Here is a 488,510-nt window from a genome sequence, read left to right as displayed (position 1 = left end):
ATTATTGTTTGGTCCATTTTGGTACCGTCGATTTTGGAAATAATTCCTACCTCCTTGATACTGCTTATTATTATCATGAAACATCACACCATTTGATTCTGAGACCTATTTCTATCATCCCTATGTTCACTCTGATGAAAACTATTGTTTTATTTGACTTCCAGCTTGAGCATTGTTATGATCACGGGGCATTTGTCTGTTTACTTTGTAAGTGTCAGTATTGTCAAACTCATTCAACAAACAAATAAACTCATCACTAGTCTTAATGTTACGAATAATAGCAGCTGTAGATATGGTTTCATCAAAATGACCTTTCAAAAACTTGAAAATAGTATCTTTATCTAAGGCTGGAATTAGATTCTTAGCAATGTTGAAACGAGAAATATAATACTCAGTAAGATTCTTAGATAAGTTTGGCTTATATTTTCCAAATCTCAAATCATCTCTAGCAGATGACTGAATGTTGTCTGACCACATTCTAGCAATGAATTTCTCTTTAAATTCTTCAAAGTTATTTATATCAAAACGAATGAAAATCCACCAATCACGATGAGCAAAATTTGAATTAAAATTGTTTTCCAAAATACCCTTAATTTTGATCCAGTTTGTGATTTCATTTCTCTCAAGATACTCGGTCAAGTTTACTAAGAAATGCATTGGATTCTTTTTGTCGATTTGCATTTGGAATTCAAACCTATCGAAATTACTATTGTTACCAGTATGATTACACATCGGTTTTGTTGACATGTTAATTTTATTTATGTTTTTTCTAACCTCAGTTATAGCAGCTGTATTTTCTTGACAATCTATTTTCAAAGAGGATAATACCTTGATTTCCTTGTCTACTTTTTCGTTTAATTCTACAACCTCTTTTTCAACATGCTTAATACTTTCATTATTTTCTGCATTATAGCATTTTGTGTCATATTTTGTTGCTCAACTATGATCTTATTTTTATTTACTCTTTCATTAACCTCACTGACCCTATCAGAAACTTGAATGATTTTGTTTTGCATTGATGTTTCTACATCTAACATTGATGTTTCAAGATCATTAGTTTTCTGCTGTAGATGACCTATTTCTTTGTGATTTTTATTTAATGTATCATTTATCTCTTTTATTTCCCGCTTTGTACTAACCTGATCTAGTCTTATGCTAGCAAATTCTTGCTTCATATCATCAAACCTAGCATTTTGCTCTTGTTTCAAATTATCAAATCTTTGTGTTAGGAATGCTATAAGATTTGTATCATTTTTAGCTCCTACCATACTTGTTTCATTTGATATTTCTACTACTTTCTCATGACTTGTTACATTTGAAACGTTTTCACTTACAGCTACACTATCGTTTGAGTCATTGTTTAAGGTTAGGTCTAAATCTTGTGATTCTTCATCTAAGTTTTGAATGTTTTCACTGGATAAAACTTCATTCTTTTTATTGCTCTCCATCTTGCTACTGCGTAAAAAATATTTACTCATTAGAACCTGAACTTTCTTGAACCGATTTCCCACTCAGCAGAATCTCCCATTCACAATTCATCAAGATATCTATCCTACCAATAATTTTTTTTTTTATAACCAGGGATATATTTTGTAGTTTGAGTCCCACCAGGGGTACCATTTGCCGTGCTACCAATTTTTCCTTAAACGGTTGGAATAGCATTTAACACCTATCAACCTAAGAATAGTTGTCGGCTCCAATAAAATAGATTCTTGATAAATTGTGAATGGATCTATTGCCTATGAATGAGAAATCCAGTTTTCAGAGCAAATCAACTTATAATCTTCAGATGAATTTACACAAAATACAGAAAGAGAAATATCTTAAGCCTAATTATTTCAGAGTTATTACGAACTAAAATACTTATCTAGTTTACAGTTGAAACACAGTGGCTATTGGCTTGACTATACAAACAGCTAAATCTGAACAAAACAGCACAAAATTTATATAAAACTCAATTTAAAACATTAATAAACGAAAATGATTTAGAGCAAAACTCCACGACAACATTTGTAGCCAGCCATTTTTTCAGAAGAAGGCTTGAACAGGAAAAGACACAAGTTGCAAGTCACGAAAGCCAACGCCTCGTTCAGTATCGATTTTTACAGACACGTCACACAAAATTATAATTTACAAGTTTAGAATTCACATTCTACATCTGTTCTCAATAAAACTTTATTTTAAAATGTTATTTTAAATTTTTATATATCTCGATTTAAATAAACCATTTAACTAGTAATTTGTTAACCCTGCCTCGGTGACACCATGGAACAATGCAACAAACATTTACGATAATAAATTCTCCGTCAAAAAATTTGTCCGTCTATTGATAACTCTGACATTTACTATAAAGTTCCATAGATCTCGATTGAAGATTCGATTCAAATGTGAGAAGAAAAATGTAATATTACATAGCAAACATTTTGAGAAATGTATCAAATCAAGACTTATTAACTTCCTTGAAAAGAAATATATTTTATCACCAAATCAATATGGTTTTAAATCAAACTGTAGTACCAATGATGCAATACATAATATCATTTCACAATAACAGAAAAAATCAACTGTGAGGAGAAACCACTGGCAATTTTCCTGGACCTGAAAAAAGCATTTGATACTCTGTCACATGATATTCTGCTGGAGAAACTCTACAACTATGGAATCAGAGGAATGGCATGGGATCTATTCAAAAGCTACTTGTCAAACTGGACCCAGAGTGTCAGAGCCAATGGACAAAGAAGCAGCTAGCTCAAAGTTGAATATGGAGTACCGCAAGGTACAGTCCTTGGTCCAACACTCTTCTTGATTTATATAAATCCTCTGTGCAGTATGGAAATTGAAGGCAATATCACCACCTTTGCAGATGACACAGTTCTTTTGTTTTCAGGACCAACGTGGCCAATAGCATGGAGTAAAGCTGAAACTGGATTACAGAAAATCTCACATTGGCTAAATCAGAATCTGCTCACTCTTAACTATGACAAGACCCACTTTCTAACTTTCTCAACTACACAAAATGGACAGCCCACAGAAAACCTTCTAACAGTCAACTTTTCCTACACCACGGCATTCACTATCCACAGAAAACCAACAATAAAATACCTCGGCATTATACTAGATTCTTTTCTACGCTGGGATCATCATATAGATTGCCTCTGCAAGAACTTAAGGAAAATAATATTCAAGTTCAAAATGCTGAGAACATTTATAGACGAGAAGTGCATGAAGATGGTCTACTATTCCTTAGTTCAGTCTTTGCTTACCTATGGAATTGTAGGATGGGGAGGAACAAACTACGTTCACCTCGACTTCCTTATTAAAGTGCAAAAACTAATAACTAAAATAATCAAGCAGAAGCCACCTCGTTATCCATCAGACCAGCACTACAATGAGTTTGGTGTGATGGACGCAAGGCAACTCTACTTCCTAGAAATTATTTGCAGACTGCACAAGAACCCAGAAAGCTTTCAAAACAGAAACCACTGACATAACACAATAAATAGAAGCCTACTTATCACGAACGTGGCTAGGAAGGCAACATGCCAACGACACTTCAACCACCTAGCACCAAAACTCCACAATTTACTTCCTATACACATCAAGATAATAGAAAACTCAAGAAAATTTAAATGCGCTGTTAAAAACTGGATCACAACTGGAAGACATCATATAGAAAACATAGTTTCGAACAATATATGAGCTCACTTACCCAATGTATTTGCACCCCCACTCTACATTTAATTGTATTACTACTACACCTGCTCTAGAACATGGGTTTCCCATAGTTGAGTAGGTTGATTTCCGAATAAATGCAATTTATTCATATTTGTAGTAAATTTCATATATTGTATTTTTACTTTCCTTGCCCTATCACCATAGGTAAGGAAAGTATTGCTTTCCGAAAAAAATTAAGGTACCCCAATTTCTATATTTCTATACGTTTCAAGGTCCCCTGAGTCCAGAAAAGTGGTTTTTAGGTATTGGTCTGTATGTGTGTGTGTCTGTGTGTGTGTGTGTGTGTATGAGTGTATGTGCGTCTGTGTACACGATATCTCGTCTCCCAATCAACGGAATGACTTGAAATTTGGAACTTGAGCTCCTTCCCCTATAAGGATCCGACACGAACAATTTCGATCAAATGCAATTCAAGATGGCGGCTAAAATGGCGAAAATGTTGTCAAAAACAGGGGTTTTCGCGATTTTCTCGAAAACGGCTCCAACGATTTTGATCAAATTTATACCTAAAAAAGTCATTGATAAGCTCTATCAACTGCCTCTAGTCCCATATCTGTAAAAACTCCATGAAAAAATCTATGCAAAGTTTGATTTTAGATTTTCAATTATCAGGCTTCAGATACAATTTAAACAAAAAATTCCAAGCGGAAAAGATTGGGCATGAAAATCTCTACAATTAATGTCCAGTAACATTTTCACCTAACATTGGAAATAAGCTTGAAGTTCGAGAAAATGAGATTATTCAATTTGCAAACTGTTGGCAAGTTTTGATTCTATTAAATCTTTCACTATGAACAGATAGCAGACTTAATGTGACTGCAGCGTTATTGTCCTGTCACCAGCTGGCTCAGATCTTCGAATAGTAGACTAATTTAGATGCGCGGGAACACTAGCGTCAGTTGATCAATTTTCATAACGGCAAGGAAAGTTGTGTGAGTGCACCACACCAGATTTTTGAATATTATGTACATTTTATTGATTAGATTGTTTATTTGTATATTAATGGAAATAAAATTTATTTGTATTTGTAATTTATAAGAAAACAACAACATAAGAAAAAGTATAAATTTAAAACGGGATAACTGTGAGTTACTTATTTCATTCTTTCTATTGGCCGCATCTGAGACAAACAGCTTTGGATGCCAGAAGTTCAACTTCATTCTCCGACAAAACAGACTATATAGTTACAACATAATCTACAATCTTGTAGATTATGTTAAGCCAGTTACACATGCATTGATTTCTGGACATTCTACAATCTTGTAGATTATGTTAAGCCAGTTACACATGCATTGATTTCTGGACATTCTACAATCTTTTAGATTAAGTTGAGCCAGTTACACATGCATTGATTTCTGGACATTCTACAATCTTGTAGATTATGTTAAGCCAGTTACACATGCATTGATTTCTGGACATTCTACAATCTTGTAGATTATGTTAAGCCAGTTACACATGCATTGATTTCTGGACATTCTACAATCTTGTAGATTATGTTAAGCCAGTTACACATGCATTGATTTCTGGACATTCTACAATCTTGTAGATTATGTTAAGCCAGTTACACATGCATTGATTTCTGAACATTCTACAATCTTGTAGATTATGTTAAGCCAGTTACACATGCATTGATTTCTGGACATTCTACAATCTTGTAGATTATGTTAAGCCAGTTACACATGCATTGATTTCTGGACATTCTACAATCTTGTAAATTATGTTAAGCCAGTTACACATGCATTGATTTCTGGACATTCTACAATCTTGTAGATTATGTTAAGCCAGTTACACATGCATTGATTTCTGGACATTCTACAATCTTGTAGATTATGTTAAGCCAGTTACACATGCATTGATTTCTGGACATTCTACAATCTTGTAGATTATGTTAAGCCAGTTACACATGCATTGATTTCTGGACATTCTACAATCTTGTAGATTATGTTAAGCCAGTTACACATGCATTGATTTCTGGACATTCTACAATCTTGTAGATTATGTTAAGCCAGTTACACATGCATTGATTTCTGGACATTCGATTTTTTGCAGTCCTTCTAAATTTCTATCATATTAAACGGAACTTGACAAACATAATCTGTTTGAGATCTGTCTAATCCAATATAATTTATAAGGACTTTATAAACTTGATTTAATACTAAAATTATAATACATTATTATAATAGTATGCATGTGTGGGCACCCTGTAATAGATATTCCGAACATCATCAGTCAAGTTCTAAACTAACTTATCATCTCCCTCACATGAATGATTGGATTCATAATTTTAAATATACATCTAAGGGACCTTGTTCAATTATGTTATATCAATTCATTAAATTGTGTTTTCTACCATTCCATTTTATATAGGTTTACCAATTATTTATGTTGCAGGAATTTCCAGAAATAGACCACCAATTGGCAGCATCTGATACTGTTGTGGATGTACTGGAGGGGTCAACTGCTACCACCGTGAAGTCATCAATAAAAGGAGCAAGTTCTACAAAGGAGGCATTGAAACGAAAGGTGCAGAAACTGGAGAAGTTGAATTCCAAGTATTTAAAAAAAATTAAGTTACTTCAGAGGCAAAATTATTGGCTCAGAACAAAAATAAAATCTGGTTATACAGTGTTTGACTCTGTTGCATGCCAGAAATGCCAGAGTGATGTCATTGACATGTGATGGACTAAGCACCAACATAATAATGCTGACCACTTTGGGTTGCAAGCTTAATAGTGAGGCATTGCAGTCCTACTTTCTGCATCCTGTTACACAGCAAAAAAATGCTGTTTTTTAGACCCAAGTCACATGGTAAAACTAGTGCGAAATGTGCTTGGGGATAAAAAAATATATATCACAATGATAACTCCGTTGATTGGGATTATGTAGTCAAGTTGCATGAGCTGCAAGTGTCTGAAGGGCTTCACCTCGGCAACAAATTGAGAAGTGCTCATGTAAATTAAATTTTGTGAAGCAAAAAAAAATGAAGACAAAATTGGCTTCACAGCTGTTCAGCTATTCTGTAGCTGATGCGCTGTTGTTTTGTAAAAATTCTTTGAAGCTGGTACAATTCCAAGGGGCAGAGGACACCTGCATTTTTTCGTTTATTTGATTTATTGAACTCTTTCAGTGAAAATAGTTTTGGACTAAAAAAGGAAAATTCAGAAAAGGTTATCTCTTTCCTGGTGGAAGCCAGAAAGTACATTAGAAAATTAGCATTGAAGGTCAATAACAATAATGTAAAAGTATTAGCTTCTCCAAGAAAGACTGGCTTTCTTGGATTTCTGGTGTGTATTGAAAGCTCTATTATGTTGGCAGAAGAATTAGTTCTGGGTGAAAACCCCATCCTTAAAAATTTGCCAATTTACAAAATCAGTCTGGATTCAGTAGGGTTCAACTCAGGTGACTGCACTGATCTTGAAATTGGACATGATGCAGTGGATGAGGGTAATCATAATTATGTATTTAATATTGGAGCACTCAGTGAATGTGCTGAACATATAGTTTACTCTATACCTCTTTAGTCCCAGAAGCTATTAATGTGATTAATTTTGGAAATCAAGGTTTTTTTGGGCTTTAATACATATTAAAAGACATAAAAATTCTAGTTTAAATTATTTTTTTTTTTTTAATTTGTCAACATATGTGGACATTGGGTCTCTATACTAGAGTAACTTGAACCTCTACTAAATAGGCTAATCTTATTTTTCAAAAACCTGAATACATAAAAATTTATTCGAATCTTCATAAACTGAAAATGAAAAAGTTGAACTTACGTCAAACTATTAAGTCAAATTACGTTCGACTATTAAGTCAAACTTAATAGAATTCAAATTTATTTTCCATAGATTAAGGAATTAATGAACTCAACTGATTGAGCACAAAATTAAACATATGAATAGTAACAAAATAATCAATTACAATTACATTAATAAAATGTCCTTTACTCCTGAACTTGAACCTATACTAAATAATCTTATAAAACACTTATTGAAATGGGCTGCTTTTAAATTAATAAAACAAAATAAAACTTGTAGCACCCTTTATTTATTAAAAAAACTTAAAATAGTTGAACAACTAGTTTCGGTTCTAAAACCATCTTCAGGTTCTAAAATAAATAAATAAAATTCAATAACTGTTTACTAATTGATATAAAACTGACATATGTTTAAATTCATATTACTAATTATTTATGGTAAAAGTTATTAAATTTAAATTTATAATTTTAAAATTTTAATTTTATTTATTCATTTTTAATTTTATCAAAAATAGGATTATTTAAGTCAAATTGGATTATATTTATTAAATTATTCCTATTCAATTTTGCAGTTTTATAGATATAAAATTCTTCTTTTACATTCAATTTATTACTTTCACTACCAATGCTTAATATTTTCATATTAGAATTTATATTGATATAATTATGATTATTCTCAATTAAATGTTCAGCAAACGCTGATTTTTGAGTAGTATTTTTTGAATTTAAAGCCTGAATATGTTCATTGAACCTTTTTTGAAAACATCTACGTGTTTGACCAATGTAAAATTTTTCACAATTACTACATTCCAGTTTATAAACGCCTGATTTTTTAATTGTTCTTGTTGTATTTTTTATTAGAAATCTTCTTCATTAAATTAAAAGCATTATTTGTTGTTTTGTATCCTAAATAAAATTGTTTTGCAAATGTCTTCCTAATTGCCTTATTGAGAATAGTGTTGTATGGAACACAAATATATTCCTTATTTTCTGAATTTCTATCATTTTGTGGATTAATTTGTTTATATTTTTGCTTATATATCATCTTAACAATAAATTTGGTATCATATCCATTTGTTACTGCAAAATGTTTTATAATTTTCACTTCTTTTTCATAATTTTCTTTTGACATAGGAATATTTATCAATCTATAAATCATTGATCTGAATGCTGCTGTTTTTTGCTGCCATGGATGGTATCACGTACACCCTGAGTAGCTTCAGAGGTGGGTGATTGATACCCAGGTGTTGCTCCTGGATGACTTCGCTCAGTCGTAATGTGGGCGGGGAAAGGAGGCATGTCGAAGTTCTTCTTCCTTCTTCTTTGATCCTCAGCTGGCGTGAACAGCACCTCCTGGTGCTTCTGACGGCGTGAAGGTCGCTCTCTTCTCTGATGACACCACTTTGATGTAATTTTGTATCGGCCTTACGGCCTCGGTTCCGCTCCAGTGGAGTAGGAAAAGGAAGGACAGAAAGGATAGGGACGGCAGACAACGGTCCGCTGTGCCCTGGGGAGAAGGAAGAATAGGGACGGCAGACAACGGTCCGCTGTGCCCTGGGGAGAAGGAAGAATAGGGACGGCAGACAACGGTCCGCTGTGCCCTGAGGGGATGGAAAGAATAGGGACGGCAGACAACGGTCCGCTGTGCCCTAGGGAGAAGGAAGAATAGGGACGGCAGACAACGGTCCGCTGTGCCCTGGGGAAATGGGAGGACAGGGACGGCAGACAACGGTCCGCTGTGCCCTAGGTAGATGGGAGGACAGGGACGGCAGACAACGGTCCGCTGTGCCCTAGGGAGATGGAAGGTTAGGGACGTACGGCAGCCAACGGGCCGCTGTACCAGGGCAGGAGGTCGGGGACGTACGGCAGCCAACGGGCCGCTGTACCAGGAGCAGGAAGGTTTGTGAGCGGAATGCTGTGGTCTGGGGCTCGTCCTGCCTTTAAATACTCCCCAAAGTGGAGGGGATGGAGTTGAGCCGCCGCCAGAGGCGGTGGAAATCGTCTTGATGCGCGGAAGATGGTGCGCCATCGGTACCTCCCTTATCTCCGCGGTCGGCTAGCATTGCTGATAGCCGAGCGTCTTTCAATAATATTATTTATTATTCTCTCGTCACAATTTTACTTTGTGACACCCCACTCCTACTTGGGGGGGGGGGTGTTCGGAGCCCTCTATGGCACCACCTTAAAAGGCGTGAGCCATCTAGGCATCACCTTAAGAGGTGTACACCTTCTCAGGCATCACCTTAAGAGGTGTATGCCGCTCAGGCATCACCTTTAGAGGTGTATGCCACTGCCTATAGGCATCATCTATGCCTGATCTATGGGCACATATTTACGCCGTCCATCCGGTAATTGGATCTTTATACGTGGCTTGCCAGCCCGTTTGCGCTTACCCGGCGTCGAGACTCGGTTGCAGAACACTGGATCCCTCCTCCTTGAGGGACCTGGTGTGGGTTCCTGGGACGGTGGGACCACTTCATTGATAGTTGCACACTGCGTTGGCTCTCCAACGTCCATAACCATTGAGGGTGGCACGGACTCCTCCACATCCATAGCAGTGGGGGGTGGTGTGGAATCGTTCACATCCATGACCGTGGGGGGTGCTGTTGCCTCTGTTACATCCCTCTCAGAAGTCCCACTTGTGTTGGTGGCTGGGGCATGAATAGCAGCGCGCCGTTCATACTCAGTCATCTCATCCCTGTGATCCATCACAATGTTGCCCCAGGATTCTTGCCTTGGAATATATGACATCTCTGCCTTTCTATCAATCAAGGCATTGGGTTCGACTCTGTTCAAACCAAACTGCATGAATATCCTTTTGTCGCGATCCTTGTTGTCCTGAGATTCGGATTGTACAGCTGATATTGTTGGGACTGCTGTTGTCTTAGTCCCCAATAAGAGAGATCGCGACATTATTAGCGGACTTGTAGGGTTCAGTTGGGGAGGATCCCACTCTACCTCTCTCGTGAATGTGTGAATATTCACTCTGTTTTCACGCATAAATTCCATGCCTAATAGCAACTCTTGTCCAAGTCCTTCCATTATAGACGCCACTAGTGGAACTGTGATTTGTCCTATAGTTACATTAGTTGTCAGCTTCCCATTTAATGGGGTAGATCGTCCATCAGCTAATATTGCGTGGTGATGAGTTGGTACCTTCCTTATCATCCCTATTTTTTGGAAAACTTCATACACCTCATTACTCATATAATTAGCTTCAGCGCCACTATCTACCAATGCCCGACACTTTTTACCACCGATTGTCACAGTAATGAATAGTCTGTTGTCCCTTGATGACTCTTCAATCACAGGAATCCTGTGTGCCGTTCGCATCACTGCTGCCTTGTTCGGAGTTTTATTCTCCTTCTGCACATCACAGACACATTTCAGTGCTCTCTTTCCGCTCCTTTCACATGGTGGGATATCGGGACAGTGTGATCTCCAGTGCCCCGGTCTCTTGTATTGCCCACACATGGGTTCAGATTCACTAAGAGATGGTCTGTTACTAGTAGGGGCTATAACTGTCTCAACCTTGAGCCTTGTAATCTTTTTCGTGTCCTCAATCATGTGAACTCTCGAATTCTGTCTATTCTGTTTCTCCTCTGCTTTTATTTGTTCATACTCCCTCGCGAATTTTTCCAATTCGTCGATACTATGAACATCCGATTGCCGAATATACAATTTGTACCGTGGGAGGAGATTCTTATACACTCTCTGTAATTTATTTTCGTCTGTGAAACCTCCTCGACGCCTCATGAGTGTCAGTACATCTTCGAGAAATTCGTCAAACAATTCACCTTCCCTTTGCTTCCTTGCCTGAATTAGATTCTCGAGGTCCTCCTCATAGGTAAGTGGGTAGTAGCGTGATCTGAAATCTGTCACAAAATTGTCCCATGATTTCCACTGGTCACGACGATTACGCATCCATAGAGTAGCTTTACCAACCAGTAATTCAGGCAGCGCGACTAGTAGCTGGTTGCCAGTGAGCCCATAGGCTTGTTGTAGCTCGTCTAGCCTTTCCAAGAAGCTGGGAGCATCTGATTGGCCGTCGAATGACAGTCTCCAGCTTCTTACCTTGTCACATACCGCCCCTGGGTCCATGAGGGGGTTTGTGTGAATATTGGTTCTAACCTCAGTATGGGTACCTGTCACCAAGTGTTTAGTTTCCACACTGCTTCCGCTCATTATGCCGGGTCTTGGGCTGGGATAACGTACTGCCATCTTATTATGTTGTTCTACTAACAACTTTCTCAACTCAGCAAGTGTTCCAGATGACACTATGCCCCAAACTTGTAGAAGATTGAATGCCTCATCCTTTTTCAATCTATAGATCCAGGAAACTCTGGGGTCGGTCGGCTATCACCTCGGGGTTTATGTCCTCGACCAACTGATCCTCTGTCAGCTCCTGGTGTTGAGCATCTGAATCAGACTCTCCCTGTTCACTCATGATTCTTACTTCGTTGCCTCGTGCCCCACGTTGGGCGCCAATCTATCACGTACACCCTGAGTAGCTTCAGAGGTGGGTGATTGATACCCAGGTGTTGCTCCTGGATGACTTCGCTCAGTCGTAATGTGGGCGGGGAAAGGAGGCAAGTCGAAGTTCTTCTTCCTTCTTCTTTGATCCTCAGCTGGTGTGAACAGCACCTCCTGGTGCTTCTGACGGCATGAAGGTCGCTCTCTTCTCTGATGACACCACTTTGATGTAATTTTGTATCGGCCTTACGGCCTCGGTTCCGCTCCAGTGGAGTAGGAAAAGGAAGGACAGAAAGGATAGGGACGGCAGACAACGGTCCGCTGTGCCCTGGGGAGAAGGAAGAATAGGGACGGCAGACAACGGTCCGCTGTGCCCTGGGGAGAAGGAAGAATAGGGACGGCAGACAACGGTCCGCTGTGCCCTGAGGGGATGGAAAGAATAGGGACGGCAGACAACGGTCCGCTGTGCCCTAGGGAGAAGGAAGAATAGGGACGGCAGACAACGGTCCGCTGTGCCCTGGGGAAATGGGAGGACAGGGACGGCAGACAACGGTCCGCTGTGCCCTAGGTAGATTGGAGGACAGGGACGGCAGACAACGGTCCGCTGTGCCTAGGGAGATGGAAGGTTAGGGACGTACGGCAGCCAACGGGCCGCTGTACCAGGGCAGGAGGTCGGGGACGTACGGCAGCCAACGGGCCGCTGTACCAGGAGCAGGAAGGTTTGTGAGCGGAATGCTGTGGTCTGGGGCTCGTCCTGCCTTTAAATACTCCCCCAAAGTGGAGGGGATGGAGTTGAGCCGCCGCCAGAGGCGGTGGAAATCGTCTTGATGCGCGGAAGATGGTGCGCCATCGGTACCTCCCTTATCTCCGCGGTCGACTAGCATTGCTGATAGCCGAGCGTCTTTCAATAATATTATTTATTATTCTCTCGTCACAATTTTACTTTGTGACAATGGTTAGAGTCTTTTGGAATAAGAGTATATGTATGCGTGGGTTTCCTGAAGATATTAAAACTATGTTTCTCATTTCTCTTACTTATTTCCAAGTCTAAAAAATTTATTTTCTCTTTTGAACTTCCATAGTAAATTTTATAGAAGGTGAAATTGAGTTTAAATATTTTTCTAAATCTTCATGTGTTTCATAATTATTATTATTATTGTATAAGCATATTATATCATCAACATATCTATACCAATAAATGATATTTTCTCTCAAAGGATATTATTATCATTCATAATTTTAGACTTTTCCAAATTGTTCATATATATGTTAGCAAGGTATCCTGATAATGGTGATCCATAGCTAAACCTTCCTTTTGCTTATAAATTTTGTCATTGAAAGTGAAATAATTTTGATCTATGCATGTTTTTGCTAATGCTATTAAATCATCTATTTCATTACTGTTCACATCATTTTCAATCAAGTTTTGCTTTAAAATGTTAATAGTTTCATTAGTTGGGATAGATATACATGTTGACTACATCAAATGATAGAAAAATTGCGTGACTTGGAATAGTTATTCCCTTGATTTTTTGAACTAGTTGGTAAGAATTTGTTACATTATAATTTTCATTTATTATTATTTTTTGAGGAAGTACTTTATTCAGATATTTACAAGCTTTATAAGTTGGAGCATTTCTATAGTTTACCACAGGTCTTATAGGTATACCTACTTTGTGAATTTTAGGTTGACCTCTAAAATTGGTGAGGCAGGATTAATCATTTTCATTTTAAACTGATCTATTTTAGAAATAGTTCCACATTTTGATATAATTCTAAAATAATTCTAATTTTGAACTATCTCTAAAATAGATCAGTTTAAAATGAAAATGATTAATCCGCCTCACCAATTTTTAGAGGAAATATCATTTATTGGTATAGATATGTTGATGATATAATATGCTTATACAATAATAATAATGATGAAACACATGAATGTGCCTGCAATCAATGCTCATGGTCTATTTTGAATCATTTAGAACTATCGTAACGTAAAGTAAAAATATCCTGAGAATATTATTTCTTAGTGAGAACCTAGGGCCTATAAGGGAACTATATTCCAATCACTGCAATCCATAAGGTAGCCTAAAGTAGTTTTCCACAAATCGTGATAAGTGAGAAGTCAGTGGTATTATAAATAAAAACATTGGTATTATCAGTTTTGTCCAATTTATTTTTAACTAGTAGTTCTGTGAACAGTAGACCTCGCGCAGTTATAAACCACAGTCTCCTCTAATACTGTCCATCAGAGTAAATTCTGTCCTGTCCTGTCGTGTCGGCGAGATATCGGCGTATAAACGACTAATGGTTGTTTGGGTTGTTCTATCGACAATGCTAATAATTTGATGTAAACAGCCAGCTATGCTCCTATCATCAAAAACAGTGAAAAGTCGGGGTAAAATACTATGCTACTTCAAGTTATCAATTGCATGCCTCACTGCATGCAATTAATAGTGCACACAACAGCTGTGTTTTCAATAAGTTACATTGAGATATTGAATTGCATGCAATTTATAATCATCCACTCGACAGCTGATTTATGATGAATAATTCTATAGTCTGATTTTTACGGTAATATTGGCGTTCGAAGGAGACGACTCCTTTTCCTTTTATATTATCCTTGAAATGTAAAACTTCCAAAAACCTTATATATACGTCGACGCGAAATTAAAAAAGGAACATACCTGTCAAATTTCATGAAAATCTATTGCTACATTTCGCCGTAAATGCGGAACATAAATATAAACATAAAAAGAGAAATGCAAAACCGTCAACTTGAATCTTAGACCTCACTTCACTAGAGCCATTGATAATCATTCGTAAATAATGAAAATGCATAAATTGGAATGACATCATTTGAATTAAGGTCAATCCAAGATGGATAGCGCAGGAAAAAAGTGTACCAATGGGATAGTCTATTCTTTCGTATCCACGATCCTACTTGGAACTACCGAACCTAAAATTTGTATGAAGAATCTGAATTTACCGAGGATGGTAATAGGCCTATTTGAAAACAAATTCCAAATTTGAATTGTATTAGAAATAATTTTTACCTTCTAATGCAATAAAATCTCAATGTAGGCTTAATTCTAAAAGGACAACATTTTCCACTCAAGTAAAATTCAATGAAATATTTTTATTTAAAATTGGGGATTGTTCATTCCCAGTTATTTAGAACTTCATGGAGATGAGATGCACATAAAAAATTCTAAATATATTGTAAAATCTGACCAAGCATTTATTGGAATGGTTCCTCTTGTTACTCGTTCCGCTACTACGTAGACATCATGTCGTCATTTTGTCCGTCTGCGCTGACCAGTGACGTCACAGTCACGGTTCTTTGCCACTGCTCTAATCAAGTTGGTTTCCTATATTATTCGTATTTTTCGTCGGGTTATTTGCCGTTGCAATTTTGATATTTGTACTATTCGATTTTTTGTGAATTTACTTTGTCTTTAGGCATCTTACTTTCTAGATATTTGCCACTTTTTAACCAAACGTTTGCAAACGTGTTGCTTACGTTTCTAACACATCCAGCATGTTCCTTTTTTCAACGAGCATTTAGAGGTTTCCGTGTCTTTTGCAATGGTTCCTAGTCGAGAGTGCATTTACGCTTTCAGTCTAAACCTTTTATCCATATTCATAGGATCTACGAAACGTTTTTAAAAGTGAATTACTCTTCAAATTAATTTGTTTGTTCTATTCTTCAATTGTGATTCAATTATTCATCGATTTCTTCACTTATTTACTCTGATAAACTTTGTCAAAATTGCAACCTCGTGTGGGCGTTTATCGCTATTTATTTGATCTATGGAACGTTTTTAAAGTGTGAATTACTTCTGCAAATTAATTCGTTTGTTCTATTCTTCAAGTGTGATTCAACTATTCATCGATTTCTTCGCATATTTACGCTGATAAACTTTGTTAAGTTCACAACCTCGTGTGGGCTTCAATTGCCATTCTTCTAACTATTGGCTTCACCTCATGTAACTCAAACTTTCAAGTTCATCATCTTTACCGTTTGGAAATCATTCTAAAAATTCCACAACTTGAAGGTCGGATTATTCGTTTGGAATTCTACTTGCTCCTGTTCTCATTTCCACTGGGGGATTTGCCTGCTGTGGTGGACGCTTCCATGCTTGTCATTGCATGGCCAGATCACATCATCGCTTGCTGATGTCCTGTTCCTGTGGGTATTGCGGAGTCATTGCCTGTCTGCCTGGCTGCATCTCCTCTTCAAAATTTTATTCAGGTTACGTAAATCGTTCTATTCAATTTTCATTTACTTATGTATTACTTATTTGTTTGTTAATGTCTATCTTGACATTCAATTCACTGAGGCCACCGACGCCTATTAATTGATCTATTGATGTCTATCTCGACATTCAATTCACTAAGGCCACCGACGCCTATTAATTCATTGGATTTGACAGCTACCCTTGGCTTTACAAGTGATTTTCTGAGGCCAATGACGCCTATTAATTGTTTTGTTGATGTCTATCTTGACATTCAAATCACTGAAGGCCTATGCCGCCTATATAATTGTACTCAATAGTAGCAACTATTTCATTGAATTTGACAGCTATCCTTGGCTTTACAAGTGATTTTCTGAGGCCACTGACGCCTATTAATTGTTTTGTTGATGTCTATATTGACATTCAATTTATTGAAGGCCCATGTCGCCTGTATTTAACCTGGACAATCTTTACATTGTATTTATTAGCTACCCTTAGCTCTTAAGTGTCAATCTAAGGCCACTGACGCCTATTTATTGTTCTATTGATGTCTATCTTGGCATTCAATTCACTGAGGCCACCGACGCCTATTAATCGTTCTAATTGATGTCTATCTTGACATTCAATTCATTGAAGGCCCATGTCGCCTGTATTTAACCTGGACAATCTTTACATTGTATTTATTAGCTACCCTTAGCTCTTAAGTGATATTTTAAGGCCAGTGACGCCTATTAATTGTTTTGTCGATGTCTATCTTGACATTCAAATCACTGAAGGCTATGCCGCATATATTTTTATGTATTCTACTTGTTGAGCACTATTTACAGCTTATTGTCATTTATTATTCTTTTGTAAATCATTGTTATTTATTATTATTCCTTTTGTAAATCATTAAGATTGAACTTTGCAGCAATAACTTTTCATTATAGCACTCAATTTATATTCGCAATTCAGGTATCATTAATATTACCTTTTCGATTATTGTCAGGCTTCAATGGTCATTAATGTCATTGACCTAATTTCATTTAAATTTTGTATTTCTCTAACGTTTTATCATGTTGTAATTTTCCCAAGATTTTTCAACTCAGTCTTCTTACAATTGTTTTTTGTATGTGGCCATCTGCCTATTATTATTTTATTATTATTAAATCTTATCTTGTTGATTCATTTAGTCTTTTATTGGCGTACTTACCACACTTCAAGCTATCAGTATTTTTATGCACAGAATTCAAAGATTTATTTGTAGGTATTAATACCAACTATCATTCACAGTCCACTGCCCTGACCTTGGATTCTGTCATAAAAATTGGTCCTCCAGCCCGTTCATTTTTGATGCAGTGTTTACCTAGGATAATTGTTAATTTGTATTACCCATTTCTTGGTCCATTGAACCTTAGGGTTTCAGTGACCATGTGCCTAATAGTCTAGCTTGACGCCAATGATTAGGTCCCACTCTAGAGTATATTTTATTCCATTGTACCTTTGTATGTTTATATTGTTTAATATTAAGCATTCACACACTTGTTTCAAATTTTCAGTACTGGCTGCAACTCAAAGCACGCTGCGACGTGTATGCACCAGCTATCAACTATCTTGTACCCTGAGAGACTGAACCGCACTGAACTGGTCACAGACGGCTATTGCGCATTGAGAAAACAACACATGGCAAACTACACCGCCTTGCGAGCTCGCTACTTGACTCGCCGCACAGCAAGCTTGATACAACTTGCCTCAAACGCACAGGCGTGCCTCTCTGCGTACTGGACCAGCGCCCAAAGTTGCTTATTGGCGCAGCAATCGCATTGCTACAGTGCAGTATCGTTTCATTCACTCAGGTTTTTCTGTTAATTTTTAAGCATGTCCGATCATGAGGAAGATTCACTTCCTGAGCCTTCTGCTCTTTCCAATGCAAGAGACAATTTACACCACGAAATAGATTGGTTCATAACCAGCTATAGCGATTATGTTGTGGACACTGAAGCCACTTATTATCAATTATTGTTGACTGTCAAAAACGAACTAGGTTCACTTAGAATTAAGTATGATAAAATCCATGAACAGTTATGGATTCAGAGTTGCAAGCACAAGACACTTCAACTCATTTTGAGATACTTAATAAGTTTATCTCCATTACCTCTAAGGCAAACGCTGCATTAACTGCTTTTGAAAGCAGACAACGCAACAATGAGGCCACTGCTGGTGCTTCCCAGCGGCCAACATCTCAAAACTCACATTTGGCAAATTTTCAGTTGCCTCAGATTCCGCTTCCACGCTTCAATGGGGAGCTTTCAAAATGGCAAGCATTCTCAAGTGCTTTTACCAATATTATTGGTAATCAAGATAATATTAATGACTCATTGAAATTTTTCTATCTTTGTCAATCACTCAGTGGTGAAGCTCTTGCTAGAGTGGAACACATTGAAGCTGACGAAAATGGTTTTCAGCTTGCTTGGAACCTCTTAAGGGAGAGGTATGACAATAAGAGATCAATTGCTGCCAGGCACGTCACGGCAATTGAATCTCCGCCTACCATAAAGCGTAACTGTCCGCAATCATTACGGGCATTCATTGACTTTTGCAAGTCCCACATTACCGCGCTCGAAGCGCTTCAACTTGGAGTCCAAATCAAGGACTTATTGTACATGCACAAAATGTTGTTGCAGTTGGATACTGCTACTGTTCAAGAATGGGAAAAGAGTGTTGGTATACACGACATTCTCACCATTGATAAATTTTGGAATTTTTTGGAATCACAATGCAAAATCATGGAAGCTGTTGCTTCAAGCTCAGCTAACCATCATCAAGGAAATGTACAGCAAAGTACATCCAACTCGGTTGGTGCTCATAGCAAGCCGAAGTTCAATCAAGTCAATCGAATGTTCAAGCTAGGATGCAGGTTACTACCTCTTCTATGTCACCTTGTAGTTTTTGTAATTCTGTTGGTCATTTTCCAAATCGTTGTAATGAATTATTGAAGTTGCAGGTTACTGATCGTTGGAATGCTGTCCGTGACAAAAGGTTATGTTATAATTGCCTCAAGCCTTTTGCACCCAATCATGTTTGTTTGGACAAATCGTGTACACTTGTGGCAAGAGTCACCACACTGTTCTTCATAGGTCGTATCCTCAATCACGAGACACTCAGCCTACTTCTAAGGATAAGGTAACTTCAAATGTTATTCATTCACAATCCTTTGCTCCCTCCAAGGGTAAGAATGCTGTTTTGAATTCTGTCATGGTTCAGAATGCGGAAACAACTAAGCAAGCTGTTTCTCATGCAGAACAGCCTCAGAAGAACTCTCATGTCACAATGAGCTCCACTTCGTCTCTGTGTTTGCAACAGCAATCAACTGTCGCCTTGTTACCTACTGCCAAAGTTTTGGTTCAATCTTCTAGTGGGGAATTTATTAAAGCAACCGCACTTTTAGATTCTTGCTCTGATTGTAATTTGATGTCAACTAGGTTGGCTGAAAAATTGTCACTTGCTGCTTTGTATTCTGACACTTTGATTCATAGTGTAGGTGAGAATAAGACCAAATCATCTATTCTCATTCAGTTTGCTTGTCTTCATCTGATCGTTCGTGGTCGGTTGAAGAAAATTGTATTGTAGTTGATAGCATATCATCTAATGTTCCTAGTGTGAACATTGATCTTTCTAAAATTTCAATTCCTGTTGAACTCAAATTAGCGGATCCATTGTTTGATCAGCCTAAGCCTGTAGATCTGTTACTTGGTGCTGGCATATTTGCATCTGTTCTTCAGCCTGGTAAATTGTATCTAGCTCAAAACGCTCCCATCCTTCAGAAAACCAGTCTAGGTTGGGTCATATTTGGTTCTTGTAAAACCATTCGTCCTATTGCAGCACCTTGTTCGTGCCTCCCTGCTTCGCCTGTGGCCACTCCCCATAAGGTCATGTCGAATTTTCTAACTTCAAATGATGTCTCTCATCAGTTAGAGAAATTTTGGAAGCTGGAAGAAATCTCTCCTCTACTTCCTCCCTCACCTGAGGTTTTGAAACTTGAGAAGCACTACACAACCACTACCATGCGTCTTGAAGACGGACGGTTTATGGTCACTCTTCCCAAAAAGGATAATTTCCACTCATTGGGTCATTCCCGATTTCAAGCATTGAACCGATTTCATTCATTAGGAGAACGGTTATCATCAAATGTTGAGTTAAAAACTCAATACACAGCTTTCATGGAAGAATATCAACAGTTGAATCACATGTCACCAGTGCCTCCAGCACCGGATAATGAAAAATGCTACCTACTTCATTCCTCATCACCCGGTTTTTAAACCTGATTCGACCACTACAAAATTACATGTAGTATTTGACGCTTCTGCTAAATCTACCACTGGAACATCGCTTAATGAAGTATTGTACGTTGGCCATACAGTTCAGCCTGAACTGTTCGATATAGTTCTGCGCTTTCTCACATATCAAATAGCCTTCATTGCAGACATTACTAAAATGTACCGTCAAATCTTAGTTCATCCCTCTGACCGTAACCTTCAGAGAATATTTTGGAGATCTGATGCTACTCTACCCATTCAAGAATTCACCTTGAATACTGTAAGTTACGGCACTTCGCCGGCAGCTTTCTTAGCTACTCATACGCTTCATCATTTGGCCGATCTTGATACGGCACCCAACTCTGCTGTACCTAATGTTATTAAAAATCACTTTTACGTTGATGACCTTATTTCTGGTTCTTCTTCGGTTACAGAAGCTAAACATTTAGTTCAACAATTGATTAGCACATTGGCTCAGAGTGGTTTCGAGCTTAGGAAATGGTTGTCTAACTCGCCTGAAGTTCTCGCTACTATTCCTTCTGATCTGCTTGAAGCAAACACTTCCAAACCGTTGTCTAATTTCAATGATAGTGTGGTCAAGGCACTAGGCCTCATTTGGAACTCCACTCTAGACGTCTTGACTATTTCCTCTAATGTTGCTGATGTATTACATAAAACATCTTTCACTAAAAGAGAGCTTCTCTCTTGCATTTCAAGCATATTCGATCCATTAGGTTTGATTTCTCCTGTGGTCATTTTACCCAAAACACTTTTTCAAAACCTCTGGTTATTAAAGATTGATTGGGATCAAAAAATTCCGCAAGATCTGTTGGAAACTTGGTTGAAAATTCTGCATGAATTGCCGAACATTGTTAACATATCACTTCCGCGTTGTGTGTTATCAAAGGACTCTGATGCCTCACTTGAATTGCATGGCTTCGCCGATGCTAGTCTCACTGCTTACGGCGCCTGTATTTACGTCAGAAGCACCTCTCTCGGTAGCAGTCAAACTAGGTTGCTCACTTCCAAGTCCCGCATTGCCTCTTTGAACCCAGTTCTCTCTGTTCCCAGATTAGAACTACAGGCAGCTCTGCTACTTTCACGTCTTGTGAATAAGGTTTTAAAGGCTTCAAATCTTACTTTTTCTAATGTGTATTTGTGGACTGACTCGAAAACAGTCTGTGACTGGTTAAGAGCCCCTCCTGATCATTCTAATATTTTTGTAGCTGTACGCATTTCTGAAATTCAGAATTCAACTTTTAACTTTCATTGGAATCATGTTCGTACTAGTAACAATCCTGCTGATTTGATATCTCGAGGTTGTACTCCCAATCAGCTGGCCGCTAGTCATCTGTGGTGGAATGGTCCTTCATGGCTATCTATGCCGAATAGTTCTTGGGATTCTTTCTCTAGCAATGTTGCTATTTCTCAATCAGTTCAGGTATTAGCTACTACTTCTTCTCGTAATGATGTTATCTCAGGTATAATCAATAGTTGCTCCACCTATCACAAAATCGTTCGTACAACAGCATATGTTCTACGGTTCATTCATAATTGTAGAAAACAAAATTCAGTCACTCCGCGCTTTGGTCAATTAGCTATCTCTGAAATTTCAGAAGCTGAAAATTGTATCTTCAAATCTATTCAAGAAGAAGCTTTCTCTGCTGAACTTAAAGCATTGCGTCAAAATCAGGAGCTATTGCCTAATAGTTCTATTAAAGCCTTGTCACCATTCATTCACTCAGATTCTCTGCTCAGAGTTGGTGGACGTTTGCAAAATGCAAATGCTTCCTTTGATTATAAACATCAAATATTGTTGCCCAGCAATCACAAATTCACTCGTGCATTGATTGTTGCTCACCATCGTCGTCTAAGTCATGCTGGTGTGCAGGCCACCATGGCCAGTGTAAGACAACGATTTTGGTTTCCCTCCACCCGTCGCACCATCAAAAGTGTATTGCGGCATTACATAATGTGTTTTCACTTTTCGGCTCTTCGTTCTGAGCAAATCATGGGTAGTTTACCAGCGGCCCGCATTCAGGCTAATTTTCCCTTTTATAATTGTGGTTTGGATTACGCCGGTCCTATTTCCATTCATGTAGGTGGCCCCAAATCTCGTACTTTTTCTCCACCACTCTTCAGAAAAAGACCCATTCCTCCACCTCTCTTCAGAAAACAGGCAAATGGTTGAACAATTGTGAAAATTTGAAGGTCAGTACGGTTGTCATCTTGAAGGATCCTGGTTCCGCGCAGTCCACTTGGAAGCTGGCATGCATTACTGAAGTTCATCCCGGTAAGGACGACAAGGTTCGAGTTGTCACTGTTCTCACTCCCTCTGGCACTTTTAAGAGAGCTATTTTGAGTTTAGCACCTCTTCCTATTGATGAGGATTCTAGTTAATCCCCTTGCTCTTATGGTTCATGTTGTATTTTTAGGTTTCATTGTTTTTTCCCCTGGTTCTCACATGGGGCCCAGTTTTCAATTTACAATTGCCTTGCCAGATTTTACATATTTCTTACTTTTTCTTATTGTGCCATACCCCCGTATGACACAAGGGGCCCAGTTTATGTAAAATCTGACAAAGCATTTATTGGAACGGTTCCACTTGTTACTCGTTCCGCTACTACGTAGACATCATGTCGTCATTTTGTCCGTCTGCACTGACCAGTGACGTCACAGTCACGGTTCTTCGCCACTGCTCTAATCAAGTTGGTTTCCTATATTATTCATATTTTTCGTCGGTTATTTGCTGTTGCAATTTTAATATTTGTACTATTCGATTTTTTGGAATTTATTTTGTCTTTAGGCATCTTACTTTCTAGATATTTGCCACTTTTTAACCAAACGTTTGCAAACGTGTTGCTTACGTTTCTAACACATCCGGCATGTTCCTTTTTTCAACAAGCATTTAGCGGTTTCCGTGTCTTTTGCAATGGTTCCTAGTCGAGAGTGCATTTACGCTTTCGGTCTAAACCTTTTATCCATATTCATCGGATCTACGAAACGTTTTTAAAAGTGAATTATTCTTCAAATTAATTCGTTTGTTCTATTCTTCAATTGTGATTCAATTATTCATCGATTTCTTCACTTATTTACTCTGATAAACTTTGTCAAAATTGCAACCTCGTGTGGGCATTTATCGCTATTTATTTGATCTACGGAACGTTTTTAAAGTGTGAATTACTTCTGCAAATTAATTCGTTTGTTCTATTCTTCAAGTGTGATTCAACTATTCATCGATTTCTTCGCATATTTACGCTGATAAACTTTGTCAAGTTCACAACCTCGTGTGGGCTTCAATTGCCATTCTTCTAACTATTGGCTTCACCTCGTGTAACTCAAACTTTCAAGTTCATCATCTTTACCGTTTGGAAATCATTCTAAAAATTCCACAACTTGAAGGTCGGATTATTCGTTTGGAATTCTACTTGCTCCTGTTCTCATTTCCACTGGGGGATTTGCCTGCTGTGGTGGACGCTTCCATGCTTGTCATCGCATGGCCAGATCACATCATCGCTTGCTGATGTCCTGTTCCTGTGGGTATTGCGGAGTCATTGCCTGTCTGCCTGGCTGCATCTCCTCTTCAAAATTTTATTCAGGTTACGTAAATCGTTCTATTCAATTTTCATTTACTTATGTATTACTTATTTGTTTGTTGATGTCTATCTTGACATTCAATTCACTAAGGCCACCGACGCCTATTAATTCATTGGATTTGACAGCTACCCTTGGCTTTACAAGTGATTTTCTGAGGCCAATGACGCCTATTAATGTTTTGTTGATGTCTATCTTGACATTCAATCACTGAAGGCCTATGCCGCCTATATAATTGTACTCAATAGTAGCAACTATTTCATTGGATTTGACAGCTACCCTTGGCTTTACAAGTGATTTTCTGAGGCCAATGACGCCTATTAATTGTTTTGTTGATGTCTATCTTGACATTCAAATCACTGAAGGCCTATGCCGCCTATATAATTGTACTCAATAGTAGCAACTATTTCATTGGATTTGACAGCTACCCTTGGCTTTACAAGTGATTTTCTGAGGCCACTGACGCCTATTAATTGTTTTGTTGATGTCTATATTGACATTCAATTTATTGAAGGCCCATGTCGCCTGTATTTAACCTGGACAATCTTTACATTGTATTTATTAGCTACCCTTAGCTCTTAAGTGTCAATCTAAGGCCACTGACGCCTATTTATCGTTCTATTGATGTCTATCTTGGCATTCAATTCACTGAGGCCACCGACGCCTATTAATCGTTCTAATTGATGTCTATCTTGACATTCAATTCATTGAAGGCCCATGTCGCCTGTATTTAACCTGGACAATCTTTACATTGTATTTATTAGCTACCCTTAGCTCTTAAGTGATATTTTAAGGCCAGTGACGCCTATTAATTGTTTTGTCGATGTCTATCTTGACATTCAAATCACTGAAGGCCTATGCCGCATATATTTTTATGTATTCTACTTGTTGAGCACTATTTACAGCTTATTGTCATTTATTATTCCTTTTGTAAATCATTGTCATTTATTATTATTCCTTTTGTAAATCATTAAGATTGAACTTTGCAGCAATAACTTTTCATTATAGCACTCAATTTATATTCGCAATTCAGGTATCATTAATATTACCTTTTCGATTATTGTCAGGCTTCAATGGTCATTAATGTCATTGACCTAATTTCATTTAAATTTTGTATTTCTCTAACGTTTTATCATGTTGTAATTTTCCCAAGATTTTTCAACTCAGTCTTCTTACAATTGTTTTTTGTATGTGGCCATCTGCCTATTATTATTTTATTATTATTAAATCTTATCTTGTTGATTCATTTAGTCTTTTATTGGCGTACTTACCACACTTCAAGCTATCAGTATTTTTATGCACAGAATTCAAAGATTTATTTGTAGGTACTAATACCAACTATCATTCACAGTCCACTGCCCTGACCTTGGATTCTGTCAATATGTTACATTTGTTTAGTGTCCTTTTAAAAGTACTCTGGGTCAAATTGAAGAACATTTTCTTGAAAATATAATTTTATTGCACAAACTAAGATACATAGTATAATGAGCATGGGATAAGATATGTTGACATCTTTCACATCTGTTTTCCACAACAAAAAACTTTACATTACAATGGTTTGAAAATTGAAGTGCCCTGATTTTATCATATATTAGATATTGTTGGGTTCTAATCATTTATTACATCATTACATCAGTCACTGGGAATATTAAAAAAAATATATAAACAGGATGGTGTTCTAGTGTAATATGAAACTAATTGCTGGCAATTTTGAAATTTTTTCCATTTAAATCCATCCATAGAATAAACTTCAGCAACGTTCAGTATCATTGAAACATGCTTCACTTGTCTGTCATAGCAAAATACAATCACATGCTAATAGAATAAGGATGTAAGGAACTGCATTGAACAACAGTTACTTTTAAAAATGTGAAGTGTATTCTTAGCTTGAACAAAAATATTTTCTGATTAATACTTTTTTTAGATGTATATAATTGTTTATAAAAAGTAGAAAACTATAATACAATCTTAGAAAGAGTTTCGGGGACTTATCCACTCAACTAATTGTAGAGGTGAAATTGGATGTGCATAGTGAAGACTAGATTGTCTACAACAGATGTCTCCAAACTTCGGCCCGCGGGCCACATAAGGCTAGCGGAAAGCTAGCATAGTAAAAAAATGTATATATATTATTTTATAAATTTTGAAAGATTTGAAGCATGTTTACTATTGAATATGATTACAGTGCTTGCCTCTCACTTGTCATTTATTCTAAAGTAGACGAAAACTTTATCTAAAATGAAGTTTGTGAAATCTAAATACAGATCTGCCTTGTCAAATGAGTATCTAAAATCAATCCTAATCATGGGAACAAATTTAAACCTAAATGGGCGTTAATTCAAGTGGTAAACAAAGCAAACTTCTCACAAAAAATAAGTATTCTCTTCAAGCTTTTCAATGATTATATCTTCGACATTTTTTAATATTTATATTTTGTTCTCAAATAAATGAATAATGAACTTATGAACTAAAATAATTGTTTTATTCTAACAAAAAATAGCTTCATAAAGGCTGACTCCATTTCTGGCCCACCTTGGTGGCCCGCCATTCCTCCACAATTTTAGTTCAGACTGTAGCCCTGAGCCTTCTTTTCCTTGGTTCATTATCTGGAACAAGAGAAAAGGATGATTGGTGAATAATTTTATTTGTGTAATAATTAAACATTTAAACTTGGAGTTTCTTCAATAAGACATGCTTTTTTAATTTATTAAATACATTTTTTATTCATGTTTAAATCATCATAATTATTAACATTATCACACATATTATTAATATCAAGAAGGGATACTAACCATCATGACAGTACTGTAGAAGGGATAGTTATTTATTCTATGTATGACATCAACATATAAAATGTATATTACTAAAATAAGATGTGAATCAAATATGTTGAATTAATATTATTTTTGTGTTAAATAATTATTACGAAACAAGTTTTTTTATATACAGAGTTGGTGAAAATTATGGAAACAGCTCAATATTTCTTTCAAAGAGAAAAATGACTATATGTCTGATTGAGAATCCTATTCAAATTTCTGTAGCTTGAAAATTTTGGTCCGCCATTTTGATTTCATTTTTTTTAACGGGAAGGTGGTTGTATTATTATACATGATTTTGATATAGAATTTCAAGAGAAAATGAATGGCATCAAACAATTCCAAAGATATTCACATTTCAAAATACCAATGAATCATACATAAATTATACGAATGAGTTCATTAAAAATCTGACAGAACATTTTTTTTCTTTCAAGAGTTGAATATGTATACTATGAGTGTTTATAGCACTTCTGTATCGAAATCATGTATCATATAATGACCACTGAAAATGAAGTTGGATTCTATAATGCGGATCCAAGATGGCGGACAAAAGTTTTGAAGCGACGGAAAGTATTTTTTTTTTCAATTCGAATACGATCCACAATCAGACATCCTTGCAAAAATGTTAAATCTCCTTGCAAAAGAAATATTAAGCTGTTTCCATAATTTTCACCAACTATGTACATACAGAGGGGTCCAAAAAATGTATACACTACAGTGAACGTAAAGAGAAAAAAAAACGTACAACTATGAATCTTATTCTGTATTGTAGGTCGATGTTTTGTCAAAAGATAGTGTGGCATGGATAGCCCGCGTGCAAACTTTAGACAGTTTCAGACTGTCGTGAACTTTAAGGCTGGTTTTGACCGCCATAGCGTCTTCAGGTGATGTAGCGCGTATCCCAGCGTATTAATGAGCAAGCTATGAACAGTTCCCATAAAATATAATATATTTTCATTGTTTTTGTATTTGATCACATTTTGAGCTGTGGTGTCAATGTTTAGGTCAAAGTGCATGCCCGAGATACGGAGCAACGGCTGCATTGGAAACCTAGCATTGAAGACGCGTATTATGTAGCGTCAGCGATGGTTCGCCAGTTTGAAATGGACAGATTGATTAACATTAGGAGACACGAATTTCAAAAGATGTCGCTCAAGCTACATACGGCGGTCTGAAACTGCCTACCACTGCCTTGCCTAGATATTCACTGTCAAAGTGTGTATACATCTTTCAAACCATTCTGTATACGATCAACGTAAATCATAACACTAATTTGTAAATTTATTAAAATAAAAATAATGTTGAAGGACCACTCAGTGCAGTTAAATGTGGATGATGTTGAATTAAACTTCACATAAATTAAATAATTAGCACAAAAATTAATTGAATAAGGATACATGCATTCAACTTGGACAGTTGAAAATAGCGATGGAGAAGTCGTCACTAGAGGATTTTCATTGTGAAAATAAATGTATATCTGAGTAAAATGGGCACTTGGAAGATATACACTGACATCAATGTTTTACAAGGTGTTTCACTCAGTTATACTTTAATTCAAGGGATTTATCAAGATTGTCTAACCGTATGACAAGTCAATACCTTAAAAAATCTTTGTATAGGCTACATGAAAAAGGTGGTCGATCAGAAAATAATAAAAATTCATCGAATTTCTTTGCCTCAGTAATTAAATTTGATATTAATATTAATTACTTTAATAGATTATGGAGCAATAGTTTCATTAGATACCTTCCGTACATAGTGTCAGCACATAATACGATTTCACAATAGAGGAATGTAAAAAGTGATAAAGTTGTAAGTCAGTATTTTTGGGATAAGGATGTCTCATCTAAGCTTTTCCATGAAAATTTAGAAGTACTGTGATACAGGAAAACTGACCACATACCAGATAAATAAGTTTATTTACCTAATTCAATATAATAAATGTGCACGGTGTCCCACGAAGAGGATTACATGTTCAATTTTATATTACGTACCCATTCATGTACCATACTTCTTTAGATTTTACAGTTTACAAAGTAGGTTCTGAAAATATTCTAGGAAAATTTCAGCTCCCTAACCTTCGTAGAAACAAAATGGCGGCATATTGAAAATTTCACCAATTCGCTTCCTATAAAAACTACTTTCATGAGTTATTATCTGATTTGTTTACTTTGTTACGATAGTCTTGGCTCATTTGATGGTACCAGCAATGGATCAAGCAATCTTCCAAAAAGATGGTGCTCCACCTCATTTCGCAAATTGTGTCAAACAATGACAAACTTCGTAGAATGTCAGCACTAAATGACAAACTTCATGGCCGTTGGATTGGTCGTGGAAGTGATTTTTTTGATTGGCCACCCCGATCACTAGATTTAACTGTTTGTGACTTCTTTTATGGGGTTACTTGAAGGAAAAAGTTTATACAAATAGCTTCAATAATAATGATGAGGAACTAAAACGATCAATAGGAGAGGAACTTCTCCGGATACCACGGAGTTTCTTTGTAAGAGCTTAGGAATCATTTCTGCGCTTTTATCAATGTGTTGCTGTGGATGGATTTCAATTTGAATAATTTTGGATTTGAAGGTTTTTCTAGTTTTTTATTTTTAAAAAATATTTCCTTTGAGTGCAACAAAAAAATATTTTATAAAACCAAAAACACCTATTTAATTTTTTATCGTTTTTCAATGTGCCGCCATTTTGTTTCTGCGAAGTTTAGGGAGTTGAAATTCTCCCAGAATATTTTTAGAACCTACTTTGTAAACTGTGTAAAATTTGAAAAAGTTCGGTGCATGAATGGGCACGTAATATAAAATCAAACGTGTAAACCTCATCGTGGGACACCCGGTATATAAGAATAATAATTAAATTTTTCTTTTAGGGCTACTTGATAGATTTATTATACATGTTTGGTGAAAATTTATAATTCTTTTACAAGGATGATTTTACAGTAGGTTACACTGGGAATTCTATTCGAAAAAAACAACATTTTAGTGATCATTTTTTTCATAATGGTGGACCAAAAGTAGACTTCTCTGGTCTACCAGACCTTTTCTGTCTAGTGAACAGAAAAATAGTTTTTCTCAAGAATGGGATCGCCAATGAAACCTACGGTCAGATTTTCCATTTAAAGAAATATTAAGCTGTTTCCATAATTTTCACTAACCCTGTATTAAACTACTAGTACCCTTTTTTATTGCACGACTGGTTTCTCATATTCATCCCATTATCAAGTGTAAAAAAATAATAATATATGATTATTACTTTTTTCTGTAATATAAAACTCTAATTTGATTTCAAAAGCATTAACGATCATACATCAACTTTAAATATAAAATATGAAAACATTAATTTTTGGAATTTTAAGAAGACATTGAAAGCTAATAATAAACACGGACAACGTTCAGTGCAACCACACACATAAATTAATAAGAGGGCATGACACACTCTTACCTTCTAAAACCTCCATGTTTTGATTTTTCTCATAAAGCAAACGCACAAATTGAACACATAAGTTAGTTTGAATTAGTAATAAGAATACAAAACAAATAATGTTTTTTCAGTTACAATGTATGCAAACAAGTCAAGTTTTAAAATCGTGAATTTCAAATATTGCACAACTAACAAGAGTGTTCTATATAATTATTAACACAGTTCAATTACAACTATTATTATTAGTTTGGTTAATAATACAGAAGGATTATACAAGATACAGAAGCGCATAAGCAATATTTACAACAAGTTTGAAGAGAAATGAAAGTGTGGAGAATGAGACGTTTATAAAAGTGGAAAGTTACACCAATGGAAATCAGAAAAAAATTCAATTAATAGAGAAAACTATCTACTGAGATGAAGCTTAATATCGACTTGGAGTGACTTAATATAACACTTACAGATAGAAACTTCATTAATTTGATAAATAAAAACATGAGATAATATAAATGATCAGACTTGAGATGTTTATCTTAAAAGCAACACCAATTAGAGCTCTGTATCTTTTTCACGAGGGTAATTTTTTTCAACCTCCGATCTCATATCACAAGACACAGACAAGCGGTAGGGGAGCGACTTTCAACTCATCATCCCCACCAAACGCCCTGTGATCGGTGCGGCCAGATCGTCAATTGTTGTCGAGTTACAGACCCATAAATATGGCCGCCTCACTTGAGTCTGCCAACAAGTGCAAGACGTCAGTTGAAATGACTTCCGAAATCGTTATGATGCTTGACAACTCGGCACACAGTGCTGGTGCTGGTGCAACCAAATGGCTTCTTCAGCAAATCAAATGGGATAATTTCGATCACCCATCATGAAAACCTGACTTGACTACCAGAACTTATACATTTTCCCCAAATTCAAGACATGTTTTTGAAGGCAGAGCTTTCATACTAACAAGGAACTCCAAAACAACGTCATAGCCCACTTAAATTAATTTGGCTGCAGGATTTTATGAAGAGGGTTTTGGTAGGCTGGTCCAGTGATATGGAAAATGTCTCAACCTTCACGGCAATTATGTAGAGGAATAATCAGGTTACACAAAGTGTAACTTTTGGTGAAAAATAATTCTTTTATATACTCGTGTTTTATTTATGACCAATCTATCGGAGGTTGAAAAATGATCCTCGTATAAACTTGTATGAATTAACAAAGTTGAATACTTCTTCTAGAAACACTCTGTATTATGAAGTCAGAGTTCAATCTAACTTTTTTGAGCCAAATTAATATTCGACAGTGATTATACCTTATCACTAATAATTACAGAGCGATTCAAAATGAATGTCCTAGTTTCAAACAGTTATATTAATTAAAAAAAAAAAAAAACAATTTCACAACAAATTACTCTTAGAACCATCAAGTTTATGATGGTTTGTGTTCCATGTGGCCTCCTTTCGACTCGGACGACATCCACGAAAAAATAGGATCCATACACCATGGTTTGTGAAAATACACAAAAATTTCACTTAGGCGAATCTCGTTCATGAGCGTATTTGATTAGTGTTTTGGTTCCCCATAAGATGAGTACAGACATATGCGCCACGAACACGCGCATTTCACTTTTCATCAGCTGATGCTATGCTTATTATATCTGTATTCGTACAGAAACACTAAAATACAGTTATTATGGAAAATTTCTAACATTTTCTCTTATATATACATAACTAGTTTCGATTGAACATACAAGTAGTCCTATTAAAATACTACATAAGATACAGATATAGCACCAGCTGATGAAAAGTGAAATGCGCGTGTTTGTGGCGCATATTATGTCTGTACGCACCTATATACAAGCATTGTAATAAGTCGATTGACTTCACCGCTTACATGAAACGTCGCCTCATCACTAAGAACGAGATTCGCCTGAAGTGAACGTTTGTTTCTGTGCATTTACATAAACCATGGTATACGGAACCTTCTGTTTTGTAGATGTAGTCCGAGCCTCAAAAGAGGGACACATAGAATACTTTTAATACATCATCTTCTTATAAACTTGATGCTTCTGTCAGTGTTTTGATGCGAAAAAATGTTTGTGTACACAGGTTTTAAAAAATAAATATGAATATAATTGTTTTAAATTGGGAAATCCATTTTAAATCATCGTGTAATTGGAAGTATTTAAATGATTGGAAAATAATGGAATATTATAATAATCACAATAATCACGCGATCTATGTAAGCAAAGATATTCAATAACAATTTTTAAAATTATTATTGATATTGTAATTCAATGTTTTTCTCACAGAAATGTGAATTCCGGGTGATTCCAAGAATAAAAACAGTTATATTGAAATTTAAAAGGTAAATGATAAGTGCTTGCTTTACAAAAGAATGAATGAATATCGTCGGAAAAATTGGAAAATTGAATGGATGATTAATGCGAAAATTTTCAAATTCGTTGCCTGTAGCACCTACATACGAGCATGAGTCTCCAGATGAAAACTAATTATGTATTTTGTATGTGAGTTTAAAATATTTTAGCATTTTTTAAAATTCTATGAAAAATAAGATTAATGCAAAATAAGAGTAAAAGTGGAAGTGTAAATTATCTTCCTTCCTTTTGGTGAGAAGCTTGAATCACTCTTTTTTTAAAGACTACAACTGTAAATTAATCAAACCATATTAAGAATAATAGTCCAGTCAAGGAAAGGTTATAGAGGGAAACGTTGGGAAGACAATTTTTCACCCCGCAGTTCTGTTTAGGGTACTAAGGAGGTAAACATATCAAAAGTGGGGAGGTTTAAAGGTACCATTTTTTGGTTTCACGCATGAAACTCAAAAACTATGTATCCTAAGGACTTGACTGTCATATAACAAATTAAAGCTCACATAATTTCCTACAATATTCATTCATTCATTCTACAACTTTTCTTATAACTTCTCTAGTTTTCGAGATATCCGCTCTTAAAGTGTGACATTTTTCAAAAAAATACGTTTGCCATCAATTTCTTTTCTCTTATAACTCTTTAAAAAATTCATGGGAATTATAAGCTTATAGAGCATTAAATTCACTTCAATTTGATGTATAATTCCACACTTTTACGAATTTCCCTGCACCCTTTTGCAGCAGCTTTAGTGTTGAGTGTGAAATCTCCATTTTTGCAATAATAGACCAATTGACAAAGGAATTTGAAGGGAATATTTTAAACAAAATTTTTGACTTTGCAGCTTTGTTGAGACTAGTTAGGAGGAGAACATATCAAAAGTCCCCATTCCTAACTCATGTGCTAAGGGTATGAGGGTGGTTTAAAACTTGCATTTTTCAGCGTTTTGCTTCCACGCTCATATCTTGAGAACAATGCGTTCAACCAACATAACTGAAAATTCAAAAATGAAGCTTGATAAATTCTCTCATATTTTTTTAAAAAATGTCACACCTTCAAGAGCGGATATATCGAAAACTAGAGAATATATAAAAAAAGTTGTAGAATGAATGAATATTGTAGGTAATTATGTGAGCTTTAATTTGTTATATGACAGTCAAGTCTTTAGGATACATAGTTTTTGAGTTTCATGCGAGGAACCAAAAAATTGTATATTTAAACCACCCCCACCCCCTTAGCACAAGGGGTAGTGGTGGGGACTTTTGATATGTTTACCTCCTTACTACCCTAAACAGAACTGCGGGGTCAAAAATTGTCTTCCCAACTTTTCCCTCTATACCCTTTTTTGAGCATTCATTGCCTGGACTATAAATGTACAATGCAAATAAGAATCGAAAGCAGAGATGGAAAATAATGCGTTTCGAAATTATTGTTTATAGTTCTTAACATAAAATACGATGAATAAAGCATATGAAATATTCCTCAAATGTGTAGCACTACCTGAAAATTATCAATTATGAACGAAATTAAGATTGATAGTAAAAAATAATACCTCAATTATTATTATATGTACAATGGAAAATACTAGTGATCAAAGAGTAATATTCATTATGGAACCAACAATATGGAAAACACATGGATGGAATTGATAATATTATTATCAAATTATTGTAACCTATTTTTCCAACAAACTTCACTGAATTTAATAATATAAATATTGTGCAAACAAAGTAACCATTGTTTTTCTTAAAATATCACTGTGAAACATGTTATAGGTAGAAGGGAAGACAACTAAAATATAAGGAAGAAATATTTTGCACAGCATCTATAAAAATAATGATTATAATCATTGTTTGGTAATTTTTAGAATAATATTCTTTAGATGGGGGAAACCCCCTGATGCTTAGTCTGCCGAATACAAGTTAGTATAGTTATAGCGAGAACGGTCAACATTCCTAATTTTCAACTATCTATCAGCTCAGTTCAATACTTTAATAATCTTCAGTACTTTATGAATGTGGAACCGGTATTCCATGCTATAGTCCTACTACAATAACACAAAATTATTACATTTTGGAAGAATAGATTCGAGTTTTATTCAATTTTTTGATGAATTATCTTAATAGGGCTGGCTACTTGATTATTGAATAAAAGAAAATAACTAGTTATTTGAATTTTGAAAAAAAGAACACTTGAGAATGACATAAATGTCGAATGTAGTCGTGTATAAGAAATATTTAAAGAGCACTAATTATTTCCTATCATTGATCAATTAAAATTATAAAACTTTTCAAACTCTAGCTGCATTATGGCAGAAAGCTCACACTATAAATTTGTGCACTATGGAAATCACATCTATAAAAACAATTCATCAATGTAATCAAGTTGTAGATTTTCTTATGGAATATAACATGTGTAAAGTTATAATCTAATGGAATTGAAATGCATTTGATTGCAAAATTGTGCGTTACAAGAATGAAGAAATCTAGAACATTATTTGCTAGATCAAGTGAATGAGAATTTTTACACCTTGATAAATTTACATAATTGAATATTGTGTATTGAGAATAACTCATTACTATGTTAACCTGAACGCACTGAATTTAGTGTTACAGTTAATCAGGAAATAGGACTTGGGATTTGGTCTTTATGAAGGGCATCGAGCCTGCTCAGCGTACAATAATTTTGCTAGAACAATCGCTATCTAGAATGAAGGTGAGATACTGACCAACCAAAGAGTCGAGAGCTGGTTCATCTGCCTTCCGCTTTCGACGATTGCCTGAATCCAAGCGAGGTTTGTACAAGTCTGTGTTTTCGTAACGTTTCGGTATTTTCACACCAGCCGACAGTCTTTCACTGCAAACAACAAACATTATCACAGTTGATTGCATAAAACTCACGATTAAAAGTTATTTACATCTTTTCAATACCTAGATGATAATTTGCATTGATTACATTAAATATATTAGTAATAAAACTAAACTCTACGATAACTTGATTTTTTTGTCAGCAAGAAAATTTGTGTTACTTATTCTTTAATCTTTTATTGATTTAATGATACACAATTATTTTTTAAAATAATTTGGTGGAGGATCAACAGGCACAGCCCAAAACTTTTCCTCCCCCGAGTTGATTCATTAAAATAATCCAGAAAACAGTTATATTTCCTCCACTTTATGAAGTGAATAAGTATCATCCAAATCATATTTCCGTTTTATTTTAAATCGTTGTACACGAACAAGATAAGAAGAAAAATTAGGTCGTGCTTTCAGTACTGGAAATATCGTTCAGGTTCTCAAGAGAAAATACAACGAAACTATGGACTGTTTATTGAACAATTCAATGTCTGGAATAATGTTATCCTAGCTTGATAAGATTTTCTTTTGTATTTGTTGATTTCAGTTTAAACACTTTTATATTGGTCGTTGGCAGAAGCTCACATTTAATGTACGTGCAGCAATATACTTCTACTGTATGTTGCAGCAGTATACGCTTTCTGCATAATTGCAATTTGATACAGTTATCAATTTATACCTATTATTTATGACTTTTAGCCATTATGAGTTTTGTGAAGAAGCATCAATGAATTGTGATTGCAAGAACCCCAATTCGGATGTTCAATTATTACTTACTTCTCAAAAATGTTTTATAGAAGTAAACCTTTACAATAAAAATGGATGATGAACATACCTATTCCTGAGTTTCTTTGGTGGACTAACAGTGTTTTCCGGTTCAACGATGGAATTCCGATTTCGCTGTTGTCTTGTTATTCTAGCTGATTCTTTGGTCTCTTGGTAACTGGGAGGTGATTGAGCTGCAAGCACAAATAATAACGTCATTTCTCCATTCATTACGAGCTGCGATACTTACACTTCTGATTTTCTAGTGAATGTAGATACTACACAACAGGATACTGGACATCACGTCAGGGGTTTAGTTGATTTTTATAGCGAGCTTATTATATATAAGTTAATAGTAAGATGATTTGACGCCTCCTGATTTAATTCAAACAACTGTAATTGAAAATAGGCCCATGGATAAATTGAAAGTGAACAAAACAGAAATGAACAAAATATCAGCGTGGAAGCGTTTAAAACGTGTCAAACATGATTGCTTAATACTTATGCATTACTGAACAGGTATTTTAAAGATTTATCGACAACATGCAAGTGATTTGTGTAACAATTATAGAAATTATTCAAGCATTTACTACTTTCTTATTATGTGATGGGCACGATCATAGATTTTATGTTTACTATAAAAAAGTAATAGAGCTTACTTCTCGTCGTCAATCCACTTTCAGCGATCAAATTCTTCAACGCTTCACCGATCATCTTTGATGCCATGCTTTCGTCAGCTTCTTCCTCGAAACTGTTGTTCAAATAGTCTGTTATTGTTTCGATTCCCTGCGAAAAGTCGATAGAGATTACTAAATCTAATTCAAATATTATTTTATGGTAAATGGTGATATGTTCAAAAAGCTTGAAAGTGACTAAACTGAAAAATGGTTCTATATTATGAATGAACAGTTTTTGATGATAATTTTTTACAAAGTTTATTGTACACCTAGTTGACATGAACTAATACTGCAACTAAATTGACGCATCTACTGGGTGGGCGAATTGCAAATTTGAATGGACTCTACTATAAAACTGCTTTTATCTTATCAAGTTGATGTTTGCAATAGAAGATTTGCCAACTATCCTAAATATTTTCCATGTAGAAGGTATGGATTGGTGTTCGTTTCAAAGCATATTCGATGAATCAAGGAGGACATCCAATGTCAAACTGGAAAAAATGCAGCTGAGGAGAATTCTGAACATGGCTTCAGTGCTTGGAATCGTCTCTGTCAACCAAACAGATAGAAATCTGTTCAAACTGAGAAATGACGCTCAAGACTTCCTGCTTATGATCACACCAGCATTTTCTCAAAGCTTGTGAATGCTGAAAAACTTAGTGAAGATCAGCTCCATTATAGAAATATTGGAAATTATATTTCCAATTTATATCTCCACCATATTGGAAATTAAAAAGTATCAACAGTCTTTACATGTCATTTTGAGAAATGATTGTTCTACTTGAATTAACCTTCTAATGCATTATTTTGCTAATCTGATTTACATCTAATGCATTTTGCCAATGTGATTTACATAAAAACAATGTGGATAGAAATAAGTACTACATACTCTGTAAAATTTGCAATTTGTGCAACAGATCATGATAACCAAGTAAATGAGTTTTTAATATATTTTATACTTTGATTAATATGTTCGAATTGATATTTCGGATTCAATAGTAAATAGCGAATGAAATTTGCAACAACTAACCTGGTCTGTATCATCGAGATCTTCGTCAAACCACTTTTTGGGTGAGTGTGAGCATCTGCTTTCTTGGACTGAATCTGTTATACTAGTGTGCCTTTTGTCAACAACGAATGAATTCTCGCTCTCACTTGGTATAGCTGCATCGCTCGAATTGAGAATTTTGTTAGCTGAAAAGTTATTGCTTTGACTTGAAGGCGATTGAGGTGTAATGATTCGAGAAAGATTCGAATTATTCCTGGATAAAGTGATTTTGAACGAATTCAAGTGAGCGGACGGAAGATTATTGTTCTCAGCTTCCGGACATGTTTTGATTTTGAACTCTCGAGTGACTATATTAGTTGAATTGAAGCTCCTTTTACGACTACGTTTCTTTTTTGGATTTGTCAAATGTGGCACTTGATTGGTAAAAGGTTGAACTGTTTCGACATGAGCCTGTAGAGCCTGGGTTGCAATCTGGGCCTGGGTTGCGGAGACATCGCAATGAGTTGGCGTTGGCTGCTCACTCTCGACATCGCAATGAGTTGGCGTTGGCTGCTCACTCTCTACATCGCAATGAGTTGGCGTTGGCTGCTCACTCTCGACATCGCAATGAGTTGGCGTTGGCTGCTCACTCTCGACATCGCAATGAGTTGACGTTGGCTGCTCACTCTCGACATCTTCAACACTGTTCCTAGAATCGACAGAAGTTCTTGCAGTGGAGCCATCAGTTGAAGATTCAACATCCCAAGTGTATGGTACATCAATCTCTTCGGTTTCGATAGCTGAACTATTTGGGTTTCGGATAGATATGCGAAGCTTGACGGGTGACTTCTTTTCTGATTTAACACGCACTGATTTTTTCTCGCTACTTTGAACAGGTCGCGAGACTTCGATTTGCTCAACTAAGGTTTCCATATTCTCCTTCCTCACTTTACTACTATCGATCGGTTTGTTCTTTAGATGATAGCAACCATCCTCTTCATCCAAATAATAATTTTCATCATTTAAAGGAGGAAGACGAATGCAATCTTTTCGCAACACTTGCAAGCCGCACTCTTTCTCCAAATAAGAATCAAATTGTTTGTCTAATAAAAAGTCAGAAGTAACGAGTTCAGTTTTCTCCAAATATTTCAAACTTTTGTATTCCTTTTCATAAACTTCCAAGCATTTTTTTAATTTTTCAAGTTTTTCTTTAGCAATTTCGGTTTCCCTCTGATCAAAACTTATGAAAGTATGAGTTTCATCATTCTCATTTTCTACAAAATCATTGGAAGGCACATTCTCTTCATATCCCTCGCTTGAATAAGTTTCAATTTTTCTATTGTAAATGGTTGATAAGCTTTCACTTAAATCAACATCAAAGCCTCTTAATGGACTTGAGAAATCAAATATTGATGTTTCCCGAGCAAATAGGTCACTTTCAGTTGCTGAGTTCGACTCTTCAAGCTTTGGGATGGCAGCTGGTTTTAATGTAATCAGTGAACTGCTTTCTAAAACTTCATTTAAGGTCACAGATGCTGGCAGATTTTCAACTTCTTTAATTGATTTCGCATTGTTATCTGAATAGATTTGAGTCGTTTGATCTAATATGCCATTTTTTTCTGTTGCAATTTCAAAATCAGGAACGTTGTCAATAGAGTTCGGTAATTCATCAGAACTAGTCATATCAACTGTCGAATCTATTGTTTCTGATTCATTCGAATTTTTAACATCGATAACTTCAGATTTGGCTTCTGATTTTTCCAGAGTTAAGATGGCATCAAGTTCATTTGAATCGCCTGGTTTTGAACCAGAATCACTTGTATCGTATGTCGAATCTATTGTTTCTGATTCATTTGAAATTTCAACATCGATAGCTTTAGATATGGATTCCAATTTTTCCAGAATAAAGTTCTCAAGTTCATTTAAATCGCATGAACCAGCACTAGTCATATCAATTGTCGAATCTATCGTTTCTGATTCATTTGAGTTTGCAACAACAGTAGCCTTGATTATTTTACGGACTTCATAAATATTGGCAGCAAATTTTGGACGTTTATACTTGAAGTTATTTAATTCATTTTGCGGCAAAGGAAGGACATCATTATTACATGAAGTTCCTTGAATACATCCGGCACTGTTTTCGAAACTAGATTCAGTTAGGTCTGGTACTGAAATATCTTTATTACTCTCAACAGTTGTCTCGATTTCATCAATATCATGTTTCTGCATCTGAGTTTGATTATCAATACTCGGATCTGTGATGGAAGGGTGATCATTCGCAGCTGAGTCTTCTACACTTGAACGTTTCTTCTGAATTTTCTCATTCCGTCTACGTTCTCTCATTATTTTCCGTACTTCTGCTATATTCGCAGCAAATCTCTTCTTTCTGAATTTCTTTTGGTCATCTTTGGGAAGCTGAGTTTCAATATTTTGAGTTGAGACAACAGTCTCTAAATTTTGATGATCAGGATTGATTCCTTCATTTCCCTGAAGTCTGTTGGACTCTTCATCTTGTTGAACATCTGAATTATTGCCCAGCACAACAATATCTTCACCAACAACCTGATAATCTGATATGAGTTTCTCATGACCCTCATAGTTCTCCTTATTTCGAATTATTTCTTGTGTATTTGGGGCTGGATTAATTATAGAGGGATTTAAATCATCTAGTTGGAACAATTTACTCTTAGAAGCTTGGGATTCTTCTTCGGTATTTTTCTTGCCAATATCTCCTGTTGACATTTCATGAACCTCTCGATTATGCTTGTTTTGTTCCTTGGAATCAACATCTTCAGTTTTTCCTCCAACTTCATCTTCAGTTTTTCCTCCAGCTTCATCTTCAGTTTTTCCTCCAGCTTCATCTTCAGTTTTTCCTCCAGCTTCATCTTCAGTTTTTCCTCCAGCTTCATCTTCAGTTTTTCCTCCAGCTTCATCTTCAGTTTTTCCTCCAGCTTCATCTTCAGTTTTCTCTTGGCAGATTTGCGTATTTTCTTCTGATTCAGAAACAATTTCATTAGCAGTAACCACCACATTATCAGCAAGATGAATTCTACTGTCGTTCATTAGCGAATCTAAGGTTGAAAATGAAGGCTGCACTACTGCTTCCACACATTCTCCCTGATTAATGTTTGTAGAAAAGAGTTGTGACTGTTGCAGCTGTGTAGCATCACTAGTCGAGCTGTTTTTCGATCCTTTCCCTGTAGATCTGGTTTGTTTGGTGTTACTGTTGTGTGACACACCCGCGACCGCACCCGCACCCACCTGACTGCGGCTTTCTCCAGCGCCGCTGCTGTCTCTGTCCCTATCAGCAGATCGACGGTGCTCCCTACTTTTGTCGGCTGGTTTACAAGATTCTCTCTTCTTTCTACTGCTACCCTTATCTTTCCTAACCTTGTCATCTTTGATTCTATGTTTTTCTTCTAGATCATAATTTTCCGATTCTTTAGTTGCATGCTTATCTCTGCTTGACCTATGATGAGAAGATTTATGTTCTCCAAAGCTAGAGCTGGACTTATGACTCTTTCCCTTTTTCACATCATCTTCACTTGTGCTGTGTTTACTTCTGCTACTAGAATAGTGCTTCTCCTTATCGGAATCACTTCTGTGATGACTTTGCCCTTCCCTTTTCTGCTTGTGACTACCATCTTGAGTCTTTTCTTTGAATACATTTTTATGATCTCTTGATCGGCTGTGTCTTTCTTTATGGGAATTATCTTCTTGGTAGTTATTTTTCTCATCAATTTCGCTTTCATTTGGTTCATGCTGATCAAAAATTGCTTTTTCATACTGGTCACTATGGGAATCCTCTTTGGACTCTCCCTTTTGTGAACGTCTGCGTTTTTCCTTACGATCACGTTTTGTTTCTTCTTGATCATCTTCATCGAGCTTTTTGTCTGCTGCACTTTTATGGCGTCTTGAACGACTAGACCTTTCTTTCTTGGTCCGTATCCCTTCCTCATACTCATTCTCTTCATCATCAAACTCGCTTTTATCAAATTTCGATTCCTCATATTCAAAATCTTGCTCCTCATCTTCTGTAGCTTTTTTATAATCCCTTGATCGAGTAAGCTTTTCTTCATGAGAAAATCTTATATTTGCTTTCAATACATCTTTCTCATCAGATTCACTTCTACTTGATTCTTCGTGATCAGACGTTATTTCTCCATATACAAAATCTTCTTTAAAAGTTTTTCTGCGGACCCTTGAACGGCAATGTGGCTCTTCGTAAGAATATTTGTTTTTCTCTTTATATACATTTTTCTCATCCGATTCGCTTTTGCTTTGTTCTTCGTGATCAAACTTTGATATTTCATTTCTATACTCAAGAGTTTCTTTTTTTGACGACTTTTTACGGTCCTTTGACCGGGTATGCTTTTCTCCATGAGAATATTTTACTTTTTTCTTGTAAACATTTATTTCTTCGGATTCGCTTTTATTTGCTTCTTCTTGATCAGACGACATTCCTTCATATTTATAATGATCTTCGTTCGCTTTTTTGCGGTCTCTTGAACGAATATGCTTTTGTTTGTGAGAAAATTTATCTTTCTCTTTATATCTAATTTCCTCTTCAGATTCGCATCTGCTTTCTTCCCCGTGATCAGTCGTTATTTCTCCGTATTCATATTCTTCTTCTAATACCTTTTTGCTATCTCTTGTACGAGTATAATTTTCTTCTTGTGAATAATTAAGAGTTTCTTTATAAACTTTGTTTTCATCAGATTCGCTCCTACTTGCTTCTTCGTGATCGAATGCTGTTTCTTCAAATTCAGAATCATAAATCTTTTCTCTAGAAGTCTTTCTACGGTCTTTTGACTTTTTATCTTTACGAGAATATTTGACCTTCTCTTGATATTCATTTGTCTCATCATCTTCTTCCTCATAACTTCCTGCAATTACATCTTCATAGTCTCTTGAATGACTATACCTTGATTTATGAGAACGTCTGCTGACTTTTTCTGAATATTTACTCTTCTTATCAGAACCACTTCTACTCGTCTCTTCTTGAATATAAGTAGATGTTGCTTCTTCTTGTTCTTCTACTTCACAACCTCTCGACCTTCTATGTTTGGAATCAGTTCTTCGTGACTTGTCCTCACCATTAGAACCGTGCTTATCAAAATCTCTATTATGCCTGTGTTTATCTTTAGAATGAGATGATTTTCTATGTTTACGATCTTCTCTTGATTCTCCACTGCTACTATTAGAATGATGATTCTTGGTATGCTTGTGCTTTGAGTGATGTTTTCTCTCTTTGTCTTTTTTATAAGTAATTTCTTTCTCCAACTCTTCATTTTCGTCATGGCTACTTCTATTATAGCTTTCGTCTTCACTGCTCTTTTCTAATTTGCTATCATCAAAGTAGTTTGTGTTTTCAGAAAACTTGATTTCATTTGACGTGCTATCCAATCTTTCAACATCAGTTTCCGACTGGCTTTCTTCAAAATGACTTTCTTCTTTGTGATCAGAGTTTAAGCCTCTTGAACTCTCATCATAAACATTCTCATCTTCATCCTCGTCTCCTTTATCAGAAACGCTGTCATATTCAATTTCTGTCAATTGCTGCGATTCCTCGTATTTACCATTGCTATCCGAGTCATAGTTTGGTTGAATACTTTCAGTAATAACATTAGGAGACATTCTGTCGTTATCTTCTTCGTTATTTTCCGTTGTAACACATTCAACTTCTGTTGTACCAATCTGACCGGTTTCAATTTCAATATTCTCTACATGGGTAGTGAATTCTGTTGAGAAACTGAAATCAGAGAATGCTCCCTCATAATTAACGTTGGAAAGCATATTACTTTCATTCTGTGAATTGTCACCACCTCCATTGACGCTGGTCATTGATCCAGCAATATTATCCGCGTCATGTTCTCTCTCTTTCTCAGCATCAGTATTCAAAGGATTGTCATCATCATCATCATCACAAGAGTTGTTGGACTTGACACTGGTCAGATCGGACATACCAGAGATGTGGCTTTCATACGAATCGTTGCTCTGAGTCTCATTCAGATTATCCAAAGGAATGACTGCTTCTTCAATTACACATTCGGGTTCAGAGTCCACTTGCGATGTAACAACCTCCTCACTGTGTACTACATTTTCAGATCCATTATCTTCTTTTTTCACCTCAGATTCATTGGACGATACCAGCTCTTTATCCAACTCGACAGTTCCTTTCGAGTCATCTGTTTGATTGGGAATGCTGGCACTTGTGAATGTTGATGATGGCATGTAACTGCAACTTGCTGAAATAGATCATAAAATTCAAAATTAATGGAAAGATGGATCATCAATGAGTAATGCAATCAACAAATTATATGAATAATCAACAAAATATTATGAATAGAACTTAGACTTCTGCTACTGCAAATATTGACACAAGAACTAAATAGCAGAAGGAAATTCCTTTTTGCATCTTCTCAATCATTGAAAAGATGATGATGTACCTCCTTTAATTAGTACAGTTGGGAAGTATTAAAAACAATGTAATTTATAATTTATTATCTTTAAGTATCAAGTAGACTTGACGATCGACTTGAAACAGAACACAAATTTCTAATTCATCATAATTTATGTAATATCCTGTATAATTTTCTGTTAGGACTTAGGAAGTACTTGATTATTTCATCCTTGTGAAATAATGTATTATTTCAGTCACTAAATACATTGATACTTGAAAATATATTGTAGTTCTGATTTTTTAAATAATATATTGCTTGAATACATGGAAGGAGTCCAGAACCATGCAAAACTTCCTTGTGGTAAATACAGAGTGCTTCAAAAAACTCGAATTATATGTTCTTTTTCAAACTTCTAGTGATTTCCGGCAAAACCAGCCATCGGACAGAAAAACATACTAGCCTGGAAAAATGATGTGATGTAAAAATGAAATCATCTTAAGCCAGTTACACACACATCGATTTTTTCGTACGATATTTTGCCGCCCTTATGAATTATAGCAGATTAAACTAAACTTGACAAACATCATCTGTTAAATCTGAATGAATTCATAAGGACGGCAAAAAATATAAAAATATTGTACAAACAAAAATCGATGTGAGTGTAGGTAGTCTTATGTCCAGTGCAATCTCCTTGTGTTAAGAGTAGGTGGATAATCTCCATCAGAGTTGAAAATTATCAGCAAAAAAAAAAAGAGTTTGGTCTTGACATCTAAAATGAAATCTCCTTATGTCCAGGAAAAATAAAAAAGTAGAATAATTATTTTTTTTCGAAATTACTTGGATAATCTTTAACAGAGTAGAAAATACTGAATAAAGTTAGATTGGTCTGGAGCCCGCAGCCCGCAACCTCTCATTCATGAGTTACCAATTAAGCCACGGATTCACTTGGAGAAAGCTGTGTTTGGTTGGGCATCAACTCTGAGTCATTCAATAGATTTGTTTAAATTATTGATTAAAATGGATTAATAATAATGAAAATTAGCCTATATCCAACCGCGGTAAATTCAGAATCGTTATGTAAAATTGCAAGTTAATCAGGTTGAGTACTTCATAAGTGATAATGCGTCAATCGTAAGCCAATACTCTCCTTTATAATATTATAGAAGATATATAGAAAATAGGTCTATAACCATCCTCGTTAAATTAAGAAACGTTATGCGAAATTTCAAATTGACCAGTTCAGTTGTTCTGACGTGATGATACATTAAACATGATTACGTATCCCGTACATGATAAGTCAATTCTAAATTACAATGCATGTTAGTACTTTCCAACTGTAATAATTAAAGGAGGTGCATCATCTTCCTAATCTTTGAATTGAAAAATAGCACTAATAATTAACTTACTAAAAATAGTGAAAAGGTTTATAGGCATCAAACCAGTAGACACAGTTAAATCTTCAACAATAAATAAATAACAACTGAAAAAATTGGTATATATCCTGATATAAGGACAGTTTTCTACAGTTTATAACCATGGCTCATCAAGGAGTGACTTATCAGCAGAGATAAGAAATCAGAAAAAACGATCCTCCGACGAGCGATAGTGACGGCGAGCAAGATAAGGGTAGCCTATACCTGTTCACTTGCTGCTGTTCAACAAACCCCAAGTAATCGTGATAGACTGGACATTATGATCAATGGATTCAAAATAATAAAGGCTGATATTGATGCAATTAGATCTGATCATAAGGCAATGGTCGAATTAATTGAACACTGCCATAAATTGATCAACGATAATAAGGAATTTTTTAATAAACAAGCCAAATTAGTGAATAATAATTATTGTTCTACTAACACTACCTCAACTATAAACGATATGAATGAATAAAAATAGATTGAATAATTTGAGATTGAATATATAAGAGTGATTATCATAATTATTTTATTATTCAAATTTATCATACTAAAGTTGATTTCTTGAAGCGCACTCGCTGTTGCTAATTCGACACCAAGTTGGGCCATTAGGATAGAAACAAATCGTGTCAGTTTAAAGCTGCAGCTGTTAAAAAGACAGTTTCAGTGGTTATTGAGGATACTGAATATGAGCGAGTTGAGACTTCCCTCGGGTGTTGAGTCAGGCTAAGTTTGATAAAGGTAATAACTGGGTACATTGTATTAGGAGGAATCTAGAAGCGTTAAGCTTCGAAAGACTATGGCAAGTAGATGGTTTTGACGCTGTTGATTTGAGCAATGCATACTTTGAGATTTTGAAAACGAACTCTTTGTTTCTGATTGTGTTGGATAGACAAAAGGCGCTCAGCTCTATTAACTGTCAACGATACTTCGAGCAGAACCCAAATTTGGTAATGGCAGATTAGACTGTGCCTATTCCAATTAACAGAGTGCGATGTCCCACACAGCTAAGGATTCCGACGGTAGCGGGTGTACATTTGTGTATCAATCTCAGAAAAGCTCATCTCGATCCTGAAAGGATGTGTCTAGCGTGTGCCTTGGCCTTGGGAACGCTAGCTAGAGCATCTTTTCATTGATTGTAAAATATATAGGGATTTCAGAAACCAAAATCTAATGCAATACATTGTGAACATTGATCGTTCTAGTCAAGTACTGGTATTATAGTAGAACATGAACAGCCGACAAAATTAATTTATACCGCACTAAGTCTCTTGTTGAAAGAAATCATTGTATAGAAGGGAATTGAATGCTACGTTAATGTAGAATATGTATTTTGATTTTTTTATATGTATGAATTGAATCTCAACTTTATATTATAATCAAGAATTTATGGTTGTTGGTATAGGATTTTTCAAAAATATAGCAAATGATATTATAGGATTGAAAATGGATAAAGGATATAATATTGTTTACAACGAATTTGTGTAGTTTATAATATACTATCTACGAATTATTCTCAGATAAATAAATAAATCATACTATAGTTGATTCTACAATCATTGTACACAAAACTTATCCACAATAGTTCAGTCAAGGAAAGGCTATGGAGGGAAAAGTTGGGAAGACAATTTTCGACCCCGCAGCTCTGTTTAGGGTAGTAAGGAGGTAAACATATCGAAAGTCCCCACCCACTGTGCTAAGGGGGTGGGGGTGGTTTAAAGGTGCCATTTTTTGGTTTCTCGCATATAACTAAAAACCTATGTATCCTAAGGATTTGACTGTAATATAACAAATTAAAGCTTACACAATTTCCTACAATATTCATCTCAGAACTTTTTCTAAAATATCTTCTCTAGTTTACGAGCTATCCGCTCTTAAAGGTGTGACATTTTTGAAAAAAAAACACGTTTGCCACCAATTTTTTTTCTTTTTTGCTATAACTTTTTAAAAATATATGGAAAAAATCCATGCTGATTATGAGCTTATAGAGCATTAAATTCTCTTGAATTTGATGTATAATTTCACACATTTACGAATGTAAAATATCCTACACCTTTTGCAGCAGCTTTAGTGTTGAGTGTGAAATCTCCATTTTTGCAACAATAGACCAATTGACAAAGGAATTTGGAGGAAATGTTTTAAACATAATTTTTTGACTTTGCAGCTTTGTTGAGACTAGTTAGGAGAAGAACATATCAAAATTCCTCATTCCTAACTCATGTGCTAAGGGGATGAAGATGGTTTAAAAGTTGCATTTTTCAGCGTTCTGCTTCCACGCTAATATCTTGAGAACAATGCGTTCAACCGACATAACCAACTATTCAAAAATGAAGCTTGATAAATGTTCTACACTTTTTGTTCAGTGGAATTTTGTAATATTCCCAACAGTTCCAGAAATATTCGCTCTTAAAGGTGAGTAATTGTTAAAATAACAGGTTTTTAACCAATGTTTTGCTCTTTCAGGGCTTATAACTCTCCAACAATAAAAAACTGATGCTTATTGTAGGTTTGTAGAGCATTGAATTATCTTTGAAATGATGTATTATTTTACTATTCCAAGTTTTCCTTCCATTGTTATAGCAGCTTCAATGTAGGGGAGAAATTTTCATTGCTTCATCAATTGATCGTTTGACAATGACATTTGAAGGGGGTATCTGTGACAAAATTTTTACTTTGCAGCTTGATTTAGACTAGTTAGTAGGTGAACATAGCAAAAGTGCGCATCTTTATCCCCTCTGTGGAAGGTGTGGAACCGCTAAGTTGACACTTGTTGCAGCAATGAAAATTTCACCCCCTACATTGAAGCTGCTATAACAATGAAAGGAAAAGTTGGAATAGTGAAATAATAAATCATTTCGAAGATAATTCAATGCTCTACAAACCTACAATGAGCATCAGTTTTTTATTGTGGGAGAGTTATAAGCCCTGAAAGAGCAAAAAATTGGATAAAAACCTGTTATTTTAACAATTACTCACCTTTAAGAGCGAATATCTCGGGAACTGTTGGGAATATCACAAAATTCCACTGAACAAAAAGTGTAGAACATTTATCAAGCTTCATTTTCGAATAGTTGGTTATGTCGGTTGAACGCATTGTAGCTTATAATATAAAACCTTATCCTTATACCTATTAAATGATCGCTAGTCTGACTAAACTATTGTGAGCTTGCATTTTTACTGTAAAATCCATCAATATGTCTCAGTCGTCAATTGCAATGAAAAATAATTTCAATTTTGTTTCAACTTCATATTTTCTTTGCAGATTTTGCGATCCCAGAACCAATTTTCATTTTAATTAAATAATTAAAACAAATTTATTAAATTTGTGATTCAAAGTTTACGAAAAGTCAAAAGCTCAACGAAACACAGCTTTATCCAAGTGATTGCATGGCCTAATTGGTAGCACGCGTGACTGATGAACGAAAGGTTGCGGGTTCGAGACCGATCCAACCCCTTTTTTTGCTGACAATTTTTAACTCAGATGTAAATTATCCACGTATTTTCGACAAAAGAATAAATTATTATTCTATTTTTCGATGCTTCCTGTACATAAGGAGATTGCATTTTACAATAAAAAATCTTCCCCGGTGCAAAGCATGGGTTACCTGCTAATTATAAATAATTAAATTTAAGATTATAAAAATAATGATAAGCTATATAATAATTCTTTGAAGATTCTAGCAACTGCAAGTTTTGAACACAGAACATATAGCCCCGTCAATAAAGTCATTAACGCGCAAAAAATTAGGGGAAAGCTGGATTTTTACAGGATGTTAGTATACATAGTACTTGTACATACGGTAGCCTGGAACCGGAGAGTCCCCATCGTTACACCTCTTGCTTATTTCATAAAATTATCACCTTACTAGCAGAAACCCGTGCTCCGCAACGATCTATTTTAAGACTTGACAAACTGAAAACTTGACGTAATGTAATTTTGAAGAATTGAAAATAGGCCTATAACTATACTTGGTTAATTAAGAATCTACATGCAAAATTGCAAGTTAGTTTCAGTCCAATAGCTTAGACGTGATGATGCGTCAAACATAATTTTCCTATCCCGTACGTGTATAAGCCAGCTCTTTACTTTATTATAGATATAGTTAACGACTGCGAGAGATAGGACTGTGGAACAGAATAGTGGTGAAACTATGATAGCGCCAGAAGTGTCTCAAACACAATAGTAGGTTATTATACTACATGAAATTTTTGAAAATGATTTGAAAAAAAATGTTAAAACAACAGAACTGAAAATTGTCAACCTTATCATTCTACCTCCATTTGGAGAGAATTTTGTTTGAGCCGAATGTAAATCTATATACATAAAAATGAATGTCTGTGTGTTTGTATGTTTGTTTGTTCCCTATAGACTTGGAAAACTACTTGACATAACAACATGAAACTTTGGGAATAATTATGTTGTGTGAATATTGGGGATGGTTTCTGGAGATAAATTTTAATAGGGGGGATAATAATAATTATTTATTAATCCATTTTACAGACCTATGTTTTTGAAATTGTCGACAGAGCGGCTACCGAAGAACGGAAAGATGATCATGATTCAAGATCATAATTATTGTGATAATTGACCGAGCGAAGTGAGGTCTAAGATTCAAGTCGACGGTTTAGCATTTCTCTTAATGTTTAAATATTTATATGTTTCGCATTTACGGCGAAACGCGGTAATAGATTTTCATGAAATTTGACAGGTATGTTCCTTTTTAAATTGTGCGTCGACGTATATACAAGGTTTTTGGAAATTTTGCATTTCAAGGATAATATTAAAGGAAAAAGGAGCCTCCTTCATACGCCAATATTAGAGTAAAAATCAGACTATAGAATTATTCATCATAAATCAGCTGTAGAGTTGACTATAAATTGCATTTCATGACGCATGCAATTCAATATCTCAATGTAACTTGATAAAAAATCAGCAGCTGTGTAGACTATAAAAGGCATGACTCATTGAAAGCAATTTTTATGCACTATTAAAATAATAGGATGCAAAGAACTTAAAACAGCTTGTCTGGGCGCCTCGATGTCTTCTGGTTTTCTCGCGCTAAATTCCGGAAAGCGAAATAATATGATAATTAAATCTTGTGTAAGCATGATCTGATCAAATAAATAGTTGTTGTATCAGTGCATATATGGTTTGGGACGTCGTTCAGTTAAGTTTTAGAATTTTGAATTCCAAATTATTTTGCAAATTTATTTTTACTTTTTCCATAAGTATTTGAAATCTTTGTATTTTTCATTTTTGAATTAAGTGGTATTTTTGTTGTCCGTATTATTTATTATTGAATAACTTCGTATTATTTTTTTCATTATTTCTCTTTTTTCATTTGTATCTGTACAATTTTTATTGTTAAGGAGACATATTTAGGGAAACCCGTTGTCTCCATTGTGAATAAATAAATAAAATAATGAACTATTTATTGCGTGCAATAACACACATGCAATTAATGACTAAAATAACATAATATTGTCTCTCGAACTTTCTCTGCTTTGAACTTGGGCTGTCCTGTTGCCAGTATGTCTTGAAGGAGATTAGCTTTTGATGTTAGCATTTTTTATACACCAACCCCAACAGCCATTAGCCGTTTTTACACCGATATGTCGCCGACACGACATACAGACAGGATTTACTCTGATGGAAAGTATAAGAGGAGGCTGCGGTTTATAACTGCGCGAGGTCTACTGTTCACAGAACTACTAGTATGATTGAACATCAATCTGAAGTTACCAGCTGTATAATAATCACGTTACCCTGTGATAAATTATGTACTGGTATTAAAACGGTAGGCCTAGTTTGGAGTTGAAGTTAGTGTAGTTGATTGGTACCAGCTGTAGATAATCGTTTCTTAGAAGACCTATACCAATAATTATCACTTCCCTATCATTGAAAATCTGGAAAATGTTGGAAAAAATATTCATCTCATGAAAGATAGTTGTTCATATTGCATCCATCAATTACTGAAGAATGAAAGAATAATTTAAAAAAATTGAATTTAGCTTAGCTTGTATTCATCCTAAAATGGAAGATGGAAAGAATATGGAATTCTGTATGATTCATCGTACATCGCATATTTCCTGAACCATCTATTGACAATCAACAACTATGAAAACATTGAATTCATTTCTGAAACACTGATTTAACCTATCTATTTTTTTTAATTCAACTCTTTACTGATAGATATTACTACCAATTGATTGAGTAGAATATGTTATCGGAATAATGAATGCTGCATGACTAAGCACATAGGAAGTCCGTATTGAGATGTAAATAAAAATATTGATTGTCAGATGAATTTCATGATTCACCAAATAAAGTCAAGTGTGACATGAGATACATTGACCTTTTGGCGGTACGAAGTTTGCCGGGTTGGCTAGTTGTAAATGAAGCTTTATTACTAATAATCAACGCTGAAAAAAGACAGGCTCAATAACCGGGAATACTATAAATTCTATGAGGGACCAGTAAGCCATTAATTCTGAGTAGTTCAATCACTTCCACTATGGACACTGGATACATTATGGACAATCAATGAATCAATACGTTTTAGTAATTCAATTCAAAAATATGTATGAAATTTATTAGCTACAGAATAAAAAAACTTTTGATTGCAGTGACCCCGACTACTACAATATGAATAACCATTTGGATCAAATATAAGGAATTACTCACATCTATCATCAACTCGTACTTTTCATTTACAAAATATTAACAAAAAATATATATAAGTTATATTGAATGAACTCACGGCTAAGGTTTGCCTTTTTCTGGCCGTGCTACAAATAAAATGTATACCTACATTTAATGTAGGTATATGTTCGACATTTTCTTTTGTAATCTTGTTGTCTATTAAGAAAGTTTTCAATGTGATTTTTGATGGCAATAGAATTTGAATTTGAAAAAATAATTATCAACAAACTCCTAACCAAAGAAAATCTCTGTGCTCTGTTCTAATCGGAATGTATGAGACTCCATATAAGCTGATAGAAGGCGCAAACCGAACTGGCCAAGAATACAACAGTGAAAACAAATGTGGCAAGCTCGCGCCACAGAATAGGTACTCGCGCTCTCAATTTACAAAAAATTAATTCGATCAGCTGATTGATAAGATTATTTTAAGCTTTCCAATGATTACAACATATGTTAGAATAACATGTGTCAATTATCTCAGTTTCATATGGCGTTCACCTTACCATGTTAATAACCTTACTTAATAGTATTCTTCTTTATCCTTTGAAATCCTTAGAGGCAAAATATCTCAAAATCCGTTCTTAGTGCGCGTCTAGCATGTTTGAAGAATATTTGTGCAAAGTCTGTAGGCCAATCAGTTTTAGCTGTAGTGTGATTTTACATTAAAATTTTCGAAAAAAAACCCTCTCCTGAACACCCCTGTGCTCCTGATCGGAATTTTTCTGCATAGATCTAATTATTTTTCGTAGCTGAACAAAAAAGTTCCTCATGACTTTGCTGTGGAATGAGCGGTTAAAAAAGCTCCCTCAGGGGGGCAAATTTCTGAAAATCCTCTCTCAATGGATGTTTTTAGGTTACCATAAACCATTGTGCGAAATATCAAGTTTTTAGGCTCAGTAGTTTGAGCTGTGGTGTGATTTCAGGCTGTCAGGGCTTAGCCTTTTATATATATATATATATATATATATATATATATATATATATATATATATATATAAATAATATATCTTAGACAAAATGTAAAATTATCTTATCTTCTCTCTCTATCAATCTATCTTCTTCTATAAATATATATATAGTCTAAGAACAAAATGTTATGCTTCCTTTTTTCGAGAAAAATGTTTCGTATGGAAATTCGTTTCAAGATTTTAAAAATGATCTATATAAGCGAAATGGCACTGATTCATTAATTCACTCACCCACCCACTCATTCATTAATAATCAACAGAACTAAAAATCTACTGGACCAAGTTCAAATTTGGCAGGTTTGTTCAGTTGGCCATCTAAAGGCGAAATAAGAATGGATTTGAATGCAGGCTCAGCAAAGTATAAAAATTTTGTATTGGAAGTTATGTTCCGCCTTAAGTTAAGACGCCTAAGTTCCGCCAAAGATCGGCGATTTTTGAGCGTTTTCCACGCTTTCTCGAGATCTAACTGACAGATCATGTTAAGATTAGGTATAGTATTCAGCAAGGGTCTAGAAATTTCGACTTTAGAGAACTTCAGAGGAATTTAGAGGACTGCGTTTTCCTTGCGTTCCCTAGAGTTTTTTCTGCGTTTTCTCATATTTATAAAGAATAAATTGAGAGAAAATGGTAAAACTTGGTAAAGAAGTTCATCTAGATTCTGGAAATATTATCTTGAAAGGTCTGCAAAATTCCGCCAAAGATACGCCCAATATAAGCGCTTTTACAGCGTTTTTTAGATGGTATTTTTTCTCAAGTTTTTCATTGAGTTATCAAAGCATTTTCTACATTTCTCAAGCAAATTTATACTTGATAGGGTTAGATGCTGATATTTAACAAGTACTCCATATCATTTCTGTATAAAATCTTAAAGAACTATTGTACTGAAATACAATAATTCTCATAATATCCTAATCAAGTTTTCAATTGAGAAATAAAAGAATATTTATTAATTCTGATAAAACTAAAGATTTTTTCAACCCTGCACTACATAATTCAAAACTGGTGATTGAATCGAGCCTGAAAGTCTCTTTTGACTTTTTTACGGAAGGAAGAAAGCTCAAAAATGGAAAATGCTGATTCTATTTAAGGATGATCCAACAAGGGATCCTGGGGCGGAGCCCCCTGGCTAGACGGATAAAGCGAGCGAAGCGAGTATATTATAACTCAAACTTTGAGTTAGAATGGATAAAGTTTGTATGGATACCATAATTAATTTATTTCCACATAGCACATCATTAAAATCAATGCACCTAGAATACAATCCCTACCTAGATTGAAATGATCGAGAGAGAGAGTAAGGTTACCTTGAACTATTTCTCTCCCAAATTTTCAGTAATGACTGCTTTTTAATGGTGAGGCCACCTGACCGGCAATAAATTTGATAGCAGTGATTTAATCACATTATCTTATGATTCCTCCCATGTTCAAAAATAATTCATTGGTGAATATTGTTTAGCTGACGGCTGGCCAGCAAGTATATAGTGGTATCAAATAGTGTTACTTCGAGTATTAAATCTCCTTATAAGACCGATAAAGATACAAGATCTGAGTGTGTGTCATATGGTTTGAATGATGACTGACCTGGTCTATCAGAAGAATTTCTGTCACGATCCTTCTTCAATCCCAATCCTTCCAACACCACTTCTCTGACCTTCGGTAGGAAGACTTGTCCGATTTTCGGATTGACAACCTGATCGACAATCCTCTCAACTCCAACTTCCAAGAAGCCTCCACTAGAAAGCACCAACAAAGGATGAAATACAAGGTTCACTGAGTCGAATAGGTTATGCTTCTTCAAATTACGAAAATAGTAGATTCATTAGTAATATTATAAAATTACTCATGCAATTATGCTTAGTTGTAGTTCTTCAAAATATAAACAACCTGACTTACATTTGAAATTCAAGTATAATAAAGCTGAAGATTGTGATAGTAGATTCTATTAATTTAGTTCCACATAGCCTATGATGTGCTACCTTCTATATAATGGAATTCATTTGGATGAGGTTTCAAGATTCCAGATAAACAATGTGATGTTTTCGAGGTCAATCTACCGTTAAATTACCATTTGATAATGTGAAATAATTCTCCAACGTACAGCTGTTATACAGGTTGTCCGGAAAGTAATGCCAATGTTTTTTTACATGACTGTGCATTCTAGAGTGCTGCCCCGGTGGGAGATTTGTGGTGGGGGTTGTAAGGAGCAAGGGCGACTGCGCGCCAGTTGGCTTCGTGTTATCACAGGTGTTTCCGGGGGAAACGTTTTCGTGGCGCATCACAGTTCAAAATACTGCGCTTCCGCGAGCAAAGCATTGTGACGAGGATCCATACCTTTTAGGATATATATATTTTTTGAACAATGAAAATGGGTCGCACTTGAACACCCAAGACTTATCTTCAGTGATAACAGTTTTTCTAAGTCTGGGATCACATCACATTGCGTTGCTCGAGGGGACGGGCACTGCATTTTGAATTTTGACGTGTCACAAGAACGTCTCTCACGGAGTCACGGAAATGCCTGTGACAACTTTCCGGCAGCGCGAGGATAACTGGCGCGACGTCAGTCTCCCACCGTCGCAACACTCTGGAATGTACAATAGTGCCGAAAAATAGTTATTTGTATATCTAGAGTGAAAAGTACTGTTTTTTCTCCCTGAGGGAAAAGTTTGAAGCCCGAAGCAAAGCCGAGGGCAACAATTTTCCTGAGGGAGAAAAAACATTTTCCACTCGTGATGTACACAACATTTTTCCTCCACCTACATTTTTATAAAAACTACAAATAAAATAATTTTTAAAAACTTACGTGACTAGTAAAATGTGTTACAACATAACTTAAAAATTAAACAGCTGTCTTGTAATCACACAGTTCACCGCCGACAGCGCTATCTGTCGACAAAAGTTGTAACAACAATGGCCGTCGACTCGACTACAACATTATGATGAAGTTCCCGTTTCAAATTTGATTAGTTAATGAGGAATATTCGTTGGTTGGTATTTTGAATAACATAGAATATAAAGAATATACATTTTTATAGTAGGCTATATTGATATGAAGTTTGTAATAATTTTAGCATGAAACATATATATTTCATATATTGATCAAATGTCTGGTTGAGGTATTGTATTTAGTTGGTTTAATGACTACTCTATATGCTTTCTCATCTGAGCTTAGACCTTCAAACCTATTTCAAATGTAAGTTTTCAAAATAGAGATGCTTCCCATGTTATTTAAATGGTGTTAATTTTACGCTCTAGGAAGTTTTTCTGTTTTTTCCTAACGAGAGCGAATAAGTGACACTTTAGTATTATGTTTCAAGGAGTAAAGTAGGCTCTTTAGACAGTAGGTGGAGGAAAAAAAAATTTAGCTTACATAACTTTCTGGACAAAGCATGTAAAAAAGGAAAATGGAGTATGCAATTTTAGTATCATGTCTGATTCAATGAGCTTGTCTGATTGAGGCTCTGATCGATTTTATCATTTTACAAAGTAAAAAGTTGACTGCTGAACGTGAACGACACTGTCCACTGTCCAGCCTCATGTATTCATAGTAAAGGATGCATAGCAAATGTGTTACTCCTATCATCAACGACGGTTGTTATTTTTTAGTGGAGGCTATGTACATAATCGATTTAAGATTTTCCCACACAGCTCTTTTAGAAGTCGATATTACAGGGTAGTATAGACTATCAGCAAATATGTTGTCTTATTTGTCCATTTCAATATAATAAGTCAATGTATCAAAATTAGGCTACTCAATAAAATACTTACTTTTGAATATATTTCCTTAAATTCTCTCTCAGCTGATTTTTGTTGAGATCAGGTCTCCATTTGTAAGCAGAAAGATAGCCAGCAACAGATCCATCAACTCGCTGTCGTAGATTTTGATAAGCAGGCTGCAATAATTCACATATCAATTTGAGATTAGCTTGGAGAATAGATTAGATTTAAAGTATAGAAAATTTATAAGAGATAGAGAATAGAAACCAACTATTTTATTGTAACAAGTAACTAATTTCAGTAGTACAACAATTATTATCAATCTTGAATGAACTTTGTATTTTCAGTTTCTGGATCAATGCCCAAGCACCCCTGGATAGAACGCATTATGAAAATAAAAATAGGTACTCAATAATTATTTGAAATTATTCTATTTTTCAGCATTGGTTTTATTTAATGTAGTCTTTTAATTTAATGTGAAAAATATCAAGGTTTTGGATAAACCCAGGTTCCTGACGTATTGCATAAGAAAGCCAAAATGAGTGCTAGGGATAATTTATAGCTGCACATAACATATCGCAAGTGTCCAAAATCAAACGAGCCTATGTTAGATAAAAATTTAACCATAAATTATTTTCAAGGAAGGTGAATAAGACCTGTTGGCTTTATTTGGCTTGTTTTGTTTTGGTCACCATGAGAACCATAACATTGATCGAGATTGCTCTTCCAACAAGTTTAAAATACAATGTTACAAATAGTAAGGTAATTAAAACAAGTAAGCTCAACTCAAGTAAATAATTCCCATTAAAGTTGGGAATCATTCAACTTTTGTTAACTGTGATAATTAACATTATTACAAGGAAAAATTACATTATAGATTTAAAGGTTATATTATAATTCTTGACATCAAAAATCAAATATATAAAAAACCATGATTAAGTTTGGCAGTGACAATTTGATAATTATTCAAAAACAAGTTGAGAATATATCTATTTACCTTTGTATCAACGTCAGACAAACATTCTTTACGGAAGTTATCAAATATCCCTTGGGCTTTTAAATGACATACAATTTTTTCAACTAGGGTAGGATCCCCCGGGGGATATTTGTGATACAACTCAAAATCCATTTTAAAAGGATCTTCTAATAGTTTGAAATTAAATTACACAATAGACGGAAGAACATTTGAAATTCTTGAAATAGCCACAGAAGAAGCGCGTTTTACACCTTGCAACTTGCAAGAGGTTATCTCAACAAAACAAAAACAATAGTTTGGAAGATCAAATTTATGATTACTAATTTTTTTTATTACTAATTAATTCATGATGTGTCACTTAACTCTAAATCCTGATATAAGTAATTTGATAACTATTTAACATAATTATACCCAATATCTAGAATTTTACTGAATACTGCATGTTGAGATGTTAAATTATTCAATGAACAGAAACACAGAAGTCACTCACAACACAACTCACAAAACAGAAACAGGACAGAACCACAGAACAGAATCCGACAGAATCGACAAAAACACGACTTGACACTGACCAACGAGCTAAAAAATAGTAAACTATAGAGTGGCTGAGTTGCCGCTATTCCTGTTACGAATTGAACATGGGCAGCCATGACAGAGAGAGGCAAGAAGCAGCGGCAAATTTGAATGGCCCTTTTGATATAATGGAAACTTGCATAAAAGACAAGGTGCAAATCAGTTAAATTTAATAAATACTACATTGAATTTTCATTGAGAATTTTAAATATATGTATTACAGTTGTTATGCATCCATAAAATTAATTGTTTGAATTGCTTTACTTGAAGCCTTGGTAAAATTAATATAGCCCAAGTTAGTATTAATGCTGCTTAGCCGTACAAGTGCTCTACTGAGTTTAAATGCCATACCGTAACTACAAAATTATGATTTCCGAAATTGGAATATTTTTCATGCTATTTTGAGAAGGAATTTGAAAAAACTAGTTTATGAAGACGTTTCTTTGATACCAGCTTACAGTACTTATCTACATTATCTCTAAGTTCAAAACAAGAAGGCAAAGTATGATAGTCAAAAAAATAGCAAACTAAGGCCGGTATTAGACGGTAATATTTCTGTCATATGCAGATCATATGAAATAAGTTGTACAAAATCATATTTTCATGTTACCGTCTAATACTATTACTATCTAATACCGGCCTAACATGATCATATAATATAATAATATTATAGAACCGATGTCTATAGTTCATTCCAGTCAAGTTTGCAATACCATCATCATCATAAATATAATAATTAGTCAAAGAAATCAATTTAATTCACAAAAACACACCTATTCCTGCAGTGGCAGACTGGCAATAGAGGCTCTTCTTGCCTCTCTCTGTCATGTCTGCCCTTAGTTCGCCGTGTAACACATTGAGAGCGCTGAAAGCACACCAACAGCCGCTCTATGGTTTAAAGCCTTGTACACACGTCCGTACAGATTCGCGCGAACAACTGTATGCACACCTGCCTCGGCATTCACTGTACGTCCTTGTGGACGAGTTCCACGTATGCCTCGGCATTCAAAAAGCTATCTGATTTGCAGACGACACGAAGACATGGTAGATGTAGATTTTCCACAACATGACAACAATGGCGTCATTCCATCATTGAAGATAGTTATCACAAATTGCAGCAGTATCATTTTATTTCATGACTTATATAATAAAATCAAAAATAAAACTTGACAAACGATGTTGGTGGGTTGAACGATTGTAGGTTGAAGTAAGGAAATAAATTGCTACATGACATAATCCTAATCAAAGCACTTAACACTGTCTCACAAAATTGACAGTCTTCTTTAAGGGGCATGTCTAGGAAGGCTGTTCAAAAAGTGTAGTACTAGGTAAATTTAACTGATGAGATGGGGAGCGGAGTGAAAAAGCATGCTGGCCCACAAACATCGGTCTTCATAGCTCTACTCTCTCTCAATCGATGCGCTCTCTCACACATCAGTCTTCTCTTTCTAGAGAAAGAAGTTCATTACTTCAGTAGCACCACTATCACAATTGACACGCGCACTCACTCTCACATCAGTCTTCTCTTCCTAGAAAAGTCCATTATTATTATTATTATTATACACTGCATTGTCTACTCATTCTGCGGCTGTTCTAACATGACTGATCTGCTTTTGAGTAGCCTGGCTATAGATTGTATTCTATTGCTTCAACAGTGTTATCAAAGAACACTTCATTTGACTAATTCTTCTAAATCGACATACAAGTTCATTAATATATGAGTGCACTATCCATATATATAAAAGCGAAATGGCACTCACTGACTGACTTACTCACTCACTCACTCACTCGCAGAACTAAAAATCTACCGGACCAAAAACGTTCAAATTTGGTAGGTATGTTCAGTTGGCCCTTTAGAGGCTCACTAAGAAATCTATTGGCGATATTTTAACTCTAAGGGTGGTTTTTAAGGGTTTAAAGTTCGAATTTTAGCATGTATATTCTTCTTATTCCAATATCTTAAAATTATAATTGAAATGTCCATACCATATGTTAATATAGAACTATAATCTAGAGAGAGTACCTCTTCGAAACAGTTCTGTGGGTAGATGACACAAGCTGATTTGTAAACTTTTCAGGAGAGCAATTTGAAAGTTTGGCATAGCTGCAAAAATTATCTATCATATTTTTTCTTACCCATTTTACACTAATATAATCAGCTGATCATTGACTATTTGAATATAAAATATCAAGGAATAAAACATTTATTTAATTGAGGATTGAATTTATTTAATTGAGGATTTTTGCTAGTGATGTCAGAGATATCATGTTTTGCCATCTGCCAAATGTTTCAAATCACAATGTAACAGTATAGGAAATATCTTAAAAATCGATTATTTAGAAATTTGAATATATTTTTCAACAATTAATTGATATTATTTACAAGTATTGATCAAGTTAAACAAACTTGAACTGTTTGCAAAGTTGTATGGGTTATGTAGTTCTCAATAGAGGTTATTGATTTTCAGATTTTATAATAGCCTACCAGTACATACACTTATCAAATTTTGCCATCTTTTGATAATTGGATTATAATACAAACCGGTAGAAGAGTGTTGAGATATATGTACTTATCAATATTTGTCAACTTGGGGTTTGGAAGAAAATGCTCTATCAGGCTTGAGCAAGGCCTATATCTCAGCTATTTAAAGAGATACAACATATTTAGTTACTAGCAGGTAACCCGTGCTTCGCAAGGGTCTTTCTTAAAACTTGACGTAATGAAATCTAGAAGAATTCAAAATAGGCCTATGTACAGTGAGTCAGTCATTCTATCAGGGCTCGAATAATTTTGAAATTTTAATTAAATAAAACTGGAAGAATATAATTTCTTTATCTAAATAACAACACCTTCATTGAAAGACCTGCATGCGTTTTCATATTGCCGATACAGCATTGATGAAACTGTAGACGTTTATTTAGCATTTGTCTCAAGAATTGTTCTAGCTGAAAATTTAATAATCCATGCCACGTGTAGGCCTAAACATTGCATCAGGAAAACGAAGTTTCAAAACTATGTTTTTCAGGTAGAAAGCAATATAGAAAGAGATGTACCTTTTTTAATTTCGACCATATGATTTGGTGATTTTTTAATGAAATCGAATGTACCATTAATGAAATTTAAACATTAATTCTGAAAAATCTAAAAAGAAAATTAAAATTTGGGCTTCCAGGTGCACGAGATTGATACTTTTAGAATCTATGTGCAAAATTTGGAAATCTAAATCATTCCCGTTTTTCCGGTATGCAATCCACAAGTTGACATGTTTTGATGCGAACAAACGAACACATGAACAAACACAACCCTACTCTCTCTTATTATATAGATAGTACCATCTTATAGATCTAATTTTTCTGAACACAACCATATGCATAACTCAATATGTTCAAAAATGTGACTTATCAACTTGTGTCATCTACCCACAGAGTTGTTCTGGTAACTAAATTAAAAATTTTGTCACATTTGGCATTAAGTTGAGTTGACTTTGTTAGGTTGGCACCAAGTTTAAGATTGAAATGCATTTATCCAGGACCTCCTAAATACCAATTTATCCAGTACCTCCTAAATACCTATTTAGGAGGTCCTGATTTATCGCGGAAAAATTGATTAGGTACTGCTACTTCAATCAGAGCTATTCCTGGGAATATTATATTACTACTAGCCGTCAGGCTCGCTTCGCTCGCCATATCCGTCTAGCCCTGGACCCCCGACTGGATTGTCCAAGAATGAGATCAGCAGGCTCGCTTCGCTTGCCTGCATTTTTCATTTGAGCATTTTTATCATATGTTACGACGATCCAGTCGGGGGTACAGACTAAATGTCTGGCTAAACGGATATGGCGAGCGAAGCGAGCCTGACGACCAGTATTATATAGATACAGTAAGTGCTGAAGGCTGTTAATAAAATGGTTCATGCATAGACAAATAAAAATCATGATTCTTCATTCTTGAGATTTAAATATATTTATTTTGATTCTAGATAGGAATTAATTTTTCCAGTAATAATATTGTTTGGAGTACATGATCAAATATTTCAATGTATTTATGTATATTATCAGGGAAAATCACAAACAAAAAATGATTCCAATAATATAATAAATCAAATCAAATTGGTTTTTATTATCCATGATAACATGAAACAGCTGTTATATAGCTAAGGTGAACGTTATATTTTCGAGCTCAAAATTTAAGTGGTTTTATTCTCTATTTTGTGAATTTAACGTTTTTTTTACAAAAGTTTTACTATCAATCTATCAAAATTTAAAATTGTTTGTTTTATTCTAATCTATACTCTCAGATTGTGATTTGGTGTAGAAAATTGAAATGGACATAACCTATGTATAATATTTGCACAATTTGAAACTGAATTAGGAAATTGAAAAAGTTTTGGGCAATAGCCTGTTTTTTCTTTCCCGATCATTATATTGTTTGTGGTAATCTAATAAATAAATAAATAATTAACAGGGCACAAAAATTCAAATCATACAACAACGCTAAATATTATAACGCTACAATGATTCATAAGCATAGTTTTATTCAGAAGCAAAGTACTTGTGACTGTATTAGCACGATTCAGAACTGGGCTAATATACGGTAGCAAATATTACGAGAAGTACCTAATTCCTGATTCACCAAAACAAGTGCAGATCACCATGTACAACGGCCTGTAAACAACTGAACAATGGACAGTTGATAACTGTCTATTTTTCTATTTTATAAACAATCGAATTCATTTCTGGTCAATTATGAATTTAATAGAATCTACCGCGCAGGCGCCAGCAGGCGCCTAAACCCAAAAAATTATGATTCATATAAGCATAATTTTATTCAGAAGCAAAGTATTTGTGATTCTGCACGATTCAGAAAACATTCCAAAGAAGATCGTCAGTCGTTACAATATTGACCCTATTGGAAACCCCCCCTCACTACAATGACAAGGACGCAGTCTGCGCAATCTCCCCCCCCCCAACGTTACCACTCCTGGACAATGACAATGTACAGTGTCATACTGTACATTAGTTTTTGCATTTCACCTTTCTTCCAATTGAATACTTGTACCCTATTACTACTTCAAAGAAAGTAAATGTAAATGAAAAAAAGTGAACAGAGAATTGGCTTATCTTGGAAATCTTGCAGTATACTAAAAGTATTTTTTTATTGCAGAAATTTTCGTTGAAGCATGAACTATTATTCATTCATATTATCCAATAACTTACTTTTTCTCGAGAATTTAGGAATGATTGGTTGTTTTCTAATTACAGTATAAGAAAAAACATGTAAAACTTGATCTCTCCAAAACTAAATTTTTCCCGGGTAGTATCATGTAAAGTTCTTGGGTTGAATTTGAATTGCCATGCATGGCCCAACATGGATAATAAAGAATTCGATGAGAGAAGAATGAACCATGTCTCCAAAATAGCTGTACAAATAGAATATAGTACAGATTTCATGTGATATTGAAATGAAATGGGAATAAATAATAATATGGATGTCAAACTACTGTATAAGCATATAGAATAATAGAGCATATTATATGAATATAGTATATAACATAAAACACAATAGCGCAGACAAGAAGACGGGCAATATCTCATTGAACAAAAACAATCAATTGTTTCGACAACCGAAAACCAGTTTTCCGGTTCTCCGGTGTGAGTGTGTGTACTCACAATCATAGCAGTTGGGACTGTGTTAGTGAGTTCGACCACACTTTTTCGAAAGGCTAGTAGGGAATTGAAGCTTTCTCGATATAGAGTTCTTTGCAGGTACTTCGTTCTAGCGTGTTTCGGACGCTATTTTCCAACCGATAATCATGAAAATGGTACCAAATTGTTCAGAAAGATTTGGACATCTGGCGCCGTACCGCCAAATTTTGATATCACTTATCAATTTTTTCCTATTGAACGTCAAACTTTGCCAAATTTTCTCCAAGTTCATCGAATTTTAAAGTCATTTTATAGTTGGAAAATTGGAATTTGGCGGTACGGCGCCAGATGTCCAAATCTTTCTGAACAATTTGGTACCATGAGATTTCATTGGTCCGCTTTTGTTGAGTCCAGATTGAACGATTTGAAAAAGAATTTCTACAATCTAAATGAGTTATTTGTATCAATTTAAATTTCGACAAACGATTCAATCAATTTCCATTCATGAAATTATCATTATTTGATTAAATGATCAGCTTTGAAATTTACGAGTTTCACCGCCTTCTTAAAAATGTCAATTTTATAGAGGGAAATATCCATACTTTCAAGATTGGCAATGAAATTATCAAGGCAAGTATCAAATCAAGGTTGTAGTGAAAAGTTTGCAGATTTTTGTGTTAATGTTTATACTTTAATTTAATTCAATTTTATACTGTCATCAGTTATTTTCTTGTACTATATTATGTAATGAAATTTTTGAATTTATTCGTGGATTCTATTTTGACCAAGTGCTATTAGAAGTGCGCTAATTCCATCCTGGTTTTAAGTTTGAGGTCAGTATAGGCGTTCATTCCTTTCAACGCGTTTCAATATGGCTGTCCTGTTTATTGCAAGTTTTGAAAATAACGTTTGAATTTTAGATAATTTTATAAATTTTCTTCTAAAATTCAGTTACATAAAATTTGTTCCAACTCTTAAACCTGAGTTTACAAAATTGTACTATATTTGAAATTAAATGATATTTCTTGTAATCTTAGGTTATAAGTTTTTGTTGATAGGCTACGTCAGTTTGTTTTGGAGTGTAGAATGCTAACGTTTTTTTATTGATTATTGAATTAAATATTATTTTTATTCATCGTTTATTATGTAGTAAATTAAATAAGCGTATAATTATTATACTCCAATGTTCGCCTCCTTACTAGAAAATTAGGTCAGTAGTTCAGTTTATAACTTACTACACTAGCCTAAATACAGTTTTATTTTTTTATTGAGTTGAAGCGCTCAAATAAAGCACGTTTTATAAATTTTCAGCTTTTAAATATTTTAGTTATAGGTGTTTCGTGGATTTTAGTTGAGCTTAAGCTCTAATGAATTCATAATCACATGAAGCTTTTTTGACCTAATTCCCAAGCTCCCTCTTCTTCATTTAACTAAGCTCATCAAATTATTTTGTATTATGTAGCTTATCAAATTATTTTGTATTATGTAGGCTATATTCAATTTTTATTCAGCTAAATCATTGACCAAATAATTTTTGGTTTTGCTCATTATTTATCTTTGATACCTACAACCTTGTTGTGTTGTTGGTATAAACAGTGTCGAATTTGCGTTCCATCCTGATTCTGAGCAGGACGTGGTAAGGTTTGTGACGGCAATAAGAGGTGGTTCGGCATTTGACTACGACCAGATCTGCGCCTGTCTTCTAAAAAATAATATAAAATCCTTGGGCTGCACTTTATTATATGGGCCGCGGAATCCAGCATTGAGACCTACATAGATTGGTAGGGGAGGTCAAGACGAGTTCAACTATGTTTCACAATGTTGTCGATTTCGAAGGATTAGCTGAATAAAGACGGCGGAAAGTTGATTTTTTCGATTTAAATTTTTTATGGCTACAATAGGGTTTTAAACAGTGCAATTTTTGGTAAAATTTGACGAGGAATCTAATCAAACCGGTTTTAAGTTTGTATCTTAAGTAGATTTTGAGATATCACAAAAAGTGAATTTTTTGCTCTAAAAAAAGTTCAATAATTGTTTACATGGTGATTGATTACGGTAGTATTTTAAACTTTTAGATTTTTTCAACTCTCCGCCATGTTGGTTCAGCTAATCCATCGAAATCGACAACAATGTGATACATGGTTGAACTCCTCTATCGATCTATGTAGGTCTCAATACTGGATTCCGCGGCCCATATACTAAAGTACCCTCGATCCTTGAACATCGCCTTCATCATATAGGCATGCATGCAGAGTTTGACCAACTGAGTTTCTCCTAATATTTATAACATTGCTAAAGTTCTCCCACTTTATAAAACAGTCAGTTTTTAGATAACTTACAAATAATTATTACAGATCGATTTCTCTACTAACAGTATCTCCAAAATTGCAGAAAAAATTGCTAAGGAGTAACTTGTTGCTTAGCCTCCTACTTACAATTCAATAACATTTTTACAGACCGTCAATATGGCTTTTGGAGCGACAGATGTGTTTTTGATGTGAACAAAGCTTTGCATAGTGCCCTGTCGGGTAATTTAATAAAGGCTTCAGTGATATTTCTTGATCTTAAAAACCTGTGATAGTGTAGAAAAAAAAGGTTTATCCGATAAATTGAGAGCAATAGAATTTTTGGTAAGGCAATTGACTGATTTTCCAGTTACCTTACAAACAGACATACAATACAGAAACAATATTATTTGTATTCCTTATTTTATATTTATCATTGCATATTTTTGTACTTACCATGTTGTGGAATAAAGAAGATTTTTGATTTGATTTTCTTAATTACAATACCTCAATTGTGTTGAATGAGACATTTTAATTATAAGCCTTTGTTAGTTACAAGATATGAGAAGTATTCTGAATTTAGTCGACCATGTACATGATACAAATTTATTTTTCAGGTAGATCTTGATATGAAAAAGAATGCAAAATACAAGAAAGTTGAAGGTCACCGACCTGAATCCTCAATTGATATGTGTGCTTTGCGGTGGATATTATATAGATGCAACAACAATAATCGAATGTTTTCATTCATGTAAGTATAGCATGCCTATAAAAATGTTCAATTATAATTTTGAAGTTGGGTCATTCTGCATGTTCTATCAATCTAAACTCAACCAAATTTGGATGAAGTTCTCGTTTTACAACTAATGAAAATTTTATTGAGAAATATCTTGAACAGTCACTCATTAAAACATGTCAATGGCATGCAAAATTGACTATGTGCCTCCTGACATGAGTCAGGAAGATTACTTGATAATAATACATGCATGGTCTGTCCGGAAAATGATTTCAATGATTTTCTTCTGACGCCATTTTGCATTCCAGAGTTCTGAGCAATACCGACTTCGAGTTATCTTCGCTCTGCCGAAGAGTTGTTTCAGGAATTTCCGTGTGTGCCGTTTCTGTAACGCGGCAGATTTCATAATGCAGCTCTCCAACGACCCAAACTTTTCAAAAAATGTTACCAGTGGGTATGAGTCTTGGGTGAACGAGTACGACCCATTTTCATTTTTGATCAACATTTCCTGAAAAGTCTGGGTCCTTTTGAATGAAACGCTGCATTTTAAACTCTGACGCATCACAAAAACCACCCTCACGGAAATTTCTGTAACAACTCTCCGACAGGTATGAGACAACTGGCTCGAAGTCGGGTTTGTTCATAAGACCCCAACCACTAGTCTCCCACCTTCGCAGCACTCAATAAAGAATAATGGCGTCGGAAAAAATAATTTACTTTACTTTCCGGGCAGAGCATGTAATTAATCTATCTCTTCATTATTTTCTTCATTTCCCCTAATTTTGTCAGAACATTTGGTCAGAGGACCTCATCACCAGATAATGTATTCAAGATTCACACTAAATATAAATAATGCCGTAAAACTGACCCAAAAAAAAACAGTTCTATTGCTAATTTACCATAAACGGCCAAGAACTTTGAACTCGCAATATGTGACCAATTGATGGAACACCTGTATGCCAGTATCTTTATATAATTTTTTTTTAGTCAATGATAATATCATAATGATCAATATTAATGTAACCATCCTTTTTCAGTCTGTAGAAGCTGTATTGTCAGATACCTAGAAAGTAACAAGTACTGTCCAATATGTGATGTTCAAGTGCACAAAACACGACCACTTCAGAACATAAGACCAGATACTACTCTTCAAACGATTGTGTATAAATTGGTGCCTGGACTCTATCAAAGTGAGTATTCTGCTAGAAAAAATATGTTTTTTTGCAATATTTTGCCAATTTAATCAAATTTACTTTACTTGATCATATGCAAAGTTTAAGTATGGTTTCGGGTGGTGGTTCTTACTCAAAATGAAATACATTTTAATGAATGCAACTTAATTTAATCCACCTACTATTCAAAATATGATCTTCTTTTTCTACTCCCGATCCTCGAGGTAGTCATTTGATCTTGACTGTCACTACCAACCGCTGACGAAATCGTGTAGATCTCGAATGTCATGCCGCTCCAATAGCAGTATGGCATTCGTTATCCACACACGGGCAGTGGGCAGTCACAGCTCTTTAAACGAAACTTTTGTCAACAAATGTTCTCGTCTTTGTTTTTTGCAGATGAAATGCGATGTAGACGAGAGTTTTATGCTAAGCACCCAGAAGCAAAAGTACAAGCGCAGAGCCCTGAAGCAAGAGGAGAGCTTACAGATCAATCACCAATATTTCTTCCCGATGATCAAATAAGTATTTGTCTAGAATATATGGATTCTTCAGAATTACAACAGGTAAAAATTAATTTTCAGTATCTATTGATTGGAATTTATAGATTATAAGAGTAAACGAGTCATTTTGTAAACTTTTAATCGATCCAACTTTTATTCACTTTCCATCTTTATTGATTCTCAATATATATTAATATGAACATTATAAGGACGTTTATGGAACTGGGAATGAAAGAATTGCCACATTCTAGAATTAATGGGAAGTTGGGAAGTGTTATATCAATAACGTATGAACCAAAAATAATCATTTTGAGTTGATCGAAATTTGATTTGTTTTCTTGTTCACTTACGTACCTATGTCAATATACATTAGGGACATTATGTTACTAGAAGTGAGCTGTATCTCCATAACCTAGAAGTTGCCCAAAACGGGTGGACAGCAAGTCAGAAGAGCTTCTAGATAGCGGCTGAAGACATTTTTAACTACTTGAAGGCGGAACAGCAAGAACGTTGAAGAAAATAAATAAGCGTTCATTGTATTCGCTCAAGGAACTGGCTGAGGAGCTATTCGTTCCTGCCAAATTGACGCGGTATCATATATCTGGTACCCCAGTCATCGACCAATTCAACAAGTATCAATAGATCCTCTTTGTATATAGATTGCATTTGGTTCGATGTGCAAGTGAAAGGTAAAGAAGGTCATCAATCGAGTGGAAATCTTATCACTATAACGTAATCATTGACCATTTAATACAAAGTGGTGCAGAGGAAACGCATGTTTTTCAAACCTCTAGTACTCGGTGACGGGAGGGGGTATTGATTGCCCTTGAACGAATGTTGGCCGACGGCCCCTACTATGTCGTTTCAGTCGCTATGGAGCGTTGGGACGTACACTATTGTGCTTTGTTAGAACAAGGAATTTAGTCACAGTGCAACATCTTTTCAGTCAATATTTTAGAGGTGTAGTGCCTGATCGAAATACTGTACTCCGATGAGTTGCAGCGTTTAGAAGTACTGGTTCTGTGATGTAAAAGAAACCACCTGGTCTTCCCCTTCATTTCGTACTCCGGAAAATGTAGACCGAGTCAGTGTCGTCTAGTCCTGAGACCATGTCGTCTAGTCGATCGTCTAGGACTATTAGTAACAACTGCCATTCTGACTCTGTCTACATTTTCCGGAGTACGAACTGAACGGGGAAGACCAGGTGGTTTCTTTTTCATCGCAGAATCAGTACTTCTAAACGCTGCAACCCATTAGAGTACAGTATTTCGATCAGGCACTGCACCTCGACGTCCAACTCTAAAATATTGACGGAAAAGGGGTAAAATCTATCTCAATGGGGGCATGGGACTGTCAAGCTAGAACAATTCAAATATGAGACCCTTTGGCAGGTAGATTTAGCACATTTTCGACCATTGTGCAATGAAGCGTAAGCCCCCATCCTGTAAAGTTTAGTGACGTTATTCCACACTTAGACTTTTACTCGAGGATTTCCATTTCCGTCTTCCGTACAGGTCCATCAAAGTTATAATTTCCAACTATTAAACAGTCTATACTCTGTAGCTTTTGGTGCAACATGGAGTTCCTCCAGAGCTTATCAAGATGCGACAAAGATCTAAACCGTGAAGGCATATACCAGTTTTTATTGATGTACAATCGAATTGCGAATCAATTATGTTCGTCGTGTGGTAAAAACCAAACCCTGCAATTAAATGGTGTGTTTCACGCAATAAATGCTGTGGCTAAATAAAGTTATGATTTTAGTATATAACGATTTTAGAACTCGTATAAGGTTATCAGAGATGTACATATTGTTTCAAAACAGAATTTTCAAGTCATCCTTATTGAATTTAGAAAAATAGTTGAATTCCATAATTATGGAACACAATTTTGAGCCTATTCTAATATTATCAAAGAACTAATTTCCTTGTGCTAATTGATATTTTTAAACGATGTAGCCTACATAATATTATGTCGAGTTGTAAGCTGCGGACCAGAGTGGTGGATTTTGGAGTAGGTTTTGAAAATATATTTTATGCTGCTAAACCTATCTGGATGGGGGCATTAAGAGATCTATTGTTTAATATTGGTTGAGCATTGACATGGGTTGACAGTTATTGTTTCCCTTCCACCAGTGTTGAAGGAGGGGTATTGTTCTCTCTTGACCGTTCCATGCCCCCATCCAGATAGGTTTTACCCCGGAAAAGTGCTGTGATTCATTGTTTCTAAAAAAACTGCTCGACAGCGAACACACGATTTTGTACGTTCCAACGCTCCATATCAACTGAAACGGAATAGTATGCCAACATTCGTGCAAGGGCAATACCGGTACCCCTCCCGTCGCCGAATAATATCCGTTCGAAAAGCATGCGTTTCCTCTGCACCACCTTTTACTGATCGATTTATTCTGAAATGAAATATCTGAATTAGATGCGCTGTTAGAGGTTTACAATGTATCTACAAATTAGTTTTGAATGGTATCTTCTGCACACTAATAGTAATTTAAAGTAAATTTACCTGAGTCCAGTACAGTAGTGCGAATTTCAATATGTTTTTATTTCAAATGTAGGGAACTTACGGAAGAAGATATTTACGGTGTCCAGCTGCTGTAACTGTGCTCCATCTTCACAAGCTGATTAGAGCCAAATTCGGGTTGACTAGTCATAAAGTGGATGTGATGTATAAAGAAGACATTCTTCTTGAAAACTGGACGTTAATGGATGTGGCCTACATCTACCAATGGAGAAGGGTATGTTCATTTCATAGTGATTGAGCCTTTGACTACATTAGTCTATCTCTTGAACAAAAACAAAAAACATCATTAATTTTGGAGTGGCGGTAGAGTCTGGTCGTTTAGACACTGACTTTGTTAACCAGAGACTTTTTTGCTGTGGGTGATGCCCACATGAGCTCTAAGCTTGTGTGTGGGTAATGAGGTGGATGATAATGAGAGATGAATGGACCTACAGTTTTAGATGGTTTCCGAACCACCGGGAAGTGATTTTACTCGGCTATTCCAGATATTTTTCTTGGGCTGCCCAAAAGCAGTTAAATCATGTCAGAAGCCCTGGAAATGACCCTGGAAAACTCTACCTGAGCCAGCCAGGTCACTTTGCATTTTTTTTTTTAAATACCATGAATCTGAAAATTGAGTTACATTCTTTTAAAATATTCAATCTTTTCAATACTTTATATTTTCCTGGACATCTAATCGTGAGTTTCCTGGTTTGATCTCATGCAATCTTTTCTGTGAACAATGATTCGCGCTTGTAATATGAATTTTTCACACCAGAAAATTAAGAGATGATTCCTCTGTTTCTCGTAGTCAATGTGAGCTCTGGCCGGGAAGACTTATTATATCATATATTGAAATAATTCAAATGCCATTACAATATTGAGTATTGGCCTCAGTTGAAATTTCATTGCGAAGTGTTGATAGAATTTGATAATAATTGTAGTATATTACAGCTCAAAATAAAAGGTTTATAATGTAGACATTGTAGATAATTATTTCCAGTAATGTTTGAAAATATGCCTTTCTTAATAACCTTTTATCTTTGTTTGAGAATAATTGATTAAAAATGTTTTATAATCTAAAGCCATATTTTTAAATTAAGAGTTAACCACTCTTTCATTATTTAATAAGAGCTAATTTCTAACCAAAAACTTGTAGAGATTTCAACACTGAATCCAAAGTGACAATTTTAGACTATTTCATCTCTCCATTGTTGAGAAATTGGTTTAATAAAAATACTTGAGTTCAGATGAGTTGATGATCCTGAATTAGAGTTCACTTCACCATCTATGAATTTATTTATAAGAATGTCGTGAATTCATAGAGCTCTTTATTTATTGACATTTTTTTCAAGTCCTGAAAATACAATCTCTCAACAATATTTCATTTTCAAGATCCCAAACTTAATTAGATAATACGGATTTCTACATGGACTATTTGGCTGAGTTCAGACAAATTCAATTCTGATTTTTAAGTTGGCCAAAATGTTATTAGTAATACAGTCAAATTTTATCAATTCTTACTGTATCTACATAATATCATTGTAATATACATAACTTGAATGAATTTAATCTTATTTAGGAATACTTAATCGAGCATTAAAGACATACTTTAGCAATTGATCATGAACTACCATTTAAAACAACAAGTGCTCTACAATCTATCAAACATCTTCATTTCTATTGCCCACTAAAACAATAGCAAAATCCTTGAATTACTCAACACTATCTTAATGAATCATGAATATAATTATTTTCATTCTTGATGATGTCCTATATCGAGCTAGATGGCATTCTCATTTGCGAGTCTATCCATTCCGTTTGCTTAATTTGTTCGCTGAGCCTGAAAAGTTCGGCTGATGACTTATAACAGGCTTACCATATTCTCAAGATATTTGTCTCCGACTGTCAGTAGTCCATAAAATTAATATATACCTTGCATCGAAATACTACTAAATATTGCTATAGCTTGTTATAGTCTTCCTATATAATACTGGTAACATAACTGTAAGCTTGGTACACATTGAAGATTACATATACTTATTTCTAAATGTCTGATTAGCGGGACTTTAATTTCCTCTGAAGTATCATATTTAAAATATACACTCATTCCTGATAATTTTTGTGACGTTAGAGTTTATTTTCTATTGATAATTCATGTGAGGATGACTTGTAGAATGTTTAGGTTGCATACCAGAAAGTTTTCTGCTACCATGGTATTTTACAAGCGTGTCAGTGTATCTTTATCTTGAAAAATATTTTAGGGAACGTTTTGTGTATTGTTTTGCAGAAGTGCCCCATCCATCTCACTTATCGTATTCTCGAAATTAGGAGAAAACGAATGAATGTGCCAATCGAGACTGGCCAATCATCAGCAAGTGAGTCGACAGCAGCAAAAACGCCGCGCAAAGAGAATGATACGTCCGTCTGCTCGGCCAATCAGCAGGCAGCTAGTGATTTGGAAAAATGCCCCACATATCAATTACGTATTAGTGAAAATGGTGTGATGAGTGTAGCAGGAATCGAGAATGCAAACAGGCTGCTTGCTCCGCCACAGTTGGTCAACGTCGACGATTTCGAATCATCAGTTGTCAAAGAAACCATCGTCAACAATAAAAATAGTTCAGAAACTCCAAGTAAGACCGAAGTCAACGTAAATAGCATAACTACTGCTAAAGATTCAACATCAATACCAACTTCAAATTCATCATCATTGACCACATCATCCAAATCATCGTCTTCTACATCTACCACAATATCAACATCTACTTCTACATCTACCACAACGTCAACATCTACTTCTACATCCTCTAGTGAAGCTCAAGCTGTGACAAGTTCTGCAGTAGGAGATAATAGAACTAAAATAAGTGAATCCGTTGATTCTCCCAAAACAGCTTTAAATTCATGTTCTGTAAAGTCATTAGTTCAAACACAAACATCAAATAATGAGCCTACTAAACCAAAGGATAATAACAATGTTAGTAACGTGAAATCGGCTAATAAACCTACCGATAGTATTAAAGTTGGGAAAATGAACGTTTCAATCAAAGCTGATGCCAATTGTCGCGAAGATAACTCACTATCTAAAGAAGAAGCATCTATAAGGGCAGATTCAGTTAGCAATTCGAAGAAAAATACATCAAGAGAGACAACAAAAGATGAAGCACCAACAAAATTGTCGAAAGACATCAGCTCCAATCTGGTCGATATTTTCGCTTGTGATCCACCGCGGCCTCCAAATACTCACAAAGTCTATCCTGGTGTCAAGGCCACATCGACACCCATCACTGCACCACTTGCTAAAGATGACTCCTCTAAACAAAATATACAAAAAACAAATGCCGCCACTCAATTGAAACCCACACCAATGGAAATTCTGAATGCAGCTGTCCCTAAGAAAACGCCCAACAATTCTGCTTCCAAGTATAAAACATTGAAATCTCCCACCACTTCATGGAATCCAACAATTCCACGTTCTACTATTCTTTCCATGAAGCATTCACCAGCAGCAGTCAATCAAAGCAAAGACCCAAATCCAGTGTCGGGATCAGACGTAGCTAATCCTCCTCCAGCCAAACAACCAAAGTTTTTCAAACAGAGGAATATGCCAAGATTTTTGGGAAATCCAGCTTCGGGTGTGAAACCAATGTATCAGGTAGCTCCCGGTACGGAAATTGTTAGTCAAAATCCAAGTACTGGTACATCTGCAACGGCTTCTGTCCAAAAATCAGCCAAAACAACAAATTCGAGTATTACGCTGATGAAGATTGATCCGAAAACTCTGTGCCCAATACCAGTGAATCCTGTTTCCCATGTTCTCAGTAGCCCTCCGAAGACCACCTCTTCCCCGCCTCCAAAAAAGCTGCCTCCGCCTTACACACCTGGCTCTCCAAAGACTACAAACCATTACACGAGCGCCAGAACAGTGCATTCGAATGCTAGTGCTACTAAATCACCGGTGCCAAGAATTCCAAGTCCTGCTCATACGGGAGCGGGAGCACTGATGCCGTCGAATCCATTCATGCACAGCAACCCGCACCTGTTGTACGGCGCATTCTCGGCAGCGCCATTCGCAGCCAGCGACCCAACAGCACCCAACACTCAGCTCATCCGCGCCATGTCTGCACTAGGCGCCGCCTACCACCCCTCGTTGCCCCCCTCAATCAGCATGCTCTTCAACCCCCACCACCCGCATCACCGGCTCACCCAAGTCGACAGGGCTGCCTTCAAAACTCTCACCGAAGACAAGCAGGCCCTTCCCTCCCCACCGGCTGTACAGAGGATACCTCCGTCTAAAGGTTCTTCAGACCCATCCACGTCACAGGCTAATTCAACAGTAACTAAGAAAGAAAAGGTTGACAGTGATAGGACAAGAACATCTCCAGTCACCACTGACCAACCAAAGAAAATGGAATCTGCTGTTGATACTAAACCGCCACCCGTAAGTGAACCCGAAAGCAAACCTGCACCATCAGCTGCTGATAGTAAAAGTGAAGCTAAGTCCTTGCCTAAGTCAAAGTCCGTGGAGAATAAAGTGAATGTAGTTGATGGTAATTCAGAAAGCAAATTGGTTTCCAATGATGATTCTAAAAAGATATCCAATTCTAAAAGTACCGTAAACATCAACTCCAGAAAAGCAGAAAAATCTTCGGCAAATGAGAAAAAAGTTGATTGCACCAATTTAAAAGAAAAAAAAGAAATTCCAAAAAACAATAACTATACTAATAAGGCATCATCTTTCCCAGAAGGTACAAAAGGTAATATTATGATTTCTACCGAAAGTTCTTTGAAGGCCTAATTTTGAAACTAATCGAAATGTTTTGATTGGTGGTGAGTAGCTCAGCCTCCTGTTAGGAGAAGCAAGATTAAGCTACAATAAGGTATAAAGAAAAAAGTAAAAAGTTCTACTTATTTATAAGAGTAGATTAGTTAATTCATATCTCACTTCATGAATAACAAATACAGTCCAACGTCTAAAGAAATTTTAAAAAGAAGATTCACTCTCACATGATATTCACTTTATAATATTGAGTTGATTTATTATATTAGAGGTCCACCTCTCTCAACTGTATTTATATTGTTAACACTGACTTTCATTCTATCTTTTGAGATTCAATATTTTCTATCTTTATGTGAAAACGCCCTACAATATTTTTCATATATTATTCTTGCAACAACTAATGAATAAACAAATGAAAACATTAATGACAGAAATATCAAAAATAAAAATTTAAATTACTATTAATATATGTAAATAAAGATAATACAGTAAGTAAATATCAATAATAATAATAATGATGACAAAAAATATAATATTGTGTGATGCCGATTTTTTTGAACAATTTCCATTGTCCGATTGTGCCTTGATCGTCAATTTTAAAATGAGAATGATAAATGTGTAAATTTACACCTAGGCTGTGTTCATAACTAAATTGTATATAAGTTGATATACATTATAATCTAGTTGGATTGATATTTTGTAGTTTGATAAAATAATTAATATGGTATTGGCAAAGAATTGAATAATTTTTAGCTTCTGAATTTTAAGTATATAGTGGTCTAAATATATTGTGAAAGTGATTTATTGAAAAAAATTGAAATGAGTTAGTGTATTGAATATAAGCTTTTATACTGGAAGGCTCGTTGAGTCCGTATTGAGTTGAATTTCTGCATTTACTAAAGGGTTTTCTATTGAGCGCTCTCCATATTTAAAATAATTGAATTAAACAAGCTGTGTGTGAGATATTGATGCTATCTCTGTTTTGTTTAGAAGGCATTTAAATGGAATATGATAACTTTAAAATGGTCGCGGTGGCGGGGATCCGAAAAGTCTCTTCTTTCATTAATGTGGCGCACAATTCGGGCTGAATCTCACTGATGTCTTTAATAATGTTTTTGGCTATTGATGGTCCACGGCTTTCTGGCATAGACCTATGACTAAGCATAGCCCCACAAAACAAGTTTAGAGGAGTCAAATTTCACGATCTTAGTGGACAGTTGACAGTGTCTCTGCACGAATCAGCCAAGTTTGGAAATCGCACATCCAGAATGTTAATTGGTTTGTGGTCTGTCTGTTGAAATCACATATTTCCAACATTCCTATCGTCCAGCTTAGGCTACAAGTCGATAATCATTGGCTGTATTCGTCTAGATGAAGTCAGAGATTCCGAGTTCTTTTACACGACGATTGCCGAAGATTATCCAACACATTCTCATGCATATTCAGCGACAATATTCTTGGCAGATTTTTACGAATCATTATTTAACAGTAAAACATTATACGTTTCACTCAACAGAGCCACTGTATCACAAGAAACGTTTATACTTTGCTTTTAAAACGCAATAATATTATTGTATATATTTACTTACTGAAATTCATTCTAGAAAATAGAACATTGATGAAAAAACTTTACTTCTGAAAGGTGGTAACTGCAAGATGGTATTCAACCATCAATCAAATTTTTCACATTGCACTTCATAACAGTTCGAGAAACCTATGTGTCAGTTATTTTTACAAAAACATATCAGATAAAAACTGGACTAGTATTTCCTTGGCATTAAAGTGAAGGCAGGGGTATTGATGGTCGGTGGGCTGGGGCAATATATGCACTGTGCGATTGGCTGGCAACATTCATTGGTTGCGGGCTTATCCACTGCTGCTGCCATGGTGACGTAGCTGAAGCACTTGAGACGCCTAGTGTCAATTATCACCTTGGCGCTTTGCATCTTCCCATACTTGGAGAGCCTTAAATCAATAGCAGGTTTATCAACCCTCAGATTTTTCACCCACAGACTTTTATTCGCAGCATCATCAATCTTTGGTTTTCCTTTTGATGAATCAGAGGTACTCTTTCCTTTGGAATAATTTTCCTACTCCTTTTCATTTTTCTCTCTCTTTCCTTATCTTACTGGTGTTTTTGCGCTTGGTTAGTGGAATTTTGATGACTGATCCCATCGGACCTCCCAACCAGTTTACCAGTTACCAGTTCACTTAAATCTGCTCACCACATTGCGATTAGTCCTCTCGGTAGGATGATTTTTGTAACCATAGAATGGGCGAAGCTTTTGTAACATTATTTGCTTAGAGCAATTATTGAGAATGCAATAATTTCATAGTTTGTATTTGTTATATTCTATAAGGCTGGCTTCTCACTGTTGATTTTTTCGTCGGCCGATAGTTCCCAAAAAGATGGAACATGTACTTTTTTAATGTAAGTCTTCAGACTGTCAATGGTGTTGGAAAAATCTTGCGAGAAAATAGAACCTGTCCTATTTTCAGAGGAGAGCGATAGTAATGGCGCATATGCTTCTGCATACAAACTTTCACACTGATAGAGTTTAGTCACCGGAATCCATTCTTCACAACTTTCGGAGGGTCACTAGCCTTTATTTGCCTGCTTATTGTTTCCCTATATCAAAAAACTCCAATCGTTAATTTTGAGATATTTAATTTTTTTTAATATTATAATAATCTACTCGACTCACTGAGTCCATAGAAGTTTGAATTTTGTTTCTACGACCAAAAATAATAATATTTAAAAGAAATCGAAAACTTGCTAGGTCTAAGAATCAACAATGTGAAGACCCAAAGCGATTTCTCCCATTTCACGGTTATTAGCAAATCATTCCGGTTCGTTGCGGACAACTATTTTTCGATCAGTCTGTCGGCGCCCTAACTTTTCATGGTCTTTTATCCAAGACATACTGAATAAATCGTTCTCGAATGAACTAGGAGAACGCAGAAAGGAGACATTCAATAAATTTGCACCTGTAGCTGCACCTAAAGAAATTTAAACGTTTTTAGCGTACTAGAAAATATATTGATACACAAGAAGCGCACGAGAAACTTGGAATTTTCGCGTATCTTAGGGAAAATGATCAATCCGTTATCTACAGGTCGACTGAAGATTTCTGTCAAATTTCAATGCTTTCGGTTCAGTAAATTTTCTGATGATGGATGAATGAATCACTCCATTTCTTTTATATAATTATGGATTATTTCAATATTTAAGAATTAATATATTATTTTAAAATGTTAACTTTATTCGGCTCTAAAATTTTCGCAATACAGATATTGAAATATTTTCAAATATAATTTGAAATTACATTTCAGTACCTAAATAAAAAAGAAATGAATGAAATTTTGAATAATTTTATAATTTTAGTTATGTGTATCACACTGAATAAAAAACGAATTATTCGAAATAATTGAATAGTTCAATCAAATCTCTCAATGAAGATTTCTTTATGAATTTGTTTCTGGTCAAGAATTCATTAGAGCTAGTGTATGACAAGACTATTGACTACATTGATCATAAGCCTGAATAAATATATTCCTAGCTGTATTTTATTGAATGGATAAATCCCATATATATTTGCGACAAAATATATATAAATATGTATTGCAAATGTACTTTATTTTTCTATTCACATTCATATTACAAACAACCTTTGCATAATCGAATAATGAATTTATTGTCATCAATCTCACAATTATTTTGATCAATGAAATGAATTTCACAATCTCATATTTAATTAGTTTTTATGAATCACTACAAATATGTAAATTGAGATATACATTTATACAATGTTATGTATTGATAAATTTAACTGAGATAGCTTTGTAAGGTTTTCAGAGCAATCATCACAAACTACACTGTGATTATTAACTGTGCCTAATTGTACATCGTAATTATTATTATCAAGAATGTATTTGTAATTTTATCTCTCTGGATTTCTATTTTCACTCATGTAATCGGTTATAATGTCAATCAATTTGTTTATATGTTGTATATGTATGTATTGTTGTATTCATTGCAATGAATAATTTAAATCTGTTTATCTCGTGAGAGCATGATTTGTTATAATATTCAAGTTGGTGTTCACAGCATGCGATTACTGTTCAAAAAGTTCAATTCACTCTAAATTGATGATAAATGCTACATAATAAAAAAAATTCAAATAGTATTAATACGCACATAAATTGGTAAAATATTATTATCATCATCTATATTCTATAATATAGGCCTAATAAAGGAAATAATTGTCTTATATACGTACGGGATAGGAAATTCACGTATGGACGCATCATCACGTCTGAACTAGGTACTGAACTTGAAATTTTGCATATAGATTCTTAATTTACCGAGGATGTTTATAGGCCTATTCGAAATTGTAAACATTTTAGCAGGTCTAGTTTTCTGTTTGCCAAGTTTTCAATTAGAGCCTTGCGGAGCTCGGATTACCTGCTAATATTATAATATCTAGGCCAAATCTCATAGCATTCTAATGTAGAATACTATTAATTTTATATTAATTCATAAATATGATTTTATTAAATTTGTATTCATGAATTTCAATTGTTTGTTATCACAGTCCAACGCTGTGAATTTAAAACCATGAAAGTAATCATTGAAGTTTTCTATCGTGTCTAACTTTTCAAGGCACCTCTCTCTGTTCACTGTTATCGTCAAGAAAAGTTTAAATGGAAGCGCCTGGTCAGTCTTAACATTATCATTGCAGTATTTATAATGGTTATTGCTTTTATAAAAAAAAAATAGGAAATCGAATTTTTATTTTTGTTGAAGCGAAACGCCATAAGTCTATTTATTTATTAACAGATTTTATTATTATAGCACTGATTATCTTGTGAATTCTTTATCATGAAAAGTGAAATTTAATTCTGTACTATCACACGTCGAACTTATGATTCTAATCGAGTCATGATCTAAATAGAATAGGTGGTGTGAAGTATTATTCATTATACATCAATATTTTACACTTCTATCATTAGTAGGCTATAATTAGAGGGCATTTAATTAGCATTATTTCTATTTTCAGGTCCTTTGAAATGATTTATCACAATTGATCACCAAGTTAAAGTAATTAGAATAGAGGGCATTCATTCACATTATTGATATTTTGATACATCACAGTGAAAGTACACTTCAATTATAGAGATAATTCTTGTGAGTCTTGTAGTGTGTGTGAGTTGGGAAAATTCAAAATGAGTCTGTTCTAAACAAATACTGAAGTGATATTAGTGATTATTTTGTTGAAATTCAGTATTTATATTATTTTTCACAACTGTTAATTTCTGACGTTGCTCTTGCTATTGTGATACGAGTAATGTGTTGTAATTTGGTTTTTATAATTTCTGCATGCAATGAATGATAATCATTATCAGTGTTCTAGTTAATAGTTATAGTTCTTAACCTAGGGTTACACTATGTAGCAGAGCTACAAGTAGCTCAGCTATATAGCTCTGCTACAAGTTCAAAAAGTGACACTGGAGATCTGCAATTTTATATATAGCAATTTTAAGCCTATTTTCTCTGCTATTTAGTAGAAAATGAGCTATCCAAAATTTTGGATAGCCTATAGCAGAACTATATAGCTCTCCAGCTACATAGTGTAACACTATCTCTAGACGGTTTTAATATTTATTTTTGTCAGTTACGATTGTGTCATAACAGATCTAGATAAATACATATTTTATCTGTATAACATCTAGACACATCGTCAAAGTACCTTTTGGACAAAATTGGTCTGAACACTTCATTGTCAAGTTATAAATATTTACAAGGCAATTTCTTGTCTTGTCTTGCCCAATGATTTTGAGGCTTAATTGACAAATTCATCGATCTATTACTGTCATTCAATAGGGATTATAGTACTGTGAATTCACTAATGATAGTACAGTAATACCGTATACTTTAGTTAAAGTTGATTTATCGATTTTATGGTTCGAATTTTTGTATAAAAAACTATATTATATATTTTCAATTTTAGTATCAAAAATTTTATTTAACACTTTCTTTCATTTCATCTTGTTTGCATTTATCCTATATTGAGATTACAATACTGTAACATTATTAGATAAACGTTTTGGAACTAACTTTGGTCTACAGTCTACAAATTTATCAAATGGAAATTCAATTTATTATTCATATTTTCTTGATATTTGAGAAAGATAGTGTGCCAAATTTCATTTATTCTATTTAAATATATAGTTTATCTCTTGAATATTGATGGCTCACTGAATAAATTCATATCGAAAAACCGTTGGATTTCAATTATTGTAGTCTATTGTGTAATTTTAAGATATTTATTCAATATCATTTTTGATCTGAATTTTTCGTCTAAACTTTTTTTAGAAATGCAATGTACAGTTTACTATACTTTCTTGATAAATCTTATGAATATTTGATACTGTAATTAGATTGTTTTGCTCAAAGAGCACGAATTTATTGATACTTAGAATAAGAGAGTATATTATATTCATTTATTTTAAATTTTTATTCAGCTATCAGTAATTTAAGCATATATTTTGTATATAGTTAAAATGTAAAGTATTTTATTTTTTCGAATTGTTGACACAAAATGTATAATATTACTTATTTTAGTGTAAATAAACGTTATGTTGTGTGCACATGTTTGCATTATTTATCACTAGTATCAGTGCTTTAAACGGATCTCCACGGAACAGCAATAGGCGGAACCATAGAGAAAAGATAGCATGCTTATGCTATCGAATAATAGTCAACTATAATACTAGAACGAATAATATTATAATCATCCATTAGGATGTGTACGGTATTTTCAAGTTTTGACTAGTGAATCCTCCGGGCTGGAAAATTCGCGATCAAATGTTATGAAAACCATATTGTGTTTATGCACTCAATTCAATTCATTTATCATTTGTCACAGGCTAAACAACAGTAAGCATTGACAATAGTCAAGTACCTACATTAAACACATAAAAATCTGGTGAGGCGCACTCAGACAACTTTCCTTGCCGAACTTTCAATTGTGTCCAGCGTAAGGCTGATCACACATCGATTCGTCAAGACAAGACTAGTCTCGTTTAGTCAAAATACTTCACATTGCTGCTTATGACGCAATACTCACTGACTAATCATTGCAATTAGACATGAATCCATAAGCAACTATTTGAAGTATTGTGACTAGTCTTGTCTTGACTAATCTGTGAGTGACCAGCCTAAGAGTCGAGTTTTCTGAAATATAATAATTTAAAATTGATCAGCTGACGAGATCAATTAATTATTCTGCTACCTCTTAAAGCTGGGGTTTCGATTGTGCGTAAATGCCGTCGTCGACCACGACAGGGAGAGAATCTCAGATAAGGTGCATTTTCGTTTATGCGTACATTTTCGCAGTCAACGACGTCAAGCATTGTTGACATTCATATTGTCCAAATTACAAGTGTGCTAAAACAGCTGATCAAAAAACTCATCATTATTTGACTTTATTATTAAAGAATCAAACATTTCTAATAATATCAACATATTGCCATTTAAAAGTATAAGCTCAACATGCCCCATTAAAAACATATTTGAACATAATCTTTTATGTTATGTAGACAAATTGAAATCTACCCAATGTGATATCCTCACCCTGTCGTGGTCGACGACGGGCATTTACGCACAATCGAAACCCCAGCTTTACTCACAGTGAATGATCTATTAGAATCAACAGTTGCCTCTCTCTTGAAGCATGCATTTAAATAATCACATTTTTTCGAATTTCGAGCTTATTTTTAATTTTAGGTGAAAATGTTACTGGGCATTAATTGTAGAGATTTTCATGCTCAATCTTTTCCACTTGAAATTTTTCGTTTAAATTGTATTTGAAGCCTGAAAACTGATAATCTAAAATCAAACTTTGCGTAGATAGGGCGGAGCTCCTAAAATTTTCACAGATATGGGATTTATGGCAGTTGATAGAGCTTATCAATGACTATTCTAGGTATAAATTTGATGAAAATCGTTAGAGCCGTTTTCGAGAAAATCGCGAAAAACCCAGTTTTTGACATAATTTTCGCCATTTTAGCCATCTTGAATTGCATTTGATCGAAACTGTTCGTGTTGGATCCTTAAGTTCCAAATATTCCAAGTCATTCCGTGTTGGGAGATGAGATACACGATAGGCTATACATACACTCATACAGACCAATACCCAAAAACCACTTTTTTGGACTCAGGGGACCTTGGAACGTGTATAGAAATTTAGAAATTGGGGTACCTTAATCTTTTTGGAAAGCAATACTTTCCTTACCTATGGTACTGTAATAGGGCAAGGAAAGTAAAAATAATTATTATAACATTCAAATACAAAGTTGAACTTGCTAAATTCTTGAAATAGTGAAAACATAATTCATGAACTAGTAAATAATAATGCCAGTTACAACCCAATCATAACTTTCTTTTCACGGTTACCTACACTCAAGGATGAATTTTCAATTTTTCGACCGAATTTGACTCATGATGCATGATTTTGAACCGCCTTGACGAGCCGAGAAGAAAGAGCTGTAGTACGATGAGATCAAGATCAGATCATTTTGTCAAAAGTTATGAGTGTCTGAAATGTTGATCCTTGAGGTGTTCTTATGCGTGCCTCTCCATTAAATTGAGTGCATCCAACGGGTGATTCTCATAGAACATGAACTTAAATCATTGTTCAAAATTTCAATGTGAGGAAAATGTAGTTAATGATGATGGTTGAAGCTAAGAAATGAGGTGTTTTACAAAATACAAGGAGCATTTGTTGTCAGATGTATCTGGAAATCTAAATGAGGTAGAGCGCTCTTCCGCTCTACCTGGTCTAAAATTGTAGAGCACACATCTTTGCCCAGAGGGATTTTGAATTATATACGTTTAAATGGTAACAATGGGAAGATATTGTTGATCAAAATCTAAAATTCATCAAAATTGATAAATTCTTTAAATTTGACTCATTTTAGAAAAATCATAACATAGTAGGCTACTCATTGAAGATGTATTCTGAATGATCTCATTTCATTCACAATTTCATAATTTAAAGAAGGTAGGAGCGAAATTTTCAGTCCGACTACTGCATTTGGCAGAAAGAGCTGTAAACTGGAAAATGTACCGAAAATACGAGGTTTTTGGACAACTCTACTGTATCTAGCACAAGGATATTGTGCATGAAAAAAATGGTTCTGGACTTCTCTTAGCCTACAGCACAGAATTCTGACCTATTCTTGTGTGTATAATCTACAATGAGAGTTTCTTTTGATGGAAATGATAACTGGGCTTATTGTCTATAGTGGCCTCACGCTGTTTATAATCTCTGAAAGCGAACGCTTGCAGCATACAGACGAACGTCTTTTTGTGGTGCGTTGCAACATTAGAACACCTATTTTTCAGTCTGTCTGTTGCTGTACGGTACGGTATTGTACCCTTCGCCTTCAGAGATTATGAAGATTTAAGCATGCGGAAACTATACATAAGCACATTTTAAATAGTACAGGGTGTTTCAGAGAAACGGGAAATTTTGAAAGTTGAATAATTTCAAGTAAAACAAATCTTTAAATGAAGTTTTTCATATCATTCAATAGTAAAAATAATGCCATTTTAGAATAAATAATACCGTAACATTCATTTTTTGAAGATGTCATCTTGCAGGTATGTTCCTTTTCTTCGCAAACATTCCTGTAGTCTCTTCACATTCCTGTAGTCTTCATCACATTGCCCATGCATGGTTTGACGTAACATTACAACTGGAATTTGAAATTGCTTCTCGAATCTTGGCTTTCAATTCTACAACAACGGAAGAATTGAAAGCCAAGATTCGAGAAGCGAGTTCAAATTCCAGTTGTAATGTTACGTCAAACCACGGACAATGACATGAAGAGACTAAATGATTGTTTGCGTAGAAAAGGAATAGCCTACACCTGCAAAGGTGCGTACAGATTTACGCGCCGCGAACATGAGCAATTCACTTTTAATCAGCTGATGCCAAGCTTTTTATACCTGTATCTTACCGTTTCTGTAAAAATACAGATATAATCAGCTGATTAAAAGTGAATTGCTCATTTTCGCGGCGCGTATATCTGTACGCACCTCAAGATGTCATCTTCAAAAAATAAATGTTACAGTATTATTTATTCTAAAATGGCATTATTACTATCCTTTCCCTATTACCATAGGTAAGGAAAGTATTGCTTTCTAAAAAAAATTAAGGTACCCTAATTTCAAGTTTTCTATAGGTTTCAAGGTCCCCTCTGAGTCCAAAAACATGATTTTTGGGTGTTGGTCTGTGTGTGTGTATGTCTGTGAACACGATAACTCCATTCCTAATTAACCGATTGACTTGAAATTTTAAACTTAAGGTCTTTATACCATGAGGATCCGACAATAAGAAATTCAATAAAATTCAATTCAAGATGGCTGATGATTACTAAAAAAACATGTTTTTCACGGTTTTCTCGAAAACGGCTCTAACGATTTTCTTCAAATTTATACCATGGATAGCTATTCATAAGCCCTATCAACTGACATAAGTCTCATTTCTTGGAGAATTCCAGGAGCTCCGTAATATTATTGAGAAAAATGGCAGATAATCACTAAAAAACCATGTTTTTCACGATTTTCTCAAAAACGGCTTCAACGATTTTCTTCAAATTTATACCATGGATAGCTAATTATAAGCCCTATCTACTGACATGAGTCTCAATCCTGGGAAAATTTCAGGAGCTCCTGATTTCATAATATTATTCAGAAAAATGGCGGATAATCACTAAAAACCATGTTTTTCACAATTTTCTCGAAAACGGCTCTAACGATTTTCTTCAAATTTATACCATGGATAGCTATTTATAAGCCCTATCAACTGACATGAGTCTTATTTCTAGGAAAATTTCAGGAGCTCCGTAATATTATTGAGAAAAATGGCGGATAATCACTAAAAAACCATGTTTTTCACAATTTTCTCGAAAACGGCTCTAACGATTTTCTTCAAATTTATACCATGGATAGCTATTCATAAGCCCTATCAACTGACATGAGTCTTATTTCTAGGAAAATTTCAGGAGCTCCGTAATATTATTGAGAAAAATGGCAGATAATCACTAAAAAACCATGTTTTTCACGATTTTCTCAAAAACGACTTGACCGATTTTTTAAAAATTCATACCCTGTATAGTTATTTATCAGCTCAATTAACTGGAATGAGTCTCCTTTCTGGGAAACTAATGGGGGGTCCACCTCATCCTTGAAAAATGGACTTTGTAGCCTCCTTCTCGTGCATGAGGTAGGTAGGTAGAGCAGTTCATAAAAAGAACACATAGTCGAGATATTTCATCTGTAGAACAGCTGTTTTGACGACTTTTAAAAAATATCATCGAATTTCACAATTTACACAAAGGAAAAAGTACTCTGAAAACAATTATACACATATACAGAAGTCTGATCGTAGTTTCAAATATGTTGCCGCCAATCGTCATTATGTTATTCCCCTAAAACATTCTCGAAAGAGGCTTATAGTATATGAGCAAGGAAAGTTGTGTGAGTGTACCACACCAGAGTTTTTTACTATTGAATGATAGGAAAAACTTTATTTAAAGATGTTTCTTGAAATTATTCATCTTTCAAAATTTCCCGTTTCTCTGAAACACTCTGTATTATTAGTGTAAGGCGTATATAGGTGCACACAGTTAAAATATGGTCAACAGACCAGGTTGATACAAAACTCTAGATACATTAAATTATTATATCAAGATTTTCAATGTAGTATAGTGATTGTAGATATATGCCGAAATAAAATAATTTAAAATGCCTTGGTAGGCACGACTATTGCTATTTCTGATAATATGCTTCATCGTCTGTTTTGCCTGTCCACAATCACAAGCAGAGGGGAGGGTAAACTACCCCAGTCATTGGAGAAGCCCCACATCTCCCGTGGGCAGGTCCAACCCTGTGGAGGGCCGTCCACGTCCGTCTTGGCAGTTCAAATCCATCCACATTTCAAATCAAATCAAATTATTCCTCTTTATAAATACACATTACAAAAAATTATAGAAAGCATTATAGGAAATTTTCTTCACATGGGCTATGATGCCTGTGTGCGAAGAAGAGTCCGAATCATTTAATATATTCATTTTAATTCAGAGGAGGAAACAAGAGGAAAAACTAACTAAAGAGAGAGAGAAGGGGAAAGAAAGAGAGAGTAAAAGGGAGACATATAGATAGAAAGAGAGAGATAGTAAGAAGAAAGTACAGAATAGAAAAGTTTTAATTTGGGTCGAGGATCATCCATCAGGGCCGCCAGGCAAGCAAATGCCAGAGACGGACATAGCAAATTAAAAACAGATTATTATTTTCAAAAAACCTTCTAGAAATGGTAAGCAGACCGCAATAAAATCTCCGATGTTTCTCTACTCTGTTGGAACAGCCAAGAGAGCAAAATTTTCTTGTACGCGGCATTACTGTATGTGTTGAAGATTGACAACTGAACAGGCATGTTGCAACACAAGCGATGAGCAATATAATAGGGGCATCGGGATGAGGCCAGACTCGTCAATCTAGGCATCCTTATGTTGCTAATGCTAGAGGCACGTGTGAAATGGTCATGATTTGATAAAATTATATTTAAACTTTCCCTTCTTTTATGCATATGCACAAGTAGTGCCTTGATAAAAAGCTGTCGAATATCCAAAACCTGAAACTCCATGAAAAGCTGATCAGTAGGATAACGTCTTGGATGGCCTGTCGCAGCCTTGATAACTGCCTTCTGCACAATCAGCAGCGGCTTCAAGACGTTCATAAAGGCACCCCCCCCCATACAACAATACCACTGTGGAGCAGTGCCTGAACATAAGCAAAGTATGCCAATCTTATAATAGAAGGATCTAGCAGGGAGTTTAACTTTTTAAATAAATATATATATTTCCTGAGCTTTTGCTTTAGGTGCGTTGTGTGCTTATCCCATCTTAGATTCTTATCAAAGTATACACCAAGGTATCTATACTCAGAGACCTGCTCCAGCTCCTGACAATTGCATGTAGTAAGATCCGGACATGTATGAATAACAATAGACAATCCATCCCTTATATTAACATTATGATTACTGAGTTGCAGAGGCATTACTTTTGTTTTGTTTGTATTTAAGGTCAAGGAGTTTTGATCAAACCATTTTTTCAGGGTATTAAGGCCCTCATTAGCTCTCCTATAAGCACCATTCCATGTTTTGCCTTCAAACAGTACAGCTGCATCGTCTGCAAAAAGGAACATTTCCCCCCTGGATTCTACCTTCACTATGTTATTTATATAAATAAGAAACAGAAGGGGCACGAGTGTGCTGCCCTGTACCACCCCGTAGTCTACAGTAGCCATGGAGCTTTCAATGTTCAACACTCTAACCACCTGTTTGCGGTTAGTGAGGTAATCTGTGAACCGATCCAGGGGAATGCCACGTACCCCGACATGCTCCAGCTTCTTGAACAGTGCTCTTCTATCAATGGAGTCAAACGCTTTCGCCAGATCAAGGAAAGCAGCGACCAGGCAGTTGCCATGAGACAAACTATTGAAGGCAGATGTTGCGAAGTCAAATAAGGCCTCATTAACACCGACCCCCTCCCTGAATCCATACTGCTCTGGAGCTATAATTTTGTGAGCTTCAAGAAAGTTACTTAGCTGTACCCTCACCACCCTTTCCAATATTTTAGAGAAAACAGAAAGGAGTGATATAGGTCTGAAATTCGGGTATGCATTCTTATCTCCACCCTTGTGTATGGGAATGACAGTTGCTACTTTCAGGGCCCTTGGAAAAACGCCTTGTCTCATGCTATTGTTGATTATGTGAGCTAAAGGTTTAGCAAAGTATTCAACATTATTCTTAACTAGGGACGCTGCAACACCATCAAATCCAGGGGCAGAGTCACCCTTCATAGAAAGGATTATTGAAGTAATTTCCGCCTCTGTTACAGCTTGGAAAAAGAAAGTATTTGGATTGGAAAAATCTTCATCTGCTACAATCCTTTCACCACCCGAATTCAGATTCAGAGGCAGCTAGATTATACCCTACCTTGGAGTAATAGTTATTGAAATTGTCTGTCACTTGCTTAATGCTATCCATATTATTGTAATTCTGGGTAAAATCTGAAATTGGAAAATCATTAGTTTTTCTTTGTCTTCCTGCCAGTTCATTTACTACTCTCCATAATTTTTTGGGGTTATTTGTATTCTCAGCTATAAGGTTACTATAGTATTGTTTTTTGGTTGCATGGATTAAATTAGAAAGTCTGTTCCGGTAATTTTTATAATGTATTTTCAAGACTGTGTTAAAGGGTTCATTCATCAATCGTTTCCCCAATCTGTCTCTCTCGCGTATTGAACGCACAAGAGCAGGAGTTATCCACGGTTTTATGACTCTTGTTCTACTAGTAGGATTAATTGGTGTGTATTTTGCTTCATTTAGATTTTTTTCAACTATTTCCATAAAGTTATCAGAACTTATATTGGTATCATATTCATTGATTACAGTTTGCCATGTTTCATTTCTTATTTTGTTAGCAAAAATTCTAAAATTGATCTTGCGGAATGGAGAGATATTAAGCAGAGGAGCCGGGTCCCTGTTTGCCGGAGAGTACTGTAGGCCAATAACAGTTGCGTAATGATCAGTAATATGAGACGTGAGTATGGCTGCTCTAATGACAGGAGCTTCCATCGGTCTTACAAACGCATGATCGAGACAAGAACTAGTTGTAGGAGAAACCCTTGTGGGAGAATTGATACAGTTAACAAAACCGCTCCCAACCAAAAAATTAAGATACTCGTCGCGTTCATAAATTGTATTATTATCAATGAGGTCCAGGTTAATATCACCTGTCATTATATATAAAGTGTTCTCCTCGAAAACCTCGTAGTAGTTTCTTAGACTGTGAAGGAAATCACCGAAGTTAGACCTAGGGCTCCGATAAACGGTTAGAAGTTTCACATTCTTTCTATTGAATTTTAACTTTACCTCCAGACAATTGGCACCGCCAATTTCAAGATCCCTACAATCAGTCATTATATCCTTCCTAGTGTAAACTACAACTCCATCACTTCTATTAGAATAAACTGTTGTGCAAACAGCCTCATACCCATCTATTGGAATTAGGTTATTGTCATCCCTCAACCAAGCCTCCGTCAGCACTATCACATCTGGCTTATAATGGAATTCACTTAGCATTATAAGTGTCTCATCGAAATTTCTATTGTACGATCGAATATTCATATGGAATATTTTCAGAAAGGGGGTAGGACAATCATCGCGAGAAATGTTCTCCACCTCCAGCGGGCACCCACAGATTACCGACTCTACAGACAGAAGATCCTCAACTCTATCATCTAAATCAAAGTTCATCTGAGCAAAGAAGAAGAAGAAAGAAAGAGATATAATGAAGAGAGAAGGTAAAAAAAAACTTGCTTGGTTTTTGGAAAGAAAAAAAAACTCGCCGCCCGGGTCCACCGACCAGACGTGCCGTTAATAGTAATAATTATTGTGTATAATGAGTGAAGTGCATTAAATAAGGAATGCCAAGACAGATACCAGTAAGAATATCCGCATAAAAGCTAGATAGATTCAGAGTCTTCTTCATTACTAAGTCATGTATAAAAAAATGCTATAATAATAAGTTTATAAAATAATAATACTAAGAAAAAAAATAAAATGGAATGGGCTTGAGCATAACTAATACAAAAAAATGTCTATTCGAAGAAAGATGTAGAAATATTATTAAAACAGGCATGCTAAGGATTTTATATCGTAATTTTGGGCAGAGGAACAGAGAAAACAGATAGAGAAATACAACTCGTGGAAGCATATCATTTATCAAAGTGATTGATGATAAGGACCGATAAGGTTAAACAATGAGTGCAATATAAATGTCAATAGTCTATCGATTCTCAATAATTATTATATTAGTCTGCTCGACCACTATTTAAGTTTCAGTGAAGAATAAAACATCAATGAAAAATAATTTATACTTTAAGCTAATATGATTTTTCTACTTTTCAATAATTATAATGTTATTCAGCTCGACCACTATTTGAGTTTCAGTGGATAATAGAAAAATCAATGAATAATAATTTGTACTCTAAGCTACCATGATTTTATACTTTATCAATTCATCCTCAAGTTACCTATATATCAAAATCACAATACATCGATCATAAAAACAATTTATACTCTACGCTACCACGATTCTATACTCCATCAATTCATCCTCAAGTTGATATAATATGAAAATCACAATACATTGATCATATCATCGTTGAGGAATATTCTGGGTACAGTATTCTGAGGCAGATAATAGTCTTCAAGAGCTATTCCAGAACAATAACATCGAGAAGCAATGCTCGCCTACGTACATGAATAGCATTTACTCCAACTGAGTTGCCAAAGCAGATGCTGAGGGGGGTCTTTTCCATTCACTCTTCCTACCAGCTCGCTCTTGGTATCTTTACTTTACTTACATGGAATCTTAAACATACATTACTCAGTTGCTCTTCCATGCGCATGGGAGGATGTCTTGACTTCAATCGATTACCCAAATCCAGAAGATACTCATGGATTGGAAGTGCCCTATTACTCTTTATCGCTTTCTGTATTCATGATCAAGAGCAGAAGATCTATGCAGCCCCGGTGGAGCAATATTGCTGAGAACTGAGAGCCTATAATATGGGGGTGGTTCGAATTGTCCCAGTGATTAAACGCAAAGTGTTGTTTAGTTGTAGTTGTGCATTGACTCTTTCCAAATGGGCCCTATTCATCCACACAGCAGCACAATATTCAGCGTTGGGATACACCAAACCCAGAGCAGAACAGCGCAAAGTTATGGCCGAAGCACCCCATGTAGTATATATGGCCTTGATAATTTTCAATTCATTGTCTGTTATTGAAGCAATATGAATAAAATATCAAAATTCAAAAGAGTATCAAACTTACTTCATTAAACTTGTTGTGACCTGTGTGGCCAGCATGAAACCATCATAAATGAATGCAGAATATTGACATAATCTGCGTTTTTTAGTCACTTTAATTAAAGTCTGTGAGATATTACGTTTAACATGAAGAGGAGAACCCATTTCTCCTTCCATAGTTTGTAGAATAGACAGAGACGGTCATCCGGCGCACATTTGGATGCGCCGAGTCATTTCGCTTTACGTTCTTGTGATGAACACATCTCCGTAATCATACAAACTAATATACCTGCTGCCAGTAAACAATTTTTGGAACAACGCCAGGCAATAGCTGGAGGGGAGTGTTGGCGCGACGCGTTAGAATGCTGCTTGGTAGTGGGAGTGATTAGTGGAGGATAGAGCATAGGACCACTCAGTCTTTGAGAAAGAGCAGTGTTAGAAGAAATATCTCACAGACTTTAGTGATAATTGCATTTGAAATGTAAATATTGTGTGTTGACTAATTGTTAACAATTAGCAATTATTGTGAGCTGACTTATTTCAAATGTTTTCTTGGACAGACCAATATTAAATTTCACACTTTTTCCATTAATTATTATAATGTCATTTTATTATAAGGAATTCAATTTGTAAAATAGCCTAGATTATAGAATAGGCTATAAATAATAGTATGATCGGAATTATAGTCTAATAGCATCCAGCCACATATTCTACATTTGTACAGTGGGATGATGCATGATTTCTATAAAAAATGGTAGTAGGTAGGCTAACTCAATTTGTTGTTTGTATTGTACAAGTTTTTCATATTTAATAAATACCTCTGTCATGGGTTACATGACAGGAACATTCAAGATTATAAAACGTCAAAATTAATGAACAGATTTAGGGAAACGTACATGTACATGCATTATATTTATGATTGTTTTATTCTATGACCTTAGTTAACCAGAAAACTATAGCCTTTCATCTAAACGTGTTTCAATCATTACTATCTATGAATCTATTGATCCACCTTCTCAACGAAACTACAATCATATTATCATCGGAGAAGCGGAAACCGCCAAGGCCAGCGAGAAGAGTTTTTCCCGCCAAAATAGACATTCCAGATCGTTGCAGAGAGGAACAAATAGGCGAGTTGCTGTTTTCTCCGATAGTCAAGGTCGGGATTTCTCGAGATTTCTGTCTACACGTATGGACGAGGATACTGTGATTACTGGAAACGTGTACAGTGGTGCTCCAGTGCAACATATTGCCGAAATGATCAGCTCTGACAAGGATCTTGAGAAGTTCACCATGAAAGACTTTGTTGTTCTGCTGGGTGGAACTAATAATTATGATTCGCTGTCTTCTGAATTGGATGTAGACTTAGTTGTGAATACAGTTGAAAGAACTATTAGAAGTACAAACTCAACAAATCTAATATTGTGTACAATTCCATATAGATACGATCTGCATGAGAACAATATCGTCAATAGACTTATTAAGATAACTAATACTAAGATTAGGTATATAGCCTGCAGTTCCAAAACAATGCTGCTTGACTTATATTACTATAATCGCAGGTCCCACACACGTCAAGGGTTGCATCTGAATAGAGGAGGTATCTCAGTCTGTAGTAGAACTAATGGGTCCTGCTGTCATGAGTAACAGGGAAAATATCAAGCCAAGCCTCTGTGACCTGAAAATGTGCTTAATCAATGCTCAGAGTCTGAGAAATAAAATAAGTGAACTGGAGCATTTATGTTACTCTAGTAATATTGATATCCTATGTATTGTTGAGCATTGGCTACTTGATGAAGAAATAGAATTTTATGGCAAGATAGGTGATTTGGATATTGTCAGTCATTTTTGTAGGAAAACCCCTTGGGGTGGAGCATCAGTCTACTTTAATAGCAGACTCTCCTTAACTGTAAATCCATTGGAATTAAGTGTTTTTTGTGTTGAGGGTGTGGCAGAGTTTGCAGGTTTATCTGTTGCTGAATTATCACTGGTAGTGGTTGCTATGTATAGGCCTCCAGGTGGTGATGTTAACTTGTTTTTCAATAAGCTGGAACAATGCCTGACCTATTTACTATCAGCTGGCCTATTTCTTCTTGTTGGCACAGATCATAATTTCAATACAGTATACTCTCCCAATGAAATGAAGGACTTTATACATTTGATTCAGGGCTTTGGTATGCATAGCACAGTACAGGAGGCGACTAGGGGAAATGCATCTCTAGATTCTATCTTGACCAACCTCAAAAATGACAGCTACTCTGTTAATGTTAGTGGTAACCAGATATCAGATCACAAACATGTATTTATGGATGTCAAACTGGCATATCTGGATAATCTGCCTAGGATGAGTAAATCCTTCAAGTTTAGGACTATGAGTGAAAGTGCTACTATATTATTTGGTGCTGCATTGCAGTCCAACATTGGGGTATGGTTAAATATTGTAAGAGAATTACCAGGCAAGGAAATGTTTAATATTTTCTTTTTAAAGTTTAATGAATTATTCAACTCTTTTTTCCCACTCAAGTCAAAAAATGTGAACATAAAATATAGTAGAGCTCCAATGAAATTAGGAAGACCTAGCAGACCAAAAGTTGACTGGTACAGTCCCGAGATGGCCAGACTCAGAGATTTTATAATGATTGTAAGTGACTTGGCCAAGATCAATCCCAACTTGATGAGCCTGTTGCGTAACCTTAGGCGCGAATATCGCTCAAAAATAAAAATTGCCAAACTAAATGCCAATGCCGAGTTTATTATTGAATCATCTAACCCAAGCAAAGCTGCATGGAGTCTAATAAATCAGCATAGATCTCCCTCAGAAATGAAAGATGATTCTTTTGCATCAGCTGACGAATTCAACAATTACTTTGTTAAATCAGTGGAAAAACTTGTTAATGAAATACAATTGAATTTAGATGATACTCCTATAAACCATACTCTGTTGCCTAGTGTTGTCTCTTCATTTAGTTGGAGTCCAGTAAGTGATCAGGATGTAATAGATGCAACCAAAAATTTGAAAAAAGGTAACACAAGAGATATATATGGAATGACACCTAATTTTATGAAACAAATAATGCCAATTCTCGCTCCCTTGCTGGCATTCTTGTTTAATACATGCATATCAGAAGGCATTTTTCCTGACCAGCTGAAACTCTCTAGAACAGTACCAATTTTCAAAAAGGGTGTACGAAATAATACTTCTAGCTATAGGCCCATTTCTATCATTCCTATGATTGCCAAAATATTCGAGTACATTTTATTTCACCAATTGTACAACTACCTTGAAAAGCATCATCATTTGGTATCAGCTCAGTTTGGTTTCAGGAAAAATAAGTCAACGGTGTTGGCTGTTGAATCCCTTGTCCAGCATATTTTAAATCGTTTTGAAACCAGGGAATCTACCTGCGCCTTACTATGTGACTTATCGCGTGCATTTGAGTGCATTCCACATGATATTCTCCTCTTGAAGTTAAAGTATTATGGTCTTAAAGATGATGCGCTCAGGTTGACTGAATCCTATTTGGCAGATAGACAACAGATAGTGAGCTGGAACGGTGTTGACTCTTTACCACTGCCTGTTAGAAGGGGAGTTCCACAGGGTTCAGTTTTGGGGCCTTTACTTTTCATTGTTTCAATAAACGATCTGTTCTATTGTTTATCTGGTAGGGCTTTGATGTTTGCCGACGATACCACTATTTATGCATCCAGTTCCACAGTAGACCTTGCAAGAAACTCAGTTCTTGATCATTACAATAAAGCTAAAAAATGGTTCTCTATTAACAAACTTGTTTTAAATGAAACTAAAACACAGGAAATCACATTTTCATTAAACAATGCTAGCGGGACAGACAACCCAGTTAAACTACTGGGTTTCATGCTGGATTCTAAACTATTATGGGAACATCATGTTGAAATGATTTGCTCTAAGCTAAGCAGAAATATATTTCTATTGAGGAGACTAAAATGTGAGTTGCCTGATAATTATGTTAAACAAGCTTATTATGCTTTTTTCCATTCAATCCTGTCTTATGGTATCAGGTTATGGGGCCATTCTTCAGGTGTAAAAAAAATATTAGTTTTACAGAAGAAAGCAGTCAGAATAATAAGCAATGCAGATTACCTAGATCATTGTAAACCTCTATTCAAGGAAAATTCAATATTAACAGTTTTCAATGAATTTCTGTATCAGTGCTTGAAAGAGATAAAATTGAGGGAAAATGTACTGACGGTTGCCAGTGATATTCACAATTATCCGACTAGGGCCAGTGGAGATCTGCATGTACCTAGGTGCAGACTCAGCAAATCTCTTTCGAGTTTTCCAATAGTGGGGATAAAATTTTTCAACCTTTTACCAGCCTCCTTCCGTACCCTTCCCCTGCCTGTATTCCTCAGACATTTAAGAAAATGGCTCATAGTAAATCCATTCTACTCTTTAGAGGAATTCAGGACAGTGGTAGGTAGATTAAATTATTAATGTCAACTATTACATGAAATAGTTAATTATAACGTAGCCCTATTATGGGTGAACTATTGAATGCTATTACTGTAATTGATATTGTTGTCTTTACTCATTTTAAGGATTTTTTATTATGTATTTTGACCTAATTATGATTTTATTATGTATTTCGACCTAATTATGATTTTATTATGTATCATAATTTTATAAAATATTTTATGACGTAGCCTTATGTACTACTGTATCGCCAGGCTAAATAAATTGATTGATTGATTGATTGATTGAAGTAATCCAACATTATATTAATTCCAAAATTACAAAAAAAATCAAGAAGCATAGATACATACATGAACGGTACAATATATAATAATATATATGTATTATTTAAACCTAAAATTTCACCAATAAATACAAGGTGACCCAGAATATCGGGAACTTTCAAAAACATTATTATTTATTAAATTGTGAGCGAAATCCACACTGCACGGCAGTTAATGTAAACTGTGCGAGTGAGTTTGGTAACCGTGTAATCTGACGATTAGGTTGCGTTTCCTGGACCCATGGATCTGACCACCTGCGATTTTCTATTTGTGGAGCTATCTCAAATCAAACTTTTTCACAACTTGACCAATAACTGTGGTGGAATTATAACAGACAATTCAGAATGAAATTAGCAATATCCCAGTTGAAATGTTGCAGAAATCGTTCAGAAATCTCAACACAGATTTAAAGAGTGTATTCATGCAGGAGGAAGCCATCTTAATGAAATAATTGTCAAAATGTGATAGATGTTATTAATAATTCTCAAAAGTCTTGAACTCTACATTAGTTTAAATAAAATCATTTTTGCCCTTCCCACTTTTGTTTTATGGCGTTTATAAAGTTCCCGTTATTCTGGGTCACCCGTTATTATAAGAGAAGCAATTTAGTTATAAGAAGAATACAATTAATTGAAAAATATCCATTCATTGCTCAATTTCAAGTTTGGAATAATTATATTGTGAACAAATTAATAATCAAATCACAAATTACAAATGTAATAATTATATTCGGTAATTTATGATGAATTTAAATCTTATCTGCAAACAGAACGTGATTTTTCTTAATACTAGATTGAGACATATTAAGTTATAGCCTTTTATCGATTCAATCTTAGTCCAAACGTGTTTCAATCAAAACAATCTATGAAATGATCAAACCTTATTAAACAATTCCACAAATACCTAATAAAGAAGCATACGAACATCAACAATACAATACAGAATAATATAAAAATGCATGATTTCTACCTTTCACTTCACCAACAAAATTACATAAGAGAGAACAATTCATTTATCATTAAATAACTTAATTTAAAAATATCCATTTATTGCCCAAGAAGTCCAGGCAATGAATGCTCAAAAAAGGGTATAGAGGGAAATGTTGGGAATACAATTTTTGACACCGCAGTTCTATTTAGGGTAGTAAGGAGATAAACTTATCAAAAGTCCCCACCGCTACCAACTGTGCTAAGGGGGTGGGGGGTGGTTTAAAGGTACCGTTTTTTTGGTTTCTCGCATTAAACTCAAAAACTATATATCTTAAGGACTTGACTGTCATATAACAAATAAAAGCTTACATAATTTCCTACAATATTCATTTCCCACCTTTTTTTATATATCCTCTAGTTTTCGAGATATCCGCTCTTCAAGGTGTGACATTTTTGAAAAAAAAACACGTTTGACACCAATTATTTTCTAAATAAATAAAGGCTTTTATTGAACGAAATTTCATTGCATTTTAGATTATAATCAAGTAAATGATAATACATTTTTATTGTCAGCATTTTCTCCTTGGCTGAGTGCCGTCAGGAGCCAATTATTTTCTATTTTTGCTGTTATAACTCTTTAAAAATCAATGGAAAAATCCATGCTGATTATAAGCTCATAGGGAATTGAATTCTCTTCAATTTGAAGTATAATTTAAAACTTTTACGAATTTCCCTACATCTTTTGCAGCAGATTTAGTATTGAGTGTGATATCTCCATTTTTGCACCAATAGACCAATTAATAAAGGAACTTGGAGGGAATGTCTTAAACAAAATTTTTGACTTTGCAGCTTTGTTGAGACTAGTTAGGAGGAGAACATATCAAAAGTCCCCATTCCTAACTCATGTGCTAAGGGGATGAGGGTGGTTTGAAAGTTGCATTTTTCATCGTTATGCTTCCACTCTCATAACTTGAGAACAATGCGTTCAACCGACATAACAAACTATTTCAAAATAGAGCTTGATAAATTCTCTACACTTTTTGTTCAGTGGAATTTTGTAATATTCCCAGCAGTTCCCGAGATATTCGCTCTTGCAGGTGTGTAATTGTTGAAATAACAGGTTTTTATCCAATGTTTTGTCTTTCAGGGCTAATAACTCTCCAACAAATGCATTATATATAGAAACTGATGCTTATTGTAGGTTTGTATAGCACTGAATTCCCTTTGAAATGATGTATTATTTCACTATTCCAAGTTTTCCTCTCATTGTTATAGCAGCTGCAATGTAGAGGGTGAAATTTTCAACGCTGAAAAAATTGATTGTTTGCCAATGACAATTGAAGCGGGTGTCTGTGACACAATTTTTGACTTTGCAGCTTGATTTGGACTAGTTAGTAGGTGAACATAGCAAAAGTGCGCACGCATCTTTATCCCTTCTGTAGAAGGTGTGGAACCGCTGAGTTGGCACTTGTTGCAGCAATGAAAATTCCACCCCCCATATTGAAGCTGCTATACGATGAAAGGAAAACTTGAAATAGTAAAATAATACATCATTTGAAGAGAATTCAATGCTCTAAAAACCCACGATAAGCATAATTTTCTATGATGCATTGTTGGAGAATTATAAGCCCAGAAAGAAAGAGAAAAACATTGGATAAAAACCTGTTATTTCAACAATTACACACCTGCAAGAGCGAATATCTCGGGAACTGTTGGGAATATTACAAAATTCCACTGAACAAAAAGTGTAGAGAATTTATCAAGCTCTATTTTGGAATAGTTAGTTATGACGGTTGAACGTATTGTTCTCAAGATATGTGTGTCGAAGCAAAACGCTGAAAAATGCAACTTTTAAACCACCCTCATCCTCTTAGCACATGAGTTAGGAATGGGGACTTTTGATCCTAACTAGTCTCAACAAAGCTGCAAAGTCAAAAATGTTGTTTAAAACATTCCCTCCAAATTCCTCTGTCAAGTAGTCTATTGTTGCAAAAATAGAGATTACACACTCAACACTAAAGCTTCTGCAAATGGTGTAGGGAAATTCGTAAATGTGTGAAATTATACATAAAATTGAAGAGAATTTGATGCTCTATAAGCTCATAATCAGTATGGATTTGTCCCGTCGATTTTAAAAAAGTTATAAGAGCAAAAATAGAAAAAAATTGGTGGCAAACGTGTTTTTTTTTCAATAATGGGTCATTAAGGCAGTATCAGGCCATACATTATTGAGTGGCACAGATGATCAGAAAGTTTTGAAATAACTCTACAGGAGTAAAACGAATGAAATTTATACGTTAAATGAAAAAAAAGCAAAAAAGAGAAAAAGTTATTATTTAGTATTTGAACAAAATAATTTCAATTTTCAAACAAAATATCCTTTACATGAGAATTTGAATTGACAATATTATTTTTATGTTTAAAAGTGAGAATTTCATTCATCTTACTCTCATAAGAGTAATTTTAAAATTTCGCGTTTTTCTGTACCACACTAAAAGGGTAAGCCAACTATTATCAGCAATATAGGCATTTTTTGTGCTCATTTTTATGCATTCTTTGCTTATTTGTGTCTATATCTGTAAAAGATATGAACTGGTATTTCAATTCCATCATCACTGGCATTCTGTGAATCACTTTTCATTTACACCTAAGAAGAGTTAAACGTTCAGTGAATGTTTTTGGTGTTCAGAAGGTGTATCGTATCAGGGAACGCAATTCGCCAAAACTCACATTCATTGTGGTAAAACACTGTTGCCACATTCACTTGAATTTTCAATGGATTTTTGCCCCTGATAAACTCTCCAATATAAAAAAATAAATAAAAAACGGATGACTGCGTTTCTCACTGAGGCAATCATAGACAGCCATGATTATGCTGTTCATCATGGGCAAAATTCATCGAAACTTTTAGTACAATACGGGAACATTGGTTTGTAAGAATAAAGGGTCTACGTGAAGTTCGATTGCTGATACACCCCTTGACCAAGAAACTGTTCACTGACCGAACGATGGTGCAAATGATAAGTGGAGGGGCCATAACTAGTAGTTCTGTGACCAGTAGACCTCACGCAGTATTCTCATCCACAAGTACCTGATGCCACTTGTTTTAAATGTTAACAAACTCAGTTCACGTTTGAATTTGTATTCCATATGATATAATTCATCCAGTTCCGTGATAATCTTTCTATCTGATGAAAATTAATTTTTTACAATCAAAAATGTTATATTTCTCCAGCATTATTTAGTTCATTTGTTTATTTTTTATCACCTATTGAATTAGGTTTTTGGAAGGTGAGAATATTGATACTAATGGGCACGCATAATAATACCATGACTGCAAAACAAAATATTGAAACCAAAGACCTTAAAGCTGCGATTAGACCAAAGTTATTAACAAAATGTTAATAACTCAATCCTTATAGATTATATTAGATTGAACATAACTTATCATACACATGATGAATATGTGTGTTTGTCAACTTCCGTTCAATCTAATAGAATCTATAAGGATTAAGTTATTAACATTATGTTAATAACTTTGGTGTAAACCCAACTTAAAGATGCATACCTCTTTAAGGTCTTTGATTGAAACTATAGACCTTATGGAAATACATCAATAGACTGGCTTCTCCACACATCTGTGTAATCACTTGTCAGCTGATTCATGATGAATAATTCTATAGTCTGATTTTTACTCTAATATTGGTGTATGAAGGAGGCTCCTTTTTCCTTTTATATTATCCTTGAGATGCAAAATTTCTAAAAACCTTGTATATACGTTGACGTGCAATTAAAAAAGGAACATACCTGTCAAATTTCATGAAAATCTATTACCACGTTTCGCCGTAAATGCGCAACATATAAACATTTAAACATTAAGAGAAATGCCAAACCGTCGACTTGAATCTTAGACCTCACTTTGCTCGGTCAATTAACAGCATGTCAGTGATGATGAAATTAAAACAGCTGTTTGAAACTAGGTTATATTATAGGCACAAATAAACAAAGAATGCATCATCAACGCAAATCAACAGTGCTGCCAACATAAACAAAAATGCACTTAATTGCGGATAATAATTGACTTACCCTTGTATATGGCATCTTACTACTGTGAGAGCCTACGGTGACTCAAAAAAATCCTTACCCATTATTATAATGTGTGTCCATTTTCTGTATGAATGATCACAATTTGAGTCTCACTTGCCAAAGCTTCAATTATACTAACACCCTCTTTAAAGGTTGGATTTTTGAGACAATTCAAACTGTTGATTATTTGCATTTTCCTTCACAGATAGTACTATTACTCTTGGCTTGATTTTGTTATTCTCATTTTGTCTATTGTCACTTTCTAAATTAGTATCTTGTATAGAATGTGCCATGTTCAACAAACTGATTGCACCATCAAGTTTACTTTCCACAAGACTGGAATTGACATCACTTAGATGGGCTTCACTGAGCAAATCAAGTATTGCTCTGGCTTTAAGTGCAAGATTTACTGTATTCTCCATATTATCATTTGTCGGCTCTGAGAGTGGATTTATATCGAGATCCTCTAAATCGCAACTATCAGAGGAGTTAGTAAGATTGAAAACCGTACAACAGGCATGAATATGCTTGCAAATATTCATTTTGATAATATTATCAGTACATGTGCACTTGAAACTGTGGATGCAAATGCTGCATAGAGCACACTTCACGCATGCATCTTCACATATGGTCTGAGATTTGTTGATAACATATGACTCAATGCCATTTGAGGAGGCAACAACCCATTCTTCCCCTTCTTTGATGACTGTAAAATCGGATGGAGCGATTGCTTCACTAGCTGTGTGTGATTCATTAATTTGACGGACTCTTGTTGATAGCGAATGTTTAGAAAGGTTACTTAAACGTGTGAACAAACCATCTCGAGCCATTTTCATGATAGTGTTTAAAGTTTTGTCCAAACGTTTGACTTTGATTCCCTCAAGATACTCTTGCTTTAATGTTCTATGAAAAGATTCTAAATACGTGTTGTTATCCATCGCCAAGCCAGTTCGAAAACAAAAGGCCCACTGTCCTGGTCGACTGGCATAATACTGCAAAAAGTACTCCCCAAACTCTTCGGTTTCTGGATCATTAATTAAATTAGCTAGAGTTTGGGCTAACAAATTTTGGAACTGATCTTCTGACAAAGTATGCATTAAAATCTTTAGATATTTATGCACCAATGATTTTTTAAGAGGCTCCCCTTTTACCTTTGACAAGTTATTACGCCAACATTTGAGCACATACCATGGACACAAAAGTTTATGGTCAGGGGGACCCATCACTCTACACCAGCAATTATAGAATGCTGATGCATCATCAGACATGAAAGCGTTACAGCTCACTGTTCCAACCTTTTCTTTGATTTTCTCAAAGAACAATGTTATTTGGTTTTCATCTAATTTGTTGGATAAACAGTAGGCAGCTGGGCAGCCAGCACCAAACTCGTCTACAGTTAGCAAAGTAGTGAGATTGAAATAGCCATTAGTACCACGGATAACATCAATAAAAATTTTCCTGGTACCAAGTTTTAAGATTTGGTTTGCTTGAAAATGTGTCATTAAAATGAGAACAAAATCATTAGTGTCAAGATTGGGATGATCATCACCTTGCTGATGATAGAATATAACTGGTGAATCCTCTCCAAGTTCTGCCATTTCGTTGACCCACAACTTTGCATTCATTCCATATTCTTCCCTGATTGTTTTTGTTTGCCCAGCGAGTTTATATCCTCTAACGACGTTGTGAAGGTCCTTTCTTTTTAAGAAGAGAGCTCGAGGATCATCATAAAATCCCTTTGATCTAATTTCATCCATAATAATATCAAAAGAATCACCTTCTCGCAGCCTCTCTGAAAATAAAAGAGAAAGCAAGTGAGAGTGTGCATGAATTTGCAACACCTTTGTTATATAGCTGGTATCAACAAATGTGGCGGCTGGCGAATGACTGCTTCAGAACTCTGTCAGGACAGTCTGAAAATCTCAATGAAATAAAAAAAAGGAAATATTTGTATTTCAAAGTGGTCTGCAGGAGCAAAACAATTCATTGATGAGCAAGGTTTGACTCGATATACTCTAGCAGACTGCTCGCCCACTATCCTGACAGAGCTGGGCGGGCATTAATAACAGTCATTTGCTGTCCAACAGTTTTTTTGACAGCAAGTAGACTTCATTGAAAGTAGCTACTATCTAGAAGATTGACTTATACTGTACTAGAAGGTTACCCGTGCTCCACAAGGGTCTGTTAAAAAAATGAATTTCGTATTAAAGTTCCTTGCTGAAATTGAAAGTATTAACTTAACAACTGTAATAATTTACAAAAGAAAAACGATTTTATTGGACTTTTATCTACGTAAACTTTGTAGCACAAATTGTAAATAAGTGCTTCAATTATTGAAATTATAGTTGATAAACAAAAATGAAAATTGGTCTATAACCATTCTCGGTAAATTAAAAATCTAAAAGCAAAATTTCAAGTTAATCAGTTCAGTAGTTCAACCATGATTATGCGTCATTCGTATATTTCCTATCCCGTGCATGTATAAGCCAATAATTTTTTTTCTTCATTACATTAAAGATGAAGTACCCCTCTACCAAATGAGATTGGAAGTGAAGTGACAAATCGGGCCTTAGGCCCACCGCAAAGTAGACCCACGTTAATCCACGAAAAGCAACCCACGCGGTGTGATGTTTTGTAAACCATTGCTATAGAATTATTCATAATCAATCAGCTAACAATTGGTTTATTTATTACATGTATTACACAGATGTCTAGAGAAGCCTATCAATGGTTTACAAAACATCCAACGACGTGGGTTGCTTTTCGTGGATTAGCGTGGGTCTACTTTGCGGCGGGCCTTATACCAATACCTACTATTACTTAGTAATAGTAGGTATTGCTTATACCCGTACAAGATAGGGAAAATCAGCAGGTGTGCAGCATAAATGTTCAATTTATTACATATATATCTCTTATGTATAGCTATAGATATTATAGATAGAAGGTTATAGATATCGTTATAGTTGACCGAGCGAAGTGAGGTCTAAGATTCAAGTCGACGGTTTGGCATTTCTCTTAATGTTTGAACGTTTAAATGTTTAGCCTATATGTTGTGCATTTACGGCGAAACGCGGTAATAGATTTTCGTGAAATTTGACAGGTATGTTCCTTTTTTAATTGCGCGTCGACGTATATACAAGGTTTTTTTTGGAAATGTTGCATTTCAAGGATAACATAGTAAAAGTATAAAGTATAAATAGTAAAGATATAAAGTAAAATTTTTGAGAAAGATATACTCAAGCCCTCAAATCCTGAACCAGTCGAAGTTTTGAAAAAAGTTGTATTAATGGAAAAGTGACTCACACTACTTGTAATAATAAGTGTAACGGCAATGACATCAGTGTGTATGGAGACAGCCACGGTCGCGATTTGGTACACCACCTTGATCAACTTGAGCTCGGAAAATCTGTCAATGGTTTTGTTATGCCAGGCGCAGGATTTGACCCCATTGCTAATAATATAAGAAGTGACACTCATGATTTATCATGTGATGTTAACGTGGTTGTTATTGGAGGGTCGAATGATGTTTATTTTAATGAGGAGTCGAAATTTTCAAGAAGCTTGATTACTCTTAACCAAGTATTGAATTTTACAAATATATTAGTATCCACAATACCAATGAGGCATGATCTACCGGACTGGTCCTGTGTCAACACCGAAATAAGAAAAACAAATAGAAGAATTAAAACGATTTGTGGGAAATTTGATAACGTAAAGATTATAGATATTTCTGACTTAGGTAGAGAAAACTTCACAAGGCATGGATTACATCTGAACAGAAAAGGGAAAACTGCACTGGCTCGAAAATTAAAAGAACAGTTGAAGTGTGGGCATGCTGGCGGGAATGTTATTGAGTTAGGGTATACTAGTAATTCGGAAAACTAGTTTATGGTCCTGCTTTAGAAGAAGATCAATCAGAAACCCTAAAATCTTCAGACAGACAGGACCTGGAAGCAGTACATTCTAACTATGATGGAGTTAAACGGGCTGTACATTTGATAACGTCTACTAATATTGAATTCAGAATTGGATATTTAAATGTACAAGGCCTTGAGAATAAAAATCTATTAGTCAATGAATATGCGGCAGACAATAATTTCGATGTATTATGTATATGTGAGCACTGGTGTAAGAAGACCGAATTGCCTTTTAAACAGTTGGATAATTTTGAATTGATCCAGTCTTATTGTAGGGATACTCATAAGCGAGGGGGGGGGTTGCAATCTATTTGACGGAAGCACTGTCAGGCAAGGCTAAGAAGTTAGAACTTGAGTCAAGGTACCAGGAACTTGATTTTGAAATAGCTGGTGTTTGCATAGAGATGAGCAAGGTGGTAATTTTATCTATCTATAGGTCACCTAATGGAGATCCATCAAAATTCTTGGAAAGTTTGGAAGCTCTCTTTTTAGCTTACACCAGTTATAAATGGAGAAACTATAAAATTATAATTGGTGGAGATATAAATGCGCATTTCGATGTAACTATCAATAAGAGGCATGTAGCTGATTTCAAGAACCTACTTAGGCAATATAACTTTACAGCACAGAATAATATGCCGACACGAGGGAAAGCTTGTCTTGACAATGTGTTTACAAATGCTTGCATCACAGAACTGAATCGGATTTGCAAAATTATCAAGTGCACTTTCTCTGACCATGACTCTGTATGTCTAATTGTGAAGAATTTTTATATAGATGAATCAACTAATAATACCCAGGCTAGAATATTGTTACTCCTAGGCCAATAGATGTCTTAAAATTGGCCAATTGTAGAGAATCTCTTAAAAAATATAATTGGGTGAGGTTTTTAAGTAGAATGGAGTTGTCTACGGCAGGTCAGATTTTTGATAAGTTTTTTGATAAATTTATGAGTATCCTTGATAGCACTATACCTCAAAGAAAGTGTAAAGTTAATGGACATTTCAGGAAATACAGAATTTATAAACATAAGAATGATTGGTACACAACTGAATTGACTAAAATGAAAAACAGGATGATGATGCTTCATGATTTAAATAAGAAAGTTAACACGGAGGTAACTAGGCTATTATACTTGGATGCTAGAAGTAAGTATAAAACAGAAATTATGAATGCTAAGAAAGCACACACAATTGGTCAAATTGAGAAAGCAGCAAACAAATGCAAAATGGCCTGGAAAAAGATAGGTTCAGTAAACGGTAGTAAATGCAACGACGTAATTCCAGTATCACCTGATGAATTTAATGATTTCTGTGGGAGTGCGGTTGATGATATAAATAGTAGAATAATGAAACCTAACGAGACTGCAATGGATATGATGCAGAATTTCATCACTGGAGAAGAGAGGCCTACTTTTCAGTTTGCTGAAGTGACCGTGGATGATATCATGGATGCTCTGAGTAGATTGAAATCATCTGACATTGTTGATATATATGGCCTCACAAATAATCTACTTCGGAAATTAGGTGATTGCATAGCATGTCCTCTAGTTTGTTGTATAAATAAATGCATAGAGCAAGGCGTTTTTCCTGATACACTAAAACTATCGAGAGTGATACCTGTTTATAAGAAGGGTGACAAGAATTGCCCTTCCAGTTACCGACCAATCTCATTAATTCCCATTTTTGCCAAAGTTTTTGAAATTATAATTCATAAGCAAATGTGTGAGTATTTAGAGCAACATAAAATTGTATGTAATGAGCAGTTTGGTTTTATTAAGAATAGGTCGACCACACAAGCTGTTGATTCACTCATCAATAAAATTCTTGAGGCTTTTGAGGGTAAACGCTTTGTTCAGGCCACCTTCTGTGACCTGAGCAAGGCATTTGATAGTATTGACCATTCAGTTCTTCTGGATAAGATGGCGGCAATGGGATTTCCCAATAGATTATTAAAATCTTATCTACGAAAGCGAAAACAGATAGTGTGTATTAAGGGATCAAGATCCAAGGTATCAGAAGTCAAGTATGATGTACCACAGGGTTCCGTGCTCGGGCCGCTACTTTTTATACTAATGATAAATGACCTACCAAGCTTCGTAAAGAATCAGACAATATTGTATGCCGATGATACAACTTTTGTAAATGAGAGTAATGACATCCACAAACTTGAAACTTCGTCGGCAACATATATGTCTAAAGCATCGGATTGGTTTAGAGCAAATGGGTTTCTACTGAATGAGAGCAAGACCCAGTCACTGCTTTTTGGAATCTTAAGGACTTGACTGTCATATAACAAATTAAAGCTTATATAATTTCCTACAATATTCATAACACAACTTTTTTTATATCTCCTCTAGTTTTCGAGATATCCGCTCTTGAAGGTGTGTCATTTTTGAAAAAAACACGTTTGACACCAATTATTTTCTATTTTTGCTCTTATAACTTTTTAAAAACCAATAAAAAAAACCAAGCTGAAAATGAGCTCATAGAGCATCAAATTCTCTTTAATTTGATGTATAATTTCAAACTTTTACGGATTTCCCTACATCTTTTGCAACAGCTGTAGTGTTGAGTGTGGTATATCCATCTTTGCAACAATAGACAAATTGATAAAGGAACTTGGAGGGAATGTTTTAAACAAAATTTTTGACTTTGCAGCTTTGTTGAGACTAGTTAGGAGGAGAACATATCAAAAGTCCCCATTCCTAACTCATGTGCTAAGGGGATGAGGATGGTTTAAAAGTTGCATTTTTCATCGTTATGCTTCTTCGCTCATATCTTGAAAACAATGCGTTCAACCGACAAAACTAACTATTCTAAAATGAAGCTTGATAAATTCTCTACACTTTTTGTTCAGTGGAATTTTGTAATATTACCAACAGTTCCCGAAATATTCTCTCTTGAATGTGTGTAATTGTTGAAATAACAGGTTTATATCCAATGTTTTGCTCTTCCAGGGCTAATAACTCTATAACAATGCATTATAGAAACTGATGCTTATCGTAGGATGTAGAGCACTGAATTCCCTTTGAAATTATGTGTTATCCCACTATTCCAAGTTTTCCTTCCATTGTTATAGCAGCTTCAACATAGGAGGTGGAATTTTCATTGCTGCAACAAGTGTCAACTCAGCGGTTCCACACCTTCTACAGAGGGGATAAAGATGCGTGCGCACTTTTGCTATGATTACCTACTAACTAGTCCAAATCAAGCTGCAAAGTCAAAAATTGTGTCACAGACACCCCCTTCAAATGTCATTGGCAAACAATCAATTTTTACAGCAATGAAAATTTCACCCTCTACATTGAAGCTGCTATATAACAATGGAAGGAATCAAATACTGAAATGAAGTGCATCTAGCGGGTGATTCTCATAGAACATGATCTCATGAACTTATGTCATTGTGCGAAATATGAATGTGAGGACAATGTAGTTGGTGATGATGGTTGAAGCTGAAAATTAGGTGTTTTTCACAATACAAGGAGCATTGTTGTCAGGTGTACCTGAAAATCTATTTGAGATAGAGCGCTCTACTTGATCTCAGATTGTAGAGCACAAAAATACGCCCAGAGGGATTTTGAATTATACATCTGAATGTTAACAATCGGAAGATATTGTTGATCAAAAACTAAAATTCATAAAATTGATTTTTCCTTCAAATTTCACTCATTTTTGAAAAATCATAACTCAGTACTCATTAGAGATAGAGAGTTCTGAATGATCTCATTTTATTCTGAATTCTATGATCTGAAAAAAGGCAGGAGCAAATTTTTTGTCCGATCACGAGATTTGGCAGAAATAGTTGAAAACTCGAAAATGAGCCGAAAATACGAGGTTTTTGGGCCACTCTGTATCTAGCACAATGAAATTTTGCATGAAGAAATTGGTTCTGGACTTCTATTATGTACCCAAATAATACATTAAAAAATCAGAACTACAATATAAATTGCAAGCACACCCCCTTTTTTATGTCTATATTGACTGGACTATTTATGTATTTTTTTGTTAGGAAGGCCTTGAAAAGGTATTATAATGGAAAATTTGTATTTTGGCTGTAGGACATGATTTTCTATTTTTGGGTATATCCCCCCTCCCCCCACTACTAAATTCGAAAATTCCTAAGGAATCCTGTTCATAATGAATTGTTCTTTCACGTGATGTGTGGTTTTTTATCTATACTAGAAAAATATCCATGTTGTATAGGGTAGAAGTGGTAGGTTTGCATAATTTTGAAAACCCCTTGAAAAATACCCCTTTTTTGAAAATTCGTAACTCCGGAACCAAAAACGGTAGAATCCTGCGCGACCACTCAATTTATTGGAAATCGTATTCTCTTTAATTTTGTCGAGAATGATTTTTCTTGAGAAACTCAAGGTTCACGAGATAAAATGGGAAAATTTAAAAAAGTCCGAAATTTTGAGGGTTTTGGGGTTGAAGCCGCCCTCTGGCGTGTCAGCAAATTTCATATTCGAATTCAGCGCCCCAAAATACATATAGAACCGTCGAGAAAAATTCTTTCGGGGCTGTTTCCTGAAAAACGACAATTTGACTGGACTAAATTAAAAAAATCTGATGTGGTACACTCACACAACTTTCCTTGCTCATTGAACTGTAAGCCCCATTCTTAAACGAGAATAATTATTCAGGGGAATAAAATAATGACGATTGGCGGCAACTTATTTGAAACTACGATCAGACTTCTGTATGTGTGTATATATAATAAATTGTTTTCAGAGTACTTTTTCCTTTGTGTAAATTGTGAAATTCGATGATTTTTTAAAAGTCGTCAAAACAAATGTTCTATAGATGAAATATCTCGTTTATGTGTTCTTTTTATGACCTGCTCTACCTACCTAGCTCATGCACGAGAAGGAGGTTACAAAGTCCATTTCTCAAGGATGAGGGTAGACCCCCCATTAGTTTCCCAGAGAGGAGACTCATGCCAGTTGATAGAGCTGATAAATAGCTATCCATGGTATAAATTTGAAGAAAATTGTTAGAGCTGTTTTCGAGAAAACCGTGAAAAACATGTTTTTTTAGTGATTATCCGGCATTTTTCTCAAAAATATTACGAAGCTCCTGCAATTTTCCCAGAAATGACACTCATGTCAGTTCATGGGGCTTATAAATAGCTATCCATGGTATAAATTTGACGAAAATCGTTAGAGCCGTTTTCGAGAAAACCGTGAAAAACATGTTTTTTTAGTAACTATCCGCCATTTTGAATTCAATTTTATTGAATTTCTTATTGTCGAATCCTCATGGTATAAGGACCTTACGTTTAAAATTTCAAGTCAATCGGTTGATTAGGAATGGAGTTATCGTGTTCACAGACATACACACATACACACACCACACACACAGACCAACACCCAAAAATAATGTTTTTGGACTCAGGGGACCTTGAAACGTATAGAAAACTTGAAATTAGGGTACCATAACTTTTTTTGGAAAGCAATACTTTCCTTACCTATGGTAATAGGTAAGGAAAGTAAAAACTTGTTCAACAGTGAATGCTAATTTATTCAGAATCTTCTGAGCCCACTTCCTGGTGTGCATGATCATAAAGTTTCTAACCTGGAAAGTAGGGAAATTTTAAAATAGAACAGTACCAACACGAAATTAGAGAACGAATTACTTGATCATTATGGAACAAAGGCCTAGATAAATTAAGTTACTGTTAATTACAAACAAACATACTTGCAATATATTCTTTGGTGGATTTGTCAAGTGGGCAGTGACTGAGTTCGTTGTTGTGACCGAGGTGATCCTTCCAATGTATCACTGACACAGTCGAATTCTTCTTGTAGATGACTTCTATCCGTGAGGGACATGACCTACATGTCTTCTTCAATCCTTGCGATTTCAAAGCACGTTTTCGGGTTTCGGCATTTTTCAGCTTTTGGTTTGTCCTTTCCAATCTGTGACAATGTAGATATACTTTCTTTGCTCCACCCCAGACTTTTTTTGCAGATGTTTCCTTGATGTAATCCACTAGGAATTTCTTTCGTAATTCATTTTTCCAGTTCAAGAAGTCTGAAAATCAAAACGAGATCACAATCGTTAATTGACCCAACAAGTACAAAACAAAACAATATACTGCTTATTTTCAACTACAAACCATGAACAGTTAGATTAGTTCATGTCTATTAGGGTAAACGCGCACTAGCACGGCCAAGACCAAGACCAAGGACTTGCAGCCAGGACAACCTGAAATTATACTCGTATGTAGCAACGCGCACTAGTCAGACCAAGACACGACAAACGCACGACCACAGCAGTAGGCTCTGGTCGCACAGACCAATAATTGCCAGGCCAGAAAATTTATAAATGTAAAATTTTGGTCTTGGTCTTGGTCGAGGTTGTGGTCGTGCTGTTCCAGACCAGTACTGATCTTGGTCGTGGTCTTGGCCGTGCTAGTGCGCGATTACCCCTAGTCCAAGCAATGAACGCTCAAAAAAGGAAACGTTTGGAAGACAATTTTTACTTTGCAGCTTTTTTGGGACCAGTTAGGGGGAACATATTGAAAGTCCCCATCCGTACCCCTTGTGCTAAAGGGATGAGAGTGGTTTAAAAGTTGAATTTTTCGCTTACGCACTTATATCTTGAGAAAAATGCGTTCAACCAACAAAACTAACTATTCAAAAATAGATTTTCTAAAATGTTTGTTCATTGAGGTTTTGTGATTTCCAACAGTTTTCAAGTTGATCGCTTTTGAAAGTGTAAAATTTTCAAACTAACTGGTTCCAATTTTTCCTCTTACAGTGCTTGTAACTCTTCAACAATGTATTGTAAAAATTAATGCTTATCGTAAGCTTGTAGAGCATTGAATTCCCTTCAAATTGATGTATTATTTCACTATTTCATGGTTTTCTAGCAGATTCAATATGGGGGTGAAATTTTCAACTCTGGTTTAGGGGTGAGGACTTTTAGTATGTTTACCTCCTTACTACCTTAAACAGAACTGCGGGGTCAAAAATTGTCTTCCAATCTTTTCCCTCTATAATCATTCATTGACTGGACTATATTGGATATTTGTTTTACTCAAAATACTGCCATTGCTCTAAAAAATTAAAATTCTTGATAATCTACTTGAAGATAAAAGTTAAGTAGGTTAGTTAACTTATTTGTAGGTAAGTTTATGTAGTTTAAAGTTTGGCTTTGTTAGGTAAAAGCTTGACCAATAAGTACAAATAGAAACGGGCAGAAGCTACTGTCTAAAAACACAACATATTTGTTTATTTATGAAAACAACAAGTAACCACATTTTGTCTCCTTTACAAAACAACATACAATTAAATACAAGAAAAAAATTGACTATAAAAAGATACAATTTTAAAAGACTTACAATCACAAAACATGAAGCATATTAAAAAAGAAATTATACTATTTGGAGAAATATTGAAGAAAAATTAAACAATTTTGTTTAAAGGGCAGGTCACACCAAGCTCGCGTCCGCGGCGGTAGCGAAGTCAAAAAACTCGCCTTCCATTTTATAAAGTTGTGCAGGTCACACCGAGCTCGCTACCGCGGAGGTAGTACCTCGGCGGTAGTTTCACTTCGCGAGCCAGGCGAACTTTTGAAACGTCTCCTAGTGGGAGTACCGCTAGCGGTAGTGAGCTCGGTCTGACATGGCCAATCTAATAACATGGAAAGCGAACTCCAGAACTTCGCCATCGGTAGCGCATGCGCAGAATACCGAGACTCACACGTGACAATGAGTCATTTGCATGCCTACAGCGACGCAACATTTTGTGTTGCAGTCGGAATTGAGCTATTGTCATTTGCATTGTCTTCCGTTGTTGCATTGTCATTTTCGTTGTTCATCATTTTATTTAAATTATTTAATTATATTTCTTTAATCTTCATCTATTCTTAAGTGATAAGGTACAGAATACAGCATAATAAGTTCCTCATCACTATCGGAGCTACTGTCCTCTAACCACGGTACATTATTACTAAGTGATTTTTGGTCGCTAAAATTTAGTCGAACACTTCTGCTAGTAGATAGTAGACAGTCTAGAGCTAGACACTAGTACAGTACTGCACGAGACGAAGTACAGCACTCTGGTTGCCGGCCTTCCCCCACTTCTAGAGAACGAGCCTCATCAAAACAAGAACAAAATCAAACTACCGCTGGCGGACGTTCTTTGGTGTGAACTGCTTCCAGAAAAACTACCTCCGCGGGAGCAAGCTCGCTACCGCTAACAGACGTTGGTGTGACGACCGCTTAAATCATGACCAATAAAAATCTTAGAGGATTCAAATTATAATACATTAGCAAGGAATCAATGATTAAAAGTTCAGTAAACAAGTAGCTTTCTATAAAAACACAGTACAAGATAACAATGATAAATATCATTAACACAGATAACTCAAAACAGATCGTTCAATACGTAATGAAACTTTCCGTGAGAGAACCAGAAGATGTCTATAGATGCTCAGAGAAGCGATTGAAAAGTCATTGAATTCTATTTATTGGTGAATTGGTGACTCACAGTTCTGGGTCGAGACGCGAGAAAACAAAAAGTGGAACGACGAGCTATGGTTCAGATGTAATAATTATCAAGTTGAATGTACCAGGTCAAGTAGAACAGATTTTTATACAATGGATTAAATTTTTATACATAAGTAGATTTAACTGCTGACACCGAATTTCTAAAAAAATCTTCTTCAAATGACAGTTTAAGATTTTCAGATTACTTATTTAAAACAATAAATTTATGCTAACTGGAAGTCAATTTTACAGGGAATATAATAATTTGAAGTTGTAGAAAACCTAGTGTGTGATCACATTTGATGCGTGTATGTGCAATTGCACGCTTGGTTATGCATGACCAAGCTTGCAGATGAGAATCAAAGTCTGGAAAGAGCAATAGAAAAACTCGCACTTAATGCTTGATCTTGCTGTTTGCGTTCAGTGTGAGCAGTTACATGCAAGTTACAACGTGCTTCAATAACAATTTTTTAATTTTGTGTTTCGGCTTATACATTATTCGACTGCACTTGCACATATGGGTTTACGCATTCAATGTGATCACACCCTTAACGCCGGCAAATGAGTGTGATCTTATCAGCAGAATAACATAAATAGGTAATCAATAAAATATAATGGAAAATTTGACACCGGAGTGGCCGTAGTCGAGTGGATTAGACCCTGACTTTATAATTTAGAGGGCCGTATTCAAATCACGGCCGGGCAAGATATTTTTCTCCAGCCAATCCCGTGTTTCGGGTGGACTCGTTAAACCATTGGTCCCGGATGCCTAATAACAGTTGTTAGGTTATATTACAGTAACGTTTGGTTTTACAGTTTAAAAAAAATCCTGACTTTTCATTAGACGTTAGGTCATATCAGAGGAAATTATTTAGCCGCGACCTGAAAACTCTGACACCAGAACATGAGACTGCCATGTCACGTGGTATTATCATTTGTCACCAGGTATGTAAGTAAGCCATTCAACGACACTTACACCAAAACCTAAGTGCGTCCGTACAGGGTCGTACTTTTGATAAAATTTCAGGAGTTTTTGTATTAATTTCTTGTCACTTTTACAAGTCACACAGTTAGTTAGATCACGGTCTTGGATATTATAAAAATATTACGTTGAATATTATAAAAATACCTTAATGAACAGTAAATGATCAAAGTAAAATTATCATGGCTTAGTGAATAAATACTTACCATCTTCAGAATTGAAAGTAAGTTCATCTACTTCTGACTGAAAGGAATGTTCTTTTTCCAAGTGTTCAATGAACTTGCAATGTGTGGCAAACTCTTCTGGGCAGTCTTCAGATGGACATGAATATTTAGCGTTCCTTCTCTGTCTTTGTTTTATTTTGTTCAATATTTCAACATTCGATTTTTCTTGATTACAAATTTCCTCTGACATCTTTAACCTGAAATCTAAATGTTACCTGTTCCTGTGACAACTTGACAAACTAACCAACTGACAAATACATCACAAAAATTGTCTAAACATTAAAATTACAAAAAATACCAAATAGAAATATCAACTTGAATCTTAAATAAAGCACAAAGAAAGAATGTTGTAGGAATCCTACTTTGTGAATAAGGTTATGTTAGAGTTAGACTTAGAATTATTATTATGCCCAGTACTGACAGGTGCCCAGATTCGTGTGAGGCCAGCCTCACACTTTTGCGAGGCAGTGTGCGTCCGTTAGTTCCTTAGACCAATATTATTGAATAGGGTCGCTGGGAAGTCTAGCCTCTGAAGCCAACATCTACTGCCATATCGCCCCATCGTGACGTCAGTGTCGGATAGAAAACTTTCAGATTGTGTCTAATTCCAAAGACCTAAGATGCAGACTCACATGCAGCGCTAGTGTCGTACTTGGAACAGTGAACTCTAAACTAACTGGAACGGGCTGTCCAATGCTTAGCTACAACCAAAAGTGTGTAAGGCGGAGTGAGTGAGACAGGCATACCGTGTGGGATTCCCTTCTCTCTCGTACTCATACATTCAAGCAGGCTGTTGCAGCTCTTGAGTACGATTTTTCATTTTTGAAGTTTAAAAACGGATTTGAATGAGTATTAGGGCTATTAGTATTAGATCACAACCTTTTCTCTTAAATATTGTGATGTATTTGTAGTGAAATGCGTAGAATTAATAAAAATATGACCGAAAAATGGTGATGTATTGTGTTGCATTTGGATGCAAGAATGGGCATGTTAAAGGAAATGAAATACCATTTCACAGGTAAGTCAAAAATTTTTATTCTGTTAATTAATTTGAAGAAATCTTTTTGTTTTACATACATTTCCAATACTTCTTTCTATATTGATCAGTTTATTTGACCAAAAATAAAACAACAAATTTGGTTATATTCCTAGTAAGTTATACCGTACTGTGATAGTTTCTATGTTTATTGAAAATTTCGGCCTACTTTATAGCATCTAAAAAAAAAACATAGTTGAAGAACAAATTAATCCTTATTCAAAAAAGAATAAATAATATCTGATGCAGAAATTGTGAATGTTTCCCTACAAAGACTATCATTCATTCTATCACACATTCTATGTATGATGTAATTTATGGATATAAATTTGGTGTTAAGCATCAGCATAATATAATGAATATAGTATATTTATCATAATATTTGTATACAGTATATTATAAATTTTTTATGGTATTAATATAAATTTAGTGTAAGTAGCAGCATATAATACTAATAGAATCTGATAGTATAATACTATAATCTAATAGAATCTATAAGTACGAAAAAATAAACATTTAGTTAATTTTGTGTAAACACAGCTTTACAATAATGATTAATAATTCTGTGTTATCATCATGAGATGACATAATTTATTTTAGGTACCTACTTTTATTTTGAAAAATATGATATTGCTATCAGCTGAATTGTAATTAATTTTTGAAATCTTCCCATTTCAAATAAATTTAATAATCGTTCAATTTACAATTATAAAATAATTTTATGTGTATAATTGTTTATATAATTTATAATTATAAAATAATTATTATTTAGCATATTTTACTGTTTGCTTATCACATGGTCATAATTATAATACATTGATATAATGTTTCTTCATAGATTTCTTTGCATCATTTCTGAAACTCCCACACTGATTTGAAAATAATGTTATCAGAATACCTAGTATATTGCTATCATTACATAATTTAATAATCCTGTGTTATTGAATCATCATAATTTATATTATTTACCTACTTTTATTGTGAAAAATATGAGATTGGACTATGAGCCTGTTTTTTTATTCCCAATCATTTCATGACAGTTTATATTTGTCCTTGTTAAATAAATAAAAATAAATGAATAATACGCTTCTCTTGAATCTGGCCCAAAGTTATTCCCATGCTTGTGAAAAGTTGACAATACTAAAACTACTGCAGTCACAAACTCTTACAGAAAAGTTTTCTATACGATGATGACGTCACGATGGGCGATCTAGTAGTAGATGTTGGCTTCATCGACTTTCAGTATGAATATACAATGGGGCGTGTCTATTCTACTGGTCTAAGGTTAGTACGCGAAGCGGTCCACGTAAATATGCCAATAGTCCAGGAAACAAAGACAAAAAAATGCCAAATAGGGAAATAATTCATGTATAAGTCAAAATTGGTACAGTAGTAGGGGAATGCTTCTTAAACAACATACTAAAATTATTGACCGGTGGTGGTGGTGCTAAGGGCTCTAAAAGTGCATTTTTCGGTTTTTCGTAAATAACTCAAAAACTACGGCCTCCAGGAAAAAGGTTGTCATCAGTAAAATTAAACTACGTAGAAGTCTCTACAAAAAAGGTCTCTTGCACTTTTTTGATAGGATTAATAATAGTGGAGATATAAAGTGGACAAAATAGGGGAAAATATTCATTGTTCAATATTACCGTACTATTAATAGTTAACTGTTACAAATTCTTGTGCCGAGCACTCTTTTTAATTCAGGCCTTTTCCCAAGTTATAATAGTAAATTTAATACGCAATAGACTAGATCCATTATTGTGAGTTAGCGAAATAAATTATTTTCTCTCTCTCTCTATTATGAACGGCCATGACTTCGAGTTTCCCATGATAGATATTTAAAATTGTGGCTCCAAGTCGTCGAGGAATGTAGATTATGGAATTATCTCTAAAACTTAGCCTTCCTGTCGCAACATAGAGTGCGATAAGTTGGAAAACAGCAAGCAATGAAATTATAACAAACTACCGATTTTGCAGTTACTATTTGGTCCAAAGGCTCTAGAAGCCACGCAACGATTGGTCAAATTGATTTCCTTCGCCCAATAGGAGACCTGTTTCTAAATACAGTAGTGGGGATTCCCCAGTCGAGAGACCAGATTACGTTTCGGAGGACACTTTGCTAGGAGCACTACGAGAGTAAAGATGTAGTCATTATGTTTCGCCCTTTTTGGGCAGGTTTATAAGTTTATAACATTAGTTAATGTAGGAGCTAGTTTTATTTTATTAAAGTTTAAATTTTCTAGTAGTGCCATGTCCTGAAAAGTTTAATTGTGTTTCTTCATCATGTACAAATAATTGTTTCTTCAAATAACCGCTAAGGTACATAAAATAAGGTTTTAAAATAAGGATATGCTCTATCAGAACCATAAGATGCATTTAATTTCAGGAATTCCTTGTAGGGAGGCGCTTATTTTATAAGGACACATCAGGAATCAAAATTTCTAACAGTGATAACGTTTGACACAATGACCGGATCATCTCGTATTACACCTAATTTTTCTCAGCTCATCAAGGCGGTGCAAAAGCATGTATCATTAGTAGAATTTGACGAAGGTTAATTGAAAAATAACCAGATATAATATTAAAAGGAAATTTGATGACGTTATAAAGATCTTTGAAAAATATTTAGTTGACAGAGTAGCCTATATTTTATAGTAATAATGATAATTTATCTGATTGCCAATGGATTGCAACAAGAGGAGTTTATTTACAAAACATATGCATAATTATTCATAATATACATACAAAAGGAGTTCCTAATAATAAACTTAGTCCTAATTATTATATACCCTTTATAATGATATGTGTTCAGATAATCATAATATTTTTTTTTAAACATGTACAAATGAAATAGTGTACAAAAGTTCCTTTCAAACCAAGACTATAGGTTTGATTTACATGTAGGGTAAACCAGCCCACGTTGGGAAACCAAAATTCAAACAGCTATAACTTGGACAAAAATAGAAAAATCTACATTTTTTAATTTTATATTTATTGTATTTGCTTACACTTTCATCCTTGAGGATGGCAACTGCATTGATTATTATCAATTGATTTTTTATTGCAAAAACAATTTTTTGGGGAGTGTCCCAACGTGGGCTTAAGATCGGCCCACGATGGGACATATCTTGCCCAGATTGGGATATTGAATTAATAATAAACAATTCATTATTTCTGTTAATTTATAACATCTTATTATAATTATTGATAGTATAATACATTTTTTGAAATTTTTTTAGTAAAAACTATGACCAAAAGTCATTTGCACAAAGTGTGTTTGAAATGGCTAGCTCTGAAGCTACATTACAGGCTATAATAATATATCATATTTATAATTTATTCCATTGATATGTAGCCTACATTGAGTAAAATAAGATTCAGAAGCAATCCTAATTATTGTTATAATATGAGCATATATCATGATTGCAGTGTCCCAATGTGGGCTGTCCCAGGTGGGCAGATGGTCATGGCTTTGTTTTAGACAGAATAACTGGATTAAAAATAAGAGTACATTAATGTTCTATATGTCAAAATATCCATAAAATAATACAGAATGCATATTAGTGGTGAGTCATAAATGGTACCTTAAATGGTAAATGTTTAAATAAAAATTAGAATTCCTCTTCTCAAAAAAAAACTTTGAAGTTACAAAAACATATTTTTGATTTTTTCTTAATAACGGCTTGTGCTGCATCTGAAATTATTATGCCTGTAATTAAGGCTACAAACAGCTGATAAAACATCACAGTTGTTGCCAACCTAATACTCACTAATTTCCCACATCTTGAAGTGTCCCAACATGGGATTGTCCCAACGTGGGCTGGTTTACCCTACTTAGTGTTCAATGAAGTAAACTTAGTGTTGATTATGTAAAATTATTGACCTGACTTGTCTTATACTCCATAAAGGAGTCCTTAGTCTTTAAAAAAAAAATATTTCAAAAATACATATTCCGATTCGCAAAAGAAATAGATTGTATGTTGTTGCAGAAGAATAGAGACTTGAATATTCTTAGTTTTTTATAGCCTACTCTTATACTGTTCACAGTTTGAACATTCTAACATTCTTCACAGTTTTTCCAATCTCCACAATAAATTCTTGAAATAACATAACCGGAAATATGATAATACAATGAACTTACTTGATTCACACAGTATGGTGATTCTTTAAGAATCATCGTTTGCTTCAATTTCTTTGTTCAGAGTCACCTTTTGCATTTTTCAATATTCCTATAAAGCAATCAACATTTTCAACAATCAGCATTAATTGTCCTTGATTTTGGAGACAAATAATATATCATGAAACATTGTAATATCTGTAATAGTGGTAATTCCAACCTACATAATATCCTTTCAAAGTCTTTATTTATGGAACTACACTTTAAATCTGGCAAAACTATGACGTCTTTGTATCATGTGAACGAGATAGCCAATCAAAATTTGATCATATATGTCCACCCTACAGTTCCAGCTTATTCAGGTGTTTCATTTTATATGCAGGTATAGTCCATATAAAATTAGTTCCGACTTGAAAGAATATGGAGAGCAGAGAAATGGAGGGAGATAGCCAATTACAGTGATGCATAGTCATAGAAAGAAGTGCATTTGCCAATTTGTCGACTACATTCAGTCGACACAGTGCTTTCAGAGAGGAAACTACATAAGCGTATCAGGTGCAGTTGAACACTCACTTATAAGATATATTACACTCACTTTATAGAGATCACAGAACGCTGGCCACTTTAGCATGGAAACATTGCCGCCGTTGTATCCCTACTTTTCTCTGCTCCGCGCATATCCCTCCAAGTCGGAACTAATTTTGTATGGACTATAGTATTGAACATTTCCTTTCCCTTATTATCTTAAACATGAAAAATTTCAAGAAATCTCACACATATATAAATAAATACATCGAAGTGTAATTCTAAGTACGATAATTTTTTATTCTAATAAGAAACTGTTTTTATACTACCTAATGATGAATATTTTGGCTTCAATATGGTATGAAAATTTTTTAAGACATTGATGTGATGATTTCTTGTTGTTTTTATGTGGTATATATATATATATATATATATATATATATATATATTATATATATATATATATATATATATAATTTTTTCATGTCGTGGCCTATACAAATATCGTAATTTGTCTTTGGCAATAAATGGATTTTGATTTTGATTTGATTTGACACATGAGATTTGGCTTACTTTCATCAACTTAGCCTACTCAACTTGATAAAGTTTTAGAATAGAAATATTCATTCTGAAGTACTACCTAGTGATAGATAACATCACTAATAAATTTAAAAAGTGAAGTACGGTGTAGCACGGTTAAAGCATCCTTCATGAAAACATAGGCTTTGGTTTCAATTTAATGAGGATGACATTTTTTTATCAAAAGATTCCCTATGACTCATATAGTCCTACTTTAAAAATAAAACTTTCCATTTTAATATTTATTTTTCGGTTTTCATAAAATGTTTCAACTTTTGTTTAGCCATTTGCAAGTTTAATTATAATTATAATTCTGATTTTCAATTTTTATGTAAATACACATTTACAAAATTCAAGCAAGCTTGCAGCCCTAAGCAAGAAAGTGGACATTGTTAGACTTGAGAATAATAGGCCTACCTGTCTATAAAATATGTGCTTGTAGTACAGTACTCCTAGGTATACTCCCACTCTCGGCCTACTCACCGCACATATTTTGCTACTATAAAGGTACATTTATACTAACTTTACATAATTATAACATTTTATTTAATACGCTCAACAAAAAATTAAAAAGTACACAAGCATGAAACTTTATATTGATTGATTTTCTATAATGTATCAAGTGTTTTGAATAACAGCCTGAATAAAAGACTTCTTTAATTTTCTTCAGCTCTTAAATTATTATAATTTGTCAACTAAATTAACACAGCCTCTTTAGAAATTTTCGCATATAAATTAAACTTTTGTAACTGTTTTATTGTCATTATCATCTTTGTATCCATCTCCTATCTTTTGCAGTGTCATGTTTTTGGTTTCCGGTAGGAAAAAATAGATGAACACCGAGCCTGCTAGGGCTATCACAGCATAGACAAGGAACCCGTTACCGGTTCCTATTTCCGAAAACATTACTGGACCGGTTTTCACAACTGTGAAGAACATCAAGAATGCAAAACAGGTACAGCCTCCGCTGCCAATCTCTCTCATAGTAGTAGGGAATATCTAGAAAAAATAATAAAACAATAAAATTAAATGGAGCATGTTTTAGTCAGAACTATAATAATTAAGGTATTTTAAATATGTGATTGATTCTGATGGAAATGAGTTCAACAAATAATTGGATCGAGGAACGACTCAAGTTGCCACTAAAAACTGAATTGATACATTACCTATATGATATTAACTGAGGATTGTATTTCTGATAAGTTTTTTATTCATCTTCCACTACTGTGATAAGTACGGTAGTACCGGTACGTCACTTTTATAAGATAATCTTGACTTCAGGCAAACGAATTTAAAGTTTGGCAAGTTTAACTTGCGAGTTCAATAATAATTTATACAGTATGTAGTTGAATTTACTGAAGGGGGTTTTTAGACCCTCTTTTACTGGGACTACATCCCAGCTCAGACAGGGTGTCCCACGGAAGGTGTAACAGCTGAAGATCATAGATTCTACATGAAATTTACAACAAAAAATGACCATAGCGTTCAGCGTTACACCTTTTCGTTGGACACTCTGAGTATTAATGTCTCCATCCATAATTTACATTATGGTTGATAGTTTATAGGTAGGCCTATTCTACTGTATTCCAATTTTGTCGATTATTTTTAATTTGTCCAATTCAAACATATTATCTCACCTCTCCTGTCAAAATCCAGGGTATCTGAACTAATCCTGAGTAGACGCAACATATATAGAGAGAAATTATGACAAAATTCACCCATGAATAATTTTGAGGCAGAAATCTGAAGGCAAGTGAAAAGAGTAGGAGTGATATCCCTGTGGCTATTGTAGAGAACAAGGCAAGACTCCTCCGATTGTATTTTTTCATCACAAAACACATGGTGACGGACATTATAACTCTGAGAATGTCAACAATGATAGTGGCAAGATACTCGTTGACATTGGATGTTGTGCTTTTTAATATATCGACTGAGTAATAAATGACTGCATTGATTCCACTGAACTGTTGAATGAAAAATAATACCAACATAGTGATCAGTGGTTTCAAGAATGTGGGACTCAAGATTCGTTTCACTGTTTCTTTATTGATTTCAGAAGATTTATCTTTGGCCTTGGTGGTTCTATTTAGGAGAATATGGAGTTCATCAGATGAGGACTTGGAGTATCCTCTCAGGTATCTAAAAGTTTCTTCGGCCTTTTTCGTGTAACCCTTGTTGGCTAACCATAGAGGAGACTCTGGGGCGAAATAGTAGAATATATAGCTGACCAGAGGGAAAACAGCGCAAATCGCTGCTGATAGCTTCCAGTTGAGGAATGTACCCAGACTGTGTGAAACCAACACGCCGGTGGATATAGCCAACGGAATGGAAGCTAGGAATGTGCCTCTGATGACTGGGTCTGATACTTCAGCTATGTAAACTAGGCAAAGGGGACTGAGCAGGCCTGCACTTAGGCCGGACACTATTCGGCCAACGTACAGGACTTCAACACTCGTTGACACCGACACAATCACCCAGGCAATCACGAATAGCATACTGGTAAACATTTGTATCAGTCTGCGTCCAAATTCCTCCATCAAGTAGCCACTCAATATACAGCCGACCGCCATTGGGGGAACTGCTAGGCTAGCTGAAACAGAGAGTCAAACACACATTATATTAAATCGACCTTTTACTATAATATGATTTCAAATGAAAAAGCTATCGGTATTCAAAATTCCAATTATTTCTCCAATGGAAATAATATATTCCAACTATCAAATCGTCGATATAGTTACGGTAATTCAAGTTTCAAGTTTTTGAGTTACCAGAATTTGAGCATTTTAAAATTAAATTGATTGAACTGACATATTCATCCTATTCATAATAATTTATTAGATCAAAAACATTATAACATTGAGAAGAAAATACGCAGACGCTAGCCACTAGCCCAAAACGTTCTCTTCTCCTAAATATTACGAACAGTATCTATTTATCATGATCAATTACATATAACAAGGGAATGAACATATCTTTTAATCTCCGATCCTGTAAGGTACCAACGAAAATATTGATTGACTATTTATCGTTTATTGCCAAGACTTCCACTTTCAAATTTAAAATAATTTAGATTCTGCTGACAATCTCGGTTGAATTAAGTCTCTCAATCTAGAACTTGGAAATTGAGATCTATCATTCAGTAGGTCAACTTCCATATATATAGTTCAACATTCAAGTACCGCACCGCATTTAAACAAAATGAAACAAAATGCAGGGGATGTTTCCCCAATATCAAAAACTGTTGGCATTATTTTCAGAGATACAAGAATATTGAGACCTCAATTTTTATAACAGACTATTGCTGTAGGAAATGAAGAGTCTTCAACTGAAACAGAACTCTTCCGAACCCCCTTTCTAACCCTTTTAGAAAATTGGCTTATTTCTTGTGGTGTTGATTACTGCTTGGGAGCCGTAATGAAACCTGCAATATAATACTCGTAATGATGAGTTAATTTCAATCTCCTTCATATTCTATGTGTCTTGGAAAATTTTCATCGCTGTACTTCAGCCGATATGTTAACATTGCGTTGAAAATAAAATTGTAAATGATATGAACCTCTTCTCAAAAGAATATCTGGAGATACTCAGGAACACTAACAGAACAAATGTTTGATCAACTTACATGTATGCCAACAGAAATAAAATTAGAATTTCTGAAGGCTACCAATGAAGTACAAGAATATTGAATGCTGAATTTAAGAACGGGTGTATGGCACAACATTGTTCACAAAAAATACTGTATAATGATAATAATTATTCCATAGCAAATTAATGTTTCCATTTTCTTTGATCTAAGCTACCTATATTAACGGTATGATAAATTTATTGTATCATATCTTATTCCACAAAAAATCATGGATCTCAATTTTATTATAAAACCGCCAAACAAACTTGATACAAAGTTGTAAAATTAGAAGAGAAGTAGCAAATCTTATCAAACGATAATCACCTATCCAAGAAGATTGGTCTTGAGTGATTTGTATAGTTGTTTCATTGCTCATGAGTTGAGGTAGGAGAACGGCCGAAAATCCTGAAGTCATTCCCACGCCTAGTGTTATTATGAATGGACCTCCAATTGCTAATGCCTGGAATACATTAAAGTAGTTTCAATAAAATATTGCAGTTTGAGTTATAAAAATCTTTAGATTCTCAGTTCACTTGACATGATTCACTTGAAGAGCTCTCATGAGGGGTCTTACCGTTTCTGTGCGAGGAACAATTTAATTATATAGTAGCGCAGATACGTAGGTAGTACGATCTAAATCTGTTTCTTCATAAAGAGTGAATCTTCTTGAAATTATAAGTCCCTAGTACTCTGGTACGATGATACAAACAAAATATATACATAAATATAAAATGGAAGTTTATAATAGGTAATTAGTTTGTTTTATACATGGGTTAATAAACATTTTCTATTGAAACAGTTGAAGAAGGCATATCTTCTCATGTTGTTCCAATAAATGAGCTATAATAAATTATTCGATGCGAGGTAAAATACCGGGGAGGAAATTGAATATAAGTAGAATAAATAATTATACATATCAAGAAGGAGTTGGTTTAGAAATGGAAATTATAATCACTCACTTGCTTTAGACGAAGTCTTGCTTTTTCTTTTCTGGTCTCTTCAAGTAATGGCTCTCCTTCCGCAATTTGCTTTGGTAAAGTTGCAATTTTACTCTCATTTCTACCATTTTCAACAGCGCCATTCAGCTCCGATTTTTCACTCATATTCTGTGAACCTAGAAATTGAAAACTCATTTATTATTCAATCTCAAGAAATTAAAAAAAAATAGCAAAGTAATTATTGAACAAAACATTTTTGCTCTATAACCTATAATTGCTGCACACAAGTTTTACCTATGATAAGGGTACATAGGCAGTAATTGGTTTTGTAAAAGTATTTTCTATACAATCAGTGTAAGAGGATGAGGAGAATGACAGAGCTCCAATCTTCTTCAGGAATAGCCTACGATTTACTACTAGGCTCTGCAGACCTATTCAGTTTTAGAGAAAACAAGAGTCATGTTTTGATAAATTATCCAATTTTTTTTAGTACCCAATCTTTGCATTTCCAATGTTAAAGGTCTCATCTCAATATTCACTTTCTTAGTAAGGGACAAACACTATAGTGAGGTCCACGTTATAATGGCAATATGGAGAAAGATACGAGAACAACGTGCCGATCCTCTGTCTTGTCAATGCCTTCTATAGACAGTAGTTGATACAGGTTTATTGATGTAAAATTAACTATTCATTCTCATTTGAATTAATAAATTATATTTTATTAAGTGAGTAATTATAGATGGAATAAAATAGAGAATGCATTTATTCAAATGCTAATTAATATATAATTATTATTCAACGAAAATCCCAAATAAATGCTGCAAATCACCCCGAAGACTTAGCATTTGAATAAATGCATTCTCTATTTTAATTCCATCTGTAAACTGGTTGGCCGCTATGGCTTCGTATAAAATGGGCGCTGCTATTCAGAGATTGTCAGTTTGGTGTAAGGGTAAGCATTCCTGACTAGCAATTGGGAGGTACCGGGTTCGATTCCCGGGCTGGCAACTAATTTTTGGATAGTAGTTCTCATCGGATTTCCATTAAGCTGTTAACCCTGTTGTCAATGTCTGCAGTAGCAGAAGTCTTCGGGGTGATTTGCAGCATTTATTTAGGATTTTCGTTAAATAATAATGAGAAATTATATTTTTTTATATTTTCATAATGAATTTTCATATTTAAGATGAAATATTTTCTTAATTAGGCTAATTATTAGTTCTACATTGTTAAAAGACGATCTGGCAACAGAGCAAAGCGAGAAAGAGATAGCGCTATAAGCTTTGTTGAATGATAGACAAGGATATAGCAATACCATTGCCAATCAAACACTGCCCTTATAGCGTGGACCTCACTATAGGATAATTCACGAGTAGCCTATTATAATGATATGAAAATTACGGCTAAATAATTAGGTCTTTGATTTGTATTTTTTCGTGAATTGTTTGTTTCTGTATTTTATAGCTGATGGTTATAGGGCTGAAATGTATCTTTACGATGTATTTTACATAAACCAATTTTACAATAGTTGGCCTCCTCAACTTCTAGCCAACCCTAACCACCTTAAATTACTTACAATAGACATCTGTGATTACCTATTAGTTTGTATATATAATTATAATCCTTCTAGGTTGTTCGAAGAACAACTGGTTTGGGATAGAAGTGAAAGCTCACTGCGTGAATTCATAAAAATAGATAATTCTGCATCTGTGATTCGTAATAAATAGGCTGCATTACGGTAGGCTATCTACCAAATGTATCAACTTTATAGGTTCGAATATAGCCCAAGCATATAACAATCCCTTGTTGTGGGGAAATGATTTAATCCATGAATAATAAAAAATATCATACTTTGAATATACACAATGACATAGTGTATGGAGAGAGAACACTACTATGATATTGCTTCATTAGATATGGTTGTCATAAAATAATGCAATAATGGAATGTTATATTCGTCGTCGTCAACTATCAGTAAGAGGTTTTTACTACATATTGCTTCAACTTTTATGGTTTTCCATACATCTCATTAGTTGTTTTTCAGAGATCAACGTACTATTTATAGAATTCGACATTACTGAGATGATTGATTTTATGAGTGATTTACTTTGGATAATAATAATGATTATTGTGGTTGATTATCATGTTGGCTCTTTAAGAAGATGAATTATATTTTACACTTACATAGCTAGGTAGCCTACAATAGGCCTACTGAGTCTATTTATTTCATTTAGGCTAGATATAGCTGATCAAGACGAATGATATTTGTTATAATATGAATCATTTCTTATAACATTTATAAAATAATAATGAGATGTTTCAAATAATTGCAAATGGTAGAAATACTGTATATTAAGCATGCAAATTTCCCTTTGTAAAGAGAGAAGTATCACTTAGTTCAGATATGACATTATTTACAAAATATTTAATAATTAGGCATATTTTAGTGGGCTGCTGTAGCTCTTCCGAAACAATTAACTATACGTGGGTCAACCTTGGAATATATCCTACTAATTAATCCAGAAGAAATCAATATAAAAAGTTGTCCCTGAATTGGAGCTACATCGTCATTAATTTGTTCCCAGCTTTTTTATAATATCCTCGTTGCAAACTAGTATTTTGTTAAAAGCCAATTAAATCCCCCTATTCACTCACTCTCTTATCTTGTGTTATAGGATAATCTACTTCTAAATGTTTTTCATTTCATTTTTTATTGGTTAGATAGAGAATGATGAGAAGATAGGCTACGGTACGTGTTTATTAGAGTTCTTCAATATAAATTAATTCATAACAGAAAGTTCCATTGAGTTTTACGTCAATTGGTCTTAGTAATGAAAAATTGCAAATAAAATCGATCTGAGAACATTCTTTATTTTGAAAAGTATGTTCATTCAATAGTCTTTTTGATGGTTTGAAGATTAATTTTACAAGAACATAAAATATCATACTGTAAGGCTAATATTTAGAGAGAAACAACTAATATACGGTACCTACGCTGTATTATGTTGTACACTGGCTTATTATATTGTAGCTTGTAGGTAGCCTAATGTTTAATGACTATATTATATAGATATCGCACATCGGTAAGTATGACCATAGAGAAACAATAGCGTAAGTAGATATCCCATGGTATAGGGCGTTTATGTCGCAACTTTTACTGTTATCTCAAGCCGATTTCTTTCCCAAAAAGGTGAGTGACGCTGGTAGTCTATCATATTGTGCCGTTCATACACTCTCACCCAAACAAAACAGTAAAAATTTATAATAATCGATAGTAATCGACTTGAGATAACAGTAAAAGTTGCCACATAAACGCCCTATACCATGGGATATCTACTTACGTTACCTATTGTTTCTCTATATGGTATGACTTACTACTTACAAGATACACCTTGTCGATTGATTCAAATTATTATGTACCACTACTTCATTTTTCTGCAAGTTGCCGTTATTTGTATATCATGAATACCATCACTGTTCTGTTGGAGAAATTTCGACAGAAACTAGTTATACAACATTTCAAATATTTATTGTCTCCTTTGCTCTCTACTAAAACAACTCACTGATATTTACTTAAAACAATATTAGAAAGTAATATCTATTAAGATGACATTTCAGTAAATTTTCTATTTTCAACACACTCAAAAGTCTTCAGCTGAACTCATTATGTATCAAATTCTAAAATCTACCAGTCGTTGTTGAAGAGTTTAGAAAATGTTTAAAAAAGCGGAAGAAGATTGACCTGATCTGGGGAATCCCAACACACTTTACTCTTTAAGTACTACCTACATTTGTAGAAATTTGTACCTACATTCTCCCAAGTTAAAGTCGTCAATGGCAAATAGTTAATGAAATTAAAATTTTTGGTCCAGTCTCAATAAATTTATTTAGAGCTGTGAAAAACTTGAAATAGAAGAAAATTGCTATTCTGGTCATAAATTGATGAAGTTTTGAATATAGAATCTTCACAAAATAATATTCCCAAGTCCTCGACTATGAGGTGTGTATTGTGTCAATTTGATATTATTATTGGCTGATTAATTTATAATGAAAATGACGATTTTGGTGCCTTAACTGCAATGAACTGAGCATGCCTGCAAATTAAAATTTTTCTGGGTAAAACAGTAGACGTTTCCGTACGCTAAACTAAATCTTTTTAGTTTTCATGAACGGATCAATGGATAATAATTATTACTAAACGAAAATTCAAAGTTGAATGCTGTAAACCACCTCGAAGACTACTGCTAGGTACTGCAAATTTCAAATATTGACAACATGGTGTATAGGATAGTTGGAAGGAAATTCGATGAGAGGCAATCATTTTTAATTAGGGCTCTTCTGGGAGTATACTGGAAATCTCGTATTAGAAATTTAGAATAAAAGTCACCCCACCCCATAAGCTCATTGATGCGCCTCCCATAAATATTTCGAATTTTATTATCCCCCCTCTCATAAATTGTTTTTCAGCCGTCCTACAAGAATATCATGTACGAAGTTGTGTCTTCGATCCCTTCCCCCTCCCACCGTAGAATGAAAAATGTCGGAATAGATTGAACTTTTACCTTATAAGAAAGCATAAAGACGAATTCAGTAAAATGGTGATTAAAAGAAGGAGATAGATATGTTCTGATCACAAAAATTGTTCACGCTCAGCGAATATAGTATAATTTATTCATGGAAAAATTGGTCATGGTGGAGCTTGCATGTGAATTGATCAATGATTGGATTATATGCAAAAATGAAATAAAAATAATCTTGCACTTACTATGATTTAGTGATGATATAACTTCAACTGTTGTAGGCTATAAGTCTATAGCACATCCTGTACTGAGCTCGGTTTCTTATTTATTTAAATTGTCTTATAAATTTACTTCCCATCTTGGGTGAACCATGCAATTAACTAACAATGTTTCGGATGTGAGACCTGAAGAGTTATGAGGATCTCTGTGGGGAAAACCACAGGGAAATCATTCAAGTTGTGCACATGCAAGATATTCTACGAGTTCAGTGGACAGACAACTTCTCAAGGCCAGGGAAAAAACAAAAACAACCGGGGTAATATGGAATAATAATAATAATATGAATTCCAGTTTTAGCAGAAATTTGAATACTCGTGCTCTTGAGTTGTTATTGATGGCTGTGAAAGTGTTACATCATATTGGTGAGAATAAAATATGGAAAGAAGAATCATCGCATGCTATACATTTATTGGACCAATGTTCCTCAATAATTAAAATACCTACGGTAATAATAAATCAATATAGGATTATTCTTAGGATTTATTTTCTTAGGATTATTCTTAGGATTTATTTTTTTGGGATTATTCTTAGGATTATTCCTGATCCTTCTCAAAAGGATTGTCAATCAGAGAAGGGAAGATTGAATGTATTCCACTTACATTTATACGGTATTATAGTAGACCTACTCTTTAAATCATTATTCAAATCATATACATTCTCCCATGTCAATTCAACGTTAATCTCTAAAGCAAATGATTATTTTTGTTGTTGTGGTTGTTATTGTATGGGTAGTGTTGCATCAAATAACCCGTTCAAGAAAACTGCTCTCACTATAAATATTCTGGTTTCGGAGCTTCCATATATATAATACCTAATAATTATAAACTGAGCCAGAGCTAAAGAAAACAATTTGAAGAATTCAATACATATTATTATATACCTACCGTAATTTAAGTGATGGGCTCAACTGTGGGGTCACTGGGTCACGTTTTCTAATCTCTTATTTTTCCCTTTCACATCCGAATAATTTAATGTTTGATAATTGAATTAGTAATATTAGTAATAATGATTTAGATTGATGTTCTTGATAATCTTTTGAAATATTACTGTAAATTATGAAAATCTTTTTAATTATCGATATTGTATCTTAACTGGACTTTTTTAGTCAATCAATCATTCTACTAAATTATTTTGAATAGAGCATTCTAAAAATTATGCGCAATTTAATTTCTCTATTTGTTTATAACGTGAATGAAGATAAGGTAAGATTAGACACTTTATTGGGCTTATCTAATTCAATCCAGACTTGCAGATGTATGCCCAATGTTTGAATCCGTGCAGAAATGACTGGTAAATATGCAGCTTACAGTACCGGTATATGATTTTAATAAAGAAATTGATGAAAGTAAAGATGATATATTTTGTAATATTTTCCATGAGAATGAGAATATGTGACATTGCAATTGTTGAAATGCGAATAAAGTACCTATACATTATAAGCATTGTACAGAAATCCGAATTATTATTTATTGCCATAAAAGTAATTACATACAAGTTAATGAATAAATATTCTCAATTACAATATGACACTTCCGGCAAATAACAACTTGTGCGCCGGCAGTGAGCACACCTATGAGAACACCTTCAAAGAAAAGGAAAATAGAGCTTATTTTAAACAAACTAAATAAAACTACGGAAAACTAGGTCACATCCCAATAATTACAAACGATAAGACAAAGTAGCAAATTAAAAAGTAAATCACGAAGTAAAAAAAGACAGAACAAAAGGAAGTTAGGACAAAAATAATTTTGAAGATTTATAACAAAAGACCCATCAACTGAAACACTACATAATATACAATAAACTCTACTAATAATGAATATAGTGAATTAAGCAGTCAAATTCACTTGTAGCTGTTTTCCTTGTTGTTTATAAGTTACATGAAGTAATCTCAGAGGTCTTGAGGGTAGTTAATAGCAAAATATATGGATTTACACTTTCTAATTCCATCAAATAATATAATTTCATTATTTTTATTCAACTCTATCAAATATTTCTTGCTTGTATATTTATTTTTATGATTCATAGAAAATAATTACTTTTCGAGATTATGTGAACAGACTACCTATCGAATCAGCATAGCTCTTTATTTGAACACAGCTTTTGCCTTCCATCGATTAATCAGATCTGATTTTACAAATGACTACATTCTTCCTTGAAATTATTATTGTTGGAAAGATTGGTTGATCTTTTTGAGTAAATACGTTTGGTGGTGGAAATTTTACTCGCGGGCAAATTTTACTCACAAATGAATCGAAAACCCCTGTCGAAAGCAGGTTTTGTAGCTGCGCGGCCTCCGGTTGCTCGAGAACTGGACGGACGAGCTGCTTCAGGACGACACTGGCATTCACATGTGAGCAGAGGCGAGATTCCACTGCCACTGGGCACTTGGCCACTGCCAATCTGGTTGCGACGGTCATGGGAGTGCGTCCACTTCACTCTTCTGACTATCACTGTCTCTCCCTAACCAGACTTCATTGCAATCAGTTAGCGCTGATCTTACATTTAAATACCTGATTTCTTTTCTGTTCATCATATGCCTAGCGGAACGATTTCCCTTGAAAATATTGATAAAAAACTACCTATCCTCAAAAATGTATCACTAGTTATATTGTGGCATGCAACATTTCTCAAGCTGGTTTCACACGCTCCGTGGTCGCGCTGACATGTTTATCGTTTAGCAAAGTTAAAAAAGACATGCGCCTGCTTTTCCCGACCCGTTGCATAGGGGTTTCTTTGAGTTGCCAACTCCGCTAATTATATGTTATATTTGATTCGTATTGACCGGTACCGGTCAATTTTTTTAGGGTGATGCCCTCTTATAAGCTTCAGGCTTGGTGATGAGATGAGAGATGAATGAAGATCTTTCGAGAAGTAGAACACGTGTTTTATTCATCTCTCATCATCATCACCAAGCCTGAAGCTTATAAGAGGGCATCACCCTAAAAAAGTGAATAGATGAAAATGACCTGTAACTAGAATTTGTCTCTGGAGAAATCATTTGATATTGCCTACCTCATAATAAGGTAGAATTAATAAATAAAAACAATTTTTCCAGATACGGTGTTGAAAATTCAGGTTGGCAAAATTCAAATGCTGAATTCGTTTTCTCTACGAAAGGTGAATAAATCATCAGATTATTATTCAATTTGTAGCAACCAGTATATTAGCTTTGATCTACTTGAGGCTTCGTATTGTAGAATCCTATCAGGCTACTCAAACTTATTTTTCAAATTGAATCATAAAAATGGAGAAAATAGTATAATTCAGAATAATAGACATTTCTCACATCAATATGGACCTAAAAATTTATTGTTATTTATCAATTCAATCATTCTTTTAAAATTTATTGTAGTCACCGTACTGTGTATGGAACTACAATTTGCCAAGAAATTCATTTAATAGATGTCCGCCGATTATAAATTTCCGAATATCTAATAACTGTAATTTGGAATGGATTTTTGACTAGTAACTGTACTCCCTAGTTAGAGTAGCCATCAGTTTTGTTAGCTGAAAGGATGAGCGTTAATGACTAGTTAGAAAGTCTTGTCAAAGTAAGCTGTAGTTAGCGATCGCCCCATCAAGTAGCTGTTTCTGATAATTGGTCTATGATTTGAAAATTGTTTCATAATACCGGCCATTCCTCTTATCTTACCTCAAGTGTAGCATTAATTGTCTGGGAATTCCGCATTCTTCTGATGGTGAAAAATATTGTAAACTTGCTATTAAATTAAGTAGGTTTCGTATCAGATCATTAAACCTGAATTTTCGATCAAGTCACTCCAAAGAGTTGCATATTGAAATAAATAATTATTCTCTATTGTGGATTAAATGTGCAATTAATAATAAATAAGAGGTAGTTGGAGGGAACTATAATCATAAGTCATGAGAGAACATATACTACCCTACATATTCGACATATCTGGATTGTTGAATATTTTCCCTTTGTATTTTTATTTCGGAAAAAATCTCAAGTATTTTCATAGAAGGATGTAACATTTAAATAAACGAGAGAGAATGTGAGTTAAAAATTTATTGGTTTAAAAACTGTATGATTAATATTGGGCCTATAACGCTACTATAACAGAGTAACAATTCTTTCCGGGATTAAAACTTTTGAGGACGACTGGTTGTTTCAATAATATATTTTGTTCCAAGATCCAAGCGAATTATTTATGTGTGTGAATATATTATGCAACTATTGTTCTTGAAAAGGGTTTAAAGTTTTTTCTAAACATCAAACGTTTTTTAACGGAATGAATCAAATCATACTTGAATACACTAATGTCCAACTCCTCACATCATATGAACTGTATATTCTCTATTTGTGGAGTAAGAAAAATTCTTATAAGTGGGATAAAACTTCTAAGAACAGAAGCAATTGAGGACCAATAGCTTTGTGGTTATTATTATTACAGTGCTGATCACTGCATAAGCAAACTTATCCACACAAGGAATCCTCTAACGGATTCCACCCTCCTTTCCACTATATGGGCCTATTCATTATTTCCTCAAACGTCGGGAATTTCTTTGTATTGAAATTTACTTTTCTACAAAAAAAACATAAAAGTAAGATGTATTGAAAAGTTATTCTAGTTTTGCTCAGCCAAGCGAGTAGGCTACTTATTATAGTTTGTTACTAATTTTACTACCTCCATTAATCCTAATTGGGACTGCAAACTGGAATTAATGAACAGAAATAATAGATATGTAAGTGTTGAGCTTCACATAAATCCATGTTCATATAGTTGAGAACTACCTTAGATTGGAAACAGTAACAGCAATTATTATTGGAAAACATCCCGTATTTAGGCTAATTGATTCATTAAATGCGGCTCCAAACTGTTATGAAGGTTTTTCTGTATCATACGATCCCCATTTATCAGCTCATCATCTTTCAACCTTGAATTCACTCGATTAAAGGTACCTATGTCAATCAATAAAACCTCATCAGGAACTGGAAACTTTAAGAATAATTTTTTACTTCTTTGCTGACTTGATTTACAACCCAATGATGGAAGTTTTTTTTGCTGAAAGGATGATACCCACACTTCACACATGCACTAATGTTATCCGTACCAAGCTATTTAATTGAAACTATTTCTTGAAACTCATAAAACTCATCGAATACTCAAAATCGTATTCCAATTTGAGACAATGTTAATATATCGTTATATGCACACAATTTTCATGTCTGCCCAAATTTTCAATCTTCATTAATAAAATGTGAAGGATATATTTAAAGAAACAATAAAATGAAAATGCTCTATGATGAAATGATTTTATCTGGACGAAAATTTTTCGGGAGAGCTTTTGTACACAAAATATATATAATTTTAATAAAAAATGAGGAGGTTTTAATTTTAAACTATGTAAAAATAAACGTTACCTTATTATTGAAATATTTAACTATCAGTATCCCTACCCGTTTCCAAATGAACTTTTTTAATATTTCTTTTCCATGTGAGAATTAAATAATAATAAAATCATTATAGTATTATCAGAAAACTCTTGACCACTCCAGAAAATTTGACCGGCTTTCGCGATCTATTCAGTATAGCGCAGGCAATGAGTTTAGAGATAATAGTTGTAGAGACATGTAGAGCTCAGATGTAAAAAATCGAGCGTTATGAATAAAAATTAATTATTGTTTTTTAAAAGAAGGTTCCAAATAATTCCATTGGGAACTTTTTATTAAACTGAAGTTGAATTCCAATTCAATCCAATTTCATGACCAACATGTCTACCGGTATACGGTACCCATTATTTTACAAAAACCTTACAAATAATTAATATCATGATAATTTTTTCCTATTAATCTCGTTTATTGAGATTCATAAGATGGAACATTTATAAAGGGGGGATGTGTTAAAATTTTGTGTTTTAAGTGGTGATATAGGCCTATCAGTGAAGCATATTTGCAGCCTGTTGACATCCTCCTAGAAAATATGTGGAGTAAATTACAATACATTTCAACAATAGTAATAATATAAAAATTATAGTACTGTACTAGCCGTCAGGCTCGCTTCGCTCGCCATATCCGTCTAGCCAGGGGGCTCCGCCCCCTGGACCTCCGACTGGATCGTCCAAGAATGAGATCAGCAGGATCGCTTCGCTCGCCTGCATTTTTATCATATGTTAGGACAATCCAGTCGGGGGTCCAGACTAAACGTCTGGCTAAACGGATATGGCGAGCGAAGCGAGCCTGACGGCTAGTTATATGATATTCCCAGTATTGAAGTAGCAGTGCCCAATCAATTTTTCCGCGATAAATGCATTTAAATCTTCAACTTGGTGCCAACCTAACAAAGTCAACTCAACTTAATGCCAACCTGACAAAATTATTAATTTAGTTGCCAGTTAACAACTGTTTCGAAGAGGTACTCTATCTAGATTATAGTTCTATAGTAAAATATGATATGGAAATTTCAATCATAATTAAGAGATTGGGAGAAGAAGATTATAAATGCTATAAGACGAACTTTAAACCCTTAAAAACAACCCTTAGAGTTAAAATATTGCCAAAAGATTTCTTAGTGCGCCTCTAAAGGGCCAACTGAACATACCTACCAAATTTGAACGTTTTTGGTCCGGTAGATTTTTAGTTCTGCGAGTGAGTGAGTGAGTGAGTCAGTGAGTGAGTGCCATTTCGCTTATATGTATATAGATACCTTCTGAATCTTCTGTAGACTGATGATAGAACGACTGAGATTTCGTCAGAGTTTAACATTTGATGCATATCATGTTACAAATTTATGAGATCAAAAGTAGGTTATTACGATTTAGATCTTATCATGATCACGCTAATAAATCAATATTTACGCTTCATATGTGGCTGAGTTTATACATGTACATGAAAATAATAGAAAGCTCTTACATGGGCATTGTATGATGCTTATTATGAGCCTCTATTTCAATCTCAAAGTTAATTCAGTTTGTTGGAAAAAAGTTTATTTGTATCCTGTTTTTGGAAGTTCACACATCACTTTTAATTACTACTTGATCTTCAATCCCATTTTGGTCAAACCGGCTCAATAACAGAGTAGAAAAGCTACGTAGTAACTAGGTACTGCTTTTGTTGTGGATTGGATAGATATATTTGATGAAATTCAAGTTTGAAAATAATTGCCAACGAGGAACTTATCACCGTTCGTTTTTCTAGGTGTCACACAATAAAATACCGGTCTTGAATTATAGAATATTCATGTGGAATAGAAAATCTCACTTCAGGCACTATTATGAGTAGGATACAAAGTATCAAGAACGTTGTTAAAATTCTGAAAGCTATTGTAATAAGTAATATTCTTACAATCAGGAGCCATGAACTAAGTACAGTATCAAGAACTTTGAAAGAATTTAGAAATATTGTATGAAGATAATAAGATAATATTTATTCTTGTTTGATTGACCATCGCGTGAACTTCGTGCCAAAATAACGATTATATTATCGCGTGATATTGAAATAGTAGCATCCAAGTAGAGTTAATTACTAGTTGGGTTAGTGACTCTTTCAATGTCCAAAACTCTAGGAGCCTTACCAATAAAGACTACAAACGTTCTTTTCAATATTTTATTGTATTTGTGAACTGTCCTGGAACTCTAAAAAATTATTAATGTTTTCGCAATATTAGATACTTGTGTCTCTAGAAATAATCGACATGAGATATGCTGTTTGTAAATAATACGCTTATAATCAATTGTGACATAACTGTGGCTTTATTTAATTGGAGATAAAATTATTGTGAGTTCATAGTAATTAGAAGTTAACTGTCATTGTACGAAAACTGGTTATGAGGCCCGTTGCAATTAAATCAATTTCGGAAAAAAATTTCAAGATAGAGAACTCAGATCCTACAGCATCATATATGGCTCCCTCTTGTCTCCCATGGATTATTTAAATAATATATTATTTCCTTCAAATAAAAATATTCAACCATCAATGCCTCAGGGTTATAAAATTTGGAATAAATTCCAACCAAATTAAATTGAAAAGCTGAACTCGATTGGAAAAATATCATAAAATCTCAGTGATCTGTCATAATTATTAAAAGAAATGATAATTTCGAGCATGATGTGATTAACTATTAAGTTTATTCATTCAATAGCTCATAAAAAGTTGAAATGTCAAAATATACAGTGGAATTATTATAGACTATATATAAACAAATAATCGATCATTGCTCATCAAAAGAAATTATGCAGAATATCATCTATTGGGTGCATCTATGATGATTCTTCTCTGTTAATTTTGATAAAAAATAGTACAATTTCAAAATTATTCAAAGATGATATAGTTATTTTATAACTATGTCCTTTTTTTATGAAAAATCTATTTTATAAAAATGAACAAAAAATAAAAAATATTATTTCTATAAACTTATTTTTTTATAAAAATACGCCTCTTACTTTGAAACTGTAGTAGAGATTGGTTCTTGAACCATTCATAAGTTGAAATTATAATATATAGTCCATCCAATGAATTTCATGAATATATTTCAATAGAATGTCAAACAATCACCAAGATGGAGCTATTTAAGGGCATTTCATATTTTTAAAAGAAAAGCTTTGTGAAGTTGAACAATTTAAGAATCTCAGATTGTTCCAGCTCTTTTGTCACCATTTAAATAATGTCAACTGATAACTGAGAGAAAAACCACTAAGTAAATTTATATGTATGTTGATTAACATTATTACTGTGAAGAGAATTATAAGCATATCCAATGTTTTACCCCGTGTCTAATCATGCAGTCTATGTTTCTGTGACGCTGATTATCTCTTATTGGGTTTCAGGTTCAAAATGATTTACCGGCTCACTTTGATGCTTTGATCATATCTTATTCATTCACTCAACTACTGTATACTCATTTCCCATAACCACCATCATTATTTCTCTCTCAACCCACGCTTAATATGTTTCATCTTTTCATTACTCAATTCACGAATCAGTCATTCAATATTATGTAGTCATACCCTATGCCAGTAATTGATCCACTCTGTCATTAAAATGTAAGAATTAGTTCTTTATTTTAGTTAGAATAGTAATATGGGAGTTTACATTTTTTATTTTTTCAAGTGTTACTTGATAGATCTTCTTCACAGATTTACTCGTTAAGAGAGTTACTAGAAGTACAATTCAACAACGAAGTTGACCGAAACCGGTATTCAAAAGAATACCGTATTATAGTAATTCTATACAAAAATTAGCTTATATATTTGTGACAAAATAGATTACTCACATCACACCTCAATAAGAACCCTATCTTCAGTCATAGAATTTCAAACATCCCCATGAAGAGCCTTAAACTGGTATTAGAAGTTTGGGAAACTGATTATTACAACTGCAATTGAGCTCAGGTTTCCCAGTGCATTGTCTCTACAGAAGCATGCATGCTTCTGGAATAGGAAAGTTGGAACTTTTGGTTAATTACCATCATTGGTTTAATCTTCCTATTGTAAAAGAAACAAATATTAATTTAGTTTTCCCTGAGTGAGTTCAAATAAAGAGTGAGGAAAGCCACTAGACGAACTACTTTGTTTATGAACGAAACGTATTCTATTAGTTTGAAGTTCTGAATGAATATTACTTCTACCTTATCGTGTGTGAGCAGTCTTCTCCTTGGTATCCAAACTACAGGTACACAAACACTTTACTAAACTATGTCTCCAGTGTGGGCCGGTATAGTTTGGAGGAAGTGGCCTACGTCCAAGCGATGCAGCACAATCACCCACTAATATTAAAATGAATACCGGTACCGTCGAAATCGACTGACAGTGTTCGACTGACCAAGGTGACCGACTTTGAGAGGATGTCGTCGCTATAGAAAGCAGCCGCCGTCACCGGTCTTGTCTTCACACGTCACCTCTTCCATTCTGTCTAGATATAAATAACATTATGCAGAAAGCTACAAATTAGTGAGTGAAATCACAGCCTACCATGTTTGTCCAGTGTAGTAAAATTCACTTTAAATTCCAATTCCTTATAAATAACATCAACGCTTTCGCATTCAACCATGCTGACAGTTCGAAGAGAATCTCACTATAGCTGTCATCACTTGACAGATAAATCTCCACATTATTGTCTAGTGTCAAACTGATACTATCACTCGATTCGTTAGATCAATATTCAAATCTTTTAGCACTAAACACATTCTGCAACCGTGATCAATGAATTTTACTACTTCAGAAAAACTGGTTCTATTTGTTTTTTCAACGATTATGTAGTTTACAGAGTTGATGAGAATTAAGGAAACAGCTAAATATTTTTCATACAAGAATAATATTAAAGTATTGTCATATTGGATCCACCATGCAATACATAATGATTTCCAATTTCCATAAGACATTTTAAGAGAGAATGAATGCCGAAAAGCGCACATTGATGTCTTGAAACGTTTTTTACTGATAAAAACTCGAGAGAATTAATTGACTCAATTATTTCAATGTTCCTTGTCCTTCCTTCTACCATAGTAAAGGTATTTCTTTAAAACAAATCAAGGTACCCAAATTGAGGGATTCCTATACGTTTGAAGGTACCTCTAGTCTAGAAAAAAATTCTTTTTAGATATTGGTATGTTGTGTGTGTGTAGGTGTGTATTTGTGTATGCACTGTATGTAAACCTGATAACTCCATTACTAATAATTAGTAATTAACGGAAGGAATAATTATTATTAATGGATTGAATTGATTTTAAAAATTCAAAGTTCTAATACCATGAGGATCTTGCCTGAAGAAATTCAGTAGAATGTGATAAAAATGGCTGATTAGTCAAAAATGACATTTTCACTGTTTTCTCGTGAACGGCTGTAACGATTCTCTTGAAATTCATACCCTGGATAGCTATTCATAAGCTCTATCAAGTCTCGTTTTTGGCAAAATAGCAGAAGCTTCGTCACATTATCAATAAAAATTGATTCACCACTTTTCTACCATTATCAACTCAACAATGGCTTGTATTTTTCAAATTAATACCATGGGTGGATCCTGCATATTAGGGCATAGGCAACCCGCAACACAGTACTCGCTATTGAATTCTCTAGGCTCAGCCTTGCTCTGCGCGTTGCCTAGGTCGTAACATGCAGGCCCGCCGCAAAGTAGACCCACGCTAATCCACGAAAAGCAACCCACGTCGTGGGATGTTTTTGTAAATCATTCCTATAGAATGGTTCATAATCAATCAGCTGACAAGTGGATTATTTAATGCATGTATTAAACAGATGTCTGGAGAAGCCTAGCAGTGGTTTACAAAACATCCCACGGCGTGGGTTGCTTTTCGTGGATTAGCGTGGGTCTACTTTGCGGCGGGCCTAAGGTCCATTTTCATAGTAAAGGGTCTCCAATAGTATCAAGTTCTCTATAGTAGGCTACGGGCAATGGATTTCACAATTTTCATTAATAGCTGTTTCAAAATATTAAGCCGCGTACAGACATTTGCGGCACGAACACGCGTACTTCTCTTTTCATCAGATTATTAATATGTATTTGTATAGAAACGGCAAGATCCAGATATAAAATGATCTTAGCATCAGCTGATGAAAAATGAAATACCACGTGTTCGTGGCGCTCAAGTCTGTACGCACCTTTATGAAAATCATAAAACTGATATAAGAAATGAGCAAGGGAAGTAATGTGAGTGGTCAATATCAGATTTGTTTATTTGATGTAATAGAGCAATATAATCCTTATAGGAGGAAGAACTAAGATCACATTATGACTAATATAACTTATTAATGGTTAGTGAAGGAAATTTGCAATATCGTTCGGAATATATTTCGAGAACAGAGTCTTGTCGGGCTTTATGCTCTATTGTAGGAAATTATATGATCTCCAGCTGCATCTGCTATATAGTCGACGAATTCGCTCCCAAGTCGGAGTTGGTAACAGATAAAAGCTGATATATGAGCAGGTAAGGACAGAGAATAGATAATCTCGATCTGACCCCACACACTACATCCACTTAGATCTGTTCCAATATCCAGGTTGATTCAATTATTTCAATGATCGTACTTGATCGGTTCTTGATAATATAGAACGTGTCAGACACAATGATTGACAGGCTTAAGAAATAATCGAACTCAGAAGACGAATTGACAAAATGGAAATATAATATGATAAAATATATGGTTTGACAGTGCAGATTCAAAGCTTAGATTACAGATTGAGAATAGTTTAACATTAATAACATGATTAGAAGTTTGCTTGTGCTTGCATGACACCATGCATGATTCAACAGAATTTTATAATTGATAATTTTAACAGTTTTTTGAAAGAATAGTGAAAACAGATTATAAAAGATTTTTAAAATTACTCGGGTCGTGGTTCTGGCAGCGGAGGATAGTTAATCAACTACAAGTTCTTATAAATTCTATATCAGATAAAATCTAGGATCTTAATAATTATAAGTGCTTGTCGGCGTGGCCATTACTTTAACGAAGAAAAATTTTATATTTTCTGCACTGTATTTTCTTTCGAAGCGAAGATTGGGGCCCCAAAATATAAAACTCACGTGAATCCTCTTGGCGGTTGTGGTTCCTTCAGATCAAATTTGTTTGATTGGTGGCCGGTCCAGGCTTCGGTCTCAGCACGTGTGGAATTTTAATTAAATATCTCCTTCACCAAAATAATTAAGGAATAATTAAATTTGAATTTCTAGAATTATCGATTGATGAAATAAATTTACAAATACTAGATAAATTAGCCTAAAATATTGGCTCACAGATAAAATATATAAAAATCGAACAAAATTTCACCAATGGGTCTTTGGTAACTTTCAACAAGGTCTTAACGGTGAGGATTTTAAAAGGGAAGTGACTTGTCTTCTTCTAAGCCTTTGGCTAGAACCTTTTCTCTGAGAATCTCTGTGTAATTAATATAATTCCTTTAATTACAATAATAACTTAATTTGTATAATTTTTTAAACTGCTTAATTCTCTAGATACAGTTCCTCTATACAGTGTACATGCACTAGCATATATGATAAGGCAGGTTTACTCAAAAGATTCATCACACAAATTATAGTAGAGTTTATAAATTGGATCTCTTCATGGGACAGGTGTGTGTAAGTTTCACATGGCTGAGTTCAGTCTCAAAATGATTCATTATATTGGGTAGGTATAATTATTTTATTTCTCATCATAATTCTTTTAATGTGAAATATTAATTTCAAGTCTATTTCATACTGTACTGATCTGGACCAGTATTATTCTTCTGACAGAGGGAATATCTGAACATTTATAAAACAAATGGAGTGCTGTATTGAAAAAATTAAGAATAGTTCTTGGCCAAGCTCACTTCAATTTTCTTGCATCACCGATAAAAGTAACCAATAATTAATTGTCGGCCGGGTTGGTCTAGTGGTAAGGAGCGTTACAAACTGCGGTCTGCTAGCACAGCCTGGTTGTGTGAATTTCGCCGATGGCATGGATGTTTGGTCACCTCATCAATTCACCAACGCACTTCCCATCACCCACGCACAAGCTGAAGGCTCATGTTGGCATCATCTGCAATAAAGGAAAATAAATTCTAAAAAGTTGGCTGCTAAGTACTAAGGTTCTAAATCAATCCTCAATTGTGTGAGAACGTTATTGAATATCTTTTATAATAGGACCATAAATACTTACACTATTACAACATTTGTATTTAAAAATGTGGCTTACAAATTGGTCTTCAATGAATAAAAGAAGTTTGCATGAATAATTATCATAATTTCTCTGGTCGAGGGTACAACGCGACATTCTACTCTACATGTCCAGAACTGTTTGTTTTATGGACTAAGTTTAAGGACATTACAAACTAAACTGTTGGTTTATGGACGTAGAAAGCACCCAAACTTTGAGGGGTCTGGTGGGTATGGAATACCCCCACCAAAGTGAAGTCCAGAAATTTTTGAGAAAATACCTGTAATTTGGTGCGATTTATCGTAATTTCTATTCAAAAAACTAACACCCCATTCAAGTTTGTTTTTGTTTTTTACTAGGCTACTTTTATTATTTCGAATTTCCGTTCAAAATAGTATAGGTCTATGGTACCTATTTTGGATGAAAAATAAATAGAATTGAATGGAATAGTTTGGCCATCAAATTTCTCCATAAAAATATATTTACATTTTACTTCAAATTAAATTTGTTCAAAGTCACAATGATTTATGAGTCAGATTTCTTAAACAAAGCTCTGTCCTCTGAGTGTGTCTACTTATTATTGAAAAAATAGCATTCTTTCATTATTCCGACTCCAAATCAGTATTTTCAAGCAAATTGCAATTCCTATTTTGGATTGTTTCATTTTATTCTGTCATATGGTGTTTACCTTTCAGAAGAAAGGCAGGCAGAAAAAATCAATACGAATCATGAGTAACCTTGGTGTAAGGGGTTTATGCAGAGAAGCTTTTAGGCAGCTGAATATTATGACTCTTTCTATTTATCTAAATTTGTAACAGGTGAGGCGAAAAATTATCAATATTTTGATATCCAGTCAAATACCCATGATTTTAATACTAGGAATAGGGAGAATTCAACAGTACCTCACGTTCGACTGAGGAAAATATACAAAAGCCATTATTTTGAGCAAATAAAATTATGCAACAGGCTGCCGCTAGAAATTAGAGTGCTTCTAGTTGGACGTTCCAAGATGGTAGTAGTTAGCAAGTGGGTTCCATCCAAGTCCTTCTATACAGTGCAAGAGTTTCTTGAATGCAGTATTGTTATTAATGTCTAGCAGAGTAGAGTTGGTGTGTCTTGTTCATAAAATAAGCTATATTGTGACATTGTTGGAATTGGGGTACAGTGTTGAGTGTTTTAGTCAGTTTTGTGTGTTTCTTTTTTGTATGACTGTACTCGGTTGGTTCAGTTGTTGGTTGTACTGTCACTCGGTAACTTTCATTGTATTGTTACTTTCGCCAGTGCTATGATTTTGTCACTTCTATTGAATTGTGACTTCTGTCTATTACTGCATTGTATATGTTTAATTGAATAAATTCAATTCAATTATTGGCAATACAAGATATCTTATCTCAACTCAAAGATTAGGGGTATTGAAGATGTTGGATTCAGACGAGCTATTCGCTTACTCCTGCTATTTTTTGCCAAGTCAATGCTTTATATTGTTCATTTGTAGTATATTACAAAAAATATAGCAGTTGATTCAAAATAGCGAATGGATCGAATTAATGTAGCTGTAATACTTGAGCTGGCTAGCTCAAGATCCTGAATACCCAGGCTCAGTTTTAGATTTATTCACAATGTTTTCAAGTTTTCTTGATTTCTTTACTTACTTTAGTAAACATATTTGGGGCGAACAAATATTAGGGGGTCGTGTCCTCACAGTCACAGCTGGAATCCACGCCCGTGGTCATTTTATATTGTACTAGTACCTAAACAACATCAACCTTCCTGAAGCAAGGTATTGTAACTGCAGTTGGAATATATTTTCCGATTTGTTGCATTCTTCATTACTGCTTGATTGAAACACTGAAAAGGAGGGAAGGTTTTTCTTCCCTGTGATCGAAAGTAAGTGACTTTCCCGCCACAATTTATTGAGCGCTGAAGCAGGACCAACAGGAGGTCTCTGAAGCGTTGATTCATCTATCCTGCCCTCTAGCGGCTGTTACTGAAATTCTCTCTCAAAGTGATTCCAAATTCTTACTAAAGATGTCAGGAGTGTGCCTCTTGGCAGCAAAGTACTTGCTTATGACAAGCCGCCAGAATAGTTTTTCAAAGTACTGTCTGTAATTTAAAATAATTTTCAAGCTTTTTTCGTTATTGATTTTATACAAAAATCAGGTCATATCCAGAAAATATTTTATTCAAGTCATAAAAATTTATTGCTTTGTCGTTATCTGTAACTACATCTTTACTTTACTACTTATTCGTCATATTATAGAACTGTATCAAGGAAGTAACGCTCCTGCAGTATATGAAATATGACACCTTATATATTAAAATAATACCCTTCATCTACCAAACACAACAGTAGCCAAGAAAACACAACAAATTTCACATCAACTCTCAATTTGTATGGACACAATACAATGAGGAATTCCCTAAGTGTTTTTTAAATTCCCTCAAGCCCTGATGATGAGAGTGAATTGAATATTTTCATTCCCATATAAAACTAGCCACTCTGCAGCAGAAAAAGTCCATGAGGTGGTTATAATATATTTTGTTGTATAATGGAAAATTATATAATATTGAATATTCATAACATTTTTTGTCTGAATGAAGGAAATAATATAATATAGGCTATAATATACGGTACGGTATCATATTAATTAAATCCAATAGGTAGCCTAACAATTTTTCGGCTCCCTATTACTTTAATGATATAAACCTGTAATTATTTTTCTCATTTTTTCATACGCTCTAATATTGCATAAAGAAGCCTATTCATGTATATTCCAGCTATATGACAGAGCACAGGGGATGAAGTCAGAATAAGCTAAGGTATACTGCAATAATTCCAACTTTTCAAAATTAATAAATAAACCATTCCTTTATTTCCTACTGGGGTAGGTGGTTTTTTCACAGAATATGTTTTATATCCCCCTTCATCCTCTCCTAGACCTAGAACAAAATAAAAATCAATCAATCAATATCAATCTAACATTTTGAAGTGGTTGTGATGAGATATAAAAGGTGGTTTCAATCATCTAGATTTGTAAATTGATGCCAATAAATGATCAAAATAGTTTAACTATTTCGTATTAATTTAGTTGTTTTGTTTTTTTAATATTAGCCAGCTGGCTTGCTTCGCTCGCCTTATCGCTCAGCCCCTGGACTCCGGCTGAATAATCGAGAATTGAGACTAGAAGGTTCGTTTCGGTGGCTACCATTTTTTATGTGACAATGATTATTGCTTCAGTCAAATAGTCAATTTAGACACTCTCAGGCTTGATATATTGGATGATTTGAGCTGTGTAGCTTAGGGTCGCAGAAACTCTGTCTATTTAAATCAGATTGAATAAAAATAACTATCTTTTCTCACGTACATGATGAAAATATGAGTATTCAACTCTTAGTCTTGGAAATTTGAAGATCGAATGTTTCTATCATAGGATATAAAACATTCTTATAATCTAGCCATTCCAATCCACTGAAAAAGCATTGAAAACTAGAGAAACGAGACCCTCTAAAATTTAGCACAGATTGAAAACCACCCCTGATTCATTCAAATCAAATAAAAAATCTTATTTATTCCACAGCACGGTGAGTACAAATAAATGATAAAATACAAATAAAAGTGAGAATATACAATGATGAGAAAATATAAAATACAAATAATAAAGTTCTTGGATTAGGGTTACATATTATAAATTATGGAATGAGCCTACATGGGTACTGTGGCCTGTGCATAGACTAGAGTAGATCATATTCAGTGATCGATCAGATCAGCTAGATCTACAAAGAAGCTGTATTCCAAGTATAATTGTAATCCATGCAGTAGGATTTTAGAGATCATCATGAGGAAGGCTGGCCTCTAACGCTAAAACATACACGATAAACTTGCATGATACACAGCAGTCGTCATATTACTAGTAGTTCTGTGAACAGTAGACCTTGCGCTCAGTAAGTTACATTGACCTGTTGTTATGTTTTCTCAAAAATTAATAAATAATTTATCAATTTAAAATGTCTAGAAGAAATCCTAAATAAATATAGAGCTTTCTGACCTATCGTACCGTGACGTGTCGTCCCGGAATGTGAGTGAGAGCGCTGTTATCAGGTCTGGCTGCAACTGTCTACAACGTTGATGGAAAGATACAATTTTTTCAAGATGTTCGATGTTTTTGAACGGGTAGTATTATAGTCAACTGTCTACTAACGTTGATGGAAAGATAAATTTTCAAGATGTTCGATGTTTTTGAACAGGTAGTATTATAGTCCACTAGACAGCTGATTTATGATGAATAATTCTATAGTCTGATTTTTACGGTAATATTGGCGTATGAAGGAGGCTCCTTTTCTCTTTTATATTATCCTTGAAATGCAAAATTTCCAAAAAACCTTGTATATACGTCGACGCGCAATTAAAAAAGGAACATACCTGTCAAATTTCATGAAAATCTATTACTGCGTTTTGCCGTAAATGCGTAACATATAAACATATAAACATTTAAACATTGAGAGAAATGCCAAACCGTCGACTTGAATCTTAGACCTCACTTCGCTCGGTCAATAATATATTGTGTCATCATACCTGTGATCACAGAGGAACGCGCTTCGAGCAAATATTTTTGAGGTTAGGTTTTTGTATCTCCAATTTTGTTTTGTTTATTTTGTCCTCGCTGCTCTATTTGTGGTTGAATTATTTCTCTATCATAATTTGTAATTTTCCAGTGGTTTATTCATTGTTATTGGTTGATATTAGAAGCCTCTCGCTTCTAATAGATGCTTTTAATACATGCATGATAAACATGTATGAAATGCATGCTCTACTGTTAATGACCAGCCTTAGTGAGTACCATCAAACTTTTAAGGCTCAGTGAAGCGTGTCCCAGGCGCTTTGCGATTGAGATATAGGCCTACCCTGCTTTCCAATAAAGAAAAAAAAACAGAGAAGTTTCTGCAATATGATAGTAGTCTATGAATTCAAGGTACCTAGAATATATTCTAGGTACATTCTATGAAACTATAAATTGAAGAGAGATCATCTGTAACTTTCAGAAATTAGGACAAGATTCAATGATAAGGCCATACTGTACCTCAATAATATTAATAGCAAGCGAAGTGTGTGTTACAGTTGACTATGGTACGATGTGGGTAGTGTCAATTTGAAACACCCGTTAGTACAGCATCATTGTATACCATTATTATTACGATCTTTCTAACTAGTTCGATGTAGGCTATATGAATCAAATACGTGTAAATGCGTCAAATCCATTATTTACGTTACACATTAAATGCGTTGATACCATTATTGTAAAATGTCATTTCCACGAAATTTAAAAACTTTTCACTTCTCTGGAGACATTGAAGATTCTCACAAGTATTATAAGGAAACCTATTGAGAAATTAGGTAGATTATACTCTATTCAACCAATGGAATTTCCGATTGAAGAAAGGAGAAATCTAGAAGGAAAACTCACAGTTCTTGTTACTTGAACCAATATTTGAGTAATTCAGTGATTCAATATTTATTCTTACATTAGATGATATCTCCTTCATATAATACGAGATTTTCAGTTTTAATAGGAGATTTCACAAACGGACTAGAGACGCAACTTGAAGACTTTTTTCCAGGGTTAAAGTGGTGAATTTCCTTTAGACTTCGTGTTCTGCCAGTCACCATGATTCATAATCACGATTCTTACCACTGCAGGCACGTTCAGTTTGAAATCGTGAGTAGGTTTTTTTTAATATTTCACTTGTATGCTCATCTAAACCATCTTATTATCCAACATTATTTGTAATGGACACATTATTTCCTATTTTCATCAGCCAATCCATTGTTTCCTAAATGATTCACATTATAATAATGGAAATATCTATTGCAAAATTTATTGGTATGGGTTTTTCAAATCCTGGATAGGATTGCAGCTAATCAGTTGTGGTTACCGTACATTATGAAACACTGACTTTCCCAACTGTTGGTCATGGAAATATCTTACACTCTGAATGATTGTGCTTTGAATAATGAAATGATGTAATGGTGAACGAAATTCAGCACTCAGCAAAGAATTTACATTCTAAACGCACATTTGAACCGATGGATTCAGTAGCAGTTACGGAAAATTACTAAAAAATAATATTTTGCGTCACCCGGAGTGCTTGAAATTGTGAATGTCAAATTAGCATGTTGAAGCATTCTTTAAATTTATAACATGATCATATTTAAGTAATGAATATTATTTGTAGAATTAGCACTATTAACTTGATCCGCCTCATATGATAAGAGGATTATTATCTTTTTATGATGGGGATAATATTGTTGTGATATTTTTCACCTTCAAGAGCTTGCATAATAAATTGCTGTAATATGATATTCTTGATATTTCAATCAGAACAGCTGAACTCACTAGCAGATGTCACCTTCAGCTTCAGTGAAAGATAATTTCCTAGGATTCAATAGAGATGAGTAGCACTGCATCAAATCTAATCATTCAGAATACAGTATTTTGAATTATTCTAATCCATCTAGAATTCTTTTCAGTTTTGATTTTCCAACAACCAATGTTTAGAATTTAGAACTTAGCCTACTTGAGTATAAATTATTTTATTGCGTGGCAACCGATTCCATCATTTGGTTGATGAACAGCAAAAGTCAAATTCAATCAATTATTATTCTGATCTCAAATATCGTTCATGATTACGCTTTTCGGACTGTTATTTTTCTAACTGTGAGTTAGGTTTGTGATTTCACTTGATTGAAGCGGATTTAAATCAAGTTCGATTTATTTCCAACAGAGGTTGAGGAGATGAGCTGTTGATTTTTCAGTAGTCACACTTAGTCGCATGATAGTGGATAATCATAATTACCTATAGTTTTATCTTTACCTCTTATTAACAAGAGTTTATTGATTAGGTTGTCAGCGGTATCGTTATCAATTCAATTCGAAATTTTGTGTTATCTTCATCAACAAATTTCAACAGATTATATTTTGTTTCTTTCCACATCCAATTGTTGGCTATAGTTTTTGTCGAGGAAGTTGATTCAGTCAGAGAAATAACGGGACCTTGTTCACGATATAATATCTACTGTGCGGGAAACTCAGAGTGGAGTTTCAGGCCTGTTGAAGGTTTGCTGCAATGTTTTTGCAGTCGTGCACTGTACTTTTGCTAGCATTTCTTTCTGATTGGGGATATCCGTCACGGTCCGATGCTCAGCGGCATTTTTCGATGATATTAAAATAAAAATTGAGCCTGTCACTAAATGGAGACAAACGTAAACAAGACAGGGCGGGTGGCGGTGATTATAATTTGGATGGCGGTGCACGCGATAATATGTGGACAACCTGTTTCCGGGAAGCGAAGCAGCAAATTGCTATCATTCGCTTCTTTATTGCCTTGACTTTGAACTCTGGCGATTTGCACAGTCTCCTTCACGTTCCTCTGAACAGCATGATTGCTTAATGAAATATCCACTTGTCATAACCGATTGTTTGTCGTCGAAAAAATTGCTCTGAATTCTAATTTCATTCCATTCACTTGGAACCCGTAATGGCTCACAGAATCACGAGAGCATAGTACGTGCTTGACGAACATTTGAGTCAATCACGTTCGCCAGATCTCTTTAATGCACAATAGTGTTTGTATTTCTCAGTGCACTCTCCTTTCTTATATTCATCCCAATCCATTGCCATGGTTACTTGAACATTTTCAAGTATTTTGCTTACGAAATATTGCATGATGTAGGTGTTGGGATTTTTGATATGCTCACCTCCTAACTAGTCTCAACAAAGCTGCAAAGTCGAAAATTGTGTTCCAAACATTCCCTCCGAATTTCAATGTCAACTGATCTATTGTTGCTGAACAGAAAATTTCACTCTCAACACTAAAACTGCTGCAACAGTCGTAGGGAAATGCGTAAGATAGTGAAAATATACATGAAATTGAAGATAATTTGATGATCTATCAGCTCATAATCAGCACGGATATTTTTCATCAATCGTTTGAAAATTATAATGCCGTAAAGATGAAAAAATTGGAGGCAGACTTTTTTCAAAAAATGTCTCACCTTTAAGAGCGGATATCTCTGAAACAATGAGAGATATAGAACACATGTAGGGGACAAAACTTTTTTGTAATTTTTTAAGCTCCACTTTTGCACAGAATACAAATGTTCATAAGATGCATAGTTTCCGAGATACATGCGAAAAATGAAAAAATGGTACTTACAAACCACCGCCACCCCTTTAGCAAAGGGGGTGGGGGTGAGGACTTTTGATATGTTAATCCTCTTACTATCCTTAAAAGAGCTGTGGAGTTGAAAATTGTGTTCCAAACTTTTCCCTCTATACCTTTATTTGAGCATTCGTTGCCTGGACTAAACATGCGTATTCTATATCATAATCTATAGATTACGGTATAATCTATTTCCATTATCAGCTTATGCATCCTACTGTGAAATTACGATCCTTACAGGTTCATGATTCAATAGGGAATTAAAGAAACTCATCACTGTCTCATTCTTCCCTTCATCTTCTGTAAATGCAAAGAGCAAACATCTACTTCTAATTTGCTATTTCCATTCTTGCATACTAAGGAGAAAAATATCTTCGTCTTCTGTTGTGAGTTGTGAGAGATTCGGAAATCACTACTCATACTGGTTCGTATAAAAACAAAGTTCTATTTTCTTTGAATTGAAGATGTTGGCGTCCATGTTTTGTGATATTTTAATATTATGCATGTTAGATACAGTAAGATGAAGCTTCAAAAGTTACATATATGAAAGAGACATGAATTGATGTAATATTGTTTCCAGTGAACAATCAACAATGATGTCAACAAAGGCGCATTAATTTCTCAATATTAATTTAATCTCATGTAGAACTTGAACACACCGCATTCCTAGCGCTCTTTCCCCTCGCTTATTATAATTTTCAGCTGTAATAACATGTGATATGAAGATCTCCTGTTAAATGCAGAATGCAGTGCAATAATTGCTGTATCATAGTACCGTATGAGAAAACTCTTCTGAAATCATTGTGTTTATGAACAAGTGGCACTTGATTCTTGTTGATGGACTCATGGTTCACAAGCAACAGCGTTTTGCAACAGAATAGTGCACAGGTGATTTGCAACCTGTGAGTTTCACCACTGATCTTGACCTCATTTGATTGGACGTCATCTTTCATTACAGTTTAGCAGCTAACACGCGACAAAATTGCATCTTACCTCTGCAGTAGAGTAAGAATATCTTGTAAGAGATGATAGCAGAGAGAAGTTTTATAATAGGGACAATAGAGAGGCAAAAAGGGATAGGGTTAATAGAGAATAGACAAAAATAATTTAATAATTCAATACCTTCATGGTATTATAAGGAAAAACTAGACACATTTTCTCTAAAACGTCCATATTTTAGTCTAGAACTGGACTAAATATTCTCTATCATGACTGGAAATTATTTTGAAAAATCGAAAACTTACTTATAGGCCAAGTGTAATTCAATGGAATTGAAGATATTCTTCAACAAATACAATCCAACAGATAATTACCAACACAAAAGAGAATTCACTAGATCAGGAACCTGATGTTCGGAGCACATCACATTTTAAAATAGTAAAGTGGTATTTTATACTAATGATTACTATATAAGATTCATACATTGTAACTAGTAGTTCTGTGAACAGTAGACCTCGCGCAGTTATAAACCACAGTCTCCTCTAATACTGTCCATCAGAGTAAATTCTGTCCTGTCCTGTCGTGTTGGCGAGATAGGTATCGGTGTATAAACGACTAATGGCTGTTTGGGTTGTATCGACAATGATAATGTAATTTGATGTAAACAGCTATAGTGAGGTCCACGTTATAATGACAGTGGATAAAGATAGAAGAATAGCGATGCCGATTCTCTTTATTGATAAATTATATTTCCACACTGTCAAAAACATTATTGGCATCGTTGTGTACCTAGAAAAGGATAGTACCAGCGGCTTTGTCGAATGATAGACAAGGATAGCAAAGCCAAAGTTGATCAAATACTGTCATTATAAAGTGGACCTCACTATATGTACTATCATCAAAAGCTTACTGAGTCGAAGCAGAGCAGAGAAAAGTCGGGAGAAAATACTATGCCATTTCAAGTTATGCCTCACTGCATGCAATTAATAGTCCACACAACAGCTGTTTTTTCACTAAGTTACATTGAGATATTGAATTGCATGTGTCATTGTATGCAATTTATAATACACTCGACAGCTGATTTATGATGAATAATTCTATAGTCTGATTTTTACTCCAATATTGGCGTATGAAGGAAGCTCTTTTTCCTTTTATATTATCCTTGAAATGTAAAATTTCCAAAAACCTTGTATATACGTCGACGCGCTATTCAAAAAGGAACATACCTGTCAAATTTCATGAAAATCTATTACCGCGTTTCGCCGTAAATGCGGAACATATAAACATAAAGAGTAGGGATGGGTATCGATACATCGATGTTTCAACATCAAACATCGATGTTCACTGTTCGATGTTTTTCACTTATCGATGGTTTTACCTAGACATCGGTCATCCGATGTTTTTCCCAACTAAAAAGTAAAAACAATTCTAATCTTTTAATTTGATACAAGTTTTTTTTTTTTTTTGTTTGAAGAGGATTATCTTGAGAGCAATAAGCAATAGTAACAGAATTATAATCATTATCTTTATCATATTTAGTGTAGTATTCTGTTTAGTGTTTTTCGTGAATATAGATCACTCTTGTGAAAGATCTCGCATAAGTTTTGATTTCCTGCATATTGCTATTTTTATTTTTCAATCAGGCTCTCTGTATTTTTATGTGAGACTGTTGGATACTCTTGAAGATTTACATTACTTCTGTGGTCCGTGTCAAGGTTAGATAGTTAGTTATTTAGAATTGAATAAGAGGTCGGATTCTTCGTTTCTTAGGAAGAAAGAGTCTTTTCTTACTACAATTATTTCCTCAACATGTGTTTAACACTAATTAATATAGCTCTGGAAAAGAGGTCCTCGTATTGTAAGGAGTGCAGATATCCGTATAAAAAACTTAATCCATTTTCATTTCCTAAAAAATCTATCAGGTGTACGATAGATGATTCCTAAAAAATCTATTGAATGAATACGATATGAGTATCAATGATTGCTGAAATTAGCTTAGGGTGAAATTTCAAGACCGAATCCTCGAGGATATCCCGAGAGGTTTCAGACTAGACCATGAAGATGACAAATCTTGTGAACTAGAGTTGATGTATCTTTCTAGTCACAACCTGACATCAATTATACGAAAGACTGTTACTTGAATACCACAAGTCCAAAATTGCTGTGATTCCAGTTAGTAACTGTTAAAATATTGGAACAATAGCTCCAGATAAAATTGTAGTCACTTTAGAAGCTCTTTTTGTGCTCTACAATCTGAGATCAGGTAGAGCGCTCTATCTCATATTCCAGGTACACCTGACAACAATGCTCCTTGTATTGTGAAAAACACCTAATTTTCAGCTTCAAGCATCATCACCAACTACATTGTCCTCACATTGATATTTCGCACAACGACATAAGTTCTTGAGATTATGTTCTATGAGAATCTCCCGTAAGATACACTTCATTTCAGTATTTCCTAGTGGAGAGGCGCGCTTAAGGACACCTCAAGGATCAAAATTTCAAACACATAACTTTTGACACAATGCTCAGATTTCATCGTACTACACTTCATCCTTCTCGGCTCGTCACGGCGGTTCAAAATCATGCATAATAAGTCAAATTCGGTCGAAAAATGGAAAATTTATTGTTGAGTGTACTTAAGCCCATATCCAATACACAAAAAATGACCAATATCTATATTCAAAGTTGCATGTCTTGTGAAATACTTCTGATAAAATTTCCAAATCTAGTGAGAATGTGAAAATTGTCCCCCTCTACCCACTTCAATAAATAATACTTTCGATTCCAAAACAATTTGGAAGTTAAGATTTTAAAAATGGCGATTTCAGTTTTTAAATTTTTTCCTTATTTTACTGTTGATCAAGAGTTTCTATAACGAGTCTGACACATCATAGAAACTTACGATTGATTAGCCTACAAATTGTAGATAAATATTCATCCTCTACGAGCTCAGTTGCCTAGAATCCATCTTGAATCACTTTTCGCTATCATAGAACTGCCAAAACCGTTAATATGAGAAAAATATCTACAATTTCCGGATTTTTTTCAACAATCAAATCTCACTTTACGAACATATTTTTTCATGAATTGTTCACAGCAGATGAAATAGAAAATTCTATTGTACATTTCAAGATCATGTAATAATTTTTATAATAAGGGGTTACCGAGATACATAGCTTTGAATATAGAAATTGGCAATTTTTTATGTATTGAATATGGGCTCAAGTACCTACACTCAACAATAAATTTTCTATTTTTTGACCGAATTTGACTGTTGATGCATGATTTTGAACCGCCTTGGCGAGCCGAGAAGAATGAAGTGTAGTATGATGAAATCTGAGCATTGTGTCAAAAGTAAATTATAAGTGTTTGAAATTTTGATCCTTGAGGTGTCCTTAAGCAAGCCTCTACTAGGAAATACTTACCCACTAGATTCTTACCCATGAACTTATGTCATTGTGCGAAATATCAATGTGGGGACAAACCGACAAAGTAGATGGTGATGATGGTTGAAGCTGAAAATTGGGTGTTTTCCACAATACAAGGCGCATTGTTGTCAGGTGTACCTGGAAATCTATATGATATAGAGCGCTCTACCTGATCTCAGATTGTATAGCACAAAAATACGCCTAGAGGGATTTTGAAATATACATCTAAATTGTAACAATCGGAAGATATTGTTGATCAAAAACTAAATTTCATCAAAATTGATTTTTTCTTCAAATTTCACTCATTTTTTCAGAATTTTATAATCTGGGAGAGATTTGGCAGAAATAGCTGAAAACTGGAAAATGAGCCGAAAATACGAGGTTTTTGGGCTATACTGTATCTAGCACAAGGAAATCTTGCATGAAGAAATTGGTTCTGGACTTCTCTTATGTACCCAAATAATATATTAAAAATCAGAACCACAGTATAAATTGCAAGCACACCCCTTTTTTATGTCTTTATTGACTGGACTAATAGTATCATCCATAAAAACGTAGGGCGATAAACGATGTTTAAAAACATCGATGTTCAAAAACATCGATGTTTACTGTTCGATGTTTTTCACTTATCGATGTTAGGATGAAAAAAACATCGATGTTTTGTCTTACTCACTCACTCACTCACTCACTCACTCACTCACTCACTCACTCACTCACTCACTCACTCACTCACTCACTCACTCACTCACTCACTCACTCACTCACTCACTCACTCACTCACTCACTCACTCACTCACTCACTCACTCACTCACTCACTCACTCACTCACTCACTCACTCACTCACTCACTCACTCACTCACTCACTCACTCACTCACTCACTCACTCACTCACTCACTCACTCACTCACTCACTCACTCACTCACTCACTCACTCACTCACTCACTCACTCACTCACTCACTCACTCACTCACTCACTCACTCACTCACTCACTCACTCACTCACTCACTCACTCACTCACTCACTCACTCACTCACTCACTCACTCACTCACTCACTCACTCACTCACTCACTCACTCACTCACTCACTCACTCACTCACTCACTCACTCACTCACTCACTCACTCACTCACTCACTCACTCACTCACTCACTCACTCACTCACTCACTCACTCACTCACTCACTCACTCACTCACTCACTCACTCACTCACTCACTCACTCACTCACTCACTCACTCACTCACTCACTCACTCACTCACTCACTCACTCACTCACTCACTCACTCACTCACTCACTCACTCACTCACTCACTCACTCACTCACTCACTCACTCACTCACTCACTCACTCACTCACTCACTCACTCACTCACTCACTCACTCACTCACTCACTCACTCACTCACTCACTCACTCACTCACTCACTCACTCACTCACTCACTCACTCACTCACTCACTCACTCACTCACTCACTCACTCACTCACTCACTCACTCACTCACTCACTCACTCACTCACTCACTCACTCACTCACTCACTCACTCACTCACTCACTCACTCACTCACTCACTCACTCACTCACTCACTCACTCACTCACTCACTCACTCACTCACTCACTCACTCACTCACTCACTCACTCACTCACTCACTCACTCACTCACTCACTCACTCACTCACTCACTCACTCACTCACTCACTCACTCACTCACTCACTCACTCACTCACTCACTCACTCACTCACTCACTCACTCACTCACTCACTCACTCACTCACTCACTCACTCACTCACTCACTCACTCACTCACTCACTCACTCACTCACTCACTCACTCACTCACTCACTCACTCACTCACTCACTCACTCACTCACTCACTCACTCACTCACTCACTCACTCACTCACTCACTCACTCACTCACTCACTCACTCACTCACTCACTCACTCACTCACTCACTCACTCACTCACTCACTCACTCACTCACTCACTCACTCACTCACTCACTCACTCACTCACTCACTCACTCACTCACTCACTCACTCACTCACTCACTCACTCACTCACTCACTCACTCACTCACTCACTCACTCACTCACTCACTCACTCACTCACTCACTCACTCACTCACTCACTCACTCACTCACTCACTCACTCACTCACTCACTCACTCACTCACTCACTCACTCACTCACTCACTCACTCACTCACTCACTCACTCACTCACTCACTCACTCACTCACTCACTCACTCACTCACTCACTCACTCACTCACTCACTCACTCACTCACTCACTCACTCACTCACTCACTCACTCACTCACTCACTCACTCACTCACTCACTCACTCACTCACTCACTCACTCACTCACTCACTCACTCACTCACTCACTCACTCACTCACTCACTCACTCACTCACTCACTCACTCACTCACTCACTCACTCACTCACTCACTCACTCACTCACTCACTCACTCACTCACTCACTCACTCACTCACTCACTCACTCACTCACTCACTCACTCACTCACTCACTCACTCACTCACTCACTCACTCACTCACTCACTCACTCACTCACTCACTCACTCACTCACTCACTCACTCACTCACTCACTCACTCACTCACTCACTCACTCACTCACTCACTCACTCACTCACTCACTCACTCACTCACTCACTCACTCACTCACTCACTCACTCACTCACTCACTCACTCACTCACTCACTCACTCACTCACTCACTCACTCACTCACTCACTCACTCACTCACTCACTCACTCACTCACTCACTCACTCACTCACTCACTCACTCACTCACTCACTCACTCACTCACTCACTCACTCACTCACTCACTCACTCACTCACTCACTCACTCACTCACTCACTCACTCACTCACTCACTCACTCACTCACTCACTCACTCACTCACTCACTCACTCACTCACTCACTCACTCACTCACTCACTCACTCACTCACTCACTCACTCACTCACTCACTCACTCACTCACTCACTCACTCGCATAACTAAAAATCTACCGGACCAAAAACGTTCAATTTGGTAGGTATGTTCAGTTGGCCCTTTAGAGGCGCACTAAGAATCTTTTGGCAATATTTTAACTCTAAGGGTTGTTTTTAAGGGTTTAAAGTTCGTCTTTTAGCATGTATAAATTGCAAGCACACCCCTTTTTTATGTCTTTATTGACTGGACTAATAGTATCATCCATAAAAACGTAGGGCGATAAATGATGTTTAAAAACATCGATGTTCAAAAACATCGATGTTTACTGTTCGATGTTTTTCACTTATCGATGTTAGGATGAAAAAAACATCGATGTTTTGTCTTTCGATACCCATCCCTAATTAAAGAGAAATGTCGACTTGAATCTTAGACCTCACTTCGCTCGGTCAACAATCTATGTATAATATTAAGGTACCAATAGTCAAGTATGTAAGTTACCGTACCAATAAGCAAGATACTTTTCTGATTGCGTTTCATATTTTGTATCAAACCAATATTGATATTAATAAATCCTAATTGATAGGATATTTCTAGCTCTTGTGAGTCGGAATAGGCTTTTATTATAGCCTAAACCTTGAATGTAAGAAGAAGAAGGTAATATTGTTACTTATTTTGATAGGGCCACTTGAATTGTTTGATTACTATAAAGATAACTAGTAACCTTTTAGAACTTTTTCACATAAACACTACTTACACTACAATTCAGTTTAAGCACTCATACCATTATACAGAACTCCTGCTTGTAAACTAGTAGCTCTGTGAACAGTAGACCTCGCGCTCAGTAAGTTACATTGACCTGTTGTTATGTTTTCTCAAAAATTAATAAATAATTTATAATTTTAAAATGTCTAGAAAAATCCTAAATAAACATAGAGCTTTCTGTCCTATCGTACCGTGACGTGTCTTCCCGGAATGTGAGTGGGAGCGCTGTTATCAGGTCTGGCTGCAACTGTCTACAACGTTGATGGAAAGATACATTTTCAAGATGTTCGATGTTTTTGAACGGGTAGTATTATAGTTTACTGGACAGCTGATTTATAATGAATAATTCTAAAGTCTGGTTTTTACAATAATATTGGCGTTCAAAGGAGACTCCTTTTCCTTTTGTATTATCATCCTTAGAATGCAAAATTTCAAAAAACCGTATGAATATGTCGACGCGGAATTCAAAAAGGAACATACCTGTCAAATTTAATGAAAATCTATTGCTGCGTTCGCTGTGAATGCGGAACATAAAAACATGAATATAAACAAAAATATAAACATATAAACATAAAGAGAAATGCAAAACAGACTTGAATCTTAGACCTCACTTCGCTCGGTCTGGTTTTTACAGTAATATTGGCGTTCAAAGGAGACTCCTTTTCCTTTTGTATTATCATCCTTAGAATGCAAAATTTCAAAAAACCGTATGAATACGTCGACGCGGAATTCAAAAAGGAACATACCTGTCAAATTTAATGAAAATCTATTGCTGCGTTTCGCTGTGAATGCGGAACATAAAAACATGAATATAAACAAAAATATAAACATATAAACATAAAGAGAAATGCAAAACAGACTTGAATCTTAGACCTCACTTCGCTCGGTCTGGTTTTTACAGTAATATTGGCGTTCAAAGGAGACTCCTTTTCCTTTTGTATTATTATCCTTAGAATGCAAAATTTCAAAAAACCGTATGTATACGTCGACGCGAAATTCAAAAAGGAACATACCTGTCAAATTTAATGAAAATCTATTGCTGCGTTTCGCTGTGAATGCGGAACATAAAAACATGAATATAAACAAAAATATAAACATATAAACATAAAGAGAAATGCAAAACAGTCGACTTGAATCTTAGACCTCACTTCGCTCGGTCAATTAAAAAGGACACTTGAAAATTTTATGAGTGCGGAAACTAGTAGTGTTTATGTAAAAACGTTTAAGAAGGGTACAGGTTATTTCTATAATGAATTCATGAATTCTTATTTGATAGTGTAATAAATTAATCATTATCGAAACCATTTTTATCTTTGTTCCACAAGACATTAGATCTCTTCATGATAGAAAATCAATCATGAATGGTAGAGAACTAATTGGCAATGGTGAAGAGTAAATTGTTATTACTTAACAATATTTTAAATAAAATAAAAATGAGATTTTCTCAACTCTTCTAAAAAATACTCCACCTATAAATGGTATTTAATAGTTGTTGACATTCGAATAAGAATACAATAGAAATTGTATTCCATCTGATATGTTTTTCACACTTAACTTGTATAGATTCAATACTTTCAGGTGCCGGTACTTTTCCAGTATCTTCAATCTGAATTTTCCACAAGCTGTTTGATTTATATCAAGATAACATTCACAACGAGTTGAGATAACCATCTAAAGAAGTGTCTTTTTCCGGACTCTATTGACTTCAATACCGGAGGAATAATGGGAAAATATTGCTTTAATATAGTACGTGTAATAATTAGCTTCTTTGGCGTTCCTTATTGACTGATTAACTTCCCAAAAATCCATCCTCTTCCAGTTGTTGAAGTCGACATTATGTATTAAATCATATAATTCTCTATTGTAGACACTTCTAAACTAAATCGAAAAATATAATAGAAGATGACATTTTTTATGTTTGTTTGAAGAGCCCAACAGCAGTCAATTTGAGTTGAATACATTTTTGAAGAAAAATAACATTGCTGGATGCCCTGGTCTGATATACTATAATTATAAAATTATGACAATGAATACATCCACCTCTCTATCAGTTGTGGAAATACAATTTCTCAGTGGTCACAAAATTCAAACCTATTGAAATTCAAATCTATTTTTAAAAAGAAAATGCGGTACGCAAGATTCACGTCATCGTCTGAAAATTATTTTCATCTCTCAAGGATTTGCATTAAAAGCTTGCAGGGGGCTCAAAACGATATCAGATTATTCTAAGTAGATACTACAACCGAGTTTCAAATTGTTTTGACATTCCTCGAGTTGTATAAGCAATTCAACATACAGTACTTGGTATCGTGCTATGGACCATAATCATGATTTACACCTACTTGTAGGAACTCTCTTCCAGTGAAAAAATCAAGAACCTTCAGTTTTATACTCAATATGAAAATTTCGTCGTCTGTAGATCCCTATCCTTATACATAACATGCTGTTTATTGTATGGAAATTCCATCTGATTAGGACATATCTGGTAGGCGTCATTTCTCCTTAGACACATAAGTGGGAGTTTGATGTGACTATTATCATAGTCATTCCAGCTCAGAAGGTGGCACTGCGAATCATTGACACAATGGACCGAACTATGCTAATTTTTCCCGCATTATAAAAAGAAGGTCAAAGAGCTAAATAGCAAATCTTTAGTAAGAATACATTTTGACATTATATTTACCAACTGTAATCTCTTTATTGTTGTCTGAATAATTGTTAGGCTATTTTTCACTTCAATGGAAGTTTTTCCACATTCTAGACTAACAACTTCATTTGTCGGTTATCAGTTACTATCATCTGGATGCCTCATCATTATTTTCATTATTCTAGGGCTTGATCGTGAAGGCATCACCGCCAGCAAAATAGAATATACACATGTAAAATATTGATTCAAACTCAATCATTAACGTACTTCACAATGTATTCATAAGGCTGTCAAAAATTGAAAAGAAACCTCATATAGGCCTATCTTCTTCAATAGTGAATAACTTGTTTTACACTGCTCAATTTCTTCACAATGATCAAAATGATTCATTCATCTCAGACGGTTTTAATTCTTCATCATTTGGATTAAATTGATTTTTACGAAATTTCCGTTATACCAACGTTCTTCCGTATTGCCATAACGAAAATCTATATAAATAAAAATCGAGCCTCAAATTTTGACATTCAATAACTTTTTTATGTGTTCACCGAATTTGATGATTTTTGTTTAGTTGTGTTTGTTATGTTCAGGAGCAGGTTTATGGCCTATCAAATTTATGATCAGACTTCAAGACTCTTTCCTACGGTCCTTCAAATTTCACATTTAATCCTTATAGAAGAATATTTGTGAGCTAGCCACACACAGAAATAAAAATTAGCTGTTATAATCATTGCGTCATCCAACAGCAGTCGGTAGATCTGTTCTTATATTTTTTTCTTTCTACTAATTCACAAAAATTTTAATTCTAATAATAATGCCGTGGTGCAAATGACGTCCAAAGTTGGGTCGTAGAGCTCGAAATGCTGTAAATTTAGAATATGCACGAGAAAATCAGCAGCAAGGAGATATGCCATTAAATTTCCCAGCAAGCTGCATTCAACTATATCTAAAAATACAAACTGCTGTACAACTAACGAAGCACATATGTAGTCCATATTGAGATATAAAATACTGATTGTTGAATAATTTTCATAAAAATAATTATAGTGCATCAGATTGGGCTAAGACTAAGCACACCTGAGGAGGCGCGGCTTGGTGATACAAAGTGTGGATCTTATGGAGATTGCCTTATCACATCGTTCCACGCCATGTCCGATTCAGTGTGTGTGAGTTCTTCCATTCAAACCAATATAAGCATCCAAGAAGCACCTCGATGCAAAATGCCGCATCGCGCCTCCTAAGTTGTGCATCCAGCTAAAGTTTGTCATGAGATACATTAACTATTTGGCGGTTCGAAGTTCGCCGGGCCAGCTAGTAATAATATAATTATGCATACATTATAAAAATGGATTATTTGTGATTCGTTCATATTCTGTACAATGTGAGACACATATGTACTGTTACACTTTTTATTCTTCTGGTCCTTGGTCAGTGATGATTTTAAAGCTCAGATGATGTGTTCGCATTCTTATCCCACTGAAAATAATCACATTTCAATCCGCTAGTTGCTGGAACTAGGTCATCTCACCTGAAATCTATTCCCAATCCTAAAACAATTCACCTACCATAACTAATAATCTCCATCCAACATTTTGTTCTTGCATTTGGTCTGAAACCGTTAGGTGCTAGAAGTGGCCTACATAGCCAGATCCTTTGATATAAGTTGCTTCATCCATTCCATAAAAATGCAGCTAGCCGTTGTTGTTCACGATAAGGTGTCAAATTGAAAAAATGAAATTTTGAATGTGATTATTAACAATTAATAATTATTCAATTGTTACCAGCTGAATGTATAGTTCAAAGTTCCTCTGGGGATAATTTTGTCATCTAGGCTACGAAGTAGGTTTTACCTTGAATAGAGTTTTAGGTACACGTGTTAACGTACATTTTGAATTCCCTTGCATTTCAAAAGACCAGTATTTTAAGCATGAATCTTCACCACCAACACCTTGGCCCTCACTTACAAATTTCGTTCAGGTGTGGGTTCCTGGGATCATATTACATGATAATTAGCCGTTTGTGACCTGAATCTTAGTATTCCCTAGTAAAGGAGACACAGAGCATGATTCTCGTATATGACGAGATGTATAATAATATAATAATTAATAAATAATCAGATCTTCTCAAGCTATTGTTCATAAGAAGTATTCCTTATGGCAAGGAATCAGCCGTTCGCTTGTAGGTTCATGAAGGAAAAGCATTGGAGCCATATTTTCATCACTATATTGAATACAATATTCTTTTTCAAGAATTTCTCAAGATATCCAATGTACTCGATGCTCTGGATTCGCGTCTGAATCACGTAATGCCGAATTCAATTGGTATGATGCGCGAATGTAGTGTCTCATGGAAACTGCCTTAGAAAGGAATAATTCAATTTCAGTTTCAAGCATTCTCTGAAATAAAATAGCTCACCGCTATTGGTTAGTTTCACTATTAATAATGATAAAATAATGACCAGTTTGATCACCGGCTAGTTTCTATATTCATGGAAAATATTCTGTACCCTTCCAAGTTGGATTAAGGTTCGGTACACCTTTTTATTTTTATTTAAATTGGATAATATGTTTCAATATAATTGTTAAGATCATTTTAAAGATCATTATAAGAGTGAGAAAAAGTGGCAACTGAAATTTCAAGTGGTCTAATAAGCGAGTTATGGGTTGTTGAAGTGCTAAACTCTGTTTTCTTTCCAGATCATAAACGGTTTCGAATTTTCCATTGGAGTTTTTTTATATAATTGGCTTTGTTTTTTCGTGATTAATGCCAAAATAAACAAGTTATCGAATTTACAAAAAGTGTTACTTTTTATTTATGAACGATATGGGGAATAAAATGTTTTAGTTTGGAAAAATACATTTTTTGAATTTTTAAGAGAAGTTCTAATAATATAGTCGAAACCGTTTATGATCTGGAAAGAAAACGGAATCTGGAAAGTTAGCACTTCAACAACCCATAACTCGATTATTAGACCACTTAAAAATTTCAGTTGCCACTTTTTCTCACTCTTAACAATTATATTGAAAGAGATTATCCAATTTAAATAATAAAAAGTACTGAACAGCCTTAAGATTTAAGATTGCGGGGTAATAGTTACTATTTTTGATCACCGATTCACAATCTAACATTTATAGTCCGGAATATAACTTCATTCAATTGAAAAGGAAATGTCATATGGACAGCTCACGTTTTTCGTGTTGGTGCTTTCCTTTCAATCATTAGCACAATACTAATAATAACATAGTTAGGAATAATAAATCTTAGTGTTCCGCCACAGAGGTTGCAATGAAAAAAATAGTAGGCGCAACTACTGTTTCATAAGTGAACAAACAACCAACTAACAATGTATAACGTTTATCAATTACTATTCATTTGTGAACAATTATCTCACATTCCCCACTGCATTTTAATGCGTTGAAACCTATTAACAACATCATTGAAAATAGAAAATACATTTAAGATAAAAAGGTGATGAGAAACTAACATCAGTATAATTATTGAGAACCGATACTCATCTTCATCCAGCTCTTTCCATTGTCACTCATCCAATGCTCTTTTAGAATTTGATAACCTATTTACATTGGTGTTGCCGCAATTTGTATATCCAATTATTTGCATCTTTTTTTATACTTGTTGAAGAAAAATGTTTACTCCTTGAGAAGGATTTAAATTTTTGTTTCTGAGAACTCTCTGTATCTCAGCGTACAACATCCAACAATATGTTGTTTGTTTTGGAAAAGTATAAAGCCTCAGTTTGTTGAGAAGACTGCAAAGTTGTAATGCAAAGGAGACAAAAAAAATACTTTGTAAGAGACGTGACCAGTGAGGATAGAATGTAAAGGATTACATTCTATACTCTCTGGGCGTGACCGATCAATCTGTGTTGTGTGTTGAAAAGATACATTCATCACTACGATTTACAATAAATTTATTTGTTTTTACCACCAGGAAGAAAATCAGTGGATTAAAGCTCAGTAATTATCATCTCGTATTTCGTGTACTTTTTAGCAGAGGGTTTAAAAATTGTATGATCTCACTCACTAATTAATGAAATCCTTGTAGCCAAAATCCAGTTCACGCTATTTATTCTCTCTGTACCTTAAATCCATGCTCAAATGAACGAAAGTAGCTCCATTTATCATGGCATTGCTCCGCCCTCCGCCCCCCTTCAAGTCAAAACTGACTTTCATTACAAGATTACAACTTGTAGTGTACGGTATTCACTTAATTGAAAAGGCCTTTGATAGCCGTGGAAATATTTGTGCAAAGAACATCAGGAAGTTTGTCAGCCAGTTTCAATGGTTATGGTCATTTTTTGAACCTTGAACTTTGTACGTGAAAATAAATGATCTGCAAGATATGGACAGACCTGACATCATTTTTTTACAAAGAAGCTTTCAATCTTCTCGTATCTCTATTAAAACATAATATTTAAGTGAATTAAATAATAGTATTTTTGCGAAGATCAATTTTTGCTCAAAAATGAGATAATGCCGTACGTGAAAACGTACGACGTACGAAGCATAATAAAAATCGATAACTTGGTGGAAAAATACAATATACAAAAGTAGGCCTATCAAAGTAATTATTTGAATTATTCAAAGTAATTATTTGAATATATATTTATAATATATTAAACTCTATTTTTGTACTCTCTAAGCAAATACACTTCGAACATCTTATTGTAACTTCAGTTTCAAAAACCACTGTATCTGGAAGAAAAAAAAACATGGATTCCAGTTATTTATAAATTGTCACTTGGTAAATTTTCCACTCGAAAACAATCACTGACAAAATGAGGCTGAAAATGACTCTATATATGTTAGTGAATAAATTAAGATGATTTTAGCATAATAAAGATGTTCCAAAAATTTCAACAAAGGGTAAAGTGTTTTCTTCCTATATTCAATTGAAAATGATGATGTGATTGGTTCAATATTCTTGGTGTTTTTTTAAGTTTCCAACAATAAGGGAAGCTATTCACACTTTCTGGGTCATACTGAACGATAACATGGAACGGAAGTTTTTTTACGAATTCTCTTGTGCAAACGCATAATGCCTTGATTAACTCTCATCCAACAGTTGCAATACGCGTCTTGAATGATAACATCAACGTAGCTTTGTATTTTCCATGTAGTCACTAGAAAACACAGAAAAAATATTTGAATAGAAACTTCATGTTTATTCAGGCTGCAGAGTCATTACATCCGATGAAAACTAGTAGACTTGAGTAAAAAACCTCTATTCACTATTGGGACACTAGATCATATTATTCAATCATAAAAAATCATGTCCTGTTCAAGTGAAATCTTCCATTCTCGGAAAATAACTTTTTTATAAACTGCACAAAAATTTCGGTGGAAGAACCAATAAATGATAAATTTAGGTACGTGTATAAGGTACTCCTTATTAAGTGTATAAGATACACTCACTTTGTTGAGAGCACGAAACTAAACAATCGCGGCTTGATTTATAATGAAGAAACAAATTACAAATTACCGACACTGTTCCAATTGGAAGTTGTAGTTGCCATCTGCTATCTTAATCCAACAATATTGTTAAATGTATTGAATACTGACTGGATGTGAAAACATGCGTTCCTAGTTTGCTCACATTCAGAAGGAGAGACTCCATGGCACCGGTACACCTAAAAATACATGTGAGTTGTCTATAGTCTCCTATTTCACAACTCATACACATAAGTTATTAAATTACATTCCCATTATGCAAAGCAACATTATCCGTAGACATTACTATATAAATTCAAATATTGATTCTAAAGAGGAGCTAATTTTATATTCAAAGTTATATTTTTATTATAATTCTAAAAACTTGAATACTGTAACCCTAATTTTTAGATAGGCCTTTTCAAACTCATTTTCCTAACATGATACCACTTATTATATAGTTCACTAGTTAAGTGATATAATTTAATTTCATCAAGCAGATTTTTCATGGTAAATACTTCTCAGATATCGTTGGGTTTTCTTCTTTAATGACGTGGTTGAGTCTCATTTTCAAAATATTGCAATATGAGGGGGAGGGGGCGAGTATGCAGACTGCGTCCTTGAAATTCTTGGAGGGCTAAAAAAATGAGGGGTCCAAAAAAGACCAGCAATGTATAAAATAGCAACTGATGAACTTTTATGCTAGGGATATTCAGGGGGAGGGGTATGCTTCATTCGGCTCGGCCTGAAGGGAAAATGGGCATCCATGTATATAATATGCTATGTCATAACATTCCTGACATCCATTTTGACTCTTTAACCCATGTTTGGTTGATATACATGTTGACAAGATCAAATCTCTTTCTTTAGACGTATCATTAGTTATTATTTTTTCCTCTTCCAGATCAACTGAGCATAAGACTGGAGACGTTAAGCCCAATAGTGATAACTTTTTCATTTCTAAAAGTAGGAATATCGTATTTTGGAGGAGCAGAATTCTATTCATTCATTTTTTCAAGTCCTTACTACAAGCTTATTGATAATATTTGAAAAAATTGTAAATGTGATTTAGAACCACAATACTGTAGTTTTTTATTTTCGGAAATTATCAATGAAAGTATGAATTTTATGCTAGATCAATGAGAAACTTGACTGTGAAGTTTTAAATTTTCAAACACTTCCTGGAAAACTTTTCATGGTCATTCATCCTTTTTACCTTTGGTGATCGATCCACACTGATTGAATAAGTAAGTATTACGCATTTGGGGAGGCACTCGCCATCAAATATCATAGATCTATCTATAACAAACCTGACAAAATTCAACAAATAATATTGAAACAAATTCTCATAACCAATGTTTATTCTAATTCTCAGTAGTTGATCAAATTCCGATTGCTTGAAATACGTAACAAAATCGAAGTGCGTCACATTTTAAAGGAAATCAAAATTTATTTATAATTGTTATTGACTTCTTCCTGTATAAAAATCTATCGTGTTGGTAAATGACATCATTTCGTTACCCAATAAGTTACATTGAACTGATGAAGATAGACAAATACTAATATGGACGCCCATTAGTTCATCTTGCATCTAGCTCTAGGTGGACGGTGGACGTGTGTCTGTCTGTTGGACTTATTATTCTAGCTGTTTGGTTATGTAAGATACTCTCAGAGAACACGACAAGTTCAAGTTCAAGAATATAACATCAACGTAGCTTTGTATTTTCCATGTAGTCACAAGAAAACACAGAAAAAATATTTGAATAGAAACTTCATGTTTATTCAGGCTGCAGAGTCATTACATCCGATGAAAACTAGTAGACTTGAGTAAAAAACCTCTATTCACTATTGGGACACTAGATCATATTATTCAATCATAAAAAATCATGTCCTGTTCAAGTGAAATCTTCCATTCTCGGAAAATAACTTTTTTATAAACTGCACAAAAATTTCGGTGGAAGAACCAATAAATGATAAATTTAGGTACGTGTATACGGTACTCCTTATTAAGTGTATAAGATAGACTCACTTTGTTGAGAGCACGAAACTAAACAATGGCGGCTTGATTTATAATGAAGAAACAAATTACAAATTACCGACTCTGTTCCAATTGGAAGTTGTAGTTGCCATCTGCTATCTTAATCCAACAATATTGTTAAATGTCTTGAATAGTGACTGGATGTGAAAACATGCGTTCCTAGTTTGCTCACATTAGAAGGAGAGACTCCATGGCACCGGTACACCTGAAAATACATGTGAGTTGTCTATAGTTTCCTATTTTACAACTCATACACATAAGTTATTACATTACATTCCCATTATGCAAAGCAACATTATCCGTAGACATTACTATAAAAATTCAAATATTGATTCTAAAGAGGAACTTATTTTATATTCAAAGTTATATTTTTATTATAATTCTAAAAAACTTGAATAATGTAACCCTAATTTTTAGATAGGCCTTTTCCAACTCATTTTCCAAACATGATACTACTTATTATATAGTTCACTAGTTAAGTGATATAATTTAATTTCATCAAGCAGATTTTTCATGGTAAATACTTCTCAGATATCGTTGGGTTTTCTTCTTTAATGACGTGGTTGATTCTCATTTTCAAAATATTGCAATATAAGGGGGATGGGGCGAGTATGCAGACTGCGTCCTTGAAATTCTTGGAGGGCTAAAAAAATGAGGGGTCCAAAAAAGACCAGCAATGTATAAAATAGCAACTGATGAACTTTTATGCTAGGGATATTCAGGGGGAGGGGTATGCTTCATTCGGCTCGGCCTGAAGGGAAAAAGGGCATCCATGTATATAATATGCTATGTCATAACATTCCTGACATCCATTTTGACTCTTTTAACTCATGTTTGATTGATATACATGTTGACAAGATCAAATCTCTTTCTTTAGACGTATCATTAGTTATTATTTTTTCCTCTTCCAGATCAACTGAGCATAAGACTGGAGACGTTAAGCCCAATAGTGATAACTTTTTCATTTCTAAAAGTAGGAATATCGTATTTTGGAGGAGCAGAATTCTATTCATTCATTTTTTCAAGTCCTTACTACAAGCTTATTGATAATATTTGAAAAAATTGTAAATGTGATTTAGAACCACAATACTGTAGTTTTTTATTTTCGGAAATTATCAATGGAAGTATGAATTTTGTGCTACATCAATGAGAAACTTGACTGTGAAGTTTTAAATTTTCAAACACTTCCTGGAACACTTCCTGGAACACTTTTCATGGTCATTCATCCTTTTTACCTTTGGTGATCGATCCACACTGATTGAATAAGTAAGTATTACGCATTGGGGGAGGCACTCGCCATCAAATATCATAGATCTATATATGACAAACCTGACAAAATGTAATAAATAATATTGGAAAAAATTCTCATAACCATTGTTTATTCCAATTCTCAGTAGTTGATCAAATTCCGATTGCTTGAAATACGTAACAAAATCGAAGTGCGTCACATTTTAAAGGAAATCAAAATTTATTTATAATTGTTATTGACTTCTTCCTGTATAAAAATCTATCGTGTTGGTAAATGACATCATTTCGTTACCCAATAAGTTACATTGAACTGATGAAGATAGACAAATACTAATATGGACGCCCATTAGTTCATCTTGCATCTAGCTCTAGGTGGACGGTGGACGTGTGTCTGTCTGTTGGACTTATTATTCTAGCTGTTTGGTTATGTAAGATACTCTCAGAGAACACGACAAGTTCAAGTTCAAGAATATCACTTGAAGGTCGTTCATTATGTAACAAGTTCACCGGTGCCTTCACAAATGAAGAAATTGTTTACAAAATTAATGCAAATTAAAATTTGATGCGAGGAGAGCTGTTTATTTCCATAGCACGTAATTGCATGTAACTATCTCACAGTGAACGACGGTGCCGGCGCAGCGCTTCACGACTCTTCTTGCTTTCTTCTCAATAATTATCACCTGTAATGGAAATTTTACTATGTAGCCACTAGCCATTGTTATCCTCAACTTGTTCAACCACTCATTCTACAAAAATAAATTGTAAAACTATTATGAGGAGGATAAATACCGAACACCTTTCTTATTTTTATGATATGTCTCCTTCAAATAGAACGCACACTGACCAGACTTCTGCGGGCGCCTGCAGACAGACGGAGAAAAAATCCCTCGGGAGGTGTTCGTATATTGCCAGTCTGTCTCCAAATGTCTGCTCACGTCTGCATGAAAACGTTTGACTTTTCTCCATCTGCCAGCATACGTCCGTCTGATTCTGTTTGCATTCACCTTTTAAGCACAGACAGGCTTAAATCTGTGCTTCAAGCTTATAATGGTGTGGATAATACGTTAATATGCTAGCTTAGCTGTCATAGTTGTAGCCTATATCTTTCATCTAAATCTGTAATCTATAAATTTCTCTCAGTCATCATTTCTATATGTTTAAACTGATTCTGTTGTCATACTTTTCTCATGGTTATAATGCTTACAATGCCAACCAAATAATAATCATCTTCACTTCAGGGATTAGTTTTATCAACCTGTTTCGGTACCCATCTCTTTCTCGGCCTTTCTACATCTCGTTTACAGTGGGTCTATAGTTTTGGACTTCAAGTGGCATTCTTTCAGGTGGTATTCTATTCAAATGATTGCACCAGTTGCGTCTAGTTTGTAGAACGCTTCTATGCAGAGGAGCAACCGACCGATTTCCAATAATTTGCTACATGAACATGGTGTATTGAGCGGAAGAATTTCATGATTATTTCTGTGGGGGCTATTTTGTGATAAAATACAGTGGGATTAATATTGTTCTTTGTAAATTCAGCGGTGATTGCATGTAGAAAAAATCGAATTACAGCTCTCATAACTGCAACTATACTATTATTATGTCTGTCTTGTTCAGAAGCTTTGTAGCTATTTGCTGAGAAAATAAATAATAGAAAACTAGCCAGCTCCAAAAACGCTCAAGGCAAGTCTGATTCATCTCAATGCTATATTAGAACAAGAAAGAAAGCAGAATATGTACATTGAATCTTTGCTTAGTTAAATATTGTTCAAAAATTGATAATCATTATAATAAATTGTTACTTAATGAAACTGAATTTTAAAGGCCCAGGCCTACCCAGCTACAATTGCTTTCTATTACTGTTGTATTTGTATGTTTGAGAATAAATATCATTGAACAGAGAAATGTAACAATTACTTCAATAGTTTGTGAGTTCTAAACATTGTTTTTGACCAGATTGGGAAACCCTATTTCGCGTTAATGAGTTATTTTGTATCTATAATAACCATAATTTATTTACTATGACCAATAGCTGGTGATGATTGCTTATCATACTGTTATTGTAATTATTGATAGCATTCAGTTCAAAAATAATAATTTAATGATGCTTACCAAATCACCCTTCACAACTATTCTCTACTACTCTAGTACGGTAGACAATACAATTAATTCTCCACCACCCTTCAATAAATTTGAAAACATATTAATTTTCAAACGAATAATGTTTATAGCAGGCTTATGAATTTATTATTGGACAGCTTATGAATAGGGCGTTTAGGATGTATACAAAACATATAAAAAAGATCATTATACTATATAAACAAAACAATTAATGAACAATCCTTTAAGAATAAGAATAAGAATAAGAATGTTTTTATTCCTTCAAGCATTGTTTACATTGCAATTGGAAACGTCAAATAAATACACAGTCAAAACATGTAAAATATTACTAAAACTAGACATAAGTTGAGAATAGGCTAATTGATTTTCAACACAAACATATCAATATAATCGAGTACGGTAAGATCACATAATATTCTTATCTTCTAAAATCACAGAATATCTTCTAATTGAGGTTCTTCAAAGATTAATAAGGTTTTCATAATTAGGCAAAATCTTCCACTGTTACTTGATAAAAATCAGAAATAGAATATAAGGGGGTTTTCAAAAGGAGAGACTCTAAACAACATTTAAATTTTGATTCGTGTAAAACCCTAACCGAATATGGTAGTGCATTGAAAAGCTTTAATGATATGAGACTTGGACTATTTAATACCTTGCTTAATCTTGAGTAGGGTACATCAATTTTGGATTTGTTCCTAGTATTGTAGCTATGTATTTCATCCCTACAGTGGAACAAGCCTATCTTTCTCTTTACACTCATCAAGAGCCTGAAAACTACCATGCCATGCAAAGTCATGATTTTCTCTCCAACAAATAGAGGCCTACAATGATCCAAATATGCTGCACCAGAAATTATCCTAAGAGCTTTCTTTTGTAGTAAGAATACTTTCTGTGCATCTGGAGCACACCCCCATAGTTCCAGGCCATACAGAAACACACTCTGGAAGAAAGCAAAATAGCAAGTTCTCATGTATTTTTTGGGAACAGAGTCGCTGAGACTGCGTAACAAGTAAATTACCCTGGAGAGTTTTGAACATAAATTATCTATGTGAGAACTCCAGGAAAGCTTTTGGTCCAGTGTAATACCAAGAAGCTTAGCATTTTTTGCACCTTCACTAACCTGTCTCAGTGCAAGCAATAATATCTGGGTTTTATCTTTATTAAGCAGCAAACCATTTGCCTTGAACCAAACTGCAGCCTCATCCTGACACTTGTTCATTTTTGTTGGAGAGTATTCAGGTCTTTATCTATTGTAATTATGGATGAATCATCAGCATAGCATACAACTTTTGATCCAATGTTGTACTCAATATCATTCATCATAACTATGAAAAGTAGAGGCCCAAGAATGGAACCTTGAGGGACCCCGTGAGGAACAGATAATGGATTTGAGAGATTGGAGTTTATACATACAGACTGACTTCTATTGTTTAAATATGATTTCAAAAGTTTAAGTGCCTTGTTGCGTACACCCAGATGATGGAGTTTCTTCGATAAAATATTATGATCGACAACATCGAAAGCTCGACTCAGATCGAATAGTACAACTCCTGTGAAGTTTTTATTGTCAAAACTATTTTCAACATCGCTCACTACAGAGGTGACTGCATCAACTGTAGACTTTCCTTTTCTAAAGCCAAATTGAGAAGTTGAGAACAAACCATTACTCTCGAAAAACTCGTACAATTGACCGGCAATAGCATATTCTAGAATTTTGCTAAAAATAGGTGGAATTGAGATGGGTCTAAAATTTTCAGGCAGATCTTTAGAACCTTTTTTATGAATAGGCACTGTTCTGGAATGCTTGAGTTTCAGTGGAAAAATGGAATCTCTTATACATGCGTTGAAACAAGTTGTTAATGGTGCCAGTATGAAATTTATGACAGTTTTCATCATAGAGCTGGAGTGGTGATAAATATCTTTAGTTGAAGATGATTTCATTCTAGAGACTATATTAGCAATTTCCTGACATGACAATTCTCTTAGAACAAATTCATGCAAGGATCTAGGGGCAGAGGCCAGAAGCTCCTCAGCCAACACATTGGATGGATCAATAGAATCCCGCATTTTTGAGACTGATTTCACAAAATAGTTATTGAAATCTTCGGCTGAAACAGATGTTATACTAGATTGTGTTGGTTTGGAACTTTTTCTAATAACTTTCCAAGCAGCTGCACATTTATTATTGGCTGATTCAATAAAGTCTGCGTTGGATTTCAGCTGTGTCATTTTCAGCTCAGCTTTATACATTTTCTTCAAGTTATTATAAGTTAATCTGGCTGAGTCTGTTCTATTATTCTTGAACCTGTCATACGCAATGAGGACAAAACATCTCAAACTCTCCAAGGCAGGAGAAGTGAGGTGAGGTTTCTTCTTACTAGTACTAGATCTTGAATTACAATTAAATAGTGGAAAAGACTCAATAAACAATTCTTGAAACTTATTAAAAAATGAATTAAAATTACATTCAGCATTTCCATATATAAGAAACTCTCTCCAATCAACTGAACTGAGTCTACAACAGAAACTATCAAGTCCAGCATCAGTTATTGGTCTTGATTTAAATTTTTGAAGACTATTATTCATAGGGTTTTCACCTCTAGCCTGACTGGGAAAGATATCAGATTTTAGATAGAGACATAAAGCGTCATGATCACCCAAAGCAACAGGTTCTACTTTCACAGAGAATAAGTCAGGACTCAAGTCTGTAGCGATGTTGTCAAGTGCTGAGTCAAGTCTAGTAGCCTCGAAATTAGTAAGATACAAATTTACAGACTTCAAAATATTAACTAATTCAGATCTGTCTGGGTTTCTAGATAAAACATTTACGTTAAAATCACCACCAACTATGAAATGATATTTATGTTTATGTTTTGTACTTAAAAATAATATAAGTTTTTCCAATGACTCAAGAAAAAGATTCAAATTACCACTTGGCGACCTATAAACTACTATTACTATAATATTTAGTTTCTTTACAATGATACCAGCAAATTCATGATGAATTTCACAGTTAAAAGCAGTCATATCAATGGCCCTGATATGATCAGTAAGTTTATTTGCTACAAAGATAGCGACACCACCATTTCTTGCATTCGCTCTACAGAAAGCAGATACCAGTGAAAATCCATTTATATTGATCAGATCTATGACATTTGCTCTCAACCAATGCTCAGATATACAAAGCACATCAAAATTCTTATTATTATTATTAATCATTTCAATCTCGTTAATTTTATTGCCCAGACATTGTACATTACAAAAGAATAATGAAAAATTATTTTTCTTACAGTGTACGTCTAAATTGATTTGTTTATTACATGGGAAGACCTGTCTAAAAAATGTTGAGATTGATAGGTAGTTCTGTCTGAAATATTATGATAAGCTTGTGAAACAGGAGTGTGAATTGTCTTGAAATTGTTTGATAAATCTTGATGATCGGCTTTTGAGGATGATTGAGGAGTATGAAATGTTTTATCAAGAGTTTGGCACAAAGGTGATGAAATGGTCACGGTATCAACAGTTCTTCCAATGTGAGATTTGATTGCACGTGAACTGGTATTCTCGACTTTAGTATTTGCGGACACAGGTTTGGCAACAGAAAAGTCTTTCACAAATTTCGTTAGCCTGTTGACCAGAATCCTTTTCCCGCGTCGGTTGAGGTGGAGCCCGTGCCTTGTGAAGTGAGATTTTCCGAGGAATGTGTTAATATCCAAGTAGTGAATATTTAAACAGCCTATATAGCTTCCAACTGCTCTTGATAAATACGAATTAGCATAGGAGATATATTCATTAAGAGAAGGATCATCATATCTGTAGGGCACACTGCACAAGAGGAGATTTGACTTAATATCGATCTCTGTGAGCGACCGCATTGCTTGGTTCAATGTCAACTGGAACGGTTCATCCCGATGTAGGTCGTTTGAGCCAGCCGCTACTATAACAAAATCTTTTTCTGTGAAATTCTTTATCAAACAAAGACCATCTTGGACAACATGCTTCAACTTGGCACTTGATTTTGTGCAGACCAATACATCAAAATCCTCTCCAAATTCTCCGTATGATCGCAAAGCTGCTTTCCCTGACTATCCGTCAGAATTGTAACTTTTTGTTTCTTTTTGGAAGAATTTTTACGACGACTAAAACCCAATATTTCCGGTTCAATCTGAGTAGAGAAGGGTTGGTGAACGTCAGCCGTTATTTGTAGTCTGCGTGGCAGTATCAGGGGTGACGACATATTCGAAGAGAGCACCGAAAATCTGTTCTCAGTCTCGATGGATTTATTAGTCACTCTTTGTTCATTTCTCCGCTTTACAACATTTCTAGGCGTTATGAAATCTGTCGAATTTTGAATTAAAGAGATATCTTCTCTATTAGGAATACTATTTTGCTCAGTCTGAATAATGTTTATGATAGCATTTTTACTTTTTAACTCTTCACTCAAATTACGTTTCGTTTTTTCTAGACTAACAATACGAGATTTTAATAAGCCTATTTCCTCATCTGCTTTTCCTTCATTGATCAATGATTCTTCAAAGCATTCTTCTCTTCTGTTTTTCTCATCACTCAAGAGTTTTGACAAATGCTTATTCTCTTCTACTAGCTCTTCCAGAGCTTCCAAGCTCTTTAAATTACAAGAGCTTAAGAAGGGTCATTGAAAGAAAAATAAGAGAGACAAAGGAGAAAGAGTTGGAAGAGAAATACCAAGAGATTGAGTTCTTCCAGAACCAATTTGATGAGGTCATCGTACATAGAAGAGTGAGAGAAGTGACAGGAAGGCTGAAATGGAAAACTGTTGGGAGACTTGTGGGTGATGCAGGAGATCGAATAGTTGATAGAGGGTATTAAGGAGGCTTGATAGAGGGTATTAAGGAGGCTTGGAAGAAGTATGCAAAACAGGTATTCTTTGATGAAAGAGGAGTATCATGGTCGATGAAGTCATGAGGCTGCTATTGGCGCCATGAGAGAAGGAAAGACTCCGGAACCAGATGGGGTGCATTCAGAACGTTTTATGCATATTCAATCAAATATACAATTCTGGAAGAGTCCCAGATGAATGGCTGATCTCCGAATCTATTATATTGACAAAGAAACAGGGAGTCAAGACACGTGATGACTAAAGAACCATCAGCCTAATAAGTCACATGTTGGAGCCGTGCCTTGTAGTTATTCATTGGAGAATCTACAGATTTTGTGCAGGAAGAGTTGCAGACACACAGCTTGGCTACATAAAGGGAGTAGATACAAGAGATGCCTTGTTTTGTCTACAGGAGTTGTTCCAGCGCTGTAGAGCCAAGAACTGTGAAGTTTTTGCATGTTTCATCGATCACAAGAAGGCATTTAATAGGATTCAGCATGTGAAAATGGATATTCTGAAGAGCACACAAATGAATGAGAGAGATCTTCAAATCATCCAAAACATCTATTGGAATCAGTCCTCTACGATAAGGATCAGTGCTGAAGAGCAGATCAATGCAGTTGACATTCTTCAAGGCGTTAGACAGGGCACTAGGGCAGCATCCTTCTACCATTGATATTTGATCTTTATTCAGACGAAATCATTAGGGAGGCCCATGAGAATACTGAAATAGGAGTCTTGTTGAATGAAGAACGCTTGAACAACATTAGATATGCAGATTTAGGCCTACTGTAATTTTCACTGACAGCATGAAAAGCCTGCAGGAGCTTGTGAACAAGATAGGAGGCGTCAGTGAACAATTTGGCTCGGAAATCAATGTGAGCAAAACTAATTTCATAGTGATAACTAAGGGAGCAGTAAGAGGATGTGACTTGATGCTTAACACCAAACCGATAAAGAGGGTACCACAGTTCACTGATCTGGGAACCTTGATCAATGAGAAATGGGATCATCCTCAGGAGGTAAAATGCAGAATAGAAAAAGCAAGGGCTGCATTCAATCAGATGGCAAACCTGTTCAAGAGTCACAGCCTTAATATGTACATCAAAATCAAACTCCTCCACTGCTACATATTATCAATACTCTTCTATGGGATGGAGTCATGAACATTGACCAAGTTAACTAAAAAAAACTCGAGGCTTTTGAGATGTGGCTATATAGGAGAGTATTGAGAATTTCATGGATGGACAGAGTGATCAACAAAGCTGCATTGGAGCGAATGAATAACGATTTGGAAGTGATGAAAATCATGAAGAGCAGGAAGCTTGCATATTTAGGCCATATAATGCGGAATGAAGAGAAACACGGCCTGCTGAAATCCGTATTTTTAGAGTTCTGCCAATATATCTCCTAGAATCATAGAATATCTCTCTTCAATAATAATGTCCAAATTTCGTGGCAAATTATGGGATTCTGCTATGTAACATTCGCTCAACATGAATTTCCCAGTTCAATCAGTTCTCTCCAAGCAGTGCAGTCAATGACGATTGATGATTATGCCGAACTCATTTCCAATATCATCAATGCGGAATCTGTCCAAGTTCAGCCTTTTCAACTCAGCACATTTCTTGTGCAGCAGGCATCTGCAAACTTTTTACTGATGATTTTTCCAAGTATTTTTATTTGAATACGATCAAGCCACCAAAATATAACTATTTCACAGGACAACCTTTTTTATAATGTTTATTTTTTAAGCATGTGAATTTAAAATCTTTGAAATGAATTATTTCACAATATTGGTGGCAAATGAATGCATTCCATTCTGAAGATGTATTTTCCATGGTGAATTTATCAAAATATCCTGACCGGCAATTAGGAGGTACTAGGTTCGATTCCCGGGCTGACAAATAATTTTTGAATAGTAGCGCTCATCGAATTTCCATCTAGCTGTTTATCCTGTTGTCAATATTTTTTGCAGAAGTCTTCGAGGTGAATTACAGCATTTAATTTGGATTTTCGTTTAATAATAAATTATCAAATTAATTTCCCAGAATAACAATTCTAAGGGAATCTGTTACATTTAAGGAAAAATAGCTCAAGTTGAGTTATTCTAAGTTATTATTTGAAGCTGAGATAGATTTATCCCAAATTATGGACTACACATAGAATTTCACTAGTAGAAATCTTCAGTCGATTTATATTTTTTTCTCACTAGTAGATTAAAAGATCTATAATAGCGATTCAACACATGATGATTTTGAAGATGCAGTATATTTTTTTCTAAGAGTTCTGAGAATATATTGTCTCATTTCCTTTGTCACGTTGATTGAAAAGGAGATAGATAGAAAGGAGAATTTATTATTGGCAAAATGTTAATTTGTGATCTGTGATATAAACAGAATATTGTTGTGCAACATCGCTATTTCTTCACAGGTCTCGTTCTCAATTATGACATAATATCGATTCCGGTGATGAGAAGTATAGTATCAGTAGTACTACTGTGTAGTTAATTGATTTAATCATACATAGAGGATTGTTTGTACAAACACACTCATTATGTATTTAATTTTTCCTTTTTTTAATTTCAAATAATTGTTTGCATAATCTTTTCAACAGCTTGAATTATTCTCTTCTATCCCATGATTCGCATTATAGATCGACTTGATCAGTATTAGTTATAATTGCAGTGATATTGTTATAATATTTTATTCAATATTGGAAGATGAGACAGATTGTGGAGATTTTTGAATTGAGCGATTTTTTATGCGTACTCCTTTATCGTCCAGTCGATTATACTGCTGTCAACCAACAATATATGAGGTATAGATGGAAATTACTGGGATTTTGCATTTACAGCATTTAATTTGGATTATCGTTTGCAAATGTATTGGAAAAAATGATTGAATGCTATATTTATAAATATGATGATTAATACAGTTTACTCCAATGCTTTACAGAATATTTCAAGATATCCAAAGCTCAATTCTTCATGACTTGAAAACCCTGTTTGAGTTTCTGCAGCACGAACCCTCTTGATAATTCTGTAATTACCATTTCCAATTTGCAGGTTAAACTTGAAACCTATCCCAGGAACCATTAAAAGACTTGATGTAACAATCCTCATTAAAGAAATTGGAAATCAAAAATTTAGAATCTTCATCACAATAATCAGCAATAGAGGTTATCTCAAAGCCTTTCTAAACGCCTTGCATTCTGGTGAAGTCAGCACAGGTAGGGCTCTTACACGAATAAAAATGTGTTGATTTCAGCTGATCTATATCAGCTAGTCTTTTTATTGGTGTAGGAGCCCTACCTGTGCTGACGTTACCATCAACCACATGTCCTGCATTATGGCTTTGTTTACGGAGGTACCGTAGTGCTTGTACACACCAATGCTAGTTGAGAGGGGGTCATGGAACAATCTTAACCGTACAATTACGGTTCAAAAACTGCCAGCGGACTGGACAATTTTGAACAATTTTTAAGCCGCAATTTTAATTGTCCTGCTCCTGTTTTCGAAGCGGACACTTTTGAATATTCAATTACTGCTTAAAAATCGTCCTGCTGCCGACGACATCCCGTGTCCTACACTCATCGTCTTCCTAGATAGATAGATATATTTCTCGATCCATGAAACATCTATAGATGCATAAGATCACGTCAAAATATTAGAACACATACATAATAGAGTGCACGTCAAATTATTATGTCTATATGGTTTCAATGATTTTTATAGCATTACAGGTCTATGCTGGATTCAGGCAGCTGAAAAAACTCTTCAAAATGATAAAAAGGGTTTGAGCAGAGCCAAGTATGTAGAGTTTTTTCGAACTCTATGGTTCCCATGTCTCTAAACTTGAGGGGCAATTTATTTAAAAAAACGTCTATAAATTATCAGATGACTGGACCTTAGCCTCTCCAGACGGACAAAAGGAATGTTGATGTCATGCCTATGTCGAATATTGATCCCATGAACGTTCGATCTACATTGGAGCGTTTCCCTACACTTATGAGTGAGAACAAGGCTACTGAATGATTCACTACCGTAAGAATGCCAAGCTCAACAAAAAGTTGCTTACAGTGGGCTATTCTATCAGCTCTACTCATTATTCTGATTGCTCTCTTGTCCATTATTAATACCTCTCCAATTCTGGTAGCATTACCCCAGAACACCAGACCATACCCTTCCGAACCGACTGGAACAGAGCAAAATGTTATGAAGATTTTACATATTCAAAAGGCACACATGACATAAAACGCATTAAGAGGAAGTTGACTCGAGACAACCTATCGAAAACCGTATCAATAAGATGCCTAAGCCGGCATGCTCAAGGCGTTACCGTTACTGATGTATTTCATCAACCTCTTAAGGTGCGTACAGACCTGAGCGCCACGAACACGCGCATTTCACTTTTCATCAGCTCATGATACCCTTATTATATCTGTACTTTACTGTTTCTGTACAAATACAGATATAATCAGCTGATGAAACGTGAAATGCACGTGCTCGTGGCGCTCAAGTCTGTACGCAGCTTACACGTCTGAGGAACTATTTTGGACTACAAGGCTCTTCGCAAAACTCTTTGTTAATTTTACGCTGCTTGCTTTTTTAGGATGTATATTATTATCATCCAGATGATGGATAATTGTTACATCTTTCACATAATTGGAATGAATTCTTGAGCATGACCTTGACACTTGCTGTCGAAAGTAAAAGTAGAACGATGAAGATCAATGAATCGTTGAGATTCGAAATTGTTGTTCGATTTTCTGCAGCGCCTTTGAAGGACCAACTATTACAACAAAGATCTTCACGCTTCAACTCGACAACATTCAGTTTTCCGAACGGAACTCTTGACTCAATGAATTATTATTGTTGTCCTTCGAAGGCTCTGCATTTTGTTGACCGATGTCTGGAATCGGAGACAGCAATTGGAGCCCCAATATTTTCCTTTACATTTTTATTGATCTATTGATCGAGTTAACGGGCGCCTCCGAAGCAGACATGTCAAGGTGGCTTTAAATTGCCGACCGCGGCTGGCCACTCACATAAACTAACACTACACTTTGAAATAATTAAAAAAAAAATACAAACAACTTCAATAAACATTGGCAACTAAAATCGAACAACAGAAACAACAATATCATGTTACTTTGTTGACATTCTTCATCTGATTCGGGGGCGCATTACTATCCCCGTTTAGATAGCAATACGTCACAAAACCAAACAAGATCAGTCATAAAATAACCATTAATTTCAACATGAAATTACTCAAGAAAGAAAAAACCTGTTGAACCCAAATTTCGTCGATAGTAACCCATATAACCCATTTCATAATAATTTTGAATCCCCATTTGATTGACATCCTCGAATGACCTTTGTTTCACTACACTGCACTTTCGTTGGTCTGTACGTGCTTTATCGTGGGGTTACAGTACCTTGTTTTGGCGGTGAACCTTTACGGTTGAATTTGGCTTGACGGCGACGTCCTCTTACGTCCTAGACCTGTCATCTGAACGGGTGTCTTGAAGTGGTGTTACATAAAATTGCGGAACCAAAGTGGTGGTAGTACATGAAGTTGGTTTGGGGACACACATGAACCGCTGTAAATAAATGTATTACAGCATTAATTTCTAACTCTTCCTACATTCATCAAAAGCTAAAACAGGAGTTATCTATTGATTACAATTAATTAAATTCTCTCATTCTATTTGAATCCTCATTTATATAGATTTTTATCTTTAAATACTGATTCTTTGTATCAGAATTAATGGATCTTTCTTCACAAAAAATTCAAAAGTTCTGTTTAATTTAATAAATTAGCGTTCAGTTAAAAGCCTTAACGCCATGAGAAAACACAGTCAGAAAAATATAAAATTGAGTCTTAAACTCAATATGAACATAATCTTAAAAATTCATTCTAATTTAAAGGCTATCTTTCTGACTTTCAGCAATACTCTACGATAATATATCTTCAGAAACAATAACTCAAATGTAACGTAACTGAAAACTTTCTATACTTCTTTAGAAAAAAAATTTATAATTATCTTCCATCACTAATAAAATCAAAAGGATTATTCTCAATCAATATTATTAACTTGAAAAATAACAGGCTTTGGTAATACAATACTATTATGGAAGTTTCAATCAATAAATTCCCAAATTATATTTTAACCTTATTTTACGTACCTTAGCGGTATTTGAAGAAACAATTATTTGTACATGATGAAGAAACACAATAAACTTTTCAGGACATGGCACTACTAGAAAATTTAAACTTTAATAAAAATAAAACTAGCTCCTACATTAACTAATTTTATAAACTTGTAAACCTGCCCAAAAAGGCGAAAACATAATGACTACATCTTTACTCTCGTAGTGCTCCTAGCAAAGTGTCCTCCGAAACGTAATCTGGTCTCGCGGCTGGGGAATCCGCCCACTAGTTATTTTGTATCTATAATAACCATATTCACTATGACAATAGCTGGTGATGATTGCTTATCATACTGCAATGTAATTATTGATACACTCAGTTCAAAAATAATAATTTAATGATGCTTACCAAATCACCCTCACAACAGCTATTCTCTACTACTCTAGTGCGGTAGAAAATATCAATTAATTCTCCAACACACTTCAATAATTTGAATCAATAAACATATTATTTCCCAAACGAATACTGTTTAAAGAAAGCTTATGAATTTATTATTGGACAGTCTATGAATAGGGCGTTTAAAATGTATACAAAACATATAAAAAGATCATTAACTATATAAACAAAACAATTAATGAACAATCCTTTAACTTACAAGTGCTTAAGAAGAGTCATTTAAAGAAAATAAGAGAGACAAAGGAGAAAGAGTTGGGAGAGAAATACCAAGAGATTGAATTCTTCCAGAGAATTGTTCTTCCAGAACGAATTTGATGAGGTCAACGTACATAGAAGAGTGAGAGAAGTGACAGGAAGGCTGAAATGGAAAACTGTTTGGAGACTTGTGGGTGATGCAGGAGATCTGATAGTTGATAGAGGATATTAAGAAGGCTTGGAAGAAGTATGCAAAACAGCTATTCTTCGATGAAAGAGGAGTATCATGGTCGATGAAGTCATGAGGCTGCTATTGGCGCCATGAGAGAAGGAAAGACTCCGGAACCAGATGGGGTGCATTCAGAATGTTTAATTCATATTCAATCAAATATAAAATTCTGGAAGAATCCCAGATGAATGGCTGATCTCAGAATTTATTATATTGACAAAGAAACAGGGAGTCAAGACATGTGATGACTATAGAGCCATCAGCCTCATAAGTCACATGTTGGAGCCGTGCCTTGATTCATTGAAGAATCTACAGGATTTGTGCAGGAAGAGTTGCAGACACACAGCTTAGTTACATAAAGGGAGTAGATACAAGAGATGCCTTGTTTTGTCTACAGGAGTTGTTCCAGCGCTGTAGAGCCAAGAACTGTGAAGTTTTTGCATGTTTCATCGATCACAAGAAGGCATTTAATAGGATTCAGCATGTGAAAATGGATATTCTGAAGAGCACACAAATGAATGAGAGAGATCTTCAAATCATCCAAAACATGTATTGGAATCAGTCCTCTACGATAAGGATCAGTGCTGAAGAGAAGCTCAATGCAGTTGACATTCTTTAAGGTGTTAGACAGGGCAGCATCCTTCCACCATTGATATTTGATCTTTATTCAGACGAAATCATTAGGGAGGCCCTTGAGAATACTGAAATGGGAGTCTTGTTGAATGAAGATGGAGAACGCTTGAACAACATTGGATATGCAGATTTAGGCCTACTGTAATTTTCGCTGACAGCAGGAGCTTGTGAACAAGATAGGAGGCGTCAGTGAACAATTTGGCTCGGAAATCAATGTGAACAAAACTAATTTCATGATGACTGGACCTTAGCCTCTCCAGACGGACAAAAGGAATGTTGATGTCATGCCTATGTCGAATATTGATCCCATGAACGTTCGATCTACATTGGAGCGTTTCCCTACACTTATGAGTGAGAACAAGGCTACTGAATGATTCACTACCGTAAGAATGCCAAGCTCAACAAAAAGTTGCTTACAGTGGGCTATTCTATCAGCTCTACTCATTATCTGATTGCTCTCTTGTCCATTATTAATACCTCTCCAATTCTGGTAGCATTACCCCAGAACACCAGACCATACCCTAGAACCGACTGGAACAGAGCAAAATGTTATGAAGATTTTACATATTCAAAAGGCACACATGACATAAAACGCATTAAGAGGAAGTTGACTCGAGACAACCTATCGAAAACCGTATCAATAAGATGCCTAAGCCGGCATGCTCAAGGCGTTACCGTTACTGATGTATTTCATCAACCTCTTAAGGTGCGTACAGACCTGAGCGCCACGAACACGCGCATTTCACTTTTCATCAGCTCATGATACCCTTATAAAGTCCAGGCGCTGGCTTACATTGAGCATACATGAGAGAGGCAGAGAATTTGACTTCGGATTATTGTTAGGGGGTCTTTAGTGTATATGAAACTCGATGTCGTCACATCCCAGGGTGGTCGACAGCTTGGGGGGGAGGGGGGTAAGTTGTAAAAAACGCGCGTTTATAAAATCGCCTGTCCTGCAGTTACTATTCATAGTACAGCTTTTAATTTTTTCTCAATATTATGTACACATAACTGGCTTTCAATGTGGTCCTATACTTTTTTGCGATAAACCGCATAGTTTTTCCGTAAAAAAATAAAATATCTCGAAAAATGTATTTTTTTATTAAGGACTTTTTGTTATTTCTCGAATATTCAAGTAATTAGCTGACTTAGAGGAAAAGGCTCCCAATAAACGTTGTAGACCGTTTCTTGCTGAATCCAATGATATATATAGTTTGGGGGTTACGATCATAGATGCGGCGGTGGGAGGGGGATAAGTAGCACTGTTACGCTGCGGCGCGGTCCTCCCCCATGATTAATGTGCGTAATGGCCTGTCTATCGCATCGCTCCTACTAGTCTATGCATTCAAATTATGTATTTCAGGAACGCTATCTTATGTATTTTCGGTCGCTGAACACGATTTTCAACTCTCAAGCCTTAATAATTGATAATTCTCATCATAATATACTAATTATGGTCAAAATTACAAACTTCATCTCATTCTGCAAGGAAACTAAGAAATGACTGTTTGAAATAACGAAACTTGGGTTTCAAGAAATATATTAGGATAGAATAAAGTTAATATTTATATATGTTTATGTTCTATTGTTTTATTTCAAATTAATTTATTGTGATGCGCTGCAGGCTAAATTATATTATTAATTGCACACTGGCCACGCTTACTTGATATAGTGGTCAGTTAGTTTCCAAGAAATATTTGTGGAATTTCTTAGTTCTTCATGGTGGAAATGGAATTCATCATTCATTCATTATCATAATGATTATGTTTAGTATGAAAATGTTAATCTTTCGTGAATCTTCAGTTTGTCGTGGACTTTTGAGAAATTATATCCAATATAATAATAGATATGTGTCAAATCAAAATGAAATGAAAATTTAAATATTCATTCATATTATTTCTAACAGTATTATTATAATAATATTTCACTAACTTTTGATTGATTCATCCATTATGGTATTCCCGTTCAGACTGTTTTGAAATGGTAACAAGTTATTCAGTATCAAAATTTGGGATTCGATAGTTTTGGGCCATGCCTGCTATTCTTTCCCAAACATATTTATAAGATTTGTAATTTTATCCACAAATGAATGAATGAATGTATGTATTCCTGCACGTAGCTAACGTATGGATAATTCCTTTATAGATTCTTGCATGTCACATTAATAAATCTCTGCCACAGATTTAGAAATCAAGTCTCGATGGTTTGGAGAGCATATTATTGGAGTGATTCTTTTACTCTGCTGCTTCTAATATGTTCACTACCTTTGTTTGATTTTAGACCATAGACATGAAAAGCTATGTCCACCTGTATCACTCCATCTTTATTGAGAATTTTCATAACTCTTCTCATCACAAAGTTTCCATAATCTTGCAGCGTATTGAAGTTTTGAAAAGTGAAGTAGGAGTTGAATTCAGGAGAGCCATGTCATCATTATGCGAATTTGTCAACGATATTTAGGGATTTAGTCAAATCCACAACTAGTTTCACTTACAATTTCATAGGCCAAGTGAGATTAAGAGTTTTTTTTCAAATATCCATCAGATGTTGACAGAGATTGCGGTTATTGTAGAAATGCATGCTGCACTAAAACTTCAATGCTGAATTATCTTTAAACAGCTACCTAGTAAAAATACAGAGATCAGATCTTTTTGTTCTAGAATAACTAAGACTAGGATTTTTGTTTGATTGCATCGTGGAGAATGAAAGAACTCTGTTTCTTTTATAGGTGAGAATACACTTTTACAATTTGCCACAACTATGTTCAGATAAAAATCGTTGGAGACCGAATAACTATTTCTTTCTATACGTTCAAAAGAGAATCACACACTTCTTCACTTGCTTCCAGACCATTGATAACATTATGCAGATTCTGTTGTCCATCAGAGTCTTGAAAGTTATGTTCTCTTGAGAAGATTATGCTTCTGGAAATCATTCTCATCTCTCATTATTCTTGTTTTACTTCATTAGATGACTTTCTTCACAGTCTCCAGTGATATCCATAATGTCAACATACTTGAACAGAATATCTTTGATGGAAGATTTATTTATGTAGTAGCAGCCATTTTAGGAAAGCCTTTGAAGAACTAGCTATTCCAATCACTCAGTTTTGGATGATCGAATGAGGGTTTGCTCTAAAGCATGATCGGTTGTCACATTTTATTAAATTTTCAAGGTTTCATTTGACAGAGAGTCAATGTATTGACTGTATAGAGTTAATGTTTCCTTATTGGAAATTATTTTCTACTTCTATGGGTATTTTTTATATTTTCTAGATATGACACAGACTTTATAACATAGTTGTGTGATTGAATGAAAAAAGTATGGGATCTTTTCTCGTACAGTTTCTATGTGCAATACCAGAGTCCTTCCTTATAAGCATGAATACAATTTAAGATAATTTAAACTATGTTACAATAATCAGTCATAAATTTCAAGTAGTCATTGATTTTGATTCTAAAAAATTCTACAAATAGCTCCTGACTTCTTTCAAATATACTTTGACAATCTCTCATATTTGAACCGTTCATGAGTCCTTGTAGTTGTTTCATTGAATTGATTGCTTGCTCTCACACCTTAATTATACTGATCTCCCTCAATAGATTTCCAACAGTATTCTCTCCAAATATTTCAAATTCAACAAAGATATCTCTCATTCCACTTTCATTCAAGTACCACCCCAAGACAATCAGTCAAACTCAGCCAGATGAGTAGATATAAGTTACAGAAATCAGTTGATAAAGCTGCGTTTACACCAAGTTATTAACAAAATGTTAATAACTTAATCTTTATAGATTCTATTAGATTGAACGGAACTTGGCAAACACATATGTCCATCATATGTATGATAAGTTATGTTCAATCTAATAGAATCTATAAAGATTAAGTTATATAACATCTCCTTAATAACTTTGGTGTAAACTCAGCTTTAGAGTTGTATTTCCTTTGTAATCAAATATTTAGTCATATCACATGGGAGTAATTGGCATTATTTGTGTTTCAACTGTAAATTTATATTAAGAAAATATTTTACTCCTGTTACACGGTGCTCTATATGGGGTAGCCTATATTATTTGTTTAACTTACTCCATTACTTGACTTTCGCAATTCCAAAGTGATCATTGAACTAAATCGAATAATTATTCTCTCTAATGGAATATCAGTTTTTTATCGATTGAGAAACACATATAGGATTCCTAACAGGATGGTTTATCATTACAATGTAATCATAATAATGATAATGAGATGAAGTTTGTAATTTTGACCATAATTAGTATATTATGATGAGAATTATCAATTATTAAGGCTTGAGAGTTGAAAAATCGTGTTCAGCGACCGAAAATACATAAGATAGCGTTCCTGAAATACATAATTGAATGCATAGACTAGTAGGAGCGATGCGATAGACAGGCCATTACGCACATTAATCATGGGGGAGGACCGCGCCGCAGCGTAACAGTGCTACTTATCCCCCTCCCACCGCCGCATCTATGATCGTAACCCCCAAACTATATATATCATTGGATTCAGCAAGAAACGGCCTACAACGTTTATGGGAGCCTTTTCCTCTAAGTCGGCTAATTACTTGAATATTCGAGAAATAACAAAAAGTCCATAATAAAAAAATACATTTTTCGAGATATTTTATTTTTTACGGAAAAACTATGCGGTTTATCGCAAAAAAGTATAGGACCACATTGAAAGCCAGTTATGTGTACATAATATTGAGAAAAAATTAAAAGCTGTACTATGAATAGTAACTGCAGGACAGGCGATTTTATAAACGCGCGTTTTTTACAACTTACCCCCCTCCCCCCCAAGCTGTCGACCACCCTGGGACGTGACGACATCGAGTTTCATATACACTAAAGACCCCCTAACAATAATCCGAAGTCAAATTCTCTGCCTCTCTCATGTATGCTCAATGTAAGCCAGCGCCTGGACTATATTATATCTGTACTGTTTCTGTACAAATACAGATATAATCAGCTGATGAAACGTGAAATGCACGTGCTCGTGGCGCTCAAGTCTGTACGCAGCTTACACGTCTGAGGAACTATTTTGGACTACAAGGCTCTTCGCAAAACTCTTTGTTAATTTTACGCTGTTTGCTTTTTTAGGATGTATATTATTATCATCCAGATGATGGATAATTGTTACATCTTTCACATAATTGGAATGAATTCTTGAGCATGACCTTGACACTTGCTGTCGAAAGTAAAAGTAGAACGATGAAGATCAATGAATCGTTGAGATTCGAAATTGTTGTTCGATTTTCTGCAGCGCCTTTGAAGGACCAACTATTACAACAAAGATCTTCACGCTTCAACTCGACAACATTCAGTTTTCCGAACGGAACTCTTGACTCAATGAATTATTATTGTTGTCCTTCGAAGGCTCTGCATTTTGTTGACCGATGTCTGGAAACGGAGACAGCAATCGGAGCCCCAATATTTTCCTTTACATTTTTATTGATCTATTGATCGAGTTAACGGGCGCCTCCGAAGCAGACATGTCAAGGTGGCTTTAAATTGCCGACCGCGGCTGGCCACTCACATAAAACAACAGACAACTATTATTGTTTCTTCCTGTCCTCACCACTTTCATCTCGAATGCATAAACAACCGTTCAATCAGTTGTCCAAGTTGTTATCTATTCTCACTACAGTTACCTTTTTTATTGAATCGTTTTTGTGAAGGAGACAATAAACCTACTATTCTTACGCGGAAGAATCGAATATTTTATTATTAATTGAAGTTAGCTCATTTTTATTCTCTCTAGCTCAATGAGCATTATATGCATCAATTTGAGCATAATACCATAGAATGAACAATCTACCAGTGTCAATACTCTGTGATAATACCCACATACCTGACTCTACCCGCTTCGACAACAGAATAAACCCCTGTGCCATGTCTACTATAGTAGAATTAAAATCGCTTCCGACTTCGATGGATATGCGGAGCAGAGTGATGGAGAACCAGTTAAGCTAACTAGAGTGATGAAAGTCTATGCATTCAAATTATGTATTTCAGGAACGCTATCTTATGTATTTTCGGTCGCTGAACACGATTTTTCAACTCTCAAGCCTCAATAATTGATAATTCTCTTCATAATATACAAATTATGGTCAAAATTACAAACTTCATCTCATTCTGCAAGGAAACTAAGAAATGACTGTTTGAAATAAACGAAACTTGGATTTCAAGGAATATATTTAGATAGAATAATGAAAATATTCATATGGTTTGTGTTTTATTGTTTTTATTCCAAATTCAATTATTGTGATGCGCTGCAGGCTAATTATTAATTACACACTGGCCACGCTTACTTTATATAGTGTGGTCAGTTAATTTCAAGAAGTGTTTGTGGAATTTCTTAGTTCTTTAAGGTGGAAATGGGATTCATCATCCATTCATTATCATAATAATAATTATGTTTAGTATGAACATGATAATCTTTCGTGAATCTTTAGTTTGTCGTGAACTTTCGAGAAATTATATCCAATATAAATAATACATAAGTGTCAAATTCAAATGAAATGAAAATTTAAATATTCATTCAAATTATCCCTAACAGTATTATTATAATGGTATTTCACTAACTTTTGATTGATTCATCCATTATGGTATTCCCGTTCAGACTGTTTGAAATGGTAACAAGTTATTCAGTATCAAAATTTGAGAATAGAATAGTTTTGGGCCATGCCTGTTATTCTTTCCCAAACATAATATTCTTATGATTTGTAATTCAATCCACAAATGAATGAATGAATGTATTCCTGCAAGTAGCTAACATATGGATTATTCCTTTATAGATTTCTGCATGTCTCATTAATAAATCTTTGCCACAGATTTAGAAATCAAGTCTCGATGGTTTGGAGAGCATATTATTGGAGTGATTCTTTTACTCTGCTGCTTCTAGTATGTTTACTACCTTTGTTTGAATTTAGACCATGTACATGAAAAACTATGTCCACCTGTATCACTCCATCTTCATTGAGAATTTTCATAACTCTTCTCATCACAAATTTTCCATAATCTTGCAGCGTATTGAAAGTTTTGAAAAGTGAAGTAGGAGTTGAATTCAGGAGAGCAATGGTATCATTACGCGAATTTGTCAACGATATTTAGGGATTTAGTCAAATCTAGCCTACAACTAGTTCCACTTACAATAATGGCTCTAGTCTATTGCGTATTAAATTTACTATTATAACTTGGGAAAAGGCCTGAATTTAAAAGAGTGCTCGGCACACATACATAATAGAGTGCACGTCAAATTATTATGTCTATATGGTTTCAATGATTTTTATAGCATTACAGGTCTATGCTGGATTCAGGCAGCTGAAAAAACTCTTCAAAATGATAAAAAGGGTTTGAGCAGAGCCAAGTATGTAGAGTTTTTTTGAACTCTATGGTTCCCATGTCTCTAAACTTGAGGGGCAATTTATTTAAAAAAACGTCTACCCATTATCAGATGACTGGACCTTAGCCTCTCCAGACGGACAAAAGGAATGTTGATGTCATGCCTATGTCGAATATTGATCCCATGAACGTTCGATCTACATTGGAGCGTTTCCCTACACTTATGAGTGAGAACAAGGCTACTGAATGATTCACTACCGTAAGAATGCCAAGCTCAACAAAAAGTTGCTTACAGTGGGCTATTCTATCAGCTCTACTCATTATTCTGATTGCTCTCTTGTCCATTATTAATACCTCTCCAATTCTGGTAGCATTACCCCAGAACACCAGACCATACCCTAGAACCGACTGGAACAGAGCAAAATGTTATGAAGATTTTACATATTCAAAAGGCACACATGACATAAAACGCATTAAGAGGAAGTTGACTCGAGACAACCTATCGAAAACCGTATCAATAAGATGCCTAAGCCGGCATGCTCAAGGCGTTACCGTTACTGATGTATTTCATCAACCTCTTAAGGTGCGTACAGACCTGAGCGCCACGAACACGCGCATTTCACTTTTCATCAGCTCATGATACCCTTATTATATCTGTACTTTACTGTTTCTGTACAAATACAGATATAATCAGCTGATGAAACGTGAAATGCACGTGCTCGTGGCGCTCAAGTCTGTACGCAGCTTACACGTCTGAGGAACTATTTTGGACTACAAGGCTCTTCGCAAAACTCTTTGTTAATTTTACGCTGCTTGCTTTTTTAGGATGTATATTATTATCATCCAGATGATGGATAATTGTTACATCTTTCACATAATTGGAATGAATTCTTGAGCATGACCTTGACACTTGCTGTCGAAAGTAAAAGTAGAACGATGAAGATCAATGAATCGTTGAGATTCGAAATTGTTGTTCGATTTTCTGCAGCGCCTTTGAAGGACCAACTATTACAACAAAGATCTTCACGCTTCAACTCGACAACATTCAGTTTTCCGAACGGAACTCTTGACTCAATGAATTATTATTGTTGTCCTTCGAAGGCTCTGCATTTTGTTGACCGATGTCTGGAATCGGAGACAGCAATTGGAGCCCCAATATTTTCCTTTACATTTTTATTGATCTATTGATCGAGTTAACGGGCGCCTCCGAAGCAGACATGTCAAGGTGGCTTTAAATTGCCGACCGCGGCTGGCCACTCACATAAAACAACAGACAACTATTATTGTTTCTTCCTGTCCTCACCACTTTCATCTCGAATGCATAAACAACCGTTCAATCAGTTGTCCAAGTTGTTATCTATTCTCACTACAGTTACCTTTTTTATTAAATTGTTTTTGTGAAGGAGACAATAAACCTACTATTCTTACGCGGAAGAATCGAATATTTTATTATTAATTGAAGTTAGCTCATTTTTATTCTCTCTAGCTCAATGAGCATTATATGCATCAATTTGAGCATAATACCATAGAATAAACAATCTACCAGTGTCAATACTCTGTGATAATACCCACATACCTGACTCTACCCGCTTCGACAACAGAATAAACCCCTGTGCCATGTCTACTATAGTAGAATTAAAATCGCTTCCGACTTCGATGGATATGCGGAGCAGAGTGATGGAGAACCAGTTAAGCTTACTAGAGTGATGAATAGAGTCATAAAGACAAGCGCGTTTGCCAAGTTTGCAAACAGGCTTAGTCGATGTAGTACTTTCAGAAAGGAAACTAGGTATGTATAGCATGATGTGTTGAACACACTAAAGACTACAGAACGCCTTCCCCTTTAGCCCTGCAACATCATGACCGCTGTTCTCTGCTCTGCATATTTCTCTGTGGACATTTTTATGTCAAAAGACATCATTGAGGTCCTGGGAGTCCCATATGTTTTTCCCACAATATTAGATGAACTAAATTAATTTCGTCTAGATTGAAATATATGTGGTATTTTGTGTAATTCACGATTTCAAATCATCTATAAGTCTAACTTTCAACACTTATAAATGAGGCTCTACCACCTCACCAACTGCTAATGTAAAAAATCCCAACTCCTATACCTACCTCCAGTGATATAAAGAAGCTTGAGTTTTGTAAACGAAACCGTTCTCATGTAAAAAGGATATTAGTCAACTCATAACACAGCACATGCACGTTTTATGAAGGACATATTCATAACCACGTTTTTAACTCTTTATTTGATTGTACGTCCCTATTCAGGTGTTGTAATGACATCTTGGTTCCATTGTTTCAGCTAGACTCCCATTTTGTCACCATAACCCACATTTCAATCTAAATCGGATTTGAGTACTTGCAATTTGTTCCCGTTGCATGAAATTATAGTACTCGGTGAAATCTAGTGGATATGTTCTAGAGAAACAATAACAGTGGGTTCTGTCCTATCATTTAAAATTTCTCTTCTCATTTGTTGGAATGGAGAAGAACTTCATAGATCCTTTCCAACCACCTACGAATTTCCCTTATAATAGTACATTTTCCCTTCTTCCATTAATATCTATATTCGCTTTTCATTTTCGCTGTCCCCTTTGCAGATATTGTATTGTATCAAATATCAGTTTCATCTTCTTATACCCTTCATCTTCCTCGCCATTTATGAATAAACCAAAATTAAAATAAGTAGGCCTAGCCTTCACTATATTCTCACCCTTCCTATCAGAATATAAACTCCTCCAATTGTAAGACCATCACGAAATTGATCCTCATCCTAGATGTACTAACATGACCACGTTGGTATTTTTTTCAAATATAGTATATATATTTGTGTTATTCTAGTTTTGAATATAAAGGAAATCGAAGAAATCATTCACCAGTACTGTAGAATAGAATTTCGGAGTATATCACGAGTATTATCATTATATCAAGGAAAATTGTTAAATTGAATAATTGGAAAGAAGAGAATTCTTTTCATAAGGAAGTGAACTGGAGTAGGCTCTGTAGGCCCCAGAATAGGCTCAGAAATATGTTTCCATTCAACCCTCTTCCAGGTTACGAGATTTCTGCCTGTTTCCGCGCGTGCAAGATACAACTGGACTCTTCAGCTTATCAAAGCTGGATCGCATGAGTGATTAAACTGGCCCTGAAGCCTCAACTCACTCGAAGATTTAAAAATTGATAAAGTACCGTATCGTTATTAACACTTTTTCCACCTTATAACTAGTTGCCTGACAAACTTCATCAGAAATTCAGCCTGTTATTAGAGACGTTGTCGCTAGATTATACAACGGTACTCAATTCTAGTCGACGATGAATATACTTGAACTGTACTAGTCGGGCAGGAAACCAGAATCGTCATTCTAGCTACTGGGTGCGAAACTACAATATTTTGGTATAGATATCGATCTCTTCCTTTATAGGTATACATTGGATAAATTAAGAAATCGGTCCTTCCAAGATGCATACAAAAGAATTTGTTCCAATAAAAACTAGATTTTTCTGGGAATGTGATAAGTACATGACAAGACGGCCTCAAAATTTGCAGATTATTTCCTTCCGATTTGCAAGAAGGTTAGTTGAGGTGGTGTGATTCCGCACACGCCTGTATAATACTATGTTCGTGTGTATTCTGTGAAACAATGAACCTTAAAAAATGTGTATGCCAGACGAATAACCAATGCCACTCTCGATGCGAATAAGATGAATACATTATAATCAGATAGGCAGGCTACTGTTGCACTGAGATAATACTCAACGGTATTCTGTGCTCTGTTACTTTGGTTTATTATTGCCGCTATTATTATTTCTTCTCCTTTTCTCTCTCTCTCTTTCATTAGCACACACGCTTTTACTCTTTTCTTTTAGTAGCAGATTAGCATAAATCCGCCTTGACCTAGTTGACTCCCTCTTCCTTGTTGGATTAGTCTAGTTGTATTGGCACTTCCGGTGACAAAGAACATCTTGACCGCCGAATTGTTGCTGTTGATGAAGGGAGTGGCTTATTACTGTACAGGATATGCACTTCAAATGCAGTCATTCAGTATGCAGTGTGGTGGAAGTATGTGATAACGACGCTGGTACCGGAAAATTTTGTCACTCATTTATTCATGATAAATAGGCCTACTTAATATTTTGATGAATTGTTCAAAATACTCTAAGCTTGTTATGAAATGAACCCTTGTTCAAAAGCCTCTCCTAATGTCAGACTCCGTTTCAACACCGGAGTTTCATGCTATACATATTAAAATAGCAATGGTGTTCAAAAATTAACACTGTTCCAGGGTTCAATATCGATGTCCAACTCAACTTGTAATGATTTCTTATCTGTATGGCCACCAATGATAGTTTTAGTGTTGGTGATCACATTCTCAAACTTTACTGCTCCATCTCTACTTTTCTATAATAATATCCTCATTCCAACACTTAATGCCGGTTGCACCAAAGCTGGTAGAATTTTAATCGTGATTAATTCCTCTAGAACCAATCAGAGAATCTTTTATTCGGAAAAAAGCCTTCTGTGATTGGTTCTCGTGTAATTATTCTCGATAAAAATTTAAGCGGCTTTTGCGCAACCGAGCCTTAAACTATTTATTTGCTCACTATTTTCTAGTGTACTGTATTTCTCAACAACGGTAATATTTTCAAGTAGCGAAACCGAAAAGCCACTAAATCGATGCATCCAACTCGAATAGAAAATTCTACAATCACTGTCAGCTCAATGGCATTAAAGATACTTATCACCAGCTTTGAAGCATTATTACATCACGAAAACGTGCTTTACAATGCAAAAGGGATTCCCAGCATGCAAGCAGGAACATTTTATAATGTGTTTCTTACACTAGCGTAGCTCTGATTTATTTTTTCTTCAACCAACATAAATTCCTCCACCACTTTGATTGATGCTTTGTTTTCATTCAAGTTCTACATTCACTGTGTTTATGAACTGGAAATTCACCATTTATAAATGTTGTATGAAATATTATATTCTGCTACTTCAAATCCAGCTCTGTTGAAAACATTTCAAGTCTCAGTTTTCAGTGTATATTACATAAAAGGGTGAAAGAAAAGAGACGGGACCGCGCTACATGTGCACTGAGCTATTGTTCCAAAAAGGTACATCGTCTAACTCTCGACTAGCATAAACTTAGGGGACTTTGTACTCGACTAACTCTCGAAAGCTTTATTGTCCTCTGATTCAGCTTCATTACTCTCATTCTCATTAGTGGCCCCGTGTGCTTTCTTGATGGCAATTCTAGCTGATAGCTGGTAGCACCAACTTATCTATTACTTTGCACCTTACATCTGTTACTTGTATTTTCTGCAATTATTGATTGTAAATCAGTGATCAAGTACTTGTAATGATTGTATTATTCCTAATGGTTCAATTGATTAAACTCAACTTGCTCACAAGCTGTAAACATACTAACTTGAGTTACATACAATTCGATACTTATTGAACATATATATTACACATTTCAAATTCTATTAGATTGAACACAATTTGTCAAACATATGATGTGTATTATGTGTTTGTCAAGTCCCGTTCAATCTTGTAGAATTTATAAGTATGGCTACCAAATGTACGTCCAAAAAATCGATTTGGGCTTTACACACCACGTACTTTTGAATAAATTAGTACTTGTCATCGATAGTGTGTCCAATCACTGTATGCCACTACTGGTTTGGGAACGCGCCAACTAAGCTCCCTGACAGCTAAGCTCCCCGACAGTAAAGCTCATTTTAAAACCACTATCGAGGGATCTACTGACGGCGTCAAATGAGCTCCTGAGAGAGGAGCTTAACTGACGGGGAGCTTGGTTGTCGTGAGCGTCCGAGGAGCTTGGTTGTCGTCTACGGTCCCGACAACTAGTCTCCTCTGAACCAGTAGGGGTGACTACTGTCGGGGTGACTAGTTGACGCTAGCGTGCAAGGAGCTTGGTTGTTGTCACCGAACCCGACAACCAAGCTCCTCGCACGCTCTGAGTGCCGGAGTTATCGCGAGTAAACTGACATTTATATATTCCATGCACCAACTGACATACATTTATATTCCATGCACTTGCTCTATGGATTTCCTCAAATACTGGTAATATTATTACAATCGTCCTGAACGCAAGGCTCGCATGGCCCTAAGGCAGCTCCTGTACGTACGGAGATATTATATTCTATACATACATGCATAATCACTTACGAGACGTACAAACTCATTCTGAAAATGTGTAGACCCAAAGCGATTTCTCCTATTTCACGGTTATTAGCAAATCATTCCGGTTCGTTGCGGACGACTATTTTTCTACCATTTGAAAACAACCTAGTGTATCCTCAAACAGTGTTTTATCCTCAACACAGTCAAATTTAAATATTTTTTGAAAATTTTTCACCCGCAATTATCATCCTTCAAAGAACAATCTAAAAAAGTAACAATTGACACTGAGAGAATGTCATTAGCATTGATAAGTCATTGGATATGGATAAATGGATATCTTTGATTCCAGAATGGGATAAACCAGATTGAATTTCTCCACTCTTTCGTTCAGTTAATCAGGGACATGATAGGTATATCATGACAATCGACATGAGTCAATCTCATCAAGTTAAGGATAAAAGAACAAGATAATAAATATTTATATTGTAATGAGCAGTGATCGCTATGATCATGATAAAAAACAACTTGCATATTTAATAGCATTGATTGTTCGTCACGACTGGGTCTTCCGTTTTAGCAGGGGAAATTACGCCAGTTCCTTGTATTTCAAATGAAACATAGTTTTGCAACACTGTAAGATCGGGAGAAATTGATAAGTCAATAGTTGATGAACAATAGTTGATAATAATGCATGGAAATAGTGTTTAGGTGAAGAACATCCTTTTTTATCAGCTCATTTTTGTTATTTCGTCGGTGTATGATTTTATATGATGATTGTTTTTCGGTTAGATGTATAAAAAATAGGAATTAGGTGAAATTTATTTGTTTTTGTCTTGAAGGATACATTTATTTTATCAATAATTCATTGTTTAAATTCGACCCACAACTCTATGCCAGTAATTGGAATAAATGATCTTCAAGGAGAATATGTAAGATAGAATCTTAAAAATTTACATGGAAATAAAACTTTGATTATGAAGTATTGGCAATGGATAGAGTGGCTTACCTTTTGAGTTGCTTATCATCATATATATTGTTTTATTTTTATATATTTTTATATATTTTTACATATTGTTTTTGTTTATTTTCTTGTGTAAAATGATCGCCGGAGTAATTTTTTCCAGTTATGTTCTCGTTTTGGGCTCTGAATATCTTCCATTATTCCAGAACAACCAATGAGCTGGACCCAACTGGTTTTTATTTATCTTGGAGCTCCAATATATCTCTCATACTTGTTTGATGGCCATGAAGATTGGAGGCAATGCTCATTTATCCATCTAGAATCTATGGAAGCCAGGTTTGTCTTTACAGCATTTTACTCAGATTGGCTTTTATCATTAACGCGTGTACTGACATAATATACGTACTATTCTCAGTACTCGTAAAATACTCAAAATTTTATGAACTGTTCTTTTGTCAAAATTATAAATAGTTGGATGATCCATGATCAAAGCCTTTCTAGCAATTGAACAACTAGAATCGCTTTCAAGACGAGTTTAAATCGCAATATGTACAGAATGAGCCAAATCTAATATGAATTGGATTTCAGCTACCATGTTAAAAAAGGACCTGGTGGTGGTCTGAGAGAAAAAAATCTCTCACTCTTTCTTCAGAATGCTGACTTTCATCAGTGTTTTTTTTTTACATTTGCATGAATAAATAGATGAAGCCTCTAATACTTCTTGCTCAAACTCACGTCTGGAGTTAATTTTTTTTTAAATGAATCAGCGAAAATGATAGAATGGTAGTAAAATTAGAGTAGGCCACTGTGAGTTATACTATTTGAAACTATAAATAAAAATGTTATCTGAGTAGCCTTATAAATCATTTTATCTTTTTATTGAAGCTATATTAAAAGTAGCCCTAAAGAAAAAATACAATATTTGAAACTACTATTTGAAGCAAAGTAGCTCACCTTCAAATAAGTCCGTCGTTTTATCAGAATGCTTTATTTTCTTGAAAATGGTTAAATTTGAATATAGAATTCCTAAATATTGCAATCGAGTGTAAAAACCATGAATTATTACTAATACAAAGAGTGTCACAGATAGATTGATGTACGAGATGTAGATAGATGGAGATGTACAATTTCATGCAAGTTAATGATTTCAATTAATTAGTCTGAAAACAGTTACGGTATGCCAATCATTGACAACAGAATCAAACGTTTGAACTATTGTTTTGAAGTCGAGGGTGCTGCTCCTTTGATACGCCCATAATCTCTCTAGTATCATATTTCTACTATTCACTGAACCATCTATTAACAATAAGGAAGAAGTAGGTTTGCTCATGACTCTACTAAGTAAGTGAATTATTATTCATCCGTCGATATGTACAAATTCACTCATCATTAGAATCATATTGGAAGAGTGAAAACAGGTGAACCCTCTAATATTCCTCCCCCAAATATTGCACGATAACGAGGGAATTGATAGTCATTGAGAGCTGAAAGACAATAATAATTGATTATTGATATTATATTGTGTTTTCGAGGGTGTGAAATTTGATGCGGTAGCACATAGCAGTGCAGTAGAGAAGTTGTTCAATGAACGCACCGCGCCGTGCAGATGAATGGTCCTGGCTGTGAAAGTGATAAGCGGTATCATTGTTGGTGGTGTGGAGGGGGTGGGGTGCCGGCATCCCCACCCCAAGCCATCTGACATCAGCTGACTGGCAAAGCGGGCTCACTCACACTCATGCCGCGAATGCTGTGATAATGCAGTGCTCCTTTCTCAGATACGGACTACTCAACCATCTCGCCGCTAACAACAAGCTTCACGCGCCAAAATAACTCGAAAACATCTTAACCCGCGAAATTTGGCCCGGCGCCTAGTACAGTAAATAGTCAATAGTTGTGCTTCAAACAACGCCATGTCGTCTCCCGAGGGTGCTTGATCTTTCGGATTTCGTTCTCTTCACTCAATAACATACACGTCAAAATGTTTGATTCTACTCTGAAACGGTTTTGGAAAATATGGGAATGGGGCATTGGGAGAACGGTGAGTACCTTTCTGTATTATATTGCACAAAAGATTGTTTTTTTTTTTGGATTTATATATCATAGTAGACCTAGACTTAATTTTTTACATATAAAATTAATGTTGATTAGTTGCAAATTAAAAATTGAAAATAATAATGAAAGTGAATAGTATAATAACAATAGATATTCATGATCACTTTCATCATACATAATATATTATTTAGAACAATTTTCAGTTTATGTTCTTATTTCATGTGAAATTTGACTTACTCTAATCTCAAACTCAAATCGGCAGCTTGATTTGGTGAAAGAATATGCTCTTCAAATTACATTTACTACATATTTTCTCCTATGTTAATTTAACTGGTATATTTTCAACAGTTATAAGATTTTTTCTCTATTTTCAATATGAGTTTTCATAACAATTCACATTCAACTTTAGCAGACAAATTAAGGGGTTGTATGTCATCTCCATGAATAAATATTAAAATGCTGTTTAGTTTCCCTTTGAGTATTAAATTAATAAACAGTCTACCTGTAGAATTGAGTATATTTTTGAATAATTTATATTTTGGTTTTGTATCGTTGCTGGAAATACGTGGGCTTGGCTACAAGCTGAGAGGATATACATTCACTTTTCCATATCACTGTTTGAAGATAAGTAACCCTATTGAATAAAAGGAGAAGAGACTGAAGTACATAGTCCCATTAAATCTTAATCCTGCTTATTTTATAGTTTGTTCGGAGAATATTTTTTTCTAAAATTAGAAATTTATTAGATTACCTGACGATTTTCCTACTGTAATCTATTATTTATTAAAGTAATTTCTTCCAAATTCAAGCCTTCTCCGTCAATAATTTGAAGATTCCTTATATTTCGTAGAAGGCTTGAAATAGGTACAAAAGGAATTTAATTCAAAAATTCATTTTTTATAGCATATGAAGTATTATGATAAATTGTTTATTTACGATAAAACTCTTAAGAAAAGTTATGATTTTTACATTCTTGTCCTCCCAATTCGATTCAGTTTGATTCGTGATTAACGAGAGAATACTGATGGAAAACTAGAAAGTGACTATAATGATTGAGAAGAGTGAGAGAAAGAGTGATTGAATAATAGACATGCTCTACACAGCTCCTTTCAGCTGGAAAAACGGTTTCCACTTACAGTCATTGCATTCAATAGATGCATTCAACTGTATTTATAACTGACCTATAGGTCTAGATTATTTTTCCGTGTCCTTGTCAAAAACGTACACACCTCCCCGTAATATGCTGTATCATATGAATTACAACAACAACCAGTAGCCAGTTTGTTTGGAAAGCTGTCATTGAGAATCTGTATTTAGCAATTAGTGAAATGTATATAACACTCTATATTTGATCAGCTCAAGTAATCTTAATGAGTTTGATCTATCACTCATTCTGTAGTAATTGGTCAAAAAGATCCCAAGCTTGACATAAAATGACAAATGAAATTAATCAAGGATCTTGCCATAACACCAATGAAGTACAGTTATTTCATTCATCATTAATTGGAAGGTCTCATCTCTTAGATCGGTCTCAGCTGAATCTGAAACAAAAAATGGTTACTAACAGCTTCTGCTTATGGTAGGTAGACTGCTTCATAATCGATAAAATTTATTACCATATGAATGAAGTGTTAATAGTGCTCATGCTCAATGTAATACAGGGCAGGTTTTAGCTTGAAGTTCTGATTCCGCTAATTCACTAGAATTCGCTAATTTTATCCGCCTATGGCCATTGATCAAAGTCTGGGGGTCCTTGATATTCATCTGGAATAGCTGAGAGTCACTAATATTAGGTCACAATAAATTGTGAATTAGGTCACAATTTATTGTGAAAGTGAAATATTTCAAATTTATTGATAAATCAGCTTCTCAGGGCATATCTAGTATTATTCTCGTATATTTTGCAGTACAGAACTGAACTACTCATTACTTAATAATTCTATTTGTTATCTTCTCCATCATTCTGCCATGTCATATACATCAATAATCTATTGTTTTTGTAAACGTCCTTAGTATCAATCTGTAAACATCACTTATCTGTTTTGTTCTCCAATCTGTAATATTAAGTAAATTAACAGAACTCATTCTCCACACCCATACTGTGTCTTTGTGGGTAATATTAGCAATATTTGAAATGTAACTACAGATGTACTGTATTTTGTAAATAGAGATTCAGTTGATTTTATTTGAATCGACTCTAAAAATACTTTTTTTAAAAGTTTATTTACTTGTGAAAAAGACATCGGCTTGAATAAGGCTTTCACTAAACATCGCAGTTGAAGAAAGATGACATGGAGAAATAGGTATAGGGGAAGGGGTTTGTTTTCAAGTAACCATACAAATATTGAAAGACTGCCAAATTGATAGAACTGAAATTTGAGTAGCTAAACTTTGGAAAACAAAAAACTTTGTATCTCAGACTCATATTTATTATATAGATCAAAAGGACTCTAGTGATGATCTTCTTTGGTGTTGACTGGCTTCGTTCAGGCTGCAGGCTACATACATAAAATCATAGATGAAGCAACAGAATTCCCTAAAATGTAGGAAATGTATCCACTGCATTCGATATGATCTCCATTTGGTTTCTTTCCTGATCTCAACAATGATTATATTGATGAAAGATTTTCAACAGATCAGGAACTGAATGAGTTGTAATTACTTCAATGTTGAAAAGAGCAATAAGCTCAACTCAAATGACTACAATAGGAGACATGGAGCAGCACTACTAAAAATTTAACAATGAAACGTGTTCATTTACTTTATTGTGAGATATTAAACAATGCGGATACTACTCAGAGAATCGGAGTGGAATCTTCAAATAAAAAGAAATGTTTGAAGTCGTGAGAACTCTGTAATTTACATTTGAATGAATAAGAGTTATTATTTCTATTTCCAAATTGATATTAGTGTATCAAGTTGATGCTATTTGAATAATGTCTCTTTTTGAACAGGATTATAATAAATTTATTGATGATTCATTGGCTGAATGAATCAAGAATACACTCTGTGACCGAAATAAGTTTGGCTTTTACTCCAAGCTTTCTAAAATGTTCGTTAATTGATTGCAATTTTGTACAAAATAGAGCAAAATCCCTTCCATCAAATAAGAGACGAATACTAATGTGGAAAGACCAGTTCTGTATAGTGGGTATGTACTTTGACTATCTATTACTTTATCTAGACTATCATCACTATTTGTACTTTGACATCTATTACTTCCCTGACATCAACATTGATCAATGGCCAATCAATTTTATTTTTTCCGTTTAAGCCAGAGTAGAGGTTACCATTATTTGATGGAGGGAACTCAAAATTGAAAATGCAATGATCGTGCTTAATCCATCGCGCATCGCTATTATATTCGATTTCTATATCTAGTCACGCTAGTTGCACTGCCCTAGAATATAACCGATTTGAAATTGATGATCGTTTTATATGGATTGAGATTAATTGGAGCTCGTGTGGTTGCTTGTTAAAAGCACTTTTCTCTTCCACCTTCGGGCCAATTGAATTGAAAATCTGTTAATAAGCGTCTTCGCCCTAGATATGTAATAAGATTATCCCTCCACTTATCAAAATCAAATTGGAAAATTGTTTGCAAATGACCAAGAATAAATTACCAATGTTGTGAGTGTACATTTCAAATTCATATGTTGGTTGAGAACGTTCTAGGCTATTTTGAAGGTCAAGTTTCCCGACTGTTCGGAAAATTCTCCCTTTATTTCCCTCATTATGTCATGAACTCGTTTCCACTCGGGCGATGCATCAAAATGAGCCAGGTTATGTAATATTTGAGTAACTTAATGGGTGCTCGATGTGAATATTTCATCAATTGTGATGTCGGAAAAATTGAGATTTTAAAGTGGTTTCTTGTTTCTCAAAGAGAAGACTCAACTGTGTTATTACATTTGTCCAAGAATAGATCTCAAATTGCGGACGTAATTGAATTGACTTTTTCCGATAAAGGAAATTGAACTCACTACACCTATCAGTGAAATTAGATGAAAGCTTTATTGTGTATCACACTCTATTTTTCAAATATGCTTGAAAGAAGAAGCTCTGGAAGTTTTTTGAACTCAAGCTCTTCTAATGAGGTAATTGAAATTCACAATTTTTCAAGGAGCACTCACCTCATCGATTCTATTTAACAAAAAAAATCATCTTCAAAATGTAACAGACTTCTAACTTAGCCAGGCAAGCTTCAAAGCTGGAAATAAGCTAGTATATTATAACTATTATACTAATAAAAACTGAAACATGTCCACCAGGTGTTCATTTTCACAATAAACAGGGGAAAAAGTAGTGAAAAGGAGTTGGCCAAGCACCGGTTAAAGGAAAATCTTCGTGTATCAGAGTGAGTTCAGTTTATTAGTCTCTTCTATTAGAAAGTAAACAAATAGAGAAGATGGAGAAAGCGAAAATAGCTTTTATAAAAATAATGATTCAAAATAAAAAGGTATAATTTAAAACTTGAATTACGGTAATTGAAAAGGCTGGGAAAAAACTGGAAATAAATCATGCTTTTACAATAATGAAAGAAACGTTTTGAATTATTTTATTGAATAGTCTGATGAAAATATTCCACTGATAATAAAATAGCACACATCAACCAATTTTATTAAAATTTCACAATGTGTATCACACGTACATGCTAGGTCTACTTCGAATTGGTTACGATAAATCAGATTATGTTAATCACTGATAAACGTGTTACCCATCTCGTGACTGAGTTTCACGACCAGCCGGGAGCAGTGAAGAACTGACCATCACCCTGGGGACCTCGTTTTGATAAGCACCCAATGTCCGCTAATCTAATACTGCAACCACGTGACAGGAGATAAACGTGATCAGAGCTGATTGGCTTGCTAGGAGGGTCAAAGTGGAAGTGAACTGATCTCAAGATCCAATCCACGCCACTTGTGGTCGGTCGACTCCCTTCTGCTTCCTAGTCACTAGTCGCTCTGCTCTGATCCCAAGAAGGTCGACTCAATTGTTTCAAATTGTTCCGAACCGAGTCCGACTGACTCCAGCACTGGATTACCTTGCTTTAGAATAATGGTGTTACCTCTGCTCTTTATAAGCCCACTCACATTATTGCTATTAATGAATCATACTATGTTTACGGTTGGATTATATGGTTCAGTACAATACTCAGGACACCATAGAATACAACTTCAGAAAATTTTCAGGGTCAGATATTCGTGGTCAAACTCTCTGTGTTTGACCATAACTATTTAATAGGCTCATAGAATTAGATTCACTACGATTTCCGATTGTGATCATCAATCTATCATACATAGTATGCGAACACAATACAGTACGATGGAGTTAAAGTTTGTCGACCATCTTTTCTTACAACCCTTGAATACTCGAATATTTGAACAGCATTATTTTCTTTCTCTAGCCTTTTATATTCCATGACAGGAAGCTTTGAACTTCAAAGGAAAGCTTCAATAATTAACCTTTTTAAAACACGTACTGCTTGATTCATAAAAAATCATTAAACTGATTAAAGTTCTTCTCCAACAACAAACCGATAAAAATGTTTGTTTAATCTACAAAATATGTAGTACCTACACTCATAAATTCCTTGATGTTATTCGTTCAATATAGTTATTCAAAATTCAATAGATGAATGCTTAAGGAACCTTGAATTTGGAAAGTCTCTTTTTTGTTCTCTATTGTTTCACTAGAATTCTTGGAATACGAAACTTTTTGCTTTCCCTTCCTTCTTTCCCCGATTTTCTCCGATGTTGCTCCATCAATGTTTGGCTATAATTCATCAGTGAATCACTAAATTCTTTCTCACGTTGCTTATTCGTGATCATTTTTCAAAATACATTCATTATATCTCCACTATCCAATTTCCACAGTGCAAACAATTTAATATTCTTATTATTACTTAATTTTCCCAATAAACTCATTTTCCCTATATTCCTCATCAAGAAAGGAATATAATCATGATATCAATCTTGTATCTCCAATTCAAAATAGGCTCTTCAAAATAGAAAATTGTTAAATATCGCGTTTTCTAAACTAGCAAATCGTAATTTTCTGTTCGATTAATTTAGCCTATCAACTCAGGCTTCCATCAAGCTTTATGATTACATCTAGCAAACGCGAAACAAGAGAAAACAAAATTGAACTATTCACATTTCAAGATTGGATGTAATACCCTATGCGAATGGCAAGTTATATATAAGGCGTCTTTATAAATTCAAAGCCTTTGGAAGGAAGGAATGAGTGTTGGATAAGGTGGACTAGCCCTGTAGGGAAAATCTCAGAACAGGAACTGCAACCTGATCGTGAGTGATATTTTCGGCAAATCAATGCTGAGTGAATTTGCTGATAGGAGAAATTGAAGACGGAAGGTCAGTGCCGTGTCATGTGTCCTTGTTCAGAATCCAAACTAGTTTACAGTGATAATGAGCTTTATTGCCGTGAATTCCATGCCTTACAACACAGGTTAATGCTCTATCCATGCGAATGACAATCCTCAACGTATTTTGTCCAATGTTGTAAGTGAAAGCAACAGTTATTGTTGAAGTCAGTTCATGTGGTAGCCTACTTTTCAACTTGTTTCAAAATAGTCATCACCAAAAATAGTTTCAATTTCGTATGTCAACAAATGAAGTGAATCGAAGTTCAGACATACCATTTGTACTGCATTGAATCCTGTTAAAATTCTGTTTATTATCTGAAATTGAACACTCATTGAGAATAATCAATTACAAAATGGATAAATTCATCTATTAATTCAATACTTTGTATAAGAACTTTGATTTTGTGTAATAATATTTGCGCATCTGAATTCAAGCCAGTACTAAATTTGCTATTGTTTTTAGTTGGCTACTTTTCAGTAGCCGAGTTGTGTTACGTTGCGATTGCAAGCGAGGATAATTCACACAGCGAAAGTTTCAAACAACAAAGATAACTGGAATTATTCAATCTAATTTGTTCATTAAAAAAACTTCAATTTTGAACACTTATTATAATGATTCTGCTCAGTATTATGTTATACTAGAACTTATTCCAAAATATGTTAATCTTGATTCTCAATTTAAATCTGTGCGTTTTCCTTTTAATGAAAATATCTATCATGGAACATTATAATCATTGAATCATCTATGTCAACTAGTACGTATTAAACAAAAAGGTTTTTCGAGGCAATAAAACTACAATAAAATTCATACTGAAGCATGGAGAATATATACTGGAATCTGAAGGGACTTTGATAAGCTATTTATTCTGCTATATATATATATATATATATATATAGTTAACAAAAAATATTTTCTGTTATAAAGATCTTCAATAAGTTCTCGAATGAGAAATGTAGTTGAGAACTAATTGAATCTCAAGAACTTAATAGCTCGTCTCCATGAATAAACTTTGCATGAATTTCCGTAATAGGAGTAATATTACTGTATAACATGCAAATCATAGTAAAGTCGACAGAATATTCTAGAACAGTCTACGGCAATTACGATAGATATTTAAATTGATTGTTACTTTGTAACAATTAATTTGTAACTGATTACTTTGTAACTGGGATGGTACTTCATGGAAATCTTGATAGAACATGTCTATCGTATAACAATCGATCTATCTTGTTTAGCTCGAGGTAGATTGTCAATCCCTAGCAGAATAATTCAGTTGAAAAAAACATCATCACGATAAACAACTTGGGCCATTGAATAATTCTCATGCAACGGTTCAATATCAGTGATGCGCTTTTCAAGGTTGTCGATACAATATTGAATTTAATATGAAAAGTAGGCCTACTAAACTCAGTTGAATAATAGATTCCACTAACCAAAATATCTGAGTAGATAAGAAACGCGGCTCCGTTCGACCTTCATCGAGAATATTCTGGAATTAAGATTCCAGCTTATGATCTAAAACTTAAACTCTGGATGTTATGTAAGAGAAAATTTACTAAAAGTTTTGATAATTTAATCAATTTCCAGTACAATTGCTTCCTTATGTTCTGATTCATCAGTTTTATTGTCATGATCTAGAGCATTATGATCTACAGAATTATCAGTTGAATAGCTGCCTAGTCGAGAATTCACCCAATTGAGAATAGTATGAATAACTACTATTCATGATTCAATAGTCGTGTTTTTATTCATCTGCATTAATCAATATCGATATCATTTTCCAAGGTCTGATTGAGAGTTGAAGCTTGAAAAATTGAGTAATTTCAATTCTATCCATGCATTCAACTAGATTTATCAACTAGATTTATTCAACTAGATTTGTGCCCTAGATTAGGGCCCTACAAAAGTATCCTTCATCAGGCGGAGTATTAAAACTAGATGTGTATGTGTTGGGAGAAAACTTTCAGAAGGCACCAGTTGGGTGGTAGTGTGAGATTACTGCACCCTGAAAACTGAAATCCTCATTATATTTCTCACTGCAAAACTCCAACAAATATGTTCGACAGATATTCTTATAACCGTTATTGAATCAATCAATCGTGTAAATTGATATGATCTTACTGATTTTTCATGTGACACAAAGACACATAGAACACATTCACAATGAAACAGTTACAATGAAGAACAATATTGATAATTACTCCAGTAGAATGCTAGTTCTCATTTTTAATACCTGATAGTATACCCAATTGAAATTTTAGCCCAACATCAAAGACCTTGATGTATAATATTATATTCTGAGAACGTTTTGCGTGCTGCGAATTTTCGCGTTTTCCAAATATAAGTTACTGCACCTAAAAGACAATAATTTCAAAGATTTCCTTTTTTGAACTCCGCTTCGTGCAGTTATGTTGGCTTGTGAGTCTCCCTGCCGCGCAGCTTCTATGTGAAAGCCATACTGACAGCCAATGACCTTTTCTGCTCATTTCCGCTTTTCCACAAAGAAGTGAAAATTTCTCACAAAGGATCGGCCATCTGAATCAAATTGAATCGACAAATTTGCTGCCCTATTTCACGTTTTCTGGCGTTTGTACCAATTTTCAGTAATCGGTTAACTGTTGTTAGCTCATAGAAAATTGAGGAATAACGGAGAATAGTGCTGAATTGGAACAGGCGAATAGGAATTATAGAAAATCGTTGTTTGCTCAGAGTGAAATATGTGTATGCTATATAGTGAGAACATAGGCTACTCTTTCAACGATACTCTTCATATCTACTGTATTCTCATTGGAGTGGTTCTCATAGTTTCAATTATTGCTGCTGGACTAATAGTCGTTTTAAGGACAACTGTAACTTATTTAAAAGCTAGATTGATAATTAATTAAATACAGTAAATCTCCATTAAACATCACAGTATTACTCAGGTTTAACTCTGTTATCAGTTACATTATAGTTTTTTATTTCAGATCCACTTAGATATTGTCATTGAATAAGAATATAAAGTACATATTATATAACACTTAATATTTTTATAATATTATTAATATTCATAATTATGATTTTATAATTTCTCTGCGTTATTGCTTCGAAGAATAAGTATTGAATTTGATAATAAGTTTACAAACCAATTGCCTGTTTTTCCTATCCGGCATAGACTTTTCATCTATGAAATACAAATTCTTCTCATTATTTATGACCAGTACCGTAGTTTGATTACCGATGCAACAATGTATACTGCAACGGCGTTAACAAAGAAGATCCCCAGCTGAGGTTAGCTGTGGTTAACACTGAGGTTAGCTGCACAACTTTTGAAACAAATCATCAGAAGGTGGAGCGTCCGTTTTGAAATGTGAAACTCTCCGTTTAACTTCTCTTTAATTCAGAAATAAGGATTAAATAGAAACTCAAGAAATATTCATTATAATTTTGAAAGTTGATTCACTTCTTCAGTAACTTCATGGAACAGTATTTTATTACATAACAATAATTTGCAATCATAATTCTCATTCAAATTTAAATTTCAAATGGATTAGCGAAATGACATGCGGATGGAATCAGATAATAACTTTTTTGTTCCTGCAACTTATACCTACCCTTTAATTAATTGTACTGATCAGATCAAGTAATTTTTTCAATATTGCTTTCAGCATATTATTTGGATATCTTTTCATTTGGACATTGCATAATAGACTTTGCCTCTAGTGGAAAATCCCCTTCTAATTGGATCAACTTGATTTTTCATGAAGATTTCCTTCGTTATACTTTCCATTACGTAACTCCACTTTGGTAACAAATAAGGTCTATGTCCAGCATATATGTAGGTGTAATAGCAGAGCAGAAAACATCTCTCCTTCAGGTTTTGAGATTTATTGAGTGCAAAATCGAGCTTCAACAGCTTAAGCTTATCCGGAATTACGCAGATTACTCAATATAATTACTGGTTTTATCATTGCGCCACCAATGAGCTAATTTTTTAAGCACACTCATGCATTGTAAGAGGATTTTCATTAGTGATGACTGATAAATACTAGATAAATATAGTGGTCATTTTTCCACATAAACTATTCTTGTCCAACAATAGCAATTAGAAAGATATATGAGCACGCCTTGATTAAATGTCTATTTTTAATATGCTTCCCAGATGATTCATTGTGTGGATTTTTATATTAACGTGTCTTGAATTTTGGTCCAATTTATCCTATTTCAAAGTCAATATTAATGCACAGAATGAATATATATAATAATTAATATACAACAGGTTTCTAATTATGAGAATGTTTATAATATCCAGCGCTACTTTTTAGTGATTAAACAGAAAGAATATTACATCCTTCTTATACCATAAAACACCATAATTTAATCCTTCAAAAACAACACAAAAACATATCAAAATTATCGAGAACTATTGAAAAAAATTGTTGAGAACGTATCTCAAGTTTTGAATTTCCATTGAAGCTCAGGTGAAACCTTGGAGACGCACAGTTTGATAAAATCTTTTCATGGGTTCTGAATAATAATCATAGCTGAGAAAGCCCAATTACAAGTTCTAATTGGGAACATTTTGAAATAGGGATTGTTTTTGAATTTTAGGCAATCAATAAATACATTAAAGAGTGAAATATTTTTTCAAATATTACAATTCTGTGACTTCGGAACTGTTTGAAGGTAGCCTAGTTGGTAGGAGATGATCGATAAAATTACTTAGTGTGCTTTCACCTAGAAAATTGGCATGATTGGGGAAGACATGTGCGATTCTTGCGTCTCCGAATACCTTAAAAACAGTTTAAGGATTACCTAAGGACATTGATTCTTTACAACTTACAGCGTCAAGCGAGTTTCCAACCTGAGAGCTGTATCCAAACATGAATATTTTCAATACATTTCTTATTAGTTTTGAATTATTATCAAAATTTCAGAGACGTTTGGGCACCTTGAAAAATGATTTATGATTTGCAATGTGTATAGTTGGCTTTCAAGCGGAATTCGAGAGCTGTCGACTCAGTGAATCATGAAAGCTCTCTCATAATTTTTCAGCCCAATACTGATAGCATCCGTTAGAAGTGCAATATTGAAATGTGTTAATTAAGCTGATATTGGTTGGTGAGCGTGATGCTGGGTGATAGTGGAGTTCTCTGCGAGGTGAGGAGGTGAGACGACCTTGGAGAGATCACGCACCACTGGTGATCTTGCTAACTGTTCTTGTGACAAACGATGGCTGATGGCCTGGATCATAGGACCATGTGACATGACACTGTTGTCAATGGTCAGTCCGTCTACCTGATCGAATGACACGCTGTTCAGGGTCCGTGATAAGAGTGCAAGACTAATCTTTTATAAAATATGCTGGTCTCATCTCAAATTTCGTGGCGGATAAGTGATGCATGTATGACTAAGCATGATGATGAGGAGAATCAATCAAGCATCAAATTTATTGAAGATTATCACAATTGGCACTATCAAAATTCATGTCTCCGATGACTAACCCAGCTCTAATCTATTCCCCAATTTCAAGTAGTTCTTGGAAATTAATAATGAAAAGATAATGTATTTTTCGGTAATTACTTGAAAAGTACACTAGTTAGATGGAATTAGATGAGGAGGCATTTTGAATTGGGAAGATTTCAAGGAGTGGGGAGTGTGGATTTGAAAATGATTATTGGGAAGGAATCGGAGGGAGAGCTGAGTATAAGATGAATAAAGAGAAGAAAATAGGAGATTCTATCTTTATTGGTATGAAGAAAATGATGAGGATGAGATCGAAAAAGAGGTGGAGAAAGTGAAGGATGTGAGTAGATCAGAGATAAGAAAATAGACAGTTGTAGATGTAGATTCAGTATAGTAATAGATGTAGTAGGCCTATAGGCCTAATAGGCTTACAATCAATTGATTGTAGATATAGAACTATGCAGAGATATCTAGAAAATTAAGATATATAGAGGAATTGTAGAATTGGAGAGAAAGCAGAAAGGGAGAAAGGAGTTTGGAAGAAGAAGGAGGAGGGAGAAGGAGGTGATTGAATGTGATAACTTTTCATTGACGTTGATGAATAAACGTTTCAAGCGCAAGATGAAAATTATGTAGGTGAATACTTCACAATTGAAAATAGAAAAACTATACCCTATTTGAAACGATAAATAGGGCTGATTGATGAGTACTCGCAAATAAATATATTATGAGAATTTTATTTTTTACTACTGTATAAACTTTTAAGGTAATTAAAATAATGTTGCTCATCTTACATTTCATTTTCGAGCGAAATGAGTTGTGAAATAGGGAAAGGTGGAAAGTGAAATTTGCTTGACGAGACAGCCATTGAAGTTGAACTCCGGTTCCAGTCAGCTGCATTGAAACACTGCAATGGAAGTCGAAAAAGGAAGATTACAAGGCCTTTTGATTGATAGCAACATGATTGCTGTTATAGCCCATTACCTCATAATTATTTGTCATAAAATCATTTATTATGCAATACACATTTACTCAAATATGTTTAGTTAATTCCTATCTGAAAAAAACGTATGCAAACTCCAAGAGCTTATCAAAGATTTGACATCCCAATCTCTAATTTCAGTAATGTTTCTTGGAATCATCGAAGCCAAGAAAGCTTAGCTATTACAGCAATAATAATTTTAAGAAATGACAAGATTCAGAATAGATAATAGATACTCGAATTGTATTTTTATGCAATGGATGTGTTTCGTTGGTAGTTTTCACCATTATCGGGAAATGCTTGAATACGCTAAATCAGTAGTACATGCGAATATAATGAATTGAGAATATACAGAACATTGGCTTTCCACTGCGGATTCAGATTCCACATTGTATGATATCGAGTCCCAAGCAAGAGACCTAAAATAATAGAAAATCATCGACATTTCTAGTTCACAAAAATTAGTCAACGATCATAATGGTTTCTATGAATGGGTATTTTATGATAAATGAACCAACTTCAGCTCGAGAGAGAAATGGAGGAAAGATTTCAAGAAGAAGTGACAGGTCTCATTTTCAAAATAATGTTAATTTATGAGGAAAAATTAGCCTATTACTAATTACTTGGCACATTCCACTTATTCAGTTGTCTATGCGAGTTTTCTTCTGAAAACAAGTCTGGCTGAATAGTTTCAAATTATTCGTATTCATATGTTTGACCAAACACTAAATTTTCGTATTACAGAATTAGTAATTTGGAATAATAATACAAATTGAAAGTTACGAGAGGATTATGATGACGGCTCTCTAGTCCTGAACATAGTAATCGACATGGTATTTGGTATAATATCCATCATCATGGTAGTATATTCTTCACCAAATGGATATGGTTGATGAAAATGATTTTCATGGGCAATGAAAATACTATTTATATAATAATTGTGGGTTTTCTCATATAGCATGATACACCTTATTTGTAAACAACTCTCAAGAAGAAAGAACGCACCTAGCCAATCATGCTTTGGTTTCCTATATCAATAAAAGAAACCATACAACCAATTACATCCAGTCTAGTAGCAGGTTCCTTGGCACCAACACTGGTGTTTTGGCTACAGAATTGATCAATAATCATTGTTATTGATTGAAATAATAATTATTATCTCTTTGGGTTACGAAATTGTATACCTCATTTAAATTCTATCAATAAATGACAGAATATCAAATCAATCAACACCTATTTTGAGTTTTGGGGTTATTATCCGGCTAATTCGGTATGTGGATAGGCCTATTATGTAATAATTCCACTCGCTCATGACGATCAATTGGAGGATTAATTATTTCCTTTGGCTAGGATAGCATTGTCTATTATTGATAAACAATGCATCAAAATGTGTCTAGTCATGTAAGAACGAACTGCAGCGTAATCCTGAGCTAGATTTAGAATTCAGCACATCTGTATCTGATGTCCTGGATCGCACTATCATCGATTATATCACGGAATGTAGTCCACAAGTCCACTAGCCATTTATTCCTCACGCAATCATTCAATGTCTCTTATATCAATTTATGGATATTATTGTTTATATCTTATCACTTTATTAACTTTTTGACGTAGCTTGGTTATGTATGGATTTTAATTCTACCTATCCCTAGTTTTTTTTCTCGTGAATGAATGTAAGATGAAAAATCAGTTTTATAAAATCGATCAAAAAGTTTAATCAATTATAGTTGAGTAATCACTATTATTGTAAAGAATGAGTTAATCCTCAAATACGAATCTATCAATGTTTCTCTAGTTATTGAAAGAAATTTTGTGAGTATGAGAATCATGAAACTTCTCCCAATAACTTCTTCACAAGTTCAAGTTCTCCATCATTTGAATTTTCTCCTGAATCACCTTCATCATAAATAGTAGTCATAAGAGAATCTAGTATGCCTCTCAAATCTACAAATCAATAAACTATATAAACCATACGACGCAATATCATTCATTTTCCTACAATTACCTTGAAAAGTGACCATTCCTGCACTGATCACAGAACGCAAAGAATCACTTTTCCGCTCTAGTGCGCAAAGTATTACTTTGCGTACTCTTAATACTTTGCGTATTATCTTGCAGCCATCCCAATCAGCTGTTGACATTGTTGGCGTATATTTTGAATGCGAATTTGTTCTATCTATATTTTTTCTGATTTTCAAATAAATAAAAATGAGAACTCATTCAATTATACATTTTGAATATTATTAATAATTATTCATTATTTCAAATAATATTTTTTTCATTCATAAATTGATTGGTTGAAAAATTATTTAGAAATTTAAATTTACTCGAAATTATTCAAATTATTTGGATTAATTTTATTTTTAATTTGAATAAATTATCGATTATTAATTTTCAATTGGATTATCAAGTTTAAAATAAATCAAATTTGTTATTAATAACAAAATTATACAGACAAACATTTGATGGATTTCAGCCATCATTTTACACATAATTACTCATTTTTCATATTCATTGGTAACTGTAAGAAAAATTTAATGTGAAATACTTGCGCAAAGTTCCTTTACTGCACTCAAGAAACCATTCAGCACTCACCTACGGCTTGTGCGTAAACGTTTCTTTCGGTGCAGCAAAGTGTCACTTTGCGCACTAGTTGCACGAATAACTAATTTCATTCATCTCAATTCAGTAGCACTACGTATACTTGATCCGTCAATATTATTTGTCAAATTCCGTTCACAAAATAATAAAATCGACCATTGATATTTTTCTCGATCGCGTTATCACTTTCCTTCCCATCAATCCTGTAAAAACAATTCCCCAAGAATTGGAATTAATTTCAACCTACTGATAGTGAGCTCATTAATTTGAAATCATCATTGAATCCCTTCTCAATGGAGGAGTCCAAGACATGTTTGCAACCTAGATGAAATGATGATCCTGAACAAAAGTAGATACCTAATGGAATATAATTCGAATTTGAATTTTGATTAATTTGTAAGTACTGGGGCTTGTAGAGACGCATGTGACTAAATTGTTTATGAATAGTAGAGATAAAGAGGTTCGAATGATTGATGGTTTTGTGTACCGAGAGAATTAATTAATTAGCGGAGGTAGGAAAAAAAACAGTTGTTTGAGTTTTGTTGACACGAATATTGGCGCGCAGTGTTTGGGTCGTGACTGAAGGGGCAGCCAGACAGAAGCAAGCAGCAAGCAAGCAGTGCGGTGCGGTGCGGTGCGCTGCGAACAGCAATCCGCGAACTGCAAGGCCGCAGCGACTGCACGCTCTGCCATGATCTTCGTGTGAGCTCCAATGCCAAAGCGAGCATGACGACCGGCAGCAATTCAAAGCAGTTGCAAACATGCTTTGTGCGCTAATAATGTCGGCCCACTACCGCTATCATTGGGGTAGGTAAATAAGGATTTTGATGATGACGGAATTGTAAAAGGGAAGAGGAAATTTCAAACCAATCATCCATAAACAGTAAAGTGGACATTCTCATTTTTGTAAAAGGTGATTGAGAGTGAAATGGAAGAGTAAATAAATTATGTCATCAGATGGAGTGTGGCATTGTGAGGCCCGGTTGCACGAAAGCCGGTTTAATTTTAATCGTGATTAATTTCACGATAACCAATCAGAGAAGGTTTTTTTCTAAAAGAAGGCTTCTCTGATTGGTTCTCGTGGAATTAATCACAATTAAAATATAACAGGCTTTTGTGCAACCGGCAAGTGAATTAGGCGAATTTGATAGCGACTATGAGAATAGATATGATTAGGAAATGATTTATAATTGTCACGTTATTTTTTTATATTTAAATAACGATTAGCCTCCTGTTTGGCATCAGTCGGTAGAGCATGAAATATTTAATATAATTATAAAAATTAGGTCGTGGTTTTTTTCATAGGATACAGTCTCATAAAAATCTTTATGGGCCCAGATGTGAGCTTCCACTATAATTCTGATAATTCATTAAAAAATAAATATATATATATATATATATATATATATATATATATATATATATATATATATATGGTACTTATCCTATAGTATTGAGGAATTAAAATAAATTGCACACCATAAACAATTTGATACATATATTAACAAATATTGCAAAAATAGATCAGGGCAAAAAATATAAAGAGCGATAAAAAATATATAATATAATATATAATATAAAAATAGAACAATAATCGAAATCAATAAAATATCACAGGCTAAATACTATTCTCTAAATTTATAGCACGAAACGTTACCATGTGCTTTTATTTTATAATCATATGCATTCTTTTGTATGTAGCTGCGATATTAGCTTGCTAATACTTGTCGACTTGGACAATTCCATTAAAAATAGATTCCTTAAAATCAGCTTGATAAATTGGCAATCAATAATCCAAATATATATATTAATTCTATAGTATCTAATAGATTTCTTTGCAATGAATATATATTTTATCTCAGGGTGCAAGATTCGGCACCTGACGGAATAAATAGAGCAATTCATCTAGTGAATCAGAGCTACAACAAACTATCGCAAATTATATTGCAGAAATTAAAGATCATATGAATATGTATTACTAGCCTAGATTTTATACTTCTTTAATTTATAGAACTTCTGATATGTGGATTTATTCGTTATTCTTCTAATAAAATACCTTTAATACTATATTTACTTGCGCAAGTATTTTTTACTAAATTCTTAATTTATGAGATAACCCTTTCGACGAGCTAGCTTTGATTCTCATGTAATTTCGAAGCACTGAGGGCGCCCTATCACTATTTCAATATTTCTCACTCACGTGTCGAAATTTTCTTATGAGCTGCTGATGTCGATCCAACTCCTGGTGGTCCTGGACTATGGTAGCCGGAGTCGTCTCTTCCAAGGGGTTACAAAATTATTAAAAAATGAAAATGACTTTTGCTTTATAAGAGCATCACAAAGTCTTATAAGAAATTTAATAATTCAATCTAACTTTAATTTTTACAAGTTATAGCAAGGTATTACGCTCTATAATATTAGGGACCTCTCATGGTGGCATTTGGCAGGCGAGTGTTGGTTCTCCTTTCTCAATTTTACAATTTTCATTTCCGATTTCTAAATTTACATAAAATTTGAATATCCTAGTCCTCCGCCATTCAAGGTTCAAATAGACTGTACTAAAATATTAAATTATTACTTATGTTGTATGTTTAATAATTTCTTTGCCTTCGGGCCATATCCAAAACATAGACTATACAACAATTTTATACAAATTCTATTTATTTGTAGAAATATATACAAATATTTTTGAATCGGCATACTATTGCCGCCTATCAATTGCCATTATGTGATTGGTGCATGCAAATTATTTCAGTATTCATGCGCCTGGTAACCTCCTATTTCCTGGATACATTTAATTATTTTTATTAGGTTTTTTAAATATGCTCTCTACATGCTAGTTAATTTTTTATATGTTATTATTTGTTTCATGCATCATAATAATTAGCCACGTGAGACCTTTTATTCCTCAAATTGCATACCGTTTTGCCACAATAAATTTCTGCCAAGGTGTTTGGTCAGATTCTACGTTGCATGGCTCGGTCGATCATTAGGTCGCCGATCACTAAATGTTTATGCCTAACCTCAACCTTCAATATTTTATATAATATTATATATTAGCAAAAAATTATTTCAATTCCTCTTAGGCTGTTATACAGTTTAGCCAGGACAATCTGATATTATCTAATCTTTATGTTATCTCTTTGGCGAAATTAGCCAGTTACTTTACTCAGACCTATAAATATTTCAGCTAGGGATTTTTATTTATCTATCCAAATTGAATATGTTACATAATGTAAACGAGGGGTGGATGAGAAGTTGAATTTGTGAAGTACCTATATCATAAACGATAAACGTAGAGTAAACGGAAAACTGCCTCGCAAATCGAACACCGGGGAGTGGAGAAATATATAAATTATTGGAATTTATAATGTTATGACTCGACTCAATCCATCCAACATCGGTTCATCGAAGGAAGGAGAGTAAAATATTTGAAACCAAATCAGCTCTCTTGTTATCGATTAGTATGCAGAATAGACGACTATACAATATGGACCTTCTAGATGTAAGCATTTCCCAAAAGATTGGTATGGAAATTAAATAAACGTTTTTTTTTCAAATATCGTAGGGTAATAGCAAACGTTATTCTGCGGAAGAAACATATAATACCTTCTACACCAATAAATTCAAGAGATTCTTCATAAACATTTGATGAGGAATAGCCATACAAAAAATAATCCAATGACTGTTATATGATACTGGAATTTTCTCTAGCAAGCACATAGCGATGATGATAGTCTTCAGTTGTATCCAGAGATTATAGAAGTAGAATTCTCTTCATCGTCACTTCATCTATTCTCTCTAGTTGCATCACTTTGCTTCGTTCGCCCTTTATTAACGTTATGAACATACGAGATACATAACATAGAAGAATAGAATAGTATTTGCATATGTTTGCACTGATTCAATGAACCAATATAAATTCGCTAGTAATATTATATGGTTTATTATTCTCTGTATTTAAGATTATTAATAAGCGCGTATACAATTCAAGTTCATATCCCATATCACAGCTATTGTTCAGCTTAGCCTAAATTATCATGAATTTGTTATCATTTATCTTGGTGAATAGTAAGAACAAGAAACTGTTGTTATGTTCTCGGGATCAGTCAGTCCTTGGAATATTATATGTGTACCAACAATACTTGGATCGTAATAAGCCAATGAAAAAGATACTTAAAAGTAGTTCGAAGCACGCATGCAGTTACTCACAAACCCGATTTCTTCCTAGTTCTGCGACTTTATCATTCCGCGAAGATATAGCCTAGACTGAGAATAGTTTGCTAGTAAACCTCATTAGACTGAAATAGAACTAGAAAGTATTATTGAGTGTAAGAGAGATGAAACGGTACAAGCGATTCGTTGAAAAGAAGTTGGCTTTATTAATGACTCAGGTGTCGGAAGATTCGAGCTTTTCCACACTTGGGTGTCCTTCAGTATCGCATTTACAATGTGGTCAGAAGAAATGAAGGCGAGAGTAGATAAATGCAAGTGCCGACCTCCGAGCTGTAACCAGTGCCTGTTCAAAAATACAATTGTATTGTAACAATATCGATTCGTCATAATCAATGTTATTGAGACTGATATAAATGGGCGAAATTGGCTTCGATTAATGCAGCTGCTGCTGTGAGCATTTCTACTACCTGCAACTCTTTGCAGGGCGTTGTTTGATTGATTCTGTTCAAAAAATTATTTCTACTTCCTGTTGAAATATTTTTTCATATTGTATGGAGTATCGTATTAGTTTCAGCTTCATTTTTGAATAGTAAAATGTACATATCTGTTTCTTGTTTTTTGAAACTAGACTATTCATTGAACATCATCAATATCCATTTTTATATTTTTCATTTCTCAAAATAAAGAGAAGTTTATTTCTTTTAAATTGAGAAGGATCCATTTCAATCCCATCAAGTATCTATGGAATATAATTCGAATTTGAATTTGATTAATTTGTAAGTACTGGGGCTTGTAGAGACGCATGTGACTAAATTGTTTATGAATAGTAGAGATAAAGAGGTTCGAATGATTGATGGTTTTGTGTACCGAGAGAATTAATTAATTAGCGGAGGTAGGAAAAAAAAAACAGTTGTTTGAGTTTTGTTGACACGAATATTGGCGCGCAGTGTTTGGGTCGTGACTGAAGGGGCAGCCAGACAGAAGCAAGCAGCAAGCAAGCAGTGCGGTGCGGTGCGCTGCGAACAGCAATCCGCGAACTGCAAGGCCGCAGCGACTGCACGCTCTGCCATGATCTTCGTGTGAGCTCCAATGCCAAAGCGAGCATGACGACCGGCAGCAATTCAAAGCAGTTGCAAACATGCTTTGTGCGCTAATAATGTCGGCCCCCTACCGCTATCATTGGGGTAGGTAAATAAGGATTTTGATGATGACGGAATTGTAAAAGGGAAGAGGAAATCCATAAACAGTAAAGTGGACATTCTCATTTTTGTAAAAGGTGATTGAGAGTGAAATGGAAGAGTAAATAAATTATGTCATCAGATGGAGTGTGGCATTGTGAGGTCCGGTTGCACGAAAGCCGGTTTAATTTTAATCGTGATTAATTTCACGATAACCAATCAGAGAAGGTTTTTTTCTAAAAGAAGGCTTCTCTGATTGGTTCTCGTGGAATTAATCACAATTAAAATATAACAGGCTTTTGTGCAACGGCAAGTGAATTAGGCGAATTTGATAGCGACTATGAGAATAGATATGATTAGGAAATGATTTATAATTGTCACGTTATTTTTTATATTTAAATAACGATTAGCCTCCTGTTTGGCATCAGTCGGTAGAGCATGAAATATTTAAATATAATTATAAAAATTAGGTCGTGGTTTTTTTCATAGGATACAGTCTCATAAAAATCTTTATGGGCCAGATGTGAGCTTCCACTATAATTCTGATAATTCATTAATATATATATTATATATATATATATATTATATATATATATATATATATATATATATATATATATATATATATATATATATGGTACTTATCCTATAGTATTGAGGAATTAAAATAAATTGCACACCATAAACAATTTGATACAAATATTGCAAAAATAGATCAGGGCAAAAAATATAAAGAGCGATAAAAAATATATAATATAAAAATAGAACAATAATCGAAATCAATAAAATATCACAGGCTAAATACTATTCTCTAAATTATAGCACGAAACGTTACCATGTGCTTTTATTTTATAATCATATGCATTCTTTTGTATGTAGCTGCGATATTAGCTTGCTAATACTTGTCGACTTGGACAATTCCATTAAAAATAGATTCCTTAAAATCAGCTTGATAAATTGGCAATCAATAATCCAAATATATATATTAAATTCTATAGTATCTAATAGATTTCTTTGCAATGAATATATATTTTATCTCAGGGTGCAAGATTCGGCACCTGACGGAATAAATAGAGCAATTCATCTAGTGAATCAGAGCTACACCAAACTATTGCAAATTATATTGCAGAAATTAAAGATCATATGAATATGTATTACTAGCCTAGATTTTATACTTCTTTAATTTATAGAACTTCTGATATGTGGATTTATTCGTTATTCTTCTAATAAAATACCTTTAATACTATATTTACTTGCGCAAGTATTTTTTACTAAATTCTTAATTTATGAGATAACCCTTTCGACGAGCTAGCTTTGATTCTCATGTAATTTCGAAGCACTGAGGGCGCCCTATCACTATTTCAATATTTCTCACTCACGTGTCGAAATTTTCTTATGAGCTGCTGATGTCGATCCAACTCCTGGTGGTCCTGGACTATGGTAGCCGGAGTCGTCTCTTCCAAGGGGTTACAAAATTATTTAAAAAATGAAAATGACTTTTGCTTTATAAGAGCATCACAAAGTCTTATAAGAAATTTAATAATTCAATCTAACTTTAAATTTTTACAAGTTATAGCAAGGTATTACGCTCTATAATATTTAGGGACCTCTCATGGTGGCATTTGGCAGGCGAGTGTTGGTTCTCCTTTCTCAATTTTACAATTTTCATTTCCGATTTCTAAATTTACATAAAATTTGAATATCCTAGTCCTCCGCCATTCAAGGTTCAAATAGACCGTACTAAAATATTAAATTATTACTTATGTTGTATGTTTAATAATTTCTTTGCCTTCGGGCCATATCCAAAACATAGACTATACAACAATTTTATACAAATTCTATTTATTTGTAGAAATATATACAAATATTTTTGAATCGGCATACTATTGCCGCCTATCAATTGCCATTATGTGATTGGTGCATGCAAATTATTTCAGTATTCATGCGCCTGGTAACCTCCTATTTCCTGGATACATTTAATTATTTTTATTAGGTTTTTAAATATGCTCTCTACATGCTAGTTAATTTTTTATATGTTATTATTTGTTTCATGCATCATAATAATTAGCCACGTGAGACCTTTTATTCCTCAAATTGCATACCGTTTTGCCACAATAAATTTCTGCCAAGGTGTTTGGTCAGATTCTACGTTGCATGGCTCGGTCGATCATTAGGTCGCCGATCACTAAATGTTTATGCCTAACCTCAACCTTCAATATTTTATATAATATTATATATTAGCAAAAAATTATTTCAATTCCTCTTAGGCTGTTATACAGTTTAGCCAGGACAATCTGATATTATCTAATCTTTATGTTATCTCTTTGGCGATATTAGCCAGTTACTTTACTCAGACCTATAAAATTTCAGCTAGGGATTTTTATTTATCTATCCAAATTGAATATGTACATAATGTAAACGAGGGGTGGGTGAGAAGTTGAATTTGTGAAGTACCTATATCATAAATGATAAACGTAGAGTAAACAGAAAACTGCCTCGCAAATTGAACACCGGGGAGTGGAAAAATATAAAAAATTATTGGAATTTATAATTTTATGACTCGACTCAATCCATCCAACATCGGTTCATCGAAGGAAGGAGAGTAAAATATTTGAAACCAAATCAGCTCTCTTGTTATCGATTAGTATGCAGAATAGACGACTATACAATATGGACCTTCTAGATGTAAGCATTTCCCACAAGATTGGTATGGAAATTAAATAAACGTTTTTTTTTCAAATACCGTAGGGTAATAGCAAACGTTATTCTGCGGAAGAAACATATAATACCTTCTACACCAATAAATTCAAGAGATTCTTCATAAACATTTGATGAGGAATAGCCATACAAAAAATAATCCAATGACTGTTATATGATACTGGAATTTTCTCTAGCAAGCACATAGCGATGATGATAGTCTTCAGTTGTATCCAGAGATTATAGAAGTAGAATTCTCTTCATCGTCACTTCATCTATTCTCTCTAGTTGCATCACTTTGCTTCGTTCGCCCTTTATTAACGTTATGAACATACGAGATACATAACATAGAAGAATAGAATAGTATTTGCATATGTTTGCACTGATTCAATGAACCAATATAAATTCGCTAGTAATATTATATGGTTTATTATTCTCTGTATTTAAGATTATTAATAAGCGCGTGTACAATTCAAGTTCATATCCCATATCACAGCTATTGTTCAGCTTAGCCTAAATTATCATGAATTTGTTATCATTTATCTTGGTGAATAGTAAGAACAAGAAACTGTTGTTATGTTTCTCGGGATCAGTCAGTCCTTGGAATATTATATGTGTACCAACAATACTTGGATCGTAATAAGCCAATGAAAAAGATACTTAAAAGTAGTTCGAAGCACGCATGCAGTTACTCACAAACCGATTTCTTCCTAGTTCTGCGACTTTATCATTCCGCGAAGATATAGCCTAGACTGAGAATAGTTTGCTAGTAAACCTCATTAGACTGAAATAGAACTAGAAAGTATTATTGAGTGTAAGAGAGATGAAACGGTACAAGCGATTCGTTGAAAAGAAGTTGGCTTTATTAATGACTCAGGTGTCGGAAGATTCGAGCTTTTCCACACTTGGGTGTCCTTCAGTATCGCATTTACAATGTGGTCAGAAGAAATGAAGGCGAGAGTAGATAAATGCAAGTGTCGACCTCCGAGCTGTAACCAGTGCCTGTTCAAAAATACAATTGTATTGTAACAATATCGATTCGTCATAATCAATGTTATTGAGACTGATATAAATGGGCGAAATTGGCTTCGATTAATGCAGCTGCTGCAGTGAGCATTTCTACTACCTGCAACTCTTTGCAGGGCGTTGTTTGATTGATTCTGTTCAAAAAATGATCTCTACTTCCTGTTGTAATATTTTTTCATATTGTATGGAGTATTAGTTTCAGCTTCATTTTTGAATAGTAAAAAATTGTAATCTACATATTTGTTTCTTGTTTTTTGAAACAAGACTATTCATTGAACATCATCAATATCAATTTTTATATTTTTCATTTCTCAAAATAAAGAGAAGTTTATTTCTTTTAAATTGAGAAGGATCCATTTTCAATCCCATCAAGTATCTATGGATTTACTCATTCCCAAGCAAGAAACTATCCTGAACAGTGATAATAAATAGTACTTGTGCCTTATCGAGTCAGGAAGCTGTATTTTAAATTATATGCATGACAGTGGATCCTTGTCCCATTCTTCTATTTTTCTGCACTTTTTGTTACTCATTGGTCGTTTTCTTTAAAAAATCCTTTATTGAGCTCAAACCCCTTGCTTTGATCACCAATTTGCTTGTCAATTTTTAGATAACTGAAATTGTGGTTGCAGGTAGCAGCTACAATAGCAGCGCATACAACGTCGATATCAGTTGGAATGTGCCAGGGATATTCCGCTGTTCTTTTACCACAACTCAAAGAAGATGCTAATGTCAACATTACTACTGAGGAAGAGTCATGGATAGGTAGGAAAATCATGTTCATACTTCGCCTCCTATAATAGTGTCGCAGTAGCACACTACTGGTGATATAATCTTATAGTAGAATCTTTTTCAAATAATTATAAGACTAAAAACTCATGAAGATACTAAACTTTACGGAGATAAAAATTTGGAAATGTGATTTGCAGTAGATATTTAATATTCATTCAACAAAAAAACTTGAAGAAAATCTTACAAAAGTATTGTTTGCTACTCTTTCTTTACTTGATATTATTTTTCAACTTCATCCATCGGAAGATTTTTTCTGTTTTGAAATAAGCTTAGCTGCGTTTAAAAAAATGCTACAATTTTCAATTTTTGCATCAAGATTCTAGCTTTTATTGCAAAATAGGCGTACTTAATTTTCATAATTGTAACTACATTGCAATTTTCATCATAAATGACACATTACTCATAGTGATAGAATCGAAGATTTAGGAAGAGATAATAAAAGATAAAAGAAGAAAATCTGTAGATATAATTTCATATTACTATACATAAATTTCTTGTGTTAAAGCTTTGTAGTATGGAAAGTTAGCTCTAAATTATGTTTATTAGGAAGAAAATGGTTCTAGAACTCAAACAACTCTTATCAAGTAAATTAGTTTAATGAGTTGTAAATCAAATAAAGTTTCAAAATTTATTATCAGGAGATTTCTTATCTTTGTTTGGTGCCCGATCTTGATTGATTAGGTTATATAATATTGGAATTAATCAAATCAACTATCAATATTGAGTCATTTTTCAAACAACTTCTACATTATTCATGCATGTCCATTCTTTGACTTAACTGAGCCCAGAATCCAAAAAGTTATAAGTTATGTTTGTAAAATTGCGTAACTTTTCTAAAACGTCTCTATTTTCGAAATTATGATTATGAAACTAATTTGATAGTTTTTATGTTTACAGCCAGCTTAGGAGTGATATCGACTCCTGGCGGAGCTCTGATTGCCGGACTAGCTTCAGAATTGCTGGGAAGGAAAGCAACCGTTCAGCTGACTTCAGTACCGTTCCTAGTTGGATGGGCGACCATCGCTCTGTCCACCAACAAGTTCGCGCTCTGCGTAGGCAGATTCGTTTCTGGTCTTGCGATAGGTGCGTACCAACATTCAACTTTTTTCAATTCTCTACAGTTTTTTTGAATTGTAAGTTAACTAAAAAAAATATCAACATAGGGTTAGTACCTTCACTTTCTAGCAAGAGTAGAATTTGGCGAAAAAATTAACTCATACCTAATTCTTTATTAGACTCATGACTAAATTATTTCATTTCAACCAACGATTTTAATTGATTCTTTGTTACTAACTTCAATGAAGCCATTTAATTCTGCACAAATTGAAAACTATATAGTTCGGAATTCCTTATATTTATATAATTGAATAAGTTTATCAATCTCTCTGTTTTCCTGTTCCATGAAAATCTCTTCATTGTTCAAAACTGAATTTGATTTTCTGGGGATTTTTACAACAGATCTATTGCTCTACATAGATTACGATACGTGAATGCTGTGACCAAAATCAAATTATTTCATTTCAACTGATGACTTAAATTGATTCTTTGTTACTCCCATCGATGAAGCCATCGACATAATTTCGAACGAATTGAAAACTATTCACGTTCAGAATTCCTAAATAAATATATAATTGAATAATTTCATCAACTTATTCAACTTATATTTTTTCCAGTTTTCCAATTATTTTTTCTACCTCTTATCCAAATTGGAGTTACACGGTAATTATTCATCTCTTCATCCTTTTGCATCATGCAGAAGTGAACATTAATAAGATATGACTGGTTTTCCATGATTTTCCATTTGTGGGTTTATTAAAAACGTCCAATCATCTTGAGATTATCACTTCTTGTGGATTATATTCCCTGGTAAGCGTATATGCTCGATTTTTGTCGAGAAGGGGAAAATACATTTCAATTTATTTCAAGAATGCTCCGGAAATCTGAAGACAGTATTGATGCCTTCGGAGAAAAATGATAAGCTGTTCTCAACAACAAATTTAAGTTGCCATTCAATTGCACACTGATCATTACAGCGAGCATTCATTAGAGTATTGTGGGCCATAAACACAATCAATTCGGGTGTACATTAGCTTAATTCTTCTATCATGGATTGTAATGATCAATCATTTCGAGCTTCCGCATACGTTCCAACTTTCCAGAACAGACATATTATGTTTCGTTCAAGTATTGTTCCATAGTGCACTGAGAGAGCTGAATTAGTGGAATTTGAAACGAGGACACTTTCAACTGGCATACTCCTGTCAGCCAGTGAAGGATCTAACAAATTATACATAATAACAATAACAGCTAGACCTTGCTAACACCTCTCCCATTATGGCGTGTTAATTCAAATAAGTTGAATTATCTCACAACTGTAAAACAATCACTCCACTTCTTTCATTCACTCTTACATTCATTCTTTCTAATCTTCATGAGATTATTATTGCCTGTAGTGGGTCCTATCCCACCTGAATCTTATCCCAGCCGATAGTATTAGAAACAGGCTGCTACTTATCAATGACAAGCAAATCGAATACATTATAATATCATATTTCACAATATCTAGCCTCAATTATCCATCTTTTATTATAATATATCGTGAATAATTCTCATTCAATTTGATTGAACAATTATTTAAGAGAAAAAGAAAAAGTTTGGATTTGTGGTCGCGTTGATAAGCTATCGATAATCGATAAGATAAATAAATTAGTTAATACCGTACTCCCTTTGTAAGGGTGGCCACTTTAAGAGCCTAACTCCTCTAAATATCATTCATAAGTTTGAAAATCGCTTCCCGGTGGTTCGAAACTCACCTAAAGCTGTAGGTCCACTCATCTCTAGTCATTCTGTTGAGGATAATCTGTCTCATTACCCCCGCACAACGCTCAAACCTAGAGCTTATGTAGGCATCATCCTTAGCAAAAAAAACATTCCGATTTCGTTATCTAATTTGATTTCTTCTATGTCATTTTCATTATGATTTATATCATTCTCTTCTTCCAGGCTAATTATAATGAATACTTTGAAAACGGTTTCTGTTTTTTTGTGAAAAACCTTTTGAGAAACTGTTATTGTACTGAATATACTTAATTTTTTATGAGGGGTAAAATATATATAGGGTAGGCCTCAATGAGAATTTGAATTGAACCTACTTATTAGAATAATTTCAATAATTTCCGAACCACCCGAAAGCGATTTTACAACTCATGATTCATTTATTCATGGACTTGGTCATTAGTAATAGTCTAAGTAGGCATTGTGGATCATCATACATCATGGAGCCAGTGATAGGTGTATTGATGATAGGTGTTCGATGATTTAGAGAGCATATACAGTAACTTCATTTAGATTAGGCCATCATTAAAAATTCATCAATTAAGCTCAGTATTTGATGATATCGCATATCGCATCAAATTGTCCAGTTCCCCGAAATTAATGTGAGAAAAGTTTGAACTCTTGGAGCAGACAGCGTTGTTACGGTTTATCGGAAATTGGATCTGTACGATTTGTCGCTAGAAAGTGGTTAGCCTTGGTCGTTTACTTAACACAGCTTGGTGTATACTGAATAGCCTACTAGTTGAGCTGTTCATGCGACTCACGCAATCCAATGGTATAAGTTGGTGACATTGTACTGTCCTCACTTGTTCCAAGATTTGCTCAACATTAGATATGATGAGACATCGAAGGACCGAAACTAATAATCTAGTGCAGTCTGTCAATCATAACTAACTCACTACTCACACAACTCGTAATTTCAACAATAGGCTACCGGTAGGCTGGCTATTCCTTGGCGCATAGCAATTCAATGTTGTACTTCCTCCTCAGATTAAGGTTTTTGACATCTGTTCGTAGAAAAACAGTTATACTACTGCAGTTACCTGAGCCAAGACTACCAACTATAAAATTGCTAGGAAATACAAATAACGGATCATTAAATAAATTATTTGTACTGTACCTCTTTATAGCAATTAAATTTCCCCTGCTGGTAAAAATATCCAGTATAGCCTGGCAGTCAATAATCAATGAATTCTTAAAAATTTAATAAACTGGCCTGCATTAAATTAAGTGTTACACTTGTACCCCGTTCTTTAAATATAGTATGTTCAATACATGAACCTCATTTCAATTATAATTCAATCACTCTCCACTTGAAATGCTATCACGTTATTATCCATCAATTTCTAGAATTCTCGATCAATTCGGGAATATTGTGGAACTTCCTCATCATATAGGATGAAATCTCTCATTCAAGGAATAAATTTAGTGAAATATGTGAAGAAAAATTAGCCTATTAAGGATAGTCGAATTTTTTATTTGGCAATATTCATATTAAATGTGGAGCTTTCAGAACTTTTACAACTGATATTCCCAAAACTTCATTACTGTCGATTCCTCTCCCTTCAGAAAATATACAAGAGAAACCAAATCTTTAATTGTCCAAATCTGTATTCACATAAGCCTGCAATGAAACTTCCAAAACTCCTCATTAACAACTAATTTAGTTATTTACTGGTAGTGAATTGTGTTAAATGGTGTCAAAATACAGTCAATGAAATGCATTGTCATCCATATATTAGAGGGATCATTATTAAGAGTGTAGAGGATTATTTCAGTCTGTACCAAGCCAGAAATCTGATAGCATATTTCCTTCTTGAAATCTTCCAATGATGTTTCTTCAAGTTAAAGAATTTTTTCGAAGTCCTATTCTTTGAAGGTATGATGCATTACATCCATCAATTCATTCAACACGTTCTTGAGAGGTACCTAAATGATGGGTGGTAGAGGTGTTTTATTCACCACAAAATCGTGTAGCGTATCTGTCTGTCTTGAAGCCTACACGCATGTCCTACGCACTAATGCCTTAATTCTCCTTTCACTTTCTGCCTATAATATAATACAATGAGTGGCTGGAAACAATAATTGATGACAGCCGATTCTATTCAAATATGGCAATTCAATCACAAGAAACTCACTAACTATGTTGTTTGGATGAATGATAAAAACGAGAATAAAAAGAGATGATATCCTCGAAAGATATGCGGACTCAAGACTGTGAGTGAGGGTGGATATATAGTTGATGAGAATGACAAGATGAGGAAGCATTAGATATTTTTAGGCGAAAAACATTAGGGGAACTCGTTTTTTAATTTTATAATTTTTCAAGAACTCAACAAAATCGTGATATTAAACTTTCTTCAACCGTGTGGTTATATATACCAAACTCATCATCATTATCATCTTACATACAAGGATTAGGCTATTGCCTGTTCCTTACAAACAGATTATTGTTTGAGTTTGAGTACCAATCTATTTTCTATTTATTTATTATTGAAAACAAAATAATTACATACTAAAAAAATTAAAAAGAGGAAATTTATTTTGAATAAACAGTACAGATGAGATTAGGAGTTGACTGAATAGAAATATGGGAAGAATGCAAGATAGTAGTCTAGAAAAATATGCAAAGGAGTAGACTAAACTGAATGTATAAGTGAAAATTTGAAAGAATTGGTAAAGACCAATCTGTTTGTAGATGAAGGATAAGAAGAAGATGAGAAGCCTACAGTACTTGTTTGTAATATACATTAAAGTGTTTGATACTCTTCAATCGATATGTAGAAATTGGAAATACTGTATTGAGAAATGACATGATGGATGGCTTTGGCTTTAGGCTTTAGCTTGTGTGAGTGGCTAGCAGTTGTGATTGACTGTTGGGTGTATTTGGGATAAGTAGGGCAAACCATGAGCCTGTCTGCTCTGCTCAGCTCTGCCCCAACATTAGCATCAGTAGACTGCAGCGGTGGGTGACTCAAGGCCCAAGGACACCTTGCCTTGGCGTTGCGTTGCCTCGCGTTGCGTTGCATCATGTTGCATTGCCTCGTGTTGCGTTGCCTCGTGTTGCGTTGCCTCGCGTTGCGTTGCCTTCCTTTGCATTGCCTCGTGTTACGTTGCCTTTCGGTGCGTTATTGCCTCACGTTGCGTTGACTCTCGTTGCGTTTAGTCAGCGCGGTGTGAACGAACCGCACTGACATTGAACCCGGCGTCGGCTTAGCAGCCAATTGAATCACCTCTTGCACTCAGCCCGCCACTTCCTGCTATAGCATTCTATTCAATCAATCTCGCATTAGTTTAACTAATCTCATTCGATTACCTAATTTAAAAAACACAACCTGCAACCCTTTATGACGAGCTCCCGAAAGAAATCAAGTAGCCAGATTAGAAAAGCACAGATGAATCACAATGAATAAAGAATAGAGATGAAGAGCTCCTTCATGATCTATCGAGTTTATTGCCTTGAGATATACTGCCTGATCCATCAAGTGAATTGTTATAAAATGTATTTTTGTTTTTATTGTGTAAAATTCATCTGAAATTGTTTTGACACTGTGACTCGAGAAAAAGTAATACGGTACACAAGATAAGAGACTTCTGACACTGTATCAGGCGAAATATAGTGATATTATTCCATAATGGAAACTCAAGGATATTGTCCAAAATCACAAATTTATTCGTGAAATTGGACAATATTCTTGTGTTTTTATTCACGCTAAGAAACTATTGAGCACTTGTTTGAAGATCTTGGATTAGAGAAGAACTAAGATATTGGGCACTGCCTGGGGTCTTCTTCATTTGAAACAAATATCTCATGAGTGTATTTTCCTCTACCGTGTTCTATTCTCAGTTTTATTCTCTATTCTCATTATAATATACTCATCCTTGATTATGTAGGCTGACCGTATTTCTGAATAAATGGATGATTTTGAATATATTCAATCGATTATTAGGTTTAGGCTACATCTTAGTTTAGTCCTGCTCATGATGATAACAATATGAAGCCTACTATTAGATAGGCCTACCAGTATATTAATATTGTTGAAATGCCAAACAGGAATTTATGAAATTGCTCCATATACCATAATGACGTAAACACTGAAACACTCACCGCTGACCAATTTTTGGGACCACCACAAGATTTGCTTTTTGAGACACCCCCCCCCCAAAATCGCAATCTGCGTCTCAAAACTTTACCCCTCCTATGTGCACCCCAGTAATAGGTAAATAATGAGCAAGTATTCTTCTACAATATATTTTCATTCAATTGACTGAAGAAAAACTATATTGTATTTAATCATTAATATTCGAAATAAATGTTGGTACTCCTTGAAGAGATTGGTGAAAAATTGCCACCATACATTGTCAGATCATGCCCACTCAACCTCACTATAATTGATCAATCATCTGCGAATCACAAAGTTATCAATAAACTAGACTGAAAAAGACACTTGACATTTATCCATCCTCTTCCTCAGCTATTCCAATTCAAAATATTGACCAGATCACTAAATGACCAAGTCATGAAAATTTTAAGCACGGAAATGTTCAATGTACCCAGTCGGTTAATGGAAGTGACCAAGAAATACATTTAGAGCTGGCGCGGTGTGGGCAGTGAAGAGGCAGAGAGCAGAGCAGAGCAGAGTGTGTCATGTGTCAAGGATGCTGGAGTCAAACAGGCCGAGTCTGCTATTGCACGCAACTATTGTTGAGAAATTTACATTATTCTGAAGAAAATTTTACACAAATTTTATTCCATTTTAAATGTCAAATCTATTGTAGAATGCATCTAATCCAAATGAAATATCAACTTTTAAGATTGAAATCCTAGACGATGAGGTAATTATATTTAACATTATATTAATGATATTTTTGCTCCTGCCACAAGAAACTAAAATATTTTTCTAATTTGTTTCTTAAAAGAAATGTTTATATTCTCTCAATCATCTGTTTTCCAAATTCCATCATAAGGTGTCAACAAGCTTTCCAGCCTATTATTATAGTTGGATCTAACAACCCAATACAGTAGAACTCCAATTATCCGAATCGCCGATTATCCGAATCACTTTCAGAAGAAAATTTGTCTAAAAAAAGTGCGCTATTAGTTTTTCCCCCTGCGATGCCAGTGTTTGCGCGTTAGCTCACTATTGTCCTTCACTTGTACAGAAGTACATTTTATTTATATTTAAAACATGTGAAAATATCATGTTTCTTTCATTTAATTCAATAAAAAAATAGTGCAATATCAAAACGTAGCTTTTTTCTCTCCAATGGCAATTTAAAAAAAAAACTCCGATTACTCGAATGGGTCCCGGTCCCAATTAATTCGGATAATTTGAGTTCTACTATTTCCATTAGTACTCAGCAGTATTAATGCAAGCTCCTCCCGATTATTATGGGAGTGAAACAAAAAGAAATGAGGTGATGAAATTTCTGAATGTAACGTATTTTCCTACAGTAAGAAATGTGAAATGATTCAGGATTCGAATTGTATGAAAGATCAATCCAATCAACCCAATATTCCAATTTTGACTACCCCTATTCCACTAAATAATTTATAGAAATAGGCTACATTTCTGAAGCTGTGAAACGAGTAGGCTATTTACAAAATAATATGCTCCTACCAAACAGAAAAATAATTTTAAGAAAGTGATGTGACCTGACTTCTCATGCACAGTCATAATAATATTGAGAATACACGATGCAATTTCACCCTTTTCTCTATAGTAAATACAATCAATAGGAACTCCAAGTACCTGCATGTTAGAGGAATATACGAGTACGATACTGTATGTAATATAGACAAGATGTAGCCGAAATAATGAATCGTTTGGCAAGGCAAGGATCAGTGTTCAAATCGTAGGGCACAAACAAAGACTTATTGCTAATTGATTATCTAGATAGTATCGATGCAAGTTCTAATTTATTGTACATTGTGAACAGGTCGTATTACCTGTGGGCTTATAAATCAATTACAGTCGAGTGAAAGTTGATTCTTTTGTAACAACTTGAACAAGGCAACAGATTGATTGATTATTTATTCATGATAATAGCTTCAGCATTTGAGACAGTTGAGAGAAGAAAGTAAAATAATTAATAATGTTCTATGAACCTGAACAAATAGAATTTTGTATTGAATTGATTTGAGAAGATATGTACTCATACAAACAGCATCCAACGACATGAACGTTTAAAAATTAGTTCCATATCCAGCAAGCTGTTACCTACAAATAAGTTACATTTACAAATGATTTATTAATATTTCATCCTAGGTCTTTCAATGAAAATTTTTGGTTCAATTTCTGTGAACCATTCACTATTTCCTGAATTCAGATGATACCGGTATTTTGTGATCTATATATAGCCTATTGATTATAATAACAAAATATCTTTTATTAGCAGCATTCAGGAAATGGTAATATGATTATGTACAGATTATTTAATAAATATTCTCTTAATTCATAAGTATAATTATTTATTTAATATTTTTTTCATTTCATATTTGATAAAATCATAACATTTGCATCACTTAACTCTTGGGTCCCTTTGTCCCTTAACCCTACCCCCTTAGGAAATAAAATTGCACATGGAAATGTCTAAATGGAATGAATTCGGCTATTTCTTTATCCACTTTTTCAAAGAAAAAAAACAACGTAAATATGAAATGATTATGGTAATGGTTAGGTATATTAATGAATATGAATGATGAACAAAATGCATGAAATTCCAAAATGAATTATTATTCTCTAATTATCAAACACAGTAATAATTTGATTATTATAGAAATAACTAGAACCTTTTTAAACACTTTTTCACATAAACACTATTAGTTTCGGCACTCATGACATTCTCAACTCATTTTACACCATTTAAAACTAGTTATTTCTTTAATAATTGAAAAATTCAAGAAGGCCTATTGAAATGCAGTGTTAATATTGTAGTTCTGCTACAACAATTATGGATCACTGATAGGAGTATTAAGTTTGTATCGGAATACGCTATGTTTATTTTGCTGTGACTTGAAGCATGCATTACTACCGTATTTGAAAATAATCTTTTTAGTTTTTTAGTCAATAACAAGTTGTGATTGGTTGTTTTAGGTATGGCATCGGCGTGCTACATCTACGTGGCTGAGATCAGCCTGCCGAACCACCGTGGCTTCCTGTCTGCGTTCGGGCCGATCTTCGTGTCGCTGGGTGTGCTGGTCGTCTACTCACTGGGCTACTTGCTCTACTGGCAGGAGGTGGCCGTGCTATGCGCTGCAGTCGCCGTGCTCTCGTTCGTCGTGATGCACTTTGTGCCCGAGTCGCCCTCGTGGCTCGCCTCCAAGGAGCTCGTCTCCGAGGCCAAGAGCTCACTCACCTGGCTGCGTCGCAGTCCTGCCATGTGCGACTCGGAGCTCGCCGGCATACTCCAGTCGCTCAAAGTCGCCAAAAAACAGTCCGAACAGGGTAGTTCAGTGTGCAGTCTACTCAAGCAATGCAGCTCCCCGTCTGTATGGAAGCCCTTCTTCATACTCACCTTCTTCTTCATTTTCCAAGAAGGCTCAGGAATCTACATAGTTCTCTACTATGCTGTCCACTTCTTCCAGAAGATAGGCTCGTCGCTCGATAGCAATGTTGCTTCAATACTCGTCGCAACAGTTAGACTCTTCATGAGCATAACTGGGGCAATTTGTATACAACATTTCAAGCGGAAAACACTAGCTATGATTTCCGGGATGGGAATGGGACTGTCCATGGCCATATGTGGACTGTATTCATATCTCTACGGCCACCTACCCGTAGAAGACAGGATGTATCGCTGGATGCCATTGCTATGTGTTGTTGTAAATGTATGCTTCAGCATGTTGGGAATGCTGCAACTTCCCTGGCTGATGACAGGAGAACTTTTTCCACTTGCAATGCGTGGCCTTCTTGGAGGTCTGGTGTCATCGCTTGCTTATCTTTTCATTTTTGGCACGATTAAAATATATCCCGGTATGGAAGCTCGCATGGACCAAGACAAAGTCATGTGGATATTTTCTGCTTTCTCATTCTGCGTTGTAATCTATGTAAAACTGTTTCTCCCTGAAACGCGTGGAAAATCATTACACGAAATTGAGATGAAGTTCAAACGTGAAGACTATTCAGTAAAAAACAAAAACTTTGACCAAGAAGCTCAAAATAAAACTCCAAATGAAGTGTATATCATCAGTAGGAACGACTATTGAATGATTGACTGAGCTCAATCATTGGAACATTGAAATTACTCCTACAAGCTTCGAAGACAGATGATACTCTCCTATCTCGGAATATTGGTGCGTTAGGTTTTGAACAATTCTTTCAAAAATAGGGTTGTGATAGTACAAAAATGTATCATGTGTAGCATTGTGATAAAAAACTTTTTAAGTGCCTATTTTTATAGAACTATAATATAAAATATCATATAGTAATATGATTAATATTAGTAGTCACTAATACTATATATCGGCCTGTCTCCCAAGATCTTTCTTGATTGAGATTTTAATTGGTTGCCTTTCAGGGATTTGATATGCTCTGGCAATTTATTGAAAAATATGACCCCTTTAAGAAATGGATTGTATTCTTAAAGTATCTATATAATATTATTATACTACCCATTATGAATAGTACCTACTCCATAAATAAACTATAGAGATGCCTATCTAGTGATACTACTAGAATTGATCATCACAATCAAATGAGATAATGAAATGAATGATCGAAAGTCCATGTGCTCCGCTGGATTGGAACCCACAACCAGGCAGTGCTAGAGTAGACTGGATGCTGCAACGCCTCAGTCCTCTCAATCAACCTGGTTTTTGAAGTGCAATTCCATATTCTATGAATAATTACTATGATCTAGCCTATTGATTGAGTAATAATGTAGCTTTTTTGAGAGATTGATTTTTCTCATCTCTACTCTTCTGTTGTTATTGAAGATAACTGATATGGTTATATTGGTGTTCGATTTTTATAATTGATTAGTCTTATACCGGTAAATGCTGATCAATAAATTTAATCATTCAAGCTTATAATTTTCTATTGACTTCAATACAAGTTGATTGATTAAACAGTAAATTTTATTTTCTATCTCATTTTGCCTGATGTTAGAATTAGAAAAACTCAGAATGGAGGTACTATAAAGAACACATAAAATTAAACTGATTGTATGCATAGGAAGATTAATATTATTGATGATTACCAATAATATAATAATTCAACCAAAGATAAAATGTATAGCATAGCATTGATTAAAACTCCCACCGCGTCCAGAGCTCAGATTTATACCGGAATTAAGCTGCGCTTACACCAAAGTTATTAACAAAATGTTAATAGCTTAATCCTTTAATATAGATTCTATTAGATTGAACATAACTTATCATACACATGATGAACATACCGTATGTGTTTGTCAAGCTCCGTTCAATCTAATAGAATCTATAAGGATTAAGTTATTATTAACATTATTAGTTAATAACGTTGAAGTAAACGTTCTTGTCGGGATGATTTCATTCTAGATCCATAGTTCCAACTTGACATTAATAATTAAGTTATTACAGAAAATTTACCAAGATATGAGAATTGATCTTTGCATGAAATACAACGGATGTATTTTATTTATGACTCAAATTAGCAATAATTGAAGTGTTTACTCTGTCTACCATAGTCATCCTACACATACATTTTATAATGATTCTCTATTTGAGATTCCCAAAATACAAGACAATAAATTAAAACTCAACCACACTCATGTTCCTTTAATTTTGATTGTGATGCCCTGATGCGCTTAGATTGGGAAAATAAATTGATCCAATAAAAAAGTGACAACAAAGTGTTTGTTGTCTTAGCAACCCAGTTTGTTTAATTTCTCTCAGCAAAGAGATAGAGCAGTTAGAGGTTATATTGAGGACCAACAATATTCAAATATGAGTGCTGTTGTTGATGAAATTGAAAATACAAAAGAAAAATTGAATACCCTGGAAGAAGATAAAAACTCTGGACCACGGTAACGGATATCTATTAATTTATATTATAAAACTTATTAATTTTGATAGGCTATCAGTTGAATAAAAATCATGCATGCAAAACTCATTGAAATATTACATATTTTTAATATCTACTGAAAAAATCATTTATATATAAACTTAGAACACGTAATCTGTAATTCCATAACAAGGGCAATAATTAGTGTAATGAGTGTAACAAGTGTACGGTAATAATGATTAAAATTTGAAATCAAAATTCAAATTTCATCTTTGCATCATGTTTGTTAATTTAATCATTCAAAATTGACTACAATAATACTCATTTATATTTGAAAAAATAGTCTTGGCTATTTAAATAGTCTTGAATAGACTTGATTGTATATAGGACTCAATGTTGGATTCCGCAGCCTACATACGATGAGCCGCCTCCTTAATCATTCTATCCGATAGAATATTTTTTTTAAAAGGTGATATAAATTTAAAACATTTATTGAACAAACTGAGGAATATTGCAGAACATTCAAAAAATTTCATCTTGTCTAGGAATTACGAATAAATTTTATGTTATGATAATTATCATGAATAAATGATATAGTAGGTCTATATACTTGAAAGCACCAAGAATAGATCTGGCTCGTGGCCCCTCAAGCGTTAAAAATAAACAGGTGGAAGTATGACCAACTTTCTCACTAGCACATAATATCATTCTTCTTCTCTATGAATTTACACTGGCAAAACTATAATAGAATATAGAAAAATTGGTATTAGAAGCGAAAAGTTGAACTGGTGATCTCATTTTACCATTACCTCAAAATGTTCATTGATCAGCTGCATATTGTGTTGGGAAAGGCCAGGGCCCAGAACTATTCTCAGGGTCTCTACCAAAGAGGAGAAAGAATATCTTCCAATCCTTTTTCATCTACTCATTAAGGCTAAATAGTTTAGACTGAACACAATTATTTATGTGATAACGAAATCTCAATTGAGTCGCACAGTAAGAAGTGTTTATAGATTGAGATTGGGCAATTTTGGATATTTTATTTTGCAGGATGACCAAAGAGGCAATCAGAAAACACTGTAAAGAGCATAATCTCTATTTGACACCGTATCTGAATGATATTCTATACCTTCACTTCAAAGGTAAACATTTGCATTATGAATTTTTTCAAAAGACTAACAATTTTAAATGAAAACCGTATTAAAGAGTACAATAATAATTTTTGTTATTGAATTTCATAGAGTATACTTTCATATTAGTTTGATATTATGAGTTTTTGATATTATTAATCTCAAGTCATATTTGTCAAAATAAATTGATCACATGCTACTAATTCTTTATATTATATCACAAACTATCTTATACATAATATATAAACACTACTAAACGTCAGGCTCGTTTCGCTCGCCATATCCGTCTAACAGGGGGCTCCGCCCCCTGGACCCCCGACTGGATCGACAAAAATGAGATCAGCGGGCTCGCTTCGTTCGCCAAAAACGCTGGTAAAAACACCTGTTACTATATCGGTCTATCTTTGGTGAACAAAATTCTTCCACCTCAGTTAAACCTGTGTACTGAATTTTTTAAATATAATTCCATCAATAGGTATTTGAACATTTTCTGTTCATTTGTTCTCGATAAAGCTGAGAAAGCGCAAAAAACGCTGTAAAAACACAGATTTTGGGCGTATCTTTGGCGTTATTTCAGATTCCTTCTAACACAACATTATAACATCCTAGCTTAGCTTCTGTCCTAAATTTGAACATTTTTTGTTCATTTGTTTTCGATAAAGCTGAGAAAACGCTAAAAAACGATGGAAAAACGCTAATTTTGGGCGTATCTTTGGAATTTTTTCCAAATTCGTTCTTAGTGCGCCTCTAAAGGGCCAACTGAACATACCTACCAAATTTGAACGTTCTTGGTCCGGTAGATTTTTAGTTCTGCGAGTGAGTGAGTCAGTGAGTGAGTGCCATTTCGCTTTTCGCTTAGCCTATATATATATATATATATATATATATTATATATATATATATATATATATATATATATATATATATATATCTACATATGAACATTAATAATTTTAAAAAGGTATATAATCTCATCTATTTTTGCTTAAAAACTACTAAGTTGATTTTTATAAAATAATTATCTAAAATCAAATAAATAGGTAATAAAATGATCCAGAAATTGTGGGAGTCTCAATGAGAAAATGCCTAGGTAGGTAATAAAAAAATCAACAGTTTAACATCGGCATTATTTTTTCCAACATTAGGTATAATGTTTATAGTATTTTACACCATTAATCTGTGAAAAATAATAATAGAGAAGCTTGAATGTCTTATTGAAGTTAAGAATACCTTCCGGAAGAACAGTCCAGCTATGACTTATAGCTCAAAACAGGTAGCTATTTATTCTTAACAGCATGATACAGTGTTAACAGCCTATAATTCACAGCATATAATGCTTAAACTCCCAATATAAGGTGAATTCTTGAACTACAAAATACAATTTTTCCATCCATGATATCGACATACCGTAGTTATTTCCTTGTTTTTTCATGTGAACTGATTAATTTCCAGGCTACAGTTACATTGAAAATTTGGAGGAATATGTTGGATTGAAGTGTCTTTGGCTTGAAAATAATGGCTTATTGAAGATATCAAACTTAGAGAACCAAGTTGAACTGCGTTGTCTATATCTCCATAACAATCTGATTGACAAAATAGAAAACTTGGATTGTTTGAAAAATCTAGTTACCATCAACCTGTGTCATAATTACATCCAAAAAATCGAAAACTTGAGTAAGTACATACCGTATTTATATCGTGAGGTTATACGAGTATATAGGTAACCGTAATTTTGACTTTTGACTTATCCATGTATAAAAAATTAATTTATTGTTGCGAGCTGTTTATATTTTATAATTAAGTGTGATTTATTTTTAATTTATTAAATATTCCTGTTTCTGATTATTAATGCGTCTCACTCTGTCATCTCTGATATTGCCAATATTTAAAATAATAACCACATTTTAAAATAATTTTTTATATGTACCTATTCTTAATATAGGGATGTAGATTAAATGCATGAAATATTTTGGAATAAATATTCTTCACTCGAAACTAATTTGGTTGTATATATCACGAGAAATCATATTTTATTATTCGAAGGATATTAATCTCATGTAGTCAATCTAAAATATTTTGAGTTTACTGAATCACTGCGACCCTAATTCTTCATTCCTAGATAGATAGGAAAATTGATAAACTGAGCATGATTAAAAAATTATTTAAATGAAATTAAATCAATTATTTATATAATAACATCATAGTACCCTTTCTTGAAAGGGTAATAATATAGACATTTTAAATTCTATTCATTTTTACTGGAGTTAATAGAAATTCAATTGAAAAAAATTCTATATGTTATTGATCCTATATGTGGATCACATTCATTTGTGATTTTTCTCCATTATTCCAAGTATTGAATCTTCTTCAATGTATGGCTATGAACTTCTAATTTATATAATAAAATTATATTATAATTTCATTGATTACAGGTGGTCTACCTGTACTGAAAACACTCAGTATTAGCCACAACAAATTAACGTCGTTTGATGATATCTGCCATCTCATAGACTGCAAAGAGCTGTCAGCAGTTGATTTGTCTTATAACCAAATTGACGATCAAAAAATTATTGAAGTAAGAAATAAAAAATTCAACTTCTGTACTCATAATATACTCATTTCTCAAGTAATTCTAATATCAACGAAACTTCTTGGTAATATAGTAAAAACTAGTTTCATTGTATATACAGTGGCTTGGATCATGAATTATGAAAACTTGAAAACTCATTTCCCATTCCAACATTACATGTCTTGAATTATCATAATATACAACTTTAAACCAATTTCATTATTTTCTATCATCTACTTTTTCATACAAAATAGAAAAGGAACAATTTGAAAAATTATCAAATCTCCTGAACATTTATCCACAGGCAAGATTTCTAGCTAAATTTAGCAGAAAAAATATACTATGTACATGAACGGCAAAGATTAGAAGAAATCTTACTGTAGAGAAGCCTGGAATTACAGACATGTTCTCACCCAGGAATTTAATTGGTAGAGCTATCATTGGCTACTTTGTCGAGGCACTCACTACTTGATTTTTGGTATCACTTGTAACTGTTATTTTCTGCTCTCTTCAACATTCTGTTTATTTTAGTTCAAGCCTTGTTTTTTATTTTTGAGTTGGTTTCAATTTGAGGATTCAACCTTTCTCATTGTATATTCACTCACGTTACTGACTAGATCATCACACTATACATTATATTGCTTACTGTGTTACTACTTGATTCATCATTATTTCGTATAATTTCTGTATTTTACTATACACTTGGATCATATTTATGTACTCTCCACAATCGCATGTTTTCCGACTTTCCGGCTGGCGATCGTGTGATCAAGCCGTAAATGTGTGTTTATTTATTGTGTATTTATAGTTTAATGGAGAATAAAAGCATTTTTCTATTCTATTCTATTCTATTCTAATATACCCATTATATAAACTTGCTCATAACTTTCTGAAGTATTCATTGTCGTCATACACTATAATTATTGCATATGGCATCCCACAAAGTTGGGAGATGTTTTAATTCCACTAAAAAACCAAACTACAAACTATATCACCACATTTTCCACCACGACCAATTGTTTGAGTTTACAGACATCACACGCACACATTTATGAAATAGTTTGAACTCTATTCGTTCATCAGCTTTATTTGAATTCCAGATTATGGGGGCAATGCAGAGTCTAAGGGTACTGAACCTGCTAGGGAATCCTGTGAGAAATAAGATCAATTTCTACAGGAAAGTTCTGACCTTGGAATGCAAAGACCTGCAGTACCTTGATGATAGACCAGTTTTCCCAAAAGACAGAGTCTGCGCGGAAGCATGGAGAGATGGTGGAGAGAGAGCTGAGGAATTAGCAAGTAAGAAATGGGCCGACGATGAACAGAAGAAACTCCATGAAAGTGTCATGGCGTTGTTGAGTCTGAAAAAGAGAAAAATGTATCAATCAGCATTGGATGATGAACTGAACAGTAATGATGCCGACAACAGAGAGAGGAGATGTGATACAAACATAGACTCTGAATCAAAGTCCGAGGTAAGTATTGTTTTTAATGTGGATCCTCCCATCAAATATCATATTTATCGTTTCTCACAATGATCAGATCAAGGAACAAATGTATCCACTACCATACATAATAATAAACTTATACTGCAATCATAAATACGGATTTTCAATATATTGATATCAAAAATAGAAGCCAATATTATTATCATTTCAGGACACAAGAAATAATTAAAGATTCATCAAGTGTTGCATAGCTCCTCATATCAGAAATAAAAAATCTAAAACAGACGTTATCACAGCTTGAAACAGTGTGGGTGGTGAGGTGAAAAGTTTTCTGAAATTATCAATTCTAACGCTACTGCTCCAGGAATCCATACATGCATTTCCACTGGTGTTTTCAAAGAGGTTTACATTTTCTAGGCTTCCTGCATTGGAAGAAATAATAACTTTCCACTAGTTGTAGTTGTAGTGTGTATCATTAATGGTTTATCTGTAGGATATTAGTTTTATTCTTATCTGGATCATTCCAGATAAAAATATAGGTAGGCTATTGCTAATAACTAGGTAGTGATATCATTCCACTTCATACTCTGTTATGTATTATTAGTTATAGGCCTATTCGAAATTACATTTTGAATAAATTTCACCTTACTTGAAGTGTTCTTAAAAAAAATTCGGCCAATATAGCACTACTGTTTGAACATCATTCATGCTCTATTCATATCTCACACTTCTGGGAATATTATTATATTATATTTTTCTATCTAATTATCCTTTTCTGCTGATGGTGATGCCTGAATAAAAAAATAGAAGAATTTACTTGATGGAATAATGGCGGATAGTGAAGTCTGAGTATATCGGTGTTGGCTATAGGTACCAATCAGATCTTTCAACATGGAGAAATTGTCATTTTGAAATTATTTATAATGATTATGTACCCATACTTCCTATAATATAGTGAGAAACCTATCTATCTATAGTTCCATCCAATAATAGTATAACCCAATGCTTCCTGATGCACTGGGTGACCAAAAACTGAAATTTTAGACCTATTATATGAATAATAGGAGACTCAAAACTTCAAATTTCCACTTTTAACATGAAAGGGTCTCTTTCAGAAACACTAAATTTCAAAAGTAAATAGGTCTGAATTTTTTTTCAATATATATTACGAATTAATATCAAGTGTTGGAGATTCTACAGTTTATAAAGATTTTGTCATGAATCATCCTTGTATTACTTTTACTTATCTTTATACTTTTCAAAATTGAAACCCTATATAATGAATTTAGCAGATTTGGAAATTCATTTGTGATTATTTCGAATCTACTTTCTCTAACAGGTTGGAACAAGCAGTTGCTCTTCATCTTCAGATGAGGAACAATACTCTGATGATGAGACAGAAGCAGGTATGGAAAGAGTTGTCATGCCATGGGATTCAAGAAAAGACTCTGGAGAAATAATTGACAGGCCAGGAAAAGCAATCCTCATTGAAGAAATCTCTGAACAAACTGATGACCAAGAAAAAACAATAATTGTGGCAGCGAATCATAATGATAATGAAAAGAGCTACGATGAAAAAATACAAGACCCACTGAGAACTACTCCTAATATTGATGAACGTTTTGAAAGAATTGAGGGAGTAAATTATGATTCATATCTGAAACGAACAGAGATCATTTCATCTCAAACCCAGCGTTGTGACAAGAGAGAGAAATTCAGTGCATTAATGAAAATATGTGAAACTATTGATGAAGAAAATGAAAATTCAATTATAACACCACCAGCACTGGATTATTTAGCAGATATTCCGTATTCTGTTGAGCCTGACTCTCCCAGTATAGGCCTAAACCCCTCCTTCTCAATCATTGAGTTGAATGATTGTGAAAATTCAAAGCATGTAGAAAATATAAACGTAGAAAGTACTTCAGGTGCGACTTCAAGTTCCAGTCTCCTGTCTAATAATGGTGAAACAGATAGCAATTCAGATTCCAGTGCTACTTCTATAATAGAGGTGGTCAATGCAGTTCAGCAAGAAAAATGTGATCTTGATGCACTCAAGACTTTTAACAATGGTGGAGAAGGTCAAGAAAATACAGGTGGAAATTGCAATGATATCAATAGAGAGCACTTCAATTCTGAGGATGATGAATCCTCTAATGATATTTCGAAACATCAAATGTTCGAGAGACTTAAAAAAATATCCGAAAGTTTTTCATTGACGAAAGAAACTAATAATCTGTCAAAGTCATCAATTAATTCACTGTGCTATGATGGAATGTCACCAGAAGTTAACACATTCATTGAAAAAATAGAGAACATTGAAAGTGGGGTACTTGAGAGAATTGGTAAGACGAGGAATAATTATGCTATGCAAAGTGAAGAAAGTGTAGAAGCTATTGATATTCCAAAACAAGATGATAGTTGCCGGCACTCGAAAATTAGTTTCGATAAAGAGGATGAAGACGGATGCACGAAATCAAATTCAAACCCAATGACAACTTTGAATTATATCATAGACGATGGTGGATGTTCAAACTTTGAGCTTGGAGCAAAGAAATCTGAAATCAGTAATGCTGGAAATGAATTTTGTACAAAAGCTTCAGAAATAAACGCAAACTTTCTTCAGAATGATACATCAAATCAGAACATTTCCTATGCTGAAGCTGATGAGAAATACTCAACTCATGAGATCACTGAAGAGTGTAAAGCCGATTTTCTGAATATGCATTCTGATAAAGATATTAAAGAGTTGGAAATTTACAATGAAATTAAGCCTGAGGAGAAGGAAGAAGAAGAAGTGGTAGCTGAGGCTCTATCATGTAATACAATTTCTGAAACGAGTTTCCATGCTCAACAGACTACATCAGAAAATAATTTAAATCATGTCTATGACAATGTTCAAGATCCACCAAAATCCAAAAATTATTCTTTAGAATTACAGATGGCTGTTGAAGCATCAAAATAATTTTCATAATTTAATTTATCAGCTACTTAATAATAATTGTATGCATAATTGTATCTATGCTCAATTCACAATTTCCTTTGAAATTGAAAATTCCTGTTTAACACATATATCTGAATATAATTATATACACATATTACACACATATACACATATTATATTACATATAATTCAATAATATACTGTACTTCATAAATGTTATTATGGAAGTAATGAATAAACTAGTAATTGAATACTCTTTGTTTTTCCGTTTCCATTTTATATATCCTTTGAATTATTTATTTCATTCTTTTCCAATTTGGTTTTGTTCTTGTTGTTATATATGGACATACATACAGTTTGTAGGATGCAGTTTATCACATGTAACGAATTTGATAAAAAATAAAACTTATCAAAAGTGTTTGATAAAAAATAAAACTTTAGGCCCACACTGCTTCCAATGAAAAGCTTCACATAGGATTTTCGTTTATTTTCTCTGTTCCCAAAATAAAATTAGATTGATTTGAATGGAATCATGATGAACATTATTATGATAGCTCTAGACGTTTGTAAGACGTAACTTACAGTATATTGAAAGTTGAGCAATAGAATTTTTGGATAAAACGCTGCTGGAAATTGCTGTATCATCTCTGATAAAAAGTCCATTGCAATAAAGTTTTCTTCAACTTCATATTATATTCTATCATTTGTCAAAATATTGTTTTCAGTATAGCCCATTATTAAAGCTGATTCGTTTTGAAGTGTGGCTTATTGTATGTTCAAGAGGCAGATCAAAACACTAAAATTAACAAAAAACCGTAGAATAAAGCATTTTAGTGATGACTGAATTAGGTACTAAAAAGTTACTATAAATATAACTTATAGTATAGGCCTAGACTATATCGTACTCATAGGTACTCATAGTAAGTTAAAAGTTAGGTACTGTATTTTTTTTATAAGTTAGTAATTTACTCACTGATTTCTATTCTATAATATAATTATTTGATTTAAACTTATACCTAATAATTATAATACCTGATTAAAAGCTCTGCTCAAGTACAGTACGATAATGATGATAATATTATTATACAAATATAAGAAATCAATAAAGACATAATTACACTTGATGGGTGAAAATAATACTAGTTTCAGATTTCAAGCAATTATCAGCTTATACAGGTTGTATAATGTAATACTGAAAACAAGATGATAGTTGCCGGCACTCGAAAATTAGTTTCGATAAAGAGGATGAAGACGGATGCACGAAATCAAATTCAAACCCAATGACAACTTTGAATTATATCATAGACGATGGTGGATGTTCAAACTTTGAGCTTGGAGCAAAGAAATCTGAAATCAGTAATGCTGGAAATGAATTTTGTACAAAAGCTTCAGAAATAAACGCAAACTTTCTTCAGAATGATACATCAAATCAGAACATTTCCTATGCTGAAGCTGACGAGAAATACTCAACTCATGAGATCACTGAAGAGTGTAAAGCCGATTTTCTGAATATGCATTCTGATAAAGATATTAAAGAGTTGGAAATTTACAATGAAATTAAGCCTGAGGAGAAGGAAGAAGAAGAAGTGGTAGCTGAGGCTCTATCATGTAATACAATTTCTGAAACGAGTTTCCATGCTCAACAGACTACATCAGAAAATAATTTAAATCATGTCTATGACAATGTTCAAGATCCACCAAAATCAAAAAATTATTCTTTAGAATTACAGATGGCTGTTGAAGCATCAAAATAATTTTCATAATTTAATTTATCAGCTACTTAATAATAATTGTATGCATAATTGTATCTATGCTCAATTCACAATTTCCTTTGAAATTGAAAATTCCTGTTTAACACATATATCTGAATATAATTATAGTACACAAATTACACACATATACACATATAATTCAATAATATACTGTACTTCATAAATGTTATTATGGAAGTAATGAATAAACTAGTAATTGAATACTCTTTGTTTTTCCGTTTCCATTTTATATATCCTTTGAATTATTTATTTCATTCTTTTCCAATTTGGTTTTGTTCTTGTTGTTATATATGGACATACATACAGTTTGTAGGATGCAGTTTATCACATGTAACGAATTTGATAAAAAATAAAACTTATCAAAAGTGTTTGATAAAAAATAAAACTTTAGGCCCACACTGCTTCCAATGAAAAGCTTCACATAGAATTTTTGTTTATTTTCTCTGTTCCCAAAATAAAATTAGATTGATTTGAATGGAATCATGATGAACATTATTATGATAGCTCTAGACGTTTGTAAGACGTAACGTACAGTATATTGAAAGTTGAGCAATAGAATTTTTGGATAAAACGCTGCTGGAAATTGCTGTATCATCTCTGATAAAAAGTCCATTGCAATAAAGTTTTCTTCAACTTCATATTATATTCTATCATTTGTCAAAATATTGTTTTCAGTATAGCCCATTATTAAAGCTGATTCGTTTTTGAAGTGTGGCTTATTGTATGTTCAAGAGGCAGATCAAAACACTAAAATTAACAAAAAACCGTAGAATAAAGCATTTTAGTGATGACTGAATTAGGTACTAAAAAGTTACTATAAATATAACTTATAGTATAGGCCTAGACTATATCGTACTCATAGGTACTCATAGTAAGTTAAAAGTTAGGTACTGTATTTTTGTATAAGTTAGTAATTTACTCACTGATTTCTATTCTATAATATAATTATTTGATTTAAACTTATACCTAATAATTATAATACCTGATTAAAAGCTCTGCTCAAGTACAGCACGATAATGATGATAATATTAGTATACAAATATAAGAAATCAATAAAGACATAATTACACTTGATGGGTGAAAATAATACTAGTTTCAGATTTCAAGCAATTATCAGCTTATACAGGTTGTATAATGTAATACTGAAAAGAAGATTAGGCTACCTATAGGGTCAGATAAATGTTTCATAAGCCTACAGCTATCAAGAGGCTATCATTTCCCGCAGAAACCAATACCAGGAGAAAGAGAATTAATTTCTTAAAAAAGAGATATGACTAGACATTGCAGCGCCTATATTTTTATGAACACCAAGGGAAATATTATTAAGCAGAAATAATAAGAGCTTATTTTTTATTAGTTCTTTGTACGTAATTGAAGTTTTGAGTAATCCAATCAAAATACTCGTGTATCTTTGTACTTGTGTATTTTAGTTGTTATTTAGTTACTTTTATATGAATCAAACAGTTCAATTAGCCCTATTAAAATACTTTATTGATGCATTGTAAGATTTCAAGAACCTGTGATTTAAATGATGTTTGAAAATGGCGCGTTGCGAGTGACGTCATTGCTACGGGGCTGCACACTTTCGTAGACGGAAGCCGCACCCTGCACAGATAGTGGACAGTGTCGATAGTAAATTCACTTGTTTGGCTAAAGGCAGTTTTTTAAAGAATTTGTGCTCGTATGAATCCCTAACGATAGGTTATTAGAACATTTTTAAATGTGATTATTTAGAAACAATAACTAATAGTGCGATAGCGGTAATAAAGAGTGTGTGCTGTGGTTTGCAACTCATTTTTGCAACCGACGAGTAGGAGCTGGCTGGATTAGGAATTGACGTGTTGGAAAGGAGGTAAGTGTTAAAGTTTAAATATTATTTCTCCATGCTACTACTTATTTAAATTTTAATATTTAGTGATTGTTTCTACGTAAAGTAATTATGTTTTTAATGTAACTATACATCCCTCCGGCTTCAACAAGGTCTAAAGTAACTTCCATCCCTGTCATCCGATTAGGTGGGAATCTTACTACGGTACTAAATGTAGTTTGATACAGGTTCCTTCCTATCATAAATCTTTTTTGGAACCTACTATTGTAGGTTTTGTTGAAAAAAATAGCGTCTGAACTCTTCTTAGAAATTCTTGCCCAAGTCGAATGATTGGCCATGATTGATAAGGTGATAGAGATCGGTTTGCTGGGTTGACTGCAAGACTGACTATTAAACTACGTACCGTACCAGACAACGTTTTTGATATTATACTTCAATCAATCTATAATTATTATTTGTAATAATTTGAATCACGCCATCCTAATTCAATCGAATTTACAATGTTATTTTTACTATTAAAAAACTAAATTCTCAACTAAATGTTACCTGTAGAATTTCACCGGGTCTATCGCAGCCATGATTGCTGGCCTAATCAATGTTCAGTGAGCGAGCTGTCTTATCTTCATATATTCTTTCATACAATATGTTTGAAAAATTTCTTAACTAATATGATTTTAAATTTATTTACATGATGATTTAGCTCTAGATAGATATGTTGAGTGTTTTAAATTTTATCTAAGCCTAACTTAGTCCATTGAATTGGTTAGGTTAGGTTCGTTGCAAAGTTGAAACTGTCAATCTCTGGGTTTTTATCAGCAAGTAGTTTTTCAATTTAATCCACTCAAAAGCCTATCTTCAAGTATTTTGAGTTAATTTTTCATGTTTTTCACTGGTTCTTGATTTTTCACTCAAGCTTATTCTATAGATTTCTTAATTCAACCTGTTCAACTTAAATATGAATGTGAAAAGCATTTACTTTACAATACTTTTTTTACTGAGTCTTAATAAGATTCAAATCAATTCGAAGACTTCCAATTTTATTGAATGACTGTTATTTAGCATTCAGTTATAACATTAAATTCATTAACAGGGGTTTGAATGTGTTTCATGGTGCCCAAAAATTTGTTTAATCAAATTTCATGCAAATATCTTAGTTTTATTGAGTTAACTAGGCTCTAAAAACTATGATAAACTTTATGCATAATATTGATCCCATAAAAAATACAAATACTGTTTTCGAAACCCTAATTTTCAATAAAAATTAGCTCTATTCTGTATATTATTACAAAATGCAAGAATTAAGTTTAATATAATAGGTTTACTTTTTACTTTTTCAGTATAATAGGAGACCATTTCAGTTTAATGATAACATTATCAGGAAAATGTAGCCTAGTTTACAGAGCAAAATTGCAGATTCAGTACATTATATAAGAAATTATTCAATAAGCAAATAAAGATAACAAAAATATTATCATTAGGACTAAAATAAACAGTTTAAAGTGAAGGATTTTGGATTGAAAATGATATTTGGAATAAAATACTCATGATTATATACTATGGTCTAATTATATCATCCATCAAAGTTTTCAAAACTTCCATTATTAAATATGTAACGATGTAACATGAAGAAGACTGTCAAATAATTTTTGTAAGGTAACTGCTTTGATTCCTTGCAATAATTATTTTACATAAGTTATGTTGTCTAATACTATTTTTACATTTTGGATGTTGGCTTGCCAGTTTGGGTGTTGGGGCCTAGCTGAGAGTCATTTTATTAAAACGTTCCCACTATACTTATTGAAATACAATTAATTATTGTTTTTATTGATTCTTATTTTTTTATATTTTGATTAAAAACATTTCTCAAATAAGAGAAATTGTGAACTTTCAACCTTATTTAGAATTGAAAAATATTTATAGCTTATATAGAATAACTAATTTTTATGTATTACTCCATATAACTTAACATTGAGTAACTTATTAAAATGATTAGCTCATTGAATTTTATTAAAATGATACTGTAATGACAATATTTAAAAAGTAGAATGGAATATTTCTCATGGAATAAGCCCAACATATAGGTATATGAAACCTTTGATCGGTTCTGTGACTTTTTTCTCCAATTTTATAATATTTATTCATTCTTTTTTGGATGATTTATGATGCCTACATATACTTCTGCTTTTTTCGTTTCTGATTGCATAAGATGGTTAAATTTCCATGGGCTGATGCAATCTGAAGATCAGGTACAGAGAAGCAGTTGGAAGTTGCTGAGCATGAAAATGAACTTCGTTCTATGATATAATATTCCATTATCACGCTGGCTGGTGTGCACTTTAGCTCTTTGAGTTAATGCAGTTCAAGTTTTTAATTGGATCATTTCTCTCTAGTACGGTATTGACAATTTTCGTTATCTATAATTATAAAAACTGATCACTATCACCATAGAGAAAATATAGCTAGCTATCTTTGATATCTTATGCTATCACTATGCTAAATTTTAATAGAAATTAGAATGCAGTCAACCAATTGAAAGAGGAAATTTCATTTCTTTAATATAAAAATGATGAATATTTACACTGCTCGGCTTCACCAAAATCACACAAGATACCCTAGTAGCGCAGGATACATTGCAGGGGCATGAAAATATGATTCTAAACTTCTAGTGTGTGACTGGTAACTTTTTGAATGATTGACTGATTTTATTGAATGTGGAGTGAACCTACATATTATGAGGTTTACTCATTTGATTGAGTACATGGCTGCATCTATTCATAAACATTTAGATATTAAATTATTAGAACGTATTGGGAATTAGAGTGTATTGGAAAATATAGACTGGAATCTTCATTTTTATCAATTGGAATAATTCAGTATTTTTTAGTAGATGAGATGATTGTCGTCTGTGTAGTCGTATCCCCACTATGCTGAATGTATTATTGCTGTTTTCCTCTTTAGTTCACTCGAATGACGGATGACTACACAGTCGACAATCGTCTCATCTACTAATAAATACTGAATTATTCCAATTAATGAAATTGAGTGGTATGCATTCACAAGGCAAAGCTACTTGAGTATGTCCATGGTAAAATGTTCAATTGATAAATTTATGATCAGATTTGTTTTCGTAGGCTATATAGTCAAAAAAAATAATCTCGACTGCCTATGGGCTTCAGCAAAGAACGAGTAATAGCTATAAATTAGTTGTAAGGTGGTTTAGTGCGAAGACCCGCCATTTTGTGGTGAATGAGGAGGATAGTAACCCGGTGATGCATCATGCACAAAACTGGAGGCGACAGGTGAATGAGAACAGAGACTGGCAGTTGAATCCACGCCAGTCAACTTCTTTTATGCTATGCTAACGATGCTGCGTTATGCGTTGCTGTGCAATGCTATGCTGTATGGTTCTCGGTGCAGTCACGACAGACCTCACTTCTCCTATCTTGATCTGTGTTCGCGAAATTTGAATTCAGATTTTAAGTCGGTCGCATTCTTGGTGGGTTTCCGTTATACAGTGAGCCATCATCAAAAGCATCCAGAACTGGCTTCAATGAAGAATGTGAAATTCTATTCAAGAACTAGTTCCCGATGATCTTAGAACTGAATTAATGAAATTTATTTCTCCCAATTCGTTAATCTGTATCTTTGTGTGTGACTTTGGCTTTAAGTTTCACCACGAACTTGCCAAATATAAATTTTCAGTTTCAGTTGTAATTAGTTTTTGGGTCGCCCAAATGGTTATCAAAGATTATTCACCTTTTTACATTATGTCTAAGTGCTTAGATCTTTCCTATTGGTATTGGGAAATGTATATAGACTATCAATTTTAAATCCAAGAAATATCACTCAGCAATTGCGATGTTATTTTTTAAACTTACAATCTATCATTATTATACAAACATTCCCAGTAATCAAATTCCGCCTATCCAGGAATGTACATTCTATACTCACTGTTCTATTCTCTATTCTATTCAGTATAGAATAAAAGTCTTATACTCACTGATTCAGGTTCATATTTCTATTCTTTGAATGGTAAGGTTATCTGTACTGTACTGTATATTTATTTCTTGAGTACAAGCACTGGCTTTATTTTTCAGTATAATTGAATATACTGTTTACGAGTATAATCACAGCCGTCTCTTCTAGAGAAGTTAATGTGGTATCGTCCTTGTGTATCAGGTCTACTACCTATGCTAGACCATTTCATACAGTTTGTATTCTATCTTTTCTCATGAATGAATTTGCTCTCCAAAAAAGTATCTAGCTTTTTCTGTGTTGAGGCTTGTAGTTTTTCATATATAACTGTATTGATCTCGAATTAATTATCTTCTGATATTAAATTAATTATCGTTGAACAGATGTTGAAAATTATGATCAATAATTGACCGAGCGAAGTGAGGTCTAAGATTCAAGTAGACGGTTTGGCATTTCTCTTAATGTTTAAATGTTTGAATGTTCAAATGTTGCGCATTTACGGCGAAACGCGGTAATAGATTTTCATGAAGTTTTACAGGTATGTTCCTTTTTTAATTGCGCGTCGACGTATACATACAAGGTTTTTGGAAATTTTGCATTTCAAGCATAATATAAAAGGAAAAAGGAGCCTCCTTCATACGCCAATATTAGAGTAAAAATCAGACTATAGAGTAATTATTCATCATAAATCAGCTGACAACTTATTTATTGTAACATGGTCTGACTGAAACAATTTTAAAAATTTTACAGGGCAAAATTACTTGTTGGAAAATTGTTCATTAGCAGTTTCATTGGTTACTGCGATCGTTTTCGCTTACGTTTTCCATGTTCCAAGAGACGATGCTGTTCATGAGTCTCTGATATTCGTCTAGTTTAGTGTCTTCGAGAGGATCAAGCCTGTTGGTCACCTTATAAATACCGATATCCTATTATATTAAGCAACCAATTTCTGTATTTCTGATCTTGAGAACGGCTCTTACGTTTCTAATGAAGTTTGAAATATAGTGGGTTTGTGATGAGGAAATTAGTTTGCACCAGTTCTCTTTCTTGGGATAACTCCAATGGGAAAGAATTGCTACTATAAAAAAACTGGGAGTAGCGAGGATTTAATATATTATGACAATAACGTTTCAAGTTTATGAGGCTTGATATTATTTATTTGAAAGGCATCATTGACACTGTTAAAATATTAATATTGTTGCAAGATTTCCAAGTAGAAGATCCAAGTTTTCCAAGTAGCAATCAATTTGCTGGAAGGACAATTGAGAGATGTGAATTGTATGTATTGATGTGTTCAGTGCATGATGCATGACTAGTGAGTGAGAAGCTTCAAGGGTACTATTCGTCTGTTTCAGTTAGCATTGAGGGAATTGCACCAATACAGTGGAATAGCAAGTGAGTGGGCTATTGTTTTTGCGCTAACAAGAGGGTGACGAAACGCGATTCTTTTGATAATGTAATGATCCATGTTCCGTCAGCTATATAGTGCTAGTGTGGCGTTGTGAGGGGGTGGGGTTGGTGGGGTTTGGCTATTGAATGGTGTGGAACCCCGCCTGGAGCAGGTGATGCTTAGTGCGGCCGCCACCCACCAAGCAGCGCCACTGTGCAGTCTCCTTCCATCCGGGACTTGCGCCGTGCTCCCGCCGTTTTGCAGGTTATTCTGGATAGACCCCCATCTTCAGGGAATTTTTCAGTCAACTCAAATTTCAGTTGTCGGCCCTTGATCGCTTCCTTTCATCCATCGTTATCCACCTTGATTAAGCGAGACTATTTTCCAACCCATTCTCTTATCCACTTTTAAGTGAGGATGTTATTACAAATGATTGATTTGCTACTTGGTACAATACTCAAATCTTTATTTGGATACATTTTTTATAGTATGATTCAGTCGGAAACAGCGGTACAAACCCAGTTGATAGTTTTATTTATTTATTACAGTACATAATTTATTTCGGTTAATGAGTACTTTAATCACAAAAATATTATGTAGCCTAATATATAAATATTGTGAGTTTGTGAGAAGCTATTAACCAATTCATTTTCTGGTTTGGTTCAGATTCATTTTATTCTAGAGGACCTAATCGCTTGACTAATCTGTTTGATTATTTTACAAGGCATGAGTAAACTTTGCTGATCAGGTGATAGTGTATTTTTTTATTTCCTTCAAGGTCAATTTTAATGAAAATGTCGAGAAAACTTGACAAGTATTTATAATTGAAAGTAATGGAGAGTTAGATATTTAGTATCTGATTTTAATTAAATAAAACCTGGGCAAATGTACGCATCAACAACCAAGAAACTTGATTGGAAAATTCAATGTTGAAATGAGAGAAAATTCAATGTTATTCATCATGAATGCATCAAGCAGTAAAATTTACTCATTCGTGGTAAGAGAACACTTGGAATGACTTTATAATTGGATGAGTATCTCTCTAATTATTTATTGGTTGAGATAAATTATGTTAGCCATCTATGAACTCAATGTTTGAATTGATGATTAGCACTCTTTACCTTATGGTGAATTTTATTACTATTTGATTAAACTTCTTGAGCTATTCTTATTGAACAGACAGGGGCTGCTGAGAACTCATGTTATACATCTCTGCTGCCGTCACTTTTCGTTTTCAAATTGAAGAAAGAAGGCATGAGCTCTTTTCGATTCCTAATACAGTTGTTGTTGGGTAAGTGGAAATTGGGGGAACATCTTTCTCGGCAGAGATGCCTTGGCTGATGGAATGCTGATTAGAAATGCAGGTACCATCTGTCAGAAATGGAATGTGCCGAGGACTTGTCTGGTCTGACCGGGTAAGTGGTCTGACTAGTTGTTCTCGCATTTTCCGCTCTTCAGTCCTAATCGACTCGCTGCAGAAACCAATGGACCCAAGAATGAAAAATGGCGATATCATTATTTGTTGCGTTGCTCTGTTTTAAGTTGGCCCATAATATAGTCTACGTATTTATTGTAAACTCGCTCCAAGTTGATCTCAAGAGCTCTTATAGATTTGATAGGATCGGAAACACCTTTTCCAATCGCCCATTTAAGAAGAATCTTTTTACCGCACTCATCTTGTGAAACAATTAAGCTACATCAATTTTCTGATGTCATTGGATTGATACTTTCGCATGATTTGGCCTGCTTCAAAGATTCGTTGGGGAATTTTGCACACTTCATGAATCCTGAATCTGCGCTCTTTGGGATGGAGTTATTGGTTTGCTTGATACTCTGATAACCTATTTCGACTACAGACTATTGAGTCAATGTTGTAGAGGTCCTGTTGCACCTACTTCTTGCACTTCTTGAGTCGGAAAGTTAGTTTGGAAACTGCTGCACACTTGTGTGAGTGAGGCCGTGTTATGTGAAACAGCCTTTTTACCATGTGAAAGAGTTGAGCGGTGCTTTCTGGTAGGTTGCCAATTTGTGGCGTCCAAGTTGTATGGCCGGCCTTTCAATAACGTCACGTCACGATTCACAATAAGCGCCACTTCTATTTCGATATCCCATTAAAATCCGTGATCTGGTCCATTGCAGTTTGATTCCAGAGATTGTCTTCTCTGTGTGGTGTGTATAGGATATGGGAAAAATCATACTCTAAGATTAAAAAATCCACTTATTAATTTTACTTTGGTAAGTTTTGGGTTTATCTGTAAATTAGAGCCATGTGCAGATGAATCTCTAAATTGTCTAAACTAAGTATGATGAAAGACATGAGTGTGTACTTTCAATTTTCAATATAAATTTTCTGTATCTATGGGTGATTGTAATACCATATACCATGTATTGCTCCCCAGACAAATTGACAAAATTTTCCGGTTTAGTTGTAACAATTAAAAAGAAAGCGGAACTAAAGAAGAAATCTTAGTAGAAATCTCCAAGTTCTTACTTTCAATGCCAGTGAGCCTTTGATTACTGAAATTACTTTCTTGTAATTTCCATGACATTTTCAAGCCTGCCCACAGAATTGAAAAATTGATGAAATTCTCATTTATACTCATCTGTAAACACATTATTATAAAAGCATAGTTCTATAACTGTCTAAATCACCCTAGTTTCACAAATAATACATACAGTATGCCTGTTGAGGTAATGTGCTTTATTTTGTACTACATATAAATTATGGATAGCATTATTACTCTTGTTAAAATGTTTTGCTTATTCTAGAGTTTGAACTTTCGGATCAATGGCAAATGTCATTTTAATTAAAATCCTCGTCATTCTTTCTATTATCAACCAAATTCTTTTGTTATTTGACTACTCTGTTTAGCTCTATCTTAAGATCAATCAATCAAATTTATTGCCTTACAAAAAATGTTCACAAATAAATACAGATTACAAAATGTAATATTTTAGAATAAGAAGTATAATTTTTTAACATAATAATATACTAATTCGGCGAATCCAGCAAAACCACAGTTTGAGTGCCGGTGACGAATAAGATGAAGATAAGACGCGAATTTTGAAGTTTGATCTGAGTCGGCCATTGATTATTTTGCATTATTGAAAAGCCTGACAGTAGAGCCGAAATTGTAACCTTGACATGAGCCGCTGCACGGGTATAACTGCGAATTGATTTGACCCATTTGATTAGTTGTGGTTTTCGCTTTCGTTTGTCCGTCCGAATGAATGAAATTGAAGCCGATGGATATGTGACGACTGACGAGGTGCTGTTGCCTGCTGCTTGCTGTATGTTTATTGTCCAGAGATGGTTAGCATTAGCAGTCAATGTAAATATGACAGTCGTATATGGAGTTGTGACGTTTGTGTACAGCGGCATTGGATTTTGGCTCACATCACCATATCACCAACCCAATTCCTGACATATCGATTGAACAGCTATTGAAGCCGGCCGGGCAAATAATCTACGTGCCTTCTGTCATGTCTTGTGATTAAGTATTTTCTACTTTTTCCATTTGCGTCGAATTTATTTGTGTCTGAATTTCAAGATTCTATATAGGAGTGGAGAATTAAAATCACGGTAATTTGCAATAACCGTAGAGATCAATCTGAAAAAATTGGAGAGTAATCATAATCACATACTTTATTGAAGTTTACAAGGAATTTATTATAAGAAATACTCAATCCTTGAATATTCCTTAATACTTGATCCGAATACTCAATGTAATTTAATCTTCTTCGTTGCTCGAGAATTTAATGTGAACTGGTGTATAAAAATGTATTTCTATAAACTATAGATGGTTTTAGTTGAATCATACAAATAAGACTAGTTGGAAGAATATTGATTGCCTCATTCAGATGGTTTGATTTAGTGTATTACTGTGATAAATTAAATCAGCGAAAGTGGACAAACATTAGCAGTTAGTTTTCTCGTGCTTTGTATGGTGATTTATTACTTTGGTTTCTCCTGTTGCTTTACTACACTACTAGGTCTGCCTTGTGTAATCGATCCATTGCAGTTCTACTACTTTCACTTGATGCGCCGGCTACAAATTTAGTCTCGTATCAAAGTGTAGCCACACAGAAGTGTGGTGCTTATCAGCTTGTATTTTACGGTTGAGGAACCAAGTCAATTTATGACGAAGTTATGAGCTCTGATTTCGTTATCGTTTCACTTGTTCCAACATTCTTTTCAAGCTCTAACTCTGTGCAGCTGTTCTCAATTTAAGTAAGCATCCATATTCAGTGCACAATTCTTTGTCGTTCTCAATGCGTGCTTGACTTTTGTCAACAATATAGCATGCTTTTGGCATTAATATTCCAATACAGTATGTAGCTCAAGTTTTTCAATATTCATTCAAGTTGATAGTTTATGAAAATCGTGGAGTGGAAGATGACCAAGAGAGTATGTGAAAAGGTTTTAAAAAATTGAGTTTTGATCGCCAATTTTTTAATTTCAATCGTGTTTACTTTAATTCATGTCCAACTCTATTTCTCATAATTAATTGAAACTACTAGGCTGCTTCTTGAGTCTAGGAGCCTTAATAAATGTATCATGATCACATTATATATTACAGAATTTACATTTAACGTATATCTATAATCTCGTTTCTATAATTTGTATAGATAATATTATCAATTATTACTCCTCAATTGGAGTTGAGGTATCTTAGCAAGTGCTCCACAGCCACCTAGAAGAGACATGTTATGGGAATATAGTGGACTACTGCGTATTTTAGGTGATTTCATTAGGATATTCAGTGTGTAGATAATTCAATTTATATGAATTAATACATAAATACAATATAATCTTAGACCATACCTACTTATAAAAATATACTTTAATCCAATTGGTTATTTTCAAATATGTCATGATTACAGACAGGAATAGTAAACATATTTTCCACATGGAAGTCGTACTCTAAGCACTTGTGAATACAGTATTTGCCTTTTAATCGTTCAAGATCTGTTGTAATACTGACTTTTCTATGTTAGTGCTCTATGGAGAGCGTTGCAGTTGTAATAGATTGCGTCTGTAGAAAACGTTATCATGGGGGGTAAGTTTCCCGGCGAGGGAAATTTGTAGGGCGAAAGGGAATTTGGGAGGCGCTTGGGAAGTGGCAGCACTGCCGGCAGTCCGGTATCAGTCGACTGTAGGGCGTGGCGCTGCGAGGACGAGGCAGATTGGTGCGACTAGTGCTTGGGCCTTGGTGTGCTTGACGGTGCTTGAGGAGTCGGTGCAGAGCAGAGGTGATGCGGCCGCGACTAGTCCGACTGAAAAGCGTTGCAAGAGAACGGCAGCCGTGCATCTGCTCTTGATCCCAAGTGCAAGTGCAAGTGCCGCCATATCTGTGATCTCCCCTTGTGAGTGAATCTTGAGCTGCCGGTAACCCACTCTTCGAATCTCCCCCCCCCTTGCTTACTATCCTTCTCTAGCTAGTGATTGTTCAGTGCTCAAGAACAAGTGATGTGATAAAGTCTAATAGAATTCATTACTAATATACGGTTGTAACAAGAATATTGATACTGTGTTGATTTTGTGAACCTCAGACATACGTGCATTTTCTGTAACCACAAACCAGTTTTCCTGAACCAATTTCGCAGGTACAGAAGCTTTTATCAATATTATCACACTATACATTTTATAAATTGCACGGTAGCTATCAATAATTCTATTTCACAATCACATCAAGGATTCAACCGGTTTGTCTATAATTTGATCTCTCATTCTGTATAGTCTAATGCTATTCCAAACTTCAAGAATTCATAACTAGCTTATTTTTCAGCCACTACATAATTTGAATGATAAGCAATAATAATGAGACAAAAATCAATGAACTATTTTTGCATTTTGAGTCAAAATATATACGAACACCCATTTTAGTGACCAGTGACCCTTTTTCTTTTCTCCAGGAGAGAACACTGAATTTGAATTAGCTGTCTGTGGTGTAAAGATAAGGTTGTTTTATTACACTTTGATTGTGAGTTCCATTCACTGATCACATAATTTTCATATCAAATGCTATTTGAAACTCATCTTGAGGATTTGAGGTATTGAGGATTTGAGTTTCAATGAGAAACATAATCATAATATTACATCTAACGACTTTTAGTACTTTTTGGTAGTTCAGAATTTCCATTGTACAAGTTGAAATTTATATGATCAATATACTGCTATCAGTAGGCCTAACTTCAATTCATGAATCAAATATTAAGCCATCCCATTCCATTTTGTATGCCCATTCATTTTCAAGGCATGAAAATACTGTTTATCTATACATGGTGGTGGTGAAGTTCAATATGCTGGTCACACATTTCCTCTGATTCGCTTGACGATCATTATTCACCTCCTGGAAACCAGTCAGTGGATATTAATGTGCTGAACCACTGAAATAATTTATTTAAAAATTGTAGTCTATTCATTGAAACTTGTCTCATGGAAAAGCATGATGATTTTGGGAAGCATTACACATAAATTTGTCCCTAAATGTTGATAATTGATTTAAATAACCATTTAGATATCATCTGCCGAGCAATGGCTTATGTGATTTGAAAAAGAACCTTTCTTGTATTGTTCAAGGAAAGCTTATAATTGTGATAAGCTAAATATGCTTTAGGTGTACTACGTGGTCTTGAAGTTAAGAAATTCTTATAATTTCTTCAATTTAAAAAATGTTATGATATTTCTCAGGTATCTTCATTAATCCTCTTACATCCCTCTTATTCACTTGTTTAGTATTTTCCAGTTCAACTAAACATTGTAAATATTATGTACAATCTTGAGGAATAAGCCCAAACTTTTCTTGAAGTTTCATGATATTTTCACACACGCACACTTGTGTGCTAACCATTAAATATTTTCCTTGTAACTGTAAAGTTAGTTGATATAATAGTAGCCAGTTATGCTGGTATTTTATTCAGGTGTTTAAAATTTGGTATTACTTTCCTTGCCCTATTACCATAGGTAAGGAAAGTATTGCTTTCCAAAAAAATTAAGGTACCCCATTTTCTATATTTCCATACATTTCAAGGTCCCCTGAGTCCAAAAAAGTAGTTTTTAGGTATTGGTCTGTGTGTGTGTGTATGAGTGTATGTGCGTCTGTGTACACGATGTATCTCATCTCCCAATCGACGGAATGACTTAAAATTTGGAACTTAAGGTCCTTACAATATGAGGATCCGACACGAACATTATTTCGATCAAATGCGATTCAAGATGGCGGCTAAAATGGCGAAAATGTTGTCAAAAACTGGGTTTTTCGCGATTTTCTCGAAAACGGCTCGAACGATTTTGATTAAATTTATACCTAATATAGTCATTGTTAAGCTCTATCAACTGCCACAAGTCCCATATCTGTAAAAATTTCAGCTCAGCCCCATCTATGCAAAGTTGGATTTTAGCCCAATTATCAGGCTTCAGATACAATTTAAACAAAACAATTCGAGTGGAAAAGATTGAGCATGAAAATCTCTACAATTAATGTTCAGTAACATTTTCACCTAAAATTGAAAATAAGCTCGAAATTCGAGAAAATGTGATTATTATATTATTGCAAACTGTTGGCAACTGGTTGATTCTATTAAATGATTCACTATGAAGAGATAGCAGACCTCATATGTCTCCAGCTGGCTCAGATCTTTGTTTATAAGTAGACTTGAGATGAGCGTGAACACTAGTGTCAGGTGATCAATTCTCATAACGGCAAGGAAAGTTGTGTGAGTGCGCCACACCAGATTTTTTATGGTATTCTATTCAGAACTAGTTAACTATTACTAATTGACTATTTCCAGAATAAATTGAATTGCTAGCAGTGATGTATAGTCTTAGTGCAAAAATGTATTAGTTTATTCTTGAAATACTATTACTCCGAGTTAGTTTTGAAATGGGTAAGTTTGGTCGGTCAATCATTCCACTTCAAACTCTTGCCTCTCTGACAATAACCGATTCCTTTATTCGAGATCAACTGAATCGATGAACAGCCAGATCTACTCAATTCACAAATAATGTGTTCAACACTGTTTACTTGGTCCCAGCATGACGTCTTACCACACACTGAGCTGTAACTAACAAACAGTCTCACTCACAACCTATCTTATGGATTTTCACTGTCTAGCAACGATATTTCATGTTTTCTGTGATGAATTTTGCTTTTTAAAAGTGGAATGTGAGTACTATTATTATAATGTTAGTTCAAAGCTTTTAATAAATTACCTGCCCGCTTTGCCGAGTAGTCTAGTTTAGAGCATCGCAACTTCAGACTACTATTGTTGCATCTGATGGTCGTGGGTTCGAATCTCACAAACGATACGTTTGACGTCAACTGTATGACTCTTTGATCATCGCATTGCATTACTCATGCTCAAGAAAAAGCTTCTGTGGGAGATCATCCAGAACGTTTTGTTTCTCTACCATCAATTATTCGCATGCAATTTAGATGTGATCTTAGATAAATCCGTTTTATATAAAATGCTATGCAATAACCAGTAGAAATTGTCGGAATGAATGGTGAAAAATTGTTTGGAATAGATTTTGAATTTTCTAGATTCATTCCAATTTGTTCAAGTTCTAGTTGAACAGTATTAGTTCAACTATTATCTTTTGTTAGGGTCAGATTTCGTGGAATTGCGTTCGATTTTGATAACAAGTAAGTTTTGTTTGTGTACTAATAAAGGTTCGTTTCTTCCAGTACCATTCTATTGCCATGCTTTTGCTGCTCTTGAATTTTACGGGTTTTGTCCCAGCTAAACGATAGATTTTTGGAAGCTTCAGGTGGAGTTTATTCTTACTCATGTATTTTGTGAAGACTTCGAAGATGAATTAGTTTCACTTCAAGTTGAAAGTTCACTTGAAAACTTTTTTTTTTTTTTTTTTTAGTTCTCACTTTCAAGTGAACTTATTATATAATAATACTGTATAATGAGCTCATAGTGAGGTCAAATAGTTGTAATCATGATTTATAATTCAATTATATATTATGTCATTCTAGTCTGTAAATTCAGCCATTGATCTAAAACACGACGATTGAAGTTTGTTTATGAAACATGAAAATTAGAGCGTCAATAATCTATAATAATCAATCTATCTTAGAAGGATATGAGAACATTTTCCGAACATGAATGTTTAAGTACTCATTACTTCCTCTTTTGATAATATTTGAACACATATTTTCAATTTTCGCCCATTTATTATTGAGTATTGCTCAACTATTTACTGTATCAGCGTGATTGTTGATTTTGAAGTATTCTGAGTCATCTTGTAATTAAATATAAAGGGTATCATCGTAACTCAATATCATTCCTTCATCCCTTCCTTTTTGATTCCTGTATGAATTTAAAGTGTGAAATTTTTTGTGGATTTCTAGTGCACTGAATACTCCGTTATGAGATGACGTCAATGTGGTACTTGTCAATGAGAGCAAAACATTTTTCGGCTAAAAAGTGCATCATGATGACTGAAAGCTTGTTATGGTAACATAATCAGCTACTGAGCATTTATTTCAATTGGATACCCCAGGAACTATTTCATTCATCAAATCGCTATCAATCTAGACTACTTTATTGATTTTAGCAATACGAGGCGTGTTCTGAAAGTATCCTTCCGCTGTGTGCTCCAATACGGTGGGCGATGCTCCGCTCATGCGCGCTAGCTTTCCTCCTTGTTCGTCTCTGAAATTCAACAACCTGTTGATACATTCCAATCATTTTGCCATGATTTCAACTGATAGTACTTCATAATGCTTCACTCTTTCGTGTTTTTTCTCGAGTCAAAATTGGACAAATATAAGTATGGAGTAATATTCTTTCAAATAGACGATTATTTATTGCTGTCTTATTATCCTGTCATTACTAAATAAGATATTGTGAACCAAAAAACACGATACGCTTTACTCACTTTCGATGGGAACTGGAACTGTTGCCAAAATGAATTCGTGGGCTAGGTTTACCTTTCAGTCCCTGCTCAAACCAAACAAGATAATAAATTTCATTCATGATGCCATTGACTAACATTTTATTTATTTGTCCTCGAAATGAAACGGTAAAATGAACTATTATTTGTATTCAACAAAGCTGTGAAACGTCTGCTATCCTTGACTTTATCATACTGTTCATACATACTTGACCTTCTAGCAGGTCAGAAACTTATTATTGATGATAAATATTATTTCATTAATTATTCTGTCTATGAAGTTTTTTTTTGATTCTGTAAGTACGTTCTGCATGGTATCTTATCACTCGGACTAGATAAGTGACTTGTTGAATTGTATACAATTCACAATTGAAATTTAGTGATAGGCTGGTTTTACAGCAATACTTTCAATTAGGTACGTGCTTTCAAAACTACTTCTCTGTGGTTTAGTACTTGGAACCACTTTAAATGTAGATTAATTTTCTTTCGTCCACTATGTAGATTTGTAGATCGTGATCATGACCAACACTGCACACACAATTATTACACTCACGTGGTATTCATCATCTTGAAAAAAGTGGAAAAGTACTTCCCAATAACATGTATATGTCTTATTAGCCGAATTTTAATGAAATATATGGAAATAGTTCCATATTTTCTGAAACTTATAAATTCATGGCTACTTAATTTCTTATTTGTAAAATAACTAAACACCATAGTCCCCTTTTTGAGAACTGGTTAATATAAAATAACTATTTCAATTTGTTTTTGAATTAAAAAGTTCTCAAAAAGGGGACTAAGGTGTTATTTTACAAATATAAAAATAGTTTTATGTTGACTAAATAATTGCATAGAAGTTCATATTTTGGAGTAATGACATTATATCATGAATTATTTACTACTGGTATGACAATTTCTTGTATGATGTCGATGTGTAGTACAGTACACTTTCCACATGGTAAGGAAGGAAGATCCAATTGTAGTTGGCGTTGTTCCCCCTTTGGGAAGCCAATTAACCTTCTGCGGCCTACAGGCCAGGCCTACAACAGCCTAGTGTCTATGTAGTAGAACTGGCATCCCTCTTCTTCTGCCCGCTCTGCTCTGCTCTACTCTGACGACAGCCAGCTGAAGCCATTCGAGCAGCTGTCGACTGTGTCAAAAAATAAACGTTCCCAGCCTTCCACTTTCTTTACAACCGTTTCTTATGTTGAACAAGTAGTATACACCACATCAAAGTACTTGAAAAAATGAAACAGGATTATGTATATAGTACAATCGACGAACATTAGATCGCGTATATCGTAGTTTTATTCTGTCCAGGAATTGAAATTTCAAATATCTATTAAGCTTCAAGTGATTATGTCCAATCCTAAAAATTTTAGGATATTAATATTATTTAATAATCATATCGATATTGATCAAAGTATTTGTTTGAATCCAAGCTTGTAATATCAATATTATCCTATTATAAAACGTATATAATGTACCTATTGTTGCCTTGAAATTGTAATGGTACCACCTCGTAGACGTGTATAATATAATGTGATATAATATAAAAGTTTGAAAGCTTCAATTAGAATGAAGCTCCCGTATTCAAATAATGTCACCTGGTAAAAGTAACTTGAAATTAATGTATTAATATCCAATTTGAATGAGATTTCAAGGTCGCATAATACCTACCTGTTTCTGATGAATTTATAAACTTTAGAAGATTGGATAGAAATTGTACTATTTCTTGTACAGTCTTCGAGCATTTATTTTCTATTTGAATCGAAACTAGTATATTAGTTGAACGAGTTTCTTTGAAAATCCTTGAATATAAGGAGTTTTATTTCGGGTTCTCATCCGTTTAGCAGTATTACTAAATTGTAGCGAACTTGAAGTTGAACAGTGAGCTTAATACAATTGTGGCTTTCTCATTGTTGAACGAGAAAATTAGCCTGTCTTATCACATGTTTTTTAAGTGGCCCTATCTTTTTTGCGCTATTCCAACAACTGCAAGGCAATCATTTTCTGAGTGCAATCGTTTTGTGGTCGAGATGCGTTGATGGCTGGCAAATCTGGTTGAGGATTTGTAGTGTCTCATGTTTTCTGATCTCTTTTCTACAACTACTCAGTCTGTGACATTCTTTACTCTGGCTACTCGATTACAGTAGTTTCTGAGTTCTGCTTATTCCGTTATAATAACTTCTTGATAGTTGTATTTTATTCATTCAAGTGCATTTTCAAAAGTGTTGTATGTATTAGTAATATGAATCGTCTGACAGTGTGTAATAATTATTGAAGTTTGCCATAATAATTTGAAATTGCTTTAGTGGGTAAAATAGTGTGGGCATCTTGATGTAGGCCTACTTCACATTGTCATGTTCGAATGTTTCCATAATGTGTAATCAGTTAGGTCAAAACTGCTAATGTTGTGGAAGTTACATGGAAGTCATGCATGCTGTTCGTAATGTACTTGTCTACTGGAATGGCTTCAATTTGAACCTTGCTTTTACGAATTCTATGAAAATAAGGGAAAATAAGGCAATTTTGTTGAGGCTGTTTGGTTGCCAAGAAATGGTGTGTGACTATTAGCCAGCAGCCGGGTAGTGGTACAGTAGCAACAAGTTGAGTCGACTTGTTTACTGTTTCGATCGACCTTCATATGAATGCGCCCTGTAAACGACGTCGCCGAAACATGTAATCGACTCAAGTAGTCGCAATCAATTTAATGTAGCTTATCGAAGCGTCTATCTCTAGAATCTCCCATCCGGACAATTATTGCCAGAATCGCTGCTCTGCTCTATCACCGCCCACTATTCTATTCGACACTGATACTTAAGTTCAAGACATTTTTCTCGGCTGAATGTGGTGTGGTCTACACTAAGATATTAGATTCTCACTTGTATACTTCTGTTGCTGTTGAAAATCCAGAATTATTGCCAAGCTCAGTAATACAGATTTCGAAATCTAGCAAACATTTTGGCGACTATTTTTATAGTGAAGTTGAACTAATCAAACATGAGTGCTTTTCTCTGTATTATTTGTTGTGGTGACCGTTCTGCATTAGCCTATATTCATTTTTTAACCCAAATAATTTTTATCGCTTTTCCAATCCCTAGAATGTTGTGTTTTAGTGGTAATTTATGACATTGAATTGTATATGATTGATATAAAGAATAAATTTCCTGTTCAGTTCATCATATCATTCGAAACAATTATTTCTGTTTTTTTCCTAATCTTATTTTTCGATATTATGCTTTATATTGATTCTATAAATTGGTTTTATATATTTATTATAACTGTCATGGTAATTCAAATACCTACTACACATTTCTCGCATCACAAAATCGTATTTTTTTTCCAAGATCTTTAAATGATCATCAGTTGAAACCTATTTATGAAACTCAATTTTCATTTACTAGTTTGAAGAGTACTGTAGAGACCTACTCAAGTACAAAGCCTGTAGAGGCTTTGGCTGCTTTCTATTTATTTTTACATGCTCAAATTGCATTAGTTCTCAATCATGATGATTTTGTTCATGTAAGATACAAAAATAAGGTTCAAGACGAATAATTTTATGAAATTTAAGGCTCTCCAAGTAGGTACCTGGGTAATCATAGTTGGAAAAGCTTACAAACCTCCTCTATATGGATCCCCAAACTTTTTAGCCTCTTTGAAGCAAGATTGTTATCACTTACTATTGTTATAGCATCTTCATCGCTATTATCAATATATTTTACACTTATGTTTCAAATAACTTGTATGTGTATGTCTGTGTAAAATGAAATGAATAAGCTTTTATCTTGGAGAAGTGTAATGCACATTTCATATATGAAATGAGCCATTCTGTATAAAAGTGTCCGAAGTATCTATTGGTCCCAACCCTGACCTGAACAATAGTATTGCTTCTTGGCGTTAAACAATAATTTTATAGTACTGTACTGATATTAATAATTATAATGCCAATATTCGCAGTCACAGAACGATTGACAGCACCAAACTTATTTTCTTTCATCTCATTAATATTCATGAATGTATTGGCTATTACAAGGATTGATAAACTTTAATAAATGGCATTGGTTTAGGAAGAATTTAATAGTTAAATCATCGCAGAAGATTCAGTACCCCACATTTTTTATTTATTTTACTGACCCAATTAATAATTATTGTTCTGTTATGGTTTATTGCGATAAATACAGTACTGTTGACACATGAAACACTTTTATTTGATTTTAAGTGATGATGAGTTTTTAGTGAGGATAGGATAGCGTCGGACGCGACAGACCAATTGTTGCTTGCCGGCTCGTGGAGTGAGTGCAGTGCGCATGCGTGGCTTTGCTGTGTATATCGACCGCGCGCGCGCTTGCAGTCCTGCCACCTTTGTCTGTCTCTCTTCCTCTCTCTCACTTGAGATAAATTTGATAACGTACATTGCTTGCCCAAACCAACTCCACTGCTTCTTGTCAATTTTTACAGCAGACTCGTCGAACTCAGTTTGCTCGCTATAATAGTAATTGCGTTCGGAAACTTCGTCTTTATAAATAAACTCTATTAAAAATAAAAACATCTTGATATACTTCTAGTTCTAACCGACTATTTTTATAGCGTCGGATAAAAGCTTCTGAACGTATTCACTTGCTGAATGCTTGCATACATCATCATTCAAGTTAATAGTTGAAAAGAGGGAATGAAATCTTGAAAATGTTATGTTCTACATCATGTTAACAATAATATTATTTTAGTTTTAGACTACTGATAATTTTTTTGGTTTGTTTTAACAAAAAAATATTATCAATCCTCTTTTGGTTGAGTTAGTACCTTATTCATCGGAGATTAACAGCAGTATTTCTTTATTGTACAACATTGTACTATTACCGACTTCTATGTTCTAGACATTGTACTATGACATACAATTTTGTACGGTAGGTACTAGATAGATTATTATTTCCAGATGTGTCCAAATTGGAATCTTACATTTTAAAAGTAAGTCCTCACTAGTTTCATTCACATAATCACTGTAGTGTGATTGTCGTGGTGAAACGCGCTGCACTTGTTCATTAAATTTCATGGGTCTGTTGTCAGGAGCCCACCTAGACTTCTAGACTATTATCTTGTCTAAATACTAGTAGGCTAGTTAATCCATCATCTTACTCAATATCCACGTGTAAAATTCAGTTGAACTTATATATTTATATATATATATATATATGAATATAAATCCTCTAAATACTACAGGAAAATAGTTTTTACTTAACTATTTATGGTTCATATTAATAAGAACATAAATTCTCACCTTGTGATTGAAACAATCGTAAATGTTTTGCTTTCTCTTGAAAATTTGCGATTCATATCTCGGCGCATTTGAATAATTTATGATTCGGTTCCCAGACTAGCTCTATGTAAGCATATTTGACACGTTAGCATATTCATGAAAATCATGATTTTGATAGATACTCCGAAGAGTAGAAGATACTCTTCTACTGAAGAGTAGATATACTCTTCAACCAAGTTCTCGAATGATGGCAGTTGTTACAATATTATTTTCGCGAAGGTGCTATCACACGATTAAGAAAAATACTTGATTGAATCGATGAAGCAATGGTGAGTCAAGGATAAGTTGGTCTGGGTCAGGTCGGTCAGTTTCATCGAATGACGTTTTCGGTCACGCGAGTGCCATCACATCACATTTGCTGCTTTAAATCTTCATCATAAACTATTTATTTGCTACTCTATTTTTTGCCATCACATTTTGCCTGATTTTCTCTTCGACTTCCACACGAGCAAATAATCTTTGGATAGAAAATCTCAACTGATTTCCTTCTAACTGTTCTCTCTGTTGTCAATGATTATTCTCAATAGAAGAACTTGGCTTTCTTTCGGGTGGTTGATGGCAAGTAATTTGGATTTTCGTTTGTTAAAATTATTAGCTACAGCTACTCAGGTTCCACAGAAATATGTTGGAACAATACTATAGGAATAACTGCTGGTTTTCATCCAAAAAATGAATAGCCTACATTCTGTGTTCATGCTATGTTGCAGCGTACTGTAAAGAGGTCAGAATTTGTGAACTGTGTAAATAGAGATTTTTATACATTGCAAAATAGATATGCTTGAGAACTAGACTTATTAGGCTACTTGACAATGATTGTAAGTGGAAGTTGTCCAAATCATTACAATTATATTTTTACATTACTTTTTTAGTATGAAGCTAATCAGAATTTTTCTGTTGATACTTCACAGTCTTCAAACATTATGAATAGTACTCAAACATTACAAAATGTGTGATACAGTGTTTTTTTACTATTTTATATATTTTCCTTGTATGACTATTCGCACCCTGTCATGTAATATTCACAAGTATAACCATGTTTATCTCATCATGATTATATTTAAGAATGATGCTTTCCAGTGGGTAATGGTATAAAATGGGTAATTTTGTAATGATGTGCAATCCACAGAGAATTTTTCAACCAGAGACAATATTGTATCTTCTAAGTAGTTCATGTTTCCCAAGATTTTCAGATGTACAAACTATGAAGCCGAGTTCGTCTTACTTTCTCCATTCGCGTTTATTGTGTATCAACTCCCACGCTTTGTGAAGTGTAATGCAATTAATTATTATGAACTTTCAGAATACTAGGTTCAAGAAAAAAATGAGATTTCTATGATAATTGGCTGCTCTAACAAATTCGAAATTTCTACAGTAGGCTATCTACAGTTTTATTGTGAACCCTAGTTGTTGATCTAATGGTTGCATTTCAAATTGTCATTTGTAATATAAATCTAGATTAACAATGTAGTCAATTGACAAAATTACTGCAATGCTCCAAATAATTACTCATTTCTTGAACTTCATTTCTCATCCGATTTGAGGGGAATCGAGGTGAATGGGTTTGCGACATTTTGAAAATAATGCAGAAATGAGTGTTAAAATTTACATGTTCAAAGTATTTTATGTAAATATCCCATTACCAATAACATTTTTTCCTTCGTTTATAGCTGAGCAAGTTACTAAAAGTGCTAGCTTCCTCTCAATGCGGTTGAATGAACTAAATAAAAGAACAGGTGGACATTGGTGGAAGCTAATGGCAAAAACCTGCAGGTGCAGTGACTATACATTTATCCATTAAATAACATTGTAGTTGTAGACTGTTCAACAACTTGAGCTTTGAATAGGAGAAAGTTACCCTTCGAAACAAATGTTTGTTAATAAACTTGCGAAGCGAAGCGTTTTCAAACTAAAAACTTATTATTAAACTTTTCTCTTTGATTTATGGGATTGCTTTGATTTTATAGATATATTTTTAAATGTTTGGCGCATTAAACTAAGTGAAATAAATCCTGTAAGGAAGAATCTTCTAATACACATTCAGTTTTATTGAAGTATTTAATTCTTTTTTTCAAGTATTTCATTTTTAATATATCTGATAAGAAAGTAGAGTGTTTAGATTAGTATAACGAATGAGGAAGCAAGCAAGCGTCTACTACGTTTCCTACGAATAAGGAAAATGCTTTGTTATTTGGATTGATGCTCAAATGCATTGAGTTCTCTAGTCTTTGATGAAATCGATACGGTATTCTCATTCCCGCGTTCATGAAAACTTGGCAGTTTTCCCTAATGTAGGCTATAACTCTACACGTCTTGGGTTCAAGGTCGATGATCAGTTGTATTGCAACCCTGAATTCTCTCTGTTCATCCCAATAGCCTAGCTATTCGGGAAGGAAAGCTAACTTATATTCTATTGACCTAAAAATTATTATTCTTAGTTGATAGATATAATCTTGTTTTACTGGTATATTATAATATTATGTGCTTGCCAGGTAGGTATTAGAATTATTGGATGAAATAGACTGATATTTCTGGGCATCTTTCTAAAGTTTCATTTTCATAGAAGTCAATTTTCAAGTTATGACAAATTGTCATTTTAATGCCGAACAGTTTATCATTTTCAAGTGACAAAGAAATTATAATAATGATCAATTATTTTATTATAATAATTGCAATATTTCTTGTCTATATTTCCTAGGCAATTTATACCCTTGGAAATATCGCGCCGGTATGAACCCCGCCTCACAGTCAGTTTCTTTTTGTATTACGGAACCTGAATTTCTTTAATCCCCATCACATTAAAAACGACGTTTTTCTGTATGTGAAACCTCATAAGTGATACTTGTTGCTATATCACCAAGGCATAATAGGATTCCGTTTTCTAGTGTTAAAGGTGTACACAAACAGTAATTGATATCCATTTTAGGCAGGCATCCACTTTATTCAATTGATACTCTGTTCAACTCGTGCTTTACCACTTATAAGGTTTCTCACTAAGTCATCTTTACTGCTGACAAAATAACTATTTATCTGATCTAATATTATGTGTTTACAAACTCTGTTATCTGTTCTTAACTCTGTCTATATCTGTTAACAAAATTCGACTAAACATTGTGTGGTTCTTTCTAATCCGTCAACTTTCATGTAACATTTGCTGGGCAACTGTATGTATTAGCCTATATGAACAAGCTTTAAATTGACCACCGATGGAAAAGTATCTGGACTTGATAGCTCTATTTTTGCTTGGATTGAATTCACAAATTGATATAAATTCAGTAACTGAAACAAAAATATATTTCTCAGCAACTGTGGTATTGTTGTTTTTATCGTCTTTTTTAAGATACAGTCGAGTAAATTAGGCCTATTTTGAAGTTGTTTTGATTAATAGTAATAATATTGTAACACATTTATGCAGGAAAATTGCAGTCTGTGAAATTTCCCTTGAAAATCTATCAACTACCATGTATGTTTCCTATTCGTACGATTACCTTGATTTCACTTATCTTGCCCTTCAAGTCTAATGTTGTTTCCTCTTGTTTCAGCTCCTGTCGGTTTGCAAAACGACTGAGCAAGTATGAATGAGTTGGACAGTTTACGACAAGAAGCTGAAACTTTGAAGAATGCCATACGAGTAAGTTGATATTGTATGCTACGTGATATGTAGTTTAGAACGAATATCTTAAAAATACATTCAATTTAAAATAATAACATGCTAACTTATAATTATGTACCAGTGCAGTGTATGTTTTATGTATACGATACGTTAAAATAGTTGAATCCTTAAAATTATTTTATTTTTTGGTGTATTTATTGTAGTTGAATCATGGTTCTTGAAGTGATCTTGTATAGTTTCTTGCTTTGGAGATGATTGTGTGATAAAGAGATTGAAGTTGAGACTACAAGTTAAGCGTTGAACAATATGACAAGCACTAGAGGAAACATCTATGCATAAACCCGAGTACATGATGTAATAGGGAAACATAATTTATTGCTTCTCTTTACTTGCAGTAGGCTTGTGATGCACTAAAGAACGTCATAATTTGCAAACATCCAGTATTAATATCTATTCTTCATTCTATCAAAGAGATTGGTTGTAATTGGTTGTGTGGAGTGTATAATATTAGATATTATACTGAACAAAAATGATTTTATTTGAAAAACAAAATCACTTTCACTAATTAATATATTGATCTTGAACAGTATTGCATGACTCTTGGATTCAAGTTTATAGGTTTAGAATTTAAGACTAGAAGTCATAAGAAGAGGAGAAAATTATAACTGGAATGCCACAAATCACGAATTCCTTGCATTAAACCTTATGGAGACTTTCCTCCATCCAGCGAGAGCATTCTAAAAAATATCATAATTATAAACAGTTGCTGTTACTCAGGCATGTAGCCAGGATGTTAAATACTGATCCCCCTGGTTGGTTTTGGGAAAGCCCATGGAGACGATGGTGAAAGAAGGTTTAACGGCAAGTGCTTTCTGGAGAGAACAAAGCTGTGCACCTTAGTAGCTCAAAAATACTGATGATAATGAAAGAAGAATGAAGTTGAAGAATGGTGACCAACGAATGTGACAGAAGTAGAAAGGATCCAGTGCACGATAGATTTGACTTGGAATAAATCGATTAAGATTATCAATATTACCGTATTGTAATTGTCAAATTGTGTGCTTGAATAAATTGAATCGACATTGAGTTGCAACCCAATGGATTACAGTGATATTCAAATGAATTACTGATTTATCGGGGCTGAAATAATGATAGAACTGAAATTTAATCTAAGAATTGAACAGGCAGTATAGAGTAAAACGACAACACTGGCAATTGAGCGGCAAGTTACTCTTGAATGGTATTATGAGTTGATCGATTAAGCACTATCGATTTTTCACGTTGAATCATGTTTCTGTGTCAGGTCAGTTTTGACTGGTTGTCAAAACTCATTACCAAATTGTATTTATTATGAAGGGAGGACGAATGAAACAATAATCTATTCCATACTATTAATTCTTCCATTCTATTAATTTCAGTATAGATTTTTTTCTGCTAAATGTATTTATCAAAAATTATATTTATTCAACTGAGAATTCAATTTTCACGGTAATTAAATTTTCAGTTAAACTACACAATAAATAGAACTTGAAATTTATTTTTCTAACCAACAAATCAAGTAGTCCTGATCAAATTCGTTACTTTCTTAAGATTAATATTTGATCAACTTTTAATTAGAGTGCTTAGAAGCACTGACCTCACCAAATCAGTCAATAGCAGCTACCAATCAATCGAATAACTGGCATTGAAGAAGAAATCGATTATCTCCAGTTAATGAAGGGCTATTTCTGATTTACCTGTTCTTCTCTCCGCACGAATCTCAAGTTCATAAAAAATAACTGCCTGCACCATTCTAATATTGAAATACTCAATTTCTACTGCTTTATCAATCCCCATGCTATCTATTTTACAGTGAGAAAAAGAAAAGCCAATGAATTAAATATTGTCACTATTCTTGTCGTCTAGTAAACCTTAGTTATTTAAGTTCATTGTAGTCTTAAAAAATAGCTAGTCTACTGTTAAAAATATATTGACCATAATAAGTCTTGAAAAATTGAATTTTAGCTTTCCTTTCAGTACAGTAGGCTACTGTTTGAAAGAACAATTGATTTTTGATCCAGATTTTTCTAAATTGAAACTTTGTAACATATCACATCACCACAATTTATCTATCAAAAATTCTACTTCCTCAAACCAATCATTTCATTTCTCTCCTTGAAATACAATGTTTTCAAAGTACATGAATAAATTTTAAAAATATTGTCTATTATTATTTCACGAAGAAGTCAATTCCAAACTAGTTGTCATCAAATTTTTAGTTAAATCTGTACACTTATAATTTCTCGATATCATAATAATTTTATTTCTGGAGCTGATTCTGTATTCAGTACTATTTATGACTAAATGACTTTAATCTCAGATTCGTTATTATTTTATAAATGAAAGGCAACATTCTGAAATAACTCTGTCACTATCATCTTGCATTAAAGCTAAGCTTATTTGGGATTAAAAAATTCTCAATTGTGAATTATCCTGTGTTCACCAGTCTATAACCTATTTCCACTTGTTATAATGGAATAATTTTTCAAGGTAAACTATTCTATGATGGTACAAATTCAATATGTAAAAATTATAACTTATAAGTTACAGTATTTTATGTAAAAAATCCATAGATATCTAAAAGTTAATAACCCAGGAGCATTTTGTATAATTATTATTGTATGTCATTAATAAAAATAGTCTTAAACTATTCCTTGTTGATTTCAATGGGCATGTTCATTAATTCCATGTACATGAAATGTTCAATTAAACTAATTGTTTTCAATTTTTCACGGCATTGCTATTAGCATTAATCAAAAGTTGGATATCAATAATTATTTCTTGACTCTAGAGCTCTAGAGAGAATCAATGTCCACTCATATTTCATTCATTAGATTCAACGGTTCTAGTTTCATCATTTGTGATTACTGTTTTGTTTCCGATGACTGTTTTTCCTACTGGAAGTTGTATTCTATCGTAACTCCTCTTTTATCTAAGTTATCTTCCTTTTTATTTTCCTGTGAGTGACGTCATTGTGACTGTGACGTTCATAGCTGTGGTTTGATTGTGTTTTGAGCGAGTAATTTCTGGCCTCATCAATTTGCCTGTACAGCAAATACCTTACTGAATGGAAGTAGTCAGATCAATTTATCGATGTCAGGTTAATGCAACTAGTCGTACCGTTAATGATTGTGTGAGCCGGTGTGCTCAAATCTGTAGAGACATGAACTCTGTAATATAGTATATTTGCACCATATTCACTACAACATGGTTATTTGTAAAGCTATGGTTAAAAAAAATAAATATAATATAAAATTATGAAATTTATAAAATATAAGGTTCATAAAATTTTAGATTAGTATGCTAAACTTCAACTCATTCGAATGTTTAATGCAATTTATTAAACGTGATTCAGGTTATATCTTCTAAGGCTACTCAATATTTTCAAACTAATCAACTAGTAGGCCTAGTAAACTTTAATGAATAGCAACTACTAGGCCTACTCTTTCATTAGTTTTCTTTTTTATGAACATGACATGTTTAGACTTATAAATCATCAAATAATTTTGTCACTTGGATAAAACATTATGAGTTGAAATATGTTATGTTCATTAAATGTCTAAAGGTACTAGTTTATCGTTTGGAAATATTATTATATAAAATTATTTTAATAAAAACAATATAAAAATCTTGAAGTACCCTTTATTTTTAAAAACGTTAAAATAGTTCAACAACTAGTTTCGACCCTAACTTAGGTCATTTTCAAGTTGAAATCAACTTGCATGTTGAATCAAATCAACACTTAGGTAATTTTCAAGTTGAAATCAACTTGCATGTTGAATCAAATCAAGTTGATTTCAACTTGAAAATGACGTAAGTTAGGGTCGAAACTAGTTGTTGAACTATTTTAAAGTTTTTAAAAATAAAATGTACTTTTAGATTTTTATATTGTTTTTATTATTTTGTTAAAAAGTAGCCCATGTGAGTGAAGTGTTTTTAGAAAATTATGTTACTACACTATACATAATACTCAGCATTTATTGATGTCCTAAACGTCCTAAAGGATTCTACTGACCATTGTGATAAATCTTTTCTCCACACTGATCCAAATGGATAACTTTTATTTATGATCAATACTGTATTCTATTCAGAAAAAAACATACTTCTATATCAACAATTTGAAGATTCAGTACATCTGCACTGATATCATAATATTAGTGATGCTATTAAAATTGCAACGTGTGAGCTGTGAAGATTAGAAGACGGTGCAGCTGCCTATGATGATTATCATAATTTTTATGACGTCATTTGATTCGAAAAATATTGGTTGATGATAACCAATGAAGAGAAGATTAGACAAGTTCAAGTCTGCTTCTGCAAGGCCAGTCGCCAGCTTATTATTAGCAAAATATCTTCGTACATTACTAGCTTCAATTCTGATTTCTGGTGATCTGAAATAAGTTATCAATTTTCCTTTTCACCTATCATATATATTTATTAGCTTCAACTCAATCGCTTCACTTGAATCTCTCAACTGTATCACCTACAATTTTTAATCTCCATTATTGTTTTAAGAATGTACATTTCTGAAGTTCAAACGAAAAACTTTTATTTCTCTCTGTAAAATTTCATTTAATTTTATCTGCCATTATTCTATAATTGAAGAAGAGATTCATCAAAGCAGTAGACCAATTGCAAAGTGACATTGTATAATAGATTTTGAGTCTGTAGAAAGTTAATGTAGCAAAAATGTGGAAAAATAATTATAAAAATCTCCTTTAAAATATAATAGACACGTAAATTTTACATGTATTTTTTCATCATTTTTATTGAACGTTGTAGTGACTTGATTCTATCATTTTCTTGTTCAAATTAAGCTAAATGCACATGTTTCCATCACGGCTCTATCAATAATTTATTTTACTTTCTTGTATAAGTTTTGTGGTTTCTTGAATAGCTATAGCTTGGTCAGTATGTCTTGGGCTATAAGTTTGTGTTTCTTGAATGGTTCCAAATTTTCTTAAATAATTCAATATTATTCGTTACAAGTGGCAATTGAGTGGAATATTTCTAATTAATTTATTAATTCAAGCCATCTAAATTCAAAATATATAGTTTTAATGTTAATTTTGGACTAAAATTTTATAAAAATTGTACTCGTGAAATTTTAACCTTATCTTGGACTTTGTCACTTATAAATTTGGAAGAAAAATAGCACAAGAACTACCTTATTACTTCATCTTTCAATGTTATTACATTAGTGTCATTTGCATTGTAAAAAATAAATAAAATATGTTATGAGCTTGGAAATTAGTGTTGACTGGGAAACCTTGTGTTGAGAATGATAACTTTCATCCGAATATAATTAAGTCCCATTTTCATGTGTTTTTATTCCACCATGGAAAAATTCTACAACATGTATGATTGATTACCAGTGTTGAATCAGTATTAGAAAAGCTATTTTCTAGCTAGGAAATAGTAAGCTTTTGGACAATATCTCAGCATTACCAACTTGTTGAATAATTAATTTCCCATTAGATCCTGATACCGTCCTGCACTTATCAGGTTGTGGGGGTTGACGACCGTTGTTCGTCGAATGATCAATAATTGTCAAACTGCAGACGTTTTTGTTGCAATCCATTGTAGGTAATTGATAACTGTGTTGTTGGATTGGCCAGGCAGATGAAGAGAGAGGCTGATTGCAGACAAATATTGAGCTGTGGCATTTGTAAGAAGACCGTCGCTTGCGAGTCGGCCCTGCCCTGCCCTGCCCTGCCCTGCCCTAGTCTGTGGGGGCGTAATAATGAATCGGCTTCAATTATTTAAAAAACTCGGAATATTGGAGTCGGTGCCGAATCGGGCAGATAGAGAGAGAGAGAGCGTGTGCGAGTAAGAGGGGCCCAAATTGTGAGCTTAACGAGTAAGTGTCTGTAGGGGGGGGGACATGGGCATGCCGGTAGCTGGATCAATACGCCGGGACGCCATGTTGGGTGTCTCACGCAGCTCCCCCCCCTCTCCGTTGGTCATCGTCCCCTGTTCTGTACCCTACTCGGTTTCCCCTGCTCTTCTTCTCTTCTAGGGGAGAAAGTCGTTCGCTTCCCTGCCAAGGTGCCGCATCACCATTCATATCCCCCCACCCCACCCCGCCGTCGCTATCTGCTCTACTGTCAACAGGTATACGACGACCCTTGTCAATGCCCTCCTCCTCCTCCTTCCACTTTGCACAACTTGCAATTTCTCGGATACTTTCTTTCTCCTTTTTTGCTTATCAAAGTAGGCTTGAAATTGAGAAGCTTGTCAGTTTGATAGGATATTAGATTTCGTATTTGGCACACAATTATTGGGTTAATTGGCTATCCACTGTTGAATATGTCAACCAATAACATCAAACGTTGGGCAACCTCTGATTGTCAATGAAATCTACTAAATACGTTTGAATTATTATAAATAACTGAGAAGAAATATATATCAATAGACTTACTGACTTTTAGTTTTTATAAATTTGATTCAATAAGAACAAAGTTTGATTAGTATTTGCTATTGAAAACCAGCCATCCAGGGTATTATTTAAGCAGATGGATTCTTAATAAATGTTATCAATGAGTATCCATCAATGATGTTGAAATATCTTCAAATATGACTTCATACAAACCATTTATAGAGTGGTTTTCACTTGGAGTATGTATATTTTATTTAATGCTATCTCAATATGTAATTACGTTGAATTTCATGAAAGTGACATGCTTAAAAAAATATTTTCCAATATAATTGACTCATCGACTCAATATTAATCAGAGTGATTAGAAAAAGCTTCAATTCTTGGTTAAAAGAATATTGTCTATTTGCCAAATTGATGTGAACATGGAAGTTTGTGGAAGTTACATTTTGAGCAAGCTGGCTGTACTAATAATATGCTCGAAGATTGATTTCTCTGTTACGACTACTCATATTTTGCCAACGAATGATTTATATTAAAATGCAATATTTACTTTAGGTTTTCACTTAACAAAGTTGGGTTTCTTACTTTGTAAACCTTGCATATCATGTTATAAGTTATATAAGTCTATATTCTATTAGGAATCAAAATGTATTATTCAAACTGGAAAAATGTAAACCATAAAAGAGTAAAAAATGTTTAAGTATGGAACAATTGAGTTATCTGACTCTGACATAATTACATTTTAACATTCTGCAATAATTCAGTTACTATCAAATATACCCTGACCTGAGTGCTCACATATAGTACTAACTTGAGACTGGTGAGATAGCAAATAATAATTAATACACAAGCGCTTTCAGAGATACCTCTGACATTGATACATTTCAACATTTTCTAACATGGATACCTGTGGTCCCACGTCCCACTAGAACTTTTGCCTTTTCAATTGGACATGATGTATCTGAAATATCATTTGATTAATCAATTATTGTAATCGTTGTTTTTTTTTAGTTGTTTCATGGAATATGTTTTGATTTGATTGGTGTTTTGGTGCAGGATGCGCGGAAAGCAGCTTGTGACACAAGCCTGGTGCAGGCGACTAGTAATATGGAGCCGATCGGAAGGATACAGATGCGGACCCGACGCACACTCCGCGGCCATCTTGCCAAAATCTACGCCATGCACTGGGGCTCTGACTCAAGGTACCTAAACCAAGCGATTTAAATTGTGCCCAATATATCCTAAAAGTGTCACGTGTGGGAAGTTGGGCTATACGGTGTGGGAAAACGGTCAAGCGGATACGTCTGCTAATAGAAAAGCCATAAGCGCGAAAATACTTTTTTTTATTATGCAATATCTAACATTGGAAATAATGACAATAATATACAAAATAATAAATTACAAACATCAGACATCATCATATGCATTGCAAGAATTTTGTGACCTCAATATAATTTATTATTTGACAAAGCCCATGAAGCCATAGTAATAATAATAATTTTAGACAATTAAATCAATAATTAATTTTTAAGATTCTATAATTTTCAACAAAGATGAATTCATTTGAGAAAATGCGTTCAGCTGCAAACTTCTCCCTTGCTTCATCGCGCGGAGAAACTTTGTGAAATTGATAAAACTATTGACGTTTTGAAGTATTTTCACAATTATTGTGTAAAAACATTATTGAATGGGAGGCTAATTGGAGTTATGCTGCAACATCAGTTTTATTGATATTGATAGAGCAGTAATAAAATAAGTTCTCTGTTATTTAGCTTGGTTTTATATTAATTTCTCCCAGAGTAAGTTTTATTATGTTGATAAACGTTTTTCAGTAAATAGGATAAATTTTATAATAAGAATGCAACTAAAATAACTGTAAGATCAACCAGTCAAACTTGCATTTTGGCACACTAAATACAATCAATTGCAGTTCAGTTTGTTTCCCTATAAATGCTCAAATGATTTGAGATAGAACAAAATTAACCTATGAATGAAGATCATAGCTAAAGTCTTGACCTGATTTCACTGGACTTGTGATATTTCACTGGACTTGTTAATGACTCTACTCAATGTGTCTTGGAACTATTTACTTTTTTCCCAACCAATATCGTCAATGATTACTGTATACCATTAAATAGCACCTAAAATTGACATAAATTTTTATCAAATATAAAATTTATTCAGTTACTATCAAATACACTTTTAGTGCTTGAAATTTTTTCAAAGCAAATAATAATACAGAAGCGTTTTCAACCTGGTGTCATGAAGAGTTATATATTCACATTCATATTATTTATATTCTGAAGCTTTCAGTGAAAATCTATAATAAAATATGTTTAAATGATTATGGAAGGTACATTTGATCTAGAAATTATGCTATATGTAAATCATTTACTTATACTTATACATTCACATAAAATACATCATTTAGGCCTAAGCATAGACTAAGTATATACAAGCACAGGCATCATATTTAATATTATATTATAATATTATATATAAGTTCTTATTTGCTATTTGGAGACTCGTGTAACATTACTTACCGTAACTATATTTTGGATGAATAATTAATTGTTCGTGAATAATTCGTAAGGTTATTATTCAATAAAACGGATTGATGAACAAAAATTGCAAAAAATGAAATTTGCAGTGAAAGTAAAGTATTGTAAATGATATTGTAAATAATTTGTTATTTATTTATAATTTTTACAAAGTAGCACTGATTGGAAGAGAAAAACTAAGGATACTCCTTGTACCATTTTTCTCCCAAATTTAGATAACATTTTAAAAGTCCAAGATAGGGTTATGGTTTCACTTTTCTAAAATTTAGTCCATTTTCGCTAAAAAAAACAACGAAAACTAAGAATTTTAAATAATGATGAAGCTTTTCCAGTGGTATGAACACAGTGATATTATCAATTCTGTCTGAATCGAAGTGCTATTCAATTCTTTAAATTGGAAATTGAGGACAAAAAATGTTCGTCCAAAAGTATTTGAGTTATTAGTTCTAGAAGAAATGAATAATTTTTAGCTTGAACTGCGGATGTACATTTGATAGCAGTTACTACAGTATCATATTTACAGTGAAACAGACTTCAACAGACAGTATTTTACTCTCCAATATCACTTGAAAACAATCACTCACAGTACAGTTCAGCGTATTTCCGTATTCATTACAGAATTCATTTTTCATTCCTAGAAAAATTGACATGTTCATGGGATGTAATTACTTTCTGAGCAGCATAGGTAAAATTATTTACGTTTCACATTAACGCGACTTAGTTGTACACACTCTTTGTAAAAAGCAATATTTCTTGTCAACATGAACTCTGGCTACTTATTCTAGTTCTAATTCAATATGTTATGTGATGGAAACATATTAGGGGTTCTAATTTTGGATGATCAATTCAGTACTTTATGAGTTTTAGGGATGTTCAATTTTATACTATTTTTATTTTTAGGAATCCATGTCATTCATATTAATGAGTTGGGAAGTCAAATTCACCCACCAAGTACACTTAGCATAGTTAGTTTAGAATCAGCATCACTCTATAAGATCTCAACTATAATCATTTATTGTATTTGGTATCTATGTGAATTCCAGAAATTGTATTTTTCTTGTGAACATATTCATGTTAGTTTTTTGAGGTAGTTGAATTCATAAATTATTGTTATTCATGTCTGGGAAGTTTTTAGTTCGATAACGCTAACATTGTCATCTACTGTTACAATTCAGCATGTGAGCATGAAGTCAAAATCGAACTAATTTTTGAAATATTGGTTCAATTGTTATCTCAAGTGAACCTTTTAAAAAGTAGGCCTATTATGGGTTTAATTTTCCAAAGTAAAATAATTTGCCTTTTTGATTGTTTCTATTAAAATACCGTTGAATACTTCGAGCAATAAGATTCAATTTTCCTGCTATTCAGTTTTCTCTATTTGAGATCTATTTTGATTGATTTCTCTTTTTTAATGAATGTTTCAAGCATCACTGGTCAGACTGGCGTGATGAATGTTTTCTGTGTGCTTGCAGGAATTTAGTATCAGCGTCACAGGATGGCAAGCTCATAGTATGGGATAGTTATACAACAAACAAAGTTCATGCAATCCCTCTGCGTTCAAGTTGGGTGATGACTTGTGCCTATGCGCCTTCAGGAAGTTACGTAGCTTGTGGAGGCCTTGACAACATCTGCTCCATATACAGGTTAGTCTCCGAGTACATCTTAACTTGCTTATTTCAAATCAAGATGAATTCCAATAATTATTTATCAAGAAAACTAATTTACCTCTGATTATGATATTCCATTGCAATGTTAATCAAACTGTGTTATTCTCAAGGTCAGAAAATCACTCTGTATTTTACAAAAACTTCCGTATTGCTCCGAACAAAGCGGTGCTTACAAATGCATCTCAAACTAATGTATAGAACCTACTAGAAATTTCCCCTAATAATGTTTTAAACCAACAAATATTTATAAGAACAGTCTTTAGCAGAAGGGTTATACATCCCATTAGATAATGCTATTTGCTTTTTGGAATATAAACTATTTTAGAAGATGCCTTGTTTGTGGAATAAAAATGTAACAGAGATGGCCCAGTATTTTCTCCTTTAAAATCGATTTAAAATCTAATAACAATTTCATATAGTTTTTATTGATTTATTCATAGTCCTTTCTCTTAAGATATATTCTATTCAACAGTTTTCTAAAACACACAAATTGGTCGAATATGGCTGCAACAAATTCATATAGGTTGGCAGAACCTAGCATACAATGCTAGCATCTGTCTCTCACCACACCTTTTTCAGGTGCTATAATACTTTTATGAATAAAACTCCAGTTTCTACAAAGATTCCCCTGGTTAGTAGTTTTCTGATATTGAATTTAAACATAATGATACAAGATTATTATACACGTTAATACGGTGACAAAACTCGCCCCACGCACTAGAAAATGGATCTGCTGCTATTGAGTACACAATAACATTCATTTTTATCTATAACGATTTTTATTTTATACCGATTCAAGATTGTTCAAAATAATTATTATTAGTAGAGGTCGGTTTTAATATAACCATAACAGATCTCGATAACCATAAATAAATAGACACTCTTTTTTCCCCTGGATTTATACAATGCTATCTTGTGAGCGACAATTCTCTACTGCACAGACTGCACATATTGAGCATGCAAAATATAATTATAAAAATACGTTGCAATTCCATTTTCTATTAGTGCTAAGTCTATTCCTTTTGGAGTTTTAATGCTTTGATTATTTTCAATTGTTAGAATTAAATATTTTGTCTTTAGCTACTACTTCCTGATCACTTTATACTAACACTAACTTTGATGTTATGATCATCTTAATTGTATTATAATAAATAGAAACTACATTTTTACGCTGATTACGTATTCTATCCTGATTAAATGCTTTATTTTCTCTGGAATAGTTCCATTGTTAGTATTTGTGTTGAATTTTGTTGATTATTTCTGTCATTTGTTTTCAATTTTCAGTTTGAAAACAAGAGAAGGAAACGTTAGAGTTAGCCGAGAATTGCCCGGACACACAGGCTACCTATCATGCTGCCGTTTCCTCGACGACAACCAAATAGTTACCAGCTCAGGGGACATGTCATGGTTAGTAAATCATTTATTTTATGTTGAATGCATATCCTATCCATTAAAAATTCACAATTATATATTTATAGATTGCACTTCAGAGTGCGTAAAAGTAGCTATCCGCACTAAAAGTGTAACAGTGTAAACAGCTATTTTGAGAGCAAAAACAGATTATGTTTAGAGTAACTGTAGGAAGAATTGGATTGAAGTTCTACTTCTTTCCACAAAAATCAGTTTACAATCACTTTCCTTAAGATTGGCTGCTATGATGGAGCTATGTGAGTCTATATGTGTGTTGGGCGTATGCTGTATACGTATTATAGTTCAGTAGTAACATTTTTATGTAATTCGAATGCAAAGTATTGTTGCTGCCCTGGAGAAGTATCTATATTTGCCTTTGACCAATGAAACACTTTTTTCATAAATAACTTGTTTCACAAATAACCAATTCTCAGGTATCTTGTATTTTTTAAATCTATACAATTAATTATGTTCACTTACAAATACGATTTTCTACGATAGTGTATCCATTAATTAATATCCAATATTCGGAAATTGTTAGCTCTCATTGTATCACTATACTAATTTTCACTATTCATTTCAACTTTTTCCCTACATTCTAGACAACAGAAGTTTTGATATGACTGTACAGAACAAACCATTCGAAGCTCGTTGGAACCATTTCGTTGACATTCATTGACATCTCGGGTAATGGATTATTCAATTTGGATACAGTTTTATTGAATTGAAATAATTTTATGGGTAAATTATCAAGCAGTTCTTTCATTCATAGCATTTTGCTAGTACCTATTCGAGTGCAGATAATGTAGAGGTAAAGCCTATTAATTAAAAATACTTTGAATCTATCTATTTTCTTGTACGAATGAAACGGAAATCAACTCTGTGCCTTCTTAGCAAAAATTACCGTCATATAAATTTTTGTTTCTTGTTTTTTTTTATTTTTGTGATTTTACAGTGAAAACGGGAACGAATACTTCTTCTCGTACATACTGCGTTATTAAGTATACGTTTCGGATAGATATAAATAACTGGGTAACAGATGTGGCTTGTTTATATTGGCAGTTGAGGCTCAGCTTTCAAAGTGAAATCGTTTTCAAGATTAAACTCTACTCATAATTTATCCGGCTATGAGCTCTCTCAAATAGACATTGATTTACCTTAGATGTCTTACACATTTATGGAAATCGGTATGCATTCTAAACAATTCTCAATTTTTATATGTCTACGATTTTTGCTTAAATACTCCCAAACTGATGTTTTACTTATAAGACTTAGTGCCGGTTGCACAACAGCCGGTTAAATTTTAACCGTGATTTATTCTACGAGAACAAATCAGAGAAGCCATCTTTTCAAAAACGCCTTCTCTGATTGGTTCTCGTGAAATTAATCACGGTTAAAATTTAACCGACTGTTGTGCAACCGGGCCTTAGGAATTAGTGTGAAATTAGAGTTGTATACTGATTATGGAATTTTATGTAGGCCTATTCATTCTTGCCATACAGAGGTGCCCATCCCCCCCCCCCAAGGTCCATGACGAAAAATCCCCCCATCCATCTAGGTACTTGAAAACTGTATATAGAAAAAGTCCCCGCCCCCTTTTTTCATAGTTTTTTTTAACCCCCCACCAAAAAAAAACCTGCGACATCAAAACATGCTGTGGGCAGTGGGCACCCCTGTTGCCATAACTACTCTCATTTACAAGAGCTTACAGATTGCACAGCAGGCCTTTCATAAACTATTAATTATTTCTGATAAAGAATTTCTGAATTCAACTTTTTTGATTGTTGAGGGTACGTGCACACACAGAGCGCTCAGCGATCACAGCGGTCTTAGGAGAATATATAGGCCTACATCCTTATATATCTATTATCCTTCTAACTCGGCTGGTACTCGGAACGCCTGACCGCTGTCTGTGTGCAGTGTGCACACACCCTTTTGAAGATGGGAAGTAGAGTTAGAACTGAATCTTCTCAAGAGGTGATTCCTTTTTTATATCTATAGATACTCCAAGGGCCTGTTTCCGAGCTCGTGATCTAGCTAAGTTGTAGACTTTAACTGGCTTTAAACTCTGGAGTCAGAAAATTGGCTTTCAAGTCAGAGCGTTAACGTAGTCAAGGACTTGAATAGACTCTGGAGTTTAGAGATCACGTTAGACCATGGAGTTTATAATTTCGCTTTCTGAGTGAAGGGCTTATAAGTCCAGGACTTGAATTAGATTCTCGCCTCTTTCCGAGTCAAGGATTTATCAAAAATCTTCAAGTCCAGGACTTGAGACAGCGTGATTTTAATTTTTAAACCCTCGACTGGGGTAGGGTTTAAATTCAAGTTCTAGACTTAACTGAGCAAACACAATTCAGTTATTGTTTTGGAGTAGATAAAAAGCCAAATAGATGTCATGGAATACCTAAATTATTTGGATTAGTCCATCTAAATTCATAATTTATAGTTTGCAAGTTCATTTTGGAATATAATTGTATCAGAATTATGTGTAAAAAACTAACCTCATTTTACGACTCTGACATAACCTAAAAATGTTCAAGCGAAATAATACAAGGATTGCCTTGGAATTTATATTCCAATCTGAATGTTATTAATCAATGTCATATTCAACATATTAATAATAATAAATTATTTCTCCAGTTTTTTTTTCAAAACAAATACGTTTTCAAACTCAATAGCCTAATGAAATTTTTATTCCAAAATCACTGGTTAGGATCAATGATCAATAATAACATAACGTAAAATGAAATGTTTATTCATTCACCTTTCCAAGGTTTTGCTTTGAATAGGCCTACAAAGATATCGAAACGTATTTCTACAAAATAGTTTGGAGAGCATGCTCATTTGAATAATTGTCCCGCTGTAATCAGCTGTTTCCGTTTTGCTATAATGCCAACAATACAACAGTAAAATATTGTGAATTTCCCTCATGTTTACTGCGTTAAAGTCCTGGACTCAAATAAGTCGAGAACTTAATAGACCCTGGAGTTTAGAAGATAAAATTGTGACTCGGAAAGTCAGTTTAGACCAGAGAGCTTATTTTAGTCCTGGACTCTGTAAGTCCAGAACTTATAGATCCCGAGCTCGGAAACCGGCCCCAAATTTTGCTGCATTAATCTCTGCCAATATTTTAGAAGTCTCGAGTTTGAGGAGTAATATTGGTGTTCATGGATGACTGCTAAATCTATTATTTATTCATTTATTGATACAATTACACTCAATTAGTTGATATTATTTGGTGGGAGGGGGGTGTTTAGGAACAACAGACACATCCTAAGACTGCTCTTCCCTCCAAATTTTAAAACACACATTATTATGATGTTGAAGAATCAACTATATTTACCTAACATTTTTAATAACTGACTCGGTAGTAATCTCTTTGTCATTTCTTTCTTTCGATATTTGGTATTGATTACTCCTTACTATTCCATTGAAACTACAAACATACTGGTCTTGATTGCTTCGATTCCGAAATAAGAAAATTACTACTAAAATCTGTTTATAATGCCATGCTGAAATATTGGTTACTATTTTTATCTTCTCGTCTAAAAATCTTGACGGCTGGGCCAAAATCAGAGATCTATTTCAAGATTGTTTCACCATAAAGTGAACACTATCTTTAGAATGTCGGCAGTTCATGGAGAGACTATTAATGGCATGTCTTTTGGAGAAGCTTTGAACGTGTTTGACAGAAGAAAAATAGAATTTAACCCTTTGAAATGAAGCATTATTGAAAGATGAATACGTTGAAAATATGATTCACAAGATACTTGGATTCAATCAAGAATTTCCAAGAAGGCCAGAGGAATATCACTAATAAAGATGCATTTAGCTGCTCTGTATATAAAAAATTCTTCTTATTGGCTTGTATCATGCTTTCTATTTCAGTAAGTTCTATTAGTTGTTCATCATCATTTTGTTGATAAACATTTCATGACACTTTCTCAACAAAATTCTATTTATTGTAGCTAACTGTCTGTCATTAACAGAATAATATATATTTTTGTTTTTTCCAGTTATGGGATATTAGAGAAGGTTCATGCAAGCAAACGTTTCCAGGCCATGAATCTGATATTAACGCAGTAACAGTAAGTATAAGCTATAGCCTACTTATTTATTTTGAGATACATATGAGAGCACAAGGATAATATCCCATAATAATTGCTCTCTCAACACATAATAAAAGTAAACAATTATGAATGTTTAACCATTTTTTTTAGGAGATATTTGTATTTTTTTTTTTTTGTTATAAACTGTAGTTTATTTTAAAGATATCTCCGTAGCAGCTTTATCAAATCTTAGTTTTTTCTTAACCACATTAGTGTTATCAGTGATAATCCATTGTTAATTTATTATATTAATTATTTTTCATCTATAATATTTCAAATTAGTGCTTGAAATCTGCCTTATAATGTAGAGTTAATTTGTAATCAGAGGTCTAAGTATGACCGAACTCCGAAGTAATATTTTTAACTTTTTTGTGCATGTTAGGTCTTACACATCTAAATCTCCGATTCGTCGTTAAAAAAGTCTAATAAGTGCATTCGTTCTAACTTGGCACCATTTCTTTTTCTACGCAGCTACCAATAAGCGAACAATTATGCTTGTATTAATCACCTTTTTAGTGTATTCTATTTAAAAACCTAAATCATGAATCTTTTTTGACACATTCCAATCCACGTTGACACATTTTCATTATTCAACGTTTGTTAACTTATCAATAAAAATATTTGGTAAATAATGATAATGCATAAAGTAATACTTCGTAGTGTAATCAATTATGCTTGTATAAATCACTTTATTATTGTCTTATTTATAATACCCAATCATAAATCTTATTTGACTCAGTCTAATCTACGTTGACACAATCATTAGTCAACGTTTGTTAACTTATTAATGATAATAATAATTTGTGAATAATGATAATTCATAGAGTAATTATTATAGTTATTCAATGCCATACCAACGTATTATTATTTCAATTTTCTATTTTTTATATTGTATAGTACCAGTACAAGGAACTGCTAAATAGGTTAGGGTTATTAAAAGATAATATTCCAAGGTAAAGGAAGTTATCCAAATAGTTGGATAATGATACTATAATATTCACAATAAGATTATTTCTAAAACTTACTTTCTCAACTTGGAAAACACGGGTTTACAAAATTGCATTGTTGTAGAACAGTGTAAGCTACTGTTGGTAAACGTTCAATAACTGCAGGTCCTTTGTGCATGATCATTAATTCAATATATTTTCCATAAAATTCCAAATCAAGTAGACAAAACGCAATCAAGTTTTTAACAACAAAATATCTGAATATTGTAGTATTATAGTATTGAATATACATAGTATTGATTTATCATAATTTTTTTATATAACATTCAAGATAATATAATTGAGTCTAATCTAGTCAATTAAACTGACGGCGATTAGCTTAACCTTATTTGATCCTTTTTCAATTGGCGTTTGAGCAACCATTCAAGGAAGAGTATTCAGGTTTATTAATGAGTCGAGTTGTGCTAATTATTGTTGTGCAATGTGTTTCAGTTTTTCCCGAACGGATTCGCATTCGCAACTGGTTCAGATGACGCGACATGCCGCCTTTTTGATATCCGCTCTGACCAGGAGCTGGCAATGTACTCGCACGATAACATTATTTGCGGAATAACATCAGTAGCTTTCTCGAAATCCGGTCGACTGCTGCTCGCTGGCTACGACGACTTCAACTGCAACGTCTGGGATTCAATGAAGACCGAACGAGCGGGTACGTCTCCATCCAACAATTATCTATTTTTTATTCATTTATCTTATTTACAATGCACAAAATCAAAACAATGGTTGGGAGAGAAAAAACAGAATTATTTAACAGGATCTTTATCTGTTTGCAATGTGATAATGTAATAATTTTTTATTCAAAATTAATAATAATGAACTAACAGATTATTAATTTGAATTCCTGGACCCATGAAAAACTGCTATGTTGAAAACCTTTTTGATTTATTTTTCACGAACAATGATCAAGTGACAGCCTCGAAAATTTGCTGCAGAATTTGAAGCTACATTATTATTTTTTAAAATGCATTTCATTATTTCAAAAATTATTAACATTTCCACATGAAAATGATGAACATTTTCTACTTGTAAATGTAGCCTAGAGTAATAAATACAGTTGGATGCATTTTATTACGATGATTCATTTATCATTTTTCAGAATATATATCAGTTGACAGTCATTTTGGAAATTGGAGGATAGTTTCATTTTTACATTGTATGTGCAACATAGTAAAATATACATCTCAGAAACTGGGGGTGAATATGTGCAGAGCACGATTAAATAATTGGAGATGACTCGTTGAAAAATTGCAACACCAATGTAATTTTATCATGAACTAGATGATGTAACCTAAAAATCCTAGAAGTAATACTACAAGTGATTCATGGAAGTATTCTCATATTTGGTGTTCCAACATCTTCTTTTGGACCCACATTCATTAAAAAAATGAAAAATAAACTCGTAGGATTCACTTTCAACTGCCACCATTCTTTTTACAGAGGGCTCCAATGAATGTATACACTTTTGATAGTGATTTCGGTTATAAACTGGTAACTTTCAGGCCCCAATCACACAGAAGTGACGTGGCACTGACTTTTCGCCACTTGCACGCTACTCCTATACAGACATATGATCCAACACAAACAGAAGTGACGTTTCCGCCACGCTACTTCTCTTTACATTCAACTATATGTTTATATGAGAGCTGAAAATGTCAGTGCCTCGCTACCGTCACATCCGCGCCACGCCACTTATTTTAGAATTGGTCCTAACAGTTCGCATGCTACACTACCTGTTGGTGAGACATTTCAAGAAGGGGAATAGAAAAGATCCAGCAGACTATCGACCTATATCGCTTATCCCTGTTCTGGCTAAAGTGATTGAGAGTTTGGTGGCAGAGCAGTTGAGTTCATTTTTTGAAAGCTCTGGTATCTTCACGCGCTCTCAATATGGTTTTCGGAAGGGAGGGTCCACAGTTGAAGCCATTGACGCACTAGTAACTGACATACTCAATGCATTTGAGAGAAGGGAGTTTGCATGGGGAACCTTCTGTGACCTAAGTCGTGCATTCGACTGTGTTGATCACAAAATATTAATTGAAAAACTTAATTTCTATGGTGTTGAGGGTTCAGTTCTAAATTTCATTGGCTCCTACCTTAGTAACAGAAAACAGACTGTTGAAGTTGATGGTAGATGGTCCCCTGTGGTGAATGTTGAATGTGGAGTGCCTCAGGGCTCCATAATGGGACCCCTGCTATTTCTGATAGCCATAAATGACCTACCCAATAATGTAGACAGCAACACTTACATATATGCAGATGACACAACTCTGATTGATTCAGATTCTGATGTGTTGGCTGTTGGTGAGAGAGCTAGAAATTCAACAAAACAGGCTTCAGACTGGTTCTCAGCAAATGGCTTTCTTTTGAACCAATCCAAGACTCAGATGGTTGTCTTCAGTTTAAGACCGTACAGTGGAGACTCCTTGGTGACCAATAAGGCCAAGTTTCTGGGTCTGATTGTGGATAGGGATTTATCATGGGCTCCTCATATTGATGCAGTTCTGGATAGGCTGTCTCGAGTCAACTTTCTGTTGTCGCGTTTAATGTGCTGTGTACCATTTGAATATGTAAAATCCACATATTTTGCACTGTTCCAGTCAGTTATGAGTTATGGTTTAATGTTCTGGGGCAATGCAACCAAGACTGGAGAGGTGCTGATAATGCAAAAGAGAGCAATAAGAATTATGAGTGGAGCTGGAAGAATTGCCCACTGTAAGCCACTTTTTCTTGAGCTTAGAATTCTGACAGTTGTAAATCTCTACATCTACAATAGCCTAGTTCACGCGTATAAAGGGAAGCATAAACATCAGCACAGAATCAACATACATGGACTCAATACCAGACGTAGACATGACATTGACCAGTCATTTGATTATGAGTATACGACTCTTCAATAAATTACCCCTCAAGGTCAGGAACTTAAGCCTCAGAGAGTTCAAATGTGTAATGTATGGGTGGCTATGCAGTAATCCTTTTTATGAGGTCGATGAGTTTCTGCAGATGTCGGAACCAAACATAGAAATGAATTCTAAATTTTAAAAAACAATAAAACATCTCAATTTTTGACGTGATCTTATGCATCAATATGCCTATGGATCTAGAAATATATTATTATTATTATTATTATTATTGGGCCATATGAATAGAGTTGAGCATTTGCTTATACTTCTAAAATATGGAGCATTTGCTTAATTTTCTATGAATAAACGTCAGCAAAACCTTTTGCTCATGCTCATTAAAAAAATAGTTTGAGCATTTGCTCAAAAGTAAAAGCTTTTGCTCAAAATTGTATGAATAAACTAGAGCATTTGCTCAACTTTTGAAGCAAATGCTTTAAAAAAGGTGAGTCTAGTCTAGAGCAGCTTATCACCTTTTGCTCTTAGTAAAATGGCTCAACTAATTCGTATGAGGAAGAGAAAACTGTACCAGATACCATCACAACCAATAGTTGAGAACTATAAAACTCTTTTTAGATTCGACCATGATATATATTACCATTATCCCTACAAAAGAATAAATACAAAAGATGTAATACATCACAAAATAGGAAATAGGCATTAAAGAAGATGAGAGTGTAGACGATTATAAGAAGGCTATTGATATTATAAGAATATGCTGAAGATTATTATAGAGATGCAATTTTTACCCTATTCAAAATTCTAAACTCAACTAACCTAAAACTCTATTCATAAATAGAAAACAGAGCAGACGACGCAAACACAAGCGGTGCACCCTACTTGCATATTTAGCGCTTCCTTGAGCTATAAAAAACAAAGTAAGGCTACAAAAGCGAATCAGCTGATGAAAAATCTTTAAAATACGTGAGCATTTGCTCCAGAGTTCAGGAGCATAAGGTAAAGCTTATATAAAAATGAGCAAATGCTTATGCTTCTACCTTTTGCTCATGAGCAAAACCTTATGCTCCATGCTCTTGCTCATGAGCATTTGCTCTGGTTTTATTCATATGGGCCATTGAATCGCAATACCAAAAGCAAGGCTCAATTCACATTGACCGGTCACTTTCTCCCTGCTGCATGTCTCCTAGCTGTATCTTGTGGCTTACAAGTACGGGCACACCACTTCCTCGCCCCTTTTTTTCAAAATGATTATTAATTGCGTTGCTTGCAACTTTAACACATCATAAAAACTGTAGCTCCTTACTACAAAACAATGTACCCAGAATTCAATATGTAATACATTAAAATACAATATGTATTCCAAGCACATTTCTACAAACTGTAGTTTGTCACTTGAATCTTCTCCTAGGAACTAGGATTGACTAAATTCTTGAGTAGATCAATATAATTATACTGAAATTAGATGATAGCGTATTCTTCAACTGTGTTGCTCTTGATATTGTAGGATAATTATGAGATTTTAGCTATGGTAATTCTATATTGACGTATATCATCATATGAAAGTAATCATGTGATTAATTCAAAAGGCAACATCGTTAATTAAATGAATAAACAAGTAAGTTTTTACGAGAAAAGCTCAATGAATAGATTAAGAAAATTTAAAATGTGAATGTGTGGAATTAATAAAATTTTATTGATTTGCATAAGGATATTGATTTAAAGAATAATATCCTACATTTTGTGGGCTCGTCCGGGATTGGATTGAATTGAACGGGATATCTGAAGTTTTGTGTGAAAAATGTCATATTTAGCAAAGTCTTAGAAGTGTGACTGGCTGAAAATAGCAGAGGAGTTGAATATTGATTTACCTACTAATCCGAGAATAGTACAACTAAGTAAATTGATTACTAAATCAGAAGGCTACAACGAAGAGTTTATCAATAATAAAGACAGATAGAGAAAATGATGAAGAACGAGAACGAGAGGAAAGGGAAAAAGAACAAGAAGAGAGTCGAGAACGTGAGAAGAGAGACGAGAACGTGAGAAAAAGGAACGAGAAAGAGAACGTGAGGAAAAGGAACGAGAAGAGAGAATATTTGCTTTACAACTTGAGCAACAATTGGAATTGTAAAAATTAGAGTTGGAAGCAGGAAGGAATAATGCGTACATTTCAATAGTAAGTAGAAATATTGATTTCTTTAAACTTATAACACGATTTAACAGGGATAATGATATAAGCATCTATTTGAACTTTACTTATTGAAAGACAAATTAATAGACACAATATAACCAAAGAGGACTGGGTCACGTATCTAATGGCACGATTCTTGCCACTAGAAATGGTGAATATCATTACAAGATAGCCTGATCCACTTGCAAACAACTGTGATCAAATAAAAAGTTTTTTGCTCAAACGATTTAAGCTTAGTTCGGAGCAATTCCGGCAAAAATTTTTTTTCGTAGAAAAGAAAGTTCCTCTACGTGGCGAGATTTTGCTTTTGAACTTAAATTTTTTTTAATGAATGGATAGAAGGATTACAAGTGAATGACTACGAAAGCCTGAAAGAGTTAATTGTAGTTGATCAGATTAGACGAAGAATGCCAAACGAAATTCGTGAGAATCTGATTGATGATCTACCTAAAATCGTGAAGACAGAAGAACTTGTAAATAAGTTAGATGATTACGAAGCAACAAGACATACTTTTAGAAGGGAATGCATCAGTCGTAAAATTTGGAATTCAGTTGATTCTCTTTCTGTACCTCAAAATGTTGAATCAGGAAATGAAGAAAGTACCGATAGAAAAAATCAGATTTACCTGTATAATATAGATGTGGTTGAAAAAGAAAGAAATCTTGATCTCAATCATATATATAGAAGATCTTTCAGTTTGTAATACTTACTATACAGCCTTGTAAGAAAGAACTTACGAATGCAAAAACTATTAGCACTTGTAATGTAAAATAGATAGATCAACTAAGGAGAGCAACACGGTGTAAGTTCACGTCCAGTGCCAACATACCTATTCGATTTAGTATGTTATTTTGAGCACAAAATCACAAAAATTAAACGGCGCTCACTATTGTTTTTTAAATAAACTAAGTTCAAAGTAGCACAATTTTACATGCATTTAACCTAAGAGTAGCAGCCATTTTGATTATTGAAATCATCAAATTATGATATTCCTAATCTGAGTTTTCTTAACCTAAGCTTTCCTAACATAAAGCTTTTCCTAACCTAAAGCTTTTCCTAACCTACAGCTTTTCCTAACCTTAGCTACTTATGGTTGCTACTTAGGGCCTATAGGTTAAATGCATGTAAAGTTCTGCTACTTTGAACTTAGTTTATTTAAAAAACAATAGTGAGCGCCGTTTAATTTTTGTGATTTTGTGCTCAAAATAACATACTAAATCGATCCCAACCAAAAATTTGATGACAGGTATGTTGGCACTGGACGTGCACTTAAGCCGAGCAACACAATCAAAAGAAATAAATCGAAAATAAATATGCAAGCAATCAACAATACCCAAATACTTCAGTATAATGGAATAAAAATTATGAACATTCCTAGTCTAGAGAGCGAGAGCGTAATCAACATAATTAATATAATTTCGAAGAGTATTGATTTTCCCTTCAATGAAAACAAAATCAATCAATGCTACCGAATGCCATCTCGGAACTCAAAGGTTATTTCTCCTATTATATTGAAATTCAACAGCAAATCGGACCAGAGAGGATTCCTATTGTCGGCGCGGAAGTCATTCTGAAGACTGGGCTGCTGGGTATAGAACCTAACAGACCAATTTTTGTTCAAGAATTGATGTCACCCTACTTTTATTCGCTATTCAAACGTGCAAAGGATCTTATTAGTTTTTTGAATATAAACCCCTTAGAAAACATATTCACCTTCAAATTTGCAATTTAAAATCATTTTTGAATATAAGGTTTAGAAAAACCGAAGGATTTAAGTTATCTAGACTATTATTAGCCTTCAAAGTTGAAAATATTCATTAGGTTAAAGCCTAAAATTAGTTTAATAGCAAGAAGTTGTATTTCAATCAAGAGGTGTGCTCAAGTATGTGTGGTTCAGGAATAACGAGCTTCTGATTAAGAAATCAAACTCAAATAAAGCCATTCAAATCAGATATGTTGAGGACATAGGTGCTTTGGTTGGGGATAATCCTCAGTATTCGAGAGACGATTTGAAATGTTGGAGGATTGTGTAATGTGTTTATTAACGAGCGAAGTGAGGTCTAAGATTCAAGTCGACGGTTTGGCATTTCTCTTAATGTTTAAATGTTTGAATGTTTATATTTACAGCGAAACGCGGTAATAGATTTTCATGAAATTTGACAGGTATGTTCCGTTTTTAATTGCGCGTCGACGTATATACAAGGTTTTTGGAAATTTTGCATTTCAGGGATAATACAAAAGGAAAAAGGAGCCTCCTTCATACGCCAATATTAGAGTAAAAATCAGACTATAGAATTATTCTTCATAAATCAGCTGACAAGTGATTACACAGATGTGTGTAGAAGCCAGTCTATTTCTGTATTTTCATAAGGTCTATAGTTTCAATCAGTTACTTGTGGATGAGAATACTTCGTGAGGTCTACTGTACACAGAACTACTAGTTCTATTATCTGTAATTTATGTTTGTTTTATTTAGTGAAGGCTTGAGGGCAAGCCAATTTGTCAGAATGGCCGAGTGTAGGATATAAAATTTTAGCGATGGCAATTCTATTTTGACGTATGATATAATATAATCATATGAGAGTAGACATCTGATTAATCCAAAAAGCAACATCGTTAATTAAGTAAATAAACAAGTTAGTTTTTACGAGAAAAGCTCAATGAATAGATTGAAAAAATGTGAATGTGTGGAATTAATAAAAGTTTTATTGATTTGCATGAGGATATTGATTTAAAGAATAATATCCTACAATATCTTACTCAGTTGATTTAGCTATATAACATTTTCCATTGTAGTAATATGACGGCTGAAATGAACCACTGTGTCCCACGAAGAGGTTTACACGTTTAATTGTATATTACGTGCCCATTAATGCACCAAACGTTTTGAAATTTTAAAGTTTATAAAGTAGGTTCTAAAAATATTCTGGGAAAATTTCAGTTCCCTAATTTTCGTAGGAGCAAAATGGCGGCATATTGAAATTTTTATCAATTCACTTCCTGGAAAATCTACTGCCGCCATTTTCTTTCTACGAAGGTTAGGGAGCTGAAATTTTCCCAGAATATTCTTATATTTTTAGAACCTACTTTGTAAATTGGGTGAAATTTGAAAAAGGTTCGGTGCATGAATTGGCTCGTGATATGAAATTACCCGTGTAAAAACCTCTTTGTGGGACTCCGTGTATTGCGATACTTATAAATCAATGTGTGAGGATATCTTTGGAGTAAATAAATGTCAATTGGAAAGTGAATGATATTGAACTAGAATGTTTTAGTTGTTAATAATATGGATATGGTTGTTTCAGGTATTCTGGCTGGACATGACAACCGAGTGAGCTGTTTGGGAGTGACTGAAGACGGAATGGCTGTGGCGACTGGATCCTGGGACAGTTTCCTCAGAATTTGGAACTAAACTGGCAGTGACTGACAAATTAATGTCATGTTGTTTTTTTAAAGAGGGACAACATGTTTCCTATTGTATAGAGAGGGCAGGTCGTAAGCACCATGAATATTCCAGTTTATTAATTACAAACATCTACAGTAGACCCCATAAAGAGTTCGGGCTTTAAGAAGCATATAAATATATACATATTGCTAGTAATTGTCGATAATGTGAAAAATTTAACCTTAAATTGGGGAGAAACGAACGTGTAGGTTATGTTTTGTTGTGGGGTCACTGCTGGTCATTGTGTTTTAAATAAATAATTACTAAATAAGTAAATGTCGAGAATTGTCAAGGTGGTTGGTTGAAACTTACTCTCTTTCCAAATTGATTCACTATCATCATAGTGTTATCTTCAACCATTCTGTTTTTTAAAATCAAGTATAGTTTGAATATCTGTTGAAATTTGCCATTTTTATAAAAATCATTCTTTGTACATAGGATCGATATTAATGGAAACATTTATCATGTAAACGTGCAAGTGCTGATACTAGATTGTACATTTTAGCGTATTGTTTTTGTACACTAACTATCTTCATCGAGTGATGATAATCACAACGTCTCCTTTTTAAACGTTTTATCTGTGAAAACCGTCAAAATGAAACCAGTACCACCTGTTTGAAAAGTAAATTGAATAGTAAAGGGGCTACTGCTACTATCTAGTCAGAAATTGTTCTGTGCTCTCAGTTGTGTATCCACGAAGCTGTTGTATAGGGACCATTTAAAAGAATTTTCATTCAAATACTGTTGACAAACAAAAGAAGCTTTCTATGATTTTGTCACCACTTGGATTCAGTTTTGCATTCGAACAAATCGATGACAATTTCCGTGTGTCGCATCATGTGTGCTTTATGTAGGGACATCATGAGGGGTTTGAAAAATAACTGCCATTCGTTTAAGTATAAAAACGTTTTTTGGGAGAGATTTATATAGTCGTTGATATGAATGTACAATTACAGTTTAATCAGTTTAGAGTTTGAGCTGTGAAAACAAAACAAAACAAAAGTATGTAATCGATGACTGTTTAGCGCCCGCGCCCCCACCCTCTCCCACCCACCCTTCCTCCTCCACCCTTTTTGTATATCACTATGGAGTATGTATTTACTAACATCAAGTGTGGCTTTCAAATATTTACTTTTTTAATGGACATTTCTCACTTTATTTATTTCTGTGATGTGATTTTGGGTCGTAATTATAATATATTCGAATATAATATTTCTTTATTTAAATGAAATTAGCTTTGCGATCGCATATAAAATTAGTCTAGATCTGGGATTATGTTTTGGATCGTTTGTAAAAAGTGTGCGAATGTGAACCATACATATTGATTACTATTGTGTATAAGCGTTATTACTTATTGGTAAGCTGAGTGAATGTTGAGCAAACAAACGAAACAGAAATAATGATAATGTGAGTGGACGAGCGCCCCGCCAACGTTGAAACTGACCATTTGGTTGGCGCGCTCGGCTAGGTTTTCAAGTAATTCTATAAACATAAAATATTCTTTGTGCGAATGGTTTTTTAGGTTTAGTGTTAAATGTATGTACCATTAATATATTATATATGGATTGTACGAGTGGTAAGCAGATTTTAATTTATCGTGATACACGTGCTGAACAGTCGTCGCGCCGTGTGTGTGCTTGTGCGCGTGCGTGCGAGTGGAAGGCGACGCCGGGCGAAGGTCTCACAAGTGCTGCTACGAGTTTGAAAAAATCATTATCCGGAGTGGCGGCTGAACACTCGGGTATGGGCTCAGGGTGTTTTTAAACTCGGAGCAACGCCGGCCTTCCAGCATCCAGCAACGCCGCTACTTTCACCCAGTTATCGCATATCAAAACGAACCAATAGGCGTGCGCCCGCCTTACCTTCCCAGCACCACAACAACAGCAACAACCTATTCTATCATTGTAAAATATAACCTCATTTCCACATAAAAGACCCAACAATATAGCGTTTGTTGTGTCTGTCTCTCTCAGATGGAATTTGTATGTGAGTGTTCTCTACTTATTGTGAATCATGATATTTCAACTCATAATTAACTGTTTATGTAGTTTTGAATAATGAATTGTACGATAGACGCGCTCTGCCAGGACGGGGGGAGTGGTGCTGCTGCTGCTGCTCCCCAGCTGCTGCTGACCAATCACAGCTGCTCTTTCTGTTCATCTTCACTCGCAACTTGTATCGTTCTTATAAACAATATCAATATAGCATTTGTATACACAAATTATAAGAAAAGTATTCGCTATTAAACTATACTAAATTCCATATCGGTCAATCGCAACTGTTTCCCAAACCGATTTCATATTTACTTTCAAAATTTCAACGCATCATCAATATCACCGTATTGATAAAAAATAATGAAAGTAAATGGTTACTATTGAATGATGTACATGTATGAGCCGTCTGCCGGCTGCCACCTGTCTTCATGTTCATCAATATTATTATAGTTACTTATAAAATCTAAACATGTAGTTGTGTTCTCTTTTTTGTATTACAATACGATCTGTTATAAACAAATTGAGAAAAATTTTGCAAATGCTGTTAGCTTATGAATGACTGTGTTGTTTTGTTGTGATTTGTCTCTTGTAAAGTAAACTATACAATCTCACATGTCCATAAATAAAGCTACTTGTCTTTAAAAAGAACTGGCTGTCAATCTAATCACTCCCATGCTAGCCCCACAATCTTGGTCCACTAGCGGTTAGATTAGGTTTCATATTTGTAAATTTTCAACTTTCTATGTAATACAACTTATATTGTAGTGCTACTTATATTGAGTAAACCACTTGAACTCGACACAACAACATAATTATTGAAAAATCTATAAATTAGTTTCGGTTTTTACACCATTATCGAGTAGGCAATAAATGGCTGGTCGTGGCAATTTCCGCCTTCCAAGTAAATTCTATAATAGACTGAAAATGAGAATAGTTTATTTTTATGGTTAAATTCATTAGTTGTGGTGTCTTTTGCTGGCCGTACACTGATCAGGTATAATATCGAAAGTGAATGGCCTTCCATGCAGTTGAATGAATGCATGACACACTGATGTAATGAGACAGAGGCTAAAACATGTTTTGTTAAAATACGTTATCGGTCTGGTGGTCATATAATTACTATAATTAATTTTCCCTCCATGTTTTTGTCCTTGAAACCACTGCAAACTGATTCGATATTATTTTATAGATGACGCTTCGTCTAATCAGTGTGATGCCAGCCTTTGCCACAGGAATCGCCTTAGTTCATATCATTTGTTTGAAACACTTCACTTTAAGAGTTGCTGTGCAGCTATTTTCATTAAATCCATTAATGGTGTGTGCAAACAATAAGTGATCTAGCGAGCTCCAACAGTCTTGAGAATATATATCATACAGTATGTTTCTGAAATTTACAGACAAGCCTCGTGATTGGCTTTCTTACATAAAACAGTTCCAGTAAACATAGATCTTGAAAATAATGTCTTGTTACCGATATAATGATGGCGGAAGATTGTATATTTTTATCCAAGTTTATAACTTAATTATTTATGGTGTCCTCACGAGGGTTCTGAAATGATAAATTCTTATGCAAAATTAACTGAGAATTTAAATAATACCAATCCTTCTAATATCTTTTTTTATTCAATTTCTATAAGTTTTATGTCATTTCAACTATTATTGTTGTAATAATAAGGGAAAACATGCAAAAAAACTTTAATAATAATAAAAAAACTTCATATTATAGGCCTAATATTAAAAATTTTCAATTTGAAAAGAATGTACTAACTACGATACTTTGTGATCAATGCAGTATTTTAAAGCAGAGGTAATATTTTAGATAATGTGATTTTGAAGAATAGCTATTTATGTATTGAGAGCGTGAAACGTGACTTTATTGCTTGAGCAACAGTTAACGCGCGATACGTAGTGAAGCGTAATAATTTTGCAAAAGCAATAAAAAAATGATCAGTTACTGTTTCTCTAGAACGCACCCATATATTATAATTCTGATATTGTATTAATCAGAGCAAAGTTTTTCAAATGTGCAATTTTTATATGTTCTGACACCTTAGAATCCTAATTCAAACCCGGGCCACACTTATCATGATGCTTTCCGATTCGATCACATTATGATCAGTGATGACAACGGCCTGAAATGGTGCATGCCGCACAGGCCTGTCATATGATCTGTCCCGCCATCACTACCCCTCCACCCCACAAAACATGTTTGACATGTTCGTAGGATAAGAATCAATGATTCAAGTATCATGAAGCTGCCACAAATTTACAAAATTAAAAATTTGAAGTTGAATGTGAAATCCTCCACTATTATTATCACGGTAGCAAAGCTTCCAGGATCCATGTTTACAAGATTCTTTTTTCTATCTATCTGTATGCACAACACCCTTAACAATATTGGATGGCTTTCACGTCTATTTTGTAATGAATTAAAACTTGTAAGAGTAGAGAAACTTGACGGTGGGAAGAGGAACGGAGAGTTGGTTATCAGCTCAAGTGGAATGATTAATTCCAATCTTCACCGAGAACCACTTCAATTCCCTCCTGGGCCATAGTTTAATTCGAGAAGCACTACTTTTATTAAAAACTATCATACGGTACTCCATCATATTTAAGCTATTTTCCCTGTTGTCAATATCTGCAGTTCAGAGTTCAGGGTATATATGGACAAATTAATTATTACTGGACAGCATATTATTTTAATTTTAGTTCAATTCAATAGAAATTGAGTCATTCTCTTGTAATTAATAGTGACTAGTCACATGCCCGGTTTCACCAAGCTCGGTCATTGGGAAGGAACAACAGGCTTGGCCCAAAACTATTACATTCCCAAATATTGAGCAACAAAGATTAATTTCAATTAATCAAAGCAGTTATTCAGTCAATATCATCTTGATTTATTTTCACTATATACAGCAAATTATTTTACATTAATGAGAAATACAGAAAGTTGGAATTGAAACTATTGAAAATCAATAATTGATTCGTTAATCAAATTCATGAACTCATGATTGTGTCACTTTCTTGATAAATGTGAAAAATAGACTACTATTTTCTAAATGATTGCACTCGGAAAATATTTGAACAGATTTCAATCCCATTTTCTATACTTTTTTATCAACGCATTTATGTTTGAGTTAGTTATGTTACCGTAACGCAGTTATGTTTCGTGAAATGCGTATAATGAAAATTATATTTATTATACCGCAGTCTACAAAAACTCCTTGACCTGTTGAACAAAAAGCCCTACATTGGTTAGATGACATAATATGAAATAATACTCCAGGTTTTCTTCAATTACGATAAATTTATGACCCAATATTTAACAAATACAAATGTAAACATGAAATGAGCGAAAACATACAAATAATCAAGTCCAGCCCCGGTATTATTTTTTCCATCCATCTAAATCTAATTAATCCTAAAGTCAAATTCTTATTTGAATTTTTCTTTGGTTTCTAACAGTTTTTTTTTAATTATTTAGTTTTCTTTGAAATCATTGATCTTCCATCGCCAAAAAGCCAATCACAGCCTTGTATTTAAAAAATGTCACTACCGCGTAAAATTTATTCAATACTTCACTTCCAGTTACAAAAATTCTATCACTTGATCACAACTCACAAAGTCATCAAATAGGCTCGCTATACCAAACACACTTCACTAGGAATCTATGTAGGTTTTGTTATATTGTTCTTAAAAGCCGTGTTCCAAGTATCTATTATTTGAAAATTCTTTCCAAGTATCTTATCATGAAATTGATTTGCTATATATTCAAGTTATAGTTGCTTTGCAATCACATCAAGTAATAGTTTCCTAGTAATTTAAAAATCCATAAAGTAATCTAATGAAGATTTCCTAAAAATGAAATCAGGAATTAGAGGATGTATTGTACCAATGTAAACCATTGTCGAGAAGACGAGAAGTGTAGAAAGTACAGACTTTTATGTTTCACCATTTCATCACAACTAGGCTATTATAATTTTGCCAAAATGTTCAGTTTCGAGGTTACTTTCTTCTCATGAACCATGAATCAACTTCTTTCACTGATTTCTTGATATATAGATTTATTTTCTGTCTTTGTTTTACAAGATTTCAGTACATATAATTTATTTTCCAGGATATAATATTTGTATAAAATATTTTATTCATTTGTGTTTGAAAAGTAACTTGAACTGATCAGTTTCTACTTTCTAGAGGAATGCGATTCCATTTCCAGATAAAACTTATACAAGTCTTCAATCCAGAATTCAATCCCACTGCCCAACACATATAACTTATACAAAATCTGTTTTATCAAACATTTTTATTCAACTTCCAAGGGCACGATTATTGGTAATTGTTGCCGAAAAGTCTCAATAGTCGTTTCTTGATGTTGACATTATTACCCTTCGTATTGAACTGTCATACCATAGGAAGATTCGAAGATTGAGGTCCTTTTGGACTTGACGAAGGTGATCGGGATCTGAAAAGTCTCTGAAAAATGAGAAAATATATTATAAATTGATTACCTTAATAAATTTATTTGAATAATTTCATAAAATAATAATCAATTTCCATTAAGATAACATTGATAACTTGGTAACATTTATTCGAAAACAACAAAGATTCCACTTTGAATAATGGAGTGAAAAATATCATCATGCACTTCATTGAGTAACATTTTCTAGTTTCTCCAAAACATTGACTAGTTCATGCTCATTTGTGTATATACATTACAGTTTTTCTTCTTAACAAAATCATTAACTTTTGAGCTTGAGCAAAAAACAATGAGCTTGATTGATTTTAGGTTGATACTTATTTCCTATTTCAAATCAAGAAAGAGATCTATAGAAAAGCAAAGGCGCATTAACGAAGAGCGAAGCATAAGTTTTTTTAAGAGATTAGGCTTATTGAAAAATGCTTTTTTAAGCCTACTAAAAATGTAAAAATCTGGTTCCTATGGTAATTACAAGTGTAATTGAACAGGTTACTGTCGTCTGTTGCAGAACGTTCACACATTAAATGCTGTTTTAGTTGAAGTGGTGATACTGAATTTATACAAGCATGATTTTTCTTCATTATTATGACTGATTTACCACTTTTTCATGGGTTTAAGCTTATACATAGCTGAGGTAAAGCTTTTTATATCAAAAACTCACTGACAAAAATAAAATATGCGATGGCACATGTTGCCCTGAAATAGGATACTACAATATAAGCATATATCAGTAGATTATTGATAGAAGAAGTGAAGACTAGATTGCGTGCTCATAGAGAGCGGTCAGGCGTTCCGAGTTCAAGCCAAATACAAGCGTTCCAATTATTGGATTTCTCATTCGAAGAAAATCAATTTTTATCAAACAGAGAGCTTCAGTACCAATTTAATAATATCATGAGCATCTCTCGTATCAATTTTCAATCATTAATTTAAGTTTCCATATATTCAGTTTCCAAGAACGTCAAACGCCCAAACGATCTCTTTGTGCACATACCCTTATAGTTGAAATATGGAATGAATACGTTTATAGAAGTACCATAATAATAGCAATTGCTGCCTACGTACTTTGAAACCGTACTAAAAAAAACATCAAAAATTAATTGCGCTCTCAGTAGGTCTAAGTTGAATTTTTGCAATACAATACTAATGTGGAAAACAGTAAAGCCATGCCAAATCACTACTACTAAAATATTTTTGTACCATTATTTACAGCTTCCAGTGCAGTCAGATTATTTAGGAGGCCTGATCCAATACCTCAGCTTATTTGGATTAGCATGCAATACTGCCTGAAATATTATCAATCAAGATGCTGAACTCTAAATCCGCTTTTAATCAAAAAAGAATATCCTTAATGGTCTACACATTTTTAGACCTATTTACAAATTGATTTTGAAGTGCTTATATACTTATCATCTACAATAATCCTACGCTACTTGAAGATTTCAAAACAACGATTCAACAATAATGAATAATAAGATGAAATAGAAATTCTCTAACATCAAAATTCAATGCTGATACCGTTTGTAACGCAATTGTATTTACGCAATTGAAGCTGCAATCTATTATGTACATTGTTAGGCTAAACCACAAAAGTATTCACACAATAGTCGACTACAGTTTACATATACAGACAACAGCTTATCCCATATTGAATTAGAATAATTATGTTAGCCTACATAATGATGTAATATTTATGGAAGTGCAATACGGTACTGTTAACAAGAACAAGACAAAAGAAGATGAGATGACGACTTCAAGGTCCAGTAAATTTGGTCATAATTTGTCTATACTATACTTATTAACAATTCAAATAAGAAGACCCAAAATCAATCAATGAATACACCCTAAAATCTCAAAAAAGGACGAAACAATATTATATTGTGTTTTCTCAGTAGCCCAGTCAAGGAGAGGTTATAGAGAGAAAAGTTTGGAAGACAATATTTTTGACCCCACAGTTCTGTTAAGGGTAGTAACGAGGTAAACATATCAAGTCCCCACCACTACCCCTTATGCTAAGGGGGTGGGGGTGGTTCAAAGGTACCATTTTTTGGTTTCTCGCATATAACTCGAAAACTATATATCTTACGGATATAACTGTTTATACAAAATTTAAGCTTACATCATTTTCTACAACTTTTCCCATATCTTTTCCATATCCAAAGAATGGACATTGATATGTCCAAAGCTCCGCCAATTTATGTAGATGCATAGCAATATTATCTATTTTATCTATAATTATTACAAATTGTTTTGTTTTTCATATTATACAGCTCAATAATTATTTTCTTAATTTATATTTTGTAAATTCATCCATAATTTTGCTGTATTGTAAGCTATTGTATATAAGTAGTGTATAAGCCAGTATAATATATTGTAATCTACATAAATAAAGTACTCAATCAATCAATCTTTTCTAGTTTTCGAGATATCCGCTCTATCCGGTTGAGATATCTCTTCATTTTGATGTATAATTCCACACGTTTACGCATTTCCCTACAGCTGTTGCAGTAGCTTTAGTGTTGAGTGTGAAATCTCCAGCTTTTCAACAATAGACCAATTGACAAAAGAATTTGGAGGGAATGTTTTGTACACAATTTTTGACTTTGCAGCTTTGTTGAGACTAGTTAGGAGGAGAACATATCAAAAGTCCCCATCCCTAACACATGTGCTAAGGGGATGAGGGTGGTTTAAAAGTTGCATTTTTCAGCTTTTTATTTACGCGCTCATATCTTGAGAACAATGCGTTCAACCGACATAACTAACTATTCATAAATTAAGCTTGATAAAAAATGGTACCTTTGAACCACCCTCACCCCCTTAGCACAATGGGTAGGGGTGGTGACTTTTGATATGTTTACCTCCTTATTACCCTGAACAGAGCTGCGGGGTCAAAAATTGTCTTCCAAACTTTTCCTTCTATAGGTACCCTCTTTTAAGCTTTCATTGGCTGGACTACAGACTTTTAACGTGGAACAATAATTGATATAGGTAGTGTCTTAGTAATTTGTTTGAAACGAAGAAATGATGAATGACGGTATTATTGAGTGCAACCAGCAATCACTTGAAAATATGAATAATTACTGATTATTTTCAAGTTTAACTACAAACAAACAAATTATATTTTCTTGATACTTGCGATTTTGTGGGTTGCTTCCATTAATTATTGATTGTAGGCCGAATCTGAATTGAGGCTGCTTCTATTGAGAAACGATTCACTGAGCTAAAGGACACTTATTTTGGTTTTAATTGCCAATACGTTTTATAAACGTTCATGAGAGTTTTTTCAGAAAGTTTATCAAATTCCTCATTTTTAAGACAATTGAAATGAAAATTTAGAGAGCTAGCTCTGCATTGATCTACAGTAGGTAACTTTAAACATGCATTTCATTTAAAACTCCATAATAATATTTGAAAATAGATCAAAGCCAATGTAAATGTGAGAATTATTTTTACTGTCAATAAAATACTTTAATACTTGAACATAGCCTACTTGATGGAGGAAGAATAAACGATAGACCATGCTGAAGAGATTCATTTCAAAATTGAATAACTTAAGTGATTCTCAATTTTATATACATTGAATTTTAAAATGAGGATTGGTACTTACTGGGGAAATGAAAGCATCGAATTGTGTTCCCTGAGTATTAACTGGATTCAATTTCTTTTTATTACTTTTCCCCTGATTTTTGGCTGAAAAAGAAAATGTTTTAGATGAAAATAGCTCTTGATAAATCTACTCTCATGATAGATATCGTCTATTATGAATAAATAACTCTTGATAAATCTACTCCCATGATAGATTGCATCATGGCCTAGATGTTGCAAAATCAATGATAATTCTATTGAGTGATACTTGAGTTTCTTTTCTTACATGAAGAGTTTTGACAAAAATAATCTGTTCAAGTTCAACATAATAGAATATTTTCCTGATATTATTACAGGCATAAGTTTTTAGTTTCTATTTAAATTCATAGAACTCATGTCATGAAAAATGGCTGTAATGGTAGTTGAAAACTCATCAGTAATGACATTTTGTTACAAAATAGGAGTTGTTTGAAAACATGAGTGGGCTTTTAAAATTCACTTATCGAATGAGGATGGATAATTTCAAAACCTCACTGCTTGGTCAAATTGGACGATCAATTTAATTTTTAATTGAATTAAATTCAAATCAACAATAAGTACTCCAGTGAGAAAGTTCAAGGTGCAAAACCAAAATTATACACTTAAAAAGTAAAAATAATATTTTATAAGCGCACATATGACAATTAAAAATTATATCACCCTTTTAATATAATTATTTATTTACAAGCACGTTAACCTCGCATACTTTTTATAATTTATTATTACATTTTTCTCATTAAAGAATTAGTTGAAACGTCAACCATTAATCTCTTCATTAAACTTAGCTATAGGTGATAAGTGTCGATTTGGTTGTACAAGGATCCAGTGCAGGCAAATTGATTCATCATCTTATTGTGTAAATTTTTATGCCCACCTTTACCACATGAATGGACATTAATTTCATCATTCTCTGCAATAATTGAGATCATCATCTCTCAATCCATTCAACACTTATTTATTTATTAATTTAATAAATCAATATTAAAAGGGTGTTTTGATTTTTATGTAAATACTAGTAGCCCTAAATGACAATGTAAACATTAGGATGACTATATAGTATAATAAAGCGATTCACTGTTGATATCTTCGAATAAAATGTGAAAGAGGAGACACTCAGTAATTCTAGTGATTCAGGGAAATCATTTCAGGACGTGATAGCCTATTTGTTTCAAATCTCGATCAGGAAGAATTTTTCCCATTCGAATCACTAAAATGTATTAGTTTTCAAAGTGATTCGATTGAACTTACCTCCTGGGAGATTTGGCAGAGAAAAATCATCGTAAGTATTTTTCCTGTTGTTTGCATTCATAGTTCTCTTGACTGCAAACTCTGAATCACAGTAGGAATCCATTGCCACACGTTGGATCAAATTTGCTCTAGGTATGACAGCCAGTCCTGGTCCAATTCTTGACATATTTCTCTTGAAATCGTTCCTGAAAGCAATGGATACTTCTCTTTTACAAATTATAACTTGATAAAATTATTTGCAATTGAATTTTTCAAAATAGTTTCAAAAAAATCCTAATGCTGAATTCCACTGTAAGCTTACACCTACTGACTGACGAACCACTTATACAGAGTGATTGAAAAGTCATACGGTACAATATCACACAACCTAAGCCTCAAAAGTGATTCCAATTGCGTAAACTTTTATAGCTCTTTAATAGTTTATATAGTTAAAACTTTTATAGCGCTTTATAGCTTTTATAGTTACATAATACGTCGGACCAAATCCCTTGTATTAAGGGAGTTTTCAAAACAGAGGAACTTGATCTTATGTAGCCTACTGTTCTACGGAAGTGCATTGATAAAAAGCAAATTAAATATTTCATAGAGATTCAATGTAGGTTCTGAGATTGTACAGTAGTAGTCTATATAGCGAAATGGCACTCACTCACTCGCAGAACTAAAAATCTACCGGACCAAAAACGTTCAAATTTGGTAGGTATGTTCAGTTGGCCCTTTAGAGGCGCACTAAGAAATCTTTTGGCGATATTTTAACTCTAAGGGTGGTTTTTAAGGGTTTAAAGTTCGTCTTTTAGCATGTATGCTCTTCTTATTCTCTTAATTTATAATGAAAAATGTCCATACCATATGTTAATATAGAACTATAATCTAGAGAGAGTACCTCTTCGAAACAGTTGTTAACTGGTAACTAAATTAATAATTTTGTCAGGTTGGCATTAAGTTGAGTTGACTTTGTTAGGTTGGCACCAAGTTGAAGATTGAAATGCATTTATCGCGGAAAAATTATTCAGATAAGTAGCACTGCTACTTTAATCAGAGCTATTCCTGGGATTATTATATTACTAGCCGTCAGGCTCGCTTAGCTCGCCATATCCGTTTAGTCTGGACCCCCGACTGGATCGTCCTAACATATGATAAAAATGCTCAAATGAAAAATGCAGGCTACACTAATAAATGTTACTACACTAATAAGGCTCGATGCACACTTGCGTCATTTCTAGTCGCGGTTTTACGACCAGAGCGACAACGAGGTCACTGGCGTCACAAAGTAGAAGGAATCTTCTTCTTCTCCTTCTTTCTTTTCTGTGCTGGCGTTCTAAAAGTTGTTAGAAGTATATGGGTTCCGGACAGAGCAGTGCAAAATTACAGCGTCGCACGCCCGCTCACGCTTTGTCGACGCTCTGCTGACGCATGCCAGCCGCCTCTTTCTTAACGTCACGGCGGGCAAGCCGCGTTTATTCTCTAATTCAAAAACCTAAAAATCGTAAAAATGGTGATAGAGAAATTGTGATTTCAGATTCGGATTCAGCGCCTCCAAATTAGTCAAGGTGCATCGCGGCTATAAAAAATAATCATAATTAAAGAAGTTTTGGTTCAATTGGATATTGGACCATTCTATATGTACAGTACTCAATATTTTTTGAATGTTTTGTCAGAGATTGGTGAAAATCTATAATAAGAGCTTATATTGTTTGGGAGTTAATCTTAATACAATAACTTACTTTGTTATTGCATTGAGGTAAAAGTAATAGTCCAAGAATATTGTACTATAATTATTACAGTACTTGATCAACATCTTGCTCTGAATTAAATTCTAAGAACTATTATTCATGATGTGTATGTTAATATAGACAATGCTGATGTGTAATATAGAACATACGGTAGATAATGTTAATATAAACATAGAACCGTAGATAGCCTCCCATTGATTTTCAATCAATTAATTTGTTTCGACACACAAAGCACATAGGCTACATAACACAACATACAAAACAAATTGCAATAAGAAAAACAAAATAGAAGAAAGAATTTGCTAAATGGTGTGTTGTGTATAGAGAATGGAGAAAATAAGGGATAAATACCTTTGCCAACTATATGGTTTCCCATGTTAAATCTATTAAAACTAAAATTTGATTTTTTTTAATTCTTCAGATATTCAGATTATATCAAACTGTTCACAAAAAGAGTTGAGGTGGACAATGATTGTATATTTAATTAATTGTGTGCCGGTACTAATAATGTTTGTAATCAACTTTTGAAATTGAAATCGATTTATTCTTCTTCATTTACTAAATACAATATATTTACAATATCAAATGTTAAGAAGGCTCCTCATATGGGCAAATGCCTGTGAGTGAGGAGCGAGTTCCAAATACAATTGAGTATTCTATACTTATAAGAATAAAGACAAATCATTGAAGAGTAAGATTTCAGCTTTTAGAATTATTGATAAAGAACAATCGAAAACATACTTATAATAAAATACCTATTCTAAGATACCTATAACCATAAATGCCTATACCTATACCTATACTTTCATCTTAAAGTTAATTTATTTTATGATTTTATTGTATAATTGAAAAATTGATTATACTTTACAGCAACACTATAACGATCAATGAAAACCAAGAACCTCGAAATTTGTATAACACAGTCTAGAATTGAAGTACTCCACAATTCATTCAATGAACTAGATTGAGGAAAAGAAGAGGTTTTTGGCGAGCACCTGTTTTTCCTTTCTGATTTATTCAAATTGTAATTGCAATTTAATTGTTTGCGACCTAATAAATGAAAATATTTCAGAAGCGTACCGTGCCTAGAACTCACCTGAAATTATTGCTGAACGACACGTTTTTGATGGGTGTCTGCATGGGGAAAGCGTATGATGAGTTGGCGTTGAGTGAGTTGTGCAGCTCACTGCCGAGACTGTGGAAGTGGTGGGCGGGCGAAGAGGGGCCCTCAGCGGTGCTCTGACGGGAGCGAGGCGGCAGTGAGGCGCCCGTCAGCTGTAGCGGTGAGTACTTGTTGAGCACACTGAAACGGTCGCCGATTGTCGTCGTCGCCGCTGACTCAGTCTCGTCCTCCATCGGCGTCTGTCCGCCATTGTCCACCTGTCAACAAAAATCCTACTAACTCATCAACATTTAACAATTCACACTCCAATATAACCGATACCAAAAATAATCATAATTAAAGAAGTTTTGGTTCAATTGGATATTGGACCATTCTACATGTACAGTACTCAATATTTTTTGAATGTTTTGTCAGAGATTGGTGAAAATCTATAATAAGAGCTTATATTGTTTGGGAGTTAATCTTAATACAATAACTTACTTTGTTATTGCATTGAGGTAAAAGTAATAGTCCAAGAATATTGTACTATAATTATTACAGTACTTGATCAACATCTTGCTCTGAATTAAATTCTAAGAACTATTATTCATGATGTGTATGTTAATATAGACAATGCTAATGTGTAATATAGAACATACGGTAGATAATGTTAATATAAACATAGAACCGTAGATAGCCTCCCATTGATTTTCAATCAATTAATTTGTTTCGACACACAAAGCACATAGGCTACATAACACAACATACAAAACAAATTGCAATAAGAAAAACAAAATAGAAGAAAGAATTTGCTAAATGGTGTGTTGTGTATAGAGAATGGAGAAAATAAGGGATAAATACCTTTGCCAACTATATGGTTTCCCATGTTAAATCTATTAAAACTAAAATTTGATTTTTTTTAATTCTTCAGATATTCAGATTATATCAAACTGTTCACAAAAAGAGTTGAGGTGGACAATGATTGTATATTTAATTAATTGTGTGCCGGTACTAATAATGTTTGTAATCAACTTTTGAAATTGAAATCGATTTATTCTTCTTCATTTACTAAATACAATATATTTACAATATCAAATGTTAAGAAGGCTCCTCATATGGGCAAATGCCTGTGAGTGAGGAGCGAGTTCCAAATACAATTGAGTATTCTATACTTATAAGAATAAAGACAAATCATTGAAGAGTAAGATTTCAGCTTTTAGAATTATTGATAAAGAACAATCGAAAACATACTTATAATAAAATACCTATTCTAAAATACCTATAACCATAAATGCCTATACCTATACCTATACTTTCATCTTAAAGTTCATTTATTTTATGATTTTATTGTATAATTGAAAAATTGATTATACTTTACAGCAACACTATAACGATCAATGAAAACCAAGAACCTCGAAATTTGTATAACACAGTCTAGAATATTGAAGTACTCCACAATTCATTCAATGAACTAGATTGAGGAAAAGAAGAGGTTTTTGGCGAGCACCTGTTTTTCCTTTCTGATTTATTTCAATTGTAATTGCAATTTAATTGTTTGCGACCTAATAAATGAAAATATTTCAGAAGCGTACCGTGCCTAGAACTCACCTGAAATTATTGCTGAACGACACGTTTTTGATGGGTGTCTGCATGGGGAAAGCGTATGATGAGTTGGCGTTGAGTGAGTTGTGCAGCTCACTGCCGAGACTGTGGAAGTGGTGGGCGGGCGAAGAGGGGCCCTCAGCGGTGCTCTGTCGGGAGCGAGGCGGCAGTGAGGCGCCCGTCAGCTGTAGCGGTGAGTACTTGTTAAGCACACTGAAACGGTCGCCGATTGTCGTCGTCGCCGCTGACTCAGTCTCGTCCTCCATCGGCGTCTGTCCGCCATTGTCCACCTGTCAACAAAAATCCTACTTACTCATCAAAATTTAACAATTCACACTCCAATATAACCGATACCAATAATAATATTCGCTTGGCCTATTTTTGTCTTTTAAAAAGGCAACTTTCTAGAAGTATTTCAAGCCTAAGTAATGATAAGGGGATTGATAATAATAATACAAATGTTCTCATTTATGATGGTGGGGAGATGGTGAGGTCCCACATAGACTGGATATATAATTGAAGCCATCAATGTGCTTCACGAATGTTGTACTTTGGCTGTTATAATAGCCGATGATTATTTTTAGAAATAGGTGAGACGAAAAATTTATTTTTTGATCTATTCGTACACAGTATATCATGGATGAATGCTGACGTTTAATTTTGCATTTCACGAATTACTCTAGGACTGTTGGCGAAGGTGTGGGATATTAATATTTTTTTTCTTCTTTATGAGTAAAAATCTGTCTAATAAATTACTCTGCTGTAGATGAGAATTGAAATAAAATAGTACTAGTGAAAATGCACTTCCACTAGGCTTTATTTTGAACATACGCATATTTTAACCTGATATAGCATATATTTAAAGCAGAATATAAGTTAATGTAAGATTTGTATAAGGAAATTTGTTCAGAAGCTATCTTCCACTCACTCAGATAACTATCACTTTAATATTACTGAATACCGTGATCAAATTATAATATTTTTGAAGAAAATTGGGAGTTTCAATATAAAAACATTAATTTAAAAGAGAGAGAATTTGAGGAATTTAATCAGTGTACAGTATCAAAAGGTATTATGGACGATGTAGGATTTTATAATCTTAAATATTTTATGTTATTAAAGTCTAAAATCTATACGTTATGAGCTAAACTAGAACCAAGATGAATTTTCTTTCAGATTATATTTTGAGCTTCAGGTAAATGAGATTTTGAAATATAGTTAACATATATGCTCACATTCATTGATATCCTATTGAAAATTCTCACAAACTAATGTGACTTGAATTTAGAAAGGCTAAAAAGATTGATTTTAACAAGGCTTAAAAGTATTGTTAACATGTTATTATCCATATATATTTTGAATCTAATTTTTTAGAGATGGATGAAGTGCATGAATTTAAAAAAATACCTGATTGCTTCCACTACCATTGACAGCTACTAGAGGACTGATCGGATTATTCTGTCTCTCAACCAGACTTATCCTCCATCTTGGTAAATCAGTTTGACTAGTACGTCTGTAACCTGAAATTAATATCAATAAAATGTGGTTTCCATTACGGTAAACATTATTCATTGAAATTGCCTACCTTCTTATTAACTTTCTTATAATTATACCGTATAGATTCATTCATTTAATATTTTTGTGATATCCACGTCCATTTGGACATTTGGCGAGTGAGAAAGTCAAATTACAAATCAAAGTAAAATCTATTCGATTTCTGGCTGTTGGAACTACTTTATAAACTGCAGGTAATATGATAATATTTTTAATAAGTTCAAATTTTTTTTCAGATTTCAACACCGTGAATGAGTTAAAAAATCCATATCACAGTATAAGACAACTATTTTCAGCATATTATACTACTTCTCAATGACATCTAAAAATGAATAAATATTTCCCATTAGTCACCAATAATTTTATATGAATCATCTACTTTAATTTTCTATTAGACGACTACCTATTAATTTTCTATTATACCTCTCACTTTCTCTAGCTCTGGGTTCATCTGGTATCGTCTCAGAAGAATATTGCTTTGAAATTCCTGGTGGATCTTTGCTTGCAAGTCTGGGAGGAAGTGCAGAGGGAAATCATCGTGAGTGAAAAACGTATGATCCAAAAGCTGGTTACTGTTAGCGCGATCGTTTGGGTCCAGTCTGTTTGGAATAAAAAAAAAATTGTCAATCATTCATTCAGATTCAGGACAGTTAAATTTGAATTAAGAGCGGTAGATGATTGATATACATCAATTAATTCAGTATGTTAACACTGATACCCTAGGCCTTAAGTGATGAAACTAGTACTATAATGATTTTATCATTAATACAATATTAATTAAAAAACATAATATGGGCTATGCTATTATAAGTTGATTGTGTCTAATGACTGGGCTATACTATTATAAGTTGATTGTGTCTCAAGTTCTCTGAATGTGTGTCAGAGAGGACCTAGAGTCCTAACTCCGCCCTTAATAGAGGAAATTATTCAATCCGATGTAAAATAGATTCGTGAATTTAGATTTTGAGTTATGTAATGAATAAATTTAAATTGGAGAGTGACAGAAAGTTAAAGTATTGAATAACCTATATTATGAAAACGACTATATTGGAGAGCTAGTTTTGAATGATGATAAACATTATAAAGCTCATTTAGTGTAGGTATACCGCCAGTACATTTCGATAGTTAATCATTAATCCTTTATTACTGAAGGAATTCAATTTTTTCAATCAACTAAATAGAATAAATTGAATGAAAAAAATATCACGTAATAAATAAAACTATTTTGTAAGCCTCATTAAGAGATATCAAAATGAATAAATATTTCCCATTAGTCACCAATAATTTTATATGAATCATCTACTTTAATTTTCGTTTAGACGACTACCTATTAATTTTCTATTATACCTCTCACTTTCTCTAGCTCTGGGTTCATCTGGTATCGTCTCAGAAGGATATTGCTTTGAAATTCCTGGTGGATCTTTGCTTGCAAGTCTGGGAGGAAGTGCAGAGGGAAATCATCGTGAGTGAAAAACGTATGATCCAAAAGCTGGTTACTGTTAGCGCGATCGTTTGGGTCCAGTCTGTTTGGAATAAAAAAAAATTGTCAATCATTCATTCAGATTCAGGACAGTTAAATTTGAATTAAGAGCGGTAGATGATTGATATACATCAATTAATTCAGTATGTTAACACTGATACCCTAGGCCTTAAGTGATGAAACTAGTACTATAATGATTTTATCATTAATACAATATTAATTAAAAAACATAATATGGGCTATGCTATTATAAGTTGATTGTGTCTAATGACTGGGCTATACTATTATAAGTTGATTGTGTCTCAAGTTCTCTGAATGTGTGTCAGAGAGGACCTAGAGTCCTAACTCCGCCCTTAATAGAGGAAATTATTCAATCCGATGTAAAATAGATTCGTGAATTTAGATTTTGAGTTATGTAATGAATAAATTTAAATTGGAGAGTGACAGAAAGTTAAAGTATTGAATAACCTATATTATGAAAACGACTATATTGGAGAGCTAGTTTTGAATGATGATAAACATTATAAAGCTCATTTAGTGTAGGTATACCGCCAGTACATTTCGATAGTTAATCATTAATCCTTTATTACTGAAGGAATTCAATTTTTTCAATCAACTAAATAGAATAAATTGAATGAAAAAAATATCACGTAATAAATAAAACTATTTTGTAAGCCTCATTAAGAGATATCAGAATGAATAAAGATTTTAATGGAATGATCACCACAGACATCTGGATAATGATGGAATTTGACAAGCAGTTTACGAAGTGAAGTCTTACCTGAGACAAGCAAACAGAAAATCAATTGCTCCACTTGACCACGATGGAAATTTCATCACTAGTGCTTTCAGCTTATTATCGATTTCAGTTATATTTTCTTCTCTAAACTCCCTTAAGTTTGGATTTTTCGTTATAAGTTGTTGATGATGAGGGCACAACTTCCCTGGATAAACATATTCAACCATCATTAAAAAAAAACTTTTTTATCATCAAGTTGCATCGATTTATAGAAGAATGAATTTTAAAGTTATTGAAATAATGCACCTTCGATAATCACTGTTATCATTATTTGAAGTGGAGAGCTTCAACTTCCGAGTGAAATTTGAATAGTTTGAGGTAGAATAGCTTTCATAGTCCGTAATTCAGAAAAAGTTTAATCCTCATAGGCTACCTACCTTGTAGAAAATCACATAGAAAATAAGTGTTATTGATTTTTTCTCTAATTTCCAACTGCTTATCACTTCAAAACAGTTATAATTCCGCTGAATTAATCTATTGGAAGTTTCAATCATTAAAAAAGATTCCAAATTGTTGATTATTTAGGTTAATTACTATAGTTGGGAATCAAGCATATAAACTAATCAAGATTGCTGGTAGATAAAATAATCATTTACCTAGGAGGTTTGTGATCTTATAAATTTGATCAATATCAGAATCACCAGGGAACAGAGGATCTCCAGAGATCATTTCTGACAGAAGACAACCAATCGCCCAAATATCTACAGGTCTGAAATTAAAGAAAAGCAGAATTTGTTAGACATATGAGCAAGCAAAAATTATGTTAATTTGGTTTGATGTTTGAATCAATAATTTTGAGCATTGCTCATTTGATTTCAAATGAATTCGAACTTGAAATAGATTTGTTATCTATAAGTTTGGGAGCATTATTAAATAAAAACACAAAGACTGCTACTATGCTCTTCAATATTATGATGAAAATAATGAACAATAATATTTAGTTTGTAACTAATTAGATCAGAGATTATCGATACTGCTGTACGTATAATAGACTGGTTATTTTTATATCCTTATAAATTCTTGAATATACAGAGTGTCCCACCAAGGTTGTAACAGCCGTTAACTATAGATTCTACTCGATATTTCTGACGAATACTGTTCAGTAAACTATTTTCCTATCGACCTTAGTTTTCGAGATATATCGATTTTTCGATATTTTCAGAATATGCCTACTTCTGGTCATTAAATACTCAATAACTCGAAAACTACTGGTCGAATTTCAATTTCAAGGGTATTGTTGGAAAGAGAAAAACATTTCAAACAAGATTAACGTAATTTTATTTGTTGTAAGATATTTTGTAGTTTTTTATTAGGGCTTAAACTTGAAAAAATGCTATTCTTCAAATTCAAAGTGAAATTTCAAACAGTTTTTTCTCGAGTTTTCTCCGGGTGATTATAGTGGTTTCAATATTTCGAAAACTTCTCCATTTCATAAGCTTTCGAATGAGTATAAATTCGAAAAGGTAAGTTGCATGATAAAGTGTTCAAAACTGCTCATTTTGAAGGTGCTTATTCCAGATATTATTCCAGTTTGAAATTTCACTTTGAATTTGAAGAATGGCATTTTTTCATGTTTAAGCCCTAATAAAAAACTACAAAATATCTTACAACAAATAAAACTACGTTAATCTTGTTTGAAATGTTTTTCTCTTTCCAACAATACCCTTGAAATTGAAATTCGACCAGTAGTTTTCGAGTTATTGAGTATTTAATGACCAGAAGTAGGCATATTCTGAAAATATAGAAAATTAAGGTCGATAGGAAAAAAGTTCACTGGACATTTTTTGTCAGAAATGTAGAGTGAAATCTATGGTCAACGGCTGTTACAACCTTAGTGGGACACCTGTATATAAATATTATGAATAGTTATTGTTATTGCTCATTGGATATTTTTGTTGTTTCTAAACTGATACGCCGAAACTAATTATAGATACGGAAAATGTCATAATTATTACCTGTGAATACAAGTGGATACCGTATTTCAAAGTATGTATTGAATTAATGATTTTCTCTAAAATACTAGAAAATCAATGAATATTTATATTTCATAATATCATCTGCTGACTCACCTTCCGTACTTGGTGTCCCCAACGAGTAGCTCTGGTGCCCGGTACCACCTGGTTGCCACATATTCTGTGTAGTTCTCACCCGACGGCACCAACAGACGGGCGAAACCAAAATCACATAATTTCACAACACCACTAGTCGAAACTAATATATTCTCCGGCTTCACGTCTCTATGTACAATCTGCCAACATCAAATTTATTAATATCAATGGATGAATCATAATAACTCATCTGGTCTTCTTATTATAAATCAAATCTGAAAACTCTATGGGTTAATTCATTTATCAATATTTGAATACCTCTATGCTTTGACATAGTTAAGTATGTCATGCTTTGAGTCATTTTAGTGAATGGCTTTGATATTTCAAAGCTTTGCAGTACCTGTTTCACTGATTCTGTTAAAATCAATTTTAATAAAAATAGAGAATGTTCTATTAATTAAATCCAAAGTCTTTGTATGATACTCTTATCATAACATATTATGATATACCGTAAGGTATTCACTTTCTTGTTTAGGGCTACTTTTAGGCCTATGCACATAAAAACTAAACATCAAAGTCCTTATTTAACATTATTTACTTATACAACATGTTTATTTTGTTCATTGACATTTGAAACTGACTTGAAAGTTGAAATGTTGGAAACATGTTTTGCAAAAATAAATGTTATAAAGGTACTGTACTTTGATATAGAATTGTTATGTACCATAATTTGATGTATGTATATAATGGATAATTTTGCAATACAAAATAGAATCATATACTTAATAAGCTGAAAGTATAATATTATGAAATATCATTCACTATTGATGATTCTAGTCATAATTATAATGTATATTCTATGTAAGCTACCGTACATATAAATATAATATATTTTGTGTAAGTATCTTGTAGGGCTGCATTATCTTGTGGGATGAAACAATTAGGCTATAATATTTTAGATTGAGCTAAATATTATTTATTATTTATGTTACTTGGTTTGTCTATACCATGATTTTTTATACAATTTATGGGATTAAAATAAATATTTTAATATTTATTCATGATTGAAAGATCCGAATTCGTCTGTTCTGTGAAAATCAACAACATTCAAGGATTTCATTGATGGTTTCTAACTCTCCAAAAATATAAAGATTGGAAGTGAGAATACTTACATTATTATTATGGCAAAAATGAATCGCCCGTACCACCTGGAATAAGTGCTCTCTCGATACCTTCTCTCCCAATCCTCCGGGGGTCGTTTCGAGCTCATCCAATACGGTGTGGTCCATGTACTCAAACACAAGAAAGAACCTCTTCTTCCTTCGGAACACCTCGATCATATTCACCAGATTGTCGTGATGCAATCTCTGTAATTGAAAATGTGTAATACCAATGCGTGAACTTAAATGAGAACTCAATGTGAGAGCTTCAATGAGAAATCAATGTGAAAACCTTAATGACAAATCAATGTGAGAGCTTTAATGACAAATCAATGTGAGAACCTTAATGACAAATCAATGTGAGAGCTTTAATGACAAATCAATGTGAGAACCTTAATGACAAATCAATGTGAGAGCTTTAATGACAAATCAATGTGAGAACCTTAATGACAAATCAATGTGAGGACCTTAATTGGTAAGTTGGAAATCATGAATTCTAGCCAATGCTTCCTTGAATGAAGATTATTCTTCTGTGGAAAAATACTGTATTTTGAGTTGAGTATTATTTGTTGTTGTTTGTAGTATGCTTACCCTGAGCATCCTGATCTCACGTAATGCCATTTTCCTCACATTGTGATCCTCTTCCGTCTCGATGAACTTTTTTATTGCAACTATCTGCCCGGTCTCCTTGTGGCGACATTTCATCACAATACCATACGACCCCTCGCCAACCACTTCAATGTGTTCGTATTTCTCCATTTTGCTTCATTTTCATGTACAAATTAGTTGACAATCTGCCAGCTGCAACAAACAATACAAATGCTCTATAAAAAAAGAGAATTCTTTAGATTCATTCTATAAAATTATTATGTTTATTTAATGTTAGAAACTGCGGTTCAAAATTGACAGATGCACCCTAAAGAAAAATGTTTCAACTAGACAAAATTTAAATTATTATTGATGATTTGTAATTTATAATACAATAATAGATTATCAGATTACAAATAATAATTTCAAATAGGATAATATAGGAAAATATAATATTGCAAAGTGAATCATAATGACATAATTCATCCACACGATGTTCACAATGGAATTATTAGGCTAGTAATGATGATTATTATTAGTCTAATTGATAATAATAATAATATTCGAGTGACCTGGCTGGCTCAGGTCTGGTGTCAGAGTTTTCAGGTCGCAACTGATCAATTTCAGGGCCTCTGACATGACCTAACGACTGCTTTTTAGGCAGCCGGGACCGACGGCTTAACGTGTCCATCCGAAACACGGGAGTAGCCCGAGATAAATATCTTGTCCAGGCCGGGATTTGAACCCGGGCCTCTGAATCATAAAGCCAGCATCTGATCCACTCGACTACGGCCACTCAATAAAATTGATTATTAGTCTATTATGATTAATAATGAATATTAGTCTTCTTTTATATGTAAACTAATACATGAAATTATATACTATACTTCAAAATACCTGATTCTGAAAATCCTTACAAAGCTTATGATAAACTACTACCATAGAGAAACAATAGCATAAGTAGACATCCCATGGTATAGGGCGTTTATGTCGCAACTTTTACTGTTATCTCAAGCCTATAGTCCACGTAGTTCTTTCCCGTGAAGCTTTATGACGCTGGTAGTCTCTCATATTGTGCCATTCATACACTCTTACCCGGTTAAAACAGTAAAAATCGACAGTAATCGGCTTGAGATAACAGTAAAAGTTGCGACATAAACACCCTATACAATGGGATATCTACTTACGCTATTGTTTCTCTATGCTACTACTAAGCCTATATCAACTAAGCCTATATTTAAACTAATATTTTTTAAATCTACACTGGAAACAGTGATGCTGTGGAATTTCTCCATATTAAGGCGAAATCAAAAAGATGTCAGAAAAATGACCAAAAATACCATTGATGATGATGCCTTGAGTGCATTTAAATACATTTTGACTCCTATAAATCATGTGGAAATTTGATCTTGATTTTTTTTTTAAACACCCTATACAATGGGATATCTACTTACGCTATTGTTTCTCTATGCTACTACTAAGCCTATATCAACTAAGCCTATATTTAAACTAATATTTTTTAAATCTACACTGGAAACAGTGATGCTGTGGAATTTCTCCATATTAAGGCGAAATCAAAAAGATGTCAGAAAAATGACCAAAAATACCATTGATGATGATGCCTTGAGTGCATTTAAATACATTTTGACTCCTATAAATCATGTGGAAATTTGATCTTGATTTTTTTTGCCTGAATAAGTAATTCTAATACAGATTTTTCAGATATTCATATTCAACAGGATGTTTATATGATTATAATCGACAGTAAATGTTTTTTGCCCAATTGTTCCTCATGTTCGTCTCAGGTCTCATGCTCTACCGACTGAGCTAGCCTGGCTAGTACTTGTACCGAGTTTTTCACTTGAATATACATACATATAAAATATTCTGTCCCCTTGCGAAACAATGCAAAAATAAATTCGCCCAACGTGGGGCTCGAACCCACGACCCTGAGATTAAGAGTCTCATGCTCTACCGACTGAGCTAGCCGGGCTTGTTGGTATCACGAGGTTACAACATATTGTTGGAAAGTGGAGGAGATAATAGTGTACAAAGGAAAAGTTGATAATGCATAAGCTTGATAAGACAATTATTCAGGAATAAAGCAATAAAATAATGATGAAATATTATTGTATTTTTTATTACATTATTAGAATCAGATATTGAGTTGAATATATTTGGTATTTTTCTATTTTTGAATAAACCATAGTACCTATATCAATGTTTTTCAGACACGACATGATTTGGCAATTATGCAATTATTAAATATTCAATTCACTCCAATTAACTATCTAAATTCACTTAAAATAAATAATAATTTTATAAAATGAAATTGAAGATAAATACATAATTATAGATATCTAATAGGGGATATATATTTTAATTTAATAAATTGTTTCATAGATTAATATTTGAATAAATTATTTATTCATAAATAAATAATTAAATTCAAATATTTAACTCAATTTCAAACTTGACAATGGCATAGTTAGCCGAGTCATATGTTTTTTTTAAAGATAAAAGATATTATAGTAGGCCTATTACCGTATTAGTTAAGTCAACCAAAAAACCATTATACTACCCTATGAAAACTATTAAATATTAAAGTATCGTATACAATATTACTGGTAAATAGCGTAATAATAACCGTTATAATATTGACAGACTTCCACGACCTGTGAAACAAGAAGAAGGCACCAATCGGCTGCAAAGGAATCCAGCTTCGATTGTTGGCATGTCGTCGAACGCACACGGTAGGCTGAACACTGAACACGAACAGCCCTCAAAACAATATAGGAGCGAAATCAAACTCACCCTGCTCGGTTGCCTGGTTACAAATTCACTGACCACAAACAAAGAGCTGTCGTTCGCCAGCTAAATATAATAATGCGCTGTTTGCAAGCGGACGTTCACCTCCCAGCTAAACAGCTAAAGTGGTGGGTCGAACCTCACTAAAATTATTAATGTGGGCTAGAGCCTTTATAACCCTTACAGTATCATCAATTTTTTAAAATGAGACGTATGTGAATTCTAGTGTAATTTATCGTGATAAGTGAGCATGAATTATTTTGTATTCTATATTAATTTATAATTAAAATTATAAAATAAAATACTGTATGGATTGTAAAATATTTAATTTCCTGATGAAGTTTCACCATTCCTTACAGTATAAAGTGAACCGTTATTTATTCTTGGTTTTTTAAAAAATTTTGATTCTGAAAGTCCTTCACAGTCATTGATTTTTTATTACATACCGTATTGAAATCTGGCTGGAACAAATCCAGACTTTAGTCCCTACCCTACTTTAAACCCCCCCTACCCTTGACGGCTCTGTAAATAGACTGCAATTGAAACAACCCTCAAACTTCATCATTTTTTTCAGGTTATATGGCTACAAGGTATGTCGTCTCTATATATAGAAGAGAGAATAATTTTAATTTTGAAGTTTATATATTATTTTAGAAGAGATACAATAGATTTTTTAACCTGTTGTACCAGATTTCTAGGGGTTTAAAAAATATGTTGGGCTCCATAAAAAATCAATATCTTCGAAGACATTGTACCAGAGGCACTGTGTCTGCTTGGGTTAAGCCTCAAAATAAATGTCAGGAAAGTGAATGAAAGCATATAAGGCATATAAAGAGCGTCCATCCTCCCTAATAATATAGGAATTGATAGACTGTACCAGCTAACTCATGAAAATTTAACAAGGTTCATATGAATATAAGTCAGTAAATGTTTGTTCATTGAGGAGATTGGAAAGGGAGGAGCCTACAGGTCTCTTGTGATATGAATAGTGTGATAGGAGAAGCCTGTAAGTGAGTGATTAGTGTTTAAAACTTTTAAGAGCATTGCTCAGTATTAGAGTTGCTAAAGAGGAATTTGAATTTCTTCTTTAGTGTAAAATTTCCAATTAAATCAAGTGGGAACTGAATTGTTAATTAGCCAAGTGATAGATTGTAGTAGAATGCATTATATTTTTTGCAGTTTTGAAGGAAGATTTTTGTTTGGATTCGTATGTGGAAATTGATCAATCTGATAAATTCAAAATTGTAGTGGATACATTTTTTTTTACTAAAATTGTGTGCGAATTGAGTTACGTAAGGTTAAGTAGCATAACCTTTGGACAGTGTATTTGAAGCAGTTTTCGGCTAATGCCTGTTGTTTTTACCTGGATTGTTTTTACCTGGATCACCTAAACTATATTTTCGAAATTTTTCCATTTAAGTCATAAAAATTAAATCTCCTTTCTACCTTGAAACTTTTTTAGCACTACTGGAATATCGAGGATAATATTCTACACATCATTACCGTTTATGTGGTCAAATAAGAAATTCGAGAAAGTCGCAAGTTTATATAGTTTGGCAAGCTTTTATTTTTCCGGGTGGAGGTTGCTCAAAGTCTCAACTTGACTTTAACTTTTATTCAAAGTATTACCTATAATAACAAATTAGCTGTTCGCTAGATTAACTTGAACTATTTCTATTGCCTCTCCACAGCTTTCAATAGATCAACTGACATACTAATATTAGCGGCATTTTGAGTGAGGTCTGTCTCCAGTCCGAGGGGCTCACTATAGTTACATAAAAATATTGGACTTTCATGCCGTAAAAGAAAATGTTGAAAATTTGTTTGATGCAAGCGTTGCTCATTTAATAATTATGTGTTTCTTATTTTTAATGTTAATACAGTTCTCTCATCCTATAATACCATCTCATTCCAATACTATATATTCTCATCTAATGCTGACCTCGCTCTTAATATTGGACCTTGGTGCGTTCAATAGACAAAAGTGGGGGTGGAATGAGTAGACTATTGTCTGCGGACAATGCTTGTTTGTGTGCATTTTTTAATTTCAAAACTCAAACCCCTTCTCCAGAATGAATTGAGCACTGACAACAATGACAAACTCTGTAGTGTTGAAGCTTCAAATCTTTGCCGTGTTTGCTTGGAAGCTCATCAATAAAATTGCTTGTGACATCCCATCATCCTTGGTTTGTGAGGTATCGGTACACAATTCTACCACTAGACTGAGTCTTGTCAGTAGTGTGGTTCTAACATACATGCACGCAAAAACGTAGGAGTAGCTTTATTCGATTTAATCGATACAAGTATTGTGTATCAGTCCCACTCATGTTTGCTATTCCCAACTTCAAACTTTGAGCCACAAAGTAAGTTTCGCAGGAATCGATAATTTATTTCTAGCCCTTGAACTCATCCCTTAACGTATAAGCGAACATTTGCCAAGGTACCGGTACGGCGCGAATGGTTTGGGAACAAGTCTGAAAATCAGGAATCAGGAGATTAATCAATCACTTGATCATAAAAAATCATGATTTTTAGTTTTACAACAAGTTCAAGGTTTGAGTGTAGGTAGGGCTCTATTTATATTTGAAGAAGAAAAATTGTAGACAATGGATTTCGCAGACGTATTTTTATGATTAACGGGAAAAGAGAGGCGGAATTTAATAAAAAATCCAGAGAATGATCTTCAATTAATCAATAGCAAACATTATTTATCACGCTACTTTATACATTTTTAATGAGATATTTGATATTGCCAATTACAGCTATTGTAGTCACAAACTACACTGAGTACGGTAAATCAGAAGACTGAATAAAATTCCACCACTTTCAATTTTCATACGCAAGTATGAAGGCAATTCTATATGGTATTAAAGTCTTATATTGTAATGTTGTATGAAATATATTTCATTCCAAGTAATTTGGTCAGTTCTATCTCGCAAATAAATAGATTCTTCACTGAACCATGTTCATGTGGGAACTTTTTTCAATCAATATTCTGATGAGAATAACCCACAGTACAGGCCAACATTTCCAGGTGAATGGACACTCTATAGGCCTGATGCTTCTTCGGATTTGATTCATTTATGAAATAAATAATATATAAAAATTAGAACTATCGAGTTAGGATAGAGTTGGTGTCGTTTTCGATGTGCAGAATGATACAAATTTAATACCGTGTAGCCTATATGAGAAAATAAGAATGAGAAAATTCAATCTTATCTCGAAATGCAATTAAGAAAGCTTTCAAACATTTCACTGTCGAGAGAATTGAATCTATGCTCTTCATGTTAAAACAATAGAAAACTCATAATTTATTCGTAGTCTACCAATAAAGACTTTCACAAGCGTTCCCTTCTCACCATTGCTGGACTGAAAAATTCAATTACAAGTTTCATTCTTCTTCTGACTTGATTGACATTGAAAGTAAGTGAGATATTCCATGTAACCCTACACTTTTCCTTTCCCTCACACAATGTACAAGTTTGCACCCACGCACAGAAGCACTCTCCCACATGAAAAGGGCTGCTACCCTCACCAGGCCCCGAATATCCACATCCACGTCCCCACGTCAACTGTATATTTTTATTCATAGCCCAATACTATATCTCAAATTATTAAAATTTACCTGGCTAATAAATTAGCTTTTCCATGACGTGGTAGGACATTTAAGTTGTATAAGAACCATTAGAGAAATAAGATTATTTAAATTAAACATTATATCATAAATGAGTCAATGATCAACAACGATGTTTTTTCCAATACATAAATAAAAATAGAAATGATAAAATAGAAAACTCCCATTCACTAGAACAAATATTTACTTTGAAAAAAGTAATGCTTGAGTTATTATGTGAACATTATCGCACATTCAAAATCCACTCGCAAGTTCTGGAGGAGTTGGAGGTCGATCGGTTTTTACTTTCCTTGCCCTATTACCATAGGTAAGGGAAGTATTGCTTTCCAAAAAAATTAAGGTACCCCAATTTCAAGTTTTCTATACGTTTCAAGGTCCCCTGAGTCCAAAAACATGATTTTTGGGTGTTGGTCTGTGTGTGTGTATGTGTGTATGTCTGTGAACACGATAACTCCATTCCTAATTAACCGATTGACTTGAAATTTTAAACTTAAGGTCCTTATACCATGAGGACCCGACAATAAGAAATTCAATAAAATTCAATTCAAGATGGCGGAAAAAATGGCGGATAATTACTAAAAAACCATGTTTTTCACGGTTTTCTCGAAAACGGCTCTAACGATTTTCTTCAAATTTATATCATGGATAAGTTGATAAGACATTTATAAGCCCTATCAACTGACATGAGTCTCATTTCTGGGAAAATTGCAGAAGCTCCGTAATATTCTTGAGAAAAATGGCGGATAATTAATAAAAAACCATGTTTTTCACGATTTTCTTAAAAATGACTTGACCGATTTTTTTTCAAATTCATACCCTGTATAGTTATTTATCAGCTCTATTAACTGGCATGAGTCTCCTTTCTGGGAAACTAATGGGGGGTCTACCCCATCCTTGAGAAATGGACTTTGTAACCTCCTCGTGCATGAGGTAGGTAGGTAGAGCAGTTCATAAAAAGAACACATAGTCGAGATATTTTATCTGTAGAACAGCTGTTTTGACGACTTTTAAAAAGATCATCGAATTTCACAATTTACACAAAGGAAAAAGTACTCTGAAAACAATTATATATACATATACACTATACATATATATATATATATATATTATATATATATATATATATATATATATATATATATGTATATATATATATATATATAATATATATATATATATATATATATATATATATATATTATATATATATATATATATATTATATATATATATATATATATTATATATATATATATATTATATATATATATATTATATATATATATATTATATATATATATATATACAGAAGTCTGATCGTAGTTTCAAATATGTTGCCGCCAATCGTCATTATGTTATTCCCCTGGATTATTCTCGTTTAAGAATGGTGCTTACAGTTCAATGAGCAAGGAAAGTTGTGTGAGTGCGCCACACCAGATTTTTTATTATTTAAATGATACTATAGTGTAAATTTTAACAATAGGTACTATATTCCAGGCAGCTCAGTTCCAATGTGTGAATTTCACAAAATTGATTGATTAAGGAGTTGTGATCAGAGATATTTCTATTTTCTCTAATGCCATCTCAGTGACAATAGTATATTTTGAATTAAACTGTACTTTTTGTTTGCGTGGCTGATGTAATTTAAAACTTCTATACTAGTGTATTATGCAGTTGATCAAGGATCACGCTATCGTCCATAAAGACAATAGCAATGATTTTGGAAACATTATTATGTACGTGAATGCTGATGCCGACATGTTAATCTAAGTTCTGGCTTCAAGGTGAAGGGTGAATTTTGGGTTTTGTCTTTTCCGACGATCGTGAACTAATTCGGTCGTTTGTCGGTATGGCCCCATGGGGTGGCTGAGTGGGTGGGGAGGGGGGCGCTGCCTGGCACACCCTTCCGCCTCCTCGCCTCCTCGCCAACAAACGACGGCTTGCAATCGATATATAGAAGCTAGTCCACAAAACCCAAGCCCCGGTTGCAAGTCTCTATACTCGTCAACTTATTATCTTATTTCGACCTGCCACAACCGATATATCGTACTTACCGTACATCAAAATATCAATCCAAAATTACTAGCAATGCAAATGCATGGAGCACTATTTCACAGGGCCGAAAATTCAGGAATTCTCACGTATCACCAGTCACCCATACCGAAACTATTTACAATTAGATAGACAAATAATACTGCTTTTTATAAGCTCAAGAGAAATACATATTCATGAAGTCAACATTAAGTGATTATCTCAATCATCTGAAACATTATTTTTCCTTGCAGGTACCGTGTACTGTTTGTGAGAGAATTAAGTGGAGTGGAGTGGAGATCTGCTCTTTCTACAAATTAAGCAAACTTAAAGTTTTCTATTCAAATTTGAACTAGGCTGAGCAAATTAGAGATTTTAAAAAGTCAAAATACTGCTATCTCTATCAAATCTATCTGTATTCATTGAACTTTTGAAAAAATTGAATGAACAGGAATAACTCAATCGAATCAATGGATTAATCGATATTCTCTCACATTCTCTCTCTGATATCCTCTATTCCTCCACCAAGTTCCTCTTTCCACTGATTTTCACTTCTTTCAAAAAGAAAAAATACAATACATAGTTGTATATCGTAAAAATTAACGACAGTCAAATAGTTAATCAAGAGATTAGGGATTATGGAAATTGAATACAAGTTGAAAACACACATCAACATTTCAATACAGAACAATAAAGTAGTGATTAGATACCAGAATATGAAAGTTATTAGTTATTTAAGAAACTAACTAAAATCATCAAGAATACAGATAACAACTAAAGACAATGTATACAATCAGATTATAATATTATAGTGCCAGAAACTCGTTATTATCTAAATATTTGTAGATAATATTAGAGGACATAATTATTTGTACCGTCAATGGATCTTGCTTGAAAGCAAACTGCTCTTTGCACTGAACAGGGCTACAGTACAACAATTCTTAAAACTAACTTGTATTTTGAAAACGTTTTTTTTTATTCTATAAGTAATAAATTAATACTGCAACTAAATAAATATATATAATAAATACAAGCAACTTGAAGATTAGAGAAAGTTGAATTCACATGGACTCTTAGCTAGAATAAAAAAAATATGCTTAATATTTCTTTTGCATGGATAATTTGGTTCATTGAGGAACATAATCTATAAAAAAACACTTTTCTGTCGTTTCAATTTTTTAGTCCGCCAAATTGAATCCAAATTCATTTTCTCTTAAATGGGAAGGTGGCCATATGATACAGCATTTCATGAGAAAATGTATGGCGAAAACGGCACATCGATTTTTCAAACTGGTCCAAAGTTATCACATATGAATATACTAATAAATCATATTGTATTGAAAATAAAATTGTAAAATAGTATCCTATACGTTGGAAATTTGACTGATATCAAACTCTTCTGTTCAAAGTGATATAAGTGTTCACAAACACTTTTAGCCCTTGATTTTACTGGCGCGGTTTTTTGAGACACTATACTACTGGCGCGGGGTAATGGGGCAATAACTTTACATTTCTATTACGAATGAATTTCCGGTTCATAAATCAATTAAAAACTGGGTAGGGCTGAAAATTACTTTTTGTAACTTTGCAATGTATCAGTAAACTTACTCAACCCCAGCATTTTTACACATTTCATTTTTAGTTGAGTATGGTACCACATACCGGGTACGGTACTGGTAATATAGTGAGGTCCACGTTACAATGGCAGTGGAGGAAGATGGGAGAAAAACGTTGCCGAACCTCTGTCTTGTCAATGCCTTCTATAGACGGTAGCTGATACAGGTTTATTGATGTAGTATTAGCTGTTCATTCTCGTTTGAAATAATCAATTATATTCTATTAAGCAAGAAATTATATTTTTCAATAATTTAATAATGAATTTTCATAATTAATATGAATTATTTTGTCAATTATCAATTCTATGTTGTTAAAAGACGATCTGGCAACAGAGCAAAGCGAAAAAGAGATAGCGCTATCCGCTTTGCTGAATGATAGACAAGGACAGCAATACCATTGCTAATCAAACACTGTCATTATAATGTGTACTTCACTGTAGAATTAGATTTCCTGCTTTCTAAGATATTATTTGATGTTTTGAGACACGTGGACTTGCTGGGCTCAACTTAGTTATTTTATGTTAATAGTGTTAAGTTATTTTATGTTTTATGATCTCAGCAAGGCCTTCGACACACTGGATCATGCTATTCTTATAGACAAGCTTAAGCATTATGGTGTGGGTGGATCTCCTCTCAAACTGATTCAGGCCTACCTGGGGGGGTCGCAGACAGGTGGTGCTGGCTAATGGAGTTCTCTCTAAGATCAGAGATTTTGTTGATTGTGGAGTGCCTCAGGGCTTTGTCCTGCGGGCCCATGCTATTTCTGATTTCAGTTAATGACATAGCTCAGGTGGATGGTAGTTGTGTTGTCTGTCGGCGGACGACACCACCTTCTTCAATGCTGGTCGTGCGATGGGAGGGATGAGGGCAGCTATGGTGGAGACTGAGGCGTTTGCGTCAGAGTAGTTCTCTGCCAATCACTTTCTCCTCAACGAATACACACAGTCTATTGTGTTCAGTCTCAGAAATAAGAATTGGTACAATTTTGCCATCAAACTGTTAGGGTTTATCCTTGACAGGAAGACTTCATGGGCGAGCACATTGAGCGGCAGTCTGCTCCAGGTTGAGCAGGGTGGTTTTCTTGCTGAGAGGTCTTAAATACAGTGTGCCTCCTCCTTATCTTAAACTGTGTTATTTTGACTTATTTCAGAGCGTGGTTTTGTATTACCTCCCCCTCTGGGGTGGAGCCACACAGATGTCGTCCGAGTCCTTCGTCTTCAGAAGGGCCTTGAGGATTATTTGTGGGGCTAGATTAGCCACAGTCGCACGCTCTTTATTAAAGAGAGGATCCTCACCGTCTTCTCCCTCTAGAGTATGTTCTTCATACGATCGTCTTTGCAGAACATGCAAACGTGGAGATGCTTGTGACCCGACGCGACAGAGCTTCCACCTGTATAAGAACAGGGGTAGACTCAGGTTGGAATGTACCCTACCAGAGGCTGAGCAGAGCCCGGACTGGTCTGGCCCATATGTTTATCAGCCTTTATAACAGGCTGCCTCTGTTAGGGATCTGCCTGCTGTGTGGTTTTGAGGGGCTCTGAAGAGCCTGCTGACGGATCACCTTCTATACTCACTCCGTGAGTTCAGTCTATAATAATTATACTGGAGAGCAGAGTGGTGAGTGCTTATAGTGCTTTTCTTATTTGATTTCTGCCTCAGGGCAGCTGTTTTTATTTCACATTTTCTTGACGTGTCCTAGTGAGCTTCACATTAGTGATCCCTTTTATGGACCTAATTAATTAAATAGCCCACTAAATACTGTACGGTAGGTAACTACATAAATATCTTAGGTACGGTTAGCGTAACCTATAGTACCATATTGAGTAGAAATTTTATTCAGCAATATATTAGATTGAATACGTTAATTTTTAATAACTGGTATTTTTATATTCCTTTTACTATAGTAATAAGAGTATGAAGTAAAATATTGTGTAATGTAGGTACTCACCAATTCAACGAGTAGAACAACTTTAATAAACACCTCTATCTACTCCATCATTCTTCATCTAAATAAACTCAAGTACGGAGTATATACAAATAAAATATTTTTTACTGAAAATACATGGATTAAAGATATCTTACGAGAATACATTAACGGAAAAGTTAACTTGATTTCAATAATTTATTACCACAATTCTATCATACAACACAACAATATTGTTCATCTTGATCACAATATTAATATTGTCTGTTCTGTAATCTGTATCCAAGTATTTTGAAAAGTGAGCCAGTGGTGCCAGCCAGTGTCTCAAAGCGCGCAGGCTATCCAAAAACAAAAAATTTCCCCACAACTGGCGTGTGGAATCTTTAGCATGATCGATTGGGACTTTCTCTCAACATAATGTGTTTTAAACTCAACAAGGGCGCATTTGTCGTGATACTTTGTAAAGTTTGACCGTAATAAAACATAACTGATATACGTATACACTTGAACAGAGCTACAGATCAGTATTTTGTTAACTAGTTGAAACAAAATATTAATTGAATTTTGCATGCAATATGAATACCTGGAAAAAACGTTATAAAAACACAGCTACATAGAATCATTCAACATTTTTTTTGTACAGAAAATTGAATTTGAAAATCCCATAAAGTGAAATGTAGTAGCCAAATCTATGGCTTTTGAAAATGTTGATTTTTCTAAATTTGGGAAAAAACAGTTTTGAGCTAAGACTGTTCCTCTTTTCTAGTTATTGATACATATATGATTTGTAATTTTATTGTATTGATACATAAAATAAACATTCTGTAAAAAAATAGGTTTAAATTGATCAAGTATCAGAAGTGATATTACAATACTACCTATTGTATGGTATTCCTGAAAAGGTGAATTTTATTCTCCAACTGGGAAGGCCAAGTAGTATAAGGCAATGTACCTATATACAGAGTGTTTAAGAACTCTCTACCAATACTCTAGGGCATTTTTCCTGGGTAAAAAACAAATCTAAATATCATATTTAAATTGTCCGGAAGAGTTACTCACACAATGGCCATTTGGCTTTTTTCACCTATTATTTTTTCTGAATAATAGTTGAACATACGAAATTGAAACTTTGCACAATCATTCATAACAACAAGGACAAGGCTACAAAATAAATTATGATAATTTTTCAAATTCTTAAAACAAAATGGCGGCCATTTGAAATTTTGTTTCTCAATTAACTCAGAAACCGTTGGTTTTACAAAAACTTTACAAGAATAACATTTTTTAGTATATTTAATTGTCTATTGATTGGTACCAGAGTTGTTAAGATTGGATCAATATTAACTGAGATATGGGAGCCTTAGTGATAGGTGACCACTGAAAGTTTGTTGCAGTGCAAACCAAGGCATGCTGATAGAGTCACCTCAATGATGCAACAATTTCAATTTGCATTGTATGTTGATATTGTAAGTGATTTCAGGTCATTTCAAACAATAAAATAATGTTAAATAACCCTCTAAAGGTGGGTCATCAACACTAAAGCTGCCATATCTCAGTTCATATTGATCCAATTTTGAAATATCTGGTACCAATCGATAGGAAATTAAATTTACTAAAAAAAGTTATTCCTGTAAAGTTTTTGTAGAACCAACGGTTTCTGAGCTATATAAGAAACACAATTTTAAATGGCCGCCAATTTGTTTTATGAATTTGAAAAACTATCATAATTTCTTTTGTAGCCTTGTCTAGTTGTTATAAATGATTGTCCAAAGTTTCAATTTCGTATGTTCAACCACTATTTAGAAAAAAAAGCAAAATGGCCGCTGTGTGAGGAACTGAAGACTTACAGACAATTCAAATATGATATTTAGATATATTTTTCACCCAGGAACAATGTCCTAGAGTATTGGTAGGGAGTTTATAAACACTCTGTAGGGTCAATGTATTCTGTAGTAAGGTCCACATTATAATGTCAGTGGAAAAAGATAGGAGAACAGCGTTGCCGTTCATCTGCCTTGAATAATTATATTTCTACATTATTAGAAACTGATTTGACAGCGTTGCGGCGCTAGAAAGGAATAGCGCTATTTGCTCTGTGGAATGATAGACAAGTTATAGCAAGTCCACTGTTCATCAATACTGTTATTATAACGTGCACCTCACTATAGGTACATTGATATAAGCACGGAATAAGGAAACCAATAGAGGAAATGGAATAAGTGTTCTTTACTCCTTGGTATAAGATATTCAATTGATAATTCACATTCCTCAAAGTACATGCATTGAACAACTGATGAAACGTTCACTCTATACTCGAGCAAACTCACCTTTTTAATTTCTGTTACATCCAGACATAATACGCTGATGATGAGTGGCCTTTCGATACACGATAATAATCGTATTTATTTTTCCAAATGAATAAAACCAACTTTCAACGTGTTCAATAGTATATTTCTGAAATTACATGTGAATTCTGTTGTACTGAATTTAGAACAGCTGACTTCAAAAGTCTGTTTCCCGCCATCCGCCATTTACATATCATACTTCCTGCTTCCTGCATTGTTTTGTTTTTGCATTTGCTTATCTTACGCTTTTTTCTTCATGTTTACTATTATTTTTCGTAGTAAATTATAGGGTATTTATAGTTGAATCATATTTATTTTTTATCCTATGATATTCGGTTTCATTTTATATACAACTCAATTCCAAAGACGTTTACAGCGGATAATGTAAAAAAGGTAAAGTTACCTTATCACTCCTATATTTATTTAGCCTAACTTTAGACAAAGGAATTACCCAATATTAAAATATTAAATTAATAATAATAGGCTGTATCTGTTTTTGCTTCTATTACTTATATTTGTATACCGGTATTCTTTTTTTACTTGGATTTTTTCACTGTAAAAGTGGTGTTTTACCCTACATTTTGAAATTGAATAAATAAAATTATATGACATGGCTAGCTCAGGTCTGGTGTCAGAGGTTTCAGTCACACCTTATTAATTTCAGGACTTCATACAACTCAAATCAAAGATTTATATTGTTCATCCAAAACACTGGGTTTGGCTATCATAATACCTACTTCCGTGTTATTGAATTGGAACGTTAAACTGTCGGTCCCTTGCTGTCGGCTGATATAAAACAGTCGTGACGCCCATTACGGCTTATATTACACTCAAGAAATGTAGAACTTCTGTCAAGGACTCCCCACAAAGCCTAAAAATATGTTTTATCCTAAATCAAATTTGAAATGTAGATTCTAGAACTATATAGGTAGGCTACTTACGTACGGTACCCCATTTTTCATTTTGGAATTTCCTCCCAATTTATATTCAGAATTTTCATTTTTTTATAGGCAAGTGAAAAAAGAGATTAGTTTATAATAGCCTTAAAATAGTGTATTAGTCCAGTTTTACTTGAATACCCATGCTTGAGCTTCCAAAATGTATGCGTCATTGTGTTCTTTTGGCTTACATAAGACCCATGTACTACTACTAGTGGTACCACGTTGTAATGACAGTATTTGATTAACATTGGTGATGCTATCTTTGTCTATGATTCGAAAAAAAACAGCCCTGACTTTTTCTACCTCCGCAACGTTGCCAGATCGTTCTTTAAGAATGTAGAAATATACCGGTAATTAATTGAAAAATTCAATCTGAATTATGAAAATATAATATTATTAGATCTTTAAAAAATAGTTTTTGGCAAATAAATTATAATTGATCATTTTTAACAAGAATGATCAGTTAATATTTCATCTGATATTTAACAATAAGATTACTATATTATAAGGCAGAGAATCGTAAAGGAAGAGACGCTGTTCTCCTATCTCTCTCTACTGTGAGGATTGATCTCAACAGGTGGAGAAAGATATTTTCTCTACAATACCCGACCAAGTTATATCTCAGGGCCGCACACTGGATTATAATGGTTCAACTCTTCTGTTTGCTGATGGTACATAATTGCTGCCTTCTGACAATGTCCTTTAGCGGGTGTAAAAGATGTCGGCGGAGGATCTGCGGTCTTCAACCTCATGGTTCCAGGTCTATCGTTTTCAGCTGCATGAGAACAAGACGCAAAATATCCCTACAGTTAGTTGAAAAGCCTGCCTCGTGACTAGGAACCTGTGAAGCAGTTGAACTTTCTCTTGTATTCAAATCTTCACTAGTGTTTATCTGGGCTAGCCATATTAAAAAAGCTGATGGGGACACGTGACCGAGGTATATCTTGGCACATAGTTTATCATGCACTTTTCCACTGCTATATCCCTTAAGTCTACTCATGTAAGGTTGTTGTCATACTGAAGCTGCCGATAAGGGCTGCTAGGATTATAACGGCAAGCAAACATTATGCACATTGCAAGTTTCTTTTGTCAAGCTGGGTATTTCAACAGCAGTCAGTCACTTCCATATTCTCTGCCTTACGCACATCAAGAAGAGTCAAAAAACGATTTATCTCAGACTGATGTGCCACCAAAACACTAGGAATCAAGACCTGTTTGACATCCTTTTGGTGCCCCTCCATAGATCGCGGGTATAGTACAGGAGTTCAGCTCTACTCTACTCCAACAGGCTCCCTGTAGGGGCTAGTTTTGATCAGTATCTTGAGAGCCAGAGTTCATTATGAATATCGGGGACCGAGCTTCGCTCTGGAGTACAAAAGCATAAAAAATTATTACGAAAGAAGAAATTTTAATAACATTCATAGTTCATACAGAAATGTTCTATCTAATCAAAGTAAATTGAGTTTAATTCCCAGAGGAATGCAAAAATTTCACTCACAAAGGCCCGGTTGCACAAAAGCCGGTTAAATTTTAATCCTGATTAATTTCACGTAAACCAAATCAGAGAAGACCATTTCAAAAAGATGGATCTACTGGAATTAATCAGGATTGAAAATAACCCGGCACTAAGTACCTGATTGAATGATTACAAAAGTTCAAAAGCTGAGTCATAATTTTGGCACAGTCCCCCCACATACATGAACTCGCTCACTCACATCATCATCAGACGACGAAATAATTATTATCAGCTGTTTTTCCAAGGATGACTAATAAATATCCTTTCAGTGTCTTTCAGCGAGTTTTCCCAGGGAGACCTAGTGCAATCGAATCTTTATATTATAAACCTACTATGTTCTGAATTTCGTGAGAATCGTTAGAGCCGTTTTCGAGATCCGGTGAAATACAAACATATAAACATCTTAACATATAAACAGAAATTGCTCGTTTAATAGTATAGGATATTCAGATTTTTTTAAATGATAACCTGTCTTAAATTCTATCTGGCTGAATTGTAATTAATTAATGTTACAGCTGACCATCAAGGTACACAAGATATTGTTCACGAGTGTTATCATCTTAATTGGGTAGGAAACTAGTGAGATCAACTTCGTACAATACTATGGTATCATTGATTAATAATTTCAAATATATTATAATATTATATTAATTATCTTTAGAACACATCGTCTCGGTTTTTATAAGTATTAATGCTAAATAAACGCTAATTACGTTAGTGATTCAGGGAAAATGAACAGAACTCATTCAACATGTTGTAATTGCAATTTTATTGTTTAACAGTTTAATTTACCATCGTGTACAACTTTAAACTCACATATTTTATCCAGTAAACAAAATATGACTACTGATTAAGGACTAGGTTAGACAATTGTTAAGTGACTTATTTCTACACAATAAGCAACCAACATTGTTTGAAATTTTCCAACAGAATATTCGAGTTATAAGTTTTTGTTTATAACATTCTAACATAGAACAAATTGCAAATCTTTGGCAATCGATACCCAACTAAATTGATCTAAGCACTTAGAATCTAATAGTGTGTTCTAAAATTTGAGTAATATACACTAAACGATTATTACAAATCGTTGAAACGAATTCAACCATATGAATTACCGGTGCCTGTGTATTTAGGCTCAAAAATAAAAGGGGATAAACAAGAATAATTATTGATGGTAAAGAAAACTGAATTACCAAAACATGATCAACAATCTTTGAAAAATTGCCGGTACACTCAGACACATATTTTTATTTCAACTTGGAACAACTCTAACAATATAACACCTTGAAAGTAACAGTAAACAATATAGAAAAATATTCAAATAGATTTTTGTACATTAATAAAACAAATTTGTTTTTTGTGGTGAAACAACTCTTGTTGGTAATATAAAAATGATAATTTAAAGGATTCGATCAATGGCTGATAGTATATAATATAATAGTGAGTTATTAACAGTTTAGAGCTCGCGCTCAATCTTGATGAGCTCAGCGATGCCGTCGTTCATCTCTTTCACAGCCTGGTACTCGGTGAGACCCATGCGACGCTTGTTGGAAATGTCGTAGACACCGCCCTCGGCCTCGGTGTGCTCGCCTCGTGTGCCGCGCACCTGCAATCATCATCACACCATTCCAAGTCACTACATATTTTGTTCCAGTCTTATTCACTCATGACTGTTTATAATTGAACGTAGGTCGAGATTGTAATCTCACAAGAGGATGAAAATCTTTTCAATAAGATACTTGAAAATGTCAAGGACATTTTATTTTATTGTATTTTAATACTTTTGAAATTCATTTCTCTAATGCCACATAAACACTCAAAAACAGCTTATAAGTAGAGACAACAAGTTAATGGCTGCCAGTGACATATCTGTCTAAATTGAAAACGATTATGGAGAGTGTTGTAATAAAAAGCAATGACCATCTATTCTTCTACTGTCTATAAGCAGTTTATGAATTCATGTATAGCTAATTGTAGAGCCATTGGGAGTATAAACTGATTTTAAGGTTTTAACATAAGCGATTCGTTATCAAGTTCTAAACTAGTATTAAGCGATTTAATACTGCTTGCAGTATTCACTTGGTAAAATCATGATAACGTCAAGTATGTGCATCATGTCTTACCGTGATTATTGATTGGCAAACTCATCAGTAAAGTAATATAACTTTTTTCCTTAATTCACATGAAGTTGAAAATGATACAAACTTATATTGGGGTTTATAACAACCTACAGCCCACAGCCTACTATCTATGATAAATTATGTCATATTCTAGAATCGCTGTTTCTTTATTAATAATATTTCACATTTAAAACTCCTATTTCATAAATCATCTTATAGGTCATGTAATTGTAATAAATAAAGTGCACAGTACTGACCTGGAGGTTGAATTTTCCGGCAACTTCTTCGAGCTTGGCCTTGTTAGCAGCCAACTTGGGGACTTTGATGTGCACCGAAGCACGGATGGTGGTTCCCAAGTTGGTGGGGCAGAAAGTCAGGAATCCCAACCTGTCATCGTGAGAAAACGGAATTCTCTTCTCGATGTCATTCACAGCAGACACCAATCTTCTGTAAACCTGAAATAGCCACATAAACAATTATTTAATTGCTATTCGAATTGAAGAGCAAATCGCGGATCTTAGTTCATATTACACTTTTTTAATTTGTAATTAGTAATTATTTTTGCTAACCTTGATAAGTTTATTCAGTTGATGCGTAAAAGTGAACATTTTAATGTAAGGTAATAAACAACTTCATGATAAAATGGATTATAACTATGAGACTGTCAAACATCTGAAACCTACAAGTAAATTGCAACCATTCTATTTTAATGTCATGAGGCCGTCAAGTTTCCATTAAAACAATTAAGAAAAGTAGACTTCGTCCATTAAAATATTCATATTTTAATGTGAATAATGTGACAACCCCAGTTGTCAGTCTTGATCATATTAATTACTCTTCTTAGTTAATTTATTCTATATGTCTATAGCAAGTTTTTCGCCCCAATCCTAGCATTCTTTATATGATCCTTTGAGGGCTGGGATCGTTTGCACAACAATGCATTCTATTAACAAAATACAGTATGAAATACTTTTTCAATAGCCTTCTTTATTTAAATCAGGTTTCCATTCGCTTTGAATGGAATCCTATTTCAATAATGTTTATAGAATGAAGAAAGGATGGACTATGTCCAACGAAATGTTAACAGTTTGCTATTCAATGAACAGTTCAGATTGTCGTATTCCTATTCAATGCACTGTTGATGTACATTATACAGTATATCTCACCTGGCCCAAATCACCACCCATCTGCATGGAGATGATTCTCAAGTGATCCTCCTCGTTGCACCAGACAAGGAAGGTCTTGTTGTCGTTGTGGTAGATACCACGCCCAGTCGGCCAGAATCGGCACGCGTTGGCAGCCTGTACAAAATATCACTTCCAATTAGAAAATGCATCTTTATTATTGAAATATCTTGCTCTGCTCTAGAAACCATATATTCGCACTGTTCTTGCAGCTTATGAAACGCCTGTATAATATGATCGAATTCCATTTGTCATTCTCTAAGCTTGTGTAACAGGCCCCACTTTATGAGAGTAATAAATAAATGGTTCCAGTAATTGAAATCTGGAGGCACTTATGATCCAATTGGAAGCCAGGGGGTGGTTGACTGTTGATTTGCAGTAGATTGTCTTATGCTATCGAGTCTCCAATTATTTGATGTAACTTATCAAGTACTAAACTTCAAACTGAGTAAAACTTCTTTGTCAGAGCATTCACTGAAAACATTTATGATACAGCAAACTCTGAAACATAACTTACTCATGTACAATAAAAAACTAGGCCTATTATCGATCGCTATCCAGCATTGATATACTTTTATTATTTTGTGTAATTGTATTGAATGAAAAACTTCAGATTTCAGACTTCCATAAAGTTTCCGGAATGCAAAGTTTACAATGTATTCATCTTGTGGTTATTTTATCTCCATTCTCACTCTGTTGAGCGTTTGTGCACACAGAGCACAAAGAGCGGTCTGTGTTCCAGCGGTCTCAACAGGAAATAGGTATATCTATGTATTATATAGGCATATCCTTTTAAGACCACTGTGTGCACTCACTCTTAGTTTTGGAACTGGTTCCTTACTATTATTATTAGCGTATGACTTTGAATGGTGGGGGGACCCAAGGGTAGTTCCACCTCGCCGTATATAGTCCAAAGTTCCCTAATGGGAAACCGGACACTAAGGTTATAGTGAGCACAATACTTTAAATTTACACTTTTCACTTCGGAATAAAGTTCCTTACTGTATTGATTTTACAAAAGCTCATAAATCCTGTCTATTATTTGATGCAACTGTGCGGATTTAATAAATGAATGAGTCACCTGCAAGAATCTGTCTCCCTCCTTGAAGAGGAAGTGGTCATCGATGAGCTTCTGCTGGACCTCCTTGGTCATGCCGGTGAGGGGGTAGAAGTCGCCCTTCAGCTCGCCGCTCAGGCCGGACAGCGTGCTGGACACCTTCTCCTCCATCTCCTTGTACTGGGCTTCGGTCAGGCATGGGTTGAATGGGTAGCCCTGCATCGATCGGCCACAGCGCACTCTCGTCGAGATGATGTACTCGCCCTGCAATCACCAACAAAAGCAATCAAATTATCAATCAAGTCAAAAATCGATCAAACACAAATCTGCTATCATCCCAATTTCACTCTTAAACTTCATTTAATATAGGCACATCTTCGTATCATTGGAGAAAACTAAATCAGCAACCATCATGTGAATTTTTTCTTTATCTGTCGCTTATTATTATTTTATTGTAGCTCCACAAGAGTAGTCTATTAGAAATATTTTTTTTCTTGTTTTACTGCATATTCTAGTAGAGTAGTTGTCTATTGTTTTTCTGCTTGCTATTTTTATGAATATTGTATAATACAGTAGCTCTAGTAGAGTACAACATAGGCTTTTATACCTGTCATAGCACTTATATTTTGCATGGCTTCATCTGTTGACTGAAGAATCGATAATTATCATTTGGAATGCTCTGCCCGCACAAAGACCTGTTTAATTTGCAATATGATTTATTATTTTAGTTTCAATAATTTTTCTCTTAATTCTTTCTTGAAATTTTGTAGTTTTTTTTTTAATTTTGTATACTACTATTAATGTAAGACTCTATATATTCCTTCTTTTATTTTTTTCTATCTTTTGTCTGATCATTTTCTATTCTGATTAAACATACGAAGAAGGGCCCCACACAGGAGGATTACCTTTGGCGCTTCATTTAGGTTTAGACTATAATGATAAACATGTATAATGTGCATGCGTGGGTGTTTGCTACACCAGTTATGTTATTTTATTTCAATTTGTTTGTACAATGTCTGTTTTTGGTCGAATAAATTGTTATTATTCGTTTTTGTGATGCAACTACATAAATCGGCGGTGTTTCAACAAAAAAAAAAATTACCACTGTATTTCCTATAGTGTAGCAGACAATACCTGTATACTTATTATTGCTGTTACTCTTTATTTTTTGAGTGTTTTCTACATTTTTCACGTAGAAATAAAGTCAAATTTATTATGATGATTATTATTATTATTAGAGCTTGATCTTCCCTAAATTTAGGTTATGATCACATAAGATGCACGTATGTGCAAGTGCACGAGAGATCATGCATGACCAAGCGCACAGACAGATGAGAAACAAATCTGGAGAGAGCCATATAGGAGCACTCACACTGAACGCGTGCACTTGCTGGTGGCGTTCAGTGTGAGCAGCTACAGGCAAGTCACAACGCGTTGCTATGGCTCTTTACAGATGATCTTCTGTGCACTTGCACATAAGTGCATCTAATGTGATCATACCCTTAGATTAATATTGGTTTGATTCTGTTTTATGTACTGAAAGTAACTTTTGTAAAGTCTATGATAATCTCTCAACATAAAAACCCTTGGAGGTAGAAAAAGTTATTTAGGAATAATAAGCTTAAATTAAGTTGTAATATCTGGATAATTATAGATTTGGCTCTCTATAAAGTATGATGGTACTATACTGGAAGTATTGACTCAAACCATCTCCATTTTCAAAGCAAAGCATTCATATGGAAAGATTTGTGTGGGATTGAACTGATGTTTGTTCAATCATAGATGTTAATAATATTCACACTTCTTTTAAGGGCTACTGATTATTAAAACACAATAACAAATTATCAAGTAAGTTACCCTTTATTGTATTGCAACACTACTAGTCAACTCTTTCAACAGCCATTATCAAGTGTCTTTTACACTGCTTTAACTCTTAAAGTGCATTTATAATACTGTAGTTTCAAATCTTCAAGGGTCATTCTCAAGTAGCCTACACTTTATTTACTCTTGAAACTGGCTCTTGAAGGGTTGAAACTAGTAGTGTTGCAATAAAATGAAGGGTACTTGTGTTTTATTCTAATGATGATAATAGTATTTATTTCTTACAGTATCGATCGAGCAGACGTAGTTTTTTTTAGTGAGAGTAATTGAAATAGTGTATGCAATAGTTGAAGTGCTGAGTTCAGTGTTTTGATTGTTGTGCGCGAGTTCAGTGCCCTGCGCTGAAAAAACAGTTCAGTGCCCTGCGCTGAAAAAACAGTTCAGTGCTGAATTGTCATATAATCCTGCTGAGGAATGTAAGGAATGTGAGGCCAGGGACACACGAACGGTTTTTTGCCGGATGAATAGCAAAGTACACAGGAAGGCATGGTTTCGTCAGCATCTTCAACGACACGGAAGCTCCAATCATCAGCTTCAAGTACAATGCAACCAGCATCTTCTAGAAATAACAATAAAAGTTATTCACCACCGAACTGGGAGGAAGAAGAGAAAATGGTAGCATCAGAGACTGCATGGATTCTCCCTAACCAAAGAAGAGGAAAATCCGTGACTCACCAGAAACAATAAGGCCTGCAACTGAGTCTACAAGTATAAAACCGAAAGAAAAGAAAAACAAGCCTCCACTAGTCCTATTAAGCGAAGTTCAATAGTATTGAAATCAAATAATCCTTATTTCAGTACAGAGATTTAACTAAGATGTTGAATTAAGCTAACATCTAACATCAATCAGATTCAAACATTTCAAAACAGAGTACTGCGGAACATTGTGAATGCGCCCTGGTACATAAGGACAGCGATTTGCACCGAGATCTGCACATCCCCTATGTGACCAGTGAAATAAGACGATTGGCAGCCCATCATGAGTCACATCTTCATCAACACGACAACACCGAAGTCATCCAACTACTAGACAGCACTGAACTCACAAGGAGATTGAAGAGAACAAAGCCCTTCGAGTTGGTGTAGTGCTAGTGAAGTGAAAAAAGTATAAATTAAATAAATGTGTAGCGAAAGAATTTAAAGTAGTGAAATAATTATAGACTAGAACTGTAGGCTTCACTAGAAGACTTAAGCAATAAAAATTAATATGTTAGGAAAATAAATAAGAGAACAAAATTAATGGTTAGTCCTAGTGACTAGTTTTAATAGAAATAATAATAATAAAAAAAAATTCTTACAGCAGGGTCAAGGTTGGCAAAGCTGTCGACATCACCGAAGTCCCTTGGGGGGTGTTTGTCAGTCTTCTTGAATCCACCATGGTAGTCCTCAATGATTGGGTCGAACAGGTCGGCGAACACACCGTACGCCTCAGCATCCGGAGCATAGATGCCGACGCCAGAGTCGTGGTTCTCCAGACCTACGAAAACATTAAATAGTCACCATAATCTAGCAAATTATGTTGTAATGTGCATGTTGATTTTATCGAGCAGATTACGGTACTGTAATAGACGTAGAATCTATTTAATTTATTTGAATTCTATATTTTAACACTTCCGATATACACATTCTTCTACTCGTTGTTACTCTGTCGCTCTAGGTTTTTGAAAAACAATAGGAGGTTCTAACGCTCTACTAGAGAAATCAAATCAATTTATTCTCACAATTTACAAATAATACAGTACAGTTACAGTACATTTATATACACCCTTACATTGTGAGAGACTCACATGTAGGCTTAAACCTGTGTTTGTGAGGGCCTGGCGTAATTCGCTGAATTTAAATCGATAAACTCAATTTAAGAAAATTAATATTATATTAAACTAAATTTGAGAAAAATACAGATTAAAAATATGATATGAATAAATGTTGAAAAGGGAACTTTGGACTATGTACGGCGAGGTGGAACTACCCTTGGGTCTCCCCACCATTCAAAGCCATACGCTAATAATAATAATAATAATGTTGATATTATAGAAAAAAACAAATAATTGGCTGCGGAAACAGCCAGTTATAATTAATGAATAAAAAATTAGTAAAACTAAAAAGATAGATACACTATAGCAATGCAATTAAATACTAAGTTATAAAGAATTTTTTCAAAACCTATAATGAGTGATGGTGATGACGATGGACGATCTAATCAAAAACATTTAATATAACAGTAAACTACACTGGCTACAAAAAATAAGCACTATGGGACTTGAAATCCGAAGGACCACAGACAAGATTACCAAATTTCACATTCCCTACCTATAAACAGAGAGAAGCACGCGTTCAGACTCCTCTTGGTCACTTATAATCAACCACTTTTCAACAAATCGCTTATATTGGCGTGATCTGTAATTTTGAAATGTTTTGAGATAGTCAGGTATGTTTCTAAGTATTATGTGTGACAGGTTGTGAATATTAGTTGTTGAATATGTTTTATTTAATCTTGGAGTCTGTATATTGTTTATGTGTGATGCTCTGGTGGGGTATCTATGATCTCTTGTATTGTTAAAAATTTGGTTATGGTGGGAGTGCATGTAAATTAAGGCAGATCTCACAAATAGCTTACATTGAACACTTGAAAAGTCCTCATATAATTCTTTAGTGTGACATCTGGGACCTCTCTGCAATGCGACCCTCAAGATAGAATTTTGAGAAACTTTTAAAGGCTCAAGAACAGTTTTATAGCATCCCCCCACGCAATTATTCCCCACTGCAGCATTGACTGTACATATGCAAAATATACATTCCTAAGCTCCTGTACATTAAGATTATGAAAATCAATAAGTTCATTCACACAGTAGGTTTACAATACTGTATTTGCAATCTGATCCATTGTTCAGATTAGTGGAAGATCGTTCATCACGGTATCCGTTTATGGTTCTTCAATTTTCAATACGACACTAGAAGTTCGAATAAGCTAAAGCTACTGGCAACGCCAGCATAGTATGATCTCACAGCCTTATTCATCACTTAAGAATATGGACTACTTTTCTTACAAAAGTTTTTTTCTGATTTCAACACAGCTGAAATCAATTTTGCTTTTATTTATCCAATGATTTTTCAATGTTAATGCGTGTGTTGTCTATGGAACTGTCCTCCTCACGCAAACAACTGGTCTATGTGGAGGAATTCCATGTATGTAATCGAGTTTAATTTTTTTGCAAAAGGAAAATTTTTGAAGGAATAGAGAATTTTGGAATTGAATTGTATTTCCACCACTACAATAAAATAGTTTGACTGCTTAAAAAGACAATTTCCAAGACATCTTGGAACGAAGGTTGTAAATTTTTTTATTCATTTTAGACATTCCTAGGACCCTAGTAGAGGTAATTATGAAAGGTATATTCATTTGATTGTGAAAAGGACTTCAGTATTTTAATTTTTATTAAAATGATAATTTTTCACTCCATTAATTAAATCACTCAATTATTCTATTTAATATTGTAATACTGCTATGAGCATACAAAATAATTCTTCTATCATGAGATTGTTCACATAAATTTTGTTTGGAGCGCACTTTGTACAATTCGTATCAAGAATGAAATAATGAGAGGTTCTATTGGCCACTACAGAAAGCGAATGCAGCACTGATGATGGTGGTAATTGAACTTGGCTCCAATTCATTGTGATTATGACAATGAAGATTAGTGGCTCCATGTCTTTGGAGATGAACAGTTGCTGAAGGGCAGGGTGAGGCAGGATGTGGGGGGGGGTCTGCCGGCGCTGTTTAACGCTTGTTAAGACCCCAATTCTCATTAAATGACTCATCCATCCGTCCTGTCGACACATTGTCTGTCCCTGCTCAACGAGAACTGTTAAATCTGCCTCTAACTGGCCATACCACTCCAAAATCATGATTCATCATGACTATATGGGGTGGATTCTGAGACTGTTGGTCATACTTTGCTCTTGAAATGAATCATTGATCAAAAATGAGAATTTCCTATCAAAATTTTAGTTTATGAATCCAATATATGAAATGAAAGGATCTTGTAATGGATAGTGATAGAATGATATTTATAATGAATGTTTGAAGCTCATCATATTGGTCTAGGCGGTTTAATATGAATAGGTTGCATCTTGTGTTATATATTTAAAAAAAATTTTTACAGTATGTTCTCTCTAATATTTTGACAAATATTACTATACTCCACTACGAGTCTATTAATATATATTTTGTATGATATTTCATATATATACGGGAAGAATACACATATTATATGTACCTTATTGAACTATTTCCTTCAATGTGCTCTCAAATGATATGTGCCATAATTTATTATTATATATGCGGTACCAGTGGCGGCTCGTCCTATGTGTTCAATAGTTCATTGAACCTCCAAAATTGAACAAACTCCTATAGAATGATGAATTCTACTCATATAATTATATTTTTATTTTATACTCATGAAAATACATAAAATTTTGCATCTACGTAAACTTAACGTCGATGTTTTGCGGCCGGTGCCGGAGTGGCTTGCTTGAAACAGCACCGAATGGCATGACGAGACGGGTGGTGGTGGAAAGCAGTGTTCCTTCCCCGATGTGAACCAAAAACATGGCTGGGTGAGGTAGCGGAACAGAGGAGGGGAATCGGTTTGCTAGCACGGATTTGGTTCACAATCCTGTCTGAACCACGTTTCCACGAGTTCATCCGAGAGTAGGCGAACCTATAGTGAGGTTCACGTTATAATGACAGTATTTGATCAACTTTGGTTTTGCTATCCTTTTCTAGGTCCACAAATGCCAATTATGTTTTTGACAGTGTAGAAATATAATTAATTAATGCAGAGAATCGGCATCGCTATTCTTCTATCTTTATCACTTCTAGTGAGGTCCACGTTATAATGACAGTATTTGATCAACTTTGGTTTTGCTATCCTTGTCTATCATTCGACAAAGCCGGTTGTACTATTCTTTACTAGGTCCACAACGATGACAATCATGTTTTTGACAGTGTAGAAATATAATTAATGCAAAAAATCGGCATCGCTATTCTTTTATCTTTATCCACTGCCATTATAACGTGGACCACACTATAGCCGAGGCAAGTGAAGCATTCGGTAAACCTCGGAATGAATCGTGAGCACAGAATAGATACAGAATGGAAACTTGTAATCAAACGCCTATCTTACCAATGCTTTTTACATGACCCCAATACTAAACACGTCACGTGACCTTGGGAAGTTCCAATCCTGGTCTTCTGATTGGCTCATGGCAGTGAACGAGATCAATTGATCCGGATCATTAAAGTGATCCGAACCTACCATCAATACTATTACAATGCGGCGCTTCCTAACAAGATGGCGGATTTTGGTGTCAGGGTATAGCCAAGTTTCCGTACTGTATGTATACTGTGTCGTGAGTATACGGATTCAGTAGCAGTGCCACCTTGATCATAACCAACAAATTCAAACTTTGTGGCAGTAAACAGTGAAAAAGCGATAAACAAGAAGTAGAAAGCGTGATAGTTTTGAGGTTATAACGTACGGTTTCGGGTATACACTGTATACAGTTTTGATAGACGGTATTCACTGCATTTTTTGTTTTATAAATTTGTTTTGCGTGTTGAAGAATATAGTCTAGTAATTTCTAGTGTGTTTCGCGTATTCGTGAGTATTTCTAGTATGTCCATTTTGTTTTAGTGAGAGTGTGAATATAATTTATTGTGTTAGGTACCATAACAGCATTTTGATGAAGAAATATGAATAAGGTTTAGTATTTGTTAAAGACAAACATTAATATTGAGGATAGGTGTAAAATAAAACATTATGGTAGATTAACTCCCAAAGTAAAAATCAAACAAGAAAAATATGAACAGGACAAAAAATCTATATTATTTGTAGAAAATATGCTTAATCTTTGGGGGGTAATTCCGTAAAATTATTATTGATTACCTTTACACTTGATTATGCTCAATACTCTATATCCTCTTGACCTTTCTCCCCAATAGATCATGAGGTTGAACCCCCAAGCTGAAAGATCACGAGCCGCTACTGTGCGGTACTCAAATAATACATGGTATTCGGTTTATGATGTAATAGTATTGAGTTTGTCTAGTCTTTCTTTCTCATGCTTATGTGACGTGTGATAGGCCTACATGCAATTCAACTTTACTATCATAACACAACTATGTATAAATACCATCGTTGAAAGCATTCCTTATCAGGCCATTAGGATAGCAGTGGTTTGATCATTGGTGATACAGGGTCGCGTTCAAGAATGAGGAATTGAAAAAGTTGGCAGTTGGCACTTAGTAGACTTATTGATCAGCATAAGACAATGCCTGGCACTGGCTCTGGGCACATTGCCGCCTCGAGCACCCATCATATCGATTCTGCCAGGTGACCTACTTTTTGCACAAAATTTATTTCCCATAATCATGACTAACCACTGAGGTGTCTCCTGATTTTCTATTACATTCCCTCAACCGTGTAATTGGATTTATTAGTTTTTGGGTGAACTGTATTATGTGGAGGAAAATTATAACATGATGAAAATAAGGTGACGTTAAGTTCAAGTTGTTGGGTTTGAAGGATTGATAAGATAGGTACTGTAATAATATCTAATCGCTATCAAATTCATGACATTTTTTCAATTCGTGTGTCTCTTTCACGGTTAGATCTTTTCAAAAGAATCCATTACATTCGAAAGAAGTGTTTTCTATAAAGTATAGTAAACATTTTTAAAATTAATTTTGTTATTGTTATTTCTATTGATGAGTTTGTTTTTATAATACTATTTTAATCTCAAGTACATACTACCCGAACTGTAGAGTGAGATCAGAGTTATTTGTAACTGAATTGGTACGAGATCAATTGAAATCTTGAAAAATATATTGCAACATCTGATTTTAAACCATTTTTTTCATCTTGAATTATTACTCAACTATCCTAGATTCTTCTAAAAACGAATGTACATTCATTAAAACTAATAAATAGGAGGAGTTTTGAATTCAAGTTGAAGGAAAATGTTTTTTTTATCAGCTTCGTACTTGATGTGTGTGTCCCGTCCGTTCCCTACCAATAACGCGAGTGTCTTGAAAATATTCTATTGAAGGCTGTTTGAGAGTTTTCAATTTAGATAATTCATATTTAAATATCCGGGTATTTTTGTAAGTATCAGTATATGTGCAAAAATAAAGCTTCCATACATTATTGAAAGAAATGTTCTTTGTTTCTATGCTTGAAAATTGAGAGAGAAGTTGTCATCCTGCTAAGTGGTTTTTACTTGTAAGTTTACAACATTCGTATTATAATAAAAAAAATTCATCATGTATATTCGAGTGGCAGGGATTTTTATTGTGTTGTCCTAAATAGTCGAATTTTGAGATTTTAATAATGAGTGATTGCTGAAACTATCATTGATAATTTCATGGATGGACATAATTTTTTTTTAAATAAGGATGATCTCAAGCTAAATGTACAATATTATAAATAACGAGTGAACAATCATTAGAAACCTGATTGGATGACATCGAGGAGGGTGCTTCCAAAGGTTGGGGTCTTCTTGGTCTTGAGGCTGTCGAATACCTCCTGGGTGAGGTACTTCTTCAGCAGCGACTTGCTGTCAGACTCCTGCAGTTTCTTGAAGCCAGTTTCGAGCTTCTCAAGAACTGCAGCATCAACCATCTTGGGAGTACTGTAACAAATAAAATGAAAAAAGTTTAGATGAAATCAGAAGTATATAATATTCTCATTTCTATTAGGGAACTGTACATTAGTAGTTTTCAAAAATTGAACTTGTACATGCGCACTTTTTATCCCCTTTCTTTGTATTTCACGGCAAGGTGAACTTAAGAATAAATCGTAGGCTACATTTTCAGTCACAACCCATTATTTCCACATTAATTTGCATCTGAGTTTTTATAAAGTTCAATTCGCATTATATTCTGGGTGAGTTTGGTAGGATTGCTTTTTAATGTAACTTCTTCACTGAACCTCTGAACTTTGTTGTTCTGCTCTTTGGATTGCTTTTGTGAATTGTCTGCCCTCTTAATTTGTCTATCATTTGTCGCTCATTTGTAAATTCTCTAGTATCATAATGAACGAAATAAATTAGACACTCTGGAAAGCACTACAGCTTGATGTAAGCTGTAGAGTAAATATCCTTGATGTGGGAACCCGAGCTTAAAATACTAATTCGATGACATCTGAGAATGTAAGCTGATGTTCTCACTTGAAAAAACAAATAGAATATCTTGAAGCTTTAAGATTCACAATAGATTTTTTTTTGTTTTTAAATTACATTGAAAATAGATTCGACAAATAAAATAGAGCGGGTTAGAAAACAACACCGTCGTCCTCCGTCTCATCCTTATTCTTCTTTCTCTCCTCTTCCTCCATCTTTCATATCATCTCTGTTCAACATGCCAAGCTGAACAAGTTCAATTCATTCCATTAATAAATTGTCAGTCAGCCAAGTGTTCAATTATTGAAGAGCTGCAGCTGTTATTTAAATGCAGCATATAGCTCAATTTTAGGCTCATGAAGTGGTCATTTAGGAATCCAAAATGCTTCTCAGAGCTCAGACTTTTTTACCCTGTAATAGGGAAATTCATTTGAGGGAATCATGCCTTATATTTTAGAGAATAAATTGATGAAAGAAGAATATTACTTGTCACATTTTAAAACAGATTTGCCCTCAATTTGAATGTGAAAAAATATAGCCTATATTAAATTTATATTACACTTCCCACTGCATAACAAATGAAGTTAATGATTAACGTTGAAAGTTAATAGGGTTAGGTCAGCTCTGTGTTTTCTAAGAATCCACTCGATCAAGGAAAGGTTGATAATTCAGTGGATCATTTCTCATTCATATTGTTATTTGTCTATGTACGTATTCCAAATGAATGAACATCGCAATGTTCGAAGATCGAGAAGTAGAAACGAAATATACTGCATATCCAAATGATAACAAACACTCAATCTCATTTGTACAAACAAAACTTCTTCAGTAAGAATAAATAAAAATTACATTGATAACAAATTTAACTATAATTTTAAAATTAGTTGTGCAAGTAGTATTAATTATAATATTCAGTAAGAAATCATTCTATCTCTAATTTTTATTATTATTTTTTCATCATTATTCTAATGCTCTATCAAGTTTGTTAGATAGGAAAAATACGGAGCAATTTCTCTTGGGGAAATAGAAGTTTTCAACTAGAAGCTATTTCGTGATCATGTTGACAGGAAAATCACTCACGCTATGGTTGGTATCTAGTCAAGCTCAACGGTTTTTCATAGAAGAGTTTCATCCTCTAACCATGTTTAGATCAATTGAAGCATGCAAAAACGTTCCATGCAGCTCAAAATGGGGTATGAAACTAGAAGCGAACAAGTTTTGATGTAGGCTACATGAGAGCACGCGAGAATCCTTTTTACTTATTAAAATGTAAAATTGAAGAATGCCCTTGATATCAGCCCTCAGAATACTTGAATTGATCTAGCTGTATCTAGCGTTTCAATTATTGGTTTTCTGTTTTATAAATTCAAAAGTACTGTACACTATTCATAAATAAAAATGCAGGCTCTGTTCTAAGTTTATTGATTTCTATGGAAAACAAACCGAGCGATTAATCAGTGATATGAAGGCTCATACAATATTCGTATTACAATGAAATTAGGATAACATGGATCACTTCTGTAATTAGAATAAAATATTATATTGTACTAGATAATCCTATTTTGTATTTGAGATGAATTCATCCTGTTCCGGGTTTTCAGTTTTATTGAATACTTGGACAACCTTCGATTCCACTTTGAGCATCTCAACATCGTTTGTTTATTATTATTTTTGACTTATTCAAGACTCTTCAGATCATCAAAAAAAAATGCTTGTTGTGTCCAAAGCTTCACGTCAAGCCTCAATTCACCGCGATCTCTATTATTCGAAATTCGCCACGGTTTCAAATAGATGGGCCTCCGAACAATTTCCACCAGCTAGCTTTTCGTTCCACTTTCTTGCTGCTCTGATGGAAGACCGATTGGAATTTCTTGTCAATGCTTCGGTTGGGACTTTTTATTCTTACATCAGGTGGAGTGCTGCAGGGAGGGATTCAACCTACCGTGTTTCTATTGCAGTAGGAATAGTATGCTATTTTGGTATTACGACATTGAAATAGTCGAGGAGTGGACCTGCAACCTGTAATTTAATTCTTTTGCGATACTTGAGATATTTTTATCCTTTCATCATCAATAAAACATAAATAGAATATAATATTGAAGGGGATTAATAAAATGTTATAAGCGTTTACTAAATTAGGAATCCACAGTCTTGCAAATCTTTATCATCGCCGATTTTTGAAAATTTCCTTTTTTATTATTCTCGACTTTTGTATTAAATAATTTCATTATTTTCTATGAAGGGAAACATTTTCCTTAAATAATTACTATTGCATGAGATATTCCAAAACGTAAACTCCGTATTCGGAATCGTACAATTCAGTACCAGTACATCTCATCGAAAAAAATTGTTAAGATTATTACTTGTTTTCAATATTATGATTAGCTTTCTAGTCATAGCTTTCTTCTTGGCAACATGAGTAGGCTATGATTCAACATTTGAATATTGAAACTCTTCTCGATTACCTATTTTTTCTAGTTGATTGTAGTATTTTTAAACATTCCCGAACTCTTTATGAATTTTACGCAAATAAAGAATGTTTAAAAAGTAACTTTGATTTGAATAAATCTTTCGCCAGTTTCAAGTGTAAATTACTTTGGAATTTAAAACGCAGACATCAAAATGTACATAGAAATAGAGAAAATGTAATGGGTTGAATATGTAATAGAGAGAATGTAATCTCAATGTAATGTAATTATAAATATAAATCTATCATAGAATTCAAAGATTTAAGGAACCGGACTTGCTTATAGTATAGAATGATAGTGATGAAACAGGAGGGGGAAATTATCACGGCACTGAGCCAGCCAATCCTTGTATCAGGCTTTCAGAAAAAAGTTTTGGTTTGTTTAGAGTAAAACATAGTCATCTCTGTAGACTAAATAAACATGAGTGACTAAAAAATTTAAGTATCATGAGCAGACTGCGTTTACTACTACACCCTCTTTACTAAGAATGTTCAACGTCAAATCTTACATAGAATTAGTAAAACCCATAAACTTTCCTTGTGATTTAAACTATAACTTAGAGAAATAAAAATTTCAACACTTCCAACCCTGTACACTTAATTGGGAAGGATAAAACCGGCATTAAAAAAAGTAGCCATAACAATATTGGATATTTGTTATGAAAAATTTGCAATAAAACGAGATTAATCATTCAGTCTATTGCTCCTATTTAAAATCAAGCGAAATCCAAGGTTTCATAATGTGAATTGATTTTTCAAATTAAAAAATCTAATTCTATTTTTTTTAACTTTAGAAATCTTGATCAATTTTTTCAAGTCATACAAGGCTTATCACATAGTAATTTACGAGTTGAATATAATAAAATCAATTATTTTCAGCTTCAAAACATAAAACTATTTCACATCAGATATCAGAAGCTGAAATTTGATAAATAATTTGCTTGTAAGATTTGAATAGGAAAAATTCAAGTTGTAAAATGTAATTACTGATGAAAAACTAATTATAAAGACTTGTTGTTGCTTCTACAAAGTGTTGGAAATAAAATAAATATCAGATACTGTCTAAAATAAGTTGAGTTACAGTATACAAATCTTTGCGTTTACATTCTCTAGTGTTCATTATATATGATACAAGCGCAAGTAAATATACAGTTTTAAAGTGTGCTGGAATGGAAAAGTAGAAAACGCACAATAAAAAACGAATCAGTGAAGAGGCGGGAACATCAGTATTGTCTTACATTTTATCTTAGTGCCGAAGTGGTTGCAGTTTCAAGTTTATGTAAAGATCGATTCGGGGGACACTACATTAGCATAAACAAGCTATTGCGCTGCCAAACAAGATGAATGCATTTTAAGGACAGACAAATACATTGCATGGTGAGGACACTGCAAATATATTGTCACACATGAAATTCTTAGGCTCTATTTGAAACACATTTTACAGGTGTTTGATAGATATATTTCATTAGATGATCTCTTACTCCTTATTTATTGACAATTTAATCTAATTGCTTCTGTTATCTTGAGCTTAAAAATAATATTTTTAAATTACTTCCCTTATAAAAAATTGAAATATGTGATACAAATACAATAAAGAAATCTATATTTTAGATTCAGTTAATTAAAGCGTTATTGGTAAAAAATATAATGCTGCTTACCATGCTCTTACTTTTACTTTACAGCAAGCCATTTTTAATAGTAGAATACGATTTCATAAGGTCACAAAAAGGGTAGTTTTTATTCCAAAATTGTTTATGAAATTTCGTAAACATTCTATGGCAGTTAATAAACTTGAATGGATAAAGCATGTGTGAGTAATAAGCAGCTGAGGAATAATACTTTTACGATAAGATGCGAAACAAGAGAGAAAGTAGAGTAAATTTTATTTGAACTATTCAAAAGTAATAAGTACGTTTTTTTCTTTAAAAAATCTTCAAAAAATGTATTTTCTATTCTCTAATAAATAAATGAATTGTAAGTTAATAAATTTTATTGGAAAAAAGTAATAACAATTTCATATTCAATATTTTTTTCTCTCAATACATTCTATAAGTTTTTTCAAAGTTTTAACTTCAATACTCTCTCTCAATTTTACATAAATGTTATGTACTACAAACTACAATATAATAGTATTACAACATATTATAGTATTTCATCAAAAGTAAGTCTTTCTTAGTTTTAATGTAAGTTAGAATGTTGTTTTCATAAAAAATATATTTTTTTCACACATTAGATAACTTTGAACTTGTTCTTGTGCTCTTTGTCATAAGTAGTGGTACTTTCACTATCATTCATTTTTAGGTCCTCCATATTACTTTTTCTTGAGATTTTTTTCTATTATTTTAGAGTACCGTAGCCAAATGATTTCAGCTTCGACTTTCTAACATTCTAACAATGTAGCTACATGCACTACAGCCATTTTGATTAAAGCGAGGGGTGAATTTGACAGTGCAAGGCTCTGGCTCTGTTGAGCTAAATGAGTGGCAGCTGGCTTGTTTTTCATAGTCTAGAGCCGTCAAGGGTGCTTCATCTAGCTAACGACTAAAGATCAACCCCGTGGTTCTCTCAATGAAAAGATTGTAGGCCTCAATCATCTCAACTATTTATGTTCCGTGAATGGCTCTATACTATAAAAATGATTCAACGTTAGATATTTTCAAAGTATGAAATTTGGTATATTTTGTTGGTACTCATAAAAATCTTATTTTGAATTATTCTACCACTGAATGATAGTAAGAACGAAGGCAGTTACAATGCATTTCAACCATGCTAAGATGAAGATATTTCACTCAGATTTATGCTTCCGCATATTCATCTTTAATGAATGGACAAATTATCAACATAAATGTGTTCCAATATTACTCTATAATCATGGTGTTTAATCCGTCAATTTTGTTGTTTTTTTTTAATACTCCCAGGTTAACTACTTGTAAATTTCATTACCTACGGTATTAGTATTACTCAAGGTACCTAGAATACAGGTACATTGGTATTTCTTATCATTATTCTTGAAAATAAAAGTTTGGATTTTCCTATAATTATGTTCTGAGAAAATCAGATGGATCTTTTGTCAAATGTTACACATATTTCAATTGAAAAAATAATTCAGATTTATGAATGAATACACCTAATATTTAAAAATAATATTGAATTCATTTCATCACAAATAACCTTTGAACTCAAATAAAAATTAACTCAATTTATATTCTTATCAAGTAATTGGCAAGTTCAATTAAAACAGAAAACTACCTCTCTCTACCGAAGCATACAGGAAATTATTTGGTTGTTTTAACACTAAGGTTGTAAGTTTGGGTTGGATTAATAGTGAATCATTCATATCTTCATGACATATGAAGGAAACAGCATGCATCAAATCATTCCAACGAAGCAATCGGAATTGGGGATTAGGCTCTCATTCTTCATTCGACCAATTCAAAATACATCACTGCTGACGTTTGGAATTGAAAGAGGAAATGATTGAGTAAATTTTTATTGCTCACTTCGTTCTAGTTCAATAATCTGACGTTCAATAAATTACAACTTCATGAGTTACCGTATTGTTCAAACTTGAAGGAACTTGCAAATACATTATTATCACAATTATCAGACAATACCCCTACTGAAAAGGTATTCAAGAAAACCTTTTCCAAGAGAACAAAATATCAAATTTAAAAATTGCTAGTTTGATCGATATTCATCTATCAATCTATTATTTAAGAGTTGAATAAATTGGAATGCACAGAATGCTTTCGAATTTCACATTGACATTATTTTCTTTCAGTAATTTTCAATTATTATAAAGTCATTTATTCGGAAAAAATTCAGTCTATTCTCTGATTGAGTCAAAATGAGAAATATGTTGAAAGTGTCCGAAAGTGCACGTTTCATCTTCATATAATTCGATCACAAAATTACTTGCTTCAATTCAAAACAATAGATTTCTAGATCGGCAAATTATCACTGTGAACAAGGAAATGAGGCATGTTTTTCAAATGCATTCCATTTTAGTCCACATCCAATATCTCGAAAACAATTATTATTTTTCTCATTTGTTCATGTACAGATGGCTCAAACATGACTGCGAACGTAGATAAAAAATTATGACTACTGAAGACAATAATTTCGCTTCTCATTATGTTGCAAATTGAATCGTTTCTTTAAAGTTGGAAATCTATTGCATTCTGCAGTGAGGTTCTCTTCAAGAGGCTGATTCGGCAACAAATACAGTAATAAAAACTACTCCTCTATTCTTTCACGATTTTTACTTATATAAATGTTCCATAAAAATTAGATTTCCTTGTCTTTTTCATTTGGGTAATATTTTATTCAATTTAATTTTGCTGGGGAAATCAGTAGAAAGGAATAATTATTGTAATAAATATTTATGATTTTTCTCCACTTGTAGCAGCCTGGTAAATAATGTTTCACTTGACTTTCTTTCAAACTGTCCAAAATAAAGTGAAACAAAATGTAGTATCTCTGCAATATTTACTATTCCAGTTACTTGAAATTACGCTCATTATTTCTATTCATAACATGTAGTACTACTTCACTCAATTAGCAAATAATTTCGTCTATTAGAACTGCCAAATACTGTAATATTCTATCATGTATCCAACACTGTGTTGGCATATAGGCCCTATGATGTTTTGTTCCAAACAGCTTGTTGTCATTCGCCATACATGGGAAGAAACTGATCAACCTTATTAACGTCCAGTCAGGCTCCCAAACAGGGTTAAAGCGTCCTTGTCAGGCTTTTCTCTTTTCTGTTCTTGTCATTCTCTTTGTTTGATCCTGGAACTCAACCTCATAACACTTGGATGTACTTCTGAATGCAAAATGTGCCTACATTTGCGCCTACTTAGAGAGGTAGAAATTGCTTCGATATATTTTATGAAAAATAACTAATTACATAAGAATAATGTTGACCTCAAACAACTTTTTAATTCATCATGCTTGAATATTTGAATTATTAAGAATTCTTAATAATTGAAACTTTTCAATATTTTCCACGCTCAATATTAATGGAGGAAGAGTTCAAGCTCATAATTTGATTCACTATTATTATCTACTATGTTGCAGATTGATAAGCAAGATTATTTTTGCCTTTACTGAATTTTTGTAGGATTATTATTATTGTTGAATAATGTTTCTTCAGAAACTCATCTAGAATTATGAGCCTTTCAATGTAAAAATTACTACAATAATTTATTCTGCTTTTGTGGCTCTGATACAGTATTTAATATTCGAAAGTATTATTATTTCAAATTTTAATGACACTTTTTACACTCGTTAGATTGTGTCAGTTCCTTTTGAATTAACATAGTTTACTTCAAATATTTTCTGAACGTAGAAAAACTAAAAATTTATGAATTAGGGAAATGCATGAGAGATTTTAGTGTGAAAAGGGAGCGTTGACTGTTCTATCATGGCTTGGTTGCATCCGATGAACTTTTATGTGGAAATATGTGTGTGTAGGTTTGTACGGTGCTATCGCACAGACAACAATGCTCAGCTTTTACACTGTGAGAGCGTGTCAAATGGAATTTCATGGAGAACATTTGCTTACGTGGTTGTCTGTTGGCTATTTAGTATTGACAGTACTTCCATCTATTCTAGTATCATCTAGAATTCCATTTGGAACAAGTTATTTAATAGATACTGCTTGACTGCTATGCTTCTTCGATTCATTTTATTTTTTCAAATTAAGTAAGGTTTTATTAAAAGTTTTATTAGTTGTCTTCTCCCTCAATTCATCAGATTGAATCTAATGAAAATACCTTTATTAGTTCAGTAGCCTCCTACGGTACGGGTAGTAAGTCCCATTTTTGATTTGATTGTTGAAGCAAGATCATGAGGAGATACATGAATTTATAGCTCTTCATTTTAATATTCATCTTCATTTATCAATCTTCAATTTTCTTCCCCATCAATCCCTTAAGTTACTTTGTTTAATTAATTTTGAATTGGCTACTTATTCGCCAGAGTAGGCCTATGACACTTCAATATGTAGGCCTATAGGCATCAGTATTGATAATTCTGAATGGTAAATGTGTGGGTTTTAGGGTTTCTATTAAACCTTATTTATTAAAATGAGATCAGATTTAATTTAGGATTTACATAGAATCTCAATGAAGAACATTTTCATTTAAAATTTTAATCCAATACTGAAAGCATTGAACTAATTTTCTCAAATGTCAATAAACTCGAATGGAACAAGGAAAGGAGTGGTGTTGGTTCCCATGTCTAGGAATGATATTTCCAAGGTTTCGATCTATACAATATGAATAAATTGTTAAACATCATTCATAAATATAGGCTACCGCATTGATATTTTCATTCATAAAATGCTTAGGTAGCAAGCTACGAAAACGAAACGTTGGTAGCAATATTGGAATTAATGTTGAATAATTTGTTGTAAAGAATATCAGAATATTCCGATGGAATTTGACCAGCTAGCAAACCGGCTGCACTGTTTCGTGAGGTAAAATATTGATTAGAACGCTATTCTGGTGGTCATTGAACGAGAAATGCCGAATCAGAAATGCTTCTAGATAATTGATTCAAGCTCGACTATTTCAGGGAGAGAAAGGTGCAAGCTATTCACCTCAAACTGTCAGCATTGGTTTTATGGGAAGCATTAATTATATTTATAAGGAATTCTGACAGTATGAGTGAAACTCGCTACAGCTTACCATTGAATCTAGGCCAGCCGGGTCAAGGCCCGCCGCTACCCTCAGCTGAGGGTTTGATAACAGCCACCTCTGATATTGAACTTGCCCAGGCTAGGCACCCCCCGAAAAATAGTGGCATCAGCCACTATTCAAATGAAAAAAAGAAACTACAGATGAATGCACTTCCGTCTTCACCTCTATTCAACTGTAGTGTGTGGTTTATAGTCTAGGCTACTATATCAAGTGGGTGATGCTTTTCAAGAATGGGAATAATATTCAAGTGGACTGTAATGTGTATTCATGGAACACAAATTATAAGCGTGTATTATCCGACCAACATGTGACTAGTCTAGATAAATAATGCACAATATTATCTATTATCGTGCAATTTTAATATATATGCCTACGATGAATAGCAAACTGAAGTGGGAGGATCACTTGACGCGTGGTTATTTTATGGGTAGCCTACCTATATTTCAGGAAGAATAGCCTAGGCCTACTTCCGATATTCGAAATATGATTTAATAAATAATGTTAGTTTTTAACTCAATTGGTTTTAATCAATTTTATAATAAATTGTATTAGTGTATGTATCGAAATGATTGAACTATTAAACTGATTAAGAGGTTGTAATTCCTTTCTCATTATTCCACTTTCATAAACTACCAATCTGCTGTAACACTTTCTGGCATTGTTTTCCAAGTTTTACTTCTTTCTAAAGAGATAATTCATTTCAAACTGATCTATTCATTTATCCATTATTTCAAATCATAATCGTGATCGAAACGTTATAATTACACTAAAATACAGTAGTTGAAGAATGAATCATAACTGTCTCACTGCAGGCTCATCTCTTTTAGGTCTTATCATAGAAATGCCTACGGTACTGTAAATCGTTGAACGAGTTGATTAATCAATGAGTCAACTTTGGTCATTCTTTGGCGGAGCAAACCTCAAGAAATATGTTTCTTTTATCTGGTAGATTACGTTATCTAGAATAAACTCACTCTATCTACCGTTCATCGAGTTTATCCTGGTACACGATTTTTCACGAGCATGAGAAACAATTTAATTGAATATATAGAATTCAATTTTCATTTTTGTATATTTTACACATTTCAATGTGAATTTTAATAATTCACAAATTAATCGTGAAATGTAATGTTTATTATTCATGTGCTAGGTATACCCTCATACTATGTACTTACATCATGAAATGTAATAAACTTATGATTAGGTAGATTTGCCTGTATTAGACTTTCCTAAAAAGGCTCTTGTCTGAATTATTTGAAGAATTTCTGTTATAATCTTTCTTCACTATTGCTTCAAGATTTCCTGATACTCGAAAGTACTATTACAATATCCATGAAAAGGGTTTGTGTTCCATTTTCTGATCTTAGAAACTAAATTTTCAACGTGAGATGAGAGCTTAAGTTATCTAGATTGTAATACAGTATTCTATTTCAGTAATATTTATTCCCATGCAATAGTTATGGTGCAAAGATTTGATTTTTCACATGATTTTGCAATCTGATTGTTGTAATTATTTCCACCCAATATATTGTCATTATTGAATATTTCAATCATCTTTTTCAGAGTGCAGTGGGAAGAAACAGCCATAGGAGTATTATAATAAAGGAACAATATCCATTTTGAATTAAATAAAGGAAGATGAGAGAACAATGCTGTATTTTTGAATAAACAATGGTGAGCCACTGCATGCTAGTTTTCTATTGCTTTCTGTTTATATTTAATTAGTAACTATTCATATGACTCATGAAGTCTATTATACATTTTTATTGAATTATTAGTACCTAGCAACATTTTCATATCGTTCAATTGCTGAAGCCAAGAAAAGTACCTACTACATTTCATTTTACATCAGAGCACTATAATAAATAACTGGATATATTCTCGATTCCTTTTTTCCTATTTGCCAGCAAGAGAATTCGATCTCTGTAATTTGAACAGATAACTTCTTCACATTGAAATCAAGCATTCTAAGATTCCAGGTACGGTATTGATTTATTGAACAAAAAATCGAGGTCAAGAAATTCGTTCACATCAAATCTTTTCAACTAATTTTGATTTAAATCTATCAAAAATGAATGATTGCGTTACTGTATTATAATATTATTAATATAATAACCAACTTTAGATGCCATTCAATTTCAAGCATGTAAACCTTTTATTCATCAACATAACAAATATATTTAACGATATACATCACCATCGTGCTTTGGCATGCATAGAAATATATCACCTTGTGCTCTGTATTGTAGTAATCATTTCAAGTTACAGTAATATAAGATTGCATTCTAAAAGTCACTAAAGAAGGACTTTCCACAAATTTTAAATATTCCATTGTTTCAATTTACTGGAATTAAGCGGAATTAAAAATAATGAGTAATATATCACATTTGTCTTCGATTAGAGCTAGTAGGAAAAATAAACTGATGATTTAATAAATTACACAAAAAAGGCTACGGTACTCATCTATCGAATAGGCCTACTAGGGAAAACGCATCGCTATGATGATTATTCATGAATAATCCGTTAGAATTTTAATACAGGATTCAATAGTTTCTCGAAGCCAACCAATGAAAAGCTTCATTAGAGCTTCATTAATGAATGTTAAAAAGTCAACCATTTTGATTCCAGATAAATTTGCCGGTACCTAATTGGAAAAATACGATAAATCTTATCTATGATGTTGAATAATCCTTATGTTTTTGGAGATATTGAGTATTTGTTAACTGCAATTGAAAAAAGCCGAGTATGCCATGAAATATTGAGGTGCCGACCATTTTGATGGCTCCTTTGTGAACAAGAATATTTTCGCCTTGCATAATTTGTAGATCGATAATATTTATGAAGTCTATTTGCAAACAGAGCGTGTGTTCTGAAGAGTTGCAGTCGGCCAGAAATAGTGGAAATGCTTACCTTGGAAAAAGTTTTCTGAGAGAAAAGAAGCCGGGGCGTTGCACTAAACGTGTCAAGAGCAGTTTCACCACTAAATGCTTTTCAGCAGCGGGCGGCGAGTCTAGAAAAGAAAGGCTAGGATCGATGACGTCACACCCTTGGACCAATGGCAAGCGAGCATGCGCACTGCACCCCAGACATCTCGCCCCTACCGTGACGGCCCCGCACCCCACTCCACCCCAACTACTAATCCCATCATCTGATCTTGAACTAATGCAAGGTTGGACATCAGTTCAAATTAGCATTAGAAAAACAAATCTACCGAGTATTTTCGGTCGTTATAAAACTACAACTAAGGGAAAATATTCATTTTCCATTTTCAAACGCGAACTTGATTTGCCCCGTTGCTGGTTCGCGAATTTCTCCATAGCAACGGCTCTAAGCCAATGGAGGAGGTTGAGGCCTCAACCCACCAACGGTTGAGTGTTTCAATTCATCCTTGACCTGGTATCATTGTCTCCTGAATGACCCGGCTCCCGGATTCACCCTTTGCAAGTAGTCCTACCCTCACAAACGAGTTATCCCTCTTTTGTCAAACATCATTCATAAGCACAAGTCAAGAATAGGAGAAAAATAACGTGACAAGTTCCTATTTCTTAAACCTTGCACCAGAGCATAATGATGAGTTTTGTTCATAATCCAAGTTTGAACTTACAGTCAAGCCGAGCCCCTACAGAGACATACCTTGTGCCTACCTATTACAGTGGATTAAAAATTCAATAAAACTACTTATTCATAGAGCATTGAAAGTTGTTGATTTAATTCAACAATCTAATCGGAATACTACTAGTAGTTCTGTGAACAGTAGACCTAACGCAGTATTCTCATCCACAAGTACCTGATTGAAACTATAGACCTTATGGAAATACAGCAATAGACTGGCTTCTCCACACATCTGTGTAATCACTTGTCAGTTGATTTATGATGAATAATTCTATAGTCTGATTTTTACTCTAATATTGGCGTATGAAGGAGGCTCCTTTTTCCTTTTATATTATCCTTGAAATGCGAAATTTCCAAAAACCTTGTATATACGTCGACGCGCAATTAAAAAAGGAACATACCTGTCAAATTTCATGAAAATCTATTACCGTGTTTCGCCGTAAATGCGCAACATATAAACATTTAACATTAAGAGAAATGCCAAACGGTCGACTTAAATCTTAGACCTCATTTCGCTCGGTCAATAAAGTCTTCTTACAAGAAGCAATCGGAATATCCATACTGAATCTATCATTACTGTTCCTCATCTAACATTACCTTTTTTGTGGAACTATTAATAATTCAAAATTGAAGGCTGTGAAAGATTTGCTTCCTTTGAAATTTGTTAATGTTGCTGTCATATTGCTAAGAAATATTATAGTGATGTCCATTCCATAATTATAATTATATTATGAGGAAAATTGTGGCCCGGTTGCACAAAAGCCTGTTAAATGTCAACCGGGGTCAAATGCCACGAGAATCAATAGAAACCTTTTTTCGAGAAAGCCCTCTCTGATTTGTTCTCGTGGCATTTAATCATGATTTAACAGGCTTTTGTGCAACCAGGTCTTAATTTTTCTTATAAAATACTCAAATAATCATAACTCTTCATAAATTGAACAATACAGTACATAATTTGGAACTCCTGAAAGTTTAATAGGAAGCCAACTTATAGGATGTATAGGCTATAGGCCTTTTGATTTTAAATGAAAAATACATCCATTAAGTAGTTCTCAGGGCTGACTAAATCAAGTTTTACTTTTGTATCTTTTTCAGGTTTAAAATACTTTTTAGAAATGATTAATTTTTCAAGTACATTTTTCATTCAACAGCCGATTCAAAACTGTTCAGAAAAAGCAAACTCTTTTAAAATGTTTATTGTATTTATTGCTTTATTTCAAAATTGAATAAATATAAAATTCATTCAAAAGTCTATGCTTAGATATCTTAGATGGCCTACAAAGAAAATTTGTTTCAAACAGAATTTTATTCGAATTTTAAAAACTTCTTCCTGGCATGAGAAATCGACTTAGTAGAGAACTCCACAAAACAAGGAAAAATAACGAATGTCAGATGAAACGATAGACATAACAGCGTATTGTTTCATTATGTCAATGAGGCGTTTCCCTGTCAAGACTGGAGAATGAAATTTGCATTGTTAGTATAGTAACCCCCCCCCCTCCTATGTGATGCATAGAGATGCAACGCCGGATAATTTACAGAAGCATACGACAATATTGCATGCATTTCAAATGTAATGATGCATAACATAAGGCCTACAGTTTTCATTTCACTTGTAAAATATCTCAAACCGAAAAGATATGAAGCATTACACCGTAAATAACAACAAATCTTTAAATAAAATAAGTAAATCAGATCTGACACCATTCTTAAGAAATTATTCCATTTCGCTTTTGGTATTTCTCGCATCTTGGAAATTGGCATTCACCTGTGCCTTTTTATAAGTCTTTTATATCAACACAAAGTATCTTAATGACTACTCTCGTATAGACTACATATTCTTCATTTTACTATAGTATTATCAATAATATTTTTTACTGTATTACAAACCGGATTATATATTTTTTATTTTATAGAAATTTCAATGCATTAGGGAGCTAGGCGTAGGCCTACACTAAATTCGGGTTCACAAATGCTCAATTAGTGAATGTGAAATTAATATGATATCTTTTCTTGAAATCTTAGTTTGACGATGCTCCTTTAGAAAATCCAGTTCATCGGCAACATAATCACAGAATTAGCATCAGTTTAACCATTATTAGCATTTATCTTTGTTCCTGTCTTGCCAATAGTGTATTTTTAAATAGGAACTATAGGCTACATTTTTGAACTTCTATACTGTTGGCAAACGGAAATTTACAAATTCGCACACTCGGATTTGGCAACCTTTCTCAATTCTCATGCTTTTAGCACAGTAATGAATTCAGGATAAAGTACTTCCTTGTTATTGATTGATCAATGGGAGTTATTTTGCTCGGCTTTCATGCACTCGTTTCCATGGACTTCCGTTACATTGTAGCAAGCAAACGTCAAGGTGGCATCAAAGTGATTTTAACAGTCCAAAATACAGCGTCATCAGATCAAAGTATTTACTAGTCAACTTGTTTGATGCGAAAGAAAAATGAAATTACACCTCTTCTCCTGTTAAGCCTTGTCTCAATTTTGAGGATTATAATATTGCCTGTTTCTACTTCGTTCCTCTTGTAATAACTTTTGTACTCAATTAGATTCTATTTAAGTGATCTATTCCTGTTTTTCAATTTCCAATCATTTTATGATTATGTGTTTTATCATTGTCGAATAAAGTATTATAATTTAAAGCCATTTTTTACTTCCATTAAAATTCACAAATAATTTATAATATTAATTACAAAGAATTACGAGTACTTCCTTTATTTTATTTTAGACATGACTGGTTCCAGCCAATCACGCTATTATCAAAATATTTTTTTGAGTTTGACACAAGAAGTAGAATAAAAAAGAAATTAGAAACTATTTGTAATTTATCTTTCAAATAGCTCTATCAAAATACTTGAATGAAAAAAATGATTATATATAAAATATATTACATGTGGTAGATTGTGGACTTTGATAATTTTACTTATTTTGAAGTAGTATTTTTAGGTTTATCCTAAATACGGTTATTCCCGTGTTTTCGGATGGACACAATTAATTTGTGGTATCGATTGAAATATAAGTTGTGAGTCTCATTCACAGATAAATAACTATCTACCCTTCCTACTGTCGTAAAGGAACTCTTCACCAATAATAAATCATACAGATACGTTTAGCGGAAAAATATTGAAATTCAATTGAAAATTCAACGTTTGCCAGCATGTATGAAAATAGTGCATCAAATCAAAGTCATTTGTCGGTGACAGATTGAATTTGGTTGTGAGATTCCCGTTGCTGATGGTAGCGCGCAATCTCGAGCCATATTCGAAGATTATGTTGGAAAGCAAGCAGGATGTGACGCCCTTCGTCAGTATTCAGTGCAAATTGCAGCTGCTGCTGCAGTCCAAACCGTCATGCTTCATCAAGCTCTCTTGTGATCTCACTGTAAATTGTCAGGATTGATTGAATGGGGAGCAGTAATCTTGTCGAAAGAGGAATGCTGACAGTTTAAAGTTCATCTGACGCCTCCGCACTCCTGCCAACCCCCGACCATAGGCCAAGAAAAGACTCAACTTGGTCGACACTTCATTCTATTAACAACACCGAGCTCTTCTTCGTTGCTGTCTTTATCTTATCAATGCAACTACATCCACATTACCAGATATTTTCGAATTTTCCTTCACGTTATTACAAAGATAGGCTATGATTTTGTGCAAGTTAATAACAGGCTTGTAGCTTAGCACTTGAACATATATTATTATTTTCGAATAAAGTGAGTGAACGGAAAAATTTTATTTATTTATTCATGAAACTTTCCACATGTAAACTATCTCGGCTGAGTAAAGCATCAATATATTTAAGTAATGATTATTGCTTATAATGATAGTATGATTTTTTGCGATATTAGTAAACAAGGCCATAAATGGATCCATCTTAGAGGTGAAGGGTGATGATAGAGTAACTTTTATTTTTTTTATTTTAGTACAGTTTCAAACTAGCCTGAAAAGTGGTATGCTTTCTGACAACGAACAGAAATAGAAATGTTGCCTCATCAATTCAGATGTTATTAGCCTCATCATTCCCATCATCAAAATAATGTTGATAAGTCTCTTATACGTCTCAATTGAAGTAGAAATTTGAAAATTTCTACTGCCATCGGATGAAAATCAAAATACAAAGAGAATTTGGTAAAGTATATTTGCTAAATTCATTCACTTCATTAATTTTGTCTTGATTTGATTTGTACAACGGTACCCTACGATTTAAAATCAAGTTAAAAATTCTACTACCTATAATAATTTTTATTTTTCAGTTTATAATTTCCAATAATACACCTATGAAAAGTTTCAATATTTTCCGGCAAAATAGGTGCCGGAAAGGCATTGAAAGATATATTCTTCCAGAAGTAGATCATGAGGCCTTTGATCATGTGGGTTTTGCATGGGCCATGGAAAGAATAATAATGTGATACAGTTTTACAAATGTAGTTGGGCTCCTAACCACCGAAAAGTTATTTTGAAGCTTATTGTTTATAATAATTAGAGGAGCTTCAAATGATCACTGTTTACTTCTATAAACCAGCTTTACTGACAATTTATTTTGAATTGAAGAATTATTACCCAGTGCTTCATACATACTGTAGATAACCTAATTCTTCATTGAAAAGCTCATGTGCAAGTCTAAGCCTTATATAGGCTTCAACCGAAGCAGAAGAGTTTCATTCATTTTTGTAAATAATAATAATTTTTGTAATAATTGTTTCTTTAAAATATTAGTGGTGAACTTAATGACTGATAATCTGTTGTTGTATTTTTTATTTTATTCACAGACGACTCAATATCTAAATTTACGCACGAAGAAAATATTTTTGGATTTGCTTTTGTTGATGGATGGTGATTGATAATAATTACAATTATTCAATTAGCCTGACAGGTATGAGATTGTTGGTTGTCCTCGTCTGGCGCAGTCATCTCCTCGTCGGAGAGAGACTGTTTCTCAGTGGTCATCTGCATTTTCTTCACCTGGTCCTTGAAGACAGCGGCGGTCAACTCGCTTTCACGTCGCACCTTCACATCGAAAGGTTCCTGCTCGTCTACCGACAGCTGATCAGCTGACTGCGAGGCTTCGGTGAGGTAGAGGGCCGGGGGGTCGTCACTGATCGACACCCTCCGAGGCCAGGACGCCTTCTTGCACACTCTCTGCTTGCCTGACGTAATCAACTCGTCGGAGCCGTGCAGGATCGAGTCAGCTGATGGCATCGACTTGATCGACATCCTGCTGAAAGTCTCACTGGCCGAGTCCATGAATCGTGCGTTGTCTTCCATCTCCTGACTCCACACATACACACTGTCCTCATTTCCCGCGTTGCTATCAAAATGAGTTACTGTCACCCCCTGCATGTCATCCTGAGTCTCGAGCTCTTCACTGTTGCCAAACGAGACAAGAGATTTCGTTAGCTTTTCTGATGAGCCATCAATTGTTTCATTATCATCAGCTGCACCAACTTCATCCTCAACAATCATGTCCGGTTCTCCCAAATCTAGATAGACAGATTTTGAATTAAGTTCGTTTTCTGGTAACTTGACAGCATCGTCATCAACATTCCCCTCTAAACGTATTCCTTGAACCATTTTGTTTTCAAGTAATGGATCGGATTCGCCAAGATTTTCTAATTGGCCATCAAGTTTTTCAGTTTGAATATCGTTATCAGCTATCAAATGTGGATTGTCTTGTGCCACTGTATTCTCCAAGTGTTCAATCTCGTTATCAACAGGGTCAATTGATCGATTAACAGGCTCAATTATTGTTTTCTCCGTTTTGGTAGTCACTTGCTTTCCAATATTTTCATTAGGCCTACAAAACAATAATTTTCAAAGTAGTCGTTTATCAACCCAAAAAAATTAAACTAAAGAAGTAGGTTAAAATAATGAATTTAAATCAGTTTATTCATTTAATGATTGGAACCAAAAACATACATTTCGGTAGTTTATTTTATAATAATTGTTAATTGTATTAATAATTTCAAATTCTCATGTCGAAAAATATTATTTGTAGTTCTAATGATTTAAATAAATTTTAAATTTAAACTTGTTGATATATCGTTAACCTGTTAATACTAGTACAGTATTTTCTTAATTCTGTATTAGATATAAAAATAAAGTTCAAATATAACAATTTTGATTAAAACTTAGATTACATACTAAAAGGCCAATCTGAATGAATATTCAAATCTTTTATTGAAAAAATGCGGTTGTTTGTATGTCATGTTATAGATGATTGCTAATTTTCTTCAACTATTTAACAAATTAAAATAACTGAAACACTCAAGTTCATTTATGAATAATTGTACTCACTTTGCAAGTGGGATGAATGTATTATCGTTACTTGAATCCATCTTCATGAGAAGTTTTTAACTGGAATATAATGCATTAGAATTTATGATAACAAAAAGTATAAAATTCTGGGTTGGTTTACTCACACTACTAACTTTGTCCATTGTGTTTTGGAAAAAAACATTTTTGTTAAGTCTCACATCAGCTGTTATAGTGACAGAAAATGATTGACATTTCAACATAAAAAAATCTGGTGTGGTGCACTCACACAACTTTCCTTGCCGTTATGAAAATTGATCAACTGACGCTAGTGTTCCTGCGCATCTCAAGTCTACTTTTCTAAGATCTGAGCCAGCTGGTTACTGGACAATAGCGCTGCAGACACACGAAGTCTACTATCTCTTCATAGTGAATGATTTAATAGAATCAACAGTTGCCAACAGTTTGTAATTGAATAATCTTATTTTCTCGAATTTCGAGCTTATTTTCAATTTTAGGTGAAAATGTTACTGCCCATTAATTGTAGAGATTTTTATGATCCATCTTTTCCACTTGGAATGTTTTGTTTAAATTGTATCTGAAGCCTGATAATTGCGAATCTAAAACTAAACTTTGCATAGATGGTGCAGTGCTCCTGAAATTTTTACAGATATGAGACTTGTGGCAGTTGATAGAGCTTATCAATGACTTTTCTAGGTATGAATTTGATCAAAATCGTTGGAGCCGTTTTCGAGAAAATCGCGAAAAACCCTGTTTTTGACAACATTTTCGCCATTTTAGCCGCCATCTTGAATTGCATTTGATCGAAAATGTTCGTGTCGGATCCTTATAGTGTAAGGACCTTAAGTTCCAAATTTCAAGTCATTCCGTTAATTGGGAGATGAGATATCGTGTACACAGACGCACATACACTCATATACCATGGAATACCATTAAACCATGGAATAATGGAAGTATTAGAACTGCCCCGTAATTCAGTGATTGCAGCGAAATTTTGGGGTGGGACTTTGAGTCGAACTTTGGCATTGTCTGTTCACAATTGGTAGTCAGTTGTCAAATCAGCATTGATGATTCTATTTTGACCTTGTTCGTTTTAACCAACAATACCACTTTGAGAAATAAAATTCGATTCCCAAAAGTTGAAACAATTCCAAATCAAGAACCAGTTGAACTGTCGTAAATTAACGAGAACCTTCTTGAATCGCATACATTAGATAGATTAATGCCGTGTTTCCGCTTCATCCGCTGGGTAGGTGGTGCTTGATACCTCAACATCCATACAGATAATAGCCCCAAAACCATTTCCCGGAGGGTTGGATTCAATCTAAAAAGGTAATTTTTAATCATCATCATCATCCACTCACAAGTCTAGGGATCATGTGGGCATCAATCTCAGCAACAAATATGACGATAAAATGAAGGTACCAATTTGTATTGAAGGTTTTCCATCATTATGATCAACACTCATACTTCTTTGAGAATAAAATCTTCTGTTGAAGTACTGTATAACGATTTTCATGAAGAAATGCATCACTATAATATTAATGCAATCTATTAGAACTGTCAACACCAGCGTTTGTTGAGAAAATACATATCTTCTGATTGTATTGTAATTTTATCTTGAACTTCTCTATCAGTGCTAATAAATTTTAAAATAAATCAGTGTAATTTTTATAAGCCAGCTATTGGCCTAAAGAAATGTTTTTCTATTGTGTGGCCGCATGAATCAAAATTTATTTGTTAGGTATCTGTTAGTGAGCTGACACACAACACAATCCGAAGTGTTAGAATGTTAGTTGAGTTCACTTGAAAGCAAACTTACTTTTGCTTTGAAGACTGTCTGCCAAAATTGTTAAACTTCTCTTCTTGTTTGGGTGGGGTTTTTGTTAGGGGTTGGAAATCTGGGGCAGCTGCAAATTTTGACGGATTAGGAAAGTTGTTGGTTGGGGGCTTGGGAGGTTGAGGTGAGTCCAACATGATGGGGGATATTTTCGAGGGTGGATCATCATTGATTTTGGTCGACTGGAATATGCGACTTTCGGGAGACAACTGAGGATCGGGTTCGAATATGTTTCGGTTTTGAGGAATCGGTTGCTGAGGGGATGTTGGTGGCTGGACAGGGGGTGGGGGTGGTCTTGGGGTGGTCGGTGTGTTTGTTGGGACGGGTGGTCGAGGAGGGGAGGGGGATGGTGTTACCTTGGGTGGAGAAGGTTTATCAACTATGGGACTTGGAGGATTTGGTTTGGTTTGTTTGACAGTAGGTGTGGATGGCGGTGAGGCTTTGGGAGTGCTTTGTTTTCCATTAGTTTGATTGGTTGGCTGAGGACTTGATTGCCTTTGTTTTGGAGCCAGTCGCTGAAGATTCGGTAGATTCCATTGTAATCCTTGGACTCTTCTAAAATGAAAAAGAAAATCAAAAATAAAATCAGAGAGAATGAGGTAAAAGAAAATTCATAATTGAAAAAAAATCCAAGTGCAAATAAAATTAAAATAATAATCAAGTAGCTTTTCATACCAATATTTCTGTTATTGTTGAAAAGGAAACAATAAATAAATGTACTATATACTATATTTTTCGTTTCATAAGTTTCTTAGTACCTAGAGAAACATATGAATGAAACTTCGTAAAGGAAGAAGTGGAAATAAAACAGGGAGAACAAAAAATATGGAAAAATATTTTTACTTTAAATAATGAGAAAATCGATATAATCACTATAAATCCTCGTCCCAATAAAAGTGAGTTTTTTATTTGAAAAAATGCAATTTTATCCGATTGAACTAAACAATCACTTGTTCTGTGAACAATTTATAGGATTTCATGACCATTGACTTTCGTATTTCGAATCTGATCATTCATCGAGAGCATCAGTTTTGAATCTCTAAGTTTTTCAATTTAATAAGATAGGTACTCACATACTTGCTGGAATTCAAAAATAAATTATGAATTCATATAATGATTTAAAGATTGAATTGTTAATTAAACGACTCATAAAATTTATAATTTTTGTATAAATCTGTTTGAGGACTCAAGTTCTTGAATAGAGTCGAGTAGGAAAAACGAGGAAAAATTGAGAGGTCGTTCCAGATATTTGCTGCTATTATGGTCCATTCTTTCTGTGGCATTGTGCGTCAAATTGAGGCCGAATTCGTCTCGCTCGTAGAAAGAGATAGACGTCAGGTCACTCAATGGCTGCCGCGTTCCTTCAGGTGCAGCAGGACCCATTCACCGTCCTATCTGATCACAACAACCAATCACTCATCTTTTATTATCTATTTGCTTGAGATCAGAATGCTCCAATTTAGAATTTCTTGTAACAGTTCTTTGATATTTCGACTCTTCAAGTTATTTGCATTTATTACCCACAAAGCCCCATTGTTTCAAAATCACATTTTTCTTAGAGAAAACTGGAAGCTTTCATTTTATTTTTTCCTGAAAACATGAAATTTAAATCTATGAGAACCAGAGGGAGTTGTGGAGCTGGTTGTGAATACTATGGAGGGTAAATGACATTGTCAATACGCGGTTGAACACAGCATCCTTGTTTTATTACTGTCTCACGTCACTGCATTGTACATAATTCAATGTTCTCAATAATATTATGCTGTACTTGTATTTATACACGCAACACGCACACACAAATGTATCACAGTATATAATGTATGATACTATTCTAATACTGTATGATAGACAGTATACTGTAATTAAAAGATTTTCATATCATTCTTTAAAAATGAATTAGCTACAAAATGATGTGTTCAATTGCATAAATAAATATTTACTGGAAACTAATAGCCCGTTGGTTGACTCGGTTGAACTCTCAAATCCTAAAATAAATTGTTCATCTTATTCTATACTATTAAACGAGCAATTTCTATTTATATGTTTAAATGTTTATATGTTTGTATTTCACCGGATCTCGAAAACGGCTCTTACGATTCTCACGAAATTCAGAACATAATAGGTTTATGATATAAAAATTTGGTTGCACTAGGTCTCATCCCACGGAAAACTCGCTGAAGGACATTAAAAGGATAATTATTATTCATCCTTGGAAAAACAGCTGATAATAATTATTTCGTCGTCTGTTGATGATGGAAGTGAGTGAGCGAGCTCATGTGATCCATCTTTTTTAAATGGTCTTCTCTGATTTGGTTCACGTGAAATTAATCAGGATTAAAAATTAACCGGCTTTTGTGCAACCGGTCCTTTGTGAGGGAAATTTTTGCATCCCTCTGGGAATTAATATCAATTTACTGTGATTAAATAGAACATTTCTGTATGAACTATGAATGTTATTATTATTTCTTCTTTCGTAATAAATTTTTCATGCTTTTGTACTCCAGAGCGAAACTCGGTCCCCGATATTGTGTATTTAAGAGAAAATGTCATTTCATCTTGGGAAAAATTATTTTAGAAGAACACCTCATCTCTTTAATCATATTAATTCATTAACTTAACTTCTTCGATAAAGTTTCATGATGAACTGGAAATTTTATTCAAAAAGCACAAATAAACAAGTATGGCTTCTAAGCTTGTACACAAAAAATAATTGGAGAATTGATTTCCTCTCAACACCAATCCTTCATTCCTCAAATGCTTGAGTACACCTGTATGTTTTTAGGTCCGTAAAAAATGTCATCTGGCTTAAAACTTGACAAAGCAGTACCACCAGCCAAGTTGGTCTGTCTAATGCTGCGAGATTGAAGCGTATTTTTAGAGTTATTGCCAAAGAGTTGGCAATTTCTTACTTTTTGATTCTATTATCTGGCAGCTAACAGTATCTAACCAGGCGTTCACAGTGTTGTACGAAATCGTACCTTTTCACAAAGAGTTCCACCGGGTCTTTAACATTCACTGTAACCTCTACGGTTTAATAGTTTCATTTTTAGATCTTATCTTATTACTTTTTCCACCCGTAAGGCGGAGGAAATCAGTATCAGAGTCAGCGACCGATGCAGTTGAAATATAATTAAATTCTCATGATTTCTAATGGGAGTATTCACACACAGTTCGGCCGAGCAAGTATGAATATTCCCATTATAACTTATGGGAATAATATTCACACTGTGTCGGACACGTTCACTGATACTGATATTTGAAAATCTACCTTTAGAACTCCTCGTTTAGGTAACTTTTCTATAGAAAATTATAGCATTTTATCTTGCCGATAAACTTCAGTAGAGATCAATTACGACTTGAAAATGAATTTAATAACTCCATAAATAATAACTAATTCGATGTAGTTAGAGCTGTAGCTGTAGACCCAGCTATCTGGGTGCTGACAGCTTTTATCCAGTCATTCAATAGAGTTGAGCTGCAATCATTTTAGTGAGCTTGTTTTAGAGTGAAATATAAATTCATGTTTATGTTTGTTTATATACCTAATATAATTAGAAGAATAAAACAATAAAATTTAGAATATAATTTATACAAAATTTGAAGGAGGAAAAAAATCATTCTCGGTCCAAGATTAACTGAAATAACGGTTATAGATTACAAAAAAATAAAGTAGTTGAGCAACATTCGAATATTGTAACAGAATAATAGAAAAGATCTTCTTAAATTATTTGGTCATATCATGGGGCTTCCCAATCATAGAATTACAAAAAAAAAGATAGTAAAATATGTTGCTTCGCTTGTCAATCGAGGGGCATAGATTGAAAACGTTAAAAAAGATCTAGTTTTGGCAAAAATTACTGAAAATAAAATTACCAATCGAAATCGTTTTAGAGCAAAAGTAAATGAATGGGAAATTATTCCAGAGGTGAAAGCTTCAAGAGTTGGAACAAGACGGAGTGAAGAAAGAAAAGCTGCATTTTCTCAAAAAATGAAAAGCTGGTGGGCAAACAAGAAAAACACCAAGTCCAATAATCAACGATCATGAATCACACTCAGCGTCTTCCACTTGGGAACTCGACTTATAATATTAATAATAAGAATAATAATACTGTAAACTGTGTATGATCGAATCTGCATTTTGATCTGTTGATCAGGTGGTTATTATTCTATTACAAAGCTTAGGCCTATTCTGAACTTTCGTTCAGAGAAAAAAATGACAAATTATTATACGGTTTTGAAGTCGTCTATTCCATTTTTGATAAGAAAATAACTATTTGTTGATTGTTCATTCTCTTTCATTTTGCGCTATTTCCTGTGGTCTCACTAGAAAAACTTTTCACATGATAATTCCAATTTCAAGCTAAGAAATAAATGTAAAATAAAATATGCAAGATGTTTCTAGTATTCTATTATTGAATTTCCGTCTCTTAGAAGGTTTTAGAAATCCACTTCCCCTTCACAATTTATTACTATATTGATTTTAATATTATCTGCCATTTTCAAATTTATCTTTCTCCAGCTGGCAACAGAATCTCGTTCCAATTGGCAACGGCTCTAAGGAAATAAATCATACTTGAAGATTGAAATGACTTTTGTTCAAATAGTTGACGCTTCATGTTAACAATTTGCAGAATTACTCATAAATTCTGGTTCTATGTACTAATTATTTCTCAAGTCTCTCAGTTCCAGTTCTATTTCTCTGCAAGCTGTTTATTCTCTCTAAACTGTGAGACATTAAAATGTGGAGTGTTTGTGCATTATCAACTTCTCATTGCATTGTCTTAATAACAAATGATCCAGTAAATAATAGAAACAAAAACATTCGATTTCAATAGGCTACTAATCCATAAAATTGCAATTTTTGATCATTCAATAAAAATTTGCAATACTATTTCTGAATAACTGTGTGTTATGGGATACATTAATATCCATGAATATCGTCTCCTTCTCTATGACGTTCAGAGCCACATGCAATTGAAAAAAGCTGCTTGTGTGAGATGTGTGGCCCTGTTCTCTTGAAAAGTGAAACCAAGTACTGAAAGGATCCACCTTTGTACATGTTAATACCAGTTCTATAAATTCACCCATAAACATATTAATTAGCTTTGAATATGTGGGTGAAGTTGAAATAACACATTTTTTCTTCAACAAGAAGAAAAAGTTTCTTCTTGAAGAAAAAAGTTTCTTGAAATTTAATTCAATCGTCAAAATGATTGAATTCAATCAATTGTTTTCCTTATAATAGAAATAAAAATAAATATTTTAATGACTTTAATGGTGCAAAAAATGGTAGACAAACATGTAATATTTTATGTAATTAATATTCATTAATAAACAATACAAGAATAAATGAACTATTTAATTGGTTTTATTTGATGAAAAATAGTTTCTTTATTCTGTTCATAGAAATAATTGTACTCATGTAGCAAGAGATTCTCCTTCAAAAGTATTTTAAATATTTATCTACTTCAGATATTTTAGTATTATGGACTTCTTTATTTGTGCTATACTCTCTAATTTAATTTTATATAAAAATATTGGCTGGCGAAAAGAAACTTGTAACAAACTCCTGATATTAGTTACAAACTGACAGAATTTATTATCCAGTTGATTTAAAATAACAAATCGAACATCGAGTTGAAGTATAATACTGTAGGCCTACGTATAAGATTCAATCCAGGCGTTCTGCTCATCAATAGAGAGGCTACTGAGAAGTTGAAACTCTTCTTCTCTACAGTAGACACTTATCATTCTTCATTTCAAGTACTGTAGCCTACTGTAGTTTATTTCAGTTTTTTTTCTGTCAGTTTCTCCCAATTCTTCTCAATTCACATATAAATATTATTGAGGTGGGTTGATTATCTTTTCTTTCATTTATATTTATTTTGTACTTCCTCTTCTATTCATACTAGTAGTTCTGTGAAAAGTAGACCTCACGCAGTATTCTCATCCACAAAAACCTGATTGAAACTATAGACTTTATGGAAATACAGCAATAGACTGGCTTCTCCACACATCTGTGTAATCACTTGTCAGCTGATTTATGATGAATAATCCTATAGTCTGATTTTTACTCTAATATTTGCGTATGAAGGAGGCTCCTTTTTCCTTTTATATTATCCTTGAAATGCAAAATTTCCAAAAACCTTGTATATACGTCGACGCGCAATTAAAAAAAGAAAATACCTGTCGAATTTCATGAAAATCTATTACCGCGTTTCGCCGTAATTGCGCAACATATAAACATTTAAACATTCAAACATTTAAACATTAAGAGAAATTCCAAACCGTCGACTTGAATGTTAGACCCCACTTCGCTCGGTCAATAATACACTTAATACCACTTACTAGTACCGTAATCATAATGTCATGCATTATAAATCATAGTATCTTAATGAAATGAGTACAATATTAATATAATTTGTTTTAAAGTACTGGTTTTTGAACTTGTATCTCTATCATTTGCAATCAAGGTCTTTGATTTTGTTTTGATTTTTTGTTCAGGCTTCTACAAAACTCTGGACTTCTTCCAGAGCATCAAGCAAGCGTTGCTGAAGAAACACAATTTGAGATTGTTTAATAGTCATGTATTCTTGGATACGATCTAGCGCCAAAAACCCCGGGACTGTCTGTTTTAAATGAGAAGCTTCTCTCACACGCGACTAGGCCCACTGTGCGTTCAAAAACACTGAAATATCGTCTTTCAAGAGAAGTCAAATTAGCCATTAGCTTATGACTGTTAGTCGAAAAGTTATTTGAAAGATGAAAAGCTAGGAAGTTGGCATTTTATTAGCTTAGTTTAAAACACATACGCTACTGTATATATTATTACTATGCTCGCTACATTTTTTATCTGAAGTGTTTCATAATATACGCAGCTTTGAATATATGAGAAATTTGCGATATTTTCCTTATTTTCACATTCTCGCATAATGAGCTGTAGTACGAGAAGATCTGATCATTCTGTCAAAAGTTATGTGTTTAAAGTTTTGATCCTTGACGTATCCTTATGCATGAACCCCCCCCCCCACTACAAAATACTGGTATTTAGTGTATCCAACGGTGATTCTCATAGAACATAACCCTCTTAAGATGATTTCAGCCGAAATAGGTATATTTTTGTTAGAAAGGACTTGAAAAGGTATTATAATGGAAATTGTGTACCTATTTTGGCTGTAGGACATGATTTTCTGTTTTTGGGGTGTATCCCCCCTCTCCCCTCTACTAAATTCGAAAATTTCTGTTCAGAATTAATTGTTCTTCCACGTGATGAGTGGTTTTTCAACATTACTAGAAAAAGATCCAAGTTGTATAGGTTAGAAGTGGTAGGTTTGCATAATTTTGAAAAACCCTAAAAAATACCCCTTTTTTAAAAATTGTAGCTCCGGAACCATAAATGGTAGAATCCTGCGCGACCACTCAATTAATTGGAAATTTTATTATTTTTAATTTTGTAGAGAATTTTTTTTCTCGAAAAACTCAAGATTTTCGAGATTAAATGGAAAACTTTTTAAAAGTCCGAAATTTTGAGGGTTTTGGGAGTGAAGCCACCCTCTGGCGTGTCAGAAAATTTCAGATTAGAATTCAGCGCCCCAAAATACATAAATAACCGTTGAGAAAAACTCTTTCGGGGCTGTTTCCTGAAAAACGACCATTTGACTGAACTAATTTGTCAATAGGCCTACAATAACAACTAAACAATTTCCAACATTCCTCTCCCCATTCGTTATAACATTGTTCATTTCACATTCATAGAGCTACTCAGACTATTATTAAAATTTTGAATGAGCATAATCTGTATTACTCTACATTTTCTAAAAATAAGATCTTGCACAGGAGAAGTTCCAGCTAGTTTTACCAATTGATCGTTGAAAAAATATTAAGAGATATGCGACTGAGTGACGCGATGACTGGCCTAATAAAGTACTGTATATGCATGACAGATAAGAAGAGGAGAGTGTCCGTGCTTGGTGCGGAAGACGACATTTAGCCAAACAATCTGCAGGCCATCGTCTCTCATTCTACCCTTTTCATGTCTCTCTCGTTCGAATAACGCCCATTCGTTTCAATTTCCTCTTTTCCACTCAAAGTCCGAAATCACGCCCGCGATCAAATAACAAAATATTTGTTCAAAACTAACATTGAAAAGCGTTCTTGTTTGGCAAATAGAATTTTGGCTGAACGAGGGTCCCAAATTGGAAATTCTGTTGAAATTGGACTTTGTGATAGTTACTAGAGTGCACTAGAGAGCTTCCTATTCTACTGTTATTATTGAACACACCATTATTTTGTTACCTACATCTTTCGTGGAAAAATGCTTTTAATAGACTAATAAAAACTTTAATCAGTATTTTTACTTCTCATTAATATTAATCAAATCTTAATTTATGTATATTTTCCTTTCTATATTTCCCTTGTAGAAGTTCTCGTGTTTTCATGATAATTACATATACATTTTTATTTGTTCTCTCTTCAGAATCCTGGCTAGCAGATAATCAAACCAAGCAAGATAATAGGAGATCTGATTCTCGTGATATTCTCAGGATATCACTATAATTCAATCGAAAAACTGTTATACTATTCTTATGAAAAAGTTTCAGGTAAGTGTTGTCAATTTCTTTTATTTTTAACAATCAATTCAATTTTCTGTCTTTTATAATATTTAAAAAAAATTATCATTGTATTTGACAGAAATCATTCAGTAACAGATGGTGTCTTGATTTTTTCTGACGTTCCTTGATGCTTCGGTAAATAAACATTAATTATCATGGTCTTTGTGTGTGTGCTAAGCCATCCTTTGGCGACTTGGCCAATAATTCAAACTCAATTATGCTAATTTGAAAGTTTTATTGAGCATCTGTTTTAGCTTTTAACCAATAATTCAAACTCAATATTATTCCAATTTGAAAGTTTTCTTAAGCTCCTGTTTTAGCTCTTATCATCCACTTGATTTACTGTAATCCACTTTTTTCTAGTTCTGCTTCTTCTCACCACAAATAGTTTTGCACTTTGAGTTTTGCACTTCTGTTATTGCCTGAAGGTGCAACCATTCCTAACTTGAGAATTACACTATCCATCAACCTATTCTAAAGCAACTAACTTGCTATATGAAATTGTTAGTGCATTGTGATAACTCGTTTTTATAATTCCATAGGTGTAAATTCCGGTCCGTACAAGAAAACTGGAGAGCGCCTACTCCGGCAAGACAGAGGAGATTGACATTAAAATGAACAGCAAACGAAAAAGTCGTGTGATTCCCGGAAGATCGCCAAGGCCTGGGAGACCTGAAAGAAATGTAGCTGCCGAGGGTGTCTACAACAATTCTCTATTCATGCACTCAATCACTGGACATATTGGAAACACAGTTATTGTTTTAACACAATATGGAGAAGCCTACGAAGGCATTTTCCGCACATTTTCAAGTAACTTTGATATCGTCATTGAAATGGCTCACAAGGTGAATGAAACTCGTCCAAATTCTTTTGATCCGCGAACAGTTGTTGATAAACTAATTTTCAGACCACAAGACATCCTGTCTATGTCATTGAAGGATGTAGACTTGGAGTTTGCTACAAAAGACACGTTCCAAACAGACACAGCGATTAGTAAATTCAATGGTCAAGTTGGTGAACGTGAGTTGGAGCCTTGGGAAGGCCCAGGCTGTAATGGTGACGAATTTGAACTTGACGGCGCAACCGCAAATGGGTGGGATGTGAACGACATGTTCAAAAAGAATGAGCAAATGTGTGGAGTTACATCGACATTCGATCACGCTATGCCTGGGTACACAACACAGATCCAAAGAGGAGACTCAACAGACTACAGAGATGCCGAAGCTAGGGCGACTAAAATTGCGAATGAAATCGAGAACAATCCGACGTACAAGGCGCGTCTGGAACTGGAGAATGGTGAGAACGAAGAGGAGAAATTTGCAGCGGTTACTAGGCCTGCCAACGATAATGGCTTCTCCGACAAGTATGTACTGCCTGCTAAGCGAAAGCACAACCAGCAGGCGGGCAAAGCTACCGCCTCCAGACCTCCATCTTCCGTCGCCTCCAAACCTCACCACAACCATCATCCACCCCCAACGCCCACACCACCTCCTCCGTCTCCACCGCAGGTACGCAATGGTGACGCCACCTCCGCACCAACCGTGCCCAAGCCTCAGCGTTCCAGTACGGCCATTCGCACACGTCGTTCGTACAATTCGGCTGACGTTAACAACGCAAGATATGAGCCACCGACACAGCCGCAGCAGACAACGACACAGCAGCAGCAGCAGCAGCAGCAAACAACGACCGTTGCAACTAGAACTGTAGCTGCCACGACTACATCTGCGTCTTCGACAACGAATACTGACAATAAAACAACTACAGCCGTGACTACACAATCTGTGCAGACTACTGCGGTTACAGTGCAGACCTCCACTTCTGATGGCCATCGTATCTCTGCTCATACAAACAGAGGTCGCGGAAAACAGCTGAATGAATTGAAGAATTTCAAGGAGGATTTCAAGCTCAAGGAGCCAGCAGACGATCGAAATAAGACGACTACTGAGTCCACTGCTAATGTAGCTACCAATGATGTTGATTCTGAGCCGACAAACAAAGACCAACCAACCACACCAGATGTCGATAAAATGACTTCGACACTCAAGAAATCCAATTTGAACCCTAACGCCAAGGAGTTTGTCTATAATCCCAACGCCAAGCCATTAATAGCACGTTCACCAAGCACTCCTACTCCGTCTCGACCGCATACTCCACAGACCCCCAGTTGGAGTCAGGCCACTCCGCCTCTTCCTCCACCTCACGCCACCATGGTTATGCCTGCCGCATACGGGTTCACTACTGCTCAACCTGCCTACAATGCAGCTCCTAACCAGTCCAATCGATATAGGAAAGTACAAATGACTATGCCATCGCAGATGCAAGTTGCTGCGGCCACAGGACAGCCCCTGTTGGCTCCCATGCACTCTCATGCCCACTTCACCATGCCTTACTCACCTCAAGGCCATATTACTCCGCAGCCCTACCAACAGATGGTGCAGATGGTAGCTCAGCAGGGCAGTGGTGCAATGGTGCCCATCATGTCCACTGCAATCAACTACCACCACCACTCTGGTACTGGAGGCGGACCAGGCCCCGGCCCACAAATGCAGTTCATAGGGCCGCACACGCACCACCCGTACCACGGTCACGGACATGGACACGGTCACGGACACCCGCCTCCTGGCGCTTCTCCCGACCAAGCGGGCCAGTCGCAGACTAGCGGTGGCGGATATCACTCTTTGGGTGGAGCTGGCAGATCTAACGGATCTACTAGCGGTAGCGGCAGCGGTAGCGGTAGAGGTGGCGGTAGCGGAAGCGGAAACTATCCGCCTCCGCCTCATCAGAGAGGTCCACCGCCGCATACTCCCCCAACCCACACCTTCCCCATGCTGAGTCCCATTTTGCCGGATGCTCCGCCTCCACCCCCTCCGCCTTATCATATGATGGCCGCCGCTCAAGGCACCATGCAGGGCTACATTCATCACCACCATAATGGCCCAGTTGGAAGTCAGCAGCCTCAACATATTCAAGTTATTCCTCACAGTCAATGATCAGCAAAGAAAAAACCAGTTCGTTAGAAGAATGTTATCGGTTATTGTAATAATAGGTAGCAGTTTCCTGTTTTCGTCAGATACCAAAACAGGTCACAAACGAATTGGGATAAATAATTCGACTAAAAAAAAAACAAACAATGCTATCTTAAAATGGTTGGAATTGGTGCTAATGGTGGTTACCGTGTTGTTATCGATTGTCAAATACAATTTTTCTATCTTAAAATGAAGATGGAGTATTTGTGAATTGACTTTGAAACAGAAAAGGAATGTGATCGAGTGTAATACATAATTGTCGTCGTGTTGTTGGAGGTAGAAAATATTATCCATCTGAATAGAATAGAATAGTTGTCGAGAGTTGGCTGAGCCTATGTTAGAACTTGGTTGGGCTGACGATTTTCAGTTTTCGTTCGAACTTTGTTCAATAAATCTAGTTTTAATGAGGTCTGTTTCCAGTTAGCTCATTTGATTAAATTGTAAAACGGAGTTTGAAATGTTTGAGTTTGCAAGGCAACTCAATAATTGATGGATCTTAGAACTCTGGTTAAGTTGAATGTGATCCAATTATTAACAGGCGTATTGTGATCAATTACTATGTTCTGTAAACTTGCGTTTAGTTTGAAGGATCAATTTGTTGATTTTATTGAATATTTGTGTCATTAAATTGAATATTTGTGTCATTAAATTAATTGAAATGAAATATTATGGAACAGACAAAGCATATTATTTTCATAAAATCGATAACATTTCATTATATGGTACAGAATTCCCATTTTATCTTCCCATTTTATTTAATCTGTAATATTTGCTGTCATCTCTATCCAAATAGTACTGATGATATATTTCCCATAAGATACACATGATGTCATTCATTAATTTGATACTCGCGTATATCTTATTGTGTGAGTGTGTGAGCATTTCCCCATAGAAATATTCTCCATATTCGTTGTATTGTTTTCTTCATTGAGCTGTAAGAACTCGCCAACTTATAAAAGTTTCAATTTTGAATACTGGCTTATAGATTTGAGTCTTGAAACTCAAGTCTATAAGCCAGCTAGATTCGAGTCGTGAAAAATCATTAAATCACATAATTTACAAATTATTTCCAAACTTGTAACCTGAACTAGAAGTGGCAAAATTATTAAATTTATGAAAATTAAATTTACAAAATTAATGAATTAAAATGCTCTTTCAAAATGTAAAGGCCATTTCCAAATTGTAACTAGTGACAAAGTTACTGAAATGTCAGTGATATAGTATATTGAATGCTTGTACAGTATAATAATGTAAAACCTGGATACAAATCTATTTGTTTTGAGATGGCAGCAAATTTAATAGTTATATATTTGCTATTGTTAGCAGTAGTCGTAAGCAAGCTCTGCATTCTATAAAATGTAAACAATTATCAGATTTCCGTAACTTCGTGAATTTCTTTGCTAGAAATGAAAACCGAGATGAACTTGCATTGACGGTTACATAATGTTTATAATTATTTGTTACGTGTATAAATTGTGTTAAAGTTGTCGAACAACTCAGTATACTGACACTGTATTTCGTTTTCCCAAAGAATACCAAGGAGCAGTGAGTAGGGATGTTATAAATCAACATTTAATGGCAAATAATCGGAAAATTGTTTATTTTTCTTCTAGCTCCATTGTGGTTGAATAAGCCATTGGTTTGAACTGATGCCATTTTGTTTATTTCAATTATATACATTTTAAAATCCATTTTGGGCATCTGATTAATAAATCTAAAAAATATGTGTTATATCTAAATATAAAAATATCTGATTAATTAATTTAAAAAAAATTGTGTTATATAATCATTTTTGATGATAGAATTATTCTAAATTCTTCATTTGTCGATTATTGTGTGTTGGGGGAACTATAGAACATCATTATTTTATGTGTATTGTTAGTACTTTATTCTTGTTTATGTTATCTATTGATGTTTTCTGTTTAATTGGGAACATATACTATACATGCCATGTTAACAATTGTTCCTATAGGTACCTTATGTAAGAGTAGGATGCAAGTCTACTAGCTACTCGCTTATGAAGAATTGTTCAGGCCATTTGAAGGATTGAATCCTGTTCAATGTACACCATAATATTACATGAATTATTCATGTTTGGTTTAGTCATGTACACAGAGTGTAGGAACAAATGAGCTGTTTATACCGGGTGATTATATGAAAAGACTTGACAACTTGAAAAGTTCATAAATATCTATCAAAATTACAATATATAAAAAGACTTGACAACTTGAAAAAGTTCATAAATATCTATCAAAATTATAAATATTCATTAAAATCACTTGAAGAATTGAGAAAGGTGTCGTTGTGTTTCAAAGCACTTGAAGTTTGATTTGCGTTGTAAAAATTAATAAATTTGTAGTTCTTTGTGTTATTTTCATCCATTTGTATTATTTTCATGTATGTATGTGCTACGGTAATGCTCGTAGTATTGACGTTTATACGTACACAATATATGTTTTGTCATGAACCTAATTGCCGTTTACATACGAAGTTGTAGAGTTTTTTATAATCACCATTTATTTAAAACTGTTATCTCGTTTTCACATACAGTAGATATAGTTATCTATCCATTCCAAATACTCATGTACTGTATTCACTTCTTCCTTCTATAATATATTCCTATCTTGCGTATTTATAGGAATATTAATAATTATAATAATTTCTCTGATGCCAATGAATTTCAACCAGAGGAGTTTATTGACAAAACATATACATAATTGCTATATTATACATACAAAATTGCTAATACTAAACTTAGTTCTAATATGATACCACACTAAAATAATATGTGTCGGGGTGATCATAATATTCTTTTCTAAAACATGTAAAGGTATTTTTAAGAAAAGGTATTAATAAGTAACAGCCTCATCTCATTCGAAAGGGCTTAGAATATTCCTTTTCCATCATTCAATAAAATCTTTTTTCATATTCATTTTTTCAAATGTACTGTATTAAGTTTAGTTCTCCAATTGTAGATTTTCAAATAATAAGTGACCAGAGAGACATGAGGCATATTTTTGACCGTCAAACAAATATTTTGACCCCTAAAAAACGAAAAAATGATATTCTTGAAAAAGTTCATAAATATCTATCAAAATTACAATATATAAAAAGACTTGACAACTTGAAAAAGTTCATAAATATCTATCAAAATTACAATATATAAAAAGACTTGACAACTTGAAAAAGTTCATAAATATCTATCAAAATTATAAATATTCATTAAAATCACTTGAAGAATTGAGAAAGGTGTCGTTGTGTTTCAAAGCACTTGAAGTTTGATTTGCGTTGTAAAAATTAATAAATTTGTAGTTCTTTGTGTTATTTTCATCCATTTGTATTATTTTCATGTATGTATGTGCTACTGTAATGCTCGTAGTATTGACGTTTATACGTACACAATATATGTTTTGTCATGAACCTAATTGCCGTTTACATACGAAGTTGTAGAGTTTTTTATAATCACCATTTATTTAAAACTGTTATCTCGTTTTCACATACAGTAGATATAGTTATCTATCCATTCCAAATACTCATGTACTGTATTCACTTCTTCCTTCTATAATATATTCCTATCTTGCGTATTTATAGGAATATTAATAATTATAATAATTTCTCTGATGCCAATGAATTTCAACCAGAGGAGTTTATTGACAAAACATATACATAATTGCTATATTATACATACAAAATTGCTAATACTAAACTTAGTTCTAATATGATACCACACTAAAATAATATGTGTCGGGGTGATCATAATATTCTTTTCTAAAACATGTAAAGGTATTTTTAAGAAAAGGTATTAATAAGTAACAGCCTCATCTCATTCGAAAGGGCTTAGAATATTCCTTTTCCATCATTCAATAAAATCTTTTTTCATATTCATTTTTTCAAATGTACTGTATTAAGTTTAGTTCTCCAATTGTAGATTTTCAAATAATAAGTGACCAGAGAGACATGAGGCATATTTTTGACCGTCAAACAAATATTTTGACCCCTAAAAAACGAAAAAATGATATTCTTGAAAATGTTCGATAATGCTTTTCACTTAGAAAAAATTATTCGTATAAGAGGTAAGAGTGAAAATCACCAATCACTCGTTTATAGAAAAATTGAATTATAAAGACAATATCGATTTCCAAATAATTGATATTTCAAATGAAATCAATCTTTTTCTAAATTATATGGGCACTTGGAAGCCATAACTTTGCTTTTGAAAGTTTTGTTGGTTCCTTTTGTGCAAAACTGTTACTTCCAAGTGACAACTCAATTCACAACTTAACATTCCCTCTATATTGAACACATGGAAAATGAAATTGTAGCCAATATTTTTTGAACTTTAGTACTTATTGTCAGGTTACTTGGACTATACCTTTAAGAAAGCACATGAAATGCTTGTAAGATTCCATTCAGTTTCTAAAGAAGCATTTCAGACCATTTATCTTAGTTATGCATTTCTCGAAAACTATCCATTTGTAAAAATTGTGGGCAGGCAGCTTGAACTTGATCTTAAGCGGGGATGTAACCCATTAAAAGTAGAAACAAGCAGAAAAAAGAGAAAGTTGTTTGGCTTGGAGAAATGTGGGAGGAGATAGCTTGGCATGCGATCAACCGGGCAATGTAGGCAGGACGCAGGGGCGCACGGGCGCAGGGTTGCGCCAGCTCAATTTATTTTGGGATGTCCGTCGGCATGCTTGCGTTGTCGCTTTATTGGCGGTAGCTTACCATTCCTCTGCTATACTCAGCTCTGCCTCGGAGCATATTCATGGAAGACTGAAATCAAAATACGTGCCTACGTGTCTGCTATCACACATTCCATCAAATCATGTAGATTTGGTGAATATTTATTCCTTCTTAAAAACACTTCACTCATATGGGTTGGGCTACCTTTGTACAAATTAATAAAAACAATATAAAAACTTGTAGTACCCTTTATTATTAAAAACTTTTACTACAAGTTTTTATATTGTTTTTATTAATTTATTCCTTCTTTTTGACCATTATACTCATCTTTAGAATAATTGAGGAGGAGAAAATAAGGCTATCCTTGTGATATTTCTCTCCCGAATCTATAAATAAAATAGAATAGTCTAAGTAGATTATGTTTTATCACCAAATCAATTTGAGACCAAATTCCAGACCAAAAATTTAATATACTAATCAGAAATTACCATTTTTCCAATAAACTCAAAACTAAATAAATTATTGTCGATGTAAAAATCTAATATGAACTTGTTTACTTGTAAATAATTGATTTTTATTAGTAGCTTGTTTCAGCACATTTAAAAAAATGATGTGTCAGAAATATAAATCATATTAATATTATGATGAGTCTGTATTGATACATGAGTGAGTGACAATAAACTCAATGTTAAGTATGATACATTATTTTGGAGGTAGTGTGTTGGATTGTATTTTCTATTTCAAGTGTGCGAGTATTAAGATATGTTCTGTCGACTGAAGGCTCACTACCTATACTGTGCTCTGCAAGAATGTAATGTTAATTATTAGAATAGAATAATGTTTTTTGTTTTTATTATTATTGACAGTTTGCTGAGCCTACTCCATTAAAGGTTCTTGAAAATTTTACATCTGCATGTTAAATCATGGCAAACTTTCTGTCGACTGAAGGCTCACTACCTATACTGTGCTCTGCAAGAATGTAATGTTAATAATTATTAGAATAGAATGATGTTTTTTGTTTTTATTGTTATTGACAGTTTGCTGAGCCCACTCCAATAAAGGTTCTTGAAAATTTTATTTCTGCATGTTAAATCATGGCAAACTTTACTGCAAAATAATTATTCGAAATGTCTTACGAAATTTTTGGAAATAATTAAAATTATCTTTTTCAAGAATTCATGATTTCTTGCTTCATGATTTCTACCTACAGCTAATGCTCCCAAGCAGACTTATCTTCTATTTCCTGATGTGTGAGGTTTTCATAAATTCTTATCCTAAGCCAATATACTTGAAATACAGTATATGGGTTTATTATAAAGTACAGTATGGATTTATCAGTATATAATTATTTTCCTAGAAGCTCATTCGAGTGAATGGGTCTTTTCGCATAAAACAAAACCCACACCTGTTGAGCTCGACAATACCTTCCAAAGCTGATAATCACCAAATTTCTCATAAAATGCTTGCCTGTAAACCGATTGAAAATCTTTTGTTCAAACTCATTTCATAATCAACACATCCTCCAGAAAATTAGGTACTACTCCTAAACCAAAATTTGAAGCATAATAGCAAGCTATCATCCTCATCCCACCAAATTCAGTTAAATCTGATGTTCTTAGTCAACACTCAACACATCATCTATAACAAATGGAATGAAATAGATAAATAAACATATAAACAAGGCTTCTGTGACAATTATCATTGTCAAAACAGTGCCTAAGACCGTCAAACAAATAACTAATATATAGAAAGCTATTAATTTACAGAAATGTATACTGTATACCCTGTCCAAGAGATGAACTTACATTGATTTTTTGACATTTATTTTTATTAATGAAGACATTTTCTCATTATTATACGAATTTTCTAAATAGCAATATTTGCTATTTTTAATCGCCAGACAAATAATTGTGAGCTGCTTAATATGTACCCGTGTAGGATTTAGTTGCCAATTGATTTGTCTAAGCAGTCGTGATTGATTTTCGTTTGGCACAAATGGATATTGAAAAAATATGACTAACTAGGCCAATTGCCCGTTGAATGTACTGTACCAATCCAAGCGTGTTTCATGTCGTAATATTTTGTAAATATTTCTTCAAGAACGAAACAAAAAATTTAGAAACATTCGTATAAATAATGATTAAACCTTTGCGCATAACGCTTAGAAGAACAAAATCTTACAACTTGAAAGAATATTCTATTTGAATTGTGGTTACAAATCAAGAGCATCGTCTCTAAAAAATAATATTTCTCGTTAGGCGTCCCATGTACAGTAATTATTTACGGTACAGTGAAATATTAACTTTTTTGCTCTAGAATTTATTTTTTATTGTATAGATTATTGAGCTAAAATTGCATTATATTGTATATTGATCTAAGAATACTAAGTAGACTTATTTGTACTTGGACCTATTTAGACTTATTTCATTTGATAACTTGAGGCTAATTTGGAATCATCAATGGCAGTATTAAGATGGTTCGGCTCTTTCAGCACATAACCAACTTAACTACGGTATATGTGCTTGACCATCAATATAAACGACAAAATAAATTAATATCCATAGACACTTCTTGTTCATAGACTGTGTATTTTATTATTCAACTAGCAGGTAACCCATGTTTTGCACTGGGTAAAGTTTTGTGTTGTAAAATACAATTTCCTTATGTCCAGGGAACATTCAGAAATACAATAATCATTTTTCATTTAGTCAAAATTACGTGGATAAACTTCATCTGGATTGAAAATTTCCAGCAAAAAAATTGAGTGTTGAGTCTTGAACCCACAACATTTCATTCATGAGTCACGCATTCTACCAATTACGCCACGGATTCCCTTGGAAAAAGCTCTGTTTGGTCGTTGGACATGAACTTTGAATCACAAATTTAATTGAATAGATTTGTTTCATTCATTGAATTGAAATCAATTGATTGATAAAAAATGAGAATAAGCCGATATCCATCAACGTTAAATTCTGAATCGTTATGCAAAATTGCAAGTTAATCAGTTCATTATAATTTATAAGTTAAAATGTGTCGATTGTGTATTTCCTATCCCGTACATGTATGAGGCAATACTTTCCCTTATAATACATATTACAAACTTGTATTTCTTATCCCGTACACGTATAAGCCAATTCCTTCCTTATATTCCTTAGATAGATGAACACTAAAGGAAAATACCATAAACTGGAAACATGACGGACTGAAACTTGATTCACTTGAAACCTGACGAATTGTCAACTTGACATACCGGTACTGAAAATTTGTAGAACTGAAAATAGGCATATATCCATCCTCGGTAAATTAAATAAATAAATAAGTATATTTATTTAAAGCGTTAGCTCATACAAAGAGTTGCTCTTACATTAACAATATTTCAACTTTTTACTCCTCGGTAAATTAAGAATATTTATTCAGAATTTGATGTTAATCAGCTCATTAGTTCAGACTAGATGATTTTGCGTCATTCTTGTATTCCCCATCCCGTACGTGTATAAACCCATTCTTTCATCTAAAATATTATAAATATTTCACCTATATTGCTCAATCACTCAATGGGAGAGAATCAACAGGATAAACACAAAATTGTTTTTCTCCCTAATTTTGATAGTTATGAATACATATTATGATATTCAGTTATAATATATTTTATACTTATACTGAGACTTATACTTATTGGTCAGTTACAGTTAAATTAAATCAATTGCTTATTTAATTTAGAATTTCCAAAACTGATTCATTTTGGAATGTTTAAATATTTTTCAAAATGGAAATCATTAGCATGGTAATTCCTTAAGAAGTTTTAGAAACACAACATCGGATGTGTCCATTGAAAGATTGATTGGATGTAAAAATGAAGAAATATAACCACCCTATTCCAAAATCAAGTTTGAGAAATAGAGCAGGAGTTTTTGCGATTGACAATAGTCATGAATTTGAGAATGAATCCAAATCCTAACTTGGCTAGTCACTTTCGAAGTCATGTGGGGGAATAATTTGATGAAAATATATAATACTAGCCGTCAGGCTCGCTTCGCTCGCCATATCCGTCTAGCAAGGGGGCTCTGCCCCCTGGACCCCCGACTGGATCGTCCAAGAATGAGATCAGCAGGTTCGCTTCGCTCGCCTGCATTTTTCATTTGGGCATTTTTATCATATGTAAGGACAATCCAGTCGGGGGTCCAGACTAAACGGCTGGCTAAACGGATATGGCGAGCGAAGCGAGCCTGACTGCTAGTAATATAATATTCCCAGGATTGAAGTAGCAGTGCCCAATCAATTTTTCCGCGATAAATGCATTTAAATCTGCAACTTGGTGCCAACCTAACAAAGTCAACTCAACTTAATGCCAACCTGACAAAATTATTAATTTAGTTGCCAGTTGACAACTGTTTCGAAGAGGTACTCTATCTAGATTATAGTTCTATAGTAACATATGATGTGGAAATTTCCCTTATAATACATATTACAAACTTGTATTTCTTATCCCGTACACGTATAAGCCAATTCCTTCCTTATATTCCTTAGATAGATGAACACTAAAGGAAAATACCATAAACTGGAAACATGACGGACTGAAACTTGATTCACTTGAAACCTGACGAATTGTCAACTTGACATACCGGTACTGAAAATTTGTAGAACTGAAAATAGGCATATATCCATCCTCGGTAAATTAAATAAATAAATAAGTATATTTGTTTAAAGCGTTAGCTCATACAAAGAGTTGCTCTTACATTAAAAATATTTCAACTTTTTACTCCTCGGTAAATTAAGAATATTTATTCAGAATTTGATGTTAATCAGCTCATTAGTTCAGACTAGATGATTTTGCGTCATTCTTGTATTCCCCATCCCGTACGTTTATAAGCCCATTCTTTCATCTAAAATATTATAAATATTTCACCTATATTGCTCAATCACTCAATGGGAGAGAATCAACAGGATAAACACAAAATTGTTTCTCTCCCTAATTTTAGCGGTCGTCACACCAACGTCTGCTAGCGGTAGCGAGCTCGCTCCCGCGGAGGTAGTTTTTCTGGAAGCAGTTCACACCAAAAAACGTCCGCCAGCGGTAGTTTGGTTTTGTTATTGTTTTGATGAGGCTGGTTCTCTAGAAGTGGGGGAAGGCCGGCAACCAGAGCGCTACCGATGGCGAAGTTCTGGAGTTCGCTTTCCATGTTAGATTGGCCACGTCAGACCGAGCTCACTACCGCTAGCGGTACTCCCACTAGGAGACGTTTCAAAAGTTCGCCTGGCTCGCGAAGTGAAACTACCGCCGAGGTACTACCTCCGCGGTAGCGAGCTCGGTGTGACCTGCCCTTTTTTGATAGTTATGAATACATATGATATTCAGTTATAATATATTTTATACTTATACTTTATTGGTCAGTTACAGTTGAATTAAATCAATTGCTTATTTAATGTAGAATTTCCAAAACTGATTCATTTTGGAATGTTTAAATATTTTTCAAAATGGAAATCATTAGCATGGTAATTCCTTAAGAAGTTTTAGAAACACAACATCGGATGTGTCCATTGAAAGATTGATTGGATGTAAAAATGAAGAAATATAACCACCCTATTCCAAAATCAAGTTTGAGAAATAGAGCAGGAGTTTTTGCGATTGACAATAGTCATGAATTTGAGAATGAATCCAAATCCTAACTTGGCTAGTCACTTTCGAAGTCATGTGGGGGAATAATTTGATGAAAATATATAATATATAAATTTGATTAATTATTATTAAACGAAAATCCCAATTAAATTATTAATTGGGATTTGGTTTAGTAAATTATCCATTGATTAGCATTTGAACAATCTTCCAATTTATTTCCATCTGTATAAATTTGAGACCAAATTAAGATGAAATAAAATAAATTTTGGACAATAGCCTGTTTTTTCTTTTCTGACTATTGTGTTGTTTGCTCTATCCAATAAATAAATATAACTTTGATAAACCAATTTTCATAATCGATGTTCTAATAATATAACTTATTATGTTAAATCTATATCAATACATCCTCGTGAAACTACTCGCTCAGTACCCCGTGAAAAGCAATAGTGTTTTTTAATTAGCAGTATTAATTTTTTTTCACCGTAAATTATAATAATTTTAATTTTTCCCTCAGTAGGCTATAAGTGATTTCAAAACACTCTTGTGTTGGCATCTGCAATGAAAGTTTAGGAGTCCACTTTCAATGAAACAAACTTCAACAAGAATCAATTAACTGTGCAGCTGTACTTTCCACAATAAATCACGATACATTCTATTCATAACAGCATAATGTGAAGAAGTTTGTTGGCAAAGTGAATCCACAACAAAGCTTTCATCCGCGGTGGCGTGGATTAATTCAAAATGTAACTCCATCTTTCAATTACCGGTACCAATATAATTTTAACGACTTAAGGCTGTGCAAAGGCTAAAAATAAACTTTCTACTGGTGATATTTTTCAAAGTTTTTCGATTTGTATATAATCAAGCTATCAAAATGAAAATGTTTTCTCTGGAAAACATTTTTTTTCCGATCATTACTTTTTGATATATGAGCGCCTAAAGTTGGGAGGGGTGAATTGGGATTCATATTATGAGGAAAAGCCTACGAGATCAAAACTGAATGACTATGAAAACTATGACTATGAAAATCTACCGAAGAAATTTTTTTACTGGGAAACAATTGTCCATTGTAGCCTATAGTAATTGAGTACCGTGTACAGTAATAATTTGAATTCATTGCATAAAAGTACGAGTATTGTCTCTTGAAGAAGAAGTAAAAACATATTACAGTATTTGGAAAATTGTATGAAATGTACTTCAGTCAGTTCCACTAATATATAAGTACAAAATTGCATAAAAATATTAGAGAATGAACTTTTAGAAATAATACTCAGGCTTACTATAAATTGCTATGGTATTCATGTTATTTGACGTCGTTTGGATGTTTTATCAAAAAATGTACGGTATTTAATAAAAATAAGACATCCTTGATTCTAAGCTGAAGCTTCCAACTTAATTTGACTTGTAATGTATTTTACTAAAGTCCAATATATATAGATACTGGTTGTTATATCATTTAAAGATTGAGCTTCATGAATGTTTCTCTCATAAAGTGAAATACATAAATATCATTATAGTGCTACATTGATCACTGACGAATATTTTAAGGAGTACAACAATTCTCTCTCCATAGCTGCTTCTTTGAAATGATGCGAGTAAAGTATTAATTGTGGTTGAGGTATTGAGAAGGCCTAATGCACTATCCGATTGTATTTATGTAAGTTTATATTGTTAGTGAGTTTTGCATATTGCACTAGCAACTATAGGCCTACTTAACTTTTCACTCTTATTTTCACAATATATTATGTTGTCAGTGGATCAAGTAATAAATAGAAACCAAATTCAAATTGTTCATTTGTGCGCCATCTGTGTGTGATGTCAGCTAAACTCAACTGATGTCAGCTAAAAATAAATGTGTAGTCCATGCCATTTAATGTTCGTCTCACAAAACTCACCACTCTCATTTACCAGTAGGTCCACTCGAATATTTTGTCGCTTACTTTTAATACATTTTTCCAAATTTATTCATCTATTAATGAACTTTTCGAAATATTTTTTAATAGAATGATCACCAATTATTATCATAATCTGCTATTACTTCTTTTTTCTGCTTAAAAAATGAGAATTTGGGGAAGTTAATTTTGGTTTTTATTTATGGAGACTCATTTTTATTCATATCATTAGTATAGAAAAATCAAAACTCCTATCGAGCTCGAATCGTATTTTTTATATTTGATCAACATTTGTCTCTTCAATGGGTGTGGAAGTATACAAATTATTTCTGGAAGCTACGGTATTGAAATAAAAAATTATTAAACTATATAAACCAATAAATACTAATTGATAAACTATGACGTAGGCCTATTAACGATATTTTATTATAACGAAACATTCCAATTCTTTGTATCTTAATGGAATTAAAATTATTAAATTACATGTGTTTGACGATAATCAAGAAATAATTCATAGTTTAAATGTAAACTACGATACTGCCAATGTTGAACTTTTGCGCACCAACACGATATATTTGTTAAATATCCAAAGTGATTAAAATCTCATTGATCAACAGTTGATTTCATCAGGGATACTTTTGAAAAGCACGCAGGAAGTAAGTGCATACTCACTTATTTATAACTTATCTCTCTAGATTTTGCTTTTGGGAGTGGAGGTGGTGTTATTTTCGTACCGTGCACCTGCGTGCTGCGTGCTGTGTCCCTATTTCTTGCAATTGTTCACCAACTTCAATAGAAGTGCATTTCGTGGTTTTTCAATTTGATATCCCACTTGAACCATCACAATATATTCCTCTTAAAACCTTCTGTTTTTAAGAAGTATTGAAATTGAAATAACTACAATGTTCATTAAAGTTCTCTGATTCTAATATCCAACTTATAATAAAGTTGAAATGTTTTTCTGATATCAAAATATGTAATTGTATATATTATGGCATGATGATGTAGGATTCTTTTCTGTTCACTCTATTTGAGAGATGTTTCTGATTTGAGATATATTTTTCAGTAGTCAAATGCATCACCTGCATTGTACAGGAAAGGGCAAAATACTTCTCACTACATTGGATAACTGAGCCCATATTATATAATAACCACATTTTTTCTATTTTTGAAATGCTTGTAAGGTTATATGATAAGCAGCTAGCCTACCTAGTTTGATTAAGAATGAAAATTCAATAAACTTTGTAACTTCAACATTAAAATTGGGTCAGTATCGAATATAGATGATCTTGCTTGTTAATGCTCTTCCTATTAAAATAATAGGAATTATTGACTTGTGATACTGTTTTTAGACAATATTCTAGTGTTTATTATTATTATTATTAGAGATTATTGTTTTCATCAATTATATTATTCATTCGATTCTTTATTTTATTTAATCTTCTACTTAATCCAGAAGTTTCCTCTTCTCTTGAAATCTTTTGAATTTCATATTCCACATGGCTAGATTTAATGAATATACCTTTTTCTCTTATCTTATTACAAACATGTTTCTATAATGACAGCAAGAAAGTTTGAAATTGAAACCATCTAAAAATGTGTTCCATTTCCTTCAGAAGTTAATTTATAATCTAATCAATATAGAATTAAAATAGAGTTTAAAATTTTTCAAGTCTCAAATAATTGCATATATTCTTCAACTTGTTCACTATTCAATCAGTTTTATTCCAACGATGACAACTTTTTACCCTCAATAATTTCCATTTTTCTCTTGAATCAAACTCCGTTTTAGATATAAGTGGGTAGGGGAGAGGTATCCTGCAGATTTAATCATGGTCTTGAATGTCAGGAGTGATTTATCTACTCCTTGACAGATAAGAAATGATAATACTGCTATTGGGCTTACGGTACTATTGAGCCCTCGAAAACGGTTCCTTTCAAATTGATCAGGTTTTTTCTTTTTGAGTTTGTTGGAATGTATGCAGAAAATCGTATTATAGGACCTAGGAAGATATGTGAGTCTAGGTCATTAACTAGAAATATTAACAATTATATTGATAAAATAAAGCCTTCTTTCTGAAATCCCCTAATTCTCTTTTTTTACGAAATGCAAGTTTCACCTCCTTTATTTTCATACAGTACGATCTACATGCTATTCTGTATTTTCCAGTGTAGGTACTCGAATCAAAGTTATTTCAATTCAATCAAGTGCGTTTATTGCTATTAGGATTATTGTCCCAAATCTCCTTCATATGGCTATTAGTTTTATAATAATTTGACTCGTTATCAAGCTATTAATTATTTTTTTCTCGACTTCTTCTTTCGGTTTGTAAAAATGTACTCTTTAAAAGAGATTGGTGTTGCTTTCAATGTACATATATCAATTCTTTGGCTTCAACTGATAATTTTTCTATGTACCTGTATTTTATATTATGCTTATTATTGAGAATGAAAATGCAATTCGAACTTAGTTATTTCTGAATAATATGTACAAATAATTGGGAATATATTGCAAAGAAATATGAGAATGTAAGTAATCTAGATGACTGACAGGGATTTGCAGAGGAAGAAGCATTGAAGGGTGTTTGGGGTGGGGAGACGGAAGATGGAATGTGTGTAAAGAAGATGTAGGTCACAGTATAAAGGAAAGAAAATTGGATAATGGGTGGTGGGGAGGAAGAGTCAAGAGGAAAATCAATCATTCCCAGTGTGAAACAGAATTATTTAAGCCTTGCTCGTTCCTTTTGTCTCATTTATAAGGTCACGCCCAAATCCATGTTGAGTCTACATGAAAGATAAATTTTCCATTGATAACGGTGGAGAATATGATATTATTATATAATATTGTCAATAATAATTATATTACCTATCTCCAGATGTTTTTAAACTGTAGTCATTCTGAATGAAACTGTACCTCGAAATCATTCACTCATAGAAGTATTAGGAAGAAAAAGATGGGCTATTTCAGTTCAGTTTATCTTGGCGTTGCTATTTGTTATGAGTTACATATAGCTTCAAGTGTGGATCTCTAATTCAAGACTGATATCCAATTTTTTTCCAATGAAGAACTAATTCATAATTTACACTACTATTATTGCTGTAGGGTTCTATGATAATTCTCAAACTTTGTCATTCTTAACAGACTGAATTGATAATAAATCATCAACACATAATTCCATTTTCAATTTGTCGTTTCTCGTCAAATGTTCTGTGAAATGAAAATTAAATAATTCACTGTTAATTTTCTTCCTGTTAAGAACTCATATTATTTGTATTTTATAAACTACCTTGTAATAAAAAGCCCTGAAGTTCAGCTTTCTTTATCATCAAAACATTTTCGACAGATATATTTCTTAAATTATTAAAATGCTATCCAACTATAGGTACTCATTTTCAGTTATTATATTCATGTGAGTTTCAGATAGGCTATGATTTCATACACAATCTAAATATTGAAACATGAAGACAAAAATGATAGTTCTATCAGCTAACTATTATTTCATACGTATTGTTAAGCAGTTTCAGCTTTTGAATTTGTAAGAGTTTGATTACCTACTGCATTAATTACCAACTACAGAATGGAAATCAATAAATTGAGTTTCATAATTCAATTTCATCCATGCTGGCCCTTCAATAATGAACCTTTCTATCAAAATATTACAATCATGAAGAACTCTATTCTGATAAAGCAGTACCTTTCAACTTTTTGTCTTGGTTTGTGTTTGTATTATCATCATAATTAATATTCTTTCTTCTATTTGAGATTGAAACATTGATCATGAAACATTTTTTTTAGCAGGCATATTCCTGATTTGATTTGTTGGTAGTGTGGCAGCCCAAAGAGCACTAGTCTAGTCTCACCTTCTGTGTGAATATCATTTATGTAGATTGGCCGAGGCCTGATATAAAAATAACAAGCAACGAATCGAACCCAGCGTAATATCTAGAAAGCAGTGGTACCAACCTGTACTCCTCCCAGCCAAGGTAGATGTACCAGAGCGCGAACATGGTGTTTAGGTTGGTATCTGAATCCTAGTCGTCTCTTCAGAAAGTCTCACGAGGGATAGAGATGAGATGACTTGTTGCCAGACACAGATGCACAAGCACTCGTTCAAACAGCACACCCGCACATAACTCACTATCGATGTGGATGATAATACTTTTGTTGATAAGATTGATTAATGGTGGAGACGGAGATGAGTCCAAAGGACAGAGCGAACGAAGCCAGTCGTTCCTTACCTAACTGACTGCGGTGAAACTGAATCTCTGGTGCATGCTTATTTTTAACCCGGACAGTTTCGGAAACGCTGTCGGACGAATCAGCGTGTTAAAGCGTGCAAATTTCCTTCCGGAAAAGGAGTCGATTGTAGCCTAACCTTTCTAGCTCGGCTGCTTCTGACTCTGGCGCTCAACTCTCTCTTCTCTACCCTCAACCCTCTTCCCACCCAACCCTCTTTCCTCCCTGTTATTGATCTGCAAGGTGCTGCTGGCAACACTGCTGCCCGTTCAATAGGCCTCAAGACACATGTTCCACCCTCTCCAGAAACTTGCAAAACTATTTGAAAACAAATTAATCCAATCTCATTTAAATTTATGTTTCAAAATGGACAAAAAAATTGATCTCAATTTATCTCATTTCAACCTTGAAATTACAATTCTAAATTCAGAATAAAATTGTAATTTATAACAATTTTTGTTGTTTTGAAGTTGTTCAATATTATCGTAATGTGACTCACGTATATTTTTGAACTTAGTTATTGTATAAATTGGAAAAAGAACAGTTTTCAGCTAAAACATGACTGTTATTCTTTTCTGCGAGTGTAATGTACTATTTGAGCCTATTGCTTACATTTTGTAATGTTGTTTTATGGCCAATAAAATTCTTCATTCTTGATACTCGATGTAATAAATGTAGGATAGTTTACAATAATAGAATAATTATTATTCTTGAATTGACTGTAGTTCAGTACGGTAATTGATGAAAGATCACCGAATCCAATGTATGTATTGAGGTCTCACTTCATCGAAAGGTGTAATTTTTATTTTCCTTTTACAAAGAGAATATTTACATAAAAACAATTTTTCAAACTTTTTGATTATTATTTTCTGCAATCAATTTTTCACAAGGTTTGATGATAATAATAAAACAGTTCACCTGATCGCAAACCAAGTACGTTCCAATTTTACTGTATTGTTACAGTAATATTGTGGGTCTATGTACGTATTATTGTTATTCATGAATTCAATATATTTATTTCGGAAAAAACTCGAAAAGCTCGCGGTATGGCGCGGCTGAACCCTCTCGTCATACTCAAGTACAGTACTGCGTTTAAAATTTGTAATCTTATTTGCTCCATGGCGCTCGAAACAACAAGTCAATGTTTCTGATTGTATCTCATGTTTTGACATGCGCTGAATCCAAATTTTCACTTAATCGTCTAAATATTATATATTTTGAGATTCAACCCAGTTGATTATAACAATAATTATGATTTCATAATCGGTTTTGAATAACAATAATATTTTAAGTTTATTGATCACAATGCCACTATTACAATACGGTATTACAATTACAATTTATTATTACATTGCTGTTTATATCTTGAATAGAATAAGATAATATGATTTAATACGGCTGGTTTTCATAAACAAATAGATTGTTACCATCCTACAAATGACATATGCATACTATTACTTCGATAAGTAATAAATATGTATGATACGGTTGAGGGAGGCATTAAAAATTATATATATATATCGGCCTAGACTAGTTGAGTCGAGAATTTTTATGACCTGTTCTGTGATAGTAGCTTATCTTTCGTACTTACTAGTAGGCTAAAATCTACGTTTCTATACCGTCCTATCTAAAAATTCAGTAGATTCTCAAGATGAAAACCATGCAAGTATATTTTCATAAAGAGTAGGCTACCGTAACAAAATCCTTTTTCGTTTTAAATTTTCACCCTTGCAATCACAAGTCAAACAAGTAGGATATTGTTCCAATAATATTGAAAGCCACAATATGTGTGAATTAAAGATGGAAAGAGAATCACGTAAAGCATCATGAATATATAATATCAGATTAATTGAAAGTAGGTATCGAAAGACAATTCTTCATCCTCTATTATAATTTCTTCGCACATCCATTCCTCAATCCCATCCAATGAAAAGTTTGCATTTGAAAGTTTAGTAAGTAGAGCATTAACAGAATCATACAGAAAATAAAATCTGGTTCATTTCCCATCGCAATTAATATTCCTTCTGCTCATTTTAACAGCAGAAAGAACTGAAGTACCATTTGAAGTGATTCTCGCAGGACAATTTATTTATCAAAAAGCATGGCTAATGAAACCAATACAAATTTGACACTATACATTAATATGAAAGTTGTAAACTTCTAGTCTATTTGGACGTTTCTCTCATCAAGGTGGAAAAGAATAATCCAGCTAGATTCTCATGTAAAATATCTTACAGTAGAGAGTTGATATATTCTTCTATGTGAAAAAATAAAGAACCATAATATTAAAGATTCTCCACTAGAACTTCAATTATAGAGTAATATAGTAACTGCGAGGTTGTTTAAAAGTTTCATCCCATTATCAATACTATAGTATTCAGATTTTCACAGCATTCTATTCATTTTTATTGTGATCATTGAAGGGTTGAAGTGAGTGAGTTCAAGTGAATTCTGGTACAAGTATTTTCAGGTTATATAATTGCCACTTCTTTTTTCTTTATGTTTTGCTCCAGTAGAGATTAAAATATTTGTTTTATATTTTATAAGCTTTTAAGGTGATTTAAATTTGATAATTTAATTATTAAATTGATTGATTTTGTTTTTATTGTATTGCTTTGTATCAATGCTATGGTACATGCACTTCAATACTCTTCTCTCGAGAATCGATTACTATATGATCTGAAAATTAAAATAAAAATTTTATTTTTGTAGTTGTGTTGGGTTTCATTATCATGTTAGGTTCTATACCAGTATTACTATTACCAGTGCTCCCCTTACTATATTCCAACATGGTGGCAATATCATATTATTTGGAATTTTCTTCATCTCTCTAAAAATTATATATCTCTTTGATTTATTAAATGGGCTCTTCAATTATCAAGTAGGTCATTCCATTGAAAAAAATGAATTTATACTTTATAATTTCCACATCTATCATTCATTTTATTTTTCAGCTTATTTTTGTTATTTACTCATACACACTATAAAAGCATTATAGTTATATCATTAGGCCTATACTATTATAGCATTATTTGCTTTACTCTGAATATTTATTTATATTACATTCGATTATGTCTTTATGCAGAAATATAGTGAATAAATGTATAAAATGTAGTGAAAATATGTAGGTTTTGATTATATGGAAAACATGTAAATTTAATTATATTCAATTAGCATCCTGCGACTCACTGGTTGTTGCGTTGGCAGTGCAGAAGCAAATTTAATTAATTTACAGTACAGTCTAGAATGATGTACTTATTTATGAAATTTATGTTTTATTCATGATATTTCTGACTAACTTTCTTCTGCAAATGACTTTCAATTTATCCGAATGATGTATTCATTTCATTGTATTTTTACAATAATTGTTACATCGTGTTGATTCCAAAAAAATCAATATATCCATTTGAATGTGTAAGAGCATCACAGTCTAATTTGAAACAATACCGTAATTGTATTTATAATTTCAGGTTTTATCACATTCCTGCTTTCATGAATAATTTCCATGTTGATCTGTCAATTTGATTTTCTTGAGTAAGAATGTTGTTCATCTTATGTCAACATTACAACATAACAAATTTCATAAATTACTATATAGTAATGATAATTAGAATTTCTGTCCTATGATTGAGAGAATGTCATTTTGATAACTTCGAAATTTGTATTAGTGAAGGTTGCATTATCATTAGTAGGCCTAATAGTTATACCGTAGTTATAGTTGTATTACTACTACGGTAATACAATTTATTCTTGCTAATGAAGACATTTATTTCTTCATTCAAAATCATGATAAGAAGAAATAGAAAATTGTGAAATGAGAAAACTATAATCTTTATTAAAATTTACATTGCATTGATTTATAAGCTCTGATAATGCTTGTGAACGGAGCAGCAATCGTCCTGACACGGTAATGCCTCTTTTCTGTTCAAGTGGAAATTGAAAACTTTAATATATTTTATCCTATCTGTAATATTAGCACCTCATTGACCTGATTAGGAGTAATTGGATGAGCGCAATAAACCTATAAAAAAATTTAGACAGTCTTCATTTTCCAAAAAATATTTTTTGGGAAATGTGTGTCACTGCTGTATTCAATGAGAGAGTCGGATTTAATAAATAATTATGGAATTCTATTTGAAAACATTGATATTGGATTGGAAATCAATGTTATTAATGTGAGACGTACGCTTACTGGAAAGGTAGTATAAAATTATTGAATTCTTTGAGCCGGTAATGAATGCTCTATTTTTACAGTACAGTAGTGTATTATTTGAATCCAAAAATTTATATTATTTAGAAGCTTGAAATGAGTGAATTGCGAATCTAATTCATTGATAATACAGTAAATTATACAGTATCAAATCAATATAGTGATATCAATTGGATATTATAATTCTTAATCATACAGGTTTTACAAATTATAATAGGTGCCCAAAATGTAGGCTACAATCAATTGTGAATCTTATTGACCAAATTTCAATAAAAACTTCCTTAGGCTGTACAGTACCTGAATATTCGGCTTAGTTATTATGATGTGCTTACTTAATATTTACTTATGAAAATGTAATCGAATTAATGTTGGAAATGAATTGATTTGAATTTTGATTATTTACAAAAAGAAAAGAAAAAGTTTAATAAGCTAGACTCTAATATAAAAGATGTATGTAAAACCTCACTTCAACAAGTAGCTATTTAAAGTTGAAATGAAAATGGCGGCTTTCCCGCCATAACAATAATAGTTGAGTCGATTGAACATTTATCCACGTAGCAAAGTAAAAAAGAGTTTTTAATCTATAGAATATTATTGGTAATATTTTTAAGTGTTTTCCTGTGTTTTAAAATCATCTAATTTATTCTGAAGTGTCAAACATTTGATTCTTACGTTGGTATTCTTCTGAGAATAGCTATGATGGTAATATCTAACATCCGGTTTTTACACCCAGTGAAGAACGGTAGTGTAGATTTATGTTGTATTCATGATTTTATAAAATTAGTGTAATATTCTTGTAATAATGATCTTACTCGAGATCAATAACAGGATAATAGAAGAAACGTTAACTGTTAAGTTCAAAAATGCTATTGCTGGGTGAGTAATAAATTTTAGTTTTCCTCTTATTCTGACCGGTTGGGGTGGAGCGCGCCTAGGCTAGCTCTTTTTTACTTTGTGAGGCTATGTAAATAAATACATAGCTTGACAAATTTGTCATTATATTTGATCTCTTAAAACAGCTATCCTCTTCTTTTCAACAACGTAGCTTCTTTTATTCATCTTGTTTTGTACGTCACTTTTATGTTTACTTTATGTTGACTCGTCATTTTAGAAGTTTGTTGACCTTATTTGGATTAAACTTGAGCATCAAATGGTTTAGCAGTCTGGATAAAACTGTTTGTTCAAATTCAAATGACTTGTTTCCTTATTCATTTCAACATCCTGTTTATCGGTCTTATCATGACTTATCATTTGTCATTGAGTTGGCAGCCTAACCTATAATTCGAACCCCATATTTGTATGAGGTCATACCATGCCAAGCTATTTAAATATGTAAATGGATATTTTACTACGTGTGTTCGTAAAAAACTATACAATAAAACATTAATTTTTGAATTCTTGCTAAATATTTATAAAATCTATCTAATACTTGATACACATTCAAGCTTGACTGCTGCTGCAATCTAATGAAAGATATATGTTTACGACTATCCTAGGAATTGTATTTTTAAAGATCATTTTAATTCTTGTTGTCAAAATTTTATAGTTTTATTGTTGTTTAATGTACTCTGATGCAATACTTTAATCGTTTCTCATAACTAGGCTAGGGATTTCTAACAATTAACATATTCTTAGAATTAAGTTAGATACAGTAGTAGCATGAATAAATTAAATTAAAACTCATAATCTTAGTTAAATTTTTGTGACTATGTTATTTTATGGATAAATATCCTAATTCAGTTTCTCTTTCATTATTATTGAATTTTCAGGCTCAAACCAGATTCTATAGACATTGTAATAGCGGACTTTGATGGTGTATTATTCCATCTATCGAATGTTGGAGGCGATAAAACAAAGATCAGAGTGAGTAGCCCACACGTGGTGTGTTTAGTGTATTTGCACCTTTGTTTTTATGATTGAGAGTGTAATTCAACAAGAAAAAAATTAGAAGATATTCAATGTATGATCCATTAAACTGTTCCATGCAATGCTCATTCATAAATGTTTTGTGCTTTGAAGGTGCGTTAAAATATAGTATTTCCAATGTTGTCAACGGAGAATATCATTAAATACAGAATATTAATAATATAATATGTTCTTGGTTGTAGTCCGGAATACTTTAAATAGAATTGATTTCCTACTTTGATACTGTAGACAGGTCTGTAGTCTAGCTAAAAGCTAGGGATTGAATGAGGTTCAATCTCTGGTAGCATTTAGTCCCTTAAACACTTATATTTTTGCTGGTTGAAGAAACCATCTTGAATCGGTAATGATTCTTAATTTAGGAATGATCTTCACATTGATCCAATATTAATAATGTGCTTTCAACTTTTTAATAAAATTAGCCTTGTTTTCAGCTAATAAAGCCCCATGCTTGTTGTATTTGGTTGAAACGTTAACATTTCAATCTCAATACTATTCACAATATTCTAAAATAGTGTTTAAACTACTGAAATACTACACCCAAATATACTTTGTCAGATTTCGACCTTTTGTGAATATAATAATGACGATTCATTCATTATCATAACAAAAATCTTCTTTCGAGTGAAGGAAACTCTAATTATTATAATAAATTATGGTCAGGTTGGTTGAGATGATTTTTTATTGGATAAATTGGAATAATTCATCGATATTTGGGATTGACATTCAAGCTAGTTGATTGTCAGCCTTGCATAGATCTCTACTCGGTAGTTATGATTGGTGTAGCCTATCATGTGGTATCCTCCCCAGTCGCAATATATTAATCATTCGTATTTTACTTTTCAGGTTAGTGTCTCTTTGAAGTTCTTTAAGGAGTTACAAGAACATGGCGCCGATGAATTGCTCAAGAAGGTTTATGGACCTTACATGACTGAACCTGAAAATGGTAAGCTTTATAATTAAAGTTTTATTGCAAAGTTCTAATGTTATGTGAGTAATAACTTGATTAATTATTCCAAATTAACTTTTAATTGTGAAATATATTGATGGTAAAAGGATTATGATCTATTAAATATGTGTGTATTTCAAAGCTTTCATTCATTAATTTTGTTTTAACCCTAAAGACACACACTGGGGTGTTTCACATTCCAGGTATTTTTTCTTCTCTTCTGCAGTTCACAATAACAAACAGATGGGAATTTTTGCCCTGTCCAAATTAGGTTTGTAGCATTGTCAACTGCTCTCCACCACTCTCCGTCAGTAATAGCATTTTACAAGGTCACCAGATCATCTTGTTCTTTGTTTGGGGTGTCTAACACCCCAGAGTGTCTTTTACGTAGGACTTTTATAAAATAGACCTACTTTTTCACAAAGATTTACTTGTACTGACCACTACGAATGTGGTATGGGATGATGGATCAGAGTGGAATGAATGCTATAATTCTCTACAACTTGAGGTTCAAAACAATAAAATAAAGATACGTGAGTTTTTGATGAAGTTGTCATTGGCAATGATCAAGCCATTCCTTCAAACCAGATCAGGAGCTCCAACACTTAGTCGGAACATACGTACTTCTATAATTAGTATAAATATTGATAAGCAGTGCTTTTTTTCGATTTCTGTATGCGCTTAGAACAAAAATGATTAAGAAATTATGAATTATGGGCTAAGTACTTGTTTTATCTATATTTTTCAAAGAAACATGCAAAATTAAATTGGGGTGTTCAACACCCCAGTGTGTCTACTGTGTAAGCATGAAGTAAGTGTGTCTTTGTAGGGTTAACATTTCAGAGATTATCACATTTTCACTTATTATTTCAATATTCATTATTCAGTTTACATTTTTGTTAAAAATGTAATTTTTCACTGTATCCACTACATATCATTCTTTTACTTATTGCTTTCTCTTTTTTCCAGGTTACAATGTCTCATTATTGTTAAGCTTAGATAATATACCCTCCGATTGGGAGGATTTAGTGAAGAAAATTGGACTTTTGAAAAGGAATTGTTTTGCTTCAGTTTTTGAGAAGTATTTCGATTTTCAAGAACGAGGGGAAGAAGGCCATAAAAGAGCAGTAATCAATTATAGGAACGATGAGACTATGTAAGTAATGAGCAAAAATCCTATTATATAAGTTAATTATAATTTTTTATGATAAAAATGTTGATACCTATCCATAATAATTAGTCAAATTCTTGAGTACGGAATCAGCTTATTCATAGGGATAGGAAATACACGAATGAATCATTGTCACTTGGAATTTTGCATGAAGATTCTTAATTCCCTGATGATGGTTATAGGATTATTTTTCATTGTTGTCAATCTAATCTAATTTAATAATTGAAACTAATTCATGCAATTTGAGATTCAAAGATTAAGTACCAAAGTTTAACTATAAAAGCCCAACCAAACAGAGAATCCTCTGTTTTTGATTCCGTAGCTTAGTGGGAAGCAAGCACGACTCATGAATGAAACGATGCGGGCTCCAGACAGATCAAATCATTTTTTTTTTGGCTGGAAATGTTCAACTCTGATGAAGGTTATCCATGCAGTTTTGACAGAATAATAAATAATTATATTTTGTATGCTTCCTGGAAATAAGGAGATATGCATTTCACAACACAAAATTTTCCCCAGTGCAAAGCATGTGGTACCTGCTAGTAATAGGTAGTCGGTGAATCAAGTCTGAAGCGATCACGTAACCATAACAAAATCAAGCATTCATCATTTTTATAATCTGAAAAATTAATCCATCGCTAATCTCAGGGTCAATTAATTACTCTACAGTTTTTCTGGTAAAAATATATTGATAGTCTTGTGCGAGAGAAATAGGGACAGAGGGTTATGATGACAGATGAAAGCAGATGAAAGGGACGTACAGCTCAAGTGTCCAACCGTCATGTAGCCTAGCTTATTTAATCTGAAAGATTAGATACCAGGAGCTAACCGTTTCCAAAATATTTAAACAATCTCATTTGTAACACTCAACCACTATCAGTAATGAGAGAACCGGAAAGAAATTTACAGTTTTCCTGTTTCAGTTGGAGTAAAATTAGAAATGTATTAAATTTTCAACTTTTAATAGAGAAGTTATCACTATATAAACCTTTCTAAAAGGGAATGTTTTATATTCCAGCATACTAGACTTTAATACATATATTTTCTATTTGGGGAAACGAAAATCAATCCTCTTTGAAAGACCAACTTGATATCTTATTCGCATTTCAAACTATGATATTCATCAAGGTCATGTTTTCACTCTCAATATAGTGTCAGTATGGGGAACTTGAAAAATAACTTTATAATTCTTACTGCTCTGTTGCTATGGTTATCGAAACAAAATTGAAATAATATAGCCTACTCCGCTCTTGGCTGTATTCACACTAACCGATTGTCGGCTGAGATTCATTGTCACGACACCCACACATGTCCTACGATTACCTACCAACAGCTGTTTCTCAGACAATCGTAGGACATTCTGGTTGTCGGCCAACTATAGGTTAGTGTGAAAACGACCGATAATTCAATCCGTGAAACCCTTTTATTTACACTGATTCTCCGAAGAAAATAATTTCCTTGAAAAATCGAGTCAATCACTTATCACAGGTTTTTGTGTTATAAATACTAAAAATTATGTTTATAGAAAATTGAAAATTTGATTGTGTTCGATTGAATCACTTTTCTCGACAAAAATGATTATAACTAAAAGTTTTTTATTATATTATTCGTAATCTCGAATTGAGTTTAATCGTCAGACGTTACGTTATTGTCATGTTCGAAATCAAATAACCTGATCATATGCATAGTATTGAGTTGCTTGTAATCTTGAAAATATATCGTATCACATTTGCTTGCACATTTGGAGCATTCGAGTTTAGTTTGAAGTATATTAATTGCATTTTGAAGTTTCAATACTAATCATAATAATGTTCCTACATTTTCCAGGTATGTAGAAGCAAAAGCAGATCGAGTGACGGTAGTTTTCAGCACAATTTTTAAATGTGAAGATGACGTAATCATAGGCAAAGTGTTCATGCAAGAGTTCAAAGAAGGCCGAAGGGCGAGCCACACTGCCCCGCAAGTTCTGTTCAGTCATCGAGAACCTCCGCTAGAACTCCAAAACACGGACGCCAGGGTTGGCGAAAATATAGGCTATATTACCTTTGGTAAGTGTTCATGCAACTATTTCTATAGTGAGGTCCACGTTATAATGACAGTATTTGATCACCTTCAGTTTTGCTATCTTCGTCTATCATTCGACAAAGCCGGTGGTACTATCCTTTTCTAGGTCCACAACGATGACAATTATGTTTTTGATGGTGTAGAAATATAATTAATTAAAGCAGAGAATTGGCATCGCTATTCTTCTATCTTTATCCACTGCCATTATAGCGTGGACCACACTATAAATATAATGCAATTGCGAGAATTTAATTGAAAATTTCCTGCGATTGCGCAGCATGTTGATATGGTGTGTGCGAGATGTCATGAAACACGTCGTTATCTTTGTAGCAACATTACTTTTAAGCACCATCATTAATCATAACATTACTTACATCAATCACTACGTGGCTTGTTACGATTCCATCCATCACTCACATCAGTTTCATTCTGTACTGATTCATAAAATACAAAGAAAACAATTTCAAAGAATTTTACTGGCTTCTGAGATTCAGTTTGTATAATAAAGCTATGTAATTATGTATAATCTTTCTATTTCTTGATTTTTTCCTTTTTTTGAAATCTCCCTTTATCTATTGTGGTAAGATAAATGTAATTCATACTGGTTTGTCTAACTCTTGAGTTTATATTTTAATTCATACAGATTTAAATCTTGCGTTTGATAATTTTTGAGTTGGTGTAGTAGTTATTATTATGTTGACTACCTATCGAATATCATTGATCTAGTTAGAAGCTACATTACATCTTTAGTGTAGTTAATTCAACTGTAAATATGTCGTTTATTAACTGTTTTATTGTCTCTCTGACTTGATCGCTACCAGAACCTTAAAAGTATAATCTTTAAAAACTTATAATGCATATATGAAGGTTTTTTGTATTTAAGGAAACTATGATGCCAACTTATGAAATTGATTTGTATTTGTCATATAATTTTGTGATATTGAAGAAGAAATGTAAAACGATTATAATCATGTTGTGCTTTTGATTTGTTTCAGTTTTATTTCCGCGACACACAAATCGAACGGCGCGCGATAACACAATCGATCTGATACACATGTTCAGAGACTATCTACACTATCACATCAAATGCTCCAAGGCCTACATCCATTCACGAATGCGAGCTAAGACGTCTGACTTTCTGAAAGTTCTCAACAGGGCGAGACCTGAACCGAAAAATGTTGAAAAAAAGACTATAACGTGAGTACGATTACCATAATTAATTTAAGATTGAGTTACTGAAAACATATTTGGATGTTGTTTGTTTAAATTCCTTAGAAATCATTCCTTGTTTTCTGTTATACTAGTTTTGTTGGTTCTTGATCATTTCCCACTTTTAAACTAACTAAACCTCAATAATCATTCTCATCTTCATGCTGATTCTCCCATTCTAAATACTTTTTACAATTTATTCAGCAGTTTCAAGTAAAATTGATAGTATTTGCTTAACTTATTGTTTTGTATTTGTGATCCTGAAAGTTTTAAGCTGCGTACTGATTCTTGCGCCACGAACGCCACGATCAGCGTTCTTCATCAGCTGATTATATCAGGTGCAATAAAAAGCAGGTATAATAATCGTAGCATCAGCTGATAAATTGGACTGATCAGTGGCGCATAAGTCTGTACGCAGCTTTAAATACACTTATTTAAAATAAACCCAAAAAATTGATGCATAGAAAATTTGATAAATTGATACAGGTGTATCCCCAGGATTTAATATTATTTGAATACTATTTAATGATATGTTTGAATCTGTACTCAATGTAGTATCGTATTATTTTAACTTAGCAATCCCTATAATGTCCTTCAGAAAAAACAAAGATTTGACCACCATTAAATATAGAAATAGAAACTGTAAGAAAGCAAATTGGTACACACCTCAACTTAATAAATTGAAAATCCTGTCAACTCTTTCTTATAATACTTGAAAAAAAAACACAAACGGAAGACACTAAATTAATATATTTGAGATGTAGAAGCTTATACAGAGTGGCAATTGATGAGGCTAAAAAGCGTTCAACGGCACAAATGATTGAGTCTTCTAGAGATAAGTGTAAAAAGCATGGCAAGTCATAAAGTCGGTGTCTTCATCTAAAAGAGTCTCATTATGCCACCTGCACCTAATGTCTTGAACAACTACTACATAAACTTAATTGATGAGGTACACAATAAGATTATTAAGCCCTCTCTATCAGCTAGTGAGATGTTGAAAATAACGAATAGCAATAATCAAGATCACAATTTTGAATTCTATGAGGTCGCTCCAGAAGCTCTTATTGAAATTATTGGTAGTTTGAAACCCTCTAAATGTGAAGATTATTATGGCCTTTCAAGCATTATAATAAAATATATCCAGGACTGTCTAATTTTTCCATTAACTTGCTGCATAAATGAATGCTTTTTGCAGGGTATATTCCCCAAAAGATTAAAGGTTGGAAAAGTTGTACCAATATATAAAAATGGTCCTAGAGACTCACCCGCTAGTTTCAGACCTATACAAATAGTTCCAGTTTTTTTAAAAAAAATTGAGAAAATTATATATGTACAGTTCTATGAATATCTGGTTAAGCACGACATTATATCTGCAGAGCAGTTTGGCTTTGTCAAAGGTAAATCCACAACAAACGCCTTCGATTCGTTGATTAAGTTTGTTACAGCTAATTTTGAAAATAAAAATTGGAAAAACTGGCTTTTTATGGTGTAGAGGAGAAAAGTCTAGACCTTTTTAAATCCTACCTCAGTAATCGTCAACAAGTGGTACAAGTTGGGAACAAAAAATCATATCTTGTAACAGTTAAGTATGGCGTCCCCCAGGGTTCAATACTGGGGCCTCTTTTATTCGTTATAATGATCAATGATCTACCTCAGGCACTTGCGACTCATACCTTGTTATATGCAGACGACACCACTTTCCTTAATGCTCATCCAAATGTGGAAGCTCTAAATAAAATGACAGAAAAGACGATGGCTCAGGCTTCTAGATGGTTTAGGGCAAATGGTTTCCTGTTAAATGAGGATAAGACACAGTTTCTATCCCTGAGTCTTAGAGATATCCCAAAAATGTCTACTGAGTCAGTAAAGTTTCTGGGCTTAATGATTGATGATAAATTGACATGGGAATCACATATTAATTATATTTCAGGCAGGTTGTCCAGAGTAATTCATTTATTAAGGAAACTAAAGGACATTGTTACTGGAAAATATCTTAGAAATGCCTATTTTGTTTTTTTTTCAAAGTATTATATCATATGGTTTATTAATATATGACAATAGCAAACACATTCACAAAATTCTTTTATTACAGAAAAAAGCAATCAGAGTAATATCCAATTCAGGTTATCTTAATCACTGCCGTCCTTTGTTTATAAATATGAAGATTCCGACCGTTATAAATTCACTAAGGCCATATTATTACTTGAGTGAATTTAACAACAATTGAACTTCGAAACATATTGGATCCTATTCATGTATTAATTTACTGCATGTTTTCTGTTTATTGTAAGTTTTATGACTACTCTGTGATATGTGTTGACTATTGACGTTGCTTATAACTTGATTGTTCCATGGCAATAAAATGTTATTTATTTATTTATTTTATTATTAATCTGAATATATAAGAATCCTCTTGAAATTCAGATCAAGTTTCAGATACATACTCTTCAAAAATACCCTATAGACAGAAATAATTATTATTGAATTGTTGAACTGTACATGATAAGAAGAAAGAATGCAATTTAGAAATTCCATCAAGATAATAATTAATGGTTTTGTATCTATATAAATTGGCGGAGCTTTGAACATATCAATGGTTGCGTTCAAAGCCACTGATCGGTGAGTGAACGATGAGACCGTTGAGTGAACGTGGCTCTGAACGAAGCACTGTTTGGTCTAACTCGAAGACCAGATGCATAGACTCACATGCAGCGCTAGTGTACTTGGAATTGAAATCGGATATTGAGGGGACAGCCTGGAAGATTATTACATACTATAGACATTGAAGATTTTTGTAATCTATATAATAAGAGAGAGTAGGGTTGTGTTTGTTCGCATCAAAACATGTCAACTTGTGGATTGCATACCGGAAAAACGGGAATGATTTAGATCTCCAAATTTGTCAATTAGATTCTAAAAATATCAATCTCGTGCACCTGGAAGGCCAAATTTCAATTTTCCTTCTAGATTTTTCAGAATTAATGTTCAAATCTATGCTACCGTACATGAAGTTCCATAGGCTACATTGTTGCAGCTCAGAAGTGTGTGTTTTTTATGAGGAGGTTATAATGCAAGACTAATATTTTCGAACGGCCGTCTAGCGTAACGGTAAAACGCTAGCTTACGGAGCGATGGATCCTCTGTTCGATTCCCGATTCTTCCCAATTTTTTTGTTCTTAATTTTTTCCCTCGAAACGTATTATTATCAATTATTTTTTGAAGGAATTTGTTTTCATTACAATTGAACTTGGATTTTATCAAATAATTATTTTTAATGTAAAATTTTGCCACCAGTACAAATGAAATGGACATAGTCTTCATGCTGTAGGCCTATCATTGAATTTCATAAGAAAAACATGAATAGATCACAATAAAATAAGTAATAATTTATATTCTTCAGTTATAATGTACTATTAGACACAAATTCGCAGTGAAATGAGTATTTTAGGTATTTTGTTTGGAATTTTATTGGCTGCCTGATTCAAATTGAGGAGGATCTAATCGATACTAAAATTTATTGATGTATTGGAAAAATCGATATGATTCTGTGAGGTTTTCAAGTATTATGATTGTCTTCTTCAGTTTTCTATACCGTTCTATAATAAAGGAAGGAACTGGAGTAAGGAATAAAGAATTATGTTTGACGCATCATCACGTCTGAAATATACTCAACTGATTAATTCGAAATTTTGCATATAGATTCTTAACTAACCGAGGATGGTTATTTATGCCTATTTTCAGTTCTTCAAGATTTCATTACGTCAAGTTTTCAATTTGTCATGCTTCCAGTTGTTGTATAGAAGCAGCTGAACATTTCTTTTAAAAGGGACATTAGATGATAGGTATGATTGGGGATTCGAATAAAAATAACTGATTTTCTGTCGCATCAAAACCGCACCGATTTCTCAAACCGTTCAAAAGTTATTCTCATTCAAAGATACTGATAAATCATGCATCAATTCATTATCTTTACTATAATAATGGAAAGAGCTGGCTCATACACGTACGTGATGTAGGAAGATTATGTTTGACACATCATCACGTCTGAACTACTGGACTGATTGATTTAAAATTTTGCATAGAGATTCTTCATTAACCGAGGATGGTTATAGGCCTATTTTCAAATTTCGAATTTTTTATTACGTTTTAAAATAGACTCTTGCGAAGCACGCGTTACCTACTAATCTATAATATTATATATATATCGCTAAAATACCTCAAAGGCAGCCTTTAATTTCAATTAAGAGCTAGCATTAAGAAGGCATAGGCATTGTGAGTTTGTACCTCTTCAAGGTCTTTGGTCTAACTGATAAGAAAAAAAACGTCATATCCGGTTCGTTCACTGATCAGCTCATCGTACTTTTCTACCGATTGAAAAGAACGTAAACAGAGTAGCTGAACGTAAACAGACATGGCTGAATTCGAGGCTGTTTACAAATAATGGACTCCATTATAATGTATTTTGGAGCAGAGAAATGCATGATTACATAAATTCAATAACATTTAAAATATCATCCAAAGCATTTTAAACAACTCCAATCTGTTGATGGTTTTTCATTTCAATTGATTATACAATGAGATAGGTTAGGTTCTAGTTTTGTTTACAAATTAATATATAAGCAGCAGAGAAAACATCTGTCAGTCATGACTCATGAGCAACCGTTTAGCCACAGAATACGTACAGAGTGGAAGGTATCAATCTAACCAAGACTTGAGTGCACCAAGACAACGACACGTGACTGCATCATCTTGTTAGAAATTTAAATTACCGATATATTGCAATGCTACACTTTCTTTCAAGATGGCGGATTTTGGTGTCAGGATACTAGCCGACTTTCCATTCTGTGGTTCATCTGTGATAAGTTTTTTTACTGAACGTAAAAAAACACGATGGATTTGATCAGTGGCTTTGAACGCAACCATTGTCCGTTCTTTGAAAAGAAATCTCAGAATATCTTTCCCAGTAACTGTCTACCAATAATATAGATGGCGGATAATTTAATATCATATGATATTATATAATCACCATATATTTGAGATACATTGTTTTTTGGCTGGTCTCTTTACAAAGAGAAGCTAATTGATGAATAAATAAATGAAAAAATAGGTCTTAGTGAACCTATTAAACTAATGAATTAAACCTATTAACCTAATAAACCTATTAACCTATTAAACCTAATTTAACCTATTAAACTATTGAACTAATGAACCTATTAGTATTTATTAATAAAACCTATAAAAAATAAAACCTAAACCTTAAACCTATTAACCTATTAACCTATAAACCTAATTTAACCTATTAAACTATTGAACTAATGAACCTATTAGTATTTATTAATATATTTTAATTTAGCGATTGTTTGTTTCAGTGGGCGAACATTCGTGAGAAAAGAATGATTCCATGTCCGGTGTGGCTAACTTTTGTTGAGATTGATAGACTTTTTAAAGTTGTTTGGCACGAAAGTGTTGGAGAAAGAATTGGAAGAGTGAGAGCGCAGTGCAATGTGTGCCACACCCTACAAGGCAAACGCAAAGGCAAAGGCTTCAGAGAGGATAAGTGCATTTCACCTGTGTGTTTACTCTGTGACAGCCACACCCATTTTAAAGTACCAATTATTGAGATATGCTTTAAGAGCGTCTTTGCTCGTCTACTATCGTTTTTATTTGGACATTTTCTCGTCAAATAAACAATTGCTATTATACTTTTAATTAGCATTACCAGTTATCGCCGTGTTACATTCCATAAGGAAATTTTATTTTGAATATTTCAATCATATTCTTATTTCAGTATTGTAGAATATCAATCTATTTATTGCTGAGTAGTATTTGTCTCAAACTTATAATTCTTTATCAATATTTAACTTACTCTAAATTCTATAGATTATATTATTTTATTCATATCTATTGCTGGAATGGTTTATCTCTTGAACAAAGTTGCCGGGCTAGACTATTCGATTCCAGGTGCAAGTATTCTTACTGGAGTGGCTTTGATTAATATGTATCTAAGACAACTTCCATAGAGTTTGTTGTAAAACAAGTTTGTAAATATAGTGTTAAGTGAATAATGAACAAACATTGAAGACACTTATTGGCTGCCACATTCATGTAGAAACAATTGTTATAAACTTATAGAAATGTGAATATGTAATTATCTTCCTGTGATTTATTACATAAAAGATTTTATTTATGAAGTAATAGTGACGCTGGGTTTTTGTCATATATCCAGTACAGACTGACAGTGTAGTCTTGTCAGATAGACAGTGACGATTATTGTTGGTGTGTTAGTTGAACAGGAGAACCTTTTGATGGGTGAGTGTTAGAATGGTGTCAGTGCTAAAGTTTTTATTTATAAATAAATAATTAAGTGAAGAGCTACTAGTCACTTCAGAACGAAACAACTGAAGTCAGCTTTCCTGTTGAAATGTTTCATCTTAGCCACAATAGTATTGGTGTTATAATCACTTCTCAAATAAAAATAAAACTTGAAATTAAATTTTCAATCTCTTGTATAGGTACTTTTGAGCCTTCGTGGTGATCAAAATTCACGATTGTACCAATCCAATAACCATATAAAATGTTAAGATTTAGTTTAAAAATTAGATGCACAAAGTCTTGGTTGTAAATGGTTCTGCTTGCAAATTCGCTCTAATCTCTAATTATTGATGATGACTTTCCTTGTAAATATGTATTAATAACACCAGTAAGCATAAAAGAGCCATCCACAGTGCTAGAATGTTACATTAAAATCTGTTATTGTGTGCTAAGTTTGATTATTTCTACTAACAGAATGGACTATGGAGAGATTTTTTAGGATACCAACAGAGTAATTTATTACTTCTATTGTAAATTAGAGTATTTAATATTAAATTTGTTATAGCAATAATTATATGTTCCGTATTTGTTGATATAATATTATAGTTGGGTTAAACAACTGTGGTAGAAAGTAATTAACTGATCAATTCGCAAATCTGAAGCTCAATCTTTTCAATGCTTGATAATGGAATACCAACATATATTTAGCACGTCTGCTATATGTTTCTCCTGAATTATGAATATATCGGGAAAAGGATCTTTAGGTAAAATAAGTAGTGGAAAAGAGCGGTAAAGTGTTTCAAATATCATTACTTTCTTATCTCTCATCGACCTTAGGTAATTCCTCTAAATGGAAATCAATTACTTGATCTCAACTAATTTATATCATCTACAGGTTGGGAAATGTTTACTATTTCTGCCTCTCATTGGTCATTTAATTCATTCTCAAATACTTCCCTTGGATATTATCGTTGATGTCATTGATTGAAACATAAATTATAATCTTGAAAATATATATCATATTCCAGCTATTTTATATATAGCGAATTTCGATGTTTTATTTTTAATACAACGTTGCTGGTTTGGTAATTGGTAAATTATTCGAAAGTTCTCGTGCTCCTCTAGTCATAATTTTTGTTCACTGGCTACATAAATAGAAAAATACTTCCAGATCACTTCTTGCTATCACTATACATTTCAATTGAAATGAAATACTTTCTAGGAGAAAACTAAGCTTGAATCTTGGATGCTATTTCAGTGATAGATTCAATTCATGTCTATTCTTGAGAATTTCTCTGCATTCATTTCATCATGCTCATATTATTATTCTGTAACCATACTTTCATTTGACACGCTAGCATGCTTCATATAAGGATTTACTATATTTTCGTTTTCTTGACCTTAGTACTGCGTCGAAGTGGACAATTAGCTACTAACCTAGTCATAGGTCATCGGCTACGTTTTCTTACAATTCTTTCTAAATATAAGTTTGCTGGAGAATTTATCAAATCCAAATGTACATTAGATGTTCTTTCTTAATGATTTGCTTACAGTGAATCCTAGTTACTTACGGAACCGTGGAAGACTTGAATTACAATTTTTATGACATACTAATCTTAAATAATAAAAAGGGTATGAACAAAGATTCTTATTATTAGGAATTTCCAACTGAACGAGTTTTAATCAGTTATTTTTCTTGTGAGTGACTCGTGATACTCTGAAGAATAATTAACAGAGAATCACTAAACTTCTATAAATACTATTTAGGTTGAGTGTGGACAACTACATTGATATTAATTCATCGCTAAAATTTAATTTTAGTCTCTTGCTCCTTGCTTTTCAACGCTTAATTTCTTGTTGAATTCTATTCCAATTGCCTTATGACTATTGAATCCACAATTGACCTTATATCACTCAGCCTGATTTGTGATTATTATTTTCAATAACTTACATTTATTACAGAAAATAATGTACATATTCCAACTCCTAACTAATAACTGTCCATTAGTAACTTGAAACTACATGAAAACTCTTCACTTGAAAACTGAATTAACATTTACTTGAAATACAAAAAGGCATTATAATGAAAACTTACTTTATACAACTTCAGAATGTTACAAAAATTATATTCTACTCAAAAAAGACGTTCCCAGAGTACCGGGGAAATACTAACTCTCAATAGATTATGAGAAGTAGCTCTGGTTTTTAGATCTTGACGGCTATCTTGGCATTTAACGTTAATAAAATGAAATAAAAAAGAACTTGAAATTAAGCTTACTAGAGATACTGATCTTTTGAAACCTAGGGTTTTCAACATCTTAAAATTTCATATTCGAACATAATTCTTCAACGTTTAAAAAATAGAAATTCAATTGAACAAAGCAATTTTTAAGCTACCCGCAAGTACCTTTGTCCCCATAGTATTCTTTGTCCCAGTACCGAATATATTTTATGAATTTTTTGAAAAGTCCATAGAATCAAACAAAAAATACTTTCCTCTGGTTGAGTTAACGTAATTATACATAAATAGTTTTAAATGCGCTTTTTTCTTAGTCTATTCGTGATCAACTCTTTCTTTAATATATTTTTATACAAAAACGTTTTATTGGATGAAGTTTAATATTGGTTTCTAAATTGTACAAAAAATCCTTATAATTAAATGTCATTAAAGTTCAACTATAGTCTATATCCAAGTGCAATGCTAATAAGGGGTTTCCTTATCCTTCAATTTACCAAATATCATTGCTTCATCTCTATGGTTGTTTTGTTGAGCATTGTGGTGACTTCAGATTTAATATATAAAGTACACTAATGAATTTGAGTTGAAAAAAGTTTGGAAGAGCTCCTTTCTAAACTCTTATTTTTATAAGCTTGTTGAAAATTGTTATTTTTGTTATCAGTTGTATAATGTTTTATTTTCTTTGTATAGGAGAACTGGTTTATACAATTGATTGATTCATGTTAACTTCCATCATGTACAAAACAATGTAGATCAAGCCACAGTTCATTTAATTATTATAATGAGTTGTCTTGTAATACTAATTATTTAAATGAAACTAATGAAAATATACATTATATATTATATTTCAACAGCATTTACTTTATTATAATTGTGTTTACTTGTATTTTTTTTATTCAATATAATGAGGATTTAGTCTTCCTGATCACAATATATTTTCTGATCCTATTTCCATACTAGATTGATTTGGTTATTATTACTATGAGTGGTTCCTAGTCAAATTCGGCTATGAGTGAATTTCTCCAAGTTGCTGTTGTTGCTTTATGTTGAGTTCAGTAGTCCAGAATCCAGTAGGCCGGCCCACCCTCAGTAGGAAAGAAGAGTGTGACGCTAAAAAGCCATTCAATTGCAAATTTATGCATCCATTTGATGGTAACAAATAATTCAACAAACCTTTCATGGTTTACAATAATGCAGTGGTGCCAAAAGTATCAAGCTCGTAGTTTGAAGTAACATTTTGAGGTAGGCCTACTTTGTATTAGGATGTAAGAATATTACGAAGAGGGAAAAGAAGTGGGAAAACTTGTTTTTCTTTGTGATATTCCTCATAGCCTACCCCCACCTATTCTCACAACCACGGAATAATTAAAAATATAACGGAATAATTAAAATATAATATAACGGAATTAATTATATATTAATATAACGGAATAATTAAAAGAAGAAGATTTGAGTTATTTTTTATAGCATATTGATGATTTTTGAAGTATTAAAAAATAATTTATCTTCTATTTCATGGAAATATAATCGTGCAGAAACTGATTCACAAATATTGAAATCCAAATGCTTCTGAATAATATTTTATACAACCTGCAGTCCTACAATAGTATGGTACTTCATGTGCAGTATTGACTAATTTGCACATCATTTTACAACTTGATTTATTCCTGTGCAGCTATATTCTACCAATGCAAAAACATAACAGTTTTTGAGTAGGTCTTGTACTGTATTTACAGTATTTGAGACTATTTTGGGTTCTACCTACTAAAAACTGATTCATATTTGATAGATCGGCAAGGGTAATTCGTGTGACAAGAAAAAAATGGTAAGATAGCTTGAATTATATTGTTCTAGTTTTTAGCAAGTAATCGATTGTGTGGAATGGATGCGTTGTCCTATTTCGCAGCTAACTGCTAACACCATGCAGTCTGGACTCGACGACACGCAGACCAACAGGGTGTGGCTCACATTGTTTTTGTAGACATTCGACAATGTGCGATCCATACGGCCAGGTGAGTTTCTTACAATATTCTAGACATCGTATTCCTTTATTTTTTTCCTCTCAGATAGTGAATATTTTAAAATACGATTCATGTTGTGGTATTTATAACTTATAAACGCATTCCACAATCAAGTTAAGGAGAATGCTCAAAATTTTGATTCATTCTGTATCAATTGCTATGCTGGGTGGGCTATCTATAGGGAAAAGTTCATGTTTCATGGTGGAACTACAAACTCACATTTTCCATTGAATCCATATTCTTGGGATTTTTTGTGAAATCAGTTTTTTTATGGGAGAAGGAACCTGTCTGAATATAGATAAGATATTCATTTATTCAACATAGCATTATTATCAGTAGGTAGACAATTCAATAGGTACCGTACCGTAGGCCTTTACACTAAAATACATGGGTGAAAGATATAAAACGATTTGACTACATAACTTACTGATTAGCATTCACTATAGCTGGGTTTATTTTTGTTTCCATTAGTTATTGTCCATTATCTACTCGTTAGCGACAGAAATATCAATAACCAATGCCCACAAATTTATATGAATTAGCTGTTTTTAAATTTATTTTTATGTAATGAGCAGATTTTTGGTGTGGAATGCGGCGAAAACGTAACTTCATCATCCACCACAACGGAATCCCCTCTTTACATGGATTTTGGCAACACCGTGCTTTGGCAATTACTCCTCATAGCTGGAGGATCGCTGTCTATTGGTAAGCATCATCTTAACAACAAAAACAAATATTTGAACTAGATAAATTAAAAAAAATTTACTCCCTAGCTCAAATTGGAAAAGAGACAGATTGGGGCATGGGCATGAGCCTATTGTGCCTTTCATTTGTATAGTTGTTGTGAATTATTAAATAAATAATAGAAACTGTGAAATAAAATTTTCTCTGTAATTGGCTCATTTTATAACTTGAAATTAAAGTTACAATAAAGGATACAGGTTGTTTGAATTGGAGCTATATTTCATATAATTATAGAATTTCGAATTAGTCAATACTGATGTTTATTTTGAATCTATACCTGGAGATGAGATACGTCCCGAAATGTAGCCTATAGTGCTTTCAAATTCAATAGTTTTATAATTTGAAAAAGTTGATTGGTTTTTAGTTTTAAAAAGAAATTAAATTTGTTTTCTGTTTTTTAAGGGTGCTATTTCCATTTTATTTTTATAGCATATGATATAATTATATTATTATAAGAATATAATAATTAGAATTATAAAGCATTTGTATTTATAACTAGTTGGCCCGGCGAACTTCGTACCGCCAAATAGTTGATGCATCTCATGACAAACTTTAGCTGGATGCACACCTCAAAATCTATAACCCATACTAACAATCCTCTAATCCAGATTATACTATTATTTTTATTGACCAAATGATCAGTTCAGTATACTCTTCTATGTGCGTGTACGATAAAATCATAACTGACAAATTAATTGATCACGCATATCATCAATCGACGTGTAGTTTAAGCTATGCCATCTTTTTGCAAAACATGCAGGACATTTAAAACTCTTTTAAAAAACTAATGCGTGACCCTGGAAAATTAATTGCTTCACAAACTTTTTAAATAATTGGTGAGTGACGATATGAACCCTGATGTCGGAATTATAATTGGAGAATCGAGGGTTTCCATAGAGATCAATGGTACATAATTTATTTTATCAATAATATTATGAAATCATATCATAATTAATAATATATAATATAAAATAATAATATCATAACTACTTTTATCAGTAATAACTTCAAACACCAACTTTTATTAAAAACTTGCTGGTAACTCGTGCTCCGCAAGGGTCCAAATAAACACTTGACCTACTGAAATCTTGAAGAATTGGAAATAGGTCTATTACCATTCTCGGTGAATTAAGAATTGTAAAAGATCGATTAATAATAATTCTGAATAAGTAACTGAATATATGTTACTAATAACTAATATATGTACCTAATAACTGTAACTAATACAGAGTTGTGCAGAGGAAACGCATGTTTTTCGAACAGCCAGTACTCGTCAACGGGAGAGGGTATTGCCCTGGAACGAATGTTGGCAGACCACCCATACCATGCCATTTCAGTTGCTATGCTATGAGCGTTGGAATGTACAACATCGTGTGTTCGATGTTGAGCACTTTTTTTAGAAACAATGAATCTGTAGTCATAGTGCAACGGTTTTCGGTATGGGATGTGTATGAAATTGGGAGGTCGGATCCATTTATGTTCTGTGAAAGGACACTGCCGATAGCATAATTTGATGCGTCTGTCGTCAAAGTAAATGTTTTATCAAAATTTGGAAATGTCAATATGGGTGAATTACACAGAGCTTGTTTCAAGTTATTGAATGCTTCTTTGTATCCGTTCTGACTCGGTCTACACTTTCCGGGGAACGGGGAAGGCCAGGTGGTTTCTTTTTCATCACAGAACTAGTACTCCTGAGCGCTGCAACCCATCGGAGTACAGTATTTCTCGATCGGGCATTGCACCTCGACCCACAACTCTAAAATATTGACGAAAAAGCGTTGCACTATGACTACAGATTCATTGTTTCTGAAAAAAGTGCTTAACAGCGATCACACGATGTTGTACGTTCCAACGCTCATAGCATAGCAACTGAAATGGCATAGTATGGGTCATCTGCCAACATTCGTTCCAGGGCAATACCCTCTCCCGTTGACGAGTACTGGCTGTTCGAAAAACATGCGTTTCCTCTGCACAACTCTGTATAAATGTAACTGAATGAGTAACTAATATTTGAATAAGTAACTGGCTTCAGGGGATTTAAAGGATTTCATTTATATAGATAATATTATCCAGCTCTAAAATAAATAATTTACTAAAAATCAATTAATTCTAAACACCGAAGACAGTACAATTATTCGTAGCAAAGCAATGTCTTTAACCTGAGGCCGCACTGCTGGATGATTACACACAGAACAGTCATTTTGTTTTTAGTCTGGGCGTTTATAATAAAATAAAATACATGAGTGGTTATGGAACAGCACACATTCTTGTCTACTATCTATCGACGGCTCTTGGATGATGCAATGATTATAACAGCTGATTTCATTTCTGTGTGCTCCGCTCACAAATCTTCTCCCATAAGGATTGGTATCACCTTTGTCTGATTAAATTTGAAGAATATGTTAGTCGGCCACAACCGCATTGCTGGATGCGGTAATGTCAACTTATTAAGTGTTGAGGCCCGGCTGCACAAAAGCCTTTCGATAAAAGGCTTCTGTGAATAGCTCTCTGGATTGGTCTATCAAGAAAAGCAATACTCCTCTTTCTTGATAATCAGCTGTGCTGAAGATGAAGCATCCATTATTCATTTTCACCTGCTCAGAAGTGAGTCAATTATTTATTATCCAGGACAAAAAAGCCTTCTCGTCCTCCTTGCGGGTACACTAAGATACAAATTGGACTACTCTCATAGTTTTTACATTGTTTATAATAAGTGGCTGATAACTCCTTTGAGTTGAATAATGAATGGTTGAAGGGATGAGCAGCTGATGTATATTCACTAGCACAGCACAATCACTGAAATTAAATCAGAACGGAATAGCATAGAAAACATTTTTATGAGTTGAATCCCAAAAATATGTATTGGAAAAATTTGATAGATCATTCTAACAATTGGAAATTATGAATAATTGTTGATATTCTCATATACCAAATTTGTATTTCTATGTTGACAGTAATCATATTCTGCTGTTGTGTCCGATTCCGTATCCCCCGGACCAAGCAGGAAATAGAAGCTGATTACATACGAAAGAAGATAACACGAAAGTTTCAGAAACAACTGCGAATGATACAAGATACAGACATGGATGAGATGGATTTGAAAAAAGGTATATTTGATACTGTATAAAATCACTTCACTTGTATGGGTACTTCATGCTCTTATATTGTTTTTAATAATTGATACGTTATCTATTTCATGAATTTGAATATCATACTTCGAATTATTTTTCAGAACATAATGTTTTCATCTAGGACTACAGATAAACCTGCTGCTATAAAAAATAACAAATTTTGAACCGGATAAAAATTTGGCTCGAACCATAACATAATACATTAAAACACCAAATTAAACAAGTGATTTTATTGTTATGTAGTGAAATAGTTGAATAAAGACTATGGGCCCCATTACACAATCATATTTATAAGAAATATATCAGATCATAGATGTTTGATTGTTTATAGCCTAGTCATGAAATATTTGATAATCGTAAGACTTGTCCAATATAGGGAATCAAGTCTTTGATAAGAATTGGGCAAATGATACCGACTCAGAAATAAACTTATCAACCTCCAATTTTCAAGTGCATCTTCTATTACTGATTCAGTTATACCAGTTGACTCTATATTGCAGTTTTTTATCTATGGTTAATTCTATTACATCTATCAGTTTGAAATAATGGTGATTATCTTCTAATAGCCATTTCTCAAGACACATTTTTCAATAATTGAAATTGATCAATATTGAGTAAAATAAGAGCACTAATCCTTTGTATTAAATACAATTAATTTCATGAAACTAATCTTTTGCTAGAGATAGAGTAGCACAAGATGGTAAGGTTTTTAGTATTTATCATCAAAATATTCAGTATCTTCGCAACAAAATTGACAGATTAGAAGTATTTCTTAAACAGGAGGATCCTGACATTGTTATTTTCACAGAGCATGGCTTAAAAATAAAGGAAATAAATCAAGTTAGGATTCCAGGCTATTCACTGAGATCAGAATTTTGTAGAATAGCTCATAGAAGTGGTGGTGTATGTATATTCACTAGCAATGCTAAACATACCCAAACTTATGAACTGGATTTTGTTAAGAGATTTTCTGTTGAGATGGATTTAGAGGTGACGGGACTAAGGTTAAAAATTGATGATCGATTTGAGGTAGCAGTGTTAGGTATCTATAGGTCACCAAATGGAGACTGGCAAAAATTTTGTGAGCTGCTCCATACACTTTTGGAAATTACAACCGCTCGTTTCACAAATGTTATAGTAGTAGGAGATTTCAATACCGATTTTGCCAGGCAGGATAAAATGACAGAGGATATTAGAGATATTATTAATATGAATAATTTAGAAATTAAGGTCCACGAATATACAAGAGTAACTCGAACTTCACAGACAATTATTGATAATATCCTCACAAATATAGAAGGTTGTAATGTCAGGTTAGGTAGCTCAGATCTATCAGATCATAACTATCAAATTTTAGATGTTAAGTTGCAGGGCCAGAATCCAAGCAGAAAAAAACTTTTGTGAAAGAAATTCAGCAATATGAGCTAGGAAATATAAATTGTTTGAAGCAGGAACTGCTTCAAGAAAATTGGAGTAGTGTTTATAACAGTTGTAACCTAAATTACAAATATAAGCAATTCATTGATACTCTAAGATTTCACATTAGTGTATGCTGTCCAATAAAAAAAGTCAAAGTAAAAAGTAAATTAAACAAAGTAGATGAATGGATAACTGAAGATATTCTTACTCAAAGAAATATTGTTAGGGAAGCTTATGAGGAATTTAAATTAGTGAGGGATGTTCCGAGTGAAGTCAAATACAAATGTCTAAAGAAAAACTATGCAAAAGAAGTGAGGAAAGCTAAGTGTAAGAAAACAGCTGAAATATTAACAACTAGTACCAATTTTAACTCTGCTGTTTGGGAGGTAATTAATAGAAATAGGAGAGCAGCTCAAAAGATACAGTTACTAATGTCCCTAGGATAATCGATGAACATGGAAATTATATGGATGATAGTATAGACATTTGTAACTTTTTCAATAAGTATTATCAACAGGTTGCATATAATCTCCAAAAGTCACTGAACACTAATACTTATAATACAACTACATTAAATGCTGAGCCAATTGAAAAGGTATTTAAATTTCATCCATTATCAAGAGATGAGTTGTCAAGAATAATAAAAAATTTGAATAACAAAAAAACAGTAGGATTGGATGGGGTCTCAAGCAAAATTTTAAAAGAATGTGAAAATGAATTACTGGACCCTTTATTGCATCTCCTTAATACTTCACTAGAGCAGGGTATTTTCCCTGATGATCTGAAACAAGGAAAAATTTTGCCAATTTTCAAGAGCGGTGATTCTGAAAGAGTTGAAAATTATAGACCCATTAGTATTCTAAATGTAATAAGTAAAATTTTTGAAAGAGTAGTTTTAAATAGGCTATTGATGCACCTGGAAGAAATTAATTTCATATGTGATGAACAGCATGGGTTCCAGAAAGGGAAATCTACTAAGACTGCAATAGTATCCCTTGTTGAAAGACTAATAGATATAATAGATTCAGGTGAGAAGGCAGCCGCAATATTTCTTGATTTATCCAAAGCTTTTGATTGTGTGAACCATAGAATATTATTGGAAATACTAAAAACTGTAGGTGTGAATGGTATAGAACTAAAATGGTTTGAATCATATCTCATAGGTAGAAACCAGTGTGTTGAGCTTACCAAGGTGGATGGGAATGAAATAGTAAAAATTAAATCTCAAAAACTGGAGGTCCAGGCTGGAGTACCTCAAGGCTCAATTCTGGGTCCCTTACTGTTTCTGTTGTATGTGAACCAATTACCAAAAGAGTTAAAAGATCACAGAGCTCTGTTGTTTGCTGATGACACATCGCTTATCTTTAACAATTATTTATTAGATAGTCTAGAAATAAATGCTTTTACTGGAGTACAGTCAATTGTCCAATTCTTGAAGCAAAGGCAATTAACAATAAATAGTAAGAAATGTCAATTCCTACAATTCAAAAGTAAATATAATTCAGTAGAGGATAGAGAAATAAATGTGTTTGTAGAGGAAAATGAATTAGACCAAGAAGAGAAAGTAGCATTCTTGGGAATTTTATTGGACAGGAAATTAACATGGCATCCTTACATTGAGAGGATATGTAATAAGATATCATCTGGGGTATTTGTCCTGCGGCAGCTTGCTAGGCTGAATGATAAAAACTACTGTTAACTGCTTACCATGGACTTATACTATCTCATATTAGGTATGCTATTTAAGAATTGGGCAAATGATACCGACTCAGAAATAAACTTATCAACCTCCAATTTTCAAGTGCATCTTCTATTACTGATTCAGTTATACCAGTTGACTCTATATTGCAGTTTTTTATCTATAGTTAATTCTATTACATCTATCAGTTTGAAATAATGGTGATTATCTTCTAATAGCCATTTCTCAAGACACATTTTTCAATAATTGAAATTGTTCAATATTGAGTAAAATAAGAGCACTAATCCTTTGTATTAAATACAATTAATTTCATGAAACTAATCTTTATAAACTAAATTTGCTAAATTTTCATCTAGCGAATTATCAAGTACCTATAGTTCAGTTCTTAATAGCCAAATGAATCCATTTGAATTTTATATACAATGTAAGTGACTTACTTTTGTATTAGAATGGTGCTATGATAGGAGTAAACATGTGAATTGTTAATGTCGATTGAAGAAGCTCGCTCATGATGACGACTAATGAATTATACAGTAGCGTAAATTGTTGGGTAATCTAATGTATCCGAGTAGGCAACATAATTTCATTGTAACCGATAAGATTTATCGTGTATTGTCTTTCAGATCGATACTAATACCATTTATTAACTGAAGTTTATCTTGTTATGCGTGGATCGACATCGTTTTTGAATTGTCTTGTAATATATTGAACGCTTTTCAGCTTTGGATCGAGTTAGGGCAGAGTTCAAAACTGACATCGAGAGCATTGCTCACACAGAGGGATATTCAGGCGGCAGCCTGAGCTCAGCGGCTGGGGTGACGAGGATGGCTGCAGCTGAAACAGCTGTTACAGCTGCAGAAAGCGCAGCTGAAAAAGCGCCAGTTGATCAAGTAGCTACTTCCAGCACTCCACTCCAATCGCAATTAGGTACTCCGATTCCTTCCAGGGCAGCTACAGAACATGGTGTAGGATAGGATCAGCAAATAAGACGGTATTCCTCAATAAAGTATAAGATCGCCATCAAACGGCACCGAGTAGTTATTGATGGCTCACGCACGTAGAGAACACTAATTGCCTACTGGAAATTAAATTATTTGTCTCTGAAACAAAAAAGTATCTTTTTGTGGAACATTTTTACATTATAGAGAATAGCTTAGAATACCAGAGATCAATAATCACGTGGAATTGTAGTATTAGTGTAGTAGTTCATACCACGGTATTTAGATGAAAACGGTAGGGGTCATGAAATGTGTGCGCAGTGGCCAGCCAGCTAGATTGCGTCATCGCCACCAACCGAGGTTTTTAACACCTATTAGCAATATTTATTAAACTTATTTATTAAAAACAGATGATTGGATATAAAATGACGTCAGCTACACCGAAATTTAGCACAAACATGCGCGTGACACCTACCGTTTTCTTCTATATACCGTGGTTCATACTGTAGCTGATAGTTCTATGTTTTTTTTAACTAGTAATCAATTATAGAAATTACTAGTACCCTTATTATACTTTTTATATAGAGACAACTAGTTTTGAGCACTCCTGCCATTTTCAAGTTTCAAAATGGATTACTTCTCAGTGCACTTGAAAACTAATGAAAGTAGGCTATGAGGAATTACTGAGCAAATGATTGATTGAACTCTTTAGAAGGCATAATATTTAGTGGAAATACGTTATAATTATTCTCCAAATTTAATGTAGATCTGGTGTTCTAGGAGCGTGATCGTGAAATGCTCGCGTTTACAGAACAATTTCCTATACAGAGAAAGACCTACGCTTTCCCGTTTAAGAGCGTTCTATGCTTCTAGGACACCACGTGATTGAGAGTGCTGTGGATGAGATCGTGCTCTTGAATTAGTAGCTTAGCATATGAGCATGATGCTATGCATGCATATAAGTAGGGCTAGATTTAATAATAGCAATATCTCAATTCCTTTCCATCTTTACTGATTAAATTGTGACAGTTGTCAATTTCTCCATTTATAATGTCGACACAATATTTAACCAAATTTGTAACAACTGCTCCATTGATATGCTTGTAGTAATGTAAGTGTGCAAATTTACTATCCACTCTGCTTAGCTGATTCAAAATGTGGCTATAAAGTTGTAACAATTGTGCATCTTGGTACCTTAACATCAAAACTTTTTACGTATCCTATATTTTTACAGAAATAACGGTTGAGGAAGTGGATGGGAACGCTAGAAGAGGATTGACAGCTAGACTTGCAGCTATTGTGGTTCGCAGCCTGACAGTATTCAAATCGCGTGCAAAGATCAAGGAGGATGAACAATCAACTGCCGAAACTCCTAGTAATCAACTTTAAAATCAATTTATATAAGTGAGCCTTATTCTTCCGAATATGATAATATTCATGTGTTCAATTTTTTTATTGTTGAAATAAAATCAGCTTCAATATAGTTGACTTCAACATTAATAATTATGCCTTGAAGACTCATGGCTGGCACATAATATGACAATTGAGTCAGGTCAACAATATTTTTATACAAAACATCATTTCTATATTTCTATTTTATACTCATATAAATATATTGTCACTTGAAATAGTTTCACTCCGAATAGTTAGTTTGGATACGTGACAGGGTGTCACCCCGTCTACTTGTCACCTCGACATTTTGAGCACAGGTGACAGCTTATCCCCTAGCGATAATATATCGCTACCGTCAACTACAGCATGCCCCCAGTCAGCATGTCACCTACTGGAATGGCAGGTTCCATCCTGTCGGGAGCGTACACGACAGGGTATCACCTTGCTCGCTTGCGTCAAGTGGTCACCCCGTCAGCATATCAACTTCTTAAATAGCAGGTGATATCCTATTAATTAATGTCCTATCACATTTTATCATATATCCATCGATTAGGAAGTCATTCCCATAAAAAACCAGAGAATTTTCGCCTCATAATTTTATATCTATTTTCCGTTTTTCAATAGCTCAATTTAAGACATTCATAACGGTTTATTTTAAGTCATACTTTTTTCAATGTACAATAATATTGATTGTCCAGCTAATCACGTTCCCCAAGCTTGAGCTTGCTCTTTTGGGTAAGTAGCTCCTAATGTTTCATTGTGTAGAATAATATCATTATTGCATTGTATATTGTACAGTTTATCGCTTTATTTTTCAATGATTTGTCTTGTAGTTAGTTACGTGGATTTGAGAATCTGAAGATTTCAAGAAATCCAAGTTCAAGCCACTTTTCAATCAAACGGAATGGCTGAATTTGAATTTCAGACAAATTAAGAGAATAAAATTCCCTACAATTCTAGTCTAATTGGATGTATTTTCTTGTATTAATCTCCAGTTAGTGGGTGCCAAGTATACCCAGTAGTCCCAAGTTGCGTACACCTTTCAAACTTTGAAATTGAATGAGAACATTAGTGTTGGCAACTCTTTTGCATGGCTCCCACTGGAATCTCAGGTGACATCCTGTCGTTGCCGTGCACGACAGAGTATCACCTGCTCGCTCGCGTCAACTATAGTCCCCCGTCAGCATGTCACCTCCAAGAACCGGTTTCAGAGGTGACATCCTGAAGGGGGGGGGCAAGTTGTCGGGATGACAGCAAAACATCTACCCGTTAGGTTAGTTTATTATAATATTGTTAGTTTCAATCTGAAAGGTTCATCTGGTCTATACTAACTATACTAGACCAACTATGGTTTCTCTAGTTTTCGGAATTATTGAAAACTATTTTAGTTTTTCAAAAACAGTATATGTGAGTGAGCCCTAATAGTCGATTTTGTCTAATACATTGAAAGATGTTTTTTAATCGACAATTCAGATCCCAAGGTAGTTGGTTAGATTCATATTTCTCTCTTAACTAACAAGTTGGGTACACAAAAATCACATAATTCACATTTTATTGATTGAATCAAGAAGAAAAATTCCCAAAATTTTGAAAGGCGCCAAAGTTTCAGAAGTTGACAGTTTTTAAAATATTATGCTTTTGAACTAGAAATGTTGATTTGTTCCAAGAACATTATTAATGTCATCATTCAAATTATATTAAATAACTTTTCCATGAATATCCATTATTATTTATAATAGCTCACCCATTTTGAATAATCGATATTAGTCGAGAACCAAAAATTTGACCAATTAGCCTATATCAAAGGTTAATAAAAGATTATTTTATGTTCGAGTACGGAATCGTCTTACACAAGTGTGCTGTGCTACATTTCTTAATATTCACTAAGCTAAGTTCACTTACCAATACTATTCCTTAGGCCTAACTAACGTTTGGTGAAAGTTGATTTCGAAGATTGGTCGAGTTTCAATTATTTTTCTTGTTTGTTGAATGCATCAAGTTGAAGTAAGAATAAGCTGCTTGCAAAACCTAAAAATAAGATTCATTACATTTTTTCAAAAATATAATATTGCTCTGGTTTTGAAATGGTGTATTAAGAGGGTGTTATTTCAATAACAATTTACCTCCTGAATTATTCAGACTTCAAAGCTATCTAGAATGTGTTCTTATTCTGAAAAACTCACCGTTTTCATATTATCAAAGTTTAGGACGTAGAGACCAAGAGGCATTACTCGCAATGGCTGTCTAGAACATGTCAAAATCATGTTGAGCGACTTCTTGAACCACAGAGGCTTTCCAATCCATGAACACTGAGCAAATGTCAGGTATAACTCTTCCCCCTACAAATAAATTGGAAGATGTTATTAACTCCCTTCTATTAAGAAAAAAAAACAAAAAACAATATTGACTAGTAATTGACTATTAATAACGAACAAATCAGTTTGATAAATGAATGAACCTCATAACTTTCTCGCTGCCAGAGCAGCTTAGAAGATTGTAGAGTAATTCATTTCCAGATTAAATACCTTTTACACAGGATTATTTTTCTCTTTTAGGCTAACAAACACTAATGGAAGTGAATCCACAAAAAATGTTTTTTATATTTTTTTCTACTGCTGATAGTAGGTAGCACAGTAAATAACGTATTAAAAAAAACACACACACACACATACGCTAATGGTAGGTAGTTGCAAGCCTATTTGGGAGAAATCCTGAGAAGTACTGAATTATTGTCCGGAATGCATTTCCATCATTATTGCCCAAACATCCTGTTCATGTGAAACTACAAATTGTTATGCATAATTGAAAAAAAGTTATAAAAACATATTCAAACTTATACTCCCCAACTACTTATACATTGTAACTTCAAAAGATTAATTAGGCGTTATTTATTTGATATTTTGGAGTATTAAACAATGAATAGAGAACTCGAATATACTGTATAAAAATATTTCTTATTTGGCATACTATACCATACAGTACCTGGGGAAAAGTCCACCTCATCTATCCTATACTATTAATCAAGCAATTTCTGTTCATATGTTTAGATATTTATATGTTTGTATTTCACCAGATCTCGAAAACGGCTCTAACGATTCTCATGAAATTTTGAACATAGTAGGTTTATGATATAAAAATTAGATTGCACTAGGTCTCATCCCTGGGAAAACTCGCTGAACGACATTAAAAGGATAATTCATCCTTGGAAAAACAGCTGAGACTTTCGTCGTCTGTGGATAATAAAAAAGTGCTTCTGTGGAAAATCAAAATATCTCATCCCTGAAATTCATAAGCTGACTTATAGTCAGTTGTAAAATATAAACACGATCATTTTGAAGAATTTTGTTCTGTTTATCAATAAATGAAAATAACGAGCGAAGCTCGGTGCCCCGATATATGTAAAACATATCAACATTAAAAGTGAAACATAGATTAGCAATGATGCCTACCTCATTCATTAGTTGTTGACCAAACCAGCAGAATAATGTTAGACACCAGAAAACAATTATCATCAAGAGACCGTACTTCAACTTTTGTGAAAATTCTTGTCCCTTGAAAAATGAAAGAGTAGTTACAAGAGATACCTTACGGAATTTTCTGAGGAAAAATTTTCCAAGAATTTTCAGAAAAATCTGAGGAAGTGGTTCGGTAAAACATCAGTAGAACTCTTCTGAATCGCAACCAACAAAATCAAGATAGCCATGCTGATAGCCAACATCCGGAACGGATAGGCACTTAGAGAAGAAGAACAGAATTTTATTTAAAAAAATCATGATACCGATACTTACTGAACTACTGTAGAACATGGTTTACTGTGCATAAATTATAATATTCTGGTAGGCTTCAGTGTTATAAATTAATTCAGTGCTCCAAGCTATTGGAATGTACTCTATTGGAACACGATACAGAAACCTTCTAAAAATAATATTGTAGTCAATTATTTGTCCACTACAATATTCTCTTTGGACATAATATTATTCTATCTTCACTTTAGTTTTAATTCAAATTTGAATTCTAATCTGTGTTCATTCATGTTTGAATACTTGTTGACTTTGTCAGTTGTAAATTGTTTTGTCTCAAAAATTTTAACTTGAGCTTTAATTTGCTTCAACTCAAATTACATTAAGTAAACGTATGAGTTAAATTTTGGCAACTTGGCATCACTATTTCAAAGAGTATTATTAATTCAATCACTAACTCATTTATCAATATATTCACTAACTTCCTACCTCCTCAGATACCAAATCTGAATCAATTATCTGTCATTCGATAAACAATACTTTGAAAAATGTACCCATATATTCCATTAGTTTATTCGCTACCATTTCCAAACATTCACTTTCATCAGATCAATTTTAAATATTCTAAGGCTGGCATTAATGATAGGACAATAAAGTCGTATTTGAGTGAGCGTAAAGAAACTGTCAATGTCAATAAAGAATTTTCCAAGCCTTGCCATGTACCTCAGGGAGTACCACAAGGTTCAATATTAGGACCATTGCTATTTCTTGTGATGATGAATGATGCAGGTTTCAGCACTGATTCAAGAATAGTTTGCTATGCAGATGACACCTCCATGCTCTCGACCGATTCTGACATTGCAACTCTGAAAGAAAAGATGTCTACTTGTCAAGAACAAGTGAGCCTATGGTTCAGGGCAAATAACTTGCTTCTCAATAGTGGAAAGACCCAAGAAATGATCTTAGGTTTGAGACAAGTGGATGAGAGGAATGTGAAGAGTGTGGAAATTCTTGGTATACACCTCGACCAAAGACTAACATGGGGCCCTCATATTGATTATGTATGTTCTAAGCTGAACCGAGTTTTGTATATCCTACGAAGATTAAAGGAATGTGTTCCTAAAGATTACCTTAGGATGACATACTTTGCTTTCTTTCAAAGTACTTTTTCGTATGGTCTCTCTCTATGGGGGTGTTCTCCTGATACTCATAAAATCCTACTGCTTCAAAAGAAGGCAATAAGAACTATTTCCAATGCTGACTACTTGGAGCACTGCAAGCCATTGTTCATCAATCAAGGGATAATGACTGTTTATAGCTTGTTTGTTCTCATGTTGGCCGTAAATGTAAAGAAAAATATGAATTTGTTTATATGTAGGGAAAATATTCACCATCATTATACAAGAAATAGGCAACACATTGATGTGCCCTATAACAGACTTAATAGAGTTCAGAGAAGTTCAAAGTTAGTTTCTTTAAAAATATTCAACAAGCTACCCATCAATGTGAGAGCCATGACAATAAATGCCTTTAAGAATAGATTAAAAATGCTTCTAACGGAAAATCCTATTTATTCACTAGCTGAGTATTTTAATATGGATGAAGGGATATTTAACCATTATTTCTGGATATATGTTTATATTTCCTATTGACATTATACTTGAAAGTAATATTATTGTATTATAGTACATAGAATTTAAGGAATTGACGTGATTGTTTGTTTAGATCTTAATTTAATTTATGGCTGACGTTTCCAATTGTATATTCTATATACTTAAAGGAATAAACTTTATTATTATTAGGACATGCATTTTTCATGCACACACACACACACACACACACACACACACACACACACACACACACACACACACACACACACACAACAATGTCTGACGACATGTGCATCATGCATGTCCTACGGTTAGTGGGCATCCTAAGACTCATTCTAAATATTTTTATATTTTTGACGCTCATAAATCTCAATCAGTAAAATTGTCACAAAAAGTTTTTCATTAGATATCCAGTTCATTTTAGTAACATAATGGTATCAAAATCAACAAAAAAATGAAAAAAGGCATCAGTAAAAGTTTTCCAAAACCTAATAACGACCTCTTAAACCTCTTAAACGACCTCAAAAGAATTTGAGTAAAATGCACCTACCTCGATACATCCGTAAAGAGCAACACAGCATTGTATACTGCAAGCCTGGTTGAACACAAACAGAAGTGTGCTGAGTGCACCGTTCAACGTTTTAACATTCCTGTTGAGAGAATAGCATTCCACTTGAATGTTCAACTATTATTGTTATTATTTGTAAATTCCAACAACACGCCTTAATATAGTAAGTAGTATTATTATTTTATAAGTAAAATTATAAGTAGAATATTATATAATATTATATTATTAACGCCTTATTTTATAAGTAGTACAGTAGTAGAATATTTAGCCCACAAAGTTCAGTCCAAGAATAAATGGTTAGAAAAATCATCAACATATAAATCCAAAGAATATTCACATTTGAAAGTTATGATTATTATAAATTGATATAGTACAGTATGTTAGTAACTAACAACTCGACAAATTCTCACATTTATCACACCTAGGTACAGTACATACAATATGTTGATTAAAAACATAATAATTCCTCTTATTATATCTCACCTTTTAATTAGTTGATGATGTTTTATTATATGACCAAAATAAATACGCAATTTGATCTCATTTTCTTTGGAATAGCTTTTAGTATTCCCTCCAGATGGATCCGGATCCATCATTCCAAGCCTCTTGTCCATCTCTTTAATGTATGAACATAGAACCTTAATGTCATATTTTATTGCACTTAAAGATAGGGTTGTTGAACAAAACCATAAGTAACAACTCAAGGAAAAACTCAACATTCCAACAGCTTGGAATGAACATAAAATCAAATAATGGAACGTTGATTCAATCGAGAACGGAATCCAACACTCAAACGACAATATCAATTCATGGCTTTCGATCACTCGAGATCCTCTCGTCTGCAATTGGATGATGCCAAATATTACGGGTAGTAAAAAATTTATTATGATGAATACAATTATAATGAGGGAGAACTTCTCATGTGTTGATCGTCTGTTTGCAAATATTTCCTTCCTCAGTTTGGCCTGTTGCTCTGAGAAAGGTCCAGCTTCGGTATAGAACTCGCCTTCCATCGTATCAAGCCTGATCATGAAGTCTTCAGGCCGAATTCCAAGCTCCAGCATTAAACTTACCGCAAACACCAGAACAATAAAATCCTCGATCGCTTGAAATCTTGAATTGAAATGTTTCCAATTTTTCAAAATGGCAACGAACGCGAGAACCATCATGATGAAAAGTACTGAGCCTGACATTGGAAACAAAAATGATGTCCATCTTTTTCTGTCCACAGAGAAACCAATTAGTGATGCAATCATCTTCTGTTTGTGTAATATGTCATCATTCCTGGTGATCTCCATTCTTGATCAATATTTCTGGAAAATTATTATTACTATAATGTGTTGAAAATTCACAACCAACTAAATTTATTTATTTATTGAAAAGATGCAGTATGTGAGAGTACCAGGGAGATCCCATTATATCCCCATTGTACAAAGCACAACTAGATTCAAGTTACTTGAACAATGTAGTATTATTATAAATTATTTTTTGAAGGAAGTTGTTTTCATTACGGTACGATTGAACGTTGATTTCATCAAATAATTATTTAATGTAAAATTTTGCAACCATTAATTACAAATGAAATGGACATGGGTTTTATGCTGTATCATTGGAATTCATAAAAAAAACATGAATCGATCACAATAAAATAAGTAATAATTTATATTCTTCGGTTATAATGTACTATTAGACACACATTTGGAGTGAAACGAATTGTTTGTTTGGAATTGGAGAAACAAAAGGCTTCTGATTCAAATTGAGGAGGATCTAATCGATAGGTCTACTGAAAATGATGTATTGAAGAAAAATAATATTATACTGTGAGGTTTTCAAGTATGAAAACCTCTTTATGTCTTCTTTAAAGATTCTTTACTAACCGAAGATGGTTATAGGCCTATTTTTAATTATTTAATATTCCATTACGTCAAGTTTTCAGTTTGTCAAGTTTTCGATTTGTCATGCTTCCAGTTGTTGTATGGAAGCAGCTGAACATTTTTAAAAGGAAAATTAGAAGATAGGTATGATTGGGGATCCTATTCGAATAAAAATACTAACTGATTTCCTGTCGCATCAAAATTTTGTTCCGCCATCTTGGAACCGCCATTTTGAATCCAACTTCATATTTTTAAATTGGGAGTTAGTCATATGATACATGATTTCGATACAGAACTCCAACAGAAAATGAATGGTGAAAACTTCACATCGATTTCTAAAACCGTTCAAAAGTTATTCTCATTCAAAGATACTGATAAATCATCCATCTATCCATCATCTATACTATAATACTGGAAAGAAATGGCTTTTACACGTACGGGATAGGAAAATTATTTTCGACGTATCATCACGTCTGAACTATTGGACTGATTGACTTGAAATTTTGGATAATTAAATTATTTATCAACCGAGGATGGTTATAGGTCTATTTTCAATTTTCCATATATTTCATTATTTTTCAGTTTGTAAAATAGAATTTCAAATTCAAATAAGAAAATGAAGAAACAAAATAATTAAGGAAAGAATCAGATCATACTAAGGCACAAACAAAAAAGAAAAACAGGAAAAAAGTAGTTGCAACACTTGGACAAATTTCTCCATTAAGATGATTTAAAACTATTGATACCTTTTACATTTTTCGAAGAAAATCGGTTAGTCCTTTCATATATGCTTGGATGGAAATATTGCTACTGAAAGAGCTAAATACGACCAAATTAATATAAAAATTATGTAGTTGAAAATAAATATCAGGAAAATATTTTTATTGCAAACTCTTCTAATAAGCTATTACGAGATGAGCTACATATCCATTGTTAATTCTGAGATTTCATTAATAATATTGTTCTTAATCAATTAATTAAGCCTTTATTATTATCTGTGACTCAATCTCTAAAAAATAAAAATAAAATCTATAAACATATAAAATCTAATTATGAATCTATCAATCAGGACCTTTTAAACTTCAATTTCCCTTATTTTGTGATTAGGGAATTTATTTTGTAATATTACGGCCTGAACAGTATGGAAATACAATGAAATGCGCCGAATAGAACTGATTTATCTCCAAAAGTAATTCAGTTGTCGGGTGGTTATAGAAAAAACGATTTCTCTTATTTCAATACTTGGATATCATAGCAAATTTATATAATAACAAATTTCAAGCAACCATAATTTTGTTTTTTAGATTTATATTTACATATTCAGTTGGCCTAGGTACTGTATTATGAAAAATACATATATCATATCCTACAATCAGAGCAACCTTCTATTTTAATTGGTTAATCAACATTGTTTGTATGAAAAGTGTTAGCTTTAATATATTGAAAAACCAGAAAATATTTCTAGTCTGAATTAAACAAGTTGAGACTTGGCCTCCACCCGACGAAATATCAACTTGTGTGAAATTTATCAAAATATCAGTGTGAAGTAAATAATATTTTTTCACTTTTTGCGTAGTTGAGAAGTTGGTATTGTGGTAATTATACATTTTAAATAGAAAAACTAAGAAATTGTCGAATGGTTTGACAATTTCCTAGTCTTTTTATTTAATAGAACATCATCCCCAACATTCCAGTAATGCTAAAAAATGGATATTTAATATTTGGCCGCTGGGTGGAGGGCCTAAAATACTCACTTTTTTATTCGGATTCTGATATCAGATTTCACTTTAAAATAACAAGGAGAAATAATAATTATATATCATCATACTACAACAATGTTTATAATTTCACAGAAATTGCGATCATATAACATTTTTAGCAATATCGGTACTTACTAAGAATGTCCTTTCTTCAGTTTTCTAACCCGTACTTTGATCAGAAGAATCCAAATCGTGGAATAATACGATCTCTGAACATATTTAAAGGAGAAAAGAAGGTTTCTCATAACATATTCATAGTGTTATGATTGAGGAATAGTGCGAAAAAGTATTCGTCAAAGTATTATCATGTCTTTGCGTCAAATTATTCTTCCTAATACTTTTCAAGAACTTTTCCAACAATTGATCCAATTATTTCCAAGCTTAGGTAAAGCCTATTATGCAAAAGTGGTTGAAGATTGTTAATAGATAAGATGGAACGAATGATACAAGTTGGTAGAAAATAGGTAAAAATTACTTCAACCAAGAAATAAATTGAGGTTTCAAATGCGCTTTTGGCTTCTCTGAAATAATTTCATATAATTTAATAATTATTTTTGTCTTTCCTGTAGCTTGAAAAGTTCGAGTGTTTTTCTGCTGATATTGGTTATCATAATCAAAAATTTAATATGGCGTAATGGAGCAGTTAATTTCAATTTTTGTATACAACCTTATTCCCATCTATAGGGTGATTTATAGATATATACAGTACCCTAATAATGGGAAGGTGCTATCTCACCATGACAAGGTACAACATTGAACAAACTTACACATTATTCAATACGAGTTCTGAATGAACATGAACATGGATCCGCTTTTGAACACTTTGAAAATAATTATTATGAATAAATTGATTCTGACGACTTGTCGCTCGGTCGAAGGATTACTATAAGAAGTTTGGATTGAACTCTTTCTTTCTTTTCCTTCTATTATGCTATTATCTTCATCACCCTACTATTTTTTTATTGTTTCTTCCTAATTTTACTGTCATTTATCATATTTCCATTCTCTATTAGTATCCTACATTTTTTGCTTTTAATATTATTATGAGTTTTCTATCATTGCATTAGTACCACTAATTCATTATTATCATTATTATGTACCACTTATTATGTAATAGCCTACACTTTTTGGTTCTGGTGAAGGATGTCAGGGTGAAATAAGTGTTCTTCAAGAGAATGAATTTTGTTTTATTCAAATAGCTTGAATAGTAGAATTTCCAATACAGTAATAATAATAGTATTCTATGCCTCTATGCAACATTATAATTATGTTTGTGTTGCAGAGAGGACCTTAAGACCTGATTTCGCCCCTAATAAAGACAATTTATCAATCAGCCAACATATATACAAAACATATTTATACTTATATGCCACAGAATAAGGAATGAACTCTTCATAACATGTTATTACCCCTTTTTAAACAAAATTGCAAATCATATACGGTACCTATTTATATAAAATGCTTTTAATTTTAATACCGTCACGATTTAATTTGACAAATACGTGGAATTGCATTTCTATAATTTTATACACCTTATATTTTTCATCTGTGTAGGTTTCATCAATACAAACTAATCTTGTTATGCATAAATCAATTCTACAATTTACCTTGTGTCAAATAGATATTGGAATAGTAGGCCTATTATTTATCATATAGATGTACATATCTGTACAAATTTCACTATTCTATTAGTAATGGGTAAAGTAATTCCTACAGCATCTCAATTCCTAGTGACATCAGACCATACTTGTAAAAATACGTATCTTATTGGTGAATATTTATAACAGAAAATATTCCGGCAACAGAATCCCCTTGTTTAGTATTGTAGAAAATCATTTTATTTTCATTCTCATCTCTGGTAGCGATATATACATAACGTGCCTGCCTTCGAATTGATGCGTTATAAACATTGAAATCTAAGCCTGATAAATCATGGGCCATTTGCCAATACTGATTGTCAGTGAGAGACGCCTGGCCATGTGGGCCTTTGAATAAAAAGTGTTTTGTACTGTTTGTTTCTAAAATCGGAGCCACACCATAGGCTGGTTGATTTAAAAAGTGATGAATTTCAAGATGATTGACATTATTACAGAGCTGATTTATTGCCTTATCGAGCAAGAAACAGTTAAGATCAACATCATTAGGAATATTACGTCCTTTATTGTATTTATCATAATCAAATTTGTAAGCAAGTATTTCAGAATCATATGATTGTATCAACTTAGAGCTTAAGAAATTAATAACTCTTGAAAACTTGACGGCTGTAAGATCGATATAATTATTAAGATCATTATAAGAAGTAAGAATAAAAACGTAAATTTTTTCCTTGAAATAATCTGTAGGATCTTCTACTTCACAATATTCAATAATGTCACGCAACAACAAAAACAGCTCTCTTACAATTTCGGGATTGGATTTTAAAATCGCTTTGACTTTTGTTGGCGTTGAATGAAAGACCTCAAAGGAAAGCACTTTATATCTTGCTTCTTCAATTGACAGTTCAACCATATTCCAGATGTCTTTATAGGCAATTGTCAAGTCTAACAAGCTGTCTTCCACACTAACAATTTGTTTTGAAATTCTGAAAATAGTATGCACCAATTTATTGACAATAGAATCCAAATCAGATAATCGGACATTAGACACCATCCATTCCATTCTGCATGATACCATTTCAAGCAATCTCTCGAAATTGGCATTTCTTCTATATTCACTTACTGCGTTTATACGAGTGAAAGTGATGTATCTTGTGGAAAAATAAAAACCATTCCTCGAACTAATCAAAGAAGCAATCTTTCTAATTATCGTTTCAGAAGCTTCAACTGATAATGATTCATTGAAAAAGAAAAGGAAAGTTTTTATGAATTTTTCTGTGTCAGTAATGCCTAGATTACCTTGTCTGATCTTATTTATGGATGAACAGGAATGCAGGCTAGTCATTCCTATACTTGGAACAATGGAATTGGAATAAGTAGGAAATATGTTGAGCACAGCGAAAGGGCTTCCTGAATGACTTGCTCCCGCTCCCGCCATTCCGAAAGAACCTGTTGAATTCGCTGCCGATGTCACAGCCAGTGCTGCCAACGTGATTCCTGAGGCAGTGATATCTATCAGCAAGCTGGTTAGATCTCTTAGACCCCTCATTATGATTGACGATGTACATGCAGGCGATTCGGCGAACTCTATGGCGAAACCACCTTCAAATGAGTACCGTCCATTTTTGGGAAAGCACATATCACATATGGGTAAACTATTGTACCCTAAATAATTCGCCCAACCTTCATATGTTAGGCAGTTCAAGTCAACAAAGTGGCATTCATTTGTCGAATAATAGTCAGCCGCGGGTACTTTGAATAAAACCTGAATATCGGTTAGATTGCTGTTTTTATAACGCAAATATACAAAAGTGTATCCCAGGCAAATGTTTTTTGCATCTGAAAAATGCTTTTTATGTAAAAGAGTGATATGGCTCACAAGATTGTCGACAAGTTTGACACTTTCAGAACTAAGTTCATCATAGGGTGGTGGTCCAAAGAGAGCGAATTCGACTTTTCCTCGAAGATAATCAATGGGAAAACTGTCGAAATGCCTATTTCCAAATATATCGTTTATACTATTTTGATATTTCACTGCCTTAGCTCTCCAAATCGTGTCCGATTGTAATTCTTTTGGTATCTGTAAAACGAGAGGTAATATTGAAAAATAATATAAAACTATACGGTAAAAGGATTTATTCATTTAGTAACGTTGATATAGTAGTGTTACATGTTTAAGTGTATTTATAATTTTACGTATAGGCTCAACATAGAAGTGACCTGTATAAATTATGCGAGTCAAGGACAATATACTTCGAAAACTTCGGAATGTAGGATGTAGATCTCTTCCAATTTGATTTTGGTTATAAATGACTATAATTCTAGGATTCTGAATATTTTTAACTCAAATATTCTATAGTCTAGTTTAAAATTATTATTCACTTCACAATATTAATAAGACGGAGCTATATGTTTATAAATACCAGTAGGCCTACCGGTGTAAGTATAAATGATAAAATATAAAGTATGGAATAGATAGATTTATAATTCAATTCTTAAAACTGAATAAATGAATTAATAATAACTAGATTACAAAACAGTTTTCCATTTCAAAGATAATATACTTATTTATATTGTCCTTATAATAAGTACATTAGGCCTACCCATTGTCTGTATAAAATAAGTTGAAACTTTTGGCCCTTCATCCGAGTTGAAGCGTTATCAAATTGTGTAAAATTGCAACTTTCTCAAATTTGTAATTCAATCACAGAGTTTTATATGTAAAATATTATCTTCAAAATTCCAGTAGTGCTTACCATTTTTTAGGGTTGAAGGATTAGAAGGATACTTAATTTTTTTAATGAAGTTGAAAACATCGCGAAAGTATGGTTTTATTTTGAGTACCTACCTACGTTATCACTTCTCTCAGAATTATGGAATGTCGTAATACGTAAGAATTCTATATAAATATTACGGGAGAATGTTTTTTTTCTATTTGTGTTTAGATAATTTTTATCGAACTTATAGTTATTCTTTAATTAATATAGTTATGTTCGTCAATGTCGAGACATTTCAAGCAGATATTGATCACATAATAGCTTCAAAATAACTTCCTATCTGCAGTGGTACAAATCCGGGCTAAATCTATGGATAACCTTTTACATTTGTGCTTTATCTCAGCTATCTTTCCACACATTCATGTCTCATCATGATTATAATATCATCTCTATCTTTTTTTAAATTTCAATAATGATTATAATATCCTTTCCCCAAGCACAAGCCGAGTGTTGCATATCTGGGCATCATCCTCAGCAGAATAACAATACTTTTCTTGATATGCTGCATTTATGTATAGACTACTATAAATACAGTAGAGTTGATTTAGTTCATTCAGGAATTTAATTTTTAGTCATTTTGTTTTAAATACCAACCTCTTGAGCCGTAGCCATTATTTCTATGAATGAATCCTTGAATCAAATTCCTGCATTCCAAAACCTAAACAAATAAACTCCAATTTCAATTTATCCTACACAATAATTAAGCCTACAAAATATAAAAAAAGAAAACAATTGGATCATTGAAAAAAACTCTACAGGTTTTGATTTGAAAAAACTCCCTAGAAAAATTGTTTGCATTGTGTGGGAAAATGCATACATGGAATATATGGAATCAGTAACGTATCATAATGGTGTGCAATCGACTCTCCAACCTAATATATACGAGTTACGCAGTTTTTGCTTACATGCCCTGTTTTATAGTCAAAGAAATGTGGAATTTTTGCTTATGTATCGTGCTGTGAGACTACACAAGTGGTTTTGAGGGAATTCGTCTTATCCTTCAAAAAAGAGTGCTGCAAACCATTATATTATACTCTTTTAATAAAGAAGATCCGTAGCCTAGGTTTAATTAACTTTTCATATTCCAATAATTCACATTACAGGTAGTACAATATAATATCACATTAGTGGTTGTGGTTCACATTTTGAATGAATGAGTCCACACATTTGTTACGGTAAATTAAGAAATGAAAAACGCTAATTATTGTCTTCATTCAATATACTGTTCCTTGATAATGTACTCAACTCAACTCCTTATAGTGCATCTAAGAGGTCTTCAGCTACAAACACTCAATCGAAGATCAAGAGACCAGTTCCAGGACTTCTACACTGCGTCGACCTACTACAAAACCAACAATGTCAAATCAGTTACCTACATTACAACCAAGTTACAAATAAATCAGCTACCCAATTTGAGCAATAAAAATATTCAAGAGTGTTGTGTGTTCGTGGATTGGATGAAAAAATATTAAAAAGAGTGCTTGGAGATAAACTGCTATCTACTCGCTCTACAATCATTATCACCCACTCTACTGTACTCCCTCTCCCTGAGTGAGAAGGAGATTATAAGTCTTTTGTGTAATGTCTTTCAATCAATAAATCTGTCTAGGCCTATTTGTTTACAAATCTATTGCATTTTTGTGTCTGTCTATTTGAATTTTCCTCACGATTGTTTGTGTGAATATTAAAAACTCTATAGTGGATTTTAACATTTAAATTTCGATTTACTTCAACTTCATGACTTAAAGTACCTACAAATAACAGGACAACATGATATCTAGGATTGATAAAGAATTTAACTGCTGGCCAATAATAATTATTGCACTTCCGTTTTGTCTTATATGTTTGAAGGCTACAGTTAAAAGGTAAAACTAGGCTACAATAAGTGCAATTATTGAAAGAGTGGGAGTAATAATTGTGTAGTGAAGAGCAGTTCTGTTTTGGCTTCTCAAACGATCGTTGTATTTGATGGGGTTGTCAAGTTATCTTTGGATTTATGTGACCTACCAACCGTATCAGAGTGTTTTCGTCTTTTTCTTGTGTCGTCTTCTCTTCCAATCCTCGATTGGACACGACAGGGGTGTGCAAACAGTTTTTCGTATAAGCTTATGTTGATTTCGCCAAAGAATCTTTTTGGTCTAGGGTTAGTTCAGAAGTAAACAAAATCGAAAGAGCTCTTTATCTATATAAACTTTGACCGCTCTGATAAGGCTATGGCGCCGAAAGTCTACTCGGCACTTTGTAGACGCTTGCATCACTAAAGTTTGATGGGTCGATGATATAATCGATATATTGGTGACAAAAATATCCGATTGACTTGATCGATATCGATTGCACTCAGGGCTACCCGGGAGGAATTGACAGCATTGAAGGCGAGTGTAACAGCTCTCACTGAACAGAAAAACTCTAGATGCCAAGTTATTACAGCATCGCACTGATGATCTCGAATAATATCAGCGGCGCACGAGTCTCCGAGAGGTTTGGGTTTATTGCAGAGAAGGCTCATCAGGGTACTGATCAAATTGTTCCCGAGGTTTTCAAGAATAATCTTAAACTGGACACTATGACGGTGGAGCAGATCCAACGCTCGCATGAAGTCGGCAAAAAGCAGACTCCGGATGCGGGTGGTGATATGGTGCGCCCCAGGCCTATCACTGTGCGCTTTGCTGGCTACAGAAAGAGGCGGCGAGTTTTCAATAAATTTGAAAAGTCTCAACTGCTCGCGGTAACTGGTGGTGATTCCGGGGGGCCTCCCACGGAAAAAAATAGGAAAATCATCTCTAAAAACTATTTTTAAGCATTTAAAAATAAAATCTTATTCTATTAATAGTGGAAAAATGATGAATTACTAACCTATTGTAAAGGCTTACGGTAACATTTCAATAATTACATGCTTAATATTATGTTTCGTTCTTTTTCACAATAGTATAATAATCTACGTTTCAGACATACTGTACTTCTATCAAAATTTTCTGACCATATATTTGATTTGTATTATTATGAAATGTGAATAAATAAGAATAATATCAATAATGTCCTGCACAAAAGATACCGTATTTATTCACTTAAACTCAAATTTCTATCATAATATTTTTTTAAAATTCCTTTCCCTGTCAAAACCAGTGCTGGAACGCCGTACCGGTACCATAACACCTCTGATTCAAATTGAATTGAAAAATAAAATTTCCAACAAAAATACCTACCAATCTATATATAAGTAGGCTACTATAGGACAGGTTAGTACTATACTTACTTGTCTCGTCTTCTCCGCACTCTGTTGACCGGGGAATCGTCAAATAAATAAAGGTTTAAATTTAGTTTAAGTTAAATAGGTACTCTATTGATAGGCCTACACTTTAATAGCTTTCAATTTTCTCATAGCACATCCTCCCTCCTGATGTAAGAATAAAATATTTCCAAACGTTTTCAAATCGAAATACATACATTCTTAAAAAGTCATGGTCATTCAATGAAGCTATCCTCTAGTTATTTAGAAAAATTCAATTTTCTTTAAAAAATAATAATTATGAATCATAAAAATTTATCAAGTGGAATCCCAAGTTTGAAATTGTGGCGCTAAATGGCACCTCATACAAGGGCTGCCAACATGAAAAAAACTGAATACGCAGTAAACTTATAAATAGATTGTCATCATATAAATGATTATATCCATAAAAGTATCATTTTAACTATTATGACTGTCTTCAATGAATAAATTTATCAATGATTTATAATACTCTATCAGTCTCATGAAAATGCTAAAAATATAGACCAGATCAGATGGCAAGGACCATGGCACCATGGCTGCGGCTGTCAACCGATTAAACATTATAAACAATTTGTATCAGTTTTTGTTGGAAGTGATCAAGTGTGTGGAAGTAAATAATGTATTTCATTTTAATTCCGTATTACAGCCGATGATTAACTCTAATTAGTTTGTTTCGAACACCTACAGTATCTCAATTCCTTAATGAATAGTAATATGAAGAAAGAATGTCCTATTTCGGTATTACTTTCTGGTGGCAGCAGACTGATTATACCAGTGTCATATTTATTTTGTTTTTGAATTTATTCGCCTATGTCGGCTTATCTGAGGGCGTGCTGTACACCCCTGTTGTTCAACAAAGCAGTCTTTGCTCAAATGAATCAGTTTCTTGTGCACACCAGGTATAGTAAATTGTTATTGAATTCGGCAAGATAACCAACCTTTTTTGAACAGAGTTTTCCTCCTTACCTCAAAGCATTTTATCACTTAGGCCTCCTGACCAATTACTATGAAGAACTACTTTTTTGCCAAACAACATTTTATTGCTATTTATTTATTATTAAAAAATAGCTTTTTAGAATAAGGTTTTTTAAGTTATTACCAGCAGCTTGCATTGTAGGTCTATGAGTAAGTGCGTGTTTACCGTGCCGTGAGTACATGCTCATTTATTTTTCTCATAATATTATAGGCCTACTCAACTCCATATTGCTTCAAAGTTTTGATCTTTGGGTAAATAGGATTTTTATGTAGGTTGAACTTATTACCCACAACGATTTTATTTGCATAAAATCTCATTAGTTAAGCAAAAGTTAGGAAAAACGTAAAATTGAGGAAAAACTTGATAAAAAGTCTAAATTTCAACTCTGCGGCATCTTTTACAGCCAATCTTTAAAAATCGAAAACTAGCTAAACTTATCTTGACTTCTATATCAAGATATAAAAATTATATGCTATTGCTTTTCATTTTGTGAGCTATATTTTCAAAACCAGTCCTTGAGGGTCTGTGATTTGTTTTTGAACAATTGTAGCTCACCAAAACAAGTTCAAGATTCTGTTCAATGGAAATTGTTTATTAAAAATCTTGAAATCTATTCAATTGATTTTACGCAATTAGTTTTGTAGTGGCGCTACTAAGCTATTGATAATATACGCCCCGGACGGATCTTAATCATGGGGTGAATGCCAGTAATGTAATACTAATGGAGAAATATTTTTGTAACAAGTTGTTGTAAATTTGATCAATAAAGACGATTATAATTATTATTATTATTAATAATATACGTCAAGCTCCATGCGCCTAATACTCTTGTTGAAAGGGTGATCAAGTTAGTATTATTAAAGAGCCGAACTCCTTTAAATACCATTTATGAATTTGAATATCGCTTCCTGGTGGTTCAAAAAACCCACCTAAAGCTGTAGTTCCTCTCATTATCATCATCATCATACGTCTCATTACCCATGCACAAGCCTAGAGCTCATGTGGACATCATCATCAGCAAAGAAAAAAAATTATTTTCAAGTCATTTAAAGCCATCTCTTGTAACGGTACTTTCTAGTTTCCAGTGGCCCAGAATTCACCTATTATAAGTACTTCCAGTTATCTTTATTGGTGACTCTGGTTTGATCCCAACTATCACCAAATGTTTAGTCAAACGTTTTTCGTAATAGACACGAAAGTGACAGTCCCAGCTGAAATATAAATCGTGAGTTCTATGCAAGGCAAAAGTAAATGCAACGTACGCAATGCAAATGTTTCCCATTTAAATTCTTTATTAATTCATACAAAAAGTACATCATAAAAATTATAGGGAGAGAAAAAATAAGGTAGCCTTGTGCTATTCCTCTCCCAAATTTATATGAGGTTACACATAGTCCAAAATAGGTTAAGTCTTGTAGTTGTTCATTTCACAAAATTTTCACAATGTAAATTTTTAAATTTAGATGTTTTAAAACCAAACATAGGAATATATTTCACATTATTATCACTAAAATAAAGTATTCACATTCTAAAGAAATAATTTTGAAGGACCAAAAATCAAACTTAAATTTATAAGCACAGCTGTTATTATATTATGCTCTCTCATTTGAAACTAATAATTAGTTTTTTATATACTAATAATTAGCTAATTATTAGCCTTAACCAAGCCAATTCGATAAGTCAGCCTTCATTTTTTTTCTTGAGTGTTGAAAGTATCTTATGGATTCTACCAAGGTACCTAGAATAGCCTAAAATGTATTTTAGGTACATTGGATTTTACAGTTGAATGTCTAGTCTTTATAGGAAACCTCTTCAAACTGAAATAAGTAATATTAATTTGATACCGTAGAATGGGGTGAATAGGGACAGTTTTTCACACTTTTTCTCATAACTTACACAAAAATCTGGTGTGGTACACTCACACAACTTTCCTTGCTCATATTTGAAACTACGATCAGACTTCTGTATATTTGTATATATAGGCCTACCGGTAATTGTTTTCAGAATACTTTTTCCTTTGTGTAAATTGTGAAATTCGATGATTTTTTTTAGTCATCATTTTTTTAAAGTCGTCAAAACAGCTGTTTTACAGATGAAATATCTCGACTATGTGACTCATGTCAGTTGATAGGGCTTATAAATAGCTATTCATGGTATAAATTTGAAGAAAATCGTTGGATCCGTTTTTGAGAAAACCGTGAATAACATGGTTTTTTAGTGATTATTCGCCATTTTTCTCAAGAATATTACGGAGCTCCTGAAATTTTCCCAGAAATGAGACTCATGTCAGTTGATAGGGCTTAAAGTAGCTATCCATGGTATAAATTTGAAGAAAATCGTTAGAGCCGTTTTTGAGAAAACCGTAAAAAACATGGTTTTTTAGCAATTATCCGCCATTTTTTCCGCAATCTTGAATTGAATTTTATTGAATTTCTTATTGTCGGATCCTCATGGTATAAGGACCTTAAGTTTAAAATTTCAAGTCAATCGGTTAATTAGGAATGGAGTTATCGTGTTCACAGACACACACACACACACACACACACACACACACACACACACACACACACACACACACGCACACACACACTCACACAGACCAACACCCAAAAATCATGTTTTTGGACTCGGGGGACCTTGAAACGTATAGAAAACTTGAAATTAGGGTACCTTAATTTTTTTTTAAAAGCAATACTTTCCTTACCTATGGTAATAGGGCAAGGAAAGAAAAAATATTTTATTCTGTTTGTGATCCACTTATGGCTTTCACTCTTGGTATAGGTATCTCTTGGATTAAACAATTTTTTTTGCATCCACCCTCTTTTTCATTATTATTTATTTTATTGCTGTCCCTATTCACCCCAATGGTGGTGTCAATGGGGATGCAAGTGTTTATAGCATGCAAGTTTTTTTTCAGACCTATTATGGGGTGGATAGGGAAAGAATGAGATATTTTTAAATATATATTTAATAAAAATAAACTAAGAAAATACATTTGAAGTTAAAAAAATATTCGATAAAGAATGAAATCCATAATTAGAAGCTACAGAGTTCAATATTGTATCAGCTCTTCATTGAAAAAATATCTTCCTCTCTTACTAGAGGGGTCTTTCAGAATTTTTAAAACTTGCTCCTTATTGAATTCGCAGACATCTGGAAAAATATAAAAATTTTGCATTTTCACGGATTTTTTTTTTTGAAGCACAGCTGCCGACAGCATAGAAATCAAGTTGAATAGATGATTGTTTTATTAATGTGTACAAAAAAATCCCCTCTATCAGAATAAATTAGGTAAAGCTATAAAAATTCAATAAGAAAGAAATATTTGAAAATTTTCAATTTTCCCTGTTTTTGTCCCTATTCACCCCTGCGTCCCTATTCACCCCGTTTTACGGTACTATTGTTATCCAAGTTTATTTATGATTAATATTGTTCGATTAATGAACATTTTATTTCTAATGCTGAAACTTGTGTAACTTATAATTTAATTTATTTTGAAGATAAAATGGTCGAACGATGGCATTTTTTTTCTTTTGCTTTGGTGACAGTATAAGTTATACAGAAGCAAACTCTGGGTGGTTTTTCGGAAGCATGTTTGTAAAAGACTCACAAATTTAGATGGGTTTTGAACCACCGTGGAGTGGTTTTTAAGATAATATTTATATAAATAATCTAGAGAAGCCAGCTCGACTGGTCACCCCTGCCGGACCCGGACTGAATACGTCTGATAGATTAGATACAACTGGACCACGGAACCAGCCGCTCCCTGAATTGATTCAAAATATCTTTGTTTATTATACCGTACTTAAATTTTCCTTCTATTCCTTTGAATAGCATAAATAGAAACAATGTCTGCATGGGATAGTGCAATATTATCGTAAAAAACTATGTTAATATTATGTCAATAGTATGAAATAAAAATAATATAATATTATGTTAATATTAGACAATGTTATGTCAAATCTATTGGGGAACGAGATTCATACAAAATTTAATCAGAAGCCAATCCAAATGCAATATGTAAGACTATAAAGCAGTGGGAATTAATCACTCACTGTGACAACGAGATCGTTCGGCACGTCCGCCATCTTCTTGGTTGACAACCATGACCTGCCGAAATCCATTTATTGAAAGAAATCAGACTGCTAGTCATTCTTTTTAATAGCAGAAATTAATTTAATAATAAGCAGTTCGTGATGGAAAACAACATTGATGAGAATATTTTGTCTGCTTCCTAATTATTTTAATGATCCTTTTAAAATTTGAAAGAGTTGGTGAAACATATCTTGGAATATCCTGTTGATTTACAAGTACTGTGTTTAAATAAAGAAGGGAACTTCTTTGTAATTAATATTGTAACAGATAGGTTTTCATTTGTCCGACCAATAGGTCCTACATAATGTTCAACTTGAACTAAAAATTTAAAATTCAAATTTTCCATATGCTAAAATTGTTTGCATAAGAAAAAAAGGAAGTCAATACTAGCTAATTATTAGCAATTTGCATAAGCTCAAAACAAATGCTAGTTTTACTGTGTGAAGTAATGTAATACTGTAATATAAGCACAATATGCATAAATCTAGACACCATTTTTTCATATTTGAAATCCTATTTTTCTAAATAGCCTATCAGTTAAAATGTATAGCAATCACTATGTAGCGTGTAATACGTAATGTAAAATCACATTACTAGGTAATATACTGTGTTACTTGGGTTCCATTCTCATCTATTCCTTCACTCTAAATGATTATACTTTTCCTGCAACATTTGCACTTTTTTTCCCTCTCCGGCTTTCTAATTTGTTTTTCCTTTCTGGACTTTAAGTAAGAAGAAGAAGTTAAGCTGTCACGATTCCATTAAGTTCGTATTTTTTATGCGTCATTCAATATTGTTAGTATTGGGATTTCCCAAGAGCCAGTGATTTATCCTTAAATACTATTAGATAATAGTGTTGCACAGAATTTTTCCTGTTCCAATAGCAAAATCAAATTACACAATAATCAGAGCATATTGTATTAGACATTTCAATGAATTAAGATACATTAAAATTTGATTAATTGTTATGAGTTGTTCTCTATTCAGTCGAATGATTCTTATCAGTAAGCAAAAAGCCTTATCAACATTTGTTTTTCCCATATGAAATTATTCTATGAACATATTTTGTAATGTTCCATTGGTCTCTGAAATAATATTAGCAATGAGCATTATATTCAAGTGACATTTGAAAATGCCTAATCAAATCCTTGACCTTCTGTTTTCATTACTGTCATTATGTAAAATATCTCTTACTATAACTATTTGAATATAATGATTGATTATACTATCTACGTTTATCATCGCTCTAGTATCTAAGATTCTTAGTTGGACACATATTTTTACTAGTTTATTCGCATGTTAATGCTTTTGCGAAGAAAGTTAATTCAAGTAGGATGAAAAGTACATCGAATTCAGAAACAATGTTAGAATTAAGGGCCCTACACACCTACGGATTTGGCTCGAGGATTTGGCCTGTCTTGGCTCGTGTCCTTGAACGACTCGGAGCAAAATCACTACACACCAGTAGTAAGCAATGCGAGCCCGGCCTGCCCTACTAACAAAACGCTATCCAAACCACCAAAATCTAGATCGTCCAATAATGGAGATAGAGGAATTTTGATTTCAGATTTGAACTCAGCGACCCAAAACTCTTTAAAGCGTATGTCCCATGATCGAAAATACCCGAAAACATGGGAGTTGTGGCTTTTTTAATATAGCTTTCTATTATAGTAAAAACGTACTAGGTTAATAAGATAATGATTCTTCGCTCACAAAGGTAAAGGTTTGAACACTTAAAATTTTAGGTCTAAACATGAACATTTTTAAATTTAAACTTTGAAAAGTTGAATCCAAATATGAAATCAGAAAATCAACTATGAATATGAAAAGAGTTGAATATGAATTTAACTCTGATCATTTTTACTTCTACTTCCTCCTTATTGTTATGTTATCTGTCTCTCTACACACACACACTCTCTCTCTCTCTCTCTCTCTCTCTCTCTCTCTCTGACGGATGTTCAGTAGGCTTTTTGAGGTCCGCTGAAGTGCAGTTTCATTATCAGATCTTTCAACGCCACTTAAAAGTAATTGTGCTTTATTTGTAGTTTCTTTTTAATATATATATTATATGTTTTACTTTTCTTCTTCATCTCTTCTCCCTGTCCCCTTATTTTTCTCTTTTCTCTCTAACTCCTGGATAGAGCTTTTTGTTATCTGATAATTATAACAATTAATCTGTCATTTTCCAATTATCTACTAATTTTTCTTTTCTTAATTGCATTAATACTATTTTGTTCATGATACTATCGTTTATTTTGTTTAATTATTTAGTAATGCTGTTCTTGTGCAATGGGTCTGTCGAGACCTAGCACACTATCAATAAAATAAATCAATCAATCTTACTCTCTTTCTCACACAGATACACACCAACTCTTAATTTATTCACACAGCGTAGCAGTAGATAGAGAATTGAACCTCTATACTTAATACGGTAAAGCCTCAACCAGCTCCCAATAAGTACGGTATAGAACTTTTTACATTTTGTGTAATATAGTATTTAAAATACTATGACAATTCATTGATAGAAAAAGGTTGTCATACTCCTTATTATCCTGTAAAAATAGAGACAAAAAAATTGTGATTCAATTTAAGCTTCCTCAATAGAATTTTTCATCAATAACATTAAAGTGCTCACAGAGTTTTTATTTTTGACTATTTTAGAGTCCCCTCGAACCGTTTTACTAATTCGAGGGCGCTGAATCCGAATCTGAAATCAAAATTTTGCTATCTCGATTTTTGGTAACTACACGCGCCCGGCCGGGAGAGCCTACACACACATGGATTTCGCCCGAGCCGAGCCGCGCCAGTAGCCCTGGACGGATTTGGCTCGGCTCGCAATAAAATCGACTTCACACTCACGGATTTCTCCCGAGCCGAGCCAAGACAGGCCAAATCCGTAGGTGTGTAGGGCCCTTTAGACTGTTTCAGATATTCAGATCAGAATGTATAGAAAACGAGGGATCGGTATTGTGATATGAACTGTTGTAAGTTCATAAGGATATGACGGGGAAATCGATTGATATGTATTTCCTGGAAAAGCGACATACAACATACGTACACAAACTAAGAAGCAATGTTAATATTTCGATACTCTGAATTTTATTCTAAAACTGAGACCATTCTAAGACTGACCACTTACTGTCGAATCACGTCGAGGGCAATGTCATTATTCGAAATAACTCTTTAGTTTTCAATGATTTTGTAGTTATCAACCATTCTAAACTAAATTGCATACGGTACCCACTAAGAGGCTTGATATGAAGTACTATATCATTACTAACATTAGCAAACCTAATGATTTTTCAACGAGATTTTAGTTTTATAATTATGATGCAAACAGCATATAACAAATAAACGAGTCATTCAATTATGACACAAAAATTATAATATATGATCTTTAATTGTATTCAAAAAAAAGAATAAATGAATAAATTGCATATTGCTGGTTGTTTGTTTAGTAAAGTATATAAAGTAGTACTGTAAAATGTTTGCATGAATGTACAAACTACAAAGTGTTACATGAATGTTAAATGCGTTTTTTATTTTCCCCCAGTTAAATTATTCTAAAAGGAAATGAAAGTATTACACATTGGAGAGATAAACTTCTAAAATTGTTGAAAAAAAGGCGAGATAAACTTCGTATCGGTGCAAACCGCATAAATTTCCCTAATTTCTTTTTTTAAACGTTTATACGAACTGTCATTGGTTTTGCAAAATAGTTTTAATATACTTATTGAAGATTGTGTAAAAAAGTTTGACAGACATTTTTCTCTTGATTGTTTAAAAAAGTTTGACAGACATTTTCCTCTTGTGTAGTGAACTATATAAAGCTAGGTTCTAATGGTGGAGAAAATATGGGTTCAAAAACATGCCAGCTATATTGAAGAGAAGACAATGTTGATGCTGGGAGAAACGTGCAGAGAATGAGATAAGAAGTAGGGCGAAACAGCATATATTTATGCATTAGAAGATACCGTACGCCCTACTCAAGTGAAGATAAAAGAATGGGGCAGAATGTGACAGACTTGGAAATCAGTAGTTGAAATGGGTGGGGGGATGGTGTGAGGAGGGTGTTGAAATGGATATAGGCAATCCCAACGGTGTGAGGTAGGAGCAGGTCAAAGGAAAAAATAGAAGAGCGTGTTTGTATTCCCAAACATGCTATTGACTATGAATTTGATGATTCAGTATATTGTGTTTGCTTGGCTTAAAATAATTTTCATCATTATTCGTGGTGGAAAATAAGTTTTTCAACATCATTGAGTATTACTAATATTCACTAGTATATTAATAGACAAAAAAATAATAGTCTTGTTGAGTATTACTAATATTCGTTGATATAGACAATAAGTAGCCTGATATTATTTAATGAAATAATGAATACTTTAATTACATAATTATATAATTACATAATTTCATTTTTTGTTTCTAGTTATCACTCAACACTTCTGAAGATGCCTGTGTTTTCAAGAAGTATATCACAAACTCAACTGGTGAGTACCTACATATTCTAATCTTAGTGGACATAATTCTGTATTAACTATGTTTTATCTGTGTTTATTGGGCTCTCAATGAGAATTCAAGTTATCCTAAAAATCAATATTCTTAACATAATCAATAAGTGGCTTATATTTGTATAGTGATTAATATTTCAGAAATGATAATAAAACTATATAGAATGTCAAATTCAAATTTCGAACACTACCAAAGATTTATCAAATATAAAGTAATGACTGGCACAAATTTTACAAAAGTGAGAAGAATGTTTTATTCCAATAATAAAATAGTTTTAATGTTAGTCATAGGCCTGTAAAGACTATGTTTTTCCCTGTAAGAGGAAGTGGGGGGGGGGAGTGAACGAACCAGAGAGTGATGTTGATGACGGAAGAGAGGCAGAGTTTGATGAAACATGATAGGCTGATATGATTGATGCAATTATTGTTAAATAAATTGTATCAGTGTTTGTTAAAAAACCCTCACGAAAATGAACAATTTTCCAAAAAGTGTCTACTTTTAATGATATTTTATCTACTATCTAAAAACTGGAAGGCAGTTCGATAGGAACAAGAGGCTCAGGCGTTAATAAATTGTTTTTTCGAAGTCAAAGCTCTTTGACAAACAATTTTGTTTGTACGAAACCTGTAAATCAAAATGAATACTGGTTTTTTTTCTTCAGAATTAGATCATCCAATAAACTCTAATATTTGTTATAATTCTTATAATAAAATCAACATTGATTTTTTTATAATTATCATGATGTACAGTATTATGAGTCAAATTTATGACCGAATGTAGTATGAAATAGAATATACCGTATTGAACGGTTGTGTAAACTTGAAAGTTCAATTATCGCAAAGTACGATTGTAGTGTAGGCTGGGTTCCATTGTGAGAACGGCTCAGGCGATTTTCAGCGAGACTTGGACGGGAGCTGAAGCTGCAAACTGTTCAAATTCTGGCAACTGTGCCAAGTGCAGGATTTGTCCCGCTTTAAAATATAAATTACTTGTTTTCCCCACTAATTGTGTCGTAACAATCCTTATCTAAATATGTGGGTCAATTTCATCTCTCAGTTTGTTACTGCGACCATTTTTGAAAACTGCAATAGCATTGTTGAAAAAGTTGATCATTCATTATTATCAATTCCTTGCTCTTAGTCTCATTGAAATAAAAATATTTTTTTCTTCAATGACTATCATAGGAATAGTATAATAATACTTCATGTAAATATTTGAACGATTTTTATGTTAAAAAAAAGAAAAATATTTATTAATATAAAGAGATAGGTATATTAAATACTCAAATATGTGACTGCTAGCTACTGTATGGAAATGAATTAAGGTTACATAATTTCCTGGTCATATGACCTCCAAAGCTGTTTAAGCACGTACCTATGAACATTCTATTTTAAATTCAGAGCTGTTCTGCCAATATACAAGTACAGTAATATATAAATGGTAGTATTCATTGGAAAAATCTGTGAATGTATTGTCAAACTAATTTGAGCAAGAGTTTATGATATGTATGATATGTAAGCAGACATTCAATTATGAATTGGAAGAAGTTGATATAATGGAAGGTTAAACAACTAATAAGAAGACTCACCACACGGATGATAAAATTTATATTGTAATATCAAAAACTAAAATTCATTACACTTAATCCTTTACTTTAATTGAGTTACTTTAATTGCAGGTTTTATTAAAATGTTTTCATGGTCTAACCAAATCCATAATTTATCAGGACTGAGTAAATTCTAAGTAACTGAATAAGCTCAATTTGTGAGGCCGCTTCCAATGATAACATAATTGATCCTATTGGATCTCATTTACATCTATCAATATACTCTGCTGGATTTTAGGCGATGGAAAAAGTATCTTAGAATAGTAAAAAGTATATAGTCTAGTTACTCTTTGAAAATTTTGCATATTTTTTAATTTGAGCACATGTTTCTTAATAGTCTTTAAAATGAACAATTGTCTTATAGTGAACAGATTGGAATTTTGAAACAATGTGACACTTGGGAAATCTCTTGGATACTTCATTATTGTTTTGATTACTAACTTTTGTAGAACAAATAAAGGTTTTAAAGTTGAATCAAAAGTTCCTCCCCATATAGAATTACCATACTGAACTGAGGATTGGAATAAAGCAAAATAAACAGATTTTAGTAATTTTAGACTCAAAATACTTCTAAGCATGTATTTGAGCATTTTCAAATTGACCACTAAGTTTGGACTTTTAGTATGCACCATTGAATCTCTTGTGATTTTGATGTTTTTTCGCAGAATGTTCTTCCCAGATCTTTAAAGTCAGGCACGTCTCAGAAGAAGACTATGGCGATGTTGTCTTATCGGCATACGTCTACAAACAGAATGGCTACCAGTTTCCTGCCTTCAATATCTCATTCACTGATATCAAATGGTCAAGTAAGTACTTTTTTCCAAAACTATTCTTTGAAACTGATAAGGCTCATGTGTTTGATCGGTCAATAGATTAGTTTAACAAAGCATTAGTTACTGTACTTACGTTTTATTTTCAGTTTTTATCCAATAAAATTTTACAATTCGCAAAATATAATGAAATCTGTTCTTATACGCCTGCTAGTCTTTGTTTTTGTATTGAAAAAATCTGGTGTGGTACACTCACACAACTTTCCTTGCTCATTGAAACTAACTATAAGCCTCATTCTTAAACGAGAATGATTTAGGGGAATTTGTACTTTTTCCTTTGTGTAAATTGTGAAATTCGATATTTTTTAAAAGTCGTCAAAACAGCTGTTCTACAGATGAAATATCTCGATGTGTTCTTTTTATGAACTGCTCTACCTACCTACCTCATGCACGAGAAAGAGGCTACAAAGTCCATTTCTCAAGGATGGGGTGGACCCCTCATTAGTTTCTCAGAAAGGAGACTCATTCCAGTTAATAAAGCCGATAAATAACTATACAGGGTATGAATTTGAAAAAAATCGGTCAAGTCATTTTTGAGAAAATCGTGAACCACATGTTTTTTTAGTGATAATCCGCCATTTTTCTCAATAATATTACGGAGCTCCTGAAATTTTCCCATAAATGAGACTCATGTCAGTTGATAGGGCTTATGAATCCATGGTATGAATTTTAAGAAAATCGTTCGAGCCGTTTTTGAGAAAACCGTGAAAAACATGGTTTTTTTTAGTGATTATCCCCTATTTTTCTCAATAATATTACGGAGCTCCTGGAATTTTTCCAGAAATAAGACTCATGTCAGTTGATAGGGCTTATAAATAGCTATCCATGGTACAAATTTGAAGAAAATCGTTGGAGCCGTTTTCGAGAAAACCGTGAAAAACATGGTTTTTTAGTGATTATCCGTCATTTTTCTCAATAATATTACGGAGCTCCTAAAATTTTTCCAGAAATGAGACTCATGTCAGTTGATAGGGCTCATAAATAGCTATCCATGGTATAAATTTGAAGAAAATCGTTAGAGCCATTTTCGAGAAAAACGTGAAAAACATGGTTTTTTAGTAATTATCCGCGATTTTTTCCGCCATCTTGGATTGAATTTTATTGAATTTCTTATTGTCGGGTCCTCATGGTATAAGGACCTTAAGTTTAAAATTTCAAGTCAATCGGTTAATAAGGAATGGAGTTATCGTGTTCACAGACATACACACATACACACACACACACACACACACACACACATACACACACACATACACACACACACACATACACACACACACACACACATACACACACACAGACCAATACCCAAAAATCATGTTTTTGGACTCAGGGGACCTTGAAACGTATAGAAAACTTGAAAAGGGGTACCTTAATTTTTTTTGGAAAGCAATACTTTCCTTACCTATGGTAATAGGGCAAGGAAAGTAAAATCAATTGGATATCCGATTTCATACATAAATAATACATAATACCATGTACATAATAATTATGAATAATAGAATCTTTAGTAGTATTTCAATCATTTTCCCGTTTCTAACTCAATCAGGATATCATCTAGCAGTCACTAATAGTATCAAAAATGAAAATATAAATTGAAAAGTTGATGAATCAATAATCATAATCATTGACTCATTAGAATATTGTAGTAACTTACTAAAGAACAGGAAATTATTACTGACATCATAAAGCGATAGCAAAAATTTATCATCTTAGTCTTGTAGGGATTTGAATCACAGTTATCATCCCTATGTCGGCGTAAGACCATTGATCATTGACACTGAGTCATCGTCACTGTATGCTATTGAATGGATTATTTCAATCACCATTCAATGCTAATTTTGATAATTTTCCCATTATTTAATTGATCATTGTAATTAATCGTTAGTCATGAAAAATGTGAAAATTTCTTTTGGTAAGTTGGGCTTCCAATTTTAGCAATTTAATATTAGACGAATATCTTTGCGAGTGGTGTTTCAAATCATCCCAGTTCATTCGGATTTTGAGCAACTAATTTCAATCTAACATCCTCCGTCTCTTATGACCTCAACTCTTTCTTAGCATAGCAAAATCGAAGAATGTCTCGGAGGAAGGAGAAATACTTCAAAACTTTGATGTACACAACATTTTCCTTCCACCTACCTACATAAAAATAATTTTTCAAATTCCGTCTATCATTGATTCTTTAATATGTACTGGTTTATCAAACATCGTTTAAAACCACAGATAATAGGGCAGTAGATCATTGTTGAAAAATTCCTTGATAAATCTCTATGAAAATGCCTTGTATGAATCTTCCTTTGTATTTGAGTGCACATTAAAATATTAATGTTCTATTGTAAAATTTATTAATCAACAAAATTAAAACTTTTCAGTACTAAAGAACATTTTTCATCAAAGATGGGTGGAGAAAATTATAAAAAGAGTATAACTTTGGAAAGTTATTTGAATATGATGTTGTATAAACGTCCTGACTGAATTTACTATTACATTTCATGGCTTCAGCCCTCTGGCCAGTTGGTAAACATTCCAGGGCCGTAGAGAGCCGTGGCGGGGCCCCCCGACTAGACCCGTATCGGGCCCCTACATATTTATACAATAATTGATATATTACTTTATCACTAACCGGCCTTAAGCCGGTTACAGAGCTCGACCGACCGTAAGTGCGTACGTCAGTCCGCTTCTCTTTTCCATAGATATTACATGTATCCGTACAGAGCAGGACTGACGGCACGCATTCGCAAGGTCAGGACCATGCGTTTTACACTGCGTACGAAAGCCATCGGTCGAGCTCGTGCGCATCCGTTCCATCGGTCGACTGACGCGCTATTGAAACAAATAGAAGCTTTCAGAGCTGTACTGATCAGTAGCCCGATCGCAACATAACCAATGTGCTGACACCTCTGCCCGACAATCAGCTGATATTGAATTGAATAGCATAATGAATGAATTAAATTAATAGTGTCATATTCGAATTCTTCAATCATTTCTGAATTTTTTTAATCATTTCTGAAGCTTAAAGTGACTGCAAGTATTCCCAATCGTGATACAAGCTCGAAATAACTCATCAAAATTTCTGATGGACATTCTGAGGTAGTTGAAAAATGTATCTTCATCCCCAAGCAATGATGTATTTAATGGTACTAAATTCCCTTTGAAATGCTCTTTGGGCGACCATCGGGCGAACGATATCAACGTCTTTCAATCTTTCGTTTATAAAGATAATAAGCTGCAATTGAACAATCTGTAAAGGAGTCCATTTTGTGAATCAGAAGAACTGATGTATGGATGCGTATAGTCAGGATGGTGTATACGCACTGACGGTCGGTCGAGCTCTGAATGTGTAAAACTGATTAATGGATGCGTATGGTCAGGATGGTACATACGCACTGACGAGCTCAGTAACCGGCCTAAAACGAAACCTCAAATGGCCTACACACAAGCACAATGTTTTACAACGTTATGTACCTATGATACACAAATATTCTCTCTTTTTATCAGGATAATGGAATTACATAACATAATTTGATAATAATTCAAGTATGTGTCTTTTTATTACACACACACATATTCATGTTTCATGTAGTAAAAATAAGGCAAAAAACGATGTTGAAGGATTTAAAAACACAGAAAAATACTAGTGAGACAGAATACCAAGTTAATTCTTCGAAACAGATACCATATAGGCCTATTTTCAAATGAACTGTCCTTGCTTTACAACTAGCAAAATTATCAATGACTTTGCTGAAGTCCAACTTTCGCGCTAATTGACTTTCCAAGGTCAGCACCCCTAGGCTTGAAAGGCGTTCTTGAGCCATGGTGGATCGTTGAACATTTCACACGTGCCAGCAAGCTGAATGACCTTTCAGCCTCAGCAACAGTTACTGGTAAAGTGTAGAAAATCCTCAAAGTAATCATTATTCTGGGAAAAAGGCTGGAAATCTTCTGTTGAACGAGGACATTCAATATTTCTAAAGGTTTCAGGTTCTCATTAAAATTTGCTGGCTGGATGCATTTGAGATGTCCCATCTCTGAAATTAATGAGCTATCCTTCAACAACATCATTTTTGTACAGTGCAGTCTATGTTTTGATCTGGTTACATAGCTCATCTGTTTGAAGCTTCGGATACATCCACAGAAAACTGAACATTTAATTGATTTTCTTAACAGCTTTAAACCGAGAAGTCACACCTCCAATGATGGTGCTCATTAAAACATTGAAAACATGAACCTTGAACCGGTCTTCTGGAGTTTCATTCGAACCAGCTGGCCATACTGGCCACTCGGCCAGTATTCAATCAGGTGCTATCAAATAGGGAAAGTTTCAGTAAAAAATATTATTTTAGTTAGGGTGGGTTTGTATTGTTGCTTTAGTCATTTTATCAATAGCTCATTATATAACTCCAACTTATTTGTAGTTTTTTTATTTATCACAAAGTTACAAACAAAAATATATTTTTTCATTGACACCTGGCCGGCGGGGCCCCCCTGGGAGGCCGGGCCCCCCGGATCCAGCCTTACCTGCCGTACCCTCTCTACGAGCCTGAAACATTCGTTTCCAAAATTTAAGGAACAGAAAGGTGAGATCGATGTTCAGCTTATAGTTCAGATCGCGCTCGTGATCGAACCTCATATAACAGACACATGTGAGTGAACAGTACGGTCAAGGTGGGTTTTCGTTTGTGCGTAAACTTTTGACGTCGACCGCGACTTGGTCGGGCTCGATTCCAAGGTGGCTGAAAACCCCTTGTCGACAGCGGACGAAGCGTTTTCCTTTGCACCACTGGGTCGCAGTTTCAAACGTCGATCATTCAGACCAAAGTTAGGTTATCTGCCATTCTATTGAGTATAAATTATTTCAATTGAATGTAAAGCTGCGTTTACACCGTAAGTTATTAACAAAATGTTAATAACTTAATCCATATAGATTCTATTAGATTGAACTTAACTTATCATACACATGATGAACATATGTGTTTGTCAAGCTCCGTTTAATATAATAGAATCTATAAGCATCATGCGTATGATAAGTTAAGTTCAATCTAATAGAATCTATAAGGATTAAGTTATTAACATTTTGTTAATAACTTTGTTGTAAACGCAGCTTAAACGTTTGTGCCACAAACGCAAGAAAAATATTTTATATAAATTATCATAATTATATATTATGTAGTTATTGATAATGAACTAGAACTAGAAAAGTGAACTAGAAAACCAACATGTAAACCAGCTGACAAGAGATCTTCAGTCATGAAATGCAATCCAGGCCGGTTATACAACATCAGATTCAATAAGTTTCCAAAGTTATACTCTTTATAATCTTCTTCATCCATCTTTGATGAAAACTGTTCTTCAGTTTTAGAAAGTTTTAATTAATGTTTTTGATTGATAAATTATACAATAAAATATTTTAATATGCTCTTGATCCAAAGAAAGATTGATACAAGGAGTTGTTATAGAGGATAGTAATTATAGTATGGAGTTGATCAACAATGATCTATTGCTCTATTTTCTGTGGTTGTAGGTTATGTTTGAAGAAGCAGTACAGATCAAAGGATCATGATAAAAAGAATTTGAAAAATCATCTTTATAAATGTAGGTGTAGGGAAAATGTTGTGCACATCAAAGTATTGAAGTATTTTTCCTCCCTCGTTGTGTAGCTACCTCAAGTGCTTACAGGTCCCAGCGGGTAGTTTCTTTCATGACTGAGCTGGTGCTGCCAGCATGCTAGCATTTAATGGTGAGCTGGTTTAATGTGTTGTATTTGGTGTTGTTTAGGAGCGAAGTTCCGGTTCTACGAGAGCGGTCGCCTGCAGCCGGACGTGTGCCGCGAGTTCGAGGTGACGCCGGGTACAACGGCAGTGGCCAACGCCACCCTCTTCTACGACTGCCTGTGGCGCAACGAGCAGATAGAAGGCCACACCTACTTCTTCCAGCTGCTCACCATGCCTCCCCCCGGCGCCGACCTCCCTCCCATCGCCACCACCTACAAGTTCCGTGTCCCTTCCACTTTGTCTTTCGGTAAGCTTGCATACGTCAAGTACCAGTCCTTGAGATACTGAAGGAAGCGAAAAATTGAGCCATTCAGTACTTCAAGCTTTCGTTGCAGGCTGATATAAGCCTGCGTATGGCAGTTCTTTTACTACTATTCTGACCAGTCCTTGAGATACTGAAGGAAACGGCAAGTTGAGCCATTCAGTACTTCAAATTTTCGTTGCAGGTTGTTGGTGTATGACACCAAGAGAGACCTAACCCAAAAACTGTTTCCTTTCCGAATTTCGATATAAGTAATGTCTAAAACGTAGATTATGTTGCTTAACTTTTCAAGTCCAAAAATAAACAAACCAAAATTTAGAATTTAATTAGATTGAAAACTAAGAAGAATGAAAATATTGCATCAAAGTATAATTTAAAACTTGAAAACATTGAATTATTCATAAATTTAGAAACTAAAAAAACAAAATCAAACTCACTCCTGGAGTGAGTTTTAACTTCTATTCTATTGGAATTACAGGTGGGGTTGAGGAAAATAATGCACTTTCGGTATATTATTTTAAAATATTTCATTTCTTGTATTATTTGCTATTCTATTATTGTGTGAAGATTAAGGGTTTTGCAATTGATGGGTTACAGGGGATGAGGTGTCGCTGAAGAAGCTGAAACTGTTTGTGAGCGTGGACCTGTCTCGACTGCCTGTGTTGCGTCTGATCGTGCAGACGGCGCCGTCGCAGCTGAACGTGACACGTTACCGTGTGCGGCTGCTGCGCACCTGGGTCGACCAGAAGTGGCCGGTCTTTACCGACGAACTGACAACTTCGCCCGACACCACGCACCTCTTCCAGGTGTATGACACCGGCTACCGACCTGGCATCTACAACTTCACCGTCCAGCCCATCCACGACGCCTGTCCCCGCGCCGGCTGTCCCGAGACTGTCACTCCCGAAATTCTCATCGGTAGGTGCTTTTAATAAATTGACTACTACTTTTGTTTTGACATACTTCTATAATATTTATGCTACCCTCAAGTGTCGTTATGTAATATAGAGAGAGAATTTCAATTTAATAAATATATATATAATATATATATATATATATATATATATATATATATATATATATATATATATTAAAATTCAGTTAATATAGCGAGATTTCAATTTGCCTAAAAAGGCTCGGTTGAATGAGGTTCTAAAGGTTAAATGAAAGGCTAGGGAGGTTAGGTTTTGGATTTTAAATGGCAATATGATAATATTATTTGAAATTTGTTGATAATAGACGAAAATGACGTGTTGAAATACTCGCACATTTCAGATTTCTCACGAATTAAACCCAAAATAAGATAATAAAATGATTATATTTTTTTATAAACAGTATATCAACAAGGAACTTATTAACGAGTATTGCTTCTGGCAATCCTCACCGATTCAGACCCGTGTGGTCCACCTCTGTTTGAACGGAAATAGACAAGCTGTTGATTTGAACTGTGAATGGAACACATGATGAATGTAACCTCATCTAATTGTAGATCTGTTTAGGTTGATGATGCATATGCCAGCAAGGCCAGGGATAGGCTATAGCATGGCTTACTTTAGATAAAGGCTGGAGCGCACAACTTGGCAACGTCGCAGTCAAGCTCAGCTTCAGGCCGAGCAAATTGAATTCAATTGGGTAGGCTCCTGATTAACTACCAGCTCTACACCCTTTATCAAATACCAATACTGAGAAATTCAATTCAATGATAGTAAAAAAATATATAATATTAACTGATAGACTAATTTTAACTTTAGTTCTTGGAGTTTCAAGTATAATGCCTAGCTTGGAAATTAGTCCAGTCAATATAGACATAAAAAAGGGGGTGTGGTTGCAATTTATATTGTAGTTCTGATTTTTTAATATATTATTTGGGTACATAAGAGAAGTGCAGAACCAATTTCTGCATGCAAAATTTCCTTGTGCTAGATAAAAACCTGGCCCAAAAACCTCGTATTTTCGGCTCATTTTCCAGATTTCAGCTATTTCGGCCAAATCTCGTGATCGGACAGAAAAATTTGCTCTCGCCTTTTTTTTAAATCATAAAATTCTGAATAGAATGAGATTAGTCGGAACTCTCTATCTCTAGTGATTACTGAGTTATGATTTTTCAAAAATGAGTGAAATTTGAAGGAAAAATCAATTTGAATGAATTTAAGTTTTTGATTAACAATATCTTCCGATTGTTAACATTTAGATGTATAATTCAAAATCCCTCTGGCCGGGTTCTGTGGAATTGGACTTTCAATTAAAAACGATTGAATATTTCTGTAAAAATATATCTTATTATTATACAGAGCAGGACTAAGAAGTAGGGATAATTTGAAATAGCAGTTACACACTCATTTCAAACGAAACTAAATATTTTATTCTACTGTGTACCTTTAATGTTGTCATTTCAATATTTGAAGAGGAAAAAAGATAACATTGACTACCTTTAGTATTGAAAACATCGTACAAAAAATAATACCTATCAAATGGCGTCTGTTTTTTGTCCATAGTAATATAATAGATAATTTAATGATGGATAAATAAATAAAAATGAATAACAAAAGTTTTGGGAATTTAAATAAATAATGTGGAGACTTCCATCGCGGGCGTATTGTTTGGGGTTTTTATCCTCCAATATTCTCCATGTATTTATTCATTGATTATATCAAGACTATATTTTCGTTTTTCCGACAATATCTGTTGATCGTAAGTGATTCGGTCTTTTTTTGAAATGAATTTTTGGGAGCATTTCGATTTCCGACGCATATCTGTAGTTTTAGGTTTAAAACTCAAAATTGATTTGTAATTTCAATAAGTAAAATGTGTTCTTTAGTAAATTAAAAGCCTCTCTTGATCGAGTGAAACAGAAATATCAAAGGGTAACAATATCTTCCTATAAATCGTATTAGCCGTTCCACACACACTGATTTCACACACACACGATATGGTCTCTATTCCGGCCAGGTGTCATGGGCGTCAAAATAACATGGTGTCAAAAAACCAGCTTTCACACCCACCAAATGTGTCGTCCGGTTGCCGGCCGACATCGTGTCGTTATCGTGTCGTAAGCGTCGTTCCCATTTGTGTTGGTCGACATCGCTCTCGCTCTGTCATCGAGAGTATTTTAAATTATTTTTTCAGTCTTACTTTATGTTTTGTGTAGCATGGTATTATTATGTGTGTTTCAGTCTCTCAGTTTCAAGGACCATAATTAGGTTATAAGTTATAACTAGGATTGTTCAAATTAATTTGTTTTATTTTTAATTCTGAATTAAAAATTCCCTGGAGGTTATTTTGGGATAAAAAATAACTGTTTGAAAGTGCTGACAAAATATAACCTTTTTTGACTAATTTTCAATAAAAATTCGGGAATGAAATATTAATAGTCTGTTATTTATTCATAATCATTCTATGATTATACTGTATGTTTCCATCATTGATAAATAAATTGATTATGATAATAACAAAGCCCTGCTTTGTACTAAGATTAAAGAAATCGCGTTGGTGTCGGTAAGTATGATCGGCAACGATGTTGGCCGACTGTCGGCCGGAAATCGGTGTGTGTGAAAACGGCCAATTTCTCAAGTTAATTCATTATTGCAGATTTTTTCGCTCAATGTTCAAATAATCAATCAATTTTCAGATGTTTTTGGACTGAGAGAGAATTTGATTGGTGGGTATTGATTATCATCCAAATTAATTATTATGTGAGTTGAAATGAATTCTCAATGTATTGCAATAAATTCAATAAAACCGGTAGATATTTCACCATATCACCAGCAACTAATATTTAAGAAAATATTATGACCAGGTATAATATTTAAGAAATTATCACGATCACTTTTTAGGTCTGTGCACCAATAGTTTTAGCTTAAACCATTCAAAATATATGCCTTAAGTCCATTGCATTTAGCTCTAAACAGATCACAGAAATAGTATGAAATTGAGATTTCTATTATCCACATTAAAAGCTTCTTGCAAATTTTCTATTACAGAACTTTGCTTGCTTTAAACTGGCTGTACATTTCAAAATTACTCAATATTTCGACTGATACTTGTAAAAATAGTTCAATTGGATTATATAGTCAGACAATCGAACAGCACATCAAAAATATTTCATTCTCAACATTACATAATTATATTTCTAATTCAATAATGCATATTAGTACGTTGTTACTAATGCTAGTATAATACCTACCCATTACTTGGAATATGTATAGTAGATTAGCACTCAATAATAACAATTTTTCACAATTACAATTTTTTCTTAATATTAATTTTTTACCTCCAATTTATTTGGTGAGTAGAGATTAGTTAGAGATGCCATCGCCAAACTCTCGCCGAGTCGCTTGCCTCATCGCCGAGTATCATTGTACGCACTTGACAAAAGTGTGGAAGCAGCATTAGAATTTTTTTCTCATTTTTTAGACCTATATTGCCTTATTATTTTCAAATAAATGAACTTTCATAATTTTAATCAATTTTATTCTGCGGTGACAAATATTTCTAGTTGGCAATTGTTGAAGAAAAATATGTATTGTCTGTTACAGTAGCAACCACTGACACAAATCTTCTCATTGTTATGGTTGGGACAGTCATCCTCGTTCCAGTTCTATTGGCAGCTTACTTTATGTGGCGGAGAACATGTGTTGATACCACTGCAGGTGACTAGTCCTCACTAGTTCTTTCTTTCTCTTACTCCATTTTGTGTTCTAGTCGCTTTATTTTCTATTCAATGTTCTAATTTATTTTTTTTCTTACTAAATTCTCTTACTATAGACGGTTCTGGGAGTCGAGGGTCGATGCAAACAAGCATGCGCGTGTGAGAGTGAATCTTGGAGCAGCAAGACCAATTCATAGTAGCATAGTAGCACCTAACATCTTTATCAAAGACTAAACTGCATAATCACAGTAGGCCTACTTGGTTCAGTGTGAATGGAAGCATTGTGAACTGGTATCTACGAGTCAAGCAATAAACAGCGGATATGAGTCTGCACCTTTATACGCACATGTTGGCTCTCCTCTCGAACAATCTATAGTTTACTATTGTAACTTTCTTTTTGCTGCTGTATTTCTTCTTTCTAATACGTTTGTCTTCTTATCTTAATAATTCCTGCTGCTCTTACAAAGTCTTCTGTAACAACTCAACGATTTTATTCAATGGAATTGTTAAAATATTCTGATTCAAATTATATTCATTCATCTTTCATCCTTATACCTTACTAGCCGTCAGGCTCGCTTCGCTCGCCATACCCGTCTAGCCAGGGGGCTCCGCCCCCTGGACCCCCAATAATGAGATCAGCAGGCTCGCTTCGCTCGCCTGCATTTTTCATTTGAGAATTTTTATCATATGTTAGGACAATACAGTCGGGGGTCCAGACTAAACGTCTGGCTAAACGGATATGGCGAGCGAAGCGAGCCTGACGGCTACTAATATAATATTCCCAGGATTGAAGTAGCAGTGCCCAATCAATTTTTCCGCGATAAATGCATTTAAATCTTCAACATGGTGCCAACCTAACAAAGTCAACTCAACTTAATGCCAACCTGACAAAATTATTCATTTGCCAGTTAACAACTGTTTCGAAGAGGTACTCTATCTAGATTATAGTTCTATAGTAACATATGATATGGAAATTTCAATTATAATTAAGAGATTGGGAGAAGAAGAATATACATGCTAAAAGACGAACTTTAAACCCTTAAAAACAACCCTTAGAGTTAAAATATTGCCAAAAGATTTCTTAGTGCGCCTCTAAAGGGCCAACTGAACATACCTACCAAATTTGAACGTTTTTGGTCCGGTAGATTTTTAGTTCTGCGAGTGAGTGAGTGAGTGAGTGAGTGAGTGAGTGAGTGAGTCAGTCAGTCAGTCAGTCAGTCAGTCAGTCAGTGAGTGAGTGCCATTTCGCTTTTATATATATAGATAAGATTATTCTCATTATGTTAGCTTAGTATTGAACAAAGGTCATGGTCCATATTTTTACAGGAAATGAGACTTGGCGGCCACCAAAAGTACTTCTTGTTTACAATCCGGATTACACATCTCATCTGTCCAATATGATTCGGTTCACCGAATATCTCAAGAAGTGTCACATTGATCCCATGCTCGACATCTTCTGCATTCCGACCTCCGATTCCAAGGTACGTAAATATTTCTCTTTCTTTTCACCCCTATCAACCTTGGTTTACTTACATAACGTTTAGACTAATAAATCCAAATAATATATTCATTCAATAACATTTGTAAGTAACATATATTTTTGTAGAACATATTTATTATAAAAATGAATAATATCACACATTTGGAATAAATTTAAAGAATAGTTGGAGTCTCAAGCTGTTTTGAGTACATTATACATATTATTCTTCAAACACAAATCATAATATAGATGTGACTGGAGTAACAAGCCTAGACTAAAACGGCTCTACTCCCAAATTTTATAAATAGTACAATTTTCATAAAATAGGCTACATTTTCACTGCTATGAATTCAAGTCCAATTTATTATAATCAATTTCGTATAACCTGAAATCATGTTTAATGATTTGGTGATTTTTAAATTCATTCTTGCATTATATCATACTGGGAAATGTATCCAAGTTATCCTAACTTTATCCCGCGGTTTAGAACATGGTTTAAAGAAAAACCAAATTACTTACAGTTGATGTTGCTTATTCATCTAATTTGTCGTCTCAGGCAGTTTTTACATAATTGATAAATTTAAATATGTGCGCCTTTAGTCGTTCGACAAAATATCCAAACGATAATCAATTTCTCTCCAAACATTCGCTAACATTTCATTGGTTATGGATGTCATTGCTTCATTAATCCTGTTTTTAAGTGGTTCAGGTAGATTTTTTCTTGTAAATTTACATCAAAAACATTGTTTATTCACAAGAAATCGCGAACGGAACCACTTTAAAACAGGATTAAAGAACCAATGACAACCATAATCGAAGAAATGTTATCGAATGTTAAGAGAGAAATTTATTATCGTTTGGACATTTGTCGAGCGACTAAGGGCGCACTCATTGAAAGTTATTAATCATGTAAAAAACTGTTTCAGACGACAAATTAGGTGAATAAAAAACATTAACTGTAAGTAATTTGGTTTTTCTTTAAACAATGTTCGAAACCGCACCATTCTTTTATGATAACCCTGTATTACGTGTATTATTATTTTATTACTTCACAAAACGAATTTTTGAAGTAAAGTTAATGATGTCAAAAATACAAAGTGAAATTGATTATAAATTCAAATGAATCTCTTTCTATGACTATGAACTCTATCCTGGATAAATCTCTTGAAATAGCAAAAAAAACAAAAGTAGGTCTCCTATTCTTCTCAAAACTCCTCACTTGAGGGTTGTTGAGTCTAAGAGGTGTCCGACTGCGTCCTAACTCCACTCTTCTAGGCTTAAAATAAAGGCAGCTATTCAATTCACTTTTGGAGTGTGTTGTTGATGATGAGGAATGGTGTTTGAATGGTGTTGACTGGTAGGACCCGACCAAGTGGTACCGAGAGGCGTTCCGGGTGGCCGACTTCATCCTGGTGGTGGCGTCGCCGCCAGGACCCAAGTCGGCTGAGCCGCACATGTGCAACCCCTACCTGCATTTGGACAAGATAGCGCTGCACCAGCTCAGTCACCTGCTGGCCGTGCCAGGGCCTTCGTGTCGCGTGGTCTGTGTCCTGCTGCCCGGCTGCTCGTGGGACACTCTGCCGCGAGCCGCCGCTCGTCTCCGCCAGTTCACGCTGCCTCGCGACCTCGACCCGCTGCTCGTGTGTCTGGGGGCGGCGCCCCAGTGTGACGGTGGCCATGGCATGTTGGCCGCACTCGCCGACACCGACCTCCGCCCCCAGCCCACGCCTCTGCCCCCACCCACTCCCTACCTGCTGCCCCACCCCAAGCTGCCTCCCATTCGGCCGGCCGAGCTAACCTCCTACAACCTCGCCCTCACCCGCAACCACAACACCCCTCTCCCCCTCCCTCGGCCCCCCCGCGACGACACCTTCCACGACATCCACGACATGAACCTGTCCGGTGGCTGCTGAGCCGCAGTGCCTCTCACTTCACTTACTGGCAGCTCTTACATACCTCTCACTTTTTCCCACCAAATAGGCCACAATATCACTATTAAAATAGACATTCTTATTTCAACAAATCAATTACTGAAAATTAGTAGTACCCTTTTTAGATGGGAGTGCCTCAGAACTGCGAGTTTCAATTTGTCTAGTGTATGAACATAACCTGAAAGGCTCTGTTCAATTAGATGATATTAAAGGTAAAAGTCTGCATTTCAACCTGGTTAGGGAGGTTAGGTTTTGGCTTTTAAATGGCAGTAAGTTCATATTATTTTAAGTGTGTTGATAGTTTATATAACAAACACAAATAACAAAAAGTCTATAAACTCGCACTTTTGTGTTAACCCATTTACGAATGATAACCTTTTAGATTTTATTTTAGACACGACTAAAATTTTTGACACTTCATAATGACGTGATTGGACGAAACTAGTCTTGTCTAAAATAAAAAAGGGTTCTAATAATTCTTTGTAATTTTTATTTCAAGTAGCCCTATCAAAATACATGAATGAAACAAATCATTCTCATACATTACTAAATGAAACTTGAAATCTATAAACAAAATCCAACAATAATTATTGTAACATACAAAAAAAATCAGTGGGGAAAAAGTCAAAACTGCAAATTAATTGTCTTAATTCCAATATATATGATACAAGACAAGTATATTCCAGCTAATATAATTTCAAGTGATCTCTATTTCTCTGTGATATATTGGTCAAATTTTGTTCATAGACTAGACTCGTCCACTATTTACGTATGTGAGCTCTAGAAACATATTTTTCAGAAATCCATTCCTTTTCATTCGTTTCTCAATTATTATTCCTTCAAGCTATTTTATTTAGTTTTCAATTTTTATGACTTTGTATAAAACTTGAAGAAAATAGGAATTTCTGGGACTACGGTATGAAAACGTTGAAATTATAGTTTGTATGTGGCTCAACATTTATCGTTTTAGACGTTTTTATAGGCGAAGATTGATAGTTTTTATTTCTATATGAGCATCCGCGAAGGTTTTCCAGTCCACTGCATATTTATTTTCTTATTATTTGTTTATCTCATTTACATATTTATAGATTTGTTATTTTTTATTTATTCATTTTTTAACTTGTTATTTTGATTTATGATTTGTTATTTATTCATTTATCTTTTATTTTAGGACCCCATTCGTTGGTATAGAAAGGCTTTTGAAAAGGCGGATTTCATACTTGTGTTTGCATCGCCCAACTATCCAAAGTCAGTTGAGCCGCATCCAGCCAATCCGTACACCAACTTGGGTGCAATTGCCCACAATCAACTGGGACTGAAATTGAGTTACGATAAGCTGGAACTAAACAAAAAACATATAGCGTTTTGTATTTTGCCTGGCTGTGTGGTAGAAACCATCCCAGATGAATTCAAATCGGAACTGAAAGTTTTTAAAACATTCATTTTGCCTGCCAGAATAGAAAAACTGCTAAGGTTTCTTGGCTATAAGGATTTCATAGATAAAAAAAAGGCGCCATTAGATCTGGAGCAATTTCTAAATAATAGAGGAGATGTTGAATGTGATGGATTGACTGAAATTTCTATTCCACATATTGAAAATAGCAATTCAAATTCAATCGCACCAAACACTCCACTCATCCTGGATACTCGAGCATCCAATAATCTCATTATGAGTGGCTTGTATCTGGGTGGCGAAAAACATCAACCCGATCTTTTAGCCCAATCAAATCGTTTAACTGTCAATTCACCAGCAGCTGACGATAGTCTGTTCAACTTGGAAGACATGACATTGTAGTTCCGAGTGCAATATGACAGAAATCAAGTGGAAAAGATTTTTAATAATATTTGGAGAGGTGACTTATATAAGATAATCGATAAATATGTTAACAAGTCAAATTGTTACAAAACTGTGATAGATTAGGTAGTATAGGCTACCTATAAATTAAAATGCACTCAAAAATCTGATTTTCTGCTTCAACTGAGATTTGATGTCTCTTCAACTCTTCTTACTTTTGTGACTTAATAAACAATAATAATGCATTATCAATACATTGTACATAGATTTTTGTTTATCATGTAGAATTTCTAATTTACGAAAATAATTCAGAACCTCAAGTAATTTTCAATCTATTCTTGAAAAACCTAGCTGTTTTCTAAGATTATATTGCACGTTAAACAGTACCAAAAAAGTGGCAAAAGTATTTTGTTTTCAATTTTAATGACTTGAAATTTGTAATTGTTAACCATGAAGCTAGCTGTTTTTTCTATGCCTTAATAAATTGAATTTAGATATAACTTGTTGAGAAGACTAAATGTTTTATTGAATACACTACAAATCAGATCACATCAGATTCTTCGAACAGCCTCATTAAAGCACAGGAAAATAATGTTCCGTCTCAAAATCTTCCCAGAAAATAACTCAGATATATACTTTCATTACTTTTTTCAAGTGAGAAAGTATAATTAAAATATATTATTGCAAATAGATTAACAATTCGTGTAGGGAATATTATTTTTGGAAGTTGATAATCTCAGCCTCTTCAATTACCTTCTCCAACTTGTATATCTTGTTTCGAAACACATTCCAATTATTTTTTGTCACTAATATTATGCAAAATATTGTATTCTTAGTATGATTTGTATAACAACTTTATTTTCACTCCTGTTTTATGTTACATATGACTTTGAATTATCGCTTGATTTTTTCAAATGCTTTGTTTCAAGTTTGGAGCTTGATTGATAGCTCAGTAATGTTAATGCTCAAGCTAATTATTCAGTTATTCAGTGTAATCCTCCACCTCCACACTTCCAATTATATAAGAAATACAAGAATACATCAAATGGTTAAGCTCTAAAAATATTTTATCCATTTGAAAATAGTTATGGGAACGATGATTTTGAGTCAATTACGAACCAACGAGCAATGCCAACTTGGATAAAATTTTAAACGATATTATAGCTCAAGTCCCTTTCCAATTGTTGTGATTAATTCTCTGAAATAAATTTTCTTCTTCATCTATTTGAGAAACAATTTCATTTTCTTAACAATATTAATTTTTCTAAAAAATGTTCGTGTTTCTTTTCTATTGCTATAGAATTATAGTAATTTTTGAATAAATATGTGATTTTCTTTTCAACCTCACTTACAATAACTAATGAATTGAAGGAAAGAGCAGTGATAAACAGAGAATATGAAAACGTATAATTCATGTTTGCTGTGATAAATTTAACAAAGCAGTTGACTTTGACTCGTCAAATAATTACTTGAAACATCACTTCATTTATTGGATTAGTGATATTTCACAATTCAAATCGCAAACTTCACGTATCCCCCCCCATACGCCTTCTCATTCCTCATTCCTATTCTCAGTCAGAAGATAAAGGCTTACTGCAATATTATCCAATATCTGTCGTGGGCTCAACCCTCTTACGTTTTGTGCTTACAGCTTTCTGTGTTCCCTTATCCATCTGCACATTTAGTACAGTGAATTGCTTTTAAATAGGTTTTCATCTGTCTTTTATTTACTATCCATATTTTTAATAAATCATTCCAAATAGTTAGTTGTGGAGTGTTGACGCTTCTAGTGTTACTGGTTGATGCGTACTTTTTCAGTGAAGAATTGCAACGCCCAATTATTTTTGTGATACACATGTGTGCTTTAGATGATTGACTTGATTTCAAACTCATATAAAATGTTACTTATAATGTGATGAGTATAGAATCATATAGGAAATCATTATTGTTTTGTAAAGTTTGAATTTTGATCAAACTCACTACTGTATTGTGATCATGTCAGATGATAAGAGGAAAGTAGATTGATATTGTTTTTGTATGCGCTTTTCGGAATGATCCATGGATCTGAAGTCAGAAGATTATAACGCAGACTAATTGACTATTGTAAGAGTCCATTCTGTTTAAGTTTGTATATAATAATTGAAACTCTTCAAGTTTTAAAACATTTTACTTATAATAACACTACATGCTCAAATTTTATCATTTGGCAGGATTTCCAATATTAAAAAAAAAATAGTTCAAAGAAATCAGTCTATTAGAAAACCAAATGAGATCTACCTCGTTTATTGCTAAGCGCGTTATTTTCATTATCATATAATACTGTATTATATAATACAGTATGTATTATGTGACAAATGTGATTGGTTTTTCTAGTCAACAAAATTCCCCATTTTGAGGTGAGTTATTAGTAAACCATGTCTCTTCACAAATCTGGTCTAGTCTACCTTGTCGTGATTCTGAATGCGTTTATTTAATAAAGGCTCAGTCTCATGTTTAAAACATTCCATCTAGTTGCAATTGAAAAATTATTAGTTCAATACGCCAGAAAAATAGAAACTTATCACTAATCTAGGATTATAAATAGGTCTAAAAGTCAAGATTAAATATTGTTATGGAATATCCATTAGTAAATTTCAATGTTGATAACGCTGTTGTTCATTGCATTGAACATATTGAATAGTTATAGGTAGTTTGCTAATAGAGAATAATAATTGTCGGTTGTTTGCTGTAATGTATTCTGTTGTAATGACGGCAAATTGTTATGTTGATAAATGTGCATTTATAGATTTTATATCGTGGATTTTGTTGTTGTTGTTGTTGGATGAAGTGGAATTTATATTCGATGAATAATAATTCCAAAGCAGACAAATTGAGAGTTGTCTGTTGATTTTTGCCCAGTCAATCAATGTACAAAACATTGACTGATTAAAGGCTGTGCTCAATATTGTTTTTGATGTATCAATGTTTGCTCATTTGTGTATGCCTTCGCTTGCTAGCATTATAGAATACACTTGTTTGCGCAATCCTATTTTTATATGGTGATGCTGTTTTATTGGTCCTCATCCATTGTGAATTCTACCATTGTATCATATTATACTAAATATTGTTATGCTGTTGCTTTTTGGAAGAAACCCACAAAAAATAATGTGCCGATTGTTGTCGGCAGGTTGTCGCATTCAAAGGCCTAATATGTTACAAATATTCTCTTCTAGAGAAATATGTGTGAATGGTATGTGCAGATTTTAACAATATTGTTGTCTTGATTTATATGGAGCAAAATTGAAAAATATAAAGAATATTATACTCTATATTACAGCTTTCAAGCTAATATTAAGCTTTGCGAACAAATTAGTTTTTGTTCTTGTTGAAATATTAAACCTGCATCCAGGTAACAAAATAACTGCGAATATTCATTTACAAATAAGTAGCTCATACTTGGAAGTGACTCATGAATTTTTCAATACATTAGTACATTTTACAGTCACTTTACAGAGATTACGAAACTGGATCAGTGACTAGAACTAGTATTCACGTATGCTAGTATACTAATATTCATAATAGTACTTTTGTCTTTGCATTTGTGATCTCGTATCATCAGAGCTGGAATCAAGAATAATTATACGATGATAGCCTACTATGCACCTTACAAATCAAAACTACATCCAAGCTAGTTACTAAATCTCCATTATAGTTCAAGACACCAATGATCATAGTGCTTTAAATGTTGAATGGATCGTATTCGTTTATCGTCACTATATGAAAAATGTATATTAACCGATGATTCAGAGTTTATTCAGCTCAATACACTTGCATGAAGTAGTATGTGTGTTGTGTTTT

The 488,510-nt window shown here is 33.8% G+C and overlaps 16 protein-coding genes and 1 non-coding gene across 36 annotated transcripts; 9 read left to right on the top strand and 8 right to left on the bottom strand.

Annotated features, from left to right (window-relative positions):
• Positions 1 to 25,792: 25,792 nt before the first annotated feature.
• On the bottom strand, positions 25,793 to 58,761 carry LOC111043303 (biorientation of chromosomes in cell division protein 1-like 1). Of its 3 annotated transcripts, none has more exons than XM_039443393.1 (9): positions 58,214 to 58,761; positions 57,268 to 57,392; positions 55,081 to 55,232; positions 38,703 to 44,257; positions 38,052 to 38,558; positions 37,004 to 37,130; positions 36,415 to 36,538; positions 35,453 to 35,580; positions 25,793 to 26,692 (listed from the first exon to the last, which is right to left on the bottom strand). In XM_039443393.1, the coding sequence occupies exons 1-9, from the start codon at positions 58,343 to 58,345 to the stop codon at positions 26,652 to 26,654; spliced, it is 6,891 nt and encodes a 2,296-aa protein (XP_039299327.1). In that variant the 5' UTR covers positions 58,346 to 58,761; the 3' UTR covers positions 25,793 to 26,651. The 3 variants fall into 3 exon arrangements, with proteins under 3 accessions (XP_039299327.1, XP_039299319.1, XP_039299315.1); XM_039443385.1 differs by having other exon boundaries at positions 38,052 to 40,918; positions 40,967 to 44,257; XM_039443381.1 differs by having other exon boundaries at positions 38,052 to 44,257.
• A 6,270-nt stretch (positions 58,762 to 65,031) lies between these two features.
• Positions 65,032 to 83,051, top strand: LOC111045222 (protein suppressor 2 of zeste). 2 transcript variants are annotated; one of them, XM_022330573.2, is made up of 6 exons: positions 65,032 to 65,243; positions 67,313 to 67,446; positions 68,469 to 68,621; positions 69,003 to 69,169; positions 71,676 to 71,855; positions 73,911 to 83,051. In XM_022330573.2, exons 2-6 carry the CDS (start codon positions 67,335 to 67,337, stop codon positions 76,416 to 76,418), a joined length of 3,120 nt encoding a protein of 1,039 aa, XP_022186265.2. In that variant the 5' UTR covers positions 65,032 to 65,243; positions 67,313 to 67,334; the 3' UTR covers positions 76,419 to 83,051. The 2 variants fall into 2 exon arrangements, with proteins under 2 accessions (XP_022186265.2, XP_022186266.2); XM_022330574.2 differs by having other exon boundaries at positions 65,043 to 65,243; positions 67,317 to 67,446.
• A 19,896-nt stretch (positions 83,052 to 102,947) lies between these two features.
• Positions 102,948 to 117,204, bottom strand: LOC120355064. Its single transcript, XM_039443364.1, has 3 exons — positions 116,744 to 117,204; positions 112,759 to 113,094; positions 102,948 to 104,931 (listed from the first exon to the last, which is right to left on the bottom strand). Exons 1-3 carry the CDS (start codon positions 116,949 to 116,951, stop codon positions 103,286 to 103,288), a joined length of 2,190 nt encoding a protein of 729 aa, XP_039299298.1. The 5' UTR covers positions 116,952 to 117,204; the 3' UTR covers positions 102,948 to 103,285.
• A 6,284-nt stretch (positions 117,205 to 123,488) lies between these two features.
• Positions 123,489 to 142,169, bottom strand: LOC120355053 (facilitated trehalose transporter Tret1-like). 5 transcript variants are annotated; one of them, XM_039443344.1, is made up of 5 exons: positions 141,971 to 142,169; positions 127,606 to 127,760; positions 126,971 to 127,106; positions 124,659 to 125,611; positions 123,489 to 124,020 (listed from the first exon to the last, which is right to left on the bottom strand). In XM_039443344.1, the coding sequence occupies exons 2-5, from the start codon at positions 127,747 to 127,749 to the stop codon at positions 123,757 to 123,759; spliced, it is 1,497 nt and encodes a 498-aa protein (XP_039299278.1). In that variant the 5' UTR covers positions 127,750 to 127,760; positions 141,971 to 142,169; the 3' UTR covers positions 123,489 to 123,756. The 5 variants fall into 5 exon arrangements, with proteins under 5 accessions (XP_039299278.1, XP_039299274.1, XP_039299268.1 ...); XM_039443340.1 differs by lacking the exon at positions 141,971 to 142,169 and adding an exon at positions 134,627 to 134,830; XM_039443334.1 differs by lacking the exon at positions 141,971 to 142,169 and adding an exon at positions 134,446 to 134,596.
• A 60,845-nt stretch (positions 142,170 to 203,014) lies between these two features.
• Positions 203,015 to 241,420, top strand: LOC111050667 (facilitated trehalose transporter Tret1). Of its 2 annotated transcripts, none has more exons than XM_022337015.2 (4): positions 203,015 to 203,144; positions 229,984 to 230,116; positions 231,041 to 231,226; positions 240,076 to 241,420. In XM_022337015.2, exons 1-4 carry the CDS (start codon positions 203,109 to 203,111, stop codon positions 241,185 to 241,187), a joined length of 1,467 nt encoding a protein of 488 aa, XP_022192707.1. In that variant the 5' UTR covers positions 203,015 to 203,108; the 3' UTR covers positions 241,188 to 241,420. The 2 variants fall into 2 exon arrangements, with proteins under 2 accessions (XP_022192707.1, XP_022192706.1); XM_022337014.2 differs by lacking the exon at positions 203,015 to 203,144 and adding an exon at positions 204,532 to 204,846 and having other exon boundaries at positions 240,076 to 241,419.
• Positions 241,421 to 242,469: 1,049 nt separating this feature from the next.
• Positions 242,470 to 252,921, top strand: LOC111050669 (dynein assembly factor 1, axonemal). Of its 2 annotated transcripts, XM_039443265.1 has the most exons (7): positions 242,470 to 242,983; positions 244,012 to 244,103; positions 245,544 to 245,765; positions 246,524 to 246,666; positions 247,761 to 248,135; positions 249,448 to 250,522; positions 252,256 to 252,921. In XM_039443265.1, the coding sequence occupies exons 1-7, from the start codon at positions 242,904 to 242,906 to the stop codon at positions 252,804 to 252,806; spliced, it is 2,538 nt and encodes an 845-aa protein (XP_039299199.1). In that variant the 5' UTR covers positions 242,470 to 242,903; the 3' UTR covers positions 252,807 to 252,921. The 2 variants fall into 2 exon arrangements, with proteins under 2 accessions (XP_039299199.1, XP_039299189.1); XM_039443255.1 differs by lacking the exon at positions 252,256 to 252,921 and having other exon boundaries at positions 242,471 to 242,983; positions 249,448 to 251,734.
• A 1,486-nt stretch (positions 252,922 to 254,407) lies between these two features.
• LOC111050891 (guanine nucleotide-binding protein subunit beta-1) lies at positions 254,408 to 307,163 on the top strand. The gene is made up of 8 exons (XM_039443310.1): positions 254,408 to 254,676; positions 278,784 to 278,872; positions 286,329 to 286,474; positions 289,306 to 289,476; positions 290,785 to 291,001; positions 294,927 to 294,998; positions 296,459 to 296,675; positions 304,382 to 307,163. Exons 2-8 carry the CDS (start codon positions 278,816 to 278,818, stop codon positions 304,486 to 304,488), a joined length of 987 nt encoding a protein of 328 aa, XP_039299244.1. The 5' UTR covers positions 254,408 to 254,676; positions 278,784 to 278,815; the 3' UTR covers positions 304,489 to 307,163.
• Positions 302,378 to 303,198, top strand: LOC120355039. The gene is made up of 2 exons (XM_039443298.1): positions 302,378 to 302,746; positions 302,937 to 303,198. Exons 1-2 carry the CDS (start codon positions 302,539 to 302,541, stop codon positions 303,107 to 303,109), a joined length of 381 nt encoding a protein of 126 aa, XP_039299232.1. The 5' UTR covers positions 302,378 to 302,538; the 3' UTR covers positions 303,110 to 303,198.
• A 3,275-nt stretch (positions 307,164 to 310,438) lies between the features above and the next one.
• On the bottom strand, positions 310,439 to 340,221 carry LOC111050890 (cyclin-dependent kinase-like 2). 4 transcript variants are annotated; one of them, XM_039443272.1, is made up of 12 exons: positions 339,965 to 340,221; positions 327,931 to 328,140; positions 327,352 to 327,546; positions 326,201 to 326,379; positions 324,728 to 324,840; positions 324,114 to 324,276; positions 323,200 to 323,375; positions 321,706 to 321,818; positions 320,305 to 320,588; positions 315,865 to 316,049; positions 314,600 to 314,682; positions 310,439 to 310,988 (listed from the first exon to the last, which is right to left on the bottom strand). In XM_039443272.1, exons 2-12 carry the CDS (start codon positions 328,096 to 328,098, stop codon positions 310,917 to 310,919), a joined length of 1,731 nt encoding a protein of 576 aa, XP_039299206.1. In that variant the 5' UTR covers positions 328,099 to 328,140; positions 339,965 to 340,221; the 3' UTR covers positions 310,439 to 310,916. The 4 variants fall into 4 exon arrangements, with proteins under 4 accessions (XP_039299206.1, XP_039299220.1, XP_039299212.1 ...); XM_039443286.1 differs by lacking the exon at positions 339,965 to 340,221 and adding an exon at positions 330,575 to 330,957; XM_039443278.1 differs by lacking the exon at positions 339,965 to 340,221 and adding an exon at positions 330,603 to 330,956.
• On the bottom strand, positions 329,848 to 329,920 carry Trnak-cuu. Its single transcript has one exon. It is a non-coding gene; the product is annotated as a tRNA-Lys (tRNA).
• Positions 340,222 to 342,485: 2,264 nt separating the features above from the next.
• LOC111055153 (ataxin-2-like protein) lies at positions 342,486 to 392,827 on the top strand. Of its 4 annotated transcripts, XM_039443209.1 has the most exons (5): positions 342,486 to 342,678; positions 369,903 to 370,013; positions 388,555 to 388,678; positions 389,233 to 391,685; positions 391,810 to 392,827. In XM_039443209.1, the coding sequence occupies exon 4, from the start codon at positions 389,305 to 389,307 to the stop codon at positions 391,678 to 391,680; it is 2,376 nt and encodes a 791-aa protein (XP_039299143.1). In that variant the 5' UTR covers positions 342,486 to 342,678; positions 369,903 to 370,013; positions 388,555 to 388,678; positions 389,233 to 389,304; the 3' UTR covers positions 391,681 to 391,685; positions 391,810 to 392,827. The 4 variants fall into 4 exon arrangements, with proteins under 4 accessions (XP_039299143.1, XP_039299140.1, XP_039299149.1 ...); XM_039443206.1 differs by having other exon boundaries at positions 389,233 to 391,821; XM_039443215.1 differs by lacking the exon at positions 342,486 to 342,678 and adding an exon at positions 356,513 to 356,647 and having other exon boundaries at positions 389,233 to 391,821.
• Positions 345,488 to 408,351, bottom strand: LOC111050889 (arginine kinase). Of its 4 annotated transcripts, XM_039443230.1 has the most exons (8): positions 407,873 to 408,346; positions 380,061 to 380,633; positions 358,498 to 358,676; positions 352,283 to 352,461; positions 349,128 to 349,367; positions 348,029 to 348,163; positions 347,120 to 347,317; positions 345,488 to 346,348 (listed from the first exon to the last, which is right to left on the bottom strand). In XM_039443230.1, the coding sequence occupies exons 1-8, from the start codon at positions 407,914 to 407,916 to the stop codon at positions 346,199 to 346,201; spliced, it is 1,698 nt and encodes a 565-aa protein (XP_039299164.1). In that variant the 5' UTR covers positions 407,917 to 408,346; the 3' UTR covers positions 345,488 to 346,198. The 4 variants fall into 4 exon arrangements, with proteins under 4 accessions (XP_039299164.1, XP_039299168.1, XP_039299178.1 ...); XM_039443234.1 differs by lacking the exon at positions 380,061 to 380,633 and having other exon boundaries at positions 407,873 to 408,351; XM_039443244.1 differs by lacking the exons at positions 380,061 to 380,633; positions 407,873 to 408,346 and adding an exon at positions 371,250 to 371,670.
• Positions 376,690 to 378,486, bottom strand: LOC111055154. Its single transcript, XM_039443247.1, has 2 exons — positions 378,260 to 378,486; positions 376,690 to 377,759 (listed from the first exon to the last, which is right to left on the bottom strand). Exons 1-2 carry the CDS (start codon positions 378,304 to 378,306, stop codon positions 376,823 to 376,825), a joined length of 984 nt encoding a protein of 327 aa, XP_039299181.1. The 5' UTR covers positions 378,307 to 378,486; the 3' UTR covers positions 376,690 to 376,822.
• A 4,695-nt stretch (positions 408,352 to 413,046) lies between the features above and the next one.
• Positions 413,047 to 429,147, top strand: LOC111055150 (actin-related protein 2/3 complex subunit 2). Its single transcript, XM_022342317.2, has 7 exons — positions 413,047 to 413,231; positions 414,125 to 414,218; positions 415,125 to 415,224; positions 416,197 to 416,383; positions 418,226 to 418,446; positions 419,458 to 419,659; positions 425,041 to 429,147. The coding sequence occupies exons 1-7, from the start codon at positions 413,158 to 413,160 to the stop codon at positions 425,066 to 425,068; spliced, it is 906 nt and encodes a 301-aa protein (XP_022198009.1). The 5' UTR covers positions 413,047 to 413,157; the 3' UTR covers positions 425,069 to 429,147.
• Positions 428,266 to 439,657, top strand: LOC111055148. Of its 2 annotated transcripts, none has more exons than XM_022342316.2 (5): positions 428,266 to 430,234; positions 430,819 to 430,948; positions 433,942 to 434,094; positions 437,957 to 438,163; positions 439,409 to 439,657. In XM_022342316.2, the coding sequence occupies exons 1-5, from the start codon at positions 430,214 to 430,216 to the stop codon at positions 439,561 to 439,563; spliced, it is 666 nt and encodes a 221-aa protein (XP_022198008.2). In that variant the 5' UTR covers positions 428,266 to 430,213; the 3' UTR covers positions 439,564 to 439,657. The 2 variants fall into 2 exon arrangements, with proteins under 2 accessions (XP_022198008.2, XP_039299135.1); XM_039443201.1 differs by having other exon boundaries at positions 430,077 to 430,234; positions 437,957 to 438,227.
• LOC111055883 lies at positions 438,159 to 454,917 on the bottom strand. Its single transcript, XM_039440075.1, has 9 exons — positions 454,739 to 454,917; positions 454,088 to 454,151; positions 451,275 to 452,796; positions 445,971 to 446,103; positions 445,470 to 445,569; positions 443,016 to 443,117; positions 441,750 to 441,905; positions 441,469 to 441,594; positions 438,159 to 438,336 (listed from the first exon to the last, which is right to left on the bottom strand). Exons 2-8 carry the CDS (start codon positions 454,103 to 454,105, stop codon positions 441,532 to 441,534), a joined length of 2,094 nt encoding a protein of 697 aa, XP_039296009.1. The 5' UTR covers positions 454,106 to 454,151; positions 454,739 to 454,917; the 3' UTR covers positions 438,159 to 438,336; positions 441,469 to 441,531.
• A 2,358-nt stretch (positions 454,918 to 457,275) lies between these two features.
• Positions 457,276 to 483,976, top strand: LOC111055884. Its single transcript, XM_039439975.1, has 8 exons — positions 457,276 to 457,660; positions 466,265 to 466,325; positions 468,619 to 468,759; positions 474,562 to 474,804; positions 475,417 to 475,737; positions 479,355 to 479,468; positions 480,794 to 480,948; positions 482,309 to 483,976. Exons 1-8 carry the CDS (start codon positions 457,487 to 457,489, stop codon positions 482,858 to 482,860), a joined length of 1,761 nt encoding a protein of 586 aa, XP_039295909.1. The 5' UTR covers positions 457,276 to 457,486; the 3' UTR covers positions 482,861 to 483,976.
• Positions 483,977 to 488,510: the final 4,534 nt, after the last annotated feature.

This window comes from Nilaparvata lugens, chromosome 1, assembly GCF_014356525.2.
Source record: "Nilaparvata lugens isolate BPH chromosome 1, ASM1435652v1, whole genome shotgun sequence".
Classification (NCBI taxonomy): domain Eukaryota; kingdom Metazoa; phylum Arthropoda; class Insecta; order Hemiptera; family Delphacidae; genus Nilaparvata; species Nilaparvata lugens.
This window is presented reverse-complemented; position numbering and strand designations above follow the sequence as displayed.

What these genes read in the sequence shown, in the direction of transcription:
- LOC120355064 (XM_039443364.1), bottom strand. Translation starts at nt 116,951, where the DNA reads ATGTCAGAGGAAATTTGTAATCAAGAAAAATCGAATGTTGAAATATTG. An exon ending in TACTTTCAATTCTGAAGATG is followed by an intron (nt 113,095 to 116,743) that starts GTAAGTATTTAT and finishes TTTGATTTTCAG; the next exon opens with ACTTCTTGAACTGGAAAAAT. An exon ending in CACCAAAGAATATATTGCAA is followed by an intron (nt 104,932 to 112,758) that starts GTATGTTTGTTT and finishes TTTTATTTTCAG; the next exon opens with AGAGGCTGCGAGAAGGTGAT.
- LOC111050890 (XM_039443272.1), bottom strand. Translation starts at nt 328,098, where the DNA reads ATGGAGAAATACGAACACATTGAAGTGGTTGGCGAGGGGTCGTATGGT. An exon ending in TCTGCCAAATCTCCCAGGAG is followed by an intron (nt 314,683 to 315,864) that starts GTAAGTTCAATC and finishes TTTCTTTTTCAG; the next exon opens with CCAAAAATCAGGGGAAAAGT. An exon ending in TCGATGCTTTCATTTCCCCA is followed by an intron (nt 310,989 to 314,599) that starts GTAAGTACCAAT and finishes CTCATTTTTCAG; the next exon opens with AGACTTTTCAGATCCCGATC.
- LOC111045222 (XM_022330573.2), top strand. Translation starts at nt 67,335, where the DNA reads ATGCAAAATACAAGAAAGTTGAAGGTCACCGACCTGAATCCTCAATTG. An exon ending in AATCGAATGTTTTCATTCAT is followed by an intron (nt 67,447 to 68,468) that starts GTAAGTATAGCA and finishes ATCCTTTTTCAG; the next exon opens with TCTGTAGAAGCTGTATTGTC. An exon ending in GGTGCCTGGACTCTATCAAA is followed by an intron (nt 68,622 to 69,002) that starts GTGAGTATTCTG and finishes TGTTTTTTGCAG; the next exon opens with ATGAAATGCGATGTAGACGA.
- LOC111050889 (XM_039443230.1), bottom strand. Translation starts at nt 407,916, where the DNA reads ATGTTCGCGCTCTGGTACATCTACCTTGGCTGGGAGGAGTACAG. An exon ending in AGACAGTCTTCAAAGCAAAA is followed by an intron (nt 358,677 to 380,060) that starts GTAAGTTTGCTT and finishes TATTTGTTACAG; the next exon opens with TACTCCCAAGATGGTTGATG. An exon ending in CCTCGATGTCATCCAATCAG is followed by an intron (nt 352,462 to 358,497) that starts GTTTCTAATGAT and finishes ATGTTTTCGTAG; the next exon opens with GTCTGGAGAACCACGACTCT.
- LOC111055148 (XM_022342316.2), top strand. Translation starts at nt 430,214, where the DNA reads ATGTGCGATCCATACGGCCAG. An exon ending in TGGAGGATCGCTGTCTATTG is followed by an intron (nt 430,949 to 433,941) that starts GTAAGCATCATC and finishes CTATGTTGACAG; the next exon opens with TAATCATATTCTGCTGTTGT. An exon ending in TGAGATGGATTTGAAAAAAG is followed by an intron (nt 434,095 to 437,956) that starts GTATATTTGATA and finishes AACGCTTTTCAG; the next exon opens with CTTTGGATCGAGTTAGGGCA.
- LOC111055153 (XM_039443209.1), top strand. Translation starts at nt 389,305, where the DNA reads ATGAACAGCAAACGAAAAAGTCGTGTGATTCCCGGAAGATCGCCAAGG.
- LOC111055150 (XM_022342317.2), top strand. Translation starts at nt 413,158, where the DNA reads ATGATCTTACTCGAGATCAATAACAGGATAATAGAAGAAACGTTAACT. An exon ending in TTCAAAAATGCTATTGCTGG is followed by an intron (nt 413,232 to 414,124) that starts GTGAGTAATAAA and finishes TTGAATTTTCAG; the next exon opens with GCTCAAACCAGATTCTATAG. An exon ending in TATAGGCTATATTACCTTTG is followed by an intron (nt 418,447 to 419,457) that starts GTAAGTGTTCAT and finishes GATTTGTTTCAG; the next exon opens with TTTTATTTCCGCGACACACA.
- LOC111055884 (XM_039439975.1), top strand. Translation starts at nt 457,487, where the DNA reads ATGTCCTATTTCGGTATTACTTTCTGGTGGCAGCAGACTGATTATACC. An exon ending in CACTGATATCAAATGGTCAA is followed by an intron (nt 468,760 to 474,561) that starts GTAAGTACTTTT and finishes GGTGTTGTTTAG; the next exon opens with GAGCGAAGTTCCGGTTCTAC. An exon ending in TTCCGACCTCCGATTCCAAG is followed by an intron (nt 480,949 to 482,308) that starts GTACGTAAATAT and finishes GTTGACTGGTAG; the next exon opens with GACCCGACCAAGTGGTACCG.
- LOC111050667 (XM_022337014.2), top strand. Translation starts at nt 204,787, where the DNA reads ATGTTTGATTCTACTCTGAAACGGTTTTGGAAAATATGGGAATGGGGC. An exon ending in AATGGGGCATTGGGAGAACG is followed by an intron (nt 204,847 to 229,983) that starts GTGAGTACCTTT and finishes TTGTGGTTGCAG; the next exon opens with GTAGCAGCTACAATAGCAGC. An exon ending in TGAGGAAGAGTCATGGATAG is followed by an intron (nt 230,117 to 231,040) that starts GTAGGAAAATCA and finishes TTATGTTTACAG; the next exon opens with CCAGCTTAGGAGTGATATCG.
- LOC111055154 (XM_039443247.1), bottom strand. Translation starts at nt 378,306, where the DNA reads ATGAAGATGGATTCAAGTAACGATAATACATTCATCCCACTTGCAAA. An exon ending in ACATTCATCCCACTTGCAAA is followed by an intron (nt 377,760 to 378,259) that starts GTGAGTACAATT and finishes ATTGTTTTGTAG; the next exon opens with GCCTAATGAAAATATTGGAA.
- LOC120355039 (XM_039443298.1), top strand. Translation starts at nt 302,539, where the DNA reads ATGCTACCGAATGCCATCTCGGAACTCAAAGGTTATTTCTCCTATTAT. An exon ending in ATTCAAACGTGCAAAGGATC is followed by an intron (nt 302,747 to 302,936) that starts TTATTAGTTTTT and finishes AAGAAGTTGTAT; the next exon opens with TTCAATCAAGAGGTGTGCTC.
- LOC111055883 (XM_039440075.1), bottom strand. An exon ending in CATCATCAACTAATTAAAAG is followed by an intron (nt 445,570 to 445,970) that starts GTGAGATATAAT and finishes TTCTCTCAACAG; the next exon opens with GAATGTTAAAACGTTGAACG. An exon ending in ACTTTGATAATATGAAAACG is followed by an intron (nt 441,595 to 441,749) that starts GTGAGTTTTTCA and finishes TCTTATTTTTAG; the next exon opens with GTTTTGCAAGCAGCTTATTC.
- LOC111050669 (XM_039443265.1), top strand. Translation starts at nt 242,904, where the DNA reads ATGAGTGCTGTTGTTGATGAAATTGAAAATACAAAAGAAAAATTGAAT. An exon ending in TCTATACCTTCACTTCAAAG is followed by an intron (nt 244,104 to 245,543) that starts GTAAACATTTGC and finishes ATTAATTTCCAG; the next exon opens with GCTACAGTTACATTGAAAAT. An exon ending in CCAAAAAATCGAAAACTTGA is followed by an intron (nt 245,766 to 246,523) that starts GTAAGTACATAC and finishes CATTGATTACAG; the next exon opens with GTGGTCTACCTGTACTGAAA.
- LOC111043303 (XM_039443381.1), bottom strand. Translation starts at nt 58,345, where the DNA reads ATGGATTTTGAGTTGTATCACAAATATCCCCCGGGGGATCCTACCCTA. An exon ending in TTAAGGAAATATATTCAAAA is followed by an intron (nt 55,233 to 57,267) that starts GTAAGTATTTTA and finishes GGTGCTTTCTAG; the next exon opens with TGGAGGCTTCTTGGAAGTTG. An exon ending in AAGTGGATTGACGACGAGAA is followed by an intron (nt 36,539 to 37,003) that starts GTAAGCTCTATT and finishes TTGTGCTTGCAG; the next exon opens with CTCAATCACCTCCCAGTTAC.
- LOC111050891 (XM_039443310.1), top strand. Translation starts at nt 278,816, where the DNA reads ATGAATGAGTTGGACAGTTTACGACAAGAAGCTGAAACTTTGAAGAAT. An exon ending in CACTGGGGCTCTGACTCAAG is followed by an intron (nt 286,475 to 289,305) that starts GTACCTAAACCA and finishes GTGTGCTTGCAG; the next exon opens with GAATTTAGTATCAGCGTCAC. An exon ending in CTGATATTAACGCAGTAACA is followed by an intron (nt 294,999 to 296,458) that starts GTAAGTATAAGC and finishes AATGTGTTTCAG; the next exon opens with TTTTTCCCGAACGGATTCGC.
- LOC120355053 (XM_039443334.1), bottom strand. Translation starts at nt 134,494, where the DNA reads ATGGAAGGCAAAAGCTGTGTTCAAATAAAGAGCTATGCTGATTCGATA. An exon ending in GAGCTATGCTGATTCGATAG is followed by an intron (nt 127,761 to 134,445) that starts GTAGTCTGTTCA and finishes TTCAATTTCTAG; the next exon opens with GTTCACAGAATATGAGTGAA. An exon ending in CCTGGATTTTGACAGGAGAG is followed by an intron (nt 124,021 to 124,658) that starts GTGAGATAATAT and finishes TATTTTTTCTAG; the next exon opens with ATATTCCCTACTACTATGAG.